A 576,716-nucleotide genomic window follows, 5' to 3' on the forward strand; every position below is an offset into this window, starting at 1 on the left:
AGGTTGGAGGAGAATGGCCAGACTGGCTCAAGTTGACAGGAAGGCAACGGTAACTCAAATAACCAGACGTTACAACAGTGGTGTGTGGAAGAGGATGCAGGCATTGAAGTGGGCGGGCTATAGCACCAGAAGACCACAAACATACACTCAGTGGCCACTTTATTAGATACAGGAAGTACATAATGAAGTGGCCACTGAGTGTAAGGATAGATATTAAAGGCACATAATTTCTGTGGTAATTGAGTGAATTGATTGAATTGCTCTACCAGGAGCTGGAGTAGACTCAATAAGCTGAATGGCATCCTTGGGTACCATAACAGTTCAATGATATAATAATAATTCATTCTGCATGATGACATAGCATGGAAGGTCTGTCTTGTAGAGAGAAAATTGTGACTTTTTGAACCAAATTAATTATTATTGTGCTGCAAAGTTTTCTCCAATTTCACATAATGTTAAAGACTGTCATAATTCACTCATCTTGAAGAAGAATGACCTGAAATGGAATGGCTAAGAGGAGGAAAAGAATGCATTAAACTGGTGCTTTGTGTTCAGTGATGCTCCACTTGCTTTGTTCATATCTGCTGCTGCCACAAACCTGCTGGGCAGGACTGACACTGTGTGCTGCCCTCTGCATCTGTATATGTTCCAAAAGGACAGCTCTGAGCAGCTGTAAGCCCTGCAGCTTCACAACGTTTCCCCACTGGACAGAGAACTGGGTCACTTGACGGCTTTTCACAGTAGCTTCCAGGCTCACATTTCTTACATGCAGCCTGCCCGCGCCTGTTGGCATAGTATCCAAGAGAACATGGGATGGGCTCAATCATTGCTTGATAGGGACATTGGTGACCTGTATGGAGGGTAGAGGCAACAAAGAGAAATAAAATGCATTGTACAGAGCAGTTTTTTTTTACTGAAATCAAGCCAAACATTTCTTTCTAATTTAAGCTAACATACATTTGTAAGACTTGAGTTCAGAAACCATGTATTCAAAACACAGGTTTCAAAACAATAGGAAAAACACAGAAATTAAAAAGAGCTATGAGTTTCGCAGGACCAATGGCTGTCAAAATGAATCAAGCAAGATATGGATTCATGCCAAGTACTGAACACATTCCTCACGATGATGTCAAGGACTCAGATATTTAATAACATGGACCTTCATGTTTTTGAAGGTACTGTGAATGTAAATAGATTTTGCAGGGCTCAGTTTAACTTAGATTTCAGCTTGAAAGCTGGCAGTCATGAATAGAACATTGCATATAGCAAATTCAAAAACCAAAGCACTGGACTAAATACAAAAGCTCGTTTTCATTGTTTATTTTGTTTACAGAATTTGAATGCATATCGAACCTGATTCGCAGTTTGTTTTTCTGAGAACACCTTAATAGTAACATGTAACAGTAACCTTCAGTACCAGGGCTGTAGCAAGGAGCAAGTCTCAAAGCCATCTCAAAAATAAATTGGGATGGCAATAAATGTGGGACTCTTCAAAGACTGTAATGAAAGTTCAGCAGGGTGGCATAGTAGCAAGGGGCATAGTTGTTAGCACTATGCATTTACAGTGCCAGCGATCACCAATCATGCAGCTGTTCATGCAGCTGTCTGTAAGGAGTTTATCCGCTCTCCCTGTGACCGCATGGGCTTCCTCTGGGTTCTTTGGTTACCTGCCACATTCCAAAGACGTATAGTTAGGGTTAGCAAGTTGTGAGCACGTTATGTTGGCGCCAGAGGCATGGTGACACTTGAGGGCTGTCTCTAGCATAACCAATGCTGATTTGATTTGACTTGACACATTTTGCAATTTGTTTCAATGTTTCAATGTCATCATCATTGTGCGCTGTGTCGTATGACGTAGGCGATCATGGTCTCATGACCATGATTGTTCTCAGCAAATTTTCTATCGAAGTGGCTTGTCTTTGCCTTTTTCTGGGCATAGTCTTAACAAGATGGGTGAGTCCGGCCATTATCAATACTCTTCAGAGTTTGTCTGCCTGGCATCAGTGGTCGCATGACCAGGACTTAGGACTTGTGATATGCACCAGCTGCTCATATGACCATCCACCACCTGCTCCCATGGCTTCATGTGGCCCTGATTGAGGGGCTAAGCTAGATTTCCCAAGGACGAGGAAATCTGCAGATGCTGGAATTTCAAGCAGCACACATAAAAATTGCTGGTGATCGCAGCAGGCCAGGCAGCATCTATAGGAAGAGGTACAGTCGACGTTTTGGGGTGAGACCCTTCGTCAGGACTAACTGAAAGAAGAGATAGTAAGAAATTTGAAAGTGGGAGGGGGAGGGGGAGATCAGAAATGATAGAAGACAGGAAGGGGAGGGACGGAGCTAAGAGCTGGAAAGTTGTTTGGCAAAACCTTTCCCAAGGGTTGCCTGCAGGTTAGCGAAGGGAAGGACCACCTTACACCTCCTTTGGTAGAGATGAATCTCGTCCTGCCAAATGCTTCAATGTACATGTGACAAATAAAGCTAATATTTAATCCTTAACGAAAGAGCAAGACTCTTAACATTTTGGGAAATCTTCTCAAGAGAGTGGAATAATAATAGACTCTAAAATGTTGATGATATACATTAGTTAAAATGTTTGCACAATTCTTAGGTTTAGCAGGTAAAAAAATTGTTCTCTATTTCAATCAACCCTCAAAGTGAGGTGTCTGTTAAACTCTCCTAAGAAGTTCTGAAATGGTTAGCCTCATTGTTGAGTCAATCTAGACTCACATATAAGGATTGGCCGCACAGTAATACCCTGACACAGCTGGAGGTGGAATCGTTGGGAGAGGGAAGCAGAAAATCATCTGGGGAGGGAAGCAGGAACATAAAGGAGTCCTGAGCAACACTCACAACACGCTGGAGGAACTCAGCAGGTCGGGCAGCATCCGTGGAAACAATCGGTCAACGTTTCGGGCCGGAACCCTTCGTCAGGACTGAAGAGGGAAGGGGCGGAGGTCCTATAAAGAAGGTGGGGGAGGGTGGGAAGGAGAAGGCTGGTACCCTCCCACCATCCCCCACCTTCTTTATAGGGCCTCCGCCCCTTCCCTCTTCAGTCCTGACGGAGGGTTCCGGCCGGAAACGTTGACCGATCGTTTCCACGGATGCTGCCCGACCTGCTGAGTTCCTCCAGCGTGTTGTGAGTGTTGCTTTGACCCCAGCATCTGCTGAGTATTTTGTGTAAAGGAGTCCTGAAGAGTGCAAGCTAGTCAGAACTCCTCTTGATGTCCAGGACAAGAGAGCACGACTTCAGGATTGAAGGACGTCCATTTAGAACAGAGATGCGGAGAAATTACTTTAGTCAGAGGGTGGTAAATCTGTGGAAATTGTCGCCACAAGCGGCTGTGGGGGCCAAGTCATTGGGTGTATTTAAGGCAGAGGTAGATAGTTTCTTGATTAGCCGGGGCATCAAAGGATATGGGGAGAAGGCAGGGGGTCTGGGGATGACTGAAAGAATTGGATCAGCCCGTGATTGAATGGCAGAGCAGACTCGATGGGCCAAATGGCCTACTTCTGCTCCTATGCCTTATAGTCTTATGGTCTACCAAGTCAACAAATGGCTGTCTGCTTTCCTATGCAGGAACTTCCAGTGGGCAGTTAAAGAGTATTATTTATTAGAGTATTATTAATCTACAAGCAGAGTTAACTGTGGTGGCAATGGAGTTTTATTATTATATAAGAGTTTTATGTGGAGGCAAGGGCCTTCACAAGTGAGCTAGCAGATTGAACAGTGGATCAGTGAACTGGTAATGCAGACAAAGAGCTAAAAACCTATTTGATTTTGATTATGACGCAGTACTTGTTTCCAAACCAGTGCATTTCCCTTCACCTCCAAATCTATCACTGTGATGAGTAGAAGTTGAATCTGTGGATCAGAAAAACGCGTGAAGAATGTATGGAAGGACAATAACTGAATAAAGACATGAAGCAAAAGTTTCTAATGAAAAAAAATTTGGTGAGGAGGAATGTTCTGGAAGTGGCGACACACTTTTCACTTTAAATGATTTTCAGTAGGCACTGGACCCTGTACACAAGGTCCTCTGGGGAAATGTGACACTTATTGCGATGGACAGAATGCATACTGTATGAAGTGATCTGAAATAAATGATGAAGAAGAGCATATTAGAGCAGGATTTGAGTTTATCAAAGGCAGGTAATCAACCTAGGGGGCTTTGCGAACTTCTGAGTAGAGAGAAGAACTGTAGGGTATTTTCTCTCTGGTTCTATAAAGATGCTATGATAACATTGGTTGACCTTACAGGCAAATGCTCTACTCTGCAGCAGAGCCCTCACTGTGCCCATTTGGTTTCACAGTTGGCCATCATATCATCTTGCCACTGGCTCCACTGTGCTTCATAGCCAATTGATCACAAACTAATTATCCTATAAATTAATTGTTGCAATTAAAATTTCAGAGAAAATACAAATGAATGACCTTCAGAGACAAAGGTTTAGAAATTATTATTAATTAATTATTAGTTTCTACATTACAGAAATGATCCTCCACTTGGCTGTATTGGATACCCAAGAGAGATGTGTTCTAGGATTTCAGGCTTGTATGCTTTCCCTTTTCTCATGCTAGTCTATTGTTAAAGTGAATGAGCTGCATTTTTCAGTGTCATTGATGCTGATGGGAAGTCAATGATGGTCAAGATCTGTTTACATGCCCAAAATAGCAAGAAATGGGGATATACAAATAGTCTGGGAAAGAGAGCTGCTACCAGCCCACAGACAGTAATTTCCCTGAACTTCACTACAAAGGGAAGGGGTTTTTTCTTGCAATGAATTTAGGGCTGCCAACACATGCTTCCTGTTCCATCCTCTGTTGCAGCCTTGTCTCACACCTCCACATCCTTACATATAATGAATAAAAGCATTTAAAGAAAATGAAAAGAAAGATATTTTTATACATGTCACCTTGCTCCTGGATTTATTTCTGTATTGCCGGGGACCTGTATCAATAATTCTTATGGATGTCTGCCAACATGAGAGGGTTGGTAACTCTGGGTGTCCAGATTGTAGCTTTGAAGGCTAGATGCAGGAAGATTGTTCCCGATGTTGGGGAAGTCCAGAACGAGGGGTCATAGTTTGAGGATAGAGGGGAAGCCTTTTAGGACCGAGATTAGGAAAAACTTCTTCACACAGAGAGTGGTGAATCTGTGGAATTCTCTGCCACAGGAAACAGTTGAGGCCAGTTCATTGGCTATATTTAAGAGGGAGTTAGATATGGCCCTTGTGGCTACGGGGGTCAGGGGGTATGGAGGGAAGGCTGGGGCGGTGTTCTGAGTTGGATGATCAGCCATGATCATAATAAATGGCGGTGCAGGCTCGAAGGGCCGAATGGCCTACTCCTGCACCTATTTTCTATGTTTCTATGTTTCTATGATACTGTCTCAAAACCATGGAAAATGATTTTTTTTTTGGGGGGGGTGCAAGATGTATATTTGGAACATAATCACAAAAGTAAATTGAACTGTAGCAGATTAAGAAGGCAGCTAACCTCCATCATCTCAAGGACAATTAAGGATGGGCAATAAATGCTGGTGGTTACCAGTGGCACTCAGGTCCAGAGTCACTACCTGTCAGGGTCATTTAGTAACTTTACAGGAGGCTAAGAATCCCTTGTTTTCCTCACCACTGTAAGTGATCTTCAATTCTCAAATGACGGTGACTACACATATTCTCCTACCTCTTGGACAATCTTCACAGCTGATGCTTCCATTCAGAGCAAACTTGCCAAGCCCACAGGGCTTTGGTTGCTGAAGACGATTACAGCTGAAGCCACCAGGACAGGCTGGACAGCTGGTCATGCCAGCCTCACTGTAGTAACCTGGCTCACATTCAATAGCTTCAGTGGGTGAACAGAATGAGCCAGCAAGACATTTGATGCAGTTGGAAGCACTTGACTTGTCATTGTAGAAACCTTGAGGCAAAACATTATGATCAGACATTTTTTCATAGAATAAAACAAGAACAGTGGGCAAAATAAAACAAATCTCAATAGATTGTCAACACACCTGGAGCACAAGGTAAACAGCCAGTTCCTCCTTTCACACTGTATGTTCCAGGAGGGCAGGGAACTGCTGTTGAAGGGTTGGTACAATCGCTTCCAGCAGGGCATGGTATACAATGTGTCCCCCCTGGCTCTGGCTGATAGGAGCCCGCAGAACACAAAATTGGTGAAATTAATCCTGGCACTGGGCAGAGAAAACCTGAAACAAATAACAATGTATTGAAAGAACTATGCCAGTAATGGTCATGTTGCTTTTATGTCCTAAGCATGGAACTGAACTCCAATACAGCTTGCAATTTGGCTAAAATGAGACTCATTGCTTTTAAAGCCTTAATTTCCATGTTCAAATACCTCAAAATTCAGTCTTTACAGCCACCTACAGAGACATGGGTGTCCTACAATATCTTCACCCCACCACTGAAAGCCAAGACTTCACTGCCTTGTACTTGAGCTGCATTATTTTCTCCTTAAATCTTTCTGCCTCTCCTTTCCTTCAAACCTTTCTTCTTAGGTCATACCTTTGGCTTCTGAATTGCTGCCCGTTATTTTCCTAATTATGCAGTTATGAAGCATTTTAAGCACCACACAGTCAGCACCCAGGGTTAGGATTGGACCCAGGTCACTCGAGCTACGCAGCAGCAGCAGCACTACCCTTTACGCTACTATACCACCAATTTGATATCATGACCATTCCCTCCATTTTCCACTGGGAGGGGAGTTACTTGGAGTGCGTACTTACTGAGGTGACCATTGGATGCAATTTACCTATGTCCCGTTACACTGCTGGCATTTAGGGCAGCAATGAAGGTCCTCCATCTCTGGTGATGTTCATCATGTCAGTAGCTTCCTCTCTGTCTTCACTACTGTCAGTCACGCAAGTCCCAAAATGAAACTCAGGAATACTGTTACACTCAGATGTAGAAGGGTTCTTCATTGCTACTTCTGTAACAATTTTGTTTTACCAGTCGGGGTTGTTAGCCCTGAGCTGAACTCCTGAACTTGGAGGATCTGTGGACCACTCTTAGTCTGGCCTCTACCCTTTGACCTATTTGGCATGGGTGACCCTACCAAGAGCCAAAGCATAAAGCCCTGACTCCAGCCAACATCACTCTCCAGATCGTTGAGGCACACAAGCCTCCAAACCACGACAACATTGTGATCCACTTGGAGGAATGGATGTAGCTGCTAATTGGTTTATTATCGTCATGAGTACCAAGGTACAGTTTGCATGCATGCAGCAGATTGTTCCATACACGTATATCAAGGTAGTACATAAGAAAATATGAAACAGAATGTAGAATAAAGTATTAGAGATAGTGCAGTGGAGATAGACAAATTAAAATGCAAGGGTTATGATGAAGTACACTGAGAGATTAAGAGTTCATCTTTATCAAATAAATGCTCCATTCGAGAATCTTATATCAGCAGGACAGAAGTTGTCATTGAGCATGGAAAAAGGTAGAAAGATAAAAAAAATCAACAAACATTTGAAAGAGTGCTGGAATGACTTGGGTGAAGAGCTGTCAGTGTTCTCTAATAGTAGCTTCACCTAAGCAGCACCTTGTAGACCATGAAGGAGTGTCTACCTTACCTGTGGGGCATGGGTAGCACTTTAAATGACTTTCCCTGGAGAAATACCCAGTCTGACAGTCCACACAACTGCTGTGGTCAGAATTAGGTTCCAATCCTGGAGGACATTTCTGCAAAATATTAATTCAAACTGTGAATACTGCAAAGAATTTGCAAGGTTAAAATTCAAATGGAATTTCTGGTGTAACATTATCATTTCCAGGTGAACTCCCCTTTCTCCTCAGGACAAGCATCTGTTCCTCATGGCACCTACACTGCTATTATTAGAATAAAACAAACCATGCAATGCAAAAAGCTATTTAAAATTGCATTTGTTACTGTAGACTTTTCTCTTTGATAGCTGTTTAGTCTTTTATGTCACATCACTTTCAATGTTTTGTGTCACGTTCCTATATTTCAGGAAGTAACAGCCCAATGAACCCAGAACTCACAATGTCGATTCACAAATGTTAAGTGACAAAGTAGGTTCCAGGCTGCCTTGGCAGCTGATAACCCTCAGGGGATGCTTACTGATGTAGAATTGGAAATCCATCATTCTGAAGAACAGGGCACTGCTCTTCATTGCCAGTTAACGGCCTCGATAGCAATGAACTAGAAGAAACTTGACGAAACTTCCTTCCCCGAGCACAACAGTATCAAGTAGCTAATGACATTAGTATTTTATGCCAGTATTATGGAAGTAAAAGTGTTTTTTTTGTAATAGATTTTAAAATATAGTCATAGTCATAGTCATACTTTATTGTTCCCATGGGGAAATTGGTTTTCGTCACAGTTGCACCATAAATAATAAATAGTATAAAACTATAAATAATTAAATAGTAATATGTAAATTATGCCAGGAAATAAGTCCAGGACCAGCCCATTGGCTCAGGGTGTCTGCCCCTCCAAGGGAGGAGTTGTAAAGTTTGATGGCCACAGGCAGGAATGACTTCCTATGACGTTCTGTGCTGCATCTCGGAGGAATGAGTCTCTGGCTGAATGTACTCCTGTGCCCACCCAGTACATTATGTAGTGGATGGGAGACATTGACCAAGATGGCATGCAACTTGGACAGCATCCTCTTTTCAGACACCACCATGAGAGAGTCCAGTTCCATCCCCACAACATCACTGGCCTTACGGATGAGATTGTTGATTCTGTTGGTGTCTGCTACCCTCAGCCTGCTGCCCCAGCACACAACAGCAAACATGATAGCACTGGCCACCACAGACTCGTAGAACATCTTCAGCATCGTCCAGCAGATGTTAAAGGACCTCAGTCTCCTCAGGAAGTAGAGACGGCTCTGACCCTCCGTTATTTATTTCTTAGAAACAAGAAATAAAAAATTCTGGAAGCAATAGTAGTGATCAAAAGCACACTTTGTGGTTCAAGTATCAAATTCTGATAGGACATAAATTACCAACCTGTGGGAAGTTCCCATGTGGGCAGATATACCCCTCCATGCAAGGAAGACAGCTGAGAACTCCTTCTGGAGGCCAGCTCCCAGGACCACAAGCAATGAGAGTTTCTTCCTTTGGATCACAAGAGGATCCTGCTGGACATGGCCCGCAGGCAACACTTGAGGCTGCACTGATGTAGCCATCTGGACAAGCCTAGGAAATGGAAAGCTCAGAGAATACATGTTACACTCCTATATACTCAGCCCCAAATATCAAAGGCAGACTCCTGTTGGAAGTGGACAGCTGTTTGGCATTTCACAACTGTTTGCACAAGCTCTTTTCACAATCGTCTTGCTGTAGTACAAAGACGTGAATTTTAAACATGAATGGGTTACATTAAATAGAAATGCTCAGTTATTTTGTGTGAATGTGAAGTGATGAGGGAATCACAAGTGCATTGGTAAATCCAGTTTGCAATCTTGCTGCAGGATTTCTATCCGAAATATCAACAGTTCCTCCCCCGCCCCCCAACACAACTGCTACTCAACCCCTTGAGTTCATCAAGCAGATTATTTGTTGCTCCAAATTCCAGCATCTTCAGACTCCCGTGTCAATTTCAAGTTCCTGGGTATTAATATTTCTGAGGACCTAACCTGGTCCCAGCATATCAGTGCAGCTATAAGGAAGGCAAGACAGCGGCATATTTCATTAGGAGTTTGAGGAGATTTGGAATGTCACCAAAAATACTCAAAAATTTCTACAGGTGTACCATAGAGAGCATTCTGACTGTCTGCATTACTGTCTGGTATGGGGAGGGCTACTGCACAGGATCGAAGAAAGGTGCAGAGAGTTGTAAAATTAGTCAGCTCCATCATAGGTAATAGCTCCGTAGTATCCAAGACATTTTCAAGGAGTGGTGCCTCAGAAAGGCTGCATCCATTACTAAGGACCCCCATCATCCAGGACATGGCCTTTTCTCACTGTTACCATCAGGAAGGACGTACAGAAGCCTGAAGGCACACACTCAGCAACTCAGGAACCAGGAACAGCTTCTTCCCCTCTGCCATCCATCTGGGTAGCCTCCAACCTGATGGCATGAACATCGATTTCTCAAACTTCCGGTAATGGCCCCCCCCCCCCCCTTCACCATTACCCATCCCCTTTTCCCTCTTTCACCTTATCTCCTTGCCTGCCCATCGCCTCCCTCTGGTGCACCTCCCCCGGTTTTCTTTCTTCCATGGCCTTCTGTCTCTTTCACCATTTAACTTCCCAGCTCTTTACTTCATCCCTCCCCCTCCAGGTTTCACCTGTCACCTGGTGCTTCTCTCTCCCCTCCCCCAACCTCGCAAATTGACTCCTCAGCTTTTTTTCTCCAGTCCTGCCTAAGGGTCTCGGCCCGAAACGTCGACAGTGCTTTTTTCCATAGATGCCGCCTAGCCTGTTGAGTTCCTCCAGCATTCTGTGTATGTTGCTCGGATTTCCAGCATCTGCAGACTTTCTCTTGTTTGTACATACATATATACAGTATAATTACTATAATTCATTTTTTCTTATATTATAGTGCACTGCATTGTACTGCTGCTGCAAAGTTAACAAATTTCACGACATACGCTGGTAATACTAAACCAGATTCTGATTCTAATTCCTGTTTTCTATTGTTTGCTTTAGATATGTAAAGAAGATTTTGACCAGGCAGGTCAGAAGTGTGCGCTAATCCAATTATCTCCATATTAGAATAATGCTATTGTAAGGAGGTGAGGAGAACAGATGGATCAAGGCAGGGTCAAATAACAGAGAGTCATAGATCAAATTGGATGATTTGTTTTGAGTGTAGTGGCTCTTCATTGTTCTGGTGTGATCAGGACATTCATTTGTATTCTTGCTTCAATGGTCATGTTGAGAGTTGACTTTTTAATATGTCAACACTAATAAATCTTTCATTTGAAGTTCTTTTGAAGAAGATCACTGAATGGGGATAATGATTATAGAATCTCCACATTTTCAAATGCCAATGCGCAACTTCAATTTGCATAACTTGTTCAATCCTACTTTTAAAAAATGCACACACACACACACGGGCATCAAAAGAAAGTTTTACTTTTAATTGATAAGATCAATAATAGATAATGAGCTTCTTTTATAAATTATATTCTTTGTGTATTTTAAGACTGCGAGTAGCATTTTGTGCAATGCCATTATCCAATGTTCATTTTAGCTATTAATAATTTAAAAATCTTTATCAAGAAAGACAGAATGAATATGCTGAAATGTTTTGCAGAAAATTAATCACATCATTAGCTCTGTGGTCAATTGACAGAAATTCTTACCTTACAGTCTGTAATATCATTTTTCCCAGGAAAATAATTGGCAGTGCCAGGGTGACATGGCCTAGGACTTGACACTCCCCCTGGGCAGCTAACATGGAAAAGAAAAGTCATTAAAGTGCTCATTTTAAAAGAGATATCAAAGGAGTAATTGATGGTGTGGAATCTGAACAGTTACATTAGAAAAACAGAAGGACAGGTTAAAACAAAAGGCAGTCTTGATTTCGTCTCGATGTACCAGGTCAGACCATGTGATCATGCGAATAATCAAATCCCATGTGTTAAGACACACATGTACATTCCACAGGCTGACAGTCAAACTGGTTGCCTTCTCTGTGATCTTTAATCTTTCATGTGACCTATGCTGTTTAACCCCCGTGGAATACTCACAAAGTATTTTCTCTGAGCTAATTAGTTCAGTGGATGCTTCACTGTATGAATTAACCACCAGCAGAGGAAAGCTGATCACTGCTCCAATGGGTGTTTATAATTACGTTTATGTGGCAGCAAGAAAATATTAAAAATCAACTTCATTAAAACAAATGGACGTTCCAGCCTTCTCATTGGCTGTAATGAACTCATTCATTTACATTTAATACCTTGTTGTTTCATGTACCCAGTCCCAGTGGACATAGAACCAATCATGTTTACACCACAATCAGTTATTCCCTACTGCAGATTTTAGCAATATAAATATTCTCCCATGGATTATTATTCTGAAGAACAAAGCCTGAGAGGATTGTTCATTTTGTTCCTTAATTTTCTAGTTTAAACTCAATACACCGAACCTTAGAGAAACGCGAAAATCTCTGGAAACACGAACATCCAGCAGATAAAACTCAGTTCAGTGCCAGGGATGGAACTTGCCTTCTCTGTATTTGAATGAAAAGCATTTACAGTATTTTAAACTGCTTTGTGTTCATTCATTAATTGTAAATCTGCTCCTTGTGTGCTATCTCATTCACTTGAACTATCGATCCTCAAATTGATGAATTTCTGCACCTTATAACAACTTGAAATCAAAATTATAAAGATTTCATAGGCTTTTCCTGAAAATCCCAAGACTTACTTCTTCCTCTGTTTACATTTCATATAGTCAAACAAACCATGAGGATACTTGGCAGTATCACGTGTTGCTAAAATTCTGCTTTAAAGGATTTACTCTTGAATGTAGGCAATGGTGAAAAATGCTGAGAATTAACAACATGGTTTGAATGTTAAACCTCTTGAAGAATCCAAGCAGGAAGCTTTAATACTATATTAAAATGTAACAACAAAATTGCCCAAATTTTGGTGTTCCTTTGCACATTTTGAATACTTGGCCCATATATGGCTCAGATCACCTGTAATAATATTGACAATAATAGTTCAGTGCAAACTACTCATTCCAGGTTTATTTCTGTCATCCTTGGAGCTGCTCACTTAACAGCCTGCAGATCAGCTTTGTGCGGTTTGTGGTATTTTCTCTTCTGCTTCCATGGATAATGATTCTTTCATGATATTAGCTGATGGACATAGAATCCAGAGTAGGCCAGCATTCAGAATCTCTTTTCACCAGTTTGACCTGTCCCTTAAGTATCAAGTCTACTTAATAGCCCAGTGGAAGTGAGAATAATGAGAAGTATTTCAGTATGAAATGTCTTTCACTTAAAGTATTATTTTATTAGCTTTAAAATATCATCACTGTATGTTTTGTTTTGTGTTTCTCTTATCAATCTTCTCTCTTTGCTCAATGTTCCCAGGAATAATCTGTAACCAAACACACCCACACAATAAGAAAGAGAAATGAGAACAATGGATTGGTTTTGTTGTTGAAATGATGAGATGACAACACTTTATCCCTGGAGCACACAACATTGATTCAGTGTTTCATTAGCACATGGCTCTGTATTTAAACTGAACAGTGAGACTGAATACTCACATCACACAATGGCATGTATTTTAATGCTAATACTAAACCTGAGCAGAAAATGAACCCTGCATCTTTCAGTCATGGGCACAGGTATCACAAGATCAACTATTCATTCTAGGCCTCTCATGAATTTCTTCTGCATTGAATTTAGTAGAAATTCAGGTCAGGAAATGAAGGCATGTGCATCAAAGATTCACAAGGATGTTGTCAGAACTGAAGGATGTGAGTTAAGAGAGGAGAGAATGGATAGGCTGTGATCATTTTCCCTGAAACAAAGGAGGCTGAGGAGTGACTTTATAGAGGATAATAAAATCACGAGAGGCATAGAGAAGGTGAATGGTCACAGCTTTTTTTCGAGATTAGGGGAGTCTAAAGATAGAGGGAATAGTTTTAAGGTGCAAAGCGAAAGTTTTAAAGGGGACCTGAGAGGCAAATTTTTCACCTGGGGTGGTGTTTATATTGAAAAATCTGGCAGATAAAGTGGTAGGAGTGGGTGCAATTACAATGTTTAAAAGATATTTGGACAGGTTCATAGATAGGAAAAGTTCAGATAGTTATGGGCAGACTGCATAAAAATGTGTCTAGCTCAGAAAGGCACCTTGATTTGGCATGGATGTGAGGCTAAAGAGCCTCTCTGTGCTGTATAATTCTATGATTTTATAACTCCATGATCAGTGCATATTAACAAAGCATACATGATATGTTGGATTACTCACGAGAAACCAGCTGGGCATTCAATACAGTTGCCGAGTGTGTAATAGTGTCCTTTTGCACATTTGATTACGGAATCTTCATCACACTTCATGTTGCAATCATTAGCAACAGAAACATCTGCTAAGAATCCTGTGCAGAATAAATCACAGATTAATACTGGGAAGATCTCCATTCCCAGAGTAAAGTAGTAATATTTGACGTGCAAGAGGCCAAGCCGTCCTCAAGCATGGTCCGTCATTCATTTGTGTTTTATAGTATTACAAAGTCTTAGTGCCTCAGATACCACTGATTGTGACTTATCCATTCCAAACAGTCCACCTTTCTTCACCATGGTAACATCTATTCTCCACCTTTCTTCCTTATGATCATATCTAACTTTCTCTTGAAAACATCAGTTCCATTCACAGCAACTCTTTATTGTTCACGTTTCACATTATAACTACTCAAAATGCTTGAAACACCCAGCAGGTCAGGCAGCATATGTGAAAGGAGAAACATTTAAGTTCTGAGATTCTTCATTGAAATTTACTCTGTTTCTCTTTCTCTTCTCTCCCTCTACTATTTGAGAGGGAGAAGGGAAGACCGGAAGTGTCAGTATTGCAGTTGAACAAAGGGAACTATGGAGCAATGAGGGAGAAGCTGGCCAAAGTTGACTGGAAAGATAGCCTAGCAGGGATGACAGTGGAACAACAATGGCAGGTATTTCTGGGAATAATACAGAAGGTGCAGGATCAGTTCATTCCAAAGAGGAAGAAAGGTTCTAAGGGGAGTAAGGGGCAACCGTGGATGACAAGGGAAGTCGAGGACAGTATAAAAATAAAAGAGAGGAAGTATAACATAGCAAGGATGAGTGGGAAGCCAGAGGATTGGGAGACTTTTAAGGAGCAACAGAAGATAACTAAAAAGGCAATACAGGGGGAAAAGATGAGGTACAAAGGTAAGCTAGCCAAGAATATAAAAGAGGATAGTAAAAGCTTCTTTAGGTATGTGAAGAGGAAAAAATTAGTTAAGACCAAAGTTGGGCCCTTGAAGACAGAAACGGGTGAAATTATTATTGGGAACAAGGAAATGGCAGACGAGTTGAACAGGTACATTGGATCTGTCTTCATTAGGGAAAACACAAACAATCTCCCAGATGTAATAGTGGCCAGAGGACCTAGGGTAACAGAGGAACTGAAGGAAATTCGCATTGGGCAGAAAATGGTGTTGGGTAAACTGATGGGACTGAAGGGTGATAAATCCCCAGGGCCTGATGGTCTGCATCCCAGGGTTCTTAAGGAGGTGGCTCAAGAAATCGTGGATGCATTGGTAATCATTTTCCAATGTTCTATAGATTCAGGATCAGTTCCTGTGGATTGGAGGGTAGCTAATGTAATCTCACTTTTTAAGAAAGGAGGGAGAGAGAAAACAGGCAACTATAGACAAGTTTTCCCCATCAGTGGTGGGGAAAATGCTGGAATCAATTATAAAAGATGAAATAGCGGCATATTTGGATAGCAGTAGCAGGATGGGTTTGAGTCAGCATGGATTTACGAAGGGGAAATCATGCTTGACTAATCTTCTGGAAGTTTTTGAGAATGTAACTATGAAAGTGGACATGGGAAAGCCAGTGGATGTAGTGTACCTGGACTTTCAGAAAGCCTTTGATAAGGTCCCACATAGGGGGTTAGTGGGCAAAATTAGAGCAAATGGTATTGGGGGTAGGGTACTGACATGGATAGAAAATTGGTTGGCAGACAGGAAGCAAAGAGTAGGGATTAACGGGTCCTTTTCAGAATGGCAGGCAGTGACTAGTGGGGTACCGCAAGGCTTGGTGCTGGGACCGCAGCTATTTACAATATACATTAATGATTTAGATGAAGGGATTAAAAGTAACATTAGCAAATTTACAGATGACACAAAGCTGGGTGGCAGTGTGAAATGTGAGGAGGATGTTATGAGAATACAGGGTGACTTGGACAGGCTGGGTGAGTGGGCAGATGTAGTTTAATGTGGATAAATGTGAGGTTATCCACTTTGATGGCAAGAACAGGAAGGCAGATTACTATCTGAATGGTGTCAAGTTAGGAAAAGGGGAAGTACAACGAGATCTAGGTGTCCTTGTTCATCAGTCACTGAAAGTAAGCATGCAGGTACAGCAGGCAGTGAAGAAAGCTAATGGCATGTTGGCCTTCATAACAAGGGGAGTTGAGTATAGGAGCAAAGAGGTCCTTCTGCAGTTGTACGGGGCCCTGGTGAGACCACACCTGGAGTATTGTGTACAGTTTTGGTCTCCAAATTTGAGGAAGGACATTCTAGCTATTGAGGGAGTACAGCATAGGTTCATGAGGTTTAATTCCCGGGATGGTGGGACTGTCATATGTTGAAAGATTGGAGCGACTGGGGTTGTATACACTGGAATTTAGAAGGATGAGAGGGGATCTGATTGAAATATATAAGATTATTAAGGGATTGGACATGCTAGAGGCAGGAAATGTGTTCCCGATGTTGGGGGAGTCCAGAACCAGAGGCCACAGTTTAAGAATAAGGGGTAGACCATTTAGAACGGAGTTGAGGAAAAACTTTTTCACACAGAAGGTTGTGGTTCTGTGGAATGCTCTGCCTCAGAAGGCAGTGGAGGCCAATTCTCTGGATTCTTTCAAGAAAGAGTTAGATAGAGCTCTTAAAGATAGCAGAGTCAAGGGATATGGGGAGAAGGCAGGAAAAGAGTACTGATTGTGGATGATCAGCCATGATCACAGTGAATGGCGGTGCTGGCTCGAAGGGCTGAATGGCCTACTCGTGCACTTATTGTCTATTGTCTGTTGTCTATTGACAGTTGTTGCTTGACCTGTTGAGATTTTCATGCATTTCCAGTTCTAATAATGTTCTACCTTCAAAGATCTGTTCATGTTTCACCAAAGATGCAAAAGGAATCAACCACCAGGTGACAGACACAATGTCCATCGAACTGGGGCAAAATACTGAGGTCAGGGACTTCAGAGGAGGAGGTGCTTGCTACCTTGAGGCAAAATAGGTGGATAAATGTCCTGAGCCTGACGAGATGTCCCTTGGACCTTCTGGGAGGCTAGTGCAGAAACTATAGGGGACCTGGCTGAAATATTTAAAAAATTCTTCGGCATGGGTGAGTTGCTGGAGGACTGGAGGATAGCAAATGTCCCGTTGTTCAAGAAATGCTTTAAGAATAAGCCAGGAAATTACAGGCTGGTGACTGACACTAGCCATGGGTAAATTTTAAGAAGGTATTCCAAGGGACAGGATATATAATTATTCGGATAGACAGGACCCAATTAGGGATAGGCAACATGTCTTTGTGTGTGGTAGGTCATGTCTAACAAATCTTATAGAATTTTTTGAGGAGGTTCTGAGGAAGGTTGATGAAGAAAAAGATGTTTTCTGCATGGAGTTTAACAAGCCTTTAACAAAGTCCCACATAGGAGCTGGTCCAGAAAGTTAAGTCCCTTGGCATTCAGAATGAAGTAGTCAACTGGAATTAGCATTGGCTTAATAGTAGTAGTAGATGGTTGTTTCTCTGACTGGAGGCTTGTGACTAGTGGTATTCCATAGTGATCAGTGTTGGATCCATCGTTGTTTTTGATCTACATTAAAGATTTTTACGATAATGTGGTAAACTGGATCAGAAGACTGGGGACATAGTGAACAGTTAACAAGGGTATCAAAGTTTGCAGCATGACCTGGGCCAGCTGGGAAAATGGGCTGATAAATGGCAGATGGAATTTAATACAGACACGTGAGGATTTGTACTTTCGGAGGACAAACCACAGGAGGACTTGCACAACGATTGATAGAACACGGAGGTGTGCGGTGAAATAAAGGGATCTGAGACTACAGGTTCATAATTCCTTAAAATTGGTGTCACAGGAAGATAGGGTTGTAAAAAGAACTTCTAGCATATTTGCCTTCAGAAATCAATGTAATGGTTACAGGAATTGGAATGTTATGTTGAAGTCATATAAGACATTGGTGATGCTGAATTTTGAATATTGTATGCAATTCTGGTCACCTACCTGCAGAAAAGATATCAATAAGCATGAAAGAGTGCAGAGAGATTTTATAAGGATGTTGCCAGGAGTTGAGTATCTGAGTTATAGTGAAAGGTCGAATAGGTTAGGACTTTATTTCCTGGAGTGTAGGAGAATAAGGGGAGATTTTATAGAGCTGGACAAAATTATGAGGGATATAGATAGAGTAAGTACAAACAGGCTTTTTCCCCTGAGATTGGATGAGACTAGAACTGGTGATCACAGGTTTTGAGTGAAAGATGAAACATTTCAGGGGAACCTAAGGGGGACCTTCTTCACTCAGGGTGGTGCAAGTGTGGAACAAGGTGCCAGTGGAAGTGATGAATTTGGGTTCAATTGCAACTTAAGAGAAGTTTGGTTAGGTACATAGATGACAGGGGTATGGTCCTAGTATGAGCAGAAAAACAGGTCAGCATGGACTAGATGGGCCAAAGGTCCTGCTTGTGTGCTCTAGTACCATATGACTAAGAACTTTATCACCCAGAGGATAGTTAAAACCTAGAATGCACTGCATGAGAGGGTGGTGAAGGCAAGTGCTCTGGTAATATTTATGAAGAGGTACTTAGATGAGATTTTGAAATGCTGTACCATAGAAGGCTATGACAAAGAGCAGGATAGAATAGATTTAGTAGAGACACAGTGGGCCGAAGGGCCCCTTTCTGTGCTATTTGGCTTTATGGCTTCATGATTCTAGGCAGGTAAAATGAAAGAAAGATGCAATAATAATTTTGACATAGATTTGAGAATTGCCATAATTATTCACATTGACTTAGCAGGTGAATTGATTTAAACCAGCAAACGCCAAAGAAAGAACTTCAAAGCACTAAAACATGACAAAAAATGATCTAAAATAATAATATTCTGTATTGTACTTACCAGAAATGAACAAAATATAAATACTTGCTGAGGCAAACATATTTCGATCAAAACTATGGAAGGTTCTGTCATATATAAATTATCACCATGCTGATGCCATTTCACATCTTGATCAATAGAACTGGTAAGGGCATAATGAATGTGTGTTGATTCCTCAAAGAGCCCACAGCTTTCAGCATGTTATATGAGCCCAATGTGTAACAAATACTGAAAGACATCAGACGTGTGTAATTGACACTTTGCTGTTTCTGAAAACCTGAAAGAGAAAGGCTTTCAAATGCACCAGATAAATCCACAGAATACGACAGTCTCTATTGCGTAGATGAAAATAAACAACAATCAGTAAATCAGTAAGGTTGGCAATAATTCAGCGTTAGGACAGAACTCTAATGATAATCAGGATGTAAATTAGACCTCTGAAGAAGAAATATGGAAGGTGCAGAATACAGCAGCCGGAAAATAGTTTTATTTAGTTAGACCTAGACAGTAGCAATTTGAAAGTACTGCCTACATTGCAATCCATGCACATGTCAAATAAGCTGACCTTAAATATTAAAATTCCAGGCTAGTATTAACCTTGCTAACATTATTATATATAGTTTCTATAATAACTATTGCTAACATGTAAGCTGTAAGCTAGTTAAGACCTTTGAGCCACATTTTAACCCATAGGCATTTAAATGATAATGAACATAATTATGATCAGAAGCATTAATCAGAATATATTTTCTCACATACAATTTAATAATGGAAATGTGTTATCTGCAGAAAAGAAAACAGATCTTCAGATTAAAGTTAAATTCTCAACAGGCTTGCAGCTTTGTTTGTGAATAGGTCTAGTGGACAGACAAGGGGTGCTCCTTAAGACAAGATAAATGACAGAATTCTCAGCTCAGGGATAAATGGGACTGCTGAATGGAAACAGACTATTGCATTACAGAACCATTGTGCATTAGGACCACTCTAGCATGGCTAATTGAAAGAGGCACGTCCTTCACTGAGGTAAATATATTGTGTACAATACATCTAGTGTACTTTCAGAATTATCCAATATACCCTTTGTCATGTTTCAAGAGACTTGGACTACACTGATAAATTCCTGCTTCTTGTGTATCTGTTGTCTCCTTGAAATTCCCTCCTACATTTGCTTTTCAAGGCAAGCCAGACTCTTCAAGCAGAACAAAGTTTGGAATATTACATTAAAATATTCTACCTTGTTTTTACAATTCGTTTGAGACTTATCTTTACCAGCATTTTCAGACTATCTGTAGGCATCTTATTTAGAAATATGTTTGACTTCACTTTAGGAAAAATGATCTCAACAAGCTCTCAATCAAGGCAAACTAATGTCTGAGCTTTGTCTCATTTCCTTGGGGAATGAAGCTTTTACCTCTGTTCCACAGAGCGATTTGAATGTTTATTGTGTGACTCAAAGGTATCATGTTAGTACCATGGGGCCCCACATCAAATTATTGAGATCACTTCCCTCTGTTGTAGGAAAGAATAGTGAGGATTAATAACTATTAAATAGTGAGGCGGATTGTGCTAATGTGGAAACTGGGAACTGCAGACAAAGCCTAGAAGTGGAGACATGGAATGCAGTAGTGACAGCACCCACATTTCAGGAACTTCTCTAATTATGTTATTGCGTGCCCCCAGTGGTATAGTAGAAAATTGGATTTACTGTCAGACCTATGGATAACCATTTTATTCTATTATCAAGACCTAGCCAGTTATTTAATTAACTTTTTTCTGGAACCACCATTCTGTTATCAAAATTTAGTTTTACTGGTAATCGTGTCAACTGAGAATGTAAAAGCTGTACCAAGATCATGCTTGGGTAGATCAGCTTTGACTGGTCTCCTGGCGCGCACCAGCTTCTTTTTAATAAATCACCCACTATTTCGAACACTAACTCCATGTGGCCTTTCAGTTTGCTCTTACACCCCTATGGATATTATTATACAAATACAAATACAATCTCATTCGGCCAGATCTAGAATATCCAGATATAGGCACTTTGTCAAAGGTTGTCCTGTTGCTGGCTTCTTGTTCAAAACACTCACTGTCATTTTTCAACTATCCCTTGAAGTTTGAGATGAATACAAAAATGCCTGTGACATTTTACAAGCACATCTCCTCTTCTGAACCCTTCAATACCACTTAAGCAGACACAACGAATTTTGCTGTTACGCGCACCGGATTTTATTTATAGAACTAGTGGATAGCAAGTGATGAAATGTTGCCAAGCTCAAATTGATGAGCAAAGCTCATAATATTAATGTTATTTTCAGCACTTAAGAAAGCAAGCTAGTTGAACTCTCCATGAACAAAGGTACTCCAGGCAGGATTCTTTCCAAGAACTTCTCCTGAACATTAACAATTGAAATTTGTCAACAATCCTCTCTTTTCAATCCATTCAATTGATGACCACTTCTGTGGCTATTGTGTTATAAAGGAAAATGAATCAATTAGCCTCCATAATCATCAGCAGGGCATTCTAGATCTGACAAAGACATCACGTCATTTTGAACATCCATTGGCATTCAATTGCTTTACAAGAAACATTTATGTCACTTGATAGGCTTGTTGCATGATTGCATTCATTCCAATGGACAGCCACACATTATCCATACATATTATAAAGTGGATTTTGATTAATATGGGAGATTTGTGGTGCACTTGTGTTTTACACATCTGTGGAATAGTTTTCCACATTTGTACTTCAGACTACATTGGCAGTTTGAGATTAATTTGCATATGATGCTCATCCAAATTAAAATGAATAGCTACCATAATTTGCTTATGTCCAATAGAAAATCAAAGGCAAACACCACTAATTTCAGCATGAGCATTTCAGATAAGCAGAGGCTACTCCACTGTGCAAACAATATGCTTTGAAGCTTCAAAGAAAACTCCCCTGCTACCCTAACATGATTCTTCCTTTTCCAACTTCCATTACAGCCAGAAACTGCTAAGCGAACTGGAAAGTGTAGATTTCCCTAGAGCTTGATCTGCATTAATAATCACTGATTGAAAGGAGGAGAAGAGAAGTAAGTTTACAGAAGTTAGTCTTCCACTTCTGAGCCACATCACTCCCTCTCACTTTAGTTAAGAGCTTGCCATGAGTAAGTAACACAACAAGACACATGACAAGCCTAACATGCCTCTGTATCATCCATCCAAATGTAAATCTTTATACGGATAAAAGATCTATGAAGATTTTGTCAGGGTTAGTGGGCCTGAGTTATAGGGAGATGTTGGCCAGACTAGGACTTTACACCATTGAACATCGGAAATTGAAAGGCGACCTCATAGAAGGGACAGGGCAGGGGAGACAAAAACTTGGGGGCATAGATTTAATGTGAGAGGGGAAAGATATATATGAGACTTGAGGGGTAACAGTTTCATGCAGAGGATGGTAAATATGTGGAATGAGCTGCTAGAAAAAGTGGTTGAGTCAGATAAGATAGTATAAATTTAAAAATCACTTGGATAGATACATTGAGAGGTGGGGATATGGGCCAAACGCAGGAAATTGGGACGAGTTGAGTGGGCCCCGTGGGCTTATTAGCATCCTTGCTGTGTTGTTCCATGACTCTGTGACTCTATTTTGCATCATGAATCCTTTATAGTTGGTGATGCAAAGCTACACACAGCAGCAGTGTCTAATGGCAAACGACTATCATCTGGTCACTGACCTCAGTCATCACCTGCTGAACCTAACCTGCTCGTTTGTCAGATGCCCCTCTTCACCTTATGAAATGGGCAGAGAAACCAGCACTATAGAGTCGTGGAGAACATCCACTCATGATGCAGGCTAGATGGTAGTACAAACTGTGGATATGTTCCCTAAACGAATTTACTGACTGAGAATGGAAGTTGCACATTGGCAGCAAAGATGACTCAGAATCATAGAGAATTTACAACATATTTGTGCCAGTCAATAAAAGAGCCAAATCGCACCTTCCTACTCCAGGCCATGTTTGCACTTTTATTGTGCTAGCTGGAGTTATGGAGGGCCCTGGAGAGTGTTGTAGAACTGTGAGAAATACAAGTACATAATTCCCTGAAAGTGGAGACAGAAGTAAGTAGGATAGTAATGAATGTGTTTGGCTTGCTTGCTTTCATCAGTCAGGAAACTGGATACAGGAGATAGGAGCATCATGTTACAACTGTACAAGTTGTTTGTGAGACCATATTTGGATATTGTGTGTAGTTTTGATAGGAACGATGTTATTAAGATAGAAAATGTGTAGGCAAGATTCATGGGGTGTTAATGGGACTAGACGGTTTGTGTTATAAGGAGAGGTTGGATAGGCTGAGACTTTTCCCCCGGAGAATATGAGGAAGTGGTATATAAAACCAGGAGGGGCCTAGATAAGGTTAATACTCACAAACAAGAGAAAATCTGCAGATGCTCGAAACCCAAGCAACACACACAAAGTGCTGGAGGAACTTGGAGGAAGTGTAATGAAGGCCAGGCAACGTCTATGGAAAAGAGACAGTTGACGTTTCAGGCTGAGACCCTTCATTAGGACTGGAGAACAAAAGAAGAGGAGTCAGAGTGAGAAGGTGGAGGGGAGCGGAGGGAGAAACACAACTGTCTTTTTCCCACGGCGGGGGGCATTGCTTTAAGGTGAGAGGGTGAAAACTTAAAAGGGACAAGGGGGTGGTGGGTTTACCAGAGATGATGGTAGGGAAAAGTACTCATAAAACATTTAAAAGATATTTGGATAAGTATATGGATAGGAGGAGTTTAGACAGGTATACAACAAATGTAGGCAAATGGGACTAGCTCTGGTTGACAGCTTGGTCTGCCTGGACAAGTTGGGCCAAAAGGCCGGTTTCCCTGCTGTGTAAGACTCTGAATTTATGACTTATTAAGGCAACTTAGACTGAAATAGATTTTTTTTCAGTAGATATCCAGGCCCACTGGCAACACTGGTGAAACCTTCAATATTTACAAATCTAGTTCAGGCCATGATGCAAAATTTTTCTTTAACGAAGTGCAGAACATGCTAAACATGATCCATTCAAATTTTCATAAATCACTGGAGGCTGTCACCTGAAGACAATGCTTCAACTTAGTCTCAAATTCTCTGCTTACCCAAATCAGAGGCAATGTTGCAGGAAATGCTTCCCCTGACCCCACACCATTGGCCTCTATTCACTGTGCCTGCTGTGCACTCAAGGACCACCCAAACTCAAGGAGCCACCTTTGGAGTTCAGCCAGTGTCGACGTCAATTCGGATGATGAACCAGTTTGCCTCGTCTATTCACTCATCTCAGGCTTGTGAGTGTGGTTATATCCCAGTTTGAGTGTGTCCTATTTTCGAGGCTATTAATTACTTTTAAAAATAGTTACAGAAGTGCAAGATTGAGTGTAAAAGGCATTCAAGGCCAGGAATGTCTACATCTCCAAAAAATTCACAATTCAAAGACATAACTGCTAATTTCAATTAAATAATCCCAAACTGTCTTTAATTAAAATATAAAATATTTATTACATGAATGCAACAAGAATAATAAATCTCAAAATTCACTGTTAAGCCAAGTAACCTAATTAGGATGCAATCAACCATTTTAAACTAATATTTATGATACCTAGCCTAGAGTAAATCTCGGTAAATTCATTAGATTTTTAACCGTGAATGCGGGCAAGTATAAAATCAACCTTAAGTAATCAAACACCAACTGCTAATGCACTATGTATGACTTTCAATGATGTCACAGTTTAACTACGGGACTGTGAAAATCCAGTTAAATTTTAATGGAAAAACAATTCTCCAAAAAACATGAGTTAAATAACTGAAAATACACATGATGGGTATTTGAAACTGAATCTAACTTAATCTGTAGGTAACTTCAGGACAGCAACTCAGTCATGAAGAGCAGATTTGCTCATTCATTGTCCGTGGTCCTGGTGCATTCTATTCTGAGCCCAATTATGGAAAGTGGATCCCTGGTAATTAGAGAGAGAAAAAAATAAGGAATGTGCTCAAACCCTCCCTGAAATAAAGCAGCTTCCCTAATAATTCCTGGTCCATGACTACTCAAAGTGGAGCATGCGCATTCAGGATAGCATTGGGAACTTGAGTCCATTCATCAGGAGCACAGAGCAGCCTAGCATCACCTAACACATACCCAAACCACCTGGTCCGACAGGCATCACCTGTACCATTTGTGGAAGAGTCTGTGGTCCTCATACTGACCTCATCAGTTACTTTGAAATTACTGAACTAGTGCAAAAGTAAGTCATCCTTGATACTGAATAACTGCCTACAAATCTATAGTGACATATACCTTGTCTCTCCACACATGTTGCTTGCTTTTTCCGGTACAAATAGCATATTTCGGAAATATTTGTGGGGATGAGTTGCTGATGGTTAGGCCTTGAAATTCTACATTTGTCTTCCTTTCAGAATCAGTGAGAACAAGTGCAACTTGTAGAGGAAAACTCTCAGTCATGACAATCTCTTTGGAAGTTCCCCCACTTACAACTGGAAACCTGCAGAAGGATCACAGAGCTCTGGAAGCTTGATATCTTAGAGCTGTTTCCATTAAGCTCTGTGATATAAACAATAGAAAGGTCAATTTGTGATTCTTTCAGGACGTATTTAGATGAGTTGACATGCAACAGAAATATGCGTCTCTTTAATTTGATTTATTAGTTTTTTTATTAATTAGTGGAATGAGCACATTGCACAGATGAATGTGTAATTCATCCATAATTGCCAGGTGAACAATTAAGAGTTAAGAGGAACTGCATTAGTTGGTCTACGTACCAAATATCCCACATGAGTGAGTGATGACAGAACTCCCTGAGCGATGCTAAAAAAAAGATGTACTTTTTCGGTAAGTTTCTTGGCAAGAGTTTTATTCCAGATTTATTTACTGTTTTATTATTTCTTTGCTGCTGCATGGTGGGATTTGAACGTGTATCTCTGAATCAATAGGCTTATGGACAAGAGGTCAGTTGCTTAATTATCATGTTACTGTTATCACACAATTAACAGCATCGCAGTAAAAAATTGCAAGTGCATTTCAAATGAAAAAGATATTTTGCTTATTTTCACCAATGAATTGTTAAAAAAAACAGCAATGTACTTCTTTGAAATTGATTCATCTCTTGTGAAAGAAAAGTACGTAATATAATGGAGCAGAGTTCTCTAATATTTCTGAGTGCAGAGATGGTCCAGCTAACACCGGTAAGTGCCTGGAGGATTCTGTCCTAATCTTTAAAAGCTGGCTTTCAGTTATCGAAAGCGAAACAATGCAGTCAGTATTCTGACAGTTAGTGCTAGTAAGTCAATCGTACTGATGTAAAGACAAACTTCTCATGTTGTAATGATAGTGTGACTACTTCTGAATGGAAACATTTTACCCCACCTATCTATGCCCCTCCTGCACAAATGCTTGAGGAACTCAAAGATTCTGCAATTATCAGCGTGAAAAGTCTCACAGTGAAAGGGACCTTGTTGGGAACCTTATTATACAAAGAAAAGACTGGAATTTAACTGGAACTTAATGATTTTTTGTGACTTTTATCAGAATTGAAGTACAAAAATAAAGGAGAAAATAACTTTCTTACACATTAAAAGCAGTTTTGTTACAGTAAGAGAATTATTTTGAAAAAGGGCATTAAAGAGCCGGGAGACTTCTAATGATTGAGTTGCTGTTTCTAATTAATACATATCATTCATTTATAATCGGATAGAGAAAACAGAAACAGCTCATGAGAGATTAAAATCAAGCTCCTGGAGCCAATCAAAAAGCAAACATCAGAGTCGTTAAAAATAAAAAGACAGTACTGTGCCCAGAGCACCTAGAAGAGAAAATCTACCATATGAAAAAATATAAGTGATCTAATATAAACTCTATGTGATTCTCTTCCATTTGTAACTTCTCCAAAGAGGAAGAATCAGAATCAGGTTTATCATATCAGCATGTGTCGTTAAATTTGTTAACTTAGCAGCAGCAGTTCAATGCAATACATAATATAGAAGAAGAAAAAGAATAAAAGTAATAAAAAATAAAAACATAAATAAGTAAATCAATTACAGTATGCGTATAATGAACAGGTTAAAACCGTGCAAAAACAGAAATAATATATATTTAAAAAGTGAGGTAGTGTTCATGGGATCAATGTCCATTTAGGAATCAGATGGCAGAGGGGAAGAAGCTGTTCCTGAATTGCTGCGTGTGTGTCTTCAGGCTTCTGTACCTCCTACCTGATGGTAACAGTGAGAAAAGAGCAAGCCCTGGGTGCTGGAGGTCTTTAATAATGGACACTACCTTTCTGAGACACCGCTCCCTGAAGATGTCCTGGGTACTTTGTAGGCTAGTACCAATGATGGAGCTGACTAAATTTACAACCCTCTGCAGCTTCTTTTGGTCCTGTGCAGTAGCCCCTCCCGTACCAGACAGTGATGCAGCCTGTCAGAATGCTCTGCACGGTACATCTATAGAAGTTTTTGAGTGTTTTTGTTGACATATCAAATCTCTTAAAACTCCTAATGAAGCATAGCTGCTGTCTTGCCTTCTTTGTAGCTGCATCCATATGTTAGGACCAGGTTAGGCCCTCAGAGATCTTGACACCTAGGAACTTGAAACTGTTCACTCTCTCCACTTCTGATCCCTCTATGAGGATTGGTATGTGTTCCATTGTCTTACTCTTCCTGAAGTCCGCAATCAGTTCTTTCATCTTGCTGATGTTGAATGGAAGGTTGTTGCTGCAACATTACTCCACTAGTTAGTATATTTTGCCCTCTGTACGCCCTCTCTTCTCCATCTGATATTCTACCAACAATGGTTGTATCATCAGCAAATTTATAGATGGTATTTGAGCTATGCCTAGCCACACAGTCATATGCATACAGAGAGTAGAGCAGTGGGCTAAGCACATACCCCTGAGGTGTGCCAGTGTTGATCGTCAGTAGGGAGGAGATATTATCACCATTCCACACAGATTGTGGTCTTTCGATTAGGAAGTTGAGGATCCAATTGCAGAGGGAGGTATACATGCCCAGGTTCTGTACCTTCTCAATCAGGATTGTGAGAATGATAGTGTTAAATGCTGAGCTATAGTCGATGAACAGCCTCCTGACATAGCTGTTTGTGTTGTCCAGGAGGTCTAAAGCCATGAGAAGAGCTAATTTATAGATGGTATTTGAACTATGACACAGTCAGGGGTATAGAGAGAGTAGAGCAGTGGGCTAAGCACACACCCCTGAGGTGCGCCAGTGATGATCGTCAGTGAGGATCGTAGCAGCCTATGTCTGTAGCAATATCTGGATGACATCTCTGCTTGAGCTCAAAAGTAACAGGTTAGGGGATAACAGCCATAGTCAGTGAGCATAAAAGTATAAGGCATATTAGCTATTAATGTAAACAAGAATCAGACTTCAAACTATTTTCTAATGTAACCCACAAGCAACAATTGGCTTTGAAGTTACAAGGACAGCGCTCTCTAAGAAGAGACAGCAAACTACTCGTTAGAAAGAAGCTGGTACATCAGTGCTCTTTCTCCAAACTCCCTTCCTCTACCTTTCCATTTCTTAAATTCTTTAAAACACATTCTCAGACCCATCTTTTCAATTATGTAAACACGAGGAATTCTGCAGATGCTAGAAATTCAAGCAACACACATCAAAGTTGCTGGTGAATGCAGCAGGCCAGGCAGCATCTCTAGGAAGAGGTGCAGTCGACGTTTCAGGCCGAGACCCTTCGTCAGTCCTGACGAAGGGTCTCGGCCTGAAACGTCGACTGTACCTCTTCCTAGAGATGCTGCCTGACCTGCTGCGTTCACCAGCAACTTAAATATAGCTGCTCCTCATTTAACGAAGGACAATTTTGATGGCATTATTTCTGGTTTATCTGCCACTCTTGTGCCTCTTGTTGTCATTCTGGAGACGTGCAGTCCTTTCATCCCCCGTCTCTTCATCTCTTCTACTGTTTGTTGTTTGTCTCTGATCCTGGAGACGTGCATGCCTCCCCTCCTCTGTCTCTTCCTCTCTGATCTTTTTTTGTCCTGACTCTTTGATCTTGGAGCCGTGCGGCCCTGGCCTCATCCAATTCTTGTTCTCGCCCTCTCCTTGCCGCTTCCCGACGACGTTTAGTGTCGTCTCTTGACCATAATGTCCCTCTTCCCTTTCCACGCAGCATAATTAGGCTGATCATTTTTTTTTACCCTAATGCTGGATAGAAGGTACGAAACAGTAACACCAAAGGATGCTGATTATTCTTGATGATGTGGTTGGCGCTCTCCTAAATGGATGTGATATAGTCACCACTGTCCTTTGACTGCAGCAAAGGGTTTTATGGGTGTCTCGGAGTACGTCATTACAATAAGATTTAATTATCTCTTATTGATGGGTGGCAATTAGATCTGTCCCAATCCTGCACATGCTGATGGTGATTAGCAGAATGTGACCCCTCAAGATAGAGCTGCCCTGCCCTTTTACTCCAGTAGGTGCTGCTGCTGAGGCTGGCCGTGCGCATGCGTCGGGCTGTCGCGTCCCGACTTCCATGATGGGCAATCGGGTCTTGGGTGAATGCTAGCCTGTTGATTTTTGTCGAATGAGCAATTTAATACGAATTATTAACCCTGAGCTTTGCCTGCATTCTGTAAGTTAGCGCATCTTAATTCGATTTAGCCTAAAAAGGTGCCGCTGTAATGCACCGTTTGCGCTAACTGGAGGTCACAAACAGACAGACAGAGCATGAGAGTTTTAGTAGTATATGAGACAATGGGGTGACCTGTTGGGGTACCCTTTGAGAGGAGGGTAGTGCAGTCTGATGTGACCAGAATGAACATTAAATTTTCCTGAATGCTATTGGTATCGCTTTGCTTTGGAAACTGAAGTAGAAAACCTCAGTTTATTAAAGAGGAATGACGCGTAGCAAAGCAAATATAGCTGTTCCTCATTTCATGAAGGACCCTTTTGATGGCACCATTTCTGGTTTATCTGCCACCTTTGTTGCTCTCGTTGTCATTCTGGAGATGTGCAGCCCTTTCATACCCCGTCTCTTCTTCTCTTCTGCTGTTTGTTGTTTGTCTCTGATCCTGGAGACCTGCATGCCTTTCCTCCTCCGTCTGTTTTCTCCCATTTTTTTTTTGTCCTGACTCTTTGATCTTGGAGTCGTGTGGCCCTGGCCTCATCCGATTCTTGTCCTCTCTCTCTCCTTGCCACTTCCTGACGATGTTTGGCATTACCTCTTGACCAAAATGTTCCCCTTCCCTCTCCACGCAGCATAATTAGGCTGACAATTTTTTTTTACCCTAATGCTGGATAGAAGATACAAAACAGTAACACCAAAGGATGCTGATTATTGTTGATGATGTGGTTGACGCTCTCCTAAATGGACGTGATATAGTCACCGCTGTCCTTTGACTGCAGCAAAGGGTTTTATGGGTGTCTCGAAGTATGTCATTACAGTAAGATTTAATTATCTCTTATTGACGGGTGGCAATTAGATCTGTCCCAATCCTGCACATGCTGATGGTGAGTAGCAGAATGTGACCCCTCCAAATAGAGCTGTCCTGCCTTTTTGCTCTGGTTGGTGTCGCTGCTGAGGCTGGCCGTGCACAGGCTGTCGCGTCCCGATTTCCATGATGGCGGATCGGCTCTCGGGTTAAAAGGGAGCCTGTTGATTTTTGCGAATGAGCAATTTTATACGAATATATAACCCTGAACTTTGCCTGCATTTTGTAAATTAGCGCATTTTAATTCGATGTAGCCAAAAAAAGTGCTGCTAAAATGCACCGTTTGCGCTAATTGGAGGTCACAAACAGACAAACAGACAGACAGAGCATGAGAGTTTTAGTAGTATATACATGTCAAACTTCCATCCTGAGCTTTTGTCAGATTATGCTTCCATAAACTAGCAGGGTAAGTTCCCCTGACAATAGTATTGAGAAGCAAGCTGTGTGGTGTGGGTGGAGGGCAGGATGTTGACGGAGAAAGGTTCAGGCAGAAAAGGTAGCATGTGGTTGAATGGGCTATGAACTTCACCATGGGATATGAAGTTAAGTGCAGAGTAATGTGAAGTGATGTCTGGTCAGAAGAATTAGGAGTGTCCATATAAAATAAAGAAACTGTTCTAAAAGGGTAAAGGAGAAGAATGGCCCGGAAGTATTGCTATGTTTTGCTACTCTAGAAACTAATCAAAAGAAAAACACAGGAGCCCGGAATAAATTGTGTGCTTATTTTTTTTTAGGGAAGTGCTCACATATGCTTAATTTTTCCAATGTCATCTTTGAACACTGCTGTGGCATCATCCACTACCTTTCTTAATTGGCTTTCAGCTGACTCTATTGCAGGGGGTGTTGTGTAACCCTTAGGTTTGCCCGCTCGCGTTCATTTACTGCAGGGGTCCCCAACCTATTTTGCACCGCGGACCGGTTTAATATTGACAATATCCTTGCAGACCGGCTGACCGGGGGGGGGGGGGGGGTGGTTGGTGTTCAAGTAGGGTTAAACTCACCTCAGCATGTCTTTTACAGTTAGGGTTGCCTTCTCACTCCCAAATAAGGGACAAAAGCAGCAGTCAAATCCCTGGACACTTTACCCCAGGAAAAACTACCATGACCATGAAGCCTTGCGCGGGCACCTGTGTGTGCATGTGAAGTGCGCATGCGTGTACGTGCCGATTTTTCCCCACAAATCGGTTTTGCCTTCATCTTCCCGACTATACTCTACATACATTATTTCTACTTTTTATAGGCTGTGTATTTATCATATCATTCCTGCTTTTACTATATGTTAGTGTTATTTATTTTCGGTTTTATGTGTTATTCAGTATGATTTGTTAGGTTACGTTTTGGGTCTGTGAACGGTGAAAAATTTTTCCCATATAAATTAGTGGTAATTGCTTCTTCATTTTACGCCATTTCAGAATGAAAGGTTTCGTAGGAACGCTCCACCTTAGCGGGGGAAGTACGGGACAAGGGCGGTCTCATATGGAACAAACCAATTTTGCCCAATATACGGGATGTCCCGGCAAATACGGGATAGTTGGCAACCCAATGTTCAAGTTCAACAGTGCGTGACAGGGAATGAGGAAAGGTGCAGCTGAATCATATCGTTTCCTCACGGTCTGGTAGCACATGCTCTGCGGCCCGGTACCGGTCCGCGGCCCGGTGGTTGGGGACCGCTGGTTTAGTGGAACCAGATTTTGGCCCCACCAAACCGGATATTCACATTTGTGTGAATGCTGTGTAATGTACCCCAATTACAAACCCGCAACGCAAAATATCAGACAGTACACCATATGCAATTAAATGATAGACTTTATGAATATTAATCTGAATATAGGGTTAGTATGAAAATAAACAAAACAAAAAAAGGGCCCAATTTAATGTCACAGTTTCAGTTGGAGCTCACTCAGCAGGCATTCCTCCACCATCGATCTCCACCGAAGTCGCCAACCCTCAGACCCTCAGATCCCAGTATACGCCGTCTGGTGGTCTACCAGCTCTCTCCACATGTGTCCTTCCTCTTCCTCTCTCCTCGACGGAAACCCCGCAAAAACCCTGGCTCCCAGACACACAAGATAGAATAACATTTCTCCCATTAGTTAGCCACTGAATTCCAAAGTCCTGTTATCTCTGTTCATAACCCAAACATTTCTGCTACAAAGAAACCATTACCATTAACATAACAGAGAAGCCATTATATTAGTTAACATTACAGAGAAGCCATTACAGTTGCATGTGAATGGTGGATGGATGTCTAATGAAGCTGCAGTTGTCTTAGTCAATCATGGCCCCACAATGCTGGCCCTCCTGTTTTTACGAAAAACAAGACCCATGTGGCTTGTTGCTTGTTTTATTTCACTGTTACAAATGTCATTCCCACAGGAGTTATTTTTTCTCCAGTATAAGTTTTTAATTGGATAGCTGTAGGTTTCAGATTAATTTCTTTGAAATAATGTTTATGGAATGACTGAAACAGCTAAGCCAGTGAGTTAATTTGCTGATCATCTCTGGTGTAAGCCAAATTGCTTGTCTCTTGTTAGTTTTTGCATTTTAAATCTTAAGGGCTACTCAGTCCAATGTCCCTTTCATCATTATCAGACCTTTCACCAACAGCATGCAGATCAGTGCTCTTTTTGAAACTACAACTTGACTTTTTATCTTTTTCTCTTCCCTGTGCAGTCCATTTATTTTTCTCTGCATGGAATGCTCTTTGTATGTGTCCTACTTTGTAGCATTTTATGCAAGTTTTGCCTTTAAACCTGCATTAGTCTGGTGTATGTGAGCCCTGCCACAATAGTAACACAATTTGTTCATCCAGGCAGATTTCTGTTTAGATATTACAATTTTGTTCATGCTCACTTTCATTACTGACTACAACTCAATTGCATTTCTGCCTGCTGTTTCCATTGATACAGCAATTTCAACTGCTCTTTTAAATGCGAGTCCTGTTTCAGTTAGGAGCAATTTTTGAATGCTTTCTGGTAAGAGTCTACAAACTAAATAATTTCTCATTGCATCATTAAGCCCATCACTGAACTGGCAATGCTCAAACAATTTCTTCAATTCAGCCATGTAAGCAGAAATGGACTACCCTTCCTTTTGATTCTCTTTATGAAACATAAAGTGTTCGGCAATCACGAATGGTTTCAATTCAAAATGTTCCTGCGTTATGTTCATGATATCAATAAAGTTCATTTTGATTGGTTTGGTTAGAGCAGTCAAACTTCTTAGCAAACTGTATGCTTTTCCACCTATTACACTCAGTAAAACTGGCACTTGATTTTCATTGGCTATTTCATTTACTTCAAAATACTGCATAATTCATTCAGTATACATCATCCAGTTATCTGCTGTGCAGTCAAATATGTCCATCTTTCCAATATGACCAGCTTTTTCTGCTTCCTTCTTTAAAATTCACTATTATTATCACCTGGTACTGACTGTTCCATCCATTTTCTGCTTTAAAAAAATTGAATATTTTTCTCCCTTTGAGAAGAAAAAAAACATGCTGCACTTCAACTGGTAGGTAATCGTCTTGGGTTCATTTTAAAACTTCCTTGACACGACAGTTATGTTTTGTAACTCCAGAAACTAATTGGAAGGAAAACACGGGGAGCCTGGAATAACTCGTGTACCTAGTTTTACTTTTGGGAAGTACTCAACTATGACCTGGTGTCATAATAACATATGTCATTCACGTACTTTCACATATAACCGATAGTGAAGTATAAAACAAACAAAAAATGCTTAATCAAGTGCTGAATGAATACACCGCAGTTGTCACAAAAACAGTCATAGACGAGTATGCCCCAGAAAGTCATTCTGAGTATTCCCCAGTGTGAAGTCCTGGATGAACCATGAGATCCACAGTTTGCTGAGGGACAGCAGTGATATTCAAGTTTCGCGACCAAGTATAATACAAGAGGTTCAGGTACAACCTCCAGAAAGCCAACTGAAGTACAAAGTGTCAATTCCAGATCAAGCTTGAATCAGTGAAGGATGTTCAGCAGCCATGGCAGGGCTTGAATGCTATCACCTCTTATAAAGTGAAACCAAGTGGCATAGGTAACAACAGGGCTTCACTCTCAGATGAGCTCAATGCCCCTTGTGCTCGTTTCGACCACCAAACCATGGAGGCGCCTTCTTGAACTCCCCCAGCGCAAAATGACCCTGTGATTCCAGTGTCTGAGGCTGACATGAGAGCATCCTTCAGGAGCAGGAAACCCACAGAAAGTATCAAGCCCAGACAGGATATCTGGCCAAGTACTAAAGACCTGTGCTGATTAACTGGCTGGAGTGTTCACCAATATCTTTAATCTCTTGCTTCGGCAGTTTGAGCTACCCAGCTGATTCAAATGGGCTTCAATTATACCGGTGTCTAAGACAAACGTGATAACCTACCTCAATGACTATCATTCAGAAGCACGTACATCCACAGTGATGAGGTGCTTTGGGAGGTTGGTGATGAGACGTATCAACTCCTGCTTGAGAAGCAAATTGGATTCACTCCATTTTGCCTACTGGAGCAACAGGTCCACAGCAGATGTCATTTCATTGGCTCGTCACTCAATCCTGGAGCATCTGGACAGCAAAGATGCATAAATCACAATGCTCTTTATTGACTACAGGTCAGCATTCAATGCCATCATTCTCTCAAAACTAATCAATAAACCAAGATCTAGAACTCAAGGCCTCCTTGTGCAACTGGATCCTTGATTTCCTCACTTGCAGACACCAGTCAGTTCGGATTGGGAACAACATTTCTTCCACAATCTCCATCAGCACAGGTGCACTGCAAGTCTGTGTGCTTTGCCTTCTGCTCTACTCATTTTACACTTATAACTGTGAGGCTAAGCACAGTTCCAATGCCATATTCAAGTTTGCTGATGACACCACTGCCGTCGTCCAAATCAAAGGTGGTGATGAATCAGCATATAGGATGAAGGTTGAAAATCTGGCTGAGTGGTGCCACAACAACAACCTCTCACTCAATGTCAGCCCAGTCCACCATGGGTAAAGCCCTCCCCACCACTGAGCACATCTACGTGGAGCATTGTCGCAAGAGAGCACCATCCATCATCAGGAACGTGCACAGGCACACCATCCAGGCCATGCTCCATTCTCACCGCCACCATCAACAGCCCCAGGACCCACACCACCAGGTTCAGGAACAGTTATTACCCCTCAACCACCAGGCTCTTGAACCAGAGAGGATAACTTCACTCACTCCAGCACTTAACTGTTCTCACAACCTATTGACTCACTTTCAAGGACTCTTCATCTCATGTCCTCAATATCTATTGATTACTTATTTATTATTATGACTATTACTTATTTTTTCTTTTTGTATTTGCACAGCTTGTTGTCTTTTGCACATTGGTTGTTTGTCTATCCAGCTGAGAACAGGCTTTCACTGATTTTGTTGTGTTTCTTGTGGTTACTGCGAATACCTGCAAGAAATGAATCTCAGGGTTGTATATGGTGAAATATATGTACTTTGATAATAAATTTACTTTGAACTTGAACTTTGAATTTTCAGAAAGTAGTTAATAAGGCATCTGCAGTTCAGGGGGCTATCAGTCGAGAGATGGAGTAGAAAAACAAGAAGTTTATTCTGTACCTTTATAAAACATTCTTCTGGCCTCAACTATAACATTGTGTTCAATTCTGGGTCCAGGAAAGATTGATGAGAGTGGCTGCTGGGATGAGAGACTATAATTATGATAGATTAGAGAGGCTTGAATAATTTTATTTGGAGAGGAAAGAGCTGACAGGAGAATTGATGGAAGTATATAAAATGATCAGGAGCATGGTTGGAGCAGTAAGTGGGAGGATGTTCCTCTTGATGGAGAGGACTAAAACCTGAGGTCATGGATATAAAATAAAGAGGAAGAGAGCTGAAGCTGACATGAGAAAAAGCTTATGCAGTATGTGATTGAAATCTGGAATTCATTGCAGCGGTGATGAATGCTGGTTCTATAGGTCCTTAGGATCATTACAACATAGAAATGGGCCTCTCCTGCCCATTGATCTCACTAATCCTGCACTAACCTCACTATTTTCTCTCCACATTCCAGTCAATCCACCCCACCCTCTGATTCTACCACTCACCAATTCACTAGCGCAATATTGAGTGGTCAATTAACTGACCGACCCACACAACCTTTGGAATGTGGGAGGCAACCTGACCACCTGGAGGAAACCCACGGTCACAGGGAAAATGTGTCAACTTCACACAGTCATACCAGAAATCAAGATTAAACTTGGGTTGCTGAAGCAGTGAATCAGCAGCTCAAATGTTGAGTCATACGGCACATACTTACTCCATTGTGGCCTGCTTTGCTGCCGCTGCTACAGTGCGATTGAGAATCTCCAGGGGGGAAGGCCCCAAATCCTCAGCTTTGCCTATTGCCTGTTGCCGGGGCCGGGGTCGAAGCGCTCGGCAGAGATGGTGCTCAGTGCTCGGTGTCGGAGGCTCGAAGTTTTCGGACGGACTCAAAAGTCGGCTGTGGTTGGGTGCTTCCAGGGTGCTGCATTGGCAAGTTTGCGGCGCTTGGAGGTTCATGGCAGGGAGAGTTTCTCCCTTCTACTGTCTGTGTGAGGTGTTGGGACTTTTGAGAGACTTTGAGACTTTTTTTTACCATGCCCATGGTCTGTTCTCTATCAAATTACAGTATTGCTTTGCACTGTTGTAACTATATGTTATAATTATGTGGTTTTTGTCAGTTTTTCAGTCTTGATTTGTCTTGTGTTTCTGTGATATCATTCTGGAGGAACATTGTATCTTTTCTTAATGCATGCATTGCTAAATGACAATAAAAGAGGACTGCGTGTCCTCATAATCTAATCTAATCTAATCAAGGGGAATTGGACAGATATTGTATATTCGGGATTAAAATTTACAAAAAAAGGTGGGTGGAACCAGAGAGTTGCTCTGGTAGAGAGCTAGTGCAGGCACAATGGGCTGAATGGCTTCCGTCTGAGCTATCGCCATTCCACGCTTCTATGAACTACCAAGATTCTAAATATGAACCCAGCAGGCTTCTATGATATGTGATAGAAATTATCCACAGAACATTGAGCAGATTTGTTTTTGGATGTAATAATCAAAGAGTGGCTGTAGGTGTTTAAGAAAATGTATAATTAATTTTATTTGTAAAGTGCAAAAGCTCTTCTCGTTAAAAAAAAAAGGGCCACAATGCCAGAAGAAATCAGAGTAAATTTTAAATTAAAAGAAAGAAAATGAAGCAAGAAAAAAACATTGTTGGACTTGGGAGAGATAAAACAATAACAAACAATGACCAATAAACAGTAGGAGCGATGAAGAAAAAGTATTAGTTTGTTAATAATAACAAAGCCAACTTAGAAATATGTTACAATTATCTCAGGGAAAGAGTTATTAAGAGCAATGTATAATTCGTAAAAAACTGAAAAGCAGTGATTTTGTAAATAAATTAAGAAATCACAGATGTGTCAAATGATTATTTTGCATACTTAAAAACTGATATGAGGATAACAAGCATCCTAGGAAAACCAATATTGAATAAGTAGCAGGGTACGCTAAAATTAATGAGAGCAAAATAACATCAACTAGAAAATAATGGAAAGAGTGACAAGTCCACATGACCAGAAGATTATATTATGCAAGTTTCATCAAAACTAGTTGAGCATATTGCAAATGCCTGAGATGCAATCTGCTGAAGTTCTCTTAATTCACAGATCATACTTTAAGATTGGAAAATTACTTTTCATATCGCTAATTTAAAGTAAAAGTGACTTGAATATGAGGTGATTTGAATACTGAGTTAGCCAAACATCTGTTACTGGAGTCTAAATTTCAGGATGGAATGTGTGAATATCTTGAAAATGTTCAATTGAACAGACAAAACTGTATGCTTTACAAATAGATACATGTTTTGAGAAGGTGATTACGGTAGCAGTCATGGTAATGTCTACAAATATTACTTGCATGGGCTTCCAGGAGTTGTGCAATAATGTTCGCTCTGAGCAGAAGTTGAAGCTCATGGAATTGAAGATAAACTGGTTGATTGACTATGCATCAAAAAGTAAATAAATATAACGCCAGGTAAACTAAAAAATTGGCAAGATGTGACTACTGTATCCTTTTGGGAGATATGTAGTGCTCTATATCATACAATGTATTTGAGAAAGGATCTAGTGTTTTCCAGTCGTATATGACAAATAAACTCTTCTCGGGTTTCCAGCTGGGTACAGGTATCGATTATAACTGAAGATGGCAGAGTTTGTCATCAAAATATCGGTTAAAATTGATTCCTGTACCCGGCTGGAAGCCCAAGAAGAGTTTATTCGTTTGTTAATGTGTTTGTTAATAAAAATCAAAAGAACATCAGACATTGGAATCCTGAAAAAAGAAAACAGAATTTGCTGAAAAACCGTAGCAGGTCATTTAAAAAAGAATATTTTAGTTAGAGATACAGCACGGTAACAAGCCCTTTGTCCCAGCAAACCCAGTAACTAATTTACCTAATATCCTGAACTCAGACATCCCACCCTGCAAAAACTTATTTCAGGGAGGTAGCACTGTCAATTTGCGGGAGACTCCCGGAACTTCTGGGAGAGGTGGGATGTCTGCAATAGAGTAGCTCCTTAGCAGCTAGCCAGCTAGTTTAAATAACGTTAGCTATGCTAATGAACGAATGACACCTGTTAAACTCACCTCAACATGTCTTTTACAGTCTTAACCCACCATGGGCAGTAGAAAAGTCACTGTTGCAAACAGTGCAGCAAGCAACACTGTCATTATTTTTGACCCCTATTAGGCAGGAGTACACTTTATTGTAGACTGGTGTGATATACGTTTTATATTTTCTTTTTTTGGAACACTCTCCCATGGCGCTCTCTCTCTCTCTCTCTCGCTCTCTCGCAATCTCTCTCGCTCTCAAAAAATTGATTTCTGAGATATTGTATATAATTTGCGGGCATCAGGGAGCCACTATCAATATGCGGGAGACTCCTGGAACTTCCAGGAGAGGTGGGATGTCTGTGAACTTCTTTGGAATGTGGGAAGAAATCGGAGCACTCGGAGAAACCCATGCGGTCACAGGGAAGATGTACAAACAGGTATTTGTCTGAAAGGGTTAGTTGTTGCAGCTTAATGGGAATTATTCAGGAAAATGGGACTTAACCTATGATTTAAAATTGGAACAGGAAACAAATGTGGTATGCAAATCACAAACAGGAGAAAATCTGCAGATGCTGGAAATCGAAACAACACACACAAAATGCTGGAGGAACTCAGCAGGCCAGGTAGCATCTATGGAAAAAAAGTACAGTCAATGTTTCGGGCCAAGACCCTTTGGCAGGACAAATGCAATATGACTGGGGTGCATTCTGGGATCTTTACTGAGGATTGAAATGTATAATATAATAAGGGCTGGATAGAGGAGTGCACATTTCTTAAAAGACACATTTGAAACTTTAAGGCAGGAACACAACAGATGAATATAATGTATGTGGAATTTACCAGATGGACAACCAGATATGAATCAGTGGGGACACTGTTTGTAGGATGAAATAATCTGAATTTAGGGAACTAACACTAGAACCTTTGTGTCTCAAAATTATGCATGTAACAACGGGCTTTCCAGTAAATGCCTGCAAATTAGGCTTATCCAAATATGGACAAGTGCCCATTAGCTGAGTTGTCCCTCATTAACACTGTATCAAAGTAATCATACAGGTATTGTATTTTGATTCTCTGTGACAGTCTCTTCAGATTTTTCTTGCAATTGCTAAAATTGATAGTATTGGTATTAAATAAAGATGCATTAGGCTACAACCATAATGTGATTTCATCCACAGCAGATTTCACAAGAAAATAATTCAGAGATTACATTCCAAAAGGAGAAAATAAAGATGGCCTACCATGAGTCTCCAAACCTTGCATCAGACAAAGACATAATTGTTACTGAAGCAATAATTAGTCAAACTACTCATTTTCTCTTTGATCTGAATATGGAAGTGACATAGTAGTATCCCAAAAGTAAATATTACTGTTGGAATAAATGTGCAATCAGATGTATCAACAACGTTAGGCATGTTCTATGTACAGGCACAACTGGTGCACTTGATAAACAAAGGGAATTCCAACACAAAAACAGGTGAGAGGTGTACTGCTGCTGTTGTGATTACAAACTATTGTGCATTGCAAATAATCCCACCTCTAAGGAGGACCATTTTGCAGTATTGTTAATGTTTTCTATACAATATCTTATAAAAAGAACAACTGGTTGGTGGACTATGCATGGACTTAATCTTTTATAATGCTATTACTCCCTTGTTTTTCTGAAAATGTTAAAGGCAGTTGTTCGCGAAACATTTTTATTTGAACCTTGCATCTGTGCCAGACTGAAAATATGGCACAGTCACACATCATTCACAGTAAGATTTGGAAACTTGCAATAAGGTGTTTGTGTTTCCATGTCGTTAATACTAGCCTGATGTTAAATCAGGTAACTTTTATAATATAAAGATCAAAGTATAAACATTTGATTGATTAATGAATATTTTTTCATGTGAAAATCATGCATAATAGTGACTTAATAATTTTCTATGTTTCTATGTTTAACCTGGGGCAGATCATTCACATGTTCATTTTTGAGTTAAAAAAAAGTTGCCCCTTGATTTGGTAGGGTAGGTATTTTATCCGTTGCTTACATGGGAATATAACTTAACAATTCTTCTGCTGTAGAACTCCTTTGAGTAAAACACCAGTGGGGTAGGTACGCTAAAAGGAGAGTCCTTTGTTCTGACAGACTACTGCTCACATGGTGGGGACAAAATTCATTCTATCATGCACATTGTTGTGTGGCACCTGACAGGCAACAATCATTGAATGTACAGCGACTTTATCAGCATCATACACAATGCCAAGGCAAGTTTGTCACATAAATTTTGTGTTGGAGAATTGATAGCACATATCAATTCCAAGACCTTTACTTCATGGCAATAACCACAATATGCAACACCACACAATGTCTACTCCCTGAGCCTTTCAAGTACAGTATATCCAAGATGATTGCCTCAAACTGCTATTTAATTCTGAATGACAATCAATGAAATGTTTACTGAAAATTTCTGCATTAATACAAAGTGATTGGTGTTGGCATTAGCACCATGCATTTTGTAATTATCTACCAACATATGGAGGCCTCAAGGACTGGTTAACATGAAACAACATGGAGGTTTATTAAACATGATCTCACTCTTTTGGGCTGAGTGAAAGACAGCAGGAGTGACAAAGCCGAAATAAAGAGCAGGATGAGGATATGTTTTAGAATATTCTGTGCATTATCTATCCAGTAATAAATGAATTCACACCGTGACTTGTCCAACTAATAGACATGGTGTGACTCTTCCACTTTGTGTGGGGCTATATGCTAATTTACAGAAATCAAAGTTGATGGTGTGCAGCAGGCCTGAGTTTATATCTCTAATCGTGGTTGACACAGAGCTTGTAGGAATGGTGGAAGTGTTAAATTACCTTGGCATAGCTGTCACCATGAAGAACAGAATGTACACAGGAAACCTGAGAAGGGCTGACAGAGCCGCAAAATCTTTATTGAACCATTTGGAACAAAGTATCTTGGAGAAAGCCAAGCGACAGCTTTATAATGATATGGTGATAGTATGTCTACGATATGGCTGAAGACAAGCTTGGGTGATTTTTGAAGGGATTATGGCACCACAAAGGCATTTGTCACTTATAATTCTTCTAATCTTCCTGTGAATGATGTGTGACTGTGCCATATTTTCAGTCTGGCGCAGATGCGAGGTTCCACTGCAGCTTGTGAGGCTAAAAGAGAAGACAATTTGTAAACAAGTCTTGCTTCCAAATGTGCTGGCTTCAGTTTCCCCTGCGTAAATCTGTCTGATGCATTCCAGCAGATGGACACAAAGCTCACAATTGAAATCCGTAATAACATGCAAAGCAACTCCACAATTGCTAAACATTACATCGAAAATAGCAGTATAATAACAGCCCATCTTTCAACTTCCTACTGGTTAAGAAAGGCTCATCATTCTCTCAGCACTTCTTAATCTGTGGAGCTAGTCAAGCAAATAAAACATGCAAAACACTTACAATATTGGAAATTTGGAACAAAAATAGAAAATGTTGGAAGTACTTAGCAGGTTGAGCTACATCTGTGGAGGGAAGAATTGAGTTAATATTCCATCAGAAAGCATGTATTTGAATATAAATTCTGAAGTTTTGTTGTTGCCACGGTATCAAATTGCAGATATTGATTATCTCTACATCACTATGTGAGCATTCCTGATTAAAGGTGCCACCACTGTTTCTGTCAAAGAAGTGAAGAAAGAACATCATGGACATGTTTCTCTCTCCTAGTCCTGATCACCTCATTTTCACCATGGATGTACAGTCCCTATGCATTTATATCCCTTGTCTAAAAAGCCTTAAAGCTCTCTACTTCTTTCTTGACAACAGACTCGACCAGTTTCCCTCCACCTGGTCAAACTGGTCCTCACCCTTAATAATTTTTCTTTTGGCTCCTCCCCACTTTCTGTGAACTCACGATGACGCCATGAACATCTGCATGGGTTGCAGCTCTACCTGCCTTTCCACTGCTGTGTGGAACAGTCCATGTTCCAAGCCTTTCCTGGTAACGTTCTGCAACTCTTTCTGTGCTACATTGATGATCGCATTGGTACTGTTTCATGCATCCATGCTGAACTCATCAATTTCATGAACCCTAACCTTAAATTTACTTAGTCCAATTCTGACACCTCTCTCGCCTTTCTTGATCTGTCTCCATCTCTGGAAGCAAAATGTCTACTGATATCTTTTATAAACCCATCAATTCCCACAACTGTCTTGGGAGGGAACATCCCCGCTATCTTGACTATATCTTTTCCCATCCTATCTCCTGTAGAAATACCTCTCCTCATCTTGTCTCCTGTAAAGATGTCCTCCTTCAAAGAACAGCGTTTCCCTTCCTCCACCATTGATACTGCCCTCACCCGCATCTACATTTCCCAGACATTGGCGCTCACCCAATCTTCCCACTGCCTTAACAGGGATAGTGTTCCTCTTGTCTTCTCCTACCACCCCATGAGCCTCCACATCCAACACCTCATTCTCCACAACCATCGCCATTTTCAATGGGATCCTGACACCAAAAACATCTTTACCTCACCCACCCCCACTCTCCACTTTCCACAGCGATTGCTCCCTCCGTAATTTACTTGTCTATTCATCTCTCCCCACTAATCTCCCCCGGCGCTTAACTCTGCAAGTGGCAGAAGTGCTATACCTGCCCATTTACCTCCTCCCTCACCTCCAAATAATAATCCTTCCATGTGAGGCAATACTTCACCTGCATATCTGTTGGGGTCATCTACCGTATCCGTTCCTCCTGATGTGAACTGTTCCTACATTGGTGAGACCCGACTGGGGGACTGCTTTGTCGAGCACCTCCACTCCAACTGCCAAAAGTGGAACTTCCTGGTGGCCAACCATTTTAATTCCTATTACCATTCCTGTTTCAACATGTCGGTCCCTGGCTTCCCCTTCTGCCATAATAAGGCCGCTCATGGGTTGGAGGAGCAATGCCTCATATTCCATCTAGGTAGCCTCCAACTTTCAGTAATTTTTCCCCCTCCCACTTCCCTCTTCTTCTATTCCCCACTCTGGCCTCTTACCTCTTCTCCACGCCTCCCCGGTGGCCCTCCTCCTTCCCTTTCTCCCATGGTTCACTCTCCTCTCCTATCAGATTCCTTCATCTCCAGCCCTTTGTTTTTTCCTACCTATCACCTTCCAGCTTCTTACCTCAACTCACTTGGCTTCACCTAGCTTGAACTCATTCCCCTCCCCCACTTTCTTATTCTGGCATCTTCCCCGTTCCTTTCCAGTCCCGATGAAGGGTCTTGGCTCAAAATGTCAACTATTTATTCCTCTCCATAGATGCTGCCTGATCTGCTGAGTACATTCAGCATTTTGTGTGTGTTGCTCATATTTTCTTCAGGCCAGTTAATTCCTTCCAGAATTCACACCTAAAAGATCCTTAAGAAAAATATTCCAAACATCTATTAAGGAATAAAATTCACTTCAGGTCTAATTTAATTTGTCCTCCAAACAAGCACAAGATTATGACCCTGGCACCCCAGGACTCACATACCAACAAACTCCATCAGTCAGGAGTCGTAGTGTTGGGCTTACACATGTTTCATACTATACATCCACATCCTAAAGTTAGCTGTTCTACTGTGACAATAATAACCTTCAGATAAATTGCAGAGCTGACAAGCAAGAGGAACAAGCACAGGTCCAAGTCATAGCTTTGTAGATGGCAGGTGAGGATCTTGGCATCTCCCCAGTAATTGCAGAAGTCAATTACAAGGCAACAGTTAGCAGAGGGGCTGAAACACTGGCACACGACAACATCTTCATTTTCCCTTTTCAGATTCAATTTGCTCCATATCAACTCTTGGGATGCAGTTGCCAAGAACACCAGGGCTTCTCCGATACAAGATGCTTTTTGGAATGCCAGCAGACCATCGCTCTTACTACAGCAGCAGGTATTTCATGCAGCTACTGAAATCGTGTGGGTGGGTTGCACAGAAGCCTTGTGATCCAGATGATCATCAGGTGTTCCTTGCTGCCCACTTGCTTTAGGTTGCTGATGATGGTCAAACATTGGTGGCATAGCGGACTACCAGAGAATGAAGACTTCTTATCTACTGTCAGAGCATATTGCCCATGGCTGCACAACAGCCTGACATTGAAGTGATGGAGGTCTTTAGTTGTGATGTAGCTCCTAATTATCCTGTGATTTTTCAAAGCAGTCAGTAACACCCTACAGCAAGGTAATTTCTCCCACAGCACATGCTCACTTTGTCTGTCACCTTTTGTCAAAGGAGAATGAGATGAAATGTAGATGCTGGAAATTCAGAGAAACACGTACAAAATGGTTCAAATGGTTCCCTTTAAATATATCACAGAATGTATACAGTATACACCCTGAAATTTTTACTTTTTACAGACATCCACAAAGACAGAAAACCCCAAAGAATGAACAACAGTAAATGTTAGGACCCCAAAGCCCCATCTTTCCTCCCCATGCACAAGCAGCAGCAAAGCATCAACCTCCCCCCTTCACTCATTCAACGGAAAGCATAAGCGACCACCACCCTCCAAGCAATAGCAAAGCCCCCAAAGAGAGACCATGATCTGCAGTACAACCAAAACTATTGTTCACCTGTCAGTTCGACATGCCAGAGGCTCTCCCTGACTAACAACGGACAGAGAGATGTGACCCATTTCACCACAAAAAGGGAGACTAACAAACAGTTGCTGTTACAGTGTTACAATCTGCTGCATCGCTTTTTATTCTGAGATGCTCTGACTCAAGAATTGGCAGCCAACTCTCCCCACTGTTGAGAGGGAGTGATCACCTCGAGTACAGACACCTCCGTCAGCTGCATCTGCTGCCGTGAAATTCCAATGTTCCTTCTCCCAGGACGCCTCAGTCAGTAACACCAGCATGGAATCGGTCATCCACAGGGCTGCATCTTGGAGGTATGCATTCTTCCAGGCCGTTTCTGGTTATGTCGTAAAATGGATGATCGGTGAGCTCCGAGAGTAGGAACTCATCCGCTGTGAAAAATCACGCTTTGATTGTAGCTGCAAATCACGGACTTCGACAGAATCCCAGCCACCTGGAAAAGGAAAAAAAGAGATTAAAAAGAGGAATTTAAGCTGTTTCCACAGAAGAGCTCAAAGAAGCAGCCATTTGGCACCATCTTAAGTCCTCACTGGAGGAATTCAGCACATCAGGCAGCATCTATGGAAAGGAATAAATAGCTGATGTTTCGGGCTGAGACACTGCATCAGGATTAGAAAGAATAGGGAAAGAAGCTAGAATAAGAAGCTGGCGGGGGCAGTGGATGGAAGGAGTAGAAGCTTGTAGGTGATAGGTGAAGCCAATGGGTGAGGATGAAGTGAAACGCTGGGAAGTGATAGATGGAAAAGGTGAAGAGCTGAAGAAGAAGGATTCTGATAGGAGAGGAGCGGACCATGGGAGAAAGCATAGGAGGAGGGACACCAGGGGGAGGTGATTGGCAGGGAAGGAGAAGAGAAGAGGTAAGAGAGTAGCCAGTCTGGAGAATGGAAGGAGAGTGAAGGGGGAGGAGGAAAATTACTGGAAGTTAGAGCAATCAAGGTTTATGTCATTAGGCAGAAGAAGAAGGAATTTGAAATGCAGCCAGTTTTTACACAAAGAGCATCAATGGTTTCTGCTGTAGTAAATGGTAACACAAATTAATCAAATAACTTTGGCTCTGGACTGTAAAAAATTTTATAAATATTTCACAAAATGGTTACATTGTCACTGTGATCCTTGCACTGTTCTGATTGGAGCTGTAGCAGGTCCGAGATAGCGAAGGTCCCTAATGATGGATGCTGCCTTCTAGAAGCAGCACCTTTTAAAGATTTCCTTAGTGGTCGGGAGACATGCTCGTGATGGTGCTTGCTGAGTCTACAACTTCCTGCAGCCTCTTTCGACCCTGTCCTTTTGGCACCTGCATACCAGAAGGTGATGCTCTTCATGGTAATCTATAGAAATTTGCTAGAGTCTTTGATGACATACTAAATCTTGTCAAAGTCCTAATGAAGTATAGTGGCTGGCGTGTCTTTGTTGTGATTGCATTAATTTGTTGGGCCCAGAATAGATTGTCTGAGATGCTGATGCCCAGAAAATTGAAGCTGATCACCCTTTTGACTGCTGACCCCTCAATGAGGGTTGGCATGTGTTCTCCGACTTCTCTTTCCTGAAGTCAGCAGGAAGTGCAGTACCAATGTTCTGCATTTCACAGATCATGGATTTGCAGTTCACAACCAGAACTTGAAACGTCTCTTAAAATGGCACCAAGGAATTCCAACATATTATAGAGTCAGATGGACCCTTAACACACATTTTGTACCCCTCAGGCTTAACAACTCTGAAAAAGCTCTACACTAATATTAAGTTTGTGCTCTGATGCATCCTATGAACAATGAGAGAGACTCTCCTGAAGGATATGTTTCTACTATAATGCTCTTTAATTTAGAGGTATTCTTATTGGTATCAAGCATCCTTTTTCTATGTATCATCCTAGATTTCTTGATGTGTTTTCGGGGAATGAATGAATGCAAATGTATTACATTGTAAAGATAAACATATTTTAAGTGTGCATAGTTCTCACTGTCTTACACTGACAACCCATTTTATTTTATGATGGTACAGTATATTTTTGCTAAAAGCAAATATAAATTTTGAAGTCCTGTGATGAATATATATAAACAGATATTAATGACAACTTAATGGTTGGTTGAAGATAATATGATTTTTAATTCATTCAGTATCAGTCGCCGGAAGATTACTTGCAATCACTTTGTGATCCTGCTCACTATCACTATATTATGTCTTCAGGAAAGCTACCTGTCAATCAGAGAGTTTTTTATTGTACCCTGTGAAAAACATAGGCAAACCTGGGTAATATTTCAAAGGAATTACAACAGCTATATGTTTCCATTGCGGAATGTATGCAATCAGTTGTTTTTTTCACTCGTTGCTATATTGTCAAAATTCTGAAACTGAAAGCCAGTTGCTGCCAATTTAATGATACAGCAGCCAGTTATCTGCTGAAAGATGTCAAAATGAGTTTCTGATTATCGGTATCATTTTGTGATGTGCAACCTAAGTGCCACGCTGCATTCATTTGGAGACCAAATTGAAATGTTGTCACTTACGTTTCATTTGTAGCTCCCCCAACAAGTCACATTGCAATGTGTTGTTGCGGGATTGTTTTCCTTACAGGGAGTTTTAATTTTCCAGTCTAGTGAAATCAATTCTAAAAAGTAATAGAAAACTCAGACCAAGACTGTGGTTTAGTTGTAAAGCAAGTTATATTTGATTGTACTGCTTTTTGTTATCTAATTTTGACTATATTTGTGTCATAAGGCGGTGGCTGGGAACAGACCCAAGTGCAAGACACAGACACTGAAGTACCAGGGACAGGACTAGGATACAGGGTGAGGGCAAGGAAATGGACACAAAAACCGGGAACCCGGAACAGGACTGGACAAGAGAGCTAGGAGCCCGGGCTTGGACTCTGAGCCAGAGACTGGACAAGAGAGCTAGAAGCCCGTGCTTGGACTCCGAGCCAGAGACTGGACAAGGACCCAGTACCTGGGTCTTGCCTCTGGTTCGGACCCCAGAGCTAGGCAAGGATGAGGCTTGGCAGGAGGCTGGAGGCTGGAGACTTGAGGCGAGGCTTGGCAGGAGGCAGGAGGCTGGATTCTTCAGGCTTGAGGCTAGAGGCTAGAAACCTGGCTTGGCAGGAGGCAGGAGGCTGGAGTCTTCAGGCTTGAGGCTAGAGGCTAGAGAATTTGAGGCGAGGCTTGGCGGAAGGATGGAGGCTGGAGACGAGGCAAGGCTTGGCAGGAGGATGGAGGCTGGAGTCTTCAGGCTTGAGGCTAGGCAGGAGGCTGGAGTCTTCAGGCTTGAAGCTAGGCAGGAGGCTGGAGTCTTCAGGTTTGAAGCTAGGCAGGAGGCTGGAGTCTTCAGGCTTGAGGCTAGGCAGGCTCCTCCTGGGCAGGGCGCGGTTCACCTGGGCAGGGCGCGGTACTCCTGGGCAGGGCACGGATCGCCGCCCGACGGAGGCATGGGACAGGAAGGGACAGAACCAACCACAGGTAACGGCAAGGCGGCCTGGCTTACCCGACGGAGGCAAGGGACAAGAAGGGAGCTAGGTACAGGGTGGCTCCAGGACAAGACTGCAGGCAAGACGAGGCGAGAGTTACCAGCAAGACAAGGCAAGGCTTCAGGTAATGCAAGACGAGATGAGAACTTCAGATGAGGCGGGAGTTACCGGCAAGACAAGGCAAGGCTTCAGGCAATGCAAGGCAAGATGAGAACTTCAGATGAGGCGGGAGTTACCGGCAAGACAAGGCAAGGCTTCAGGCAATGCAAGGCAAGATGAGAACTTCAGGCGAGGCGAGAGTTATTGGCAAGACAAGGCAGGGCTTCAGGCCAGGAAACAGAAGGCAGGGGAAGGGATACAAGGAGTAAGGACAAGAACAATCCAGCAGCCGCGTCCTGGTCTCTGAAGGTATTTATGCAGCCTGCCCCAACAAGCATCAGCTGCCTCAAATTAGAACTCAACAAGAACAGAAACAGGGTAGACAGGAAAACCTGGAGCGAGGGTCGATGGACCGGACCGTGAACTGGAATACGGACTTCACGGACTGGACTATGACAATCTGGGATTGCAATAATCTGTAATGTCCTTAGATTAATGGTGATTTATACATTTCAACAAGCTTTGCAACTGTACGACCATGTTTGAGTGAAAAAAGAAGATAAACAGGAAGATAATATTTCATAAAAAAATTCCCAGAGTGCAAAAGTATTTGAAAACTGAAGAAATCAACCATAAGACATGCACTTATACAACCTACATCCAGGGCCCATCTAAGAAAGGAATTTATAATCCTCTGAGTTTAAGAAATTGGTCTGGGCTTATATTCGATTGGGTTTCAAGCTTCACACTACCCACATATGTATGTTGGCTGCAAGAGTATGACAATTGGTCCAAATCTTCCATTAGAATAGTTCTAGTAGACAGTGATGCCATTCACGGCCTGAAAAACATCTTGTTAATTGTGTGAAATGCTGTCTTGGGAACCAGCAAAGTTAATAAAGGAATTGTAATATCAGAGCGCTCTTGTTCTTTCTAGGGGACAAAATAAAGCATGTAAAAACCTTTGGCTTGCTTCTTTGGTAGAAATCTCATCAAACTTTAAGGAGTTTCCTTGCTTAAAACCGAAAGAGAAGACACACAAGGCAAAAGTTTGATTGATAGATCTTTAGATCTTCAGATCTTCTTGTTCAATGATCCTTTGAGATGGAGGATGACTTACTTTCATTCCGGTTTTGTAAGTTCTGATATGTCTGGTGAGACCAATGGCTGAACAGTAGATTTCTTCACTAGTGAGGTAGGTGATACTTGGAGAAGCAGTTAGATGGGTGGTTTGTGAGGACCTTTCCATCATCTTTACAAGAACTTTGGGTGCTCTTAGTGCCTGGTTTTGATATTTTAAGTAAATCCCAATAGATCCTTCTTCACCTTGAGTTGTACTGCGTCAGTGATTCTCAGAAGTTACTGCAATTCTCTGAGAAGGCAATGATGGATAGCGCTGAGAAATGGCGACTCTTTGCATGCAGCTCCAAAAGGACTCATCAAATATTCCCATTTACAACTAGTACAGCTGAAATTCATAGCCACAGCCGTAGGTACTTCAGTAAGCAACATTGTTTTAAGACTTTTATAAATTCTATCAATCTCAAAATTGATGGACCTTGGATGGAGACTCAGGTTATGTAGATCCCCTTTAAGATAAAGGAAATGAGGAAATCTTGCTGGTTGTCAAGTACAATTGAAACACAGAGTTCTTAGACCTCCATTCCTTACTATTCTGCTGCCAAATGTACACTCTCTGGATAATAAAACTGAAGACCTCAGACCAGGATTACAGTATCAGAAAGACATCAAGAACTGCTGTGTACTTTGCTTCATGGAAACGTGGCTATCCCCCAGCATTTCCCCCAAAGCCTTCACCATCCACCATAAATACAGGAAAGTAGGGTCTTTTAGAAGTACAGGAGGCAGAGTATGCTTCATGATTGGATAACTGTGGTAGCGTAATGGTTAGTACGATGCAATTACAGCTTGGGCATTAGAATTCAGATTGTAACTCTAGCATCCTCAAATTAGTATGTTCTTTCTCGTGTGCTTGTGGGTTTCCTCCACATGAGAACTATAGTTTTTTGTTAGTTTTTAGATTGTAAGTTAAAAGGCTACTTGGTCTGCAGTCACTCTCGTCATTATCAGATCTTTCAGTATACACATTAGTGTTCTTTTTGAAACTGCAACTTCACTTTTAATCTTTTTCTCTTCCCTATGCCATCCATTTATTTTTGTCTGCCTGACGTGTGTTGTACTTAGTTGCATTTTCAGCAAGTTTCACCTTTAAACCTGCATTGGTCTGGTGTATGTGAGCCTCTGGCACAACAATAACACAATTTGTTTGGCCAGGCAGCTTTCTGTTTAGATGTTGCAATTTTGTTCACACTAAATTTCATTCTTTCTCCAACTCAATTGCGTCTCTGTCTGCTATTTCCATTGATATAGTGATTTCAACTGCTCTTTTAAGTGTATGTTGTGCTGCATTTTTGTAAGATTCCACTAACTAGGTGATCTCTCAGTGCATAAATAAGTCTATTACTGAACTGACAATGGTCAGACAATCTCTTCAATTCAGACACATACGCTGAAACGGACTCCCCTTCCTTTGATTCCGCTTATGAAACCTTAAAGCATTCTGCAATCACAATGGTTTTGCTTCTAAATGTTCTTGCATTACTTTCACAATATCAGCAAAGCTCATTTTGTCTGGTTTGGTTGGAGCAGTCAAACTTCTAAGGAATCTGTATACCTTTAAATCCAATGCGTTCAGCAAAATTAGCCTTTGCTTCTCATTGGCTATTTCATTTGCTTCAAAATACTGCTCAGTTTGTTCTACTCGACCATCTTTCTCTCCCCCTTCCAAAGAAAAAAACATGCTGCCCTTTTTTTTCACTTGAGCATCTTGCTACACTTTAACAGGTGGATGCTTATTCAAACAATATATTTACAACTATTAAATACACTACACTGTCTGGTTTGGAGCAGTCACTGCACAGGATCAAAAAGAGCTGCAGAAAGTTACAAATTCAGCCAGCTCCATCATTGAAGATATCTTCAAAAGGTAATACTTGAAAAGGCCGCATCCATCATTAAGGACCTCAGTCACCCAGGCCATGCCCTCTTCGTATTACTAATATCAAGGAAGGAGTACAGGAGCCGGAAGACACTCAACATTTCAGGAACAGTTTCTTCTCCACCATCAAATTTCTGAATGAACAATGACCCCATGTACCCTACTTCACTATTCTTTTTCTATTTTGCACAACTTATTTAATTTAATTATATATATTCCCTTGCCATTCCCAACATCCTTTGCTGCTGCCAGATTTACGAACTTGCTCCATTAGGTGCTATTGGTATGTGTGCCTACAACTTTTCCTATTGTAATGTATAGCTTTTATTGTTATGTATTGCAGTGTACTGCTGCCAAAAAATAACAAACTTCACGACATATGCCGATGATATTAAACCTGATTCGAATTCTGAATTTGATTCGGATAAAAGGAGTCTTGATTTTTTTTAAAACCATCAACCTGGCCACGCCATTCTATGACACAGTGACTCCAATATGGGAATGATTTGCAGAGAACTGGGCATAACTAGGGCTCTAATATTTTGGTCTTGGAGAGGACACTGACATTGGTTTGTCGTTGAATTCGTTGGATTTTATGGAATCTTTTTTTTGTCGGTGTCTTGAGATTAAGAGAATCAGGGATCTGAACTTAATGCAGCAAAATGATACTGATTTAAAAATTCCACCATGACTTAATTGAATGGAGGAACATGCAGAAGGGGACAAACAACCTACTCTTCCAACAATTTCTTATGTTCTTATACACAATGTTTCTGTTGCATGGGGTTTTCAAAGAAAGGTGAAAATCTGTGTAAGTTATGCCGATATTAACCAAGTACAACACCCTGCAATCAAATCCATCCCAACAAGCAAATAAACTGTTATGTTAAATTCAATCAAGTAATTGACCTAAAATTGTGATCCTACTTTTATTCAAATGTCTTTGCTTGAGAACTAAGGCAGTTCATGCATGTGCCTGTTGTGTGTTTTCGCAGCAATGCATGTTAATTAGACTTGTTTCAAGCCTGTGGTTGTGCTGATGATTATGGATATACAGTTGTGAAATTGTCATTATCTATGAGCAGTTTGCATGCAAATTCAAACACTAATGACAGCATATATTAATTGAGGCAGAAGGTAGTCATTTATTCCTGTCTCCTGATTGTCCATTTACAACAGACATGGTCAGTAATGGTACAATTAGCCATGGTAGCCTTTAATTGCAGCGTAGCCTTATCATTTAGAATGTTAAACATAGTTTAATTACAAGAACAAATCTGAAACAGAATTGACTTTTGACACTTGCAGCTAACAAGTGGCAAAATAAAACCTGGTTCAGTGTTGTGACAAATGTGAGGAAAATGAAACAGAAGAGGAGAAAACCATACAACTCCTCAAGGCTGTTCCATCACTCTGTAGGAATGTGGTAGATCTTCTTGTCGAAGCATATATCTCATTCCTGATTCACAAATCCATTTGATTCCTTAGGATGCCAAAGAATCAGTCAAACTTGGTCCTGACTCTTATTAGTGACTGAGCATTCTCATCTCTCTGGAGTAGATAAATCCAAGGAATGACAACGTTTTGAGTGGAAGTATCTCTTCTCATCTTGGTACAAAATGACTATCTCCTTATCTAGAGACAATGCCCTTCATGTTGCTTAATGTGATTGGATGAAGCAATGTGAAGCAGCATTATCATCATTCCCAGTAGTGATTCAGGCTATTTGTTATAAGACAATCACAAACAAAAAATTGAGATATGAGCATTGATGACTTAAAGAGTGTAGGTAAATTTATTATTAAAGTATGTATACCATATACAACTTTGAGATTCATTTTCTTGCAGGGAACCACTGGGAAATAAAGAAATACAATAGAACCCATGAGAAAACACACACAACAAAGACTGACAAGAATCTAATGTGCTAAAGAGGTCAAATTGAGCAAATAATAATAAAAAATAAACAAATCACATGGAGAATGTGAGTTACAGAGACCTTGAAAGTGATTCCATGGTCTATGGAGTCAGTTCAGAGCTGAAGTGAGTGCAGCCATCCACGCTGGTCTAGGAGCCCCATGGTTGTAGGGCACCAACTGTTCTTGACCTGGTGGCATCAGCACCCAAACCTCCTGCGCCTCCCACCCAATGGTAGTAGTGAGAAGATGGGGAGATGGTTCGGACACACGCAGATGGGACTAACTCAGGTGGCGGATTGTGGCTGGCACAGAGAAGTGGGGCTGAACACTGCTTTCCGCTCGTGGGCCTTGACATTTTAATCTGGCTTGACATTTTAATTGGCACCCTCTCTTCCAGCAATAGCCATACCTGCATCCCTGAGAGTCAAGTTTACTGAGTCCTTCAGGGGATTGTAAAGTCGCTGGTTCATTTAGACGGTTCAGATGTGTGTTTCTTAAAGGGAAATTACAGGCTGCAGATTGCAGTGAATATAGCTCAGAGGAAATATATCTGGTAGTTTTGTGAGCTGCCCACAAACCATCACTATATATCTCCAGCGACATCTTGTTGTGAGAGTTGGAACAGGTAAGTATCCAATCATAAAAAACCACTCCATTAACACATAGTTGGAAAATTATGAATGCTAATTAGCAAAGAAGAGACATGTAACCAAGGATTTGTTGAAAAGTTAAACTACATCTAAAAATGGAGAAAACACATGAAGAAAGTTTAATATAATGTTATTAAGAACACAAAGACTGAATAATAAATCTGATTTTAAAACCAATAAACTGTGACAAACAAGACAATTGGAAATCTTAAATAATTGGATTGTTAAGCATATAACACAATTATACTTAATTATCTGATGTAATGTTTGATTTTTTAAAGAACATTTGTACAAAAGAGTATGTACAACTTTTTAAAACTTATTTGTAACGAATGCAGAACCTTTGCCTTAAGCCTCCTAGAGTAAACAGCAAATTAAATAACTAACAGTCTGGTTTTCATTCCCTAGCCAACCTAGTTTAAACCCTCCCCAACAGCTCTGACAAATATGCCCACAAGGTCATTAGATTCCTTGAATTCGGGCTGTAACCCATCGTTTTTGTGCAGGTCATAACTTCCCCAGAAGAGATTCCAATTATCCGCATTTTTGAAACCTTGTCTCATGCACCAATTCCTCAACTGTGCATTCATCTGCCAAATCATTCTATTCTTACCTCACTGGTGCCTGGCATCAACAGTAATCAGACATTACTACCCTGAAGTCCTGCTTTTCAGCTTTCTCCCTAGCTCTCTGTATTCACTCTTCAGGACTTCATTCTTTTTCCTAGCCATGTCGTTGGTATCAATATTTACCACAAATTATGGCTGCTCCCTTCCCCCTTAAAAATGCGGTGGACATGATCTGAGATGTTCACCTGGGAGGTAACATTCCATCCAAGTGAATGTTACATTGGCATACATTGAATGTCTTGTCTGTTCCCTTAACTATTGAATTCTTCACTGCCACATGCTCTTTTTTTCACAGTACAGTCCTAAAAAAGGGAAATTGTAAAGCATGAAAAACTAAAAATTCAAAACCTGAAATGTCAGCACTTCAAAAGTATTCATCCCTCTTTGCTCAGTATTTAGTTGAACCAACTCTTGAAGCTATTACAGCCAGTAGTCTTTTTGGATAATTCTCTATTAACTTTGCACAATGTGATGGAGCTGTCATGGTCCTGATCACTAATTCCCTATCTTTCTCCTAATTTCCTTTGATTGTGCCACGGTTCGGACCGTTAATTTCCCATTTGCTTCTAATTCTCTTTGATGACGCCACACCTGGTTTCCATCAAGACCTGCAGCGTAAGAACCCTGGCGTTACAACTACTAGTCGCCAGATCGTTGGTTTTGCCTGTGTGGTGATTAACGTTTCCTGGCCGCTTAGGACTGTGTGCCCTAAGCTTTGCTCCAGTTTCAAGGTTTACCTATGAAGCTCCGTCTCTCTGTGTTAAGGCTCCATATCAAGATCCCTCCTGTTTGCTGTTCAACGCTCATGTCCACGTAAGCATCCTAACTCAATCTCCGTGCCTGTGTCCTGCACTTGGGTTTGCTTCATTCGCTCATGGCAAGATTTGGCCATTCCTCCTTTCAAAATTGCTCAAGCTGTGCCAGGATAGTTGGGGATTGCAGGTGGACAGCAATCTTGAAGTCTTGCGAGAGATGTTCAATTGGGTTAAGGTCAGGATTCTGACTGGGTTACTCAAACACATCAATTTTCTTCATTTGAAGCCACTCCATGGTTGCTCTGGCAGTGCGTTTTCACTTGTTGTCTTGTTAAAAGATGAATTTTCTCCTCGGAATTATCTCGCAGAGGCTAGCAGGTTTTTATTCAGAATGTCTTATTTTTAGCAGCAGTCATCTTCTCATCAATCCTGACCAGGTTTCCAGTCCATCCTGCTGAAAAGCATTCTCATAGCATGATTCTACCTCCACTATACTTTACAGTAGGGAAGGTGTTACCTGGCTGATGTGCAGTATTAGATTTACACCCTACGTACCGCTTAGTGTTGAGGCCAAAAAGTTCCACTTTTGTCTCATCTGATCACCATACCTTATTCCACATCTTTGCAGCATCTTCTAAGTAACACCTTGCAAAGTCTTTATGGCCAAGGGTATGCCTTTTTTAGCCAGGGATTCTTCTTGCCACTTTTTCATAAATACCCTTTTCATGCAAGGCCTCAGAGAGGAGCCATGAACTTCATCTCCAGTTGCAGCCACTGAGAGCGACTGTTGGCATCACAGTAGCCTCTCTTACAGTCAGAATCAGAATCAGGTTTATTATCACTGGCATGTGTCATGAAATTTGTTAACTTATTGCAGCAGTTCAATGCAACACATAATATAGAAGAAAGAGAAAAAAATAACAAATACATAGGTAAATCAATTACAGTATATGTATATTGAATAGATTAAAAATTGTGCAAAAACAGAAATAATATACTGTATATTAAAAAAGTGAAGTAGTGTTCAAGGGTTCAATGTCTAATTAGGAATCGGATGGCAGAGGGGAAGAAGCTGTTCCTGAGTCGCTGAGTGTGTGCTTTCAGGCTTCTGTACCTCCTACCTGATGGTAACAGTGAGAAAAGAGCATGACCTGGGTGCTGGGGGCCCTTAATAATGGACACTGCCTTTCTGAGACACTGCTCCCTGAAGATGTCCTGGGTACTTCGTAGGCTATAGTACCCAAGATGGAGCCGACTAAATTTACAACCCTCTGCAGCTCCTTTCCATCCTGTGCAGTAGCACCCCATACCAGAGAGTGATACAGCTTTTCAGAATGCTCTCCACGGTACATCTATAGAAGTTTTTGAGTGTTTTTGTTGACAAACCAAATCTCTTCAAACTCTTAATGAAGTACAGTCATTGTCCTGCCTTCCTTATAACTGCATCAATATGTTGGGACCAGGTTAGGTCCTCAGAGATCTTGACACTCAGGAATTTGAAACTGTTCACTCTCTCCACTTCTGATCCCTCTATGAAGATTGATATGTGTTTCTTCATCTTACCTTTCCTGAAATCCACAATCAGCTCTTTCGTCTTACTGACATTGAGTGCCAGGTTGTTGCTGCAGCACCACTCCACTAGTTGGCATATCTCACTCCTGTACACCCTCTTGTCACCACCTGAGATTCTACCAACAATGGTTGTAACATCAGCAAATTTATAGATGGTATTTAAGCTATGCCTAGCCACACAATCATGGGTATAGAGACAGTAGAGCAGTGGGCTAAGCACACACCCCTGAGGTGCACCAGTGTTGATCGTCAGTGAGGAGGAGATGTTATCACCAAGCTCCGCAGATTGTGGTCTTCCGGTTAGGAAGTGGAGGATCCAATTGCAGAGGGAGGTACAGAGGCCCAGGTTCTGTAATTTCTCAATCAGGATTGTGGGAATGATGGTGTTAAGTGCTGAGCTATAGTCGATGAACAGCATCTTGAGACAGGTGTTTGTGTTGTCCAGGTGGTCTAAAGCCGTGTGGAGAGCTATTGAGATTGTGTCTGCCATTGACCTATTGTGGCGATAGGCAAATTGCAATGGGTCCAAGTCCTTGCTGAGGCAGGAGTTCAGTCTAGTCATGACCAACCTCTCAAAGCATTTCATCACTGTCAATGTGAGTGCTACCGGGCGATAGTCATTAAGGCAGCTCACATTATTCTTCTTGGGCACTGGTATAATTGTTGCCTTTTTAAGGCAAGTGGGAACTTCTGCCTGTAGCAGTGACAGGTTGAAAATGTCCTTGAATACTCCCGCCAGTTGGTTGGCACAGGTTTTCAGAGCCTTACCAGGTACTCCATCGGGACCTTCCGCCTTGCGAGGGTTCACCCTTTTTAAAGACGGTCTAACATCGGCCTTTGAGACAGAGATCACAGGGTCATCAGGTGCAGCAGGGATCTTCACAGCTGTAGTTGTATTCTCCCTTTCAAAGCGGGCATAGAAGGCGTTGAGTTCATCTGGTAGTGAAGCATCACTGCCATTCATACTGTTGGGTTTTGCTTTGTAGGAAGTAATGTCTTACAAACCCTGCCAGAGTTGTCGTGCATCTGATGTCACCTCCAACCTTGTTTGAAATTGTCTCTTCGCCCTTGAAATAGCCAACTGCAAATCATACCTGGTTTTCTGGTACAGGCCTGGGTCGCCATTCTTAATTGCCACAGATCTAACCTTCAGCAGATGATGTACCTCCTGGTTCATCCACGGCTTTTGGTTTGGGAATGTACAGTAAGTCTTTGTAGGCACATGCTCAACCATACAGGTTTTAATGAAGCTGGTAACAACTGCAGCATACATACTCATCCAGATTCGAAGATGAATCCCTGAATCCAGTCCACCAATTCAAAGCAGTCCTATAAGCGCTCCTGTGCTTCCCTTGTCCATACCTTCTTGGTCTTCACTGCTGGTGCTGCAGTCTTCAGTCTCTGCCTATACTCAAGGAGTAGAAGTACAGCTAGGTGGTCAGACTTCCCGAAGTGAGGGTGTGGAATAACATGGTAGGCATTCTTGATGGTGGTGTAACAATGGTCCAGTGTGTTGTTTCCTCTAGTATTGCAAGTGATCTGTTAATGGTAATTGCTTAGTGATTATTTCAGTCTGGCCTGTTTAAAATCCTCCAAAATAATGGTGAGGGCATTAGGGTGCGCTGTTTCGTGCATGTTGATGCCACTGCTCAGATCATCTAGTTCTACTCTTCACCGGTGACTAAGTTTAGAGGGACAGCCTGACCTAGGCAGTATGGCTGTGGTTTAATATGTTTTCCACTATCTTGCAGTGGACTGCACTGAGCTCCGAGGTAAGTTCAGTGCTTTTGAGATGGTCTTATTTCCTTCCTCAGATTAGTATATCTCTATTATAATTTCCCTGACTTGCCTCGAATGCTCTTTTGTCTTCATTTTGGTTTGAATTGTTGAAAATGTACCATACTGTTGGACCTCACAGAGAGAGGGGTTATTTACAGTATTCTTATGAATTTATTGAAAGCAGGTGATCCTCTAATTTTCTATGTCAATAAAATGAGTGAGTTTTTCAGCCTCACAATTTTGGTTTTTAAGTTTTTGTAAGTTGTTGACAGGTTTTGGAATTTTTCTTTTGATTTGACATGATGCACAATGTTTTGTAGATTAGCTCAAAAAATCCTACCCCAATATATTTTAAATTTAGAAAATGAGACAGTAAAATGTGAAAATAGTTGTGTGGGCTGAATACTTTTGCAAGGCACTGTATAAAGAGAGTTGGGCTAATATTGGTTAGAGAACATTTCACAAAATATAATTTGTAATAACAGAATTTGTTGAAAGTTATAACATTGAAAACAAATTTGATGAGAAAAACCTGAAATTGCAGAACTCTTATGAAAATTTCTTATCTCATCTCCAGAGGAACTAATTCCCAGGACATCTTGTTATTTTATCTGTCAAACCATTTTAATATTTCACTTTTGAAATTACCCATTATATCACCACAGTTGGACTCTTAAGTCAGGATAGGTGGGTTATGATATGTGTAAAACAAGGGTGACTATATTTATACATATAGCCATATTACTTAAATCATTGTTATATACTACAAAATTGCAGTGAAGTGAGTCAAAGGCAAACTATTTTATTTTGAACAAAAGAATACTTCGCTTGTGCTGCTGCATAATCCAAAAAATAAATATACAAATTATTTTCTGTAAGAAACTGAGTTGATATGATACTCATTTTAGTGAGAAAATATGCTTAAATTTTAAATGTCACAATTAACATGAACATGGATACATTTTTAGTATTATTATTGTCTTGAGCTGGCATCATTGTAAAGCACAGAACACTTCACCTCAATCTAAGCCTCCAATTGCAACAGTCTAAACTTTCTGTGTGATATATCTTCTGGCAGCTGTGAGATTACCTACCAATGTTCTTTCCTTCCCTGATAACTCATTTAGCTAAAATGCATTTTCTGCTAGACTAAGTTTATGTGGATGTGATTCGTAAAAATGTAGGGAATGGTTAAGGCATTATAAGACAATTTAAACATCACAAATGTCATCCACAAAGAGGGCCATTGGGAGAAATAGGGGAATCTACTGGACTCATTCTGCTAAAAAAAATCTATTCATGGGAAATATAGGTGAGAACAAGTTTGTTCCAAGAAATATGGACAATTGGGAAAGTCAATTTCAACTTCCTTTTAACTTCCCTTTGACACTTTCTACCTGTTAGGTCTAGGATGTACAAAGTTCAAAGTAAATTTTTCAACAAAATACATATATGTCACCATATGCAATCCTGAGATTAATTTTCTTGTGGGCATTCATAGCAAATATAAAGAAACATAATAGAATCAATGAAAGACTGCAGCCAACAGGATGGACAAACAACCAATGTTCAAAAGACACAAACAATGCAAACTTAGAAGAAAAAAAGTAATATTATTAATAATAATAAAAATCAATAAATACCGAGAAGATGAGATAAAGAGTCCTTGAAAATAAGTCCATAGGCCATGGGAACAGTTCATTGATGGGCCAAGTGAAGTTAGGTGAAGTTATCCCCTCTGGTTCAAGAGCCTGATGGTTGAGGGTTAATAACTATTCCTGAACCTGGTGGTGTCGGTCCTTGAGTCTCCTCAACCTCCTTCCTGATGGTAGCAGTGAGAAGAAAGCATGGCCTGAGTGGTGGGGGTCCCTGATGATGGATGCTACTTTTCTGCAACAGCACTCTGCATAGATGTGCTCAATGGTGGGGTGGGCTTTACTCATGATGGACTGGGCCGCATCCACTATTTTTTTAGGCTTTTCTGTTCAAGGGCATTGGTGTTTCCATACCAGGTTATGATGCAACCACTCAGTATACTCCACACCACACATATATGGAAGCTTGTCAAAGTTTCAGATGACATGCTGAATCTTCACAAACTTCTAAGAAAGTAAAGGCACTGCCGTGCTTTCTTTGTAATGGCACTTAAGAGCGGGACTCAGGACACCTCCAATCCCCTGATGAGGACCGGCTCCTGAATCTCTGGTTTCCTCCTCCTGAAATCAATGGCCTTGCTGAAATTGTGTGAAAGCTTGTTGTTGTGGCACCACTCAGCCAGATTTACAATCTCCCTCCTACATGCTGATTCGTCACCTTCTTTTATTCAGCCTACGATAGTGGTGTCATCAGCAAACTTAAATATGGCATTGGAGGTATGCTTAGCCTTACAGTCATAAGTATAAAGTGAGTAGAGCATGGGGCTAAGCACACAGCCTTGTGGTGCGCTTGTACTCATGAGGATTGTGAAGGAGATGTTGTCTAACCGAATTGACTTGGATCTGCAAGTGAGGAAGTTGAGGATTCAGTTGCTCAAGGAGATATTGAGGCCTAGGGATGATATTGTTGAATACCAAGCTGTAGTCGATGAAGAACTTCTTCACTGTCCAGATGTTCCAGGGTTGAGTGAAGAGCCAGTGAAATGGCATCTGCTATTGACCTATTGTGCTGGTAGGCAAATTGGGGTAGATCCAACACCTCTCAGGCAGGAGTTAAATTGTTTCATCACCAAAATCTCAAAACACTTCATCGCAGTGGCTGTACCATAAATGTTACTGGACGATAGTCATTGAGGCAGGTCATCACATCATTCATAGGCATCAATAGAATTGAAGCCTGCTTAAAGCAAGTGGATACCGCAGACTGCCAAAGCAAGAGGTCAAAGATATCGGTGAGCACTCCAGCCAGCTTATCAGCATAGGTCTCCAGTACTCGGCCAGGTACCCTGTTTGGGCTGGATGCTTTCCATGGGTTCACCCTCCTGAAGTGTTTTTGAATTAAGCATAAAATAGCAATGGTTATTTCATTCTTACAGGGAAAATGAGCCTGGATAAAGAAATTGCCTTTTCACTGGTAAGGCGAAACTTAACTTTATTTCCCAGTAAAAAGTACTTATCAAGCTGATGCAGTGCTTAATTTTTCTAAACGTGGAAGCACAAAAACAAGAATCTTCAGCCTTTTGGTATAACTTGCAATCTATTGGAATAAATCATCCATGGAAGAAAATAAACTAGCAAGTCAATCACATCAACGCATCTGTGCTACCTAAAGAAAAACAAAAATTGATGAAATGCTTTGGGCAGAAAAGCACAACCAAAGATTAAAAAGCCTTGACTTGCAAATGGTGGCTTGTGATGAGATCGTCAAACACTATATAGAAAGGAGCAGTGCTATAAATATCAACTTACACAATTGTTTCCTGATGTATTATGCCTAAAAAGCAGTATAATATGATAAATGAAAATTGGTGACAGTAAGCAAGATTAGAATATAGAACATAGAACAGACCTTTGGCCCACAGTTTTGTGCCAACCTTTTAACCTACTCTGAGATCAATCTAACCCTTCCCTCCCACATAGTCCTCCATTTTTTGATCATCTATGTGCCTATTTAAGAGTCTCTTAATATTCCTAACCTATCTCCAACCACCACCCCTACAGCGTATTTCACACCCCCAACACTCTGTGTTTTAAAAAAACTTGTCTCTGACATTCCCCACCCCCCCACACACATTCCTCCAATCTCTGTAAAATTATGCCTCTTTATATTAGCCATTTCCACCCTAGGAAAAAGTCTCTGGTTGTCCACTCGATCCATGTCTTTTGTACACCTATCAATTCCATTCTCTTCACCTCATACTACATTCTACCACTCACCCATACATTAAGGTCAATTTACAGTGGTGAATTAACCTACCAACCAACACCCAAAGGAAACATATAGTTACAGGGAGAATGTGAACACTCCATACAGACAACACCCAAGGTATTAGCCTCTACCCCCGCCCCTGACAGCACATTCTATGCACTTACTACTTACTCTCTATGTACAAAACCTATCTCTGACATCTTCCCTATACTTTCCTCCAATCATCTTAAAAGTATGTCCTCTGGTATTAGCCATTGTCACCCTGAGAAAAAGTCACTGGCTGTCCACTCTGTCTATACCTTTTATCATTTTATACACCACTATCATTTTATCATTTTATATACCAATTTGGTCTGTCTCCTAAAACCCTCACTAATTTTTATAGATGCACCATAGAAAGCATTCTTCTAGGGTGCATCACAACCTGGTATGGAAGTTGTCCTGCCCAAGACCGGAAGAAGCTGCAGAAGATCGTGAACATGGCACAGCACATCACACAAACCAATCTTCCGTCCTTGGACTCACTTTACACCGCACGCTGTCGGAGCAGTGCTGCCAGAATAATCAAGGACACGACCCACCCAGCCAACACACTTTTCCTCCCTCTTCCCTCCAGGAGAAGGCTCAGGAGCTTGAAGACTCGTACGGCCAGATTTGGGAACAGCTTCTTTCCAACTGTGATAAGACTGCTGAACGGATCCTGACCTGGATCTGGGCCGTACCCTCCAAATATCCGGACCTGCATCATGGCTTTTTTGTACTACCTTACTTTCTATTTTTCTAATTTTCTAATTTTTCTATTTATGATTTATAATTTAAATTTTTAATATTTACTATTGATTTGTAATCCAGGGAGCGGGAAGCGCAGAATCAAATATTGCTATGATGACTGTACGTTCTAGTATCAATTATTTGGTGATAATAAAGTATAAAGTATAAAGTATCAAGTTGCCTCTCATCCTCCTTCAGTCCCAAGGGAAAAGCCCTAGCTCGCTCAGCCTTTCTTGATAAGACATGCTCTCTATTGAAGTATGGGAATTGATGTAGGTTTTGAAGAATTGAGATGACTTGGTTAGGAAAGGTCCAGGGACAGGATTCTGGATTGTGCAGTGGAATTATCTGCAAGTTCCTGCAACAGATAGTAGAGAAATTAAATGGAAAGATAAATAGATAGACAGATAGATAGATACTTTATTGATCCCAAAGGAAATTACAATGTCACAGTACCATAACAACTGGACAGATATAAATATTAGAAGAGAATGAAAAAGAACAAAAAAAAGTTACCGTAAGCAGTCTAACAGGAGGAAGTCACCACTTCCTCAGCTATAGATTGACTTATTATGGAGCCTAATAGTTGAGGGTAAGAATGACCTCATATAGCACTCTTTGGAACAGTGCAGTTGTCTTAGTCTATTACTAAAGTGCCTCTCTGTTCAGCCAAGCTGGCATGCAGAGGGTGAGAAAATTGACCAGAATTGCCAGGATTTTCTGTAGGGTCCTTTGTTCTACCACAGCCTCCAGTGTGTCCAGTTTGACTCCCATAACAGAGCCAGCCTTTCTAATCAGTTTATTGAGCCTGTTGGCATTACCCATGTTGATGCCTTTGTCCCAGCACTCCACTGCATAGAAGATTGTTCTGGCAACAACAGACTGGTAGAACATGTGAAGGAGAGGCCTGCATACTCCAAAGGACCTCCGTCTCCTCAGGAAGTACAGGCAACTTTGGCCCTTCTTGTACACATCTTCCGTGTTGGTGCTCCACTCAAGTCTGTCATCTAGGTGCACCCCCAGGTACCTGTAGGTCCTCACCAGATCCATGTCTACACCATCAATAGTAACAGGGAGCAGTGCAGGCTTAGTCTTTTTAAAATCCATCACGATCTCCTCTGTGTTACTGATGTTGAGCTGCTGATGATTCAGCTTGCACTATTTGACAAAGTCCTCCACCAGGGCCCTGTATTCATTCTCCTCTCCTCCCTTTATATATCCAACTATTGCTGAGACATCAGAGAATTTCTGCAGATGACGTAACTGCAGAAGGGCGGTGATAGTGATGACCCACTGGAAGCCAGAGGCAGAAAAGTGGAAGACTCCATCAGAATTAGAGAGCTAAATAAGAAAACACACAAAAAAAAGAGATAGTAGCTCCTTCATGGATTTGTGCAGGCAGTAAAATTCCAGTGAAATAGCGAGCAGCAGAGCAGGAAGAGGAATGGTTTCTGTGAGTAGTTTCTATCCCAGTGATGAGCAGCTCCAATTTCACACTGAATGTGATAACATATTAATGTTGTGGTAGTCTTCATTCAATCTCAGGTTGGAAAAGATAGCGTTGTATTATCTCTTTAACGGAAAGGAAGACATCAATGGCGCATGTTGCTGTAGATCTATTTTCGTATTATTGAGCCTGTCACGGTGTGCTCTCGCTGGACTGGACCCAAGTGCATGGGAACGGCAGGCTCCCTCTGACACAGCAGCTGCTGGCGCCACCTCAACCCAGGTGCGGTGGAAAGTGGCCTCAGTCACGGGAAGCAGTGACAACAATTCGAGTCCTGGAGTGGAGGGCAGTAGATTACCCACGAAGAGATGGAAACAAAAGGTTAAACATCGGAATACCACCATAGCCTCAGAGGAATGACTGAGCGACACCACGAGGCAAATCATTTCCTCCAACACAATGACTCCACGAAGGCACTAAATGAGAGTCCACTTTGAATAATCAGAGAATGTGGGAAACATGTGCCAGGTACTAACTTGACAAGATTAAACTGAAAGCACTATGGCTTAACAGTTCTAGTTAAGATAACTGTTAGTAAATACAGGTGCTCAAGAAACATAGAAGAGCAATGCTCTACAGCAAGCTGCAGAGGCCCAGAGGGCTCATGACAGAACCAATCACTCAAATAAAGCTGAGTTGTAGTTTCATCTTCGCCACCTGAGAGGCCACCTGGAAAGTTCATTGCACAACCTTTATAGATCTGAACAAATTTTCATTCATTGAAATCAATGGGTCGACATTCAGGTATTTGTCACTCTCCAAAGAGAAAGCAATAAATCCCCAGCATTGGATTAAAACCCCTTATTTGATTCAACATTGATTAACTCACTAGTTGAGGCCTTTCGTTGGCTGGGGTCAAACATGGATACTGTGTCCCAGCTGTGTATGTGATACATAAGCCAGTAAGCAAACCAAGGCAGTACGATATGGAGAGCAAGCTGTTGCCTATGTAGCAGGTTCCCCTCTCCAAGCAGTTGATGAATCCAAAGGAACGGTAGAGACTGATACAGTTTGGCACCAGCGACATCGCAGGAATAGACAGTCAGCGTTGAATTCAACGTAGAAGTGCTGAGGGACTCCAGCTCTGGAGTTTTCTACGAGGTTTACTCTTGAGGTCTTCCCGTTGAGTGGGTATAGCTGCAAGGTAGAGAAGGTTTGAGTTCGGAGTTTTCCTTCTCCTAGATGCTAATGATGGCTGATGAGACCCATCTGCCTGAAGAGTCTGGTTTTAAGGTGCTAGTAACCTGCCTTTGCCCCATCTTCCATCAGTAGAAATGGTTCCACCAGGCTTAATAGCCAACCGTGAAGGCCAGAAGCTGAACTTGTTTGTCAGAGGCTATTTCAGATGCACATCATTGGGAGCATTTAATAGATAGTGAGAGCTTATATCCACTACCTCCCCAGCAATGTCAACCTTAAGCAACCACCCACTAGTTACACATCACTTAAGGTGGATGAAATATCACCCATGAATAATGAGACATATCAAATAAAGCAGGAACTTCACATGCACGGTGAAAGCTTAGAAAAATGTAGTTGTAACTGTAAGGTGAGAAACTTCAAGAGTGAAAAACTTGGTGAGAAAGAGAATATTCTTCCCAAAGGGCAGAACGTCTAGGAAAGGTCATGCCTGCATAGAAGTTATACTCACTTGATGGGTTTATTTGCCATCTTTTCTTGAATGAGCTATTCAACTCTGAATAAAATAAATACTATAGAGACCACGTGCCTTTTATTTGCTATTTTCAGTTATAATATGGTTGGTGGTAACAGTCTATTCATGTTTAAGGATTCCCACATCAACTTACAGATCTGAATAATGTGTGCAATCACTCCTCCTTTGATAAGAAGTGAACTCAGTGTCTTCACGTTCTATGAACTGTGCCAAACAATAGCTTAATATCATAATTGCTCATATTCACTTTTAGAAATCTGGAGTGGTCTTAAAATGTGTATGAGAAGAATAATTTCTGGCAATTATACTTTTGTAATGTGCACCAAGCAAAGAAGGGAAAAGCTAAATTCTGAAACTAATGCTTGCCAAAGCTTTAAAATATTTCAATATAACACTTAAGAGCTAAGGGTGTATGAAATAATGGCTGCCTCTCATCAGAAGTTAAACAAGAAATTCCTTTGTGGTTTCTCATTGTGTTTGCTTTCCTTATTTATTCTAAGTTATTATTTTAATGCCACTAAGTTATTACTTTAATGCACCTGGCCAAGTGCTTAAGCCATTGACTAGCTACCTGAAGGTCGTGAGTTCGAGCCCCAGCCAAGGGAACGTGTTGTGTCCTTGAGCAAGGCACTTAATCACACATTGTTTTGCGACGACACTGGTGCCAAGCTGTATGGTTCCTAATGCCCGTCCCTTGGACTACATTGGTGTCGCAGAGAGGGGAGACTTGCAGCATGGGCAACTGCTGGTCTTCCATACAACCTTGCCCAGGCCTGCGCCCTGGAGAGTGAAGACTTTCCAGGCGCAGATCCATGGTCTCGCAAGACTAATGGGTGCCCTTTAAAAAATTTTAATGCCACATTCTATCTTTTGTGATATTGCAGTGAACTTCTGCTTCTCCTACCACTCATCCTAACTTTTTAAGACACAGTAAGTCTCCATTCCATGTTCACTTGGCTTCCGTCACTTCTCCACTCTTTTAAAGGGAAGGACAGTTTTTGTTCTGTTGTCCTAACAGGTTTAAACTCAATGGAGATTAACATTGCTGACTCTGTATGTGGAAGAGATGTGCCTCTGCTTTCAACCAGGGTAGTTAAAAATTTTTCAACAAAAAATATTTTTTTGGTGCTATTTATCTTGCACCAAAAGAACACAGGACTAGAAAAGGCTTTTCAGCCCTTGAGCCCTCTAGCTTATTGTAGCATTCAACCTGAACACAGCTCTGTGCATTTAGGCCACATTCTTCGATACTCTTTGCTACTGGAATCTTTTCAGCATTAGACTTAAAACTTAGTCGGGAAAGTTGACGAATTTGATAGTGCTAATGAGGACTGGGAATTGTATATTGAGAGGGTTGAACTAGATTGTAATGCTAACGATGTGGACAAGGTAAAGAAAGTCTTCACCCTTCTTAGCTTAATGGCTGCTAGAACGTACAGTCTCTTATGCAATTTAGTAACTCCTAAAAAGTTTGGATGAACTGGTCACCCATTATAAGACCATAATACATAGGTTCAGAATTAGGCCATTCCAACATTATATTTCATTTGCCACTTTCTTGCTCATCTCCTAATCTGTCTAAGTCCTTCAGCAGCCTACCTGTTTCCTCAACACTACCTGCCCCTCCACTAATCTTCGTATCATCTGCAAACTTGGCAAGAAAGCCATTCCATCATCTAACTCATTGATATACAGCATAAAAAGAAGCAGTCCTAACACTGACCCCTGCAGAACATCACTAGTCGCTGGCAACCAACCAGACAAGGATCTTTTTATTTCTACTCATTGCCTCCCACCAATCAGCCAATGTTCTAACCATGCCAGTAACCTTCCTGTAATACCATGGGCTCTTAACTCAGTAAGTAGCCTTATGTGTGGCACCTTGTTAAAGACCTTCTGAAAATCCAAATACACAACATCCACTGCATCCCCTTTATCTATCCTACTTGTAGTCTTCTCAAATAATTCCAACCAGTTCGTCAGGCAAGATTTTCCCTTAAGGAAACCATACTGACTTTGCCCTATCTTGTCCTGTGTCACCAAGTACTCCATCACCTCATCCTTAACAATTGACTCCAACATCTTCCCAACCACTGAGGTCAGGCTAACTGGTCTATAATTTCCTCTCTGCTGCTTTCTTCATCTCTTAAAGAGTGGAGTGACATTTGCAATTTTCCAGTCCTCTCGCACCATGCCAGAGTTAAATGATTTTTGAAAGATCATTACTCATGCCTCTACAATTTCTACCACTACCTCTTTCAGAACCCTAGGGTGCAGTTCATTTTGTCCGGGTGACTTATGCATCCTTAGGTCTTTCAGATTTTTGAGCACCTTCTCACTCACTGCACTCACTTCTCTTCCATCACACCCTTCAACATCTGGCACACTGTGAGTGTCTTCCACAGTGAAGGCTGATGCAAAATACTCATTTAGTTCATCTGCCATCTCTTTGTCCCCTGTTATTATTTCTCTGGCCTCGTTTTCTTGCGGTCCTATATCAACTCTCATCTCACTTTCCTTTTTTACATACTTGGAAAAGCTTTTATTATCCACTTTGATATTGTTTGCTAGGTTGCTTTCATATTTCATCTTTTCCCTTCTAATGATTTTTTTAGTTGCTCTCTGTAGGTTTTTTATAAACTTCCCAATCCTCTGTCTTCCCATTAATTTTTGCTTTGTGTATGCCCTCTCTTTTGCTTTCACATTAGCTTTGACTTCCCTTGTCAGCCACGGTTGTACTATTTTTCCATTTGACTATTGTCTTTTGAATAAATCTATCCTGCATCTTCCTCATTTTTCCCAGAAACTCACACCATTGCTGCTCTGCTGTCATCCCTGCCAGCATCTCTTTCCAATTTGCTTTGACCAACTCCTCTCTCATACCACTGTAATCTCCTGTACTTCACTGAAATACTGCTACATTAGATTTTACTCTCTCCCTATCAAATTTCAAGTTGAACTCAATCATATTGTGATCACTGCCTCCTAATGGTTCATTTACCTTAAGCTCCCTAATCACCTCTGGTTCATTACATAACTCCTAGGGTATTGCTGATCACCTAGTAGGCTCAAGGACAAACTGCTGTAAAAAGCATTCCTAAGAGTCCACTCTTATGACATAGATTTCAAGGGTACCAAACAACACAACAATCCTGTTGGCTTGTCACATTTTCCACTGTTGACAACTGAAGAAGAAAAGTCTTCATTCTGTGACCCAGCAGAGGTGTTACACTCAGCATTAGTGGACCAGCTGACAGTAACACATTCTGAAATACAAAGGGAAACAAGGAATGACCTGACATTGTCAAAAGTCTATGACATCACCATGCAAGGATGGCCAGCTCATGGCAATCCTGTGTTTCCAGAGTTCGCAGTGAGACAAGACCACTTGTTGGTATGTCAGTGAACCCTGATGAGTGGATCTCGTGTTGTGGCTCCCTCTAAACTGCACACCAGAGTGTTAGAAATTCTGCATGAAGGACAACTGGGGGCAGTCAAGATGAAGAGTCTCACCTGGAGTTATGAGTGGTGGTCAGGAATAGATAGACAGATTGAAGACTTGACCAAAAGCTGTTTGAGATGCAACAAAATTCAAAATGCACCCCCACAAGCACTGTTACACCCATAGGAGTGGCCATCGTAACCATGGCAAAGAGTACACATTGATTTTGCTGGGCCATTCATGGACTGCATATTTCTGATTGCTGTGGATGCTCATTTGAAGTGGCTGGAAGTCATATCAATGCGGTCAACCACATTAGAAAAGATTGTTTCTGCTCTGGGGGCTATCTTCTCCAGAAATGGCTTACCTGAACAAATTGTGAATGACAACATACCACAATACATGTCAGAAGAGTTCAGACTGTACCTGAAGAAAATTGACATCAGACATTTCAAGTCAGCTCCTCACCACTCAGCAACGAATGGGTTAGCTGAAAGGTTTATCCAAACCTTCAAGTCCATTAAAGCAATGGACGAGGAGGACATTTCTCTTCAGCACAAGGTGGACAACTTTCTTTTTGTGTATTGGAACTTTGTTCATGTGATGATAAATCGAACATCTGCAATGCTGTTCATGAGCAGGAATCTGAGATCTCGTATAGACCTCCTGAAACCAGATCTACGGGGAGGGGGAGTGCAGAATAAACAGTTCAGCCAGTTGCCAAGTGAAGCAGCAAGGAGCTTCGAGGTTGGACAGGAAGTCCTTGCGGATGTTGGAGATCAGATATGGAGATGTCATGTGCACCAGATACTGGTTGCTCAGCCAAAGAACACATCTGAGTCAACTGCATCCAACAAGATGGACACATTACAGTCACAGGACTTACCTCTTGGTGATGATCATGTCACTGACACCTACAACAGAGAAAGTTGTCTTTGAAAAGACACTGGCCAAACCTCATGCCACTTAATAGGTCTAAAGGCACTATCCTAAAATAAACAGAGTGCCTCCCAAAAGACTGAATCTTTAGAATTGTGAAGTTAGTTATGGACTGCTGTTGTGAAAGCATGTTTATTTAAATATGGTCTGTTAAAAGGGAAATTGTGGGCACGTGGCCAAGTGTTTAAGGCATTGGACTAGCAACCTGAAGGTCGTGAGTTCAAACTCCAGTCGAGGGAACGTGTTATGTCCTTGAGCAAAGCACTTAATCACACATTGCTCTGCAACAACACTGGTGCCAAGCTGTATGGTTCCTAATGCCCTTCCCTTGGACAACATTGGTGTCATGGAGAGGGGAGACTTGCAGCATGGGCAACTGCTGGTCTTCCATCCGAACTTGCCCAGGCCTGCGTCCTGGAGAGTGAAGACTTTCCAGGTGCAGATCCATGGTCTTGCAAGACTAACGGATGCCTTTATTTTTTTTAAAGGGGAAATTGAATGTTTGTTATATTAATCTAAAGAGGGAAGAAGTGTAATGTATGGATCTATATCTTTTAGTGCAATGACTCTCCTTAGCACTAATTGACTGATAACTTATGCATGTGCATTAATTTGTTGCTTTCTCTGCAAAGTGAATATACATGTTCTCCGAGTGCATGCCTTTATTTATTTGAGATGTAGTTGTACAGACATAACAGTGGCAATCTTCCCTTTTGAACCAATATAGAGTGTGTACTGAAGTTATTCTCACAGTGCTGTTAGGTGGGATGTTCCAGGATATTTTGCCAGTGATAATGTTGGAAAAGTGATATGCAAGACAGGTTAGAGTGTGACTCAGAGTGAACTGGAAGATTCCCATGCATCTGTTGCTTTTGGTCTTCAGGGTGGTAGAAGTTACAGGAGCTGCCAATGAAGCTCTGGTATGTTGCTGTATTGTATTCAGGTTTGCTCATTGTTTGCCCCCAGTCAATATTGTCGCAGTTGTTGAAAGCCCAAGGCATTGCAGCAGTAGTTCCTCAGGATCAGACTTAATTGCTTTTAGTTATTTCAGCAAACACTTTCACTCTACTATAAATTCAGAAGCAAAGACCAGTTCCCTGATGATCTTATTCAGTTACATTGGCCAATGACCAGATAATAAAATATTCCACCATGAAAGTAGCAAACCTCAGACGACATTCAGACTTGGGCAGATATGAAACCTATTTAAACAGCAACTCAGTACCAGACAGTGATCATCTTCAACCAGAAATTCTGAACAACTAGTTTTGAATTTCAATGGAGCCATCATCATCATATCTTCACCATCAATAACCAGCAAGTTATCATTGACCAAAAATGTACCTAGACCAGTCACTTCAACATCATTGTCATTTGATCAGAATATGGATACTCTGTAGTGAATGCCTGAATTCCTGACTTTCAAAACCTTGGTTTACCCCAAAAGGCCAAAGACATATGTATTAAGGAATAGTCTCACCTACATACAATAAGGAGGGATGGCACAAAGGAGGGCAAAATGGTCTAATTGACGGGCAAAATATGTGCCACATTATGCACCCATCTCTTTTGCAATCAGTGTGCCATAGCTTCCAGGGTTGCTTAGTGTCACACTCAATCAAATGTTGCTTAGATGTCATGGGGAATGACTCCTACCTCCCCTCTGAAGCTCAGCTCCTGTGATACTATTGGGGCTAAGATCTGGAGAATGTAGAATCTAAAACTAGCATCATTGAGCGGGATTATTAGTGACTAGGAGCCAGTTGATAGTACAGTGGATGACCTCTTCCATTATGTTACTGAGGACTGAGTGTAGGCGGATAGAATGCTAATTTGATACATTGAATTTATCTTCCATTTTACTTTCAGAGCACAATTGGTCAATTTTCCATATGTCTAGGCGGATACCAGTATTTTAGTTAGATTGAAATCGTTTGGCTGGGGTGACAGTTATTTCAGGTCCAAAGCCTGTGCTGGATCCATTGTTTTCAGCTGTTTCTTGGTGTCATGGAGGTGTGAATCAAATTGAGCTTTCAGGAGTATGTTGAAATAGTTTATACATCTGACGATACCATAGATGGCTATGAATAGTTTTTGCCCTGGCCTTTGTGATCACTGGTGGGGCGGGGGTTCCCAATGACATTATTCATCAAACTCTCATTTCCTATCTATTACGTTATTGTTCAACATCAGTCCTTAGTGATGGCAACACTGCAGAGTTCAAGCATTGGTTGGATTGATTATTCCCTCAGATTGGTTTGCTCACCAGTCTGGCCTTGACAGGTATAGCACAGGAATAAATTAATGAAGTCATTTTCAAACCTCTTTGAGTCGTTAAATAATATTTTTCCAATGATTTCCCCTGGTTTCAAACTTGATGATTGCCAGTTGTGTTCCTGAGGCTGTTGGAACCCTGATAAGAGAAAAAGACAAAGACTGATGGAAGATTTGTGCCTCTTTCGAGCTCCTTATAGACCACACCGGAACCAGGTGAGCCTCCTGTCATGCCTGTCAATTTTTGGCAGTGACTATCTCCTGCTATCGAACTCCCAAAGGGATCACCCCCACTCTCTGGTAATCACTGACTCTCCATCATGACGATTGACTCACTGTTGATCACTGACAACTGTGATCAATAAAAAACCTCAATCAAAGTCAGCTCTGTCACCCCACCCCCATAATCAATGACATTCCTCCCCTTCACCAATCAATTTCCCAGCAATTCCTGACCTCAACCCGACCTGCACTTCCCTAATCACATCTTGTGTACTCACTCCCATACTCCACCTATCTCTCTCTCTGTTTAGGACCCTGTCCCTGAAAGACCCACCCTGACTTTTCATGGCTCTGCATGTTCCCCTGTTTCTCTCTGACCATGCTGCAGTCCTCCAATCCCTACCAGTCCACCACAAACTGCAATCTAGGCAACGCCGAAAGCTCCCTCTCTGAGCCTGCAACATTAACCACCATGGTGTCAATCAATTCAGCTTCCAGGTAGGAGGACTCGCTAATAAATGGCTGGGCATGCATGCATGCTAAAATCCTAGGTGTCCAAGCAGACATATCATTCCAAATGTAAGTACATCAAGGTGGTACAAAAGTGATAATAGATTGCAGAATACAGAGAAAGTGCTGCAGATATGAGGGACAAATTTTCAACATCTACAATACTTACTATGTCATAGAACTTCAGAGTCCAGAAACAGATCATTCTTGTCCAAAGGAATGTGCTCACAGTTATACACACTCCAGCCTGATTCCTAAATGTTTCATATAATTTGTTCAACATTAAAGCATGGGCTTTGATCATTAAATAATGAATCTTCCTATCCCTCCCATTCAATTCCTGTTTTAATGTGGTTAACAACTTAATCTATTTTGATTAAAATAACAAATGCAGAAATTTAAGGTTGCCATTCCTCTAACAGTCACATCGCCTCAGTTATTAAGAACTTTATGTTTTGTATCACATAATGTGACTGTGATAATCGGATCTGTGTACAGTAATATTGCTATGCTGTGAAGTCAAAACTGTGGATATCTGTGAGATTTGCTGGAGATTTTGCAGTAAAGCATTGGAAATAATTGTTCTTCAATTGTACTTTCAGTGGATGTTGCTAGGCAACATTTCTCTGTTGAGTTGCTTGGGAAACAAGTGGATAAAAGCTAAACAGCGTGTTTGTCAGGCCTATAATTTGACTACTGCACAACACAGACTGGGGATTGCTGAGCAAATGCACAACAGTGAAATAAAGGAAGAATCAAATTTCCTCTATCATACTTCTGCATATTATCGTTTCCTGCAGGTTAAATTGCAATTCAAATATTCTTTTTTATTATTGTTATTTATTGTTACATCTGTACATTGCATACAATAACATGTTCAACGGCATTCATGAATGATGATGTATTGATGTTTTGTATCTATCTAAGCAATTTTGTGATATAAAATGTAGGATTAAAATAAAATTGTCCCATATGATGTTCTATATTAATCCCATTTTCATGAAATATGAAACCTTTTTGATCTATAATGCTATAAGATATTGCAAAATTATGCCATAAACTTGGTCTACATATACAAACAGCTTGAGCATTATATAGGATGCAACTTTAGATGCAGCAATGAATATTGAACCCTGCTACTAATCAGATGAGGTCGCTGTGATGCAGAAAACATGTATGAACATTTGGTCCTTCAAGGAAACAAAGCAATTTTTGCAACTGTACCATGCAGCCAACAGTCATTACTTCTAATATTCATAAACTATAGATGAGTTCAGAGAGATGCTGAACACCTTCACAATCTGTGACTTGCTACTCATTCACGCGCTAATTGCCTGAAGTCCCAGTGTATCAAGCTGCCTTATTTTATTTTGAAATGTAATGTTAATTCACTGCATTGGAAGGTTGGGGATTGACAGTAGAATGCTTGTTCAGAAAAACCTTTATCTGAATCATGTACAGTATATGTCTTTTATGTGGAAACAAAAAAACATCATGAACCCTCAAACCTGTTGAATGATTCATTATGTCATGGCTGAGCTCCTGCATCAAATTCCATTTCCTGCGTATCATATCTCTTGAAGTGTATGCAAACCTATTAATATGTTCCATGACTGAGCATCTACAGCTCTGGTACTTATAAAATATCACAACCCTTTTAGTAAAGAAATTTCTCCTCATTTCAATTTGAATGGAACAACCACTTTCCTCCCAGCCTGAATCACCAGACTGAGGAAACAATCTCTGAGACTCCATCTTGTCAATCTCTCCAAACATTTTTGGCATGTCAGTGTGGTTGCCCTTCATACTTCTTTTCAATATTTTTATTAGTTTCTACCTAAAAGAATACAGAGTACAAGAAAGTGCATATAAAAGGTCAAAAAAAGATTTTAAAAAACTACCAATTACATTATATCTATTCATAATAACAATCTCATTACCCTATATTCATGTAAATTAGTCAATAGTTATATTGAAATATACTAATTTATTACAAAAAACGAGTCTAACCTCTACCAAGACTGAAGCTGTTTATTAAGGAGAAAAAAGGTAAAATACTTTCTCATATAATAAAAAATTAATAATAGCCAACATCTGAATTTAAACAACAAATTGAGGGTTTTGAAAGTTTTGAAAATAATTCAGAAAGGGTCCCCACAAAGTTTGAAAGTTTTGACGAGATTCAGATATTGAACAATGAATCTTCTCTAAATCTAAGCACGACATAATGTCGCATAGCCATTGAGCATGAGTAGGAGAAGAAACATCTTTCCATCTAAACAAAGGTGCCCTCCTAGCTATAAGAGAGCTAAAGGCCAAAACATGTAAATCAGATGTCTTCAGCCTGATATCTTGTCCTGCAACAATACCAAGTAGGGCCATCAGAGGATTAGGCTTAAAATTGACTTTGAAAAGTAAAGAAAAAGTTCGAAAAACTTCCTTCCAATATTTTTCAAGACATGGACAAGTCCAAAACTTATGAATTAATGAAGCTTCTCCATTATTACATCTGTCACAGTAGGGAGATATATCCGAATAAAAACAAGATAGCTTATCCTTAGTCATATGGACTCTATGTACCACCTTAAATTGTACAAGGGAATGGAGAGCACATAGCGATGAAGTATTAACCAGTTTAAAAATTTCATTCCAAGTTTCCTCAGATATTGATGTCTGTAAATCTTGTTTCTAGAGATTCTTAATTTTGTCTAAAGGAACATTCCTCGTCTCCAATAACATACCATAAAATTTAGCTATTGAACCATTATAAAAAGGTAACAAATTAAAAATTACGTCTAGTAAGTTCTTATCTGAGCTTATTGGAAATGTGCATAATTGAGATCTTAGAAAGTCTCTGATTTGTAGATATCTAAAAAAGTGAGTTTTGGGTAAGCTATTCTATTCTATTAAAATAAATATCCTACCTAAATTTATATTTCTTTTTCAGGCTTTACCTGTTTTAATTCCTAAATCCTTTTTTGACTCTCCTGAATCTATTTTATTCTCCTATATATGGAAAAATAAATGTCCTCGTTTAAATAAAGTTCATCTTCAAAAACCTCAAACGTCTGGAGGTTTAGCCTTCCCTAATTTTAGGTTTAAATACTAGGCAGTTAATATACAATATCTTACGTTTTGGCTATATTATATTAATCGTGTAGACTGTCTGGTATGGGTTTCTTTAGAAGCTAACTCTGTTAATAAATTTTCTATTATTTCTCTTCTTGGGTCCTCACTTCCTTTATTTGTAAGTAAACTAACTGATAATTTAATGGTTAAACATACTCTGAGGATCTCGATACAATTTAGAATACAGTTTGGTTTATTGAGATTTTCACTTTCTAGTCCCATTTATTCTAACTTTTTTTTAAACCCTCCATGACTGATTTAGTTTTTAAAGAATGGGACAGGTTGGGTATTAAATGTTTTTGGGATCTGTTTGTTGGAGAAAATCATTTCTCATTTGAGCAACTGCCCTTCATACTTCAAACTCAAGGGGAAGTGGATCAATTCTGCCTCTCCTGTTCTGCTACCAGTGGAATGAGAAGCTGTTTTCTGATGAAGCATCTTAGATTTCCAAATTAATGACAATTCACTCAGTGTGTAGCTGAACGGTTTCCTGGGTATCACTATACAAAACAAAGTAAGGTGGGAAGAAATCAAGGAGCATAGTAGATGTGATCAACTGAATGTATGGATAGATTTTATTTACTAAAATTATTTCTGAAAAAAGAATCAATGACCAAGAGCAGAGACCAACTGACCGTAGAGGATCATATCAATATTCTAACTATAAAGAAAATAAAGTCAGTAAACTTGATGAAAAGGTATTGAAATTAAAGCACAAGTATTAACAAATTACATTGGAGATATTGAGAAACCATGAGCAAGTATTTGATTTCTCTAGATCTGGGACTCCTAACCTGGGGTCCATGGACCTCTTGCTTATTGGCATTGGTCCATGTCATAAAAGAGGTTGGGAACCCCTGCTCTAGTTCTAGACCTTTCCTTAAAAAAATGTTTTATGGAACAGACCTAGAACACAGCTTACCCTCTAAGCTGTGATGATACCTTTTGGCAATCATGAGAGCTATACAGTATTCAGTATTTCCTTGCTAAAACCTAAATGGTATGTTTTCTTTGGTGTCTGTCTGGCAGTCTGAACATCCATCCAAGTTTAATATAAACCTGAAAAAACTTTTTCTTCAATATTTGTTTCTATTCAAGGATATAGAATTCAGCACCAAGTAAAATATCAGAGTGACAAAACACCAACCATTGAAAATTTACTGCAGAGTTTAGGTTTCACGCAGTATTGAGAAGTTCATATCAAAGGCCATTGACCTAAAACATTGACCGTCTTATTGTCTCTATAGATGCCATGTGACCTCTTGTGTATTGCCAACACTTGTTAATTTTTATTAGTGCTAAGAGGTTATTGATTTCTGACGGATTCAGCTATCTCGGTATTCAGATAGATAATCCTCCACAACTTCCGCCACCTTCAACAGGACCCCACCACTAAGCACATCTTTCCCTCTCCACCCCTCTCCACTTTCCGCAGTGATTGGTCCCTCCGCGACTCCCTGGTCCACACGTCCATCCCAACGGATCTCCCACCTGGCACTTATCCCTGTAAGCGCAAGTGCTACACCTGTCCCTACACGTCCTCTCTTGCCACCATTCAGGGCCCCAAACAGTCCTTCCAAGTGAGGCAACACTTCACTTGTGAGTCTGTTGGGGTCATCTATTGCATCCGGTGCTCCCGGTGCGACCTCCTCTACGTCGGTGAAACCCGACACAGATTGGGGGACCGCTTCGTCGAGCACCTCCGCTCCGTCCGCCACAACAGACAGGATCTCCCAGTTGCCACCCACTTCAACTCTGCTTCACATTCCCATTTGAATATGTCCATACATGGCCTCCTCTGCTGCCACGATGAGGCTAAGCTCAGGTTGGAGGAGCAACACCTCATATACCGTCTAGATAGTCTCCAGCCCCTAGGTATGAACATTGAATTCTCCAACTTCCGGTAATTCCCTCCCCCTCCCTTCCCCTATCCCAGTTTCACTCTGCCCCCTCCCCCAGCTGCCTATCACCTCCTTCATGGTTCCGCCTCCTTCTACTACCCATTGTGTTTTCCCCTATTCCTCCTTCACCTTTCCTGCCTATCCCCTCCCTGCTTCCCCTCCCCCACCCCTTTATCTTTCCTCTTACTGGCTTTTCACCTGGAACCTACTAGTCTTCTCCTTCCCGCCCTCCCACCACCTTCTTTATAGGGCCTCTGCCCCTTCCCCCTACAGTCCTGACGAAGGGTTCCGGCCCGAAACGTTGACTGATCGTTTCCACGGATGCTGCCCGACCTGCTGAGTTCCTCCAGCGTGTTGTGAGTGTTGCTCTAGGCCTGGAGATTCTCGTCATATTACTCTGTTCCTCTCCAGCTATCTCTCTATAGTTAAGAATTTGCATAAAATGTAATTCTTCAACCGTGACTTTCATTTATTACTCCTAATATCTCTTATTTTCGTCTCAATGTCAATTTTTAATATTACACTAGTGGGGTATTTTCACATGCTGGGAAGACTGCATAAGTGCCAGTGTTATTGTAAATTCCTCTTTCATTCAAATACTTTACCTCATGATCAGAAAGTATAATAGAAACAACCACTGACTATAAACACGTGCTTGCCTTCCATCTGTTTTGCTACTATAGAGCCCCTGTCTGTTATTGATATCACAAAAAATAAATGACACTTGGAATCACCAGGACAGAGGCCACTGTCGATTTGAATGGAAGCTGAGCCAAGTTCATACTGCCTACAGGCAGTTAACATAACTGACTTTCAAAACTAACCATAGCACATATACAAACCCAAGAAAAAATACTGCTAGAGGAGAATTCTTGCTCCTTGTTATGCATATGTAGATAGATCTACAGTATACTGTATTTCTTTAATATTGGGACAGACAGTACATATCACATAACCATCAGGTATTCTGGGTACTTGACTAGTGGTCGAGGGAACATACAGTACGGTGCAAAAGTCTTAGACACATATATAGAACTAGGATGCCTTAGACTTTTGCACAGTACTGTGTTTGTCAACGTGGAGCAGAGAGCGAGTTTGTAAATCTGGTGGGAGCAAAGGATGTTGGGAATGGTGAGGGTGGGGAGTATATCAGGAGGGACGTGGGATAGGTGGCAGAGAAGCAGTGCCAGGGGTGGGAGTGGTTCGGGTGCAAACACACACAACCCTGAGACAACAAACAAGGTCATTTGATTCTTAACGATTGGTTTATTGATCATTACATAATGCCTCTCTAGTGCTTCCTGCTCTCTCCCCTCTCCATTCCCCTTTTCCCTATCAGAATTCTCCTCTCCCTCCTCTCAGTCCACAATAGAGACCCATATGAGAACCAGGTTTATCATCACTCACATAAGCTATGAATTTTTTTTTGAGGCAGCAGTACAGTCCGATACATAAGATTACTGCAGTGCTGTGCAAAAGCCTTAGGCACCCTAGCTACATATGTACCTAAGACTTTTGCACAGTACCGTATATACATATGCAACAAAAATTTTACTTCCAGCACCATCACAGACACATAGCCTTCATATAAGCATCGTTCACAAGAAAAAAATAAACATAAATTATACATAAGTTTTACAGGAAAGAACAGTCTGTTGTAGTGCAAAATGATAAAGTGGTCCTAGTGTTGCTAAACTGTAGTGATTCAGCATTTGTTGGTTGGCTTGAAAAATGAATGGTTGAAAGAAAATAGCTATACTTGAACCTGGTGTTGTGGAACTTCAGGCTCCTGTAACTCCTGCACTATGGTAGCTGTGGAAAGATGGCATAGCCAGAAGAGTTGTGAAATGTACTAACTATACAGTATATTCATTGATAGGAAGCAGATGAGATATGAATGAACCAGACTTCACTGCAGTAACACATTTGGAAATTAAGGAACCTGGCTTTACCTGAAAATGGAGAAATCAAGAGAGAGCTCAAGAGTAGTGTAAAGACATGAGAACTTCTACCTGTTCACGAACCACACCAAACACTGTCATGGTCACGTCCAATGCATCAAAATAATGTAGAACACAATGAATTTCCATTCTTATGGAGATACTCCTATCCAATCTCCTCAAAGTACATTTGTATTGAGATTGAAGAAAAGCTTCTTGCATCTATTGCCCTGTTCTCTGAGTGGCTCCTTATCCTCAACAACCCAAGTGCTTAAATTGCAGCTCAGTGATAAGCACATTTCAAAATCTATAATAAAAAGGATAGCAATTCAAAATTAATCCAAAGTGTAAAAGATTAGATCTATAGGTATGAATGAAAGGCAGTACTTGAATTAAAAGGATCAAATGAATGTAAATGTTTAAAGGAACCTGCCTGAACAGTTTGTAGCCAAACATGGAGGCCTGACATAAGGGCCAAATCATGAAATGCCTCTGTATTTTGGTGGTTTGGAAAGTTTTGCTCAATGTGTCTGCTCAATTTTCTTCCAACTTATTAATATATGAACAACGAAGAGCTCAGGACCAATCACTGCTTCACATCACTCGTTACTGGCCTGCAATTTGCTAAGTAATCCTCTACTACCATCCTCTTCCTCCAACCACCAAGCCAACTTGGTAGTTATTTGCTATCTCACCCTGGCTCACATGTAGTTTAATCTCCTGGGCCAACCTACAGTGTGGAACCTTGTCAAAGGCCTTATCAACGTCCATGTACACAATCATATTGCACTCATCCAATGTCTCATTCATACAGATTTTATACTTTCTGTTTTTGTTTTGCTTAGGATTCTGTAGAATATAGTGAAGAATCTTCAGTTTAATTGGTTGAAGAGTGCCAATGTGTATCAGAGTTATTATGCTGAAATAAACCTTACATTTGATAATATCTCAAATCTAAAGTCAATAAAACCTTGAGGGCAGCTGTCAAATAAATGCTCTTTTTTCCTTCACTACAAAATGTGAACCATTATTCATTTAGAGAACAAATCATGCATCATAAATCCATTCCCAAGAAAATGGATTGGAAATCTTCCAACTGGTAGCATACACTTAAAGAATTGTGTGCAGCAATTATGAAGGATAGCACATTTTACTCCTGGTATCTACCTGCATCCTGTGAGTAATGAATTTCAAAGCTGCCACTTGTAGATCTCGATCTAGGTCCTCAGTTAGCATTTTCCATCATTTCTTCAATGAATTGCGAAATGGATCTTGGAAGGGAATGAGCAAAAGCTGGAATTCCTGGCTGCTTGTTGGAAATGCCCATCCTTCTAGGTAGACCAGTAACAGAAGCAATGATGCCAAATACAAAGCAACAGAGAATTTAGTGAAAATGAATGCAAGATACAATTGATTGGAAAATCTGACCAATTTGGCAGTTTTGTAGGTCATTAAATGATTGTATTACCACTAGAGGGTACAATTGCACAGCAACATCACTCATTGATTATCTCTGATTCGTAATATACTGCATGTGACAAAATTCATTTGTAAAATTAATATGTAAACAAAAGGTTTTGAATCTAATATTTTTCACCATCTCTCAGCTGCATGACCCAGTTATTATTGTGACAGTAGTGCTCCTAAATAATACATTATTCTTAAGGCATAAAGAATTCTTGCAGTGATTCTTAAAATACTTCATGAGAAGGATACAATTGTCTGACAGCCTGATAGAACATAAATCATTCATGTCCTTGTAACTCTGTCAGAGGACTATACTGTTCTTTCCTTTCCTACTCATTTTTCCCAGAGGTAGTTAGCTTGCATGGCAGTATAGTTCTATGCATCTCAAGTGTCCATAGCTCTTTGCCCAGGAGACTAATTTACTTGTGAGTGCTTATAGTCTATTTTATTGTGGGGAGTCACAAGGCTGCGGCTCACAGAAGTATTCACACATGGAGACAGCTGATGAAGAATGTTAGATAATTATAACATGAAAAACAAAGTCTTGACTAATCTTTCATTTCCTTGGAGGTTTCCAAATTAATTATGATGTCATATCCCAGCTGATAATATGCAGCACTAATGCTGTGAGGACTTGCTACTTCAAGCAACCACATGATTAATACATGAATTACAAGGAGAAATTGACCACTTGGTCCCTCAAGCTGCTTTGATATTCAATAAAATCATGGATGATTCAATTGTAATTTTGTATTCTCGCTCACCCCTGGCAACCCTTCAGACACTTCCCCCATTCCCCAACCCTTGCTTATCAAAGAGCCATTATTTAAAAAAAACTCTGCTTCAACCATCCTTTGAGGCAGACCATTCCAAAGTCTCTCATCCCTTTGCCAACAGTAAAATTGCCCAATTTCTCCAAAGTGGGAATACATGGAAAGTCTGGGAAGTACTGTGGGAGAGTAATACTGGCTGATTGAACTAATTTCTCAATTCCCCAAATGCACAGTGGACCCTTCAAGAATATAAACCGTATCCCTTTGCGGTCCAGGGAATTCTTTACTTTTTTGGCAAATGAGCCATAAACTAAGAATAATTTAAATATACTCAAAACATTAAGAGTACAAAAATATATATTATCATTTATAATTCACTTATTACGTCTGGCTCAGTTGCAACTATCTGCACAGAATTGGAAGGGTCTGGGAATGAAAATTTAAAAATACAGCAGACACTGGAACACTTAAACACAAACAGAAAATGGTGGAAACACTCGACATGTCAGGCAGTGTCTGTGGAAGGAGAAATGGGGTTAAGGTCTCATATTGAAGAACCTTTGTCAGAACTATGATCATATTTTGAGCAACACTCCCTTAGACATTGTGACAGGGATTACCATTTACCTTTTGTGTATATTTCCTGCTTTTTACCTCTTTAGTTGTTTGATAACTACTCTGCTGTGTTTTGATTAAAATTTCATGTAACATTGCGAATTTATGTTATTGAAGGAAAGAGATGAATTATGAAAGTCTTGAAACGCTGAGCTTCCTGAACAGAAAATGAATCCTTTAGATAGCTCATGACTCAAGTGTGCAGACAGAAGATTCTATGAAGGGCAGCAGTACTCAGGAGGATTATTTCATATTGCCAAGTACTAGTGTTTCATTGAGGAAGCTTGCCGCACATATAGGGTGGAAGCTTAATTTCTTAAAATCAAATTTGAACAAGCTTTTTATATTGAAAAGAGAGTGAGAGTTTTGTAACCAATTCCTGAGAGTAAGGACATTTACTTTCTTTGCAATTACATTTAATTTCAAATGGCACACAAGAATGATAGCAACTACTTGTCACCACTAGCCTCATATATTTTCCTGAAGAGTTTCCTGGGATGTCAATGTTGAGACCAGTCTGTATATTGTGTATTAGGTCGTAAGTACCCAACCTTCATTAAGCACTGGATTGAATTTATAATGACTGAATTCTTGGACAGGATTGAACATTTTGTTTGAATGCCTTGTAGTTTGTTCGCATTTTTGTTTTCAAATTTCTGTGTTCTCACACAACCGGCAATATTCTTCAATCTTGATGTCAGTGGTCCAAATTATAAGCATAATTGAACTAGTAACTGGGGACGAAAGGGAAGGCAGATTACCTGCTTGGCTCTCTTTCTCTCATGCTAAAGGACACAATATTTTATAATCATTGAATACCTGTTCATTAATCTGGCATGAGACATTTTTCTTCCCTTATGACTTAATTCTGTATTAAGTATTCATTTCACATTGACGGCAGCCGGCTGAAATCCTGACATCTGGTGCCCGTATTGAGAATCAGAATCAGGCTTAATATCACCGGCAGATGTTGTGAAATTTGTTGTTTTGTGACAGTGGTCCGCTGCAGTATGTAATAAAACTATAAACTACAAGAAGTATATATAATAAATGAATAAATAAGTGGTGCAAGAAGAGAGAGGAAAATACTGAGGTTCATTGTCCATTCAGAAATCTGATGGTGGAGGGGAAGAAGCTGTTCCCGTTTGCACATTCTCTCTGTGATTCTGTGGGTTTACCCTGGTGCTCCATTTAATTCTACATCCTAAGGCGCAGTGCTTGGTTGGTTGGTTAGCTTACATAAATTACTTTGAGTGTTAAATGGTGGGGGGAGAATTGCTAGGGGTGTTAAACGAGTTTATGAGAGAAACAATTACAGGGAAATATGTGGGGGAATGGGGCCAATCTGTGTGCAAACATAAATCCAGTGAGCCAAATGATCTCTTTCCCTGCATTAATGAAACATGAGATTATGAGATTAAGTATTCATGAGTTCGATTTTACAAGTAACCACACCCTGTGTAGGTGAACCTAAATAGGCAAGACTGCCAAATTGAGTTTAATGGCATTCTCAAGGGAAGTTTGCATTTGTGACTTTCCAGCAAGGTCAGTGGGTTACAGTCAAAACTGGGGGCCCTGCCTTTTCTCCCCTCTCTTTAAAATTATTGATACATTAAAATGTAATCCAACTAATTTACCACAGAGCAGATTTGAATTTCACAGACACACTCTTGTAATGCACTGGTCACTTTTCATCTTTTATTGCTGCTGTTTCACTTATTTATACGACTGCTTGTTTTATTATAAAAAAAATTCTGGGAGGGAGGAGAAGATGGCGGCGCGACGCAGCGCGTGCGGCCATTCCAAATGAATATCGATATGTGTAACTAGGGGTGCCGTGCATCAATCCGGATTTGATGGGGACAGCCGTGAAAGTGCAGAGGAACATCTGGAATAACTTCTGAAATGCCTGCTTCGCTGCCGTTGCTACTGTGGGATCGAGAATCTCCGGAGACATAGGCCCTAAATCCTCGGCTTTGCATATCACCTGTTGCCGGGGCCGGGGTTGAAACGCTCGGCAGAGATGGTGCTCGGTGCATCGGTGTTGGGAAGTGGTTGGAGACTCGGAGTTTTTCGGATGGACTCGGAGTCGGATTGTGGTCGGATGCTTCCAGGATGCTGCATCGGCAAGTTGGCGGCGCTGGGGGTTCACCGTCTGCGTGAGATGATGGGACTTTTGAGAGACTCTGTGACTTTACCATGCCCATGGTCTGTTCTTATCAAATTATGGTATTGCTTTGCACTGTTGTAACTATATGTTATAATTATGTGGTTTTTGTTAGCTTTTAAGTCAGTTTGTCATGTGTTTTTTGTGATATCATTCGGGAAAAACATTTTTATCATTTCTTAATGCATGCATTACTAAATGACAATAAAAGGGGACTGCGTGTCCTCATAATCATAAAGTGTCGGGTGCATTATACTGTCTTACATAAACGCCCACCTCAGAGTTTATGTCAACCTGTCAATCTACAAGCCATGGCACTGAAGGACCTGTGATAATATTATCTTGTGACTGTATGTACTGGATTGTAACTATATGTGCTGTATACTCAGTGGCCACTGAGAGCATGTTCATGATCTTCTGTTGCTGTAACACATCCACTTCAAAGTTCAATGTGTCATACGTTCAGAGATGCTCTTCCACACTATTGAAACGTATGGTTATTTAAGCTACTGTCACCTTCCTGTCAGCTTGAACCATTCTTGCCATTCTCCTCTGAGCTCTCTCATTAACAAGGTGTTCTCGCCCACAGAACTGATTTTCACTTGTTTCTTGCACCATTCTCCGTAAACTCTAGAGATTGCTGTGCGTGAAACTCCCAGGAGATCGGCAGTCTGTGAGATACTCAAACCACCCCATCTGGCACCAACTATCATTCCATGGTCAAAGTCATTTAGATCATATTTCTTCCCCACTCTGATGTTTGGTCTGAACAATAACTGAACTTCTTGACCCTGTCTGCATGTTTTTATGCATTGAGCTGCTGCCACATGATTGGCTGATTAGATATTTGGATTAGCGAGCAGTTGTACAGATGTACCTAATAAAGTGGTCACTAAGCTTTGCACCTTAGTCCTAGAAGAATAATGTTCTGTTTAGCTGTATATATGTGTTTGGTGGAATTACAATTAACCTTGACCTTGAACTTGAACTTCATTTAATGGTACATCAGTTTTACCTGTTGTGACTGTTAATACTGAGAAATTTTTCACATTGCATTTACTTCATTATAAACAATGACATTCATTGATTAACTTAGAATGTCTCTCAGTTACACATTGTGTTGTGTGTCACCCTTGCCTTAGTGGTGAGACACTTGGCTATGGGTTATGGATTCCATTTTATTTAGATGCCACAGTTTAATACTTGGAATCTGGGCTAGCACCTCTGAATGGTTCTTCATCACACCTGGTACTTTTTGAGTGAGATACCAAAACATTTTCCCTCTAAAGAGACTTTGAAGTTCCTAAATTATCACTGGAAAAAGGAGCAGGGACATTTTCCCAGTGTAAGGTTAATGTTTGCCCTTTATCCAATGCACAGACCAGATGATTTGTTTGCTGCTTTCAGCTGGCGATTGTCCCGTATGAATTGGCTATCGGATTACTTTATTAAGGCAGTGAGTACTTTTCAAGAGTAGTTTGAAAGTGGAGTGGACAAAAATAAATTGGTGTTTTTCAGAAATCTGGGTTGGGGGAAAGTAAATACGTATTAGTTGTTTTTGAGAAAATCTATAAATGTTGAATGAAATTCACATACAAACTCTTTGAAATGCTGCTGGAACTTATGCAACTCACATGTGCCAGCTTTGCTCTTTACAGGAACTTGCTGTAAGCACATTCCTCACTTCACAGCACTCATTGCATTTCAAAAGTATTTTATCAGCTGTAAACTGCTTTGAGGCATCCTGGACTTGTGGAAGGAACCATATAATTTACAAACTTATTTCTTTTGCTCTGTATGTGATGTGTAATGTAATCCATATTTATATCCATTGAATTATTTAGTTGAGCATAAAACATGTTACAGAATGGGCAGTACTGAACTAATTGATATTATTTGGATAACAATAGTGATATCTATGCACATTCAATATGAATAACAGCATGGTTATGATGGATCCGTCCACACTAAATTACAAAACAGCATGCAATATTCCAACTTGAACCACCTATAAATATTACAGCAGATGGTTGGTGATACCAATTTGAATTGAAGGCAATGGCCGATGAGATTGTGTGCCTGAAAGATGTTGTAAGATAACCTTTTCAATCCAGTTTTACCTTTGATGTATAATAACAGGAATGCTGCTGGACTGAGTTATATCCTTCAAACAACTGATGGATAAAGAGGTTGACTTGAAAGAATAAAACATCTCTGTTGTAGCCAGTGGAGAATTCACATTGTAGTGAACCTTTCATTTTAATGACGATTTGGGCCATTCTTTTCAAAGTTCAAAGTTCAAAGTGCATTTATTGTCAAAGTATGTATGCTATAGACAACATTGAGATTTTATTATTTATTCTAAACTCATTCTATATTTATATATACACTCAGTGGTCACTTTACCTTCTCAGCTAATAATGTGGCCACTGAGCATATGTTTGAGGTCTTCCGCTGCTGTAGCCCATCCACTTCAAGATTCAATGTGTTGTGTGTTCAGAGATGCTCTTCTGCACACCACTGTTGGAACGCATGGTTACTTGTGTTACTGTCACCTTCCTGTCAGCTTGAACCAGTCTGGCCGTTCTCCTCTGGCCTCTTTCATTAACAAGGTATTCTTGCCCACAGAACTGCTGCACACTGGATGTTTTATGTTTTTTGCACCATTCTCTATAAATTCTAGAGCAGTGTTTCCCAACCTTTTTTTTTAGCTCAACACCTGCCTAAAGCACTTTCATACTTGCCAACGCCCCTCTTAGGCACAATATACATTATGGTGCCCCATAGTGTAAAAACATGTCTACCATATGCTAACATGTGAAAAATGAATTTGCTTTAAATTTATATTTGTCTTTAAACCTAGTTTACATAGTACCTATGCACCGTACAGCAGCTTTGATATTGAAGTGATCCTTGAGCTTGATGGTTTTTAGCAAGAGTTGAAATATCTGGTTCAAGTTGTGACAGCAAAAGCCTTAAGTCCCCCTGTGTAACAGTGGTTTCTGTTTTTTTGTGAGTACGTGATTCACAGCACTGAAATCTCTTTCAACAAGGTAGGAGGATAGAAATTCAATGAAGAGCGGTTTGGCTCTTCTCCAAAGTCAAGGAAACTTCGTATGACAGTGTAGCCACATACCACAAAAGTCAACATTTTTGAACAGCATTTTGCTTCCTCATTATTCTGAATTTTGATAATTTCTTCTTGCAAACTCTCTTCCTGTTCTTCCACCTTGCAAAGAAATGGGTTGGTTACCCAGTCCAGAATTTCAAGATTGTTCAAATCCTTGAATGTATTCTGAAAATCCTTCTTCAGTGATTTGCAAGTGTAAGCAGCACTTGCAAATCACCATCTGTGAAAGAGAGTGCCATACTTTCCATGCAGGGAAACTGTGAGAACATTCTTCTCCAAATGTTTTGTTTATATGTTTCCAATTTTCTGATAAAAGTGGACACTGCACTTTTTGCCTGGATTAAATTGAAATTCTCATCCTGTGGTTTTATATTTAGAGTGTTCATTTTGTCATATAGATTGGTTAGGTACGCCACATCTCCAAGTAGAAGTTCAATTTTGTTTCCCAATCTCTTGTCGACTTAAAGCAAAAGTTCAACTACAGTGTCAAAAAGATCAAAGAAACATTTTAAGCAGCAGCCTTTTGACAGCCAACGCACTTCCATGTGTAGAAGCAAGTGTTCAAACTCTTCATTGTTATCTTCTCATAACTGGCGAAATATTCTGATATTTAATGGATGAGCTTTAAATTTGCTGCTAGCAGATATTAAAGCGTCATGCTTGAAAAAAGTCGCTGGCTGAGGTTTTTGGCTGTGAGATGTTGACGATGAATTATGCAATGGATTGCAAACAGACTGGGAATTTCTTTTTTTATAAATACCACTAAACCAGCATGGTGACCTGTCATATATGGTGGTCCATCTGTTGCACAAGAAATCATGTTCCTAATCGGAATACTTTTATCCTCAATATACATTTTGAGCTCGTCGTAGATTAATTCTCCATTGATATTTGTTTTTTACCTTTTTACAAAAGAGAATCTCCTCAAAAACTTTTCCATCTTTGATAAACCATACGTATGCCACTAGCAATGCCTCATTGTCTTGCACAGTTGACTCATTTAATTGTATCTCAAATTCTGTTTTTTGTAGCTCTGTGCATAGTTGTTATTCAACGTCTTCACTCATTTTGTCAATACGATGAGCTACAGTTATTACTCAGAGGAATTGATTTAAAATACTGGTATCCAGTTTGAGAACAGTGGTGAGCACTTCTGATACAGAAGGAATTATTAATCGTTCACCAATTGTATGAGATTTTCCACACTTTGCTATCATTTTGGAAATGTTATAAGAAGCATTGAGACCACTATCAAGGACATTTTTAGCTTTCCTTGCAAATGAATCGAGTGTGCAACACTTTTCAAATGCTCCTTTCATCTTCTGAAACTGAATAATACCATAGGCAGCCTTTTCAGGGTATCCTTTACAGAAGCGTTCCTGCAATCTTGATGGTTTCATGGCTCCATTAGGCAGTACAGTATTACAAATAGGACACACGGGGCTTCAATGATCTGATGGGAACGGAATAAAACCATTCTCCAGGTATATAACATAGTATTGATGTAATTTCTGTAGCTTCTGTTTCTTAGAATGTTAATGACGGCAGCAAGTTAACAGGGTCAGTCAGGTCTCGTGCCTCAAGTAAGGGTGCTGCTTACCGCCCTCCCCCCCCCCCCAGAAGAATCTTGAAAGCCTCCACGATGACCTTTATTTCCCCTAACATCCCCTTAGGACATGTGACCACCCCCACTGCGAATCACTGCTCTGGAGACTTGTGCATGAAAATCCCAGGAGCTCAGCAGTTTCTGAGATACTCAAACCATCCCCTCTGGCACCAACAATCATTCCATGGTCAAAGTTATTTAGATCACATTTCTTTCCCATTTTGATGTTTGGTCTAAGCAACAACTCTTGACAATGTCTGCATGTTTTTTTATGCACTGAGTTGCTGCTACATGTTTAGTTGATGTGAAATTTACATGAATGAGCAAGTTTATAGGTGTACCTAATAAAGTGGCCAATGATTGTATATAAAAGTAGATATTATTGATTAGATTGTAACTTTATTTCTATAATTATAAATAAAATTCACAGGGATGGTGATAGCTACTTTTATTACCTATCCACTTTTCAGAATATTATTTAGCTGCAATATCATGCCCAGAACCTATTGAGGATGAATTAATTGGTAAATAAAATTAGAGCCTTCTAAATACAAAGTGATTTCCAATATTTGGAGGTGTGAAGTGTAGCAATGGGTGTGCAAAACTTTGGTTACCTGGAAAAAAATAGAAATAGCTAATATCCTGTGAGAAATGGCATGAACATTCTAATCACTTCCTCTGTTTCTAGGAGCGTCATATCTGGCAAGTCTGTTGAACGCTTTCCTTAATGAGTGGCCTCATGTATATGAGGTGGCTGTCAACCTGAACCATGCACCTGTCTGATCAATCTAATATGCAGTCAAAATCAATAGTTCAAAGAAGCAATTATTTCTAGCATTAGCAGTTTATTCCATAAAGGATTGTTGGCAAATGCAATTTTTGATAAATACAATTTTTGTAAGCTGCATTCACCTCTCAATCTACATATTCAAGAGGCAAAGTCCCAAAAAGGCAACTTTCACCACTAAGGACCTATCCAGGACATATCCCCTTCTTGTTACAACCATCGGGGTGGAGGGACAGGACCCACTTTCAATGTTTCAGAAGCAGCTTCTTCCCCTCCACCATCAGATTTCTGAATGGTCCATGAATCCATGAACACTACCTCAATATTCTATTTTTTTGTATTATTTATTTGTAATTTAATTTTATGCTTTTGCACTCTACTGCTGCTGCAACACAATACACATCATTTAGTTTCACATCATTTAGAAGGTGCCTTTTAAAGTCAGTGATAATAAATCTCACACTGATGCTGGCTTGTTTTGCATGTCCTACATTTTATCAGGAGTATACAAGAGGAAAAAACAACTATTAAAAAAATTGAAATGGCACAACAGGTAAGTTTTAGCCACTTGCCTATTTATTCTGAGGTAACAGCAGTGAGGCCTCAAACCATCTAGAAAACAAACCTTTTCCTGTAGCAATGACATAGTGTACAGCATATTTACTGTAGGACATTGAAATCTCTCAGAATCCAAGAACAAACTAGAATCTGTCCAGTTTGCCTCACACATACTGTCAGTCGTGCTTATGTCCATTAAACTATATTAATATCAAATCTAACAGAATTTTTCATTGTGAATTACTTTTCCAATGTTGTGCAACAGATACTTGTGAATAAAAGAGAAATAAAACAAGCAGGCACAGCAAAAATATTTTTAAGAAAGTGTTGCAATGATGCTGGGCTTTTAGGAGACCATATTCTGTGCAATTTCTCTTGAGTACCTAAGAAAGGATTTCCTTCAAGACTTCCCTTGGAATCCTTCTAGAGCAGGTTCACTGGATGTTATGAGGGAATATACGAGAGAACGAGGAGACAATAGACAGGAGCTACAGGGAAGTAGTTACCCCTAGATTGCAAGACACTGGATGACACTCTGGAGAAGGAAGGGGAATGCATAGCCAGTACAGAGTACACCTGTGGCCATTCCCCTCAATAATAAGTATACAACTTTAGATACTATTGAGAGGGTTAACTTACTCGTGGGTGGGGGGGAGGTGGGTGGGAAGCACCGTGACCGGGTCTCTGGCACTGAGTCTGGTGCTGTGGCACAGAAGAGCAGAGAGGTGAAGAGGACTGCTGTGTTGATAGGAGATTCCATAGTCAGAGGAGCAGAGACAAGGTTCTGTGGGCATGATGGAGACACCTCGATAGCTGTTGCCTCCCTGGTACCAGGATCAGGGATGCCTCAGATCAGGTTCATGACATTCTCTGGGGTGAGGGTAAGCAGCCAGAAGTCATGATACATATGACATAGGTCTTGAAGAGAAATATTAGGGAGCTAGGTAGAAAGCTGAAATATCCAGGGTAGTAATCTCTGGATTACTGCCTGTGCCATATGCCAGTGAGGGTAAGAATAGGATGATTTAGCAGGTGAATACATGGTTGAGGAACTGGTGCAGGGGGCAGGCATTTAGATTTATGGATCATTGAGGGGAATTATGGATCATTTATGGATCTTCAGGGGAAGGTATGTACAAAAGGGATGGGTTACACCTGAACCCGAGGGGGTCCAATATTCATGCAGGTAGGTTGGCTAGAGTTGTTTGTGAGGGTTTAAACTAATTTGGCAGAGGATGGGAACTGGAGTGATAGTGCTGAGGATGAGGTAGTTGGTTTACAACCAGAGGCAGTGTGTAGTGAGACTCCTAGCAAGGAGAAGCTGACGGCAGGGCAAAATTGCAGTCAACACTCTGAAATTTGAGAAGAAGAGGCGAAAGTTAGACATATCAGTATTACAGTGGAGTAAATGGAATTAGAGAAGCATGAGAGAGGAGAAGGCCAGAATTGATTGGAAAAGAACACTGGCAGGGATGACAGCAGAATTTCTGGAAGCAATGCAAAAGGCACAGGATAAATACAACCCAAAGAGGAAGAAGTATTCTAAAGTCAAGATGACACAACTTGTGGCTAACAACAGAAGTCAAAGCCAACATAAAAGCCAAAGAGAGGGCATATAATAGACCCAAAATTTGTGGGTAGTTATAGGAGTGGGAAGCTTTTAAAAACCAACAGAAGGCAACTAAAAAAGTCCACTCTGCCCTCAAATTTACCTGGTCCATTTGTCCCTCCCCACTGATCTCCCTCCTTGTAAGCAGAACAAGTGTTACACCTGCCACTACACCTCCTCCCTTACTTTCACTCAGGGCCCCAAACAGTCCTTCCACGTGAAGTGACACTTCACCGGTTAGTCTGTTGGGGTCACCTACTGTACCCAGTATTCCCGGTGTGGCCTCCTGTATATCAGTGAGACCTGACGTAGATTGGGAGACTGCTTCGCTGAGCACCTATGCTCCAACCATCAGAAAAATCAGGATCCCCCAGTGGCCACCCATTTTAATTCTACTTCCCATTCCCATTCCAACATGCCAGTCCATGGCCTCCTCTACTGTCGCGATGAGGCCACACTCAAGTTAGAGGAGCAGCACCTTATATCCCATCTGGGTAGCTTCCAATCTGATTGCATGATCACTGATTTCTTGAACTTCTGGTTATGCCCCCTCTTCTTTACCATTCCCCATTCCCCATTCCCAATTCCCGTTTCCCTCTCTCACCTTATCTCCTTACCTGCCCATCACCTCCCTCTGGTGCTCCTCCCCCTTTTCTTTCTTCTATAGTCTCCTGTCCTCTCCTATCAGATTCTCCCTTCTTCAGCCCTTTATCACTTTCACCAATCAACTTCTCAGCTCTTTACCCCTCCCCTTCCCAATTTCACCTATCACCTCCTATCTTGTATTTGTTCCTCCCCTTCACCTTCTTACTCTGACTTCTCATCTTTTTTCTCCAGTCCTGCACTGAGTTGGGGGTGATGTATTAGAATGGACGTAGGATTGGTTAACTAATAGAAAGCAGAGAGTTGAGATACATGGGTGTTACTCTGCTTGGCAATCAGTGGTGAATGGTGTGCCACAGGGATCAGTGCTGGGCCCGCAATTGTTCATGATACACTTTAACGATCTGGAAGAGGGGCCGAGTGTGGTGTGTCTAAGTTTGCTGATGATACTAAATTGAGCAGAAAATCAAATTGTGCAGAAGATATGGAGAGTCTGCAAAGAGATATGGATAAGTTAAGTGAGTGGGCAAGGGTCTGGCAGATGGAATACAATATTGGTAAATGCGAGGTCATCCACTTTGGAAGGAAAAATAGAAGAGATTATTATTTAAATAGTAAAAGATTGCAGCATGCTGCTGTGCAGAGGGACTTGGGGGTGCTTGTGTATGAATCGCAGAGGGTTGGTTTACAGGTACAGCAGGCTATCAAGAAGGCAAATGGAATGTTGGCCTTCATTGTTAGAGGGATTGAATTTAATAGCAGGGAGGTTACATTGCAACTGTACAGGGTACTGGTGAGGCCGCACCTGGAGTACTGCCTGGAGTTCTTGTCTCCTTACTTGAGGAAGGATATACTGGCTTTGGAGGCGGTGCAGAGGAGGTTCATCAAGTTGATTCCAGCGATGAGGGGGTTAGACTATGAGGAGAGATTGAGTCACCTGAGACTGTACTTGTTGGAATTCAGAAAAATTAGAAGAGATCTTATAGAAACATATAAAATTATAAAAGGGATAGGTAAGATAGAGGCAGGAAAATTGTTTCCACTGATAGGTGAGAATAGAACTAGGGGACATAGCCTCAAGATTCAGAGGAGTAGATTTAGGACGGAGATGAGGAGGAACTACTTTTCCCAGAGGGTGGTGAACCTGTGGAATTCCCAGCCTAATGAAGCAGTGGAGGCTACCTCAGTGAATATACTTAAGACAAGGTTGGATAGATTTTTGCATAGTAGGGGAGGTAAGTCCATGGCCAGATCAGCCATGATCTTATCGATTGGTGGAGCAGGCTCGACAGGCCAGATGGCCTACTCTTGCTCCTAATTCCTATATTCTTATGATGAAAGGTCTCGGCCTGAAACGTCGACGTTTACTCTTTTCCATAGATGCTGCCTGGCCTGCTGAGTTGCTTCAGCATTTTGAATGTGTTGCATGGATTTTCAGCATCTGCAGATTTACCCTTGTTTAAAAAAAAGTCATTGAGAAGATAAAGGTGGAATATGAAAGTAAGCTAGCCAATAATATTAAGGAGAATACCAGAAGTTTTTTCAGATGCATAAAGTGTAAAAGAGAGGTGAGAGTGGATATCTGACCACTGGGGAACAATGCAAGAGAGGTAGTAATGGGAGACAAGATAACGGCAGACGAACTGAATAAGTGTTTTGCATCATTTTTCACTGTGGAAGACACTAGCAATATGGTGGAATTCCAGGTGTCAGGGGTCATGAAGTGTGTGAAGTTACTATTACTAGGGAGAAGGTTCTTGGGAAAAGGAGAGGTCTGAAGGTGGATGTCACCTGGACCAGATGGTATACACCCCACAGTTCTGAAAGAGGTGGCTGAACGGATCATGGAGACATTAGTAATGAACTTTCAAGAATCAATTGATTTTGGACTGGTTCCGGAAGACTGGAAAATTGTAATTGTCACTTCACTCTTCAAGAACAGAGAGACAGAGGAAAGGAAATTATCACCTGGTTAGTCCGGCTTCAGTGGTTGGGAAGATATTGGAGTCAATTGTTAAGCATGTGGTTTTGGGGCACATGATCGAATAGGCCATAGTCAGCACTATTCCTCAAAGGAAAATCTTGCCTGACAAACTGTTGGAATTCTTTGAAGAAATAACAAACAGCATAGACAAAGGAAAATTGATTAACATTGTGTACTTGAAAATTCAGAAGGCCTTTGACAAAGAGCACTCATGAGGCTGCTTAACAAGCTACGAGCCCCTGTTATTACAGGAAAGTCTCTAGCATGGATAAAGCAATGGCTGATTGGCAGGAGGCAAAGAGTGGGAATAAAGGCATCCTTTTCTGACCGGCTGCCAGTGACTAGTGGTGATCCATAGGGGTCTGTGTTGAGACAGATTCTTTTTATGTTACATGTTAATGACTTTTATGAGGGAATTGTTGGCTTTGTTTCTGAGAAAGAATGTGCTGAAACTGGACAGGGTTCAAAGGAGGTTCACAAAAATGATTCCAGGATTGAATGGCTTGTCATATGAAGAGTGTTCAATGGATCTGGCCCTGTATTCACTAGAATTCAGAAGAATGAGGGGTGACCTCATTGAAACCTATCGAATGGTGAAAGGCCTTGAAAGAGAGGATGTTTCTTATGGTGAGAGAGTCAAAGACTAGAGGACACATCCTCCTTTTAGAATGGAGATGAGGAGGAATTTCTTTAGCCAGAGGGTGGTGAATCTGTGGAATTATTTGCCACAGACAGCTGTGGAGTCCAAGTCTTTATGTAGTTCTAAGGCAAAGGTCGATAGATTCTTGATTGGTCAGGACATGAAGGGATACGGGGAGAAGGCAGAGGGTTGAGGCTGAGAGAAAAATTGGATCAGCCATAATGAAATGGAAGAGAGACTCTGGGCCAGATGACCTAATTCTGCTCCTATATCTATGGTCTTATGCTCTTATGAGAAGAGGGCATGTCTTGTGTGGTGAGGATACTTAATGATAGATGCTGCATTCTGGAGGAAACACTTTTTGAAGATGTCATGGCTGGTGGGGAGGGATGTGTCCGTGCTGGAGCTAGCTGAGTTTACAACTCTCTGAAGCCTCTTTCAATCCTATGCATTGGAGCCTCCGTACCAGACGGTGACACAACCAGTCAGAATGCTCGCAGTGGTACATCCGGAGAAATATGCTCGAGGCTTTGATAAAGTACCAAATCTCCTCAAAGTCCTAATGAAGTCTAGCCACTAGTGTGCCTTCTCCATGCTTGTTTTGATGCGTTGGGCTTAAGATACATCCTCTGAGACATTGATGCCCAGGGACTTGAAGGTGCTCACCCTTTCCACTGCTGATCCCTCGCTGAGGACTGGAGTATGTTCTTCTGATTTCCCCTTCCTGAATCCACAATCAATCCTTTGGTCTTACTGACACTGAGTACAAAGTTGTTGCTGCAACATCACTGATCTAGCCAATCTCTCTCTCTCTCTTTCCTGTAAGACCATAAGATATAGGAACAGCATTGAACCATTTGGCCTATTCAGACTGCTTTTCCACTCTCCTGCCTTCTCCCTGTAACCTTTAACCTCTTTACCAATCAAGAACATATCTGTCTCTGCCGTAAATACACTCAATGACTTGGCTTCAACAGTCCTAAGTGGCAACGAATTCCACACATTCATCACCCTCTGGCTGAAGAAATTCCTACTCAACTCAGTTTTAAAGGGGTGTCTCTTCATTCTGAGGCTGTGCTGTCAGATTCTAGACTCTCCTACTAATGGAAATGTCTGTTCCACGTCCGCTCTATCCGGGCCTTTCAGTATCTGGTAGGTTTCAATTATATTCTCCATTTCCCTTCTGAACTCCATTAAGTAGAGGCTGAGGGACATCTAAAGCTCTTCATTCTTCGTTTCATTGAAGGATGGAGCAGGTTCAAATCTCTGATTGTCCTACTCCTGATATTATTTCTTATGTTTTTATGTTCATAAACTGATTTTGGATAAGCTTAACAATAATAAGTGGTGTTATAGTACATCAACAACAATTTATTCTGGTAACTGGAGATGACCTTAGACCCTTCTCTCTGCTTGCAGCTAGATAACAAAGTTAGAGTCAGTGAAGAAATATAATTTATCACAACAGCACAGGCTGTGACTTTGTTATTTCCCCTGTGAAGCATTTGAAAACAGCATGTTTAATATATTTTATTTTTGGCAATGTACTATTTGCTAATTTATAGGATATTGCACTTAAAACAAATGGCTTGAGAACAATTTATCCTGACATGGCCATCTTGGGATTGATTCAAAGCAGTGAACAGCTGAATTCATGGTAACAGCAATTTGAGCTGAGGGCAAGTTAGCTGTCAGAGGATTTGACTCAGTCGTCATGCTACAAGACTGCATCTTTAACCTCTTCCAATGGATGTTTGTCAGCCCACAGCAATTGTGCACACTTGCTGTTAGAGAGACAAGACAGGGTTAGATTTAAGGTAATTAAAACCCTTTCGTTTAGTGACTCAAACTGAATCAGTGAAATGATAGGGCGTATAGTGACTCACAAAGCATTTTGGAAGAAATAGGCTTAATAATAAAAAAATGTTATACGAGGAATTCTAAATAGCAACACCATTCCACCCCCCGCATGCTGGGCGTTAAAATCGTTGATCAGGCTGGTAGGAATCAGAGAATTTTGGACACAGTGCAGTAGAATTATCCAACAGCATAAGATAATTTTTAAACAACAGCAAATAGACTTATAATTTACAGTAGCACAGGCTGAAGTCTGTTATAACCAATATACAGTAATATTGCACCAGACAAATGAAGATTATTGTGGGTTTAATTCTTTTCTGTATAGGTTTTACTGATCTAATCTAAAATAGGCTTCACATACAACATTAATATACTGTATGCCATCACTTTTGCTGAAAATTAAGCGTGAACCAATGTTCACTGGGGTCATATATTACATTGATGTGTCTTAATTCCAAATATTAAGCTGATATTAAATAAAACATGGAACATAGAAGAGTACAGCACAAGAACAGGTTATTCGGCCTACAATGTTGTGCTGACCAGCTAAAGAGCAAGTCAAAACCGCAAAGACTAATTCCTCCTACCTACTCTATGCCCATATCCCCCCATCTTCCTTACATTCATGTGCCTATTCATGTGTCTCTTAAAAGCCTCTATTTTACTTGCCTCTACGACAATACCAGGCAGCACATTCCAGGCATCCATGACTGTTTGAGTAAAAAACATACCCCTCATATCCCCTTGAACCTACCCCCTCTCAGCTTCAGTGCATGACCTCTGGTATTAGATATTTAAATCCTGGGAAACAGATACTCCCGTCTACTCTCTCCGTGCCTCTCATAATCTTATAAACCTCTATCAGATCTCTCCTCAGCCTCTGATGCGCCAATGAAAACAGCCCAAGTTTGTCCAGCCTCTCATGATAGCACATGCTCTCTAAACCAGGCAGCATCCTGGTGAACCTCTTCTGCACCCTCTCCAAAGCCTCAACATCCTTCCTGTAGTGGGACAGACCAGAACTGTGCAATACTCTAGATGTTGCCTAACCAGATTTTTATAAAGTTTCAACATAACCTCTTGACTTTTGAACTCAATGACTTGACTAATAAAAGCAAGTCCATAAGCCTTCTAACCACCTTATTGACCTGGGTGGCCACTTTCAGGGAGCTATGAACTTGGATCCCAACATCTCTCTGCGAAGCAACACTGTTAAGGATCCTGCCCTTAACAGTATGCTGCCTCCTTGCATTTACCCTGCCAAGGTGCAAAGCCTCACATTTACCTGGGTTAAATTCCATCTGCCATTTCTCTGCCCATTTCTGCAACTGATCTATATCACGTTGTATTCTTTGCCTGTCTTCTACACTATCTGCAACTCCACCAGTCTTGGCATCATCCGTAGATTTACTAGTCCACTCATCTACATTTTCATCTAGGTCATTTATATGCATCACAAACAGCAAAGGTCCCAACACAGATCCCTGAAGAAAACCACTGTTGTTTAGGACTTTCACACGTTAAATGTATCAGCTTTGTCTAAGTTTAGCCCTTTGAGAAAACCGCTAAGGGATCAGACTTTAGACATTAAACCATCTCTAATACTTTAGCAAAGAAGTGATTCAAGGGGACATCAACAGTGCTCTTCAGTAGTGATTACTCACTGGTAATTTGTCCTCCATTACTCAGTGGGCTCTACCAGGTCACCTGATGGCTCTCTGCAGCCTTTATAAAAACGTGGACCAAAGTGCCAAATTCCCAGAGGACTGATGAGAGGCATCGCTTGTGGCTGGAATTAACTGGCACAAAGGAAAATAGATAGGGATTTCAGTCTCATGTCATTGTTGTTGGATTTCCCTAGTGCAATGTCCTTGATCCAACAATGTTCAGTTCCACTTGCAGCCCCTTGGATAACATCTCAGCAAAGAATATTACTACAGTAAAATTTATGTTACTTAATTGATAACTATTAATCATTGGAGAGTCCAATTTCCTCCTCTTTGTATTACTATTATCAAATTGCCTGCCATGACCATCTTACTAGAAACTATACCGCACACAAAAGAGTTGCGGCTATGAGATCAGATCAAAGGCTCCCTAGTCTGTGGTCAATGGTTAACATTTTGATTTCCCAAAATCTTACCACCACCTACAGGTCCTAGGATAGAAACATGAAGTTTGCACTTACCTAGATGGATGCAGCATTGAAAATATCCAAGGAGCTTGACACCATCTATGGAAAAGCCACCTCCTTAATTATCACGCAATACACCACTGAAGACTTCATTTCCTTGCTTCACTTAGGCAGCAGAGGCATGCTATTGATAAAATGCACTTCATAATGTACTGAGCCTTCAACTAGGATCTCTGCATTCCAACTTGGATACAGATCAATGTTCCATTATTTCCTCTAGCTATAATTGAGGACTCCCTATCAAACAGTAAAGCAGAAGTACATTATCCATTTAGTCTATTCATGGCCATCTGGGGATAAATAAGTGGTGGGCTTGGACTGAATTAAAAAAACAACCATTTTCCTTGTTCTGCAATGTTATATATGTTATTTAATAGTATAGAAATACTATAGAATGAAGTAAAAACCTTGAAGTAAAATGTTAGGATCACAAGGCTTTCATTTTGTGAGCAGTATTTTGCTAACCTTGTTGTTTTGTCATTGTACCTTCAACACCACTACGGCTCTAACAGCAATAACAAGGATAGACACCAGGCTTTTCTAACCTCTTCTTCCTTCAAAGTTCAATATAAATTTATTATCAAAATACATGTACGTATGATACCATATACTACCTTGAGATTCATTTTCTTGCAGGCATTCACAATGAAGAGGAAAAAAGAACTGCAATAGAATGTCACAAGGATCGTGATTTCTCATTTTCAGCAACCCACACTGTGGCAATTTTTTAAATACTCGGCAATCCATTCTACTGCTAGCTTCCTAAAGCAATAGTAATGGTCTGTCACTTGATTCTCTACTGCACAATTCCTTACGGGGAGACAATTTTTCTATATTCTTAACTGAAAGCACTTTTGTTACATCAGAATCCAAGCATAGTTTTCAAATGGCATGAGAATGCAGTGCAATATACTTCCAACAGTGATTAATTGAAACTAAATTGTGTTTGGTTCAAGCTTTACTTTCGCACTTATTTTACTTCCGAGTTTATGAAGTAATGCTGGAAGATGTTCACAGTTGATAACATCTTTGAAAACTACTGTTCTCAGAATATTAATTGTACATGAAATTTTTCACTTAGATCTTAAATTCCCTGTTATATAAACATGTCCTAATCAAAATAAGTAATAATTTTGGTAAGTTCTTTTTTAATAAGATATGGACATCACTGGCACAATTTTAATTTAGTACATAAACCTAACTGTTCTTGAACCGTAAAAGATCTTAAATGTCAACCACACTGGTGGATCAAGAGTGACATAGGCCAGATTGAATAAGGAGATTACACTCCTTTATTTGGTTTGCCTGTTCACCTGGTCGTTAATGCAAATATCTAATCAGTCAATCATGCGACAGCAACTCAATGCATAACAGCATGCAGAAGTGATCAAGAGGTTCAGTTGTTGTTCAGACCAAACACCAGAATGGCAAAGAAATGTGATCTAAGTGACTTTGACCATTGGTGCCAGATGGAGTGATTTGAGTATGCAAGAAACTGCTGATCTCCTGGGATTTTTACGCACAGCAGTCTCTAGAATTTACAGAGAATGGTGCGAGAAACAACAAACATCTGGCGAGTGCCAGTTCTGTGGGAAAAATGCCTCATTAATGAGAGAGGTCAGTGGAGAATAGCCAGAGTGGTCAAGCTGACAGGAAGGTGACAGTAATTCAAATAACCACATGTTACAACAGTGATGTGCAGAAGAGCATCTCTGGACACATCAACTGTTGAAGTGGATGGGCTACAGCAGCAGAAGACCATGAACATAAACTCAGTGACCACTTTATTAGGTCCAGAAGTTACCTTATAAAGTGACCACTGAGTGCACTTATACTAAAAACTATTAGTGAACCAGATGTATTTTTATTGCAAGTCATTAGTTTAATATTAACCATTTCTCCAGACTTATTAAATTATCAAAAATTAATTTCTTCTGAAGTATTGTTGAAACTTACATCCACTTATTTAGTTTAGTTATCAATGGATTAATTCATTAACTTAACTGTCCTCTTCAACAACAACTTGTTTCTTATTTGCCTGGTGATTTAGCATCAACAACCCAGGTCGGATATCTCGGAAAAAATTGGCTTCTCCATGTAGTTACACAGTTTGTTGTAACTACATACTTCCTATATTAGAATCACAGAGTCACAGAGAAATGCAGTACAGATACTACCTTTTGGCACATCCAGCCCATGCCAACCATGGTGCCTACCCAGCCAGTCTCAATTTCCTGCTTTCAGCCCAAGTCCCTCTAAGTCTTGCCCCTCCATGTACCTATCCATGTGCATTAACCTGCCTTAACCACTTCCTCTGGCAGCTCTATCATATACTCACCAGCTACTATCTGAAATGTTACCCCTCAGGTTTCTTTTAAATCATTCCCTTCTACCCCTAAATCCATGCTCCCTAGTTTTGGAATCTCCCCTACTCTGGGGAAAAGATGGTTACTATCCACCTTATCTATGTATCTCATAATATTAAACATTTCCATAAGAATCCCAATTATTCTCCAATGTTCCAAGGAATAAAAACCTAGTCTGGCCAATCTCACACTGTAAGACAGGAAATCATAGGCCAGTGGTTGGCAAAGGTTTTAAGGTACTTATAGGCACACAATAAAACAGGCCGAAGTCAGCATGGTTTCCTTCAGGGGAAGTCTTGTCTGACAAACCTGTTGGAATCCTTTGAGGAAATAACAACAGGATAGACAAAGGAGAGTCAGTGGATGTTGTTTACTTAGATTTTCTGAAGGTCTTTGTCTAGGTGGCACACATGAAGCTGCTAAACAAGAGAAGAGCCTATGGTATTCCAGGAAGGATACCAGCATGGATAGAAGATTTTCTGACTGGCAGAAAGCAAAGAGTGGGAATAAAGGGGGCATTTCCAGTGGCGTTCTGCAGGTGTTGTGTTGGAACTGCTTCTTTTCAATTTACATGTCAATGATCTGGATGACAGAATTGATGGCTTTATGGCCAAGATTGTGGATGATACAAAGATAGGTGGAGGAAACAGAAAGTCTGCAGAAGGACTTGGATGGATTAAGAGAATAAGCAAAAAGTGGCAGAAAGAATATAGTGTAGGGAAGTGTATGACCACACACTGTAGAAGGAATAAAGGCATAGACGACTTTCTAAATGTAGAGCAAATTCAGAAATCAGAGGTGCAAAGGGACTTGAAAGTTCTAGTGCAGGATTCTCTAAAGGTTAAGTTGCAGGTTGAGTTGGTAGTCGGGAAGGCAAATGCAATGCTATCATTCATTTCAAGAGGACAAGAGTATAAAAAAAAGGATATAATGCTAAGACAGTATAAGGCTTTTGTGAGACAACATCTGGAATATTATGAACAGTTTTGGGCCCCTTTTCAGCTGGCATTGCAGAAAGTCCAGGAGTTTATGAGAATGATCTAGGGAATGAAAGTGTTAATGCATTTAATGACTCTGGTCCTGTACTCACTGGAGTGCAGAAGATTGATGGGCAATCTCATTGAAACCTACCAAATAATTTGAAATGTCCATATAGAATGGATGCGGAGAGGGTGTTTCAAATAGTTAGAGGGTCTAGGACCAGAGGTCACAGTCTCAGGATAGAAGGACATCCCTTTAGAACAAAGGTGAGGCAGAATTTCTTTAGCCAGAGGGTGGTGAATCTGTAGAGTTCATTACCACAGGTGGCTGTGGAAGTCAAGTCATTGGGTATAGTTTATATTTAAAGCAGAGTTTCATTGGTTCTTGATTGGTAAGGGTGTCAAAAGTTATGAAAAGAAGGCAAGATAATGCATTGGAGAGGAAAAATGAAACAGCCAAGATCAAATAGCAGAGTAGCCTTGATAGGTTGAATGGCTTAGTTCTGCTCCTATGTCTTATTGTATCATAAATCTCTTCAACATTTTCTTTAGTTTAATCATGTCTTTCCTGTTAAAAGGTGACCAAAACTGTTCATAGTACTCCAAGTCTGTCCTTACCAGCGACTTATACAACTGCAACATAACGTCTCAACTCCTATACTCAGTGCCATAACTGATGAAGGCCAGTGTGCCAAATGCCTTTTTCACCACCCTGTCTACCTACCTTTCAATGAACTCTGTACTTATAGCTTTAGGTTCCTCCATTCCATTACACTCCCTACTGCCCTACCATTCATGGGTGGTTTGACTTTCCAAAGTGCATCACCTCTTTGCAAAATGTCAGCAATCCAAAACTATTTGATTGGCTGTAATGTGCTTTGGGATGTCCACTAGTAGATGCAAGAGTGATATAAAATGTAAGACGTTTTCTCTTCTTCCTCCCATCACTAAGAGGCTAGTAGAGCTCCAACAATCCAGCCACTGTGCACTCTTTGGAGAGCTAATCACTGAATGTGACAGCCATAGCTTTAATATTATACACTGTATTTTCTGAATCTCTGGTCAGATTATATAATAAGTATTTCCAGGAAAATTTGGACTAACTAGGACTTGAAATGCTATCCATACTATCCAAAACAGTGCACACCAATTTCAGCCAAAAGTGTTTTGCCATTTTGTGTCTTCTGCATTCCATATACTTTAACCCACTTTTTCCAGCAAGTAAAACACTATTGTAAATTTATGCCAAACATTCTAACCATTAGAGAGCAAGTAAGAGATTTCTCAAGTCATGGGCATTTTCTCAACAAAGTTTTAGATAATTTTTCATGGAAGCTGGCTAGAAGAACTCTTAATCTTGTACACCTGAAATTGTTCACTTGATGGTATACATGAGACCCTCTAAAGTGTTCCCCTCTTACTGAAAGAACATGTGTAGCTGCACTGAGTGGGGCAAGTGTAAATACCACCTCATGTTAGGAATCCAGGGGATCATCTTTTACCAGGTGTCTGTGCATACTTCCAGCTTCTGTTGCTTGACATTTCAGGACATGCAATTGATCCAAAAAAAAACTACCCACTTTCTTCTCCAGTGATAATTAAAGTGCAGCCATGACAATATTCGCAAATAGCTGGAGTATATTTTTAGATATTGTTAAAGATGATTGACATTGTTGAACATTATGGAGCAAGCAGGTAATCATTTCCTTGTTCTCATATACCTAGGTGACATCAGCATATGTGTTTGGATTCTCATCAAAGCAGTTTTTTCGGTTCTTTGACTTTCCCAGAATTTAAATTTATTCAAGCATAACCTAACCCAAGGAAGTCGTTCAACTAATAAAAGAAACATGTACCAAGTTTAAAAAAAATCATTTACAGTTATTAGAAGAATGCACTTCACAGACAAATTATTTTTTTCCATGTGGTATAAAGAAGTGAAAGAGTTTGTCTGCCTGCACATTCATTAAGGGAAAGAATTGAAAAGGGGCCTCTATTAATTATATCAGAACACAGCAGCATGACACTATCATTACTGTCAAACTTTGCATGCTTTTTCTTTAGTAATACTCAGCATTGAATACTTTTCTAAACACTGTATCTATTTGGACAGCTGTTGCTGTAGATAGGGTTATGGTCAGTAATAAAAAAAATCAACAGATCTTTCTGATTCAGTTGCCTTCCTTCCTTTAATACTTCTAAGCATTTATTCTGCTGTTTATCCTCAAACTCTTGATCTCTTCTTATATCCTATATCTACAGGCGGGATTTAGAATTAACAGCACTTTTGTGCAAAACCTGAACAAAGCACTCTCATATCGCTTTAAACACCTGACTATTCAGCAAATTAATTTAACCAATATGAACAATTGTTGTTTCCCTCCTGGTGACAAGTTTCAATCTGATGTGAAAAACAAGTTTGCACAGTTCCAATATTAATTTCCTTTCCTGACATCTGGTAGGTTCATAGGTAGGTAGGGAAGCTGAAGTGGTAGTTTCAAAGCTATTAATCAATTCAGCTCAGTTCCTGGTCTTTGTGAGAAATAATCTGAAAGATTGTGAAGAAAATCCACAAGACCTAAGAAATCTCCATTTTGTTTTTTGGTGCTTTGACTGTAACATTCTGGGCATAATACTACTCTTTAGATTCACCTAAATCATTGGATGGAACTCTGTGAAACAGCAAAGGTCTGAGTGTACCAGATTGATGGCATAGTACATTTGCAACTTTATGTCATGCATGGAGACCAGATATGAGTGAGTTCTCCAGCCACCAAGAGTCAAGATTCAATTTTATTTGCCATGTATACATTGAAATACACAGTGAAATGCGTCATTTGCATTAACAACCAACACACCTGATAGTGTTCTTGGGCAGCCCGCACGTTTTGCCACATACTCTGCTGCCAAGATAGCATGCCCCAGAACAAGTCCTCAAGTACAGGAGGAGATCTCTGAATGTTGTTATAAGAAGATGAGAAGATGAGATGCAGTGATAACAGGAATTAAGATGTAGCCATAGTGTTTCCCTCCACTGAGCCAATGCACCTTCCAGTTACGTGTAGTTTTCTGAATGAGAGAGGGAAGTATAGTAGTGAATGAAGCATAACTTTCCTGGCTGATGTGGCTGTCATGGTTGAGTTATTGATAACATGTACAAATGGTGAGGTAGTGGGGGGCATATGAATGTCATGGGTGAGCCCTGCTTGACAGAGTTTGTTATGATGATGTTTCTGGGTGTTGTGCAGGAGCTGAAATGGAAGGTGGGATTGCAATAAAATACATCCACCTTGACTACTTGCATAAGGTCCTTGAACCTCTTTCAGCACTACATCCAGGCTCTCGGGGCTTGAACCCTGGCCAAGACTTACCCCATTAATGCCTGCCTCCCCTTTGGAGAGTTTGGCTGGATAGTTTCCTGGATTCCTACAATCATCTATTTTCCTCTCAACTTTCCGCACCCCCTGCACAGCAGTGGAAAACTACATGACATCTGTTGTCCTGATGAAGGGTCTCGGCCTGAAACGTCGACTGTACCTCTTCCTAGAGATGCTGCCTGGCCTGCTGCGTTCACCAGCAACTTTGGTGTGTGTTGCTTGAATTTCCAGCATCTGCAGAATTCCTGTTGTTGGCATCTGTTGTGTAGTATTGGCTCTCTCAATTCATTCTCATGTAGAACACCTGCCAGCATCTGTTGTGCCCATAAGTCACTTCCCTTTAAGAAATGCAGACTGGCTAGAAACTGGGTCCCACTGCTAAGATGATAATCCAAAGAAACTTTGCCAAATGCAGGTAATGTGTAAGTGAGTAGGCAGCATGAAGTTGTTTGTCCTTATACACTGGAAGCAAAAGAGACCTCCACCTCTGCACCCATTTTCAGGGACAATTTAATTTCCTTCCCCATTAGATTAAGTATAACTATATTCATTTTGTGACAATGTCTTTTAAAACACGGGATTGATAAACTCCTACATTTTCAATTATATATTCATTTAGTTCATGGCAAGACACTGGTATTTTCAATCATAGTATCGCAACAGCACAGAAACTTTACAACAAAGCAAAAATTAGTCGGAAGATAGGGAATTGGGAAGTTTTTTAAAAACCTACGGAGAGCAACTAGCAAATCATTAGAAGGGAGGAAATGAAATATGAAAGCAAGCTAGCAAATAATATCAAAGTGGATAGCAAAAGTTTTTTCAAGTATGTTAAAAATAAAAGAGAAATGAGAATGGATATAGGACCGCTAGAAAATGAGTCAGGAGAAATAATAATTGGGGACAAGGAGATGGCTGATGAACTAAATGAGTATTTTGTGTTAGTCTTCACTGTGGATGACACTAGCAGTATGCCTGATGATGTAGTGTGTGAAGGAAGAGAAGTAGGTTCAGTTACTGTTACAAGTTAGAAGGTGCTTAAAAGGTTAAAAGACCTAAAGTACATAAGTCACTCAGACCAGATGAACTGCACCCTAGGGTTCTGAAAGAGGTAGAATTAGATATTATGGTAGCAATAGAAATGATCTTTCAAAAATCATTGGACTCTGGCATGGTGCCAGAGGACTGGAAAATTGCAAACGTTACTCCACTCTTTAAGAAAAGCGGAAGGCAGCAGAAAGGAAATTATAGACCAGTTAGCCTGACCTCAGTGGTTGGGAAGATGTCAGAGTCAATTGTTAACGATGAGGTGATGAAGTATTTGGTGACACAGGACAAGATAATACAAAGTCAGCATGGTTTCCTTTAGGGAAAATCCTGCCTGATGAACCTGTTGGAATTCTTTGAAGGGATTACAAGTAGGATAGATAAAGGGGATGTAGTGGATGTTGTATATTTGGACTTTCAGAAGGCCTTTAACAAGGTGCCACACATGAGGCTGCTTACCAAGTTAAGAGCCCATGATATTACTGGAAAGTTACTAACATGGTTAGAGCTTTGGCTGATTGGTAGGAGGTAGCAAGTGGGAATAAAAGGATCCTTTTCTGGTTGGCTACCAGTGACTAGTGGTATTCCACAGGGGTCCGTGTTGGAACCGCTTCTTCTTATGCTGTATATGAATGATTTAGATGATGGAGTAGATGGCTTTATTGCCAAATGGAGAATCCAATTGCACAAGGAAATATTGAGGGCAAGGTCTAGGAACTTAATGATTAGTTTTGAGGGGATGATGGTATTGAATTCTGAGCTGTAGTCAATGAAGGGCATGCAGATGTATGCACCTTTGCTGTCCAGATGTTTCAGGGTTGAGTGAAGAGCCAGTGAGATGACATCTGCCGTGGACCTGTTGGTTTAGTCGGCAATTTGGATGGGTTCTCAGGCAGGAATTGATATGTTTCATCACCAACCTCTTAAAACACTTCATCACAGTGGATGCAAGTGCTACTGGACAACAGTCATTGAGGTAGGTCACCACATTCTTCTTGGGCTCTGGTATAATTGAAACATAGAAACATAGAAAACCTACAGCGCAATACAGGCCCTTTGGCCCACAAAGCTGTGTTGAATATGTATTTACCTTAGAAATTACCTAGGGTTACCCATAGCCCTCTATTTTTCTGAGTTCCATGTACTTGTCCAGGAGTCTCTTAAAAGACCCTATCATATCCACCTCCACCACCATCGCTGGCAGCCCATTCCACGCACTCACCACTCTCTGCGTTAAAAAAAAAATTACCCCTGACATCTCCTCTGTTCCTACTTCCAAGACTGCTTGAAGCAGGTGAATACCTCAGTGTACCAATACGAGAGGTTAAAGATCTCAGTGAACACTCCAGCCAGTTGATCAGGATAGGGCTTTAGTACTTGGCCAGGTACTCCATCTGGGTGGGATGCTTTTTGTCAACTTACCCTCCTAAAGGCAGTTAGTGTGTTAGCCTCAGAAACTGAAATCATAGGATCATCAGAGGCTGTGGGAGTTTGTGATGGTTCCTCCATATTTTGATGGTCAAAGCAAGCATAGAGAGCATTGAGCTCATTTGGAAATGAAGCCCTGCTGTTAGCTATGTTGCTGGATTTAAAAGATGTCACAGTATTCAAGCCCTGCAACAACTGTTGAGAATCCTTTGTTCATTCGGCTTTAATCTGGAATTGCCACTTCACCCGTGAGATGGCTTTCTGGGGATTGTACCTGGACCTCTTGTAAATTTCTTGGTCACCAGACTTGAATGCCTCTGATCTGGCCCTCAGCAGATTGTGGATCTCATGGTTCATTCAGGGCTTCTGGTTGGGGAAAACTCTGATTCCAAAATCTTTAAAATATAGTACCATGGAAACCTAATGCCCTTCCACCAAAGGTACCCACGGCCCCAGACTGAATCAATTATTACAGAAAATTTCCATTAATGATGCCAGGGAGTCAGTCAAAACTGAAAAAAAATCTTTTCCAGGTTAAGTGCATCAACAAGTTAATATTTAGAATTATCTAATTTATGAAGTATTTGAAAACTGGTAAATTTTTCTGTGCAAGAAGAAAAAATATACTTGAATCACTCAGTACATGTGAAAGGAGAATCGGGGTTAACTTTTCCCCAAATTTCATCAGAATTGTTTCTGCTAATATTTTTCAGTTAGTTAAAAATATTTCTTGATCATTAAGAATGATAGCCTGGTGTGGTTTTATTAACATGGCTGAAAATGTATTCATCACTAAAAATAGATTTTTAATTTGTCCATACATTAAAAATGTTTATATTTCCATGATGAACACATTTTCAGGTATGCTACAATAAACATGCATGCTTTTCAGTGTTAAATACAATAAAGAATATTTTAACACAAGGGAAATATTCTCAATTTCCTTTCTAAGACACGGTCTGATTGGACAATTTAACATTGTGATTATAAAAATAAGCCTGAGCAGAAATTTGAAACACCAATTTGATCTGAATTCCAAAGCAATTTTAATACAATTTGCCCAATCTTACTGTGTTGCAAATTAACAAATTGCAACAAAATTTATAAATATGGATTGGATGATATGGAAATAAATATAAAATGTAAATTCTAAACATATGAGAATGGAAAAAATGAATGAAAAAAATCAACAACAATCAAGAAACTCATAGAGTCATAGAAGAGTACAGCACAGAAGCAAACCCTTCAGCCCATCTAGTCTGTGCTGAAACTGCCTGGCCACATCAACCTGAACCCGGACCACACCACTCCATACCTCTCCCATCCATCTATCCAAACTTCTCTTAAATGTTTAAATTGAGCTTGCATGCACCACTTGCATTGGCAGCTTGTTCCACACTCTCACCACCCCTCTGAGCGGAGAAGGTCTCCTCATGTTCCCCTTAAACTTATCACCTTTCACCCTTAACCCATGACCCCTAGTTGTATTCCCACCCAACCTCAGTAGAAAAAGCCTGCTTGCATTCTTGTTTGCTTCCTTGGCTCTGTTAAGGATACCCAGATCATCATGTCCAATATCTAAGATCTATGTGAATAACACTGCAAATTTTGTTATGATCTGAAAAATAAAACATTTTCTGACATAGTAATCCAAGTAAATTGCAGAATAATTAAACCTAAGTAGCATTACTGTAGGCAGACTGTACTCCTTTCATATAGAAATTGTACAGATTTATTTATAAATGAACAATTATTGATATATACACAGAAATGTGGACTCAGAATAAATAATAAGCTGCTCTGCAACCCCACAACCGTTGGCAATGAGTCAAATTTGATCTCTTCCATTGCCCTTTCTCTGCATTAATTTGGATTAGGAAACTGACAGAGCCTTTTTCAATCACAGCAGAACTTGTTAAGAGTATTAATCAGTGGAAAGGTCAACAGCAACATATTGAGTACAATATATTGATCCTGTGGGTCAATAAAGTTCACTGTAAGCTTAGTCGGGATGTCTTCTTGCTTTGTATATGGACTGCATAAAATGACCAGATGCTAACGGACAGCATGGTCCTGAGCTTTGTTAACATGAAAGGATAAATTAAACTTAAACGTCAGTTTCTACTAAATTGACAAATCTACCAGTCAATATTAACAAGTTCAGTAAACAGCTGAAGGAAATACATAATGTACACTATTTTGTTGTTATTCATATATAATACATTTTTTAGTAAAAATGCATAATTTCTGGTGATATAGAGTGCAAAAACTTGTAAAATAATTAAAATATTATTCAGAAATTATGCATCACAGATTATGGAGCAGATATTGAATAACTCATTAAAATATGCACCGAAGTTGCATTGCATTGTGGACTTGTTGTAGTTTTTCCTTGGGGCTTTGCTGTTGCATAACCATGCCTACTCTTCATGCATGGACACCTCTTACAAATGGCCAGTCATAATCTTTTCATCACTGCCTCTCAGACGTGTTCTGCATCTATTGAAACTGACCAGCACCTAATTGGTGTCCTGAATATGTCTCCTAAAGTGTGCACCGACTGCAGCCATGGCTGATATTCACTGTCAGGCTCAGGGAGTACTGACAACGTAGCTTAGATCTGGGGATTCCTTCTCACTGAGGCTAGATATGGTGATGCGGGTATCTTGTATGGAATGAAAAAAGCTAACAAAGGTCAAAAATGGGGCACGAATAGGAGGAGGAGAGATCAATGTTCTCAGTGACACCTTCAGAACCAGATTCCCAGCACCAAGCACAGTTTATGTGTAGTCACGCTCAATAAAAGTACCATGAAATCCCATCTGCCACTAACAGGACTTAAGAAAAAACTCTAGCATGAGCACATATGTCTCACAGCTGCCACATACTGCACATTATTGATCACATAATACACATAGGCTCTTCAACACATTCACTTGATGCTTTTTTCTCCCTTGTGTAGGAGGAAATGGCATGCAGGCTGTTTGGGTGGAGGTCTTATGACATGCACAAGCTGTGCTGTCCAGCAGATCGAGTTCTAGTGGTCATCAGTGCAGCTTGTACAGAGACAGTGAGCCACAGAGATATGGAGATCATGGCTGATGTTACTGTGATCCATAGTAATTCCATTTCAACTTCACCCCTCAGTCTCTTCAGCCCTATAGTTGTGTCTGCCCCTCTCCTCAGCATTATCACACCTCAGCCCTTTTCATATTTTGGAGAATCAAAGAATACTTACTGTCTCTCTGGCTCTGGTCACATTGTCCTTACAGCACGACCAGTAACCCAGAATGTAACCAGAAGCACAGTTCTTTGTCAGCTAATATCTACCTATCCATTTTCATATCATAGCTTCCACTCCCCACCCTTTTCTGCTTTCTGTATTGTCCATTCCTTCTGTGAGTCCTTGGTTTGCATTCCTGGCCACACACCTCTCTGTGAACCCTGACACTTTCCCTGCAACACTCGTCCTCATGCCTCCTCCTTCGCCACCATCCGTGATCCTTACAGAGCCTTCCAGATGAGGCAAAGGTTCACCTGAACCTCCTCCAACCTTGCCTGCAGCATTTGGTGTGCATGATAAGGCTTGCTCTACATTGTTGAGACCAGGTGTAGACTAGGTGACCATTTTGTGGAACACCTGCACTCTGTCTACAATAGGCACAACTAGCAGAGCCACTGCCTCAAGGTGCCAGCCCTTGGCTGTTGCCTCTGTGGATTTTGAACATCCTCCCTTTGATTGTGTGTGTTTCCTCCAGATGTTCAACTTTCCTCCAATATTCCAAAAGCCTGTAGATTAGTAGGTTAATTGGCTTAACTATCTTATAAGACTGTCAACTGTCTTATTTGGCAGGTGAATGTAAAATCTGTGGTAAGGTTTTAAGAAATTGTGAGAAAAATAGAAATGTTGGGTTAGTGTGAATGGGTGTTTGATGGTTGGTGTGCATTTGGTTTCTGAATTATACCTATCTATGGCTCTCTGTCTCAGAAACTGTTGGACTGCTGGGGACTGGTCTCCTGGCCAGAGTCCTTTCCTTTATCCTCCTACAATCTTATGTACAAGGGAGGTCTTGCCCTTGAACTCTCCTCGTTTGTCCTGCATCTAATTCAGGACCAACTAAAGTTTCAAAGAAAAATTCTCACAGCTGTCCTGAGGCCCTGCAGCTCCTCACATCCCTGTGGCTGCTCTGACTGACTCCCAAGAAAAGTAATTTAACCCTTTCAATAGTGCAGGTGCATGACACCCGACATGCTTATTGTACCACATGACTCATTCTCGGGGGAATCACTTACGGTTTGCACAAGCATTTAAGACTCCTTTGTAAACCCCGCTTGCTTCACATGTGTATGTGATAGGTTTACACATCCGTGCGATTGAAAATTGTACAGAATGTTCCTTCAGTACCATTTGCCTATAGCAACTAGTTTTAAATTCAATTTCACAATTCAGCACAGTAGCACATTTGGTATGCAATTAGATTTTTTTGTTCATTTTAAACTACAATAAAAAATGTCTGGTTACAACTTTAAAATAATCAGTCATGAAGTTCTATATTTACGGTATATTGAAATCACTTGAATATTGTTCTTGCATTAACTATACCACAAGAAGCACTCAAATGGATTAATCTCCTATAATTCACCACTTGCCATTTATTATCCCATCTACAATCAATGCTTTTCATGTAATGCAAGACTGCAAAATATTCTTCAGAGATAAATGCACTAAGAAAGTATAATAAGGCAATTGTGAACTCTTCACAAGAAAAGAAAATGAATCAAAGATTCACTTTATCTTTGATTTAACAATCTGGGAATTACTTTAAAATATGAAATGTGTGATCAATTAAAATAATTACAGATAATTTTTATCTTTTCCCCAGTCCGATATGGATCCAGGCAAGTGTTAATGTAGAACCAAGAAAATGCACAACAGCTTTACTTGTATTTACCAAGCTGGTCATTAATAGAGAATTATGTTAAATTAAACAATAATTTATTCCCAATGCAACATTCTATTATCTCTCTATTAAGGCATTTTCAGATTGCGATGACTCTAATATTGTTACAGTAGTACCAGACAAATTGACATGAGGGATCATAGGTAATTATACCAGCCTAATTACTTATATACTTTAAGATCAGGAGGCTTTATTAGTAGAAATGGGATTGGATAAACTGTACTATGAGTAATTAAAGCATTGGATTTCACTTCTTACTGCCATACCACAAAGACACAATAGATGAAACAAAGACCCAGGATGCAAGCAATATCTATAATAAGTGATCAATTAGCTGTGCCATATCAAGAAGAAATTATTTTTTGTATTCTGGATGAATGAAAAATATTTAAGAAACATCCATCTAAGCATAATCCTATTAATATTTACATTTTTTTCAGCTAAAACTCAAAATTGAAGATTTGCTTCCAGTCTATTTCAATGGGTTCTGACATCACTAATAACCAGCAGACTCTGCCATAGATGGAGAGCAGTTGCTTGATGAGACAAGTAGAAGGGAATTTTGAGAGACTACTGCTGTCAAATAGAAAATTATTTAAATCAAGAAAGTTTAGGATTTACCTCTTTATTCAATATCTTTGCAGATAAGCTAAAAAAAAAGACATGTCACACTTTGCCAGCAAAAGTATTCAGTCACAAAGGCACAGCTTATCAGCTGCAAGGGGACCTCTACATTCTTGTTGGACTGGCTCACAGTCAGCTTGAAGAAGATCTAATCAGCTTTTTTTGTTGCAAAGAACTTGGTCATCTTATCAGTGGATCTGCAGGACTGCCACCAAAATGCCACTCCTTTCTCTCCTCATGAGAAATGAACAGCACTTTTTCTGAGAGGGTGGAGGAGCAACATCTCATATTCCATCTGGGTAGCCTCCAACCTGATGCCATGAACATCTCTAAACTCCAGTAATTTTCCCCCACCCTCCTACCACTCCCAGCATCTTGCAGCAACTGCTGCTCTGACAACTTCTGCTACTAATGCTTCCACTCTCGTGCACAGACCAGCGCTGACTCCCACGGCAGTACAGGAACCGAGTATTCCACCACAAGGCAGATATTCTGGTGATCCTAATGATTGCAGGAATTTTATTACCCAATGCGAGCTGACATTCCAAGCCCAGCCTGGTTGTTTTGGTGACGATGCGCAAAAACTGGCGTACATGGTCAATCTTCTTGACGGACATCCACTCAGCCTGTTTAACGCTTTACGGGAGCAAGGATACCCCACAGCCCAGTTCTGACATTTCGTGGCAGGGTTAAGGAAGGATTTTCGTCTTCCAGTACGGAGTCAGGAGGCTGCCCACAGACTCTTGGACCTGCGCCAAGGCAGAGGTACGGTGAGAGCCTATGCAGTTAAATTCCGTACCCTTGCAGTAGAGACGGGCTGCAATGAGAGATCTCTCATCACTGCCTTCCAGCGTGGACTGAACACGGCACGAGATCACTGTCCGGGATGTGCAGGATAGTCTGGATGACCTGATTAATCTGGCTATTCAAGTTGACGACCGGGTAACTGAGTGGTGCAGGGAAAGAATGTTTCTTTCCTCGCCCTCTCCCCCTCCCTCACCACCCAGCACCCAGCCCACGGAGGAGCCTATGCAAGTGGGGCACATGCGCCTATCTCAGGAGGAACGAGAGTGGTGCCGGAGAACAGGTTCCTGCCTCTGCTGTGGTGATCCAGGACACTTCCGAGCAGCATGTTCCAAGCGTCCAGTAAAAGAGAATACCCGTCAGCAGGGAGGGGAATCCTGATGGGTCGGTTCTCTCTTCAGTCAGCTTCCCCTGACTCTGTAATGTTCACAACTTCCTTGTCACGGAGGTCTCAGACCTATGAGGCTGTCTACAAGAAGGGTCAGAGCCGTCTCTATGTCCTGAGGAGACTGAGGTCCTTTAACATCTGCCGGACAATGCTGAGGATGGTCTACAAGTCTGTGGTGGCCAGTGTTATCATGTTTGCTGTTGTGTGCTGGGGCAGCAGGCTGAGGGTAGCAGACACCAACAGAATCAACAAACTCATTCGTAAGGCCAGTGATGTTGTGGGGATGGAACTGGACTCTCTCATGGTGGTGTCTGAAAAGAGGATGCTGTCTAAGTTGTATGCCATCTTGGACAATATCTCCCACCCACTACATAATGTACTGGGTGGGCATAGGAGTACATTCATCCAGAGACTCATTCCACCGAGATGCAACACAGAGCGTCATAGGAAGTCATTCCTGCCTGTGGCCATCAAACTTTACAACTCCTCCCTTGGAGGGTCAGACATCCTGAGCCAATAGGCTGGTCCTGGACTTATTTCATAATTTACTGGCATAATTTACATAGTACTATTTAACTATTTATGGTTTTATTACTATTTATTATTTATGGTGCAACTGTAATGAAAACCAATTTCCCCCGGGATCAATAAAGTATGACTATGACTATGGCTATGACTATGAACTTAAGGCGTTTATCGACTCTGGTGCAGCCGGGAATCTCATGGACATCTCTCTTGCTCAAAGGTGGGGTGTTCTGACTCAGGAATTAAAAGAAAAGGTCAATGTCAAGGCGTTGGATGGTCAACCTCTGGAAACCCACCAGATCTGCCTTTCCACCCAGCCCCTCCAACTGGTGCTCGAAGGCAACCATCATGAGGAAATATCTTTCTATCTGGTTAATTCACCTGAGCTGCTACTACTTGACCCTACTTGGTCTCCCCTAGTTATCCCGACATAACCCACGGATCGATTGGTTTCTGAAGGTACTCCAAGAGTGGAGACCGGCATGCCTGTTTACCTGTCTGGGTCCAGCTCAAGCTCCATTCCATGAATCCCCTCCTGTGTCAGCTCAGGATGTGGACCTGTCTGGGATTCCGGCTGAATATGCAGATCTCCTTGAGGTTTTCAGTAAAAGAAAGGCCACCACCCTGCCCCCACACCGGCCATACGACTGTGCCATTGACTTCCTACCTGGCACTAGTCCTCCCCGGGGCCGGCTCTTTTCACTCTCTCATCCTGAAACGGCGGCCATGGAGTAATACATCAAGGAGGCATTAAGCATGGAGTTTACCCGTCCGTCAACCTCGCCGGCAGGAGCGGGCTTCTTTATTGTGAGCAAGAAAGATGGCAAGTTCTTTCCCTGTATCAATTATTGGCCCCTGAACAACATCACTGTGAAGAACCACTACCCTCTTCCCTTCCTGGCGTCTGCGTTTGAACATCTCCAGGGAGCAACCATATTTTCCAAAATTGATCTGCGCAAAGCCTATGATCTGATTTGCATAAGAGAAGGGGATGAGTGGAAAATGGCTTTCAACACCTCTAACGGCCACTATGAATACCGGGTGATGCCTTTTGGTCTGGAAAACACCCCCACTGTATTCCAGGCCTTGGTTAATGATGTGCTCAGGGACACGTTGAACCAGTTTGTGTTTTGTATTTAGATGCGCCTAGAGAGGGGGGCCCTGTCATAACCACGAATTCGGCAGCGCAGTAGATACGGCAATTGCGCTCGTGAATATGCACTTGTCAGCTAATTATTATTTAATTGTGATAGTACTTAACTCCATACTTGTCATTGTAGTGCCTGTCAAGACTTGGACAGAGCACAGCAATGCTTCGCTGCCTGCTTGCATTCGGCCTTGCCTGAGAAATTGGACTATTGAGTCAACTGACTCTGAAGGCGAGCAGTATTCGTTTAATATTTAGATGTTCTTTTCAGCTGCAGTGTAGGCTTCATTTTCCATTTGAGAGTTTTAGTTAATGGCCCTGTTTGGCCTGGCGTTTATTGTTTTATTTTCACCCTTTAACACTGTTCACATTAAAGTTTGTGAACTATCAACTCGCTTCAGTGTCTCTCATTCTGTACTTGGGCCATATCCGAATCAGGTGACAATAAGGTATTGCTCCTCCACCCTGAGGGTGGCCTTATTGTGGCACAAGGGGAGGGCATGGACCGACATGTTGGAACGTGAATGGGAATTAAAATGTTTGGCCACTAGGAGTTTCTGCTTTTGGCGGCTGGAGCGGAGGTGCTCAACAAAGTTGTTCCCCATTTTACTATGCCTCTCACCAAGATAGAGGAGGCTGCATCAGGAACACTCGACACAACAGATGACCCCAGCAGATCTGCAGGTGAAGTGTTGCCTCATCTGGAAGGACTGTTTGGGGCCCTGAATGGAGGTGAGGGAGGAAGTGAATGGGCAGGTGTAGCATTTTGGCTGCTTGTAGGGATAAATGCTGTGAGGGAGATCAGTGAGGAGGGATGAATGGACAAGGGAATCAAAGAGGGAGCAATATCTGCAGAAAGCAGGGAGAGGGGGGCAGGTAAAGATATGTTTAGTGGTAGGATCCCTTTAGAGATGGCGGAAATTGCAGAGAATGGTTTGTTGGATGTGGAGGCTCATGGGTGTAAGGTAAGGACAAGAGGAACTTTATCACTGTTAAGGCAGCGGGAAGATATCCTGGATAGGAAAGTCGCATCCTGGAAACAGGTGTGGTGGAGACAAAGGAACTGAGAAAAGGGAATAACATTTTTACGGGAGACATAGTGGGAAAAGTCTTCACTATACCTCGGTACATGATATAATAATAATGAACCAATTTACACTTGTGGTCCACAGATTTAGAGTGTTGGGTTTTCAAAAGTAAGTCCAATAAGCTGCCAATGTTGTTCCAGTGATTTGTACTGGCTTGTCATCACATTAATGAGTCCTTCTGCTGAAAACAGATTAGTTTCAAGAGTGCCGAAAGGCATTATTACATGGATAACTCCTGCCATCAGTGGCATACCACAATATAATTCAAGTAACCTACAGATTACAGCTCACAGCCTAGAAATTCTCTGAGGTATCAAGAAAAATGGTTGGGAGGAGTTTGGGCTATTTTGCATTGACCTGTAGGGACCAGGGGAATACTGAGAGATTACCATCTTACCTTTAATCATGTCAGCAAACACATTTTAATATTTTAGAAATCTATTCAAGCACTATAGTTTCCCCTTTTCAGATTTTTCCAGTTGTAATAAAAGAGAAAACTGATTTGAGAAACATTTAAATTAAAATGATTTATGTCTTTTATCAAGACCTTCATAGAAGCAGATCTATGAAATGAATAACTTTGAAATATCCTCAGTTTCAGCAGGCTGGTCACATTTTTAATAAAGTCAGTTTAATTTCACGTTAAATGTCTGAGACTTTTGACAACATCACAGAAAGGAATCTAGCAAATACTGATCACCCTCTCCTAAGAGGTCCTTTATCTTTTTATATCCTTTCACAGAATAATAAGAGAAAAAATTTGATTTAAAGAAGGGATTAATGGAAAAACTTGCATTCAAATACTTTAGCAATGTCTATGAATTTATTTTACATACCTCAAAAATGCAGGACTCCATATATCATCTACTAATATAGTCATATTCTTTTTGATACTGAGAAACCTTTTGAGCATTGAGAGATTAGCGTAGCTGGTAGCTGCTTCAAGTTACTGGGTATCAAGATCTCCGAAGGTCTGCCTTGGGCCCAACATATAGATGCAATCATGAAAAAGGCATGGTAGCGGTGTTCTTCATTAGGAGTTTGAGAAGAGTTGGTATGTCACTAAAGACTTGCAAATTTCTACAGATGCACCATGGAGAGCATTCTGACTGATTGCATCACCACTTGGTATGGAGGCCCCAATTCACAGGATTGAAAAAAGCTGCAGAGGGTTTTCGACTTAGACAACTCCATGATGGGCAGAAGCCTCCTCACTACCAAGGACATCTTCAAAAGGCAGTGCCTCAAGAAAGTAGCATCCATCATAAAGAACCTGCACATTACATGCCCTCTTCTCATTATTACCATCAGGGAGGAGGTAGAACAGCCTGAAGACACACACTCAGCGTTTTTGGAACAACTTCTTTCTCTTTGTCATCAGATTTCTGAATGATCCATGAACCCATGAACATTACCTCCCTACACCATTTATTTACGTATTTATTTCTGTTGTAACTTACTGCACTTTGTTATGCCTTGCGATGTACTGCAAATGCAAAAACAACAATTTTCACAGCATCCGGCTAGTCAGTAATAATAAACTTGACTCTGACCTATTGAGTATGATAATAATATACAGGTGTTCCCCGCTTTTCGAACGTTCGCTTACGAAACCTCACTGTTACGAAAGACCTACATTAGTATCCTGTTTTCGCTTTCAGAAGGTGTTTTCACTGTTACGAAAAAAAATCAGCGCGCGATAAAAGGCAGAGCGCGCACCAAGCCGCCACTCTCCCCTGGATACGGAACTGCAATCTTGCCAGCATTGCTTTAACACGAGCCTGTGAGCAATCGTTTGCAAGGTGAGTTCTATGGTGTCGGAAAAGCCTGAAAGAGCTCGTAAGGCTGTTACACTTAGCGTAAAACTAGACATAATTAAGCGTTTTGATCATGGTGAACGAAGTAAGGACACTGTGAGTTTGGCTTGTGGAAGCTGACGAAGATGATGTTGAAGAGGTTTTGGCATCCCATGACCAAGAACTGACAGATGAAGAGCTGATGCAATTGGAAGAATAAAGGATAACAATCGAAACCGAATGAGTAATGATAAAGTACGAATTTAATTTTGAAAGGGTACATCGGTTTAGGGGATATTTGCAGGATGATTTGAGTCCTTACAAAGAACTGTGTGATAGAAAAATGCGCGAGGCTCAGCAGTCAAGCAAACCTTCCACATCAGCCACAGCAGACAACAAACCTCGACCTTCGACATTGAGGCGGGCAGAGATAGAAGAAGATGACCTACCTGCTCTAATGGAAACAGATGACGAGATGACATCCCAGTGTCCCACCACCCCAACCCCCAGGCCACGGACAGATACCCATTCGCGGAGAATGCAACGGTAGCCCGGAGGCACACAGCACGTCTTTAAGAAAAAATCCGAAATAAACGTGCTAATTAATTAAGTGTCACCTGACACGTAATTGTCGGCCCAGATTAGAGGCGATGCAATCGGCAATCGGCACTGATCTGGGCCGACAATTACGTGCCGGGCAGCACCTAATTAATTAGCACGTTTATTTCGGCTTTTTTCTTAAAGATGTGCTGTGTACCTCCCAGCTACCGGTGGACTCCTGCGTGCTTCGCGGCAATGTATCGGTCGGCGGCCCGGAGGGTGGAGGCCACTGTACCACCCAGCCTGAGATGACTCAGCCTAACACACCATCATCAGTGTGCTCGGTGTCTTCCCAATTCCGGTAAGTGATACTACACTGTACATACATTATTTCTACTTTATATCGGCTGTGTATTTTTATGTGTTATTTGGTGTGATTTGGCAGCTTCATAGCTTAAAGGTTACTGGAGAGAGTGTTTTTGCCGACGGCGCTTACGTGAGATTTTCTGCCGACGGCGCTTACGTGAGATTTTCGCTATGGAGAACAGTGCAGTAATGATTGTGGAAAAGTATTTCTACTTTATATAGGCTGTGTGTTTATCATATCATTCCTGCTTTTACTATGTTACTGTTATTTTAGGTTTTATGTGTTATTTGGCATGATTTGGTAGGTTATTTTTGGGTCTGCGAACGCTCACAAATTTTCCCATATAAATAAATGGTAATTGCTCCTTCGCTTTATGACATTTCGGCTTATGGACCGTTTCATAGGAACGCTCTATCTTCGGATGGTGGGGGAAACCTGTATATAAAATATTGCAACTCAGGTTGCAGAAGTGCTAGATGTTTGCTAAAATAACTACCATAAGAAACATATATATTCAAACCTGCTTGTTAAGCAGCCTCATGTGTGGCACCCTGTCAGAGGCCTTCTGAAAATCCAAGATACATCTGACTTTTGTTTCTCCTCAGATTTCAGGGCTAATTCGATTATATTATGATCACTTTCCCATCAGGGTTCTTTTACCTTAAACTCTCTCATCAATTCTAGTTTATTGCACAACGCCCAATCCAGAATGGCTGACCCCCTAGTGGGCTCAGCCACGAGCCAGCTCTAAAAAGCCATCTCGTAGGTATTCTAGAAATTCCCCCTCCTGTAATCCAGTACCAACCTGATTTTCTCAATCTACCTGCATATTGAAGTCCCCCATGACTATTATAACATTGCCCTTTTGGCATGCATTTTATATCTCCTGTTGTAATTTGTAGGCCACATCCTTACTACTGTTTGGGGGTCTGTATACAACTCCCATCAGGGTCTTCTTACCCTTGCAGTTTCTTAGCTTGATCCACAATGATTCAACACCTTCCAATCCTATGTCACTTCTTTCTAAGGATTTGATTTCATTTTTACCAACAGATCAACACCGCCTCCTCTGCCTTCCTGGATGTCCTTTCGATACAAGGTGTATCCTTGGACATTAAGCTCCCAGCTATAATATTTCAGGCATGATTCTGTGATGCCTCCAACATAATACCTGCCAATCTGCAAATGTCCTGCAAGTTCATCTACTTTATCCTGTGTACTGTGCACATTCAGATACAACACCTTCAGTCCTGTATTCACTCTTTTTGATTTTGTTGCACCATGCTCAACCTTTTGATTCCTAACTTTGTCTGAGGTCTTACCAACATCTGCCTCCACAGCCTCTCCACTAACTGTTGTGGCACTCTAATTCCCAACCCCCTGTAACTCTAGAATGCTGCAAGTATGATAATTAATAATGGTTACTAAGCTTCCCCTGGAATCATCTGTGCTGTTTGATTCAATACTCATAGTGGAACTGAGTTCTATATCCCTTAACCAAAAAGGATTCTCCTTGCTTCCAACTACAATCTTAACTTACATTACAACCTTAGGATTTTGTAACATGAAACTATAAACATAGGAGCAGAATTAGACAATGAAGCCGATTGAGTCTGCTCCACTATTTAATTATGGCTGATTTATTTTCCTTCTCAACCTCATTCTCCTACCTTCTCACAGATGTAGTGATATTGGAAGTCTCCCTGCCCTCCCACACCCTGCAAGAGGAGCATTGCCTTATCCTGCCTGACATCTCTACCTAGTAGAGCAGATATAAAGAAGAGAAGGAAAAAACTTGAGCTTTTCTTTACTTCCTTTGAGTGAAACCCCTCGTCGCTGAAGCCTTGAAGGGCAAAAGCCTTAAGATTACCACTGTGACTATGCCCACTCAGACAACGGCCACTGTATGACGGTTGCTGCACTTGCCCCTGCCTTTCTTTAATTTTCTCTTACTAATTAATCCCAAATGCTAATTGCTGCTGGTCAAATCTCTATTACGCTGCTGTGAACCACTCCTGCCTTTTATCCTCGGGTGGTGGACCTGAGTGAAGTCTCCTCTTCTCCAAACTTCTGCTGTCTGGATTGACCGCTGGTCGAAGTCATTGTAAGTTTAGCTTACAATGACTTATTTGTTAGATTAATAGTCTAACTGGCCACCTTGTGAACTCTTCTTCTACCTAGCTATATGTGATAGAAGGGTTTCGATGAGTTGTCAGACCAAAGAGTATAACGCTTTTGCCTGAGACCATCACATTAAACGTCAACTCCAGAATCAAGAGCAGGAATACCAGCCTCCTCTTACTGGGATTGTCACAAAGAGGGTTCACATCACATAGCTTTCAACTCAGAAATAGAATTGCCATCATGGAACTAAAGGTATCTTTGAACACAGCAGCCACAAGTTTTCACAGTGTGTGCCATCAGCAAACAGGGCACAGACTGTGCCAAATTAGGGTTCAAGTGTCATTTCAATTTGGACCAATTTAAGTCACCAAATTTAACATCCATCTTTCATCAGTGCAACTGAGTGACAATTCAGAAAATTAAACACTTATCAGAACATTAGAACATTTAATAACATTTAAAAATTCTTCAATATGTTTAAGAGGAGTAAATGGTTGTAACATAATTAACTGTTGAAAAAGGTTTAATTATAAAAAGTATGCATTTTTAATCACTGTCTCATTCAACATGTATGAGTAGTTCTGTTTTAAATAACAGAAATTATAAACTTACATCTTGCTGTAATTTGCCTACAATATCTCCTTGTGTCCTCCATTTCTTGACCTAACTCCTGCTCTCTCAGTCCTTTCCCACTGAGATACTCAGTTTTCTTTTTTTTAAATCCTTATCAGCCAATACTGCCAACAATTTGTTCTCAACTGGTTCTAATTGTCTAATAGGTCTGCCTCATGCACCCTCTCCTCAACAAAACAACTCACACAAACTTGAAATATTGGGAAAATGGAAATTAAGGCAAGAAATTAATAGTTGTTGATATTTTGGTTAACCCATTACACCCCATAGCAAGGAGAGTTATTCCACATTATTATTGCTGTTCCCAGCACTGCTGGTAATTCTTTGACTATTCAGTTAATCCCTATTACCTTTTGTCTGACTATGCATCTTCTGTTTTGTGTCCTCCTATCCACCCCACTCCCTTGATCCCTGCATATGTACTGTACTTGTTTATTTTTAACTCCATCTTTAGCAATGTTTAGTCAAGTATCATCAACCTGAAGTGTCAACTGTTCCTCTCTTTACAGATGTCAACTGACCAGTTTAGTCCTTCTTGAATTTTATGTTCGTATTTCAGGTGGAACATAGAGCAGTACAGCACAGGGACAGGGTCTTTGGTACACAATGTTGTGCTGAAGCAATTAAATTAGTAATCAAGTGTCCAACTAAACGAACCTGTTCTCAAATTTCAAAATTGAAAGTTCAAAGTAAAATTTATTATCAGAGTACAGACATGTCACCACATACAACCCTGAGATTCTTTTACTGCGGGCATGTTTGAACTTTGAAAAAAGATTGCAGCGATAGTAATTCAAAGGGAGTATATTTAAGAGGAAAGCAGGTACAATTTTCTGCAGCCCACACATAGTCACCCATGTATGCCTGTGCCATCTTGTACCCAATGTGCCCAATGTATCTTCTGCCTACAAAATGCCCATATCCTTCCACTTTTCACACGTTCATGTGCCTATCATAGTGGTTTGCACAGCGCTTTAGTGTACCAGCAAACTGGGTTTAACACCATATGCTGTCCGTAAGGATTTTGTACGTTCTCCAGGTGTCTGCGTGGGTTTCCTCTGGATGCTCTGGTTACCTCCCACAGTCCAAAGACGTATCAGTTGGTTGGTTAATTGGTCATTGTAAGTTGTCCCGTGATAAGGCTAGGGTTTAATCAGGGGTTGCTGGGCGGTGTATCTCGAAGAGATGGAAGGACCTATCTCAATAAATGAAATAAATAAATTTCTTCAAACTCCCTAATGTATCTGCCTCTACCGCCACCTGAGGCAGGACATTGCAGAAACCTTCCACTCTCTGTGTAAAAATTTCCCCTTGCATCTCCTTTGAACATACCCACTCTCACCTTAAATGCATGCCCTCTGGTATTAGAAAGTTCAACCTTGGAAAAAAGATAGTGTCTGTCTACTCTATCTCTGCCTCTCATAAACCTCTTTCAGATCTCTCCTCAGCCTCCACCACTCCAGAAAAAACAACCCAAGTTTGTCCAACCTCTCATAATAGCACTTGCCCTCTAATCCAGGCAGCATCCTGATAAACATCTTCTGCACCCTCTCCAAAGCCTCAACGTTCTTCCTATAATGGGGCAACCAGAACGGTATAGATGTGGCCTAACTAGAGTTTTATAAAGTTCAACATAACTTCCTGAATTTTAAATAGCCTAATTCTGCTCCTATATCTTATGGTCTTACATACATCTCAAACAGCAGAGGTCCCAGGACAGATCCTTGTGGAACACCATGAATCACAGACCTCCCACTAGAATAAGTCCCTTTGTCTTCTATGGGCAAGCCATTTCTGAATTAAACAGCCAATTCACCATGGATCCTATGCATCTTAATCTTCTAGATGAGCCTCCCATGAGGGACCTTGTCAGTTGCCTTACTAAAATCCATCTAGACAACGTCTACACCTCTACCTTCATCAATCACCCTTGTCACCTCAACAGAAAACCTAACTGAAGTTAGTAAGATATGCTTTTTGCTCTGCATAAAGCCATGCTTGCTCTCCCTAGTTAGACCATGGATTTCCAAATGCTCATAAATCCTATCCTTGAGAATTCTCTCCAGTACCTTCCCTACATCTGATGTGAGATTCACCAGTCAATAGTTTCCAGGATTACCCCTGGTTCCTTTCTAGAATAATGGAACATCAACTGCTCATAGTCCTCTGGGACCTTGCCTGTGTCTGGAAAGGACACTAGGATATTGGATATGGCCCCGCGATCTCATCTCTTGTCTCTCTCAATAATCTGTAGTGTATCTCATCAGACCTTGAGGACTTATCCACCTTAATGCTCCTTAAGAGATCTAACAGTACCTCATCCCTTACCTCAAAATGCCCTTGCATATTAATACACTCAGCACTGATCTCCCTTTCCTCCACGTTCTTCTCCTTGGTAAATACTGATGTGAAGTACTCATTAAGGACGTCACCCCTATTCTTAGCATCCTTTATCCGTGAGTAGTCCTATCCTCTCCCGAGTTATCTGGTTGCTCTTGATGTATATATAGAATACCCTGGGATTCGATAAAAGATTTATTGAAGCTACAGCTATAATGGGCACCAGCTATAGCGAGACGATATCGGCAGAATCCAAAATCTCTACCATATAGCTTGGAATTAGTTCTGTTAAATCATACCAAGGGATTTGGTCAGGTTCTTTTTCTTGTGTAAATATTGTGAGTCGACTTTTTGTGGATGAGATGCTATTTCATCCAATGAACCAAGAAACAAGATGGCAAGCTACCAAAGATCAAAGAACCAATGCGGGAACGAAATGTTTCAAACATAGAGGATTTAGTATGGCTGGATGTATAAGTTTATTTCTCATCTGAAGGATCTGAATTTGATTTTCTGGAAGAACTGATTATTTTTTCAAAGACTTTGATAAATTACTGAATGAGGTTTACTTTGCTTAACTGTTGTGGTGTTGGAGAATTGTTGTGAAAGGAGTTAAATTCAACACCAAAATATATATATTTATTTTTTTAAACTGAGATGAACCATAATACTTAAAAATCGGAATTTAATTAGCTTCCTAACTAGGGATAAATAAAAAGGCAAATGTTAGGCTGTAAACCTTAAAATAGGGAATAACACTAGATCTAATTAGTTAGAGAAATTAGAGAAATAAAGGTTATTCTAATGAATATCATTGATTCTAACTAAAAAGGAATTTGGTTTTCGTTTGATATCTGGGATTTGCAACCTAAAAAGAATGCTGGGATTTTGAATTGTTCTTATTCATGTAAATATTTTGTACATGTTCCTATTTTTATAAACAAAACTTGCCTCCAGAAATGTGTGTTAGAATTCTATTCACAGCCTCCTTCCGATACCGAGAGCTTCTGATAGCTCACTGGCACCTAGTGTGATATTATGTAATTTGATTTTCTGTTAAAGAGTGTGGCGACCAGTCACACAAGATAAGACAAGCGCTACATAGGTGTTACATAAAGCTATTGGTCATCCTGCAGGTGATCTGAGAAAACTGTTTTTAGTGAAAATAGATTTCTTAATGAATTCTAATTCTGCCCATCAAGATGCCTTTGATATACAGTGTGATATACTTTCCTCACTAAATACATTCTGATCTGATTATTAATAGTAAATAATTACTTGAGATTTTATGTCAGATTTTTACCATCTCTAGTATTTTGATTTTGGGCAAAATTATGCATGTTGTTTCAATGTGGACTGATATTGATCAATGGAATCACTTGAACCATGATTAATAATTTCAGGTTTGCCCACTCATGCTTTCAGCTGAGTGAGATGTCTTGCTTCAGTGGTGCTGATGTAGAGAAAACCAACGATGGGAACAAAGGCTTTGTTTCTTAAATAATGTGGAAGTTTTTAGTGTCAGAGTAAAGAAACTTGTTTTGATTCCAAGGAGAAATCAATGAAGCCTGCCAACCTTCAAATTGCTGTAAATTGGAATTGTTAACAATGAATGGCTGAATTCACTGAGTTCAGCCTCACTGATCAATGATGCCATTTAGTTTTTACGTGCATTGCGCACAAATGTGCAGAACAGCTGGAGGTGCTAAAAGACGTTTACTTTAAACAGAAAGCAAATATTTCTCCTTGAAACAAATTATGCTGGATTTCAACTGTTTTGGATTCAGAACAATAAAAAGAAAAAAGTCTTCTTAATGAACTTACATCTCCTTCATGCTATTATCCTGCATCCAAAGAAATAATTTATTTTTTACCTTTTGTTGAAGGAATAGAACTACCGGAATAATTCTAATGTCTGAGAAATAATACTCCATTTGGTCGAGTACTTCTCATTACTGAAACTGGAAATAGAGGAAATTAGATCCTAAAATGGAGTCCTAGGAATTATTGTTGAATGCAGACAAGGAGTAAATGACATTTAGGGAAAAAGATGATAATGGAATATTAAAATAGATATCTGTAGATATGAATAGCATGGAAATCTCCAAAGAGGATAAAGTAGTGACACTTCAGGTATAATCTTCAGATCAACAGTTAACATTTGAAGTGCATGCCCCTGAAAATATAATACCCAATTTTACTTCTTGCACACACCATCATGGTCTTTGGGGGCTTGCTGTTGCTTACATCGTGGCAGGTGGGGGAGGGTGCTGATGCTTTTTGTGGAACAAGTCGGGGGAGAGGTCTGGTGAAGGGTTGATGCTTTGCTGCTGCTTGTGTTTGGGAGGGGAGAAGGGGCTTTGGGTTCTAACATTTTTGCTGTCTTTCATTCTTTGGGGTTCTTTATTTTCCCTTTCTGTTTCGTAGATGTCTATGAAGAATAAAGATTTTGCATTGTATGCTGTGTACATTCTCTGACATTAAATTGAACCATTGAACAAGATCTGTACTTCTTCCATTTTCTGTTGTCCATTTCAGATTTCCACCTATATCTGAGTTATCTCTAATAGAAAGAACAGGTAGGGCCAGGTTAGGACCTCAGCAGGAATGATGGGCTAAAGTGCATATAGTTTTAGAAAGGAGCATAATGGGTAAGGCAGTTGGCTTAGAGCCTGAATTAGTACATGGAATTGTGATGTTGCAATCACTGTAGAATCCTGGTTGAAAGAAGAGGAGAACCAGCTCAGTGTTATATGAGACAAGTGTTTCAGATGTGATAAAGAAGGTTGTAAAAGAGGAGACATTCTATTCAGGAGAACTGCACTTAGAGAGGACATCTTGGAGGGCTCATCCAATTAGGCCATATGGGTAGACGTCAGGAATCAGTAAAGTGCACTGTCTGTTCTGAAGTAATACTATATACAACAGCCAACCTGAGATAGGGGGACAGATTATGGAGAGATGTTAAAACAACAGGGTTGTTGTAGTAGACAATATTAACTTCCCTAAACTTCTTCACTGCCAGGGGATTAGATGGGGCAATTTGTTAAATGCATTCAAGAGAATTTCTTGGAACAATATATGAATAGTCTATCTAGGGATCAGGCCATATTAGACCCTATAGTGGGAAAAGAACATGACTCCACTTGGCTTTGGATCATCTGGACAATAGCAATACCTACATCAGGCTGCTGTTTATTGATTACATCTCAGTGTTCAACACCATCATACCCTGAATACTAAAAAAACAAGCTCCAAAACCTGGGCCTCTGTACCTCCCTTTGCAACTAGATCCTTGACATCCTCGCCAGGAGACCACATTCAGTGCGGATCAGAAATAACATCACCTCACTGACAATCAACATTGGCGCGTCTCAAGGATGTGTGCTTAGCCCACTGCTCTATTCTCTGTACATCCACGACTAGGCACAGCTCAAAAGGCATCTATTAATTTCCCGATGACACAACTATTGGCAGAATTTCAGATGGAGACAGGGCGATGAATAGGAGTGAGATAGATCAGCTGATTGCAAGGAGTCATAACAACAACCTTGCATTCAACATCAGTAAGAGCAAAGAATTGTTGTGGACTTCAGGAAGGGGAAATCGAGGGAAGACACACCAGTCCTCATCGAGGGATCAGCAGCGGAAAGGGGGTGCTGTTTCAAGTTCCTGGGTCCCAACATATCGATGGAATTCCGAAGAAGGCACAGAAGTGGCTATATTTCATCAGGACTTTGAGGAGACTTAGAATGACACCAAAGACTCTCACAAATTTCTACAGATGTACCATGGAGAGCATTCTTTCAGGCTGCATCACCACCTGGTATGGAGAGGCCACTGCACGGGTTTGGAAACAGCTGCAGAAAGTTGTGAACTCAGCCAGCTCCATCAAGGGCAGTAGCCTCCCCAGCATCGAGGACACCTTCAAAAGGTGATGCCTCAAAAAGACAGCACCCATCATTACGGACCCCCATCACCCAGGACATGCCCTCTTCTCATTGCTACCATCAAAGAAGAGGTACAGGAGCCTGAAGACAAACACTCAATGTTTTAGGAACAACTTCTTCGCCACACCATCAGATTTCTGAATGGACAATGAACTCATGTACACTATCTTAATATACATTATTGTTACTCTCTTTTTCACTACTTACTTAATTTATTTTAATATATATTTCTTCTTGTAATTTATAGTTTTAAAAATTATTATCTATTGCAATTTGTTGTTTTACTGCAGCAAAACAACAAATTTCACAGCATACTATACGCTAGTGATATTAAACCCGATTCTTCTACTGACCAGGAGATTGAAGTTTCAGTGGATGAGTTGTGGGAACAGTGATTATAATTCCATAAGTTTTAAGACAGTTATGGATAAAGTAGAGACTGGTCGTTAGGTGAAAGTGGAAAATTGGGGGAAGGTTAGTCAAGAACTGGATGGATTAAAGGTAAAGGTGGCAAGATTTTGGATGACAAGACATATTGTAAGTTTACCCAAAAAGATAAAGGAGGCGTTTGCAAGGCTTAGGAATTGAAATTGGACAAGGCCGTTGAAGAAGATAAAGGAAGCAGTAAAGAACTTAAATCATGAATTAGGAGAGCAAAAGAGGCCATTATTTTTGGCAAGCCGAATTCTATTTATTTATTTAGAGATGCAGCATGGTAACAGGCCCTTCTGGCCCAAAATGTCCGTGCCACCCAATTACATTCATGTGAACAACTAACCTACTATCCCAAACATATTTGGAATGTGGGAGGAAACTCACATATTCACAGGGAGAATGTAAAACTCCTAACAGACAGTGATAGAATTGAACTCAGATAGATGGCACTGTATTAGTGTTACACTAACTACTATGTTACCGTGCTACCCTAAGGAGAATCCCAACATGTTTTATGCGTATATTAGAAGCAAGAGGATAGCTATGGAAAGGGTAGGTCCACTCAAGGACAAAGAAGTAAATCTATGAAGAGAGCCGAAGGAAGTAAGTGAGGTTGTTAATGAGTACATTACATTGGTATTTACCAGGAGGACATGGTTGAAAATAAGAAGGGGGGGGGGAGGTATGTTAATATTCTATGGTTTGATGATATTAAGAAGGAGGTGGTGTTGATGTTTTGAAAAATATAGAGATGGATAGATCAGGCCCAAAGACCTGATGGAATCTATCCCAGGATACTAAGGGAATCATGGGAGGAGATTGCTAGAACCTTACAGAGATATCTTATCCTCTTTAACTACAAGCTATGTTGCAGAAGAATGGAGAATAGCCAATGTTGCTCCTTTGTTTAAGAAGAATAACAGGAATAGTTCAGAAAATTATAGGCCAGTGAGCCCTACATCAATGGAAGGATATTATTGGAGAAATTCTTAGGGATGGGATTTACTTGTGTTTGATAAATCATGGACTTATTATGAATAGTTAGCATGGCTTTATGCAGGGCAGGTCCTGTCTCACAAATTTGATTGAGATTTTTGAGAACCATTGAAGATGATTGACGAGGGTAGGTTAGTAGGGTTGTCAATATGGACTTTATAAAGCACTTGATAAAGTTGCTCATGGTTGGCTTGGCTGGAAGATTAAGTCACATAGAACACACAGTGAGTGGGTTACAAAATTGGCTTGGTCACAGAAGACAGAAGGTAATGGAGGGGTATTTTGTGATTGGAGATTTTGCAAGGATCAGTGGTGGGACCTCTGCTGTTTGTTATGTAAGAATTGGATGTGTAACACCCTGGTTAAGATTTTTACTGCTATGCTGCAGGAATTTCATTTTAGCAGTTCTGTAAGAGCAGTCTGTTCTGTGTTCAGCTTGTTTAGGTTTGAACTGAAATAAGAGGCATGTTGTTCAACTTAGGAATGTGGTGTCAGCCAATCAGGATGGTAAAATTGGTAAAAGTTTCTAGAGAATATTAGGTGAAGAAGTCTTGGTTGGCGGGAGCTAGGAGAAGATAGAAGGGAAGAGGGGTGAGGATGCCGTCTCTATTGCACAAGGTGCTTTGTGCAGATGAATGGCTTTGAGGAGGAAGGACCAATACTTCCATGGGAGAGCCCATTTGTTCAAGATGGATTTTGAGTGATCTTCACAAGGTGGTGTGTGCTTTCACGCAGACTGAGGGTCCAGTGCGCGAGTTACAGATAAATTCAAAATTTGAGCTCCACCATAAACATGTGACTGTTTAAGTATAACAGGCCCTTTTTTGTTTTTTTTTCCTTTCTTTCTTTTAATAACTGTTTGCTTAAGTTAACATTCTTAAGCATACTTCTGATTAATTGTATGCAGTGTACGATCTGATATTTCTTGCTGACTGGTGACTTCCGAGCCAGTAAATCACACAGCATTCATACAAACTGGGGTTTGGATGGGCGAGACATCCCAATCTCATGGATTTGGTGGGACCAAAGTTATATGCACCCTAGACGTACAAAGCTTGAGAAATGTGGGTTTCTCGCTGCAGAATCCAGTGACTGTTAGCGAGGGACTAACAATCCGCATTTCCAGAGATACCGTGTAAAAGGGGGTTTCATTGTGGGGGCTTGTCTGGGATTGAATTTGTCGAACGCTGTGTGATTGCCCTAATAATTGATTAAGTCAGTTTGTGTTTAAGCCTGTGTTAGACTATTGTCCAGGAAAGTGATTAAGATACGTGATTATGGATGCTGCAGGGATTAAGCGTTGGTGCAGTTCAAAGAGGTATAGTCAATAAACCCATAATAGAATGATAACCATAATAGAATCAATTGAAGGCCCCACCAACTTGGGTGTTCAACCAGTGTGCAAAAGACAACAGATTGTGCAAATACAATAAGAAATAAATAATAATAATAAATAAATAAACAATAAATATCAAAAACATGAGATGAAGAGTCCTTGAAAGTGAGTCCAAAGGTTGTGGGAACATTTCAATGATGGGGCACACAAAGTTGAGTATAGTTATCACCTTTAGTTTAAGAGCCTGATAGTTGAGGAGTAATAACTGTTCCTGAAGCTGGTGGTGTGAGTCCTGAGGTTCCTGTACTTTCTTTCCGATACCAGCAGAGAGAAGAGAGCAGGACCTGACTGGTTAGGGTCCTTGATGATGGATACTGTTTTCCTATGGCAACACATCATGTAGATGTGCTCATGGTGTGGAGGGCTTTACCCGTGATGGACTGGGCCGTATCCACTACTTTTTGTAGGATTTTCCATTCAAGGCCATTGGTGTTTCCATACCAAGCTGTGATGCAGCCACTCAATATACTGTTCAATACACATCTATAGAAGTTTTTCAAAGTTTTAGATGCCATGCCAGATCTTCTCAAACTCCTAAAGAGATAACGGCATCGCCCTGCTTTCTTTGTAATTACCTTTCCGTGCTGGGTCCAGGACAGGTCCTCCGAAATGATAACACTGAGGAGTTTAAGGTTGCTGACCCTCTCCACCCCTGATCCTCCGATGAGGACTGGTTCATGGACCTCTGGTTCTCTCTTCCTGAAGTCAATAATCAACTTCTTGATCTTGCTGTCGCTGAGTAAGAGGTTGTTGTTGTAGCACCGCTCAGCCAGATTTTCGACCTCCCTCCTATCAGTTGATTTGTCACCACCTTTGATTCGGCCTATGATAGCGGTGTTGTCAGCAAACTTTGTTAATAATTTTATTTTGAACTTTGAAAAGAAATAGATAGGGTAGATAGTGAGAGAGACAGTTTAAAGGAAATATGTGGGATATCTCTTTTACACAAAGAGAGAGAAAGTTAGCTGCCTGGAGCACACTGCCAGGAAAGGTGGTCAAAGCCAATATGGTAACAGGATTTAAAAAGTGTTTCAGTAGACACAGAAACAAGTAGGAAATAAATGGATATGGACCATATGGATATATAGATCAAAATTGGATTTATTATCGTTAATTTATATGCCATGAAATTCATTTTGTGAGAGTAGAACAGTGCAAGACATAAAGTAACTGTAAGTTACAAAAAGAAGTTAAGAACACAAAAGATGAATAACGAAGTAGTGTTCATGAAGCATTCAAAAATCTGATGGCGGTAAGGAAGGTGCTATTGCTCAATCACTGAGTGTGATTCTTCAAGCTCCAAACCTTCCTCGCCGATGGTGGTGACAAGAAGGGGGTATATCCAAGACGGTGAATCAGTTCACACATAATGGATACCCATGGGCTACTGTAGCTTACCTGATTGTGTTGGAGAGGAAATATTTAACATTTTTCTTGAATATTTGCCACAAATTCTGTGCAAAAGTTTTTTAAAGTCTCCTTAAATAACACTTCCTTTCAAGGAGAGGGGGAGTGGTGCATTCAGTATTGATACAGTGATCTTCTCTTTCCTTTTGTTTATTCATTATTACTGACTCAAATGAATGCAGTTGTTAATTAATCACACCAATTTTTTTGTTCTGAAGAAGAGTTTTTCCAGCAATAAATAATAATAATAATAATAATGTTCTATGCTATTCCATTTTGAGGTGATTAATGCAGATGATTATTCCTTATGTTGTTTTATGGATTCTTAATAAAATGACACTCACTGTACTTGCTGGAGTTTAGAAGAAACTCATTGAAACCTACCAAATACTGAAAGGCTCAGATGGAGTGGATATGGGGAAAATGTTTCCTATAGTGGGTGAGTCTGAAAGCAGAGGGCACAGCCTCAGAATAGAAGGGCGTCCCTTTAGTACAGAGATGAGGAGGAATTTCTTTAGCCAGGGGGTACCAAATCTGTTTAATCCATTGCCACGGAGGCTAGGTCATTGGGTATATTTAAAACAGAAGTTGATAGGTTCTTGATTAGTAGGGGTGTCAAAGATTATGGGGAAAAGGCAGGAGAATGAAGTCGAAAGGGATAATAAAGCAGCTATGATGGAATGGTGGAGCAGACTCGATTAGCCAAATGCCCTAATTCTGCTCTTATAGACATATTTGTTCTGACATCTTGAAATGTTCACTGTACGCCAATTCTTACTTACTTACTTACTGCCTGTTACGCTGCTGGCATATGGGGCAGCGATGAAGGTCCTCCATCTCTGGCAGTGTTCAGGGCTTCCCTCATCGTGTCAGTAGCTTCCTCTCAGTTTCCACTCCTGTCAGTCATGCAAATCCTGGGTGGAGACTCAGGGATACCATCGCACTCAGATGCAGGAGGGTTCTTCGTTACTGTTTTCATAACAATTTTGTTTTACCAGTCAGGGTTGGTAGCCCTGAACTGAACCCCTGAACTTGGAGGACCAGTGGACCAATCTCCGTCTGGCCTCTACCCCTTGACCTGTTTGGCATGGGTGACCCTACCAACACAAAGCATAAAGACCTGACTCCAGCCATGTTGCATAAATAAGATTTGGGAAAAGGCAATATGGGAAAATCTCTAATAAAATCAATAGGAGTATCTGAGCAGTTAATTAATCAATGAGATCTTGCTTCAGAATGAAAAAAAATGTGCCTGATAGATGATAACATGGATGACCTCTTTAAATCATTCATCACAGTGTAAGTAAGAAAGTGAACACTCTTATCGCTGACTTCATGTACAGATAACCCCAGTGATACTGCTGTTCAAGTTATGGAAACCTGCGTCTGAAGAATGAACAAATTGCTACCCACAAATCTGAGACACAGAATAAAATAAGCATTCATGGAATTCATAGGGCGAAAAAAGTATTAGGTCCATCTAATTAGATCCATATTTATATCCATAAGTATTAGATCCATATTTTTTATTCCATCTTGTGTTTTTTGATATATGCACTTTTGATGCGGCTTTGCATTACAGGAAATCACAATATGGCCCATTTTCCAGGATTGCAACCGCTCTTCCCTACCCACAATGTGGAGCGTGCTTGGAATTTGTTACTTTAAGCATTGTACAAATCCGAGAAAAAATAAAGCATTCATTGCGGAATGTTTTTTCAAATTGTTTTATTTACTGTACCATATCAGGATCATTACAAAGACTGAAACATTTCATGTTCAAACTAACAATACTTTTATTCCCTAGAACATAGTAGTGTTTATAGTTCATATGAATAAAAATATAAAAATGACTGTTTTGCTCAGTATCCAATTTCAACAAATCAGTCTTTCCATTTTGTATCAAAGCTGACCGTCTCTGCTGAAAGACCATCAACCTATAATATTAACTCAGTTTTATTCCCTCTATAGATGCTACCTGACATGCTGAATATTTACCTTTTCTCTTTCTGTTTTAGAATCGGTAGTACTTTTTGGTTTTCTATTCTCCTCTTGTTGTCTTCATACATGTCAATATTCTCAGCACCTCTCATTGTTTTTGTAAGTCCCTCATGGGCAAAGTTAGAAGATGGACAGACTCAGATCTGTTATACTCATCTGTATTCACTATTGCTATCTTACATTTCAAGGTTTCTTGCTATTAACTTCAGGCTTTTGATCCTTTGAATTGTCTCTGATAATAAATTCATTTCTTTCCAAAATATGACTTTAAATTATAAACTATTGTCCAGTATAGCAATGAATCTTTCCTCATTTATTATTGCATTCCGCAGTCATTGTTTCAGTAATCTCTCTATGAGATGTCTTCCACTTGACTGTTTCACAACACACTTTCTATTGACTTGTCCGTACATCGGCAGAAGAATATTTAGGAACATCTACAACTGACTGAAAAGGAAGAAAAAAGTATTTGTGACTTTAGATAGTGTTTTTCAAAGTGTCAGGATGTCACAAAGTACTGAATTATCCAACTAATAACTTCAGCTATAATATAGGAAAATTGAATAAATCCAGCAATTTCACACTAATTTCAGACTCATTTTGTTAATTTTTTAAAATCAGAAATGTGCTGAATGGTGATGTAAGCAGACCTACACTGTCCACGTGGATTTTTCTAGGTAATTTATTAAATAGTTTTTGCCAAATTATTGGGAAAAGCTCCTTTGACTTCAGACCAAATAATGATAAAGAATGCTATTTTGCTCATTGTGTCCACACCCGTTCCTATTCTCTCTCTTTTCCCTATTTCATTCTGAAACACATGGAGATCAATTCTCTTTTTTTTCCTTTAACCCAAAGAATAAGAGTTGCAGTAGCTAGTTAACCTTCATCTTTGGAATATGACAAGAACCGGAGAACCTGAACGAAATCCATGCAGTCATGGGGAGAATGTGCAAACTTTGCACAGGGACTACATGAGGTCAGCGATAACAATAGCAGTTCCATCATTTCCAGTCACTGAACTCTTCTGACCAGAAGTGAATTCCACCAACTCTTCGCCCGGCGAACAATGTTGTTTTTCTACCAGACTCCAGATCCAAGCATATGTGCACTCTATGCGTTTCTGAGCTATTGGTTCATTCAGAATATTGCGACATAATAAGAACAAATGGGAAGGGAAAATCTAACCTGGTGTATTACCCAAAAGATGATGAAAATACCTATTCCACACTTTAAGAAATGAAAGTATTGATTTCTTCAAAGCTTCTGTTCAATTTATCCACATCATCGCTTTCCCCTTAAGTTCATCCATCAAGAAATACATGAATTCCTGTACCATTTTGCAATCATTATCTTACAGGTTTATTTACAGGTTTCAACTGCATTGAATTAGAATACAATATATAACAGCTATTTTTTTAAATTCAGTAGTTCATTGAAAATAAGCACTGTCACTTGCTGCCAAGATAGAACTTGCCATTCTCCATAAGAGAGTAAAAATGCTCACTGACAATTAGAGCTACTGTGATTCATTTAGATACAAACTATTTCACACTAAAATCAGGTAAAAGGGGGAACTCCCTTCACTCATTTCTCTCTGAAAGAATACAATATTGAAACTGCTTTGAATCAAGGCCATGCAACATGAATGTGTTATCTGGTCAGAGTAAGACTATTGAGTATGATCACATAATTTTGTGGGTGTACGTGCAGTATCAGAGCACCAGGGGGATACAAATAAAGAATGCAGTGAAGAAAGTGGAATCTCTAATTGAAACAGCTTTAAAATAAACTGAAAATTACACCGCAGTATTCTATTAGTTATTTGAGGGGAGGGGGCAGCTAGATAGCATAAGCTGTTTGCTCTTGAGATGAAATAATGCTGACTAAAGCATTTTTTCCTTTTACTCTTGCACTTAAAATGAGTCTTTGCCATGTTTATGGATTAATTTGAAAGTGAAAAGGTGACTCATTACAAGGGCAAGCCGAACATTTAGTTTAGGTAGACTTGTTCAGCACAGATTGGCAACAACATCTCCTCCACAATCTCCATCAGCACAGGTGCACCACAAGGCTGTGTGCTCAGCCCCCTACTCTACCTGCTTATACCTATGATTGTGTGGCTATGTACATCTCCAATGGCGTATTAAAGTTTGCTGATGACATCACTTTTGGCTCAATCAAAAGTGCTGACGAATCAGCAAATAAGAGGGGAAAATGAAAATTTGGTTGAATGGTGGCACAACAGCCACATTTCACAAGAATGTCAGCAAGACCAAGGAGCTGACTATCGACTACAGGAAGAAGTTGAAGGTCCATGAGCCAGTCCTCATTCAGGGAATGGAGGTGGCGAGGGTCCAACTCTAAATTTTCTGGTGTCATCATATCATAGGATCTGACCTGGGGCCAGCACGTATGTGCCATCACTAAGAAGGAGCAATAGTGCCTCTACTTTCTTAGAAATCGCGTAGATTCAGCATGACACCTAAAATTTTGACATATTTCAATAGAACTACAGTGGAGAGTATCCTAACTGGTTGCATCACTCATTGGTACAGAAAAATTAATGCCCAGGAATGGAAAAGTCGACAAAAAGTGGTGGATACGGTCCAGGCAAATTCCTCCCCACCACTGAGCACATCTACATGGAAGCACCGTCCATCATCAAGGACCCCCGCTATCCAGGCCATGCTCTCTTCTCACTACCACCACTGGGTATGGTTCAGGAGGTTTAGGTCCCACATCACCACGTTCACGAACAGTTATTACCCTACAACCATCAGGCTTCTGGACCGGCATGGATAACTTCACATACCTCAACTCTGAACTGATTCACAACTTCCAAGGACTCTACAACTCATGTTCTTCTCCACATTGGTTGTCAGTTAGTTTTCCTTTATGTACAGCTTCTCATAAATGCTGTTGTACTTCTTACTTTCCTGTAAATGTCTGCAAGGAAATGAATTCCAAGATAGCATAAAGGCAGCACGGTAGCGTAGTGGTTAGCGCAATGACTTACAGTGCCAGCTGTCCGGGTTCAATTCCTGCCACTGCCCGTAAGGAGTTTGCTCATTCTCTCTGTGACCACATACGTTTTCTCCAGGGACACTGGTTTCCTCTCACATTCCAAAGACATGTCAGTTGGTAGGTTAATTCGTCATTGTAAGCTGCCCCGTGATCAGACCAAGGCTAAATCAGGTTTGCTGGGTGGTGTGGCTCGAAGGGCCGAAGTACCTGGTCCACACTGTATCTCAATAAGTCAATAAGTATATGGTGACATATACTCAGTGGCCACTTTATTAGGTACAGGAAGTACCCAATATACCCAATAAAGTGATCACTGTGTGTATATGTACTCTGATAATAAATTTACTTTGCCTTTGACAGTTCAAACCAGTGATTGTGTGTCTATTTTTGCTCATATCAGCTCTAAGTTTAAGTATTTTTTAAGGTAAACACATTTGCTGACTCAGACTCAGATCCATTTATTTATCACCCATCTGCACACAAAGACATTTCGGCAATTCACAGTGGCCAATTGACCTATCAACCCATTGCCTTTGGGACGTAGGAGGAAACTGGAGCTCACTGATAAAACCCATGCGGCCACAGGGAGAACGTACAAACTCCAGACAGGCTGTACTGGAGGTTGAGATCAAATCTGTGTCCACTGGACCTGTGAGGGGACACTCTGCTCGCTGCACCACTTTGTCACTCTCAAATGTGACCCCAATTATTTCTTCCAAATAAAAGGTGCAGCAATGAGAAAACATGCAAGTTCAGATTCTGCTGGACACTTTGAGATGTACGGAACCATTTGTTTTCAATCCCTTCCCTACTTGTCTTTCGCATGCTTTGATCATTGCATCTGACCCAGAGATGAGTGAACCCCATGACTGAGCTATGGTGGGAATTTGGATCTCCCATAGACCCACAGGTACTATACCATATCTCTGAGCTGTAGCAATAGGTGCCATGGCTTTGGTCAGTGTCCTGGATAAATGGGCTGGAACAATGGCATATTGCTCTGTTAACTCGTTCTGTAATGAAGTAATTGTCTTATAAACTCAGATCAGCTCTAAGTTTAACAATCTTTCTGGTTTACTAATGCAAATTCAGGTTCATGTATTTATGTCCTGTTCATCAAAACATGAGCGAAATGTGTTGTTTGTGTTAACAATCATTGCAGCTTAAGGCCGTGCTGGGGTCCGCCCACAAATGTCACCACACATTCCACCGCTAACATAGCATGCCCACCATGTTCTCAGAAAACACTAGCAAAAACAAAAAACAGCAGAACAAGAGCGACAATAAAGTGGCCACTGAGTGTATGTTCGTCGTCTGCAGCTGTAGCCCAAACTGTAGTTCAATGCGTTGTGTGTTCAGAGATGCTCTTCTGCACACCACTGTTGTAATGCATGGTTATTTGAGTTACTGTCAACTAACTCAATCTGATCTTTTTCCCCAGGAGCGTTCTGGTTAGTGTAGCATGTGCCTATCAAGCAGGTCTGCATTGTATTGGAACGATTTGAGCTTCTTAATTGTCGTTGGAACTGCACTCAACCGTGCAAGTTTAAAACCTAACCTGTCATTTGGAAGATGGAAAGGCTTTGAGACTTTCTGAATTCTGCTAATTCTCCTGAATAACAACAATAGTTCAGTGTTTCTTTCGGCTCTCCTTCTCCTTCCCTTTCTTCCATGGTCCACTGTCCTCTCCTATTAGATTCTTCCTTCAGCCTTTTAACTCTTCTATCTATTCCTTCCCAGCTTCTCACCTCATCACCCCCACCCACCTTACCCTTCACCTGGTTTTACCTTTCACCTGCCAGCTTGTACTCCTTCCCAACCCCAACATTATTATTCTGTCTTATGCCCCCTTCCTTTCCAGTCTTGATAAAGGGTCTTGGCCTGAAAAGTCGACTGTTTGTTTCCCTCCATAGATGCTGCCTGACCTGTTGAGTTCCTCCAGCATTCTGTGTGTATTGCTCACTATTTCTTTTGTTCCCTTGGTTTTGTCCCCACAGATTACAAAGTTTCTCTTCAATTCTGCAGATTGCTCCTACCACTGCCTTTTCCCATAGGACTGGTTATCCATTCTCCAGGGTTTCATGATCCATATGAATACCGTTTAAAATGCTCATCCAACAATACTGAAGATCTCCTGGCAGTCTGCCCGATCTTTCTCTTGTGCAGTTGTTTTTGCCTCTTTTCATGCATGCTAGAGCCGAGCTTCCTGAGATGGAGTCTCATACAGACTTTCTACCTCTCAACAAGTGCCCTGCTACACCAAGGAAAATGAGATAACTCTGATTTTATATAAATATGAAGGTGATAAAACACATTGGTGTAATTTTCCTTTGCATGTTTAGTGCAACCATTAACTAATTATGGAGGAATTAGTGTCTTTATTAGTGTAACCAAGAATGAAATCTGTTATGCAAGCATGGAGCAAATTTCAAGGCTAATGTAATAGGTAGTTGAGTTTGCAAGTGTTAAGGAATACAGTGTGCAGGTGTAATTGAGTGACTAAATGAACCACTCACTACCAGAAGCATGGCTGATTGTATTCATTCTTTTTAGAACATAATTGATGCAGATATACATCACCTTTGCAAAAATTCTGAAGTTAAACTGTACTTTGATGTGTGCTTACCCATATGATAAACATGGTAACAAAACTAGTAAGCACCTTCAATGAGTAATGAAGCCAAAAATGTGGGAACATTTCCACCTCAAATAGTCTTTTTACATTCACTGGGGGCAGTTAAGGTGTCAATTTGATTCTTCATCCGGGAGACTACTCTTTGCCCAAGAAATAATCCAACATGGGAAAATCTAGCTACGTATTTCCCCAAATATTCAATGGCATGACTGTTTTTGAATCATCTATCATCAACAAGATATTTAATTAGATCAATTGTGTTGATAAATAATGTGGTTACAAGAGCAGGTCAAAGGCTAAGCATCCCCCTGAGAATGAGTAACCTTGTATATTGAGGTGATAAAGAACAAATCGTGTGTATGATGTAATAAACTAAACTTACCTGACTGAGTGTGGCTCAAATGTAAACTCAAAATTTAATGTTGGTCAGGGCAATTCACCCTACTTGGCTGATATCCTAGCAACTACCTGAATATATCATCTATACGTTGTGTCTACATTGTATACCAACCCAAAGGTGCACAGCAATAACTTTCCAATTACTTCAAAGCCCCTGGTCTACCAACAAGTGTAGTAGGCACTATGGGAATGAATATTGTTGCCACCACATTCCCTTCCAAGCCCTACCTTGATTTGGAAATCTTATTTTATCCTTTGTCTCCATTGGTCAAAATCCTCGAATGACGCTGTAACAGGACTGTGGGAGTATCATCATATGTTTCTTCTTCTTCAGGAAGGCCGTCCAACACTGCCAACTCAAGGACAATTAGAAATGGGAAATGAATGCTGGCTTTGCCATTTACATCAATTATCCGTGAATAATTCTATGTAAAAGAATGTTAAATCAAATTATTGACATGACAGGAGGAAAGAAGAACATGGTGGATTAAAGAGCAGTACCAACTAATGAAGTTACATGCATTTAAGTACATAAGCATTCCAGTATGTACTCTGCCTAGTTTTACAAATTTTCCCAAGAAGCAAAAACTCCCCACTGAGTGCTTTGATTATCAAGATTAAATCACCGTTTCAATCAATCTGTCCCATCAATCACTTCACAGCTGGAGTTTCCATTAAAATTACTTGAGCTATCTCTAGGAGGTTTATTAATCTTTAATTAAAATAAGCACTCTTTCTTGGTATACAATTGTTCATGAGATCGGTTCCCAAATTTGGTAATGCCTGCAGTTATTGGGTAGCTCAAAGAAAATGCTTTATCTAATGAATTTAGCTGAATTTTTTCTCCATTTAAAAGTCATAATAATCAACACTTAGATCTCAGAGATTGCAATTTACTCTGCAAGGAATCGTAGATTATTGTTTTACCATCAGAGTGACACAGTGACTCCTTAGATCATGCTTCTTTGACCGATCTTTTAGTTCAATGTATCTGCCTTAGAGTTAAAGTTTGCATATGTTAACTCTCTAATGATTCATTGGGATGTTTTGTATTAACAGTGCTATATAAATGCAAGCTGTTATTCAATATTTAAAAAGAAATCACTTCTGACAAACATCAAGTTGGTAAATTTCGGCATGTCCAAGCAATTAGCCTATACACAACACAAATCTCATGCTCATGAAAGCCTGAGCTGTGTTTTGTTTGAATCCATTTCTGCATTGATGCAATCAGAAAGGAAGTGCCCACCATCTTGATTTTCTTAGAAGTTTAAGGAGGTTCAGCATGTCATTGAAAACTCTAACAGACTTCTAAAGATATACTGTTGAAAGTACCCTGAAGAGTTACGTCATTGTCTATATAATGTATGGATCTATTTCTTTTAGAGCAATGACACCCCCCCACTTAGCACTATGTATTGATCTGACGTCCAAGCATGTACTGTTAGCTATGCATGAGTGTATCTCTCTCTCTTTCTGATATGTAGCTGTGCACAGACACAACAGATTGGTGATGAGTATGAATCTGAATGTCAGAAAATATCACAACAGTTATGGGATGAAACAGGAAAAGTTAAACAGCACAAGAAGGCCATCACAGACGCTAACAAAGGCGTGAGTACAGCGCATAGTAATAGTGAAAGATGCGCTGAATTTAAAGTCAAAATAACGTGGTGATGGCTTCATTCAGGAAAGTTGATGAATTTGACAGTGCTAATGAAATCATAAATCAAAAAGGTTGAACTGTATTGTTATGCGAACAACGTGGAGGAACAAAAGAAAGCCCCCATGCTTCTTAGCTTAATGGGTTCAAGAACGTACGGTCTCTACTACAACTTAGTAACCCCTGCAAAGCCAGCAAGCAAGATGTTTGACGAAATTGTTACAATTTTATAAAATCACTTGAGCCCTAAACTGCTGGGAATAGCTGAAAGGTTTAGATTTTACAGAAGGAACCAGACAAAAGATGAAAGCAGTTCTGAATATATTGCAGGACTGCACAAACTTTCCCAGTACTGTGACTTTAGAGATGGACTTTGTGATGCATTAAGGGACAGGCTTGTACGTGGCATGCATAGTCAAAGCACTCAAATGAAGCTACTGGTAGAAAGAGACCTAACCTTAGAACTGGCATTAACCATTACAATATTGTTAGAGACTGCAGCAAAGGATGCAGCAGAACTACAGAAAAGGAGATTAGAATGCGAAATGCACAAAATGTTCCTGAATGGTGCAAGAAGTCAAAAATGTCATTGATGTGGTAAATCCTGCCATGATGCAAATGACTGTCGGTTCAAAGAAAAAGTTTGCAGTAAGTATTACAGACCAGGTCATGTAGAGAGAGTGTGCAAGGCAGACAAAAAGCGTAACCAAAGAGAAAAACCACACAGAGTGAACAGTTCCACACACAAAACTAAGCAAATGCATGAAGTGACTGAATGTGAAACAGACAACATTGAGTCTGATAAAGGTGGACTGTCATGTCTAGAACTGCATAGTATAACTGAAGCAGATCGCAGTGTAATCTGGATCACAATAGATGTTGTCTGGTGTAAAACTGGAAATGGAGCTGGACGCAGCGGCAGCTTTGTCCATAATTCTAGAGACTGACTACCACGGACTGTTTTCTAAGATACCATTAGTGGTGCTAAAGACCTACACAGGCAAAACAGTGTCCCCCAAAGGCAAACTGAAAGTGAAGGTGACGTATTGAGGCCAAACACAGCAGTTAGAGCTCTATGTATTGAAAAGTGAAGCACTTTTTGGATATGAGTGTCTGAGAAAAACCCAACCAGATTGGCACTCAATCAAAGCTCTCAGTGTGGCATTAACAGGCAATGGCAGCTCAAATAGTAGCACTAACCAGCGGCTCTCACAGCTGCTTAATGCTAATCAGAAGGTGTTTGAGAATGGAATAGATATACAGATTGAAAATTTAGCCAAAAGCTGTTCGAGGTGCCAAAAAGTGCACAACGCACCCCAACAGGTACCGTTACAACCGTGGGAGTGGTCGTTGTCACCGTGGCAAAGAGTACACATTGACTTTGCCGGGCCATTCATGGACTCCATGTTCCTGATTGCTGTGGATGCTCATTCGAAGTGGCCACTGGTTATACTAATGAAGTCGACCACCTCAGCAAGGGCTGTCTCCTCTCTGAGGACTATCTTCGCCAGAAACGGCTGACCAGAACAAATTGTGAGTGGCAACAGACAACAATATACATGAGAAGAATTCCAACTGTTCGTGAAGGAAATTGGCATCAGACATTTCAAGTCAACTCCTCAAGACCCAGCAACAAATGGGTTAGCTGAAAGGTTTATCCAAACCTTCAAGAAGTCCATTAAAGCAATGGACGAGGAAACATTTCTCTTCAGCACAAGGTGGACAACTTCCTTTTTGTGTATCGGAATGATGACAAATCAAACACCTACAATGTTGTTCGTGAGCAGGAATCTGAGATCTCGTATAGACCTCCTGAAACCAGACCTCCAGGGGGAAGTACAGAATAAACAGTTCAGCCAGTTGCCAAGTGAAGTAGCAAGGAGCTTTGAGATTGGACAGGTTGTCCTTGCACATGATTACCAAGAAGACAAGTGGACACCCAGTAGGATTGCTCCGAAGAACACACCTGAGTTGACTGCATCCAACAAGACGGACACATTACAGCCACCGGACTTACCTCTCAGTGATGATGTCACTTACAGCAACGTGACACCAGAAACCGAGAATGTTGTCTCGGACAAGACCCCTGCCGAACCCGATGCCACTCCACAAGTCCTGAGGCGCTATCCTGAAAGAAACAAAGTGCTACCCAAAAGTCTGAACCTTTAGAACTGTGAAGTTAGTTATGGACTGTTATTGAGAAAGTATGTTTATTTGGAATATGCCTTTATGAAAGGGAAATTAGATGTTCTGTACATATACAGTTTTATGTTGCATTAATCTAAAGGGGGAGGAAGTTTAATGTATGGATCTATTTCTTTTAGAGCAGTGACCCCCGCCCCCCACCAGCACTACATATTTATCTGCTGTCTGCACATGCACTGTTGTCTATGCATGTGCATTGTTCTTGTTCTCTCTCTCTCTCTCTCTCTCTCTCTCTCTCGCTGCAATGTGAATACACTGGTTAAAGCCATCTTCCATTTGTGTGCTTTTATTTAATTGACATGTAGTTGTGCACAGACACAAGAGCCTGGTGTACCAACTCAAATGCGTGGGAATGAAAGAAGCTTTAGAGAATAGTGGACACAGCCCAGTACATCACAGGCACATCTCTCACTGTCTCAAGAAGAAAATATCTATCATCAAAGGTCCCACCTTCCAGGCCATGCCAACTTTTCCCGGGTGCCATCAGCCAGGAGTTCCAGAATCCTGAAGTCCCACACCACCAGGATCAAGAACAGCTACTTCCTTTCAACCACTTGGTTCTTGAACCAACTGGCAAAACCCTAATCAGTACCTCAGTATAGCAACAAAGAACATTTTTGACCACTTTACACTACAATGGAATTTTTTTATTCTGATTGTGTTTTTGTTGTATGTATAACTTTTGTTATAATTCATGATTAATTTATATTTTTTCTTATTGAATGTTGTGCCTCAAATGCTCTCTGTGATGGTGCTGCAACGTTTATTGCATACACGCGATTGTGTATGTAACAAACTCAATTTTGACTTTGTAATACATTCACCAGAAAGGAGAATCAGTTTAATTGTTTACAATGTTTAATAACCATGAAGGTGAATTATAAGGCGATTACTTCATTACAGAATGAGCTAACAGAGCAATATGCCATTGTTCCAGCCCATTTATCCAGGACACTGACCAAAACCATGGCACCTATTGCTACAGCTCAGAGATATGGTATAGTACCTGTGGGTCTATGGGAGATCCAAATTCCCACCATGGCTCAGTCATGGGGTTCACTCATCTCTGGGTCAGATGCAATGATCAAAGCATGCGAAAGACAAGTAGGGAAGGGATTGAAAACAAATGGTTCCGTACATCTCAAAGTGTCCAGCAGAATCTGAACTTGCATGTTTTCTCATTGCTGCACCTTTTATTTGGAAGAAATAATTGGGGTCACATTTGAGAGTGACAAAGTGGTGCAGCGAGCAGAGTGTCCCCTCACAGGTCCAGTGGACAGAGATTTGATCTCAACCTCCAGTACAGCCTGTCTGGAGTTTGTACGTTCTCCCTGTGGCCGCATGGGTTTTATCAGTGAGCTCCAGTTTCCTCCTACGTCCCAAAGGCAATGGGTTGATAGGTCAATTGGCCACTGTGAATTGCCGAAATGTCTTTGTGTGCAGATGGGTGATAAATAAATGGATCTGAGTCTGAGTCAGCAAATGTGTTTACCTTAAAAAATACTTAAACTTAGAGCAAAAATAGACACACAATCATTGGCTTGAACTGTCAAAGTCAAAGTAAATTTATTATCAGAGTACATATACACACAGCGATCACTTTATTGGGTATATTGGGTACTTCCTGTACCTAATAAAGTGGCCACTAGTGTATATTCGTGGTCTTCTGCTGCTGTAGCCCATCCACTTCAAGGTTCAACATGTTGTGCATTTAGAGATGCTCTTCTGCACAGCACTGTTGTAACCATGGTTATTTGAGTTTCTGTCACCTTCCTGTCAGCTTGAACCAAAATAACATGAGTTGTAGAGTCCTTGAAAGTGAGTTTTTAAGTTGTGGAATCAGTTCAGAGTTGAGGTGAGTGAAGTTATCTATGCTGGTTCAGAAACCTGATGGTTGTAGTGTAATAACTGTCCTGAACCTGGTGGTATGGGACCTAAGGCCTCTGTACCTCCAACCTAGTGGTAGCTGTGAGAAGGATGACAGGGGTGCTTGATGATGGATGCTGCTTTCTTGTAGATGTGCCCAACGGTGGGGAGGGCTTTGCCTGTGATGGACTGGACTGTATCCACTTTTGCATTCCTGGGACTGAATTTTTCCACACCAGCATGTGATACAACCATTTAGGATACTCTCTCTACTGTGCATCTATAAAAGCTTGTCAAAATTTTAGGTGACATACCAAATCTACGCAAACTTTTCAATAAATAGAGGCACTGTTGTGCCTTTGTGGTAATGGTACATACAGTACGTGCTGGTCCCAGGTCAGATACCATAATGCCAAGGAATTTAAATTTTGCGACCCATAACCTGGCTATTGGAAATAGGTGACAATGACTTTTAACTTGTTATTATACAGTACGTCATTTTGCTTTTTGCACCATTCTCTGTAATCTTTAGGGACTGTTGCGCAGTTCCACAACAGGAGATCATCAGTTTCTGAGATACACAAACAACCCTGTCTGGCACCAACCATCATTCCATGGTCAAAACCACTTAGATCACAGTTAGTCATAGTCATAGTCATACTTTATTGATCCCGGGTTTCTTCCCCATTCTAATGTTTGGTCTGAACAGCAACTGAGCTTTTTGACCAAGTCTGCATGCTTTTATGCATTGAGTTACAACAACCTGATTGGCTGATTAGATACTTGCATTAGTGAGCAGTTGTACGGATGTACCTAATTAAGTAGCCACTGATTGTATATTACCATATAAAACCTTGGGATTAATTTTCTGTTAACTTCTTTATTTTCCCATAAATGCTTGCAAGAAAATGAATGTAGTTGAGATTCATTATGGTAACATACTGAATTTGTACTCTGTTAATAACTTTATTTTGAGCTTTGATTCTTACATACCATGTGATGTGGACTTGTGAATCTGCCTGAATTGTGACTCTGCAGACGTTGACATTATGGAACTGCATCTCTCAAAGCTGTTGAAGCTCTATCTAGTGGTAGCAGTAAATACTTACAGAAGTGCCAATGCTTCCATCTTGGAGGTATTCATGTAACAGATGGTGGATTGTTTATTGTTTATTGAGATACAGCACGGAGTACACCCTACCGGTCCTTCACTGCATGATCACGCCTCTGGTTGCCAATCATGATGGTTGCATTACCTTAGGGGTAACAAGCTTTGTTGTGTAAGAACAATATGTATCCAAGCAACTGGATGAGGGGTGTATCTCATTACATTAGTGGTAAGACTTTCAGAACTTTGTCAGTTATCTTGTGGGTTACATAGATTACGGCCATGTGTGACAGATGCAATATATTTAAGAGCAAGATGAAAAGATCAAACAAGATCAATGAATCAAATGCCACTATAAGCTAATATACATCTATTATCTTCTGCTTTCATTCTCATATTTGTCAAACACAGGCACATGTCCAGAATCATAATTCTGCTTTGCCAAGTTAATATAGCCAGTACCATTAAAGTCCCATTTCAACTTGGCAGTGGTATTTACTGGATGGCAGATTTACCAGGAAGGGGAAGATTTTCTATTGCTTGCTGCTGAACTTAATTGCGAAAGTAATTAGAATAAAACATGGTGGAACAAAACTGAGGAGGCACGTGAGGGCAAAATTACAGCTTGTAAATGAAGCCAGAATTATGAAATCATGCATGGTGAGTAACACAATGCCAATGGGCTGTTTTAATGTTCTGTCTGCAATCCACTCCATTTTCATCTGGCCTTCTGTTTGTTTCATTCAGCAACCAATATAATTTATTTATTTAGTCATCAGTTATTCATGTATATTATTTAGTCCAGAGATTCCTGTGAGCCCAGCCCTCTATGCCCTGTCCCATTTATTAATTATTGAGAAATCCTGTCCACCCAATTTATTCAACTCTTATATTGTCTTACCTTACTTTCTAAATTGCCCTTTCATTTTACTGTTATATTTATTGGATTGCAGTTTACCATTTAATTTAATTACGTTTTTCTAAAACTTGTGTACTTTCAGTTGTCAATTGCCTATCAACTAAAGTCAGTATCTAATGATTTTGGCTCTGATCTTACCCAACTTCATCAAGGCAGTTAAACATAAACAGTGAATACTGGAAAAGCTCAGTCAGTCTGGCAAAAGCATTGACTGTTCATATTTTCAGCATTCTCATGTTCCTTAGTGTACTCTAATTGCAGTTTTGTTCCACTCCTGTATGCCCATCCTTCCCATTTTTCTGATCTTCTTCCTTGTTTTTATTTCCTAAATCATTTCACTTTGTGTTCCTTTCATTACATATTGGGTCCTCTCCTCCTTCCCTTTCTGTAACGGTCCACTCTCCTCTTCTATCAGACTCCTTCCTCTCCAGCCCTTGACTTTTCCCACCCACCTGACCTCAACTATCACCTTCTAGCTAGTCCTCCCTCCCCTCCCCCCACCTTTTTGTTCCAGCATCTTCCCCCTTCCTTTTCAGTCCTGAAGAAAGGTCTCGGCCTGAAACATTGACTATCCATTTCCATAGATGTTGCCTGACCTGCTGGGTTCCTGCAGCATTCTGTGTGTGTTGCTCTGGATTTCCAGCATCTGCAGACCTTTTTGTGTTTATGATTTATTTGTGCCCACAACAACCATTTGGTTTTGATTTATTCCAGCTCTCACTATACTCCATCAAATTGTGCCTTTTCCTCTCTAGTACTCTAAAACCACCCACACCAATTGCATTCTTGCACAACACCATGTTGCCCCAACTCCTGATTACCCTTTACCCTGTTCTCCATTAACCTATTTACAATGCACATTTCACTCTATTCTTTCATTATTCTTTACTCCCTTAATTGCTTACAGTCTCTCCACCTCAGTTATGTGTCTCCAAATCCCAAACACCTTCATCTTCCAACTAGGGTATGTTTTGTTCTATTGTCTAATCACCCTTAACTCCTCCATCTCCTAGCATAGTTTCACATCAGTTCCCAACTCTCAAACCTATTATTCAGGCATAATGTGGCATTCTGAACATCAGACCCCCAGGTCAAGTCAGACTCCATTTCTTCACTCACCTCCGAAGCAGTGAGCCAAGTTGCAAACAATCAAAGTGTTGTTCTACATGTCCTCTGTCATGGTGTTCCCATAAAAGTTGCCACAGATAGCCATTTCCAGCATGCTTAACTGAAATGTTTTTCTTTCATATTAATATTTACTATTTTTAGTCATATTGTCCACTTCTAATTGCCCAATTCTTGTACTGTGAAGTACTTCAGGCAGATTTTCCTAGCTTTAACAAACACCAGGTAAAGTTGACAGGGAACTATACAATTAGCTCAGTGTGGGGGTCTGACCTGCTGCTTGAGATTTGAATTAATTATTTGTTCTGTGTGAGATAAATATTAATTAACTGAGTTTGTATCATCTGCTGCCTCAGTAGTTTTCCTTAACAGTATACAATGGTATGAAATGTTGATGCATAGTTTAATTACACCCCAATGTGGAAGTAAATAATTGATTCATTGAAGTCATGAGACCCAGAGGTCAAGCATTAAAAATTATCCAATTATATAGAATATTCTTGTCTTAATGGAAAGAAATTTCTCCAAAGAGAAGTCAAAGGGCACCCTCTTATATTAAGGAATCAGAGTCAATGAGAAAGAATAAACCTATCGAATACTGAAAGGCCTGGACAGTGTGGATATGGCAAGAATGTTTTCAATAGTGGGAGAGACCAAGACAAGAGGGTACAGCCTCAGAATATAGGGGCATCACTTTAGAATAGATGAGGAGGAATTTATTTAGCCACAGGATGGTGATTTGTGGAATTCACTGACACAGATGGCTATGAAGGCCAAGTCATTGGGTATCTTTAAAGCAGAAGTTGATAGGTTCTTGATTAGTAAAGATGTCAAATGTTACGGGGAGAAGGAAGGAGAAAGGGGTTGAGAGGAATAATAAACTAGCCATGATCGAATGGCAGAGCTAACTCAATAGACTGAATGACCTTGTGCTCCTCCTGTCTTATGATTTTTTAACAAGCCCTATTACATTGCTACCAAACAACATAAATTACTTCTTTTGTTAGAAAACCCTAAGTCAGTCCCACCACCCTGAAAATTTCAGCTCTATAGGATAGAAACTCTGTGCCCCATCCCAACATGAACAACAATAACAAAATCCATTTATGTAGTATCTTGGCTTCTCACAGAGGTATCAGGAGAAAACCAAACAAAAAAACCCAAAGAAACAAGGTAGGGTGACATAATGTTTAGTCAAACAGAAACACTGAGGCTACGTCCACACCAGACCGGATAAATCCATAACCGAAGCTTTTTCACTGCATTTTGACCCTTCATCCACACTGAAGTGGTATTTTCCTGCCCCAAAAACAGAGCTTTTCTAAAACGCTCTCGAGAGTGTGTAAATCTGAAAATGACGGTTGGGTGGTGTAGTGTGTACGGGGTAACCGGAGCTTTTTAAAAACGCTGTCATGACGGGCCGGAACAGATGGTGGCGGCAGCGCGTCATTTCATTGTTCTCTTGAACGCAGCCTCCAACACCACAACACGGCATCAGGTGTGTGTTGTTTACTTTATTGTCTACATTAATAGCTGCTTTTTTCCAGTGGAGGTTTTCTTTGTATTTCTCGAAGACATTGTTGAAAACTTTCTTTTGCTGTTGTTGTAGGTACTCTAGTTTTTGACCAATAGCAATTGCACAACGCCGCCGCGGAAAAAGAAATAGTATACCATTTCCTCTTCGCTTATTTTCTGTAGATGTATCCTACGTATGCCCAGTAGGAGGAAATTCGCCCACGTACCCGTTTTAATGTGGACGAAGATATTTTCAAAAACGCCTGGTGTGGACTCCTATGGTTTTTACGCGAAACCGGCGTTTTCAAAATTATCCGGTCTAGTGTGGACGTAGCCTGAGTACTAATTAGCAGTTTATGTAATCATGAATAGAGCTAACGGGCAAAGAAGGCTTACTGTCAGGATTGAATCCACATAACAGAGATCAGTAAGGACAGTCAGGAGAGCATTGATGTTAGACAAATCAGGGAGTTTTAAAGGCAAGAAGGAGAAGGTTGGTAATGTGGTGGAGATAAGACCATAGATATAGGAGAAAAATTAGGCCATTGGTCCATTGAGTCTGCTCTGCTATTTCATCGTGGCTGATCCATTTTCCCTCTAAGCCCCAATCTCCTGCCTTCTCCCCATATCCCTTCATGCCTTGACTAATCAAGTATCTGTCAAACCTCTGCCTTAAATATACCCAATGACTTGGCCTCAATAGCCACCTGTGGCAACAAATTCCACAGATTCATCACCCTCTGGCTAAAGCAATTTCTCCTCATCTCCATTCTAAGAGTTCTGAAAGAAGGAATTAGGATGCTAAAAAAATAAAGAGACATCTACTTGTGGGTTGACTAAGAGGCTAAGGTTGCGAGTTCTAGTGTACTGGTTTTTATTCCTTTAAGCAAAGGGAATGAGAAGAAATGGAGCTAGGAAGAGAACAAGGCTCATTTAGGCTGCAACTCACAACTAAAATATTAATATCAGCTTCAATGATGTATTAAGATTATACATTGTACAGTCAGTTGTTAAAAATCGCTCTCTTTCTCCCGTAACCCCATCTCTCCTTCCTCCCCTTCTCTATCTCTCTTTCTTCTTCTTTCTCTCTCTCTCTCACTCCCTACTTTTTCCCATGCCTCTCCCTCATTACCCACACCCCTCCTCATAAAGTAATCCCTTGAGATTGAGCATGATTTTTGTGATTTTGGTCTGAAGAAATGACTACATGTTTGAGGATGCTGAAAAATGTTGAAGGTTGAGAGTATGGTTGCAGATCAGAGTTACATCCTTTACATTGTGCTCAGCAGTCTCCCAGTGAGTCCAAGTGAACTCTTTGGGAGAGTAGATGAAGAGAGACGTGAGGAAGGGAATTGATTAGTAAGGAGTTTGAGTAGGAGATATTTTTTCATGAACAATGAGGTGAGGAAGGGTTGTGGACAGGATCAGTGGTGAGAAGGAAACTGAAGAGCATTAAAGCAGGGGAATGGGATTGGATTTTGTTTTTCCTAATCTAGCCAGCACTTCATCTCAGCCCCATACGTAATCATGATTGATTTTCAGTGTCATGACATTTTGTGGTGTTAGTATTGTGATGTTATGCTATGCGCACTGTTCTGTATTATCTATACAAGTGTGTTTTCCCTCTTTAAGGATCCTGTGTGTACTTCTGAGCACGACCAGTGTCTCAGGTGTAGTGACTTGGCAAAGCAGCCACTCTTTACATTGTGCTCAGCAGTGAGGCAGTGTAATAAAGGGCTAAAAAAAATCAAAGTTCACCAAGTACCTCAACTCTACCCAAATGCCATTAAAACACAACCATTGTTCAGCCATATTCAAAATTACTTCCTAACATGAGTGATAATCTAGATGGTGCCCATTACACTATCCCACTTTACTTTCCTCACAAGAGACAAGTCACCATTTTTATCTTGCCTTCCATTCTTTGTGAAAACTGGACTCAACCTGAAAAGAGACGAAAAAACATAACACCGCAGTAAAGAAAAGCATAACAATAAGTAAGGCCATTGAAATGGAAAAATCTATTTGTTTGAAACTGACAAACATGAGTAAAAGCGCCAGAACATAATAAAATGAAAATATAATTGGATTTATTTCATAATTACTGGTTGTAACAATGATAGTTTTATGTTACATGGCATAACAACTGTTACAAAATAGCAAATTCTCTGACTCTCAATGATCTATGTCACGTTAGACAAAAATAATTTCCTGGACACCTGATTTTTAACCTCTGTGTATGCCCAATTCATTCCTCGTTTTAATTCTAATGCTAATTTTACATGACAGGTTTTTGAGGGACTGACTGAAATAGATGACAATTCACTGCTTTACATTTTATCAGAACTGCTGCAGTAGTCATTACAAAATGCAATTTGAAACTGGCTTCATATATCAATGATTCCCTGCTTTCAGGTTTACTTCACTGATCTCTGTACAAAAGGAAATATTGTTTTGAACCTAAGTATTTCAGGATAAAAACGACCAATTTTCTAAAATTACTTTATTCCAAATATATTCACTGTTTGAATTAAATGTTTTTTCATCATATAAGTGAAAGTGATGGGATAAGGTGAACGGTTTACTCAAATGTACGGCTCAAATACTATGGCTGTTTACTTCAAACAGACTCGAATAAATGCATAAATCAGTAAAGGGTCAGTAAAATTAATCATAGAAACTAGAGGAGATATGGGGTTGAAAATTGCCTTCCTGAGTCTGAAAAATCCTATTGTTAACAGAACCTGTTACTGTGCTGTATCTCGAAATATGTAAAAATAAAATAATAATTTCCTTTGCTCAAGCATATCAGTGAACCAAATATGCCTTTAGGAAATCTGATGATTTCATGTTACGAACTTGTCTAAATTTATTCAACAATTTGAATTTAAATTTTGCAGCTGCTTTGGCAGTAAGCATAGAGGGTAGTTGATTTTCATTGAAGGTGGGATTCCAGAATAGATAATTATTAAATACTCAGAATTCCATTTTTTGTGTTGGCAAAAACACCTTTCTATTTTTAAGACTTCTCAAGTGAATACAGCTATTATTTTTCTCTTAGCCAATATCAGTGTAAATTCAAAGCATAATAAGGTATTTTTGTGTATTTGGAGGGTTCAGAAGAGCTGTAGAGGTAATTAACGGATTGTGGTTCAGCCTCTGAAAAGCTGCTGATTATTAAGATTACAGACGTTTTCTTACAGTGCGATGCACAATTACAAACAGCCAGTTGTTTCCCAAGGATGTAAATGTGAAATACCCCATGATTATTGACTGACGACCAGCTACCTAACCCAAGAAGAACTTCAAAATGGAAACTGAATGAGCTAAAGATGATACCGCCGATGATTGTATGTGTCCCAGCAAAACAAATTCAACACATTCCAATTCAAAATGTTTCAGAGCTGTATGTGGATTTGAAAAAAATAATAATGCATTTGCTGTTGCATAAGAGAAAGATGAGCATCAAGTTATTCGGGAAGGAAAGAATACTAGAATAAAAATGTAAGTCATCAGAAGAAATACTAAATTTAATATTGTAGCAAAAATCACTCATATTGGAAAGCACATTGAGATATTTATGAAAGTATTACTATAAATATATGTATATTCACACACAGAAACTTTCCATAAACATTATCAAATGTATTTTTCTGACTTATTTCTTAACAGAAATTAGTAGTTGCTATTAAAAATGATTTCCCAACATTTAAATTCGATATGGTGAACAAATTCACAGTTATCACAGTTATCCAAATTGCCAGTTGTGTTTGATCACTGGTTATCAATTAGGTCTTCTGACTAGAGGGACAGTAATTTGTATCTTTTTTATGCTGACGTTGATCTAACCATCACTTGCTACAATGGACTGAATGCACCTCAACTGTAGGAAGCAGAGTCAAGGAGATCCCTGGTCACCACTGCTGCTGAATGACTCCTGACTGAATATTGGGCAAGGACAGATTCATTACCATTTGGATGCCTGCAAACATTTACCAAATAGATTCATGTATAGAGAATTATGGATAAAACAATACCACCTGTGGTGGTCTCACTAATATTTCATTTCTGTTTTATCTTCCTTTTTTACTACTTTGATGTATTATGTATAGAATGATCTGTCCATTTTGATGGCATGCCAACAAAAGCTGTTCACTGTATCTCGGTACATGTAAGAATGATAAACCAAATCCCCAATTATTTGTTTTCTTAATATTAGCCTAAATTTAATTCATCTTATAACCATATAACAATTACAGCATGGAAACAGGCCATCTTGGCCCTTCTAGTCCATGCCGAACTCTTACTCTCACCTAGTCTCACCCACCTGCACTCGGTCCATGACCCTCCATTCCTTTCCTGTCCATATATCTATCCAATTTAACTTTAAACAACAACATCAAACCTGCCTCAACCATTTCTGCTGGAAGTTCGTTCCACACAGCTACCACTCTCTGAGTAAAGAAGTTCCCCCTCATGTTACCCCTAAACTTTTGCCCTTTAACTCTCATCTTGGCTTGGTATCTTATATAACTATGTGCTGTCCTTCATGAAGTGGAAGGTATACTTTATTCTCCTATTTAATTAAGTACAGTGAACATAGACACAATTTCCAAAGTCCTTGGGCTTGTTCTGATAAGGCAACACAACTTCTGTCCTCATATAACATCTCTAGTAGAAGAAAAATATCACTTAGTTTTACTTATCTTATGAATATCAACACATACAGTGAAATACACCATTTGTGTCAACAACCAATACAGTTATTATGCTATGGATTTATTGAGTATGCCCGCAAGGGAATGAATCTCAGGGTTGTATATGGTGATATATATGTACATTGATAATAAATTTACTTTGAACTTTGCATATGAGGAAAAAAAGCAATATTTCACCTTCTCTGTCCTATTATTCTGTGATAACCACTTTTATGTAATCAGATCTACATAACTTATTTGCTACTCGCAAATATTATCAGCATTTATCATTTGTCCGCCTAGTGATTAAATAGCTCTTTTTTTCTTTCTCAGCATTGTTGTATTGTTTCTGTTTCCTTGTTTTTTTCCCCATTTGATTATCTTACTAAATGTGTCACACAAAACCTTCTGCAATACCTCCAACTGCAACAAAATTTGTTCCCTAATTACACAGAAGTAGTGAAGTAGATGGGTGGGATAGCAAATCGAGACCAAATGGACCTAATAAGACTTTGTCTTCACATAAAAAAGTGAGATACTATTCAGTAGCAGTAAGAAGGTAGACATTTAAGGCAATTTTTCTCCATCAACATTGCCTTGGGAAATCTATTAGACATAAATAATTTACAACATCTTCCACGGTTTGGAAATTTTTTCTCAGCTGTTGCTATGGTTAATGTGACAGTAGCATTGGGGAGAAAATATTGCTTCCATTTTACGGTTTAATCTGATTTTACGAATGCTAAAACAGACAAAGCTACATTCTATACATGTATAGCTGACTGTGATTTTGCAGACCTCAATGACCATCTCTGACTGGAAACTCAGATGAACAAGTCACATAAGTATAATGGCTCTAAATGCAGGACACATGTTGGTTGTCCTGTGGTTAATAGCTTACCTTACTGTACCCAAACCCTTTCCATCATCTACACAAAATACACTTAGAAAGCTTGACACTCTCCAGGACCAAGGTGTGTTTGAATGACACTTCATCTATCATTGAAAAAGGATTTTGTGCTTTCCTGGCGTATGTGACAAATGAACTCTTCTTAGGGTTCCAGCCGGGTACAGGTATCAATTTTAACTGATATTTCGATAACAAACTCTGCCATCTTCATCAGGGATGATGCCTGGGCACATTTAGTCCGGTGGTATTTGTACCCCCATCATCGGTCCCTCCTGACTAGCCAATCAAGAGGGATGGACAACAGGGGTATAAAGACCACCAAGCTAGATATGCCCAGGCATCATCCCTGCTGAAGGTGGCAGAGTTTGTCATCAAAATGTCAGTTAAAGTTGATACTTGTAGCTGACTGTAAGTCCAAGAAGACTTTATTCATCTTATACATTAATTCAATGTCCACAAATAGAAGGCTAGTATTTATTGCTCTTCTCAGTTTATGCTTGAGGAGATGCCAGTGAGCCATCTTTTTAAACCCCTGTAGTTCTTCTGATGAAAGTGCTCCCTTAGGCAGCACAACGGCACAGCTGCCTCTCAGCTCCAGTGATCCAGGTTCGATCCTGACCTTCGGTGTTGCCAATGAGTTGTCCCTGACTCAGTGGGAGTTCCCCATGGCTGCTCCTCTTCCATCCCATATCCTAATAACGTACAAGTTAATAGGTTGATTGGCCACTGTAAATTACCTCTGGTTTGTATGTGAGTGATATAATCTGGGGTGATGGTGATGTGCTGCGATGAATAGGGGATGTATAAGTGTGTGTTTGATGACTGGTATTGTTTTGGTCAACCGAAGGGGCTGTTTCCAAGCTGTATGTATTTGACCGCAGTGCTGTTGGTTTGGTGAGATGAAGGAATGGCAATATATTTCAAAGTCAGGATGTTGTATAATTTGGAGGAGATGATGGTGTTCCCAATGCTTGTTGTGGCTTTGAAAGGTGCAGTCAGAATAGGCAGATAAGTAGATGCACTGCATTTTGTTGGCAACACCCAGTGCAGAGTTGATGCATCTGCAGCGGAGGGAATGACTGGAGTGAGCAAAATAATCAGGTGGAATGATCCAGGCACGTGGAGAGTTTTGCATTACACTCCTAACCTGAGCAGTGTAAATGATGTGAAGACATAAAGCCTCATGCAGAAGGTCACTGGTTGCAAACCCTGACTGCTCTTGTAGCATTAATCCAATTCAGTTGGTGGAGACTCCTCGGGATATTGATGGTGAGTGACTTGATGACGTTAATGCCATTGAATGGCAAAAGTAGGTAGTTAGACTCTCTCTTGTCAGAGATTGTGTGACATTTCTGTGGCTTGAATTTTACTTGGCACTTACTAACTTCCTGAGGATTGTGCTGGAGACAATGTTCATATGGGCACCATAACCTGGCTATTGGGAACAGGTGACAATGTCTTTTTAGCTTGTTAGTATGCACCATTCTCTGTAAACTCTAGAGACTGTTGTGCATGAAACTCCAAGCAGATCAGCAGTTTCTGAGATACTCAAATCACCCTGTCTGGTACCAACAATTATTCCACAGTCAAAGTCTCTTAGATCACATTTCTTCCCCATTCTGATATTTGGTCTGAACAACAATTGAACCTCTTGACCATGTCTGCATGTTTTTATGCATTGATGATTGGCTACCATGTGATTGGCTGATTAGGTATTTGCATCATTAACAAGCAGGTATACAAGTGTACCTAATAAAGTGGCCACTGAATGTATATCCCTGAGTGTTATGTGTATGTTTCTGCTTATATCTGCACTTTTGCATCTTTTAATGGGTCCTACAGTCTCCATTAATCACCATATAATAATCAGCTAATGTGCATTGGTTCTGGGGCTATATCAAATAACCTTGGAAATGTTTCTATGCTGATGTTGTTTCCCGCAGAAAATTCCACCAGATGGACAGAATTATCACCAACTGTTCTCAATTCTCACCGCTGCATATGTCTCAGCCAGATTATTTGTAGCTTTCTATCTGAGTATGCAAAAGATAAGTATTCAAAATAGTGCAGGAAATGTTTGAAAGGTGAATGTTTTCTTAAAGATATGTCATTTTATCACTGTTGCAGAGTATCACTTTGTGGGTTGTGTTTAAGGAGTGAAATTAGTGTGGAACTCATTGTTGAACACCATTAGACTCCCCTACACTGAGAGTTTTGAAGGCTGTCATTTGTGACTGAGATAGATTGATCATGGTGTCAACAAAGGTTATGAAAGTAAGCAAGAAAGTGGAGTTTGAGTTCTGAACTATCCAAGTTTGTGATTGATGCAGTTGGTTCCTATCCCTGTTCTTTACATTTTTATTCCATTAAATGCAATTGTATTTAATATGAAAACAATGCTGTAAATTCAAAATAATTTTGATTATAGGAAATTTAACCTAAATTGCACAATATGTCTTTATTGATAATTGTTTAATTTTTGCAAGAGTTGCGACCTTTCAGTTTGAATATCAGTCACATATATATGAATTTGGGGCAGTTAAAACATACAATTTGAGCACAAAACAGAGCCAACCTTATCCCATAGGCTAGCCCAAGGGAATTACAGTAAATAAGTTCGGTTTTATTGATAGAAGTACTGCAACGGCTGAAGTGATTTATGTAACTGATGTCAGTTCTGTTTCATAAGCATCAATTCTCTACATTTTGGGATCATCAGCATCTTTAATTGCAGAAGTTGATAACTGTCTTTTGCTGTGTTTCTTGCTTATTTTGTTCTAACCATGGAAGTCATTATGTTTTGTATTGTCAGGAAAAGCAAAAATAAAGGGAGTCGCAATGAAGCATCAGCGAGTTCCAAGCGTCTAGGATTAGATTAGATTAGATTAGGAGGACATGCAGTCCTCTTTTATTGTCATTTAGTAATGCATGCATTAAGAAATGATACAATGTTTTTCCAGAATGATATCACAGAAACACATGACAAACCAAGACTGAAAAAAACTGACAAAAACCACATAATTATAACATATAGTTACAACAGTGCAAAGCAATACCGTAATTTGATAAGAACAGATCATGGGCACGGTAGAAGTCTCAAAGTCTCTCGAAAGTCCCATCATCTCACGCAGACGGTGAACCTCCAGCGCCGCAAACTTGCCGATGCAGCATCCTGGAAGCATCCGACCACAGTCCGACTCCGAGTCCATCCGAAAACTTCGGGCCTCTGACCAGCTCTCCGACACCGACCACCATCTCTGCCGAGCGCTTCGACCCCGGCCCCGGCAACAGGCAATAGGCAAAGCCGAGGACTTGGGGCCTTCCCCTCTGGAGATTCTTGATCACACAGTAGCAGCGGCAGTGAAGCAGGCATTTCAGAAGTTTCTCCAGATGTTCCTCTGTGCTTCTTCACATTTGTCTCTATCAAATCAGAATTGTGCACAGCATCCTACTTCACAGATACGATATCATTCGGAACGGCCGCATGCGCTGCGTCGCGCCGCCATCTTCTCCTCCCTCCTCCTAGGATGTTAAAATTGGCATAACCAGGAAACAGTGAACATGAACTGGTAGAGAAGCTCAGAGAAAGGGGCAGGAATTGGAACACAAATAGCAAACCTGTTATTTAGAACAGAAAATACTGGAAAAAATAAAATAAAACAAGGAAAGAGCAACAGATAATGTTAAGGTTAAAGAATGGTCAATGTGCCCATAGTTTGGCTAAGTGGCTTGTTTCCACCATACATGACTCAATGGCTCTATGTTAGCTGTTTCTCTTTCAACTGATACTGCCTGATGAGTTTTCCAACATTTTATGTTTTTATTTCTGATTAGCCCATAAGATATAGGAGCAGAATTAGGCCATTCAGCAGATCAAGCCTACTCTGCCATTCAATCATGGCTAATATTTTTAAAATCACATTCTCCCACCTTTGCCTATCTCCCCCTCCCCCTATCAAATCTCTTATTAGCTCTTCCTTCAGTTAGCCCTGACGAAGGGTCTCGGCCCGAAACGTCGACTGTACCTCTTCCTAGAGATGCTGCCTGGCCTGCTGCGTTCACCAGCAACTTTGATGTGTGTTGCTTGAATTTCCAGCATCTGCAGAATTCCTCGTGTTTATGTTTCTCCCACTTTTTCCCTGCAACCCTTAATTTCCTTACCAGTCAAGAACCTATCAATCTTTGCCTTCGATACATCTAATGATTTAGTTTCCACATCTCTCTGTGGCAAAGAATGTCATACCCTCTGGCTGAAGAAATAGCTCCAATCTCAGTTTTAAAGGGACATCCTTTTATTCTGCGGCTGTGCCCTCAGATCCTAGACTCCTCTGCTAATTGAAACATCCTGTCTATGTTCATTCCATATAGGCCTTTCAGTATCTGGTAGGTTTCAATGAAATCCCCTTTCATCCTTCTGAAGTCCATTGAGTACAGGCCTAGACACTACAAATGCTTGACATATATTAAGGTTTTCAGTTCTGCGATCATTCATGTGAACTTCATCTGGGCCCTCTCAAGTTTAAGCTCATAATTCCTTAGATTTGGGACCCAAAATTGCTCACAGCATTTTGAATACAGTCAGATCAATGGCTTATAATGCTTCAACAGTACATCCTTGTCTTCATGTTCTAGGTCTCTTGAAATGAATGCTAACATTGCACTTACATTACCAAGAATTTAGTGTTTTATTTGGATTTCCACAGCAGAGCAGTTAATTGCAATCAGTGGAAGAGTAGAGTGATGGACTTCGTTTTGTCTAATTCTTACCGCTTTAAAAAAATCTTATATTGTGTGGAATAATTTGGCAAATTCAAAGTCTAATCCACTATCAGGGTTTTATCCTCCAGTTAAGATAGGAGGAGGATAGTGTGACCCTAAAAACTCAGATATTTTGAGCGGAAAGCTGTAAATTCAAATTTATTTTTCCTCTTTTCATTACATTTATGAACATTTCACCATGAGAGTCAACACCGTGTAGAATATTGGAGCATCTACAACTTGTGTCATATTGGGAGCAGGTAGAAGTGTTGGACAAACACTACTTGAGGAAAATATTATCTTTTGCTAACACAGTGGTGCTGAACAGGGGAGAGGATACCCACAGGTTCCATAATCTTCACACGCCAGCACAGGAGTGTCAATGGAACTAGGTTTATGGAGGCAGCCTGCCCTGCATTGTTTTTCAGAACAAAACTCATTCTTCTGTTCTTTCTTCTCTGTTTGGCACTGGTGACAGGAATAATTTCCTCCTCCTTGTTCCATTTTCTTTGCCATGGGTGAGGTAAGGGGGAGAATGGAAGATGCATCTCACTGCATTGTGAAGAAACTGCAGGGACAAACAGTGGCCAGGAGAACACAACAGGAGCAGGAATAAACTACATGACCTTTCAAGTCTGCCCTGCCATTCAATAAGATGCTGGTTTATACAGGCCTCAAATCATCTTCTGTGCTAAATCACCATCACCTTGAATTCCCTGGCCTTTCAAATTGGCCTGATTAGCATCTGCATCTAATGACTGAATAAACAATGGCATTTGACAAGGAATTACATTACTGTAGACAATCTAACCCCTGCTGAGTTCTACACACATCTGTAAACAGTTGACATTTTTGGGCTGATGAAGGATCTCTGCCCGAAACATCGACTGTTTACTCTTTTCCATAGATGCTGCCTAGCCTGCTGCGTTCCTCCAGCATTTTGTGTGTTGCTCGGATTTCCAGAATCTGCAGATTTTCTCTTGTTTGTGATAGTACAGAGATCAAATCACACATTTTATAAATCAATAACAGAACAATGACCAAGAGTGATCTTGTGCTTGAGGAATTCAGCAATCTGCATACCTTCAAGAACTTACATTGTTGTGATTTGGATGTCCTTTTGGAATTCTTGCCTGAATACCTGACTATAGTTTATAAATTTTATGGGAGAGACCAGAGGGAAAGTATTTCCAGCCACTGTCATTACAACTGGAAAAAGGTTAGCTACAAAATCTGGGGGCAAGATATATTGCCAAGCATCATCACCCGAGAATCAAAGCTTTCTTGCACACACTCTGAAGATAAATGCAATTATATTGATCTAGACTCATGTCTGTGATGAGAGAAAGGAAAGAATGTAAAGTAATGAAAGTCCACTTCACTAGTTTATTGGAGAGACAGACAAAATGGGAGCTGTATGGCTTCAGTTGTAGTGAGGACTGTTGCAGATGTCCAGGAGAGGAGATGCTGGAGGTGGTGTGGTGTCTATGCTGGATTGAGGGCTGCCTCCTCCCATCGGTGCTGCACTACAGAGTTTGCTCGATGGAAGACAGGCCGGATTGTGTGCGTATGTCTGCAGACAACTTAGGGCTTGTTGTTGCTGACAACACTCATGCACCATCAATTTACAGGACACTTCACTTAGGAACTTGGACCTTTTTTTTTAGTTTGACTGTATGTTTACTGTTGCCTTATATGTGCTATATGTACCTTGTGCTGTGAATGACTGTTGGTACTATGTTTTACCTTGGCCCCAGAAGAACACTGATTCGTTTGGCAATATTCATGGGTATTTATGTATAGTTAGATGATAATTAAACTTGAACTTGTGGTATCCAGTGACAGTAATGTCATCAATCAAGTTGGATGGCCAATTCGTTAGAAGAATTGTCACACAACAGTTGAGGATATAAAAACATAAGTTTTACTTTTTTTATATTTGGGACATATGCATAGAATCTTTTAATCACTGAAAATCACCATAGTAAAAAGAAACTACTTTATTTTTTGGTGAACGCAGCAGGCCAGGCAGCATCTCTAGGAAGAGATACAGTCGACGTTTCAGGCCGAGACCCTTCGTCAGGACTAACTGAAGGAAGAGTTAGTACAAATCTCTTACTAACTCTTCCTACAGTTAGTCCTGACGAAGGGTCTCGGCCTGAAACGTGAACTGTACCTCTTCCTAGAGATGCTGCCTGGCCTGCTGCGTTCACCAGCAACTTTGATGTGTGTTGTTTGAATTTCCAGCATCTGCAGAATTTCTGTTGTTTACTTTATTTTTTATTATTTTTATCATAGAAAAACAGATCTAATTGTTTTTTTTCCCCCGACAAGCAGAGAGGCTGTTTAGCAACATTTATGTCTCAATTAAATCACTAAAAGCTTAATTGCACAAGACACAGCTTGATGGCCAGTCAAGATTTGATGGACTGAAGAGTGTGATTCTGTTCTCCTTTGTTCTATAGTATTTTGAATGAATTTTATGGACTGAATGGTGAATATTAAGTTGAAAAAGCCAAAAGCTACAGGTGCTGGAAATTTAAAATAAGAAAAGATTCTGGCAATTCTCACCAGGCAGAAAGCTGTGGTACATAAAGCACAAAACACAGATATTGTTTCATATCTATAACTTTACACGAGGATTGAATTAGACAGCTAACATTCTCTCAGATTCTCTATATTGTATATAAAATCTATGTCCTCTTAAAATTTCTACACCAGTAAAGGGGATTTAATTCAAATTGTCACATGTAATCAATTATTACATGTCTTTTACACTCCCTGGTCTTTACAAATGCTGAATATTTCTATTCTTATTAATGTAACTTAGAGGTATAACCACTTACAGAAGTTTGATTTTTTTTAATCCATATTTTTGAAGACAAAAATTAAAAATAACTATTTATTTTACATTATTCTGTAGTTCACAGCTTTCTACTTGAAATGAAAACTAACTGCTATGAAAATAGATGGATTGACGACCTACAGACAACCTTACCTAACTAGGTTCTTCCAGCATTTTCCATTTTGATTTGTGATTTCCAGTTTCTGCAGTTTTTTTTATTATCATTAACCTCACAGATGGATGATCTCCTCTCAGCCTGCTGTCAATGAGATTTCACCGTCACTCCCTCCCCTTCTCCCTGCCCAATGACAATTATAACACGGTGATAGGTCTCACACAATATGTTCACTTCTGCATATGTCTGCCACATAAACAGGGATCTAGAATAAGGTTGAAGGTATCCCACTATTCACAGTTGTTTTAAAAAGTCTGAGCACAGTTGCCGATCTTCCCAGGACTGAAATGTGCATTGTGTCACTGAACTTGGGTTGATTGACATTTTGTGGCCACATCATTACTCCAGCATTTCATATATGCCCTTGAATTTACATATACAACAATGTGAGTACCAATTCCCTATGTCAAAAGAGATGTAATCAATAGCCAAATGGTAAGCTGTGAGGCTGGGTCTATAGCTCCATAATACCAAAAATGTTGCACTAATTAAACTAAAAGTATTAATTTGGAACCTACAGCAGACACGGATTTGAACCACTCGCAGGAATGTCTCAAGTCATCTTAGAGACAGAAGATCTCATTCTGTCTTTTCTGACTTTCTCTTCTGATTGAGAGCAAGGGATAACTATGAGCCAAAGTGCTACATTGTTGGACTGACTAGAGGGAAGTCAGCATGACTTTGTGCAGTGGAAATGCTGTCCCACAAAAATGACAGATTTTTGAGGTAACCAAGAAAATTAATGAAGCCAGGTCGGTCGATGTAGTATATGAGAACCTTAAAATGGCTTTTGACAAGATCCCACATGGTAGGCTCATGCAGAAAGTTAAAGTGTGTTGGCAAACTGGATCCAAAATTGGCCTGATGATAGGAGGCAGAGGGTCATGGTGCAGGGCTGTTTTTTTTCCTCTGACTGGAAGTCAGTAACCAGTGGCCTAAAACACAAATCATCGCTGGGAACTGTATTGTTTTATGACTTGGATGAGAATGAAGGCAAACCAATTAATAATCTGATGACGACTCAAACTGATGAAGTAGAAGCTAGGGAGGAAAGTTATCTAAGGATACAGCAGCACATAGATCAGCTGGAAGGTTGAGAGGAGAGAGGAGAGGGGATAGGTGGAATTTAATGCAGACATGTGTGAAGTAATGTAGCTAGGGACATCAAATATTGGCAGGTCATATATAATAAATGGCATTGATGTACCAAGCAAACTTGGCAACATAGGTGGATAGTATGGTGAGAAAGGCTTTTGGTAAGGTTGCTTTCATAAGCTGAGGTATTGAGTATAAGAATAGGGGCATCATGTTTTGGCTGTATTGGGTAGATTGTATGGTTCTGGCCACCACATTGTGGGAAGAATGTGGCCAGAAAGAGTGCAGAACAGATTTACCAGTATGTTAACTGGAATGGAGGCTTTATGTTAAGAGGAGATTGGATAGGTTAGATTTAATCTGACTAAAGGATCGGAGGCTGAGGGGTAACTTATAGAGTGGGAGGTAACTTATGGGTAACCATAAACAGGGACATTATGGAATATCGGGAAGGTAGTCAGATTCCTTTTCCAAGGGCTAGGGAGTCTAAAAGTAGGAGACATAGGTTTAAAGTAACACAACAAATTTAAGGGAGATCAAAGGGGCAAGATTTTCACAGAGTCTGGTAGTTACATTGGAATTGGCTGCCAGCAAAGGTAGCAGAAGCAGATAAAATTAAATGTTTAAAAGCTATTTGGATAGGTAAGGCCTAATGCAGGCAAATGCATCATGGTCAGCATGGATGAGCTGCGATGAATGACTCTATGAATCAATGAGAATTGAGGAATTAGCTCTTCATGTCTGCTATACAGTGCCTAATAATCACTCCAACCAGCTGAGGTCTTCACCGACTTGTTTGAATTTTCACTAGCTTTAGTTCTATTTATTGAATAAATCATCGAGAACACATCTTTCTTTTGCAAAGGTTTAAAATCCAACAATAAGTTGTGAACAATATGAATGTACACTATATTCAAAATAATATTTAGTCTTGATAGCATTGAAAAAATCTAGGGAAACTATCAGTAGATTATCAGTGCAAATCTTATTATTATGGAAACTGTGGAGTCAGATGTCTCTTATTTGAATTGTCAAATGAATAATAATATTATAAAAACCAGAATAAATCCACATTTGCTTCCTAGTTTTTAATCTGCTAAAATCATTGGTGTCATAATACATAAAATATAATCCTTATTATTTATGGATTAAAAGAAAGAAAAAATGGTTTCACATTGCTTGATCATTCAAGGTTTGGAGATGTGCATTCCTTCTGACACCAGGATTCAAGTAAATTGTGATTATCCCCATCATTTACTACAGACACACACACACACACACACACACACACACACACACACACACACACACACACACTCTCGATTGAATAGCTGCTGATAGTAAGCATTTAAATATTGATGTTGAACAAAGTGCAGAAGGAACTCTGGAATCTATTTCCATTCTGTCAGGAGAAAACCTGAAAGTGGGTGATATTTACTACTCCCCAACCAAGACCTGTTTTTGGTTTCTCTCATGTAACTATAGATGAAAATGCTTTGCTGGTTTAATAAAAGAAAAACAAAATCAAGAGAAAATGTGTTGTCTTCACCTGGTTTTAGATCAAATATTTTAATTTCATGTCTTACTCATGTTCTGCAATCTGATGGGAAAATCGAATATTGAAGACAATGGGAAGATCGTGTGTGTGTGTGTGTGTGTGTGTGTGTCTCTGCTTGTGATTTGAGAGTAACCATTGCAGCTTTGATAGAAATTGTCTTAGTCTGCTGTCTTCTTTACTGGATTGCGTATTCTTGCCGGGCATGCAAGCTTGCAAATCTTGAAGTTATTAAGACACCACACAAAGGGGTGGTGGGTTCCAAGTGGGGATACTTAAACATGTTCAGTAAAATTAAACGTATCAATTAAACTTTTTGACAGTCATCAAATCAAATAGCACTTACAAAGGTGAACACTGAAGATTAATTCTGCTGTAAGTCAACACCAAAATGCACAAAATAGACAATCTGCAGGCAGCACCATAAACTGATCAATGCAATTACTGGGTATTTCTATGTCAGTAAAACAAATTTGTGAAATTCTGAAACAATGCATGGCACAAAACTTTACAGGGAATTGACATTTTCCCTTATTATCCGTTTCCCTCTTTTATTAATAGTATTCAAATAAATAAATAACTTTACTAGCAATTCATATAAATACCACTTAAATCTTGCTATTCTCTTTCAGCCATCTGGTTACTTCTTAGTAACTAATACAAACATACAGCAATTTTGATAAATATTTCAAGAGAGAAGACAATTAACTATTAAAATTAGGGTTACACTGGGGGGGGGGGGCAGTGAATAAATTCCTGGAGTAGTAATCAAAGTAAGGTAAAGGCATCCGTTAGTCTTGCGGGACCATGGATCTGTGCCTGGAAGGTCTTCACTCTCCAGGGCACAGGCCTGGGCAAGATTGTATGGAAGACCAGCAGTTGCCCATGCTGCAAGTCTCCCCTCTCCACGACACTGATGTTGTCCAAGGGAAGGGCATTAGGACCCATACAGCTTGGCACCAGTGTCATCGCAGAGCAATGTGTGATAAAGTGCCTTGCTCAAGTTCACAACACGTTCCCTCGGCTGGGGCTCGAACTCACGACTTTCAGGTCGCTAGTCCAATGCCTTAACTAGTTGGCCATGTAATCAGTCCCTGAGTAGTAATCAATCCCTGAGTTAAACTCCCACCATAGCAGTTGTGGAATTTGATAATCTGGAATATTTGGTTAAAGTGAGTTGTAATGTTGACCACCGAAGCTTCTGGATTGTCATTAGAAACCCATATGATTCATTAATGTAGTTTACAGTGGAGGAAACTTACTACTCTTACCAGCCCTGTTCTATATGTGACTCTAGGCATATCGATATGCTTGAATCTTATATGAGCTGGCAAACTTCTCAGCTCAAGGTCAATTAGGTCTGAAAAATAAACACTGACCTTGCCAGTGACGCCAAGATCCTGAAATATAAATTAAAAAAAAATTTTTGCTACCAAAAACCCTTTCCAAATATAGTGTATTATTCAAAGTGTTTGAAAACAGATTAGCCATGAGAAATATTACCGTAATTGATTCTTGAAACAATCAATTTTGACATTGCAATTCAATCTCCAGAAAATGATCATGATTAAAAATAGGTTTCACTGCTCATTGGAGTATTTCAATCATCATTTATGTTTTATATTTTCTAAAAAAGAGATAAATTGTTGATAAAAGAAATGTATGTTCCTGTAATAGAATGGCTGAAGATAACTGTGAATGGTCCTGTAGCTGGCTAGCCAACAATGTGCAGTTAATTGAAATGTCCTGATTGTTTTCAATAAGACTCATATTTTATTAGCCCTGTTATACAAAAGCAATTTCCATTTTATTTTGCTGTTTATCACATTAAATAAAGTTAGATACTAAACCACCATGGTGATTCATAAAGTACATGCCACTATCTCACATGCTTCTACAGCAGTCATCCTGACTCAAGAGAAGAGGTCCAGAGCGAAGAAAATTAGTTTCTCATAATGCCTTTGTTTGGCAGAATTCTATCACAGAGTTCAGCTAAGTGTTTACAAACACACAACTCCAACCTCGATAAATGGGTTCTCTTTCTTAACCAGCTTCCTACTAAAAGGAAGCTAAGTTTTAAATATCCCTTTCACATTCACAGTGACCTCAAAAGAAAATAAGTACTCTAAACGTGTGTATGCTTTTATGTATGGAAGTGTTGATGAAACATGATTGCTTTGAAATATGGTTGAAAATGTCAAATTACATGCATAAAAACAATTTTAATGAGTTCAAAAACGCAAACACGAGGAAATCTGATGAGTTCATTGTTTTTGCGTCAAATATAATGAAAAGGCTGCTATTCTTAACACAAACAGCACCCACAGTTCCTTAGAATTTCAAGCTATTTGTCACTTGGCTCAAAGATTTTCAGATTACCACCCGAAGACTTGAATAATTTTCTGGGAATGAGCCTGAATGTTATATCAAATTAATTTCCCAGTAACTATATTATGTTGAGATGGCAGAATTTCCTCCAGAAAACACACATAATTGACAAATACCCGTGCAGCAACATAGTGCATCATTCTTCTGGAAAAAAAAAGTAATATTAGGAAAGAACAATCCGCAGCAGAACATGGCGAGTTATCTGCTCATTAGATTGCTAAGAACATTTCACTGGCATCAGAACACACAAAAGCCTTTTTATGAACTATACAGCAAAGGCTCTGGAGTAATCGTATCAGAACAATGGAAATGATTCTGATAATCTCTGACCAATATGCAATTGTTACTGATTTAACTTGTCTCCAAAAGTAGCATACTTGTAGCTGTATGAGTGAAAGAGAAATGTGCCCAAGAAATTATTTTTTTTCTGGTTTTAATGCTAACAGCTAAAAGAATCCAGAAACAAACAAAGGGCAGACTCTCATAGGAGCAATGGAGTTCCAGTGTGCTGTATTTGCTCTCCACAATGTACCCTCCTCTACATTGGAGATATCAGCTGCCGATCAGGTGACATCTTTATGGAGCATCTGTGTTTAGTCCATAGTGCTAACCTCCAACTTCCTGTTACCTGCACTCTACTTCCTTATCCCATTTCCACTGACCAATCTGTCCATGACCTGAACTGTTGTACTGTACATATAAGATGAACACACCTCATCTTCCATCTGGCATATTGCAGTCTTCTGGATTTCATATTAAATTCTACAATTCCAGGTAACTTGCTTTCTCTTTCGGTAGCAGAATGGATAAGGTTATCCATCAGTGACGTTGCCTCAGTTTTTCTTTCAGTATTATTACTGCCAGGTACTGCCCTCATTTCATGGTTTTTATGAGCATATTATCCCTCTCTAATTTCCTAGATGACCTCTTTTTTTTTTTTAAAACCGTGCCCATGGTCTGTTCTTCTATCAAGTTACGGTATTGCTTGCACTGTTGTAACTATATGTTATAATTATGTGGTTTCTGTCAGTTTTTCAGTCTTGGTCTGTCTTGTGTTTCTGTGATATCACACTGGAGGAACATGGTATCATTTCTTAATGCATGCATTACTAAATGACAATTAAAGTGGACTGCATGTCCTCATAATCATATTTACAATTTCTCCACAAAGCAACCCTAGCCTCAACTTATCAGAGATGTTTTCTTTCTTCTATTCATCAACCACACTCCCACACTCTCTGATGAAGGGGCCTCAAAATGAAACATTAATTCTGTTTCTCTTTCCACATACACTGCCTCATTTGCTGAGTATTTCTAGCATTTTTAACTTTATAATCAGTTTTGAATTCCATCTCCCTTGTAATGGCAAAACCAAAACAAATACCGCTGTCTGCGATCCCATGGATTTGTTATACCTGCATGTTGTGCCCCCAGCACCAATGATTTCTCCAAAAGTCGAATCCTTTATTCGATCCTTTATTAGCAATTAGCAAATATACAATCTTGAACTGATGGAAATTAAGTGTACCCAAGTGTAAACTACCAACAAAAAATATGACATCTGCTGGTCCCAAGTTACAAACTGCCATTAAGCAAGCAAGATGCAACTTATTCCCCTCGCTTTAACACACACCCCCTCATGTGACTAGCTACTATAATAAACATAATAAATACACAAGTAGAGAACGGATACATGGCTCCTCCATCCCTCCCAGAGAGAGAGAGAGCTGTGCTAAGTTAATTAGCATTATAGATAACAAATTGACATCAGGACAATACAGAGCTCTTGCCATTTGACCTTCATGAAAGTGAAGTTATAAATACTTCAGGAGAGGACCCACTCAGGGCAAACAAGCTGAGGCTGAACACAGACAGCAAGTGGACACAAGGAAGGGTCAACCCGACCAGTTTATCTGCAGCAATAAACTTATGGTAATTATATCAGTACGGGCTAGCACTGGTAGGAAAGACAACCACACGGTCCTTGTGGAGATGCTGAAAATACTTTCCATCATATTGAGCAGTGCTAAATAGCATAATGCAGATCGGACAGCTCAAATTTGGGCAATCAGTGGGCATGTCAACTATCAGCATCTGGTAAAATGAACACCAAACTTTTTAACCACAGTGTCCCCATATCCCATTATTTTTAAGCCATTGGAAGGATGCTGGTTTAATGAGAAGTGCAAACAAGTATACTACAGAGAAGATTAGCCCGCCATCAGCAAATCAGATCAAAACTCCAGTCTTGCTGTATCCTTGAACAAAGAAATGACTAGCCAGAGGAGGCACCAAGAACACCTCCACCATTATCAGTACAGAGGCAATGCATGGAAGCAAAAGGTGAAGTATTGCATAAGCATTTGCAACAATATTAACTCAGAATTGCACAGTAGCTGGTCCAAGTTAGCTTCCTACTGAGATGCCAACATCGCAGATGGCAGACAGCAGCAAATTCAATTCACTGCAAAAAAAAAAGTTGAGAGTATAGGATATTTAAAATCTACAACCTAGACATTATCCTGGTTGTAGTGCTGAAAGCTACACCTGAAGAAGCCGAGTCTGTGACCAATTTGCTTGAATAATTTGTAAAACTGTGTTTTTCAGGATGAATAAAATCCAGCTAATTATTGCCCAGTTACACACATAAAAGTTGCTGGTGAACGCTGAGACCCTCCGAAACATCGACCGTACCCCATCCTAGAGATGTTGCCTGGTCTGCTGCGTTCACCAGCAACTGTTACGTGTGTTGCTTGAAATTCCAGCATCTGCAGAAATCCTCGTGTATTGCCCAGTTAGCCTGCTGTATTCTTAGCTATGGATGTTTGCACCTCTTAAGAAAATGAATCAATCCATACCTTCATGCAGCATGTCCTAGACAATTTTCATGCATTAGCTGATAAAACACAGGACATTTGCACCACAAAGGTACCAAGTTCTGTTCATTTCCAACAAATCCAACACCATTGCTGAGTTCCCCCCATAAATATCCTAGGGAACTATTAAATAGAAACTCAGTAGATCAGCCACATACTTACTACTGCTGCTGCAAGAGCACATCAGGTATATCCTGCTGTGGATTACTTACCCAAAGTTTGTCCACCATCTACAAGAATCATGGCAGATGCTTGATGGAATATTCTCTACTCATCTAAATGAGTTCAGCTGCAACAGCACTCAAGACATTTGACAAAGCAGCTTTCCTGGTGGATATTCCACCCACCACCTTCATTTCCTACCCCAACAGATCATGACTGCAGTACATATCACTACAAAATGTTTTGCAGTTACTCACCCAGGCTATTTGACAGCTCCTCCAAAATCTACAAGTTTTACCACCATGAAGAATTAGCCTGGTTGGTACATATGGACATCACTACCTATATGTTCACCTCCAAATTGCACACCATCCTGACTTGGAAATACATTGTTACTCCTTCATGCTTGCTGAGTCTAAATCCTGGACCTCCTGACAGCACTATGGGGTCATTTTCACTCGAAGAATTGCAGCAGTTCAAGAAGGCAGGCAATCTCACCTTCTGAAGAGAAATTAGTAATGGATAACAAATGCTGGTTTTATGAGCAATGCTTAACCCCTTGACTTCTATTATTAGATGTCTCTCACCTCCCTCCCAATGATGGGGGAACTATATGTTGTGGTATATTTCCCCATCTAATCTACCATTGGTAGTATCAGCAGCTACCTGCAATTAATATCAGGATATGGTAAAGCAAATAAATAAAGAGCAAACAGCTGATAGTAATCAGAGATGAACTACTTCATAATGAGGGAATTCTCTCAATTGGCCGATAGAACATTTCTAGTATCTTGAGCACCACATTAGGTTACATTATTACCCAGGGATACTCAAGCTTTTCTGATTATTTCAACCTATCAAAGTTGTATATGATTGATAACTCTAAACTGCACTTACTTCAAGATTGCATAGGCTTCCTCATATGCAATGCCCTGAACTAATCACAGGAATGCAACAGGTGGCCAATACTTGTTTAGCTGCTTAGCACAAGAAATCAAGATGGATTTCTCCCCAATTATCCTTTATCCAGGGAGCAGCATTTCAATTTTTCCATATCTCATGCTTTCATATTTTCTTGTCAAATAGGAAGAGACCATTCAACCCATCAAGTCTATGCCACCACTTAAAATGATCTCATCGATCACATTCCAGGAATCAATTACCTCACGCTCGTTCATTGTTTCTCCTACCACCAACCTATACTGGACGTAATTTAGAGGAGGTAGTTAACCAAACAACAAGCACCTCTTGGGGATGTGGAAGGAAACTGGAGCACCCAGGGGAGGGTGAACATGCAAACTCTGCACAAACTGCACTGAAGGTCATAATTACACTGGGGTCATTAGAACTATGAGTCTGCTTCACAAATGTTAACACCATTGTAGCACTTTAAATCAATAGCAAAACTTTAGTTCTATCTGGATTGCTTTCTCTCAGGTTCTTTATGATAATTTCATTATGACAGATCCAACTTAAAAATCTGTTCTCTTTCCCTGTAACTGGATAATTATGACATAATTAAGGAATACAATTTAAAAATCCAATGAAAAATTAAATTACCATTTTAGGCTTGAATTGTTAAGAAATAATTATTTTCCTTCTATTGTGACAGTTTTGGGAAATGTTAACTATTTTGTTGAAAGAAACTCATTAATCCACTTCTGCCTTTGAGACCTGCTAATCATTAGACCAAAAAATGTGACGTTTCATTAGCTGCATTTTATTTCTTCAATAACCTTGGAACAGAAACTGAAAATATTTAAGTGCCCATCTTTCACAGTCATCTGCATCTGTTGTTTATATTTTGTCTGTTTACAACACAGTTCAAATACCCTGCAGTACATTGAATATTTCACAAATTCTCAGAGTGAGATAAAATGAGTCGGAATCTGTGCTTTAATTAGCAAACACAGCAGTACACTCCAGTAAGATTTTGTAAATGAAGTAAATTATAAACAGTAGAGGAAGTTTGATAAAGAATAACCCAATGAATTATTCTGAGCCACTGAGTTACCCAGAGTTATCTGTTAGCCACCTTATCTTGCACTTTCTTGGTGCATGGTATGAATCCAAAACCATATATTTTCCAGGCAGACAGATGATGAAAATTGAAGAGCAAACCAAGGTGAGTTTGATCAAAGGAAAATGATCCCCAATAAACAAGGTTTGAGTCAATCTCATCTCTTCCTACCTGTGCAAGATAACCAAGCATCTCACCAGAAGATAGAGTGGGACGGCGTGCCACACATGCAAAAAGGTTGAAAGTTTAAAAGCCTTTTACTGTAATACAGTAATATAGTAAGATATATAGATTTAGAAAACAACTCTGCAGAAGTGGAAGTGATATTTCAGAATTTTCTTATTGTATATTGTATCAGGGGATCTCATTTCACAAAAAAGACACCATTTAGCCCATCATTTCTATGTCATTTATTTGAAAATGGCATCCAGTAAAATATTTCACCCCTGTTGTATTCAACCAAAGATCTATCTTTGAGTTCATGTTGAAGTAATAATTCACAATGCCATTTTTTGAAAAGATTAAAGGAAATTTCAACCATTGCTGATCGCGGGTCCACAAAGGAGTATTTGATTCAAAGTTTATTTCAAGTATTAAAGAAAGAAGAAAACTAATAATAAATCTCATTGTTCATGAAGATAAAATATTTGACCAGATATATTTGTTGGAATCCAAATCTGCTGGTTAATTCACTTTATTCTCACTACAACATATTTTCCTAATGATTTTTCATATTGTTTACCGGCCATTCTAGAGATTTTCAATGGGATTTAGTTGCTGTATACAGATAATTTTAACAAACAACATGTTAATGTGTGTTTAATTCATTAATCTGAGTAAATGGAAGTGTAACCCTTAGGTTTGGCCGGTGGCGTTAGTCTAGGGAAGACAGTCTCTGGCCCCACCAAACGTGTGAAATCTGAGGTGGAAAACCTCTTGTGTGTGTGGATGCTGGGTGTTCCCCGTCACAACTCAGCACCACGAAATAACAAACAGTACACCATATGCAATTAAACGATTTAGCTTTATCATTCTTAATTTGACTATAGGGTTAGTAAAGAAAACAAAAAGGGCCCATTTTAATGAAACAGTCTAGCATCTATGTTGGAGCTCACGGTTTCCCGTCCGCTAGTCCTCCATTGATTTTCTCCCTGGGCGGCACTGACTCCCAGCCCCATTCCACGTCCACTCAGTCCTGCAGTCTAAGACGTTTCCATTCTGGCATCTTCTCTTTCTATCTTCTGCCGAATGAAAGACCATGAATCCCTCGTTCTCGGGCACACAAGAAAGAAAAACCACTCCCCTCATTGGACGTTACACATTCCAAAGCCCCCGTTATCTCTAGTCATAACCCAAACACTACTGCTACAGAACAACCATTACATTAGCGGTGAAACCTTTCCCACGGCGTTACAGAAGCTTCTAGCATGTTTACTGAAATCAACAATACATATACAAATTGGAATTAGTAAAAACACATTGTGAACCTATCAAGTTGGAAGGAAGTAATGCATAAATCTTATTGAATAAACTGTCAGTGACTTTTTTTTTGTACCTGTGCTTTCTCTACTTCAGGACATCAAGAAAAGAAGTCACTGAGCCCTAAGAATATAAGAGGAACAGGAAAAGGCCATTTACCTTGTTTGGACCTGGGATGTTCCTAGAGTCATGGTGTCATGTAGCACAGAAACAGTTGCTTCAGCAATGCTGTATCTATCCCCATTGCCTTCATTGTATTCATTGTACTCAGTTGTTTCATGATATGTAGAATGAATTGAGGTGGCCGGAGTTGGGCTTCTCTGAGCGTGGGATTCCCAGGAGGAAGCAGGATTAACCATTTATTTGACAATTCTGGCTGAACAATGATGCAGGTGTGTTTAGTCTTTTTTTAGGAATGACATGCTGGGCTTCATCACAAATCAGGCTGGAGAAGTTCTTGGAGCTCCTCCTCCTGGTAGCTACTTTAATTAATTGACTTTTCCATAAATGATAAAGAACAGGATATTCTGCATTCAATTTCTTCAGAGGTTGAGTGAAGGTCAAAGATTCTGACATCCATAAGCATATTCTTCATTAGATAGCCAGGGAATGCCTGACTTAAGCAGGGAGGAGCATACCTGACTTATTATGCCACAAAGGATGCTATTGAGCTCATCAAGCCCATGCTAGTCCAAGCAACTCCAAAATCCTATTCCCTCTCTGCTTATTTCCCCATAGTTCAGCCAAGTTTTATTGTCCTTTGTAGAGCCAAAAATTCCCCTTTGATTCCATTGCTAATTTTAGACAGTAGAATTAAGCAAGGCTTTGGGCCAACTCCTGACTGATCCAGGGTTCAGATCTAAGGACTCAATTTGGCTGGGAATGCTTTTGTTCACTTCAATTGTTTGCACGATTTGTGTTGGTTTTCTCCTTTCTCTTGCGCCTCGGGTGTTCGTCTTTTGATTTTATTTTTTCTTTAATTGACTTCTTTTGGGTTTCTTGTGTTGTGGCTACCTGTAAGCAAATTAATTTCAAGGTTCTATAATTTATACATTCTTTGATAATAAATGTACTTTGAATCTTTGAAATTTATTGCTAAAGCTTAAGTTTAAAGTAGAAGAACTCATGTAGATTGGTAAAATGTCCTGAATTAATGTTATAAAATAGACTTGTAATGAATGGACAGTTCATTATCACTCAGTGAATTAATTGAAGTTAGAAATGCATTGGACCAAAATCACGACAACAAATAATTACATAAGGTCAAAGATCAAAACAAATGCAAAATGGGCACTGGCTATAAAAATAGTGTATACAGTGAATTAGTATCTTTCAATATCAACCTTAGACATTAAATGTATTTGTATTTATTGGACAAGATAATTGTGAAACAGAGTAAATTAATTCATATTAACACAATATAATTTCAAACAATGAATGCTTAATTTCCTCTGGTAATTCTTATCCACAATCTTTCCCTCTGTCACGTCATAGGAAAGGTTGCACTGCTAATGTAGTGGTTTCTCTGTAGCAGCAGTGTTTGGATAACTGGAGATAACAGGGACTTTGGAATATGTGGCGTCCAATGAGAGGAGTGTTTTTTTTTCTTGTGTGCTCAAGAGCAAGGTATTTGCGGGCTCTTGTTTGGCGGAAGGTGAAGAGAGAAGATACCAGAATGGAGCGGTCGTAGACTGCAGTACTGAGTAGACATGGAATGGAGTCGGGAGTCGATGATGCCCAGGGGAAATCGATGGAGAACAAATGATGGACAGGAAAGTCGTGAGCTCCAATGTGTGCATCAGACTGTTTCATTAAAATGGGCCGTATTCTTTTTGTTTTCTTTACTAACTCTCTCATCAAATTAAGAATTATAAAGCTAAATCGTTTAATTGCATATGGTGTACTGTTTGTTATTTGATTTGCAACTGGGAAAACATCAAGTAACATCCACACAAACGAGATTTCACAAGTTTGGTGGGCCGGAGAGTGTCTTCCCTTAGACTAATGCCGCCGGCCGAACCCGAGGGTCACACCTCTGTTCGGAAATGTTTCCCTAATTAACAGGTATCGCGAAAGGTGATATGTTTGTGGACTTAATGAAACTGGTGGATTGCTGATCTTAAAAATATATTGTTTTGTTATGATGAATCTGTTTTCAAATCCTTATTTCATTACCTATTTGCTTTGGACATGGATAGTATATGATGGTGGTGAAAGGAAGATTGAAACAGAGGTCTTTCATGTAGGCTCTTAAAGTTGGCCCACATCAGTGAAGTGTATTTTGAAATGTCACTCCATATGTTTGAGAGGACCTCTATATTTTCAGTATGCTTTATAGTTTATAGGGAAGAAATTGAGGATCAATTTCCTTCATAACTATTGCATCTTGGACTCTCTAGTAAGACCAGTCTTTTAGCAACCTCCACATGAGCAGCACACACAAAATGCTGCAGGGACTCAGGAAGTCAGGCAGCATCTATAGAGGAGAATAAGCAGTTGATGATTTGGGCCAAGACCTTCATCACAACTGGAAAGGAAGTGGGAAGAAGGCAAAATAAGAAGGTGGTGGAGGAGAGTACAAGCTGGCAATAGATAGATAAGTCCATTCTGCTTGGATAGCCAACACCTCATATTCTATCTGGGTAGCCTCCAACTGATGGCATGGACATCAATATCTCTAACTTCTGGTTATTACTCCCTCGTTGTCCCTTCTCTTTTTCTCATTCCCCATGCTGGTTACCCTCTCACCCCTTCTCTTCCCCGCACCCGCCTATCACACCCCTCTGGTTCCTGTCTCCTTACCTTTCTTACGTGGTCCACTGTCCTGTCCTATTAGATTCTATCTTCTTTTCTGTGGTGGGTGGGTAAAGCCCTCCCCACCATTAAGCACATCTACACGGAGTGCTGTGGCAGAAAAGTAGCATCCATTATGAAGAACCCCTCCCTACCCCACCCAGGCCGTGCTCTCTTCTTGCTGCTGCCGTCAGGAAGAAGGCACAAGAGCCTTAGAACCCACATCACCAGGTTCAGGGACTGTCATTACCCCTCCACCATCAGGTTCTTGAACCAGAAGGGATAATTTCACTCAACTTCACTCGCTCTATCACTGAACTGTTCCCACAACCTATGGGCTCACTTTCAAGGACTATTCATCTCATGTTCTTGATATTTATTGCTTACTTATTATTGTTATTTTTTTCTTTCTTTTTCTACTTGCACAGTTTGTTGTCTTTTGCACACTTCTTCTGCTGGGTGCAATCTTTCATTGATTCTATTGTGCTTCTTGTATTTACTGTGAATGCATACAAGAAAATGAATCTCAGGGGTGTATATGGTGACATAGATGTACTTTGATAGTAAATTTACTTTGAACTTTGGACTTACCTCTTCCACGTATCCCCTCCCAGCTCTTTTCTTCATTCCCTCTCCCCTACTAACCCACCCTCCCTTGTCAGCTGGTCTAGGCCCAAAATGTTGACTGTTTATTCTCTCCATAGGTTCTACTTGACCGGTTGAATTCTTCCAGCAACTTGTGTGTATTACAAATTTAATCCCATGAATCTGTTCAATCCACTTAGATCAAGACAAATCTTTGCCTTGACGTCATCTATCCCCTTTAGTGCCATAACCATTATTGTCCATGCCTTACAAAAATATCATCCCCTGCTTTGAAAATTTCCAGTGGTCTTAATATTAGCAGTATTTTGTGACAGCTCTCCACTATCACTGTGAGATGAAATATTTTCTTGCATTAGCACCAAATATTTTTACACTATTATGTCCTAATATGACGATGCCCTATTGTTTCCAAGTTTCCCAAAATATCAAAGTCCCTACTACTCACAATTACAAATCTTTACATCATTTTGATCCTTCAGTCAGATCTCCTTTAATCTTCTACGTTCAAGGGAATGAAAGTTTTGGCTTTGAAATCTGTTGTCACATTTCAACCCTTTATCACTCCCAGTATTATTCAAGAGAAATAAAAAAAAGAGAGCATGTTCAAAATAGTCAGCAGAACAGGCATCATCTATGGGAGAACTTGATTATTATTTGTTTTTATAGGCATCCGTTAGTCTCGTGAGACCACGGATTTGTGCCTTGGAAGGTTTCCAGGGCCCAGGCCTGGGCAAGGTTGTATGGAAGACTGGCAGTTGTCCAAGCTGCAAGTCTCCCCTCTCCACGACACCGATGTTGTTCAAGGGAAGGGCACTAGGGCCGATACAGCTTGGCACCGGTGTCGTCGCAGAGCAATGTGTGGTTAAGTCCTTGCTCAAGGACACAACGCGCTGCCTCAGCTGTAGCTCGAACTAGCAACCTTCAGATCATTAGGCCGATGCCTTAACCACTTGGCCACGTGCCAACACACTATTATTTGTTTATTATTTCAGTTTTCTGCCATCTGAAGCTTTTTTATTATTTTACTTGAGTAAATCCCTGTTGTGCCCTTCCCAAGATCAATTATTTCTCCTGGCTTCTGGTGCCTAGAACTGAACATCATATATAAGTTAGGGCCTTGCCAGAGCATTGCACGTAGTTAGACATAATTTCTTGTTCTTGGTACTCGGACGTAAAGCCAGCATTGGAGATCATGTTAAGTTGTGATCAATAGAGGACAGTGTTAGAAAAGCCATGGTCCTGATGATTCATCTTTCATTCTCCATGCTTTGAATCATTTTCATTTGGAGTAATTTCTATTTCCTTCTTAGATGATAATCCCTAATTTTGGAAAGACAATACAACAATTGCACTGGGAGGTTTGTTGGCTGGGTAATAAAGGAATTAAATTAACCACTTTAATTTTCAAAATTACTGAAGTTACTGGGGGTGTTGTAGATAGTGTGGAGGGCTGTCAGAGGTTATAGCAAAACTGGGCTGAGAGGTGACAGATGGAGTTCAACCCAGGTAAGTGTGAAGTGGTTCATTTTGGTAGGTCAAATATGATGGCAGAATACAGTATTAATGGTAAGACTCTTGGCAGTGTGGAGGATCATAGGGATCTTGGGGTCTGAGCCCAGAGGTAATGTTGCAGCTATATAGGACCCTAGTCAGACCCCACTTGGAGTAGTGTGCTCAGTTCTGGTCGCCTCACTGCAGGAAGGATGCGGAAACCATAGAAAAGGTGCAGAGGAGACTTACAAGGATGTTGCCTGGATTGGGGAGCATGCCTTATGAGAATAGATTGAGTGAATTCAGCCTTTTCTCCTTGGAGCGACGGAGGATGAGAGGTGACCTGATAGGGGTGTATAAGATGATGAGAGGCATTGATCAAGTGGATAGTCAGAGGCTTTTTCCCAGGGCTGAAATGGCTAGCACGAGAGGGCACAGTTTTAAGGTACTTGGAAGTAGGTACAGAGGAGCTGTCAGGGGCAAGTTTTTTATGCAGAGAGTGGTGAGTGCGTGGAATGGGCTGCCGGCGATGGTGGTGGAGGCGGATACGATAGGGTCTTTTAAGACTCCCGGATAGGTACATGGAGCTTAGAAATAGAGAGGGCTATGGATAACCCTACGTAATTTCTACATTAAGGACATTTCGGCACAGCTTTGTGGGCCGAAGGGCCTGTATTGTGCTGTAGGTTTTCTATGTTTCTATGATTTGTTTAAGGGTATCACTCACTGACTCTATTCAGCTCTCAACATAAGAAGGAGAAGCATGAATCGCTTGTAGCCCCTCTTGTGCATTCAACATTCAATAAAGTCTATCGATCTCAGCTATGATTAGTCTCATTAACTGGGTGTCTGCCCTCAGAGTTGGAGAAATCAATGGAATCAGATGTGTGGAGGTGAATACAACTTTCAATTTCTCTAGTATTGAGCACTGCCAACTAAAGTTGAATTTCTCCCTCAAATTTCCATTTATGAACAAACCTTGAACATTGGTTGCAGAATTATTCAATCAATTTTACTATATTGGCTGGATTCCTGACTTATGTACACACTAAGGATTAATTCTATGAATTTATTCTTTAAGCTAGCAAAGCTCAGTGCTTGAAATTTTTTTAAGTGTGTGGCTGATATGTTGGGAAATCACGCTCCAATTCCGAACTTACATTCCCAGCAGAAAGACCTTTTGCTAGATCAACAGATCGGAAAGTAGTTCCACAGACCTCACAAATTTAGGAGTTTGTGACAAGTCTAGGAATCTGATAAATTTCTCAAAAGGTAATGAACTTCACTGCAGGAGCCTGATTTCTAGAAACATTGGTGGCTAAACTCGATTGATGGCTGCTTTGAATTGGTGGACTGGACTGTATTCAGGGATTCATCTTCAAATCTGGATGAGTATGCCGCTGTTGTTGCCAACTTTATTAAAACCTGTGTGGATGAATGATGCCTACGAAAACTTGCTGTACATTCCCAAACAAAAAGCTGTGGATGAACCTGGAGGTACAATGTCTGCTGAGGGCTAGATCTGTGGCATTCAGGTCTGGTGAACCAGGTCTGTACTAGAAAACCAGGTATGACTTGCGGAGGGCTATGTCAAGGGCGACAAGTCAACTTCGCACGAGGGTGGAGGCGATATCAGATGCACGGCAACTCTGGCAGGGTTTGCAAGACATTACTTCCCACAATGCAAAACCCAATAGCATGAATGGCAGTGATGGTTCACTGCGAGATGAACTCAACGCCTTCTATGCCCACTTTGAAAGGAAGAATACAACTACAGCTGTCAAGATCCCTGCTGCACCTGATGACCCTGTGATCTCTGTCTCAGAAGCCAATGTTAGACTGTCTTTAAAGGGAGTGAACCCTCGCAAGGTGGCAGGTCCCAATGGAGAGCAGGCTCTGAAAACTTGTGTGAAACAACTGGCGGGAGTATTCAAGGACATTTTCAACCTCTCACTGCTATGATCGGAAGTTCCCAGCTGCTTCAAAAAGGCAACAGTTTATATTAGTGCCTAAGAATAATGTGAGCTGCCTTAATGACTATTGCCCAGTAGCACTCATGTCTACAGTGATGAAATGCTTTGAGCGGTGGATCATGACTACACTGAACTACCTTCTGCCTCAGCAAGGACCTGGATGCACTGCAATTTGCCTATCGCCACAATAGGTCAACGGCAGATGCAATCTCAATGGTTCTTCAAATGGCCTTAGGTCACCTGGACAATACAAATACCTATGTCAGAATGCTGTTTGTTGACTATAGCTCAGCATTTAACACCATCGTTCCCACAATCCTGATTGATAAATTACAGAACCTGGGCCTCTGTATCTCCCTCTGCAATTGGATCTTCTGCTTCCTAAACGGAAGACCACAATCTGTGTGGATTGGTGATAATATCTTCTGCTCGCTGACGATCAACACTGGCACACCTCAGGGGTGTGCGCTTAGCCCACTGCTCTACTCTCTCTATACCCATGTCTGTGCAGCTAGGCATAGCTCAAATACCATCTGTAAATTTGCTGACAATACAACCAGTGTTGGTAGAATCTCAGATGGAGATGAGAGGGCGTACAGGAGCAAGATATACCAGCTAGATGAGTGGTGTCGCAGCAACAACCTTGCGCTCAATGTCAGAAAGATGAAAGAACTGATTGTAGAATTTAGGAAGGGCAAGAAGAGGGAGCACACACCAGTCCTCTTCGAGGAGAGACTAAGCGGTTTCAAGTTCCTGGGTGTCAACATCTCTGAGGATCTAACCTGATCCCAACATATCAATGCAGCTATAAAGAAGCCAAAACAGCAGCTATATTTCCTTAGGAGTTTGAAGAGATTTGGTTTGTCAACTAAAACACTTGAAAACCTCCTAAGATGTACTGTGGAGAGCATTCTGACTGGCTGCATCACTGTCTGGTACCGCGGGGTGGGTGGGGGGCAGGTGGCTACTGCACAGGACCGAAAGAAGCTACAGAAACTTGTAAAGTTAGTTAGCACCATCTTGGGTACTGGTCTCTGTAGTATCCAGGACATCTTCAAGGAGCGGTGCCTCAGAAAGGTGACGTCCTTAATTAAGGACCCCCATCACCCAGAGTATGCCCTATTCTCATTGTTACCATCAGGTAGGAGGTACAGAAGCCTGAAGGCACACACTCAGTGATTCAAGAATAGTTTCTTCCCCTCTGTCATATGATTCCTAAATTGAACCTGTGAAAACTACCTCACTTTTTAAAATATATATAATTTTTGTTTTTGCACTATTTTTAATCTGTTCAACGTACATAGATATACTTACTATAATTGATTTACCTATTTTTTCTTTCTATATTTCATTGAGTTAAGTTAATAAATTTCAGGACACATGCCGATGATTATAAACCTGATTCTGATTCTAAAAGGGCACATTGAGAGTTTTTCTGTACTTAACCATGGTTAAGTCAAAAATAAATGTAAACTTTTGGGGGGCTTTGCTGTTGCTTACGTGGTGGGTGGTGGGAATGCTGATGCTTTCTGCTAGAATAAGTAGGGGGAGGGTTGATGCTGCTTGCTGCTGCTTGTGTGGGGAAGGAGGCGGGGAGCTTTGGGTTCTTACGTCTTTTTTCTGTCATTCATTCTTTGGGGTTTTGCTTTTGTTTCAAGGACGTCTGCAGAGACTAAGAATTTCAGGTTGCACATTGTATACGTTCTCTGATATAAAATGGAACTACTGAACAAACAAAAGCACGCATTTCTGCAGCACTTTTCACAATTTCTAAGTGCCACCAAATACGACAAAGCCAATAAACCATTAATGTAGTCACAGCTGTAATGTGGGAAATTCAGCTGTCAGTTTCCACATAGCAAACTCCCAACAACAGCAGTGTGAAAATAACCCAATAATCTGTAATTTTACTCTTGCTTGCTGTGTAATAAACAGTGGCTAATATATTAAAGTTAACTCCATCTTCTTCTTTAAAATAGTATCATAGGATATTTTAACCTGTGAGTGCAGTTAAATCTTTGATTTTAAGTTGTACTTGAGCAGCATCATCCCTGATAATGTACAACCCTCTCAGCATTGGTTCTTGTAGGGAATGAGACAGGAATCCAGAGTATTAGTGAGAGAGTGTGGAAGTGTTATGCTCTGAGCATTAAGAACACAGCTAAAAAATCTCCAGGCATGTCGGGTTCTGAGCAACATACTTGTGATACTTTTATTTCAACTGATGAACCAGAGCAAGACACTGGGATAATTTTTGTAAGGTTATCTTCCCATTGCAACTTAGCTGATCCACAAATTCAAAAGTGTCAGCAAAGGAAATAGATACTCCAGAAATCATGTGGGAAGGTCATATTTGTAAACTGCACCACATTCCCATGGTTCTTCTTTTTCCTAAGGCATCCTGGAATTGATTTGCATAATCCTCCCTGGGAATTCTTCACCTTCACTGCCCAGATAATAAAATGAGGAGCAGATCGACTCCTATTATAGAATCCAATTGATTTTTATTTCTGTTGATTTCAGCAAAGATTAAAGTTAACCTTGAAATACCGTATATATTGCAGCATCAGACAAGCAGCACAGAGAAAAGTCATGAGTTGCACACCACATAGTGACTGCAGCCAGAGTTCTGGATCATTAATCCAGAGACATGAGTTTGAATCCCATCATGGCAGCTGGGAATTTAAATTCAAGTAATTAAATAAATCTGAAATTTAAATAAAATGTGAGTCTTATTTACAGGAGCCATGAAACTGCCAAATTGTTGTAAAAATCCATCTGGTTCACTAATGTCCTTCAGAGAAGGAAATCTGCTATCATTATCCTAGGGGACACCACAATGGCAGAACTGATAGAGCTGCTGCCTCACACCTCCAGCAACACAGGCTCAATTCTGACCTCTAATGCCCTCTGTGTGGAGTTTGCATTTTCTCCCTGTGATGGTATAGGTCCTCCCACATCCTAAAGAAGTGCAGTTTGGTTGAGTAAGTGGTCACTGCAAATAGCTCTTCATGTGTAGATGAGTGGTAGAATTTGGGAGTAATTGGTGGGAATCTGGTTGTCATTGACTCAGTGGGCCATATTGACCTTCTTCAATGTCAATATGAATTCAGAAATGTATGGTCACCCCATCTTATGCACCTCCTGATCCACCAATGTGTTGGTTTTTAACTGTTCTTCAGTTCAGCAAAGTTAGGAGCAGACAATGAATAAGGTCACATAAATACAAATAAAAATACAAGCCATAATGGTTCTGTGAAGAATCTATCTGGTTCCTGCTACAGTATACCTGGATATCACCACTGCAGTCAGTCAGGCATCAATAACTTTCTATTTATGGAGAATCAGGTACACTTTCCTGCTGGATTTTTGGTGAATAATTATTACACAAATTCACTGATTTGTATAGTTTTATGTACACAACTGGTATTGTCAAATTTACAAATTTGTCATAAATTTCCCTGACATTGTGTACTCTGATTCAATTATATGAGGTGGCAACAGAGTAGAGATGCAAAGTTAAGAAATTCACATCATTAACTAATTTTAACATAACATTGCAGTTAGGATTCTCAGTAAAGAATTACATTTATGAATTGAAGAAGCTGCTAACAACAGATTTACTTTTTAGTTACATCCAATTTGCTGATAATATGAAGTCATCGAGTCATACAGGATGGAAATAGACTATTCAGCCTCCATGTTCACACCCACCAGATCTGATCCTCCCCCTACTTGGCCCAGAACTTTCTATGAACATAGAACATTGAATAGTACAGCACAGTACAGGCATTATGATCCACAATGGTCTGCCAACATTTTCACCTACTCTAAGATCAGTCTCACACTTCCTTCCCACAAAACCCTCCATTTTTTTTCTATCATCCATGTGCCTATCTAAAAGTCTCTTAAATGCCCCTTAACTATATTATCTACTTGTGCTGCCAACTTCAAGGATATTTGAACTTCCTCAATTCTTCTAAGGAGTTTATGTATATGTTCTAGCCTCATTAGTACTCCCTAAATGCATTAGAACAAATGGCAGCAAATTAATGACTGTAGGCGGACACAATTGGTGGCTTTTACTGCCTTGCCCAGGTGCAAGTGCCTGAGCAATGCTCACCCATCTGGGTGCAGTGTGACGACAGTCAGGCATTAACTTAAGACTGCAGAACAGCTGGACGTTGAGCTCCTCATTAGCTTTGGTTTCGAGCAGTGAAGTGTGATAATTCAGAGTCAATCTTGGCCTCTGGTGCTGTCTGTAGATTCTGTGCATTTTCTCTGTGACTGCATGTCATCACAAAGCCATGTAGGGTTGGTGGATTAATTGGCCTCCGCATATTGCCCCTAATATGTAGGTGAGTGGCAGAATCTGGGGGTCTTGTTCAGGATATGGGGGGAATAAACTGTGGGATTAATGTAGGAAAACTATAAATGGGTGGTAAAGACTTGGCACAGACTTGGTGGGCTGAAGGACCTGTTTCTATGCCATGGCTCTCTGAGACTCTCACTACAGGAAAAATTAACATTCATTGTCTGGAAAGTAATATTCTACTCACATCTATGCTGTACACCATGGGTGTCTTAAGAATTACAGAGAAACTTACGGCTCTCCTTTCAAAGTTCAAAGTAAGCTTATGATCAAAGTGCATATATGTTACCATATGCTACCTTGAGATTTAATTTCTTTCAGGCACTTACTGGGAAAAAAAGAAATACAATAGAAATTTACAAAAAAACCCTACATAACCAATGTCCAAAAGAAGGCAAACTGTTTAAATATAAATAATAATGAGAACATGAGTTGTAAAAAGTCCTTGAAATTTAGTTCAAGCAACACACATAAAAGTTGCTGGTGAATGCAGCAGGCCAGGCAGCATCTCTAGGAAGAGGTACAGTCGACGTTTCAGGCCGAGACCCTTCATCAGGACTAACTGAAGGAAGAGCTAGTAAGAGATTTGAAAGTGGGAGTGGGAGGGGGAGATCCAAAATGATAGGCGAAGACAGGAGGGGGAGGGATGGAGCCAAGAGCTGGACGGTTGATTGGCAAAAGGATACGAGAGGATCATGGGACAGGAGGCCCAGGGAGAAAGAAAAGGGGGAGGGGGGGAAAACTAGAGGATGGGCAAAGGAGTATAGTGAGAGGGACAGAGGGAGAAAAAGGAGAGAGAGAGAGAGAGAGAGAGAGAGAGAGAGAGAAAGAAAAAATAATAAATAAATAAATAACAGATGGGGTACGAAGAGGAGTTGGGGCATTAAAGGAAGCTGGAGAAGTCAATGTTCATGCATCAGGTTGGAGGCTACCCAGATGGAATATAAGGTGTTGTTCCTCCAACCTGAGTGTGGCTTCATCTTTACAGTAGAGGAGGCCGTGGATAGACATGTCAGAATGGGAATGGGATGTGGAATTAAAATGTGTGGCCACTCCACTGGGAGGTCCTGCTTTCTCTGGCGGACAGAGCGTAAGCGTTCAGTGGAACAGTCTCCCAGTCTGTGTCGGGTCTCGCCAATATATAGAAGGCAGGATCTCCCAGTGGCCACACATTTTAATTCCACGTCCCATTCCCACTCAGAGAATGTTGATTGGACAGCAAAGTGGATTTAAGGCATGCTATTTTCTGTGAATTTACTCAATAGTAGAGCAGGTATGACCTACTCCTGCCTCCAGTTATTACGTTCCTAAATGCAGGTTTCTCTCACATTCTTCTCACTAAAGTTACAAGAATTGTTTCCTGAGTAATTTTGGGCAGATATAGCCTCCTGCTTCCTTCTTCTTCTTGCAGTTTAGGTTTCTTTTCATGTACTTTGCGTCACAAAAGAAATAATATTAAAGAATATGTTTAACAGTAACAGGCTAGTTTCAGTCAGAAAACATCCTTCAGTATCTATCAGAACTGTCCTTGCAGAGTTTTGCAAATTGAAACAACTCTAGACGATAGCAAATACATATAGATTCATAGCAACAGCCAATAGAATACGAACAATGACTGATTCCTTCTTAGTATTCCCTTATAAGGAATCAATGGAAGAATCTTCTTCACTGAACAATGTATTGTTAAAAGAGGACATTAGCTGGAGAGCTAAACTAATTGGCAGCCCTGGTATCAAATATGCATTGTATGCCGACTGACAGTGGTTAATACTTAGTGGATACTTACTCTGCATTCTGCATTCTCAAATCTGGTGTGTCTTGACCCACAAGTATGTGCACAGATTACAAATGCTCTTTTGGAAGTTTAAATGCCAAAAACAAAACTATTACAATTCTGAATTTCACTGTCCTTGAGTTCAGATATCAATGAGTTACTTATATTTAGGATTATGTTCATTCTGCTGGTGGGCCAGTGCGAAGCTCTCTTAATTCTTCTGTCTTAAAACAATGTTCAAAGAGTACTTATGTTTACCATGAAGCAATTCTTGCTTCCCTTTTCAGGGACCTGGAATATCTGAATGAGTAGGGAATACTGCAGCTGGACATAATAAGATATTTAAATTAGTAACTGCAAACCAGGTCAAACAGGTCACCCTTTTCTTGGTCTGCCATGTTAAGATTTGAAATGAGCAGTTCCAATTTAGCTCTCTGCTGTTTTGCACTTTTTCATCCCATAAGGGCCAAGCCTATCATTTTGAAAGCAAAAATTCTCTCCTAAATGTCAAAATTATCTGATAGAAAATTATAAATGCTGCTGAATTGCAAATTTCTTATCATACTTTATTTGGATGATAATGAATTTGAGATATGCTTAAATTGATAAGGATATGCTCTTGATGAAGTGTCAGAAGGATGCAGATTTGTTGTAAGTTTTCTAAATCAATTGACATAGTAACAGGGTTTCAGCATTGGCTACCTCTCTTTAAATAGATCCAGTGAACTAGTGTCTTTCTAGGCATTTCTCAGAAGCTTATCATATTCCATTTGGTATTTGAATACCTTCAGCATTAACATCTTTATAATCTCTAATCATTGCCCCTAACCAGAAGTTCTTCAGCTATTTTAAATTGAAATAATTAATACAATCATAACTGATTTTGATGAGAGTCTCTTCTTCATCAAGTATTCTTTAAAGATTGTTTTAAATTCCTGTTAGAGGCTTGACCTTCCTATATCTGCTGCTCATCATAAAATCATTGAAATTCATTGCAAAGCTATTCAGTGCATAATATGCTCAAAGAACTAACCAGCCATCATCCAAGGACATTTTAATGTCAGTGAAGTCCTGGGAGGGCAAAGGTATTCTCCTCAACTCCCCTATACCAATCCCTTAAATTGATGACTCTACTTACAGGTCACTTGACAAGGGAATTGAGTTCTTTTTCTCCATTATTTCTAATCTCCCCTCATAATTTAGACTTCCCTCTGTCCCCACTGCTTCCAAGAAAGTCCCTTCCAAGCCAATTCTTCCTCGTAATTGAAATTCCTGAACCCTGGCAATGCTTTTACAAATCTCCTCTGTAACTTTCATTGTTGGAGTTAGTTCCTTCCTGAGATGTGATGGCCAGAACTAGATGTGTACTCCAACCTGTTCATTATGCACTTTTGTACAACTTAAATTCATTGCCTGTATTTTCAGAACATTTTAAAAGCTAGGATATATCCTGCTCTGTGATAAAAATACAGTACCTTGCAAAAGTCTGAGGCACACATATGTACAGCTGGGGTGCCAAAGACTTTTGCACAGAACTGTATGTGTCAACGTGGAGCGCAAAGTGAAATATAATTTATACACTCAGTTATACACATAATCTGTTAAATTGTATAGTATACACATCCGTTAGTCTCATGTGACCATGGATTTGCACCTTGGAAGGTTTCCAGGGCACAGGCCTGGGCAAGGTTGTGTGGAAGACCAGCAGTTGCCCAAGCTACAAGTCTCCCCTCTCCACGCCACCGATGTCATCCAAGGGAAGGGCATTAGGACCCATACAGCTTGGCACCGGTGTCGTTGCAGAGCAATATATGGTTAAGTGCCTTGCTCAAGGACACACACGCTGCCTCAGCCAAAGCTCGATCTAGCGACCTTCAAATCACTAGACGAACGCCTTAACCACTTGGCCACATGCCAACACACAAGTTAAATTACAGGCACGTGTAATAACCAACAGTTAAAATAACCTTAGGGATTAAGTGGCTGGTATAGATATTCCTGCTCCTTTTGTTGTGAATGTTATTTTAATACCCTAATTATATTCCTGTTATGAATCCAATATTTCCTTCTTAACATGAAGCCAACTGAAGTGCATCATTCAGTGACATTTTCTGACATCTGAAAGCCCATCTGCTTTTAGTGCTCAGTTTATTTCACTTGAGGTCCAGGAAAGGCAAAATGATTTACTTTTTATCTCTGGGACACAGAGCATAAGCAATAAAACTTTACATCACCTGCCTTTCCAACTTCTCTGATGATTGTGCTTCTTTGTCTCTCTTGCTCTGCCCATCATTTACCTTTGATTGACTCTTATTTGCCCACTTCCTTTATGATCTGTTGTCCTCTTACTTACAGTTATCCTGTTGACCCAGACTTTCCCTTACCACTCTCCTATTCAAAAGTAACTCTGTTAGTTTTAAGTCTGTTGCAAGATTTTTTTTTGTTCTCTTTAGCACAATTTGCCCATGTCATCTTTTTTCACTCTTTGCCCAGGTTTCCAGAGTTTCTTGATTTAGTGTAATTGTTTAACCTGATGTGAAACTATCTCTTACCACATCTATTGATCATAGTTGTTTAACTGCACTGAGCCTTTTTCATTATAGAGGGATGTAACATTTTTGGGTTGAGCAAATGGATCCTTGAACTCTCCCATCTATTTTACTGTTGGTTTATTGATGAACATTTTAGCTGAATGTTCTTTGGTTAATTAATTTCCTTTCCTATGAAATTTCCCATGGATAAATATAAAAACTTAGATTAAAATCTACTATTAAATTTCATTATGTTCTTGCCATTAATGTGATCTGAGGGGCAACTTATTCATGCAGAGGATGGAACAAGCTGTCAAAGGCAGGTACAATATTTAAAAGACATTTGAATAGCTATTTGAAGTTGAGAAGGATATTGACCAAACATGGGCAACTGGGACGAATTTAATATTAGTCAGCATGGATGAGTTGGGATGAAGGGCCAGTTTCTGTGTTTTATGATTCTATGATTTTTGAATGCAAAGATTTTCATTATTCATCAGATTTTCACTAACTTTGGCTTGTGACTCACAATCTATAGGGTCTGATCCCTTGTACGATCTAAAATACATTGGGTCAGATTGTTCATTGCATTCATCCTGATACTTCGTATGTATGGAAGTCAGTCAGTTAACAATGAAAATGTACAACATTATTGGTGAGGAAATGTTGGGGCATTGCAAACAGGCTAAATAAGTGGGCAACCATTATCCAATCATGTCTTAGGACCATCGATGAACACTAATGAATTTGAACTCGGACAAGTCTGTTAGAATATTGAACACCATTTGAATTTGTATAGAAATAAAAGTAAAGAGAGGAAAAGAAACAATATATTCACAGAGAGTGAAAAAGCAAAGAGATAGGAAGCACTAAGAAAACCTTATGATTCTTTAAGATTTCTTGCGGAACTGAATTATGGCAGAGAAATTTGGGAATGTAAAAGCTTATATGTTATTAAAAGAATACATAGACAAGAATAGGCAATTCCTCCCTGCGTATTGCATGACATTTCTTCAAGTGTTCTGTCTTCTCTCGTATGTGTTGGTGCAGGAGTGGACTAGATCAGCTGGTTGAGTGGTTTCACAGCAACAACCTTGCCTTCACTGTCAATAAGACAATAAGAATTGATTGTGGACTTCAGGAAGGTAAGTCGAGGGAAAACACATCAGTCCTCTTCAAGTGATCAGCAGTGGAAAGGGTGCGCAGTTTCAAGTTCTAGGTGTCAGCATCTTTGAAGATCTGTCCTGGGTCCAACATATTGATGTAATTACAAAGGAGGCACAACAGCGGCTATATTTCATTAAGAGTTTGAGCAATCTTGGTATGTCACCAAAAACTCACACAAATTTCTGGGGAGTATTCTGACTGGATCCATCACCATCTAACATGCAGGGGCGACTGCGCAGGATCAGAAAAGGCTGCAGAAAGTTGCAAACTCTGCAAGCTCCATCACAGGCACCACCCTCCCCAGCATCAAGGACATCTTCAAAAAGGCAGCATCCATCATTAAGGACCCCCATCACACAGAATGTGCCCTCTTCTCAGTGTTACCATGAAGGAGGAGGTACAAGAACCTGAAGACACACACTCAATGTTTTCGGAACAGCTTTCTCCCCTCCGCCATCAGATTTCTGAATGAATACTGAACCAATAAAGATACCTCACTCTATTTTTTGCTCTTTTTTGCAACTACTTATTTTATTTAATTTTATATATAAATGTTTATATAAATATTTACATTTATTATTGTAACTTATAGAGTTTTTATTATGTATTGCACTGTACTGCTGTCACAAAACAACAAATTTCACAATATATAGTATGCTAGTGATATTAAACCTGATTCTGATTCTGACTCCCACAGGCATGTAGATCCTTAGATTCTGGCAGTCTGCATGAGCGACCAAGAAAAGAATACTGTAGTGAAAGACAAGCAACGATATCCAGGAAACTAATGGATACTTCGTTTTACTTTTATTTGTTTTTTGACGAATTTTATGAAGTTACACATTTATTCCTTTTATTCTTGGTTTTACCTACATCGTAGGTACTTATGCCTTATCTGAATGGTTAACCTCTCAATGGGATCCTGTTGTTTTGTAGCTTCTAATAAACAGAGCAACTAAGATGGTAACATCATGATTTTTTTTGTTTTAACTGCACAAGTTAAATTTCCAATTTATCCTATAATGGTGCTGATAAACTTTGTACTATTTTCACTCTAAAGTTCAAACCACTGTTTTGTGCAGTTGGCCTGAATGCACTTAGGTATTCATTAGTTATATTATTACCAATTTATTGAAATTATTTTCTGCAGAAAGATGGTTTGCAACTGCATTAAAATGATAGATAGGAAACATAGACTTAGATGAGCAATTTGTATGTGATGGCCCACTTGCTTATGCAGCAGTCAAGTTGAATGATGTTAGCCACGTGTCTTCAGTGCAGGGAATTCATCTTGTGACGGTTTTACAACTTATTGCTGCAAAGTTGCTGGAGTTAAGTGGTCAAAAGTATTATCGCTATGCCTTTTTCTTCTTAGATTATCTTTTTGCAGGCTTTTGACTTTAGTATGCAGAGTGTACCCACACTATTATCATCATGACCTTATATATTTTAAATGGTGGCTTGAGAGATTTTGTAGGGTTAGTGTCCCTTGCTTCATATTTTTCTCAGTTCACACAGAATGGGAATTGAGGGAACCCAGTGAAGAAAAAGTGTTAGCTACTTTTTTGTAATGTTTACAATTTATTCTATATGAATGTTCTTAGAATTCCTGTGCTTTTCAAATGTCTTGTGCTGTTTCCTTTTGCTAAAGATGGGTGGAAGGCTTTTTCATGAACTCATCAATCTAATGTTTGCTTTAAATACCTGAATGTTAAGGCTGATGGTGCAGAACATGAGATAAAAAACATACTACTCAGTATTTACAGACTTTATACCATTGAAACAGACTCAGGTCTCTGGTCCTCAAGCTGGTGGTCACAAAATTTACTTTATTTATTTATTGAGATCTAGTGCCAAAAGGGCCCTTCCGGCCCTTCGAGCCGTGCCATCTAGCAACCCTAGCCTAATCACGGGACAATTTTTCATGACTGACTAACCTACCAACCGGTACGTCTTTGGACTGTGGCAGGAAACTGGGGCACCTGGAGGAAACCCACTCAGTTCAGGGAGAACGTACAAACTCCTGACAGACAGCAGTGGGAATCGAACCCAGGTCACTGGTACTGTAAAGCATTGTGCTAATCGCTACTCTACCAAATTCAGGCAAAGGTAATGAAGCTGTCAGTAATCTGCAAGGTTTCTGTAACCCACAACTAGGGGAGAAATGTTGTTTCCTGCCCAAGTATTACCTGATGAAGGTGTTCATCAGCATTGTCATTATTAATTGTCATATATTCTGCTGTTAAAACCATTACATAAGACCATAAGACAAAGGAGCAGAAGCTGGCCATTCAGCCCATCGAGTCTGCTCCACCATTTTATCATGAGCTGATCCATTCTCCCATTTAGTTCCACTCCCCCACCTTCTTACCATAAACTTTGATGCCCTGGCTACTCAGATACCTATCAATCTCTGCCTTAAATACACCCAATGATTTGGCCTCCACTGCTGCCCGTGGCAACAAATTCCATAGATTCACCACCCTCTGGCTAAAAAAATTTCTTCGCATCTCTGTTCTGAATGGGCGCCCTTCAATCCTTAAGTCATGCCCTCTCATACTAGACTCCCCCGTCATGGGAAACAACTTTGCCACATCCACTCTGTCCATGCCTTTCAACATTCGAAATGTTTCTATGAGGTCTCCCCTCATTCTTCTAAACTCCAAGGAATACAGTCTAAGAGCGGAAAAACGTTCCTCATATGTTAACCCTCTCATTCCCAGAATCATTCTAGTGAATCTTCTCTGTACCCTCTCCAACGTCAGAACATCCTTTCTTAAATAAGGAGACCAAAACTGCCCACAGTACTCCAAGTGAGGTCTCACCAGCACCTTATAGAGCCTCAACATCACAACCCTGCTCCTATACTCTATTCCTCTAGAAATGAATGCCAACATTGCATTCGCCTTCGTCACTACTGACTCAACCTGGAGGTTAACTTTAAGGGTATCCTGTACAAGGACTCCCAAGTCCCGATGCATCTCAAAACTTTGAATTCTTTCCCCATTTAAATAATAGTCTGCCCATTTATTTTTTCTGCCAAAGTGCATAACCATACACTTTCCAACATTGTACTTCATTTGCCACTTCTCTGCCCATTCTTCCAATCTATCCAAGTCTCTCTGCAGACTCTCCGTTTCCTCAGCACTACCGGCCCCTCCCCCTATCTTCGTATCATCAGCAAACTTAGCCACAAAGCCATCTATTCCATAATCCAAATCGTTGATGTACGATGTAAAAAGAAGCGGCCCCAACACTGATCTCTGTGGAACACCACTGGTAACCAGCAGCCAATCAGAATAGGATCCCTTTATTCCCACTCTCTGTTTCCTGCCAATCAGCCAACGCTCTATCCACATATGTAACTTTCCCATAATTCCATGGGTTCTTATCTTGTAAAGTAGCCTCATGTGTGGCACCTTGTCAAAGGCCTTCTGAAAATCCAAATATACAACATCCACTGCATCTCCCTTGTCTAGCCTACTAGTAATTTCCTCAAAAAATTGTAATAGGTTTGTCAGGCAGGATTTTCCTTTAAGGAATCCATGCTGAGTTCTGCCTATCTTGTCATATGCCTCCAGGTACTCGGTAACCTCATCCTTGACAATCGACTCCAGCAACTTCCCAACCACCGATGTCAAGCTAACAGGTCTATAATTTCCTTTTTGCTTCCTTGCCCCCTTCTTAAATAGCAGAGTGACATTTGCAATCTTTCAGTCTACCGGAACCATGCCAGAATCTATCGACTTTTGAAAGATTATTGCTAATGCCTCCGCAATCTCCACGACTACTTCCTTCAGAACACGAGGGTTCATTCCATCTGGTCCAGGAGATTTATCTACCTTTAGACTATTCAGCTTCCTGAGTACTTTCTCTGTCGTAATTGTGACTGCACACACTTCTCTTCCCTGCCACCCTTGAGTGTCCGGTATACTGCTGATGTCTTCCTCAGTGAAGACTGATGCAAAATATTCGTTCAGTTCCTCCGCCATCTCCTTATCTCCGATTGCAATTTCTCCAGCATCATTTTCTATCGGTCCTATATCTACTCTCACCTGTCTTTTATTCTTTATATACTTGAAAAAGCTTTTAGTATCCTCTTTGATATTATTTGCTAGCTTCCTTTCATAGTTAATCTTTTCCCTCTTATTGACCTTCTTAGTTTCCTTTTGCAAGCTTTTAAAAACTTCTCAATCCTCTGTCTTCCCACTAATTTTTGCTTCCTTGTATGCCCTCTCCTTTGCTTTAGCTTTGGCTTTGACTTCTCTTGTCAGCCACGGTTGCACCCTTTGCCCATTCAAAAATTTCTTCTTTTTTGGAATATACCTGTCTTGCACCTTCCTCACTTCTCGCATAAACTCCAGCCACTGCTGCTCTGCCATCCTTCCTGCTAGTGTCCCTTTCCAGTCAGCTTTGGCCAGTTCCTCTCTCATGCCACTATAATTTCCTTTACTCCACTGAAATACCGACACATCCGATTTCGGCTTCTCTTTTTCTAATTTCACAGTGAACTCAATCATGTTATGATCACTGCCTCCTAAGGGTTCCTTCACCTCAATCTCTCTAATCACCTCCGGTTCATTACACAATACCCAATCCAGTACAGCCGATCCCCTAGTGGGCTCAACAACAAGCTGTTCTAAAAAGCCATCTCGCAGGCATTCTACAAATTCTCTCTCTTGAGATCCAGTGCCGACCTGATTTTTCCAATCCACTCGCATGTTAAAATCACCCACAATTATCATAACAATGCCCTTCTGACAAGCCTTTTCTGTTTCCTGTTGTAATTTGTAGTCCACATCCCTGCAGCTGTTTGGAGGCCTATAAATAACTGCCATCAGGGTCCTTTTACCCCTGCTATTTCTTAGCTCAACCCATAAAGATTCTGCACCTTCCGATCCTATGTCACCTCTTTCTAATGATTTAATATCATTTCTTACCAATAAAACCACGCCACCCCCTCTGCCTACCTTCCTATCCTTCCAATACACCGTGTATCCTTGGACGTTCAGCTCCCAGAGACATGCATCCTTTAGCCACATCTCAGTGATGGCCACAATATCATACCTGCCAATCTGCAGCTGTACGACAAGATCATCCACCTTATTCCTTATGCTGTGTGCATTTAAGTATAACACCTTAAGGCCAGTATTTGGTACTTTTTCCTTTGATTTCACTGCAACTTTATTGCACTGCAACTCATCACAATGGCTACAAATTCGCCCCATCACCTGCCTGTCTTTCCTGACATCTTTACTGCTTGCTATCTTAGATTTATTTCTGTTTTCCCCTTCCTCTGCTCTATTTTTGTGGTTCCCATCCCCCTGCCAAATTAGTTTAAACCCTCCCTAACAGCTCTATTAAACCTTCCCACCAGGATATTGGTCCCCTTCGGGTTCAGGTGTCACCTGTCCATTTTGAACAGGTCATACTTCCCCCAGAAGAGATCCCAATGATCCAAGAATCTCAAGCCCTGCCCCCTGCACCAGTCTCTCAGCCACGCATTCATTTACCTGATCCTACTATTCTTGCCCTCGCTAGCACATGGCACAGGTAGCAACCCCGAGATTACTACCCTGGAGGTCCTGCTTCTCAACTTCCTTCCTAACTCCCAGAAATCTCTCTTCAGGACCTCCTCCCTTCTCCTATCTATGTCACTGGTACCAACATGTACCAGGACTCATATTGATGTTTTCACCAAAGTTCAAGTTCAAAGTTCAAAATACAAGTGAGGTCAATGACAACCACAGCACAACCAATCCAAAATTTATCAAGTTGTCAAAAAACACTATGAATACAATGACATGATGTATGAAGAGCTCAGGAAATGTTAATGCAACAAGGTTTACAACATTGCATGTTATTGCTAATTGTATGTTTATCTACAAAATAAAAAATAATAAAAAATTGTGTGAATAAAAATTAAGGTTCTTAGGTTATCTGAGATCTTGGTGAGGTTTGCAGTCGATATCTTGACAGGTAAGATATTGTGAAGAGCTTGGCATGATAAAACCAGCCAGCAAACATGATATGCTTGCTTAGTCACCTGCTGCCAGGTCTCTTCAATTGTGTTGTCTTCTGTTGCTGGCTCCACAGGTGGAGGATTCTGAATGTGCTTAAAGCCACCTATCATGCAGGGTTGTGCATGAGTACTCAAAAGGATAATAAAAAGCTGTAGAGAAAAATAAATAAATACATGAGTTGAAAATGAAGCTGAATGCAAATTAATATCATTTCTACATATTTATGTGGAAATTTTAAACAGATTTGCCTTCCATCTCATCAGTATTGGTTGCCTCTATTTTGACCATTTGAGCATTGATTCAATGTACTTCCGTAAGCATTTGACCTTTACGTTTAACGCAGTAAATAGTTTCGGGCCTGTTATTGTCCATTGGCTTTTGGATGTTTAATTATTAAACTCAGCTGAGAGATTAACCAGAGAAAGCAGCAGCAGCAGCAGAAGTGACTGAGCTGCAGGTTTTCTCTGGCAGAGATTTGATAGCAGAAGGATAAACTATATGGCATCAGGACCTAGAAGCACAAAACATCTGTTGCCTCCAGAAATGTAGGCACAAAATTACCCAGAGAATGTTTTCTGACAAATTTTGAATCATTCTGTTTAATTTTTGCATTATGAATAGTTTATTTGCATCTATTTACATCTTACAAACTACCAATAAACACAGATTGAAGTTGTTGGTGTGCTCGAACCATGTAAAAAATATGGGACAAATTGAAATTATGTTGGTTGATTCTAAATGTCAAAATGTGGAACTAAATGTCAGGGTTGGCTTTTCTCCATTACATTGCATTCCTCTCAAGTAAGGTGGGAAATTAGGGGGGAGGTGTTGAAGAACATACAGTATTACTTCGGATATTTTTGTTCTATTAATTTTTTGTATTTGAAGTGAGAGATGATGTTAAGAGGAGTGCATAAGTGTGAATAGTTAGAAATACTACAGTAATGGTGGGATGACAATATCTGTCCAGTTACCTCATGGTGCTCATACCGTTACCATAACTGTAATAGTGACCTATTAAAATAATTATATTGCTATAAAGCCTGAAGTAACATGTTAAGAGATAAGGCAAATGACACTGCTTTTTCTTTGCATTTTATCTACTTTCATTTATTCCTGATGAAGGGTCCCAAAGGGCCTTGGCCCTAAACATCAGCTGTCCATTTCCCTCCAAATATGCTGCCTGACCTGCTGAGATCCCCCAGCATTTGTGCTTTGCTCCAAATTCCAGCATCTATTGATTCTGTTATGTATATTTTTTTCTCTTTCTGTTTGCCTGCCTGGTCCTGCAACAGATCAAGTATTCTGCAATTTATTTTGAGAACAATCATATATACCTCAGTGCATGAGACAATAATGAACCAATTTACCAATGTGTTTGTGCTTTGGGAGGGAAAAGGGCAGAGGGCAGCAGGAAGTCAGGACATCGATTTAAAAACACAAAAACTGCCATTAATATAGAATCTTTTTACAGAGCAAAGGTGACCCACTGTCCAACAAGACACAAATGGGTCTTCTATCGTATCTCACAAGACCAGAAAATTATAAAGGCAAAAAGAGAAGTTTCGAGAGTGAATTCCAACTTTGCATGTGGGAGAGTGTCACTCTCTAGGATTCTGGGGGATTTCTTGTACTTTAAACTGACAAACAGCTTTATTAAATTAGACAACTGGGAATAAAAGAACATGTATCCTTTTGTGTGTGCCTGTATCTAGATATCAAACTTGTTCTAATGCATTCATCACTATAACTACATTAAGAAATGCATAGAGAGTGGTTGGGCAAATACATAAACACTTATAAAGGGGTACAGACTCAATATTACAACCTTTTTTATTTTATCTGGTAAGTCAGATATGGAATCATAGTTTAATGTCTCAAACAAAAATCTGTACCCTTTGACAATGCATTATTCTTTCAACTTGGAACTGGAGTGGCAGTCAAGATCTTATGAGGTTGACTTTCCTTCTCATTCAGAGGTAACACAGCGATCGATCTTGGTCTTGAGTTGCTGAAATGATTGCAAGACATCAATACGTCCTGCCATTAACCATTATTGGAAGACTGGACATTAGTAGAATTTCTCTTGTGGGTGCAATTGGCCAAGATATTGTAGGATTGAGCCACCAAATTTGGAGATTTGCAGAGAGAACAGAGGCAAGAGACAGAAAAAGAAATGGAGTCAAACAATAGAGAAAGAGGTGGAAGATTTGGCATTAGATGTATCAATTTAAAGTGAGAACAGAAGCACTATGTTTGGTGATTTGGATTGCACTGCCTGGAGGAATAAGAAAGATATTCAACAGTAACATTCAAAGGAAGTTTAATGGTCATATAAATATGTCTAAATATTTTTAAAGACATTGTGGGGAAAGAACGGGGAACAGGAGGAAATAGGATTTACTAAACAGCTCTACTGAAGAATATCACATAATATATTTCAAACAGAAAGTTTAACTGAAACTTATCACACTTTTCTGAGTGAGAATGAGGAATAATCTGATATTTAAAGTAATATACCATTTATTTGAATTGGAGAAAAATATTGAGGGCCTCCACTGGTCAGGGTCGACCATGGCTGTTGCGTCCCAGCTGTCTACATAATATGCAAGTCAGGGCAGTTTCCTATGTAGCAGCCCCCACTCTCCACACAGCTGATGAATTCAAAGGAACAACACAGTCCAATACAGAGAGAAAATTACCTGATCAATAAAATCTTTATTTAGTCAAGTTATTACATTCTATTTGAGTTTTCTTAGTGGAATATGACTTGTATGCATTTGCAAGAAAAGGAATTAATTCTTTCAGTTCTATGTCAGTATTCAGTAATCCATAGTGTCCTACCTGGTTACATTCAATTCATGGGCAAGAGTATGAGTAATGGCTTTGACGTTGTAAGTCTGAAGTGAATAAATGAGCTCATTTTCACAGCACTTGCAGATTTTTGTGTGTTGTTTCAAATGGCAATTTACAGTAATGAGGCAACTGAAACAGTCTTTCTCTGGTAGAACTGGCACACATGTAAACATGTAAAGCAATAACATTGCATTTGAGACACAGGTATTAATTTGTCTCCATCTTGATACATGTACGTCATCAGTTCAGTACATAAAAACCGTGCTTCTAAATTTCAAATCAACGTTGCTGGTGAATGCAGCAGGTCAGGCAGCATCTCTAGGAAGAGGTACAGTCGACGTTTCAGGCCGAGACCCTTCGTCAATGTCACATCTTATGTAAAAAAGTAAAATAAATAGAAAGCTGGAAGTAAACTGGAAAGAAGATAAATCCAGCAGAAGAAAAGATCAGAAGTGTTCCAATGTTTCCAATAATAATTAAACTTTGAAGTGAAAGGTTACATATTTGTAGAAATTAGTGTTAGTTTTCAGTGCCAGAGAGATTGTTAGGCAAGGATAAAGATGTTAGGCCATCATAAATCCACAAAATTTTAATGAACAAGCTCTAACATTCAAAGTGTGTTTTGATGGCATGGAGTAATGTACTGGAACTTTACATCCTTCATGTATTTGTCATTGAATGTCTCACAAGGTACTGAGAAGATGGCATTAATTGAAGATCTGTTGCAGGCTTATGGAGTAGTAGGGGGAATCTATACCACTTCAGTTTCTATGTTTAGCCATACATGGAAGACAGATATTGCAGCAAAACTGGTGTAATCAATAATAGTGATGCTGACAGCTTCATCATTATTCTCACTGCAAAATATGGGTCATTAAGTTTTATATTTTGCACTTTCCTGCAAATTCTGACATGTTTAATTATGGTTAAATATTTATGTCACTCAGGCAAATGTATCAATTGTGCCATTTAGGACATAGACAATTAATCAGGGGAAGCTCCATAGATAAGACATTACAATACGGTAAATATAAAGTTGAAAGTTAGAATTATGTCATGAGGAATGTAATTAAAAATATGATTATACAGCTTATACTTTATTTGAATGTGACCTCATATTTACAATGAAATTCCCCTTAGAAGTTTCATTGCATTGTGTGGTAGCAGTGATATATTGCTAGTTTGCTGTGTGTAGTGTGATTCATGCTGTGAGAGCATTCAGTTGTGATGCTGGAGTAGTAGAAACACTGACATTTATAGAACTAATTTTAAAGTTTGCTTATTGCTCTATCCTCTCTGGTCCACATTTCAGATGGAATATAGAAGAAATCTGTCCTATTTTATCTGGGAATTGGAGATTGTGTAAGAATTGCTCTTTTTATATCTTGTCCTTGTTTCTCTGTTGAAGAAGGTGTCAGTTTGTTTTTATGTATGGCCCCTAGTGACCTAAGTTAAGGTTGGAGTAGATTCTCTGAAGAAAGAACAATGAGTTATTTTCTGTCATATTCGGGAAGAAGTGACCATCCTTGTGCAAAATGGCTTGTTATTTTTGAGATTAATATGATCAAATTGCAACAAAAACTGAGTTATTAGCACCCATGGAGGGTATAGAAAGATGCTTTGCAATCTTTAAAGCAGATGAAAAAAATCTGGTAATTCATAATGGCTGAATTATTGGGTACACCTTGCATAAACACATTTTCATGGTCCGACATGTGAGATTGATCTGAAAGGTTACAGTACCAAGGAATTGAGGGCAAGTTGCCAAATTCAATCCAAAATTGGTTTGGTAATAGAAGGCAGAGCATTTTAGTGGAGGGATGATTTTATGATTTATAAGCCCATAACCAATCTGCACAATAGAGATTAGTCCTGAGATCCTTGCTGTTTGCTGTATGTATTAATTGTTTCAACATGGATGTAAAGGGTTTGATTAGTAAGTTCACAGATGACACGAAAATTGATGCTGTTGATGGGTTACAGGATGATATTGATATGTTAGTAAGATGGGCAAAGCAAAAGCAGATGGAATTTAATTCTGTTAAGTGTACTGTGAATTTTTGGAGGATTATTGAGGCTAAGGTATATCATGAATGGTAGTGTCCTAGGCTGTATTGAGGAGCAGGGGGACCTTAGTATACAAATCCAGATTCCTGAAGGTGCCATTACAAGTTTGTGAAGAAGGCTTAAGGGATACTTGGGTTCATTGCTCAGGGCATAGAATATATGAGCATGAAAATTATGATACAAGAATATAAGATAATGAGTAAGCTCACATCTGGAGTACAAAATGCAATTTTGATTGCTGTACTACAGGAAAAACGTGACTGCACTGGAGAGGGCCCAGAGAAGATTTACCAGGATTTTGAATGAGATGAGGCATTTCAGTTATGAGGAGGGACTGGAGTTGTTTACCTTAGTGAACAGGAGGCTAAGTGTGCATGTGAACCTAACTGAGGTGTATAATATTTGAAGGTCATAGATAAGGTAGATGGTGTGAATTTTTTCCCCATTGTGTATATGTATGTATGGATGGCTGGTTCTTCACTTACAAAGATCAGGGGGGAAGACTCCATCGCTATAGGAGTTTTCTTCCCGCCTGCGCTGCGTAGGTTCATAGTGATGATTGGTCCGCGTGGACTGATTCCACTCTTTAGGCCGAGCTGCGATGACGGCGGCAACCACAAGGCTGTAGTTTGAGTACTGGAGTTTTCCATCTCCTAGACAGACTGCCTGGCAAGGCTAACGAGTCCCCTCTACCCGGGTTTGGAATCGGAGTTGTCCTTCTCCTAGGCAGGCTACCAACCAAGGCTGATGAGTCCAGCCTGCCCGCCCAGTTATACTGCTGTAGGAGTGTCTAAAACCAGAAGGAATAGGCTTAATTCTAAAGGTTAGAAAGTAATAGAGGATCTGAGGGTGATTAGAATCTGGAATGTACCGCTGAGGAGTGACACATACAGCAGTAAGGAATCTGTATGAGAACTTTGAATTCCCTTGGAATAAGAGGTTATGGGGCAGGTGTTGGAAAATGTTGTGAGTCTAGATTCGTTCTTGGTGGTCGCTTGGGCGTGATGGGCCTAAGGCCTTATTTCTGTGCTGTATGATTCTGACTCTAATACAAATATACACACTTGCAAAGTTAGTTTTATCATTTATTAGCAGAATTAGATGCTACTTTAAGATTCAAACATTAACTTGAATGAACAGGATTCATTCCACTTGAGTAGCAAAAGCTCATCAACAGAAGTTTAATGGACTCTTTTAAATTATGGAGCATTTCAAATGAATGAAATTCTCTGATTGTAAGCTTTAGTGAGTAATCAAAATGGCTAATGAAAGATTACAAATATTAAGAGATTCCATTGATCATTATTAAGTACACAGTGACAAATACTAAGGCAAGAATAGATGAGCATTTTGAACATGGGAGAGGATCTGGGACATTCAGTTCCTCCAACCCATTCCAAAAATCATGTGGATGATGACTGATATGCGCACGACCCCCAGCCTCTCGAACACCTCTTTGACATTCTTCCCCCTCTACCTCTCATGCATCTCCTTGGTTTGGAATAAAGCAGCATAGAAGAGGACACATGACAATAGGAAGATTCTTGACAGATACCACTGTCTCCTGGTTTGAAGGATGCAAGCTCCTCTGATTACAGAAAAACAAACCACATCTCGAGCAGAAGCAACATTAATGTACTTGGCAAAATTTATGAACAATATTTCATCGTGATTGCTTCGTCCCTTTCGAATTGATCTACTACAATGCTTTGCTGTATCACTGTGAAAATATCTTGGCTGCAGGTTATATTTACAACCATCCACTGTGGAGGTTCTTTAGGAGATGAGGAAATGGCTACTGTTACCCATTCCCAGGAGATCAGGACGAGTATGAGGAGATAAAGTGGCAGGAGGGCAAGGTGGAGGGAAGTGAGAAAGAGGGTGATGATGATCATCAATGTATTTGACATCCCACAACATCACCTAAGAGACAGACACTAAAAAAGAAAAGAAAAATCAGTCAGAAGTAAATGAGTCATAGGGAGATGTGCCAGGGTGTTGCAACTGCAGTCTGGCACCTGGTTGAGGGAATATCACCAGAGACTGGTCTGGGCATTTGTAGTCCCGGACTCAGGTGAGGGCTATCATTGGCTCATGCAGATACAGAGCACAGAGGGCTTGCCTTACTCAATGCAAGAGATTGTATGATGCTCTTACTGCAAGTTGTATGGACGAGAACACCATGACCTCCTTTGGAGGTAATGTACACTTCTCTCCAGGGGCTTGGCACCAGCTGCACTGTCACTCCTGGTTCAGCTGATATCTTCCATAGAGGCACATGTGGGAAGTCATACATGCAGTCCCATCCGATCCAGCTTGAAGCCTGGACTCCGTCACAGGGGAGCTGCTTGAAGCTGTAAAGGAATTGTGATATATCACTTGGAGGCAGCCTCATGTCCTCATCAAGTAGAGAGAAGTCATTCAAGAAGGCTGGGTAATATGCTGTTTCATGTGAGGAGCCAGCTGCTAAAACCATGTAGTTTGCTGTCCTACATAAAAAAAGGTAACGACACATGAGAAGATTGTGCCTGTCAAAGAGGGAGCACAAGCACCTCTTCATTGTGACCAGGCTGAATGGAGAACTAAGCCAGAGCAGAAAAATGAAGAGGGAATGACCATAAACCTATTAATGATCGGGTGTTCAGTGATGGCCCAAGTGCTGAGGGAGAGACACAGCAGCAGGATGAACAGTTCACTGAATTTTAATAAGAGCTGTACAGAGCCAAAGGAAAATAATAAACTCTAGGCCAAAAGGGTCGCTAACAAAAAAACTCTCAAACTAAAATCCAGCGCTGTCACCACAGTTCTGAACCCATAGCAAAATACTAAATAAATTACCGCTCCTTTGCAACATCAACCTAAATTGTAAATCTTCTTTTTCTGCAACGTGGACTAAGATAATCACAGAGCGTTGCTGTCGCTATGCTTCCTTCAACTTGATGAAACGGAACTAAAAGGAATGGAGTTAAATACAACCACAAATAAATCCTAATAGGCTGGAATGTGCATTTTCACGAACGAGATTGCTGACCCCCATTCAGCTGCTCATCTGTGAGGGTGCCAAGACACCACAGCAGTGTCCGTGGTTGTGACAATTAAACTGGGTTTGGGAGCATGCCATTGGACTGTTGTCTACTCAGTCCCCTGAGGAATCACCTGGTATACAGGTTAGTAAGAATGATGTTCTCTTCCCTAACCTCCCAGGTAGTGTGGGTGCTCTTACCTGACTATTTTTCAGTTGTTTCTCTCTGAACCAAAATCAGTGCTGCTTCATTGTGTGCCTTGAACTGCTCAAATGGAGAATTGGCTTACAATTGATCTCTGTTGGAATCCCATGAAGGATTTCTTATTGGTGTGGATTTCATTAGCTTGAAATGTTAATCCCTCAATGCTTAAACCATACCAGTGGTATACCAACCCGTTTAATATGTTGTTTTGGGCATTACTCTGTTGTGCAATGGCTGTACAGCTCACTAACTGCCATGTGTCATGATGTGCGCTGCCAATGTTGGAGCCCAAGTGCGGAGGAGAGACAGAGTCCCATGTAGATACAGCAACCAAAGTTTATTCATAAGAATTCCAATGGAACATCAGTGGCTTGGCCGAGCGACACCATGAGATATAACATCCTCCAAACTAGGACCCCACAATTAGCGCTGATTGGACATCAGTTTAAATAATACAAGTAACACAGAATTCCTGAGTCTCTCAAAGAAACTTAACAAATTTAAACAGAAAGCACAAGGAGACTGCATTACAAAGAGTGAGTTGCTCGTGAAAAACACAAGGAACTCTAAACGATTAATGACTCCCGTTAAACAATTAACCAATTCAACTGTTCTAAAAACCTCAGAGCCCAACCCTCTCTGGCTTCCCGTACAGACCCAAAGTGCTCATTACAGGTGCATGGACATAATGACTTTTTTGGAACAAGGGAAAAAACTTCAGCCAGGATTTTCAGGCCAAAGACTGAGAGCCAGTAAGGAAAGAGGCACTAAGGTTTTGCTAGGGAATAGGAGCTGAACAGAGGAGGAATGGCAGTTTGGGAAGAACAGGTCCTCTGCCCTTGAACTGAAGATGAGGAAATCTGGACCATTAAGTGTTGGGTTTTGAAATATTTTAAGGTGGAGATTCACAGAATGATTGTTAATTTACACACTTTCTGATCGGATCAAAATCAATTTATGATTGCCTTTCTTGCCATCCTTGCAGAGTATTGACCATATGGGTGATTATATAAACAAATCCATTTACAAGCTCTGCATTTTCTATAGAGAATCTGGTCCCAATAGTTCTTGAAGTTGTAGAGCATAGAGCCCACATGTCCACATCAACATGGTTCTGATGAGCTGAAGACATTTTCTAGATGTTGAAAAATGGTAACCATTAAACAAAGGCCTGAAGGTAGGGATATCAGTAGGGTAATATTTAGTTACTTCTGTGTAATGTAATCAAGCCAAGTACTGAAATGAAACCAGAAAAAAGCATGTTCATAATATCAGTGCAAGATATCACGATATATTTGTGATAATAACTTCAGAAAGGAGAAGTAGGGCAAACATACACCAGTCTACATGTGGAATTGTCGGTGGAGACAATGAGTCAGAGTCTAGGAAGGAGGCAGAGAGTTTGGTGTCATGACAACTGCCTTTCCCTCAAAGTCAACAAGACAAAAGAGCAAGTCATTGATTTCAGAAAGGCAGGTGGTGCACATACTTCTGTCTACATGAATGGTGTTGATGTTTAGAGGCTGAGAGCTTCAAGTTCCTCGGTGTGAACATCACCAATAGCCTGTCCTGGCCTAATTACATTGATGTTATGGACAAGAAAGCTCAACAAAACCTCTACATCCTCAAGGGCCTAAAGAAATTTTGTATGTCCCAGTTGACGCTTACCAATTTTTATCAAAGCATCTGTCTGGATGCATAACAACTTGGTACAGCAATTGCTCTTTACATGACCACAAGAGAAAGCAAAGTTGTGGACACAGCTTGGCACATCATAGGAACCAGTCTCCCCTCAATGGACTCTGTCTATATGCCTCAGTAAAACAACCAACATAATCAACGACCCCACCCACTCCAGACATTCTTTCTTCTCCCCTCTCCCATTAGGCAGAAGATACAAAATCCTGAAAGCATGTGACACCAGTCTGAAAGACAGCTTCTATCCCACTGTTATCAGACTCTTGAATGGACTTCTTCCACAATAAAATGGACTCTTGTCCTCACTATCTATCTCATTATGATCATGCACTCCATCCTTTACCTGCACAGCACTTTTTCAGTAGCTTTTACACCTCATTCTGCATATTCTAGTTCAATGCACTGTATAATTATTTGACCTGTACAAGCAGGATGCAAGACAAGCTTTTCACTGTAACTTGTATATGTGACAATCATAAACCAATACCTATGCCAAAACAGCACAATCCTAATCACTACAGTTTAGCCACACTATGAGCACTTTGATCACTTTGTGCTAAAATGGAGGGTTTTTTCTAATTGGGTTTTCTTGCAAAACTGTTACGCTCAGTGGCCACTTTATTAGGTACCTCCTGCACCTAATGTAATAGCTACTGAGTATATGTTTGCGACTTTTTCCTGGTGTAGCCCATCCACTTCAAGGTTTGATGTATTGTACATTGAGAAATGCTCATCTGCACATCACTGTTGTAAAGTGTGATTGAGTTACTGTTGCCTTTCTGTTATCTTGAACCTGTCTGGCCATTCTCCTCTGACCTCTATCATTAAGAAGGTATTTTCACCCACAGAACTGCCACTCACTTGATGTTTATTGTTTTTTTGCACCATTCTCTGTAAACTCTAGAGATTGTTGTGCATTAAAATCCCAGATCACTGGTTTCTGAGATACTCAAACCACCCTGTTGGCATCAACAAAAATTCCACTGTCAAAGTTGTTTAGATCACATTTCTTCCCCATTCTGATATTGGGTCTGAATGCCAACTGAACCTCTTGGCCATGTCCGTCTGCTTTTGTTCATTGAGTTGCTGCCACGCGACTGGCAGATGAAATAATTGCATTAATAAGCAGGTGTACAGGTGGACCTAATAAAATGGCCACTGAGTGTAGGTTATGTTTTTATTGTGAGGGCTGCTTATGATGCTATGTGTCTTTGGTGCTGCTATAAGTTTTTCCACTGCATTTGTGCACGCATGTACTTGTGACAAAGACAATGAACTTCACTTTGACTTTGACCTTGAATGCATGAGATTCAGCATTACAATCAAAATCCTAAATGATTTTAAAAATGATGTTCCACTCTAAATTTACAAACTTTTTATTTCAGCCATGGAATTCGAGAGAATTAGTGAGTGACATCCGAATGGATGGATATTAAAGATCAGGAATCAGGAGTGATGCAAATTTAAACCAATCTGGGTTGGGTAACTGGAAGCACTGAGCTCCTGCAAGAAGGGAAATCCAGGAGCTGGCAAGAAATCTTTCAGAAAGAAACATGTAGGCCTGGCAAGTTGCTAGCTAGGAAGAAATTAGATGAAAACTGCCATTAATTTGAGCAGAAAAATACACGACTCCTTGCAGATTCCACCTGATCAATCAGATTACTAAAATGAGAGGTACATGACATTGTAGGACTGCAAATGACCCATCAAATCTCAATGGAAGTGCATTCACCACTTGAAAAAAAAACTAAATATGAAAACACAATAGCCAAGTCCAAAAGATAGATTTTTTTCCCAAATTTACAGCAAATTTATGTATATCTTTTTCAAATCAATAAAAGGTAATAAGATTGCCTTTGCCAGCATAAACAATTCAGTAACGGAACATATGTATTTAAATTACAATTCCATGCTGGAAATGTAATTTGTGATATGGAATAGAACATTGAAAAAGTTACACATTATAGGAGGATTATTATGATTATATAGCATTACAGGTATTATGATTCATTTATTCAAATGTATATGAATGTTTAAAAAATCATCCTTTACTCATGCTCTGAAAAGCTGAATGATTCCACTCAAGCCTTCAGTGAATAAAAAAATCAAATTCCAAATATGAAATTGCCCGTGAGGAAAAACTAGCACCTTAGCAATATCAAAATGTCATTAATACTTTTTACATGATTTAGCTCCATTGATATTGCTTTATAATTGTATATTTGAACAACTTGATGTATAATCCCAAACTATGAATGCCATCCTAAAATAAGGCATCAGTCCATGAACATAATCTGAGAAATTATGTATTACAGAACAAATAAGCATAACTAGTATCAGCTTTGAATCTGTTGATGCCCTTTTGCCTGTGAGTAATAAATTCATTGTTTCTGGCTCTATTCTCAAGATATGGGCATTTAATTCAGGCAGAAACTGTATTGCACTTTTCAAGGTGTCTTCTATAGATGTTAAACCCTTGTGTCTGTATGTGTATATGTATGCGTGTATTATATGCGTGTGTGTGTGTGTATATATATATGTATTTTGCACTGTATATGAGTGTGTATTTTATATACTATATAACTTTATGAGTGTTTGTGTATAGATAAACATTATATATCTATGTACAAAAGGCAGTAACATTTGAAGAACAACAAGAAAGTTCTGGTGATCTGTCCAATTCATAGCTTTCAATAACACTGCTCGTTGACTGCTTGTGACATTCAATGTATCAAGTGCTTAATTAACATCTGCCTTTGGTGGTATGTAAACTGTGGTCATGATCACGATGGAGAACTTTCTCAGTAACTTGAATGGTTGACACTTAATCATTGGATTTCAGTCTCTCCTCTTGTCCTTTTCTTTTCTCTCCACCTTTACCTTCCCCCTTTGTCCTTATATTTGCTCACAAACCATGAATATTGATGTTTTATGATGAAAGGTCATCAAACTAGAATTGATGCTTGGCCCCATTAACATCTACAGATCCAAATTTCCAAAGTTGCATTATATCACACAGCTACTACTGTGCATCTTAGTTCAAGTGGATAAGAACAATATTTCTGCTCACTATCCTACAAGCTTTTGCTCATGGGAAATAAGTTGTACTTCTATCACTTCATCACAAGAAAGAGAGCAGTTGTTATGAAGGTGTTCCCCACCATCAGGTTTAATGCTCCCATTATGGGGACATCTTTCCCTTCTATCAATAGTATCTACAGGAGGCGCTAACTTAACAAGTCAACATCCATCAATGACCCCTATCATCCGGGACACTCCATTTCCTCACTGCTATCAGTGGGCAAGAAGTGCAGAAGTCTGAAGTTCCAAACTAACAGGTTTAAGAATAATTACACAATTACTTCCCTTCACCCGTTCTGTTCTTAAACCAATCCTAAACACTGTAGTTGAGCAACAATGATCATTTTGATCACTTCGCACAAAATGGACTTTTTTGTTCTAAATACATCTTTCTTATGAAAATTCTGTATAAATGATATCTAATTTACTATTTTTTGTGAAATTTACTTATCTAGTGCTATGTGCCTTTGATGCTGCTGCAAATTAGGTTTTCATTCCACTTGAGCATATAACAATAAGCTTGACTTTAGTCTTATTTTGTGCTAAAATGATAAATCCTGCAGTCACTTTGGTGTCAAACCAACTATCTGACATAAGCAATTTAAGAAGGGACAACATTTCATTTTCTTTCCTATCGCAATGTATTTTTTTCAATTTTCAAAAACTTTCAAAGAGCTCTTTCATATTGCTGCATGCAGTGGGTCAACAGTACCTGTCAATATGATTATACCTCAAGTGTCCAGTTTATGCAGTTCAAGCTCTCTCAAGACAGTGATATTCATACTGCAATATTTGAATTACAGGTGCCTCTTTAATATGAAGTTTGTGTTTCTACAGGGCCTCTAATTTCTGTATTATAATATGAAGTGTTCATACAAATACTAATACCAGTGTAACAGATTTCCCACTTGTGGTAAACCATGTATATATGTTGTGACTGGGTTAACTGTCTGGACACGCCCCTCTGCTGACTGCCCCTGTGGCTCCTCCCACAGAGTCCTGTATAAAGGTGATTTCGCCTTGCCCCTCCCCTTCAGTCCGCGGGGCAGACACTCACCATGGAGGTCGTATTTTACTGCGAAAAAAACCTTTCAGTATTTTACCCAACTTCAGTCTTTTGGAGTTATTGAAGGCGCTTCACCACTATACACAGCTAACATCAGGACTCTAGTTAAAAACTAGTTAGAAATCTGTGAAGAATCAAATTCATTCCTCTTGCTTTATTAGCTCTCCCTTCTGCAAAAAGAAGTAAACCTCAAAAAAAAAGAAAGGTACAAATACAAAACCTTGAAGAGAGGTAGGAATCCTGGACTTACTTCATAATTTACATATTACTATTTAACTATTTATGGTTCTATTACTATTTATTATTTATGGTGCAACTGTAACAAAAACCAATTTCCCCCGGGATCAATAAAGTATGACTATGACTATGAATATGATTTCCCTTTGTGCCAGACAGTAAGGATAAATGCACATGTTAATATGTGACAATTTCATTGCCAATTCAAAAGATTAAAGGCAGCAGGCAAAATCAATTTATTCTTCATTGCACAGAGTATCTTTGAAATGCTGTCTCAAGCATAGAACCCAACTTCACGAAGCTTGTGTTGCAGAGGGAAGAGCCATCCATCAAACTAACAACCAAGTAATTAAATTCATGCAATAAATATCTTAAGTTTACTTTTTATTGTAATGAAAATTTATTTGGTGGAACTTTATTTAGACAGAGGGTATGGCATCACCTATAGTTACTGTGATGTTTTGTAACCCCAAAACATAAAATTAGTTGAAAGGAAAACAAAGGAGTCCAAAATGTGAGTCTAACTTTGTTTTCATTTTAAGCAAAGTACACATATATTACATGGTAGCATCATGATGTATGTAATGCACTTAGTTTTACATATAACCTGTAATGAATTATTTAAACGAACAAGAATGCTCAATCCAACAATATATTAACAACATTACTCAAATACGATTGAAATATTAAATATACAACATTCCTCCATGCTTAGCTATAAGCTCCAACTCAATACAGAATACATCTCAGCTTGTATACACAGTATACTATATAATGCAACCACTATACAGGCATCTACAGCATAGTAAATTTTAAACTGTCCCATTCAGGTCTAAAGACTTAATTGCTGTGGAGATTTCTTACTTTTGTGGGGTAATATCTTTCCTGACAAGGGAGGTCACTCTGCTTGTCAGATGAGAATTGTGGCTGCGAAAACGATCTCAGGTTCTGGCGTCTCCACCGTGGTGGTTGTAGGAGTTGACTCTGAGACTGCAAGAAGTGATTCTGACAGCTCTAGGTATCTTTCTTCTACATTTCTCGACTTTTCTCTCTGGATCTACTTTGATACTGCTTCCCTCCCAGTCCCGGCTTCTTTCTCTCTCCCTCTTTATCCTACTCCTCTCCCTTTTCTTCTTTCTAGGATATACAGCTTGATCTTAGGGACGTGCATTTAGTTCACTGGAGTATTCTCTTATTAATCTTTCTATTGCTCCCTTTATAATCAGAGCTCACCTTTTCGTCTCCTCATCCACAACAGTTCTTATTGACCAGGATGGAGGAGTTCAGTGAATCCTCTGTTTTCGTATCTTGATAGACTTCTTTCTTTTTGGCCTTCCATTCATCCAGCTGGGCATCTTTTGCTGGGTAGTCTTTGCATTACTTTTACAAGCAGCTTTCTGTCTTCCACTTGAAGTTCATGCAATAACCTTAATGCACACAGAGTAGGTTTTGGTTCTTTATACTTACAAAAGTCAAATACTTGCAACTCTTTGGACTCTCTTCCAGCGTAAAACCGTGCGACATTTTTCAAGTAACTACCTGAAGCTTTCTTACATATGTTACCTACAAAAACTGTTGCAGTCGGACCACTGCTTTTGTCACTTTCACGATTCCTCTGAGCAGCATGGTCCTTCCTTGGCCCAATATGCTTTCCAACCAGAGGCACAGAGGTTGGCACCAACACCTGATGTCCTTTGTTCGGCAGTGGTTCATGGTATTCAGCATGGAGGCAGTTGTGGCATCAGCCAGTATCTTTCTTAATTCACTTTCTGTTGACTCTTTTTCAGGGGATGTGACATGCAAACGGTGGATGGATCGTCAATCAAGTTCTAGTTGTCTCAGCCACTCACGCTTGCACATTGCTGGCCCTCACGTTCTCACCACATACAAGCCCAATGTGGCTTGTTGGTACTTCACTGTTATGAAAGTCATTCCCACAAGAGTTTTTTTTTTCTCCAGTATAAGCTCTTAGTTGGATATCTGCAGGCTTCAGTTTAGTAACATTGAAATGCTGTTTTGTGGAATGACGGAAACATCTGTGTTAGTGTCCAATTCCATTTTAATTAATTTACTACTCACTTCTGGCATAAGCGATATTGCTTGTCTATTGTTAATTTTCACAATGTAAATCTCAAGGCTATACAGTCCTGGGTCACTCTCATCATTGTCAGATTTTTCATCAACATCATGCAGATTAGTGCTCTTTTTGAAAATGCAACTTGACTTTTAGCTTTATTTCTTTCCTGTGCAGTCCATTATTTTTTTATCTGCCTGACATGTTTTTATGTCCTACTTTGTATTTATATGTGTCCTACTTTGTTGCACTTTTGGAAAGTTTTGCCTTTAAATTTGCATTGGTCTGGTGTTTTTGAGCCCCTGCCACAAACGGTAACAAAATTTGTTTGGCCAGGCAGGCCTCCATCTAGATGCTGTAATTTTGTTCACGTTCACTTTCACTCCTGACTGCAACTCAATTGTGTCTCTGTCTGCTGTTTCCATTGATACAGCTATTTCAACTGCTCTTTTAAATGTGACTTGTGCTTCAATTAGGAGCTGTTTTTGTATGCTTTCTTGTAAGATGCCATAGACCATTATTAAGCCCATTACTGAACTGTGAAACTCAGAGAATCTTTTCAATTCATCCACGTAAGCTGAAATGAACTCCTCTTCCTTCTTGTGAAACATAACATTTTCTGCAATCACCATTGGCTTTGGTTCTGAGTGTTCCTGCCTTACTTTCACGAAGACAGCCAAGCTCATTTTCTAGTTTTCATCAAACTTTGCACTAAACTGTATGCCTTTAAATCAAATGCACACAACAAAATTGGTTCTTGTTTCTCATTGGCTATTCCACTTGCTTTAAAATACTGCTTAATCCACCCAGTATTTAAAATCCAGTTAGCTGTGTGTAATCAAATACATCAATCTCTCCAATGTAGCCAGCTGTTTCTGCTCTTTTTTTTATGATTACTATCACGTGGTACTCACTGTTTATTAACCTGTGAATACTTCCGTCTTCTGCCTTTTTTAACTTGATTGCTTCTTTATCCCCCTTCCAAAGACATGTGCTTTGCTGCTTTTTTAAAAACTCACCTGTTTCTCTTTGCATTTTTTTAAAACTCGAATATCTTGCTGCACTTCAACTTGTAGGCAGTCACCTTGGGTTCATTTTAAAAATACCTCATTACCACTGCAATGTTTTGCAACTCCAAAACATAAAATTAATTTAAAGGAAAACACAGGTGTCCGAAATACTTTGTGTTTACTTTTAGCAAGATGTGCACGTATCACGTAGTAGCATCATGATGTATGCAATACACTTATTAGATTAGATTCAACTTTATTGTCATTGTGCCGAGTACAGATACAAAGCCAAGGAAATGCATTTAGCATCTGACCAGAAATGCAAAGAATAGTGTTATTTACAAAATAACTGCAAATAAAAAGTAAGTGCTGCAGCACACAAAAAAGTTTTTGGACGACTCAGAGTCGGACTGTGGTAGGGTATGGCAGGGAGAGTTTTCTTCCTTCTCCCGTCTGCGTGAGATGTGGGACTTTTGAGAGACTTTGAACTTCTTTTACCGTGCCCGTGGCCTGTTCTTCATCAAGTTATGGTATCATTTGCACTGTTGTAACTATATGTTATAATTATGTGGTTTTTGTCTGTTTTTCAGTCTTGGTTTGTCCTGTATTCCTGATATCACACCGGAGGAATATTGTATCATTTCTTAATGCATGCATTACTAAATGACAATAAAAGAGGACTGCGTGTCCTCATAATCTAATCTAATCTAATATAAAAGTACTGAGACAGTACAATATGGATGCAATACTGCTTAGCGCTGTGATGTGAGGTTCAGCAGTGTCACAGCCTCAGGGAAGAAGCTCTTCCTGTGCCTGCTGGTGCGGGAGCGGAGGCTCCTGTAGCGCCTACCGGACGGGGGGAGAGTAAAAAGTCCATGGTTAGGGTGAGATGCATCCTTGATAATACTTTTTGCTCTGCCCAGGCAGCGTTTATGGTAGATGTTCTCAATGGTGGGCAATTGGGTGCTGATAATCCGCTGGGTAGTTTTCACCACACGCTGGAGTGCTTTGCGGTCTGATACAGGACAATTGCCATACCACACTGAGATGCAGTTGGTGAGTATGCTCTCAATGGTACAGCAGTAAAAGTCCATCAGTATCCTGGGACAGAGGTGAGCTTTCTTCATGCTCCGCAGGAATTAAAGGCACTATTGCGCCTTTTTGACCAGGATGAAGGAGTTCAGGGACCAGGTGAGATCCTCGGAAATGTGGACACCAAGGAATTTGAAGCTTGATACACGCTCCACTACAGCTCTGTTGATGTAGATGGGGACGTGAGTGTGGCTCCTAGCATGCCTGAAGTCCACAATGATCTTCTTGGTCTTCTGGGTGTTAAGGTCCAGGTTGTTGCCGGCACACCACGCGGCCAGGTGCTGGACCTCGTCCCAGTAGGCTGTCTCGTCATTCCCTCTGATCAGGCCAACGACCGTGGTGTCATCTGTGAACTTGATTATGGAGTTAGAACCATGTACAGGAATGCAGTCATAGGTGAAAAGGGAGTACAGAAGAGGGCTCAGCACACAGCCTTGAGGCACGCCGGTGTTCAGGGTGAGAGTGGAGAGTGGTTATTTTTACATATAACCCATAATGAATTATTTAAATGAACAAGAATGCTTAATCCAACAATATATTTACAATATCACTTAAATACTACTGAAATATTAAACTGTTATGTTCAGTATGATTGTCTATGCATTTGCTGGGATGGTGTACAAAATATACAGTGGTTGTACAGTCGGCCCTCCTTATCTGCGGGTTCTGCATACGCGGATTCATCCAACCGCGGATCGGGAAAACCTGGAAGTGCTCTCTCCAGCACTCGTCGTTTGAGCATTTTTTCTTGTCATTATTCCCTAAACAATACAGTATAACAACTATTTACATAGTATTACATTCTATTACATATTATAAGTAATCTAGAGATGATTTAAAGTATACGGAAGGATGTGCGTAGGTTATATGCAAATACTACGCCATTTTATATAATGGACTTGAGCATCCACGTTTTCTGGTATCCGCGGGGGGTCCCGGAGCCAATCCCCTGCGGATAAGGAGGGCCGACTGTATAGCTCTTTTGGTTAAGTATGATTGGGAATGTGGCCCCAGAGTCACCACTGCCCAAAGCTGTGATTATAAATACAAGCAAGCTTATGTCATGACTCGGTGTGTTTTATCTCCATACATTGATGGTCAGTATTTTATATTTCAGTGATTATTGGTCAGTACTTCGTCACTTAGAATATTATTGCCCAATACCTCACAGCTGAATATGTTGCAGCTGAGTTATTATCACTCAGTACACCACTGCTAAGTATAACATAGCTAGTACTTCATCATTTAGTTTACTGTAGCACTGTATATTGTTGTCCATTTAGTCATCGCTCAATACATCAGTCAGTGATAGAAGTCTGGGCCAATAACTCGAGTGAATACCTCAGTCAAGCACCTAGTTGTGTAATCAAGTGTTTAAGAAAAGTATTATAGACAACTGGTTGAGTAGTACAGAGAAAATGGATCACTTCTCTAATGACCTGTGTCAGTAATCTGGAGACATGAATTTGAAAAGCAGATATGGATTGTAATTGAGAAGCCTGGATCATTGATGGCAGTGTCTCAAGACAGTGATCTGAAGATGTGGACCTGAGAGACAGGAGGTTCGTTCAGTAATCTTGAGAGCTGGATTAATAACATATAGCTATATTCATATCCCAGAATATCTAAATAAGTGGTGATCTGGTTTAATAATAGGGGTATGGGTCAGTAATGTGGAAGTGGACACCAGAGACCTTGTCGCGTGACATCAAAGCCTGGCTCCCTAATCTCAAGATTTAGATGAATAAACTTGAAACCATGATCAGTAACATAGAGATTAGTACCTAGGAGGCTGGATCTTAAAAGAGGAGACCTGGGTCGATAGTCTAATGACTTGGTACCCAGATAAGAAAGGCTGGGTCAGTGATCTGCGGGTGTGCTTCTGTAAACTGGAAACTTGGATCAGTTATTGAGAGATCTGGAGCAGGGATCTAGAATCATACACACAATGCCTAGAATCTGAAAGTACAGAAGAGTAATAGAATTTATCTGAAGGTGTGGATATATAAACCAGGTACCTGGATCAGCAATATAACTATTGTTACAGTGTGGGCATTTGTAAAACAGTGACATGGGCAATAATCTACAGGCATGGACTAGTGATAAAGTTGTTGGCCTGTATTTTGGAGATGTTAGTCAAAACTAGTTCAGTTGCAATTTTCTCTCGCCAAGAAATTTTCAGCTAATGAAGTAATTCTGAAGAAATATTGTATTTTTAAGATACGAAACAGGCATCACAGCAAGGTCTCACAAGAAGTAATCACTGGAGGTAGAGGAGTAGCTATGGGATTTCTTTGAGTCAGTGGACTGGGCCATGTTCAATGATTCATCAGAGGATCTGAATAAAAATGCCACAGATGTCAAAGACTTTATAAAGACACTTGTGGATATGCGTGTCATTACAAAGTCATTTAGAGTCTTCTCCAACCAGAAGCCCCTATGAACTAAGAGATACACAATCTGCTGAGGGCTAGAATGGTGGTGTTCAGCACTAGCAACCAATGAAAGTACAAGAGGTCCCATTATGACCTTTGAAAAGTCATCTCATGTAAAAGGGCAATTCCGGACCAAAACTGATTTCACAGAATGACGCTCAATAGCTATGGCAGGGCTTGAATGTGGTCACCTCCTATGAATTAAGGCAAAGTGACATACATGACACTATCATCCCCTCAGAACTAATCAATAAGCTCCAAAACCTAGGCCTCAGTACCTCCTTATGCAACTGAATCCTCAATTTCCTTACTTGCAAATTCCAATCAGTTCCGATTGGCAACAATATCTCCTCCACAATCACCATCAGCACAGGAGCACCACAAGGCTGTGTGCTGAGCCCCCTGCTCGACTCACTCTATACTTACGGCTTTGAGGCTAAACACAGCTCCAACGCCATCTTCATGTTTGCTGATGACACCGCTGTTGCTGGCCGAATCAAAGGTGGTGACAAAGGAGAATGAAAATATCGAGTGACTGGTGTCACAACAATAACTTCTCACTCAATGTCAGCAAAACTAAAGAGCTGAATATTGACTACAGGAGGAAAGAACAAGGGTCCATTAGGCAGTTGTCATCCGGGGATCCGTGGTGGGGAGGGTTCTGCAACCTATAAATCCACTTTCAAGGACTCTACAACTGATGTTCTCAATTTTATTTATTTATTTGTACAGTTTGTCTTCTTTTGCAAATCGGTTATTTGGCCGTCTTTGTGTGTAGTTTTTCATTGATTTCATTGTATTTCTTTCCATCTATTATGAATGCCCACAAGAAAATGAATCTAAGGGTAGTATGTGGTGACATGTATGTACGTTGATAATAAATTTAGTTTGAACTTTGAACTATAAGCAATTGGAAGGCAGTTCATTGCCTGAGGGCAATTTTCTTCTTAATCGAGACTTATGACTTCTGCTGATGTTGAACAATGAGAATGCATTTTCTCCTGTATAATAGTGCACTTTTCTGATCAGTCCCATGAATTTATATTGCAAGTCTTGACCTTGCAAGCTCCTCCATCAAAGTTGGAAGCATCCTTGTATAAAAAGGCTAAATAACGTGAATTACAGTATCTTCCATTTTGTATACGTCCTGCCTTTATGACACAGTACTAACATTTTGCAAGAGCGAAAATTGACACTGAGTGACATGATGTACTAAATGTCAAAAGATTGATGAAAGATGGGGTTTGAGGAAGAAAGGTGGTGAAAATAGTAGACCTGAGCAGAAGCTCCAGAGTCTAGTGCCTAGCAGTCAAAAGACTGTGACTCCCAACCTGGAGGGGAAAGGCCAGATTGAACATGGCTTAAAAGATCAAGATACACTGAGACAGGCAATGACTAAGTTATCCCAGTCAATATAAAGCCATTTACCGGGGATGGGAAACTGCCTTCCTTTGCATTTATATTTTGAAAAATCTTTGGTTAGAATACACAGTGGTAAACATACATCATTTGTTCTATCAGACCTCTGTTGTAGTCTTTGATGCTCTTAGCTGATGTGTTTTAATGTGATCGCATTTACAAGACTCCCTGTGGAGCCCTGAATACATCTGTTTTTTGTGGACGGAGCATGCTACAATGATGTACAACAAGGGGAATTCCAGCCCTTGCTTCTGTTCACAAGGTACTAAGGATTTGATTTATTGAAGAGGCACATGCATTAGATTCTAGATCATATGGCATGCACTATATTGGGGTGATTGAAAAATTAGAGAATAAACAACTCAGAAGGTGAAAAAAATCTAAAATAGAGAAATATATCAAAGTACAAAGTTCAAAATACAGTTATGATCAAAGTATGTTTACATTGAGATTCATCTCCTTATAGGCAGCCACGAAACAAAAAAACCCAAAAGAACCCATATAAAAAAAGAAAACTATCAAACACACAATGTGCAGGGAGAAAAAACAAAACAAATCGTGTAAAGAATAAAATTAATCGAATAGTGCCTTGAACCTGCCTTACCTCTGCACATCCACTCTGCCTTCACTCACCTGTCCATTGTTTGCGATGATCGTCTATCATAAATTTTTACAATAGAACTGTTAATAATGAAGTATTTAGTTGTATTCTTTGTTTTGTTTGATGCCAGTAATTAGTCGCTGGGCTTCACCGGTGCCATCTTAAACTGTGAACAATGCAGAAAAGTAATATTTATTATAGAATAGTAGGGGTTACTGCTTTTCCTTGTATTGCAAATTTCATTCTGTCATTAAAACATTTAAGATCCTAATTCCATATGTTTTAACTCTTACCACTTGCTGGTTTTACTCTCTTCATTTCTGTCATTTCTCCTTTCTAGGATTGTTTTCCTTAACTGGGAATTCACTCTTGTGTCTTGTGCAGATGACAATTTTTTTTTGAGGTGGCTAAGAAATGCTTCTAGTATTTCACCTTCAGTTTTTACGTTCTTTGGCAGGAGGGAGAATTAGGCCATGAGAGCTCACATGGAAAAGGTGTTATTTAGATGTGCTGACGAGGGATCTCAGCCCGAAACGTCGACTGTACCTCTTCCTAGAGATGCTGCCTGGCCTGCTGCATTCACCAGCAACTTTTATGTGTGTTGCTTGAAATTCCAGCGTCTGCAGATTTCCTCGTGTTTGTGTTATTTAGAACTCCATTTTACAGATTTAATACAAAGGAACTTTGTCATGAACATTGATTTTCAAGGCATGCTTAACGTGGCCATGCCAAGATTATTAAAATATATTTTCTCATCTACTACAAGGTTGAGAATTACACAAGCCACAATTAAAAATTAAAAAAAAAGTTGCAGATGCCGGAAATCCTGAAGAAAAAACAAAACACTGGAAAACTCAGTAAGAGGAGCAGTAACTGTAGAAAGAGAAACAGAGTTAACATCTGAAGTGGAAGACCCTTTATTATAACTGTGGAAGAGAACAGCAAGGTGGTTGTTAACAATGTGAATGGTGGGGCAAATTGGAATTGTATTATGCTTCTTTCTCTGTGTTATGAGTTGCTGCTGAACATGCCCATCAGAACAGGCTGTTCTAATGGAGAGACATTTTGGGTTTGGATAACTGTATCTGATTTCACTGCAGTTTAATTATTCAGTCAATGAATTGTGTTGCATATTTGGTTATCAATATTTTCCATTCACGGCAATAAACATCTCTATTAACATTCTATCACTGTACTCCATTTTCTGCAACAGCATTCTCTATCACCTAAACAGACTGATTTTCAATCAACCCTACCTGGCATTTCACTGATCTGGTTCTCTAACAACAGATGTCTTCTCTGCCAACAGGCTTTCCTCCACAGCATCCTGAACATTAATTGCCATTAGCTCAACCTGCACAACTTTGTCACTGAACTTCTCTCTCACTATCACACTCACAGCATCTGTCTAATAACATCACTGCATACATTTATCAAACTTGCCGGAAGGTATGCAAGGTGTGTTTGAATTATTTTTAAATGAATTCTTAGATAATATAGATAGAACATTATTATTGTAATTAAGTTCTGCTTCTTCCAAATGTTAATTGGGTAATATTAATAATAAAAACAATTTCACACATTATTTTAACCAACATTTTGTTTTTGCAGTTTAGAGTGAGGAATACAGCATGCAGATTTTATCATTTCCCATCTAAATGTATTGTTTAGATATGATGGAAAATAAATCACACTTCTATGCATTCAAAGATCACCTTACACAGTGCGCTGCTCTGTAATAGATTTCAGTTTGAACTTTGAACTTTAAACTCTTTATTACTGCATTTTATAAAGCACATAGATACATACTGATGTGGTAAACTGACAAAACAGACACGTTTTCATAAATTGAGTGTATTTTTCCTGATGCTGAAATGATTTGTTTTCCCTTCCATTATTATTTGATGTTGGAAAAACAAATCATGGCAAAGAGGAGAAGTAATTTGAATTTGAATGTTGAAGTACTTTGTTTGATTCACTTTGTATTGTGAGCTCTCTTTTACATATCAAAGCCAGAGTCGAGATTGTTATATGACAGGGAGCAAATGTCACAGTTCAACACTTTACTTAAAAATTTCTGTTAGATTCTACAAAAAGCTGGAATGGAGGGAGGTGAAAATAAATTTGCACAAGTTCCCACAAATCCTGGGAGTGAAAGAAAAAAATAATTCTGGGTCATTCAGCAAAGGCACTGCAGCCATTCAAGATGACAGTTCAGCGTCAGCTTCTACAGGCAGTTGGGGATGGGTAATTAATGTATTCCTTGCCATTAGTGTCTGTATCCTGAAAAATGTATGTGAAGGAGAAGACCATGAAATGTTTTAGATATCATATTAATGAAGTCATGGACACATGTGAGATGAATGACCACTAGAACTGCGCAAAGCTGTTTATTTTCTTGGAGCACTGTTCTCCAGCTAGACCTCTTTTAAACATAACAAAACATACCTTCACCAGTAATGAGAACCTCCCAGATGCATCAATGCTGCAGCTCTACAAGTGTTTGGTGTCCGCCAGTGTTGATTCAGTCACAGAGCTGTTTGGAGGGATGGACGCGGGAGGGATGAAGACAGTTTTTTATTATTGATTACAATGGTTTTTCATTGCAAGTAATGTGTGCAGTAACAGCTATTCCTACAACAATATAGTTTGAAATGAATGATGATCTGAGGCTATGCATATTAAGATGAGCTGTTGGGAGAGGAAGGATGGCGGTCAAGAGAATATCACAAGGATAAGGGAAGAGCTATTTTAGTAAGGGGGCAGTCAGACATATTTGGACTTCACTGCTGTTTCCTTCTGTCACCTGCTGCAACGAGCACTGTTCTTCAATGCATTATCAGTAGTTACCGTGGTGAATGGGGCAATGAAATGGAACTGAAGTCATTAGCAATGTCCTGCAATTTACCAGTCACTGTTACTTAAGCGAGTTTGCCAAACCTCTTAACTCTAAGTTAATGGCCTTTCATATACAGAGCAGTTTTGCATTGTTTGTACTTGATGATACATCACCCAAGACACTCACAAATTTCTACACATGTACTGTGGGTAGCATTCTGACTACCTGCACCACCATCTGGTGTGGGGGAGCCACTGCACAGGATCGAAATAAGCTGCAGAGAGTTGGGCACTACCCTCCAGGACATCTTCAAGGAGCGATGCCTCAAAAAGGCGGCATCCATCTTCTGATGCAGGTGTATATGGACTATGTTGACATTTCTCATTTGACATTCCACTGGCAACATAGTCTTTCCTTAGGAAAAAAAAAGTGGGGAAAGATTAGTGCTACTTGTCACATGTACATCGAAACATAGAGTGAAATATGTCATTTTGCATCAATGACCAACACAATGTAAGGGTTGTTCTGGGTGTAGACCACAAGCGTTCACATGCTTCTGGTGCAACGTAGCACACTCTTAACTTACTAACCCTAATGAACCCTAACTAACCCTGGAGGTGGAGGAGATGGCGGCGTGACGCTGCACACGCGGCCTCTCCGGTGATGATATCTATTATCTGTCAAGTAGGATGCCGTGCACAATTCTAATTTGATGGAGGCAGACGTGAGAAGCACGGAGGAACATCTGGTGAAACTTCTGAAATGCCTGTTTCTCTGCCGTCGCTACTGTGTGATCCGAAATCTCCGGAGGGGAAGGCCCCGAATCCTCGGCTTTGCTTGTTGCTCGGTGGCCGGGGTGGGGTTGAAGCGCTCGGCAGAGATGGTGCTCGGTGCTCGGTGTCGGAGGGCTGGTCAGAGGCTTGAAGTTTTTGGACGGACTCAGAGTCGGACTGTGGTTGGGTGCTTCCAGGATGCTGCATCAGCAAGTTTGCAGCGCTGGTAGCTCATGGCAGGGAGAGTTTCTCCCTTCTACCATCTACATGAGATGTTGGGGCTAACGGGACTTTGAGCCTTTTTTTTACCATGCCCATGGTCTGCTCTTATCAAATTACGGTATTGCTTTGCACTGTTGTAACTATATGTTATAATTATGTGGTTTTTGTCAGTTTTAGTCTTGGTCTGCCTTGTGTTTCTGTGATATCATACTGGAGGAATATTGTATCATTTTTTAATGCATGCCTTTCTAAATGACAATAAACGAGGACTGAGCGTCCTCATAATCTAATCTAATTGTATGTCTTTGGACTGTGGGAGGAAACCTGAGCCCCTAGATCAAGCCCACGCATTCATGGTGAGAACGTACAGACTCCTTACATTAGTGTGTTGCTGGCATGTAAGCGTAGGCCCCCTTCCCTCCACTGTTTTTAGACTGGCTATCTCCCCTCTATCTTACAGACCAGGTGAAGAATCTCAACCCAGAACGCAGTCATTTCCCTCCATAGATGCTGTCAGACCCACTGAGTTCCTCCAGTTTTTTGGGTGTTGCTGCAGGTTCCAGCATCAGCAGTCTCTTGTGCCTCGGATTTCCACTGTAGTCGGCCCTGTTAGAGACGTTGGTTCTCACTGCCCAACCTATGTGTAACAAACAGACAGTGTAATTTTTTTTTTCTCCCTGTCCTTATTGTAAGCTACTTCTCCCTGTTGACTTCCACCAAATATGAAAATGGAAGCAAGGAAATCCAATAGTCAGTAAAGAACTTGATGCAGTGACTGAGGAAGGTCTGAGACCCAAAATTTACACATGTTATTCTTCCTCCGCAGTTTGTGTGTGTGTGTGTGTGTGTGTGTGTGTGTGTGTGTGTGTGTGTGTGTGTGTGTGTGCTCCTGAGTTGGTGACTGCAATTGATAAAGATATTTCATTTTGCTTTCAAGTTGCTCCTTTGTTGCCTGGCCAGATTCCAATTCTTCAATATCTCATATCAAAGAGGCACACAGGTAGGGAGTGGTGGAAGAGATAAAGTAAAAATGCTTAAGTACTCCTTTTGCAACAAATAAATCAGAAGGGGGAATAAAATGAGGAGGAAGTGAGATGTGATCGGGAACGGTGATGGTTTAATTTATGGACAGAAGCAGTCTTAGAGACTTCCCATCGATGGCTAGGGCTTGCATATCTGGAGGGTTTGGGACATGCAGGTGTCATTATTTCTTATTACTTAGCTGTTACTACACCTGGCTCTTTGCACAGGTATATCAGTGCCGTGCAATCCATTTGGTTGATGTTCCAAAGCTCTCAGTGCATGCTGTGCTGACTGTATGAGGAAATGGGTGAGCTTATGATGTTTAGTCAGAGTCTTGGCTGGTGGAAATGGCTGGCAGGTGAACGATATGGATAAGAACTAACCAGAGCTAGAGGTCCAGGTTCTGAAGTCATAAACCTTCACATGCCAATGCATCAAGTTCTTCATTGAGTATTGGATCTCCTTGCTTCCACTTTCATATTTGGTGGACCTCCCCCTTTGTGTAGGATATCACTCCCCTTTTCCACCATCAAAGCCCAATCTTCCACTATCGAAGCCCACGAATCTACGACTCTATCTGCCTACCTTGGAACTTGCATTCTCCCTGATGTGTCATCAGAATATTGTGGAAAAGCTTTGGCTGTGAAATGTCTACCAGCAATCTCATTAGCTCCCTCACACCATTCTGTTTAAGAGGGCAGACTAGCTTTAAAAAATACATGATTGATTTGTTTTCATGTCAGCCACTCATAACATCACTCATGTAATGAATAGGATCTTGCCAAGGCATTGTTAGGTATCCCTGAAATAACTTGGGTAGGACAGCAACACCAGACTGGGAAGCCTACAAGTTAAAAAAAAATATTAGATCTAAATCCTATAGCTGTTCTTGGCCCTCATTACAACATATACCTTCATGTTCTCCCAAGTGTTCAGGTGTCATTCTACACAGCTCTTCCCCTGAGATCTATGTCCTCAAACTCTAGTTCCTTCCAGCTTTGTCAGTCATAAAGCAACTTCCAGATGGTAGTGCAGCAGTTAGTGTAATGCTTTACAGTACCAGTGATCAGCGATTGAGTTCAATTCCCTCTGTTATCTGTAAGGATTACAGTATGTTCGCTCAGTGACCATGTGGGTTTCCTCCAAGTGTTCTGGTTACCTCTCACAATCCAAAGACATATGGGTAAGGGTGAGTGAGACGTGGACAGACTATGTTGGCGCCGAAAGCATGGCAACACTTGCGGGCTGCCCCCAGCACATCCTCAGGCCGTGGGTGCAAAGGATGCATTTCACTGTATGTTTCAATGTACATGCGGCAAGTAAAACTAATCTTATAAACTGACCCTTCCTGTTCTGCACCTACTCAATCACAACAACCTCCTAACTCCAATCCTGATTCCAAACTCACGACGACATTCCAGTGCCTCCTCTAAATCAGTTAGACATTTGAGGACAAAGGGGGAATGGAACTATAGGATTGCTTTACCAGAGCTGACATGTACACAATAGGCCAAATTGCAGATTTTTCTGCCATGAGAATCTGATGTTTTAATCAATTGTTGCAGCACACACTAATGGAGAGACAAGATTTTCAAGGTAATGATGCCTAAACAGCATTTCTGTACATATTTCTGGCTAATTCAAAATACAGCATGGCTGAAACTGAAAATCTTACAGTCTTTGTCAAAGTTGTATCAGTAAGCAAGGTGTTTAGAGGATTACCATAAGTCTCTATTCTTAACCCTCATTGTTTTACTTGGATGCAAGCTTTTATACCATCCTGTTGCAAATTGTGCAAAACACCACTGCACTTTACATATTCCTGATTATCCAAAGTCAATGTATTTGGTAATTGCATGATAAAGGGCAATCATGTCATGATTACAAAGAGAAAGTATAGAACTTAAGAAATGCATCAGATGATTTTCAGCTAATGTAAAAAACATTAGCTAGATTTAAAGTAAAATAAGAATATGTTAACAAGATTCATGACACTTGTGAAATTGGCTACAGTGAAATCTCATTTATCATGGAAACCAGTCTACAGTAGTTCATTTAAAAGAAAACCTAATGGAATTGCAGTTTCTATAGTTATTGAACTTGTGGTCCATTTCTCATGAGTCTGCAGTTTGCTAAGTAATTAGTTTAGTTCCAGCAATCAGGGTCTTTATGTATGAACTTTATGGAAACTCAACAATCTATCTGTACATGCTGCAGACCAGAAATATAATTCTAGGGCAACAATTTGTAATTCTGTTGGGACTTCTGTTCCACTTATTTCATTGGGTCTGTCCCATTTCCTCAGCCATTCTAAATATGACTTACTTAAAAAAAATGAGCTTGCACATGTTTAGATGCTCAATAAAAACACTGCACTATATAAATCGAACAAATTGCAGCTAGTAAGTAAAGAGTGAAGTGCATCAAAGAAAGCAAAACTACAAATTAATTCAAATCAGGTTGTTATTGGTAGTGATTAATTTCTATACAGTTTGATCATTTTTTAAAATATTTTAATTCAGTTCAGTTAGCAGAATCATCTGACACACTGGGCAAAATTGATTTCTGGTTAATCCCACTGCCCAGATTGTGGCCCATCCTGTTCTGGTTGTTGCTCTGTGAAGCTGAGTATTTTTAAATTTGAGGGTTTCTACTCAGTAAACAAGTACTTACAAGCCCTGCAAATTCTCAACTACTTTTTAATCCTATTAGTTTGCCTAAATCAACACTGATACCAACTAGCCTAACCACTTACTATCCAAATACTGATGTGTACTCCAAGTCTGCGAAGATTTCGAAGTGTATCATCCAATATCATGCATCCTCACAACCATCTAGCTGGCACCAAGCTGGTGTGAAATGTTTCCTGCAAAAAACATCTCACCGCTCTCTGGTTTAAAAAAAATCATTCACTGTTTCATTTGACAGTAAATATAATCATGATGGTTATCCTTATTATGAGCGAAGTTTAAAGAATCAAGTTGCGACACTGCATGCCAGCAAAATATTTTCGTGTGCCTTCTCAAGCACATGTGCTCTAGGTTTGCCATCTTTGGAATAACTCCATAGGTTCATAGCGTATTTTAACACCTTCAAAGCAATTGTATGATTTTTGTCCTATCAAAATCACCTGGTGTGTAAAATATTAATTTTCACATAGTGCTGTGGAATTGAACCCAAGTACTGACATTGCCATTTTGAATGGTGTCCGTAATGAGGTTCTAGAGCAATGAGGACTGTTACGGTATACACTCGACTGTGCCAGCCCCTGGGGCTTAGATGCTCTGATTCTTCGAGTATGGATAGATGACGCATTCCCTTTATAGATTCTGGCCAGCTTCACTAATTGGCGACCGTATTTTTGTGCTAAGATTTTACATATTTAAAGAGCACCTGAACTCAGGATTGGTGCTAAAGCCTGGTTTATACTTTTGTGTCAACACGTCGCCACAAACCCTACGCAAAGCTGACATGGAACCCTACGCGAGAGCTTGCGTTGCTGCGACGTGCACCTCTCCCAAAATGTAACCGCACGTTGCGGCAACGCAGAACACAACAACTGTGATTGGTCCGCATGGTAGCATCGCATGCCATCTTACAACGCAATAGCTTCCCATTGGGTGACTGAGGGGCAGGGAAGGAACTCTAGCTGCAATGCTTTCCATAAAGCTTTACAGACCTCCGAAATTATGGAGGAAACATTTCGCACGAAAAAAGACGCTTGCGTCTTGTTTACCCCGAGACTACCATGACCACGCTTGCGCGGGCAGGCGAGTGCGCATGCGTGATGTGCGCGAATTGCCGAGCGATGCAGACACGCCAACGCACAAGTATAAATGCTCACAACGGCGTAGGCCACTTGCGTAGGTTACGGCGTCTAGTTAACGCAGAAGTATAAACCAGGCTTTAGTCATCAGCTCAACCTTGGTTCGGTCTTCAGCTGCACTTCGGATTTGTGTCTCATTTCGATTCTCATCTAAACTCATCAGGTTCTCATCTAGCACCTAGTCAAGAACCCTGGCCTTGCCTCAGTCCCAAAATTGTGTTTCTATTCTTGTCTTGGATATTCCAGCACTTGAGTCCTTACCATCCTTGCCTAGGACTCTCGTCACAGTATGATTGAGCCAACATGGACCCAGCGGGGTATTGGAGTCATAGCAAGAGGATCTCAGGACTGGGTCATGAGATACACGATATACAGGTCACCATGTGTGAACTGTCACTAGGAGAAAGCCAGAATCGCTCGAGTGAGGCTGTCGGTTGCACTTCAGAATCAGTCCATCTTCTGACCCCGGAGAGGTTTGACGGTGACCCAGGTTCTTGCCGCGGCTCCTCACACAGTGCTCATCAGTTTTTTAACTCCAGCTATCCTGGTTTCCTATAGAGCGTGGAAAGATGCTTCTCCTGACTGGGAGAGCTCTGGGCTGGACCACCATGCATTGCGAGCGAAGGCTGGAGATTTGCTCTGATTCGGAAGAATTCAAGTTGCTAGGACCCGTTGGATGAAGACTTGGACTCTGATTTGGTCAAGTCTTTGCAGTTAGAGAAGGACTCTGATTTGGATTCTGTTTCGACAAAGAACTCTAGTGAACCTATAGAGGAGATTCTGAGATCTGTCGAATTGCCCTGGCACTAATACAGGATTACTGTTAACATCAACCTGAGGAGCCAAGGCCGTCAGGAGTTGGCCATAGAGGAGGGGTTGCTGTTTTGGTAACCACCAGCGCCAGCCTCCAGGGTTTAGACGCTACAGTTCTCTAGAGTATGGATAGCTGGTGCAGTCCCTTTAAAGATTCTGGCTCCCTCCGCTAATTGGCCGTCCTGTTTTGGTGCCAAGACTTGGATATTTGAACTCAGATGTGGGGCTCAATCGTCAAGTCAACTTTCATTCCGTTTATACTTTTATACCTTTTATACTTTATACTTTATTGTTGCCAAACAATTGGTACTAGAACGTACAATCATCACAGCGATATTTGATTCTGCGCTTCACACTTCCTGGATTACAAATATTAAATCTTAAAATATTAAAAATAGTTAAAATTAGTAAATATTAAAAATTTAAATTATAAGTCATAAGTAGAAAATAGAAAAATGGAAAGTAAGGTAGTGCAAAAACACCGAAAGGCGGGTCCGGATATTTGGAGGGTACAGCCCAGATCTGGGTCAGGATCCGTTCAGCAGTCTTATCACATTTGGAAAGAAGCTGTACCCAAATTTGGCCGTACGAGTCTTCAAGCTCCTGAACCTTCTCCTGGAAGGAAGAGGGATGAAAAGTGTGTTGGCTGGGTGGGTCGTGTCCTTGATTATCCTGGCAGCACTGCTCCGACAGCGTGCGGTGTAAAGTGAGTCCAAGGACGGAAGATTGGTTTGTGTGATGTGCTGCGCCGTGTTCACGATCTTCTGCAGCTTCTTTCGGTCTTGGACAGGACAACCTCCATGCCAGGTTGTGATGCACCCTAGAAGAATGCTTTCTACGGTGCATCTATAAAAATTAGTGAGGGTTTTAGGGGACAGGCCAAATTTCTTTAGTTTTCTCAGGAAGTAAAGGCGCTGGTGGGCCTTCTTGACAGTGGACTCTGCTTGGTTGGATCAAGTCAGGTCATTTGTGATATTGACCCCGAGGAACTTAAAGCTTCTCGTTTGCAATTGCATTTAGGATTTCTGACTCATTTGGATTCTCGTCTAGTCTTGTCTGGTTCTCATCTAGCAAGTAGTCAAGAACCCTGTTCTCGACTCCATCTTGTAATCGTGTCTCTATTCTAGTCTTGGATACTCCAGCACATTTGGTTTTTACCATCGTCGGCTAGGCCTCTTGTCACAAGAACACAGGGTAATTTACACATTTTCAAACATCTGTTAACATTTTAACTGTTAGCTTTATCAACAAACCACTGCACTCGGAGAGAGATGATAATAAATGTAACGCTACCAGACAGCCTTCACTTCAGATATCATCAAAGATTTCGGCCAAGTTCATCTTATCCTCAGTGAAGTCTAACCATCACACTGATCTATTTGCTCTTTCAGCACTGTTTTTATTTTAAGAAGTCATTTCGGGTCATTGATTTGTTTTAACCTGACAATTTTATGTTACTTGCTGAAAGGTAGCCAGTTGCCTAATAATTTACGATATCATTTTCAAGCCATTACCTTCTTTCTGATGTTGGTGCTGATGTAAGAAAGCATCTTGATGAATGGCCAAATGGACTGTCGAGAATAACTTGCTGTGGGAGAGCAGCTGTTGCTGTTGTATGGTCTCTGACAGCATCACATTTGGGATGTGGCTAGGCTATTTATTTTTTGATCTTAACTGATTGTACAGCAGTTATTTATGTCAATTAAAGTGGAAAAGAAAACATATTGGGCAGAGGCACTTTTGAATATCTATTGTCAGCTTTTATTTGGATATCTTATAGAACATAGAACATAGAATAGTACAGCACATTACAGGCCCTTCAGCCCACAATGTTGTGCTGACCCTCAAACCCTGGCTCCCATATAACACCCCACCTTAAATTCCTCCATATACCTGTTTAGTAGTCTCTTAAACTTCACTAGTGTATCTGCCTCCACCACTGACTCAGGCAGTGCATTCCACGCACCAACCACTCTCTGAGTAAAAAACCTTCCTCTAATATCCCCCTTGAAATTCCCACCCCTTACCTTAAAGCCATGTCCTCTTGTATTAAGCAGTGGTGCCCTGGGGAAGAGGCGCTAGCTATCCACTCTATCTATACCTCTTAAAATCTTGTATACCTCTATCATGTCTCCTCTCATCCTCCTTCTCTCCAAAGAGTAAAGCCCTAGCTCCCTTAATCTCTGATCATAATCCATACTCTCTAAACCAGGCAGCATCCTGGTAAATCTTCTCTGTACCCTTTCCAATGCTTCCACATCCTCCCTATAGTGAGGCGACCAGAACAGTACTCCAATTGTGGCCTAACCAGAGTTTTATAGAGCTGCATCATTACCTCATGACTCTTAAACTCTATCCCTCGACTTATGAAAGCTAACACCCCATAAGCTTTCTTAACTACCCTATCCACCTGTGAGGCAACTTTCATGGATCTATGGACATGTACCCCCAGATCCCTCTGCTCCTCCACGCTACCAAGTATCCTGCCATTTACTTTATACTCTGCCTTGGAGTTTGTCCTTCTAAAGTGTACCACCTCACACTTCTCTGGGTTGAACTCCATCTGCCACTTCTCAGCCCACTTCTGCATCCTATCAATGTCTCTCTGCAATCTTCGACAATTCTCTACACTATATCCAACACCATCAACCTTTGTGTTGTCTGCAAACTTGCCAACCCACCCTTCTACCCCCACATCCAGGTCGTTAATAAAAATCACGAAAAGTAGAGGTCCCAGAACCGATTCTTGTGGAACACCACTAGTCACAATCTTCCAATCTGAATGTACTCCCTCCACCACGACCCTTTACCTTCTGCAGGCAAGCCAATTCTGAATCCACCTGGCCAAACTTCCCTGGATCCCATGCCTTCTGACTTTTTGAATAAGCCTACCGTGTGGAACCTTGTCAAATGCCTTACTAAAATCCATATAGATCACATCCGCTGCACTACCCTCATCTATATGCCTGGTCACCCCCTCAAAGAACTCTATCAGGCTTGTTAGACACGATCTGCCCTTCACAAAGCCATGCTGACTGTCACTGATCAGACCATGATTCTCTAAATGACCAAAGATCCTATCTCTAAGAATCTTTTCCAACAGCTTTCCCACCACAGACGTAAGGCTCACTGGTCTATAATTACCTAGACTATCCCTATTACCTTGACTTACTAACCATTAGTAAGTCAATCTTGACTTATTAATAGTGTCAAATTAATGACAGCTTTGTTGGAATTGTTAGGGAAACACTCCGGTTCCGTTGGCTGCGTAAGTCTAGGGAATTACAATCTCCAGCCCCACGAAATGTGGGAGATAGAAGTGTGAACCCCCCAAATCCCCATTTGTGTGGATGCTGCATGATTTGTTACCTTTTTACAAATAAGTACCATGAAACAACAGACAGTACACTGCATACAATTAAAAGATTTAGCTTTGGAATTCTTAATTTGACTAAAGGGTTAGTAAAGAAAAAGCAGAGAAAGTGAAGGGCCCATTTTAATGAAACTGTCTAATGTGCACAATTTGGAGCTCACGGTTTCCCCTTCGCCAATCCTCCTTCGATCTCCCCGGGCTTCATCAAATCATGGCCCCGCTCCGGAACAATCCTATGACCTCTTCTCTCCAGAGTCTTCTCTCTTCTTCCCCAACCTTAGTGTCCATCACCAGAGAAACCTCTCCTAAATCTGGCCATCCTAATTGGATGGGATACAATTCTCCTCTCTCTTATCTTCAACAGTAACCCAAACAAGCAGCATATACAGAACAGAAAAGCATACCAGAGAAAAAAAATATGAACCATGTGAACCAGGGCATTACATTAGTTTTAAGTTTCAACAACTGGTTATTGAGAGCTCGGTGCATAGAGTATGTTGACCTGATTTTTGGTGGAAATTGCTTCTTCTTGTGCAGTCCCATAGGATTGAAGATGACTCATTTCCATCCCATTTCATGACATAATACTAAGAGCCCATCAAGTCTGCTCTGCCATTCAATCATGGCTGATTTTGTTTTCAACCCCGCTCTCCTGCTTTCTCCCCATAAACATTAACCATCTTACCAGACAAAGTTCTATCAATTTCTGCCTTAAGTACACACAATGATGTGGCCTCCACAGGTCCCTGTGAAAATGAGTTCCACAAATCCACAACATTTGAATTTTTTCAGCCAAAATTCTTCCTCTTCTCAGTTTTAAAGGAATGTCCCTTTATTCTGACACTACATCATTGGATTCTAGACTCCCCTTCTAATGGAAACATCTGATCTGAAATGACTGATGGGGCCAATGTGGGAGCAGAGGAATCTTCCACAGATGGAGCAGGTGTGTCTGATGGAGAGGGTGGGTTAGTTTCCAGATGGTATATTCCTTCTATTGTTAATGCAGGGCAACTGTGTGCTCTAAATGCACAGAGATAAAGATCTCAATACCATCTCAAATGCATCTTTTCAAGCTGGAGTGATCATGGGCCAGAGATGTTCAGGGTGCATACAACTTTTGCACAGTACTGTAGTTGTACTGTGATGAATTTCAGGGTGAATTTGATCATATTTTGATCATTTTCCCCGAAGGGTTCTTTTACCTTAAAGCTCTCTAATCAATTCCAGTTCATTGCAAAACACTCAATCCAGAATAGTTTATCCCCTCCTGGGCTCAACCACAAGCTGCTCTAAAAAGCCATCTTGTAGGCACTCTAGAAATTCCCCCTCCAGCACCAACCTGACTTTCCCAATCTACCTCCATATTGAAATCCCCCATGACAATTGTAACATTCCTTTGGCATGCATTTTCTATCTTCTGTTGTAATTTGTAGGCCATGTCCTTACTACTGTTTGGGGGTCTATATATAATTCCCATCAGGGTCTTTTTACCTTTGCAGTTCCTTAGCTCTATCTACAATAATTCAGCAGTTACTGACTCTATGTCACCGCTTTCTAATGATTTGATTTCAATTTTTACCAATTTTTCCCTCGGCTTCCTGCCTGTCCTTTTGATACAATGTGTATCCTTGTACATTAAACTCCAAGCTATAATCTTATTTCAGCAATGATTCAGTGATGCCTACATCATACAGTACATGCCAATCTATAGCTGTGCTACAAGTTCATCGACTTTATTCCATATACTGTGCACATTCAAATATAAATCCTTCAGAGCTGTTTTCACCCTTTTTGATTTTGTCCACCTTTGACATTACAACTCATCTTGTTAACTGCAATTTTTGCCCTATCATCAGTCTTTCCTTGCTAGGAGTCTCACCACACATTGCCGCTGTTTGTAAACAAACTACCTCATCATTAGCATTATCTCTCTGGTTCCCATCCCCATGCTAAATTAACTTAAATCCACTCAAACAACTCTCGCCAACCTGCCTGCACAGATATTGGATCCCCTCAGATTCAGGTGTAACCCATCCCTTTTGTTATAGGTCATACCTTCCCCAGAAGAGATCTCAATGAAGATGGCTGGAGTTTATGCAAGAAGTGAGGAAGGTGCAAGACAGATATATTCCAAAAAAGAAGAAATTTTCGAATGGAAAAAGGATGCAACTGTGGCTGACAAGAGAAGTCAAAGCCAGAGTTAAAGCAAAGGACAGGGCATACAAGGAAGCAAAAATTAGTGGGAAGACAGAGGATTGGGAAATTTTTTAAAGCTTACAAAAGGAAACTAAAAAGGTCATTAAGAGGGAAAAGATGAACTATGAAAGGAAGCTAGCAAATAATATCAAAGAGGATACTAAAAGCTTTTTCAAGTATATAAAGAGTAAAAGACAGGTGAGAGTAGATATAGGACCGATAGAAAATGATGCTGGAGAAATTGTAATGGGAGATAAGGATATGGCAGAGGAACTGAATGAGTATTTTGCATCAGTCTTCACTGAGGAAGACATCAGCAGTATACCAGACACTCAAGGGTGGCAGGGAAGAGAAGTGTGTGCAGTCACAATTACGACAGAGAAAGTACTCAGGAAGCTGAATAGTCTAAGAGTAGATAAATCTCCTGGACCAGATGGAATGCACCCTCGTGTTCTGAAGGAAGTAGCTGTGGAGATTGTGGAGGCATTAGCAATGATCTTTCAAAAGTCGATGGATTCTGGCATGGTTCCGGAGGACTGGAAGATTGCAAATGTCACTCTGCTATTTAAGAAGGGGGCAAGGAAGCAAAAAAGAAACTATAGACCTGTTAGCTTGACATCGGTGGTTGGGAAGTTGTCGGAGTTGATTGTCAAGGATGAGATTACGGAGTACCTGGAGGCATATGACAAGATAGGCAGAACTCAGCATGGTTTCCTTAAAGGAATGTCCTGCTAGACAAATCTATTGCAATTTTTTGAGGAAATTACAAATAGGCTAGACAAGGGAGATGCAGTGGACGTTGTATACTTGGATTTTCAGAAGGCCTTTGACAAGGTGCCACACATAAGGCTGCTTAACAAGATAAGAGCCCATGGAGTTACGGGAAAGTTACATACGTGGATAGAGCATTGGCTGATTGGCAGGAGACAGAGAGTGGGAATAAAGGGATCCTATTCTGGTTGGCTTCTGGTTACCAGTGGTGTTCCACAGGGGTCCGTGTTGGGGCCACTTCTTTTTACATTGTACATCAACGATTTGGATTATGGAATAGATGGCTTTGTGGCTAAGCTTGCTGATGATACAAAGATAGGTGGAGGGGCCGGTAGTGCTGAGGAAACAGAGTTTGCAGAGAGACTTGGATAGATTGGGAGAATGGGCAAAGAAGTGGCAAATGAAATACAATGTTGGAAAGTGTGTGGTTATGCACTTTGGCAGAAGAAATAAGCGGTCAGACTATTTTTCAAATGGAGAGAAAATTCAAAGTTCTGAGATGCAATGGGACTTGGGAATCCTCGTGCAGGATACCCTTAAGGTTAACCTCCAGGTTGAGTCGGTGGTGAAGAAGGTGAATGCAATGTTGGCGTTCATTTCTAGAGGAATAGAGTATAGGAGCAGGGATGTAATGTTGAGGCTCTATAAGGCACTGGTAAGACCTCACTTGGAGTACTGTGGGCAGCTTTGGGCTCCTTATTTAAGAAAGGATGTGCTGATGTTGGAGAGCGTTCGGAGAAGATTCACTAGAAAGATTCCAGGAATGAGGGTTAACATATGAGGAACGTTTGTCCGCTCTGGACTGCATTCCTTGGAGTTTAGAAGAATGAGGGGGGGGACCTCATAGAAACATTTCAAATGTTGAAAGGAACAGACACAGTGGATGTGGCAAAATTGTTTCCCATGGTGGGGGGGTCTAGTATGAGAGGGCATGACTTAAGTATTGAAGGGCGCCCATTCAGAACAGAAATGGGAAGAAGTTTTTTTAGTCAGAGGGTGGTGAATCTATGGAATTTCTTGGCATGGGCAGTAGTGGAGGCCAAGTCACTGGGTGTATTTAAGGCAGAGATTGATAGGTATCTGAGTAGCCAGGGCATCAAAGGTTATGGTGAGAAGGCGGGAGAGTGGGACTAAATGGGAGAATGGATCAGCTCATGATAAAATAGCGGAGCAGACTCGATGGGCCGAATGGCCGACTTCTGCTCCTTTGTCTTAAGGTCTTGTAAATCTGAACCTTTGCCCCCTGCACCAGTTCCTCAGCCATGCATTCACCTGCCAAATCATCCTATTCTTACCATCACTGCCACGTGACAGAGGCAGTAATCCAGAGATTACTGCCCTGGAGGTCCTGCTTTTCATCTTTCTACCTAGCTCCCTAAAATCTCTCTTCAGGACCTCCTCACCTTATCTACCTATATCATTGGTGCCAATATGTACCAAGACATCTGGCTGCTCACCCTCACCCTTGAGAATGCAGTGGACCTGATCCGAGACAGCCCTGACACCAGGAGGGCAACGTACCATCTGGGTGTCTCTATCACGCCCACAGAATCTCATCTCTGTTCCTTTGACCATGGAATTTCCTATTAACACTGCAGTCCTCTTCACTCCTCTGTTCTTCTGAGCCACAGCACCAGACTCAGTACCAGATGCTGAGGCTGGGTATATGTGCAAAAGACTTTTGCACAGTACTGTATTTATCTTGGGAGTCTGGTGCTGGTCAATGCGAATGCCACATCCTGTCTAACAGAGTCAACTGTGTATAAAAGGGCCCTCTGAAGGTGAGATGGCCTTCGAGAGGACTCAGCTAGGTAGATTACCATTTTAGTCATGTTCCTCTTTCATTCAACTTGTTTACTGTGAATTAATTTAAAATGTATTTTTCTCTTGTCAACATTTTCACAGCATGATTATGTGCACCCATGTCTTCTCAAGCACACAATGTGCAGCAGCTGAACTCAGGAAATAGGAAGTGTTCTAAAAAGGAAGCAGGAGGTGTCAATACCGCTGTCACGATGAATCTGTTAATCAAAGGGTCCTTGCTGTCAAATTTCAGCAGGTGGCTTTTCTTCAACCATCATACGCACAACTTTTCTTATGGCTGGTGTTTATGCACAGCACGCCACTGTACCTTCCAAAATATCAAACATGGAAACTGCTTCCACTTTCTCAGCATGTCATAGCAAACATAAATTACCTTTTCCTATTGGAAGGGAAATGGATCAACATCTGAAATATTTTGCTTCACCTGAATAACTCAATTGAATAAGAAGAATTATCCAACCAAGTCTGCCTGCGAATAAAGAACACAGCTGTTTAATAACAGGTTCTCTGAACATTGCTCTAATTAACTCCTGTCTCCAACAGTGTTGGAGCAAACACCTGTTTTTTACAGAATAGAGCTTTAACCCTTCAGCACAATAATTTACTGGAAATAAACTTATAGAGGGCTTGTGCAGTTAGATAGTTCTAATGCATCGCTCCTGCTTTGTTTATATCAGTTACAGGCTACACTATAATCTAGTGCTTTAGAAACCTGGTTATTTTGCCCACACTGGCAAATTACAATCACTTACATCACATTGTATTTTTTTCACTCTTGTTTCCTGTAAAGTAATTAGAAACACCAAAGCAGTTACTGAATGATCACACAAGCTCTGTCACATCAAGAGCATCACACCTACTTTATAATGTGAACTGTTATGCAGACAAAATAACACAAAGACCACACTACTCAATGCATTATGCCATATGTTATACGCACATAGTACCACAAAGAGCAATATACCCGGTTTATTGGGGACAGATAGATCAAGATCTTCCTGATCTTTGCCTTCCTATATTTTTCTGACAGCTGCATTATCTACAGCAGGCAGCTAAACATGAGAAAGATGCCAAGTCCAAAAGCAATCTTCTATTCCAAGCTCTGCTATGAGAAGACATTAGCAAGTAGATAACAGAAACCATTTGAGGATGGGACTGAGAACCTAAAATCCATGCACTGAGAGTACACATAGGCCTGGCATAAAGAGACACACTAATTTGCAATCTATCCACCTTTCTACCCTGCCAAACACCTGCTGGCTGCCTGTGGAAGTGGAAGTGGATGCACAATAGCCTCCATTCACCACCTCACTATCCACAAAACTGGAATGGAAGCAAGACACCCTAAATCCCAAGGGATGACCTTGGGAAAATTATTCAATTTAGTTGTGCGTTAAAAGACATTACATCTGTCAACCATCCTTGCTGAGATTCAAGATGACATTCTTAGCCAATATGTATCAAGTCTAATAGAAGTGAGGACAATTGCAGATCGAGTTAAAAGGAATAAAACTGGGCAGGAGGAAGGACCGTACTTGTGAAAGCATTTTTGTTTTGTAGGTATGATGCGAATTACGGTCTCAAGATAAGGCGCCAGGCAGTCAGGACAAATGAGGAGAAATTACTTAACCCTGAGTACAATGAATCTCTGGAATTGTCTATCATAGAGGGCTCTGGAAGCCCAGTTGCTGAGTGTACTCAAGACAGAGACTTCAATGTTAAGGACATTACAGGAAATAGGGGGCTGGTACGACAAAATGGTGCTGAGGTAAAAGACTAACTACAATGTTATTGAATGATGGAGGAAGCATGAGGGACCAAATAGCTGACTCCTTACTTTGCTGATTGCATTCTTATTTTCTTATAGGTGCTCCCCAGGATTCTATTCCTGTGAAATGTCCATAACCCGGACAGTTCATAAGCAGGAAATGTGACAATGAACTGAGTTGCCACCTGGAAGATGCCTGCAGCCCTGCAGCAGCGGGCTGGTCCGTCCTGCTGGTTTCCCAAATGTTTGTTTGTATGAAAGTGTTCTGCATAAGTCAGGCATTTGTTACCTGGACAGCACCTGTAATAGCTTTCCTCAGTTTCTTTTTACCTACAAGCTATTATTTCTTAAAAGATAGCTTGCAACAGAGTCTTTTTAGGAATCTTTTTTTTAAGAATGCAACCTCGGGAATGTGATATACAGCATATCACCATCCCAGCCATGCTGTTTTCTCTCAGTTACCATCAGGTAAGAAGTACAAAGGCCAGAAATTCCAAAAAACCAGCTTCAAGAACAGCTACTTCTCTTCAATCATTTGCTTCTTGAAACCTAATCACCACCTCGATATAGCGACACTACGACCACCTTTCACCACAAAAGTCTTTTTTTTTGTTCAGACTGTGTTATTTCTTGTAAGTTTGTGCATTATGTATAACTTATGTTTTTGTTGTGAATATTGTGTATCTGATGCCATATGCCCATGAATCTGCAGCAAGTAAAGTTTCTCATTACACTTGTGCGCCCTGTACATGTACTTGTGTATATGGCAATAAACCTAATTTCAATTTTGAAGAACATAATTTTAATTTGTTGACTGAAATAAAATGATTCAGATCTACACTATGCTCATTTGATGCCTCTGTACATCTTTTCAATGATTAGACACCACATGCAGAACAGGAAACCCTTGAACTTGATTTTATTGTGCAGCAAGTGAACGAGCCACGTCAAACTAACAGTCGGAGTACCTTATCTAAATTTAGTACCATTAACTTGAAAAATCCAGTAAGGTTACAGAAAACATTATGGTGCAGTTGATTTCAAAGCCACTCAAGCAATAGTCTCACTGTTATAAACTCTAAGTATGGCAAAGCCATGAAATTTTGAAGTTTAATGATGATTAAAGTTGGATACAGAATATGAGTTTTGTTCTAGTTTTATTTTGAAATACAAATTCACTGGCTATGAGAGCTGATGAAAACGCCTATGATCTGCACTGTCATTTTTGATAACATTTTCCTCATCCAAACAGTTATTGGAATTTGTAAAATTTTCACTTGATAAGTGCCATGAAATGCTTTATTAAATCAAGCCTAAAGTTGCAGGCTGTCACTCTTCATTAAGCACTGACTAACTGAGGAGTTGAACTATGGATGCTGATATGAGTTCAGGTGATGTTAAAGAAACTTTGAAATTAGATTCTGTCCTCAAAATCCTTGGCGCCTCACATTATTTCAGACCACACAAAAAGAATTTTACTTTTCTTCTTACATTGAGTAAATTCTTCTGCCAAATGTAATTATGGGTCTCACTGCAGACTATTGTAAAATATGTCATGTGAACAAAAGCAGAACTACAATTCACGATTAATTCCTGTAATGTGGTCATTCGAAACTTAGTTGCAGCAGATGATTCAGCTCAAATATATTACACTTAATTTGCATTAAAGTCTTAGCTTCTTAAGTATTTTTCTTTAGAATGAAAATGTTATTGTCCACCTGCAATCCAATTCAAGTGGCTATGAGGAAAGCTCAATTCACAGCACATCAGCTCCTCAATGTATTGTGGTAGTTGTCCATTGTACCTGACAATGACTGAAATCTGTACAGGAGAGATTTCAAAAAGGAAAAACCATCACACTGGGGCAGTTCCACTCACTCAACCTCAGAAGTCCGGGTCCAGTGGTATGAGTAGTCATCGCAAACGAGGATCTTCCTTGGTTGCAGTGGATAACCATGACGTCTTCTGTGCCTTGTCATGTCCTTTGCTCTCCACAAAGAATTGCAGAGCCACCTTCCTGGCTTTTGGATCACTCTACTGATCTTATCTACTCAGTCTGCTGGAGCCAACTTCACATGCTAGGACAGCAATGTCCCTATCCCACCGGGGTATGACGCCCGCCAGCTACCCTCTCCTGGTTTAGCCCGTCTGTTGAAGCGGTGTACCGGGGTGTGGCTGCTGTCGCGTGCATACAGCTACTTGGAACCATGGGTTAGAGTTGAGTACCCGGTGGGGCCCAAAGGTGAATGAGCTGCCCTGGAGTGGACACAACAAGCCCCTTCACCAGGGGCACTACTTCTCCATGGACACCCCATACACTCCCAATGTATTGTATTGTACTTATTTGATAAGCAACATGAGTGAACATTGAGCACCTATCACTTGCAGATTCCACCCATGTGCAGTGTGTCTGCCTGTTTATGCATGGACCCTGTTCAGAAGTGCGACGGGTTGTGGGCATGTCGTACAGCAAGCCTGACCTTCGGTTACTTTGGATCCATTTGATACAGGTCTACCACGCAGGCAACTTGCACTCCACATTATAATGTTCATGACCTGGAATATGCAGACCTTCATGGAGAGTCCAACAGGTCTGACAATTGCTCTCTTATTGTTGCTTTGGAACTTGGATGTTTTGATATCGACATTGTTGCCTTGAGAAGATAGGCAGGAAATGGCAAGTTCAACAAACAAAGCAGTGAGCTTGTAGCAAGAGAGCTATGGTTTGTGGCTGAACCCAAGTGCACAGTAAGGGTCTAGAATTAACTCACACTCAAAATAAGCAATCCATCACAAACAATAAATATAACTCCTACGATTGAGCACTGAGTGCTCAGTATGAGTATATACTTTTCATGAAGAAATGTGGCAGGCAATAATTGGCAATCTGAGTCTTAAAGGGACAGTGGCAGCTAACCATACTCCGGGTAATTAGAGCACCAAAACTTGGATTCCTGTTCTTCAGTTGAGACCGTGACAGAGCTGGTGTGTGACAAGTGAATGACTCAAGGCTCTCTGACACACTAACATGGAACCAATCATCAGCACTGCATGACCTGGATTGACCCAGGAGGACTTCTAATCTGACCATGGAAAAAAATCGGCTTTATGGCTGACCATCTTACCATGCAGAGTTTCTAAAGTATGAAAGTTACATTTGTTATTGTTATGGCTTTCGGAGGGTGGGGTGAGGTGAATCTATAATTGAAGGTGATACTCCATTACTGTTACATATGTTTCCATCAGACAGTTAATTTTGGATAGAATCAGAAGATAATGCTCAGAGAGAGTCAAGCAAAGGATGGTGATGGTGAGATTAAGTGAAGGTCAGTTAAGACCTGTTACTGCTGGCTGGTGCTTACACCTGTCCAGTTTTGTTCCATTCATGGTACCAGAGGGATCTTCCTCAGAAGATAGCACAAATTCCTTTTGTGGACATGGACACGTTGATGTCCCTCTGGTACATTATGCAGAATACCGCAGATGTCCATAATTCAGGCTCATCCCTGTAAGTTGTATTGCAAAATAATCTACTGTATGATTTGTTGTGGCATTAGAAACATTGCTTGAATATTCCAATGGTCTAATTATTGTAGCTGTAGTAGTTAGTCCCTTAGCTCAGGTCAGATTTGAAAATAGCTGGCATTTTGCAGATCTCAGATTAGGTCTGAAAATTCATTTAAAAAATATTCTTGTTCTTAAAGCAATTAGCCTTTGACTAATCGAACGGGATCAACAAATGAGGAGGTGGTAAACCTCCTGTCAGCTATGAGAATATGACACTCTTGTTCGGCAGACTGAGCAATATGCAATACTAAATGGGTGAAAATGACATCAGTGAGACCAAGTGTACATTGGGTACTCACTTTGCCAAACACCCACAATCTGTTTGTAGTAGACACCCTGAATTCCAGGTTGCATGTCATTTCAGCCCCTTTTCTGTTATGTTTTGTAATTCCAAAATATAAAAACTAATTAAAAGCAAAAGATGGGAGCCCAAAAGAATGGGTCTTAGATTTGTTTTTATTTTAAGTGAGGCACACATGTATGAAGTGACAGTGTATGACATATGTCATTTACGTACCTTTACATGTAACCCGCATTGCATTACATAAACAACTAATAATGCTTAATCAAACAATATAGTTATACTATATTGAAATATTAAATACACACATTCCTCCCTGCTTAGCTATAAACTCCAGCTCAATATAGAATGCATCTCAACTTATATACAATCATATATATGTATAGTATGTACAGTATACTATATAATACAAGGACTATATAGACATCCACAGCACAGTAAATTTTAAATTGTCCCATTCAGGCCTAAAGATTTAATTGCTGTGGAGGATTTCTTTCTCTTGTGGGATAATATTTCCTGAGAAGGGTGGGGCGTCACTTTGCTTGGCATTAGAGACTTGTGGCCATGAAACAGGCTCTGGGGCCTCCTCCATGGAGGTTGTAGCAGTTGTCTCTGGGACTGCAGGAAGTGGTTCTGACATCTCCGGACACCTTTCTTCTGGGCATGTTGGCATCACGACCAGTGCATGTGAAACTTCACTGGACAATGTGGATCATAATGTGTGAGTAGAGTGTCTGATGTCAGCATTTCCTTTACCTTTTAGAAAGCCACCTCGCACTGCTTTGTCCATTGCCATTTCTTCCCAATCTGTAGTAATGAGTTCAAGGGGTGGAACACAGTGGCCAGGTTTGACAGAAAACTGTTATAGTAATTGGCAAATCTTAAAAAGGATCACAACAATGACATGTCCTTTGGCCTTGGGCCATCCACCACTGCATGAATGTTCTCAGCACAAGTCTATAAATCATGTGTGCCAATGGTGTGACCACAGTAAGTGATGTTTGGTTTAACAAATTCACACTTGTTACTTCATGCTCTGAGCTCATAACATTCTAAACTGTCTTGTGATTTTGGAGATGTTCCTTGTCATTCCTTACTGGTAATGATGACATTTTCCAGGTACCCTGCGTGCCTAGACAGCCTTGTATTTTCTGCCAGATTGCAGGTGGAGATACTACTCCAAAGATAAGCCTATTATAGCGATAAATTCCTTTGTGAGTGTTTGTGGTAAGAAAAACTTTGGACTCTTCTTCCGACAACTTTGCTGAAGTGTTTTCCACCAGAAAGCTTTGCAAAGATATCCTTCATCCTGGGCAGAGGGTATTGATCTACTTTCAGTACTGGATTGATGCTGAACTTAAAATCACCACAGATCCTGACAGTCCCTTTCTTCTTTGCCACTGGGACCACTGGCATTGCCAATGGGATCCACTCAACCTTGGAAAGAATTCCTTCAGCCTCCATGCGATCTACCTCACTGGCTACTTTATCATAGATGATATAAGGAACTGGACGGGCTTTGTAAGATTTGGGGTGGCACTTTTATTTAATATTATTTTATTTCAAAGGTTCAAAGGCACAATTTAATGTCAGAGAAATGTATACAATATACTGTACATCTTGAAATGCTTTTTCTTCGCAAACATCCACGAAAACAGAGGAGTGCCCCAAGAATGAATGACAGTTAAATGCTAGAACTCCAAAATCCCCCCCAGCTCCCCTCCCCCCTCCCACGTGTCAGCGGCAGTGAGCAACAATCCCCCCCTCCCCCACCGGCAAAAATAAAGCGCACCGGCTACCAGCACGCAAGCATGAGCAAAGCAATAGCAAAGACACAGAGTTGCAGATACCCCAAGGACTACATTCTTCACCTGATAATTCGACATGCTGCAGGCTCTCTCTCTCCTAATAAGGGAGAAAGAGGTGACTCCATTTTCCAACGAGCAGGGAGACATAACAAACAACTCACTGGTTTACGATGTTAAAAGTCTGTTACATAGCTTTTTTTTGAGCTGTGTGCCTGAAGGTTGCAAGGATCCCGGGTCCCCAGGCACACAGCAGATGTTCCGACTCCCCCAACGACACACGGGTCTCCTGTGGCGACACCGACTCTTGATCCGCCCGTCACCAGTTCCTCGAGGTCCCAGGCTTCTGAATCTGTGCCGAAATCTTAGGCCAAGCCTTTAGCATGCCGAATAGCGGCCGATTGTGGAACCCCGAGAGCAGGTCCCATTTCTGCAAAGGACCGTAGTCAACGTGTAACTCCAGGTCAGGGTCTTCAAAAGAACCCTGAAGGGGAAAAATAGAGGTATTAAAGACGGAAATAGAACTGTTTTCTAAGATGTAAGCAAAGGAGTTGCAGTTGGGCACCGTAACTACTTAGCTCTACCTCCTCATATATATTTTTGATATATTTGAGTTTTCTAATGTCATCCTTGAACACTACTGTGGTATCATCTGGTACTCTTCTTAATTTGCTTTCAAGGAATGTGGAATGCAAATAGTAGATGGATCTCCAATCAGGTTGTAGTTGTCTCAGCCAATCACACCTCAAAATGCTGGTCCTCCTGTTTTTACCACATTCAAGCCCAATGTGATTTTCTGGTTGTTGTATTTCACTGTTACAAATGTCATTCCCACAGGAGTTAGCTTTTCTGTAATATAGGTTCATAGTTGAATATCTGCAGACTTCAGTTCAGTATCTTTGAAATGCTGTTCCTACTCATTTTGTGGAATGACTGAAACAGCCGAGCCAGCGTCCAATTCTATTTAAATTAATTTGCTGTTCACTTCTAGTGTAAGTCATATTGTTTGTCTGTTAGTTTTTGCTTTCTAAATCTGAAGGCTACCCAGTCTTGTGTTATACTCATCATAATCAGAGTTTTCATCAACAGCATGTAGACTAGTGCTCCTTTTGAAACTGCTGCTTAACTATTTACCTTTTTTCTTCTCTTTGCAGCCCATTTATTTTTGTTTGCCTGATATCCTCTTTGTATGTGTTGTATTTTCTTGCATTTTCTGCAAGTTTCAGTTTTAAACCTGCATTGGTCTGATGTATGTGAACCCCTGCCACAACAAGAACACAATTTATTCAGTCAGGCAGGAGTTTGTTTAAATGTTGCTATTCTGTTCATACTCACTTTCATTCTTGACTCCAACTCAGTTGTGTCTCTGTCTGCTGTTTCCATTAATACTGTGATTTCAACTGTTCCTTTAAATGTATGTTGTGCTGCATTTTTGTAAGATTCCATGAACTAAATGATCTCTCAGTGCATAAATAAGCCTATTAGCAAACTGACAATGGTCAGACAATCTCTTCAATTCAGACACATACTCTGAAATGGACTCCCCTTCCTTTTGATTCCACTTATGAAATCACAAAGCATTCTGCAATCAACAATGGTTTCAATTCTAAATGTTCCTGCATTGCTTTCACAATATTAGCAAAGCTCATTTCAGCTTGTTTGGTTGGAGCAGTTATACTTCTAAGAAAACTGTATGCCTTTAGATCCAATGTGCTCAGCAAAATTAGCACTTGCTTCTCATTGGCTATTTCATTTGCTTCAAAATACCACTCAGTTTGCTCAGTATACATGAGCTAGTTATCCATTGTGCAATGGAACATGTGTATCTCTCTGATGTAGCCAGCCATTTCTTCTTTTTTTAATTTATGATTGTTGTCACCTGGTACGCACTGTTAATGAGCCCATGAATTCTTCCATTTTCTACCTTTTATTTTAAACTCCATCGTTTTTCCTTTTGTGAAGAAAATGTGCTGCTCCAAAAGAAAAAAAAAACATGTTGTGCTTTTTTTTAACTTGACCATTTCTCACTGTGCATTTTTTTAAACTCAAACTTCTCGCTGCACTTCAACAGGTAGTTAGTCATCTTGGGTCTGATTAAAACTTACTCATCCCCACTGTTGTGTTTTGTAACTCTAAAACTTAAAAACTATTAAAAGCCAAAGACAGAAGCCCAAGAGAATGGGTCTTAGTTTCATTTTTACTTTGAGCGAGGCATACACGTATGGCATTTACATACTTTTACATATAACCTGCAATGCATTTTGTAGATAACAAATAACGCTTAATCAAACAATCTGTTTACAATATTGCTCAAATATTGCTGAAATATTAAATACACAACACTTTCCTACTCCCATAATGAACTGTCTCTTATTGGCCTTCTCCACTACCAGGGTGAGGACAACCACAACCAGGATGAAGAGAACAGTACTTTGTATTCCACCTGCGTAGCCTACAACCCACCTGTATGAACATTTAATTTTCCAGTTTCATGTAACCTATACCTGTCAAAAGCCCTGCAGGCCTGTACCCCTGTATATGTTAATTGTTGTCTTACCTACAGTCATTAAGCCCTTGTGCTTTCTATTTAGTTTTGTGAAGTTTATTTGACTGGCATGGGTTTTCAGCGTACTATGATTATTTAAAGTGAACTGCCAATTGTTGCTGATTGTGGGGCCCTTATGTTTCAAGAGCGATTCGTCTCATTGTGTCGCTCGGTTCAGCCACTGATGTTCTATTGAAATAAACTCTTTTTTTCTGTCTCTACATGGGAGTCTGTCACTTCTCTACACCTGACTTCCCGTTGTTTGTCAGCATACACTGTGATAGCTTGACCCCATGCCATAAGTGGACATAGCGGAAGTTCAACAGTGGGTTGGACCTCAGTCAACTGGAGGCAAGTGTGCTTTCTATTCTCAGGGCTTGTCCTGAGACTATGTTCTGAGTTTCCCAAGGCTACCTGCCAAGTTTCTCAAATCCGGTTTCCAAGCTTCTTTAGTCTACGTTCAAGGTCGTCAAGGTTTCCTGGGGTCTCCCATGGCCATTCCAGGTTTCTGAGGATTATTCCATGTTCCTGAGTTTGCTTCTATGTTCCTGAGTTAAATGCAAAGTTCCAGAGTTCTATGCAATGCTTCTAAGTTTGCCTGTCCTGTCTCAAGAGCATCAGGTCTTTCTCAAGTTTATTAGCCCTGTGTGTCCGACAGAGTGATCAGCAGCACTGGGGCTCCACAGGGGTCTGTCTTGTCTCCCTTTCTCTTCATCATTTACACCTCAGACTTCAACTACTGCACAGAGTCTTGTCATCTTCAGAAGTTTTCTGATGACTCTGCCATAGTTGGATGCATCAGCAAGGGAGATGAGGCTGAGTACAGGGCTACGGTAGGAAACTTTGTCACATGGTGTGAGCAGAATTATCTGCAGCTTAATGTGGAAAAGACTAAGGAGCTGGTGGTAGACCTGAGGAGAGCTAAGGTACCGGTGACCCCTGTTTCCATCCAGGGGGTCAGTGTGGACATGGTGGAGGCTTACAAACACCTGGGGATATGAATTGACAATAAACTGGACTGGTCAAAGAACACTGAGGCTGTCTACAAGAAGGGTCAGAGCTGTCTCTATTTCCTGAGGAGACTGAGGTCCTTTAACATCTGTCAGACGATGCTGAGGATGTTCTACGAGTCTGTGGTGGCCAGTGTGATCATGTTTGCTGTTGTGTGCTGGGGCAGCAGGCTGAATGTAGCAGACACCAACGGAATCAACAAACTCATTCGTAAGGCCAGTGATGTTGTGGAGATGGAACTGGACTCTCTGACGGTGGTGTCTGAAAAGAGGATGCTGTCCATGTTGCATGCCATCTTGGACAATGTCTCCCATCCACTACATAATGTACTGGGTGGGCACAGGAGTACATTCAGCCAGAGACTCATTCCACCGAGATGCAACACAGAGCGTCATAGGAAGTCATTCCTGCCTGTGGCCATCAAACTTTACAACTCCTCCCTTGGAGGGTCAGACACCATGAGCCAGTAGGCTGGTCCTGGACTTATTTCCTGGCATAATTTACATATTACTATTTAACTATTTATGGTTTTATTACTATTTAATTATTTATGGTGCAACTGTAACGAAAACCAATTTCCTCCGGGATCAATAAAGTATGACTATGACTATCTAGAGAGCGTCAGATCTGTCTTGACTCTATCAGCCATGTCTCAAGTTCCCCAGGGCTCCCAGTGCTGTCAGATGCCTGCCTTAGGAAGGGAAGTACTGTCATGACCCCTGCAGGCCTGTCTAGAGTCACTAAGCCCTTGTGCTTTCTTCTTAATCTTGTTTATTTTGACTGGCATGGGTTTTCCACATTCTGTGATTATTTAAAGTGGACTGCCAATTAGCACTGATCGTAGAGTCGTGTTTTGAGAATGATTTGTCTTGTGGTGTTGCTTGTTTGAGCCTCCAATGCTCTGCTGGAATTCCTATGAATAAAGTCTTGTTTTTGTTTAGACAGAGGAGTCCGTCGTTCCTCCACACCTGAGTTCAGTCAGTTGTCAGTGCACACTATAACAGTACCCCTGTGTTCCTCTCTCAGTCCTTCTGATTCATAATTCTGATTCTTTCCAGCAACCCCTCCCCCAGTCCTCTTGTTGCCAAGCTTTTTTCTCCTCCACCTGGTTCCACCTGGTGCATCACTTGCTGACCCTTGTCTTATAACTTCCCATCAACTCTTCATGTAAACCGTCTCCCTTCAACTCTCTCAGTTCTGATGCAGCATCTCAGCCTGTATCAACCATTCTCGACAGATGCTGCCTAACCTACTGGGTTCCTCCAGCAGTTTTTTTTTGAATGAAAACACTAACTCTCCTTCTCTCTCCATAGAAAGAGGATGCTGTCTAAGTTGGTCAATGTCTCCCATCCACTACATAATGTACTGGGTGGGCACAGGAGTACATTCAGCCAGAGACTCATTCCACCGAGATGCAACATAGAGCGTCATAGGAAGTCATTCCTGCCTGTGGCCATCAAACTTTACAACTCCTCCCTTGGAGGGTCAGACACCCTGAGCCAATGGGCTGATCCTGGACTTATTTCCTGGCATAATTTACATAATACTATTTAATTATTTATGGTTTATTACTATTTAATTATTTATGGTGCAACTGTAATGAAAACCAATTTCCCCCGGGATCAATGAAGTATGACTACGACTATGACTATAGATGCTGTTGACCTTCTGAAAATTTCCAGCGGTTTATGCTTAAAACTGATAATGCATATTATTTTTAGGGAGGGAAGAAACAATTTGCATTTTGCTATGTGCTGATGTCAGATTGATTGGTAAAAAATATATTAAATGCCTCTTTACATTAATGTTTCATCTGGGAAGTCCAAGTTCAGGAGGCAATAATGCCCCATCATTCGCTGTCACAAACAACAGGAATTCTGCAGATGCTGGAAATTCAAGCAACACACATCAAAGTTGCTGGTGAACGCAGCAGGCCAGGCAGCATCTCTAGGAAGAGGTGCAGTCGACGTTTCAGGCCGAGACCCTTCGTCAGGACTAACTGAAGGAAGAGTTAGTAAGAGATTTGAAAGTGGGAGGGGGAGGGGGAGATCCAAAATGATAGGAGAAGACAGGAGGGGGAGGGATGGAGCCAAGAGCTGGACAGGTGATTGGCAAAGGGGATATGAGAGGATCGACGGAGGCACGTTCCAAGAAAGGATATATGGCTGTGATAGCGAGTCTGAGTCAAAGTGTGGTCGTAAAGTTGAAGAGCCGAAGAAATTACAGATGGGGAGCAGTGAGAGATGGTTTCACTGAACTCCCGTCGAAGAGAGGATCTAAACTTCTTCGGTGTAGGCATCACCGGAAGAGGCTTCGCAGTAGTGAATTTTAAAACGCAAACACGAGGAATTCTGCAGATGCTGGAAATTCAAGCAACACACATCAAAGTTGCTGGTGAATGCAGCAGGCCATTTCTTCCATCTAGATTACAATGTGACACTTGTGTACAGACACTTTTGTAAGTGGGTTAAATAGGCACTACTAATGCATCCAAACAGCTATAGTTCTGAAACATTTGACTTGCATCTGAACCTGTCCAAATACTGGTGGCATAGCCCCCAAGGTCATCAGCATCATGACCACTGAGTCTGTTATCAGGACTTGAAATTAAAACTAATTTTGTTTTTAGCTAGCAATATCTACTAGATATCGGCACATCTGGCAGCATGATGAATAAGGTGCCTTTGTTATCAACTTTTTCCACTGAACATCCATCATTGAAAATACACAACACTGTCTAAATGCTAATCTTCTCTGCTCATGCACAACCCAGATGTTCAACTCGCTGGATGGCTTAGCAGGTCTGTTTGTTTGCTTTAATGATTAACTAATCACTAAAATATATAGACACAAAAATAATATACACACAAATGAGTATTAACATTACATGATTTACAAATGATGTTGTCCTTGGAATGAAGATGCCAGTGAAGGGCACTTTATGAGTTTTATTATTTCCCCAGAGATAAGTATTTTTGCTTCGAAGCACTTAACCAGATCAGCTATCTTCAAATATTGTAACAATATCAAAACACCAGCTCGTACAGTTTATTTCTTATCCATCATCTGCTCTGAGGAACAATGACAATAATTTTCTCCTTTTTTTAATTTGAAAATTAGGGAGAGTCTGTTGACTGTCCCTAATTTTCATCCACACTGAGGCTGTTTCAGAAAGCTGTTACCTGTCAGAGGTTAGTCTTGCCTTTATGTAAGGCTGGATTGAATAAAGAAGGCAATTTTCCTCCATAGACTTTCCCTTGATCTACTATGGATTTTTTTTGTTCTGATCTTTTATTTTGCCCAGTCATTTTTTCTCTTTATTGTCTTACATAATTTCTGTATAACTAATGTTTTGTGTGTTCTCTGAACTTACATGCCTGCGATGCTGCTGAAAGCAAGCTTTTCATTGTATCTGTACCTCACTGTACTAGTTTACGTGACAATAAACTCCACTTGAATTGATAAAGGACAAACGTGCTCTAGACAAGATTTCAATGAAAGCCTATATTTCATCATTATGGTCTCTTTATTTGTAGATTAATTTAATTACCTTATACATGAGCTGTCATTCTGGTGTTTAAAGTTGTAAGTCTGAGATGGTGAGTCTTGAATATTGTTCAATTGCAACCAATATTCTGCCATTTTTTTTACAATAGGATACAATGTAGATTTTGTCTAGTATTGAATGGATGGTGGGGAATTGGCAACCATGTATTTAACTACCCTCCTTTCCATTGAGATGAGCAGCGGGAAGAACAAAGACAAGTTGCTGATTCAACCCTACCCATTGCACAAATTCAAACTCTACCTGGATAGAAACTATATCTAAATAGGGAAACACACCTTCTTTTGTGTGCACTAAACATGTGATGTGAAGATGTTAGAATTTGGCTAAATGAACAAATTCTACTACAATGCACATTTACCGCAAATAACAAGACCGTTTTCAACACATTTTATTATTCCATTCGTTGTGTTTCTTCTGTTTGGATTCAGTCATTTAAAGATGGAAATTTTGGTTTATGCCTTCTGATAAGACTTGGAAGATTGTTTCATTCTATTCATGACATAATTTCCATGAATTTCCCTTCAAATGTTATGAAGAGAGCCTCATATCATGGTCTAACGATCTAAAGAATTGAATTACTGTAGCTTCCTTTAGAAATTCTGAAATTAATTTTCAAAGCATTATCATCATAAACCTGCATTTTACAATGGACTAATCAGCATGCACACTGCTCTCAAATGGACTGAAACTAATTCTCAGAATTTAAATTCAAGCTGCAGTTGATTATAGTAGGAGGGAGTTTCTGTGCTCTGATATCAAAAAGGCAGATGTTAACCCTCAGGAAGAAACTGCTTTTCATTCCAACCAGCTGCACAGTCAGTTCATTCAGAATGAAGCTTCCTGTATTCCCCCGACTGTAAGTCACCCTTCTGCAGTAGGGTTGAGGCCTGAAGCCTATCTCTATTATTCATTTTCACTGCAAATTTAATCCCTAATGGGCATTTGTATCCTATAGTGATCAAGCACTATGCATAAAATGTACACGGAATAACCATCACTGCAGCTTGGTGTGATACCCTCTTTTCATTGTTACTGTCAGGATGGAGGTACAGAAGCCCGAAGGCGCACACTCAGTGATTCAGGAACAGCTTCTTCCTCTCTGCCATCCGATTCCTAAATGGATATTGACCCCATGGACACTACCTCACTTTTTAATTATTTCTGTTTTTGCACTATTTTAATTTAACGATTTAATATACCAATACTGTATGGTAATTTATTTATTTATTTATCTATTTATATTATCATGTATTGCAATGTACTACTGCTGCTAATTTACCAAATGTCATGGCATACATCGGTGATATTAAACCTAATTTGGATTCTGATTACTCAGGGGCCTTTGATGTTTAATGTTCATCAATATATTATACCCTGAATGGCCTGATCTGGAAAACAGCTTTTATTCGAAGACATTATAAACCAAGGGACGATCTTACATTGTGGCCACAAAATTTAAGTCAACAATAGGCATACATTAGAGCATTTTTTTCACATTCTGTACTGAAGTAAGTGGGGTTCTTCATCACCAAGATGAATTTTTGGGAATTTATCATTTGTTTTAGAACCAGGTCAACAAGACACTTGCCCAAGAAGACCTGATCTCTAATGACCAGCCAGGTTCAGTTAGATACAATGTTTCCTATGAAAGGTATAACCTCATTTTTTGAGCAGAATTAGATGGTAAGGATGGCTTTACATTGTGAGTGAATGCACTACCTCAGAAACAAGAGCTATTAGATTCCTCAAGCACCTCAGGAGGTGCTACACATTATACATTTTATTGACTGTGAAAATCTTGGTTGAAAGTTAGGTCCTAGTTAGTGAGTAGAACCTTAGCCATACTTTCTTGTCAGAAGCAAGATGGGTAGCCACTGAGCAATGACTGACAACTTCTTCCAGTCATAAAATCCATGAGGATATCTGTGACCCCCAAATTAAGTATATTGATCATTCTCTGCTATAATATTCCCCTTGTGGTGAACGTAATAACAATACAAAAATAGCGGGAATAGCAAACTAGCTCATTATATCTGCTTTGCCACAGAATGAGTTGCAGCTGGTTTGCATCACAGATCAGGTGTTGCATGCATGACTCTGACTTGCTCGATCCAGTGCCGTGTCACTTAGTGCTGAAGTGAAAATGTCAAAAAGCTTTGCACTGATAACATTGGAGAAGAGAGCCAATTGTTGTGGCAGTTTTGATTTAAAATCAGATCCTTTATTTTCCTGTACCACTGACATTACCTACAGGTGTTTCTACCACATAATGCCTGAGGCATAGATTTGACATCTACCATATTTAAGGTAAATAGTATGCTATGGTTATCTAACATCAACTAATAATATATTTATTTTTAGTTGTAGTTTCTTAATGTATACATTGTCAAAACTAATGCTTAATATGCATTTCAAGGTTCTGCACAACAAGAAAGGGATCAATTTAGTGACCACAAGAAGTTTGCAATTCTGACATGTTGCAGCTTAATTAAATATATTGATTGCCCTTAATTTTTGTCATTTATTTATTTTGCCTCAATAATCTTCCTCCATTTTCAGTTTTTTTTTGGGTTGATCAGTCACATAGCATAGGGGAGAAATCCTTTCAAATGGCAAGTTAAATTATTGGACTGTTGCTTAGCACTCCTGTCCTTCTGCTAAATGTCATTTGAGGGAGCAGTAGGGTTCAATAATGTGATACCAACATAATCCTCCTTGATGTATTCATGGAGTCATTGTCAAACAGAAAATGATGTTAATCCAGGTGAAGACACAACCATTAATGCTGGAAGAATTGAAACAGCGAATGGCCAAGAGGTCAAAAATTGAGAAGAGTAAATATCTCAGAAAACTATAGGATGGGGTGAAATTATAGAAATTGGGAGGGACGACGATGCAAGGGTTGAAAAGAAGGATTTTAATGAAGAACTACTGTACTTTCTGTGATTTGTCTCTTTTCAATCCTACACTCTTAAGCCAACAAAAGTGGTCAAGCCTTCACACATTTCAGCCCAACTTTCTGGAATCTCTTCTTTCCTCAACCATTTTTGCTGAAAATCTTTGGCTTGACATTTGTTTCTCTCTGTGTAATCCTTTGATGTATGGTTGTAACCACTGGCACCATAGTTATCGAAAGGAGTAAGCAGTTGATGTTTTGGGCGAAGAACATTCCTGTTGACTGTTTATTCCTTTCTATAGATGCGACCTGACCCTTCGAGTTCCTCCTGCATTTTGTTTGTGTCACTTGGATTTCCAGCATCTGCAGAGTATCTTGTGTTTGCGACACAATAGTTTGTGGGTACAGTCAGTTTCTGTAGATTTTAGTAAATGTTTTTCAAATATAATTACCATTGAAATTACCATCTGCCAGAAGTTGAAGTTCAAAATAAATTAATTTCATTTTTTTTACTTTGGAAATGTAAGAATTTTGTGAAACCTAGTTAAAAACAATTTGAATAAATAATGTGCAAAAACCAACCAATGATACACTTTGTGAAAGTCTTTGGTTTTGTTGATACAACACTTTGTCTAGACAATGTCAAAGTTTGATGTTATATTAGAAAATATATAAGGAAGAATGGAGTTTTCAATGGAATTCACAATGGAATTCAAAGAACAGCTGCATGTACACAACTACGATGTAAAAGCCTTAGCTGAATGATCGTCCAAGGCTAAATTATTATTTTTTGTTGCCAGTCAATGAAGAGCCAACAAATGGGAATAATTTAGAGAGATGATATTCATGGTCATTGATTAATTTCACTCTCTGCAGACTGGAATAGAGCAAGTATTGATGTATGGGGGACTTTAGATAAGAATTGCTCTTTTCTTCAGCTGAAATATGGTACAGCTGAAACTTGATCAGTCAATGCATACAGTTAAACAAAATACTGTTGCACATACTGTAAGCGCAGTGTAGTTGAGGATGCATTACTAACTTTTTCTTTGGTCCTTCAGATTTTAGTCATTGTATTTGTGTTTGACTCTTGTTCTTGGCCTTGAATCGGTTGAGGTTGAAAAACCTGCTGTCCATCTATACACGATTGGGATTCCCTGTAGCAGGTCTTGGCCAATGAGGTGAAGGATGGCAGCAATAAAGATGATGAATAGGGAGGATATAGACCTGTTTGACTCCTGTTTTGACAGTGAAGGATTCTGATTCAGTGCCTCTATTGCTGAGCAGTGTAGCTGACATGCCATCATGCAGTACCCTTGGCATTCATAAGTACTTGTCAGAACAGCCATGTCTTGATAGTATACGCCACAGAGTTTGGCAGTCGACTGTATCAAATGCCTTTGTCAATTCTATGAAAGCCAAGTACAAGGGGTGCATTTGTTCATGGCGTATTTCCTGTAACTGGCACGCTGTGAAGTTCATTTCTGCGGTACCTCTGGATGGGCAGAAAACACTCTGTGTTTTAGGGAGCACTTCTTCAGATGGCAGAAGGAGTCAGTTGACAAGGATACATGCAGGCACTTTGCCTGTTGTTGACAGGAGGAAGATGCTTCCGTATTTGCCATCTTGAATATGATCACTATTAGAGCATCTCGGAGCTCTGTGCGTAGTAGTTCCTTTCCTCAGGTCTTCAAGAGCAAGGTATGTGTGTGGTGCAGGAGTGCTGGTCCCCTTCACTGCTCCATGGGATCTCTGCTGGGATCCTGTCACGACTAGTGGCTTTGTTGCACTTTGGGCTCATGATGACATCATGGACCTCTTTCATTCTGGGAGGTTCCCCATGTCTTCTCTCATAGGTCTCTGGAGGATTTAGTTATACCTGTTATTTCAGCAGTGATGTTGTGGTTAAGAAGTTCTTGAAAGTGCTCTCTCCATTGATGGTTGATATCCTTCCAATCCTTTACCAACCAGCTGGGCCTCTACAGCCACCCGAGGACCTACCAGCAGACAACCCCTTAGGAGAACATCTTACTTGACTTGAGTGATTGCGAGAAGACGAAGCTGATTATACAGATTTGCTGAGCACATTGCTGCCTCACCCATACTACTAGACATTACCTATACACTATATCCTCAGAGAAAAATTGCACATTTGCTGAGAAATTGGATTGCATCTTTCTTTTACGTAGTAGTATTATCCCTGTTTCCCCTCAATTTATAGATTCTCTGCACATTATTGCATTCCTGTTTGTGAGATTTCTTGCCAAATTTACTGTTGTGTTTCCTTCATTATAGGCATGATTACGTCGCAACCAACACACACAAAATTTGCCTCCATCATCAAAAACAAGGCCCTCTTCTTGCTCCTACCATCAGGTAGGAGATACTGAAGCCACACCAGGTTCAGGAACAGTTATTACTGTGCAACCATCAGTCTCCGGAACCAGCTACACTAAACTGATTCCACAACCTATAGACACACTCTTAAGGACTTTACAAATCATGTCATCTGTATAATTTTTCAGTTTGTTTTCTTTTGCACATTGGTTGTTTGTCATTCTCTGTCAGTTTATGTATACTTAATAACATAAGGTATATATGGTGACATATACATACTTTGATAATAAATTTACTTTGAACTTTGAACTTTGAAATTCTTGTGAAAGTCGCTTTTGCTTGTCACTCCTCTGTCTTTGAGATCTGCAGTTACTCAATTACTGACCCAGCTAAGTCAATTGGACTGACTACTCTGCTTGCCAATAAACACTTATTTCTTTATCTCCTCTTTGGCACATCGCATGCAAATAACAGTTGCTGTCTTGAGTGAGAGCTCCTGAATATGAATAGGCACGTTTTTTTATATATATAAGTGAAAGCTTGTGAAACTCATTAATCACGACTGTCAGTCGGTTTTGTCAGAAAGCATTATGGAAAGATAAGGTAGTGTTTAATTAGCGAGCCCTTGATGAGAATTGTGGCTTTTTCATTAACATTATGGTATTGGCTTGCAAGGAACTGTGGCTTAGTTTGGTTTGACAGGCATTGTAAATTAGGGTCATGTTAATTCCATCATTAAGTAAAGGCTTTGCTGCAGTCTAATAGAAGTTAATGAATAGCTTAATTTTTGGGGGAAAGCAAATTATTCTAAATAGGTGTTGGATTAATTTCATTAATTAATTATGTTTATTGTCATAGCCATACCATTGTCATAGTCATGGCCAAATGCCATGAAAGTTAGCTTTTGCAGCAGCAGCACTGTACATTATAAACATGAATATTTGTTAATACAGAATTAAATTAACATAAATTACATGTAACTTACATACATGACAAAATATAATAAAATAAACAACAAAATTATTGCAAGTAGATATCCATTTAGCATTGTTCTCCCAAAGATGAACTGCTGATAAAAACAGAAAATGCTGGAAACAATCAGTAGCCCACATCCATGAAAGAGAAACAAAGCTAAGTTTTCAGGTCTGAGATTCTTTGAGTCCAAGGATATTTTTATTGCAAAAAAAAGTTTTATGAGGTTAGAAACTCTTATAAAATTGAGATCTAGCAGGATATAGACACAAGTGAGAATCAAGTAAGATTTTAAAGAGGTGCCTGATCTACTAACCCCATTCTGAGTCCCTTTTATAATCAATTTCATAGGCCTTTCCTTGGTAGTTCCCTGGAACTTTTCTCACTTTTCCTTCTGCAATAAAATATTTTGCTTGCAGTGTAAAATTTAAAAATAAAAGAAAGTTATGGTAAAACATCTCCATTCCCATATCTCTTCAATATATTTCAATCATCTGGCAAAGTGTAATTAATACTATTCCCCCTCCCCAATTATTTTGCATTATAGACTTAGTACATTTATAAGAAACATTGCAAGAATTCATGCATGAAGCCTCGTGAGGGCTGTGGGTATGTTAGCGTTGGCTAGAGACACCCGCAATTCCGTACTCAGTGCTCACCTCTGTGCTGGGAATTGAAGTTGGAGCCACACTCTTATATGCATGGGTAAACTATAATTTTCAAAAATCATGTGTTTGGCAGTTGTTAAAGTTAACAGCTGTTTTCAGATTTCTTGTAATCTAATAGCTATTTCTTCGCAAACAAGAGGAATTCTGCAGATGCTGGAAATCCAAGCAACACACATCAAAGTTGCTGGTGAACGCAGCAGGCCAGGCAGCATCTCTAGGAAGAGGTACAGTCGACGTTTCAGGTCGAGACCCTTCGTCAGGACTGACGTTTCAGGCCGAGACCCTTCGTCAGGACCTTCATGAAGGGTCTCGGCCTGAAACGTCGACTGTACCTCTTCTTAGAGATGCTGCCTGGCCTGCTGCGTTCACCAGCAACTTTGATGTGTGTAGCTATTTCTTCATTAGTTATTAGTTATCTCATTATCTCATGTTCTCATTATTTATTGCTATTTATTTCTATTTGCCTTTGCACAGCTTGTTGTCTTCTGCACTCTAGTTGATCTTTCATTGATTGTTATAGCTACTATCCTATAGATTTGCTGAGTATGCCCGCAGGAAACGGAATCTCAAGGTTGTATATGGTGACGTATATGTACTTCAATAATAAATTTATCTTGATTTACTTTGAACTTTGATCCTTGATTGTTCAGTACTTGGAAAGTCTGTATTAATAATTTAGTCACAGCTAGGCTCGCTCACTTTTGAGTCAGAAAATTATGGGATTGAACATCATATCAAGAATTTGAAGTTCTGGCCTGGCACTGAGAGCATTGTTGGAGATGCCAAACTTCAAAGAACATGTTTAAAATAAAATATCAACTCATTGTTAAGAAAATATGAATATTTAAATGAATTAGTGCTGTATCATAACCATCTTTCATTATTTAACTTGAAGCAGAAAAAACAGATTTATTGATCTTTCATGGAATCACGGTGCTCTTCCATTGAGGCTGCCATGTTCACCAAAGTGATGCTCTTTATACCTTATTACATACTAGGCTCAACACAATGCATGTATAAGCATTATTCCAGGCAACCTTTACTTTACAGGAAGATTCTGTTTCCAGAAATCAGTCTGTAATTTTGATTTTCCATAATGCAAAATCTTACATTGTGTTTTTTTTTCACAGATTCCATGAGAACATATTTTATTCTAAATCTAAAATTGTTGGGTAATGATTTGTGAATTACATCTTGAAAATGATCTATTTTCAAGATAACTACAGAGGAAGATAGGTCTGGTCCTTGGACTGAGGTTCTAAATTGGAGGAAGGCTAATTCTGATGGCATCAGAAAAATCTGGCAGGTGATGTTGGTGTAGGTTGTTTTTTGGCAAAGGGATGTTCGGTAAGCAGGAGGCCTTCAAAAGTGAAATAGTGAGTGTACGGAGTTTTCATGTTCCTGTTAGAATAAAAGTCAAGGCCAACTGGATTTTGAGGGATATTGAAGCCCTAATTAAGAAGAAGGAGGTGGTGCATAGCAAGAATAGGCAGCAAGGAACAAATGAGGTACTCGAGGAGTATAAGAAATACAAGAGACTGCTTAAGAGGGAAATCAGGAAGGTTAAAAGAGGAAATGAGGTTGCTCTAGCAGATACAGTGAAGGAGAATGCCAGTGGCTTCTACAGATATATTAAGAACAAAAGGTTAGCAAGAGACAAAATTGGTCTATTTGAAGATCGGTGTGGTCATCTAGTCATGGAGCCAAAAGAGACAGAGGAGATCCGAAATGGATTTATTTGTATCTGTATTTACTCGGGGGATAGACAGAAAAGTTGATGAGGGAAACTTAGTGGACATTGTCTACATGGACATTAGCAAGGATGTTGACAAAGTCCTGCATAGGAGGCTGGTCAAGAAGGTTCAGTCGCTGAGCATTCAAGACGAGGTAGTAAATTGGACTAGACATTGGGGTCATGGGAGAAGCCAGAGAGCAGCTGTAGATGGTTGCCTCTCTGACTGGAGGCCTATGGCTAATGGTGTGCCGCAGGGATCTATGCTGGGTCCATTGTTGTTTGTCATCTATATCAATGACCTGAATGACAATGTGGTTAACTGGATCAGCATATTTGTGGATGACTCCAAGATTGGGGGTGTAGTGGACAGCGAGGAAGACTATCAGAGCTTGCAGTGGGATCTGAACCAGCTGGAAAAATGGGCTGAAAAATGGCAGATGCAATTTAATGCACACAAGTGTCAGGTGTTGCACTTTGGTAGGACAAACCAGGGTAGATCTTACATGGTGAATGGAAGGGTACTGAGGAGTCTGGTAGACAGAGGAATCTGGGAATATAGACCCACAACTAGTCAAAAGGCATTACAGGTTGATTGGGTCATAAAGAGAGCTTTTGGCACATCATTTTTCATAAATCAGAGTATTAAGTACAGGAGTTGGAATGTTATGTTAAAGTTGTATAAGGCATTGGTGAAGCCTAATTTGGAGTATCATGTGCAGTTTTGGTTCCTACTTACAGGAAAGATATAAATTAAGTTGAAAGAGCACAAGTAAAATTTACAAGGGCTTTGCTGGGCCCTGAGGACCTGATTAAAAGGGAAATTTTGAGTAGCTTAGGACTTCATTCCCTGGGGCGTATGAAAATGTGGGGAGATTTGATAATGGTATACAACTTTATGAGAGGTATAGATCGGGTAAATGCAAACAGGTTTTTTCCACTGAGGCTGGGTGAGATGAGAACCAGAGGTTATGTGTTAAGGGTGAAAGGTGAGATATTTAAGGGGAACATTAGGGGGACTGCTTCACTAGGACAGTAGTGCGAGTGTGGACCAAGCTGCCAGTGGAAGTGGTGGGTGGGGGTTCGAAAGCAACATTTAAGAGAAGTTTGCATAAGTGCAGGGATGAGAAGGGTATGGTGGGAGTGCATGATTATTGTCCAAGTGCGGGTCGATGGGACAAGGCAGAATAACAGTTCGGCGTGGACACCAATGGGCTGAAGGGCTTGTTTCTGTGCTGTAGTTCTCTATGACTCGGGCAAATTTCAGTTACCAAAATGGCTGTAATGCAGGAGTCATCTTCATTTTGTGGTGTAATTATTTCATGGTTTAATCCATTCTTGGGCTAGCTATCACAACATCACAATATTGCGTGCAATGGTGAAATATAATGAACTGTCAATTTTTATTATCAAATTTAGTGATAACATTCCTGTGAAACATATTGAGAATTTTTACTATGTTAAAGATGATCAATTAAATAATCTGAACAGATTCACTTCGATGCAATTGTTCTGTCTTGGTCGCGTCAGTGAAGTATTCCGAAGGCAATGTCCTTCCACTTAAAACATAATTTAGTTATCAGTTAGTAATCTGAGCTAAAGATACACATGGGAGAATTAGATGGTTTCATATACATCATTGTAACAACATATGACAGAAATAACTAAAGATTAATAGAAAAACAGGAGTAGTTGATGCTATTGTCCCTAAAGTGAAAATTGTTCCCAATGTAGTTCTGATCTACAGATCCAAATTCCTTTGGTTGAAAATGATGCTCTGATTTTTTTTTTAGCTATTACATATTGAGCCAGATCATGCTTGATCGAAGTCCCTGCTTTCACCTTGGCTCTGAGCACTCACTTTCCTCCCATTGTGGCATCCATGGAGTGACTGGAGAACTGGAGGCCTCTCTCTTCCAGCAGGTAGCAAAGGCCAACCAGGCCTCACGTGATGGAACCAATGGCTCTGCCACCAGCACAACACTGTTGGCCTTTAACAGTTTAAAATATCTCTGCCATTCAAATTATTTTAAAAAGCAAGTTGAAGTACATAAAAGGAATAAAATTGTGCAAAATCAAAAATAAAATATTAAAATGTGGGGGAAGGGAAGAGGTACAAACTGAAAGGTGATCGGTGAAATCAGGTGAAGGTAGGTGAAGGTAGGTGGATGGGGAAGGGGGAGATGAAGTGAGAAGCTGGGAGGTGATAGGTGGAAGAGGTAAAGGGCTGAAGAAATCCGAAAGGAGATCAGTGGACCACAAAAGAAAGGGGCTCATTATGAAGTCCAGTAAACGAGGCTTTCACTTTCTCCAAGCTAGGTTGCTATAAAGCCTGGAGACAAACGTGAAGAGCATCCAGCTCTCCATCTTAGTGTGTTCTGCGACTCTGAGCTTAGCAGACGAGTGGGAGGTCAGATGTGCTAGTGACAGATCTCCAGTATTATCTTTGCTTGTGCACACTGTTCCTGAGAAGGTGTGTTGAACATCAGGTGGTAGATAGGCAATTATTCATCTTGGAAGTGCCAGTGACAATGAATCACGGTACATAGCTGTTTAAAGTGCAAACCACAGCCTCTCACAGAATAGGATGTCACAGCAAAACATGTTCAGAATCAAAATTAGGTATGTTATCACTGTCTTATATGATGTGAAATTTGTTGTAGTGTGGCAGCAGTGCAGTGCAAAAACTAAATTACTTTAAATTACAGAATAAATAGTTCAAAAGAGAAAGGAATGATGAGATAGCGTTCACAAGTTCATGGATCACTCAATGGGGAAGAGGAGGCTATTCCTGTATCATTGAGTGTGTGTCTTCAGGCTCCTGTACCTCCTCCTGGTGGTGGTAATGGGAAGAGGGCATGCAGAGGAGGACAATGGGCCACATGGCCGAATTCTGCTCCTATGTTTTACGTCCTGGATGGTGAGAGTCCTTAATGATGGATAACACCTTCTTGAGGCACTGCTTCTTGAAATTAACCTCAATGGTGTGGAGTGTTGTGCTCATGAGGGAACTGACTGAGTCTATAACCATCTGTAGCCTCTTGTCATTCTGTTTATTGGAGCCTCTATATCAGGCTGTAATGCCTGATTGCCAGAATGCTCTCCTCTGTACATTTATAGAAATTTTAAAGAGTTTTTGTTGACATACCAAACCTCCTCACACTCTTCAGTAAAGCTGATGGGTGTGCCTTCTTCATGATTGTATCAATAAGTTTAGCCCAGGACAGATCCTTAGAGATGTTGACAGCCAGGAGCTTAAAGCTGCTCACCCTTTCCAACACTAATACCTTGATGAGGATTGGTGTGAGTTCTTTCAACTTCCCCATCCTAAAGTCCACAATCATTTCCTTGGTCTTGCTGATGTTGAGCACGAGGCTTTTGTTGCAACACCACTCAACCAACCAATCTATCTCATTTCTGTACTGAGATTTTACCAACAACTGTGGGGCCATCTGCAAATTTATAAATGGTGTTTGAGCTGTACCTAGCCACACAGTCGTGAGTGTAGGGAGAATAGCGCAGTGATCTAAGCACTCATTCTTGAGGAGTGTCTGTGCCGACTGTCAGCGAGGGGATGTTATCACTAATTCATATTGACTGTGTCTCCTGATGAGGAAGTTGAAGATCTAGTTGCAGAGGAAGGTACAGAAGCCCAAGTTTAGAAGCTTGGTGATTAATACTATAGGGATGATGGTAATGAACAACAATCTGTAATTGAGAAACAGTAGCCTGATGTATGCTTTTCTAGGTGCTCTAAAGCAGTGTGGAGAGCCAGTGAGATTGCAGCTACTGTTGACATGTTGTGGCAGTACATGAATTGCAGCAGGTTCAAATCCTTAATCAGATGGGGCCAAGTTCAAAGTATTTCAATACAGTAGATGTGAGTGCTACAGGTCGATACAGGTTTCCCCTGCCATCTGAAGGTAGAGCATTCCTATGAAATGGTTCGTAAAGCAAAGAAGCAATTACCATTTATTTATATGGGAAAATGTTGTGAGCATTCGCAGACCCAAAAATAACCTACCAAATCATGCCAAATAACACATAAAACCTAAAATAACAGTAACATATAGTAAAAGCAGGAATGGTATGATAAATACACAGCCTATATAAAGTAGAAATATTTTTCCACGATCATTGCCGGCACTGTTCCCCAAAGTGAAAATCTAACGCAAGCGCTCTCGGCAGAAAATCTCACGCAAGCGCTGTTGGCAAAAACACTCTCTCCAGTAACCTTTAAGCTATGAAGCTGCCAAATCATACCAAATAACACGTAAAAATACACAGCCAATATAAAGTAGAAATAATGTATGTACAGTGTAGTATCACTTACCGGAATTGGGACAGTTGGTGTGTTAGGCTGAGTTGTTGGAGTTTGGCTGGTGCAGTGGCCCCCACCCTCCAGGCTGCCGACTGATACTGATCCGCGAAGCGTGTAGGAGTCCAGCGGTAGCCAGGAGGCACACAGCACATCTTTAAGAAAAAAGCCAAAATAAACATGCTAATTAATTAGGTGCCGCCTGGCACGTAATTGTCGGCCCAGATCAGTGCTGATTGCCGATTGCATCGCCTCTGATCTGGGCCGACAATTACGTGTTGGGCGACACCTAATTAATTAGCATGTTTATTTTGGCTTTTTCCTTAAAAATGTGCTGTGTGCCTCCCAGCTACTGCTGTATTCTCCGCGAATTGGTATCTGTCCGCGGCCTGGGTGTTGGGGTGGTGGGACACTGGGGTGTCGTCTGTTTCCATTGGAGCAGGCAGCTCATCTTCTCCTATGACTGCCCACCTCGATGTCGAAGGTCGAGGTTCGTCGTCTGCTGTGGCTGATGTGGAAGGCTTGCTTGACTGCTGAGCCTCGCGCATTTTTCTATCATACAGTTCTTTGTAAGCACTCAAACCATCCTACAAATATCCCCTAAGCCAACGTACCCTTTCAAAATTAAAGTCATACTTTATCATTACAGTGAAAATCTCATGCAGTTGCTTCACGTTCAGTTCGCTATTGCATTCGGTTTCGATTGTTATCCTTTCCTCTTCCAGATGCGTCAGCTCTTCATCTATCAGATCTTGGTCATGGAATGCCAAAACCTCTTCAACATCATCTTCGTCAGCTTCCACAAGCCAAACTCACATTGTTGTTACTTCATTCACCACGATCGAAACGCTTAATTAAGTCTAATTTTACGCTAAGTGTAACACCCTTATGAGCTCTTTTAGGCTTTTCCAATATCTGAGAACTCATCTTGCTAACGGCTGCTCACAGGCACGTGTTTAAGCAATGCCGGCTAGAATGCAGTTCCGAATCCGGGGGAGAGCGGCTGCTCGGGGCACGCGCTGCCTTTTATTGCGTGCTGATTTTTTTCGCACGCTGATTTTTTCGTAACAGTGAAAACTCCTTCTGAAAGAGAAAACAGGGAACTAATGTAGGTCTTTCATAACAGTGAGGTTTCATAAAGCGAACGTTCAAAAAGCGGGGGACACCTGTATTCATTGAGACAATCAACCCTTCCTTTCTAAGGCATTGGTATGATTACTGCCCTTTTGAAGCAGCTGAGAACCACAGACCACAGCAATGAGAGGTTGAGGATATCCTTGAACACTCCAGCCAGTTGGTCAGCACAGATTTTTAGTACCCAGCCTGGTACACCGTGAGGATTGTCACCTTGAAGGATCATCAGATGCTGTTGGGATTTGCATAGGTATAGTGTTATTCTCCCTATTAAAGTATGCGTAAATGGCACAGAGCTCATCAGAGAGTGAAGCATCATTGCCATTTATGTTGTTAGGTTTCACCTTATAACAAGTAATCGACTGCAAACCATGCAACAACTGTTAGGCATCTTTTTGTGTCTTTCATTTCAGATGCAATTGCCTTTCACTCTCACGATGGTCTTCCATGGATCATACCTGGACTTCTTGTAGGATCTGGATTGTCGAACTTGAATGCCACAGTTCTAGCCTTCACCGGGTTGTGAATCTCCTAGTTTAAGCAGAGCTTCTTGTCTTGGGAAATCTTGGCATGTTCTCGAAGGCACACACTCAGCTATGCAGGTCTTGAGGAAGTCGATGACAGCCATGGCATATTCATTCAGATCTGAAGATGATTTCTGCTAGAGTAGTGAATTCTTAACTCATTTATTTCAATTAGGTACAACTCATGGTTAAGGAAGAATTTTAGACAATTGCAATGTCTGTCAGTGCACTAAAGTGCAATTTCGTAGACCCTATTTTTATCTTAATCCAATTCCTACCGAGCAGCTCTCATTTGTCATCCCACCATTACAAGCCTTCCTTTCCATTACAAGAAAAAAACTGAAACCACTCTTAAATATATTCATGCTGTAACTTCATATAATTCAAAAGTTCATGGTAGCATTTTATTAGATTAAAATCAACAATATCTTAGAGTTACTCCAAATGTTTTGGAGAAAATAGAGACATTTATTATAACACACATTTGGACACAATTCTAAGGTTTCTGGGGCTAAGATTAAGCAAATATTTTGGTTATTCCTCCCATATTTGTCATAAGTATAATATTTGGCCAGATAGCTCTGGACCTATCCACTGCCCTTGACTCCCTCCTTCTGTTCGCCACTACTCCTGTTTTTCTAGTTACAGAATTCCAAATCTCTGGTCTTGGCATGAGACAGGCATCCAGTAAACCAGAGCAAGTAACTTAGAGTGAAGAATGAGTAAGACCGCTCACACCTGAAGCTCTGCCCTCTTGACACCTGATAGTTCGTCAGCTGTCAATGCATTTATACTTCTTTTCTGACTATACCCTGAGGCATGTAAAAATAATGAAAAATAAATTGAACAAATAAAAAGAATGACAAATAACTGATTTAAAAACCTTGCGATAGTTTAAATTAACACAAGGTACCTTTTTCGCTAAATAGTTAATGAACGCTTCATATGAATGGGGCTGCTGTCCCATCACCAGTCCTCCCTGGCATAGACCTGTGAGCTTCCTGTGAAGAACATCCTTTCTTTTTTTCAGTGTGACACTGCTCCATCTCTGACATTTATGTTGAGACCAGCAATAAAAAGGACACCCAGGTGCATCAACATCTGAACATCATGACATTTTAGGCCAAGATGTCCTGAGATGCAAACAACTGACAGCTGGATGATCCCTTTAGAACTAAAGGCTCTGTCTTTGTGATTAGTTTTACGAGTTAGTTTAGCAAACAAAAAAGAATTCTAATATGTTTATTAGACTGATCTGTTTACATCATGGGCTCAGGTCATCGAAAACATTGTTGTTTCCCAGATAAGTAAATATCTTTTCCAGTTGAATAAGCAGATGAAAGCACTTGTTCCCTTTACATTTTAAATTACATGTCAACCTGTTACTAATGATGTATGTTGCTAATACATAATGGTACCACATTACAACAAACAATTAGTCATTATCATCACCATTATCATTATTTCTCAACATAATAGTACAGGGAGTTCATTAAACCTAGGACAACATTTGTGTCTTTGCTGAATGTTTGACATATCAAGTGATTGCTCATGTATTTAAGTAGGGACTATCTGTAAAGTAAAGGAACTTTAAATGAGTTACAAATCTAATTAAATAATTGGACCATAATCTGTTTTATGGGATAAGTATCAACCTGCTGTTATGGTATATCCAGATAAAAGGAATGTCAGGAATACAGATTAATTGTATAGGCCCAAATATACTGTATGTTAGTCCTTGAATGTCATTGTTATTTTGAATTACATAAAACACAAATAGCTTACTAACTTCATTAATCTAATATGTTAGAGGGTATGGGACAGTTCCAATTCATTTCAGTCTTAATCAAAATTCATGAGTACTCTGGTGGTCCAGATTTCAGCTGAATGCAATACTCATACAAAACAATTTGCATGTTTGACCCTCAAAGCTATACTGTACCTCCCCGTGAAAGTTAAGTTTGATTAATTGTTAATCAGTAGGTGGCAAGATGATGGAAGAGGAGGAGGTGTAAATAGATGATCTTAGATTAAATTCCAATGGTTAGAAAAAAATGGATTAGTTGTGGCTTGTACAACAGATGCAAGTTAACAGAGAGAATAAGAGAAGTAATAAGTCAGTAGGACTAACCAATGGGGATTTTAACCCATTCCACCTTGCTGAAGCCAAGTGAGGAATTAAAATTGAGCAAATGTCTTTTTTTTATTCCTTTTCTACCCTTGTGCAATTTTAAGGCAACCATACCTTTGACTTTCCAAAGGCAGCCAAGCGGTCCATGATGCAAAATAGTGTCCAGAGATGCAATTAGAACCTGTTGAGACTTTCAGGGGTAAAAGGAAGTTCAACCTATTACTCTGCCCACTAGGTTACACGCGTAACCCACTAGTCTGTGGGATTTATAATGTCTCAGGGGCTTCAGGCATGTAGGACAGCGACATCAGCAATTATCTGAAGTATCATGATGTGGCTTAAACATTTCACAGAATGATCCTTTTGGCGATTGTCTTTCAATAAACAATGAAAGCCTGATGGATTTAAAAGAAAACAATAAAACAAATACTCAACTGATTAGACAGCATCTATGGAAAAAGAGAATTAACATTTCAAGGTAGTATGTTTAATTACAATTGGCTTTTAAATGCTTTGCTGAGTGGTGTAAGGCGATGGGAGGGGAGGAAGTGGAACCACACTGGAGCCTAGAATGGACAGGAGGAACCGAAGTTGATAATTACAGATGACAGTGACCCTGTTCACCAAAGCCCATAGACAGGGTCCACAGGCCTTTCAAGAAGTTTGTTGTTTTAGCCTGTGGTCTCCTGGCTGGAGAACTGCGACCAAAAGTGGAATCATGTATGCTGGTGGGTGTAAATGTGACAAAAGTCCTGAATTTATCGGCCTTATGACTACTGTTGGATGCTACTGGAAACATTTCATGTACCTTTGAATACACTAACAAGTGCTACAGTATTTTTGATCAAGGAGATATTGTTTGTCATTAGTGGTACAAGCTAAAACGTGAGAAGCTGATAAACAATAGCTTCCCCTGGGCACAGGGCATTGTTAACTCTTAATGAATAGATCATGTGCCTGAGGGTCACCAATAAACTTTATTAACCATAATAAACTTCACTCTATTGATGTCAAGTTGTGAATGATAATACGGAATAGTATCCTGTAGGTTTTGTGCCAAGTTCTCATTACTATATACATTATGAGTAAATATTTTTTTCAAATGTAAATATTTCTCAACATTTCCCTTCCATAATTGTTGACAGGTCACTTTGCTGCGTCTGCTTCATCCATTAAGCCTTTGCTCCCACCCTATCACATGCAGAGGGACAATAGGGTTCTGTTTGTCCTTATCTTCTACCGATCAGCATCCACATTCATATTTTTTGCCACCTTCAACATGATGTTACATCTTCCTTTCTGCCATTGTAATGTTATTTTTAAAGGAGCTAATCTCTCCCTAACTCAGTGATTTACTCTTCTATCTGCACTCCCTTTCTCAAGTCACCTTCCAATGAAACCACTGGGTCCTCTTACTTACTTCCAATAATCCAGGGACACCATGTTACAGCTGTACAAGACATTGGACAGACTACGCTTAGACTGTTGTGTTTAGTTCTGGTCATTGCACTGGAAAGAATGGAGAGAAAAGTCTCAAGGATATTGAAACTGGAGGGCGTGAGTTGTAAGAATGGATTAGATAGTCTGGGGTGTTTTTTCCCCTGAGTGTACTTTATGAAGATATATAAAATCATGAGTGTCATAGATAAATTGTATGGTCATAGTCCTTTCCCAGGGTGGAGAGCTCTGAACTAAAGGCCATTCATTATAGATGAAAGGGTGAAAATTTAAAGGGGACCTAAAGAGAAAGTTTTTCACACAAAGATCAACCAGAGTGCAGAAGACAACAAACTGTGCAAAAGCAAATATAAATAAATGGCAATAAATAATGAGAACGTGGGATAATGAGATAAAGAGTCCCCTTGAAGTGAGATTTTTGGTTGTGGGTAGCATCTCCATGAAGGAGTAATGGGTGTAATTATCCTCTTTTATTCAAGAGCTTGATGGTTGGGGGTAGTAATTGTTCTTGAACCTGGTGGTCTGAGTTCTAAGGCTGTTGTTCCTTCTACCTGATTGCAGCAGTGAGAAAAGAACATGGCCTAGGTGGTGGGGATCTCTGATGATGGATGCTATTTTCCTATGATAGTGTTTCATGTCGATGTGCTCAATGATTGGGAGGGATTTACCCATGATGTACTAGGTCGAACCTACTACCTTTTGAGGATTTTTTGTTCAACGGCATTGGTGTTTTCCTACCAGGCCTTGATGCAGTCAATACACTCTCCACTACACATCTATAGAAGCTTGTCAAGGTTTTAGATGTCACGCAGAACCTCTGCAGACTCGAAAAGAAGTAGAGGCACTACAGTGCTTTCATCGCAATTGCACTTACATGCTGGGTCCAGGACATGTCCTCTGAACTAGTAATACCCAAGAATTTAAAGTTGCTAACCCTCTGCACCTCTGTTACTCCGATGAGGACTGGATCATGGACCTCTCCTGAGGACTATAATCAGTTCCTTGGTCTTGCTAACATTGAGTGAGAGGTTGTTGCTATGACACCACTCAGCCAAATTTTCAATTAAAAGTTGCTTACACTCACAGTAATGCAGTGAGTGGTATTCAAAAATGGTAATTTAATGTTAGCTTCTGCCAAAATACACACAAGAAATGCTAAAATTTTCTTCTGCTCAGTTAATTGTGAATTTTATAGATCATACTATAAAATGCTCCCTTTGGTTCATCAGCCTAATTCGATTTGAACATGTGAGCATTCAGCACCTGGTTTCATTTTGCAGATGAGTATAATAGATGTTTACAGTTGTCATGATATGAATTGCACCAAGAAGAAGATCCTCCAAGTTTGCCACTAATCATCATTGTTATGGTTGTCATGGCAATAGAAGAAAGCCCTTAACTCTGAGTGGAGTCATCGGGACGCAGTCATGATGCCGTTTTTTTTAGCAGGCTTTCTTGTTTTTACGAGGCCAGGTTGCTAGCCTGACACTCAACCCAGCATGGATTGAAAGCGTGCAAGGGAGCTGGCTGGACTCAAACTCGGGAGCTTTCGCTCCAAAGTCCGGCGCTGATGTCACTATGCCGCCAACCGGCTGTCATGGCAATACTTGCATTATTTGCTGGCCCCATCTTTAAAAAAAAGTTGAATATATTTAAGATATGTAAAACTGTTCCAAGAGCTTATAACATTCAGATTCAAACTAATTTTATTTTCTGTAGTGATTTTTGATGTTAAATTTGTTGCTCAGAATTGAAAATGCCACTTCTATTTCCTTAAGAGTTTGTGAAGATTCGGCATGACTTCCAATACTTTGAGAAACATCTATAGATATGTGGAGGAGAGTATATTAACTGGTTGCATCACAGCCTGGTATGGAAAATCCTACAAAAAGTGTGGATACGTCCCAGTCCATCATGGGTAAAGCCTTCCTCACCATTGAACACACCTACACAGAGCACTGTCACAGGAAAGCAGTATACATCATTAGGGACCCCCACCACCCAGGACGTACTCACTCACATTACCAGGACCAGGAACAGTTAATACCCTTCAACCATCAGGCTTTTGAATCAGAATCAGGTTCATTATCACCGGCATGTGACGTGAAATTTGTTAACTTAGCAGCAGCAGTTCAATGCAATACATAATCTAGCAGAGAGAGAAAAATATAATAAATAAAATAAAACATAATAATAAATAAATAAACAAGTAAATCAGTTACTTATATTGAATAGATTAAAAAACATGCAAAAACAGAAACACTATATATTAAAAACAAAGTGAGGTAGTGTACAAGGGTTCAATGTCCATTTAGGAATCAGATGGCAGAGGGGAAGAAGCTGTTCCTGAATCACTGAGTGTGTGCCTTCAGGCTTCTGTACCTTCTACCTGATGATAACAGTGAGTCTGGATAACTTCATTCAACTATACTTGCCCGATCTTTGAACAGTTCCTACAACTTAAGGACTCACTTTCAAGAACTCTTCATCTCATGTTCTTGATATTTATTTCTTATTTATTATTATTTCACCTTTGTATTTGCACAGTTTGTTATCTTTTGCACTTCGGCTGTTTGTCCACCTAGTTGGGTACGGTCATTCCTTGGTTCGATTATGGTTCTTGGATTTACTGAATATGCCCATAAAAAATAAATCTCAGTGTTGAATATGGTGACAAATATGTACATTGATTATAAATTTACTTTGAACTTTGAACTTTGTAGTACAAAGCGTTGGCTTATGGATCAGAAAAGGTGTCATCATTTGACTTCTTGTTAATCTGTAATGTAAAATAAGAGTTATAAAAAGGATATATTGAGTTTTTTCTCTTTTGGACATGCTGAAAATGCAAGGGCTATTAGAAATTGTATTTGTCTTCTTCAGTAATTTGCTAAACTAGAAATATCATCAAACAAAGTTTGATACAGGACCAGATAGGGACATCATAGAGAAGGTGGATACATTTAGAGCAAAAGGAAGAAAAGATATGGAAAGTTAGACAACCCAAAGACTTGCCCTTCAAAAGAGGAAGGGTGATTCTCAAGTTTAGATGTAGAGGAGCACAGATTACTCAGAGATCTATATGGCTGGAAAATGCAATAGCAAAAGACACCAGGGAGGGCATAAAGGATTTCAGGACAGGAATGATAATTTTAAAATTGAGCTTTTGGTTTATTGGAGCCCAATGAGTGTCAGTGAGTACAGACAAAGTGGGTGACAAGGACTGCTTGTACATTAAGATTTTGTCAGGCAGAGTTTAGGATATTCTCAGTCACAGATGATAGAACAGAAAGGACAGCTCAGGTTGTGTTGCACTAGTAAATTGGACGGTTAGCAAAAGCACTAATGAGGCCCTTACCGCCAGATTGGCTGAGGTAAAATCATCACCTTAATATTGCCTAGTTTCACCCTTGTTTGAGCCAAGCAAGCTAAAACCCTCATTATTTTGAGGATTAAACACAAGAGATTCTGCAAATTCTGGAAATCCAGAGCAAAACACACACACACACACACACACACACACACACACATACACACACACACACACACACACACACACACACACACACACACACACACACACACATACACACACACAATGTTGAAAGAACTCAGCAAACCGGGCAGTATCTATGGAGAGGAATAAAACGGTCGATATTTTGGGCTAAGACCCTTCATCAGGATGGACAATGGAATCATGAGATGGGCGGAGAGGGTGAAGATGGAGACAGCTACTGAAGGGTTTAACTGGGAATACGAAGGCTGGAATCTGATAAGTAAGGAAAGTGATAATGTTTAGGGAATCATATATGCAAGGAGATATGAAGAGGAGACAGTGACATCTGAAAAGTATGATCTGTTGAAGTGGAAATAAAAGTCATCAAGGGTGAGAGAGGAGAGCAGAATAAAATGATTGTAGCAGAAAATGAGGACTTAAAATGGGAGACAAGGGTGATGGATCAGGATGTGATAAACGAAACAGGAAGAAGTGTCAGGGGAGTAAGGGACACAATGAGATGTGACTGGTGGGTGAGCTATAACCGTCACTGTGATGGTTGTGGATAAGGACAAGTTGGGAAAAGTTTCAGTGAGCAAGTTTAACTTATGGGAAAGTGGCAGAGGACTGCTGACATCTGATCGACTGAGAGATTCCATGATCAACTCTGAGAGGGGCAGATTGGTTGAACAAGGATCTGACAAAATAAGACCCAGAAAAACAGAATGAAGGAAATACTTTTCTGATCAAGTTCCCAAACTATTGCGCTGGGAATTGAATCAACTGCCTCCATCAAACTCCATTCCCCTCTATTCCCCTTCCTTCAGCACTTCTTCATGAAGGAAACACCTGTCCTTCACTCCCACCATCCAGGGACCAGACACTCCTCCCAGATAAAGCGGTGAATAACTTATACTCATTTAATATTGTACATAGTGATCTCTTTTAATTTTTTTAACCATTATCAGGGTCTCAGCATCAGCATTTGTTGCCCATCCCTAAGTACCCTGGAGAATGTGGTGTTGAACTTAACCAAACCACTGCTGTCTTTCTGGTGAAGGTTCTCCCACTGTTCTATTGGAAGGGAGCTCCAGTGTTTAGAACAAAAGATGATGAACGGTATCATGGCCTTTAAGCCAGGCTGCCTTGAGGAAGGGCGTGAAATGCATCAAGCCCCTGAATGAGCAAATCAGTTCACAGCAGTGAGTTCAGCAGCAGGGAAGGAGGTCCAATCTTCTGGCTTCTGGGCTAAAGCTTGCCTCAGGCTTCTGTATTTGATCATGTGTGCATGAGGAGCCTGAGACAAGGTGAGGCATTGGCAGAAGTTGGCACACAGCTCTGGGCGACACTGCTCACTACAGCTTGACTTGATCTGGCCCATAGAATTATTCAATTTTTTTATGACAGTAAACTTGAAGTATATCAGTACTGAAACTCATTAAATTTCTTCCTGTACAGTCTTGAGTTCATACCATGCAAATAATTAGTGCATTAGAATTTTATCAAAACTGGAAATATTAAATAATATTCATTATTTGCAGAGCTGCTGTGCAATTATATTCTCTGACACTTTCAAATTAAGCATATTTTATGCAGAAGCCTATATTTCATATTTAGTTTCCTTAATCAAACTCTTTGCCAGAGGCATTATCATAATCCAAATAACTTGAAACACATAGTGATTTAAAATATAATAGGTAGCCTGATGAAATAAATTGATTTATGGTATTTATAGCTAACCTTTCCAGATCTTGGCTGAAGAAATGAGTGTTGCACTTTGTAGAGATCTAGCACTTCTCTTCTGGGATTTGGGAGTCTGTAAGTGAAAATTTGATATAATTTATTGAGTAAATTATTTCTTTTTCTATTAAATTCAATTTCCAGGTTGCTGGGTAATTAGGAAAGGCCAGATACACAATTTATAAGAAATACAAGCCCATGCATTAAAGTTTCAACTTAAGCAAAAAATAAAAACTTTAGGTGCTGGAATTCTGACATGAAAACAGAAAATGCAGAAAAGGCTCAGCATCTGTGGAGAGAAGATGAGGTTGAAGACCTTCGGCAGAGTTTTATTCTTGGCTTCTATAACATTTATCAATTATGACTGCTCTTGCAGATCTGCTAACTATGCTCAATACATTCCATGTTTCTGGTCTATTTACAGTTATCAACAGTGCCAGACCTTGCTAAACTTTGAAAATAATAATGCAGGACATCTTCAAGGAGAGGTGCCTTAAAAAAGTGGCGCCCATCATTAAGGATTCCCATCACCCAAGTCGTGCCTTGTTCTCATTGATACCATCAGGAAGGAGGTACAGGAGCCTGAAGGCACACACTCACCAATTCTGGAAAAGCTTCTTTCCCTCTACCATCCAATTTCTAAATGGACATTGAACCCATGAACACTACCTTACTACTTTATTTATTTCTAATTTAGCACCACTTATTTAATATAATTATTCAAAGTATTTATACTTACTGTAATTCACAGTTTTTTTCTATGATTATGTATTGTATTGTACTGATGCTGCAATGACAACAAATTTCACAACATTTGCTGGAGATATTAAACCTGATTCCGATTCATGTAAATATTACAAAAGTTCAATGACCCAGGGAGGTTATTTCAAGAGCTGCAGTACTTGTATTGATGGCAGGAAGGTTGAACAGCAATCACAGAATAAACTTCAATCCGTATTGCAGATTAAACATTGCAAAACATGTTGAGATCTCACCACAGTAGCCTTGTGAGACAAAGTATAAATGGTCTAGAAATAAAACCACGTATGATAATAAATCACAATAGTCTTTGAAACTTCCTGGCAGCTTAATGAATGGTGTGCTTTGGTGTGCAGGACACCTCTTCATGAAGGACACTGAGCCTGCAGCAGTGATGTCAGTCTGGACTAATTTTTGTCATTAGTACTGCAGGACCAGAGTGCAAATTTAAGTGTAGAAGGCAGTGACCAGGAAAGACATCTTCTGTGGTTGCAAGGACTCCTTAAACTGATAGGACTTTACTTGTGCTGTGCTGGGGAGATTGCAACAGAATCTAGCAATGAACTCAGCCCTGATGAGGAGGGGGATAATATCACTTAATACTTTGCAGTTGAGGCCTATTCTTTTCCAGTGGTAGGAGGTGGTAGAGAGAAATGTTGCCTGCATCAGTGCCAAGTGCGCAGCACAATGGTGCGTATGCCAGTGCCACTGTCTCAGACTCCAGACACCCAGGTTCAATCCTGACCACCGGTGGAGTCTGCAGATTTTCTCTGTGACCACAATTTTCCCACCAAGTTCAGTATCAGAATCTTATTTATTTTGACTGACATTATTGTTGTTTCTTTCGGCACCTCACGGTGCATCGAGCAGCAACCTTGCCGTTTCTTTAGCAACTTTTGTCTGTTTTTTTATGAGGCCGAGTTGCTAGCTCGATGCTCAACCCGGCACGGATGGAAAGCATGTAAGGAGCCAGCCATACTTGAATCCGGGACCACTTCCCTTGGAGTCCAGTGCGGATGACACTACACCACTGGCTGGCTAATGCCATCAGCGTATGTCGTGAAATTTGTGGACTTTGCTGCAGCAATACATAATAATAGAGAAAAAATGTGAATGACAGCAAGTGTGTGTATATATATATAAAATAGTTGAATTAAATACGTAGTGCAAAAATTGAAATAAAAAAGTAGTGAGGTAGGTTCATTGTTCATTCAGAAAACAGGTGGCCAAGAATAAGAAGCTATTCCTGAATTATTGAGTGTGTGCCTTCACACATCTGTACCTCCTTCCTGATGGTAGAATTGAGAACAAGGCATGACTTGGGTGATGGGGCTCCTTAATGATGAATGCTGCCTTTTTGAGGCAATGCTCTTTGAAGATGTCCTGGATACTATGGAGGCTAGTGCCCGTGATGCAGCTGACTAAGTATACAACTCTCTGCAGCTTCGTTTGATCCTGAGCAGTGGCCCCCTCCCCCCCCCCATACCAGACGGTGATCTCCCATGTTCTCCCATATTCCAAAGGCATGGAAATTGTTAGGTTAATTGGCTGCTGTAGATGACCTCTTGGTGTTGGATTAATAGCAAAAGGAGTCAAAGGTGAGTTGTTTGGTGTGTGCAAAAGAGACTAAGTTGCAGAGTTTACAGGGAGGCAGGGGTTGGGTCAAATGTCATGGCTCTCTCAGAGCCAGCATGGAGTCAATAGATTGAGTGATCTCCTCCTCTGGTTACCATTCTGATCTTCACACCAATCACCAACGTCATCTCTGCCATTGTAATGTTTAATCCAGTTTCTGAAATGCAGGAAGCCTGTTCCCATGTCCATCCTTGCATCAAGGTCACCAAAGCTAGCCCTTCACTCATCGGTAATTTAAGAGCCTCAATGTCAATGCTTTCAGCCATGGCCGGACATTATGAGTAACGTGTACCACATGCACCACTCTTGAAATTGCACAGGTTCAATATGTGCACTTGCATTTTAATTATCTGTGGATCCCTATGTATTGTGTGCTGTGACAAAAGACCAAATTATCAGAAGATTGATGCCGATGAGAGAGATAAGAGAGACAGTGAGGAAACATTCAGAAATGTTAATGAGAGACGAGAGAGATTAACGAAAAGAGACACAGTTCCGAGTATCGTCAGACCGGTTGCTTTGAACCTGAACTGTTTGAAGTTTGATGGACAGGCGATACTCCAGCAGGGGGATAAAAGGAACAGGTTCGCTGAGGCAAGAGACACACCACGACACCACGAGATAACGAGACCCTGGAAGTGCAGTGTGCCCCCCCCCCCCCCCACAAGTTGGTGGGAGTTTTGGAGGTCTGGTTGCGGGACCGACCATAGACGCACAGGGTGAAAAGGTACAATCGGCGGGAACCTGGTGTGCGTGTGTGCCCCCTTGCCTGGGTGCCGGGTTCACTGCGGAAGAACGGTCGTATCCGGAACGGAGGGGTCACAGTCGGTGACCTCGGAAGACAATAAAGGGTTCGCCCGAAAGCTAACTGCGACGAACATCAAGGTCTGCTGAATCTGATTTGCATATCTTTTCTTTCTCTCTCTCTCTCTCAAACGGCACAACAGCGATTACTGCGAACTGAACTCAGCTGAACTGAACTCTGCGTCACTTGAGACTGATCATTTTACCCCTAGACTGCGATAGAGCTTGGTTGATCCTATTATCCTAATTCTGTGTACATGTGTCTTTTATCATTGCTAACCTGTTGCATTTATATCCTTACTATTAGAGTACTGTTTTACTTATTTTCTTTAATAAAAACATTCTTAGTTCCAGTAATCCAGACTCCAACTAAGTGGTCCATTTCTGCTGGTTTGGCAACCCTGTTAGGGGGCACGTAACAGTGCCTACAAATGCTATTTTACTCCTCCAACCACATAACCACGTTCTAAGAAGGTCAAATATCTAGTGTCCAATTCAGCTGTCCAAAAGTTTATGGGAGAGCTTTTAAGGTGCAAGACCTCGAAAATGTGGATCATTTTGCATACCTTGGGAGACTGGTGAAGACAACGGTAGTGGCAAAATCCAGTGGCAGCACCAGTGCCTTTGGCCAACCGATAATAACAATGGTCAAACCTGGCATTTGGCTCGTGGTCTAATAAACAATGGCTATGTCTTTAGAGACATGGAGAATTTACACTAGGCACTTGAGGAACTGGAAAAATAAGCTCCAGATACTTCTTTTTTGCCCACTCCACCACTGGACTTGCTACTGAGTCTCAGTAACAATACAGTGACCACTGTAGAGGGACTGATCATTTCATACAGCTTCTATGCCTCAACTTTGTTTCAGAGAGGGCTACCACATGAAAGGTGATCTCCTTCACAATGGAGAAAGAAAGTACTTATTTTAATGGCTTTCATTATTTCCTTATATTTGAATGTGCTTTTAATTTTGTAACAGTTTTCATTTAATGTTGTTTAAATCAATTTATTTATTTTAACATCTCTGACCATCAAGGATATTTAACGGCTGCTAAAATACCTTTGATAATTATAATCTGCATGCTGTCAAAAAATGCTGGTGCATTTCAGGAGAAAGTGCTGAGTATACAATGTCTTCAGTCTGTTCACAATGGCTCTTCATGGAGTGAGTTAATTCTTCAGTCCTCAGCATCTTAAAAAGTGTGGACTACTAGGGGCAGATGATATGGGTTTTGTCCACTGCCATTTTGGAATTTGCAGTTGAAATTGACGTTACTTCACCATCTGCAACTTTTAGTACTGCAGGCCTGTTTCTCAATGATTCAGAAGCAGTACCCAGAGGCAGATTTTCTCTCTCAGAGTTCACAAGCTGCTCTATTTCCATTAATTTGTGCTTTCAGAGTTAAGTGACCCAAAGGTTTACTGTTATTTGTTAATCGGATTAACACAGCACTACACTGCTTTAATCATCCCAGAGTATCAGATTAAACTCAAGATATATGATGCAGCATAAGTTCACAATCAAATAGAAAAAATAAACCATAAGTAAAACACTCAAATAACCATGTTTAAATCTGAATACATTTAATAAAATCCAGATGGTCAGTGGGTCTGCATTTTATTAAATTTCAAGATATTTCCCTTCACCTCCTCCTCTTCAGAACCTCAGGGGAGAAGGTGACTTGTTTTTCCTTCAGTTCTATGGCTTCTAAGGTGGCTGTAAAGTCCCATATGGGACCCACAGATTCTGTAACAAGTGGATGAACCTAATTGGATGGTTGGGTGGGTAGGCTGTGCTGTGATGTACTGCTACCTCTCTTCATAATTAACTTCACATGTTCCTGCTGCCGTGAATCAAAGCACACACTGACTTCTTGAATACTCCCCCTTCACATTAAGCAGTGACAAATTTTTAGCATACCTTTGCCTTTCATAAGAAATGAACCTCAAAAAAAACTGCAGACGCTGGAAATTTGAGATAAAAAGAGGAAGGAAAAAATTATGGAAAAACACAAGTGAGTCAGGCAGTATCAGTGGAAATAAAAACAATCAGGGCATTTCAGCCCTTTATTACAACTGGTATGGTGGTGGTAGAGGCAGAAACATTAGAGACTTTTAAGAATCAGAATCAGAATCAGGTTTAATATCACGTGCAAATTAACTTAGCGGGAGCAGTACAATGCAATACATGATAATATAGAAAAAAATAAATAAGTAAATCAATTACAATAAGTATATATATGCATAATAAATAGCTAAATTAAAAATAGTGCAAAAGTAGAAATAATGAAAGTGAGGTAGTGTTCATGGGTTCAACGTCCATTTAGGAATTGGATGACAGATGGGAAGAAGCCTTCAGGCTTCTGTACCTCCTTCCTGACAGTAGCAATGAGAAGAGAGCATGTCCTGGGTGATGGGGGTCCTTAATAACAGACGTTGCCTTTCTGAGGCACCGCTCTTTGAAGATGTCTTGGATACTACAAAGACGAGTACCTTAGATGGGGTTGACTAATTTTACAGCTTTCTGTAGCTTCTTTTGGTCCTATACAGTAGGCTCCACCCCCCAATACCAGACAGTGATACGGCATGTCAATGTACTCTCCACAGTATATCTGTAGAAGTTTTCAAGTGTTTTAGGTAACAAACTTAATCTCCTCAAACTCCTAATGAAATATAGTCATTCATTATAGCTGCATCGATATGTTGGGACCAGGTTAGATCCTCAGAGATTTTGACACCCAGGAACTTGAAATTGCTCACTTTCTCCACTTCTGATCCCTCAATGAGGCTTGGTATGTGTTCCTTCATCTTACCCTTCCTGAAGTCCACAATCTGCTCTTTTGTCTTACTGATGTTGACTGCAAGGTTGTTGCTATGGTCCCACTCAACTAGCTGGTATACCTCACTCCTGTACACCCTCTCGTCACCACCTGAGATTCTACCAACAATGATTGTATCATCAGCAAATTTATAGATGGTATTTGAGTTATGTATAGCCACACAGAGATGTTTAGATAGGCACATCAAATGTGAGGAAAATGGAAAGATATGAACATTGTGTAGACAGAAGAGATTAATTTAGTTGGCTATTTGATTACTAATTTAATTGGTTCGGCACTGAAAGATCTGTTCTTGTGCTGTACTGTTCTACGTTCTATGTACTCAACCACTTGCTTGAATCTGTAGAGAAAGAAGTCCGTCAATAACACAATAAGATGTAGGAGCAGCGTTGGACTATTTGACCCATTGAGTCTTCTCCACCATTCAATTTAAATTGATTTATTTGTTTAGTCAGAGATTATTACGCAGCACTGAGAAAGAGAAAGTAAGTTATTCCAAGTAGTAGAAGATGGGAAGGGCAGTGTCCGGAACAAAGGGAATGCCAATGACAGTATGAATAGATGGACAGTTCCTTTGTCTGTGTAATTTGTTACTAATGTGGTAAAGTCTAGGTGATGTGATATAAACTAGCACACTGGGACATCCTGAGCAGGCTAGGACATATGAATGGGCCAGCACAACTGGCCAGTCCAGATACAAACAGAAAGAAGCAGCCAATGATCTAAAGTTGGGAGGATTGGATTCTTCAACCTAAAACATTGACTGGCTTCTCTTTCCACAGATGACTGGCTGAGTTCTGTTTTTGTTTCAGATTCCAGTATCTGCAGTTCAATTTGTTTTACATTATTGAGGTATTATGCTGGTACTCAGTGTTTCCCTTCGGAATTATCAGCAATCAGTAAACATGATTCATCTCACTGCTAATTAGTGTGCAAATTTGTAGGGCAACATTTTGGTAAAGTCTATCAGTATGAATACTGTGAAATGACTCACTGCTTCCTTCTCCAGAGCAATTAGTGATCGTTGGCAAGGTTGCCCACATTGCATTAATGAATAAGCAGAACTAAACAGGCAAGTTTCTTGATGGTCTTTCCATTCATTTGTTTCAGTTTCCTTGGAAGTGGTTAAGATTGCAGTTGAAAGCCTGCATGCACATGCACTACTGGGACCTATAGATACTCAAAATAAAAATGAGATGTGCTTGGGAAACTATTTCCTGAATTGATCAGTAACTTGGACTAGTAACTTAAGAATGTAAGTCATGTGCCTTTAACAGTTGGGACAGGGTGCCCAGCTTTGACACACTCAATGTTAATCTTTACTGTCGAAAGCAATATTTTACTAAATTCCTTCAATCATCCGCAAAATTCTGATAAAGGAATCTAAATCATTGTTTGAATTACCATCTCCATCATAAATCACAAGGGACACATATGGTGTGGCACAATTTCACTTCTGTGCAATAAGTTTTCATATGATTAACTTCCAAGCTCATTAATTCACCAACTATGTAGAACTCTTTCTTGATGTTTCACTGGTATTGAAGAAAATAAATACAGGTGCACATTCCTTTATCTGAAATTCTGAAATCCCCAAAACTCTGAAAACCGAAGTTTTTTTTCACCAACAGCTGATGTCACTCAGGTGTGACGTGGCAGCACTAGCAGAGGCCGCCAGACGTCAGTTGTGGCTCAGCACTCATACTGGTTACACGTGCATTTGCTGTTCGCTGATATTTTGTGTTCAACTGTTTAATTTCACTGTGAAAATGTCAAAAAGAGCTGCAGGTACCCCTATGCATAACAATGAGAAAAAGAGAAGGAATCTTCTCTATCAATAACGCAGAAAGTGGAGCTATTGCAGAAGCTTGATCGTGGTGTGTCTGTGCGGCGTCTTACTGAAGAAAATAGTGTCAGAACTACCACTGTATATGATTTAAATAAACAGAAAGACAAGTTACTGAAGTTTTATAGTGACAGTGACGTTCTACATTTATTCCAATAAGTCATTTACCATGTGTTTGGTTTGGTTCGCTTGAAGCTGCATGTTTTTATGTTTTATTGAATGTTTTTGTTGGAAATAAAATTTTTTCTTGTCATTATTCCCTAAACAATACAGTATAACAATTACTTACATAGCATTTACATTGTATTAGGTATTATAAGTAATCTAGAGATGATTTAAAGTATACGGGAGGATGTGCGTAGGTTTGGTGCACCACCAGGTCCTAAAGTCCACCGCACTGAGCCAGGTTAAATAAGGGACTTGAGCATACGTGTTTTTTGGTATCGTGGCGGTGGGGGGGGGGGGGGGTCTGAAATCCGAAAAATTCTGAATTCCGAAATGCAACTGGCCCCAAGGATTTCGGATAAGAGATTGTGGACCTGTATTTGCAATTTTTGCAAATAGTAACAAAATCTAGTTCCAGTGAGATCAAGGATATTAAAAAGAAACAGTTAAGAAAGTTTGCTGAATAATTGTGCAATGTATGTAAACACAGTTACTCTCAGAGAGCTGATAAGTATGAATAAAATCATCAGAAAAGCATCATTTGAGGACTGTGTGCAAACTGATGATTGTGCAGAAAAATAATTCATCATAAGCTCCAAATTTCAACATTAAACAATTTATTTCACATCCATAATGTCCTCAACATTTTTATTTTGTATTACAAGTTATTTTTCATAAAGGTCATTTGCAGGAATGCTTAATGTTAGCACTAAATTCTTGTGAATGAACACAAGAGGATCATTTACATTTCCTCACTTCATATCACTTACCATAAGTGCCAACCATTTGACTGGATGGAATCAGCATTAAGTCAGTCCATCAAAAGTTCAAATTCTATCAGCATGTGTTAAACAGAAAAATGCAATTGAGACGAGATATGAAACTAGCAAAATCAATCACATAGCAAAACAGTAACAGCTCACCATTTGGTATTGACCAACCTGATAGATCCTAATTCTACATCAATTTATATGTCCCTCAACTTGCTCTAATATCATTATATTTATGTTTGTGTATTTTGTTGTGTAAGTTATAATTTATGTTAAGTTTATGCAATTCATATTGTAATGTACTGTGCTGCTGCTCCTAAAAGTTAATTTTAATGCCATTTATGCCTTGGCTTTGTTGCAGTTTGCAGACAATATGAAGATAGGTGGAGGGGCAGGTGGTTTTGAGGAAATAGGTAGGCTACAGAAGGACTTAGACAGATTAGGAGAATGGACAAAGAAGTGGCAGATGGAATACAGTGTTGGGAATTGTATGGTCATGCACTTTGGTAGAAGAATTTAAAGGGTTAACTATTTTCTAAATGGAGAGAAAATACAAAAAAAAACTGAGGCGCAATTGGACTTGGGAGTCCTCATGCAGGGTTCCCTTAAGGTTAATTTGCAGGTTGAGTGGCGAGGAAGGCAAATGCAATGTTAGCATTCATCTCAAGAGGACCAGAATATAAAAGCAAGGATCTAATGTTGAGACTTTTTCAAGCACTGCTGAGGCCTCACTTGGAGTATTTCAAGCAGTTTCAGGCCCTTATCTTAGAAAGGATGTGCTGAAACTGGAGAGGATTCAAAGGAGATTCATAAAAAATGATACCAGGATTAAACAGCTTGTCATATAAAGAGAGTTTGATGGCTCTGGGCCTGTATTCACTGGAATTCAGAAGAATAAGGGGAGACCTAATTGAAGCCTATCGAATGGTGAAAGGCCTTGATAGAGTGGATGTGCAGAGGATGTTTCCTATCGTGGGAGAGTCTAAGACCAGATGACGCAGCCTCAACATAGAAGAGTATCCTTTTAGAACAGAGATAAGGAGGAATTTCTTTAGCCAGAGAGTGGTGAATCTGTGGAAGTTGTGGAGGCTAAGTCATTTTGTATATTTAAGGCAGAGGTTGATAGATTTTTGATTGGTCAGGGCACGAAAGGATATGGAGGGAAGGCAGGAGATTGGGGTGACAGGAAAAACGGATCAGCCATGATGAAATGGCGGAGCAGACTCAATGGACTAAGTGGCCTAATTCTGCTTCTATGTCTTGTGGTCTTACGGTATACATGTTCATGAAATAAAATTGAACATGAACTTGAATGTACAGATTTATAATGCAATTAATGATATAAATGTGGAACTGCAGGATAACAGGGTGCTAGAGGTGGGAACTTGTGTGCATCGCCTCTCACAATTCTCTGAAGAAGCTGGAAAGAAGTTGAAGTATATGGTAACATACAAACACAGACATTCAGTGAACCATTAAAGAAAGACTTTTCTTTCAAACATTTCCCACATTCTGAGGCTGAAATAATTTCTTCTGTCCATGCAAAGTTTTTCCTGCTATCCTACTTGTTCTGCCTCCCTCCCAAAGCCATACATGGTCCCGTGAGAAGTAAAAGCAAATAGAATTTCTGAGGGTTGAGGTGATAGAAAAAAAATCTCTCTAACCCCTTTAGGTAATCCAAAGCAGTCCAGGACATTACATTAACTTTACCTTCCAGATATTGGGTTTCCTGTTCCTGTGACAAATTGCCTATGTTTTTTGTCTCATCAAATCTTTTCCATTTTGGTTTCTTGGTAAGTTCTGTTATTTAATAAATGAATAAATACTCTGGTTAGAAGAACATTGAAGTTTGACATGGACATGTAACTGTGGCTTTGAATGATTAATTGCTCTGTCTTGAAGCACAAACCTATTTGGAGGGTAATTGCAGAAGAAAGCACAGGAAAACACCCATTTTCACTAGATTCTGAATATTGGAAGAATTATGTAAACAAATCACATTTAAACAAGCATTTTTGTAGTGTAAATATGACTGTGTTAGTGAAATGTTTGCACTTTTACAAAATGCTATGGAAATTTGTTCAGTATCTTTGTCACAGCTTTTTAAACAAATAATAGATCTATCATTAGTTTGAGGTATTGCACGTTGGAAGGACAAACCAACGTAGAACATACAGGGTTAATGGTAAGGCACTGAGGAGTGCAGTGGAACAGAGGGATCTGGGAATACAGATACAAAATTCCCTAAAAGTGTCGTCACAGGTAGATAGGGTCGTAAAGAGAGCTTTTGGTACATTGGCCTTTATTAATCGAAGTATTGAGTATAAGAGCTGGAATGTTATGATGAGGTTGTATAAGGCATTGGTGAGGCCGAATCTGGAGTATTGTGTTCAGTTTTGGTCACCAAATTACAGGAAGGATATAAATAAGGTTGAAAGAGTGCAGAGAAGGTTTACAAGGATGTTGCCAGGACTTGAGAAACTCAGTTACAGAGAAAGGTTGAATAGGTTAGGACTTTATTCCCTGGAGCGTAGAGGAATGAGGGGAGATTTGATAGAGGTATATAAAATTATGATGGGTATAGATAGAATGAATGCAAGCAGGCTTTTTCCACTGAGGCAAGGGGAGAAAAAAACCAGAGGACATGGGTTAAGGGTGAGGGGGGAAAAGTTTAAAGGGAACATTAGGCGGGGCTTCTTCACACAGAGAGTGGTGGGAGTATGGAATGAGCTGCCAGACGAGGTGGTAAATGCAGGTTCTTTTTTAACATTTAAGAATAAATTGGACAGATGCATGGATGGGAGGTGTATGGAGGGATATGGTCTGTGTGCAGGTCAGTGGGACTAGGCAGAAAATGGTTCGGCACAGCCAAGAAGGGCCAAAGGGCCTGTTTCTGTGCTGTAGTTTCTATGGTTCTATGGTTCTATGGTTCTAGTTTTGTAGTATCATTGTTAATCATAATCAGTTGACTGCAATTGTGTCTCTGGGATTTGGAAATGTGTTACATCTGATCCCAAAGGACATTTTTGATACATGACATCATCCCGTGTCAGTTGCATTGCAAAAGAAGTAGTGCTTATGAAAATAAAAACATCTTTGATAAATCCTTCTGTGTGTCACACTATTACATAGATCATAAATTGATCAAAATGTGATTTGAGTTTTATCTGCATTTCATCCTATAGTTTGCCACTCAGTAATTAGAAGTATCTTGAGAGCTCAAGTAAACCTGATGGTCTTAGTAATTTTTAGGTGTTAATTTAAGATTTGGAAGTATTGAACTGGTTGGATTGCTTTCTGTTTGCAAGGCTGAGTTAAAACATTTATGCCTGAATGATAACAAAATGTGAGAAGTAAAACTATACAAGCAGGTACACAAGAGGAATTCTGCAGATGCTGGAAATTCAAGCAACACACATCAAAGTTGCTGGTGAACGCAGCAGGCCAGGCAGCATCTCTAGGAAGAGGTACAGTCGACGTTTCAGGCCGAGACCCTCGACGGGTCTCGGCCTGAAACGTCGACTATACCTCTTCCTAGATATGCCGCCTAGCCTGCTGCGTTCACCAGCAACTTAGATGTGTGTTGCTCCAAGCAGGTACGCTCTATTTTTACTTGTCGCACTTACACAGTTTTAGCAAGTGGCTTTATAAAGAAAGTTGAGAAAACAAACATTAAACTTCTTGGAATATTCTTTGGTTAATATTAACACTTTGACAAACTAAATGCTTTATTTGAGACTAATTGAACAGCTTTTTGAACACTGAATTGAACACCAAGGATTGTCACTAGGGATGTGAATTTTTGATTGCTGCAGATAATCTTCACACACCGTATCACAAAAAGAAAAGGGATCTCTTAGATTATCATGCAATGACCTACAGTCAGTGTTATTTATTGATTTTCTTAGAAAGTCAATTGCATTTTTAAAACAACTATTGCAAATAGTTTTTTAAATTACTGTAGATTGAGAAACATACTTTCTCCTGCTGTTGGTTTCATAATTTGAAGATATTTTGAGTTTTGAGTAACTGGTTCATATAACCAATAGGCAGCTCTAAAACAAAAATAAACCATGGCCAAGCAATGAAATTTTGCACACATTTCTGCATTCATCTTATTTTATGCTGCATTTTCGTACTCTTGATGTTTCTTTATTCCATAAAACTATGTCAACAGTTGCCTAACATACAAAATTCAACTGCAGTGAAGTATTCAAACCCACTGATCCGAAAAACAAATTGTATCTGCTTGCAAAACAATACATTTTCACTAATGATGTTTTCCTTGAATTTTTGCTCTTTAAAGGACAAATACTCAAATTGCAGTCAGTGTTCATAGTAAAGTATATGATCCTCAATGACATCAAATGCAATTTTATGCATGCCTGAAATTCTTAGAGGTCACATTTCTTAGAGGTCTCAGCTTCTTAATCTAGGGATCATTTCAATCTAGTATTACCAATCTCTGCCATTTCACACAGGTTGGATAATGATACTGCTATTCTGTGAAGACCACGACTGTGATTCTTTTTCCACAACTTTCATAAACAGTATTGTGTGACCCACATTGCTTTTAAAACATGAAAAGAACTGTTATGTTTTGTAACTCCAAAATATAACAACTAGAGAGGAAGGAAAACAAGAGAGCTGGGAATGTGAATCTAACTTATTTTTTTACTTTAAAGGAGGTATGCACGTATCATGTGGCGGCATGATGATGTATGTCATTTACGTACTCTTACGGATAACCCACAATGTATTACGTAAACAACAAAGAGTGCTTAATCAAACAATATATTTACAATATTATTCAAATATTACTGAAATATTAAATACACATCAGGAACAGTGTGGAATAATTTTTTGACAGGTAATTACTGGACTTCAAAAATTGAGCTTTGTCATCTTCAGGTAATTGTGGTATTTAGTTAAATAGCAAAAAACCTTAAAATTACAGTATTTCTTATAGTTATTATTGTTATAGTTACATCCTTTACTGCCCCAAGAAAGCAATATTTCTCATCAAAGATCATCAACATCTGGGTCTTACCACCGTGTCACAACTATCATCAGGTGGGAGATACAAAAGTGTGAAGTCTCACACCACCAAGTTCAAGAACAGCTACCTGCCTTCACCCATTTGGTTCTGAACCAACCTGCACACACCAAGTCACCACCCCAGTATAGTAACACTTTCCACTACAAAGGACCTGATTATGTTCTACCTTGTAAGAAATTGTGTACAATTTATGTTTCTCTTGTGAGTGCTGATTATCACTTGCAGCGGCTTCACAGGCATATAGTAGGTTTTTCATTGCACCTGTGCATGTAGGTATTTGTCCTTATGACTTTGACTTTGAAAGCTTTAGTAGCTGCATGATATATATTTTTTCTTTGATGCTCATATTTTGCATGTGACAGGCTACAAATAATGATTTCTACTAGAACCACACAAAATCCAAAAATTTCACCCCAGTTTGGGGAAGAAGAATTTTCCTTAAATTCAGAGCCAGAATTCCTGCAAATTGCAAAAGCCAGCAATGCAGCAAAGTATCCCTGCCCACTCTCTGTTTCTGTCTTTCTTTCTTTATTAATCCTTTTATTGATTTTAAAAAAAACATAGATACAATCAAATACAATCAAGAGGAGGATTAGTTCAAATATATATATCGGTAATCGAGATTAAAATAGACGCTGTCAAAATCATAGATATTGTTAAACTAGTATAAAATATATGATAAAAAAAAGAAAATAACAATTCTCCTCTTACCAGTTAAAAGGAGAAAGGAAAAAAAATGGGTTTTAAGTAGAGAGAAAAAAACCCCACTACACTATATATATATAAAAAACAGAACAAACAAAACAAAAAAAGGGACTGGGCAGTCCATTTTGAGGATGCAACCAAAAAAAGAGAAGAGAAAGACTTTCTGATCAAATCTAAAACCTCAAAAAAACTTGAAAGGGTAATAAAACAAATTAAATGAAAGTATTGGATAAAAGGTCACCATATTTGTTCAAATTTAAAGGATGTATCAAATGTCCGACTTCTTATTTTCTCTAAACTTAAACAGGACATGATGGAAGAGAGCCAATAAAAGACTGTAGGTGGATTAGAATCCTTCCAATAAAATGGCTCTCTTAAAGAAATGACAATGAAGTCTTCTCTCCACAAGAACTGTTGAGTATTTAATATTTCAGTAATATTGTAAATATATTATTTAATTAAGCATTCTTTGTTGCTTACATAATTCATTACGGGTTATGTATATGAAATATGTAAATAACATACTTTATTACATCATCACATTCATATGTGAGCGCCTCACTAAATGAAACGTACATCAGTTATCCCTGACTCCCATGTTTTTCTTTTGATTAATTTCAAGAGTTACAAATCATAATCTTGGTGACGAGTAAGTTTTAAAATTAATCCGCGATGACTACCTACCTGCTAATGTGCAGCAAGTTTTTTTTGTCGTTAGGGAAGAAAGAGGTTCCAGTTCAAAAAAAAGGTAAGATACAGATGGAATTCATAGGTTCATAAACAGTGAGTACTGGGTGATAATAATAATCAATAAGAAAGTAAGTAGAAATGACTGGCTACGTCAGAAAGATAGACATGTTTGATTGCACAACAGATAACTGGATCATGAATACTGAACACATTAAGTTTTATCATCACTCAAATATGTCATGAAACTTGTTTTTTTTGTGGCAGCAATAAAGTGCAAAACATACAATTACTTCGGTACTGTACAAAGGTCTTAGGCACCCTAGCTATATATCAGTGCCTAAGACTCTTGCACAGTACTGTATGTAGCAGCTTTTAATCTATCAAATGCTTCACAGGTGCATTTTCAAACAAAGACATACTATGCCACATAGAGAGACATTAGGGAAGCTGGGTAAAAATCCTAGAAAGAGAGGGGGAGTTCTGTGGAGTATTTTAAAGGAGAAGTAGACATTAATGTTTATGGAAACTCAGGTTCTTCCTAGCTGACAATGTGGCTATCTGTGGTGAAGAATTGCTGGAACCACAGGACTGCAAAGAGCCAGAGGCCTGGAGCAGAGTCCTCAGGCAGAAATAAAAACTGCCTGAACTGCTGAGCGTTTTCAGAACTTTTTGTTTTTATTTCAGATTTTCATCCCTTACGGCTTTTTGGATTTTTATTTCCATAAGCATTCCAGGTGAGATCCAGGCAAAGGTTAATTTGAAGACTGGTTAATAGAGTTTGTGTTGTATTTGAAAAATTAAGATTTCTCCGCTATGTCTACAAGGCTAACTGAAAGCAGCACTTCTTTCTGGTCTGTGAGGTGACACTGTTTTTGTGTGTGCCTGTGATCCATTGCTACCTAAGACAATTTTTGCTTGGTTCTATCATCCACTATATAAAAGACACACACTTATCCATTCAGGAAGCAGTGGCCAGCATAAAATTGCACAATAGATTGAATATGAACTACAAAGTTTATAAACCTGAATAAAAATAATCTGGTTTTGTATTTGTTTTCAGATTCCATAGTGTTGTTGAAAAGTAATGAGCAACGAGTTTTATGCTAGCACCAATGATTTAGCATTGCAGCAGTGATATCAAGAGTTATTCTGTTCCTTAAAGGCAATTCATGATAAAAAAAAAGATGTTAAATAAATCAAAGAGAAAAATTACAAAGAAATCACCTTTGAAATTATTGGTGAAACTCAGCAGGTTACACAGCATCTGCAGAAGGAGAAACAGAGTTAGAATTTCAGTCTGAAGCTCCTTTATCCTGATCTGTTGAGTACTTCCAGCATGTTATGTTGGATTTCCAAGAACTGCAGTGAAAATGCTGTAAGTACTTTTACACAAGGCTAGTTTGTGCTCGATCGTCAATACAAGAGTTTCTGCAGATGCCGGAAATCTTGACCAATATGCACTGAAATACTGGAGGGACTCAGCAAGTAAGGAGAGTCTTGACGCCAAACATCGACAGTTAACTACCCCTCATAGATGCTGCCTGACTTGTTGAGTTCCTCTGGCATCTCGTGAGGATTATGCTCAATCTAGCCTGCTGTCAAAGCTCACAGCCACATCCCTCACACTCATGTTCTTCCCTTTGCCTCATGTACTCTTGCTTCTTTCCCTGGTGCTACAAACATTCAGCAAGTTGGAGTGGCATCTAGGACTCAAGTGGTAAATCCTATGCACACCTGAAGGTTCCTCAAAATTCTTGGTTTTCAAGTGTCTCTGATAAACAGTTCTAAGTGATATAAATATTTGAGAAAAATTCAATAAAAAGTTGATGATTAATTTATTAATGCAAAGAACTATCAACACTAGAAATGAATTAGAAGTGAGCAGAAAGTAAAGAAAATTAAACAAGAATGTTGGGCAGTATACCTGGGCAAATCCATGCTGTTTTTCAATTGTGACATTGAATTCACATACTGTATAAGCAGAAAGATGGCAATTTTATAGACTCAATGCTGCACTGAAAGGTCAGTTTAGCTGTGCCCAGAAGGGCCCAGAATATGACTTTGAATATAAAGCCTTCTTTTCTAATTTTTCAGCTTTATCTCTGTAGCCTTTTACAGCCATTCAACTTTTGCAAACTCTGCAAATCTCTAATTCCAGCCTATTGCATATACCTGATTTTCTATCCCACTCAAATGATAGCTGTTCCTTCAGCTGCCTTGATCCTAAATTGAGGAATTCTCCCTTTAATTCCAAATTGACCTGCAAGGACCCTTGGATTGGCCCACTGAAAAAAAAACAACTTGTTGTGTTGAGTTGTTCTTTGATCTTGGCAATCCATTTGCAAATATTTCATCACCATACAAGAAGACATCATCAGTGTGCTGTTCACTTGTGGTATGTCCTCCGAATGCTTGGCCTTCATATACTTACCAATTAGTTGATTGGTTGTCATTATGGAAACTGTCATTATTGTGACAGAGGGAGGGGTCTTGTCACTGATTGGTTGCGTGGTGAACACTATGCGTTGTCTAGAATTTTGCCCCTCTTGGTCTTCATGGGTGAAGACTAGGGAGAGTTGGACTTGCTGCTGAGCAGCCAGTTGGTGTTTGTGGGTGTTTGTGGATCCTTTTGGAGAGTTTTCTCCCAGTTTGTCCGAGGTTATGTTTGCTGCAGTCCCCACATTGGATTTTGTAGAGCACTTTGGTCTTGTCTCATAGGTTGCTTTGTTCTTTAGGTTGAGAATACTTTCCCCAATGTTGCTGCTGGTTTACGCACAACTGAAGTTCTATGTTCTTGGAGCAGCCAGGCTGTCATTTCTGAGATATTTTGAATGTATAGAAGGACATCTCATTTTGGTTGCTTCTTGGTTGGTGTGTTTTCGACCTTGTAGGCACCTTTGTATGAAGTTACGTTGGTTTCCATTTCATGTGAATACTTTGAAGAAATGTTTCTCCTCTTTATCGTTTAGCTCTGCTATGCTGCAGTGTGCCTCTGCTCTTTGGGAGAAAGTTTGGATGCAGCTCTTCTTGTGTGCATTTGGATGGTTACTGTAAAAGTTTAGCATCTGATCTGTTTATGTTCCCTTATGTTAAGTGGATGTTTCTAAAGTGCTGTCTGATAGAGCACACAAGAAAATTGCTGAAAACGCACAGAGTTCACCACACAACCAATCAGTGATGAGACCCCTCCCAACGTCACAATTGAATGTCTGCAATGATGACCAATCAACCGATTGATAAGGGCACACCACAAGTGAACAGCGCACTGATGATGTCTCCTCGCATGGCGACGAAACGCTTGCAAATGCATTGCTAAGATTGAACCAGAGCTACACATTCTCTGAGTTATTTCTGAAAGAAAACCATCCAGATTTAACAGTGAAAGTATTTTAGCTCATCATTTACTGTAGAATGGGCTCTCTTCTGTGATCTTCCACCATTCTGAGGAAGTTGAAGCATTGCGTATGGAGCTAGATTTGGATATATAATGGAGGAACTGGCTGGGTACAATGGATAGTAACGATTAGTTAACAAAGACATCTATCAGGTGGAAGCCTCTCAAAGAGTTCTTTAATGTCCATTTAATCCTGACTGATTGTAGACTTCAGAAAGCGTCAGACAACGGAACGCATACCAGTCCTTATAGAGGGATCAGAACTGGATGTCAATAACTCTGAGGATCTATCTGGACCCAACATAGTAACACAGCTACAAAGGAGGCACAGCAACAGTTATATTTCATTAAGAGTTTGAGGAGATTTGGTATGTCACCAAAAGCACTCACAAATTTCACAGATGTACCGTGGAGAGCATTCTAACTGGCTGCATCACCATCTGGTATGGTGGGGGGCGGGAGTGGGGGCTACGGTACAGGATCGAAGTAAGCTGCAAAGAGCTGTAAACTTAGTCATCTCCATCACGGGCACCAGCCTCCGTAGTATCCAGGACATCTTCAAGGAGCAATGCCTCAAAAAGGTGGCATCCATCATTAAGGACCCTCATCACCCAGGATATGACCTTGTCTCATTGTTACTGTCGGGAAGAAGGTATAGAAGCCTGAAGGCACACACTCAATGATTCAGAAACAGCTTCTTCCCCTCTGCCATCCGGTTTCTGAATGGACGCTGAATCCATGAACACTACCTCAATACTATTTTTTTGCACTACTTATTTAAAGTCAACAAATTTCATGACATATGCCGGTGATATTAAACCGAATTCTGATTCTGATGCTGACTTTAGTTTGCTCAGTCAACTTTATCCACAGGCTGCATACTCACAGTAGAATTTTGCATGGGATCCCAACTGTAAGTAATGCTTCATTCTTTTCACCCAGTCCAACAGAGTTTTGAAACTATTGCTTCTTGGTGGAATTGAATCAACTGCATCATGACACAACTAAAGACAAATCAAAGCCAAGTTCCAATAAGAAAAATTATAAAAATTGATGAACTAAGCTTAAACTTACCTCATACGATTAATTCTTGGGGTGGAGGGTTTGAGAAAAACTTAAGTAATCTAGCTCTACTAGAGGAATGAGACGTGATCCCATTGAATTATACAAAACTCTGACAGTTTGACAGGATACATGCACAGATGATGTTTCCTCTGGTTAATGTATTTAAATTTGTGGATCTCAGTCATTCTGGACTGAGATATTAAGACAGTTCTTTTCCTGAATTGTGGTGAATCTTTGAAATTCTCTACCTGAGGAGGTTGTGGAGGCTCAGTTCAGTTGTAGAGTCTTTTTTTCAAAAATGAGGTTGAAAATTATTCGAAAGTTAAGGAATCAATGAATATAAATTGAGTTCAGGAAAGTGTGGCTGAGGTGAATGATCTAAGCAATGAATGGCATTGCAGGTGTGACAGGTTAAATGATCTACTCCTGCTTCTTGTTCTCATGTTCTTGGAGTGATAGATTCATGAAGGGCCAGAGAGATACATCACAACAGGCCCTTCAGCCTACTGAGTCTACACAGTTCATTGATCACAGTTACATTAATGTTACATTGATTCTACTTTATTCTCCGCACATTTTTCTTGATGCTTTCCAGATTCCTCCTCTCACCTACACAATAGGAGCGATTTAGAGTGGCCAAGTTAATCTACTGATCTGCGCATCTTTGGGCGGTGTGAGGAAACTGGTGCCCCTGGAGAGAACGAAGTTGGCTGCAGGAAGAACATGTTCAACTCCACTCAAATAGTACCAGAGGTCAGGACTAAACCAGGTCTGTGTTAATTCATTTGCTTTCTAAAATATCAAAACTGTCAAATCTTGTGTCATTATGCAAGTGCAAAGTGAACATTTTGTTTCCTTTTCCAAAGCGTAATGGCTGTGTAAATGAACTTTGTCCTTCATTTCTTCCTGCAAGAATTTCTTTCTCTATCTGATTTTCTCTCACTTTCCAAAGACATACCAGTTAGTAGGTTAATCGGTCATTGTGATTAGGCAAGGGTTAAATAGGTGGGTTGCTAGGCAGTGTGGCTCGTTGGGCCGGAAGGGCCTGTTCCACACTATATCTCAAAGTAAGTAAATATATATAAAAATAAAAGATGATTACCAAAACAGTACATGCCTTCAGGATTTTTTTTTAGAATTCACTTTATGCGCCACGTGGCTCTCCTAGTATTCTGAGAATTGGATGGACTTACATCATAGACTCATACAACATGGAAAAGGGAAATCCATGCGGACTATTAAGTTCATATCCACAATCATTGTGTTCCAGTGGGCTCTGAGTCTCAAACTTGTGGCTCCCATTTTCAATAGTTACTTATATTAGTGTACTTATTAGTTACTCTTGGAGGAGGATGAGAGGTAACTTGATCAAAGCATAGAAGATTATGACAGGCATAATTAGAGTGGAGAGCTAGTGCTTTTTTGCTCCAGGTGGCAAAGGCTGGTACCAGAGGACAACAGCTTAAGGCAAATGGAGGAAAATTCAGCTGAGATGTCAGTGGTAGGTTTTTTACACAGAGAGAGTGGTAGGTGGCTGGAACGCATTGCCAAGATGGTGGTAGAGGCTGATACAGTAGGAATATTTAAGAGACTCTTAGGCACATGGATGTAGGAAAAACAGAGAATTATTTGCAGTGTAGGGTTATATTCATTGTGCAGTAGATTTATACAGGTTAGTACAACACTGTGGGCAGAAGGGCCTGTGGTGTGTGTACTGTTTCATGTGTAACGTCCAGTTATATTGGCTCGTGTATGTCTAGGGGAAATCCAGCCCAGCACCCGCCTCAACACTCCCCACAGGGTTGGTTGCCGCCCGAATCAATCACAAACATCAATCATCAGCCAGCACACCCAGTATATTTTAACAAATACACTTTATAGATATTACTAATTCTATGACATTAATATACATTCGATACAGAGAGGAAAGTAATGAAAAAAAAGGCGCCAACACTTATCAAAGTCCAAGTTCTTTGCGCGCTACGTTGGAGCTCAATTCGACTTCAGACGACCACTCGAATTCCGTCGACTCACGGCTCGGGACCACCCTGAGTGATCGACCGGAGCCTCTCCACACGTCCGCGGTCTTCCTCGTCTCTCCTCCGACTCCCCGCCAAAACTCAGTCCACAGTCATATCATACAGCATGGTATCCGAAAACAAAACGATACATAACCACCCATTGGCTAATAGAACCCTGTTATCTCATTTTAAAGTAAAACAAACTGTTAGCGCAAACTCTCTTCAGCGTTAAAGCACAACAAAACCGCATTCCCCAGATTAACATAACAAAGTCGCCATTTTAAATGTAACAAAAGAAAGACCCTGTACACTCTCCCCCCACCACAAAAAGTCATGCCCTCATGACGTTAACAGAGTTCACCAGTGCTCCTTGTAAAACACAAAACCCAACCCAGGTGCATAAAGCAGTGACATAACTTTGCAGGGCAGTAGAGATCACACCCTGCTCTCCCGGCGCTATATAAGTGAGTCTTTCTGGGAGATGCCTACTCCTCTGAGGCCTCTGTACTTCCTCTGCTGACTCTCCCTGTTCAGACACCCCAGTTGACCCCTCGAGCCTATCTGTCGGACCTTCCCCTTCACCGGGATCCCTCTGCCCCTGTGAGCCCTCTGGCTCGGGTTCTGCCTCCTCCCTCTCCTCCTCCAAGCCCGGCTGTAATACAGGCAGCTCTGCAACACCCTCCCTCAGTTCCCCTGACTCAGTGATGGAAGGGCCAAGAGTCTCTTCTCCCGGCACCGGGGAATCAGCGAACGGAAGCAGGTACCACACGTCCGACTCATCATCTTCCGATGACGTATCCCTTCTCGAGGTGGGGACTGGCCCCGTTTTCTTCACAGCGGGCTCTTCCCGCACCCCGCGCCCTCGCAGAGTCCTCGTAATAGGAGTAAACTCCCATTCGGGCTCTGGGTCCATCTTCACCTCTCGACCCAGAGGCAACAGGTGGTTCTGATGGAGTACCTTGACAGGCCCCTGCCCGCCCTCAGGTCTCACCCGGTAAACCGGGAGATTCGGCATCTGACTCTCCACCACATAGTGGGTGGCTGCCCAACGGTCCGCCAACTTGTGCTTACCCTGTAGTCCTAAATTCCGGATAAAGACTCGGTCTCCCGGCAATAGCTGGACGAACTTTACCTTCTGATCATACCTCCTAATATTCCGCTGGTTCTGCTTGGTGGCTGCCACCTCAGCCAACTTGTACGCCCTTTTCAACCCTCTCCTCATATCGGACACGTACTTCAGACACGGCTTCGAAGGTATTTCCCCCGCTTCAGTCCCAAAACACAGATCAATGGGCAACCTCGCTTCCCGTCCGAACATCAGATAGTAGGGCGAGTACCCCGTAGCATCATTGCGAGTACAATTGTAACAATGAACCAAATGGGCAATGCGCCGACTCCACTTACTCTTCTGTCCAATCTCCAAGGTGCCGAGCATGTCCAGCAGGGTCCGGTTAAACCTCTCGGGTTGAGGATCACCCTGCGGGTGATAGGGGGTGGTTCTGGACTTTTCAACACCAAGCATATCCAGCAATTCATGGATAAGCCTGCTCTCGAAGTCCCGTCCCTGATCACTGTGGATCTGCCGGGGAAGGCCATAATGAACAAAGTACTTCTCCCATAACACCTTCGCCATTGTAGTCGCTTTCTGGTCCTTAGTAGGAAAAGCCTGCGCATATCTAGTGTAGTAATCCGTGAGGACCAAGACACTCACGGTATTGCTGGTGTCTGGCTCAATAGACAGGAAGTCCATACACACTAGGTCCATGGGTCCCGCACTCTGCAAGTGGGATAACGGAGCCGCCTGCGCAGGCAAGGTCTTCCTCCTGACGCAACGGCTACAGGTCTTACAGTATTCTTCCACCTCCCCCCTCATCCGAGGCCAGTAAAACCGGTCCTTGACTAATCCATAGGTCTTCTCTACCCCTAAGTGCCCGGAATCATCATGTAGAGCCTGGAGCACAGCCTTCCGATACTTCTCAGGTATGACCAGCTGCCAGCGCCGGGGGTGGTCCGGAGGCGACGTGACTTGGTACAGGACGTGGTTCTTCAGCTTCAACCGGGGCCACTCCTTCAGTAGTAGGGGAATGGAGGCATGTTTCGCCTTCTCCACCTGCCTAATATCACCCTGGCTAACCGTGTACCAGATAGTGCCAATGCTCGGGTCATCACGCTGAGTCGCCTCTACTTCCTGGGGACTCAACTCCGGCAGCTGCCTGTTCCTCAGAGCAGTCACATTACAGTAAACAGTGGGCAGCGCGTCACCGTCAGCCCCCAGTTGATCTACTGCCCGATCCGTTCCCATCTGTGCTCCTACTTCCCCGTCGCTCCCAACTTGACACATGGCCTTTACTCCCTGGGCGGGGACACCCTTCCACTCCTCGGCCATGCTGGACTCGTCGTGTGCCTGACGAGACAGGGCACCTGCATCGATGTTCCGACTCCTCGGACGGTACTTCAGGCTGAACTCATAGGCAGACAAGGCTGCTAACCACCGGTGCCCAGTAGCGTCCAGCTTCGCCGAGGTCAGGATATAAGTGAGGGGGTTGTTATCAGTTCTCACTTCAAACTGGGCCCTGTATAGGTAGTCACTCAACTTGTCTACCACCGCCCATTTCAATGCCAAGAACTCCAGCTTGTGAGTGGGATAGTTTCTCTCAGATGGCGACAAGCTCTGACTGACAAACGCCACTGGCCTCAATCCGTTTCCCTGTTCCTGGTACAGAACAGCCCCCAGACCGTCGTGACTGGCATCAGTGTGTAGAACATACGGCTTCCGGGGATCAGCAAAAGCCAACACTGGGGCCTGTGTCAGCGCCCTTTTTAGAGATTGGAACGCCTCCTCACATTGAGCATCCCACCTCACTCCAAAAGGCTCCCCCGGGTTCAAGTATCCTCCTACCTCCGACCCTCGGTCTCCCTTCTTCCTCCTCCCCACAGGTGGATAGCCACACAGCAGCTGGTTCAATGGGTGACTCATTTTCGCATATCCCTTCACGAATCGCCGGTAATATCCGCAAAACCCCAAAAACGAGCGTAAGGCGCTCACCTTCTGAGGTCTCGGCCAGGTGGTGACTGCGGCTATCTTACCCGGATCGATGGCCACTCCATTTTGCAAGATTATGTGCCCAACATAACTGACTGACGTCTTGCAGAACTGACATTTATCCAGGGAAAGTTTTAATCCTTCCACCTTCAGCAGCCACTCCTCATGTTCCTCCAACGTAGATCCAAACACTATCAGGTCGTCCAGGTACACCAATACCTCCAGCAGGTTCATGACCCCCACTGTCCACTCCATGAGCTGCTGGAAGGTGGCTGGGGCCCCCGAGATACCTTGGGGCATTCGTTCGAACTGGAAAAACCCCAGGGGGCAGATAAAGGCTGTCTTCTCCTTATCAGTCCCGCTCATCGGAATCTGGTAATACCCACTCCGCAAATCCAATACACTGAACCACTGTGCACCACTCAGACAGGCCCATGCATCTTCCACCCTCGGGACCGTATATTGGTCGGGAACAGTGCGGCGGTTCAGGGTCCTGTAGTCCACGCACATGCCTACCTTCCCATTTTTCTTCCTTGCCACCACTATGGGGGACGCATATGGGCTTCGGGACTCCGCAATAATCCCTGAGTCTTTCAACTGCTGCAAGTGCTGCCGCACATCTTCCACCTCTGCTGGGGCCAACCGCCGCGACCTCTCCCTAAACGGGGTGTCATTTGTTACCCGAATGGTGTGCCGAGTGCTCTTGGAAAACCCTACATCAAACTCGCCCTGAGAAAAGACATCCCCTAATTTCAGCATCTTCTCCACCAGCCTGCTCTTATACTCCGGCGGTACAGGGGAGTTTTCAAAATTAAAGGCCTCCTCGGTCAGCCGCCCCCCGTTTCCCAATAGTTTCCCTCCAGTGGGCTTCACGGGGGGCGCTGGACATCACTGTCACCTGGAACAAGTGCGCGAGGGGCATCCCGCGCTTAAAGGTGATCTCCCTCTCCGTTATGTTCCTTACCATCACCCCCATCCGCCGTGCCTGTACAGCTGAGGGCCTCTGCAATTCAGGTCTCACTAGCGCTCCAGCCAGGAACCGGGACTCCCTTTCCAGGTCGTCGGGGGCGTCTACTAGCAGGGCCTCGCCCGGCGGTAATCCGGGGAATCTGGGGGTCCCCATCACTAATGCCGCCTCCCCTGGCTGTATCACCTTAGGCCTCGCCTGAGTGCACCACACCGTCCCTCGTTTGCACTCAGGATCCAGCCCCTGGGGGTCACCCACTCCTTTGTCCACCACTCGGAACACGGGGTGTACCGAGAGGGTCTCCAAAAAGTTCTCCCCCCCCTTCTTCTTACAGGCTCCCAAGAGCCGTCGCACCAGAGGGGAGTTAGTCCCCACCAACAGGGCAGCACCACCAGTCTCCACCGGGTCCGGACAAACCAACACCAGCGTCTCAAAGGCTTCCGATACTCCCACATCGCCCTCCGAAAATTCCAATCTCACTGACAAGTATCCATCGTACGGGTAATCACCATCACTTATGCCCCAAATCTCCAATGCGTTAAACGGAGTTACCGGCAAATGCTTCAGATATTTGTTGTAGAACGACCGGCACAGTAAGGTAACCTGCGACCCGGTGTCAAGGATGGCTTTCACAAAGATTCCCTCTATCCGTAGGGACACGCTGGAACGGGGTAACACCAGTCCATCAGGAATTTGGGCTTGTTCTTTCTGGGGTTCCATAGCGGTTTTCTGGGAACGTGTTCTTCCCGAGACTCCAGTCCGTTCCCTCACTGAGCCTCTCCTAATTTTCCCGACACCTTTCCCTTCTTAGTGGCCCGGGGGCCCTCCCCCCTCGGCGCATCTCGTCTCTCACAATCCTTCCGCAAGTGGCCAGCTTCCCCACAGCGGTAGCACGCCCCTGGCCACTCACATTCCCGGCGGAAATGCCCCTCTCTCCCACAGTTATAGCACCCACTACTTGCCGCCTCTCTCCTCCCGATACGGCCCCCCGGAAACCCCTTAGATTTCTCTGATCTCACCCTGACTATCACCTCCTGAACCGCTGAAGACCGTCCCTGAGGGTCCGAGCCCCCTGGTCGGCCCAAAGCACACTCCTCGGCCCGTACCTCTCGGATCAGCTGTCCGAATGATGGAGGGGGGCTCTGCTTAAATGACTGTCGTACACTCCAAGCCGCTCTGTCATCCTCCTGGGAACCGTTACATATCTGGCTCATCCTTAACTCCACCACTTCGTCCTCCTTCACTATACCTCGTCGCAGCAACCCCGTAAGCTTTCCTTCCATTCTGAAAGCATAGTCTGAGAGCTTTTCCCCTCTTCTCTGCCCGATCCGTTGAAACTCCGCTAAGTGCCGCCAGGGATCCCCTGACAGTCCAAACACTTCCTCCAAAGCGTCCAAACACTCCGATAGGGAAGCCAAGGGGCGTGCCGCTGTCAGATCGCGGACCACCCGGGCCGCCCCGCCCCTTAAGCTTTCCACCAATCGCTGTCTCTTTTCCTCATCTGAAACTGGCCACACCTCTAACAATTGGGATGTATCTTCAACCCAGGTATCATAGTCATCCTCCCCTTCCGGGGTGGGCTTGGCTCCCGAGAAAATTCTCAGCTTCGGGCAGTGCCCCTCAACCCTTCTCGCCAGGGAGGTAATGGCAGCCGTTAACTCGGCAGTCTCATCAAGCCCATGGGGGCGAGGCCTGGCCAAACCTTCCCACTCCACACCTCTACCTCTTGCTACGGGCACCCGGCCGGGGGCCTCATCTAGCTCCTCCTCCTCCGGCACCTCCTCACTTGCGTCCTCGGGGAGAGTGTGGAGACCCCACGGCCCCGCCTCCCCCTGGACATGGACTGTCGCTGGTAATTCTAAAGTCATGACGTCGGCACTCGCCCGCACCAACATCCAGCTAGCCTCCAGTTCTTTCCCACCCCTTCTAGCTACAAGTTCTACCTGCCCGATACGTTTAATCAAACTCAACCCTCACACCAGTACCTCTGCCGAAATGCGATAATCGATCCCGCTTACCACACACGCATGATTCACCGGTACCTCCTCCATTTCACATCAATTTACAATCTTATCTCGCTCCATCTTCACACCACTTACCGCAACAACAAGTACAACTTTCCCGAAAAATCCAAATCCAAGACGGTAGCCCCCACTTGTAACGTTCCGTTATACTGGCTCATGTATGTCTAGGGGAAATCCAGCCCAGCACCCGCCTCAACACTCCCCACAGGGTCGGTTGCCGCCCGAATCAATCACAAACATCAATCATCAGCCAGCACACCCAGAAAATTTTAACAAATACACTTTATAGATATTACTAATTCTATGACATTAATATACATTCGATACAGAGAGGAAAGTAATGAAAAAAAAGGCGCCAACACTTATCAAAGTCCAAGTTCTTTGCGCGCTACGTTGGAGCTCAATTCGACTTCAGACGACCACTCGAATTCCGTCGACTCACGGCTCGGGACCACCCTGAGTGATCGACCGGAGCCTCTCCACACGTCCGCGGTCTTCCTCGTCTCTCCTCCGACTCCCCGCCAAAACTCAGTCCACAGTCATATCATACAGCATGGTATCCAAAAACAAAACGATACATAACCACCCATTGGCTAATAGAACCCTGTTATCTCATTTTAAAGTAAAACAAACTGTTAGCGCAAACTCTCTTCAGCGTTAAAGCACAACAAAGCCGCATTCCCCAGATTAACATAACAAAGTCGCCATTTTAAATGTAACAAAAGAAAGACCCCATACACATGTTCTGTGTTATCAAAGTTTAATGTAATTCTTGTTGAATACCTTTTTGTGCAATTGAGTATTGTAGTCTGCTTGACAAATTACCAAAAGCCTTCCTCAGCACCTTCTGAGAACTAAAGTGTCTTGAGTATGGAAGCTTCTGTATGTTTTATTTTTGTTTTCTGCATTTTTTGGGGATTTATTTTAATGTTTTGAAAGCAAGCACGTGACTTTTAGTAAATACCGTTTAGAATTTATTTTCATAATGGTAACAATTCTTGCTTTTGCAGATCACCATATATCAACAAGCATATATATAGTCTTCATCTTTTTGAAGTGTAAATTGCATTTTTTAAACGATGATAAACTAGAGAGTCTGGAGCAGTGAGAGAGGTACACAAATCATTGAAAGCTAGCTTTCAGGCACATAGAAAATTAAAAAGGTTCATGATCTTTATCTCAAAGGTGTTGGACTTCCAGAAGGGGATGAATTGATTGTTCAATTACATTACAGTGCTGATGCAAGGGTTTAGTTATAGGCTAGTAATCTGGAGAATTTGACTTTTATTTCTGTGATTCAAGTTTAAATCCCATTATGGCAGTTCTGGAATTTAATTGAGTTATTAATCTGAAATTTAATTAAAAGTAAACTGGCCATTTGTAAAGACAACAAAAAAAGCTACTAGATTGTTGTACAAAAATCATCTGGTTTACTCATGTCCTTTATAGTAGGTAAGTTATCCCTCCTTCCTCAAATCTATAACCCACCAATCTGGTTGTCATTCAGCTCAAGAACAATTAGGACTTGGGCATGTTGGCATTGTCAGTGATGCATTGATCAAAAAGTTGAGCAATCTGTTACCTCATCAATGACATCAATCCTATGAATAAATTTTTAAAAATTATTTTGATGTTTGGTGAGATCCCAGCAAAAGTACTGTGTTCAGTTTTTGGCCTTGGAGACTCCACTGAACCATATGGGAGGTATGTTGGGAAAATCAGGTTGGTGCTGGATCCCAAGAGAGGGAATATTTAGAACAGCGATCCCCAACCACCGGGTCACGGTCCGGTACCGGGCCTCAAAGCATATGCTACCGGGCCGCGAGGAAACGATATGAGTCAGCTACACCTTTCCTCATTCCCTGTCACGCCCTCTGTTGAACTTGAACATTGGGTTGCCAACTGTCCTGTATTTGCCGGGAAATCCCGTATATTGGAGTAAATTGGTTTGTCCCGTATTTCCCCCGCTAAGGTAGAGCGTTCCTATGAAACCTTTCGTGCCGAAATGGCGTAAAGTGAAGAAGCAACTACCATTAATTTATATGGGAAAAATTTTTGAGTGTTCTCAGACCGAAAAAATAATCCAACAAATCATACCAAATAACACATAAAACCCAAAATAAGTAACACTAACATATAGTAAAAGCAGGAATGGTATGATAAATACACAGCCTATATAAAGTAGAAATTATGTATGTACAGTATAGTCGGGAAGATGAAGGCAAAATCGATTTGTGGGGGGAAAAATCGGCACGTATGCGCATGCGCACACAGGTGCCCACGCAATGCTTCCTGGTCATGGTAGTCTTTCCTGGAGTAAAGTGTTTCGGGATTTGACTGCTACTTTTGTCCCTTATTTGGGAGTGAGCAAGTTGGCAACCCTAACTGTAAAAGACATGTTGAGGTGAGTTTAACCATACTTGAACACCCCCTCCCCCCAGGTTGACTGGTCCGCAAGAATATTGTCAATATTAAACCGGTCTGCTGTGTAAAAAAGGTTGGGGACCCCGATGTAGAACACTTAAAGGATGGCTTTTCGAGCAGCTTGTGGTCGAGCCCACTAGGGGAATGGCAGTTCTAGATTGGATGTTATGTAACAAACCAGATTTGATCAGGGAATCTAGATAAAGGAACCCTTAGGAGGCAGTGATCATAATATGATAGAATTCACCCTGCTGTTTGAGAGGTAGAAGCTAAAATTAGATGTATCAGTATTACTGTGGAGTAAAGGGAATTACAGAGGCGTGAGAGAGGAGCTGGTCAAAGACTGGAAGGGGGCACTAGCAGGGATGACAGCAGAAGAGCAATGGTTGGAGTTTCTGGGGGAATTTGAAAGGCACAGGATAGATACATCCCAAAGATAAAGGAGTATTCGAAAGGGAGATTGAGGCAACTGTGACTGACAAGGGAAGAAATTAAAAGAAAAAAATTAAAAGAAGGAGCATATAATATAGCAAAAATTAGTGGGAAGTTAGAGGATTGGGAAGCTTTATAAAAATCAACCGAAGGCAACCAAAAAAAGCAATAAGGAAAGGTAATATGAACTATGAAGGTAAGCTAGCTAATAATATAAAAGAGGATACCAAAAGTTTATTTTTCAGATATAGAGTATAAAGAGTAAAAGAGAGGCAAGAGTGGACATTGGACCGCTGGAAAATGATACTGGAAAGGTAGTAATAGGAAAACAAAGAAATGTCAGATCAAGTTAATAAATATTCTGTGTCAGCCTTCACTTTGGAAGACACCAGCAGAATGCCAGAAATTTGAGTGTGTCAGAGGGCAAAAGTGAGTGCAGTTGCCATTACTAGGAAGAAGGTGCTTGGGAAACTGAAAGTTCTAAAGGTAGATAAGTCACCTGGACCAGGTGGTTCTGAAAGGGGTAGCTGAAGAGATTGTGGAGGCATTAGTAGTGATCTCTTAAGAATCACTGGGTTCTGGAATGGTTCCAGAGGACTGGAAAATCGCAAGTATCATTTTATAGTAAAGTTAGGATTAGTGCGGAGGGAGTGGAGAGCAGAGTGTTCGGAAGGAGTGAGGTTGGAATGGGAACAAGGTGAAGTGAAGTTGAGATGGCTGATGTCCCGTCGGCAGTTAGCAATAAAGAGATCCAAAGCGGGGTGTCCATGAAGAGGAGGAGGGTTGAAGACGGGAGAAGGGGTCATCGGTGGGGGTGGGAGAGTCCTTGCTGAAGAAGTAGGCTCCTTACCATAAAACCTGCTGATAAGGGGGTGCTGTTGTAGTCTGGCGTACTGACCTCTACCTTGCCGAGGCACAGCGACAACTCGCGGATACCTCCTCTTATTTACCCGTCGGTCATGACCCCACTAAGGAGCACCAGGCCATTGTGTCCCACACCATCACCAACTTTATCAGCTCAGGCGATCTCCCATCCACTGCTACCAACCTTATAGTTCCCACACCCCGCACTTCCCGTTTCTACCTCCTACCCAAGATCCACAAACCTGCCTGTCCAGGTAGACCCATTGTCTCAGCTTGCTCCTGCCCCACCAAACTTGTTTCTGCATACCTTGACACTGTTTTATCCCACCTTGTTCAATCCCTTCCTACCTATGTTCATGACACTTCTCACGCTCTGAATTTTTTCAATGATTTTAAGTTCCCCTGCCCCCACCGCTTTATTTTCACCATGAATGTCCAGTCCCTATATACTTCCATCCTCCACCAGGAAGGTCTCAAAGCTTTCCGCTTCTTTTTGGATTCCAAACCTAACCAGTTCCCTTCTACCACCACTCTGCTCCGTCTAGCGGAATTAGTCCTTACTCTTAATAATTTCTCCTTTGGCTCCTCCCACTTCCTCCAAACTGAAGGTGTAGCTATGGGCACCCGTATGGGTCCCAGCTATGCCTATCTTTTTGTTGGCTTTGTGGAACAATCTATGTTCCAAACCTATACTGGTATCTGTCCCCCACTTTTCCTTCACTACATTGACGACTGCATTGGCGCTGCTTCCTGCACGCATGCTGAGCTCGTTGACTTCATTAACTTTGCCTCCAACTTTCACCCTGCCCTCAAGTTTACTGGGTCCATTTCCGACGCCCTCGTCCCCTTTCTTGATCTTTCTGTCTCTGTCTCCGAAGACAACTTATCTACTGATATCTACTATAAGCCTACTGACTCTCACAGCTACTTGGACTATTCCTCTTCTCACCCTATCTCTTGCAAAAATGCCATCCCCTTCTCGCAATTCCTCCGTCTCCGCCGCATCTGCTCTCAGGATAAGGCTTTTCATTCCAGGATGAAGGAAATGTCCTCCTTCTTTAAAGAAAGGGGCTTCCCTTCCTCCACCATCAACTCTGCTCTCAAACGCATCTCTCTCATTTCACGCACATCTGCTCTCACCCCATCCTCCCGCCACCCCACTAGGAATAGGGTTCCCCTTGTCCTCACCTACCACCCCACCAGCCTCAAGGCCCAACATATTATTCTCCTTAACTTCCGCCACCTTCAACGGGATCCCACCACTAAGCACAGCTTTCCCTCTCCGCCCCCCGCTTTCCACAGGGATTGCTCCCTACGCGACTCCCTTGTCCATTCGTCGCCCCCATTCCTTCCCACCGATCTCCCTCTCAGCACTTATCCTTGTAAGGGGAACAAGTGCTACACATGTCCTTACACTTCCTCCCTCACCACCATTCAGGGCCCCAGACAGTCCTTCCAGGTGAGGCGACACTTCACCTGTGAGTTGGCTGGGGTGATATACTGCGTCCGGTGCTCCTGATGCGGCCTTCTATATATTGGCGAGACCTAACACAGGCTGGGAGACCGTTTCGCTAAACACCTACGCTCTGTCCGCCAGGGAAAGCAGGATCTCCCAGTGGCCACACATTTTAATTCCACTTCCCATTCTGACATGTCTATCCATGGCCTCCTCTACTGTCAAGATGAAGCCACACTCAGGTTGGAGGAACAACACCTTATATTCTGTCTGGGTAGCCTCCAACCTGATGGCATGAACATTGACTTCTCTAACTTCCGCTAATGCCCCACCTCCCCCTCGTACCCCATCCATTATTTATTAATTTATATATATATTGTTTTTCTCCCTCTGTCCCTCTCACTATACTCCTTGCCCATCCTCTGGGTCCCCCCCGCCCCTGTCTTTCTCCCTGGGCCTCCTGTCCCATGATCCTCTCGTATCCCCTTTTGCCAATCAACTTTCCAGCTCTTGGCTCCATCCCTCCCCCTCCTGTCTTCTCCTATCATTTTGGATCTCCCCCTCCCCCTCCCACTTTCAAATCTCTTACTAGCTCTTCTTTCAGTTAGTCCTGACGAAGGGTCTCGGCCCGAAACGTTGACTGTACCTCTTCCTAGAGATGCTGCCTGGCCTGCTGTGATCACCAGCAACTTTGATGTGTGTTGCTTGAAATTCCAGCATCTGCAGTTTTCCTCGTGTTTGCGGTAAAATGCTTGGGCTTTATAAGGCATTGGTCAGACCACTCTTGGAGTATTATGAGCAGATTTTGGTTCCTTATCTAAGAAAAGTTGTGCTAGCATTGGAGAAGGTCCAGAGGAGGTCTGGGAATGACAGGGCTAATATATGAGGAGTGTTCAAATATTGAAAGGCCTAGGTTGAGTGGATGTAGAGAGAATATTTCCTATAGTTGGGGGGTCTAGAACTAGAGGGCACTGCCTTAGAATAGAGGGATGCCCCTTTAGAACAGAGGTGAGAAGGAATTTCTTTAGCCAGAGTTCAAAGTTTGAAGTACATTTATTACCGAAGTATGTATACTATATACAACCTTGAGATTCGTCTTCTTACAGGCAGCCACAAGAACAAAGAAGCCCAATGGAGCCCATTTTAAAAAAATGATCATGAAATACCCAATCTGCGGAAAAAAGAACAAATCGTGCAAACAATAAAAAGTAAACAAGTAACACTCAGAGCTAAAGTTCATGAACGTGAGTCCACAGGCACGAAGCCAGTTCATCACTGCAGCGAGTCTAGAAGCCCATTATTTGCAGGCTACAGCCTCACTATTATCATCAGGCAGGAGATACAGAAGCCTTAGGTCCCGCACTACCAGATTCAGGAACAGATATTACCCTTCAACCATCAAACTCCTGAACCAGTGTGGATAAATACATTCACCACTACTCTGAACTAATTCTACAACCCCTATCGACTCATTTTCAAGGACTCTTTGCAACTGATGTTCTCAGTCAGGAGAAAATCTGCAAATACTGGAAGTCCAAAGCAACACACACAAAATGCTGGAGGAATTCAGCAGGTCAGGCAGCATCTATGGAAAAGAGTAAACTGGTAATGTTTCAGGCCAAGACTCCTCATCAGGACAGGAAAGGAAGGGGAGAAATCGGAATAAGAAGTTCATATTCTCAGTATGATTTTTATTTACACAGTTTGCTTTCTTTTGCACATTGATTGTTTGTCAGTCTTTGTTTATGTATAATTTTTCATAAATTCTATTGAATTTCTTTCTCCCTGTAAACACCTGCATGGTAATGAATCTCATGGTGATATATATGTACTTTAATAATAAATTTACTTTGAACTTTCAGTGCATACTCATAAGAATGATATTGAGCCTTTGGGGGGTATTAAATATTTGATACCTTTTTAGAGGAAAAGTTTTCCAATCCAGAAGCAATGTAGAGAATCCACACTCTCTGGAGATGGAGGTAAATACATCCATTTTTGGTTGAGAAAAGAAAACTGCACCCAAAACATTGAATAAGGTAGTCTCATCAAAGGCCTATACAATAGCAAGATTTCATTGATCTTGTAATGCAGGCCAATATACATACCTTTTGCCTTCCTAATTATTTGCTAAAATTGCAAGTCTTAATGCTGAAACTGGAAAAATCAGCACATCAAGACCCTTCTATGCACAGCATTTGCTAATTTCTCACTATTTAATATTTCCACACTACTGTCATCTTTTTCCTCACTTGCTTAGCATGTCTGTAAGTGTTTAAGGTCCTGTACCTTTTTGTTTTCTCTTTTCTTTTTGTATTTGCATAGCTTTTTTTCACAGATTGGTTGCTGTCTGTCTTGTTGGGTGCAGTATTTCATTGATTCTACTGTTTATTGTACTTATTGTGATTGCCCACAAGAAAACGCATCTCCGGGTTGTACATGGTGACATATGTAATGACGTGGTGGCAGTATGGTAGCGCAGTGGTTAACACAACACTTTACAGTACAGGGGACCTGGGTTCAATTCCAGCTGCTGCCTGTAAGGAGCTTGAATGTTTTCCTTGAGACCGTGTGAGCGCCCTCCAGGTGCTCCAATTTCCTCTCAGAGTTCAAAGACGAACTGGTTGGTAGGTTAATTGGTCATTGTAAATTATCCCATGATTGTCCTGTGATTGCTGGATGGCGCGGCTTGAGGGTCTGGAAGGGCCTACTTTACACTGTATCTCAATAAATAAAAAAAATTAAAAATATATGTCCTTCCATAATAAATTTATTTTGAATTTTGAACTTATTATATAGAAGGGTATCCAGGGATCTTGAATCAAAACCGATGGAGTTGGCTGAAGAGGATAACTGTCCTACTTGATTTCCTATTCCAATTCCTAAATTTCTGGCATATAAAAAAGTGAAAATTACATGGTGGACTTTGTGGAGCTTAACCTGTTCTGCTGAAGCAGTTATTTTGAACCTTGATTGTTTTTCAAGAGAATTTGTAACTCTGAGCACTTCTACATACAGTTATGTAGACAAATTATTGAGTTCCCACAGAATATTCATGAAGGTACATTGCTTATACATTATTGACCAATATTCAGATTGATTGTGCTTAATTGATTATAGTTATTTTCTCAATAGACACTGAATGAAATATACTCAATTTTCAATACCTTTCGCTTTTTGAATTTAGAAAGCAGTTTCAATACTTAATATTTTCTTCCATTATTGCACAGGTTTTTGATTTGTATTCTTTAAATATCTCACTATGAAGACAATTAGACAGTTCATGACATATCTCTGTGAGATTCTCATCCCTTCTGCTGAGTATATCATTAGCTTTCATTTACTGATATGCATACTGTTAAGGGTTATAATCAAGTTTGGATTTCTTTCCATTTTGCAATTAACCAGGGAAAATGATCACAGGAATTTAAATTAAGGGTGAGTCAGCAACCTGTTCTCCCAGTGGGGAGCTTGAGTCTCCAGGGTCATTGATCAAAGAGTTGAAATTTCATGCCATGTTAAGCTAAACAGGTCTAAATCAGTGGTCGTGCAGCACACAAACCTCCTCTGAACCTTCTTGAGTAAAGACCACATAATAAGCAGAAACATGGTAACATATCATAAACAGATTGTGGGTGTTCAGTGAGGTATTTTGGTGTTTGTGTCCCGGCTTGGTTTAAACTTTAACAGTTTGTGATTGGAGGCAGGAAAAGCAACCAGTCAGCAAGTTTGTAACTGGACTCCACTGAGGCCTGTGTTAATTATTGTCATGATTGTAGCTTTCCCAGCCCCTGTGTTGAAGAAGATTGATTATCTGAGTTAGCAACTGCTTTAAAGAAAGAAGGAGCTTGCATTGATAAATGCCTGGAAATTCAATTACATCACATTTTTGCTTTTCAGCATTATGCAAGTGCAAATTGAATTTCTTCTTCCTTTTTCCGTGTGAAATGCAATAATGAATATTTCTGGGTCATTTTACATTGCTCTTAAAATTCAGATAGGCTGTGTCTGCCAGGAGTCATGCTATTATCAAAACGATGGTGCATGGGGAGGTGTCATTTCATGCAGGGAACAGGGGAACATGGGCTATACTTTCACAGTACTGCACAGTATTGGCTGCTCCCATATAGATCTTTCCATGCATTGGATGGCATGCTTACTAAAATCCGCATAGTAGCAATCTCCATTTCTACCAGCACCCAGTCTATGTCCAGTCCACTGATCTGCTACACCCTGTGACATTACAACCTGTGATGGTATTGGGTTCTAAGTTCTAAACTGAAATGAAGGCCTTAAGCCCTATCCAATACAAGTAGCCACGAGTACCCTCACCAATCTTCAAAGCCTAGTTCACTTCCTTGTTTATCCTCCACATTGAGTTTAGCTGCCAATGCCCACTATTTGAGCGGAGGGTCCCCTCTCCCTACCAAGGAGAAAATATTTCCAGCTAACAAAGTAGTTTAAGCACAATTCATTTATTTTCAGTGATACACGTTTAAATCCAAACAGCGTTCTTAAAACACATTTGAAACTCACAGAGTATTCTTATCTTGTAAACGACCTCCAAATTACAAATCATTTCTCAATCACATGGAATTTCCAAAACATAGGTACAATTCCTATAAACTGAAATTATAAACCCTTCAGCTATGGACAAACCAGTCGTTTGTCACAGAAATCACAAGCAGAGGGATGGATTTTAGTTCATCCTGTGTTTCTGTCATTCTTTTTGATGTTCCTGGACCATTCCTAAAAAGCCTGCACTGCTCTCTAAATGCATGCCACTTGGGTAACTTTACACACATGGGATTTTTTTTAGAATCAGAATCAGAATCAGGTTTATTTTCACCGCCATGTGTTGTGAGATTTGTTAACTTAGCAGCAGCAGTTCAATGCAATACATAATATAGAAGAAGAAAATGATAATAATAATAATAAATAAAATAAGTAAATCAATCACAGTACACGTATATTGAATAGATTAAAAATCATGCAAAAAACAAATAACATATATTAAAAAAGTGAGGTAGTGTTCATGGGTTCAATGTCCATTTAGGAATCGGATGGCGGAGGGGAAGAAGCTGTTCCTGAATTGCTGAGTGTGTGCCTTTAGGCTTCTGTACCTTCTTCCTGATGGTAACAGTGAGAAAAGGCCATGTCCTGGGTGCTGGAGGTCATTAATAATGGATGTAGCCTTTCTGAGACACAGATTCCTGAAGATGTCCTGGGTACTTTGTAGGCTAGTACTCAAGATGGAGTCAACTAAATTTACAACCCTCTGCAGCTTCTTTCGGTCCTGTGCAGTAGCCCCCCACCCCCCATACCAGAAAGTGATGCCGTCTGTCAGATTGTTGTCCATGGTAAATCTATAGAAGTTTTTGAGTGTATTTGTTGAATACCTAATCTCTTCAAGCTCCTAATGAAGTATAGTCACTATTTTGCCTTCTTTATAACTGCATCTATATGTTGGGACCAGGTTAGGTTCTCAGAATTTTTGACACTGAGGAAGTCCACAATCAGCTCTTCCACTAGTTGGCATATCTCACTCTTGTACGCCCTCTCGTCTCCATCTGAAATTCTACCAACAATGGTTGTATCATCAGCAAATTTATAGATGGTATTTGAGCTATGCCTAGCCACACAGTCATGGGTATAGAGAGAGTAGAGTGGAGGGCTAAGCACACACCCCTGAGGCACACCAGCGCTCATCGACAGCATACCTTTTAACACAAGTGGTCTAAAAGCTTCTGGAGGGAGAGGTCCCAGATACCCACACTTACTGCTGTGAAGCTGACTCTTTGAGCAACAAATATTCCAATTTATTGATACATCAACTATTGATGTGCTGAGTGATTGTCTCCATTTGGTCTGCAAGCTTCCTTTAACTGAACAACTTAGCCAGCTTGAGTCCTGACGAAGGGTCTTGGCCTGAAACGTCGACTGTACCTCTTCCTAGAGATGCTGCCTGGCCTGCTGTGTTCACCAGCAACTTTGACATGTGTAGCCAGCTTGTCTGGTTTGAAACAAGCCAAATAAATTACCCATTGTCTTACACTGCAACTCTTCAGAAATCAGTCTAGGAGCTGTGAACCAACATCCAGCATTCCATAGACCATAAAGCCATAAGATAGAGGAGGGGAATTGGGTCATTTGGCCCATCGAGTCTGCTCCATCATTTCAACATCGCTGATCCAATATTCCTCTCAATCTCCTGCCTTCTCCCTTCATGCCCTGACCAATCAAGAATCTATCAACCTCTGTCTTAAATATACAAATAGACTTGGCCTCTACAACTGCTTGTGGCAAAGAATTCCACAGATTCACTACTCTCTGGTTAAAGAAATTCCTCCTTATCTTCATTCTAAAAGGAGACCCCTCTATTCTGAGGCTGTGTCCTCTGGTCTTACACTTTCCCACCATAGGAAACATCCTCTCCCCATCCACTCTATTAAGGCCTTTCACTATTCGATAGATTTAAATAAGCTCACCCTTCATTCTTCTGAATTCCAGTGAATACAGGCCCAGAGCTATCAGCCACTCTTCATATGACAAGGCATTCAATCCTGGAATCGTTTTCCTGAACCTCTTTTGAACCATCTCCAGTTTCAGCACATACTTTCTAAGATATGGGGCCCAAAACTGCTCACAAAACTCCAAGTGAGGCCTCACCAGTGCTTTATAAAATCTCAGATTACATCCTTGCTTTTATATTTTAGCCCTCTTGAATGCTAACATTGCACTTACCTTCCTCACCACAGACTCAGCCTGTAAGTTAACCTTTAGGGAATCCTGCACAAGGACTCCCAAGTCCCTTTGCACCTCTTTTTTTTTGTATAGTCAAGCCTTTCAATTCTTCTGCCAAAGTGCATGACCATACACTTCCCGACACTATTCCATCTGTCATTTCTTTGCCCATTCTGCTAATCAGTGGAAAAGCCTTCTTGCATTTACCCTATCTATGCCCCTCATAATGCTGTACACCTCTATCAAATCTCCTCTCAATCTTTTATATTCTAAAGAATATATTCCTAACCTATTCAATCTTTTCTTATAACTTTGGTCCTCTAGATCCGACCACACCCTTGTAAATGTTCTTTGCACTTTTTCAAACTTATTGACATCTTTCCTGTAGGTAGGTGATCAAAACTGCTCACAATACTCTAAATTCGGCCTCACCGTCTTATACAACTTCAACATAACATCCCATCTCCTGTATTCAATACATTGATTGATAAAGGCTAATGTGCCAAAAGCTTTCTTTACCACCCTATCTACCTGTGACATCACTGTCAACAAATTATGTACTGTATTGCCAGATTGCTTTGTTTTACCACACTCCTCAGTGACCTACCATTCATTGTGTAAGACCTACCCTGGTTGGTACTACCGAAGTGCAAAACCTTGCACTTGTCTGCATTAAATTCCATCTGCCATTTTCCAGGCCATTTTTCTAACTGATGCAGAAAGCCATGATAGCCTTCCTCGCTAATCCACAACATTCCCAATCTTGGTGGCATCCGCAAATTTGCTGATTCAATTAACCATATTAACATCCAGATCATTGATATTAGACAACAAGCTACAAAAGCTCTGTGGTACATCACCAGTCACAGGCCTCCAGTCAGAGAGACAACCATCTACTACCACTCTCCGGCTTCTCCCAAAAAGCCAATACCTAATCCGGTTTACTACCTAATCCTGAATGCCAAATGACTGAGCCTTCTTGACGAGTCTCCCATGTGGGACCTTGTCAAATGCCTTACTAAAGTCCATGTAGGCAACATCCAATGTCTTGTCTTCATCCATTTTCCTGGTAACTTCCATGAAAGACTCTATAAATTTGGTTAGACATGACCTAGCACGCACAAAGCCACACTGACTATCCTTAATCAGTCCATGTCTATCCAAATACTTATATATTCAGTCCCTTAGAATATCTTCCAATAACTTTCCCACTACTGATGTCAGACTCTCCACCCTATAATTTCCTGGGTTATGTTTAGAGCCTCTCTTAAACAGCAGAGCAACTTTGACAATCCTCCAATCCTCCAGTATCTCTCCTGTTGCTAAGGATAAGGATAAAAATTTTCTAACCTAGTTGAGTCAAGGTCGCCTCTTTTAGAACAGTAGTGGTTGTAATCAAAACAATCTGATTTCCCTATTGATGGGAATGAAGTAGGTGCCCATTTTGTCCCACACTGATGTGTATCACTGTGGATTCATGGAGCTCAGCCCCAAGAAGATGAATTTTTTTACATAACCTGATATTTGAGCTTTATTAGTCCTTTAATAGGTTGTTAGAAGTTGAGCACAATACTAAAATAAAATGAGTTGGTAGGCTGGAGAATTACAATTTTCAACTAGCTTTTCCAGCCAATTGTGTTTTATTCCTTCTGGGCTATAGAGGTACATTTTGAAGAGCGAATGGAACAGTTGTAGAAATAAACCAGCATTAATTAAATGGATAAGTCAAATTCCTCGGAATTGATACTGTATTTGTTATCTTCTCAATGCTGGATTTTGAATCCATTGTTTATTATGTATATTATTTATCCTCCTTAAATCCTCTATTTTAACTTATTAAAAACGTTGGCATGTGGTTGCCTTTATAATCAGCCTTCCTTATTCTATGCAATTGGAGTTCAGTATATAGAGCTTTGAAATAATAAAATAGGATGTGGTTCAAGTGAAAGAAAGATTAAAGATTTAAAAGGAAAAAATGAACTTCGGAAAAGGTAAAGTATGAGATAATAATCAGAATGGAGCAAGATGGAACAGAGAGTTTGACAGTAATAGCGAATTAGTGAATGGTAAAATCATAATTTTGTGTGTAAAACGCAAGAACTTGTGAGAAAATATACAAAGTAATGGTACAAAAACAAGTAGGTTAGTTGTCTTATTGGTAATTACAAAGAAAGGGTTGCAAGGTTATAAATTCAATCCTTTTTTACTTTAGGGTAGTGGTCGCCAACCCGTCGATCGCAATCGACTGGTCAATCTTTGAGACTTTCCCAGTAGATCCCGAAAAAAATTGAAAATAAATACACAAATACTGTTGTAATGTGAGCATTATAAAAATAAGTAATACTAATTAGGATAATGGTAATGTAGCAATACTTTCGCTACTGAAAGCTGTTTGTAAAGAGCGATTGTTTCCGGGTTGCGGGGTTTTAGTTCCGTTCTTTCTGCCCAGTGCGCATGTGTGTAGTTCCCCCGCCATGCACCACGTTTTCAGCGTGGCTTGTGCTGCATCAAAGTGACCAATCAGATTAGACAAGAGTACAGACTGTCGCAAACATCAATGTATGGCAGTGGTCCCCAACCTCCTGGCCGCGGACTGATACGTTGCCGCGAAGCATGCAGCGGTGCAGCGGTAGCTGGAATGCACCCAGCACATCTTTAAGAAAAAAGCGGAAATAAACAAGCTAATTAATTAGGTTGTTTATTTCGGGTTTTCTCTTAAAGATATGCTGGGTGCGTTCTGACTACCACTGCATTCCTCGCGGATTGGTATCAGTCCGCAGCCCGGAGTTTGGGTACCACTGATATACGGCACTCGCTTGTGATATCCTGATAGCATGGCGGAGGCTCCACGAAAGAAAGTGAAAACGTACAAATTCCGTCCAGAATTGGAAGAGGAATTTCTATTTAGCTTGGTGAAAGACAAGTGTGTATGTACGTTGTGCCACCAAGCACAAGCACTGACTAAAAGGGGGAATCTAGAGTGGCACCGCAACACCAACCACCAGGAATTTAAAGACACCTACCCTCCAAAGTGTGCAATTCATGCCAGGAAAATTGAGGAGCTGAAATCGGGGTTGAAGGCCCAGCAATCGTTTTTCACAAAACATGCTGCTCAAAATAAGGCTGCTATTGAAGCATCATTTCGTGTAAGTCACCTATTGGCTAAACACAAGTAGCCTTTTACAGATGGCGATTTAGAACCATAGAACCATAGAACATTACAGCATATTTGGCCCTTCTTGGCTGTGCTGAACCATTTTTCTGTCTAGTCCCACTGACCTGCACCTGGACCATATCCCTCCATACACAACATGCACCTGTCCAAGTTTTTCTTAAATGTTAAAAGTGAGCCCACACTTACACTTCATCTGGCAGCTCATTCCACCCTCCCACCACTGTCTGTGTGAAGAAGCCCCCCCAATGTTCACTTTAAACTTTTCCCCCTTCACCCTTAACCCATGTCCTCTGTTTTTTTTTTCTCCCCTAGCCTCAGTGGAAAAAGCCTGCTTGCATTCACTCTATCTATACCCATCATAATTTTATATACCTCTATCAAATTTCCCCTTATTCTTCTACGCTCCAGGGAATAAAGTCCTAACCTATTCAACCTTTCTCTGTACCTCAGTTTCTCAAGTCCCGGCAACATCCTTGTAAACCTTCTCTGCACTCTTTCAACCTTATTAATATCCTTCCTGTGATTTGGTGACCAAAACTGTACACAATACTCCAAATTCGGCCTCACTAATACCTTACACAACCTCACCATAACATTCCAACTCTGATACTCAATACTTTGATTTTAAAGGCCAATGTACCAAAAGCTTTCTTTACAACCCCATCTACCTGTGATACCACTTTTTATCTTGAATTTTCTCTACCACCCAAAACTTCTTCTCTATACTCAAGCATTCTGAAACTATATATCTGTTGGTCTTTGATCTCAGAAACATTATCGGTGTTGATAGACCAGGACACCACTCTCCATTTCTTTTAATTTCTAGAAACTTGTCTCCAAAACAATCCAGAGGCCATAAGCAATTACTGCATTTTCTGAACTGAAGGCAAACTTTGTAAACTACATCCCAGTCCAACTGGATTTCCAAACACTTCTTTATCCCCATTGTTAAAGTCAGTGTTGCTTGGTATCAATTTTTAATAACCTCTGATTTGCCAAAGAAAATCACAATAAAATTGAATTCAGGCCCTTCAGCATGTGTCACAATACAAGGAAGCAATGGCCATTACCACAGAGACTGCTTTTAATGACTTTAAAAACAAAAACGACATCACAACCGCAAAACATAATATACTGCTTGGCCCTGCAACAGTGACAAGGAGGGTAGAGTCACTGTCAGAGGACGTGGATCGACAAGTGTTAAAGGACTTGTCACTCTTGTGAATATTTTTCACTACAGTTCGATGAATCCTTGGATGTAATGCAAACAGCTCAGCTTGTTGTATTTGTCAGAATGGCCTTCCAGGATTCTACAACAAAGGAGGACTTCCTCACTCTTTTGCAATTAAAGGAGAGAACGAGAGGTGAGGATATTTACAATGAGTTTAAAAAATATGTCCATGAAAATGACATTCCCAATCATAAACTGGTGGCAATTACTACTGATGGGGCCCCAGCAATGCGTGGTGTGCGCGTTGGTTTTAAAGCATTAAGAGTCAGTGCCTACTTCGGGTCAACTTATCTATATGAAATTGCATTTTCACAGATGAAAATTATTAAATCTAAGTACAGGAGCTGTCTTACTGACAGACACCTCACAGACTGTCTCAGATTGGCTGTCTGTAGTTATGAGCCAAATTTCAGGGAACTAGCAGAAAGTATTCAGCCCCAGTCATCACACTGAGTGCAACAGTCAATTTTTATTCATTTATTTTTCATGTTGAAATAAAATTAAATAATGAAACTTAGAATTAAAGGTGTGAAGTATTGTAATATTCTTAAAGAAAGACAGCTATGGCCTGTTTGATATGCTAGTTACTTTGTTTTCTTGTTTGAATTAATTTGAAAGTTTGACAAAAGTATTTTGTGTAATTCAAATACAATTAGCCCAAATAAAAGGCCTCAAATTGGAAGTACAATCTGAGCTGTTTTTTCTCTAAACAATTTAGTAGGTAGATCTTGCCTTTCACTAAGGTCGAGGTAGGGGATCTTGGGCTTAAAAAGGTTAGTGACCACTACTCTAGGGTATATGACATTTAGGAAGAGCAGAAAAACTAGGAGTATAGTGGTGTAGCAATGTGTTGATGAAAGAAAATGATGCAAAGCCAAAGTGAGGAATGATCTCGACCCAGGAAAACAGGGTATCCTGTTAATTATCTACTCAGAAAAATGTTGACACTTAGGATACAATAAGTATATTATCAATAACTGTAAAGATAAGAAAATGATATGGGACAGAAATATTAATTACTTACTGTTGTAACACACACAGAATGCGAGAGGAACTCAGCAGGTCTAGCAGCATCTATGAAGAGCAATAAGGAGTTGACATTTTTATGCAGAGACCCTTCATCAGGATGCTAAACAGAAGTAACACACCTGGAGAAAGAAGTACCAGATAAGTTACAAAGGCGTCTGACAAAATAACATAATAATTATGGGACCACTTTATATTCATACAGACTCAGGTCAATTGTCAATTGTCAATAATAATTTGAAGAACAAGCTCATATAATGGATTTAGAGTGGTTTGCATGAACAATGTCTTGGAACTAAGAAATGACTCAAACATTGACAAAGTCAGAAAAAAGGTAATGAAATTAGTATGAAATGTGCAAACAATTGCAAGAACATTTACAATCATGTGAAAAGCTTAAAAAATAGACACAATGACAAGAGAGATTATAATGGAGAGAAGAAGGACTGGCTCAACCAATATCTGCTGTTGCCAAAATGCTGGAAGCTGTCATTAGAGACATAATAAAGTTGTAATGCGATTAGACAGATTTAAAATGATTTCATATATTTGAGAAATCTAATAGAGTTTTTTGAGGATATAATAGCAGCTAATCTCAATTTATGTTAATGACAGTGGAAACTTGGTAACATACCAAGTTTGCTGATGGTAGGAAGGTGGGTAGGAAAGTGAGCAGTGAGAAGGATACAGGATCTTAAACACTTACAGACATGCTAAACAAGTGAGGGAAAAGATGTGAGACAGTAATGTGAGATATCAGAAAATGCTGTGCATAGAAGGATCTTGATGTGTTGGCTTTTCCAGCTTCAGCATTGAAACTTGCATTTTTAGCAAATAATTAGGAAGGCAAAGGTATGTATATTGACCTTCACTACAAGATTAATGAAATCTTGCTGTTGTATAGGCCTTCGGTGAGACCACCTCACTTAACGTTTTGGGTGCACTTTTCTTCTCTCAGCTAAAAATGGATATATTTACCTTCATGTCCATGGAGTGTGGATTCACTAAATTCTTTCTGGAATGGAAGACTTTTCCGATGAAAAGGTATTAAATACTTTATTTCTCTCTGTATGGCAAGCCCCTAACTGGTTAACACTCACAGGAGTCAGGAAGATTCAGGTGTGGTCTCATTGATCGAAATAAGATTCTGTCAGGATATAGGATGTGCTTTTTTGGATGGAGAATCTTATGCGAAGAGATAGTCTCGCATCCTACAGCAATTCTTTTCCCATATGTGCAATTCCCGATCAGAATATGTGGTTTATAATGAGTCATACATTAAGGTTTTTTTTTCAGTGCCACTTTCAGGTCTGCAAAATGGTTATCCTCCATTTTGGCAACCCTCTCTGACCTGGAAATTCTTCATGCATTGTTGTTTTGCCATGATGTGGTATATGAATTGACTTAGAATAAGATGTTGACAATTTAGAATAAAGACCAGGAGAAATGTCTTTATGAAGTGGCTAATAAGATACGGGAAGTTGATGCCTCAGAACCCAGTGAATGGCCAGTCATACACATTCAAGCACATTCAATACATCTTTGAACCCAGATAATCAGAAAATATCAGAATCAGATGGGAAAGTAGACCAGCCACAGGGCTATTGAATGGTAGGGCAGGTTCAAGGATCATCTGCTCTTGTTTGTATTTCTTGTACTTACCACAGTACATGTGAGTTAAACAATGTGATGAATTGTTAAATTAAATTATACTTACGGCGCATCACCAGACAGATTATGTTGGGCACCATAAGAAAATAACCTTGTGTTCAATGTCTAAATAAATATAACATAATCACAAGAGCATTAAGTGATCCTAATGCAAGGTGATTGATAGTTGGAGTGGTGGAGAGACACTGGCATGGTGGTGGCAGAAGGAACATGCCATCCTGTGCAAAGGGCACAGTGGAATCATTGATGTCATGCATTGCAGTTTTGATGAAGAATATACAGTTAAGTAATTCATTGATACCTCATTCAATTTTGAAGTTCTAATTAGCTGGCTAAGCCTCCAACATAATGCAAGGAAGATCACACTATTATACAGTTGCAAGAAAAAGTTTGTGAAATCTTTGCAATTACCTCATTTTCTGCATTAATTACTCATAAAATGTGGTCTGATCTTCATCTAAGTCACAACGGTAGACAGACACAATCTGCTAGATCTAATAACACACAAACTATTGTACTTTTTCTCAATCACAGTCTCGGTTCAAAAAAGTATGTGAACCTCTGGGATATTGCCTTCAGGTGTTCCAATCAATGAGTTACGATTGGAGGTGTGGGTTGCAGAGGTGCCCTGCTCTGCCCTTTAAAAAAGACACACAAAATCAGTTTACTGACAGAGCCTGCACTTCTTAAGAAAGATCTCAAGGACCGTGCCTTGATCAAAACAACTTTCAGAGGGCCTTAGAAGAAGAATTATTGAGGTGCATGAAGCTGGAAAAGGATTTCTGAAGACCTGAGTGTTCATCAGTCCGCAGTAAGAGAAATTGTCTCCAAATGGAGGATATTTGGTACTGTTGCTACTCTCGCTAGGAGTGGGGGTCTGCTATTGCACCAATAGCACAACGTGCAATGCTGAAGGAGGTGAAAAAGAACCCAAAGATAACAGCAGAGGTCCTTCAGAAATCTTTAGAAGTTACTAAAGTCTCTGTTCATGTGTCCACTATTAGAAAAACACAGAACAAGAATGGTGTTCGTGGAAGGACACCATGCAGGAAACCACTGCTCTTCAGAAAAACATTGCTGCACATTTCAAGTTTGCAAAGATCATATGGATGTTCCACAATGCTCAGGGACAATATTCTGTGGACAAATGAAACAAAAGATGAACTATCTGGCAGAAATACACACTGCTGTGTTTGGAGGGAAAAGGGCACTGCACACCAACACCAAAACCTCATCCCAACTGTGAAGCATGATGGAAGGAACATCATGGTTTGGGGCTGCTTTGCTGTCTCAGGGCCTGGACAGGTTGCAATCATTGAGGGAGCAATGAATTCAAAGATATTTTACAGGAGAATGTCAGGGTAGCGGTCTGTCTACCTGAAGCTTAATAGAAGTTGGATGATGCAATAAGACAATGATCTGAAACACAAGAGTAAATCAACAATAGAATGGTTTAGAAAGAAGAAAATTTGTGTTTTGAAATGGTCAAGTCAGAGTCTAGATCTTAATCCAATTGAGATGCTGTGGCATGACCTGAAGAGGGCTGTTCATGCAAGGTATCCCAGAAATATTGATGAACTGAAACAGTTTTGTATGGACGAATGGTCTAAAATTCCTCCAAGCGGACGTGCAGGAAATGTTTGGTTGAAGTTACTGCTGGTCGCGGGGGTGGTGGGGGGGGGAGGTCACGTCAATTACTGAAAGCAAAGGCTTACATACTTTTTCCAACAAATACATGTAATATTGAAATATTTTTCTCAATAGATAAATGAACAAGTATCATGTTTGTGTTATTAATTTAATTGTGTTCTCATTATCTATTTTTAGGAAATATGTGAAGGTCTGATCACATTTTAGTTCACTTGCTTGCATCATACACAGGGGTGCTCTCTTCAGTTACTGATGAGGTAACTGTAGCCTTTGGCCAGAGGCAGATGTCATCAGGTGGTGCCCAACCTTCACAGAGTGTTTTGACCCTTAACCACTACACTCTCGAGTTGGGAGGTCAGCAGTGGTGGCCAAGTAACTGCCCACCTACTACTGACTTCCAGCTCAACTCCTCTCGCCTGCTCCATATCCAGCAAAAGGCTCTTTCTGCTTCCTTCCCCATCCAGTGAGCTGCTTGGTTCTTGCTCTTTTCATCAAGGCCCAGCGTAGACAGCAACCTCCATGCTGACCTTGCCAGGAACCCCTGAAAGCCGATCTCCACGGGGAATAGCCACACCTGCTATCTTTTGTCCCTGCGCTCCTGGGCTAATACTGGTACATCAGGGTCTTCCTTTCATGAGCCTCCACACATCCTTCGTCCCATGGACTGTGAGTTCCACCAGGATGATTTTCTTGACTTCAGTGGACCATGGTATGATGTCCGGTTGAAGTGTGGTTTGCACCAGCTTCGGGAACCACTGCTTCCTCCCCACATCGACCCTCATCTCCCATGATAAGGCAGTTTGCAGAAGATTGGATTTAGCTTTCTTTGATATGACTGGCATGGCCCTCTCCTTGATGAAAGTGACTTCCCTGTTTGCCTCTCTGCCAGCTGGTCTCTTTTTACACGTCTCCTGGTCCAGTGTGTCAGCTAGGGGCAGCAGGGCCTTGTTGTGATGCCACCTATACTGTCCTTGTGTTAAAGCTGTTTTGCATCCTGACAGTATGTGTGCCAGTGAACTCCGCTGACCACAAGATTGCAGTTAGGGTCCTCTCTCAGCCCCCCATGTATGCAGCTGTGAGGGAGAGTCTCATACATGGACCACAGGAGGAAAGAAATGTGGAAGGGCTCCAGTCTCCATAGCTCTGCCCAGGTGATCTTGCACTTGTGAAGATCCCATTTTGTCTAGGTACCCTGTGACACCCCCCTCCCCAACTCCACTGCCTTTGATACCCGCCTTTCATCCTCGCAGTTCCTTACCTCTGCCTGGACCATGTCACACCTATGCCTTGCACTTGCACTCCCCATCGTTGGAAGTGTGCAGAGCCAAGGCCTTGCCATCCCAGGCATGGGTTGCCAATGATATCTCTCAGTTGCAGGAAGCTCACTGCCTGGACTATGGCCGAGTTGGTGGCCCACTTCCAGTCCGATCTTGTTGTGTTTATTAGCTTGGTCACCGGAGCCCCGCAGTGTTAACACAACTCTACACTTTGCCACCTTGAACTCCTCCACTACTGATGACAATGGGAGCTATAACTGGCCTGATCTTTTGTAGAGCCCCACTGAAGAAAAACATGGTGGGGGGGTGGAATTCCCCAGCCATCTCCACAGGTGCTTATTTATGCAGAAATAGAGAAAATTCTAAAGGGTTTACAACTTTCTAGCACCCACTGTAGGTAATTGATACAGGCGTTAAGAAATTTTCATATGCCACGCCATGGCTGAATCAGGTGTTGGATCGCTTGCATGCTTTATCAAGGAGTCTAAAGGGTCAGTCAGTTCGGATTGCCAAAAGCATTTCCTCCACAATGTCCATCAGCACAGGAGCATTGGAGGGATGTATATTTAGCCCCCTGCTCTACTCGCTTTACACCAATGACTGTGTGGTCAAGTACAGCTCCAACACCATTTACAAGTTTGCTGATGACAACATTGTTGTGGGCTGTATCAAAGGGGGTGATGAATCAGCATACAGGAGGGAGATTGAAAACTTGGCTGAGTGGTGTAATGACAACAATCTCTCACTCAATGTCAATAAGACCATGGAACTGATTGTCGACTTCAGGAGAGGGAAACCAGAGGTAATGAACCAATAATCATCGGAGGCTCAGAAGTGGAGAGGGGCAGTAACTTAAAATTCTATCTCACAGGACCTGTCCTGGATGCATCATATAAATATAATTGCAAATAAAGTACTGGAGTGATCCTATCTAACAGAGAGATGGGTGCTTTAGGAAGCCTATCATCCTAACTCATGATCAATAACGCCCTGAGAATGCTGCTTGCTTCTTCAAAGCTTGATGCATCACCATGGGATCAAATTCCGTTCAACTCAGATATTCTTCTCTCTCTGGATGGAATTTAAAACCCCAAGCAGAATGGAGCGCAGTAGAGGGAGGGACTAAAGTTCTACACCAGTGTGCTCTTACTACAAAATTATACGCGGTAGTGGTAACCCACCAAATGATGTTGAATTAACTTCTGGAATGATGGGACATGTGGTTATAGATTTCCAAATAAAAGGGGTAGTGTTTTTGGTCATTCTATAAGTACAGCGATTCAATTATTACAAGGTTTGGAGTATGTAGAAGAGGGTGCCCGTAGCCAGGTACAGAAGTTAGATGAGCAGATGGGAAGTGGGGGATCCCGAATGTCTCATAAAGAAGCATTTTTAGTGTTGCTCAAAGCTGGGGTCCTGGAGGAGCAGATAAAAGAAGTTTCCACCTCCACCCTCTGTGCAATGTGGAGGGAATACTGCCGGGGAAGCAAGAAGAGGAGGCTGTTAAGAGGGAGGGGTCATTCTTCAAGCCCTCTCCCGATAAGGGCTTGGGTTGTCCTCCGCCAGACTCCTTGCATTCCATTCAGGATTCTGTTCAAAGGGCCATGGCTAACCTTCGGCAGCAGTGGGAATTAGGGGTTGATTCCCACTGAATCGACCCTTCCTGTTTTGGGGAGGGGGGTGACTATTGCATTTACAGTACTGGGTATTGTACTCTTGTGCTTTATATGTAGTTTAGTAGGAAGTTCACAAATCATACGAGTCTGAAGGTCAGATCATCATGGTTTACAACCTTCTCGGGGTTGAGTGTCCTGTGGGGGGGGGGTGTAAGCTCCATTCATTGTAGGTTGGTATTTCTTTTGTATTCTGGATAATGGACTACCTGACTGGAAGACCACAGTTTGTGTGCCTTCAGAGCTGTGTGTCAGACATGGCTATAAGCAGCACTGGGGCCCCACAGGGGACTGTATTAGCTCCCTTCCTGTTTACCCTGTATACCTTGGACTTTAGCTACAACACTGAGTCATGTCATCTGCAGAAGTTCTCTGATGACTCAGCAATAGTTGGGTGTGTAAAGGGAGAATGGGAGGATGAATACAGGGCCCTGGTGGAGGACTTTGTCAAATGGTGCAAGCTGAATCATCTGCAGCTCAACATCAGTACGACAAAGGAAATGGTGGTGGATTTCTCTCTGTTACTATTGATGATGAGGACGTCGATGTGATGAGGACTTACAAGTACCTGCGGGTGCACCCGGATAACAAACTTGAGTGGAGCACCAACACAGGCTGTGGACAAGAAGGGCCGGAGTCACCTCTACTTCCTGAGGAGACAGAAGTCCTTTGGAGTATGCAGATCTCTCCTTCATATGTTAACCCATCTGTTGTCACCAGTGCAATCTTCTATGTGGTGGTATGCTGGGGCAATGACATCTACACGGGTGATGCCAGCAGGCTCACTAAACTGATTAGAAAGGCTAGCTCTGTTATAGAAATCACATTGGAGGCTGTGGTAGAACAAAGAACCCTCTGGAAAATCCTGGAAATTCTGGACAATGTTGCTCACCCTCTGCATGCCACCTTGGATGAACAGAAGAGCAGTTTTAGTAATAGACCAGACTAAGACAACTGTGCTGCTCCAAAGAGTGCTATATGAGGTAATTCTTACCCTTGGCCATTAGGCTCTATAGTGAGTCAACCTATAGTTGGGGAAGTGATGACTCCCTCCTGTTAGACTGTTATTATACTCCATTTACCAGAGCTCTGTTTTGGCTCTGTTTGGCTCTGTTTCATTTTTAAGGTAACTTATTTTTTATTTTTTCTTACTTCTCTTATTTATATTCTAATATTTGTACATCTGTGTAGCTGTAATGCTACTGTGACACAGTAATTTTATTTAGAATCAATAAAGCACCTATCTATCTATCTTACTCTGCTTGTCGAAAGCTGCTTCCATCGTAAATGGTTAGTTTAGAAACCACAGCTGCTCTTCCCATTGGTTGGCTGCCTAGTGTCCAGTTTCAAATATTCTGGGTATAAAGACTAGCATATGTGGAAGATCTCTCTCTTCTCTTTTGTCTCTGGGGCTCACGGCACAGAACCCTTTGGAAGGTATGCTTCACGCGCACTTTTAACTAAGTAACTGCTTATTGAATATCCAGCTTTGTAGTTTGTGTAACTTGGAGGAGCATGAGTATTTGGTTGAATTTTTACTGTTTGTAAATATTCATAGTCAGTGTTTTCTGTCTCAGTCACCAAACCTGCGAACCCAATTCAATGTTAAAGCAGGACATCTCCGAACAGACATAAGTTACAAGTACTGACCTCAAAACAGTGAAATAATTACATTTCTATTTCTACTGACCTATACATTATCTTTTGGCCTATGTTTCCATTCAAGACCTGGTCACTCCTCTTTTCTACTAGCCTGAGCACTGAAACTCCATTATAGAAACATAGAAAACCTACAGCACAATACAGGCCCTTTGGCCCACAAAGTTGTGCTGAACATGTTGGTTCAAGAGGAATGATAAATCATACTCCAAATGGAATATTTTTATTCATTCCGTTTGGAAGATGCAGATGGGCCATTTCTGAACACATGTTCGCTTGGACATGCTTCCACAATGTGAACCTTTGCAATACCAGAGGAAACAACACACTGGACCATTGCTACACTACCATCAAGAATGCCTACTGTGCTATTCCATGCCCTCACTTCAGGAAGTCTGATCACCAGGCTGTACTTCCACTCCCTGAGTATAGGCAGAGACTGAAGATTGCAGCACCAGTCGTGAAGACCAAGAAGGTATGGACAAGGGAAGCACAGGAGCGCTTATAGGACTGCTTTGAATCGGTGGACTGGACTGTATTCAGGGATTCATCTTTGAACCAGGATGAGTATGCTGCAGTCGTTACCTACTTTATTAAAATCTGTGTGGATGAGTGTGTGCCTACAAAGGCTTATGGTACATTCCTAAACCAAAAGTTGTGGATGATCCAGGAGGTACGTTATCTTTTGAAGGCTAGATCAGTGGCATTCAAGTCTGGTGATCCAGGCCTGTACCAGAAAACCAGGTATGTTCTGCAGAGGGCTATCTCAAGGGCGAAGAGACAATTTCAAACAAGGTTGGAGGTGACATCAGATGTACGACAACTCTGGCAGGGTCTGCAAGACATGACTTCCTACAAAGCGAAACCCAACAGCATGAATGGCAGCGATGCTTCACTACCAGATGAACTCAACGCCTTCTATGCACACTTTGAAAGGAAGAATACAACTACAGCTGTGAAGATCCCTGTTGCACCTGATGACCCTCTGATCTCTGTCTCAAAGGCTGATGTTAGGCTGTCTTTAAAGAGGGTGAACCCCCGCAAGGCCGAAGGTCCCGATGGACTACCTGGTAAGGCTCTGAGGACCTGTGCCAACCTACTAGTGAGAGTATTCAGGGACAATTTCAACCTCTCACTGCTATGGGCGGAATTTCCCACTTGCTTCAAAAAGGCAACAATTATATCAGTGCCAAAGAAGAATAACATGATCTGCCTTAATGACTATTGCCTAGTAGCAGCCACATCGACAGTGATGAAATACTTTGACTAGACTGGACACCTGCCTCAGCAAGGACCTGGACACATTTCCTTTTGCCTTTCGTCACAATAGGTCAATGGTAGTCACAATCTCAATGGCTCTCCACGCGGCTTTAGACCACCTGGAAAACATAAACACCTATGTCAGAATGCTGTTCATTGACTATAGCTCAGCATTTAATACCATCATTCCCACAATCCTGATTGAGAAGTTGCAGAATCTGGGCCTCTCTACCTCCCTCTGCAATTGGATTCTCGACTCCCTAACTGGAAGACCACAATCTGTGTGGATTGGTGATAGCATTTCTTCCTCACTGACGATCAACACTGGTGCACCTCAGGGGTGTGTGCTTAGCCCACTGCTCTACTCTCTGTATACCCATGACTGTGTGGCTAGGCATAGATCAAATACCATCTGTAAATTTGCTGACGATACAACCATTGTTGGTAGAATCTCAGGTGGTGACAAGAGGGTGTACAGGAGTGAGATATACCAACTAGCGAAGTGGTGTCGCAGCAACAACTTGGCACTCAACGTCAGTAAGACGAAAGAGCTGATTGTGGACTTCTGGAAGGGTAAGACAAAGGAACACATACCAATTCTCATAGAGGGATCAGAAGTGGAGAGAGTGAGCAGTTTCAAGTTCCTTGGTGTCCAGATCTCTGAGGATCTAACCTGGTCCCAACATATTGATGTAGTCATAAAGAAGGCAAGACAGTGGCTATACTTTATTAGGAGTTTGAAGAGATTTGGCATGTCAACAAATACACTCAAAAACTTCTATAGATGTACCGTGGAGAGCATTCTGATAGGCTGCATCATTGTCTGGTATGGCGGGGGGTGGTGGCTACTGCACAGGACCGAAAGAAGCTGCAGAGGGTTGTAAGTCTAGTCAGCTCCATCTTGGGTACTAGCCTACAAAGTACCCAGGACATCTCAAAGAGTGGTGTCTCAGAAAGGCAGCGTCCATCATTAAGGACCTCCAGCACCCAGGACATGCCCTTTTCTCATTGTTACCATCAGGTAGGAGGTACAGAAGCCTGAAGACACACACTCAGTGATTCAGGAATAGCTTCTTCCCCTATGTATCCAATTCCTAAATGGGCATTGAACCCTTGGACACTACCTCACTTTTTTTAATATATAGTATTTCTGTTTTTTGCACGATTTTTAATCTATTCAATATACGCATACTGTATAAAGTATACTGAATAAGATTCACTTATTTATTGTTATTAATATTTTATTTTTTTCTTCTATATTATGTCTTGCATTGAACTGCTGCCACTGTTAACAAATTTCACGTCACATGCCGGTGTTAATAAACCTGATTCTGATTCTTTCACTAGACCTCTACTTATGGACATGTGGAGGGAACAACTGGTTCTTGAAATAACTACCGTGTGTACCTTCTACATACATATGTGTAGTTCAGAGATAACCTTATAATAGGATTCACTGAGAACTTCAGAATATGAGAAAGAGTTATGATTAGTTTTATTTGTCGCATGTACATCAAAACATTAAAACATACAGTTAAATGCCGTTGTTTGCGCCAAAACAGTCCGAGGACGTATTGGGGGCAACCTGCAGGTGTCACAATCCTTCTGGTGCCAACGTTACATTGGCATAACTCACCAACCCTCTCTCATGTGCCTTTGAAGTATGGGAGGAAACTGGAACCCCTAAAGGAAACACACAGGAAGAATGTACAAACTTCATACAGAAGTAGTGAGAGTTGATCCCCGATTTTCCAACTGTTGACACTGTAAAGCATTATGCTAACTTCTATGCTACTGTGCTGTTTTTAGCTGGAGCAGTTGACACGCGGAAACTGAACTGCTTTCGGACTCAGGCTGAACTACAGAGTACGGGGAGGAGATCTGGCCTCTGCACACGTAGCACGCAGGTGCGCTGGTGCGTGGACACACTCTGGTGCTCGTGAACCAGATCCCCAGCTATGGGTAAGTAACTCCACTGCCTTGTGGGCAGCCTCAGGAGAGACTAAGGCTACAGGAGTAAACCCAGACAGCAAATCCGGAGTGGAGCCCCTAAGGCGGCTGGACGTCATTGAACAGCCTTTCGGCAGCACTTGCAGCCAAGTGGGTGTCAAACGTACTGCTTCATAAGCTTTCCTTTGGATTACACTGGAGAAGACGAGAGGGGGATCTTGATGACTGGGCATCTCAGGATCTCCATACCTTCAGAGTTGTGATGATGATCATCATCACCCATTGTTCTTCGAGACAGATGGATGCCATCCAAGTTGACAACCGACAGTGGAACCTTGGGAATTTGAAATAATGTCCATAATATTAGTATTCTCAAAATGACACAGAAGGTTGTGGCAGCAGTGTATTATGTAACTCTATTTACCACTGTTACTTTTAAATAAGGTACTTTATTTGCATTCTGTCATTCTTTCTGTGATAAGATTATTTCTGAACTGCATATATGTATGTAGAAGTTACACAATATAGTTATTTATTAAACCAGATGCTCTGACAACATGTCCATAAGCACAGCTCTAGTGAAAAGTTCACATGGTGAAAGTGTGTCCAAGCAAATGTGTGTTCTGAACAGGCAATCATGGCCACTTCAGAACACACTTCAAAAGGGAAGAGAAGCTCTGTGAAATCACTTGATGATGACCATTTCACCAAATCCAGCTCACTACCATTTTTAGTAGATCTACTGTGGTAAATGTGTCTTCTTGATGTATGCGGTTTCCATTTTGATAATCATCTATGGGTTTGCTATATGGCATGTATCCTAGGATCTGTTCACTGTCCGGGTAGGTGGAACTTTTCCTTTATTTCCAGTGGGCCAGTAGTGGGTGACTGAAATCCAATAGATGAGTTTATTTTCATGCAGTCTGATCAAGTGAAAGTGCACAGATTTTGCCAGTTGTCCACTCTCCTTTCTCTACTCTTCTCAATTCTATTTTTCCAGAAGCTTCTCCCATTTTAACTCAAGTGACAGAAGTAATGTGCCATTCACCATTCGACCTGTTCCCCAGTGAGCAGGTACTGCATATGCTGGAGTTGCTGGTTTCTGACAGTTCTTTTCTCCTTCCTGTTCTTATGTTTACATTGCTCTGCAATTATTTATTTCCTTTTTGATATACAGTGCAGTGTAGGCCCTTCAGGCCCTTTGAGCCATGTTGCCCAGCAACCCCTGACAACCCCCGATTAATCCTCACCTAGTCACGGGATAATTTACAATGACCAATTAACCTACTAACTGGTACGTATTTGGAGTGTGGGAGGGAACTGAAGCACCCAGAGAAAACCCTCGCATTCCACAGGGAGAACATACAGACTCCTTACAGAGGATGCCAGGATTGAACTCCAAACTCTGATGTCCCAAGCTGTAATAGTGTCGCACGAACCACTCAGCCACCACGCCTACAAATGTAATGTAGTCAGTAAAGTACTATTCAGAGAGAGTAATTATTCAGAATGACAGTAGAGAATGATCTTCGAGCTTTTTTAATGAGACTTCAACTTTCATTTGGTAAAGGTGCTATGCCAATTAACTCCAGTTAACTCTCTCCACCTCAGCTATGGTTGATAGTTCTTAATCTATTTAATAGCTATACTAACCTCTTCAAGGAATCTCCTCAGAGAGAAATGTTCATCCTTACATAATGATGGGCACAAAGTTATGAGTAAAATATTTTAAGCATAATCTATCTTAAAAAATTAAAATCTTGGTCAGTAATGCTAAATGGACAGAATCCTTTTGGGCACTAGTGATATGTTCCAGGATATTCAATCATAGAAACCAAAGGGAATCATGGGTAGCCCACTTGACTCCACCCATTTACTGCTGCTGCACAGGTCAAAGTTCTACCCTATGCATTTTAATATATTGTGATCCACATGCAATTAAAAAAGTGGAACATCTCCTTCTTTTACTAATCTGCAATGTGATCATGCTGCCAGTGGTATGATCTAAATGAAATCAAAAATCATTTAAGTCAGTTAAATGTATTGGAATAAGTAGACTGTAACTTACGAATTCAGAATCGTTACTAAATAATAGTTGTATAAGACATTGTTGAGGCCTAATCTGGAGTATTGTTTGCAGTTCTGGCCACCTATCTACAGGAAAGATGTGAATAAGAGTGAAGGAATACAGAGAAAATTTATAAGGACGTCGCTGGGACTGGAGGTCCTGAGTTATATGGAAAGATTGAATAGGTTAGGACTTTATTCCTTGGAGCATGGAAGATTGAGAAGAGATTTGATAAGGGTATACACAATTATAAGGGGTATAAATAGGATAAATGCAAGTAGGCTTTTTCCACTGAGGTTGGGTGAGGCAAAAACTAGAGGTCATGGGTTAAGGGTGAAATGTGAAAAGTTTAAGGGGAACATGAGGGGAAACTTCTTCACTCAGAGGATCATGAGAATATGGAATGAACTACCAGCACAAGTGCTGCAAGTGAGCTCAATTTCAATGTTTAAGGGAAGTTTGGATAGGTACATGGATGGTGGAGTTATGGAGGGCTATGGTCCTGGTGAAGGTCAATGGGAGTAGGCAGGTTAAATGGTTTATCATGAACTAGGTGGGCCGAGGGGCTTGTTTCTGTGGTGTATTTTCTACGACTCTAATATGTTGTACATACATTTTAATGGCCTCCAGTTCTCTTTCGATTTGAAGGCTCTTCTTAAAGATTACATCATTGATGAAGTTTTAGTTCATCTAAAGTCTTTTTATGTCCTTCTGTCTAAAATTTTGCTTGATAATGCTCCTGTGAAATGTATTAGGATACTTCGCCCTATAAAAATATCACTGTACTAAATCCCTCTTATGTTAATGGAAATAATGTGTTTTTCATTAGCCACTGTTGAATGGTAGAAACATTGCCATTTCATCAAAAAGAAATGCTAACACTGAGTTTTCCATGATAATTTTGCTTTTGCTTCTTAGCTTGCCATTGGACATTTTAGAGCCATAGATTTCCAGACTTGAGATTTCTTACATAACAAGGATGCCATTCATGATCTCATTGTCTGATGTCACTCATAATCTAGAAAGTCCATGGGTGATTGGTCCCAGCAAGAGTGATGTGATCAAGCTGGCAACAAGCCCGGAAAGTAAAAACCACCAAGGAACTTAAAGATTTTTCAAAAAATTATATAAAACGATTGAATAGATACTTGAATAGGAAAGAGTTGAAATACAGAAAACAATCCAAAAATGAGCTTAGTATTTAAAAATAAATGTAATTTTGAATAAGTATTTTCAAGGAATGATGATCCAGATTTATAAATTTAGCAGTTTTTCAGAGCCAGCAAAATGTGCTCAGTAATTATGGCTTAGTACACCATTTAAAACTCAATTGCACCTAACTCAATAAAATCTATTATTATTTGCAATCGCTTTTTACAGTGGGTTTAATCTGTAGAAAGTTAGTTCTCATCAATTCATTGATTTTATGTTGATTGCCTCCATGAACACTTTGATAACTCATGTTGGCAATTCAACATTTTCTTGATGGCATTTTCTGGATCACTGAATTTATTTGTGCTCTTTTATTTACTACAGGATTTACTGTCACATTTTCTCCCTTACAGTGATGAACATTAAAAGCCTAAACATTATCATCAACATTAACTTTGGTCAACAAAATACCATGGTATCTATACCATAATCAGCTCTTTGATTTTAATTAGTGTGGATTGAAAAGGATAACAACTGAAATAATGATACTGGCAGGATTCTTGGAAGTGTGGAGGAGCAGAGGGGAATTGAGGACACATGTCCACAGATCCCTGAAAGTTGCTCAGAGAGTGGTTGGTGCGTGGAATGCACTGCCTGAGTCAGTGGTGAAGGCAAATACACTAGTGAAGTTTAAGAGACTACTGGACAGGTATATGGAGGAATCTAAGGTGGGGGCTTATATGGGAGGCAGGGTTTAAGGGTTGGCACAACATTGTGGGCCAAAGGGCCTGTACTGTGCTGTACCGTTCTATGTTCTATGCTAAAATTTAATCATCTCTTTGACTCTACTGTGAATTGTAAAAGGGGCAGCTAAATAACAGATGAATTTATATTTTCTTCACCTCAGTTTTATCTTTATTCAAAGCACCATCTTCAGTCAGATGGCAAAGCCTCAATGTCTCTGAGCTTGCTAGCTTCCCATGAAAGGAATATCTTCCTGATATTCCTGCCCTCGAGAAGTCTACAAGTCATGTAGCCTGGATGACGAAGTGAGATCAGAGAACATACGTATTTATTTTAGTGATTTTTAGTTTTATCCTAGATTTTTGAATGATGTTTGATTTTGTATTAATGGTTACTGCAGAATGAGCAAACTGTAAACTAAGAGACATCTTCAACCATAATTCCTGAGCACATTCACTGTCCCTGAAAAATGCTAAATTTATAGGTATGGATCAACATTCTTGAAAATAATTATTCAAAAGTACATTAGTTTTAAAATGATGAATTTAGTTCAGTAAACAGTCCTAATTCCTTTTTAGGTCTCTGGATTAAAAGATAGCGTAGAACAATATGATTTAACAATTCATTGTGATTGGCACCTTTAGAAAGTATGTCTACAAAAATATATGAACGGTTATTAAAAGAGGTCTGATTGCAGATTTACAGACTTAAAGAAAATTCACAAACAAAATTAACCTTGCAGGCAATTAGAAACTGTTCATGAATATCATCATGGCTTTCAATGATATCCATAAGATTTTTGGATTTCACCAGGGATTGCTTTTAGAAGCCTGGTAAAAAATGAAAGCTTTGCACAAAACTGATGCGTCCCCAGGCATACTCCACAGCTACCATGGTTTCAATAATTTTGAGTTACCTTTAAAAAACAGTTAATTATTTCAGAGAAAAATATTGTTAGTTTGTTCAAGATTTGTGTAAAGAAAGAAATCCTGAAAGAATTGTTTCTGGGCTCCCAATTTTCAAGTGTGAGATCTCAACCAGCCAATTATTGTATTATTGACCCACACACATGTAGGTGAATGTAATCCAATTGTTCTGTTAACTGAAATATTCTACAACCTAATATAAACACAACAGATTCTGCAAGTGTTGGAAATTCAGTGTAACATATACAAGATGAGCCCAGACAAAGGGTTAGCCTGAAATGTTGACTGTTTTTTCCCTTCCATAGATGCTGTCCGATCTGCTGACTTCCTCCAGCATTTTGTGTGTGGTACAAACTAATATAATCTGTCACTGTCAAATAAAATCTATTTGCACATTACAAAACGGGGATCCGTTTACTGGATCAAAACTAGAGCTGAAAGTGATGAGTTATGAACATAGGTTCACTAGCAATGGAACTGAAGTTGAGATGGTTGAGATGAATTAAGGACTAGATACCAAAGAGGGTTTAGTTCCCATGAAAGAGTCTAATAGAAGGAAGACTTTAATATTGGAACAAAGCTATTGCTAACATGCATGATATTAGAAAGCACTTCCTTACAGATAGAAATCTGGATTGTCTCTCCATACAACCCTTGAGGATGGGTCAATATTAAATTTTAAAATTAAATTGGTTAGATTTTAGTTAGCTAGCCGTATTAAGGGCTACAGAATGAAGGTAAATTATTAGCCATGAACCAAATACATTGTAGAACAAGTTGGACATGCTAAGCGACCTGCTCTTCTTATATTCCAAATAATTCATCAGCCAGCTACCTTACATGGTAGAGTTTTTAGAATACATAAATTCTAATCAAAGAACTACAGAGTTACTCCTGGACATGTGTGAACTGCAGTGATAGCCATAATGAACAATAAAAAACCTCTATTATTGTAATGGTTCCCAGAACTAACAGGGGGAAAAAACATGTTTTGGAATCTCCAGTTCGCAATCATATATCATCTGCATCTAAGAGGAAGTGTTTAGTTCTTGTACTCAGCTGACACTGAGGATCAATTTTAGTAATGGGATTACAGCTATACCTCTTTCAACCAATTGAAAAGTGGGTTTTAAATGTGGCAGTGATGCAAGTAGTCCATTACAGTAAAGTCTCTGGTAATAGATTTGATTCTATTAGGGCTTTGAAAGATGTTCCTAAAATTGTGGTAATTTATATTCTGGCTCTTTAACACCATAAACTATGCCTATGTGTTATTGAATTCTGTGTAGATTTGTTTATGCTTGGTATGCACTGGGTTGAGGAAACCTAGCTTTTTTTTTTACTTTGGGGGAATAAATTCTGTCAGTGCCTAAATGAGTTTGCAGTGCTGCTGAATGAAGGTTGACAGCTAAAGCGAGCACTCCCTCTTCACCTTTTACATGATTGACATTGGCACACAAATGGTAATTGCGAGTGAAAAAAATAATCTGCGCCTCGAGTGTAGCTTTTAACTGGCTTTAGGGGAAAAAAAATGAAAGCCATATTGGAACGAAACATACAGAATATTAACTTGATGTCTGTGGCTGATGGAATGGTGTACTCTTGTAAAATTTAGCATTTAAAATATGATAGAAGAAAAATCAATCAAATGAATTTCTGTCATTAGTTTAAAGCAGTATGACACATTATCTCCATTAATTTTATATAGAGCATGATGAGATAGAGCCCAAGTAACATGGGGTTATTTTTATCAGATTAAATGTATGTATAATTCTCACTAGAAATGTTACAGGTCTGCTTTGTCAGACATTAAAAATAATGTCGTGTGCCTCCATTTATGAAGGCTGGCTGCACCAGCAATTGCTGTTATGGGAAGTGCCAAAATAATTGGTGGAGACTTCACTCCCAAAATGCCCATCCAAACTCTCTTTCCACCTGTGCTAATTGAGAACTAAAATTCACATTTTGCATATGTAACCAGGTGACCGTTGAATACTGTTTTTTTAAGTGTTGAAGCCCTGGTAATGCTGAAATAGCTGCTGGTGATTTAGGAGAGAACAGTGACATCATTATGCACGTGCGGTGTAGAAAGAAGCGTTACAATGTTCTAGAAGGAACATCGAATGTTAGTCATATGGTGAGGAAAGTTGAATAATATTTGATAATATCCATGTAAATTCATTTATTCTTGTTTGTAAATCTAGAATATCGATAATTTGACATGTTTTAACATGTGGATGCTTTAGATTTTCATGAGTAAGGTATCGGCACTGGATAGCATGGTTGTGCAACGTTCCTTATCAGCCTAGTAGGTTAGCCTTTCTAGTAATTCAACTACAAGGCAATATATTATAAAAGTTTATTTTTCTCTTACTTTATTGTTTCATGACTGAATGTGAATGTAACAAAGCAATGTGGATGTGTTAATCTCTGTACACGTAGTGTGAGTGAGGAGAACTCGTTTCAGGGTCTAGCTTATATGTGTTTGGAAGTAAACACGTGTGTGCCAAAGTGAGTACACCTCTTAGCTAAGATGAGATGTACTTATTCACATTTTTGATGTTGTGTATCAGGTCCAGGGTTGGTGGGATTCTAATGTTGTTAGCATTGTTTTTTTTAGAATTGCTACTACTGTAATGGTTTTGTATAATTTGTTTTTTAATTTATTTTAATATCGCATACATAAGAAGGGTGTGAACCGAAATTAAGCTGAGCTTGTAACAGCAGCAACTGTGTTTTTTAAAAATTTCATTTGTTGTTTTTATTTTGATACCGTCTTTCTGCATTAAAACATCTAAGTTGGAGTTAAAGACCCCAAAAAAAGTATTTGTTTTCCTGCGTGTGTATTTTTCCCCAGGCTACAAAACATATGTCCATGATTCATCTTAGCTGAAACTGATACATTGCAAAGAGATAACCAGAAGCTTTTCATTCTTGATACTGACTGATAAGATGATTATACGCTCAGTGGCTACATTATTAGGTACCTCCTGTATCTAATAAAGTGGTCATTGAGTGTATGTTTGTGGTCTTCTGCTGCTGCAGCCCATCCACTTCAAGGTTTGACATGATATGCATTCAGAGATGCTGTTCTGCACATCACTGTTGTAACACATGATTACTTAAGTTAGTCGTCTTCCTGTCAGCTTGAACCAGTCTGGCCATTCTTCTCTGACTTCTCTCATTAACAAGGCATTTTCACCCACAGAACTGCTGCTCACTGGATGTAGTTGTTTTTTTTTTTTGTTTTTCGCACCATTCTCTGTAAACTCTAGAGAGTCTAGTGAGTGAAAATCCCAGGAGGTCAGCAGATTCTGAGATACGCAAACCACCCCATCTGGCGCCAACAATCAAAGCTACTTAGATCACATATTCCCCACCATTTTGATGTTTGATCTGAACAACAACCGAACCTCTTGACCATGCCTGTATGCTTTTATGTATTGGTTGCTGTCACGTGATTGGCTGATTAGATATTTGTATTAATGAGCAGGTGTACATTAATAAAGTGTCCACTGAGTGTATATATATCAAAAAAACTGCAGACATTGGAAATCTGAAGTGAAAAAAAGAAAGTGCTGGGAATACTCAGCTGGTCAGGCAGCATCTGTGGAAAATGAAGCAGAATAAATATTTCAAGTCAGAGACCCATCAGCCAGAATTTGGACATATAAGAAAAGATGGTTTAAATTGCTAAAAAGCTGGCATTGAAACGGATATGCAGAATCTGTAATAAAACAAGGCCACATTAATCTGAATTGTCTTTTATAGATCTGCTAGTCTCAACTTGTTGGTGCCATCATGATTCTAAATGTTAAGGTCCTACATGCCAGGCTTACCTTTCCCAAGTAAATAATGGAAGGTGAATAGAACTAGAGCAAATCCTTCATGATATAGCTGAAAAATATTTATCCAGCCATTTGCAAGCTAAGCAATGCCCTGGAATTCCAGCTGTCAAAAATTTGGAATATTTCCTTATAGAGTGATTTAAAACCTATGAACTATATCCAAATAGTTAATAGTTAAAACATTAAAATTAATAATACAAAATAAATCACCTAATCTTCCTCAGAGCCATCTCTATCCAATGAAATATATGGATATTTATATATCAATGTCAGGTCTGATTATAGCCTAGGTTCAGTGGCTAATTTCCTCATTATGACTTGTTGGGGAATTGTTACAAGTTTGTTGGGCACGTGGCCAAGTGGTTAAGGCATTCATCTAGTGACTTGAATGTCGCTAGTTCGAGCCTCAGCTGTGGCAGCGTGTTTGTGTCCTTGAGCAAGGCACTTAATCACACATTGCTCTAGTGTCTGTGCGAGGAGTGGCGCCCCACACAGACTTCCAATCTGCGCCTTGTAAGGCATGAAAATGCCCGACGCAGGCCTGCCATGGTCTGAGTTGGCATTCCCTCCGTCCTACAAGTTTGTACTCTGCAAATGGACTTCACATTCAATGCAACACCAGAGTGTAGTTTAGAATACCCGCCTAAGAAGTTCAGAATGCCCATAACCTCAGAATCTGCTTGCTTACTCCTGCTCTGTTGTTCATCTGGTGTTTCCTTTTCACATTGACTATATTTGAAGGTAAAAGCACAGGTAATGTAGGTGAAAGGTCCACTGCTTCTACAACGCTAAGCACTATATCTGGTTTCAGGATGACAGCTATGCTATCTCAAGAAAAACACGTTTCAAAAGGCTATCACATGACTCCCATTCATACAAAACGTATGCATGGAATAGTAACGGTCCTACTACAATAGCAGAAGACAGTGTTCACTGTAACTTATTTTTGTCTTTACCATTTCAGATCTGTTTTCATTTTTATTCATTTTCTTCCTGTTTCAGTCTTGGACCAAGAAATAGAGACAATTACTCCCAGGTCTGTATTGATTACTTGATCAGTCAAGGGAGTACATTTGATAACTAGATAGAGTAAGAAGATTTGTATTAATATGGAATTCCCTGTACTTTGAAAGAGTGTACTTTACAGCCAATAAGATTCTTAATAATCTATGAAGACAAAAATGAGAAAATCATGTCATTGTGAATTATTAGTGGAAAAATTTAACTGACACTCCCCCTTCTAGTATTTTAGAGGAGTGATGAGTTATTCCACCTTGCCTTTGATAGACAGAGATACAAAAGATTTTAAATGCTGGGATCTGGAGCATAAAACACATTGCTAGAGAAACTTAGCAGGTCAGGCAATGTCTGTAGAAAAGGGAAAGTTGACATTTTGGGTTGAGACCTTGCAGAAGGAGTGAGAGGGTAAGGGTGGGTGGTGAGGTAGGAGCTGACAAGCAATAGGCAGATCCAAGTGAGGAGGAACTGATGAGCAGATGGAGCCAGCTGGGGGAGAGAGGAGCTGAGATAGTGACAGAGTCTGGGAGGTGGTAGTGAAGATGACAAAGGTTTGCATATTATAGAATCTGTTAAAAAAGAAAGGTGGTGAGTAGAAAGAGATAGGGGAGGGATTCTGGACAAAAGGGGCAAAGGGGATGTGATAGACAAATGAGTGATTGGAGTATGTGAGTGATAGGCAGACTATCTTTGGAAGGTTAAAGAAACTGGGAAGCCGAGGGCTGGGGCAGGGTTTTTTGGAAAGTGTGGGATTTATGAAAGGATCTGGGTGGATCAGGGGGGGAGAGAAAGGGACAGGGGGATTGAAAATGACTTGAAGCTGGAGAATTCTATATTCATGCTGTTGAGTTGTACACTATTCAGGTAGAGTGTGAGGTGTTTTTCCTCTAGTTTGTGTCTGGCCTCACCCCAGTAGTGGATGAGGCCAAGGGCAGACAGGGCAGGTAGGTTGGTGTAGGAGTGAGGATGGGACTTTAAATGGCTTGAATTGGGAGTCTCAGATGGACATTGTGTGAGAAAGGAAGGTGTCCTTATAATAGTTCAGGTGCAAGGTAGGTGGGGAATGGAGGTGTCCAGGGACTGAATGCCCATGGTGAAGATTAAGCGGTGGGGGCCAGGAATAGTGGATAGTGTATGTGGCATCCCGGATATAGACGAGAAGGGACCAGACAAGTGGGACAAGACGAGTCCAGGTATGAGGAGAGAAGTTCAGTGGTCAAGGGCAGGCAGAAACAATAGGCCTACTAGTGCAGTTGTGTAGGGGTAGGGGTGGGTCTTAAGGACTCCTCATGAAAGTAGTAGGCATGGAGGAGGAGATGACAGAAGAAAAATACCTCTCAACATTGTGCGGGCTCAGAATTCATTCAGGTGTGGGTACAGGGTAAAAAGGTGAGGATACAGGGTACAAAGGTGAGGGTTCTTCTGAGGACAGACTGCATTGGAGTGGGAGGCATGGGGAAATGGCAAATATCACTGGTTGGAGGTGTGGCCAGGCTTAGGGTTAGAAGAGGATAGTGGGAGAAAGTGCTCCAGGGAAGGCAATATGCTGGGGAAAGAGGCTCAAAGGAAAGCAGGAAGGGAGAAGATGGAAATGGCTTGAGGACGGTGTTGGGGCTGGTGGTTGAATATGAAATCAGGGGGAGGTGTGGGTGTACGGTGGGACTGATGGCAGGGGTAGAGTGGAGAGGACTCGTGAAATATTAGAGACCAGGAGGTGGATGAGGGTTGAGGGGGGATTCCATCATCTGTAGCCCTTTGTCACCTTCACTTCAACCCCCCCCCCCACCCCCAGTCTCTGTCACTATCTGTACCCTTTCCTCTCCCCACCTGGATCCATCTGTCCATCAATCCGACTCAACAGCTCCACCTATCCCTCACCAGCTACTACCTCCTTCTCCTCCTCATCTCTGCCAACAGATTATCCTCCTCCCCCCTCCCCCACCACCACCAAACCACCCCTACCCCAACTTCAAATTCAAGTCATGGACACATATAGGGTATAAATGCCAGGAAAATTAACCTTTTGCTGCAGCTGTGCAATACGTTACAGCCACAATGAACATGAATGACATATATTCCAATGCTAATGCAGAGTCTGGATCCCAAATATCAACAAAACTCTGCCTCCACAGTTGCTGCCTAACCTGCTGGGTTCATCCAGCAGTTTGTTTTATGCTTTTGATGTATTTCAGATCTACTCCAGAACAGGAATATGTAACCTGTATTGACATTTCTAAATTTACCTATTTACCAACAATAACAGATTAAGTGATCATTTAGTTGGTCGCTCATGATTCCCAGGGACAAAAGTATTTTGGAAAGACGTCTGTTGAAGGTTAGTGAGAGTTCTCATTAATTCTGAAGGCATGTATCGATGGCCCTTGAGGGCCTAATAAGGTAAGACACACATTGGAAGATTTAAAACCATTTGACTTCTTCATTACATGACATGCCTTTTTTCCTTTGGATGACCTTCCTAATCTGAAACAAACTAATTAAGAACAGAATTGGTAGATTACATTGCTATTGAGAATTGAGCCAATAGTCACACCAGTGTAACGTGAGCAAAATAGCTTCATGCTCTGATATTATTGTCAATTGTTTAATTGCTATCCCATGTCACTTTGACCTATTTTAAATTTGCTTATTTATGAAAAATGTGATTGTCAAACAAATTGCAGGCTTGACTACTAAGTTCAACACCTTAACAGTTCCATTGCTGGGTGAGAGTGCAGGTATGTAATGGCCTCACTATGGATCTGAGCTCAGCTTTTTACTTATCTACTGCCTGTTATGCCACTGATGTTTAGGGCAACAATGAAAGTCCTCCATCTCTGGTGGTGTTCAGAACTTTCTTCTTCATGTCAGTAGCTTCCATTCAGTTTTTACTCCTGTCAGTCATGCAAGTCCTGGATGGAGACTCAGGAAAACTGTCGCTCTCAGATGTAGAAGGATTCTTCATTGCTGTTTCCATAACAATTTTGTTTGACCAGTCAGAATTGTTACCTCTGAGCTGAACCCCTGAACCTGGAGGACTGGTGGACCACTTTTAGTCTGGCCTCTACACTTTGGCACGGGTAACCCTACCAAGAGCCAAAGCAAAAAGCCCTGACTCCAGCCACCATAACCCTCTGCCTCACTGAGGCACAAAAGCCTCCAAACCCAACGATAAGGTTGTGGCCCTCTTAGAAGGAAGTTCTGCCTCTCTTTGGGTATACTCTGTCCCCAACTTTCTTAATTGAATTCACAGTCAAATACAACATATTGGGAGCTATCTGAACATCACATATAATGAAAGCTTTTCAGTGGGATTTGCTCTGCCTGCATGTGTAGAGTGTTTTTCTTGAAGCAGATAAACAGTGATCGATAATTTCTGATCCAAATCATCATTGGAAGCTTTAAAGCATCACATTCCCTTAATACAGAAGAGTATCTGCAGCAATGGAGGCAATGAGAAGTATACTTTTCATTTCTAAGGTACAGAAAGTATTCAGGAAAAATCTAATTTTACCTTTATGAATTTCTGATCTAATATTTACACGTTAGAGTCTCCAAAAATGGTTTCATTTTGCATAGGTACATTTCCAAATGTTCACTGGACTGATGATAAGTAAAATAACCCAGATCATGTAGAATAATACATGAATTTGCATCTCATCTTGTTGATTAGAATGTTTCACCGTGCTTCACTTTCTGATTTACTTTCAGGCACAGAGGCTTATTTATGGTAAAATGCAAATCCAACTTCTCAGAGAACAACCCGAAATGAGTGAGTAGTTATTCTGTTCCTTCTGGCTGCTTTGACTGGGAGTAAAATATTAGGAAATGAATTTTGATGTGGATCTGCACCGGAGTAGATGTTGGTTAGAGGAATAAGGATGTACCTAACAAAAAATGAATTTAAAGAGGATAATTATAGAATCATAGAAATTTGTGTCTGAGATGGAGACCAGTCTGTGTCTATGCCAGCTAATAAAGAACGACTTTGCCTTTTATTACATTGCAACTTTTGATTCATTAACATGAAGGTAACACATTTCAAGTTATCATCTAGTTCATTCCAGGTATTGACAGAACAGACTGAGATCACAGATACGTGAACTATCAAAAATAATAATCTGGATTAATAATGTCCTTTAAAATAAAAATAAGCATATTAAGATTCATTTCAAAATAATTGTAAAACAGAGGATGTATTACAAACCTGAGTGAATTATGGTACTGAGCATCATTCCAAACTTTGCTTATAAAATGCACTGAAGAAGACATATAAAAATTTACTAAAACGAGACCAGAACTGAAATGTAATTTAGATAAAGCAATGCTAAGCACCTGCAGCAGTGGCAGAACATATAACCTTTGATTGAGAAGTTAACCTGAGGACTGACAAGATTGGAGCCACTTTGTCCATATAAGAAGTTTAAGAGGGAGTGTGATTTGATAAATAGCATTATGATTCTGAAAAGTTTTGATGGAGCAGACTTTATGATTATGCCTCCCCTTTGGTATCCAGAAGGTAGGATGATCACTAGTAAATTCATTAAAGATAATCAATATAAACTTTGCTCAAAATCGGATTAAAATGTTGAATACCATTTCAAAAAAGTATACTTCATACATTTGAGAAGAAGTGAGCTAGGGTTGGATGAAGAGGGGAGCAGAGATGTCATTGGGCTGACGAACCTGTTTGTATTTTGTGTATTCTGTGAAATCCTCTTTAGTATTGGTGAGACCATATGAAATGCTTTTAATTGTGTTACAGACTTTTCAATTTCTAACCCAACCTCTAGCATGGCCAAGTGAATCCTCAGATTAATTTCTCATCAAAAAGGTATCAAATCTGACAACGAGGGAGTCCCTTAGATTTGCATGCTACCAGGTTGTGTGATGAATCCAGCTACTGTATATTATTAATTGATGATGTATTCTATACCACTTACTGACAGACATAAGAACAAAACAGCAGTAAGGATAAGGGTAAAATATATTTGACATAGCAACTATCCATGCCAATAAATAATTGACTTCTGCAGCATTTTTGGACAGAGAGAATATTTACTCTTTAACATAAATTATGATCTGCATTTGTACTCTTCATGTAAATTATAGGTAAGTATTGTGGTCAGCTTAGATTTTTGGCATGCTAATATTTGACACAATTGACAAAAAAATAAATACAGGAATTGCTGCTCTGAGTTAAGAAACCTGCAGGACTCACACTTGGATGTCCAATCTTTCATTCCTCAGGGGTTCTCTTATCTTAAAAATATCAACATTTCTCAAACATAGTAGACTTTATAGAGTATTTGTATTATAATTTCCAGTATTTTTCAGTTTTTTCCTAACTTCACATAGAAACAGAAATTGATCAGAGACTAAATAAATAGAAATAGTCAGCGTTCCCATTTTTTCCTTTCCTCGAGCACAGTCACAACTTCAAGATTTCAAAGTAAATTTATTATCAGAGAACGTATATGCCATCACATACTACCCTGAGATTCTTTTTCTTGCAGTCATTCACAGCAGAATAAGGAAAATGAATCTTAGTGTAGTATATGTAGTTTGATAATAAACTTACTATGAACTTTGAAGTTGTGACTCTGTGCTTCAGCAAAGGAATAAAAAGGAAACACTAACTATTCTCTGATCAAGAATATTCTGTTTCTATGTGAAATTAGAACTTGCCACTCTGATCCCTCAGGTACACTATCTCCCAGCTCAACTTTATAAAGCACATGTCATGATCCCTTCTGGCAATCCCCCACTTTGCCATTTGCCTCAAGATTTGGGCCTCGATCACCTCATTTAGATTCCAATCATTCCCAAGTACCACTAACTATACGCATCTGCTTCCCATCAAACGGCAGGATAAAAACCCTGAGACCACAGCAAGAAGCCACCAGTTCGTTGGTTGACTCTTGTGAGAGTAAACTTTGTTTCCTATTCCTGAGAACTGTTAGTTCTAAGCTTTGCATCGTCTCCTGGATATTGGCTCCCTGTTCGCGGAGGTGTTACGCCTAACAGCTCTGCCTTAGCATCTGTGTCCTGCACTTGGGTTCGTCCCCAGCCACGTCCTTGCAACAGCACAATCCTTCTAAATATTTCTACGATATATCTGGGGTGCAAATATAGAGTAAAACTCTGATAATCCGCTGATTGATTATGACATCTGATTGATTAATTGAATGTGGACTTCAGGAAGGGGAAATCATGAACATTCACCAGTTCTCGTTGAGGAATTGGTGGTGGAAAGGGTTAGCAGCTTTAAGTTCCTTGGTATCAGTATCTGAGAGGATGTGGCCTGGGCCGAACACATTGCAGTCATGAAGAAGGCACATCAGCAGCTCATGAAAATTTTGAAGAGATGACAGTGGTTATAAATCTGATACTGATTCTTCTGAAATTCTAATTGCTTAGCATCTGGCTTATGGGAAGCTACTTCCCACGTTTCCTTTCACATACCCAGGTCCTTGTTCCCACTTCCCCTTTCACCAACTGGAGCCATGGTTCCTGTGTATCTATAGGATTGGTTCCCATGTATTCATATTGCATGTTGGGCCCCAGTTCCCTTTAAGCAACAGTGCTGTGGTTCCTGCATTTTCATTATCCAATTGGGACCACAGTTTCTATGCTCCCTTTGAAGACCAGAACCCTGGTTCTCACACTCTAACACCTTGCGACCCAAACTTACGCTGGAATTTCTGATCCTCCATTTAAATTAATTGAGACTCAATTCCCATGCTCTCTTTAATCTTACCAGGTTCACTGGAAATGTTGTTATATATTACTGTAGAACATCCTTTGAAACATTGAATTAAAAATATGTTGAAGCATTAATAGGAATAATATCCAACAGTCTGGAAAATCCACTAGTCCACTACTATTAAAGTAATTTTCTTCATGTGTTCCCTCTTGTAGGGGAACTTATTCAATATTTCTGGTTGCAAAATTGCTTTGGTTTTCCTGAGACTTGAGTTTGAACGTAAAGTATAAAGGCAAAAATCTAATACATTGAGCTTTCTTTCTCATAAATATTGGATTGTTTCCTTACTTTCCACAGTGAAAATAAATCATGCTTTGAGAAATACCCTTCACTTATCCTATATAAGCACAGCTGAAACTTCATCACTGCCAAGGATCCGGAATCAAGCTTCACAATCAGACATCCATAATAAGATGGCTTAATGCAATAGATTTGGGCAAGAACTTTTTTAGTGTTCATCCCTAACATTCACAATGTTAACCATGTTTTCATGAGAAGCATTCTAAGGGAAAATATGGTGATTGTGTTCTGATTGAATTCATGATTCCCATATCATTTTAATTCAGTAGCATGTTCTTAATTAAAAATGAGGCGCACAGAGAAGAAACCTATTGCATACTGATCCAGAGTATTTTTAAAGTAAACGATCTGTTATTTGCATGTTGTTCACATACAGCATAAGCAAGTACTTCTGACAAGGAAGTCATAGTAACTCAATATCAAGGGCATACTGTAGGCCAGCTAGCCCATTAATTTCTGCAGATACTGCAGCAATTTAACTGATTTGATTAATGTATTATTTAACTTTTGCTAACAATACCATGGTCTTAATCAATTTTAACTTGAAATGACTTCAGTGCAATTATTAGATAACGTTTACATTAACTTCACAAAGCTAAAGAGAGTATTAGCTCTTCTCTGTAAATGGATGGAGATTTGAGCTACATTAACTCAGCGTGTAGCAGAACCACCACACCATCTAGATGCCAGCTAAATCTCATTGGTTAAACTATCTGACCCATTACAGGTTAGTAGGCATGCGAGAATACAGATGCTGGAACCTGAAACAAAAACCAAACTGCTGAAGCAACTTGCTGGATCAGGCAGCATCTGTGGAGGCAAAGGAATATTTGATATTTCAGGTTTGCTATTATCAGTTTGCTATTAACTATTTGTAGGTTTGGATTATAGAATGGATTATTACACCCTAACTATGCCAAATACAATATTGGATAGAAATTTAGTACAATGGTACCCAGAAAAGATGAAAATAGATACCCTTTCTTCAAGTTGTCCATCTTGGTCCTTGGGCTAGGTTGGTGTCAAACATTCACTAGTTAAATTTAAAGCAGAAAATGCTGGAAACACTCAGAAGTTCAGGGAGCATCTGTGGAGTGAAAATCAGCCCTAAGATGGGTCCTTGAGCAGAAACATTAACTCTGTTTTTACTTGAACCCAAGTTCTCTGCATCAATACAGCATAAACGGTTGCATTTTATTTTGGGTTTATTTCAGGTTCCTAGCATCTGCTGCATCGTACCGTTGAATCCAAACCTCTCTGGTTAACAAGCAGAAAGATGTGTGTGAAATCTGTGTATCTAATAGTTGAGATTGTGTTGTCCTGTTGAGAATTCTGCTTTGCCCCTAGAAAATAATTTCTTGCTTTTTCCTATAAAACTGTTAGCCAAATCTAGCCAACCACCTTTGTGTAACAAAACAAAAATACAAAAGGAATGGACTGAACACTATAATGGTCACTGTTCTGCAACTACATAGCACTTATTTCCTGTTTCTATTTTATTTCAGTGGTACAAACTGATATTTTGTCTTGAAGCCACTGCTATGGCAATCATAAACTGTTGGCCTGTAAAGGACTATTATAACCCCAGAACCCATTAGGTGAGTGATTCTACAGTGCAAGTGAGGAGTGGAGAGATTGCTAGTGAGGTTCACTGAGCAAGGCTTGGAGGAGTAAAAGGCAATTGAAACACAAGTGTCTTGGTCAGATTTTTAAGTTTAAACTGCTAAAATGAATAAATCCCTGAGGCTTCAGGACTTTATTACAAACTGACACAAAAACATAATTGAAGCCTAGTGCTTGAAGGATCAGTGTTATTAATTTCTTTGCCAAATGGAATTCATTTCAAGTATGGATGGTAATTTTGAGTAGGCCAGTTTTTTAATCCCTTTGCTAATAATGTTATATGCCAGCGTACTCTGTATGAACTTGCTATGTTGCTCAAGCATCAAATGGTCTTTTGTCTCCCGTCATAGTGCATTTTCTACTTCGTGAAAACATCAGCAATAAGGCTTCCAAGAAGCTGGAACAGGCAATAAATTCACGAGGTTTGAGAAATGCTCAAGTTTGGATTCCCAGCAAAATATAATATGAAACAGTCAGAAAGGAGAACTGATGAATCTTTTGAGTATTCATTTGATCAGTAACAGAGCATCACTTGGCAAGTAGATGTGGGGATCAAAACATCTGATTAAGTTGTGTCTGATTGCAATGAAAGCAATAGAGTAGCTTTGTGTAGTCCATTCATTGGGGGACAGCACAATAGCATAGCAGTTACCGTAACACCAACACAGCGCCAGCAATCTCCAGTTGGGGTTCAATTCCTGCTGCTGGTCTTAAGGAGTTTGTACATTCTCCCAGTGACTGTGTGGATTTTCTCCGAGTGCTCCGGTTTCCTCCCACATTCCAAAGATGTACGGTTAGGGTTAGTGAGTTGTGGGAAAGCAATGCTGGCACCAGAAGTGGGCTGCCCAGTGCAGTTCTCGCTGATTTGATCTGAGGCAAATGAAGGATTTGACTGTATGTTTCGCTATTTCGATGTGCATGTGACAAATAAGACTAATCTTTAAAATCTCCTTACAATCTTTACAAACTCACTACATTTTAACAATTATGGCATTCAGCCAATGTTCCAAAATATCTCAAAAATGTAGAGCACCAAATAAAACTAAATTCCATCTTCTCAGGTTGAGGTTCTCCTCCTCAAAGATTAGGACTACTTGCTTCTACTTGAGTTCTGAGGATTTATGTTGCAATAATCCTCCAGTAAATGTACAGATTCAGCCTCAGGTGGAGCAGATGGAGCTACATGGGACAAACTGATGACTTTCTTTGTTTTGATGTGCACTCCTTCGGAACTTGTCCTTGGCTTTCAAAGAAACAAAGCACTCAGTGCTTTTCTGCCTGCTTCTCCACCGGTTGGATCACCGTGTATCCATGAGGGAAAGGGCATGACAAGTTGCTGTTTCTTCTCTCAGCTACTGGCAGTGGAGTTCACAGCTTAGCACGGATATCGCAGGAAGTGGGACAGATGGCCTTTGATAAAGAGAGCAGAGTCAATGCTAGGATCTCAAGGCAAATGAAGCCTGAAAAAGAATTAATTTACCTCACATGAGTGGTCATGTTCAGCAGATATTTCTGAAAATCCCATTTGCCACTGACCACAATGCTGATCTCAGTCGCTGCTAAATTCACCACACTTCCATCACTTGCTTTCAACAATTGTTTCACACTCACACCAGACTGCTTATGCTACGGTTCATGCTCAAGCACAGAGAACTGCAGCATACAGATCTCACGGCTTGAGGGTATTGCTAACTAATCAATTGCGACAGCCATATCACCCTAGCAGATTAATCAAGTCGTTCTTGTAACGGTGCCCTGCAACTTGCCCAGGGCAGTATCTGAAGCCTAAACATCTTCAGCAGCTTCATTAAAGAGTTTCTCTCCATTACGAAGTGAGAAGTGGGGATGGTTTTACTAATCATTGCTCGAAGTTACAAGTCTTATCAGTGTTTAAACACCAATAACCTGATCAATGAAGCTCATTTCAGATTTAGCCATAACCATACATATTTAAACTTCCTTACTCCTCAGTCCAAATATTGACCAAGGGACCAAATGGTGAGGAGAGTAGACTGTCCTTGATGTCAAGGCAGCAATTGATTGACTTCTGGTAAAATTGAAGCCAATGGGGAAAAGCTTCGATGATTAGAGTCCTACCTTCTCAAAGGAAGACAGTTCTGATAGGAGCCAATCACCACAACCCAGGACGTCACCACATGCTGTATCTGAACCCTTGTTCTCCCCTGAAGTGGTGTGAAGAGTAGTTTCATGACATGAGTTGAGGAGCTGAATGCACATTCTAAGTAGCCTCTTATCCTTACTTTGGCCCTGCCATTCTGGTACAATTCCATTCATATGAACGTGTTTGCTGTCCTTCAATAAAATGGTGACTGAAAGTATTATGTAATTGTGCAGGTAGAAGAGATTTAATTTAATTTAACATCATGTCACAGTCGGCTGTGGAGGCCAAGTCATTGGATATATTTAAAGTGGATGTTGATAGGTTCTTGAAGGTTACTAAATCAGTTCTTGAGGGATATTAAATCAGGCATGATGGAGTAGCAGAGCAGACTTGATAGGCTGAATGGAATAATTCAGCTACTACGTATTATGTTCAGCACAAACATTATGGGCCGAAGAGCCTTGTTGTACTGTATGATTATATATTATATATTCTATGTTCTAGATGCAACAATCCATTTATTTTGATTAATTGCCAGCGAACACAAAAGTGAATGATCACTTCTTTAATCTCCCAGTTGATATAATTTATTGATAAAAGTAAAGACTCAGTGCAATCAGCCTAAAAAAATAAGTAGACGTAGAAAAAAAATTTGTTACTAATTTTTAATTAACCTACATAGATTTAAATGTGATTTTAGGTGATTTATTCTATTTCTGATCTTACAATATTTCTTTGGAAGTTTGGTTGATTGCTAAGCCTTGCATATGTTTTGGATCCAATCGAGAAATCATTGTGCAGTTGAAGGTGTTGTCTCCTCAGTGTGCAGTTGAAGGTGTTGTCTCCTCAGAATGTTGGCTTATATGCTCCTCCGGGGTCCGAGTGGATATTGGTTAGATGTCGTGATCTGGTTGGCTGGTTCAAAACACTGTGAACAGATTAGCAGTAGAAGATTCTGATTGGCTAGCTTTGAGGGAGGTCCATTGGAAGTGTTTTCTACACTGTCCCAATCCTGAGATTACTGGCAATTTGTTAATTGTTGACATCGTTGTTTCTCTTTGCCCTGTAAGGGTTCATATATCAGATCTATGTTGATGTGTTTGTTGATGGATCCTTCTGTAGAGAACCACATTTCGAGAAATTCTCAGTCTTTTCTTGTTATTGCTTGAGTCAAGGCTCCGGCTGCCGTCCAGTTGAAATGGTGTCCTTCTTCATCTTCATTAGCGGATACTAGTGGGAGTGGGTTGTGCCTTCTGTTTGCTAGCTGATGCTCATGTAGCCTGGGCGATAGTTTTCTTCCTGTTTGACCAACTTAGTACTTGTTGTAGTCACTGCACTGGATTTTGCACATAGCGTGTGTTCTTTCAGTCACATTTTGTTGCACTTTGAGTTTTGATAGGTTCCTCCTCAAAGTTGCAGTCAGTTTGTGAGCATCTGTGATGTTGTGTTGCTGAAGCAGCCTTGTTGTTACTTCTGAGACATTCTTTATGTATGGCAATACAATTTGTTCACTCGTCATTCGTGTAGTTTGTCTATTCGGATGAAGCTTCTTGGATATATTCTGGTGAAAAGTCTTGAAGAGGCACTTTACTTCTTCCAGTTTTGTGTCCGTAGTGTTGCAATGGGACTCAATCCTCTTGAATAAGGTCTTCATGCAGCATTGTTTACCAATATTCTGCAATTACAATGTTTCTATTTATGATTTTTAATTATTACTTTTTAAAATGTTCTCGCATTGCTTCTAAACATCCCTGATCATGAGAGACAATGAAGGACAGTGGAGAAGACCTTTGATGGGATAAGCAGTCAGATGGCCATCAGTGTGGTCACCACCTCAGGACCTGCCAGCCACAATCCACTTGTTACTTGAAGACCATTTGGCCTCATGGAATAGCTGCAAGGATGCTAAGGGTCATGAGGTGGCCAACACAAGGCTAGAGTCCAGAAAAGCACAATCTCATTTACGGTATTACTAAGTGCCTTTGCTACCAATGTCCCAAAGGGTCACCAGTGAACAGAAAATCGTCTAAACCTGTTGCATAAATACTGTGTGCACACATAAGTAACTTACTCTTGACCTCCCCAAAGCTTTCCTACCATCAGCAAGGCACAAATCAGAAACACGATGGATTATCCTGCACTTGCTTGGATGAGTGTGGCTCCAACGACACTTAAGAATCTCAATGGCATTGCGTACAAAGCTGTCAGCTTGCCTGGCGCTCCATCCACGACACTGAACAGTTATTCCTTCCTTTCCTGATGCACCATGGCTATTGTCTTCCATCATCTAAATGCACTGCCTTTTCTCCCTTGGCTAAACTGACATTTCTCAAACCCCTGATATCTACCAGTCAAAAGGATAATGCAGCAGGCAATGGGATACCACCACTGTTACTCCGAGTTGTACGGCATCTGGACAGGAATCTATTGCCTTTCCTTCATAAGGAACGTAAGAAATAGGGGCAGGAGTAGGCCATCTGGCCTGTTGGGCCTGCTCTGCCATTCAATAAGATCATGGCTGATCTGGCCATGGACTCATCTCCACCTACCTGCCTTTTCCCTATAACCCTTAATTCCTCTACAATGCAAAAATCTAACCAACCTTGTCTTACATATATTCACTGAGGTAGCCTCCACTGCTTCATTGGGCAGAGAATTCCACAGATCCACTACTCTCTGTGAAAAACAGTTTCTCCTCATCTCTGTCCTAAATCTACTCCCCCAAATCTTGAGGCTATGTCCCTTAGTTCTAGTCTCACCTACCAGTGGAAACAACTTTCCTGCCTCTATCTTACCTATCCCTTTCATAATTTGATATGTTTCTATAAGATCTCCTCTCATTCTTTTGAATTCCAGCGAGTACAGTCCCAGGCGACTCAGTCTCTTCTCATAGTCTAACCCCCTCATCTCTGGAGTCAACCTGGTGAACCTCCTCTGCACTGTCTCCAAAGCCAGTATATCCTTCCTCAAATAAGGAGACCAGAACTGCATGCAGTGCTCCAGGTGCGGCCTCACCAGTACCCTGTACAGTTGCAGCATAACCCCCTGCTTTAAATTCAATTCCTCTAGCAATGAGGGTCAACGTTCCATTTGCCTTCTTGATAGCCTGCTGCACCTGCAAACCAACCCTCTGCGATTCATGCACAAGCACTCTCTAGTCCTCCTCCACAGCAGCATGCTGCAAGCTTTTTACCATTTAAATAATAATCTGATCTTCTATTTTTCCTTCTAAATTGGATGATCTTGCACTTACCAACATTGCATTCCATCTGCCAGACCCTTGCCCACTCATTTAACCTATCTATATCTCTCTGCAGACTCTCTGTATCTTCCGCACAATTTGCCTTTCCACTCCATTTAGTATCATCAGCAAACTTAGATACATTACACTCAGTCCCCTCTTCCAGAACGTTAATGTATATTGTGAATAGTTGCGCGCCCAGCACCGGCCCCTGCGGCACACCATTCACCACTGATTGCCAAGCAGAGCAACACCCATGTATCCCAACTCTCTGCTTTCTATTAGTTAACCAATCCTACGTCCATGCTAATACATCACCCCTAACTCTATGCATCCTTATCTCATGGATAAGTCTTTTATGCAGCAATTTATCGAACACCTTCTGGAAATCCAAGTGAATGATCCCTTTTGCCAATCACCTGTCCAGCTCTTGGCTCCATCCCTCCCGCTCCTGTCTTCTCCTATCATTTTGGATCTCCCCCTCTCCCTCCTACTTTCAAATCTCTTACTATCTCTTCTTTCAGTTAGTCCTGACGAAGGGTCTCGGCCCAAAACGTCGACTGTACCTCTTCCTAGAGATGCTGCCTGGCCTGCTGCGTTAACCAGTAATTTTTATGTGCGTTGCTTGAATAATGTTCGTCTGTTCCCCTCTATCCACTGCACTCATTATATCCTCAAAGAACTCCAGTAAGTTTCCTTCATTATTCACAGCTCCATACCTCGGAATTCTATAAGGGATCAGTAAAGGGGTTTGTTATCACACAGAGAGTAAGAGTTGCATTACACCTGTAAAATGCTATTCCTTTTTCTCGGTTCCTTTGTCTCCACCACATCTGTTCAAGGATGAGGCTTTCCTTTCCAGGACATCAGAAATGTCCTCCTTCTTTAAAGAACATAATTTCCTTTCCTTCACCGGCATCTTGTCCATTTCCCGAACGTCCGCGCTCATCCCATCTTCCCGTCGCTTTAACAGTGATACATTTCCTTTTGTCTCATCTACCATCGCATGAGCCTTCGCATCCAGCACATTATTCTCAGCAACATCTGCCATCTGCAATGGGATCCTTCCACCAAACATATCTTTACCTTTCCCCCTACCCCTACGCTTTCCAGAGGGTTTGCTTCCTCCATGATTCCCTCGTCAATTCTTTCCTCCCCAAATACTCCTCCAAGTGACAGAAATGCTACACCTACCCATTCATCTCCTCCCTCACCTCAATTCAGAACCCCAAACTGTCTTGCCAGGTGAGGTGACACTTCACCTGTGAACCTGTTAGGGTTGTCTATTGTATCCGGTGCTCCCGATAAGGCCTCCTCTACATTGGGTGAGACCTAACGTAATTTGGAGGACTGCTTTGTCAAGCATCTTAACTCCATCCCCCAAAAGCGGAACTTTCTGGTGGCCAACCATTTTAATTCCTATCCTCATTCCCATTCTGACAAGTCAGTCTGTGGTCTCCTCTTTTGGCATGATGAAGCCACTTAGGGTGGAGGAGCAACACCTCATATTCCATCTTGGTAGCCTCCAATCTGATGACATGACCATAGATTTCTCCTTCTGGTAATTTCCCTCCCCCTTTCCTTTGCTTCTACTCCCTACTTTGGCTTCTTACCTGTTCTTCTCACCTGCCTATCACCTCCCTTTGGTGCCCCTCCTTCTTTCTTTTCTCCCATGTTCCACTCTCCTCTGCTATCAGGTTCCTTTTTCTCAAGCCTTTGCTTCATCTATCACCTCGTAGCTAGCTAGTCCTCCTTCCTCTCCCCCCCAACCATTTTATTCTGGCACCTTCCCACTTCCTTCCCAGACTTGAAGAAGGGCCTCGGCCCAAAGTATCAGCTGTTTATTCATTTCCATAGATACTGCCTGACCTGCTGAGTTACTCCAGCATTGCTATATGTGTTGCTTTGGATTTTCAGTATCTGCAGTATCTCTTGTGTTTTTGCATTATATGGTATGTTTCATGCAACTTTAAAAGTGCTTTAAGTAAATGAATTTTTACTTAAGTAAATGAAGGTTTTTGGCATTTAGGCATCATTGTAGTGTCAGCTTACTTGTGGACACCAAACACCAGCGTCCTGATAATAACCAGATTATCACAGTAAGATCGGGATGAGCAAATTGGAAGTTTCCTTCATAGGCTGATTGCCCTCCTGAGTCTTTACTTTTAAGAATGAGGGAAATCAACTGGGGGGGGGGGTGCGGTATAGACAGGGTAAATGCAAGCAGGCATTTTCCACTGAGGATAGGTGGGACTACAACCAGAGATCATGGATTAAGGGTGAAAGGTGAAAAGTTGAAGGCGGACATGAGGGGAAACTTCTTCACTCAGAAGGTCATGAGAATATGGAAAGGGCTGCCAGTCCAAGTGATGCATGCAAGCTCAATTTCAATGTTTAAGCAAAGTTTGGATGGGTATGTGGTTGGTAGGGGTATGGAGGGGGGCTATAGTCCTAGTACAAGTTGTTGGGAGTAGGAGGTTTAAATGATTTTGGCATGGACCAGATGGGCCGAAGGGCCTGTTTCAGTGCCTTACTTTTCTACAACTATAACTCTGACTCTACAGGAGGTTTAAGAGGTGTTCTCACACTTCTCCTCAGGAGTGGTTTGATAATTAGTCGATGAAAGGAATAGTTACATCTGCTATTCTGCTGGAAGTTCTCAAGCTGAAAGCTTTTGCTAACCCTAGCTAGGATAGAGCTGGAAAAACACATGCTTTATTCATTGACAAACATACTAGAAAGCATACATTTTTCAGACCTTGCTTGATTTTACCAATTAATAATGTATTTAATATCAACACCCTTTTCTGTGGCTGGTTGGCAGCTTCAGGAAGGATTTGTAAAATTTAAATTATCTGGCGACAGAAGTCCTTCTAATATGATTAAGTGCCAGTAGTAAATTGTGTGTTCTTTTGCCAAGTAGAATTTAGCCTGGATGATTGGCAGGTTTGACCTTCAGTCATGCATTTTCAGTCCCAAACCTCTTGGTTTTAGAGGCCCATACACATGCATCTGTTATTGTTTGATTAATTATACATGGAGGAAGGCAACAATAGTAATTTGTGATGAAGCAAAGGTTAAACTCTGCATCAAACTCATCAAGTGTTCTGTGCAACAGCAGAAAGTGGTTTCATTTCCTAAACCAAGCTTTTTATGAATCAGTATTAACACACACTCCCAGTATACAGGTACTTCCATCAGCATTCAGAAACAGTGCTTAAATTTCAAAGGACAGTAAATTGGCATTTAAACTTCTTTGCGGTGTGGAATTAGTTGAACTTATCATGAAGGACACTCTTAGACACTAATGGCATGAAACATACATCTTTCTTGCTCCTGGGAAAAAAACGTGATTGTCCTTTTCTATTTTACTGAAGAGTCAAGACAACACGGTATTGTTGTACTGACTGTAGCTATTGTAGAAACAGCTCTGAAGTTATGCTCTGATTATTGTGTGATGACAGCAAGTTAGAGAAGCAGAACAAAAAATGCAAGTGGCTTTTTTTTGGCTGTGCTTCAGTAGATAGAGATGTCTTTCAGATGAAGTGTTACAGAGTAGGTAGGTACACTTCTACTTACTATGTCCCGTCTAAGTCACAGGCATCAGGACCTCCTGTAACTAATGAAGTGGCCACTGTGTGTATGTTTGCGGTCTTCTGCAGCTGTAGCCCATCCACTTCAAGGTTCAACGTGCTGTGTGTTCAGAGGTGCTCTTCTACACACCACTGTAGTAACTCATAAACACAAGAAAGGTGGAAATCCAAAGCAACACACACAAAATGCTGGAGGAACTCAACATGTCAGACAACATCTAAGGAAATGAATAAATAGTTGAGATTTCGAGCTGGAACCTTTGTTCAGGACTGAGAAGGTAGGGGGAAGATGCCAGAATAAAAAGGTGGGAGTGGTAGGAGAAGGAGGCTAGCTGGAAGGTGATAGGTGAAGGCAGGTGGGTGGGAAAGGTCAAGGGCTGGAGAAGAAGGAATCTGATAGAAGAGGAGAATTGATCATAGGAGAAAAGGAAGAGAGAGGGGACCCGGAGGAAATTATAGGCAGGTGAGAAGAGGTAAAAATTAGAGGGGGAACAAAGGAAGAGATGGAGGGGGGGAAATTTGCTTACTGGAAGGAGAAATTGATGTTCATACCATCAGGTTGGAAGCTACCCGGATGGAATAAAAGGTGTTGGTCCTCCATCCTGATCTTGGTGCAAGAGGAGGCCATGGACTGACACATCAGAATGGGAATAGGAAATAAAATGTTTGGCCACCAGGAAGTCCAGCTCATGGTGGATGGTGCGAAGATGCTCAATGAAGCGGTCACCCAATTTACAACAGGTCTCACCAATGTAGACCACATGAGATCTGTAGTAACGCATGGTCATTTTGAATTACTGTCACCTTCCTGTCAGTTTGAAACAGTCTGGCCATTTCCTGTGATCTCTCTCATTAACAAGGCATTTTTCTCCACAGAACTGCCACCCACTGGATGTTTATTTTTTGTTTTTCACACCGTTCTCTATAAAATATAGAAACTGTTGTGCTTGACAATCCTAAGAGATCAGCAGTTTCTGGGATACTCAAACCACCCCGTCTGGCACCAGCAATCCTTCCATGATTAACCAGGAAGTGGAAGACAGTGCATGGATAATTCATAAAAACAGCAATATTCAAATAGTGCTATACTTATGAATGAATTAGGCAAAAGAATCATGTTGTATATCTGACACTGCACTATGGCAATGAATGCAGATGGGAACCAAAAATTTGGAAAGGAAATGGCAAAAACTGTAAGATAGGATTTAATGTAGGGAAGTGTGACTCTAAGAAAGGTAGATCAGTGTATCTTCAAAATGTTGAGAAAGCTAGGAGGAGTGATAGTAATAAGCTGGGATAATAAACATCAAGACATTTCCCTGAGTTACTTTTAATCAATTGGAATTTATCTCAAACTTCCACTGGTCTTCATATCAGTCCTTATTTTAAGTTTAAATATTCCTCTTTTTTTTGTGTGCCATACTCTGCCAGAGCTTCTGCGACCACTTTTTCAAGTGGTTGTCTTGGAGGAAAGATTCTACGAGTGGTCCCCCCCCGTCCTTCTCACAGCGCAGTTTTTTTTTACGAGGCCGAGTTGCGAGCTCGACACTCAGCCCGGCACGGATGGAAAGCGTGCCCGGGAGCACTGGGTTCGAACTCAGGAACCTTCACTCCAGAGTCCGGCGCTGATGTCACTGTGCCACCAGCCGGACTAAATATTCCTCTACCAGTGTTATAATATAATTGTATATTTATAGTAGAAAGTCTATTATTTAAATCCATGCATGATAAAATCAATGGTCCTAAAACAATTCTTTTGAAGACATTGTCTTCAGTCCTAGATCTGTTTTTGACCCAGAGAACAGGCTAATTTAACTTATCTTCCTCCTGCAATGATTTCAAAAGGTTTGACTACCTTTTGAAACCTCTGCTTAATGGACATATTAAGATATTTAAATAACCATTTATTGGTTGCTGTGATTTCTTAGCAGTCTTACTTTGTTTCAATATTTATTGATTGTCATGTGTTTCACTGGACAAATCATGCTTTCAGAATGATGTTGCTTTTATAAAAAATGAGCAGTCTGAATTGCTCTCCCAGCATTAGCAATGCATTTAAATAGGAGATCTGCTGCTCATTTGGAGCTGGCAAATAAACAGCACAATCCATAAATTGAACAATGTCATCCAGCTCTGAGATGCTGTATTTTCAAATCAATTCTGGTTTGCATCAGAAATCGATTTAAAAACTCATGCATTCATGACCTGCTAACATGAGTACAGAGAACAGCTAGAGAAAATTCAGGCATGATTTCACACAATTGTCTTTAAAGAAAGTGACTAGCAGGTGGACAGAGGAAAAGAATCAAGCATGTTCTCAAAGATTCCTTGAAAAATGCAACAGCCCTACGCTATTCTCACCGTACAAAATGGAGAACAAGAACCTGAGGAGGGATTTTGAGCCTCAAGGCCATGCTTTGGAAGCACAAAGAGGGTTTGTGTAAGGGATAGAAGTAGTGCACCATCTCTCAAAAATTACCCAAATGCCTACTCTGTTGGGCAGCTTATCCTGCCTATCTATGGAAGAGTCTATAGTTCCCACAGCAGCTTCATCAACCATATCAAAACCTACAAAACCAGAGCATGATTAATCTATCCCTGTTTCTGGGGAACTGCTCAGGATAAAGACTAAAACATGATCTTTTTGTGTAGATGTTTGATCACCAGTCAATTATAAATCAGATATGGTTCACCAGTTTTTTTGTTATCCATCAACACCTACACTATCTATGGGGAATTTTCACTGGTAGCTGTCGAATTGGAAAGACTGGGGACTGGCCTTATTGAGGCGACGGAGCCCAAACCCATGGGTGAGGAACAACCCGAGGGTTGAATAATTTAAGCGCCGAACCAGATTGAAATGGCTGGGGTGTCAGGGTCAGAGGAGGGAGAATGGGCCAGTTTGGCTTGCTGCTCCACAGGATTTGTTCAACCTTATGCCGGACCTAGGCCTCTGAATCAGCTATAGTGATGCCTGGTGCTGTGAATGCTGTTTGCTTGCTTTATTGTTTGCATTATTTGTTTTTTTTTCACTCTGACAGACTTCCTTTGTACTTAATAGGTTCTTTGCTTTGTGGCTGCCTGTAAGGAAACAAATCTCAAGGTTATATAAAGTATACATGCTTTGATAATAAATGTTCTTTGAACTTTGAACTTTGCTGTCAGTCAAACATCCAGAGTTCACAGTGCTCCAGATGGGCAAGTCATTGGGTACTTCATTACCTTATCAAATTAAAGTACTGGTCATGAGAAGTACAGATCCTGATCCAGGAAACTAAAATCTTGACATGTTTGTTGTGGGTAAAAGAATCAAAACAAAAGTGGGTAGGAAAATTGGAGATACAGTACCATAGTAATTTTATGTATTGCTGCCACATAAAAAAATTGATTCTGGTGTGGGTCTCTCTTGTGGACTGAGAGTGGGAAGGGAACTGGGAGAGGACAATCCTGGTTGTGAAAAGGGGATGGGAGAGGATATTCATGGCTGGGAAAAGGGGAAGGGAGAGGGGAGGGAGCAGATCAATAAGCCAATTGTTTGGAATCACATGACCTTTCCTGGTGTCTCAGGGCTGGGTGTGTCTGCACCCACAATGCCCCGGCAATCCTTCTTTGCCACCTCTTCCACACTCGCCCCCACTGTCCCACTCCACCCTCATCATTCCCAGCATCCTTTGCTCCCGCCAGATTTACAAACTCGCTCTCTGCTCCACATTGTCAAATACAGTACTGTATCTTAGGCTCCCTGATGATATATATGCCTCAGATTTTTGCTCAGTACTGTAAAAGAAAAAGAGTTTAAAATATTGTGTTTAAAATCTCCAAAGATACTTGGGATTTGAACAGTTAGACCATATGTTTATGAAAGTTAATTTTCAGATTTTGTTTTGTTGCAGTTAGCTGAAATTTACCATATCTTTAACAGGGTACTTGCAGCCTTTCTGATGTGATTGGTTCCTGTCTGTGAGGAATTCACAGTGATTTCAAACATTGAATAATGTGTTCCTAAGCGAGATACCATGCTTCTCAGTTTCTGATGGAGAAGAACATCTCAGGCGCAATCTTCCAGACCACTGCATTTCACTGATTAAGTCTCAAAACAGCAAATGTGACTACTCTCCACTGCCATACTGTTTTAGCAGCAGAATTAAGCTTGCAATTTAAATAGTGGCCTCATTTTCCTGCAATAAGCAGGAATTTTGTACTTTAATTGTGCTAGAAATAGGAACAGATGATTCAAAAAAGAAATAAGAATAATATGGCTTTGTTTGCATTTTCACTTGTGATGGATGATTTGCCTTGTGCAGCTGGATCCTTGACTTCCTGTCAGATCACCGCCAGGTGGTAAGAGTGGGCTCCCTCACCTCTGCCCCTCTAACCCTCAACACAGGTGCCACTAAGGGCTGTGTCCTAAGACCCCTCCTTTACTCTCTGCATGCCCACGACTGTGTTGCCACCCACAGCTCCAATTTGCTGACTTCACTACACTGATTGGCCTAATCTCAAATAATAACAAGGCAGCCGACAGGGAAGAAGTCATCACCCTGACACAGTGGTGTCAAGAAAACAATCTCTCCCTCAATGTTGCAAAAACAAAGGAGATGGTTGTGGACTACAGGAGGAATGGAGAAAGGCCAACCCCTTTTGACATCAATGGATCTGGGGTTGAGAGGGTGAACAGCTTTATGTTCCTTGGCATAAACATCACCGAGGACCTCACGTGGTTTGTACATACTAGCTGTGTGATGAAAAAGGCACAACAGCACCTCTTTCACCTCAGACAGTGGAGGAAGTTTGGTATGGGCCCCCAAATCCTAAGGACTTTCTACAGGGGCACAATTGAGAGCATCCTGACTGGCTGCATCACTGCCTGGTATGGGAACTGTACCTCCCTCAATCACAGGACTCTGCAGAGAGTGGTACGGACAGCCCAGCGCATCTGTAGATGTGAACTTCCCACTATTCGCAACACTTACAGAGACAGGTGTGTAAAAAGGGCCCGAAGGATCATTGGGGACCCGAGTCACCCCAACCACAAACTGTTCCAGCTGCTACCATCTGGGAAACGGTACTGCAGCATAAAAGCCAGGACCAACAGTCTCCGGGGCAGCTTCTTCCACCAGGCAATCAGACTGATTAATTCACGCTGATACAATTGTATTTCAATGTTATATTGTCTGTCCTGTTGTACATACTAGTTATAATAAATTACTATAAATTGCCCATTGCACATTTAGATGGAGACGTAACGTAAAGATTTTTACTCCATATGTATGTGAAGGATGTAAGAAATAAAGTCAATTCGAATTCAAATTTTGATTTACTTTTCTCCTAGTGGAGACTGATAAGGTACGGTATGTCCAGATGATTCTGTTTTACCTTCTATTAAATGAAGCATGTCTGTTTATACTTGGTAATACAATGAAAGATTTATGGACCCAAAAAATTGTTTTTCAATATAAAAACTAATGGTACACTTCACATAGTCTGGACTAATGGTCTTCACTCCAGGCGTGATTAAGCTAAGTTTATCCTTTTCTAAGGTGCCACTGGAGACTGGCATATGGCAACCCAGCAAAACATACAGAAAATTGCTTTCAGCCAATGAGTGATGAATATACAAACCACAGAAGTTTAGTCATTGCCACCATCTCGTTGTGTGCAGGAGTAATTATGTTTTTGCTAACTGTATTGTGTGAAATTGCCAAGTATTAATTGATTGTATAGATCTGTTACAATGCTGTTGATCTGTTCTATAGCCCGCATCTACTAAAACATCCTACATGCTGTAAAATAAATCCTTCAATGTAATGTACCAGCAACATTTGACACAATTTGAGTTAAACAGAATATATTACTGTCACTAACAACATTTTTTTGCATCAAGTTACAATCCTGATTTGTACTGCAATGCTATAAAACATTTTTCTTTCTGTCTCCTTTATAATACATCCTTTGGGACAAACTGAAAGTTCTAAAGGTAATATTTCAAAGAAGAGGGTGAGAGATACCTTTGATATCCTGGAGAGCGATATTTGATCCTCAGCCACTAAAATAGCTTCTCTGCACATTTTATTGATGCTGTTTATGGGAGATGTTTTGTTCATATTTGGCTGCCACATTCCCAGTATTACAACCAGTGCTCTATTTGAGGTCATACTCTTTGGATTATCCCAATCTCACAAAAGGTGCAAAATAAATGCAAGTATATCTTTTTTCTCTTACAAATGATAGCAAAGTTAACACACAGTAGTCATCTTCCTCTATCACTGTCTCAATGTCTCAGAATACCGTGAATATATTTAAATGTGGAACAGAATTGCAAAGATTGGTAAACACAATAATAGATCATAAATTAAATAGAGGTTAGACTTCTGTGTAAATTCTAAAGATTAAAGGTGTGATAATATTATGCATGTATGAAACCATGTATCTATATTACATTACAAATGGGAACTTGTGCTTAGAAATATTTTCAAGGCTGGAGGAAACTCATGGGGTTTGGTTCAAACTCATGAAGTTCTTTGAGTTAACCTTGAATGTGCTCCATGCCATCAATTATTCTCTATGAGGCACATCAGGAGGTTCAGAAACAAGCATAAATCACAAGAGGAAAACTGAAATAAACCTATTAACACTTGCTGAACCCCTCCTACTACCTCTGCCTCAGGATACCACAATGCGCCACTTTATGCATTTTCATTGGTATGAAAATAATAGTTTTTGTTTTAAAGTCTTGTGTGTAAAACATCTTTGTGACCACCCAGTGAATTATGAAGACTAGCTCTATCAATATGCTTTGCTTTGATTTTTGTCCTTTGATTTGCTAGTTGTCTTCTGTCTTTGTCTGCTGAGCATTGTGAGCATGCGATATTGGCTCTGAAATGTGTGGCCACAATTGCAGCCTGCCCCCAATCACGTCTTTAGGTTGCGTTGGCTGTTAACACAAATGACACATTTCACTGTATTTTTTGATGTATAGGTGATAAATGAACCTGAATCTGAATGTGTGATCCCTTGTAAATATCATTAAAAGATTACAGAAAAAGAAAAAGGTGTCAAAAATTACAAAACCATTTAAATTATTTAAAGAGTGGAAAAATTGTAGTTTGTAGCTATAGTATATCATTGTAAGACAATTATTAATTGGACAAAAAATGTACCATGCAAGCATTGGTTACAATTATTTAGAGCTGGATAGCAGTATTTAATCTTTGCCTCTATACCTTGCGGAATGGTTCACCAGTTATATTAATGTAGCAAATGTATCTGAACTGTACCAGAAAACTAGCTCATTGGCGGGGGGTGAGGGTGGTGAGAAGAAAACATGAAGCCAAATATCACAATCTGGAGTAAGAACTATCTGGTCAGCTGTGTTGAGCAGTTCTTGGACACCACGATGGCCAGCATCAATTGTTTTGCACGGAAAAGAGGACATTGATGAGATGCCCTGCACCCTGCTTTGCACTAGCCTTGAGAGATTTTGAAAGAATCTTGTGTGAGTGATTTAGAACCAGCTCAGTTATTGAAACTGCCTTTCTGTTGACATAAAATGTGAATCTGCAAACTGGATTTGAACTTGTGTTAACATGGATTAAAATAAGTGCTCTCAAGGTCCTGTTATACTCCCTGTATGTTAATAAGGCATACAAATCTTCAGTGGAAGCCTCTGTATAAATTGAAAGAGAGTTCACATTCCTTCATCAGAAACTGAGAAAGGGAGAAACAGATACGGGTGAATTAATGTGAAATAATCATTTCATTCTGTTAGAGGAATTCCCTTTGTTGTATCCATTTTCTTCCCCCATCTTGTCTGCCCCCTAAACTAATTGGCTTCTCCTTTACTTGGTTCTGGTGAAGGATTCCAGACTCTTTCCATGGATGCTGCTTGACCTGCTGAGATATTCCAGTTCTAAAGGGTCATCCTTGTATTCTGAGGCTGTGCCCTTCGGTCTGATACTCCCGCACTACAGGAAATATCCTCTACACGTCCACTCTATCTAGGCTGAGGCAGTTACTCTAACAAACCAATGTTGCTGCTGGTGACCTAGCATGGGTTGTTATCTTTGCATCACATGCCTTCCGATCAATCCAAAAATGATGTTCCAAAAAGTCAAAGAAATGTAATTGATCCTTTATTAGCAACTAGCAAATCAAGCGATGCAATGAAGCATAATTAAGTGAAATTAAGTTGTCAACAAAAGATATGACACTGGCAGTCCCCAGAACTAAACTAAATTGCACATAACAAAACACAAATATGTATTTTATTCCTTTCACTTTTTATCACACCCCCACCACGTGACTAGTTATGATAATAAGCATAATGAACGTGCAACACAAATACAATGCAGGTGGAAAACAGATGCATGGCTTCTACACTGGCCTTTCAATATTTGGTATGTTTCAATGAAACACCACTCCCACCCCGTTCTTCTAAACTCCAGCGAGTTTAGAACGAACTTCACAACATACTGTATACCAGTGATATTAAACCTGATTCTGACTATGATCCTGAGTACAGCAAATGCTCCTCATACATTAACCCTTTCATTCCTGGGATCATTCTTGTGATCCTCCTCTGGGACCTCTCTCAGATTGTGATGATATACAGTGGCTTGAAAAATGATTCAGCCGCCAACTCTTTGTTCACGTAAATGAGCATTACAACGAGGGAGTTTGATCAATTTAACTGAGAAATTTTATTTGTGAATCTTTTGTTCTTTTTTTCCACAGTAGAGCCCCAAAACAGGGAAAATTGTAAAGCATGATAAACTAAAAATTTGAAAACTGAAATGTTAGCAGTTCAAAAGTATTCATACCCTTTGCTCAGTACCTAGTTGAATCACCTCTCGCAGTTATTACAGCCAGTAGTCATTCCAGGTAAGTCTCTGTTAGATTTGCACAACATGATGGAGCAAGATCTTCCAATTCCTCCTTACAAAATTGCTCAAGCTGTGCCAGGTTAGTTGGGAAACGGTGGTGGTCAGCAATCCTGTGGTCTTGCCTGAGATGTTCAATTGGGTTAAGGTCAGGACTCTGACTGGTTATTCGAGGACATCAATTTTCTTCATTTGAAGCCACTCCATGGTTGCTCTGGCAATGCACTTTGGGCGGTTCTCCTACTGAAAGATATAATTCTTCCCCATTTCAAGCTTTCGAGCAGGTTTTTATCCAGGATCCCTCTGTATTTAGCAGCATTCATCTTCCCATCAATCCTGACTAGATTTGCACTCCCTGAAGGTGAAAAGCATCTCCATGATGCTACCTCTACCATACTTTACAGTAGGAATGGTATTACCTGGCTGATGTGCAGTATTAGATTTACACCTTACGTACTGCTTAGCGTTGAGGCCAAAAAGTTCCACTTTAGTCTCATCTAATCACCACACCTTATTCTACATCTTTACAGCATCTTTTAAGTGATGTTTTTTGAAGTCTTTATGGAAAAGAGTATGTTTTTCTTTAGTCAGAGGTTCTTCCTTGTATTTCTTCCATAAACACCCTATTTGTGCAAGGACTTAGAGATTGTGGAGCCATGAACTTCATCTCCAGTTGCAGCCACTGACTTCTACAGGTTACTCAGAATGACTGTTGGTGTCACTATAGCCTCTCTTACAAGTGCCATTCTTCTCCATTGATTAAGTTTAGAGGAGCAGCCTGACCTAGGTAGTGTGGCTGTGGTTTAATATATTTCCCACTTTTTAAAAAAAAAAATGGGCTCCACTGAGCTCCAAGGTATGTTCAGTGCATTTGAGATGGGCTTGTACCCTTCCCCAGATTGGTGCTTCTCTATTATCATTTCCCTGACTTAAATGCTCTTTTATCTTCATTTTGGTTTGGTCGGTTGAAAATCTACCATACTGTTGGACTTCACAGAGAATGGTGTTTTTGATTATTTCAAATTCATTGAAAACAGGTGATCCTCCAATTTTCTACATCAACAAATTGGGTGAGTTGGGAAGGTAAAACTGTATATTGCACCTACGGAAAGTTAGTGTTGTAATTACAAAGGACATGAATACTTTTTCAAACTCACGATTTTGGTTTCTCATCTTTAGTAAATTGTTGACAGGCTTTGGAACTTTTCATTTGATTTGACATGATACACAATGATTTGTAGATTAGTTCAAAAGTCCTACTTCAATATATTTCAAATTTAGAAAATCAGAAAGTAAAATGTGAAGATAGTTATGCGGTTGAATACATTTTCAAGGCACTGTAGAGCTGCATTTCTTAAAGGAAAGTAAGCTCCCTGCCAGGCATAAGGTGTGGGGACTGTGAAAGTCACCACAACCCAAAATAACTTGCCTGTTCTGCCTCTAGATTCTTCACAGGACTCCTATGCTCACCGGGGCTGACAACTGTAATGATTTCCTTGCAGTGAGAGTGGCCTGAATGAGCAGACAGTCACATTCACTTCTGTGATAGACTGTTGCAAACCATGTGATGCACAGAAACCAATATGTATCTAAAGTGCAGGGAACCTTCATCCATCTATGAGCAATTGGGATCCAATCACAAAAGGAAATTCATGCAGGTTTGTGCCAAATTCACTGACAGCGTTAAGTTATTAATGAAGTAAAAGGGATTCTAGGATTCATAAATAGGTGCATAAAAATACAAAAGCGGCAAAGTTATCTCTGAAACATACGACTGATTGGACCACAAATGAAGTATGGCATTCAATTCTAGTCATGTCATTTTAGGATGTAAAGGAAGTTCCTGGAGAGGGAGTGTAAAACAATTAATTCATAAATGAGGGACGAGATATTTTCAGCTTTGAGACTGTTTAGGAAAACTGTTTATGACTGTTTAGGATTGTTTCTGACTGTTGAGAGAAGATGTGAGTGACAGAGGTGGACAGCATTGTGATGGATCCTAAGGTAAGCAAAAGGAAGCTGTTCCCATTATCTGATGATCCAATTATTGGGTCGGTGTTGGGGGCAAAAGGTACAAGGACGATTTAGAAAGAAAATCTTTATCCAAAAGCTAGTTGTTTCTAGAAACCATTGCCTCTACGGACAGTGGAAACATAATGAAATTAGATTTTCAAAAGGCAATTAGGGAGATCTTAACAAAATTCATTTGGAGGACTATGAAGAAAGAGCACCAGTATGAGCAAGATACGAGCAACACACACAAAATGCTGGAAGAACTCAGCAGGCCAGGCAGCAGCTAGGAAAATAGTACAGTCGAAATTTCGGGCTGAAATCCTTTGGCAGGATGATGGGAACCCACATTGACTTGACAGGTTGAATAATCTGTGGTACAACAGGCTTCTGAATGAGTGAATACTGTTTCAAAATGGTTTTATGAAGCTTGCATTATTGAGCAGAAGCTTACAAGCATGTATTATCTAAATGGTGACTATTAGCACAAGTCTCAAGTGCAAACGGATCTTGCTTCCCTAATGCATGTTTCACAATGGCCAGTGTGCACATGGTGTGAGTCAATAGGACAACTAACAGAATGCTATTGTTTATTGCCAAGAAAATTGAATGCAAAAATAAAGAGTTATATAGAACATGGGTGAGATCACATCTGGAATTCTGTCTACCTATTGATTTCCGTATTTAAGGAAGGATGTTAATGCTTTGCAATCAGTTTGTACCAGGCATACTTGGAAAAGGTGTCTTGTTTCATAGGGATGGGAGGCAAAAGAAAGTGATTCACTGAATAGTGGGATCTTAGAGAGATTTTTGAAGATAGAAATAGAAGCTGCGAGATTTAAGGACAGCATTCTAAATAGCAGGTCAAATACTGAGAGGAAGGGTAAGGGTAGAGACATTGAGGCTGAAGCTGGGGGAACAAAATAGTGTAATAGGAGGCATTGTAGAAAAAGGGAGAAGGTAAAAATGGAAGGAATTGGAATAAGAATATCAAGCCAAGTCAAGTCAAGTTTTTTGTTATTTAACTGTGTAAATGTATACTGTCAAACGAGACAACACTTCTCCAGACCAGGGTGTAAAGCACAGTAGTACACATAACATGCAAATAACACAAAATAGCTTAGGAAAATAAGGATAAAATCAACGGATGAATTACTCATAAATAAATAAAGTGAATAAATTAAATATTGTAGGGCACAGTACAAATTATCTGATGACACTTTGAATGCATTGCAGCAGGGAGTTCAGAAGCCTAATAGACTGAGCTGTTTCCCATCCTGACTGTTCTTGTCTTTATGCATTGGAGTCTCCTGCCTGATGGTAGAAAGTCAAAGAGGATGCTGGATTATTGGGTGGGATCTTTGATAATACTAAAGGCCCTGGGTTTGCAGCGTTCCTGATAAACGTCCCTGATGTATGGTGGTGAGGCATGTGTGATCCTCTCAGTTGTCCTCACACTCCTTTGTAGGGACTTCCGGTCCAATGCTCGGCTGCTTGTTTTTATATGAACATAAGAAATAGAAGCAGGAGCATGCCATTCAGTCCCTTGTATTTATACTACTATTCATAAGATCATGGCTGATCTCTATCTTAGATAGGCTAGGCTTGTTTCCAATGGAATTTAGAAGGGTGGTGAGGGTGAAAATGATTGAATGTGTAACTTCCGAAGGAGCCTTGACAGAGTGAATGTGGAGAGATGTGTTGACTTGGAGAGAATGTTTCCTTTTGTATTACCCATTTAAGACAGAGATGTTTTATTCTTGCTTCTAATTTTCAAGTAATTTGAACAAAAGCCAACAAACTTTAATGCTATGATTTAGATGCCTGTAAAGCCCTAGGGGGTTCTCTTCAGAATATGACAGCCAGAGTCTCTGGAATAGTAGTACTTAAGCAAATTGTCACAGATGCTGGAAATGCTGGCAAATGTCAGAGAGCATTACTATGCTTAAGAGGCATTTAGACAGATACTTAAATAGGCAAGGCACAGAAGGAGCTATCGTCCTAATGTGGGCAAATGGGATTAGTGTAGCTGGCATGGTTGTGATGTGCTGAACGACCTGTTTCTGTGGAGGGAAGAAAATTGACATGGCAGATCAATGATCAGAACAGGGAAACGTTAGACATAAGTAAGTGTTAAGATGCAGTGGAAGAGCAAAAGAGAGGAGATGCTCAGCGATGGAAAACAGGAGTGTTTGAGATGTTCAGTGAAGTGCATAAAGGACTTCCTCACTTATCTTCAGGGCTTTCCAGGCATGAGGTTCTTGAAAGCTTGTTGGCTTTCATTCAAATCGTTTACAAATTAAAAGGAGGAGGAAGAAGAAGAGGGAAAATGGGCATACACTTCCAGACTAAGCATAAAACAAGAAATTACATCCTTTGTTGCACTCCTAATATCAGGGTCACTGCACCACCCCCCTATTCCTTTGCACTAAACAGTCCCATAATTACTCACTCATCGCTTGTTAATCCACCTAGTAAGGCACATGGTTCAATGAACAGGCATAATTAAGTAGGTGAAGCATGAGTTGATAATCAAAGGCCAGTAATGAGCAAGATGTGGAACTGATGTTTATCACTCAACTTTATATGGTGTTATTAAAAAAAGAACAGTGGATTTTACCAAGTGCCATATGCACCTCATTTGCTTCCTACTGATAATATGATATTTTCATGAGAATTTAGCAAAGATCAGTGACTGAATATTAAGTCTTATTAAGGTGACTGTAATGATTTTGAGCCATGACTAAATAATGTTCCTTGCATGAATTTTCAAGGTTCTTTACAAATATACCGGTTGTCTGGAATAATTGCATCAGGAGTATCAAAGTTCAAAATTTAAAGTAAATTTATTATTAAATACACATATATCACCATATACAACACAGAGATTCATTTTCTTACAGGTGTACTCAGTAGATCTATAGAATAGTAACTATAAAAGGATCAATGAAAGATCAACCAGAGTGCAGAGTTCTTAAAGTGAGATCATTGGTTGTTGGAACATCTCAATGGATGGGCAAATGAATGTAGTTATCTCCTTTTGTTCAAGAGCCTGATAGTTGAGGGTTAGCAACTGTCCTTGAATCTGTTGGTACAAGTCCTGATGCTCTTGTACCTTCTACCTGATGGCAGCAGCGAGACAAGAACATTGCCTGGGTGGTGGGGATCTCTGATGATGAATGCTGCTTTCCTACGATGGCATTTCACGTAGATGTGCTCAGTGGTTTGGAGGACTTTACCCATGACGTACAAGGTCAAATCCACTATCTTTTGTAGGATTTACCATTCAAAGGCGTTGGTGTTTCCATACCAGACTGTGATGCAGCCAGTCAATACAACCTCCACTACATGTCTATAGACGTTTGTCAAAGTTTTAGGTGTCATGCCAAATCTCCTCAGACCCCGAAGGAGATAGAGGTGCTACAGTGCTTTCTTGACGATGAAAGGTTCAGTTTATTATATGACTTAGCAAGGATTATAATCTGTAGTCTTTGAATCTTGGGGGTCTCATGGACCCCACTGATCACCTTTGCAGAAGCACACAATCATGTGGAACTAGAATGAGAAAGCAGAGGGTGTGAAGTGGGAGAATCTTGAAGGGAGATATCACTTTCAAGACTGGTTTACATATTATCTCTGCTCTCTACTAGCTGGTTAATAGCAGTGAAATATTGTAAAGCCAAAGATAAAGAAGTGTCAATGTGAACAAAGTAGCATCAAGGGATACAGGATGCCATGAGTGATTGATGAGGTAAACACTGAGAGTCAGTCCCTGACTCCTAGTTGTCTCAATTCTGTGCAACAAATCCCGTAACAATAACATTTGACTCTCAGCTGTTGTAAAAAGTGTGCCTGTTTCAATACTGCCTCAATATGTTTCTAGCTTCCTAATGATCATCTGGCATCTTCCTTCTCAAACAAGCATCCATCCAGAATTAAGGTGGTCGGTGCTCTCACTCACTACACTTGTGTCTCCCACTGGGATCTGCTTGAATTGTCCAGTCCAATGTGAAAATTCACTGTCTTCGAGTATCAGAAACATCTGCATTTGCTACGGGCAAGTAACAGTTCACCGTCAGGAGTAGTAGTCACCAACGACTACAGATGTAATAAAGGAATCCGTTAGTCTTGCGAGACCATGGAGCTGCACCTGGAAAGTCTTCACTCTCCAGGGCTCAGGCCTGGGTAAGGTTGTATGGAAGACCAGCAGTTGCCCATGCTGCAAGTCTCCCCTCTCCACGACACCAATGTTGTCCAAGGGAAGAGCATTAGGACCCATACAGCTTGGCACCAGTGTCGTTGCAGAGCACTGTGTGATTGAGTGCCTTGCTCAAGGACATAACACGTTGCCTCGGCTGGGGCTCGAACTCACAACCTTCAGGTCGCTAGCCCAATGCCTTAACCACTTGGCCACGTGCCCACATGACTACAGATGTACAGTGGAGAGTATGCTGAGTGGTTGCATCACCACATGGAATGGAGACTCTAAAGAGGATGCAGAGGGATTCAGACTCAGCCAGCCCCATCAGAATCACAAGCCTCACCACCACCAAGGACATCTGCAAAAGGCAGTGCTACCAGAATGTGGTATCCGTCATAAAGGGCAACAGGATCTTGAAGCTTAAGGCCCAATTTATACTTCTGCATCAAATGTACGCCGTAGCCTAACATGCACCTCTCCCAAAATGTAACTACACGTCGCGGCGATGCAGACCACAACAACTGTGATTGGTCCGCTTGGTAGCATCGCATTTCCGGTTGCTGCTTCTTCTCCGCCGTTTCAGAATTGAGAGAGAAGAAACTCTGGTTCAACATTTATTAGCTCCAACTCCAACATGATGCGCTCAATTTCAATCACCGTTGTTTGAAGTACAGGAAGAAACTCAACACAGTGGCATAGAAACCCCACCGCCAACTAGCGTTTTGGCCATGAATTGCACAGCGACGTACACACACCAACGCACAAGTATAAATGCTCACAACGGCGTAGGCCACTTGTGTAGGCTACGGTGTAAGCTATGGCGTAGCCCATACGCACAAGTATAAATCAGCCTTAAGTTCAATGCTTATAGACAGCTTCCTGTCCTCCACTATCAGAATTTTGAGCACTCTGTGAACTCACTATTCCCCTTTTGCACTGATTATTTACTGTAACTTAGAGTGATCTTTATGTTTTGCACTGTACCACTTCCACAAAAGAACAAATTGCATGACATATGTCAGTGATAATAGACCTGACTCATATTCTGATTTCTAAATGCATGAAAAGACTGGAGATGAAAAGGGATGTAATTTAGTTGTGGTAATGCCACAATGACATCACTAGACTAACTCTTCTCATTGTACATACCCATTATGATATGGCAATTTAGTGAGGCATGAAGTCTTTTTTCCACTTCCATAGCGGAGGGGAGATTAACTTGCAATAGAATCATTGTGTAGATTCACTCTACTGATCAAGGAGTAGTACAAGATGTTGGTAATGCTGCACTTGGAATATTGTGCTCAGTTTTGGTCACCTTGCTGTAGGAACAGTGCAGAGGAGATTTATGAGGTTGTGCCCAAGTCACATGGGAGTGATTTATAGAGAGGAGCTGAGTAGGGACTTTTTTTATTGGAACGTAGGTCAATGAGGAGTGATGTTTTACAGGTGTATAAAATCACAAGAGGCACTAATAGGGTGCATAGGCACAGTCTTATTCCCAGGGTTGGCGAAAGAAGAACTAGAGGGCATAGGTTTAAGGTGAGAGGGGGAGGTATATTAGAAACTGAGGGGCAATATTTTTCACCTAGAGAGCAGTCAGTATAAGGAATCAGCTATCAAAGAAAATGTTTGAGGTGGGTACATTAACAACATTAAAAAGATACTTGGACAGATAAATGGATAGGAAAACACTCAAGGAATATACACCAAATATGAGGAAATGGAACTAGCTCACTGGGAATCTTGGTTGTCGTGGACCAGGTGAGCTGAAGGAACTGTCTCAGTGCTACATGGCTCTATGACTCTATGGGTTCCCACCACAGGAACTTAGAAGATGAGTATCTACCTCAACGGGACATGTAACTTTCTGAGAAGGATCAACAGGGTGGATGTCGAGTATCTGTTTCCTGATTCCAGTGCTATTGAATGAGTCAGAGTCAGAAGAGGCATGCAAGCAATAGGGCTCACATCAGCAGGCAAAACATCACCAAATACAGAGCAATATATAAGGAATAAATGGGACCTCGCAAGGCATCTACACCCTACACTTGCTACCCCTTACTTTGGTTCCTTACCACTTAGGATCACATTTCCTCACATTGACTGATAATGGGAGAGTAACGCCTCTTCCTCTCTTTTCCTTACACACATGTCTTACCAGTAATAAACCTTTTCTACATTCATTGACAAACAGTCTGTAAACCCCTTCCTCAATCTCTCAGACAGAATCTCCTCTCCCCCCTCCCCTATGGCCTATTTATGTGCTAAGTGTAAACAAGTTAGACTGGCTTTGGCACGTAGTGACACCAGTATGTGGATGTTTGTGATGTTAGTTCCATATGCAGGATGTGACAAAGTTGTCTTTTCAGTAAAGATGAAGCATTTGAGACAACATACCTACACCCAGAATATCTAGGCCAGAGATCTTTTTCCAAGATTCTTTAGACTCTTGTCTGTTCTTAGAATTTGAATTTATATTAATTGCACATGAAATAATAAATAATTAATTAATTACTAATGAAACATCATCATTTAGAAGAAGAAAGAAGAGAGAAAACAGTGAATTATAAACTAGATAGCCTCCTGCTAGAGAGCATTTATTCCAGTCCTCTTATCAAAAAACTAGCAAAACCAGATATAAATTTAGTTCTTGTTTAAGTAGCATATGATGACATTCTTTGCTCCTGAGTTTTACCCTAACAGAGCAATTCATGTCCTTACATATGATCGAACCTGGCACAGCCTAACTTGGAAGGAACAGAGGTGACAATTGAAACAAAAGGCAATGATTCAAGATGAAAAGGAAGCAATTTAAACTAAGTGGCAGAGCTAGAATCACCAGATGAGTCAGCAAGTACCAGACTTAGCAATGGAACCTCAGTGAGAAGGTGTCAGTCTGTACTCCAAAAAGATATTTAACTTGGATTGGAATAATGTCAGAACTGTTCAAGTAGATCAAGTGAATGCAACAAAGGAATACTAGTAGAAACCAAAGTAATGTACAAAGCTGAATTTATTCCTGACATCAATACAGAGTCAATTACTGTTCAGGAGACAGTGAATAACAGTGAAGCAACTCAAGAGTTTGCAAGTTCCCCAGTATCAGGAACAAGAACAACGTCACAAACAAGAAAATAGTTGAGAAGGTCAATTGACTCAGGAAGCTAATCAGCAACCGGTATTTGTAATGATGGTGCATGGCCATGAAAACTGTTTATGCACTTCCTCAGGGGGAAAAGAACTGTGGATTAAAACCCATCAAAACTCCTTATGCACTTCTTAAGAAGGAAAAGCACTGTGGAATATTTCTGATTGATATGTAAATAGATCATGCAGTCAGAGGATGTAGTCGAGTATACATGAGTATATGATGTAAACATCCTTGTTTGAAGCTGCCCTGTTACTCAAGCTCAGGCTACGGGGCTGAATGGTCTGTTGGAGAGGCCTTCCTTTCTGGTGGGCACTGGTGGGCACTGGTGGGCACTGGTAGAACAAACTCTGAATTGCCATGGTCTGCAAATATCTCCTGATTGTCAGCATCTTTATTGCCCCCCTGTGTGCAGTGTGAGTTCAGATATTTTCCACAAAGATGCCAAGTTCAGAGAATGTTATTATCAGAGTCTTATTATTGCTAGTTCATGGAGTATATAAGACAGGTGAGAAGAAACAGCTACACCCAGAAGGTAGTGAATCTTTGGACTTGTCTACCCAGGAAGATGTGGAGGCTGTTATTGAATATGTTTAACAGAGAGATTGATTGATTTTTGGATATCAAGAGCATCAGGACATGTAGATTAGTGTGGGACAGTGGAACTATTAGTTCTCCACAATCTTATTGAGTAGTATGCTAAGTGCCCTATCCTAATTGGTCTTATCTTCTTATACCTTGCACTGTACCTCAGCCACAAAACAACAAATTTCATGATATATGTCAGTGATAATAAAATGATTCTGATTTAGTTGCTTCTGAAATTCAATCATACATAATTTAAAAAGAAGACTATATTTTCAGGAAATTTTAGGATCTTGTGTAAATATCCCACCTAGTTACTGAAATTACATTCTCAACAACTGGTAGGATCAGTAATTGCCTATCAATCTGGAGAGAACCGGAAGTGTAAACTCTAATACTTTTTTTTGGCTTTCATTTTGCTTGTGAATTTGACCTTGGCCATCTATCAATTGATCGGGTTGACTGTAAGCCTCATGGCTGATACAAATCAGCATGACTTGCTAATGGAGAGAGCTGTTTATCATGAAGAGATTGATTGTGCATGGAGAATGGTGCTGCAAATAGTAGATGCAGTACGCCCAGATGATATGAATGTAGATTGACATTTTAAACAGCAATCACAAAGGGAAAGCCATATTGAATTGACAACATTTGGGGCAAATGACACTCTCTGTGCGTTATTGTAATGTTTGAATCTATCACTGTGTGACAGGGAACAATGATTTCAAGCTCACTGGGAGAGGCTACACACCATGAAATAGAAACATTATTTTAGGTAACAAGCATTTCTACAATTATGAGAATGTCTCTCAGTAGCTTATTCTAATGTCGTCTACTGGTGGACAATAGGAGAATGCTGCCTGTTCTTAGAAAAGCCTCTTACAATAATGACAAATATGTTGCATATGTATAGAGGTCTAAATGTTGTCTGGAAACCATTTAACTTAAAGTATCAGGAGCATCTATGGTCAATTAGATGAACTCTAACATTATGGAGACACAAGTGACTGAAGATATTGGAATCTTAAACAATAAACAAACAACGGTCCTGATGCAAGATTTCAACCTTCTGACAGACCATTATCTCCCAATTTCTGTCCATTGGGGCTGCATGCTCCTGAAATGTGTTAGACAGCTCTGACCACATTAGGATGAAAAAGACGTATGGGGCCCCAGGATACCTGGCATCAGGTATGAGAGTCAACTTTGACTAGAACTTTTATTAGGTTGGATGGTCTTGTGATTCATGAAAAAAACTGCTCTTTATGTTGAAATGTTTTAGTGTAGAACTTTCCAGAACACCTTTAACTATCTGAAAGTAGGTCCTAGAATGGATGCTAATCCTTACTAAAAGCTTATTGTTTGTGTAATACAATACTTTCCTAAATCTGAATCACTAGCTATTTTCAAGTCCCTTAGGGAGAAATGTTGAGGTGCATTGAATGTTAGGAATGCAGTTTGTGAAGATCTGAACTTAGGAGATGGCAGCAATGACAGCAAATAGAAGTTATGTGAGATGCTGAGAGAAGAGTTGGCCCCAGTGTTTGAATGCAAGAACTACATACATAAAAATAGAAAACATTAGAAACACTCAGCAGGTCAGGTAGTACCTGTGCAAAGAGAAATGAAAATGATATTTTAGGTGAGTGACCTTTCATCAGAACTGGGAAAGAGTGAAAACAAGTTAATTTTTAGTTGTCGAGAGGGGAGAAGAAGGATGTATAAAACATTAAAAGAAAATTTCTGATTTGCTGAGAACAGGGTTGCCATTGTGTCAATATGTGGTTGAACCCATCTGGATGATAGGTTAATGAGAACTGTTAATGAGAACTGTAATGATAGCTTAATGAGACAGAGAATGCAAATGAAGGAATATGTAAAAATCATTAATTGTACAGATGTAAAGAAACTTAGAAGGTCAGGCCAGGTTAGTGGAGAAAGTATAAGTCATTCACCTATCCTGATTGAATATTTCTTCCATCTCTTTTTTTGTAGCTTTTATACGCTGCTTACTTTTACATGATGTACTATGTTCAATACATGATATAAAAGTTGAATGTGATACACAGAATTTCTTACCTGCAATAGATCAAAAGATTTATTTCCACAATGTAATTCAAGTGGCATTTTATCTCCTGCTATGGAGTGATTGTTCAAGAGTAGCCTCATTGTTTGTACTTTCTGGACAGGATCTATGAGCAATTCACTTAAACCTCTCCAAAACAAAAAGGATGATTTAATGACTGAAGTAACGAAAGCTGGAAGACTTTTTTTTACTATTCATAAGTAATCTATAGTACTTATCTGCTATAATTGAACACATACAGTATCTAGTTTGATAATTAACTGGCTTGACGAGAAGCATTAAGTGGAAGTTAGAGTTTCTATGAACAGCTTATAAGAATATCAACTTGCAAACCTCAGTAATGGGACTAGTCTGATCTTAAGTTATGAGGTCAAACTTAAGGGTGGCATGCACAGCAATTCAAAAATAATTCAGTATTAGACTCTTCCGCTAATAAAAAAAGTTGAATGTGATACACAATGTGTGCTGATTAGCATTTGGAGAAGGTGTTAGTTTGGTGTTGGAAGAAGTAACAATTTTGTATAGATCACACTAGTTTGGTGTTGGAGGAAGCACATGTTTTGTACGGGTACCTCGCTGGTTTGACATTGAAGACTGCACGATCAGGGAATGTTGCTTGTGATAATAGAAACAATAAGAAATATACAGTATAACTTGACTTCCTCTTTGACATTATAACTGCATATTTTTCCATAGATTATTGCAGGTATGTGTCCTTTGTTACCATTGTTGGAGTTTATTGTGTTTGAATGAATACTTCCTGTTACACCACTGGAGTTTAGGGCAGCAATGAAGGTTCTCCGTCTCTGGTGGTATTCAGGGCTTCTTCCTTCCTCATGTCAGTAGCCTCCTCTTGGCTTTCTCTACTGTCAGTCATGCAAGTCTCAGGTGGAGACTCAGAAATACCATCACACTCAGATGTAGAAGGATTCTTCATTGCTATTTCCATAACAGCTTTGTTTGACCAGTCAGGGTTGTTAACCCTGAGCTGAACCCCTGATCCTGGAGGCTGGTGTACTACTCTTAGTCTGTCCTCTACCCTCTGGCCTGCATACGGTCCTGACTCCAGCCAACATAGCTCTCTGGGTCATTGAGGCATGCAAGCCTCCAAACCCTATGACAAGGTTGTGGGCCTCTTGGAGGTGTTTTTGAATACTGTCCTCAAATCAAAATATCTTCGGTGAATTCCAGTGAATTATTTTGGATATATGGTTAATGGCTTCCAGATTTAATCTGATGTCTCCAGAGATTAAGAAAACAGTAACTAGGAAACTGCACCAGGAAACCTCATTCAAAGAGAGTAGGATTCAAAAAACAAACAATTTTCTCTGATATTTATGAAAATATAGTTGCTAGGATTAAGGCTTTTAGTTTTGATATAGTGAGATACATGGAGCAGGGAGTCATTTGTTGGAGTTTTTGATAAATTCCATCCAGAGATTGTTAGTGAACATTGGCTTGGTTTATATTCTGTGGGAGTAATAAAAATGGAAGTCAAACAGTCTCGAAGTTTTATTAACAATTTGGAATCCTCACAATAATCTTATCTTAATACAGAACACTATGCTATTGGGCGTACATCGCTTGGTGATTGGTGAGAAAAGCTTTCAACATTGGCAAAATCATTTGAATGTATCTCAAATGCTGCCTCTATCTGTTGATGAATATGTAAAAGATAAGCTGTGCCGAATGATAAACCAAGGAAAAATTTATGACCTGAATATTAAGAATACACATTTTGTAATGTTATTTTTAAGAAATCTAATGATTATGTATTTCCTGTTTATTATAGGCATTTGATTAGTAAATTAGAATGACACCACCTGAATTAAATCTGCTTGACTTCATGTTATGGAATGACTGCATGCAGAAGGTATTGTAACATAGTTGGGAATTTTTCATGAGTTAATCTAGGGCACCTGTTAGCTAATAGCTTGTAGCCTGTTGGGATGACCTGATGTTACAGTAAGAGCACTGAGTGACTTGGTGCTGGGCCATCTTCAACAGAATGCTCTCAGTTTGGATTAGAATCAGAATCAGGGTCTGGTTTAATCATCACTGTCTTGCACAACATGACACTTATTTTGTGGCAATAGTATAGTGCAACGAATTAAACTTACTTTAAATTACAACACAAATAAATACACAGTGCAATAAAAAAGGAATAACAAGATGGTACTCATGGACTGTTCAGAAATCTGTTGCTAAGTGGAAGAAGCTGTTCTTGAATTGCTTAATGTGGATCTACAGGCTCCTGTACCTCCTCTCTGATGGCTGTAACAAGAAGAGGGCGTGTCCTGGATGGTGGTGGTCCTTGATGGATGTTGCCTTCTTGAGGCATTGCTCTTGATGGTGGGGAGGGTTGTGCTCATAATGGAAGCTGCTCCCCATTCCACTGCTGACCCCTTGATGAGAGCTGGTGTGTGTTCTCCTGATTTCCCCTTCCTAAAGTCCACAATCTTTTCCTTCATTTTGCTGAGTGTTGAGTGCTAGGTTGTTGTTGCATCACCCCTCAACCAGCCAATCTATCTCACTCCTGTATGTCTCCTTATTACCGTGTGAGATTTTTAAAATCAAAAACAGTGGTGTTATCTGCAAATTGAGAAATGTATAATTCCTAAACAGCATCAAGTAATTCTGGATTTCCAAGCCAGCATTAGGTGAGTTGCAACCAACATTGAGTTTGGTCACAACTTTCTTCAGGGCGACATTGAGGTGGATGTCATCTGTAACTGGGAGAAAACTGACTGGGTAAATCATGGCTTTGGAGTGCAGTCCCAACCTGAATACTATTGGCATTCGGACATTCTGAGTGAGGAGGGTGTACTTGTTGCCATTTGGCACATGTTATCTAGGATGCTGGGTGCTGCAGAGGAAAGGCCCATGCAGTGGACCTTAGACACAAGGCTACCACGTATTATATCCCACCAAACATTGACTCCCTCACCTTCTCCACCATCACTTTCTTATGTGTACAACACATATGTAATTTTGATCTTTTATTGTTAAAATTCAGAAACTATATTGATTTGCAACAATTTTGCTTGGAATTCTGTCCTTTTAGTTTTACTGGTTTATGTGCTCAGTTCTGGTCGCCTCACTACAGGAAGGATGTGGAAGTCATAGAAAGGGTGCAGAGGAGATTTACAAGGATGTTGCCTGGATTAGGGAGCATGCCTTATGAGAATAGGCTGAGTGAAATTGGTCTTTTCTCCTTGGAGTGACGGAGGATGAGAGGTGACCTGATAGAGGTGTACAAGATGATGAGAGGCATTGATCGTGTGGTTAGTCAGAGGCTTTTTCCCAGGGCTGAAACGGTTGCCACAAGAGGATACAGGTTTAAGGTGCTGGGGAGCAGGTACAGAGGAGGTGTCAGGGGTAAGTTTTTTTACTCAGAGAGTGGTAAGTATGTGGATGGGCTGCCGGCAACAGTGGTGGAGGCAGATACGATAGGGTCTTTTAAGACACTTTTGGATAGGTACATGGAGCTTAGTAAAATAGAGGGCTATGGGGAAGTCTAGTAATTTCTAAGGTAGGGACATGTTCGGCACAGCTTTGTGGACCGAAGGGCCTGTATTGTGCTGTAGGGTTTCTATGTTTCTATGTTTTCTATGTATAAGCATTTAATTCATTAGATAAGTCATCGGGTACCACTTGTATTACATATAAGGGAAATATCACCCAGGTTCCACTCTTTATCTCATATCTACCATATTCCATTTTGCTGGTCAGGTCAGGGCCTTGCCTCGCTACTGGTACCACGTAGCCCAGTACTACTTGTCTCGGGTCGGGTTGTCGGCGACTCGACCGGCACACCCCCTGGTGCACTTCGGTTAACCAGGGAGGAGGGTGTGTCGGCACCCAGCAGGACTGAAAACAAAACCTGTCAAAGGGCGGATGAACTCTTTGTAAATCAACGGCCACCTCCTGTCTGTGTGAAGAGTGGCGCGCCACACAGTCTTTCGTTTTGTGCCTTGTAAGGCATTATGATGACAGGCAACCCAACAAACCCTGTACTTCCAGAGCCGGGAGTGCTCAGGAACTCTGCAGAATGTCCAGACCCCGGCAAAGGCAGACAATATGAAGATGCAACCTCAAACCCCACGGGGAGGGTTAAGTCCGACAAGGGGGCTGAGCGAACTGCGCCTCGTTTGCGCTGTAAGGTAAAAATGATCATCTCAACCTTCAACGCAAACACCATCCGCCTCTTGTCTCGATGCACAGAGTTGGCATCACAGGCAAGCAGCTACGAGATCTCCATCCTGGGGATCCAAGAACACTGTCATGTACACCCTGGCAAAGAGATAAGGTTCACAGAGGTAGAGGGGATGCACCTCATCACCTCATCCGCATGGAGAGAGCTGACGACGTTGTCAGCACAAGGTGGAGTAGGGCTGATGGTGAACCGCAAGGCGAAAGAGGCACTGAGGGGCGTAGTCTCAGTCAGTGACAGAAACCTAACTGCGGAATTCGACGGAAACCCGGCGACCTCTGTCATCATCTGTTACCCCCCTGCACAACTGCAACGAGGAGAAGGAGGTGGAGGCTTCTACAGTAAACTTCACAAAGCTGTCACTTCAATACCGGCACATAACTTCCTGGCTCATGCCCAGATCGGACTGGAAGGTGTTCCCTACTCATACCAAGACTTTACCAACAGAAATGGACAGTATCCAGTTGATTTCATCCAGGAACACAGTCTCATTGCTGCCAACACACAATTCAAGAAGCAAGCTGGTAAACTGTGGACATACGAAAATAGAGCCTCCATCTCCAGGAAACAGCTTGACTACACCCTCGTAAGGACAAAATAGCGTAATTGTGTGGTCAACACAGAAGCCTACAGCACCTTCAACCCGGTCAGTTCTGACGACAGAGCAGTGTCAATGCAAGTGAGACTGAGCCTGCGGCAACCCAAAGCCACAGGTCCCAAGGAGAAGATAGACTGGAAGGCATTCTCCTCACAACCAGTTCTTCAAGCCCAATACACAGTGGAGGTGAGAAATCGCTTTGGCCCACTGGAAAGGGGGAAGGAAGAGACTGCCACCGACCGCTATCAATGGCTCATAGACACACACCCAGATGCAACAAAAAGTTTGCCTACTGTGCAGCTAATCAAGAAGAGCCAGATTTCGAAACATCCTGATGTCGTCTCAGCAAGAAGCATGGTCAATGCTTGTCATGCCGAACTTAGAAGGAGTGAAACAGAAGAGCTAAGAGACAAGTTCAAGCCAGCAAAGAAAAATCTCTTTGCCACCTACGACCGACTGAAGGAAGAGGAACTAGCTGAGAGGATTAGAGAGGTAGAGGCTGCTAATGAAAGCATGCAGCATGGAGAAGCATGGTGCTTAGTCAACGAGATCAGCAGATGGAAGAAGTCCCCATCGGGTCAAATAAGTGGTAAAACAGCAGAGGACCATGTCCAGACATGGTTTACCCACTTTAAGAACCTGCTGGGAAGACCTCCAACGATCACAGAAGAAGAAGAAGACATACCCACAATACCAACACAAGTCAACATCGATGATGGCCCATTCACCATTGAGGAACTGAAGAATGCCAAATATGCACTCAAACAGGGCAGGAGCGCTGGACCAGATGGGATACCACCAGATGTCCTGAAGAACTGCGACCTGCGACCTGGACGACATCTTGCTGGACAAATGTAATACGGCACTGATGAAAGGCAACAAACCAGAACAGTGGTCACTCTCAAACATTATCCCAGTCCCCAAGTCTGGATCCCTCACAAAGACAGATAACTACCGCGGTATCAGCTTGACCTGCATCTTAGCAAAGTTATACAATCGGATGATCTTGAACTGGATTCGCACCGCCATTGACCCCAAGCTAAAATTCAATCAGAATGGTTTTTGGCAGAAGTGCACAACAGTAATGCAAATACTTGCTCTCCGTAGAATCATTGAGGAAGTCAAGAAGAACAACCTACCAGTCGTGCTTACTTACATCGATTTTCGCAAAGCCTTTGACTCCATTCATCGAGGTAAAATGCTGAAGATCCTGAAAGCTTACGGAGTGCCAGACTATCTACTGAGAGCAATAGAGTCCAGCTATACCAAGGCCATGGCGAAAGTTGTGTCACCAGATGGAGAAACAGCAGTGTTCGAGCTCCTAGCTGGTGTGCTGCAAGGAGACGCTCTGGCACCCTACATCTTTATAATCGTCCTTGATTATGCTCTGCGTCAAGCTACCAAAGATCATGACAAGCTTGGTTTTACCATAAAACCAGGACGAACCAAAAGGGTCAGACCAGTTACGCTCACAGATCTTGATTTTGCAGATGACATAGTCCTGCTCTCTGACTAGATGGAAGAAGCACAGTAACTACTGACAAAAGTGGAAATTGAGTGCAATAAAGTTGGACTTCACCTAAACGCTAAAAAGACAGAGTGCCTGGCGTTTAACTGCAATGAAGGTACTCTCAAAACCGTAAAGAATGATACCATTAAGAAAGTCTTTGACTACAAATACCTCGGGTCAAGAATGATGAATTCAAAGAAGGACATAAAGATACGGAAGGCGCTGGCGTGGAGGGCTATGAACGACATGAAGGAAATCTGGAAGTCGAACCTGACCAGAGGGCTTAAAAAGAGGATCTTTGTAGCAGTCATAGAGTCCATTCTCATGTATGGATGCAAGGTGTGGACACTCACCAAAGCTATGTGAAAGTCTCTAGATGGTTGCTTACACGAATGCTCTGGATGGCTCTTGACATGAGTTGGCAACAGCACATGACGAACGTTGAGCTCTATGATGACCTACCGATGCTCACCACTAAAATCGAGGTGAGTAGACTGCAACTAGCGGGGCACTAAAAACCACCCCGAACTACCGGCTAGCCTAGTCTTCATATGGGAGCCCAAGCACGGGAGGATGAACCCTGGGCACCCTCCCAAGACTATGGTCAACACGCTCCTAGAAGACAGCGGCGCAGCTAATGTAGATGAACTGAACATACTGATGAGGGAGAGGGAGAAGTGGAGAGTCCGTCATTGTGCCCAACGTCGGCCCCCTAGGCCTGAGTCAATGTAGTAGTAGTAGTAGTATTTTGACATAGAAGGCCATTCAGGCCCATCAAGTTCATGTACTCACAGAATAATTTCATCCCCCACTAATTTTCTCTACAACACATGCAAAATGTTGGAGAAACTCAGTAAGTGTGGCAGCATCAATGAAGAGGAATAAACAGTATACGTTTCAGGATGAAATCCTGAAACGCTCCAAACATCGACCGTTTATACCCCTTCATAGATGCTGCCTGACTTACTGAGTTCCTCCAGAATTTAATGTGTTTTGCTCAAGATTTCCAGCATCTGCAGAATCTTTTGTGTTTATAATTTTGCCTGCAACATACCTATCAGTTTCTCCCAGAACCGACCAATTAATTGCAAACTCGTAATAATTTACTAGTAGCCAATTGAGCTTCCAATTCTGCTTGCCTTTGGGATGTGGTCAAACTGGAGTACCCGTTGGTAATCCATACATTTGGGGGAGAACGTGCAAGCTTCACCGAGACAGCACCAGAGGTCAAGAATGAACTTGGGCCACAACAATTGTGAGGCTGCAGCTCTACTACCTGCACCACTCTGCCACCAGTGAATCCATTTGGAAAAATAATTACTTTTGTGTACTTCACTGCACATGGGCTGATCTAAGATCTTCTGTGATGCCCTATACAGCTCTTTGGCACTCATAATTTGCTGTCTTGTTGAAGAAGACCATCAGATGAGGTACTGTAACATGAAAAGATCCATTAAATGGTGTCACAGTTCAAGTCAGTCCTTTTTGGAGAGAAGAGTAAATTGAATGAAAATGGAAGTATGCAGGCCTGTCAATTGCTGGTTGCAAAAATCTACTGTGTGGCACTGACAACTCACTTCTAGGCAGCTACCATGGCAACTGTATCCCAGAGGCCTATGAATACATTACTTCCTCCTGTAGTTCAGAGAAGCATTAATTCTCTGTGGTATGTTGGTTACCTGAAAATAAAATCCAAACATGAAACCAAACAGCACTTTTTCAGAAATAAATATAATGGAAATTTTTTTAAAAATCATGAATGTTCTAAAATATCAGCCACTTTAGCAAAAAAAATTGGTGATTTTGAACAGTAAAGAATAACACACCCAAGTTAAAGAAAATGATTAATTACACCATAAATTAACTTATTGGAAAAGTGAGTGAATTGCCTTGAAATGCAATCACCGAGCAAACGACGTATTGGAATTGCTATTGACAAGGAACTGGAGCCAGAATGGAGATCACAACTGAGATTTGTGCACACCTTAAAAACATAATTGCAGCTTCCAGTCATTGCCAATCAAGCTGTGCTAACTTATTTTCTGAGGGTATAATTTGGCAGTTGCTGAACTTAAATGATGCTGATTGAAGTCCGATCCATGAACTGCCCATTGTCACCAAATACACTCAATTATTTTTCACATGTCCAGAAGCACTGTGTTCTTTCTTCAGAAAAGTGGCACTTAAAGAGTGAACAAGGCTTTCATTAAATAACTTCTTCAAAAGATGGTGCTTGTGACAAAGTGGCATTCTTATACTTCCACAAAAGAAAGAGGAAATGAGCAACCTGAAAGATTATTTTTAAGCAAGACAAATTAATTGTTTTAGTCACCACACTCTTATCTGAAGAAGTCATTTTGGCATTTCTGGAATATCTTTAAAATGGGAGATATAAATTGGCATGTGCATGCCCATACCTCAGATAAAAACTGAGCTCGAATTTGCGCTGCATTTGTCCAATAACATAAATTTCAGGGCTCACTTTTGTTCACTGTACAAGAGCATGCTTAATAATGAACTAAATCTTATTACTGTGGAGTGTAGCAGGCATTAGGCTATATTGCCCAGTATTCTTTGTGGATGCTGGCTACCACTGCATTTATGTTTTTTTAATTTTCCCGTGGGCTAGACACAAGGGAAAGGAGGATAAATTTGCTGACTGCCCCTCATACTCTTCTTCCACCAGTGCACTAGGCTGAATAAATAGCAAAAAAGGACTGCAGACAATGAACATCTAAAAACAGACAATGTTGCAAATAGCCATCAGACCAGATCCAGATGGCTTCTTTTTCCTTTTATGGGGAAAGAAACAAAGCTGATGTTTCAAACCAATGACTGAAGGCAGATGAATAATCATTTTTATATATATATAGATAGATTAATTCTCACACCTCTTTGCTTGGACTGCAAATATGGGTATAATTTCCTTACCCTGGCCGCAAGATGAATCTTCCTGTGCACACCAGCCTGTCACATAAGAGTGACTGCCTGTAAAATGGTTATTGATCTGAACTGAGCTCTCTTCACTGGTGCTACACACTCAAAATGCTACATGAACTCAACAAGTCAGGCAGCATCTATGGAGGGAAATATACAGCCAATGTTTCGGACAAAATCCTATTATGGGTGACTTTCTCAGGATTTCCAGCATCTGCAAAATCCCTTGTGTTTCTGACTCATTCATGCTGCCTGACTTGTTGAGTATCCTGAGCATTATTTTGTTTTTTTTAAATCTTATAAAGTAATTGATTTGTTAAAGAGTATTCTAGGTCTCTGCAAGCAACATAGCAAGAACGCGAGTTAGTTCATTCCATTGCTGTCCTGTGTTTCTTTCGAGGTGTTTAGGTTAGGAACATGTGCTTTTTGAACTACCAGCAATTTAAATTTTTGGGTGTCAAGTTTTGTGCTTTCACAGACTCATGTTTGACATGTGGACTTTTCAATGACTCATTGCTACATCTTATGGATATCAGTGTTAATATTGGATGAAGACACAAGCAACTGCAGTTGCTGGAGTCCTGAGCAAAACAAAAATGCTTCTGGAGGAACCCAGTGGGTCAGGCAGCATCTGTAAAGTGAAATAGGCAGGCAATGTTTTGAGTCAAGACCCTTCATCTGGACTGACTGAAAGGCGTTGATCTGAAATATTGATTGTTCACTTCCCTCTGTAGATGTTGCCTGACCCACTGAGTTTCTCTAGCTGCCTGTTTTATGATATTAAGTGAAATTTGCTAGCTCATCACTATTAAATATGAAGCAATTTCATTTAGAAGATTGTGAAGAGCTTGTGTTTTGATAGCGAGCCCTCTAAATTATTGTTTCCTGGTTTTGGTAAGCCATATGAATATAACAATTATAATCATTTTGGTGTATTGCGAGGACATCACAGTGAGAGAAAACATCAGAAAGGAGAACATATGCATTCCTTGGGGCACTGCCAGGTCTTGCAGAATTATTATGTAAGTGTTATAAGCAGCTAGAATAGGAAAATAATGGCATGGTTTGGCTAAGTCCAAAATAATACTGTGTCAAAGTGAATCAAAAGCACAGTTCTGAAATAGAGTTTTCCGGTCTCATTATCTTAAAAATCTGACAGCTTTATGCTGGAAGCAAAGAAAGCTGGAGGTAAAACGGATATCAGAATCTAGGTCAGAATCCAGACTCAGTATAAGCAATAGAAGTGGAGACAGGGAAGAAACTTTAAACTGGTATTTGAAGGAATGTCATTGCAAGAAATAGACCTGACAAAGGAAGGTTCACGAGATACCAATGAGGTATGCGATCAGTTAGTGCAATGCAAAATGAATCTGAAAAAGCTTGACTGAAAATTAAAGCAAATGTGTTGATTCTGCAGGTAGACAGGTTAAATTGTAAGGCATTGCTTTTTCTCATGCACTGCCTACCTATTAATATATCTTCTTGTGCGTAGTGCAGATTGCAGGGCGGCATCTGCAGAAAGATGTAGCATTACAAAACATGTTTCTGGTATTAAAAAAACATTAGCAGTTCTCTGCTCGTACACTACCTATACAGCAATAGGTTCAAGGCTCACTAATAGAACATAAGAAGTGGCAGCAGGAGAAAGCCATTTGGCCTTTTAATCATCATTGGCAATTCAGATCAATGCAGTAAAATACTTTGCTCCTAATTTTTAAAGGATCAAGAGCGAAATAGAAATTCCACTTCTGTTGATTTAATTTTATTGTTCACTTTTTAGTTTAGCTTTCACAATAATGCACTTTTCTGAGGTATGGTAAGGTAGGTAATTGTTTATTTCTGAGTGTGCTTTTAATTCATTCGCAGGACGTAGACAACGCTGGCAACATTAGGAGTTATTCTCCATCTTTTATTACCCTTGAAATGAAGAACCACTTAAAAAGTCAATCATACCAGTAAGTCTGGAGTCACATAAAGGTCAGGTATGATGGTGGACTTCATTCCTACATGGGGATTAGCTGTTAATGTCTTAAAGCAACAATTCAGTAGTTTAACGGTGGCCATTACGGAAACTAAATTTAACACGTGATTCATTTTGTTTACTTTCACCATTCAGCTGCTGGAGAGAGACTCAAACTCTTGTTATTGGGTTGAATACTAACTCAATAACTTAACCACTACATTGTCATATCCCACAGAAGGTAATCTATCACAAGCCAATGGAAACTGTTTTTTTTTTTGCTAACTGAGAAAAGGCCTAAGCTTAACTAATTGTGCAGCTGCTGCAGGAGGTAAATCCTTAGTAATTTAAATATAGTACCAGTTCAGAGGGTGAGTAGCTGACATAGGCGATAATGACATCATGCAGATCTAATGATTGGTAATTTGCTTATGCTGAAATGAGCCCAAGGATCACTTTTCTAAACAAAATAAACTCCATTATCCCCAGAATACTAATCAATAACCTTCAAAACCTGGGCCTCTGTACCTCCCTCTGCAACTGGAGACCACAGTCTGTGTGGATCGTAAATAAAATCTCCTCCTTGCTGATAATCAACACAGGTACACCTCCAGGATGCATACTTAGCCAACTGCTCTACTCTCTCTACACTGTATCTAAGCACAGCTCAAACACCATCTATACATTTGCCAAAAACACACAAATATTGCTGGCAAAATCTCAGATGATGACAAGAAAACAAACTGGAGAGAGATAGATCAACTGTTTGAGTGGTGTCACAACAATAGCCTTGCACACAACATTAGTAAGACCAAGGGACTGGTTGTGGACCTCAGGAAGGGGAAATCGGGAGAACATACAGCAGTTCTCATCAAGGGGTCGGCAGAGGAAAGGGTGAGCTACTTAAGTTCTTGTGTGTCAACACCTCTAAAGATCCATCCTGGGCCCAACATATTGATGCAGTTATCAAGAAGGCACACCAACAGCTATATTTCATTATGAGTTTGAGAAGACTTGTTATGTCACCAAAGAGTCAAGCATATTTCTAAGATGTATCGTGCAGAGCATTCTGGCTGGTTGCATCACTCTCTGGTATGAAGGTGCCAGTGCACAGGATCAGAAAAAGCTGCAAAAGGTTGTAAATTCATTTAGCTCCATCATGGCAACCAGCCCCCACCCCCACATCAACGAGGACATCTTCAAAAGATGGTGGCACCAATCATGAACGTCCGTCACCATCCAGGACATGTCCCCTTCTTAAATCTACCATCAGGGAGGAGGTACTGGAGCCTAAAGATGCACAGTCAACTTCTTAGGAAGAGCTCTTCCCCTCTGCCATCAGCTTTCCAAATAGGCAAATAAACCTCACTGTTGTGATCCCTTTATGCACTGCTTTTATATTTTTATTGTAATTTATAGTAAATTTTATGTAGTGCACTGTACTGCTGGTGTAAAACAACAGATTTCATGACAGATGACTGATAATAAAATTGATTCTTTCTTTTTCAATATTTTTATTGATTTCTTACGTAATATATATAATATATATTGATTATAATATATTGAAATCACAAATATAGTGTCATTACCTCATATCCATATACATTAAGTTTAAACACAATATTGAAAAGAGATAATTTTATTATACAAAAAAATCTAAACCCACTACCAGAAAAAAAACAGCTGTTTGGTTAAAAAAAAAAGAAAATGAAAAAATCCTTATCATATAATAAAACATATTGTTAGCCAACATCTGTACTTAATAGAAAATCAAAAATTTTGAAAATAATTCAAAAAAGGTCCCAACAATGTTAAAAAATCTTGTCTAGGTTCAGAAATTGAACAGTGAATCTTCTCTAAATTTAAGCAAGACATAACATCATGTAACCAATGAGTACGAGTAGGCAGAGTGACATCCTTCCACTTAAGCAACAATGCCCTCCTGGCTATAAGAGAAACAAAGGCCAAAATATGCCCATCATGTGACTCCAAAATAATATCATTTCCTCCAACAATACCAAATAAGGCGGTCAAGGGATTAGGTTTAAAATTTACTTTAAAAAGCACCGAAAAAGTTTGGAATACTTCCTTCCAATATTTTTCAAGACTCCGACAAGTCCAACACATATGAATTAGTGAAGCTTCTCCATTGTTACATCTATCACAATAGGGAGATATATCCGAATAAAAACGAGAGAGCTTATCTTTAGTCATGTGGGCCCTATGGAACCACTTTAAATTGTAGAAGGGAATGACAGGCTCATAACGATGAGGTATTAACCAATTTAAAAATTTCATTCCAAATAAAATTGATTCTGATTTTAGAAGCAGGATTAAGCCACTTGGCCCTTCAAATCTATTCTACCATTCATCAAGGTCACGGCTGATGTTTTATGACAATTCAGTCCTGTACTGGAGCATCAGCTTGAATACTTTTGCTGAATCTCTGGAGTACAACCACACTGCCATCTAACCAGAGTTCTACTCACTAAGCTGTGACTAATATACAAGAAGTGTGACAAATTGAGCAAGATGACAGTAATTAGTAGTAATCAGAAAATCTACCAGGCCATATTGAGTTGGAAGCAATACATACCATCCAGTCTCTCTCCACAGCTTCTGCACAGCTCATCCTCACACTAGTCATTGTTGGCTCAGCTGCTGCAGTTGTCCTCTATGCTGGAGCAGTCTACAGTCACGGACTAGGCTGAAGGCAAATGAAGTGTGATTGCCTTTTGACAGCTTATGCCATCAGGAGGCTGTTTCACTGCTTTCACATATCTCTTGTGGTCAAAAACATTTAGAGCCAGCTGAAAAATATTTTATGTAATTAAGTAAAACACTTTCATGTAAATGTTCATACGACAAGTAACGTAGAAGAGCAAACTATGTATCTTGACATAAAATGACAAAAGAAAATAAGAGTAGATCACCTGGCCCCTCAAACCTTGCCGTTCAAAATGATCATGGCTGATCTACCCCTGGTCTCAACTTCTCCTCTATGCCAGATTTCCATAGCTCTTAATCCTCCAATCTTTCAGAACATTTCCTACCTCCACTTGAAATAATTCTAATGATCTAACCTCCACAACTTTCTGGGGACAGAATTCCAGAAGTTCAAAGCCTCGTATTCTCTTACCTCTGAGCAGAATCTTCTATATTCCTCAGTTTATGATTATGAAGACACATAGTCCTCATTTATTGTCATTTAGTAATGCATGCATTAAGAAATGATACATTATTTCCTCCGGCGTGATATCACAAAACACAGGACCAACCAAGGCTGAAAAAACTGACAAAATCACATAATAACATATAGTTACAAACAGTGTAACAATACCATAACTTGATGAAGAAGTCCGTGAGCACAGTAAAGTTCAAAGTTTCTCAAATGTCCCACATCTCACACAGACGGGAGAAGGAAGAAAGACTCTCCCTGCCATGCAGACCACAATCCGACCCTGAGTCATCCGAAAACTTCGAGCTCTGATCAGCTCACCAACACCGAGTACTGAGCGCCATCTCTGTCCGAACAATTCGACCTCCTTCTCGGTCGCCAAAAGCAGGCAAGGCCGGGGATTTTGAGGCATACCCCCCGAAAGATTCCGAACCACACAGTAACGACAGCAGCGAACGGGCGTTTCAGAAATTTCTCCAGATGTTCCTCTGTGCTTTCACGTCCATTCTCCATCAAATCAGAATTGTCCACGGCCCCTATTTAACAGATACCATATCATTTTTCACCGGAGAGCTGCGCGCACGCAGGCACGTTGCCATCTTCTCCTCCCGTCAACTTCTTGACCCTTGTTCAAGTCTTTGCTGCTACTGAAAATTCTTGACATCTACATCTACTGTTAGGATCTTATATTTTTTATTAAAATCAGCCAACATTTTTATAAACTCCAAAGAATACAGACACAACTTGTTCCTGAGATGAGAGGATTGAGTGTCTGGTGAATCTCTTTTGGGCTGCTTCTAAATCCACTATATGTTTTCTTGGGTCATGGGATTAAAGTTGTGTGCAATATTCCAGACGTGTCCTCCTCAACACCCTATTGAATCATAACTAAATTTCCCTATTTCTAAATCCTAACCCCTTTGCATTGCTATTTGCCTTCCTGCTTACTCGCCTCATTTAGAACATAGAAAAATACAACACAGGACAGGCCATTTGGTCCATAATGTCTGCACTGTATTTGAAGCTGAAATAAGCTACATTTCTTTGGTCTGTAGATAATCCACATCCCTCCATTCACCACATATTAATGCGTCTATCCAACAGTCTATTAATTACCACCATTGTATCTCCTTTCCTGCTTACTTTTGTAATTCATGCACAGGAGGATCTAGATCTGTCCATACTTCAGTCATTTGTAATCTCTTTCCATTGAGACAATAATTCAAAGATTAAAACTACATTAATTATCAAAGAATGTATAAATTATACCACCTTGAGATTTGCTTGCTCACCGGTAGCCACAAAGCAAGAAACCCAAAAGAACCCAATTAAAATAAAAAAAAGAATGAAATTAAAAATGAAAGGCCAACACCCAATACACAAGAGAAAAAAAAAACACAAATCTTACAAACAATTGAAGCGAACAACAACAATCTGAACCAAAAATTGAGTCCTCAGATCTGAAACCAGGAGAAGTTCAGAGTGGGCCCAAAGCCTTGCTTATCAGTTTATCATACTAGTGGGTATGGAGCACAGTAGCCGGGGTAGACTTCATAGCCTCAGTGCCATAAAGAGAGAGGAGTGACCATCACAGAGAATGAGTGAAGTTGGCTCTCACCCCAGATCTGGACACCCTGTCTTTTCACCTACCTGGGCCTTTTGCCTAATCTCCTTTTACACACTTCCACATTAAACTCCAATTGCCAAGTTTACACCCACTCACTTAATCTACCTTTTTATCTGTCTGTGCCTATATTGCATTGCATTCACAACACCTGCACCACAACTTGACCTTCCACACTTTTAATAAAGCAATAGCTGTTGTAGATTGCAGGGTAAGATCTACTTGGTCCCCTAGTTTAGTAAATTTCTGTATTCTCTGTACCCAGTGATACAATGAAGCAGTGGTGGAGCAAGAGGTTAAAAGTGCCTGCATCTGATTTGTTAAGTGGAGAGAAGCCATTGCCAGGTAGGGAAACAGCAACTAATTTGAACTCAACAAATTCCCACAAACAGTAACAAGTTAAATGTCTCTCTCTCACCTGTATGTGCAATCTCAGTTTGACGTCACATTGTAACAGACTAACGACTGTATATCTGGACTTCAAAAAGCTAGGATGGCATTGAACGATCTGTATTTTAATGAAAACTGCATACAGTAAGATTTCCGTTGTATGACAGATTGAAGATGATTGTAAAATTCCACCGTCAATTAAATTGAACGATTACATTCGGAGATTGAGGACTTCATCGAGATATGAGATTGAATTAATGTACATAAAACAAAGCACACAATTATCCTCCACTTACTGAACTTTCCTTGCTTTTATTGGGAGACATTGCTGTAGCTCCTTTTGAAAGGTTTGTTTCATACACACTTTAAAAGTTTTCCAAATAAGTTGACTTTGTTGTACTATTAGCTACAGATAAACACCCCATCCAATCTTCAGCAATGTTGTCAATGGAGACTGCTAAAAGAATGTATTGTTGTATTGATGAAGCTCCTCATTAACAGACAGTTCAAGGACCAGGAACTCACCTTTAGAAATGTTGCTATTTAAAGGGGATGTGAGGAGAATCTCCCGTGGAGATTAAGTCATGATTTAACATTCACTGACTGTAGGAGCAGTAGACAGAGAAAGACAAAGAATCAGCCAGGGATTTTGAAAAGGAATTGTTTAGGCACTTGAGGGGAAATAATATGCAAAATCATAGGGAATGGGATTGATAGGATTGATCTGATGTAGACTCAACTGGTAAAATGGTCTTCTTCTGTATTGTAATCCTTCTAATATTCTACCAGGGCCGGGCGTAAGCATTGAGTGGCATTAAAACTGTCTAGCCAACGTGAATCTGTGATACTATTTGGCCATACCAAGGTATGCTCCCGGAAATTCATTAAGATACATATACTATCACAATACTGTCTCGTAGAAGATATTCCATTGTGAAAGTCACCTTGGTTGGAATATTCTCATGTTAATTTTGAATGAAAAGTAAAAGCTGTCTGCAGTGGTTCTCCATTGCAAAGTTTAGTTTCATCACTAAACATTGCATCACAGCATAAATAAAGTGTCTCCAACTGTTAACTTTTTAAAAAAATAACCACTGTTATTTAAGTAAATCTGAAAACTTTAAATATTTATCAGAGACATTTAAAAATAATTTCAAGGACTTTAATGGCAACAAGATCTCAATGGTTGAGAGGACATACGGTACAAAAGGCCTCACATCTGAGGTAATTTAATTATTTATTTAGAGATACAGCATAGAACAGGCCCTTCTGGTCCAACGAGCTCCTCTGCTCAGCAATCTGCCAATTTAACCATAGCCTAATTACAGGACAATTTACAATGATCAATTAACCTACTAACCACTCCATCTTTGGTTTTGTTATCAACTGCAACCTGTTCCATTTTCTGGTACAGCTGATTCAGCCAGTCCTCATTCAGCACAACAAGGTGTAAATATTAAGTACAGCCACGGAGATCGTCGGGTGCTGGTGGAAGGGTAGAGGGAGCAGCTGGTGGGGCGAATGGAGCACAATTTTACCAATGTTTCATGCTGATAGAAAGGTCAATAACTCAATACTGCATTCTCCTTACCACAGTTTCTGTGCAGCCTGATGAAAATTTCAGCTTTTTCCCCTTTTAATTTTGAAGTTCCACCATCCACAACTTCTTCCACTTATAAAAGTAATTCAAACCCTAAACTGCAAAATTTTCAATAATATGATGGATAATACAGATTGTGGAACTCCTGACAATGAATACATGAACTTAAGTGTCTTGAAAGTGGACACATTGGTTTTAATTAGTTTCACAACATCCATGAGATTAGGGGACTTAATTCTCAAAATATTGGATTGGGATAATGTTAGAGAAAAGGAAAACACAAGAAAAGTTGCTTTTTAAACGTGTTTTGAAGAACCTCCTGGATCTATAAATTCTGAACCCAATAGAAGTTTCTTGTATTGGGGAATGAGGTAGGCCAAGTGGATGACTGTCAGTGGTAGACGTCTTGGGTAAAAGAGACAATCTTGTTTGCTGCTTGCAATTCCACCTTTTTTTGTCATCTACAAACTTACTGATCATACCCACTTCATTCTCATCATACTGTGGTTCTTCGTAGCCCAGAACCTGACCTAATGCCCCAAGAATCTGAAGCCCTCACCTAGGCTGCCTTTCACCTCGAGATCTGACCAGGGGAATTCAATAACCACGCGTACCGTTACGTCTGGATTACTCCCTTGCTCCTGCACCCTCTTTTGGATGACCTTTATTCTGGTACCATTTAGGACACATGATGGTTACAGAAATACCTGGCAGCCCTCCAATTACAGAACTTATTCTGCCGAATTCCTCTTCTTTGCTGTTTCCTCCACTGCTGTCCTTCATGGTCTACTATCATATTCATCTTTCCCAGCAGCTTCCAGTAAGATGTATCAGTATGAGTGAGCAAGCACACACAAATACAAAGCAAGTATGAGAAAGAGTGGCCATCAGGCTTGTCAAGCCTGTACAATAGTCAATATAATCATGGTTGCTGGCTTAACTCCTGTTCTGTGCCCTTTCTCTGTCCTCCTCGTTTCCTCAGTCCATTGTCCAACTCCACCTTAAATACTTACAATCCAGTTTTAATCACCTTTTGGAGGCAGAGAATTCCAATGTTTCACCACCTCCGTGAGAAGGAATTTCAATGAATCTCAGTTTTAAATGACTTGGCCATATCTTGTCTTTATGTTCTCTAGTTATGTCCCATTAGTGCAAATTACAGATCATCTACTCTGTCAAGCTTCCACAGGATTTTATACATTTGAATAAGGTTGTCTCTCATTCTTTTAAACTCAGAGGAATACAGACCCAAAGGCTTGTTGCTGTGGTCCCTCAGAGACTTGCTGCTCCTTCCCAGTTTTCATGGTGGCCATTCATTTACTATCTTGATTTTTCTCAGGCTTGGGTGAGAGGATGGCTACTTCCTGGAAATTTTGGTCCACAGATGTGCTTTTTGCCATCCTAATATTCCACAGTGACTGTGGTCCTCTATGAGCTCATTAACTCTGAGCTTAACCTTAAGACATTGAGAAGAGTCTCTACAGGTGACTTCTTGCATACATAAAGAGTCTTGGATTTTTCACGTGGGTAGAAATTGCAAATTATGGGTCTCGGAAGCTTATGATTGATTGAAAAAAATCTCCACTTTTTTTTTAAGAATGAAGCTTCTGTCTTGTTTAAGCTATTTATTTTGATTAATTCCTAATCTCAGCTCACAGACCTAGCTATCTCTACCTCCTCCTTGATCCATTTCTGGTTTTATTAAGTACCAGAAGAGAACCACATTCCTCTCTGTATCAAATTCCCTTATTTTCCAAATTCCATGTTTAGTATTGCCAAAACAGTAAATTGTGAAACTGGATTCTGCAACCTGCTCCAGTTTCTGTTGTCTCTTTTAGTTTGTTTTACATGAGAAAAAAAATCATTTTTATTTCTCCAATTTTTTTTAATCTCTCCTTTGTTCTTTTAAAGTTTTAGATCATTTGTGTGCCCAACTGTTTAATATGAAAAGAATTGTATTTTCTACATCGTTGATCTATTATCATTAAATCAGTGAATACTGAGTTATACAGTGGCTTCAGGCACATTGTGGTTGGTTTTTTTCTCCTGTCCTGATGATCCATGAACAAAAATGCTTTTAACACCCTTGCTGTTTAAAAAAATTGAATCGTTTTGTTTCACTCAAATTGCCCACTTTCACAGTAGGATATCTAAGCTGTTCCAATTGCAGCCAGACATATAATGGAATTGATTGTAAATGCTTAGAATTTTGAATTTGGCTTCTTTTCCTAACAAGGTCAGATCTTTCCAGATTTCTACTGCTGCTGCAATTTGTTCGCCAGAATATTGAAAATCTATTCCATTTAATCTGTTTGATTTTCACACACTTCAGCCTTCAAGGAGCTTATTTATTTATGCAATCATATGGCTTACTGCAAGAACACCATATTCTGTTATATTCAAATCAGATTCTGTTCATTATTGTATATGTATATTCAAGAGTCAATGCTTTCAAAAGCATGTGATCACACAGTCTGACACACTTTGCTATTTTAATGGAGGTGTTAGTCCTTGTATCATATTTTCATGTACTCAATGCATCCGGACCAGCCAGCAACATACTTTAGAAGTTTAGCGAACAGCCAATTGACATGCAGACTATGCTACAAACAGAAATGGGGCACATGACATGATGATGCTGGTTCTTTAATTGTTAATGATCTCAGGAGAAACTTCCTTGTTCTTAATTGTGCTACAAAATGGGAATCTTTCTGTCTAATCTGAGATAGCAGATGTAGCTTTCGTTAGTAAGGTCTCATCCATAGTGGATGGCACCTCTAACAATGCAATTCTTCCCTCTGGCCAGATTATGCATTTCTTAAAACCTGAGGTAATATTGTGTCCACTTTATCAAGCCATTGCTTAAGGCAAAGCATTACTATTGCTTTTAAAATAGAACATATAACAGTACAGTACACTACTGGTCCTTTGGCTGACGATGTTTTGCTGACCTTTTAATCCACTACAAGATTAATCTAACACTTCTCTCCCACATAGCCCTCCATTTTTGATTCATCCAAGTGCCTGTCTCATGTCACTTATGTATCTGGCTTTACCATTGCACCTGGCACCTGGCAACACTTACCTGTGTAGAAAAAAACAGCTACCACTGACAAGCCCTGTACTTTCCTCCAATAACCTCAAAATTATACCTTCTCATATTAGCCATTGCCACTCTGGAGAAAAAAGTCATTGTCCGTCCACTCTATCTATGCCTCTTATCATCTTATATACCTCCATCAAGTCACCTATCATCCTCCTGTGCTCCAAAGATAAAAGTCATAACTCATTCAACTTTTCTTCATAAAGACATGCTCTCTAATCCAGGTAATCCTGGTAAATCTCCTCTGCATCCTCCCTGAAGCTTCCACATGCTTCCTATAATGAGGCAATCAGAACGGAACACAATACTCCAAGTGTGGTCTAACCAGTTGTAAAGTCACAACATTACTTCATGGCTCTTGAACTCAATCCCTCGACTAATGAAGACCAAAACACCATGCACCCTCTTAACAACCCTATCAACTTTTGTGGCAACTTTAAGGGACTTATGGACGAGGACCCCAAGATCCCTTTGTTCCTCCATACTGCTAGGAATCTTGACATGAACCCTGTATTCTGCCTCAGGTTCAACCGTCAGATGCGTATCACTTCACACTTTCCCAGATTAAACTCTATCTGCTACTTCTCAGCCCAGCTCTGCATCCTGTTAATATCTCATTGTAATTTACGACAGCCTTCTACACTATCCACAGCACCACCAACGTTTGTGTCATCTGCAGACTTACTAACTCACCTTTTCACTTTCTTATCTCAGTCATTTATATAACTCACAAAGAACAGAAGTCCCAGAACAGATCTGTGTAGAACACCACTGGTCACAAACCTCCAGGCAGAATTCACTCCATCTATTTCCTGCTCTACCTTCTGTGGGCAAACCAATTCTGAATCCACGTAGCGAAGTTTCCCTGGATCTCATGCCTCCTGACTTTCAGAATGACAAATGGAGAACCTTATCAAATGCCTTCCTAAAATCTACATACATCACATCCACTACTCTACCTTCATCAATTTGTTTTGTCACTTCCCTGAGGAATTTAATCAGGCTCATGTGGCATCACTTGCCCCTCACAAATCCATGCTGACTATACCAAATCAGATGATGCTTTTCCAAAAGCTCATAAATCCTGTTTCTAAGAATCCTCTCCAATATCTTTTCCACCACTTATGTAAGACTCTCTGGTCTATAATTTCCAGGATTATCCCTCAGAGTCAGAATCAGAATCAGAATCCAGTTTATTATCACCAGCATGTGTCATGAAATTGTTAACTTTGCAGCAGCAGTTCAATGCAATACATAATATAGAAGAAAAAATATGATAATAATAAATAATAGTTTAAAAATAGATTAAAAATTGTGCAAAAAAACAGAAATAATATATATTAAAAAAGTGAGGTAGTGTTCATGAGTTCAATGTCCATTTAGGAATTGGATGGCAGAGGGGAAGAAGCTGTTCCTGAATCGCTGACTGTGTGCCTTCAGGCTTCTGTACCTCCTACCTGATGGTAACAGTGAGAAAAGGGCATGCCCTGGGTGCTGGAGGTCCTTAATAATGGACACTGCCTTTCTGAGACACCGCCCCTTGAAGATGTCCTGGGTACTTTGTAGGCTAGTACCCAAGATGGAGCCAACTAAATTCACAACCCTCTGCAGCTTTTTTTGGTCCTGTGCAGTAGCACCCCCGCATACCAGACAGTGATGCAGTCTGTCAGAATGCTCTCCATGGTACATCTATAGAAGTTTTTGAGTGTATTTGTTGACATACCAAATCTCTTCAAACTACTAATGAAGATTAGTCGCTGTCTTGCCTTCTTTACAACTACATCGATATGTTGAGACCAGGTTATGTCCTCAGATATCTTGACACCCAAGAACTTGTAACTGCTCACTCTCTCCACTTCTGATCCCTCTATGAGGATTGATATGTGTTCCTTCGTCTTACCCTTCCTGGAGTCCACAATCAGCTCTTTCGTCTTACTCACTTTGAGTGCCAAGTTGTTGCTGCGACACAACTCCACTAGATCGCATATCTTGCTCCTGTACCCCCTCACGTCACCATCTGAGATTCTACCGACGATGGTTGTATCGTCAGCAAATTTATGGATGGCATTTGAGCTATGCCTAACTACACAGTCATGGGTACAGTCCCTATTACCTTTCTTGAACAAAGGAATAACATTTGCCATCATCTAATCTTCTGGTGTTAGTCCTGTAGCCAATGAAGAGGCAAAGACCATTAGCAAAGTGGCAGCAATCTCTTTCCTTGCTTCTGGTAGAAACCTATGGTACATCCTGTCTTAAGATTATCTATCTTAATGTTTTCAAAAGTTCCAGCACATCCTTTTTCTTAACACTAACATGCTCCAGCAAATTAGTCTGTTCTACACTGGCTTCACATTTGTTAAGGTCTCTTTCACTGGCTTATACCAAAGCCAAGTAATCATTAAGTCCTTCCCTACTTCATTCAACTTCAGGCACATGCTTCCTCTTTTATCCCTCCATCAGTTGTACCCTAACTCCTGTTCTTGGTGTACAGGCACAATGCCTGGGGTTTCCTTAAATCCTTATTGCCAAGTCTTTCTCATGTGCCATTTTAACTTCCCTAAGTCCCTTCTTAAATTTCGTCCTGGTTATAATTCTCAAGAGTCCTGCCTGGATCTTGATTCCTAAACATTAAGTATACTTCTTTCTTCGTCTTGATAAGATGTACCACTTCTCTTGTTAACCATAGTTCCTTCACCCTACAATCCTTTCCTTGCCACAATGGGACAAACCTTTCCAGAACCCCATGCATATGTTCCCCAAACAACTTCCAGATCTCCATTGTACATTTCTCTGAATACATCTGTTCCCTACTTATGCTTGCAAGCTCTTGCCTAAGTGCATCATAATTTGTCTTCCCCCAGTTAAATACTCTACCATACCATCTGCTGATATCCCTGCATAACATTATACTTAGGATAAAAAACTGTTGAAAATTTTAGAGCACAGTTAATATATTGTGTTAAATTGCACATGAATCATATTGACATGAATGATCAGCAATAACTGATGACATCTGATGTAACCTTAAAGGAGGAGTACTTACATCTTAATAGTAAATTCAGAGAACCCATTGTTTGCAAAAGTGATCTGCAATTAAAGTGTTGTGACAGTGACTAAACCACTGAAAACAGAAGCGAGTGAATATAAAAGGTCTTTATTCCCAGCAGGCATTCTTTTGGAGATGCTCTCAGTAGAATCTCTCAAACTCAAACAATATTGAGTTTTTACACTCCTAAGAACAAAGGTAACAAGGAAGTGATTCAATCCATTTTCAATAGCTGCAATGACATTGTTTACTTCACTATTTTGAGTCTAACAAGTGTTTCCATTGAATTGCTTCTTACAAGGAAGTACTCCATCATTGACAAGGCAACTCTGAATGTTTGCTGGGACACAAATAATTCACATGACCATTCTAAGACAGAAATCCCAGATACCCAAAATTAGTGCAGTGAGGGATGACTCTCTGAGGACAGAATTATTCCAATTATTGATAGAGAGAGCAAATATGTCTATGAACATACAGTATTTGTTGCGTTGTGACAAAATCTGGTCTGGGAACTTCTCTGATATCTATCACAATGATGCAGAACAAATTAGGTGAAGGTGCCTGAAGCCTGGCTTGATGTTGGCTAATTAATGTTGTATTGGATTTGGTTAATGCATATTGGAACATCTCATGGTCATGCCAATTTATAAGTCGTTTTTCTTGAGTGGCCTCCTGCAGTGAGCCAGTAGTCTGTATGGCTTATTTACAAAGCTGTTCTTTTCATAACTGATTAGTTCATAGCTTACATTGGATCATGCTTTTCTGAAGACTTCTTGATTTTTTATTAATGCCTTCTATCCATATAGTCCTGAAGGATGTCCAACCTCCAGCGATCGCTAACAAAATCCTTTTTGTGAATCTTTTAAAAGAAACTCTGCCAGAGTTTAGTGACAGTATGTTCTGTTAAAGATGAAAATAACTTTGGCAATATCAGGGTAATTTAGCTGACAAAGGTTATTGCATGTTTGGTCAGGTAAAAAAGGGAAACTATGGGACAATGACAAGCTGGCAAGTCCTTTGAATAAAAAGGGTGTAAGCAAATTCTCAAGAAAGAAGTTAGGAGAGCGAATGGAGGCCATGAAATATCTTTGACAGATAAGATTAAAGAGAATCCTAGGTCATTCTGTTAATATATTAGAAGCAAGAGTGCAGCTAAGGAAGGTGATAATCTCTATGGAGCAATGGGACATTAGTGATACCTTAAATAGTACATAGAACATAAAGCAATTCAGCACAGAAACTGGCCCTCTGGTCTATGATGTCGAGGCCGAGTTTGATGCCAAATTAAACTAACCCCTTCTGCACCAAAGGAGAAGATGGCTGAAGCCTTTGTGGAGATTTTGCAACTTTGTTAGCCTCAGGTTGAATTACCAGAAGGCTGGAGGACAGTTAATTTAATTCCTTTATTTAGGAAGGGCAGCAGAGATAAGCCAGACTACTAGCTTACATCAGAGGTAGGGAAATTATTGGAGAAAATCCTAAGGGATAGGAGTTATGCGTATTTGGAAAGGTGGGGGCTGATATTGGATATTGAGGATAGCTTCCCTATTTCACTTACCTGATTGAGGTTTTTGTGAAGCTAACAGAGGAGATTTGATATTGTCTATGTGAACTTTAGTACGGCACTTGGCAAGGCCATGCATGACAGGCTGGTTCAGAAGGGTAAGGCACATAGGATTCAAAGTGAGTTGGTTACTTGGATCCAGAACTGGCTTGATGATAGGAGGCAGAGGCAGTTGTGAAAGGATGTTTTCTGATTTGAAACATGTGACTAAAGATGTACTGCAGAGAAATCATCCCACATGGAAACTGCTCTGAACAAGACCACAAGAAATTGAGTTGTGCACAAAGCCCAGTTTATCATGTAAACCAACCTTCTCTGTGTTGTCTGTGTCTGCACTTCCCAGTGTCTCAGAAAGGCAGCCAGCATAATCAAAAACATCTTCCACCTGGTCATTCTCTCTTTTCCCCTCTTCCATTAGACAGAAGATGAAAATCTTGAAAACCTATCCCACCAAACTCAAGAACAGCTTCTGTCCCACTGTTATAAGACTCTTGAATGGATCTCTTGTATGATGAAGATGAACTCTGACCTCACCATCTTCTTTGTCATGGCTCTTGCACCTTATTTGTCCAGCCGAACTATACATTTTCTGTAACTGTCAAAGTATATTCTGCGTTCTGTTTTTATCTTTTTCTTTTGCATTATATTAATATACAAATATTTGGGATTATCTATTTAGATGGCATGCAAAACAAGCTTCTCACTTTATGCAACACACATCAAAGTTGCTGGTGAACGCAACAGGCCAGGCAGCATCTCTAGGAAGAGGTACAGTCGACGTTTCAGGCCGAGACTCTAGAGATGCTAGATGCTAGACCCTAGATGCATTCCTAGAGATGCTGCCTGGCCTGCTGCGTTCACCAGCAACTTTGATGTGTGTTGCTTGAATTTTCAGCATCTGCAGAATTCCTGTTGTTTGCTTCTCACTTTATCTTGGTGCATGTGACAATAGTAGGCCAATGCCCAATGCCCAACTACCTTTGTTGCATATTAATGACTTGAATGTGAGTGACACAAAAATTGGTGGCGTTGTGAGTGGAGAGCAAGGACAATTGATGAGGATACTGCAAGATATATTTCAGATGGAACATTGGGCATTGAACATTGTGAAATAGAATTTAATCCAGACAAATATGAGGTAGTGTATTTTGGGAAGTTAAATAAGTATACAGTAAATTGTAGGGCACCATTGAATGTTGATTGGACCCAGGGGTCAAAGTCCACCGTTCACTGAAAGTGGCAACACTGGTCAATAATATGGTGAAGAATGCATAGGACATGCTTGCCTTCATAGTTTGGAGCACAAAATAGAAGAGTAGGGACATTATATTACAACTTCACGAATCACTGACTAGATCACACTTCGAGTATGGTGTGCAGTTGTGATTACCATATAGAGAAAGGATGTGACTGCAAGAAGAGGGTGCAGAGTAGATTCACTAAGATATTGTTTGGTTTGGAGGCTTTAGCTAAGGAGAGAGACTGGATAGGCTGAATTAGTTCTGCTTGGGATGAATATATACGAGGGGTGATTGATAAGTTCATGGCCTAAGGTAGAAGGTAATGAGTTATTAATCTCAAAGAGGCTAGGCGAGAGGAGGTTAGTTCACAACAGGGGGATGGGAACCAGTGCAGAGAGATAGAGAGGTGTAAAGTGAGGGTAGAAGCAAAAAGTACTAAGGAGAAGAGTAAAAGTGGCAGGCCGACAAATCCAGGGCAAGCATTAAAAAGGGCCACTTTTCAACATAATTGTATAAGGGCTACGAGAGTTGTAAAAGAGCGCCTGAAGGCTTTGTGTATCAACGCAAGGAGCATTCGTAATAAGGTGGATGAATTGAAAGTGCAGATTGTTATTAATGATTATGATATAGTTGGGATCACAGAGACATGGCTCCAGGGTGACCAAGATGGGAGCTCAACGTTCAGGGATATTCAATATTCAGGAGGGATAGACATGAAAGAAAAGGAGGTGGGGTGGCGTTGCTGATTAAAGCTGAGATTAATGCAATAGAAAGGAAGGACATAAGCTGGGAAGATGTGGAATTGATATGGGTAGAGCTGCATAACACTAAGGGGCAGAAAACGCTGGTGGGAGTTGTGTACAGGCCACCTAACAGTAGTAGTGAGGTCGGAAATGGTATTAAACAGGAAATTAGAAATGTGTGCAATAAAGGAACAGCAGTTATAATGGGTGACTTCAATCTACATGTAGATTGGGTGAACCAAATTGGTAAAGGTGCTGAGGAAGAGGATTTCTTGGAATGTATGCGGGATGGTTTTTTGAACCAACATGTCGAGGAACCAACTAGAGAGCAGGCTATTCTAGACTGGGTTTTGAGCAATGAGGAAGGGTTAATTAGCAATCTTGTCGTGAGAGGCCCCTTGGGTAAGAGTGACCATAATATAGTGGAATTCTTCATTAAGATGGAGAGTGACATAGTTAATTCAGAAACAAAGATTCTGAACTTAAAGAGGGGTAACTTTGAAGGTATGAGTCGTGAATTAGCTAAGATAGACTGGCAAATGACACTTAAAGGATTGACGGTGGATATGCAATGGCAAGCATTTAAAGATTGCATGGATGAACTACAACAATTGTTCATCCCAGTTTGGCAAAAGAATAAATCAAGGAAGGTAGTGCACCCGTGGCTGACAAGAGAAATTAGGGATAGTATCAATTCCAAAGAAGAAGCATACAAATTAGCCAGAAAAAGTGGCTCACCTGAGGACTGGGAGAAATTCAGAGTTCAGCAGAGGAGGACAAAGAGCTTAATTAGGAAGGGGAAAAAAGATTATGAGAGAAAACTGGCAGGGAACATAAAAACTGACTGTAAAAGCTTTTATAGATATGTAAAAAGGAAAAGACTGGTAAAGACAAATGTAGGTCCCCTACAGACAGAAACAGGTGAATTGATTATGCGGAGCAAGGACATGGCAGACCAATTGAATGATTACTTTGGTTCTGTCTTCACTAAGGAGGACATAAATAATCTTCCAGAAATAGTAGAGGACAGAGGGTCCAGTGAGATGGAGGAACTGAGCGAAATACATGTTAGTAGGGAAGTGGTGTTAGGTAAATTGAAGGGATTAAAGGCAGATAAATCCCCAGGGCCAGATGGTCTGCATCCCAGAGTGCTTAAGGAAGTAGCCCGAGAAATAGTGGATGCATTAGTGATAATTTTTCAAAACTCGTTAGATTCTGGACTAGTTCCTGAGGATTGGAGGGTGGCTAATGTAACCCCACTTTTTAAAAAAGGAGGGAGAGAGAAACCGGGGAATTATAGACCGGTTAGCCTAACGTCGGTGGTGGGGAAACTGCTGGAGTCAGTTATCAAAGATGTGATAACAGCACATTTGGAAAGCGGTGAAATCATCGGACAAAGTCAGCATGGATTTGTGAAAGGAAAATCATGTCTGACGAATCTCATAGAATTTTTTGAGGATGTAACTAGTAGAGTGGATAGGGGAGAACCAGTGGATGTGGTATATTTGGATTTTCAAAAGGCTCTTGACAAGGTCCCACACAGGAGATTAGTGTGCAAACTTAAAGCACACGGTATTGGGGGTAAGGTATTGATGTGGATAGAGAATTGGTTAACAGACAGGAAGCAAAGAGTGGGAATAAACGGGACCTTTTCAGAATGGCAGGCAGTGACTAGTGGGGTACCGCAAGGCTCAGTGCTGGGACGTCACTTGTTTACAATATATATTAATGACTTGGATGAGGGAATTAAATGCAGCATCTCCAAGTTTGCGGATGTCACGAAGCTGGGCAGCAGAGTTAGCTGTGAGGAGGATGTTAAGAGGATGCAGGGTGACTTGGATAGGTTGGGTGAGTGGGCAAATTCATGGCAGATGCAATTTAATGTGGATAAATGTGAAGTTATCCACTTTGGTGGCAAAAATAGGAAAACAGATTATTATCTGAATGGTGGCCGATTAGGAAAAGGGGAGGTGCAACGAGACCTGGGTGTCATTATACACCAGTCATTGAAAGTGGGCATGCAGGTACAGCAGGCGGTGAAAGAGGCGAATGGTATGCTGGCATTTATAGCGAGAGGATTCGAGTACAGGAGCAGGGAGGTACTACTGCAGTTGTACAAGGCCTTGGTGAGACCACACCTGGAGTATTGTGTGCAGTTTTGGTCCCCTAATCTGAGGAAAGACATCCTTGCCATAGAGGGAGTACAAAGAAGATTCACCAGATTGATTCCTGGGATGGCAGGACTTTCATATGAAGAAAGACTGGATGAACTGGGCTTGTACTCATTGGAATTTAGAAGATTGAAGGGGGATCTGATTGAAACGTATAAAATCCTAAAGGGATTGGACAGGCTAGATGCAGGAAGATTGTTCCCGATGTTGGGGAAGTCCAGAACGAGGGGTCATAGTTCGAGGATAAGGTGGAAGCCTTTTAGGACTGAGATTAGGAGAAACTTCTTCACACAGAGAGTGGTGAATCTGTGGAATTCTCTGCCACGGGAAACAGTTGAGGCCAGTTCATTGGCTATATTTAAGCGGGTGTTAGATATGGCCCTTGTGGCTACGGGGATCAGGGGGTATGGAGGGAAGGCTGGTGCAGGGTTCTGAGTTGGATGATCAGCCATGATCATAATAAATGGCGGTGCAGGCTTGAAGGGCCGAATGGCCTACTCCTGCACCTATTTTCTATGTTTCTATGTTTCTGCATAATCACTCAAAGCGTTGAACTGCGTGTGCATGTAACGAGAGCTGTGTAACTCATCTCCTTCTACCTTAGGCCACAAACTTATCAATCAACCCTGCTGTGGACACTTTCTGGCGGTCCAAGATCCGTATGCTCCAAGACTACTGGACTAAGTGTGTAAATGTAGGAGGGGACTATGTTGAAAAATAAATGTGTTAGGCTTTCTAAAATTGACTCCTTCTACCTTAGGCCACGAACTTATCAATCACCCTCGTAAGAAAAAGGATAGAAATGTATAGGATTATGAGAGACACAATTAGGGTAGATAGTCAAAATCTTGTTTGTATGTTTGGGATATGAAAAAATAAGCAAGCTTAGGTTTAAGGTAAGAAGAAGGAAATTTAAAGGAGATCTGAGTTTTTTTTGTGAAGCTTTAGGAATTTTTAGCAATTCACTGCCAGAAGAGGTCGTTAAATCAGATACAATTGCTGAGGCACACTTAAACAGGCAGGGCATAAAAGCATATGGTCTTAATGCAGGAATTGTGTTGATAGGCAAAAAGATTGCCATACATATGGTATGCTGAAGGGGCTGTTTCTGTTTTGTTTGACTCCTGACTCCATGACCCTAATGAGACGATAAACCAGCCATGCTCAAATGGGAAGCTGAAGTCTACTATAATTGATGGTCCTCTGATATTCTGATCTTCTTCCTCACCTGGTAATTACGGGAAGTGTAAGAAGAATGCAGAGCAGCAAAATAAACTGGCTGTCTGAGGCCTGAGTAAATACTATACATCCATAATCAGTCACATTGAAGGACTGAAATTATTAATTCATGGATTAAAATGCAAGCATAAACTAAAATGGGTGAATTCAATGTCAAATCATACACAGACAGAAAAAATAGAACATAATAAAGATCAGTGTAAGCGAGAGCTCTGATGTCTTGATATCCTTCAGAAGTGTGGTGTCCAAAGCTGCAGAATCATCAAAACATTGGAAAAGCATTCTCGTGACTCAACTGAAACAATGTTATGCGCAGTTTCTTTTCCTATTAAGCAGACTCATACTGCTGGATTACCATGGATAAACTGTTACCCATTGGCCTTCTTCCTGATTTGTTTTATTTAACAAATACCTTGGCATAATATAGATATCCCCAGAGGTACCCAAAACATGTAAATATTTCTACAGTTGTGTGCGTTAACATTAGGAAGGAGTCCAATCAGATAAACATTGGGATGATGTTTCCATTAGTGGAAGAATCCAAGATGCACAGCCATAAGCATAAGATTATCCCCGATATGAAATTTAGGAAATGTTTCAGAGAGAAGTGGAACTATTTCTATCTGGAATAATTGAGATGAACAAAATAGATATATCTAAGTTGAAACTCAATACAAATGTAAAGGAGAAAGGTTAGACTTACAGGCGGGGATAAAGTAAGATGGGAGAAGACCCTAAGGCAAAAACATTTGCTGGGTCAATTTCCTATTTTCTCAGAATAAATTCTTTGTAAAAAAAAATCTGGCCTGCACAGAATCATTCACCAACTAATCACCTGGTCAACAGTGAATTTTGTATCATGTGTAAGGCTGTATCGGATCAAGTTTAAAAACAAAATCATAGGGAAGAGCTCTATTCACAACCAGGATGCAAACACATAATCATTAATGATAATATACTGTAATTGATGCTAAGTCATTGCATGAATTTTTCTGTGAACTGATACATTTTACAGTATTTCTTTAATCACATGTTCACCAATGCTCAGAAAGGTTTAACCAGTAAGGTGGATGATTTGAGTGGACATTTTGAAGGATCAGTTAGAAGGGGGTCATAGTAGGGGATCAGTTAGAAAGAAGACAGCAGGTGAAATAGTGGTGTGCAGCAAAGAGCAGAAAATATCTGACTGAAGTATAGGTGAAAGGATCTAATCTCTAAGACAGGTCTATTGTATATCAAAGTTGGAATCCTTGCTATACAGGAGTTCTCAATGCACAACACCAGTGCGGGACAATACAAATGCCCATTATTATGGAGAACATTGAAGAACTACAACTAGTCCTGGAGGGAGCAACTGGTCAAGACCTCTAAAATATTTCTCACCTCAATGTACAGCATGAAACCATTGCATCTGGGTCACCTCCATCTTTAGCAGGATGTTGTTAATACCAAGAGAATCACAGACAAAAGTTGGGAAGAGTGGTAGACCATAAGATTGTGCTTAAGCACTATCATCTATTCATCTCTCCACCCTGCTTCGTTTCTGTTGACACTACGTTGCTGCATCAATCTTGAAAACATGAATTAATCACCATTGTCAATGGGTTTTGGAAGAATAAGTTCCAGATTTCCACTTTTTGTCATGGGAACGCAGTGTCATAGTGTTATACAGTATGGAAAAAGACCCCTCAGACTACCATGTCTACACTGACCACTGAGTACCTTAACTTGAAACCAACACCAATCCCATTTTGTTCTCCCAAATGTCAGTCAACTGTCCCCTGATTCTACCACTCACCTATGCACTAAAGCCAATTTATAGAGGCCAACCTGTCATTCTGATGGAACATGGAGAACATGCAGTCTCCACACAGCACTGGAGGTCAGGAATGAACCTAGGTAATTGGAGTTCAGCATAACACTCTTTTTACAAAAAAAAAATCTTATAATGCAGTCAAACAGCCTATCTCTCATTTTGTTTTATTGAATTATAATCATTTACAGTGTAATTAACTCCATTATAAGTTACGTCAAATTATATCACAAGGAAATCCCCCCACTCGTAATGTTCATCAAACTAATATTACAATGCAGTATGTGTCTAAATTTGAAGCCAGACAGTGCACAGACCAGCTTGAGTGAAAGAAATGAAGCTGCACTGAATATTCAGAGAAAATCTGAATGGGTTCATTTCACAAAAGAAGCAGGAGCAAAAGCAAAATTGTCCACAAGGTTCGATTAAATGTAAAAAAAAAATGTCTTTTTCTTCACAGATTCAGTAGTAATGATACATAGCAGAGTATAGTGGTTGAATTTGTAGGCTCCAGTAAAGCTCTGAAGGCTTTGTTCCTTGCTGGTTTTACTTCTGAATCCTGGAGGTCACTCGGGGAACCCTAAGGCACCCTTTCCTTGTCATTAAATTAAGATCTCTAATATCTTAAGTAGTGAGACCCATTTAATTCAAAGCATTATATTACAAAGCAAATTTAATTCTCTCACTGTGCTTCACAATGAAATATATTGCTCCTATGGCCATGCTGGGAGAGAGAGAGGGAGAGGGGATGGCAGAGGGAAAGGGGGAGCGATCGAGAGAGAAAAACAATGAACTGATGCAATGAATTGATCTGTATACGTAGATGGTATGCAAGACAAGTTTTTGACTCTACCTCAATGCATGTGACAATAATAATCAGAATCAAAATCAGGTTTATTGTCACTGACATTAGGCATCAATCATACCAGTGCCTGAGAAGAGTGGCACTTTAAGAGGTTGCTCGTGGTTAGAATTAACTCTTGCCTGAGCAAGGACATGGTCCTGCTGCAATTTGCCTACCACCACAACAGGTCTCATGATCACATAAAACTATCCAAATTATTTTCCATTTTTTCATTATTTTATAAAATCCATGCGGATTTGGTAAAAACAAAAATGAGTAGATTCTGGAAATCTGAAATAAAAACCACAAAAATACTAGAAATTGTTTGCAGCTCTAGCAGTAACTGTGGGGGAAACAGCTGAAAGTTACTGACATGTCATTAGATCTCTGTCACTTTTTCCCTAGGAGCTACTTGATCTGTCGGGTATTTCCATAATTCTGTCTTTATTTGTGTTGCCCATAAAATAGAAGGTTTAAAACTTTAAAATCCTATTATTCACGCTGTTCCTCACAATGAGATCGGGCATCATAACAGGTTTGTAAATTAGGAAAAAACTGAGCCGAAACAAAGTAGAAAGGAACGATATGGAGCTGTGCTGAATGTTCCTGACTGACCTCTCCAGGAGTGATGAGTGATGTTACATTGTAATTGGAATATAGACAATGGCAGAGTGACTGGTGGTAGGCAATAAACTTTGGACAATGGAAGATTTGCCTCAAGATTGGTTGCAAAGGTGGTTTTATAATTTGGCAGAGAGCCATGTTGATTAATTCGAACAGTTTAGTAGGCACAGCTAATATCTGTCACGTGGAATAGCTGGTCTTTGATTAAAAAGATCAAGGCATCAAGGCCGAGAGTAAAGGAGGAACTGGTATTCAGCTCACAAATCAGCGAGATTCACTCACCTTCGCATTGAACTGACTCTGCAGCTGTGGCCTGCAACCATTGGCACTCATCTCAGTGTTAAACTGGCTCCTTGTCTGTGACCTGCAGCCATCGGGCTCCTGGACCAGCTTCACTCTCCTCAGCACTAAACTGGCTCCGAGGCTGTAGTCTCACTTTTGGGGACTCTGCAGTCAATGTTCTGTCTTGTTTACTTTTTATTGTGTGCACAATTTGTTCTTTTTTCACACATTGGGAATTTGACAGTCTTTATAGTATGTTTTTGAAATGGGTTCTATTGTCTTTCTTTGTTTTGTGGCTGCCTGTAAGAAGACAAATCTCAGGGTTGTATATAGTATACATACTTCGATAACAAATGTACTTTGAACTCTGTGTCACAAAGACATTTACCAGGTATTGACCACACGGAGTCAGGAGTCTGAAGCCTGGCCATTGTGCTTATTGAGATCACTTAAGATCAGCAGTATGTTCTAAAAAAGACCTTTTGGATGTCACCTTTATCTGAAAAGTTTAGATTTCATGTGGCTGGAAGATAGGCTGTTGTGTTACTTGAATGCTGGTCTATCGTAAATTCTGACCTTGTATCTCTAATTGTATGGATTTATTATAGATTTGCTGCTAAGCACTAAGTAAATAATAGCTATTTTCCTCTCTGCCACACCTGAAACACAAAATATGCTTACAATATTACAGTATTTGAATGAAGAAATATATACTTAAATTGCTGACATAATATTTTAGTTTTCAATATTGTTACATTCTATTCCAAATTCTACATCCCAGCATGGCCTCTAGGGTGGTTGGATTAAGGAAGGTTATTAAACCATGATCAAGTAGATAAACAGAAAATATTCCCTCCAGTGTGGTTGTTAAAGAGCCTACTTTAAAGAGGAAAGCTGAAACATTTTGGACTGATGCCTGATGATAGACCAATTGGAAAATATCAAAGCTGCGATTGATGGGTTGTCCATAAAAAGACATGGAATCAAAATGAATGATTGGAGAGGATCATTGATGATGAATCTAATTGGATGAACAAGTTCAAAGACCTATGCTAAACATGGGAATGATGGTAAGAGCAATCTAAAATATTATGCAGAAGCTCAATTGCGGAAAATTTACTTGCTTGATGAGAAAGTACCAGAATTGTTATATTGATTAAGTGGTATGTTATGTATGCCTCAGAAGCATGTTCAAAATGGAATGACTGTCAAAATCTCCACCAGGTATCTCCAATCAGGTTGGTGTTCATAGAAGCAACTATTTATTCAGGTTTCCAACCCATAAAGTATCCCTTCCTTCTAATCATGCTTAATTGTCATCAGCAAGTGCCTGAACAAAGATTATTGAATCCATGACTGCTCCATCATCTTCAGGTAAAGCATCATTCCTTTAAATGTTTGCCTCTTGGACAAGCAAAGTTTGGAGTGTTGTCTTTCTTGACGGGGCTGCTTCAGATTAGATGTTAGAAGTGCATGAAAGGTTCCAGCCTCAAGACATTTTCTCCAGGAAGATTATGTCAATTTATTCATATGATTACCTGAGCAATCTATCACTTGTGGCCCATCGGTGTTGCAGAGTTGATTCATCCAATCATCTATCACTCAGTAATTGATTCTTATCAATGACATAGAAAAATAGAATAATCTTGCAGAGAAATAATGGTGTTACGTACCCCGTAACTGGGTTGCCATACCAGCAGAAATGGGTCACTCAGTTGGAGTATGGATTACAAGAACTAAGAAAGTTTTATTAAAGAAACAAGCAACACAGTACTCTACTCAAAAGGATAATAAATGCAACAGTTCAGCAATGATAAACATACATGTACACAGAATTAAGATAACAGGATCAATCAAGCTCTATCGTTGTCTAGGGGTAAATGACCAGTTTCAAAGTGATGCAAAGTTCAGTTCAATTTAGTTCAGTTCAGTTCGCAGTAATCGCTGCCGTGGCGATGGACAGTTGGGGGAAGGAGAGAGAGAGCAAAACGAATGAATTTTCAAAACGGCTTCCACACAGACCTTCGCAGTCAGCTTTCAGGCAAGTCCTTCGTGATGGCATCTGAGGTCACCGACCGTGACCCCTCCGTTTCCAGATACGATCGTTTCTCTGCGGTGAACCCAGCACCCAGGCAAGGGTGGACACACACCAGGTTCCCACCGACCGTGCCTTTCCACTCTGTGCGTCTATGGCCCGGTACTTCCCACCGACTTGTGAGAGACGCACTGCTTCCAGGGTCTTGTTACCTCGGGTGTCGTGTGTGTCCTGCCTTAGCGAACCTGTCCCTTTTTATCCCCCTGCTGGGGTATCGCCTGTCCATCACTTCAAACAGTTCAGGTTTCAAAGGGGGAGCCGCTCTTGACAGCTCTCCTTCCTTCATTAACATCTCCATTGTTTTCCTTATCTCTCTCTCTCCTGAAGACAGGTGGCAGACCAACTGCTGATTCCAGTGGTGCCAGCACAGGACAGCTACATCGTAATCTATGTGTATTCTTGTCACAATGGAAAGAACTTAAGTTCCAACAAAGTAAAGGAAGGGTTAAAATCCACTACATTAAATAATTCCACAGTTATTACATTTATTACCCTTTTTAGAGTAGTTATTACCCTTCAACCATCAGGTTCCTATACCATCGTGGATAACTTCATTCACCAACATTGAATTGATTCTGCAACCTATGGAACACACACAAAATGCTGGAGGAACTCAACAGGCCAGGCAGCATCTATATAAAAGAGAGTAGTTGACGTTTCAGGCCGAGACCCTTCATCAGAGATAGAGTAAAAAAGACGAGGTCAGAATAAGGAGGTGGGAGGAGGGGAGGAAGAAATACAAGGTAGTAGGTGATAGGTAAAACCAGAGGGGGTTGTGAAGTAAAGAGCTGGGAAGTCGATAGGTGAAAGAGATAAAGGGATGAAGAAGGGGGAATCTGATGGGAGAGGGCAGAAGACCATGGAAGAAAGGGAAGGGGGAGGAGAACCAGAGGGAGGTGATGAGTTGACAAAGAGATAAGGTTAGAGAGGGAAATGGAAATGGGGAATGGTAAAGGGGGGCAGCATTACTGGAAGTTTGAGAAATCGATGTTCATGCCATCAGATTGGAGGCTACCCAGACAAAATATAAGATGTTGTTCCTCCTACTCGAGTGTGGCCTCAGCGCAGCAGTAGAGAAGGCCATGACATGTTGGAATGGGAATGGGAAGTGGAATTAAAATGGGTGTCCTCCTTCTTCCAAGAAAGGGGCTTTGATTGCTCCACCATCTATGCTGCTTTCAACTGCATTGCTTCCATTTTGCACACATCTGTCCTCACCCCATCCTCCAGGGATATGGTTCCTCTTGTCCTCACCTACCACCCCACCAGTCTCTGCATCTAGCTCATAATTCTCCATAACTTCTACCGTGTCCAACAGGATCCCACCACCAAGTACACCTTTCCCTCCGCCCCCACTTTCTGCTTTCTGTAGGGATCACTCCCTACGCGACTCCCTTGTCCATTCATTCCTCCCCACTGATCTTCCTTCTGGCATTTATCCTTGCAAGCGGAACAAGTGCTACACCTGCCCTTACACCTATTCCCTCATTACCATTCAGGGCCCCAAATAGTCCTTCCAGGTGAGGCGACACTTCACCTGTGAACCTGCTGGGGTCATCTGCTGTATCTGGTGCACCCAGTGTGGCCTCCTGTATATCGGTTAGACCTGATTGTAGATTGGGAGACTGCTTCACCGAGTACCTATGCTCCATTCATCAGAAAAATCAGGATCCCCCAGTGGCCACCCAATTTAATTCCACTTCCCGTTCTTATTCCGACACGTCAGTCCATGGCCTCCTCTACTGCTGCGATCAGGATGGAGAAGCAACACCTTATATTCTGTCTGGGTAGCTTCCAACCTGATGGCATGAACATCGATATCTTGAAATTCTGGTAATGCCCTCCCCCTCACCATTCCCCATTCCCATTTCCCTCTCTCACCTTATCTCCTTACCTGCCCATCACCTCTCTCTGGTGCTCCTCCCCCTTTTCTTTCTTCCACTGTCTTTTCCTATCAGATTCCCCCTTCTCCAGCCCTTTATCTCTTTCACCAATCAACTTCCCAGCTCTTTATCTCACCTCTCCCCCCTTCCTGGTTTTACCTATCACCTACTACCTTGTATTTCTTCATCCCCTCTTCCCACTTTCTTACTCTGATTTCTCACCTTTTCTCTCCAGTCCCGAAGAAGGGTCTTGGCTCAAAACGTCAACTGTCTCTTTTCCATAGAAGCTGCCTGGCCTGCTGAGTTCCTCCAGCATTTTGCGTGTGTTGCCCGGTTTTCCAGCATCTGCAGATCTTCTCTTGTTTGTGATTGATTGGACCATACCCTATGGACTCACTTTCAAGGACCCTGCAACCCATGTTCTCAGTATTATTTATCTACATGTTTATTATTTTTATTTGTACTTACACATTTTGTCTTCTTTTGCACATGGTTGTTTGCCAGTCTTTGTGTGTAATTTTTCACTGATTCTATTGTATTTCTTTGTTCTACTGTAAATGCCTTCAAGAATATGAAATGTAGAATTGTACATGGTGACATATATGTACTTTAATAATAAAGTTACTTTGAACTTTGAACGGTTAGAATTAAAATAAGAGACAGGTTTCTGTTTAATTTTGGGATGGTTCTTGTTCAAGTTGTAACAACAGTAAATGTTTTCACCCACAGTTGATGCTTGAGCCATTGAGTTCCTCCAGCAGTTTGTGTCTTGCTCCAGATACCAGTATCTGCAGTCTTTTGTGTCTGTATTAAACAAAGGAATTGGATTCCATTAAAACTGGCTTCAAGACATTGCATAGAGCCATAATTGTCACCACAAACAATTACTCTCTAAAGTCTAGATCTATTTAATGGATTTCTTTGTGTTGTATACCTGAATAGAGAGTGAATTACTTCAGCTTGAAGCCTTTTCATTTTTGTCACTTCCTTCTTTTCTCCCTTATAAAACTGAAAAACAATCTCTTGCCAATCTCACTTTTAGGATGAATGGCTCATATTTTGTATTATGGAGGGAAAATGACTGACTTAAGGGATCAGTCTGCATAGAATCAGGAAAAGGAATAAATGCACAGAATATTTACTATCCTGGAAAGCAGTGCATTGTGATCCTGAAGCTTTATATCTCCTATAGCCATGGAATGTATCGAATCCAAATTGTTAGCTACCAGCATGAAGAAGAATTTATTTATGAGGGAACAGATCAATGCAGAGTTCATGACTGTTACTCAGACTCACGGCTCCACTCCCATGAACCTCTGGATGGCTTTATAGTGACAGCAATAACCAGACTGAATGTCAGAGAATAGGTTTCATCTAAGAAAAAAAGAACAGGCCCCAGTTCAGCCTCAGGGACTCCAGACTGCACTGGAGCCTGTTTCACATTCAGTTTGATAAGAGCGGATCAGACCTGCAACTTCTCCAAACACATGCTGCCCATGCCTTGATAAATGTACCAAAAATGAATCTATCAAGAACAAATGTTAAGATTTCAATTGACCCAGATTTCTATTGTCTTTTGGGAGACAGGATTTCATACTTCCACCTATTTTTGCTTTAAAAGGAAGACTTCCTGACCTTATGTTAAGCCAAACAGTTACTTTAAGATGAATGAATGTACCCAGTTGCTCTTGAATACCACAACTCTGAAAACTTTATTTCTCACCAATTTTGATCATATTAAACACCTTGAATAAATTGTCCTGCATCTTCCAAACTGAAATGAATATAAGCCACATTAACACAACATGTCCTTGGAATTGAACCCCATCATTCAGTCAACACTGGTTCCAGCCATTCCGAAACAAACTCTTTGTTCCTGGAGTGCGGTGTCCTCAACTAAACAGTAAAAATACTCTGAATAACTGTAGGGTAATTTCCTTCTCTCCTTTAAATTCCAAAGTTCAAAGTAAATTTATTATCAAAGTGCATACATGTTACCATATACAATCCTGAGATTCGTTTTCTTGCAGACATACACAGTAAATCGGAGAAACACAATAGTATCAATGAAAGACCACACCTAACAGGGCAGACAAACAACCAATGCACAAAAGACAACAAAATATGCAAATACAAAAGAAAACAAAAAGCAATAAGTAATGAGAACATGAGATGAATATTCCTTGAAAGTGATTCCATAGTTTGTTGGAACAGTTCAGTGATGGGACAAGTGAAGATGTCCCCTTTGGTTCAAGGTGAGAGGGTAATAACTGTTCCTGAACCTGGTGGTGTGAGTCTTGAGGCTTCTGTACCTCTTTCGTTATAGCAGAAGTGAGAAGAGAACATGGCCTGGGTGATAGGGGTCCTTGATGATGGATGCTGCTTTTCTGCAACAGTGCTCCATGTAGATGTGCTCAATGGTAGGGAGGCTTTATCAGTGATGGACTGGGCTGTATCCACTACTTTTTGTAGGATTTTCAAAGGCATTAGTGTTTCCATATCAGGCCATGATGTGACCAGTCAATACACACTCCACCACACATCTATAGAAGTTGGTCAAAGTTTTAGATATCATGCCGAATCTTTGGAAACTTCTAAGGAAGTAGATATGCTGCTATGCTTTCTTCATTATTGCACTTATATGTTGGGCCCAGGAGAGATCCTCTGAAATGATAATTCCGAGATAACATCAACTCTTTTGAGATAAAGAATACACACTCTTCTCTCTATACATTCTCTCTTTTCCATTCCCCCTCCCCCCTCAACTCCATTGGGCAGAAGATACAAAAGCACATACCACTAGGCTCAAGTACAGCTTTTATTCCACTGTTATAACACTATTGAATGTTCTTCAGGTACAATAAGATGAACTTATGATCTGACAATCTACTGTGCCTCATTATGGCCTTGCACCCTATTGTCTATGCCCATTGCACTTTCTCTGTTTCTGTAACACTTTATTCTGCATTCTGTTATTGTTTTCCTTTATACCATCTCAATGAAATGAAATGATCTGGAACAATAAAAAACTGATTTACCAATTTAATTTAATAATATTTAGTTAGGTTTGTGACTGATTTTGTACTCATACGTTGGTTGTTAATAATTCATCTGTACGGCACATAACACTCTTTGATTTTCAATCAATGTTATAAATAATTCTTCCTTATTTTTCTCTCTCTAATCGCTGTACTTTGTTGAAATTAACTTCCCATTGTTTCATCCGATCATTCTGGAGGTCTTGTTGTAAACTTTTACTCACATTCCATATATTCTTTCAGATGAGCTGAGACACCAATTGGGATCCCTGGAAATATATTTGCTAAATATTGCCTCTCAGAATTTTCCCTTATTCATGACCTCCCAGCCAATTAAAAGCTTAAGTGAGATAATTGGCTTCAGTACAACTTGTTCTCATTTTAATGTTTTATTTCATTTTATTTCTTTCTGAAAGTTCAGGAGATCACTTTTCCAGAATGTAATAAGATTTAATAAATCAGTTAATAGGCCCATATTTCCTTTGCAAATTCACCCTGATGCTCACAGATCAGTTCATGTCTGCTCATGTGCTCACTCACTCTGTCCCTGATTGATTCCAGTGGTTTGCTCACAAGCGGTATTAAACTGCTGTAGTTGCTTGGTTTTTACTCCCACGGTTCTTGAAACATTGAGCAACATTTGCAATTTTCCAGTTCATGGGCAAAATTGATGAATCTGAAGAGCTGTAGAAAGTGATGCTTGATGTGTTGCAATGGGAAGTGTGACTCAGATTCTGGAAATGCATCTGTCCTTTCATTCTATCTCTTTGCATGCTGTTGATCAAGGGGCTATAGAGAGGGAACATTTTAAACCAAACCCTACCACTGAAAAAGAATTATGTCCAAGGCAAAGTCATGGGGTAGAGGTTGAAATGATGGCCTGCACTGTAGGATCCTAAAGAAAGTGGCTGTAGAGATAGTAGGTAGCAGTAGAGAGAACCTAACAAAATTCCCTAGATTTTGGAGTGATCCTGGAGGATTAGAAAACTGGGAGGCAAAGAAGAAAATGATAGGCCATTTTAGATGAACAGCTTTGACTGGGAAATGTTTGTTTTCATTATTTAGGAGTTAAAAGAAAAATCATAAAACAATCAATCAAAGCTGGTTGGTGGTGTAGTGGCATTCACACTGGACTTCGAGGCGAGTGGTCCCGGGTTCAAATCTGACCGGATCCGTGCACGTTTTCCACCTGTGATGTGTTGAGCATTCAAGCTAGCAACTTGGTTTCATAAAAAAAACAGATAAATGCTAAAGAAACGGCAGCATTACCACCTCAAGCACCACGAGCCGCAGAGAGGAACAACAACAATAGTCAAGCAAATGTAACATGGTTTAACAGAAGGGAAATAGTGCTTGATGAAATTACTAGTGTTCTTTGAGGATGCAACAGACAGGTTGGAAGCAGCAGTTGTGAAGTATTTGGAGCTCCAGATAGGTTACTGCGTACGTTAAGAGCACACGGGGTTAGGGATAACATGTTTGCATTGACAGGGGAGCAACTGACTGTAAGAAAATAGTGAGTCAAGATAAATGGGTCATTTTTGGGTTGACAATGAGTAATACATGAGATGGGATAGGGATTTACTCTTGGCCACAGATATGTTTGCACCATCAGCTAGACTTGCTGAATATATTAAAGCAAATAGCAAGATCTGAAAAGGATACAGGGAAGCACACAGATGAATATGAAGATAGATTAACTAAGTGAGTAAGGAGTTGAGTGGTGGAATACAATGTGGGTAAGTGTAACATTATTTATTTTGGAAGGAAGAATGAAAAGGCAGATTATTAGTTAAGTGGAAAGAGACTACATACTGTTATCATGCAAGTAATCAGGAAGCCCATTTTTGCAAGGGTTATGGATATATAAGTTGGCAAGTTTTGATGGAACTTTACATGACACTAGTGAAACAGAATCTGTAGCACTATATAATGTTTTGTTCTCCTTATTTAATCAAATATATGCTTTTATTTTGATATGACAATGTCCAGCAAGAGTAAATTCTATCAGCCCCTTGACAATCAATGGCATTACCATTATGTATATCAACCCTTATGTTAAATATTCTGGGGATTACTGGAATATGAACTGGAAGAGCCATACAGACAATGTAGAGAGATATAGAGCTGGATATTCCAGTTGGAATGCACTCATGGTGGAGACTGACAAATATTTAAACTACAAGAGAGTCGGGGGTGTAGGGAGAGAGAGGGAAAGTGATATTGAACCCTGAATTAGGTCAATCATGAGATTATTCAATGGTAGAGAAAGCTTCTAGGGACTAAGTGGTCCACTTCTGATCTTGTTTCTTATATGCTAAAGTTATAGTTTTAGGTTCTGGTTTTTCTTGTTTCTCTGCAGTGAAAAATTATACAAAATATTTCATTAAGGAGCCTGCTCCTTCCTTACACCCCAGCATGTTCAATGGTTCAAAGGTTTAATTTAATATCAGACAATGTATACAGTATACAACCTGAAATTCTTACTCTTCACAGACATCCTTGAAACAGAAGAAAAACTCCAAAGAAAGAATGACAGAAAAAAAAACGTAAAAAACCCAAAGCCCCCTGCCCCCTCCCACACACAAGGAGCAGCAAACAACATCAACCCTCCCCCCACTTATTCTAGCTTTAGCATCAGCATTCCCGCCACCCACCACGCAAGCAACAGCAAAGCCCCCCCAAGAAGAGACCATGGTCTACAGTACATTAAAAACTAACTGTTCATCCCAACAATTTGACCTCCCTCAGGCATGTATCCTTTAATGAGCTCATGTTTCCAAATGTTGTTGTTTAACTTATGCTTTTCTAAAATAAATCAGATAGTGACCTATCTGAACTACGAGATATTAGAGGTTAATAAAACAGTACTTAACAGTTTATACTCAAAATTCTCACAGATCTTTTGGTTCCTGCTTAAATAAAGAGCCTTCATTTGTAATGGTTGGGCATGCAGGAAAGAGAATGCCTTGATATGATTGTGAAGGAGGAGAAAATGAACTCCTTAGAGAGAAGAGAGAATCATTATCTGCAAACTGAAAAAGCTTTGATGCAATGGGCCCTGGACAATCCACCTTTAATCATTTTGTTGGAAGATAATGCAGGAGTTGAATCCCTCTGGGTAGCTGCCACAAAGGAGTGTTAAAGCAGGATTGATGTCATGGCAAACATCTTACAGAGTTCTCCCCAGTGACTGAAATAATGGTGAAGTGAAGCTTCATTGCACTTCATGTAATGGTTTTTGAACGTTGAATTCCTGTGTTCTAATTCTCATTTTGTGAAAAATCGGAAATGATAATGAGCTGCCAGAATGAGATAAGGTACGCAAAAGGGAGATAAAATTACTGAAATTTGCTGACATAGAATTTAAACAAATAATCACTGTTGTAACCTGTTCCTCAAAAACTGTATGGAATTGTTCAAGAGACAAAAAAAAACTAATATTTTAATATTTTGTTTCCCGCAAATCTTTTGCTCATTCATTTATTTATTTTCTCTTCCTGCTATTTCTATTGATTTCTCTCCAATCATCTCGTGGTCACCTTATTTTAATTTTCCCTCTCATCCTCTTTTTTTTTAATTCAGATTTGGTACCACACGAGTCTTTTAATAAACTCCTTCCCTCCTCCTGCCACTGTGCTTTGACTGCTGTTCCTCATGTGGGCTATAATTGGCTATATCCCTAAAACACTTACAGGAAGCAAGCACCAGTTCCTCACCTCAAATGCATTTCCATATTCACTAGGTTCCTGTTCCACATGATGCATCCTTCTTGCATTCTATGCACTGCAGGTGAGGTCAAGCGGATAAACAAAACATTATAAATGTTTAAAAGACACATTTTTCTTGTGCAGTTAACTCACAGCAATGAACTAGGAAAAGATTACCACTATGGTATTGAAATTGTTATTCATTCATAGACTAATATTGCATTACAGATTCCATCACAATTCACTGTGTGCTAGTAAGTTATGAATACAAATACTCCCTGGCATATGAACGCCCACACTTACGAATGGCTGAAATCATGTATAATGTATTTCTTTATGCTTCAGCCATTTGTAAGTGCAGGTGTTTGCATTGAAGTAGCAAACACAGAATTAAACTTGTGAACAAGCAGACACCAGGTTAAATCTCTCAACTAAACAGCTTTTGGCACTAAAAATGGGTCAATGGTCCTGCACACTGAGAGCAGATCAATGATTACTGATGGTCAGATAGACTTGTATTCCCTGGGGTGTAAAGGGTGACAGTGATCCCAGCTATCAAGGGCACATCAGAGACTCCAGGCATAAAAGATAGTAGCAAAACTAATCCAAAATCAAAACAATTGCCACTTGCCTGTGACTGTATGGACTGCTATACTTGCGTGACACGGACACAGCTCCAGTGTCCTGCGAAAGTCGAACCCTTTAGTTGATCCTTTATTAGCAATTAGCAAATATACAATTAAGCATTATTGAGCGTTATCTCAGAGGTCGGCAAAAGATATGACCTCCGCCAGTCCCAAGCTACAAACTGCCACGAAATAAGCAAGAATTCGCAACTTATTCCCTTCGCATTTACCACGCCAGCCCCCTCATCTAATAAACATAGTAAATGCCCAGCACAGAATACAAGGCAGATAGAGAACAGATACATGGCTCCTACAGATAGCACTGAGGGGTATGGTCAGTAACCTCGGGCACAGAGGAAGGATCATAGACTTCAGCGACTATCATTAATATTATGTTCTAACTTGGGAAAAACTAACATATAGTACAAATAAGTTTCAGGAATGGCACTATCTTAAAATCAGTGTGTTTCTAATAGAAAAATATTGTTTTCTTTTAAGATCAGATGTTCATAATTAGGACTCTGTACTCAATTATTCTTTGCACAATAAACAACCATGTTTCTTCTTTTGGCAATATAAGCGATCTCTTAAGGTTTGAAACATATGTTAAAAGCTTATAATGCTGAAAATATGTGCTTGAATGATGCATTAGTCAATTCAAATACTTCAATCATTCATTCAGCACTGCTTTCCAGGTGATTATCAAAGTTATTCAGCCCACCTCACTCAATTTTCACCCTTAGATCATTTTAATTCTTTCTTAAATATAGATGAGGATATTAAAGTAATATATTTTAAATGCTCATACAATGATAATACTATTCCTAGCCAGAACAGATTTAATAGGATGATTCTCTTGTCAATCAAGACTGGTGACCACACTGCTGTAAGTGGCAAAGATTGATTTCATGCGCATAATTCATAGGCTACATATAGTGACAATGCTATTTCCAGCCAGACTGGAAATGATTGGGTAATTCGATGTGCCAGTGACAGATGTGATCTATTTGAGAAATTACCCAAGGGTAAGCAAGTCTAATGTAATTTTAATCTGTGACAAAAGTGGCACTTTTGGAAATGAGAAACTGTGGTATATGATGTTAACTTCCCTCCTGTGATTTCTTTGCAGTTTAAAGTTTTGAGAGTTGTCTGTGCTAAAATAGCGTTCAATTACTTTATTTATAAGTAGAAAACTTTGACAAGTTTTCACATTAGAAGTGCAGCATTACAGAAAACCAAGTATCAGCCACAGTGTGGATAAAGTAATCATGCATCACTGAGGATACAACTATTTCTTAGATCTTCACTAATCCTAGAGTGAACTCACCATGCCCTAAGATAATGAACCTAGCTGGAAATTCTTCAGACCATCACTGTTGTCAATAGCGTTTTGTATGTGGATTTTTGTTTAATTAGGATCCAAAAAGGCACAATATAAATTTTCATACCTGCAATTGTTGGCAAGCTTAAGAGAATGTGGTAAATTATTATAAGGTCAGTCCTATAGAAGCGATGAGGTTTCAGAAGGAAAGAATGCTGATTGTGGGGTAAGTATTGTCTTTCACACAATGGAGTTGTGTCTTTATTCAAATAAGACAGATATATAAGGGATAGAAAATATGCTAGAGTTCTATAAACTCTGCTTATCCTGCATCTGGTCTATGGTTGAAGACATTGCACTTCTGGGGGGGATATACTGACCTTGTGAACATGCCAATTCAACAGAATGACAACAGGACTGAAGTCATGAAAACTGGAAATAGATTGTTCTGGTTGCCTTCCTTTCAGTTTGACCTCTCACTTTGCCCTCTTGACTGACATTTATTCTCTCATTGTTTGACCAGCTCACAGAAACTGCACCATATTGCTACTATGTGCCCACTAACACTTGCTGCTGATTCCCGCACTGAGACCCAGTGCTTTTCTTTATTCCCCACAACAGAGCCTATGAAATCAAACAAGCTGAGTGATTGGTTAAACCACAACCTCTATTTAAACTCCACGTCTTCCTCTCTAAGGACTGCCTCATTCCAGCTCCAGAGCTGTCACTATCTCTGCCACACCCTCAGTATGGCTGAGATATTTATCCACATTTCTTCATCTTTGATTTCTCTGTTCTTTTCATTGCTGGGATCCCGAACATTCTTCAGCTGTTAACCCAAATACCACAATCTGGTTCCTATCCTAAAAAAGTAATGTTCCCCTTATCTGTTTCTTCCTTACTTGCACCCAATATGAAAATTGCAAATATCAAAATTATATATTCATGGCCTTTCTCCTACATAACAGTGCAAGCTTTTACAGTTCCTGTACCTGCATGTCTTTTGGTGTTCACAGCACTCTCTTCTCTTCATTCTACTGCAGATTCTTTAATCAGTGCAATCCCACACTCTTAAAGCCTCCCAGCTATGATATCTCTCTCCCCTTTAAAACCCTCCACAAAATGTTTAAATAATTGTTCCAGTCATCACCTCCTTCTACTTTCTTCTACTTTCAGCTTCGGGGATGTTGCCACTTTAGTTGTGCTTTTACACCATACCAAAGACAAATACTGTGTGTGTGTGTGTGTGTGTGTGTGTGTGTGTGTGTGTGTTGGGGGGGGGGGGTCGTGATTTTACTGCAGCAAAAAACCACTGTAGCATGGTCAATCACATTTTCAGTTATTGCCTTTTCAGGTCAATAACATTTTTGTGATTATGTACACTATAGAAAATAAGTAGTTATCTGTTTCCATGGCAATGCTTCAGAATGCAGTCAAGTCTAATCTGCTTGCCTCATAAATCATGCATGATAGAGCCATTGTTTCTATTCAGACATTCTAAATTGAACTGATATTGCGCGTGAAGAAAAGGCAATATCTGTGGTTAGTTTACGTTGTAATACAGGCTGCTGTCTGATGTTCAGAAAGCACCAGATTCTGAGCTTGCACATAATCATTATCTTTAAATGACCTTGGGCATAAGGGTAAGTCCCTGAGCAAATGTACAGCACCACGAATCTGTGTAGGTATAAGGAAATTAACGTCCCTCCAACAAACATAGCATCAGTGCGAATTGCTTTCTTCATGGTAGACCTTGTATATAATTAACAACTATAAGTAAAAATTCAAGATTCAAGTTTACTTATCACATGTACAGCAAAACATACAGTGAAATGCATTGTTTTCATTAACAACCACCATACCCAAGTGTGTGCTGGGGGAAGCCCACAAGAGTCACCACAAATTGCTGCACAAAAATTACATGCCCACAAATGCTTGGCAGAGCAACAGAGAACACAGCAAAACAACAGCAGCAAAACAAGCCTCATTCTTCCTGACCAACCATGCCCATGCACAGTCCTCTAACCCAAGGTCTTCTTCGGCCTCCAGCCTCCAGCGGAATGGGGCTCGCAGCCATTGGCCTTTGACCTTCCCAACCAACTTGCAGAGTTTTGCAGACTCAGGAGTCCGGCCAAAGGAGCTGGACTTCCAGAGTTCCAATTTGATAATGTTTGATGTTAATGGAACATAGAACAGTACAGCACAATACAGGCTCTTCAGCCCACAATGTTGTGCCAACCCATTAACCTACTCTAAGATCAATTTAAGCCTTCCCTCCCACATAGCCCTCCATTTTTCTATCATCCAAGTGTCTATATAAGAGTATCTTAAATGCCCCTAATGTATCTGCCTCTACCACTACCTCTGGCTGGGGATTCCACACACCTACATCTAGACCAGTCTTGGCAGCTTTCCTCTTCTAAAGAAAAGGAATGAATCAGACAGGAGTTACAACAATTAGTGGCTCAACAGTCACCATCCCCTAAGTTGAGCTGGATGGGCGGAAGGCCGGGGCGGAGAGTGAGACTTGTGTTGGTATACCCTTATCCTAAGACATACAATAAAGCATTATGATACTGCCTGTAGTTGCACAGCAGATTTGAAGTGTCTCCTACACGATGTCTTAACAAATTTATTACCTTTTTTTTGGATTTTGGCAATTGTTTTAAATAGTTCAATGCCTTTTCATTAAAACAATATTTTGCAGAACCTAGCATACAAGGGATATCAGTAAGCATGATAGCAATGACTGAGGTCAGCAACAGTGCACAGAGATGGCAGATGTTAACTTGTGGACTGTTGCTTTCATATTGCAGCTCAACTTGAGCCAATACATTTCATCAACCCTTTTCCATAAAGGGATTGGATAACTCTGTTGACATAGACTAAACAGAACCATTAATTTTCTTATTGTCCAGTAGATTAGGCACAGCTAGAAGTCATTACTTCGGTAATGCAAACAGGAGAGACTGAATACATTCAACTGAAAAATTCATCAAAAAGTTGCTAAAATAAGAAAAACTTTATGGTGCTATTGACAGAATAGGAAACCAGCTGGACTTCATTAGTCCTTTAAGGTGTGTTGAGTAAAACATAGTGGTTAGGGAATCCTTCCAATAGCTCTGAGTTAAAAAAAATACTTTGCTCATAAAGCAGTGACTTTGTCCTGCTTACTGAATGGTAAGCTGGTGTATTATTTTTGTACATTTTCACGAGTTCTCCTGAAGGATGAGATTTTCTCTTGGATGTTTAAATTTGCCAGACAAACTAATTTGGTTGATTTATATCAATGTTATTCAGTCTGAGTTATTGAAGATTGGAGAAGTACATGTTCAGTATTCCAACATCAAGCTGTATAAAACCCCTGATCGCACTATCCTTTAGTAAGATATTAAGTAGTAAAAGGAGCCCATCCTTATTTTCAAAGGAGTCCTTTCACGGTGACAGGGCACCAATAATGTTATTTGTATCTCCCATCATTGTTAGTCTGACTGCCACTATCTAGTTGAATTGCTTTCATGAGTTCGAAACAGAGTCTTTCAAAGCAATTATTTCTAGCAGGTTTATTGACAGTAGGAAATAGAGTTATTGAAGTCCAAACAGACTTGAAGTGAAAATTTGCAACTTATTGACTTTTTTGCCAGTCATATCATTTAATTTCTAGTTTGCAGTGGCACAGAGATGCCAACTGTTCAGAGTAACTTAAATGATAAAAGCTGAAAAGGGTTTTTATTAAGTTTGCAAACTTTATTTCCATTTTATTGTTTTATATGTCATAGTTTTATAATCACCACAACACAGAAACAAGCTCTTTGGCCCATCTAGTCTGTGATGACCTGTTTTTTTGCTCAGTCCCAGTGACTCACACCTAGACCATAGCCCTCCATACCCCTCGGCATCAATGTACAGTACGTATCCAAACTTCTCTTAAATGTTACAACTCAACCTACGTCTACCACTTGCTTTTGCAACTTGTACCTCACTCTCACCACCCTCTGAGTGATGAAGCTCCCCTCCCCACCAGATTCCCCTGAAATATTTCACCTTTCACCTCTAACCTATGACATTTAAGAACATAAGAAATAGGAGCAGGGGTAGGCTATCTGGCCCGTCGAGCCTGCTGATCTGGCTATGGACTTATCTCCACCTACCTGCCTTTTCCCCATAACCCTTAATTCCCCTCCTATTTAGTTCTAGTCTCACACAAAATGTTAGACTGTGTAAGTATGGATTTGCTCTAACTGGGGACTATTGTATTTCAACATACATATATTCAAATAAAGCACAACTACAATTCAATATTTATGGAGGTTGAGGATAAATCTACACATAGATAATTTAACATTTTGTCAACCCAAATGAAAATCTTATTGAACTGGGCTTTGCAAATTAGTTTCTTGACATTAACTAGTGCCATATAAAAAAAGGAAAAACTTACCCATTTCACATGATGACAGCGTCTGTATTTTAGAATGTACCATCTTATTTCTTGGACACTATATAATTTTGACTGAAATAATATATCACGATGCTGTTTTCAGTTCTGCCATTAATAAGACTTACTGTAGTGTAAATAATGAAACTAAATCTTGCCACTGCATTTCCCTTCATTATCCCCTCAGTTGTAGATCTTGCCTTATCTTCAATACTTACTAGGATTGATGGATAGATTCAGTATAAAAATTCCAGCTAATAAGCTCCTCGTCATTTTTTATTTTGCAGGTTCTAGGTATAAATTTAAATTTATGTTTATAGTTTGACACATTGTAAGCTTTGAAACTTCAAAGTTTATAAGCTCCAGGAAAGATTTTGACAAGATCAGAGCTTTAAGAATCAGTCTCACAACATTGTTTGCAAATTCACCCTAGCTGGGAGATGGTAGGAGTGATGACTTTAGCCTTTAATCTGGCCTGGTCACGGTAGTATAATTTTTATGCACATGTTACTGATGAGGCAAGTGTTTATTTTATATCTTCCAGTTTTTCTCCTCAGTAGAGTACAGTTTTAGAGTAAATCACACTGGTAGATCTGAAGTCCCATTGAGACCAGACTGGGTAAAACAGAATTCCTTCCCACAGGAACAATATTGAACCAGATTTTTTTCTTTACACCTGATGGTTCCATTGTCACTATTAAATATATAAGCAATTTCCCAAATTTATTTAATTATTTGAATTGAAATCCCCTAGTACTTTGTCTCTTTCAATAATCCAGACTTCAAAGCAGTCCAGTAGCCTAACTTCTGTGCTGCCATATCTGATTGACCACAGCTACCAACCTATAATGTGGTGTCCTGGTACTGCATGAAACAGTCAGAGCCAAACAAACAGACCTAAATCACAACTTATTAAAATGAAGCAACTAAAATGAGACTGAGTTGGAAGTGGAATAAAATTCAAATCTAATGAGTTTACTAGAAGTATCATGAATTTCTGAATAAAAAAAGTCATAGTAAGAACAACTTGATTAGAAGAAATGCTAAAAAAAAAACCCTGTAAGACATTCTTAACAATAGCTGTATTAACCTCCATTCATTCATTGAACAAAATGGTGTCACTCTGTGAATGTGAGTCCTATTGGTTTGGGATCTCCCAGTGACAGTTGAAAATGGAATACCACAAATGATGTTCTGTATGGCCTGACACAGTCTGAATTGGTCTACCAGTTTCATTTTCAAATTCTTCCTTGGCTGGGCTGCACTCTGGGAAGACAATGTCACTGCAGTTTTCACTCCTGTTTAATCCCATTGGCTTCACCTCTCACAACTTTTGGAAATAAGCATTTCACAAACCCTCTCATCCTATAGTAAGCGAGATAGATAGAGAGAAAGAAAGACAGAAATGGATTTTTTTGAATTTAAGACCTCCCAACTACAAGGCAGGTGGCCTGACAGTCAGCAATGTTCCACTGGGACAGGGACTACGGTGGAGATGGTCAATTACCAGAAATCATGCCCCACTGGGCTGTTGGTAGATTGGCAAAATGTATGCAGGGTTCAGCCTGAAGCATAGAGATAGAGAAAGTGGGAATGACAAAATGAGTCCGCTGTTACTTCATTCACCCAAATGCATATAAAGATATTTCCGCACAGAATAAGAAATGAGGAGCTTTTTTTTTATTTACTGAAATTCTGCTGACAGGAATTAGCATAGCCAAAAGCTCTGTTTGGTACATTTTAGGTGTTGTAAATAGTTGATGGAGACAACATTAGATCCCACAGATTGTGGGGGCAAGGGGTTGGAATGGGTTGGGCGGGTGGTTAGTTTGTGAGGGAGTGCATTCCTTTCTCTGCTTACACAGGCTTCTGTGTGTTCCCTGTGCACAGAAATGCCTTCTGACAATGGTGATCAGAGCAGAGTGGTTGGCTTAGAAGACTGGTGTCGGGCATGCTCAATGTAGCCAGGTGAGTGCAACTTGGATCTCAGTATTTGGGATGTTGGCCTGGGAGAGGACACTAACACTGGTCTGCTTATCCTTCCAGTCAACATGAAGAATTTGTTTGGAGACAGCAAAGGCATTATCTTTCCAGTGCCTTCTGTAGATAGCCCAGGTCTCGGGAGTAGCAGGGATCACCACTTCTATTCGTGTTTTGAGATCCTACTCTTCAAATTAATTTCTCTCAGTGAACCAAAGACTGTGCTGGTGCATTAAAGGTGGTGGTGAATTTCATTATTGATGTCTGCCTTTGCTGAGAGGTGGCTCCTGGGATATGGGAAGTAGTTCACATTTGCCATGAACCTGTATTGTTGAAGATCTGTGTAGCAAAGTATGAGTAGGTTGATAAATGTTTAGTCCAACCTAAGATGGATCACCTTATGTGCTTCAGAAAATGGGTCAATGATCTCTTTATCTCGCCCTCTAAGCGTGTATAATCTTCACAGTGCAGTTTAACCACTGAAGTCTGTGTGATTTTAGACGTAGGCTCTGCGGGTTGAAAAAATTCCCGAATTCATTTACCGGCCCATTACCAGTCAAGAAGAGTTGGAAGTATGGGGGGGGGGGGGGGCAGTCGGGGGAGCACCTAATTTACATGCCTGCTAGCTCTAGAGAAGGAACTAGAGTGTGTAGGCTGGATGAGGTGTAGGAGAAGAGGGGGACTGGCAGAGTAGACACATAGAAACATAGAAACCCTACAGCACAATACAGGCCCTTCAGCCCACGATGCTGTGCCGAACATGTACTTACTTTAGAAATTAACTAGGGTTACCCATAGCCCTCTATTTTTCTAAGCTCCATTTACCTATCTAGGAGACTCTTAAAAGAGCCTATTGTATCCACATCCACCACCGTCACTGGCAGCCCATTCCACGCACTCACCACTCTCTGCGTAAAAACTTACCCCTGACATCTCCTCTGTACCTACTTCCAAGCACTTTAAAACTGTGCCCTATGATGGATGCGAGTGTTTCTTGGAAACTACAAGAAAGAGTCCATGTTATCAATAAGTAACTTCACAACAAGTATTCACGTGCAGTGCTTTGGTCTTTCTGCTGCCATCAGCTGTCAGCGTTTAAACAGCAGTCCAAGTCCAGATTCCAGATGGTGCGCCACAGTAGCATAGCAGTCAGTGTGACACTATTAGCACTTGGATCAGTGGAGTTCCGAGTTCAATTCTGACGTTATTTGTTAAGAGCAACACAGACAGAATGCTGGAAGAACTCAGCAGGCCAGGCAGCATCTATGGAAAAAAGCACAGCTAATGTTTCAATCCGAAACCCTTCGGCAGGACTGGAGAAAAAAAGCTGAGGAGTAGATTTGAAAGGTGGGGGAAGGGGAGAGAGAAACACCAGACGACAGGTGAAACTTGGAGGGGGAGGGATGAAGCAAAGAGCTGGGAAATTCATTGGTGAAAGAGACAGAAGGCCATGGTAGAAAGAAGAAAGGTGGGGGAGGAGTACCAGAGGGAGGCGATGGGTGGGCAAGGAGATAACATGAGAGAGAGAAAACAGGAGATGGGAACTGGTGAAGGGGGGGAGGCATTACTGGATGCTTGAGAAATCGCTGTTCATGCCATCAGGTTGGAGGCTACCCAAATGGAATATAAGGTGTTGTTCCTTCAACCTGAGTTTGGCCTTATCCCGACAGTGGAGGAGGCCATGGATGGACATATCGGAATGGGAATGGGAAGTGGAATTAAAATGAGTGGCCACTGGGAGATCCTGCTTGTTCCTGCCGAAGGATTTTGGTCCGAAACATCAACTGTGCTTTTTTCCATAGATGCTGCCTGGCCTGCTGAGCTCTTCCAGCATTTTTGTGTGTTGCTCGGATTTCCAGCGTCTGTAGATTTTCTCTTGTTTGTCATTTGTTAAGAGTTTGTATGTCCTTCCCGTGAATGCATGGGTTTCCTCTGGGCGCTCCGGTTTCCTCTTGCAGTCCAATAATGTACTGGTTAGTAAATTAACTGGTCATTGTAAATTGTCCCGTGATTAGGCTAGAGTTAAATCAATGAGTTGCTGGCAGTGTGGCTCGAAGGGTCAGAAGCACTTATTCCACGGTGTATCTCTAAATGATATAAATTTTAAAAAATCAACCAAATAATTGTAGGTTCAATGGGAAGAACAACCAACCAGGTGCACCTTGTTTTAAGCAACACACATCAAAGTTGCTGGTGAACTCAGCAGGCCAGGCAGCATCTCTAGGAAGAGGTACAGTCGACGTTTCAGGCCGAGACCCTTCGTCAGGACTAACTGAAGGAAGAGTTAGTAAGAGATTTGAAAGTGGGAGGGGGAGGGGGAGATCCAAAATGATAGGAGAAGACAGGAGGGGGAGGGATGGAGCCAAGAGCTGGACAGTTGATTGGCAAAAGGGATATGAGAGGATCATGGGACAGGAGGCCCAAGGAGAAAGGCAGGGGGTGGGGGGAACCAGAGGATGGGCAAGGGGTATAGTCAGAGGGACACAGGGAGAAAAAGGAGAGTGAGAGAAAGAATGTGTGTATATAAATAAATAACGGATGGGTACCCCATCCGTTCCCCACCTCCCCCTAGTACCCCATCTGTTATTTATATTTATACATACATTCTTTCTCTCACTCTCCTTTTTCTCCCTCTGTCCCTCTGACTATACCCCTTGTCCATCCTCTGTTTCCCCCCCCACCCCCGTCTTTCTCCCCGGATCTCCTGTCCCATGATCCTCTCATATCCCCTTTGTCAATCACCTGTCCAGCTCTTGGCTCCATCCCTCCCCCTCCTGTCTTCTCCTATCATTTTGGATCTCCCCCTCCCCCTCCCACTTTCAAATCTCTTACTAACTCTTCCTTCAGTTAGCCCTGATGAAGGGACTCGGCCTGAAACGTCGACTGAAACTCTTCCAATAGATGCTGCCTGGCCTGCTGCGTTTACTAGCAACTTTGATGTGTGTTGCTTGAATTTCCAGCATCTGCAGAATTCCTGTTGTTGTGCCTTGTTTTAACTCAATTTTAATTCATGTATATTTTACCATTAATATCCAATGCTGTTTAATCTTGTGAGCGTGTTAACAAAACGCAATGCTAATACATGCACTGATGACCCCGCAAAGTGTATATATTAGGTTCAAGAAAAATAACATCACAACATAATTTTCCTTTTGATAAAACATAAGTGTGATAATTGGAGTTAGAATGGTGAATTGGGTTCGCTTTCAGGAGCTGGGTCAGAAAACATTATCAGGCAAATTGAATGGAAAACTCTTCTTTTTGATTGCTTTGTAAGAATCTTGAGTGTAATTAGTTTTGATGCACTCAATGCAGTTCCCATTGGGTCCATGTCCGCAGCATTAATTGAACAATCCAGTCTGTGAGAACCACAAAAGGAATTCTGTAACGGGTTCCTGAAAATATTATGTACTTGAAAGTGAAGGATGCTTTTCACTGGTTGAGGTGAAGGTATATTGGGAAAAATCATCAATTTAGTATGAATGCAGTGCAAATTATTTTGCATTATCGTGCATTCTGTTTCCTTGTTCATAGCTTGCATTAAGCACATTTTTTTCTGCCCAGCTAATCCCCAGGACCATATTTGAATTAAGATTTTTTTTATTATAGAATTATAGAACCATAAGTCTTAGCAGCCATGGTAGCAAAGTGACGTTGAAAGTCATCTTGAAGAGACCGAAACCACCGGCAGAAGAAACAATCACGGAAGAGCAGGCTGGATCCAGGAGTGGAAGAGGTACAACAGAGCAGATACTCAACCTCCGAGTACTGCGTGAGAAATACAATCAAAATCAACAGGACATCTTCCACGTGTTCACGGACTTCAAGAAGGCATTCGATAGGGTGTGGCATGATGCACTCTGGGCCTCAATGAGCACGTGGGCCAGAGGCTGACCCAAACCATCAAGCAGATCTACACCAAAGCTAACAGTGTGGTACTTGTTCAAGGCACAGTTAGAGAGTCCTTGCACACATCAGTTGGACTCCGACGAGGCTGCTTCTTTTCAGCCACACTGTTCAGCATTTTCCTGGAGCAGGCAATGGCAGATACCCTGCAAGACCATATCGGCGCAGTCAGCAGCAGAGGACAGATCATAATCAATCTCAGGTTCACTGATTACATTAATGGGCTGGCAGGAAGTGAGGATGAATTGGCCTGCCTTGTGAACCATCTGGACAATACATCTACCAGATATGACATGAAGATTAGCACAGAGAAAACTAAACCGATGAGCCAATCACAATCAGTGGACAAGAACTAGAAACTGTCAAACAGTTCAAGTATCTTGGCACCATCGCCAACCAAAAAGGATGAAAGCCTGAAGTCCTTACAAGGACAGCCCAAACAACAGCAACACAGGCTAAACTAAAACCCATCTGGAGAGACAATAACACCGCTCTCAGATCCAAGTTGAAACTCCTGCATGCACTGCTCTCCACCTTCTTGTATGCATGTGAATCATGGACTTTGACAGCAGAACTGCAAAAGAAGATCCAGGCAGTAGAAATGAGATGCTTCAGAAGGCTTCTCAGCATCTCCTATACAGACCATGTCTCAAACAACGAAGTACAAAGAACCATCACCCAGCACATGAGACACCATGAAGATCTACTCTCCACAGTAAAGAAGAGGAAACTGAGATGGTATGGCCACATAACAAGATCAGGTGGACTCTTAAAGACAATTCTTCAGGGAATGGTGCAGGGGAAAAGAAAAAGAGACGGACAGAGGAAGAAATGGACAGACAACATTGCAGAGTGGACTGGAGAGAGCTTTTCCACAACACAGGCACTCACCCACAACCATGAGAGATGGAGGCAACTGGTGCAGTGCTCATCTGTACAGCACCCTTATGACACTGGCGGGTTACGGCATCCATAATCGTAACTATAACTAGACATCACATAGTGACGGCAGCGACAATGTGAGCGATGAATGGAGCTTGTTATATAACATAATTGGCTTTCACCTTGGGGGTCTGTCACCTTTTGGGTATGGGCTTTGAAAATATTTGCAGTTGGCCCAATGCATACCTTTGTTCAGGTGGGGGGAAAGACAAAGATTCCTTGGGCACGTTTCATTTTATTTAGTCCTGCACTCATCAACATGAACCATAGATGAACATCTCTGTCAAACAAATTTGATATCCTCTGGATTAGGTACTAAATATTAGTAATAGAGACTACTCTGCATGCTGTGGAGATTGTGCTGATCTGAGGATTATAAAATAATTCCTGAAGTAAAGCAAGTTTGCTTTCTGCTCCAGTATATATTCCTGATATAGTTCCTTAAATTCTTTATGGAGGAGTTGTCAATTGTACTTGTAGAAATGAAATCATTAGCCAGTGTTTCAATCATGAATGCCGGTAGACATTAAAAATCCTATGAGATCAGAATTTACTTACATACTGTAAAAGAGCATTTAAACTTTAGATAGCCTGGATATTTGAAAAAAAGTATTGTTTTTTTGAACTCCAAGATTTATGCACTCTCATGTTCTGCTGTAAATATTTAGATTTTCCTTCTTCTTGCATTGTCCTTTCCAATATTTTGGAAGTGCTAGTGACTTTTAAATGCAGATGCTTTGTTAATTATTTAAGTTCCAGTCCTATAAAGACTTTAGTTAATCCAACTCTTTGATTAATTTCAATTTGGGTCAAAGATGATTAGTGTACTTGTTATCAAAGATGAAATGAATCAGTCTCTGGCAAAAAGGCCTTTATATGGTTTGAGAGTGCACTTGGAAAACTTCCACGTTCCCTGATTCAATGAAAAATGGACTGGTTTTGGAAAATACTTGACAAAGCTTTGATTCCTAGGGTGGTAGGTTTATCTGGAGAATACACGACTAATTTCTGTTGAGTTGAGAAGAATGAGAAGAGATCTCATTGACAAGGACTTGACAAGGTAAATGCAGGGATGAAGATCCCATAGCTGGGTATAGAGAAACAATCCCTACACTCTCAAATATAAAGGGGCAGACCTTCAGGTCAGGGAGAAGAATTTTTTTCTTCATCCAGAGGATAGTGAACCTTAGGAATTCTCTGAGAGGTTCAGTCACTGAGCATGCTCAGAACAGATATTACGGGAACCATGAGCTATGGGTTCAATGTAGGAACATGGCACTGAGCTGAACAATCAGTCATAGGATTATTGAATGCTCAAGCCACAAAAATGTCAATTCATACTTCTGTTTCTTGTGTTCTAAATGGAAACAAATTTATAAGCTTTAAAGCTTGTGCTTCCATTTTGAGAAAGCCAGCATTAATCGTAAGCCATCTTACACTATGAGATATTTTTGTCAATCTGTGAACATATGGCTTTCTTTCTGTGACAATACACAAAAGATCTGAAGGAACTCAATGGGGCAGGCTACATCTATCGAAGGAAATAGACAGTCAATGTTTTGGGTCAAGACCCTCAATCAGGATTGGAAATAAAGAGGGGAGACAGCCAGTATAAAATGGTGAAGGGAAAGGGTGGAGCAAGGGTTGGCAGATGATAGGTGGATCTAGGTAAGAGTTTGATAGGCAGATGAAGGAGCAGGAGAGTGGGAATGATGGAAGAAGCTAGCAGCTAATAGGCGGAAGTGATAAAAAGCTGAAGAAGATGGAATCTGATATGACAGGAGAGTGGATCCTGGATTAAAGGGAGGGAGCTGGGGATGGGAAATTGTGTGGAGAATGTGTGGGCGATGAGCAACTGGAGAGGGGAGGGGAGGGGAGGGGAAAGAGATAGAATAATGTAGGGCAGGAGGATCGTGGGAAAAAGGGAGGTGAGGAACGGAGGTATGTGGCTACCAGAAGTTGGATGCCTATGTGCTCTTGTCTCCTCCTATATGAGAAGGCCAGTGAGTTGTGAATTGATTCTGGTGTGTAAGTGAATGATGGAAATTGGAGACTGATCACAATGTGTAGAGGAAAAACATATCTAAGTGTAGGATAAGTGCAAATGGTGTTTTATGCTTGACATGGAGTCAATATTCTAAAGTCTGTTCTGTGCTGTATCACTTTATTACTCCAAATATTCTACTTAACTAATGTAACAATTAGCAATATAAAAGGTTGAGAAAGTTCAGCTACTTTTTGTAAGACTGATTCCTTGTGAAAAAAATGTAATGTCAACTTCATTGGAAAACTAAGTAAAATCCAAAGACATAGAAATCTGATCAGGTGACTCAAAGATTCTGTGCACAATGTGACAGGATTTACTTAGAAAGCTGATTGGTACTTTGTGCTCAAATAGCAGACGTCTCCATCTTCCATCAGCTCCTTTGTTCATGTGTGCTGAGAGCACTGGCACAGTGAAGGGGTATACAATGCACGTTTGGCATTACTATGTTGGATTCCACCATTGAAACAAAGTCTGTAATGATGTAAACTGAAACCAATGACAGTTCAGCACATTCTTGATGTTAAAATGCTTGACCCAACCAGAATTATTGTCATTATTATTGTTTCATTAACATAAAATGAACATTAGTAAGCCCCCCTCTGCTACACTCTCAACTCCACCCCCTGACAATCTCACCTACCCCTGAGCCCTTTTACTCGTCCCAGCTCCATCAATTCTATTACCCTCCTTCCTGCAGATCTTCCTCACCCATTGGAAACACAAGAAACTGCAGATGTCAAATTATTTCATTTTTATTTTCATTCAGAGCTACTGCAAGGAATAGGCCCTTCCGGCCCTTCAAGCTGCACCTCCAGCAACCCCAGATTTAATCCTAACCTAATCACGGGACAATTTACAATGACCAATTAATCTACCAGCCGGTACATCTTTAGACTGTGAGAGGAAAATGGAGCATCCAGAGGAAACCTACGCATTCCACAGCGGGAACTAATGCTGTGGTCTGCAACTGACAGGCTCCAGAATTAGCTGCAGTGATGACTGGCTTCGTGGTTGTGGGCTCACTTTCGTGAACTTCAGTTCAAAATGTTATTTACTTCCTTTTATTGTTTACATGATTTTTTCATCTGCACATTGGGTGTTTGGGTCTTCTTTTTTAATGGGTAATATAGGGTTTCTTTATTTTGTGGCTTCCTGTAAGTAGATGAATCTCAAGGTTGTATATAGTATACATACTTTGATAATAAGTGTACTTAGAACTTTGAACTTTGAAACTCTACAACTTCCTGACCTTCTCCAAAATGTCAGCAATTTCTTTCCTCGTGCAGATGCTGCTCATCCTACTGAACTCTTTCAGCAAATTGCCTGTTGCTTCTTCACCCATTACCTACAGCGACCTGTCCAATCAAATCTGCACCCAAAGCACATATGCTTTGACTGCACCACCCCATTATGGAGTTGGATCACAGAGCCGTGTCTTCAAATGTGTTTGTGTGCTTGAAATTTATTCTCCAGTGCACGAAAAGATAGGCTTTTCATGTGACAGAATCTTGCAACCTGAGAACTGTGCACAAGCTGGTGGGGTCTCCTCCTATCACCTCACCCTTTGATGCTTCAACTTCCATACCTGATTTACTTAAAGTCAGCAACACTAGAATTTTCTGGTAAGATGGTAGCACCTTTGCTTGTAGCAGCCTCTCTGGGTTCAACAAATGGTGCAAATGTTTGTCTTAAGCATTTTTCTTGTGAATGCAAGACCCTGTTAGTCATTGGTAATACAAAATACTGCAGGTCGGGTTCATTGGTTTATTGGAAAGACCGATGGTGGGGGAGCTGCATGGCCTTGGTTGTTGCACGAACCAGGCTGTTATGCCATGGTGTTGCCTGTTTCAGCCACCCAGGGGAGGAAGCTGTAGGAAAGAACAGAGGTGCAGAGGGATTGCTGGAATCCATGCTGGGTTTTGATGTCTGTCCCCTGCAGACCAGTTCTCCTGTCAGTGCTGTTCTCCAGTGTTTGCTCCCTGGATGACAAGCTCGATTGCCTTCGTTTGCAGCTGTAGGAGATGAAAAATTGCTGCATGCTTGTTATTGCAGAAACGTGGCTCCAGGACAGCATTCCATGCACCATCAATCTTCAGCACATGCTACTTAGGACTTGTGCTAATAATATTTTGTGACTGTATGTGCTGGATCGTAACTATACAGTATGTGCTATGTGTGATCGTATGTACTGCGTTTTGCACTTTGACCCCAGAGAAACACTGTTTCATCTTGCCTGAACAGTTGAATGACAAAATTGAACTTGAAGTTGTCTGATAATGAAATAAAGGAAGGCCATGACCATGAAGATTGATAACCAAAGGACAAATATCAAGTATATCATAAAAAATATCTTGAAAATATTCAGTGGACAGCATTGGGTGGAGATGAAAACAAAGCAAGAAATGAGAAGTTTCTGTCAGCAAAACTGAAGTCGTTGTGGCTATCCCTCGAGGTCGAGGATGATGGTCTTCATTCTGTTGATCTACTTATGGGCTCTCAAGTGGCTTATGAGTCCAATCTTGGCTTTGAAAGTTCTTCCGCATTCAGGACAGGTAGTTCCAGATGGCAGATCGGGCTTTGGTTGTTGCTGCCTCTCTTTCCATTTTCTTCTCTTCTAATTCTGCACATCCGTTGGCTTTGAAAGTTGCTGTTCTTTCTCAGATGATGGCTTGCCAGAGTTTCCTGTCCTTGGCATTGGTTTCCCAACTGTTGATGTCGATGTTACATTTCTTCCTGGAAAACATGGGCCACTTTCCTTATCTTGGAAGTCACCTGTCCTCCAATGTCGACCTTAATGACGAGATCCAACATCGTCTTAAATGCGCTGGAACAGCTTTTGGACGTCTCCGAACAAGAATCTTTCATGATCGTGACATCTAAACAGACATCAAAATGTTAGTGTACAAAGCAGTGGTGATCCCAATGCTCCCGTATGCATCAGAAACCTGGACAACATACCGACAACATCTGAAGGCACTTGAAAAGTTCCATCAACGCCGTCTTTGAAACATCTTAAATATCAGCTGGGAAGATAGAAGAACCAACGTCAGTGTGCTAAATGAAGCAAAAACAACAAGCATTGAAGCCTACGTCATCAAGAACCAACTAAGATGGAGCAGTCATGTTGTTCGGATGAAAGACGAACGTCTGCCGAAACAAATCTACTACTCCCAGGTTAAAGAAGGCAAACGTAAAAAAGGCGGACAACAGAAGAGATTCAAAGACGTCTTAAAAGCCAACATGAAGAAATGTAACATCGACATAACTGAAGTGCACAGCTGTGAAGAATATTGAAAAGAGATTGATCAGGAACTTTTAAACATACATGGAATAATTCCAACAGAATAAAATGCAAAACTGTAGGAATGTGGGGACTGGAATGAATTGGATATGACCTTCATTGAGTCAATAGTGACATATTGGGTCAAATGCCCTCTTTTTCTGCTAAGATGTTAACGGCTATTATATATGTCAAACATATTGGGAAGATATATCAATCTGTCTGAGCAGCAAGTTCAGCTCAGTAGCACCGCAAACTGTTTTCTTCCTCTGAGAGAAGATTATAAAGGAACTCAGTGGAAGTTCTATGTAGGGGATTAGATGCTTTATTTTTCAGACAGTCTTGATCTGAAGCAACCTGAAATCAAGAGTAGCAAAGCAGGCTGCAGATTTAAACTCTACTTACTGTGCCCTGACAATTTACCTCAGCATTTATTTCAGAAGAGACCATTTTTATGTTTTCTTAGACTGGTAACCTCCATTAGTGACCTTTCTAATTAAGTGACAATTAATGCTACTTCTGCCCTCAGGGTCCATAATAGCTGCACACCAGACTGTAATTGCTCTCAAACCTCTCCAGTGGAAATAATTTCCAGTCTTTTATTTAGTTGTTCTTAGCTGATTTGAAAACAAGGTCAAGTGGAAAAGTAACAGGTCTCTAATCCACTTTCATCATTCATTTCCCTCATGCTGGATGGTAAATGGTGGTCGTGTGCAAGGCTTATATTTCTCAGTGCATGTCTTTGGCAAAGAGGGGAGAGCACCTTGTGAAATCACTCCTACCAATTTTTTCCCTCTATGTCCTGGGATTGAACATTGTACTTTTTCATGTAACTTAACTTATCAACTCACTGGATAAATGCACTAAGCCACTAGGGGAGCAGGTTGCCTGCATTCCCCACAAACAATTTTCACCTCTCCTCTACTGGATGCACTAAAGGTTTTGGATTTCATTATAATGGACCCAAGCACCCACTGGAATTAGCGGTATTTATTTCAGCCATTAGTTATATACAGTATTTAATCAAATGTTTCCTACTGGTCCAAAGGTGACCTCACCCAGTACCTTGGGATAGTTCTTACTGTCTGGATCAGATACTTGTCAGAACTTCATCATGAACTCAATATTGTTTTATCATTTTTAGCACATTCATGAATAACGACTAAAATAAATAGTGTCATGGCAACAATAGGGCTGTTCAAACAACTTAGTGAAAAAACAACACAGAACAAATGAAGAGTATATGAAAGATCACTTTAATAAGACCATGAACATTTGAAGAGAGATTATTCTTAACCCTGTTTTATGTACACTGCTCTCGTTATTGGCTATGCAAACAGTTCTCAATATTCTTGGATCACATGGGGAGTTTTAATCAGCATCTTCAGCATTTTAATGATGCCTAGTATTGCAAAAGGTGTAGATCATTGACAACGCTGTTAAGAATTTCACATTGCTGCATAACTTTGATTTAAAGTACAATCTGTCTTGAAAGTACAACTGCAAAATATTGTTCCTCTAATTAATGGGACAATGGTAGTTACTTCTGGGTAAAAAAAACAGAAACATAAAATTCTGGACATACTCAGCATTTCAGGTGACACCTTTGGAGGGAGAAACAGAGTTAATGTTTCAGGTTTTCAACAGAATCTGACCCCAACCATTAAGAGTTTATCTCTCCACAGCTTCCACTTGAACCTGTTAAGTATTTCCATAATTTTTTGTTAGTACAGTTGGTTTCTGTATTCATTTTAGTCTGCATTTGTAGGAGAAGTTCTGGCAGATGCTGAAAGATTTCTTGCCATCCTGGCTTCCATGCAAACTAATTGGAAGCATTAAGAACATGAACACTAGGAGCAGCAAAACGCCTCTGGGCCTTTGAACCTGCTCCGCCATTCAATAATACAATGTCGGGATTACCAGAGAATCTCCATTTACAGGGAAAATGAACAGAGACTTCAAAGAGGAGGATAAAGACATTTAAAAGACATTTAGATAGGTAGATAGAAAGAAGAAATGGACCAATCATTGGCATACAGGACTAGTGCAGGTGGACACATTGGTCGGCATAGGTGAGTTGGCCAAGCAGCTCGTTTAAATTCTGTGACTCTGTGACTTCATGATGAGCTGCTGGGAGGGGACGGAAGAGGAAAGCGGTAAGGATGGGAGAAGGAAGCCATATCTTCACCACTAAACCACAATGAGTATGAAATGACTCAGCTTCAGTATAGACATCATCACCGAACTCTGTGATCTATCTCATTACCACCTTTGAGCAGGGAATGGATTACCACTGTTGGTGAGGGAGGCCAGTGAAGCTTTCCATTTAGACTATAATTCGTGTAGGAGGCTGAACGTGACCCGGCAGAGATATACAACTTTATGAGAGACATAGATAGAGTAGAAAGGACTTTTTTTTTACATGGTGGGGGTATCCAAAGCAAGGGGACATAGGTTGAAGCTGAGATGGTCGGAGGGGGTTTAAAAGGAATCTGAGGGGCATATTTTACACACAGGGGATGGTGGGTACATTGAGCAAGTTGCTAGGCACATGGATGGGAAAGATTTCGAAGAAATAGGCCGAATGCCAGCAAATGGAATTAGCATAAAGAAGCATTTGATTGACATGGGATGAAGAGCCTGTTTCTGTGATATTTAATTTTATGAATCCATGAATAAGCTTTATAACTCCATAACTCAATTACTTTCTAATTATAGTACGATGTACTTACTCATCCTCAAATCTTCTTGCAATAGAAGCTGTTTGCCTTCATAATAGCTCGCAGTACATTCAGGTTGATTGATTTATGTACGAAGATTTTCTGTTTCTTACCATTCAGAAGCGTGGAATGTTTACAGCACAGGAGGAACCCATTTGATCCATTGTCTCCATGTTGGCTTTCTTTCAAAGTAACCCACTAGTTTTGATACAAAAACAGAATTCTGCATCTGGTTTCTTCTTCCACAAGTGCTGCTTGCCTGACTGAGATCTTTCAGCATTTCTGATTTTGTTTCAAATTCCAGCACCTTCAGTTTTATTTGTTTTCCTTCACTCATAAATTATAGATATAAAATTGGCTTAAGAGCAGAAAGCAGACAACAGTATCATATCTACTAATGGATCCCACCATCAAACACAACTTTCCCTCCCCCCCCCCCACTTTCTGCTTTCCGCAGGGATCTCTCCCTACGCGACTCCCTTGTCCATTCGTCCCTCCCCACTGATCTTCCTCCTGGCACTTATCCTTGCAAATAGAACGAGTGCTACACCTCCTCCCTCACTACAATTCAGGGCCAAAACAGTCCACTTGGGTAACCTGATGGCATGAACTTCGATTTCTCAAACTTCCAGTAATACCTCCAACCCACCCCTTCACCATTTCCCATCCCCTTGTCCCTCTCCCATGTTATCTCCTTGCCCGCCCATCACCTGCCTCTGGTACTCCTAACCCCCTCTCCTTTCTTCTTTCTTCCACGGCCTTCTGTCTCTTTCACCAGTCAACTTCCCAGCTCTTTGCTTCGCACCTCCCCCTCCAAGTTTCACCAATCACCTGGTGTTTCTCTCTCCCATCCCCCCACCTTTCAACCCTACTCCTCGGCTTTTCTCCTCCAGTCCTGCCAAAGGGTTTCGGCCCGAAATGTCGACTGTACTCTTTTCCATAGGTGCAGCCTGGCCTGCTGAGTTCCTCCAGCATTTTGTGTGTGTTGCTTCGATTTCCAGCATCTGCAGATTCTCTCTTGTTTGTGGACAGTAGCAAATGATTGCTTTCAGACAGAAGACGAGTAGTTAATAGTATCCCTCAGGGTCCATGTTGAAATTACTTCTGTAATGCAATGATGCCTCAGTTTTGCTTAACACCTTTTGGAAGTGGCTTTTTCAAATTTCCAGCATCTTCTGTATTCAACCTTCGTTCCTGATTATGAAGCACTGCCACATCCATCATCAAAGATCCCACTATCCAGGCTACGCCCATTCCTCATTTCTCCCATTGAACAGGAGATACAGAAGCCTAGGGTGTCACACCACCATGTTCAGCTATTACCCTACAATCTTCAGGCTCCTGAACTGGAACGGATGACTTCATTCACCACTATGAACTGATTTTATGACTTACAGACTACTTTACAACTCATGTACTTTGAAACATTGAACCTTTGAACATTTGTACTCTGGATGAGATTTTAGGAGGCTCTTAGCTATGGTGGCACTGCCATTCCCTATATTTTTCACACCGTGATCTCCATGAAGTCCATATTAAAGAGGATAACAAAAGTTTCTTCAGATGCATAAATTGTTAAAGAGAGGCAAGAGTGGATATTGGACCACTGAAAAATTATGCTGGAGAAGAAGTAATGGGGCCAAGGAAATGGTGGACGAACTGAATAAGTACTTTGCATCAGTCTTCACAGTGGAAGACACCAGCAGTAGGGTGGAAGTTCCAGGTGTAAGGGGTCAGGAAGTGTGTGAAGTTACCATTACTAGGGAGAAGGTTCTTGGGAAACTGAAAGGTCTGAAGTTAGATAAGTCACCTGGACCAGATTGTGTACACCCCAGAGTTCTGAAAGAGGTGACTGAAGAGATCATGGAGGCATTAGTAATGATCTTTCAAGAATCATTAAATTCTGAAATGGTTCCGGAAGACTGGAAAATAACAAACGTCACTCCACTCTTCAAGTAGTGATAGAGGCAGAAGAAATTATAGGCCAGTTAGTCTGACCTCAGTGGTTGGGAAGATGTTGGAGTCAATTATTAAGGATGTGGTTTCAGGGTACTTGGAGGCACATGATGAAATAGGCAATAGTCAGCATTGCTTCCTCAAGGGAAAATTTTGCCTGACAAATCTGTTGGAATTCTTTGAAGAAATAACAAGCAGGATAGACAGAGGAAACTTAGTTGTTGTGTATTTGGAATTTCAGAAGGCCTGTGACACACATGAGGCTGCTAAACAAGCTATGAGTCAATGATATTATAGGAAAGATTCTAGTGTGGATAAAGCAGTGGCTGATTGGCCAGAGGCAAAGAATGGAAATAAATGGAGCCTTTTCTGACTGGCTGCCGGTGACTAGCGGTGTTCCACAGTATTCTGTGTTGGAACTGATTCTTTTTTATGTTATATGTCAATGATTTGGATGATGGAATTGAAGGCTTTGTTGCAAAGTTTGCAGACGATATAAAGATAGGTGGAGGGGCAGGTAGTTTTGAGGAAGTAGAGAGGCTACAGAAGGACATAGACAGAGTATGGGCAAAGACGTGGCAGATGAAATATAGTGTCTGGAAGTGTATGATCATGCACTTTGGTAGAAAAGGTTTCTAAGTGGAAAGAAAATACAAAAACCTGAGGCACAAAGGGACTTGAGAGTCCTTGTGCAGGATTCCATAATCCATTTGCAGGTTGAGTCCGTGGTGAGGAAGGAAAATGCGATGTCAGCATTCATTTCAAGAGGACTAGAATATAAAAGCAAGGATGTAATGCTGAGACTTTATAAAGCACTGGTGAGGCCTCAGTTAGAGTACTGTGCACAGTTTTGGGCCCTTCTCATAGAAAGGATGTTCTGAAACTGGAGACGGTTTAAAGGAGATTCACAAAAATGATTCCAGGATTAAACAGCTTGTCATATGAAGAGTACTTGATGGCTTTGGGCCTGTATTCACTGCAATTCAGAAGAATGAGGGGTGACATAATTGAAACCTATCGAATAGTGAAAGGCCGAGATAGATGTTTCCTCTGGTGGAAGTGTCTAAAACCAGAAATCACAGCCTCGAAATAAAGGGACATCCTTTAAAACAGAGATGAGGAGGAATTTCTTTAGCCAGAGAGTGGTGGATCTGTGGAATTTGTTGCCACAGGCAGCTGCAGGGGCCAAGTCTTCATTTAAGGGAAAGGTTGATAGATTCTTGATTGGTCATAGAAACATAGAAACTTAGAAAATAGGTGCAGGAATAGGCCGTTCGGCCCTTTGAGCCTGCACCACCATTCAGTACGATCATGGCTGATCATCCAACTCAGAAACCTGTACCTGCCTTCCCTCCATACCCCCTGATCCCTTTAGTCACAAGGGCCATATCCAACTCACCCTTAAATATAACTAATGAATTGGCCTCAACTGTTTCCTGTGGCAGAGAATTCCACAGATTCACCACTCTCTGTGTGTGTGAAGAAGTTTTTCCTCGTCTCGGTCCTAAAAGGCTTCCCCTTTATCCTCAAACTGTGACCCCTTGTTCTGGACTTCCCCAACATCGGGAACAATCTTCCTGCATCTAGCTTGTCCAATCCCTTTAGAATTTTATACGTTTCAGTAAGATCCCCCCTCAATCTTCTAAATTCCAGCGAGTACAAGCCCAGTCGATCCAGTCTTTCATCATATGAAAGTCCTGCCATCCCAGGAATCAATCTGGTGAACCTTCTTTGTACTCCCTCTATGGCAAGAGTGTCTTTCCTCAGATTAGGGGACCAAAACTGCACACAATACTCCAGGTGTGGTCTCACCAAGGCCTTGTACAACTGCAGTAGTAGCTCCCTGTTCCTGTACTGGAATCCTCTTGCTATGAATGCCAGTATACCATTTGCCTTTTTCACCGCCTGCTGTACCTGCATGCCCACTTTCAATGACTGGTGTACAATGACACCCAGGTCTCGTTGCACATCCCCTTTTCCTAATCGGCCAACATTCAGATAATAATCTGTTTTCCTGTTCTTGCCACCAAAGTGGATAACCTCACATTTATCCACATTAAATTGCATCTGCCATGAATTTGCCCACTCACCTAACCTATCCAAGTCACCCTGCATCCTCTTAGCATCCTCCTCACAGCTAACACTGCCGCCCAGCTTCCTGTCATCTGCAAATTTGGAGATGCTGCATTTAATTCCCTCGTCTAAGTCATTAATATATATTGTAAACAACTGGGGTCCCAGCACTGAGCCTTGCGGTACCCCAATAGTTAATGCCTGCCATTCTGAAAAGGTCCCGTTTATTCCCACTCTTTGCTTCCTGTCTGCCAACCAATTCTCTATCCATATCAATACCATACCCCCAATACTGTGTGCTTTAAGTTTGCACACTAATCTCCTGTGTGGGACCTTGTCAAAAGCCTTCTGAAAATCCAAATATACCACATCCACTGGTTCTCCCCTATCCACTCTACTAGTTACATCCTCAAAAAATTCTATGAGATTCATCAGACATGATTTTCCTTTCACAAATCCATGCTGACTTTGTCCGATCATTTCACCGCTTTCCAAATATGCTGTTATCACATCTTTGATAACTGACTCTAGCATTTTCCCCACCACCGATGTCAGGCTTACCGGTCAATAATTCCCCAGTTTCTCTCTCCCTCCTTTTTTAAAAAGTGGGGTTACATTAGCCACCCTCCAATCCTCAGGTACTAATCCAGAATCTAAAGAGTTTTGAAAAATTATCACTAATGCATCCACTATTTCTTGGGCTACTTCCTTAAGCACTCTGGGATGCAGACCATATGGCCCTGGGGATTTATCTGCCTTTAATCCCTTCAATTTACCTAACACCACTTCCCTACTAACATGTATTTCCCTCAGTTCCTCCATCTCACTAGACCCTCAGGCCCCTACTATTTCCGGAAGATTATTTATGTCCTCCTTAGTGAAGGCAGAACCAAAGTAGTTATTCAATTGGTCTGCCATGTCCTTGTTCCCCATGATCAATTCATCTGTTTCTGACTGTAAGGGATCTACATTTGTCTTAACCAATCTTTTTCTTTTCATATATCTATAAAAGCTTTTACAGTCAGTTTTTATGTTCCCTGCCAGCTTTTTGTCATAATCTTTTTTCCCTTTCCTAATTAAGCCCTTTGTCCTCCTCTGCTGAACTCTGAATTTCTCCCAGTCCTCAGGTGTGCCGCTTTTTCTGGCTAATTTGTATGTTTCTTCTTTGGAATTGATACTATCCCTAATTTCCCTCATCAGCCACGAGTGCACTACCTTCCCTGGTTTATTCTTTTGCCAAACTGGGATGAACAATTGTTGTAGTTCATCCATGTGATCTTTAAATGCTTGCCATTGCATATCCACCGTCAACCCTTTAAGTGTCATTTGCCAGTCTAGCTTAGCTAATTCACGTCTCATACCTTCAAAGTTACCCTTCTTTAAGTTCAGAACCTTTGTTTCTGAATTAACTATGTCACTCTCCATCTTAGTGAAGAATTCCACCATACTATGGTCACCCTTACCCAAGGGGCCTCTCACGACAAGATTGCTAATTAACCCTTCCTCATTGTTCAATACCCAGTCTAGGATGGCCTGCTCTCTAGTTGGTTCCCCGACATGTTGGTTCAGAAAACCATCCCGCAAACATTCCAAGAAATCCTCTTCCTCAGCACCCTTATCAATTTGGTTCACCCAATCTATATGTAGATTGAAATCACCCATTATAATTGCTGTTCCTTTATTGCACGCATTCCTAATTTCCTGTTTAATGCCATCCCCAACTTCACTACTACTGTTAGGTGGCCTGTACACAACTCCCACCAGTGTTTTCTGCCCCTTAGTGTTATGCAGCTCTACCCATATCGATTCCACATCCTCCCGGCTAATGTCCTTCTTTTCTATTGCATTAATCTCCTCTCTAACCAGCAATACCACCCCACCTCCTTTTCTTTCATGTCTATCCCTCCTGAATATTGAATATCCCTGAATGTTGAGCTCCCATCCTTGGTCACCCTGGAGCCATGTCTCTGTGATCCCAACTATATCATATTCATTAATAACTATCTGCACATTCAATTCATCCACCTTGTTACGAATGCTCCTCGCATTGACACACAAAGCCTTCAGGCTTGCTTTTACAACACTCTTAGCCCTTATACAATTATGTTGAAAAGTGGCCCTTTTTGATTTTTGCCCTGGATTTGCTGGCCTGCCACTTTTACTTTTCACCTTACTACTTTTTGCTTCGACCCTAATTTTACACCCCTCTGTCTCTCTGCACTTGTTCCCATCCCCCTGCCACATTAGTTTAAATCCTCCTGAACAACAGTAGCAAACGGTCCCCCTAGGACATTGGTTCCAGTCCAGCCCAGGTGCAGACCGTCCTGTTTCTACCGGTCCCACCTCCTCCAGAACTGGTTCCAATGCCCCAGAAATTTGAATCCCTCCCCCTTGCACCATTTTTCAAGCCACGTGTTCATCTGAAATATCCTCCTATTTCTACTCTGACTAGCACGTGGCACTGGTAGTAATCCAGAGATTATTACCTTTGTGGTCCTACTTTTTAGTTTATCTCCTAACTCCCTAAATTCACCTTGTAGGATCTCATCCCGTTTTTTACCTATATCGTTGGTACCTATGTGCACCATGACCACTGGCTGTTCACCCTCCCACTCCAGAATGTCCTGCAGCCGCTCAGAGACATCCTTCACCCTTGCACCAGGGAGGCAACATACCCTCCTGGAGTCTTGTTTGCGGCCACAGAAACGCCTATCTATTCCCCTTACAATCGAATCCCCTATCACTAAAGCTCTCCCACTCCTTTCCCTTCCCTCCTCTGCCACAGAGCCAACCATGGTGCCATGAACTCAGCTGCTGCTGCCTTCCCCTGATGAGACATCTCCCCCAGCAGTATATCTGTTTAGGAGGGAGATGACCTCAGGGGACTCCTGCGCTACCTGCCTACTGCTACACTGTTTAGTAGGGCAGGAAGGGATATGGGAGGAAGGCAGGAGGTTGGGGCTGAGAGGAAAATTGGATCGGCCATGATGAAATGGCGGAGCAGACCTGATGGGCTAATGACCATGTTCTGCTCCTATACCTTATCGTCTTATGGTCTTATGGAAGTGCACCCCAATAATGGCTCACAATATCTCCTCCACAGGGATTAGGGTAGCCAAACCCATTCAACCCTTACTAGTGAGTTGCTGCTGTGCATAGTCAGTACATTGCCTTGTACAAGGGATGGTGAGGTGTTTCAGTGCATGTAATATGATTATTAGGTATGAATACTGACTAATAGAAATTATTGGCAGGTGAGAGTTGGGTCTCAACGCAATGAATATTGTTTCAGGCAAGGATGTAGTGAGAATTGAAAGTACTTTGCTGACTTTGATTATTGTCGAGCTTTTTGTGATGCGGCATGCAAATCTTTCATTTTGACCCCTTGTATTGAACTTTGAGATTATCAGCTCCCAATGGCATTTGAGCATCTGTTGGAAAGGTCTTCTATTCCCCTGCGGACACAGATCACCTCTCCTACTGCCTATTTCCCCTAACAGAGCCAAGTGGAACAGCCAAAACTTATAAAATGTGCAAAGTCCCATGTATGCGCTTGTGTTCTGAGTTTCCCAGGCCAGCCGCAGCTGTTGAACACCTGCCAGATCCTGCTCCACCAGCCACGCACATGTCACATCACACATACAGGCAGACTGCTGGAGGAGCTCAGCCGATCAGGCAGCATATATGGAGAGGAATAAACGGTTGGCATTGCTGGATTTCCAGCATCTACAGATACTTTTGTGTTTATGTAGAGATACAGTTTTGCTCTACACAGTGCATCTTAGCTTCATTCGTGCAAGGGACTTGCAGCATCATCTCCCTGCTGATGAATTGAGAGAGTGGACAGTGCCTGCCGGATACAGTAAATATTTTTAATGAATACACAGCTCCAAATTTGTATACTGCCTGTATTCTACTGGATTGGCATGAATTAATTATTCATTATAATTCTCTTTCTGGTTTCATGAATTATCATCTATAAATGCCATCGAAGATCATGCTAGATTTAGTCATATTCTGTTAGTGTAGAATTCCTCATTTTGCACATCAGCTCATCATGAAACAAACATATTCAGTCATTCCTTATGCCAGCAGGTTTTGGAGATAACCATTAATGTGTTGCATCTAAATGCCTCTTTTGGCACACTGTGATTATCTTAGATCTTCTAACTACACTTGGTGAGCTGCAAACATGTTGCAGTGATGCAACTGGGTTTCCATTATGTAATGTACAACATTAAAAGGAAATTTTTTGAATACTGTTTTTCAGATGTTATTTGCGAATTTGCTGGCTTGATAAACCATTGAAACATCTGTTTCAGTATAAAGGAACATTTCAACTTATATTAATCTGTACACTTAGATGAAAGACTGCATGACTTTCCTTACACTGCAGCAGGAACTGGAGAGCATGAATTAGACACTTTATATTCTTTTTTAATTAGAAGTAAATAACACATTTTGCGATATCATCAGATGCGAATGAGAAGTAATGCAATTATTAATATAGGAACCTCTCAGTCATATGATAGCCCAGGCATGCTGAATCATATTCATTTTAAAATATATTCAGGGCATTAGCTTGCCACCAACAGGCAGGGACCTGGCTGTATCTTATTATTTTGTTACAAGTATCATAATCTGTAAATACTGCATTGAAATTATACTTAAAGGAGAAGAAATGTGTGGAGGGGACATTTTATTTTAAAGACTTCTCAAGTATGTGCAGGCATGTTATATAAGATTTGCTCCTGATATCTTATTCATAATTCTGTTGTGTTATCCCTATCAAGTTGCAATTTTCATGACACCACTAGGTGATTGGTGGAACCTAGGAGGGATATATTTTTCTGCTGTGTTCCTTCTGGCTTTTGTCTTTAAATTCATTATTTTTTTAATGAAATCATGCATGTATTTTTAATTCTAGAGTGTCAACCTTAATTTAATGCTGGTTTCTCCATTGAATCTAAGTGATGCCTGCCTCTTCAAGTTTTATCTCAATGAGAAACAATGTTCTATTAGTTAATATATTGAATTTTTTAATGCTTAGTGTCATTTGTAATGTGTACTGATTTCATGAAAACTCAACACAGGCTGCAACTTTCTCCCCTGAAGGAGCTAGTTTGAGACTGACTAATTCTTAAATAACAAAAGAATTGTACAGACAAAGAATTCTAGTTTGGGAATTATAAAATATTCAAAGATTGAAAATACCTGGATTGCAAATACCATTTTAACTGAGCTGTTAAAAGCAAGCTTCTGGGGGAACCAACCCTCCTCAGATGGATCCACCTGCTATTATTGCCAGGTCCTACCTCTACCTTCCCATTACCTCTTTATACTGTCTTTCCCATCTCAGTCCTGGTGCAGGGTCTCAACCCGAAACATTGGTAGTTCCTTTTCCTCCATGGATGCTGCCTTACTCATTAAGTTCCTCCAGTTGTTTGTTTTTCCCTCCAGAATGCAGTATCTGTAGCTTCTTGTGTCACCATTTAACTGTGATGGTTCTAACATAACTGAAGTAAGTTTTAATTGTTTCCAGTTCAAAAAGTTCAAAGTAAAATTTATTATCAGAGTACATACATGTCGCCAAATACAACTCTGAGATTCTTTTTCTTCAGGCATACTTAGCAAATCTATAGAACAGTAACAGTAAAGAGGATGTGTAAACTGTTAACATCAGGAACTGTAAACTGTAGGCAAACTGTGCAAATGCAGATAACAGAAAAATAGCAATAAATAACGAGCATGAAATAACAAGATAAATGAGTCCTTAAATGTGTGCAGTTATCCCCTTTTTTTCAAGGGCTTGAGGGGTAGTAATTGTTTTTGAACCTGGTGGCATGAGTCCTGAGGCACTTGTATCTTCAACTTGATAGCAGCAGCAAGAAAAGAGCATGGTATAGGTGATGGATGGTGGGTGCTGCTTTTCTACAGCAACGTTTCATGTAGATATGCTCTTTTGTCTTTTGATATACATTAACTAATCAAAATATATACTCTAATACATTAGATACAGTATCACATTGGAATGGTATCCATTTTAGTGGGAATTTTGAATTCATGTGCATTCATAATTTAAATATTTTTCAGCTTGGAATATTTGGTCTAGAGGTGATCTTCTCTATGTTATAATGTACAGTGCCTATAAAAAGTATTCACCCACCTTGGAAGATTTCATGTTTTATTGTTTTACAGCATTGAATCACAGTGGATTTAATTTGGCTTTTTTTGACACTGATCAACAGAAAAAGACTTTCATGTCAAAGTGAAAACAGATCTCTACAAAGTGATCTAAATTAATTACAAATATAAAAACAAAATAATTTATTGCCTAAGTATTCACCTCCCTTTAAAATGACACACCAAATTATCACTGGTGTAGCCAATTGGTTTTAGAAGTCACATAATTAGTTTAAATGGTGATCTGTTTTTGGAGACCTGTGCGCAGTCATGGTGTTTCAATTAATACAGGTGCACATTCCTTTATCTGAAATTCTGAAATCCAAAAATCTCCGAAAACCGAAGTTTTTTTTCGCCAACAGCTGGCGTCACTCAGGTGTGACGTGGCAGCACTAGCAGAGGCCGCCAGACGTCAGTTGTGGCTCAGCACTCATACTGGTTACACGTGCATTTGCTGTTCGCTGATATTTTGTGTTCACTGTTGACTTTGCGTTTAATTTCACTGTGAAAATGTCAAAAAGAGCTGCAGATACCCCTATGGGTAACAATGAGAAAAAGAGAAGGAAGCATCTATCATTATCAATAATGCAGAAAGTGGAATTATTGCAGAAGCTTGATTGTGGTGTGTCTGTGTGGCGTCTTACTGGAGAAAATAGTGCCAGAACTACCACTGTATATGATTTAAATAAACAGAAAGACAGGTTACTGAAGTTTTATAGTGACAGTGACGTTCTACATTTATTCCAATAAGTCATTTACCATGTGTTTGATTCGGTTTGTTTGAAGCTGCATAGTTTTATGTTTTATTGAATGTTTTTGTTGGAAATAAAGTTTTTTCTTGTCATTATTCCCTAAACAATACAGTATAACATACGGGAGGATTGCGTAGGTTTGGTGCGCCGCCGGATTCTAAAGTTCACTGCACTGAGCCAGGTTAAGTAAGGGACTTAAGCATACGTGTTTTTTGGTATTGAGGGGGGGCGGGTATGAAATCCAAAAAATTCTGAATTCCGAAATGCAACTGGCCCCAAGGATTTCGGATAAGGGATTGTGGACCTGTAGTAGTAAAAAAGCACCTGTATCTGGAAGGTCCAACTGTTGGTGAGTGAGTATCCTGGCAAAAACTACACCATGAAGACAAAAGAACACTCCAAGCAACTCCACAAAAAGATTATTGAAAAGCACGAGTCAGGAGACGGATACAAGAAAATTTTCAAGTCAGTGAATATCCCTTGGAGTACAGTTAAGTCAATTATCAAAAAACGTAAAAAATATGGTACAGCTGTGAATCTGCCTGGAGCAGGCCGACCTCAAAAACTGAGTGACCGTGCAAGAAGGGGAATAGTGAGGGAGGCCACCAAGAGACTTATGACAACTCTGGAGGAGTTACAAGCTTCAGTGGCTGAGATGGGAGAGACTGCGCACACAACAACTGTTGCCCGGTGCTTCACCAGTCACAGCTTTATGGGAGGGTGACAAACAGAAAGCCACTGTTGAAAAAATTCTCACATGAAATCTCGGCTAGTGTTTGCCAGAAGGCATATGGGAGATTCCGAAGTCAGTTGTAAGAAGGTTCTATGGTCTGATGAAACCAAAATTGAGCTTTTGGGCTATTAGACTAAATGCTGTGTTTGCCGTGGTATAAGCCAAACGCCGCACATCATCAAAAACACACCATCCCTACCGTGAAGCATGGTGGTGGCTGCATCATGCTTTGGGGATGCTTCACTGCAGCAGGTCCTGGGAGGGTTGAAAAGGTAGAGGGTAAAATGAATGCATCAAAATACAGGGAAATCCTGGAGGAAAACCTGATACAGTCTGCAAGAGAACTGCAACTTGGGAGAAGATTTGTTTTTCAGCAAGACAATGACTCCAAGCATAAAGCCAAAGCTACACAGGAATGGCTTAAAAACAACAAAGTTAATGTCCTGGAGTGGTCATGACTAGACCGAACTCCTGCCTCAGCAAGGACCTGGACCCATTGCAATTTGCCTATTGCCACAATAGGTCAACAGCAGACACAATCTCAATGGCTCTCCACATGGCTTTAGACCACCTGGACAACACAAGCACCTACGTCAAGATGCTGTTCATCGACTATAGCTCAGCACTTAACACCATCATTCCCACAATCCTAATTGAGAAGTTGCAGAACCTGGGCCTCTGTACCTTCCTTTGCAAATGGATCCTCGACTTCCTAACTGGAAGACCACAGTCTGTGCAGATTGGTGATAATATCCCCTCCTTGCTGACGATCATCACTGGCGCACCTCAGGGGTGCGCGCTTAGCCCACTGCTCTACTCTCTCTATACCCATGACTGTGTGGCTAGGCATAGCTCAAACACCATCTACAAATTTGCTGATGATACAACCATTGTTGGTAGATTCTCAGGTGGTGACGAAAGGACAACTAGTGGAGTGGTGCCACAACAACAACCTGGCACTCAACATCAGTAAGATGAAAGAGCTGATTGTGGACTTCAGGAAGGGTAAGATGAAGGAGCACATACCAATCCTCATAGAGCGATCAGAAGTGGAGAGAGTGAGCAGTTTCAAGCTCCTGGATGTCAAGATCTCTGAGAATCTAACCTGGCTCCAGCATATCGATGTATTTATAAAGAAGACAAGACAGCGGCTATACTTCATGAGGAGTTTGAAGAGATTTAGCGTGCCAGTACTACTGATGTACCGTGGAAGCATTCTGACAGGCTGCATCACCGTCTGGTATGGTGGGGCTACTGCACAGGACCGAAAGGTGCTGCAGAGGGTTGTAAATCTAGTCAGCTCCATCTTGGGCACTAGCCTACAAAGAACCCAGGACATCTTCAGGGTGCGTTGTCTCAGAAATGCAGCGTCCATTATTAAGGACCTCCAGCACCCAGGACCTGCCCTTTTCTCACTGTTACCATCAGGTAGGAGGTACAGAAGCCTGAAGGCACACACTCAGCGATTCAGGAACAGCTTCTTCCCCTCTGCCATCCGATTCCTAAATGGACATTGAACCCTTGGATACTACCTCACTTTTCTTTAATATATAATTTTCCTGTTTTTTGCACATTTTAAAATCTATTCAATATACATAATTGATTTACTTATTTACTTATTATTACTATTTTTATTTTATTCATTTTTTTCTCTTCTATATTATGTATTGCATTGAACTGCTGCTGCTAAGTTTAACAAATTTCACGTCACATGCCAATGATAATAAACCTGATTCTGATTCTTAGTGGCCAAGTCAGCATCTAGACCTCAATCCAATTGAGAATTTGCGGCTGGTTTTTGAAAAGGGCTCTTCACTCACAGTTCCCATGTAATCTGACAGTGCTTGTGCAGTTTTGTAAAGAAGAATGGGGGAAAATTGCAATGTTCAGATGTGCAAAGCTGATAGAGACCTATCCACACAGACTCAGGGCTGTAATTGCTGCCAAAGGTGCAGCGACTACATACTGACATGAAGAGGGTGAATACTTATCCAATCAATTATTTTGTGTTTTATATTTGCAATTAATTTAGATTAGATCATTTTGTAGAGATCTGTTTTCCCTTTGACACTAAAGAGACTTTTTCTGTTGATCAGTGTCAAAAAAAGCCTAATTAAATCCACTGCGATTCAATGTTGTAAAACAGTAAAACATGAAAATTTCCTGGGGGTAGGGGTTGGAGTGAATACTTTTTATAGGCACTGTATTGTATATTAAAGAGCTTTACCTGTGGGATACCAGTCATAACTTGCATACTCCTTCATAGAGATAAATGTTTAAATTGAGGGATTTTGAATAGAAATAGAACCCCCTCGTGTGAAAAAGTACTTAGTTAACAATACTCCAATGTAATCTGCTGGCAATCTAGAGAGTAGCATGAAGTATCTTTCAACCCTGAGATTGTTGTCATAATGTACATTAGATTAAAAAAAAGCATAAATGATGGAATACAGAGATCCTAATGTACTTTATATCTGCACTGAAGCGTATTTGAATGTGCTGCAGTATCTAATGATGGATTCAGTCCTTTCTCTGTGCAATCACCACACATCTTGGTGTCCACAGTTCATTTTTTGTTATATATAAGTTAGTGTTCAAGGTGCTTGCTGAGGTATCATAAAATTTTTGCTCATGGAGATAACTACAATAAAGCATCAAACTCATTGATAAGTAGAAGTGTTGCTCTTCTTAAATATTCCAAGGCTACTGATTTACAGTGCATAGCACTATTAAGTGTAATACTAAATGGGGCCATGTCTAAAGTAGGAATTAACTAGCGCACTGTCAGAGTTTTCACTTGGATGCCTAGCGGACACAATATTATGTAATTGCACGTGCAACTTTACTCAGCTGCTTCCAGAGATGTTGCAGACATTATAATTTCTCCTGCTTGCACACTTTTGGCTGCATTTGCAGGGTGTTAACTCTATTGAATAGGAAAGCTTTGATCAGTTGCTGCAAGACATTGGTTTTCTGCACCTATGCCAGATGAAAAACATTGGCTAACATGAGAATCAAGCCTGCAAAATTAAAATGAATTTCAAAATTGATGATGTCCATCCTGGCACAAGAGTGAGACGATGGCAAGAGGAAAATAGAGAGATTAGCAATATTTTGGCTGTTTCATACTGTAAACTAGAGCTGAGGAGAAGTTTCAGCTTCTTTTTCTTTTGCTTCTCTTTCCAGTTGCTGCAATGATTGGTAAGACAGTCATCTCCGCTCTATCGTCAGCAGCACAGTTTTATTATTTCTAGTGTTTTATTTTTGAGCTGCTAAAGCTGCAGATATGCTGACAGCAAAATAACTGGTAATAGGTGTATATATGAATTGAAGTAAGTCAGCAAAGTGACTGGCAGCTGGCCAGAGCTCTGCTACTGAATAATTTATTAAAGAGCTCTTTATGAGCCACTGCTGATGGATCTTCCTTTGTTAGACCAATCTCATCATTTTTTTTCAGGCAGATGTACTACACTAAAGCAGATCACTAAGGAAAACTTGGCATATTCAAATATGCCTTCCTCTGTTGTACACCCAAACCCACATTTCACTTTCTATTTGAATCAATCAACCTTTATCCTTGATTTTGCAGGAAGACAGGAAGCATCCTTTGAGAAAGAAACAATATCTTAGGATGGGTGATCATTAGTGAACTTGTGATCAAATGATGTCAATACGTTACCAGAACACATGGTATTAATAAATCCTGCGCTCCTGCTGTTGTGTTTCTTTAGCAGACTCAGATTAGTATCTCCTCAATGTTTCAGAGAGTACTTGCTATATCGGAAACATGTGACTAATGGTGAGAAAGAAGTGTGTATTAAGAAAACATTTAAAAGCTTATATGAAAGTGTCACCTTCTCAGGGAGAGTTCGGGATGGACAATATATTTCAGCCTTGGCAGCAAGGCACACAATATGTGAATGAACAATATTATCTCGGCTATGCCTTAACATGTTACACTTGTAGTCAACCAGTTTGAGTGATGGTGACTGTACTTCATAGACAGCAGACAATGTATTTTATATCTGGTAAAATGAAACAAACATGTAATACAAGAAAGATAGGTAGAATAGGCTCTCTAATATCCACTGAAGAGGCAGACATGATGTCTATTTAATCTAATAATCTTTGACAACGTATCATACCTCAATATGCAAAAACATAACTTCTTGTGCTCAATCTTAGAGCAAGGTTATGTGCAAAGCTGATGCAGGATAAAATATTATTTGGCAATAAAGTTGCTGAATTATATATTTTTACCAAAATAAGATTTATTTTTTTGCAATTTGATTTTCTACCCTGGTAAATTATATACCGATTCTGCTCCAGGTTTTGCCTGTATTGCTCCTCATGGTAGAGAGGCCCTTTCAGTTTTTGTGTACCCAGAAAATTGACCTGAGTGGTTTCATTTCTTACCTATATACTGTTGCATTCAAAGACTCCCTCCTTCCTTCGTATAACATTGTTTGGATGAAAATAATAAAAGAAGAATACTGCTAATGCTGGAAATCTAAAAAGATAATGCTGGAAGCACTCAGCAGGTCCACAGAAAGGGAAAAAACACAATCAGAAATGGGAAAGAGAAAATGCATGTTGGTTTTAAGTTCCAGAGAAAATTGGAGTGGGATGGATAGGACAAGGGAAATATCTGTGATATGGCAAGACCAGGGATACAGTAGGGATAGGTTAGAGTCATTGAGAGGTACAACATGAAAACAGGCCCTTTGACCCACTGAGTCCACAATGGTCATCAATCATTCATTTACATGAATCCTATATTGATCTCATTAATTATTTTCTCCACTAGACAAAAAGTGTAAGCTCTTCACACACCGCAACCAAGGTCAGGATTTCTTCTGGGTCTCCCTACCACTGTGAGGCAATAGTTCCTCTACCTATGCCACTGTGCTGCTCATAAAGACTTTATCCAATTGATGACTCAATGGACTTGTGGATGGAGGGAGGGGGAGAGGGAAGAAGTGGGAGAGGGAGGGAGGGGGAGAGGGGGAGACGGAGAGAGCAAGAGAGGGACAAAAGTTGAGCTAATATCACTGATGAATGAATCACAACTAAAATGGACATTTTCTTACAGAGGCATAGAAAGCAAAACAGATGAATACTCTTGGTCTCCTCCTCTGTCTCATCAATATGCTGCCACTTTGTGGAATTATTCAATATGTGCAAGTTGAACTTTGCAAAATCTTAAGTTAGCCCTTGATTGTTGCTGCGCGGTTAAAGTAGCTGTCTGACATCCATTCTTGGGTTAATCATATTTCATTTAAATATTGGGAAAATGAAATGGTATTCTTAGGACTTTGCACAGAACCAGCAAATTTCCATCATTCCATCTCCTCCCCAGACGGGTGTAACCAGACTTGTTATAACCACAATATCTCACTTGGCTTTCTTTGTATTTCCAAGGTTATCTCCTCTGTCACAAAGATTGTCCATATTGTTCTGCATTTAATATTTCAGTAATATTTGAAAGATATTGTAAATATATTGTTTAATTAAATATTTGTTGTTGTTTACATAATGAATTATAGATTATCTGTAAAAGTAGTGAAAGGCATACATCATTACACCATCACATCATAGGAGCGCCTCACTAAAGTAAAAACAAATCGTACACATTCTCCCGACTCGCATGCTCTTCTTTCAAATAGTTTTATGTTTTGGAGTTACAAAACATAACACATATCACCTGTCAATATACTCTAGAAATTCTCACCCATGTGCCTGTTATCCAGTAGAAAGCCCAAGAAAAATTCCCAAAGCCTTTTTTATTTGTAAATTTAGTTCTCAGTGTGGGTCTGCAACTTAAAGTGTTTGGAGTGGTTCAGTAAGTTGGAGGGTTGAAGGGATAGATGGTTAACTCATTGACTAATGAGAGGGTGGTCACCACAGGAGTCATAGAAATGCTGGAATACATGTGTGAAAGAAATGGAGGGAATAGGATTTAGGATGTGTGACACTGGGATTGATTTATCAAAGTGACAGAATTTTGGGCTGGGGAGAGGAGGTTCCTTGCATATGGAAAAAAATGGGAAGAATGAATAGATGGGATAAAATTAAAGCCTGCATGATGCTAATTAAGAGAAGTCTGGAATCATAGCAAAAGATATGATACGGGCAGGGATTATATGTTCTTCAAAGTAAATTTTCCAATTAATTAAAACAGAAGGAAAGTAGTTTAATTGAGCATTATTTCCAGTTTCTGGGGTAAGATTAGGGGCCTGCAGCTTTAGAAGGACAAGTTAATGGCATGGAGTTGGGGAAGGACATGGTAACTGCATGGGAGTTGGTGAGATGAAGCAAGAAAGGAATGCTGGGAATGACAAAAGGCAGCAAGAGAAAGCAAAGTGGCAAAAGCGAAAAGAAGCACCCTGAAGGATCAGAAACGTCAGCAGAATGGTGCAAAAGATATAGACATTTTGTGTGGGACCTGGATGTTTTAATTAGCACAATTCAATCATCAGATGGTTTTCAAAATACAGGCTTTTCCATTTCAGAAAGGAAATTATATAGTCAATATGTAATATTGAAGAAAAAAAGCATCATTTTAATCCTTTAGCAATGTAATCTTTTTATGAAAAGGAGTCATATTCATAATCATTGCCCAGGATAGGGGTCAGCAGCTACTTTATATCACTGTAAATTTAGAGAAGGCAGTCCCATGGACCCTTTTTACTGTGTATAGAGGATGGTTGTAATAAATAAATACACAATGCACCCACTTGTATCAATTATATCATGTTGTAAACTTAATTCTTAAGTTAATTGTTCAACAGAATTTAAGGAGCTTATAACAATCATTTCTACCATAGTGTTCCTCTTCAACCTATTTTAAATTTAAGGGAAATAACTTGTCATTTATTCTGTTCATTTTGGCTGTGAGCGAAGTTTGAAAGCTAGAAGCCACCTGACCTTTCAGTCTGGCACCTTTAGATGCAGCTTAGCAGCAGATGGAATTATATGTACGGGAGTGTGGTGTATAAGCTGCCAGAGATGTGAGACAAGGACACTGCCCAGCTATTCAAGCAGAAATGCAGGGCTCAGGTGGTGAACAGATCCTTATCAGGTGGGTTTCCATATCAACTGGCTGCAGTTCCTGGCCGACTGGAGGGTGCTGACCTAGTTTTTGAATTATGTTTGACTATTGATAGACGTGACATTATATATCAGCTCTAAAATGGCTATGCAGGCATTTCATGCTGAGTCACTTAATTCTCATGATGACAGTGGAGTATTTGAATACATCTTTCATTTCTAAAAGTTTTATTGATCTCTATTAATGCTATTCTTGCCCTTTTCCCAGTTGTGTGGTGACACTTGCAGACTGCCCCCAGCACAAGCTTGTGTGTGTTGGCTGTTAACACAAACAACATATTTCACTGTATGTTTTGACGTACACATGATAAATAAATCTGAATCTGAGTCTGATTCTTTCATTTTTCCCATTTAGTTAGGGCTTTGTTTCATTATGGATAAGAAACAAATCGTTTTCACAGTAGGATGTCAGGAGCAGCATTGTATTAATAATGACATTGCTATAATATAGGAAATTAAATAATCAATTTAAGGACAGCTTGCTCACATAACTAGCAAAGTAATAGCCGGGATCAGTTTTATTGATGTGACTATGAGGTATAAAATGTTGGCCAACACACACGGGGCAATTGCTCTGCTTGGCACTGACACGGTGCTGTGGGATCATTTATGTATGAAAGAGAAGACAGGCCCTTATCTCTTCCAAAAAACAGCACACCTGATGGCAGCATGCCCCCTCAGAATTATGCTGGTAAATTAGCATAGATTTTTATTCATGAATATGCAAATCAATTATTGACCATTTCTAATTGCCCTGAGAACCGTTATCTTGAAATGTTGCAGTCTTTCGGGAGAAATTGCTCCCATGGTGTTGTTGCGGGGGGAGTTCCAATACCTAGACTCACTGGTGATGAAGGACCAGTGATATATTTCCAAGTCAGGATGGTGAGAGATTTGCAGAGGATACTGGAGTTTTGGAGATATTCCCATGCACCCCTTGTTACTGTCCTTCTGGGGTGCAGAGGTCATGAAACCGGGAAGTACTGTTGGAGTCAGCTGGGTGAAGAAGTGCAGTAACGATGGTGCACAATGACGTCACTGTGTGGTGTTTTAGAAAGACCAAACATTTTGAGTGGTGGATAGGATACTAATAAAGAGGACAGCTTTGTCATGGATGGTATTAAACTTATATGTTGTTAGAGCTGCAAACATCCGGGGACAGGGAAGGTATTCCATTATACTGACACTGTCCTTCCTGTTAAATAGAAGGGCCTTGAGGTGTCTGGAGGTGAGTCATTCACCACAGCAAACCCAGCCTCTGATTGCTCTTGTAGCCATAATATTTATGTGACTTGGCTATGACTTAATGATGGCTCCCAGGGTCTGATGATACAGTATGCTAAGGGTAGGTGCTGGGTTCTCCCTTGGTGGAGATGGCCATTGCTTGGCATTCCTGTGGCACAGAAGCACCTCGCATTTATCATTCCATGCCTGAATGTTGTCTACATCTTACTGCATGTAGGCATTAGCTGCTTTATTTACTGTATTGAGGAACAATTTGTGCTCAAGATGGTTGAATGTATAACTTTCTGATGTGGACACACAAGTGTCACCAAATGAAATACAGCTGATGCTGATGTTTTGGTGCGCATTGTCTTATGAGAAAATTCAACACTATCTTCATCCTGATGCATAAATACCCACCTGGTGTATCTTGCTCCTGTTATGTCCCTCTGATGTGTTGACAGATTCATTGGTTAAAACACACCAGGGCTAATCCCAATTCCTTTCAGTTATTGAAGCAAGCGGCAGGTACACATTGGTATCACAATAGGCTAATTTTCATAAAGTTGCGTGGTGAATGCTTTTCTCTGACTGCTATTCTCTCTTCAACATGTGAAACAGCTTCATTAGTTTCTGTAGTTTAATTGCTGCCACTTTATTGAGAAGTGGATGCATCTGATCAATCATTAAAAACACTTGGCACAAGCCAGTGATTTAAGGCAAAAGGTTTAATTGGACCATAAGACCATAAAACATAGGAGCAGAATTAGGCTCTTTGGCCTGTTGAGTCTGCTCCACCATTCAAACATGGCTGATCCTTTTTACCCCTCCTCAGCCCTACTCCCCGGCCTTCTCTCCGTAACCTTTGATATCGTGTCCAATCAAGAACCTATCAGGCTCTGCCTTAAATACAACCAATGACCTGGCCACCACAGTTGCCTGTGGTAATAAATTCCACAAATTCACCACCCTTTGGCTAAAGAAGTTCTTCTGCATCTGTTTTAAATAGACGCCCCTCTATCCTGAGGCTGTGCCCTCTTGTCCTAGATTCCTCCACTGTGGAAAACATCCTTTCCACATCCAGTCTGGCCAGACCTTTCTACATTTGAAAGGTTTCAATGAAATCTCCCCCTCATCTTTCTAAATTCCCGTGAGTACAGACCCAGAGCTATCAAATGTTCCTCGTATGATAACCGTTTCATTCCGGAATCATCCTTGTGAACCTACTCTGGACCCTCTCCAATGCCAGCACATATTTTCTAAGTTGAGGGGCCCAGAACTGTTCACAGTAAGGTGAGGCCTCATCAGTGTCTTATAAAGCCTCAGCATCACATCCCTGCTCATCCATTCTAGACCTCTTGAAATGAATGCTAACATTCCATTTACCTTTCTCACCACCGACTTTACCTGCAAGTTAATTGTTAGGGTGTTCTGCACAAGGACCCAAGTCCCTTTGCATCTCAGATTTTTGGATTTTCTCCCCATTTAGGAAATAGTCTGCATAGTTATTTATATTACCAAAGTTCATGACCATGCATTTTCCAACATGATTTTTCATTTGCCACTCACTTGCCCATTCTCCTAAACTGTCTAAGCCCTTCTGCAAGTATTGTGACATTGAAAGGTTGTACGTCCAGGGCAGCAGAGAATAAAGCCCCTTATTCAAAGTTCAAAGTACATTATTATCAAAGTATGTATACATTATACAACCTTGAGATTCGTTTCCTTCCAGGCAGCCACAAAACAAAGAAACCCAAAAGAACCCATAAAAATGGAGACTGTCAAACATACAGTATGCAAAGAGAGAGAAAAAATAAATTGAGCAAGCAATAAAAGTAAGCAAATAGTATTTGGAACAAAAGTGAAAGCCCAGGGCAGCCGGAAAAGGCCACCGCCACAGCCTCAGTCTCAGTTCAGTGCAGGGCCGAGTAAACATCACGGGGGATCGAGCAGAACCGGCCTGACCTTTGCTGCTTGTCCTCACACCCTGCCTTTTCAATCCACCTGGCCCGGCATTTATATCGTCCAAACATCGAGCTGTTCCTCACAGAAGAACGTGTGCCCTGTTGCATCAAAATGCTCTAGGTCCGGATCCCTCTACTACATTTTGGCCCATATCTGGCCTTTCCTATTCAGCCTGGTGCATAGATTGATCAAACTTCACTCATGGTTTAGGTGGGCAGGGCTTGAATCTGCCTCTCCTCTGCTTTGACTTTGCTCTGCTCTACTCGCTCCGACTTTGCCTCGAACATGCTTCGACTTCGCATCGACTTCACATCACCTCTCCATTTTTTGTGGTGATCATTTACCAAAAATCTTACAAGAAACAGTGTTATTAATGAACTATTTAGTTGTATTCTTTGTTTTCTGCCTGTAAGTAGTCACTGGGCTTCACCAACAAAAAGGTTTAAGATGGTGCTGGTATATTTCAAGTGCATTTGAATGGTATGTTGGACGTTGATCTCTCCCAGTCAACTGTCAATTTACAGCCAGTTAAGATAGAAGGAAACAAACAAGAGAAAATCTGCAAATGCTGGAAATCAAGGTAATGCCCACAAAATGTGTAGGACTGATGAAGGGTCTCGGCCTGAAACAGCGACTGTATACTCTTTTCCATAGATGCTGCCTGTCCTGCTGAGTTCCTCCAGCACTTTGCATGTATTAATATAAAAGGAATCAGAGGCACTCTGCACTGTTTTTTAAACCACATTGCAAAGTGAGCATATGTGTTTCAAAAATCAATTTATTGTTCGAAGATTAGAGCTTTTGTCACTTTTAGCATTCTAAAAGAAGCAGTAAAGCACAAAATCATTTTAAATATGCTGAAACAAAATGCTGCAGTTGCTTGAAGCCTGAAATAAAAATCATGTTGTTGTCAGGTTGAAATAATGAAGATGCTACATGGGGTAAGTAGGTATCACTTCTGCTATCTGCTTAACACCTCACTATTAATGCTGAAGATACTCCCTGTGCCACTCTAAAGTAAGTACATGGCCTCGGAACTGAATGGCAACTGGCAATGCTGTGCCTATTCAAATCTGATTTCAATATAAGGCACAATTCATCAGAACTACCCTGATACATCTGAACCTATGCACACACTGTTTCTTGGAGAAGTATACCTTTCACTGCATATGTGATTTCAAGGCGGAAGGCTGTTGAGTCGACAATCCAGCTGCACCTCTCTTTCACTTATTCCTCACCAAATCTGGTCTGTCATCCCAGTACATACCAAAGGAGCTTACCAGTCCTGTATTTGCAGTCTTTTAGATTGCACTATGAACTGAGCCTCTGCCTCCTCTCTCAAAAGTTTTCATGATACAATTGTGAAGTGATCCCAATTGACTGGCTAATATTTATCCAAGCAGCATCTGTAGGAAGAGGTGCAGTCGAGGTTTCAGGCCGAGACCTTTCGTCAGGACTAACTGAAGGAAGAGTGAGTAAGGGATTTGAAAGTTGGAGGGGGAGGGGGAGATCCAAAATGATAGGAGAAGACAGGAGGGGGAGGGATAGAGCCAAGAGCTGGACAGGTGATAGGCAAAAGGGATATGAGAGGATCATGGGACAGGAGGTCCGGGAAGAAAGACAAGGAGGGCCGGACCCAGAGGATGGGCAAGAGGTATATTCAGAGGGACAGAGGGAGAAAAAGGAAAGTGAGAGAAAGAATGTGTGCATAAAAATGAGTAACAGATGGGGTACAAGGGGGAGGTGGGGCCTTAGCGGAAGTTAGAGAAGTCGATGTTCATGCCATCAGGTTGGAGGCTACCCAGACGGAATATAAGGTGTTGTTCCTCCAACCTGAGTGTGGCTTCATCTTTACAGTAGAGGAGGCCGTGGATAGACATGTCAGAATGGGAATGGGATGTGGAATTAAAATGTGTGGCCACTGGGAGATCCTGCTTTCTCTGGCGGACAGAGCGTAGATGTTCAGCAAAGCGGTCTCCCAGTCTGCGTCGGGTCTCGCCAATATATAAAAGGCCATATCGGGAGCACCGGACGCAGTATATCACCCCAGTCGACTCACAGGTGAAGTGTTGCCTCACCTGGAAGGACTGTTTGGGGCCCTGAATGGTGGTAAGGGAGGAAGTGTAAGGGCATGTGTAGCACTTGTTCCGCTTACACGGATAAGTGCCGGGAGGGATACTGCGTCCGGTGCTCCCGATGTGGCCTTTTATATATTGGCGAGACCCGATGCAGACTGGGAGACCGCTTTGCTGTGTCATTGCCTCTGTCATTCCAACATGTTAATAGAGAGTAGCCTGTTTTGAAATTGACAATGAAAAAGGCATAAGGCAGCCATGTGACCATTCTGGTTATCAATTACTCCACTCCAAAGCAGCACAAGATAATTGAGGCATTTTAAAAGTATTTTTTGTGAATGGATTGTGATCCAAATAAAATTAATAGGGGCTGCAAAGTTCTCCAGTGAACAGTAACTTAAAGTGCCATGTTCAATACTAATTATGGTGTGGTCTTTTCTTTAGAATTTAATCCATACTAGCCAGTCTCCTGGGGCTCTGCACATAGAGCACTGAGACCAAGACCTAGTGTTTCATTTTGGATGCAGTCAGGAAATTATCCTGGTTATCTTGGTTTCTGATTTGAAACAAGGTCATCACAACTGGACAGTATCATTTTCTTTCTATTTTGTTGAAAAAAAATCATGATGTTCTTGATCGGAAACTTTGTAACTGTACTGGTAGAGAGGAATTGGCTGCAGCTAAAAAAGTAAACAGGCTATAAGCTCTTTAGGAAGTGTGTTCACAAGTTGTAACAGTACTGCATGGGAACCAGAAACACAAGAGATTCTGCAGATGTCAGAGTTCTTGTGCAACACACACAAAATGCTGGAGAAACTTTGCAAGACTGTCCTGATGAAGGGTCTCAGTCCAAAACGTCTACTGTTCATTCCCATCCATAGCTGCTGCCTGACCTGCTGAGTTGCTCCAGCATTTTTTAAGAGTTGCCTGGGAATCAGGTTCTCCCACATATAATATCAAACTGCTTCTTGGCCATTCCCTTCATGATTTTATATCAAAGTAGCAGGGTGGGGAAGGACGTAGTGAGTGGCAGAGGAAGACTGCTGGGTGTGTGAGTGGGGAATAGGTGGGTCAGGAGGGCTGGGAGAAGGCTGGCAGGATGGTGATGAGATATGCAAAGGGGATGATCAGGGTGTAAAGTTGTTAGAGGGACTGGTTTAGATGATGGATAAATGATTGAATGAATGAATGAATGAAATTTATTTCGGTCAGTTCAAACATTCATTCATTCATTCACTTATTCATTCATTCATTCATAAATGATTGGAGAGAACTAAGGAGATGTTAAGGAAGCCTGAAGAGAAGTTTAGGAAAGAGGACTTAAAAATGAATATAAAATAAATCTGCTTGATGTAAGGTCAACATATTCTTGGGGATTTTTCATTGTTACCCTCCACCAATTAGTGAATGCAGAAGCAAACCATTAGGGATCTGCAGAAGGACATGGTAATAGTGTAATACAACACAGGAACAGTTTATTTAGCCCAATCTGACCAAGGTGTTTACCTGGGTTGCTCCATTTGCACGTATCTTGTCCATATCCCTCTAAATTGTTCCTATCCATGAACCTGTCCAAATGTCTTTTTAATCATTGTAATTGCACCCACCTCTCCCATTTCCTCCGGCAGTCCACTCCAAATACTCACGATCCTCTGAGTGAAAAACTTGTCCTTCAGGTCTATGCCCTTTAGTTTAGATTTCCCAACCCTGGGAAAAAAGACTGTGACTATCCACTTTATAGTCCACATAGTTTTATAAACCTCTATAAGTTCACCCCTTGGCCTTCTTCATTCCATGGAAAATAGTCCCAGCCCATCCAGTCTCTCTTCATAAATCAAGTTCTCTAATCCCAGCAACAGCCTTATGAATCCTTTCTGCATCCTCCCTGTAGTGTGGCAACCAGAACTGCACAGAATGTTTCTGGTGTGGTCTCATAAACATTCTGTACAGCTGTAACATGATGCCCAATATGACGCCTTTAACAGTTACAACCTGAAGTTGAAAATCATATCACTTGTCAATTGTGTATACACTACATTCATGTGGTTACACTCAGTGACATTACTGTTCCTGGCCAGCAACCTACACATGAATGGTCTTCAGGAACACAGAGCCCTGCACTGAATTTCCAGAGATGCATATTATACATGCACCATTATGAGATTTTGATAAAATTCCATTGCCTTGTTTCATATTCCTGTACCCATTACATTTTTAAAGGTTTCTTTTCATATTATGTTGATTAATGTGACTTTCATTACATGGTAGAGCTTGAGCCCCGTACAACAAAATTAGATAGAGAACTAGAGTGTAGGCTGATCATAGCAACTAAGGATGCAAAAGTGCCTGATAGACTTTCTAATATTTCAATTAAGCTCTTTAAATTTGTTTTAGAATTCAGAATTAATGTGATCCATTTTCATAATAGTAATCATTCTGGCATTCTTTTCTCATTGATTGTTTGAAAAGTGAAAGATTGGGACTGCGATAGTTTAAGACCATACTATTGTACTGAGATTAATATATGGGTTACTCTACAAACGTATAACTTATGATCATAAATAGGTCACTGTCCCTCAAAATCTGCTCTTTCATTCATAAGATCATAGCAAATCTGATTGTAACCTCCATTCTGCATTCCCGTCTACCTGTGTTAACTTTTCACCCCCTGCTGATCAATAATCTATCTACTTCTGTTTAAAGATATTTAAAGACTCTGTTTCCATTGCCCTTTGATGAAGAGAATTCTAAAGACTCAAGTTTCTGAGATAAAATATAATCACCATAACTGTCTTAAATCAATAAGCATTTACTTTAAGGTAGGTTGCCTCATTCTCTACTCTCCTACAAGAGGAAATACCTTCTCTACATGCATCCTGTTAAGAACACATTAGATATGTTTGAATCATGTTGCTTCTCACTCTTCTAAATTTTATAAGATCAGGAGCTTGCCCAGCCTTTCCTCACAAAACTAACTCTCCCATTTCCCCATTCCAGATAAACCTAGATCTCTTCTGAACTCTCTACCACAGATTAGCACAGATTATCCTTGGAGGAAGAATTCAGGTAACAAGGCCAGAGAAGTGCTACAGTATAGGGACTCAAGTGACCCGAAGGTGGCCAGAGCAGGGATCCAAGTAAGTACTGGCAGGAAGTGGAGGGCAGAGGAAGCTGTTCAGGAGGCAGAGGCGAGGCTGCGTCACAGGAGGCTGGTGGGAGTGGTCACACAAGGCCGAGCTGGGCTAGGATCTTTTCCAACTCCCCAGATGGACACCAGAGGGAAGGAAAGGCATCGTCTAGTTCAGGAGGAGGTGAGAGCAGTAGCGGAGGAGATGAGAGCCTGCGAGGCGGTGGGAATGAAGCAGCAGGGAGCTTGGACAAGATGGGAGAATGCGGTTGAGAGGAAAGTGACCTGGGCTGATCTTTGGAAAGCCAAACCACACCACATCCAATTTCTCATCCAGGCAGTGTACGTTGTGCTTCCAAGCCCATCAAACCTGCACACATGGGGCAAGGCAGAGTCATCTGCATGCCCACTGTGCTCCAAGCGAGGAACCCTGGAGCACATCCTCAGCGGCTGCGCAAGGGCACTTGGTGAGGCAGGTGGAGGCATGATCAGGTCCTGAAGACCATCGCTGAAACTGTCAGCTCAGGAGTTGAGTGGGCGAAGCGGTCCTGACCCTCCAAGCAGACCATTGCCTTTGTCAGAGCTGGGGAACAGCCAGTATCCACCAAAAGAACACCTGCAGGCATTCTGACCTCTGTAAGGGACTGGCAGCTGTTGGTGGACCTCGAAGGGCAGCTGAAGTTCCCCAACCATATCGCAGCCACCACCCTGCGACCAGACATTGTCCTAGTGTCTGAGTCTACTAAGCAAGTGGTGCTGCTGGAGCTGACAGTCCCATGGGAAGATAGCTTGGAGGAGGCCTTTGAAAGGAAGCTCTCCAAGTACGCAGGACTGGTTAGCAACCGTCAGCAGGCTGGATGGAGAGCGAGCTGTCTCCCAGTGGAGGTTGGTTGTAGGGGATTCGTAGCCCGTACCTTAGTTAGAGCCTTCAGCAATTTGGACATCGAGGGAGAGAGGAAGAGGAGAGCCATCCGCAGTACCACCAATGCGGCAGAGAGGGCCTCAAGATGGCTGTGGCTCAGAGGAGGGGAGCCATGGAGTCTTAAGTAGCTAGTCACCTGGACACAAGCTGGGGTCTGATCAGCCCTGGCTGGGTCACCTGGAGGAGGTTGTATGATGTTGAAAGACCCGGAACACCAGATGATTCCAGAAACATCACTGAAGATGTGTCCAGAGGCATCAGTAGATGTAAGTACACAGCACCTTTCCTTAGATATGAACACTGATACTGCGGACAATACTGCTATTTGTCACCAAAGCTTTATGTCACTGAAGAATAATCTCCCTATTTTTGTATTCACTTCCCTATGCAATAAACACTATTATTTTGTTAGCTTTCCTAAATACTTACTGTACCTGCATGGCAGGGTGGAGCTACGCCTCTAACAAGTCAAGTCAAGTCAAGTCAAATTTATTTATAAAGCAAATTTAAAAACAACCCGTGTTGACCAAAGTGCTGTACAATCCATAGCTAAAATCACAAATATAAGAAACACAGATATAAACAACAAGGCACACAGTTTATAGGCACAAAATAAACAACACATGAGCTGAAGCACAAGCCAAAAAATCAGCCACATCAGGAAGATTCAAACGCTCGTGAATAAAGGTAAGTTTTGAGCCTGGACTTAAAAGAGTCAATGGAGGGGGCAGATCTGATAGGGAGGGGAATGCTGTTCCACACTCTAGGGTCTACCACAGCAAAGGCGCAATCACCCCTGAACTTAAATTTAGATCGCGGGACAGCCAGGAGCCCCAAGTCAGCTGACCTGAGGGACCTGGAAGTAGAATAAAGGGTCAGAAGGTCTGTGATATAAGGGGGGGGCCAACCCATTTAGGGCTTTAAAAACAAACAGGAGGGCCTTAAGATCAATTCTAAACTGTACTGGTAACGAGTGGAGAGAGGCCAGGGTAGAAGTAATATGGTCCCTCTACCGGGCACCTGTCAGGAGCCTGGCTGCGGCATTCTGGACCAGTTGCAGGTGGGACAGGGATGACTGGCTAATCCCAGTATACAGGGAGTTGGAGTAGTCCAAGCGGGAGGATATAAGGGTGTGGATGACTTTCTCGAGATTTTTGAAAGAGAGAAACGACTTGATTTTAGCAATAGTACAAAGCTGGAAAAAACTGGCTTTTACTACTGTATTAACTTGGTTGTCAAACTTAAAGGCAGAATCAAATATCACACCAAGGTTTTTGACATGGGGTTTGACAAGGGTGGACGGGTTACCAAGACGGTTGGTAATCACTTTGATGGAGTCAGGGGGACCAAATTGGACAACTTCAGACTTGTCGTCATTCAGCTGGAGGAGGTTTTGTGCCATCCAACACTTTATGTCCTCAAGGCAGTTCATGAGGTTGACTAGATTTGACTGGTCGTTTGGTTTCAAGGGGAGATAAAGCTGTGTGTCGTCAGCATAATAATGGAAGGAAATGTCGCGTTTTTGAATGATTTGGTTGAGGGGAAGCATGTATACAGAGAAAAGAATGGGACCTAGGATGGAACCTTGTAGGACCCTGCAGGGGAAACTAGCTGGAGAAGAGGAAAATTTGCCTATGTTGACGGTGAAGCTTCTATTTTTGATGTAGGATGTGAACCAGTTCAAGGCAGTGCCATCAACACCAACCTCGTACTGGAAATGGTCTATTAAAGTGGCGTGATCCACGGTATCGTACGCTGCGCTGAGGTCAAGAAGAATTAGGATGGCAGAGTCACCTGAGTCGGAGGAGAGGAGGAGATCATTGTACACTTTCAGCAGGGCAGACTCTGTGCTATGATATGGCTTAAAACCTGACTGAAATCTTTCCAAGATGTTGTTTTGGTGTAAGTAAGGCAGCAATTGACTGAGAATAACCTTTTTGAGAACCTTTGACAGGAATGGAAGTTTAGAAATAGCTCTGTAGTTATTAGGTAAGGTAGGGTCTAAGTTGGGTTTTTCAGGAGGGGCTGGACCATGGCGCGCTTGAAGCAGGTTGGAACAGTACCAGTGGCCAGGGAGCTGCTGATAACAGAGAGGATGCTGGGACTGGCTACGTCAATGACATCCTTCAGGAGGGCAGAGAGGACAATGTCATGGGGTCAGGTTGCAGGTTTCATGGTGGAAACAATCTTTGTAAGGGAGAGTAGCGTGATGGGTTGGAAACAGTCCAGTTTAGATGAACAGACCAGTGAGACAGTTAGAGCATGGGTGGGGGGGGGGGAGAGTGTTCATTCTAATGTCTTCAACTTTGCTAATGAAGAATTTTTAATATTCTTCGCACTTAGCAGGGGACACATCCAAACTAATACTGGGGGCGGGACAAATGACAGAATTTATGGTACTGAATAAGACCTTGGGATTATGAGAGTTGTTAGAAATTAGATCAGAAAAGTATTTTGCTCTCGCATCCTTAACTACATCCTGATATTTGTGAAGATTGTATCCCAAAATTTCAAAGGAAATTTGAAGCTTATCACAATTCCATTTTTGTTCGGATATTCTGCACTTCCTTCTCAGGGCTCTGGTGGTGTCATTAAGCCAAGGCAGACCTTTAGGCTTAGGCTTTTTGAATTTAGGGGCAGCAACAGTATTCAGAATAAAAGAGCAGGTGGTGTTAAATAAGGAAGTAAGTTCCTCAGTGCTGAGATGGGGAGGAGAAGCCTCAATCGTGCAGGTATTAGGAGAAGCTATGAGAGCCTCAGAGAACTTATTGGCAGTCAAAGAGTTAATGTAACGAGATCAACGTACAGGAAGATGAAATTTAGTGGGGGAAAAAGGCAAAGAAGCATCAAACATAACAACACTATGATCCGACAGACACGCATCAATTATTTCCACATTGCAGATCGGAAAACCAGATGGTAAGACCAGGTCAAGTGTATGGCCTAGCATGTGACTGGGTCCGGTGATAAGCAAAGCAAGATTAAAAGACTCAAGCAGATGCATAAAGTCACTTACGAGAGGCTTAGCAGGACAGCAAACATGAATATTAAAGTCACCAAGAATCAGAACTCGATCAAAGTTGGGCATAGTATTTGAGAGGAAGTCCGCAAATTGAGTAATAAAATCTTTATGTATTTTTGATGGACGATACACAAGAGCAATTAAGAGGGGATTGACCAGGCCCACAAGGAGATGTAAGGCTCCATTAGCCTGCATGTCACCCTTGGGCAAGGTGCAGCACCTGTTTCGCCCCCGGATCAGGGTCACTTGAAACCATGGGAACAGGTGGTGGATGGTCGTATGAGCAACTGGTGCATAACACAAGTCCTGATTATACAACCACTGAAGCCAGGCAGACAATCTCTGAAGATTATTGATAATGGCTGGGCTCGCTCATCTTGTAAATACACTGCCCTGAAGAAGGCAATGCAAACCATTTCCGTAGACCATGGTCACCATGACACATAATGATGTCATGGTGCCTTTTGTGAACTATGACAACCAGATCACCCTGCATCTCAGAGCTCTGCAGTATTTCACCATTTAGATAATGTGCTCCTTTAGGCAATTTCATACATTCCCATATTGTACTCTACTTGCCAGATCTTTGCCTACTCACTTAACCTTTTCATATGCATATCACCATGCCTGGATTTAATGCTATTAGGGTAATGAACAATGAACACCTACCTGTAATTACTGCTCTAGTGAGTTATCAGGCTTCTGCTGATCAAATTAGTCCTGCTGGTAAACTTAGCTCTTCATTGGATCTTCGCATTTAATTTGGCAGGAAATGACCTACCCGGACTTCCATAATGAGTCCGACTTTATTCCTGCTGTCTGTTGTGGAAAAATGAAACAAAGCCACAGAGAGCTAGAGAGTCTGAGACAGAGGCTTTTAGTTGGGGGTTATAACAGAGGGCACTTACTGGCATTTTATGTCCTGATTTACCTAGCCAGGGTAAATTAGAACATAAAATGCCAGTAAGTGCCCTCTGTTATTTTTTCAAATTGTTTGCATTATGGAAGTTCAGGTGGGTTATTTCCTGCAAAGCTGTTGAAATAACACAATTAAATGTGTAGCCCCAATGAAGAGCTATATTTACCACAGCATAGAGACAACTCACAAGGAAAATAACTGTATGACCAGCGATAATGACATCCTGCAGAAATTTTGAAAAAATAATCTGTGGGAGACTGCATTAATTATTTTAACTTCGCTGACCCATACTGGCATTACTGGAAAGCTAGTGATAGGATATGCTGGCTGATACAAGAGCCAGGAGTTTACTTTAGAATATTGAAAGCTCAAAGCCACAGTGAATTTATTTTCCTTGTGCATTGTCTCTGTACTGTAGAGGCAGGAAAGAATCCTTTGCATTGGCTAGATTGGATAAGGATAGCAAATTTCCTTCCCTGAATACATTAGTGAACCAAAATATGAAGTCTAAAGGAAAAGATAAATAAAGGTAGAGAGAGCCAATACAAATTGGTTGTGTTAGGGAAGGAATGCACGGAGAATGGTAATTAATATTGGAAAATTAAATTTTCCTACCATTGGTTTGAAAGCTACCCAAGAGAAATAGTGTTGTTTTAATTTGTGTTTGGCTTCACCATGGCAATGGAGAAGATCAAGAATAGACAGGTCAGTGTACGGATAGGAAGGGAAGTCGAACTGAAATATAACTGGAAGTCATGATGGCAACAGTGGGCAGAGCACAGGTGCCCTGCAAAACAGTTGCCTACTATATACTTAGTCTCACTGATGTGGATAAGGTGACATCATGCCCACTGAATGTAATAGGCCAAGTTGGAGGAAGAAGAGCTCTACATACTGTCCTTACACATCTGGAGAAGAAGGATGCTTATGTGAGAATGCTGTTCTTGGATTACAGTTCAGCATTCAACACTATAGTCTCATCCAGGCTCGACAAGACTGTGGCCTTGACCCTGCCTTGTGTAACTGGATGCTGGACTTCTTGTCAGATCACCTGCAGGGGCTCCCTCACTTCCACCCCTCTGACTCTCAATACAGGTGCCCCTCAGGGCTGTGTGCTAAGTCCCCTCCTTTACTCCCTGTATACCCATGACTGTGTTGCCACCCACAGCTCTAATCTGCTAATTAAATTTGCCAATGACACTATATTGATTGGCCTAATCTCAAACAACAACGAGGTGGCCTACAGGGAAGAAGTCATCTCTCTGACACAGTGGTGTCAAGAAAATAACCTCTCCCTCAATGTTGCAAAAACAAGGGAGCTGGTTGTGGACTACAGGAGGAATGGAGATGGGCTAACCCCTATTGACATCAATGTATCTGGGGTTGAGAGGGTGAACAGATTTATGTTCCTTGGCATCCACATCACTGAGGACCTCAAGTGGTCTGTACACACCAGCTGTGTGGTGAAAAAGGCACAACAGCGCCTCTTTCACCTCAGACAGTTGAGGAAGTTTGGTATGAGTCTCCAACTCCTAAGGACTTTCTACAGGGGCACAATTGAGAGCATCCTGACTGGCTGCATCAATGCCTGGAATGGGAACTGTACTTCCCTCAATCACAAGACGCCACAGAGTGGTACGGACAGCCCAGCACATCTGTAGTTGTGAACTTCCCATGATTCAGGACATTTACAAGGACAGGTGTATAAAAAGGGCCCGTAGGATCATTGGGGACCCGAGTCACCCCAACCACCATCTATTCCAGCTGTTACCATCCGGGAAACGGTATTGCAGCATAAAAGCCAGGACCAACAGGCCCCAGGACAGCTTCTTCCACAGGCCATCAGACTGATTAATTCACACTGATTTGAGTGTATTTCTATATTACATTGTCTGTTTTATTTATTATAAATTATTATAAATTACTATGATTGCACATTGTACATTTAGACAGAGATGTAACATAAAGATTTTTACTCCTCATGTATGTGAAGGATGTAAGAAATAGTAAATTCAATTCAATGTGCACATGTATCTCTGCCCCACCAGGATAGTGGTGCAGGAGGAGAGGTAGGTATAGGAAAAAGTGTTGCACCCTTATGGTTGCAGGGGATAGTGTCAAGGGTAGTGTTGGTGGAAAGGCATGAGCAGACCAGGGAGACATGGAGAGAGTGGTTCCTGCTGAAAGCTGAAAAAGAAGCAGAGATGAAGATATGGCTAGTGATGGAATCCCATTGTAGCTGATGGAATTGATAAAGGATAATCTGCTGGATGTGGAGCTGGTGAGGTGAAAGGTGAGGACCAGGGAAACTTTACCTCTGTTCTGGATGGAGAGGAGTGTGAGAGCAGATGTGCAGGAAACTGAGGAAATGTATGTGATGGTTCTATAAACTATAGCAAAGGGGAAACCATATCTTCTGAGCAATTGAGACAAGTCAGGCATCCTAGAGAGGAAAGCCTTATTCTGATAACAGATGCAGCGGAGGCAGACAGACCGAGAGAAAGGGATGACTTCCTGACAGGAGGTAAGGAGGGAGGATGTGTAGTCAAGGTAGAGGTGGGAGTCAGTCGGATAAGATTAGATATTGATAGACAGTTTATTGATTAATACTTTTATCTGATTAGTATGAGGTTTGTATGTTAAGACAGCAATTCAAATTGTTTAACACTATTATGAAATAATTTATGTTCTTTTTATGTGCATATATAATAAATATATTAACATAGTTGGAGTAGCCAGATAAAGCTTTCCTGAAGACAACTTCAGTTTAACCTTCAGATTTTCATGGAAAAATATCAATGCAGAAAGAAAAAAAAATGAATAAGGAAACTGAAAAATGCCAGTACTCCTTTTAATTAGAAAAAGAAAATGGGCCTTTAGGCAACGTGAACCATCATCTGTAGCAGCATCTCAAAAATGTTACCTGTTTACCATGTGCAGATATAATTGGATCTTTGCTGGTTTTACTGGTTATTGGGAATTGGTTGATTCAGAATAAGAATCAGAATCAGGATCAGGTTTTATTGCATTAACATACATATGTAGTAAAATTTATTGTAACACAAAGTGCATGGTTTTCCAGGTGTCAGTTATTCAAGCCTCAACTGATCAATTAAAATCTTCACAGAGTTAAAGTCAAAGTTGAGTTTATATGCATAAGTACATGTATGCAAAGGCACATAGCATCAAAGACACAAATGCAAAATTGTACAAGGGACAAAATTAGAAAAAAAAACAAAACAATGTTCATTATAATGCAAAGTAGTGTGATTATCCTGAGATAGCAATTAGGGTGGTGCAGGTTAAACCCAACCTGGTTTTTGAAGCCATCCAGGAATGGCCTCTGCCTATATTGATCATCTCCTTTATTTTGACAACTCCCAGGATCTTTGCATTCATCAAATACTGCCTTCTTAGGCACACCCGTATTTTGTCACACCATCATCAGTCTCTGTCTTCAGCTGCCTAGACACTAGGTTCTGCAGTACTCTTCGTCATTGGCTTTCTTTTCCTCCTTTAAGTACAAGGAACGAGATAACAACCTCCAAGAGGACCACAACCTTGACGTAAGGTTTGGAGGCTTGCATGCCTCAATGACCTGGAGAGCTATGTTGGCTAGAGTCAGGGCCATATGCTATGACTCTTGTTAGGGTCACCCATGTCAAATAGGTCAAAAAGGTAGAGTCCAGACTAAGAGTGGTCCACTGGAACTCCAGGTTCTGGGGTTCAGCTCAGGGCTAACAACCCTGACTGGTCAAAAGAAAATTGTTACAGAAACAGCAATGAAGAATCCTTTCATACCTACGTGCGAAGGTATGGACAGAGATGGAAGACCTTCACTGCTGCCCTAAATGACAGTGGCATAATGGCCAGTAAATAAGTAAGAACACGTTAGCATGGAGACCATGGAATGATGGCCTTTACTACAAGGACAAATGCAGTTTTTATGCAAATTTAGAGGGTGTTATTGAGACCATGTTTGGACTATTGCTAATGTTTTGCTCTCCATAATGAAAGGAAGAATGTGCTTTAACTGGTGACAATGCAGACAAGTTTCATTATGTTGATTCTTGGAATGAAACTGTGATTGTACTTCGAAAAGTTGAACAAATTGGTCCTACCGTAATAGATAATTAAAAAAAAGAGATTATCTTATTGAAACAACCAATTCTGAATGGGATTGACAGGGTTGTTGCTGACAACATATTTTCTCTCTTGTTGCTGTTTAGAACTGGAAGACAGTTTTAGAAAAAGAGATCATCCATTTCAGATAGAAATGAGAAGGTATTTCTACCCCAACCAGCTATGGAAAACATGATTGAATTATACAAGGCAGCAAATAACAGGAAAACAAAGGAATGAATTAGATATTAAGAGAGATTTATAATATATGTGAAGGCCAAAACTGGATCAGTCATAATCTTTTTAGTTTTTTTAAATTTATTGAGAGACAGCACTTCTGTCCCTTCGAGCTGAGCCGCCCAGCAATCCCGAAACTCAATTCTAGCCTAATCACGGGACAATGTACAGTGACCAATTAATCTACCAACTGCTAGGCCTTTGAACTGTGGAAGCACACTGGAGCACCCAGCAGAAACCCATGCAGTCATGCAGAGAATGTACTTCTGCAGGCAGTGGCAGGAATTGACCCTGGTTCACTGGTACTGTAAAGCATTGTGCTACCACCTCACAACTGAAGGGTAGTGTGTGGGCTGGACATGAGTCCAGCTACTTTGTTTCTTGTGTCCTAAAGTGAAAACCTACTCTTCAAATCAAAATCTTTGTTCATACTTGAATGTAGTTCAGTATCAAATTTTGTTTAGTAATATGTCAGTGAAACATTCTGGGACATATTGCTAAATGAATATTATATATATGCAGGTTGATCTTGTAAAATGAACAATTTAAAACGTAAAAGCAAAAATCGAAAGTATGTATGTTTGTCATATACAAACTTGTTCCACTTACAGTATAGCAGCTGTGAGAAACTGCCATTAACATCTTTTATAATTTCAACAATTACTAAGTCAACTACTCCAAAAATAAATAGGGGACCTAATGCAGGATGTCCTAGGTATGAACTCCATTGCAATAATTCAATACAAGCTGGGAAATTCTGCTTACTTTTATTGTGATAAAACTTCTGACTGGGAGATCAGCAACATTTAACTTAAGTATTTAATGAACTTAATTCTCACTGGAGCCAGTAGTATTCAGTCATGCAGAAGAATGGTGATGAGGGATAGAACATTGAGACATAAATTGTCTCAATATTCTATTCCTCATCACCACTGAGGGACAGAGCTTTGGCTAGGATGGAGATGGGTAATCAAAAACGTACTTCTGGGAAAAGTAATTGCCATTAAAAGAGCACAAGAAAATGAAGAGTTGGTACTGAGGGTTGATGCCAGGATCTTTTCTTTAAAATTGTAGTTTTTCCAGCAAAAACATTGTCATTATTCACTCCACCCTCACTCCAGGAATGTGTCTTTTTCTAACACTTTATTGACGAGTGATGTTTTTGTAAGCATACATCTTGTTTTTTTTTCTCTGCCAAGGCGATACAGCAGTGAATCTTTTAATTTCAGAATTATTTGAACCTTTTAGTTTCAGAATTATTCCCACACTATGCACCTCACTAGCAGAAGAAAATAATGTAGGTAGAATCTAGGCACTAAAAGTCATGCAGAGAGTATGTAATTCAAGGGAGTATAAAGAAAAAGCAGATATAAATTGGAAATGGTACCTGAACCATGAGGAGGAACAATGCGCACTGTGGAAGAAATGCAGCTAAAGGTGACTTTAATGAGGTATTCAAATCATTACAGGAGTATGCAAAGTGGATCACCGGCTGAAATCACCACAATATATTTGGTGAGGATTTATATTGAGAGTGGGAAAGGTGAATGGATATATATGTTCCAAATAGGTATGTTCAAGTTATATCCTTTTAATTCTGAAGGTGAGAAACATAGAGCAGTCTCCCAAAACTACCTTTGATTCTGCTCTAAGTGAGTGCATACCTGCTACCTGCATTATTTTATGCTTTTCAATCCAATATCTTTTAAAGCAGAACTTTCTTCTGAGAGAAAAAAAACTAGACAAAGAAAAAAATAGAAATTTTCTACATCAGGGGTTCCCAACCTTTTTTATGCCATGGACCCTGACCTTTAACTGAGGGGTCTGGGAACCCCCAATCAAAATTGATATTTGAGAACAACTTTATATTTGAAGTGAAAAGTTATCAAAAGATATTATACGAGTAAGGCCAGTGAATTTGGTAGCTGGGAGTGTTCTTATTCATGTCTTTTCTATACTTCTAACGTATTTAGTATCTGTGAGATAGGTAGTTTATTACTTTTTTCAGCCTATATATTATGGGTAACTGTGTGTTCCAAAAGATCTGTTTAAAAGTATTAAGAAGTAAGGATTTCCTAACATTGACTGCAGCTATTTTCCCTGGTATCACATCCCCCATAAGACAGTGTGGGTAGTTTGCTGAAAAATCTGGTGATTTGAAGTTGGTTATTGAATGCATATGAATATTTTAGGGCTGCACAGTCACTCAGCAAGTAGAGCTGTTGCACCATAGCCCAAGTGACCTCAGTTCAATCCTCCAGTGCTCGCTGCTTGGAGTTTCCCTGTGACTGTATGGGTTTCTTCCTGCGTGCTCCCGTTTCCTCCCAATAGTCAACACTGTGCTGCTTGGCTACTGTCATTTGCTAATAGTGTTGAAATGAGTGGTCCGGACTGGTGGAGTTGATGGGAATGAGGGGGGAAATAAAACAAGTCAGGCTAGGATGAACATTCATAACAGGATGGTTGAAGACTAGCATGGATTTGGTGAGCAGAAGGGCCTGTTACTGTGCTGTATTGCTCTATGTCTCTATGACTCATAATGATGAGAGGAGATAGATGGAATGGTCTTTACCCATCCAATATCTATGCTGCATGGAACTGTATGTTATACGTCGTAAACAATAAATAAATCAGAAATGGTTCCTATAATTCAGGCATTGTCACTGTTAACAAAATCATAGCCTAAACCAGAAAAAAATGGTAAATCTGTCACTTGGCATTTACACCCTCTTCTCAAATGGGCCTTAATTACACATGTTTGGCATTTACAAAGAGATGTAATGTTGTTAGCAACCTAGCCACCTCTAATTATTGATAATTATTGGTTTACTATTTAGTTATATAATTTGCAAAATTAAATTGGATCTTAAAATGTGAATCAGCAGAGATAAAATCAACGTGCATTTTCCAGCCAAAAAAAAAGCAGCCTGTGTGATATAAAAAAGCAACAAAATAAATGAGGGAGTCAGCAATCAGAGAAGCTTCAAATTTAGAAATAAGATATGTAGGTAAATACCCAGATCTCATCACCATCTCAGGATTATCTTATCATGCTTTGTTCATAATCTGAGGTTGTGCTATTAACAGAGACAATTGTAGATTTCCCTTCACTCTACAGCAAACAGTAATACAAACCAGGTTCTTGGCATTGGGAAATTGGCCAAAGATCTGTAGTTATATGTGTTCCACTTTCCTGTAGACATTTCCCTTGGCCACAAAAACATGGGAGGGGCCTACAAACAAGCCAGTAATTAGATGATAGCGATATGCTCTCCATTGTCCATCCTCTATCACAGCTTCACTTGCTAGTAACACCCTAAGATCTGTGGATACCTCAGACTACCAGCTGCCAAGATGAAAGCTGGAAATAATTTAAAGAAAATTGAAAATTAATAGCTTTTTTCCCCATCTTTTTTCAACTAGCATTCTTTTTCCCCTGAGAGACCAGCATTCCCAGTCCCATCAGCTTTTAGAAGGTACTAATGAGATTCACATTGGGAATCTCCCTTCAGATGAGCATGAGAAAATAGGAGCAGGTATAAGCCAATAGATTTCTCAAGCCTGCCCTGCCAATCAATATGATCCTGGCTGATCTACACTGGCCTCAACTCCCTTTTTGTGTCAGTTCCCCATAATAATTCCGTGATCTTGCAAATATTTATATCTCGCCGCCTTACAGAGATTCATCACAACTCAATGAGGGAAGAAATTTATATGCAACTCAGTTCTAAGTAACTAGTGTTTATTTGGAACTACATCCCCTTATGCAAAACTCTTGCTTACTTACTTACTTCCTGCCAGTTATGCCTGCTAGTGGTTAGGGCAACAATGAAGGTCCTCTATCTCTGACTGTCCTTGACCATCTTCTCTGCACACAGATGTAAAAGGATTCTTCATTGCTGTTTCCATAACGGTTTTGTTTGACCAGTTGGAGTTGGTAGCCCTGAGCTGATTCCACAAACCTGGTGGATCCATGGACCATTCTTAGTCTGGCCTCTATCCTTTGATTTGTTTGGCCTGGGTGACCCTACCAAGGACCAAAGCATATGGCCCTGACTCCAGCCAGCGTAGCTCTCCAGGTCATTGAGGCACGCAAGCCTCCAAACGACAACAAGGTTGTGGCCCTTTTAGAGGCAAAACTCTTACACTAGTGAAAAAAATCTTAAATTCTCCCCTATCAATCCCACTTTATGATTGAATAATGCCACCCTCATTGTTTAAATGTCTAAGAATACAAACCCAAGCTGCCTAGGCTCTCTTGATGGGATAGCCCTTCTGTCTCAGGAATTTTCATGGCAAATCTTCTTTAGATAACCTTCAAACCCACAATATCCATTTTTAAGCAGTAGTGCCAAAACTATGTGTCGTGTTCCAGGTGTGGACTCACCAACCCATTGTAAAACTATAACAGTACCTCCTCATTCTTAAACACAACCTCTCTGCAATAAAGGCCAACGTGTTGTTTGCTTTTTAAGTACCTGCCTGCTAAAACTTGTGGTGTATGCATTAGAACACCTGGGCCCTCTTGAACTTGTCTTTCCAGTTAGATAATAAAGTATTTTTGATTATTATTAATCTTGGAACATCTGGACAGCAAAGATGCATACATCAGGATGCTCTTTATTGATTACAGCTCAGCATTTGACACCATCATCCTCTCAAAACTAACCAGCAAACTCCAAGATCTGGGCCTCAATGCCCCCCTTATGCAATTGGTTTCTGGATTTCCTCACTTGTAGACCGCAGTCAGTTCAGATTGACCAAAACATTTCCTCCACAATCTCCATCAGCACAGGAGCACCAGAGGGGTGTGTACTTAGCCCCCTGCTCTACTCGCTTTACACCAATGACTGTGTGACTAAGTACAGCTTCAACAACATATACAAGTTTGCTGATGACACCATTGTTGTGGGCTGTATCAAAGGGGGTGATGAATCAGCATACAGGAGGGAGATTGAAAATTTGACTGAGTGGTGTAATGACAACAACCTCTCACTCAATGTCAATAAGACCAAGGAACTGATTGTAGATTTCAGGAGTGGGAAACCCAAGGTTCATGAGCCAGTAATCATCAGAGGATCAGAGGTGGAGTGGGTCAGTAACTTTAGTCCTAAGTGTCACTATCTCAGAGAATCTGTCTTGGACCCATCATATAAATATAATTACAAAGAAAGCACAACATCACCTCTACTTCCTCAGGAGTCTGCAGAGATTCAGCATGTCATCAAAAACATTGGCAAACTTCCATCGGTGTGTGATGGAAAGTGTGATAACTGGCTGCATTACGGACTGGTATGGGAATACTAATGCCTTTGGGTGGAAGGTCCTGCAAAGGGTAGTGGATTCGGCCCAGTACATCATGATAAAACCCTCCCAACAATTAAGCACATCTACATGAACCATTGCCGAGAAAAGCAGCATCCATCATCAAACATCCCCCGCCATCCTGGCCGTGCTCTTTTCCTGCTGCTGCCATCAGGTAGAAGGTACAAGTGCCTTAGGACTCACACCATCAGGAACAGTTCCTACCCTCAACCATCTTGAACAAAATGGTATAACTACATGCATTTAAGGACTCTGTATCTTGTTACTTCATACTCATTATTTATTGTTATTTATTTATTATCTGCATCTGCACAGTTTGTTTACAATTTACAGATCCTGTTTACAGTTACTGTTCTATAGATTTGCTAAGTATGTCTGCAGAAAAAGAATCTCAGGCTTGTAGGTGGTGACTTGCATGTACTCTGATAATAAATTTTACTTTGAACTTTGATTACTCCTGCAACAGTGCATGACCTCACACTTCCCCGCAATAAACTCCACTTGTCAGGAATTTGCTTAATAACTCTACCTATATCCCGTTGTAAGCTCGCAACGTCCACATCACAACGTGCACTTGCGCCTTTTTCTTGCTTGAGGGAGAGGAAATGGAACAATGGCATGTTGATGAAGGTGTATTAACCAGGGACACTGGCTGTGAGCCTCAGAAAGGCAACAACAGTTTTACCTTCAGGAGGCTCATAGCCAATCTTGATGATGGTTACGAGCCATCCTGATCATTAACTCATCATCAAGATGGCGCAATCATCTTGATGACCATTTGCTTTCTGAGAAATTAGTTATTGTGATGGCACATTGGAACAGCCCATAACTATCACGTGCATCCTCTGTCAGTCACTACAGCTGTAACTTCCTGGTCACCTCACTGTAGGAAGTTCTGATCACCTCACTATAGGAAGGATGTGGAAGCATTGGAAAGGGTACAGAGGAGATTTACCAGGATGCTGCCTGGTTTAGAAAGTATGAATTATGATCAGAGATTAAGGGAGCTAGGGTTTTACTCTTTGGAGAGAAGGAGGATGAGAGGAGACATGATAGAGGTGTACAAGATAATAAGAGGAATAGATAGAGTGGGTAGCCAGCACCTCTTCCCCAGGGCACCACTGCTCAATACAAGAGGACATGGCTTTAAGGTGAGGGATGGGAAGTTCAAGGGGGATATTAGAGGAAGGTTTTTTACTCAGAGAGTGGTTGGTGCGTGGAATGCACTGCCTGAGTCAGTGGTGGAGGCAGATACACTAGTGAAGTTTAAGAGACTACTAGACAGGTATATGGAGGAATCTAAGGTGGGGGCTTATATGGGAGGCAGGGTTTGAGGGTCGGCACAACATTGTGGGCCGAAGGGCCTGTACTGTGCTGTACTATTCTATGTTCTATCATTCTGAGCTACTGCAATTAAAACTAAACAAAAAGCTGAACCACAGCATTCTATGAAAATTATCTCAATCTTGCTTTGGAATTGCCAGTTTCCAGATGGGCAACAGGCATAACAGATCATGCAATGTTGTGGAAGGACAAGATTCCCCAAAGCCTGATGTAGGGACTTGTCTCTAAACATTGACTATATATTCCCCTCTATAGATGTTGCCTGATCTGCTGAGTTCCTCCAGCATCTTGCATGTAGCTCTGGATTTCCAGCATCTGCAGAACCTCTTGTGTTTATGATTCCACTTAAATCATCTGAAATGTCAATCAAAACTTCTAATAAATAAGCACTTAGTAGGGTAACCAGACAATCACATACTGAAAATTCATTTTAAGAACTTTGTGAGCTGGGCATGCTGTAGGTTTCTTGGACTTCTATATAAAAAAATTGATACAACAGTATTTTTATGTTACATTTGCAGTTCTTGAGTTGACTGACAAGAAGACTCACAACATAAGAGTGGGAATTTCTTCATGGCTACCCTTTTCTGCCAGCCCACTGCTAACAGGAATCACTAATATCACTTGTCTATTAAGAAATCTGAACCTTGTAGCTTGTAGCAAAGCTGAGGTAATAACTGCAATTTAACTCAAAACCATTTTCAGGCCAGGTCTTTGTGAGACCTGGGCAGAATGCCGAGGAATAAACAGTTTACCAAAATAACTCTCATCATGGAAGGTTTGATTATAGCATCACTAAAGGTTCCAAACAAATACTAAGCTACCCAACTTGTATCTCAACAGCAGGTAGTGGCCTCTTCTACTTCATTCCCCTCACTGGCCAAGTATGACTTGTACTTGCAGCCAAACTGCAATATATTCTCATCTGCAACAATATCTTTCTTAAATTCCTGTACATTTGTAGCTTATCACTTACTCTCTAATGGTCCATTATGGATGTTCCACCACTGGTAATTTTGAGGGAAGACTGAACAATACTGTTTGATCTGGAACGTAGGCTGTGCTGAATTCTTTTGGAGCTTATATTGCTTCTTAGCTTGTTTCCTGATCGGTATTGAAAAACTCCATCTATTGTGGAAGCACCGCAGAATTAATTTTGGACCAGATGAAAGATCTTGACCAAATATCCAGTGTCCATTTCTCTCCACAAATGCTCCCTGTTCCCCTGATAGCTTGCACTTTGTTCTGCTTAAGGTGTGTTGGTTAATTGGTGAAGGCATCAGGGATATTCCAAGTTTCAGAATGAAGCCTGGTACTCATTTCATTTCTGAGAGACAGTAGATTGGGCTGCAAATTAACAAATCACCTGTTAAATAACATGCTCACACTATGTTAAAGCATCAGCTTGGACTGATGTGCCTCAATTTCAGGAGTGGGACTTGAAGCTCAGAGACCTTGGCCTTCATCCTGCCTCGTGTAACTGGATACTGGACATCCTGCCAGATCGCTGGCAGGTGGAAAGGGTGGGTTCCCTCACCTCTACGCCTCTGACCCTCAACACAGGTGCCCCTCAGGGCTGTGTACGAAGCCCACTCCTTTACTCCCTGTATACCCATGACTATGTTGCCACCCACAGCTCCAATCTGCTAATTAAATTTGCTGATGACACTATACTGAATGGCCGAATCTCAAATAATAATGAGGTAACCTGCAGAGAAGAGGTCATCACCCTGACACAGTTGTGTCAAGAAAACTGTAATGTATTGTGTTAGTATTCATAGCGTCAGAGTGCGTATGACACCAGGACGTGGAGAAGTAAAAATGGAAGTCTGGTGAGTAAACGTGGTTGTTCAATCTACAGCGGTGTCCGAGTCACATCAATGTTACATGGTGTCAGAAGAAAACGCAAAAAAAGGAAGAGAAGACACGTAAAAGAGGTCACAGTTACAGCCACCGTCAGGTTTAAGCCTACAAGGTAATCTTGCTGAGAACTGGAAAATATGGATGCAGAAGTTTGAGCTGTTTTGCACCGCTAATGGCGTAGCTGAAAAGACGGAGAAAGTGCAATGTGCTACATTTCTGCATGTGGCGGGAGAAGAGGCAATAAAGGTTTGCAACATGTTTGTCTTCCAAGATGATCAGCAAGATAAAATTGAAGTGTTGAAAAAGTTTCAAGATTACCGCGAACCGAGAAAAAATCTACCGTACATCCGACACAAGTTTTTCACGAGTGCTCAAGGACCAATAGAGACCATAGACGCCTATGTAACAGATTTGAAGACCAAGGCAAAAAACTGTGAGTTCGGACAACTGCATGACTCTTTAATACGTGACAGGATTGTTTGCGGCATACGGGATGATCAAGTGAGAGGCAGGCTATTGAGAGAGGCGGATCTTACATTAGAAAAGGCGTATGATGTTTGCCGTGCCAGCGAGATCACGTCAAGTCAGGTTAAAGTGCACAATGAAGAGATTGAAGTGCACAAAATAAAAACTGTGAAAACTGACAAGGGTAGGACAAAGTCAGCTCCACAGGATGATCAAAAGGAAGTTAACTGCAACAGATGTGGTTATAAACATGGATACAGAAAATGTCCAGCCTTTGGTCAGACATGAAAGTTATGCCAGAAAAGAAATCACTTTGCAAAGATGTGCAGATCGAAGGAGCACGCAAGGAAAATGCATGCCGTGGAACAGAGTGAGGGCAACAGTGACATGTTCACTGGCACAGTTGAAGTGGAACGGGGGTATGCATCAAGAATATTGACAATGCAGAGATGGAGGATGAAGATGATTGGACTCAAGATCTGATAATAAACAGAAGGAATGTGACATTTAAGCTTGACACTGGGGCAAAGTGCAATATAATGTCGGCAGAAACATTCAACTCACTGGACATCAGAGGAAGACTGGAAAAATCCACCTGCAAGCTTGTTGCATATTTTGACCACAAGACGGCGCCACTGAGCAAAAAAGCACTCGCCTGTGTGTACAAAGGTCAACAATACAAGATTAAGTTTGAAATAGTATAGCAACACGTTCCAGCAATACTGGGCAAAGCAACGTGAACAAAGCTAGGCCTGGTGAAGTGAATCTATGGTGTTGAAAAAGAAAATGACTTTCTCAAAGACTTTGATGACTTGTTTTCTGGATTAGGATGTTAACCAGGGAAACACCATATCCAGATTGATCTGACTATTGCACCAGTCGTGCATGCCCCGAGAAAGATTCCAGTAGCTCTCAGGGATCGAGCAGTGGAGGAGCTGCACAGAATGGAACAGATGAGAGTCATAACAAGACAAATAGAACCGACCGACTGGGTGAATAGTATGGTGACAGTGGTCACAGAAAAAAAGACGAGGATTTGCATGGATCCACAAGCTCTCAACCAGGCCATCAAAAGAGAGCACTATCCACGGCTCACAGTTGACGAGGTTGTCTCCCGCATGCCTAATGCAAAATACTTTTCAGTATTAGACACAAATCAAGGCTTCTGGCAGATCAAGCTGGATGAAGAAAGTTCCAAATTATGCACTTTCAACACGCCCGTAGGGAGATATCCTTTCCTGCGTCTACCCTTTGGGATTTCTTCTGCATCAGAGGTAGTCCAGAGATCCGTGGCACAAATAATTGAAGGCCTGGACGGGTTGTCAACGTCACTGACGATTTGCTGATATGGGGTGACACAATTGAGGAACATGATCAGAGACTGAGGAAGCTCCTGGAGAGAGCACGTGAGTACAACCTAAAACTGAACAAAAGTAAGTGTAAGATCAGAACCACAGAGATCAAATACATAGGTCATGTACTCAGCACTGATGGGCTAAAACCAGATGATGAAAAGGTCAGAGCTGTGGTACAGCTACCACTACCAGGAAGACCATGGGAGAAGATTGGCACAGATTTCTTTCACTACAATGGTGCAGCATATCTGCTTTGTGTGGACTACTATTCAAAATATCCGGAGATCACCAAGTTAAGTGACACGTCCAGTCGAGGTGTCATTACCGCAATGAAGTCGACATTCGCAAGACATGGTATTCCAGATATTGTCGTTAGTGACAATGGTCCACAATATGCCAGTGGTGAGTTCAGAGGGTTCTCGGAAAGCTGGGAATTTCAACATGTTACTTCCAGTCCAGGGCACGCTCAGTCTAATGGACAAGCAGAGCGAACTGTACAAACTGTCAAGAACATGCTCAAGAAGGCACAAAGCAGCAACGGTGACCCTTACATTGCTCTGCTTGAATATTGTAACATACCGATTGAGGGTGTGGGGTTCTCTCCTGCGCAGCTGTTGATGGGACGTCATCTGAGGTCCAAACTGCCAACATCCACAACTCTACTGACTCCTGAAAGTAATGCTCAAATACAGGACAAGCAAAAGTACAAGCAAAATAAAGCAAAAGAGCTACTATGACAGACATACACGACAGTTGCCAGATCTGCAAACAGGTGAAAATGTCAGAATACAGAGAGGAGACACTTGGCAACCAGCTATGGTTGTGAACAGACATCAGCAACCAAGATCCTTCATAGTTCGCACGCCGGATGGAAGAGTCTACAGGAGGAACAGGAAGCATCTGCTGAAGACAGGCGAGAGGGAGTTTCCACGTACAGATGCACAGGACATTTCCACATATACAGATATGGAAACAAACGACACCAAGAGTGATGCAGACCACAGAGACACAGAGGTCACTCGAGAGACTGACATTGATGAAGGACAAGCACAGTCACAGTTGTATCACACACGGTCTAGGAGACAAGTCAAACTTCCAGCTAGATACAGAGACTAGACATACATACAGTCTCACACAGTTTGAGGCAAAGTCACACATGTCATAAGTTCCAAGGTGTGAAATAAAAGGTTTATTAGTCTATGTTAGTAAAAGAAAATACTCTGCTGTTAGTATCGTAAGAGACAGTGCAGAACACAGTACAAGAAGGTAAGATTTTTTTGGTTTATGTCATGGTTGTTGCACTGTAAGTAGGGCATACCTAGAGGCATTGTTTTGGTAATTCACAGTGTTGTAAAAAGAAAAAAAAATCTTGAGAAGGGGGAGGTAATATATTGTGTGAATATTCGTAGCCTCAGAGTGCATATGACTTCAGGACGTGGAGAAGTAAAAATGGAAGTCTGGTGAATAAAAGTGGTTGTTCAATCTACAGCGGTGTCTGAGTCACATCAATATTACAAAAACAACCTCTCCCTCAGCGTCGTAAAATAAAGGAGCTGTTTGTGGACTACAGGAGGAATGGAGACAGGCTAACCCCTATTGACATCAATAGGTCTGAGGTTGAGAAGGTGAACAGCTTTAAGTTCCTCGGCATAAACATCACCGAGGATCTCACGTGGTCTGTACATACTGGCTGTGTGATGAAAAATGCAGAACAGCGCCTCTTTCACCTCAGATGGTTGAAAAAATTTGGTATGGGCCTCCAAATCCTAAGAACTTTTTACAGGTGCACAATTGAGAGCATCCTGACTGGTATGGAATCTGTACTTCCCTCAATCACAGGACTCTGCAGAGGGTGGTGCGGACAGCCCAGTGCATCTGTGGGTGTGAACTTCCCACTATTTAGGACATTTATAAAGACAGGAGTGTAAAAAGGACCTGAAGGATCATTGGGGACCCGAGTCACCCCACCCACAAACTGTTCCAGCTGGTACCATTTGGGAAACGGTACCACAGCATAAAAGCCAGGACCAACAGGCTCCGGGACAGCTTCTTCCACCAGGCCATCAGACTGCTTAATTCATGCTGATGCAACTGTATTGCTATGTTATATTGACTATCCTGTTGTACATAATATTTATTATAAATTACTATAAATTGCACATTGCACATTTAGACAGAGACATAACTTAAACATTTTTACTCCTCATATATATGAAAGATGTAATTAATAAAGTCAATTCAATTCAATTCAACTCTTGTACTTTTGATGCAGAAGTATGTGTTCCTCACTAAACTGGAATTGACTATTTAAGCATTGTGATGTGAGATTAGCCTGAATAAAGCCATGGGAGTTGACTTCCAGACACATAGAACCCAAGGTTGATACCAGCTGCTAATAAATTTAGTTGTTCACTCCAAAGTCTAGATCAATGATCACATCGATAAATGTGAAACGTTTCTATTCAAATAACCATAAGTGATTATAAGATAATGATGGTATTTCAAACAGCAGATTGTGCTTCAGTCCTGAAAACATATTTTATTTCTTTTTGGGGGGATTAGTAACATCAGCATTCATTGCTCTTGAGAATGTGGTGTTGAATTACTTTTGTGAACCAGTGTAGTCCTTCTAATGATTATCTGTTCAGATTTCTGGTAGATAGGGAATCCTATGATTTAAACCCAATGTTCACGTTAAAGGAATAGTGATATACTTCCAAGTCAGGGTAATGTGTCGCTTAGAGGTAGATTTTGCAAGTTTGGAGACCCTGTAGGCAACTGTGGTGCATGCGACAGCCACTATACACTATCAACAGAGGAAATACATTTCAAAGGTGAAGCTTTACTTATTCAGCAAGTGGCAACGATCCTATCACTCTTCTAAGTCGTGGCTTGCAATTGATGGACATGATCTGATGTGTCGGGAAGTAAGTCACTTGCCGCCAATTACCATGCCTTAGACTTGGCCCTTTTGAGCATCTGGTCAGTGGTAAGCCCCAGAATATTGTGGGTGGATTTAACTATGGTAACTTCATTGAATGTAATGGGTCAATGGTTAGACGCCTTCTTGTTGGAGATGCTTTCGCAATACAGTTATTACTTTCACACTCATCAGCCCATGACTGACTGTTGTCCAGGTCTTGATGTGTGCAGGCTCGGGCTGCTTCATTTATTGAGCTGCAGATGGAATTTAAAATGATCAGCGAACATCCACTCTCCCGACCCTATGAGGTAAGACGTCGTCGTCATTATGGCTATCCCTCGAGGTCGAGGATGATGGTCTTCATTCTGAAGAAGTGGCCCACAGAGTAAAGACGCCTGTGCGTGTATTTGTTTAATGTGTACTTGACGTTGCACTCCAAGAAGCACATGATACTTCACAAATCAACCAACTGATTCCAATGGCATGGAAACCACAACGATTGGAGCTGATGGATTTGTTGCAGCCTTCATCTGCCTTCACAGCCGTTGAGTTTGAAGTAACTTCGTCCGCCTGTTCCATCGTTGAGGTCTTGGTTGGATTGTTCTTTGTCAGGGGCCTCACCCTCGACCTTACCGCCATGGGTGACCCTACCAGGAGCATAGCTCCAGAAGGCATTTCTCTCGGGATCACAGGACCACACAAGCCTCTCCACCACGACAAGGTGACTATCCATGGAGAAGATGAGGTAAGAAGGTAATTGATGAAGCAGCTAAAGATGGCAGACCCTTTCAGACTTCCATGAGGAACTCCTGCAAAGATCTCCTCAGGTTGTAATGCTTCATCATTGTAGCACAATGATCTTCCTTTGTGCAAGGTATCACTCATAGAAATGAAGTGTTTCTTACCTTGATGCCCACTGATGTCATTTTTACCTGGACTTCTTAATGAGATATTTGGTCAAATGATTTGTTGACGTTAAGTTCAGTAACCCTCACCCCTTCTCTGGAATTCAACGTTGATCTATGTTTGGATCGAATCTGCTGGTCATGAGAGACAATTTGGCTCTGTCTGTTGCATGCTGTTTCCACTGTTTAGCTGTCGTCTAGAACCACGCTGAAGCTTCACCAAGGTGGCATCTCATTTTTAGCTCTGCCTGGTTTTGCTCTTGGCATGCACCTCAGTTCCACTTTTGATCCCCTAGTTTGAGTGTTAATGGTTGAGTGAGGGATGTGCCAGTCGATGATGTTACAGACTGAGATAGCGTCCATTTCAACGAGATCTGATGGTTTGCAGTGCCTCAAGGATGCCCAGTTTTAAGGAGCCACATCTATTCTGAATTTATCCCGTCTAACACAACAAACGGGAGAAATTGCTCATGCCACACAACTTAACTGATGGTATCCCTGGTATAAAGACTTGGTGAATATTAATCTTGTTTACAAGTTGATCTATTTTTTTAATGTTGATTTAACAGATTGAGCTTTGTTATTCACCTAAGTACATACAACAGAGTGAAAGAAATAGGGAATAAGGTAGAGAGATAAAAATAATTTAAATTCAATGAAAGCAAAACAGCTGGAAACAGTAATTCAGTTTCTCTTTTCACCAACACTGCTTGAACTTCTTGGCGTTAGCAGAATCAACGATTTTCATTTCCCCTTTCCAGCATCTGTAGTTTCTTTTTAATTTCTAATTAATTTCAAACACTATCTTTTGCAGCATCAAACGTCTGGATGTGCTATACAGCCACAAAATATTTTGTTAAAATGTGATCACTGTTTTACAGTAAGAAATGTGTTGGACAATTAGCAAGTATGTAATGTTCATTGTGGATTAAATGTTGGCCAAAACATTGTGGAAATCTTCTCTGCTCTTCAAAGCAGAAAAATAATAAAAAAGACTCTTAGTAAGAAAATGGCTTTACAAATTGTAGATGTAGAAATGTAGTTATAAACCAGCTACAATTGCCAAAAATTATTTACATGGAATATATTTTCTGAAATTTATTTGTCGGAGTTTTCTTTTCTTCATGCTTTCAGGAAGTATAGTTTCAGTAAAGAACAAAGTTTGTAAATTACAGTAACTTTTTTTTTAAATTAAAGGTGCACTGAGCTAATAACCTGTAACATCATGTAGCAGTTGCTGTGTGTTGATGTAATTGAATCAAACACTGGCAGAATAGGAAATATGCTACTCTTGACCAACTATCTCAGGGGAAGCAAAACAAAATGCATTTTCCTTCAACAGTATGTGGATTGTAAACTAGCTGTCATGAATTTATGCAATGAAATAAGGATGTGACCATGTTAAAGTGAATATAATCTAGATATTTAAGGAATAGATAGATTCCTTTCAAGAGCGAGGAAACATTTGGTTGGCAAAAAAAAGAAGGAAAACCTTATCTATAACAGTGCCATTGCAATTGGCATGTGGCAAAGAATTACATAATGTGACAAATCCTTCCAGAAGAAATAACATAGCTACAAGCTGCTTCAATGGTTCAAAATTCAAAGATTCAAAGTACATTTATTTTTAAAGTATGTATGCAGTATACAACTCTGAGGTTCAAGTGTAGAGGATCAGAGGGATGTTGGGGTCCAGGTCCATAGGACACTCAAGGCTGCTACGCAGGTTGACTCTGTGGTTAAGAAGGAATATAGTGCATTGGCCTTCATCAATCGTGGGATTGAGTTTAGGAGCTGATGTTGCAGCTATATAGGACCCTGGTCAGACCCCACTTGGAGTATTGTGCTCAGTTCTGGTCGCCTCACTACAGGAAGGATGTGGAAACCATAGAAAGGGTGCAGAGGAGATTTACAAGGATGTTGCCTGGATTGGGAAGCATGCCTTATGAGAATAGGTTGAGTGAACTCAGCCTTTTTTTCCTTGGAGCGACGGAGGATGAGAGGTGACCTGATACAGGTGTATAAGATGATGACAGGCATTGATCGTGTGACTAGTCAGAGGCTTTTTCCCAGGGCTGAATCAGCTAGCACGAGAGGGCACAGTTTTAAGGTGCCTGGAAGTAGGTTTAGAGGAGATATCAGGGGTAAGTTTTTTACGCAGAGAGTGGTGAGTGCGTGGAATGGGCTGCCGGTGACGGTGGTGGATAGGGTCTTTTAAGAGACTCCTGGACAGGTATATGGAGCTCAGAAAAATAGAGGGCTATGGGTAACCCTAGGTAATTTCTAAAGTAAGGACATTTCGGCACAGCTTTGTGGGCCGAAGAGCCTGTATTGTGCTGTAGGTTTTCTATGTTTCCATGTTTCATCTTCCCACAGACAGCCATGAAATAAAGAAAACTATGGAACCTGTTCAAAGAAAAACACTAAACTACACCTCTCGGGCAAAAAAATCAAATCATGCAAATGGCAAAAACAAAACAAGCAAAAACACAGAACACAAAACAGCAACCCTCGAAGTCATCAAAAGAGCCCAGACATATTCAGCTCAGGTCAGTTCAGTTCAATCCAGCGGTGTTGTTCATTATCTGCAGGCCGCCCCGATCAAAATGGCCCAATATAGCAACAAAAAAAGGAGCAACCAGAAACACGTCACAATGTGAATCACAGAGTCCAATCCATAAACCAAGTCGATGAAATCTTGTCCAAGACCCAGGACTCCAACACCATCCTCTGACATTATCGAGGAAGAAAGAGAGACCATTTGAACACAGGGACCTTTCACCAGGATCTTGATGAATATTGCATACTTTTTGTATAAATTCAAGTTCAAGGTTCAAAGTACATTTTGCTATCGGAGGTCTGTAAACTGTATACAACCTTGAGATTCGTCTTCTTGCAGGCAGCCACAAAACACGGAAGCACAATAGAACTCATTAAAAAACCCACACAACAAAGACTGTCCAACACCCAGTGTGTGAACAAAGAACAAATCATGCACACAGTAAAAATGTAAACAAAGAACATTAACTGCAAAGTCTTCGAAAAGTGAGTCCTCAGCTATTGAGTCAGTTCAGTGCTGAAACGAGTAAAGGCTGATTTATACTTCTACGTCAAATAGACACTGTAACCTACGCGCGTTGTGAGCATTTATACTTGTGCGTTGGTGTGTCTGCGTCGCTCTGCAATTCAGGCACGTCGCGCATGCGCACACACCTGCCTGTGCAAGGCTTCATGGTCATGGTAGTCTTTCTCGGGGTAAACAAGTTTAAAGCGAGCGTCTTTTTTTGTAAATGCGAAATGTCTCCTCCATAATTTCGGAGGTCTGTAAAGCTTTATGGAAAGCATTGCAGCCAGAGTTCCTTCCCTGCCCTTCAGTCGGCCAATGGGAAGCTATTGCAGCGTAGGAGAAAATGCAATACTACCAATCGGACCAATCGCAGTTGTTGCAGTCTGCGTTGCCGCGACGTGTAGTTACATTTTGGGAGGGGTGCGTGTCTGGCTATGGCGTAGGGATCTGCGTAGGGTTCGCAGCTATGCCGTACCTACAGCGTCGATAAATCAACCTTAAACCTTGTGGGGTAGTGAACTGAACGCCGGTTCGTCCTTCGCCCTCAGCCTTAATGCCTTGATTAAATCACGCAAATATTTAAAAAAAAGTAAACAAAAACACATGGAACATGAACTGCAGAGTCCCTGAAAGTGAGTCCATAGATGCGGAGCCCAATGAACGCTGAGGGAAGTGACGCCCATCCAGAAGACCGATGGCTTCAGGGCAGCAATTGCTCCCAAATCAGTCATAAATTCACTGTCACGTCAAAATACTTATCATTTAATAATCTCTAATTACAAACTATAATTCAAAACTGGGAAGGTTAACCTGACAATGGTTAAAATCTGCACGGTCCATAAATAATCCAAAAGATCTGAATTTGAAAATTCATATTTGCTTTGCTGCAATTGGTCCACAAATGTGCGTTGAAATATCACTTCACACGCAGCCCACTCCTGTCATTCAAGGGATGTTACAAGAATACAAGTCGTACAATACAACGCAAATCTTTGTGCACAGTCTTTCAACATAAAAGTAAGCTGTCATTCACAATAGATTAAACAAAAGTCTTAGCACAGTAAACAAGCTAAGGCTTGTTCCATGAATACCTTAAGTTGCACCACTTGTTGTATAATTTTACTAGAGCAAAATGATAAGATGACACAGACAGCCAATATCCTTGGAAAGATTTTGAGCAAGATGATGCTCATCCCAATCCATACTTTGTTTCTTCCCCACTGTTGTTCCAATGACCTGTGGATCCATTTGAGCTGGAGATTTTGACACCACAGCCAAAGTGCAATTAGCCTCAGATGGCATAGTGGCTCAAATCCTGGATCTGCCCTGGTAGCTACTTAAAGCTTATGTTCCTAAATATTTTTGATAGTTAGACATATATAATGATGGCCTCCATCATTAAGGATCCCCACCACCCAGGACATGCCCTTTTCTCACTGTTACCATCAGGAAGGAGGTACAGAAGCCTGAAGGCACACACTCAGTGATTCAGGAACCATCTGACCTCTGAATGGATATTGAACCCATGACCACTACCTTACTACTTTTTTATTTTCATTATTTAGCACTATATATTTTAACTTAATTGGTTAGCAGACATATATATACATAATGTAACTCAGTTTTCTGTTTTCTCTATATTTATTCATCATGCATTTCATTGTACTGCTGCTGTAAAGTTAACAAATTTCACGACATATGCCGGTGATATAAAATCTGACTCTGATTTTAAAACAGGTTGAAGTACTGTACCTTCAAATAATTAAGAAAATGTAAACATTTGAAACATTGCAAACACATTTAGCTCCATATAATCTCATATGCATATTCATGGTCACATTTTCAGTCTATGTTGCCTGTTAATTTCTGTGAACTCAACCACAGATAAGAAAGTGTCTGAGCCTTTCTCAGAGTACATCAACTACCCTCTTTGAACTCTTCTCCCTTCTGTTTGTGCTCTGGTTATACAACTCTCCAGCTCACTTTCCAATTCAAACTTCAAGCTCAGTCAGAGCACCATAGAGTAATACAGCAATAGAAACAGGCCTTCGGCCCACCAAATCTGCACTGACCATTTCACTAATTGTATAACAATTTTACATACTTTTCAATCTTATCAACTCCCCCAAGATTCTACCACTCACCTACATGTGAGGGGTAATTCACAGTGACAACCCCCACAACTAACCAATGCCATTTATTACTGAATGAATACATCTTTTCTTTACTTGATACGTCCCTGACTTTTGTAAAAGCTTCTCTTTGTTCTTTCTTACACTATCATATTTTGGATTCTCTGAAATAAAATAGCTTTTGTGAATTTATTCTTCTCAAGTTTTATCATTTTAAGGTTGTCATTTAATTTGTCCTCAGCCTTAGAATCGCAGTTCAATGCAACCTGTTTGAATTATTTAACTATTTTACATGCTGCCCCCACCACCCCGCTCCGTATTGTTCTGACAGGATTATCCTCCATCTCTTTATCAATGCGTATATCTTTCCTGAGCATGGTACCTTGAACAGACTATAATCAATACTTCATTTTGACTGATATTTCTGTCGTTCTTTTCAAATGTACTTCTTTGCCAATACTTATTCTTGTTTGATTGTGCTACTGTGAAGTACGTTATATCACTTCTGTCCATTAGATTCTCAAGATAAATGTAAACTGTTGCCGGGCACATTTCTCTTTCCTAGATACACATGCCCAGCTGTTGGACTGATTCTTTGAAGCTTCTAAATTCAAACCTCTGAATGTAATTTTTGATTGCACTATCCTTGGCTGAGATGTTTGGGCTTTGTGAACGTATTTTCAAGCTTGATTTTTCTTTGTGCTGTTCTGTCAGACACAATACAGTATTCAGTGAGCTTTGTATTTTTAAAATTTTATTTTCAATAATATTCATTTTTGCTTGATATGCCAAATACAGTAAACCACAAAGAAATGTAAGTATTGCAAGATTTTGAAATGCAAAATCTCATCAAAAATAGAACATTGATTTTGCTGAGTACCTACAAAGCAAAATTTAAAGTTATGAAATAATTATTTTAATTGCTTGTGAAAATTAGAAATTTCTTCCTTTAAATTCAACTAAAAAAGAAAGCCTAAATTGTGAGGTGCAATTTTAACCTAATTGAAAGAAATTTTCTGTGATAAAATAATGTGATGTGTGACGTGAAGATCTTGTTGGAAATGCTTAATGAAAGCAACATGAAAATTGTTCTATGTGGAGTTAGTAAGGAATGTTTGTCAGGACAGTGGCTTCGCGATGGGCTTTACCTGACCATACGTTTGAGATAATTTTCCACTATCAAGAGTTAATGAAGCAGCATTTAGCTGGAACAATCAGGTGATAAAAATTTAACAACTTTATATACAATTGGAGATTCAAATCAATGTGCTACAGATCTGCATTAAATAAATCCAAAGGAATCAGAGAGCTTCAAATACATTTTCAAGAATATACAACACAGCAGTGACTTTTTTCAGCTCACATGTATTCCACATGAGCTTTCCCACTCCACTCTGTCTGATTCTTCTGACTTAAATTCCTTTCTTCCTGAAGACCTTATCTAGCTTTTCTGCCAATGCATGAATGCTGAAATTATCAACCATTCCATGATGCGTTAAGTTTCTCTGTATTGCATAGACTCACACAGAGAAGCTGGTCTTTGGCCTTTAAGCTCCTTTCAGGCATCCTTCTGTTTCTACCTGCAAAGGTCCTCAGAAATAGAAGCAATTGACCCCTCAAGCCTGCTCGGCCATCCAATATGATCATGTCCTCCCAGACTTGGCTGCAGCTCTACTTTCTGCTTTCTTACATTGTCCCTTAACTCTTTATTTTAAGTATCTGTCAGCCTTTGCCTGGAATAAATTTAATGATGCTGCCTCCACAGCTCTCTGCGGTAAAGAGCTTTTCAGATACTTAGCCCTCTGCGAGAAGAAAGTACTCATCTATGAGTGCATATTCTGAAACTTTGTCTCCTATTTCCAGATCTCCCACTAAATGACATGTACATTAGTATCTTCTCTGTCAATCTCCATCAAGATGTTATGTTTCAAGAAAATCAACTCTCATTTCACTGAGCACAGGCCCAACCTGCTTAACTTTTCTTCATAAATTATCTTATTTATCCCTGGAATCAGCCAAGCAAACCTTCTCTTCATTGACTCCAATGTAACCACATCCATCCTTAACTATAGACACCAAACTCCAACTATTACCCAGTAGAGCTGCATCAAAACTCTATATCCCTTGCATCCATTAGCCTTCTCCATTACATGCTGTACCATAATGCTTATGCTTCAAGTACTTACTTATTTATTTAGAAATACAGCATGGAACAGGTATTTCTGGCCCAACAAGCCACGCCACCCAGCAACCCACCTGCTTAACACTAGCCTAATCACAGGACAATTTACAATGACCAATTAATCTACTAACTGGTATGTCTTTGGATTGTGGGAGGAAATCATAACACCCAGAGGAAACCTACGCGGTTCATGTGGAGAATGTACAAACCCCTTACAGGTAGCGCCGTAATTGAACTACTTGGAATGCCATATTACTTTTTACCATCTCTCCCTACTTAAATAGTGACTTGTCTTATCGATCTTTCCTAAAGAGTGGATAAGCTCACACTTTCCCACATTCTAGTCATTTGTCAGCCTTTGAGCCATGCAATTAACCTATCTACAGTACATTCCTTTGCGGGACCTTTGTGTCCTCCTCATAATGAAATAACTGTTCTGCTTGAAAATATGAACGATATATGTGAGAACACTAGGGAATTAGCCCTGTCCACCATCGAAGTGAGAGAGGATAACACCATCCCACCATATTCATAGCCTTCGGTTTCACACACGAAAGTGACCAACTTTCACTCTCCCTGTCTATTTCGGCAGATCTTATCTGGTTTAGAGGAAGCAGGCTGAATCATTGAAATAACATGGACTCATTCCAATCCATGATGCTAACATGGCATGATTTCATTTGAACAGCGTGCTATATGGTCTAACCTAATACTGATAACATGCTGACAGGAGTTATTGATGCCAGCATTTGTTCCTGGCAACAGGCTCAGAGCCGTAGGTCCCAAAGCAAGAGGCTTGTTTTTTATTATGATCACTGTCCTGAAGATAACACCATACACTGTCAGCATGGCTTTGTTTTAATGTTTTCTGGAACTTCCTCAAGTTATATGAATTCCATCTATGTTCCCAAAGGCAGTGCATTGGAAACATTTCCTTTTGCATCAGGAATGACTGCATTTTTAAACATTTGGTTCAGGAGAGAACAGTTTGAGGATCATGGAAGTCAGCTGAGATTGCACAAGAAAACAGGTATTGGAACTGTGATGCAGGTTAACCGGCACCAGTCCAATTGCATGCAGAGTACACAACCTTTGTGACGTGATCGCCTTAACAGGATTTCAACATGCAGCCAGCAATAGCTGCTATTACCTACCTTGGTATAAAATTATGGGTTCCAACAACATGCAGTCATAGAGACATACAGCAAGGAAACAGACCCTTCAGCCCAACTGCTCCATGCCAACCAAGACTCCCATCTAAGCTTGTCCCACTCGCCCACGTTTGGACTATGTCTCTTTAAACCTTTCCTATTCATGTACCTGTCCAAGTGTCTTCTAGATGCTGTTAATATACTTGCCTCAGCTATTTTCTCTTGCATCTCATTTCATATACAGACTATCCTCTGGGTAAAAAAAAAAAAAAATCACCCTCTGGTTCCAATTACATATTTCCCCTCTCACCTTTAACCTGTGCCCTCTAGTTCTTCAGTCCCCAGCCGTGGGAAACAGACTGTACATTCACCCTGTTTGTGCTCCCTGTGACTTTATATAGCTCTATAATCTCACCCCTCATTCTCCTGTGCTTCAATAAATACATTTCCAGTCTATTCAATCTTTGTCCATAACCCAGTCCCTTGAGTCCTGGCAACATCCTCGTAAACCTACTCTGCACTCTTTTCAGTTTAATGGCGTCTTTCCTATGACAGTGTAACCAAAACTTGAACACAATGTTCCAAATGCAGCCTCAGCAATGTCTTGCAATACTACATGCCAATTTCTATACTAAATGCCCTGACTGATAAATGGCAGAGTGTCAAAAGCACTTTTACCATCCTGTGTACTTGTGATGCCACTTTCAAGGAACCATATATTTGTAGTCCTGGGTCTGTTTTCTACAGCACATTTGAGGGGTTAGTTCAAGATGATTAAAGGCAACCTGCACCTCTTAAAGCGCTTGTAGCTATGATAACAGGTGGAAGGCATCTTAAAGGTGTTATGTCTTGCTGGAAGGTGTAACTACACACTGGCAACAAAGCAGGCAGGTTTTCTAAAGCTTTGGAGGTTTCTGGGAGGAGCAGCAGAACTCTACACACAGGGGTTCATGTGTACTGCAACACAACAGTGAGAAGGGTTAGTAACTGAGGCGGATGTGAGGAATCACAATGCAAGGACTTGGAAGCAGTGCCTGATGAATTTAATGATATCACTTGCTTTACCTAGGTCAGAAGGATATTGTCACATCCCATCTCCTGCCAACTTTGGCACTCAGTTCACCCACAGCCCACAGTAATATCTAGTATCCTGGACTCTGGTGTCCATTCTCATGCCCAATCATGCAATTGCCACCACCACAGGCCTTGCATCACACCTCTCAGACAGAGCACACTACCAGCTATCTGTCCAAGAGAGGCACAATATCTATTCCCTTTGTTAAACATTCACTGGGGGAAAAAAATCATTTCATTTTCAGGGCAAAATAACATGAGCATCAGCAGAAATAGAACAGTGGGACAACAAATGCAGATATATTATCTCCCCCACAAATCCCTGTTTCCCTGAGAACACTGACTAACTAGTCACCATCAAGTTACAAAGACAATTAGCACTGACAGATTAACCTAATCCTTCCTGCCACATCCCTTTTACACAACATCCCATAATCCCTCTGCATGTACAAATGCAGATTTTGTCAGCAAGGTGATTTTACTTGCCCTCACCCCCACCCCCACCCCCACCCGCTTCAAAAGCCTCCCTCTTCTTTGATGACCAAGGCCTCCCTTTAGTAGAGTGTGAAGGAGTTGGCTGCCTTCCCTTCAGTGTGAAATTCACTGATGACTTTATGTTGTTTGAAGGTCAGATCAGTGGTGAGTTATTGGGCACAAGTTGTTCATACTCAAGTGATAGGAAGAAGCCATGTCAGATGCATCCTCTCTGGATGAAAATATTGCATAGGAATCCATTGCAAGCAGAACAGTTTCATGCAAGCCTGCAGCGGCAAGGTGATGGGAATTCAATGTGATGCAGATTTGTGTTGGGGTATAAAATTAGTTTGCTGGTGAGATCTAATATATCTGAAAGCAGGCCAGCAGCATAGTCATAGAGCTTTGGAGTTGACAGCACAGCGACAAGCCTTTTGGCCCACTGGCTCTATGCTGACCATCATGTCAATCTAAACTAATCTCACTTACCTGCATTAATCCAATTTCCTTTCTTATTCAACTACTTGTCCAAGTATTCTTTAATATCGTCACTATTCTTGTCTCCACAACCTCCTCTGGCAGGCCTTCCAGATACCAACTACACCTTATCTCTCAGATTACATAGAAACATAGAAACATAGAAAATAGGTGCAGGAGTACTCCCCAGCCTTCCCCCCATACCCCCTGATCCCCATAGCCACAAGGGCCATATCTAACTCCCTCTTAAATATAGCCAATGTACTGGCCTCAATTGCTTCCTGTGGCAGAGAATTCCACAGATTCACCACTCTCTGTGTGAAGAAGTTTTTCCTAATCTCGGTCCTAAAAGGATTCCCCTTTATCCTCAAACTGTGACCCCTTGTTCTGGACTTCCCCAACATCGGGAACAATCTTCCTGCATCTAGCCTATCCAATCCCTTTAGGATTTTATACGTTTCAATCAGATCCCCCCTCAATCTTCTAAATTCCAACGAGTACAAGCCCAGTTCATCCAGTCTTTCTTCATATGAAAGTCCTGCCATCCCAGGAATCAATCTGGTGAATCTTCTTTGTACTCCCTCTATGGCAAGGATGTCTTTCCTCAGATTAGGGGACCAAAACTGCACACAATACTCCAGGTGTGGTCTCGCCAAGGCCTTGTACAACTGCAGTAGTAGCTCCCTGTTCCTGTACTGGAATCCTCTTGCTATGAATGCCAGTATACCATTTGCCTTTTTCACCGCCTGCTGTACCTGCATGCCCACTTTCAATGACTGGTGTATAATGACACCCAGGTCTCATTGCACCTCCCCTTTTCCTAATCAGCCACCATTCAGATAATAATCTGTTTTCCTATTTTTGCCACCAAAGTGGATAACTTCACATTTATCCACATTAAATTGCATCTGCCATGAATTTGCCCACTCACCCAACCTATCCAAGTCACTCTGCATCCTCTTAGCATCCTCCTCACAGCTAACACTGCCACCCAGCTTCGTGTCATCCGCAAACTTGGAGATGCTGCATTTAATTCCCTCATCCAAGTCATTAATATATATTGTAAACAACTGGGGTCCCAGCACTGAGCCTTGCGGTACCTTTAAACTTCCTCCTTCTCACCTTAAATATATGTCTTCTAGTTCTAGACAGCCCAAGTATAGGAAATAAACCCTGGCTGTAAACCTTGTCTATGTCTCTATCATGTAACCTCTCAGCCTTCCATGCTCCAGTTAAATAGACACATCCTATCCAATTTCTCATTATAACTCAAGCCCACCATTCAGGCAAAATCCATGTGATTTTTTTTTCCACACCATCTCCAGCTAAATCACATCTTCACTGTATTGTAGTGATCATGCTGTAGCTACACACAACATCTTAACCAACATCTTGTACAGCTGTAACATGGTGTAATGAGCTCCTCAGGCCTGTGCAGGGAGCCAGAGAACATTGGGCTCTGAGGGTTTTAGAGCACGTGAATTGGTTAATTGTTGTTTAACGAGAGTCATTAATCATTTAGAGATCCTTGTGCTTTTCTCAAGCTAGTTGTTCTTTGTAATGTGGTCTCCCGGTGCTTTCTGTTCAAACTTGTGAAGTTTATTTTGATAGGCTCGTAGATTTCGTGTTACTTGTATTACTTAAACAGATGCCCAATTAATGCCAATCGTGGGGTCCTAGTTGAGAATGTTATGTCTTATGACGTTGCTCGGCTGAACCATTGATATTTTGATGGAATTCTTACGAATAAACTTTGGTCCCTGTCTCTACATTGGAGTCTATCTTTCCTCTGCACTTGGGTTCCGACATTGCCAGTGCACATTGTGACACATGGAGTCCCAACTCTTGTTGCCATATGCATGCCATATCACTTCTTCACCACCTTTCCATTATATACGTACTTGTATTCTTGGGTTTCGCTTTGACAACACTGCCTTGTTTCCTGCCATTCATTGTGTATGCCCTGCCCTGCTTTAACTTAATAAAAGTTGTTACACTTGCTTGAGTTAAATTCTTTCTGCTATTCCTTTGTCCACTTTTCTAGTTGATCAATATCCTGTTGTAATCTTATGTAAACCTTCCTCACTGTCCAAGTTTGGTGTCATCAGAAATCAGAAATCTTACTAATCATGTGACCTACATTCTCATCCAGATTATTAATATTATAGACATATCATTTGTCACAGGCCTCCAATCTGAACAAAAAAAAAACAACCCTCCACTACAACGCACTGCCTTCTCGTAACAAACCGATTTTGTATCCATTTGGCCAGGTCACCCTAGATCCTATGTGTTCTAACCTTCCGAGGATTAGTCTATCATGTGGGACTTTGTCAAAAACCTTGCTAAAGTACAGATAGACAATGTTTATCATCCTGCCCTCATCAATACTCTTGATCACCTCTTCAAAAATGTTATTCAGATTAGTAATGCATGACTTTCCATTTATAAAACCATGCTGGTTATCCTGAATCAGTCCTTGCCTTTTTAATTGCAAATACATTCTCTCCCTCTCAGAATCCTTTCTAATAACTTTTCCATCACTGATGTAAGGCTTGTTAGCCTCTAGCTCCCTGGTTTATCTTATATGCCCTTCTTAAATAAAGACACAATATTAGCTATAGCTGTTCTGTTATTTTATTTTACTCTGCTCAAATTGATGCTGAGATGATCAACGTCAGATGGGTCCCTGACCAAAGCCAACATTCCAACTATGTTCATACAGTCAACCATGGCGACAAGAATATACATCAACAAATCACTTCTTAACCTATGACAATTCCTGCAAAGATTAAACACCTCTACTTTGCAACCACGTTTTCAAATCAACCAGCACAAATATGCGGTAAGAGATATTCCTTTTAAGTATCTTCATTGTGACGACCTTCCTGTTGCTAAATACTGGGTTGAGTTAATCGCATGACACTGGCAGAATTGTTGGGGTTTATTTCTGTGTCATGACGTGTCTCCTGTATGAATCCTTGGAATGTAATGCCATCATAGGGCTATGGTCCATTTGTCTCAGACATGATGTCACAAATGTAGAATCTGATAAAGTAAACCATTCAGTCAACGCTTGAAAAGTTTGAAGGGCACCTCTCGAAATATGCCCTTATGTGATTTGATTTTGTTTTGCTGCCTGTTCTTCAGAAATAAGCAAAGTAATCCCACAGAAATGTCTTTATTTATTAAGAGTGATCATAGTCCAGATCCTCAAACATTTGTACTATTTGCACTGCATCCTCTGTTACATACAAATGGGGTTTGTTACCTTCATTGACAATATTTATTAACGTAGTTATTACCAGAAGGAGGTGTAAATAACCAAATGGTAATATGCAGCATTCGCTATGCATGAATTTCAGTGAGAATGGAATCATTCTATTAACATTTGGGAGATTTATATTCCCTGTCTTTTAAAGGTGCTGGAAGTGAGAGTTCAGTAATTATTTGAATGATTTTTAGCAAACCTATTTCTTCACTGCGTGCATTTTATTTAATAGGCATTTGAAATTAGTTTCAGAAATGGAACAGTGCCTGACCAACACTTTATCTTAACTCCTGCTTCAACGTAATAGTTTCTTCAACTACATCTCTTTCTAATCTTTCACATGCGATGATAAAATTGAAGCCATTAATGCTGCTTGCTGCTGCTGATTCTTTTGCCATGAAAAGCAAACAGGGTAGAAATTTGCTTGCTAGTATCAAACATCAGAAGGGAGATTATGACAGGCAACTGATAGAACAGCACTTATTTAATGCAGGCAGTCAACTAAACATTTGTTTCCCCTCATCTCGTCAAATTTTCTGTGTCACCAAATGACCACTTATGACTCAATACCAGAAGTGAGGCAAGAATTCATGTTCTCCCAAATTATACTCAAATCCTAAGAATTTATCAGTGAGTCCAGAGATTGAGGCCTAGATTTCAGGATCCTCATTCATCACCATTGGTGAGTCCTGGTGTCAATACTGAAGATCAAAGCCCAAAGGTCAATCAGAAATCCAGAGGTCAAGGCCCTATGGCAGGAATCCTGAGTCTGCGAATCTCCACCACTCCACTGGGGAAGTCGAAGGCCTGTGGGTCCAAGTCCACTTGAGGCTGAAGGCCAAAGGCAGTGTTTCCTGGGGTTGAAGGACTGGATGTGCGTGGATGAGTGGGAGGAAGGTAGGAAAGGGGCTCAAAGCAACACTCACAACACGCTGTAGGAACTCAGCAGGTCAGGCAGCATCTATGGAAAAGATCGGTCGACGTTTCGGGCCGGAACCCTTTGTCAGGACTGTAGAGGGAGGAGGCAGGGGCCCTATAAAGAAGGTGGGGGGAGGGTGGGAAGGAGAAGGCTGGTAGGTTCCAGGTGAAAAACCAGTAAGGGGAAAGATAAAGGGGTGGGGGAGGGGAAGCAGGGAGGGGATAGGCAGGAAAGGTGAAGAAAGAATAGAGGAAAACACAATGGGTAGTAGGAGGAGGCGGAACCATGAGGGAGGTGATAGGCAGCTGGGGGAGGGGGCAGAGTGACATAAGGATAGGGGAAGGGAGGGGGAGGGAATTACCAGAAGTTGGAGAATTCTATGTTCATACCAAGGGGCTGGAGACTATCTAGATGGTATATGAGGTGTTGCTCCTCCAACCTGAGTTTAACCTCATCATGGCAGTAGAGGAGGCCATGTATGGACATATCTGAATGGGAGTGGGAAGCAGAGTTGAAGTGAGTGGCTACTGGGAGATCCTGTCTGTTTTGGCGGACGGAGCGGAGGTGCTCGACGAAGCGGTCCCCCAATCTGTGTCGGGTTTCACCGATGTAGAGAAGGCCGCACAGGGTGCACCAGATGCAATAGGAAAGGGGCTCGTCTTGCTGTTGTTTTGTTGCTTGTTGTGTTCTGTGTTGCTCTGCCAAGCATTGTGGACATGCTATGTTGGCGCTGGAATTTGTGTTGACACTCGTGGGTTTCACCCAGTACATCCTTAGGTGGGTTAGTGTTAACACAAACAACACATTTCACTGCATGCTTTGATGTCCATGTGATAAATAAATGAATCTGAATTTGAATTTGAATCTGAGAAGTTGGAGTTGGAGTTTTGAAAGGTGAATTCCAATTGCCATTCAGACCAAGTGGGAACGGAACTGGTCATTTCTGCAAAAGAGCAGACCGTGAATTGGATTGTTGGTTTATAATGTGACTGATTTTCTTTTGCATTGACCTTGACACTGATTTGTTATGAATCTCTTTTCTATGCTGTAGCAAAACTTAATTTCACTTAGTATATTTGACTCCTTCCTCCAAATATATTATTGCAAAGCCCTTCAGTAAAACTAATACCAGCTATACCTAAATCAATCCACAACTCCATCATTTTCTCCTTTAATATTTTCTTTAAAGCCTGTCTCTTTGATCAAATTACTCATTCCCTCACCTCCTTCTTTCATGCTGCTATTTAATTGCATTCTTGAGAGACTTCTTTCTGTGATAAATTAAAAATAAGCTGTTCTATTTTAATCATTATTGCCTCAAAATGCAAACAAGTAGTTTAGTCCTCTGCCTTCATTATTTATTAATTTTCTATATCATGAGTAGAAACTGATCTAAAGGCAAACTATCATATGCATTATAATTATTTTAGGATAGAATTTTGGCTCTGGATATGTTGCAAAGCTGGTAAAACAGAAATGGTCTGCTGTTTCACTAAGAGCCAAATTCTTTTTCAGTGGATTTAAGTATAAGGCACAAGGTGTAACATATGGCCTATCTAGTGCTGCCAATTGCATGTAGTTGCCAAAGGAAGCTGTGAAGTGAACATTTACAATCAAACCTTTAATAGCCAACCTGTAAGAAATGCCGGCTAGAGACAAGGGACACAGAGGCTGATGTGACTGACAAATGATGGCTCTTCATTGTCAGACTGTTGGGGTCTATCTCAATAAATGTAAGCAAACTCGGGAAACTGGCTCCCTCTCAATCCGATTCATTTCTCAGCTACACCATAGGTGCAATTTTTCAGTGGCCAGTTGCCCTACCAACCTGCACATACTTAGGATGGGGAAGGAAACTAGAGCACCTGGAAGAAGTCAGGAAAACACACACCAGTGCTCATTGAGGGGATCAGAGGTGGAAAGGGTGAGCAGCTTCAAGTCCCTGGGCTTCAACATCTCAGAGGACCTATCCTGGGCCACCACATTGATGCAGTCAAGAAGGTAAGCCAGCAACTATTCTTTATTCAGAGTTTGAGGAGATTGTGTATGTCACTAAAGACTCTAGTTGACATGAGCCCTACAGATTGCTGTAGAGCTTTGAGCTTCCGGCATTTTTGAGCACCTGTATTTGCTAATCAGCATCTTAACTAAAGTTGATAGCCCTTGTGGTTTTGGTTTTAATCTTGTCAAGTTAATTGAGACTGGCATGTGTTTCCTTCTGTCTATGATTATTTAAAGAGGACTCTCAGTCAGTGGTGTGGGTGGATTGGTGTGTCATATTAAAGAGAGTAAATACTTTTTTTTTTTGAGTTGATGATTGCTGACTTACTAGAGTGAGAGTGGGAGCTGAGAACTGCTGGTGAGAAAAGAGCATGGAGGCCACAACTGCTGAATTGATAAAGAAAGTATCCTGCAGGATGAACTGATGGTTGATGGATAGTGGAAGTGAATTAGAGATGGAGATTGGTGGGAAAAAGGAATGCAGTGGAAAGAGTAGGAAAAGAAAAACAGCTATGAGATGTCAAACTCTGAGGAGTCAGGGAACAAACAAAATAGGATAGCAAAACAATGGAAAGAAGATGAGATTAAAGCAATTATAAAACTGAGTGAAGATGGAATGTCTTTTGGTGAATGGAACCTGATTCATTTGATGAAGATAATCAACAAACTTATAGGTGAAGTCAAAAGAGCAAAGATTTTATGAAATGGATTTGTGATTTGTCAGGATAGTGCTCAGCAAGTCAAAGTGATAAGATTAAATAAAATAGATGGCAAAAAAGTACAATGCTCAATACCCATCAATAGAAAGTGGACTAGAGGGGTTATTTTGGGATACCAACAAAAGTTACTATGGATGAGATTAAACAGAACATAAAAGGAGCAAAAATTATTGAGGCCAAATGTTTGAAAGTTACAAGAAATGGGAAAAAGTGTGATAGTTTATTGGTTATGATTAACTTTGATGAAGAGAGCTAGGCTGAAATGCTGCAATTGTGGTGAGGAACACAGTACAGCTTGTCAAGGGTGCATTAATAACAAGAAAGAAGCTGAGATACAATATGTAAAAGTAACTCAAGGGACCAGTTATGCAGAGGCAGTGAGAGCATTTGCTGAAAAGGAGAAGGTCAAAAAGTTCTATTTTAACTTCATCAGTCCACAGGACTTGTTTCCAAAATGGATCAGGCTTGTTTAGATGTTCCTTTGAAATTTTTGAATAGAACTTTTTGGCCACAATGAGCAAAGGTATGTTTGGAGAAAAAAGGGTGCAGAATTTCATGAAAAGAACCCCTCTCCAACTGTTAAGCATGGGGGTGGATCAATTATGCTTTGGGCTTGTGTTGTAGCCAGTGGCACGGGGAACATTTTCTGGTAGAGGGAAGAATGAATTCAATTAAATACCAGCAAATTCTGGAAGCAAACATCACACCATCTATAAAAAAAAAAAGTCAAAGATGAAAAGAGGATGGCTTCTACAACAGGATAATGAACCTAAACACACCTCAAAATCCACAGTGGACTACCTCAGGAGCTGCAAGCTGAAGGTTTTGTCATGGCCCTCACAGTCCCCTGACCTAAACATCATTGAGAATCTGTGGATAGACATCAAAAGAGCAGTGCTTGCAAGACGGCCCAAGAATCTCACAGAACTAAAAGCCTTTTGCAAGGAAGAATGGGTGAAAATCCCCCAAACAAGAATTGAAAGACTTTAAAAATCCTAGGTTAGGTAAAAGATATTTACAGAAATCCAAGAAGGAGGGGGGACTTGCCCTCCCAAATTTTAGATTCTATTATTGGGCAATTAATATTCGATATTTAAAATTTTGGCTACAAGATTTGGACGCATCTTTAAACCCTCATTGGGTAAATCTTGAATCTAATTCATTACAAGGGTTTTCCTTGGGTTCGGTTTTAGGAACTTTACTTCCTTTTACTACTTTTAAATCATATAAACAAATGAATAACCCAATAGTTAAACATACTTTACGTATATGGTTTCAATTCCGAAGATTTTTTGGGTTTAATCAATTCATTCTAGCAAGTCCCATTATATCAAATTTTCTTTTTCAACCTTCCATGATGGATCAAGCTTACTTTGATTGGAAAACCAAAGGTATAATATCTTTTCGCGATTTATTCTTGGATAACTGTTTTATGTCTTTTGATCAACTCTCTAATAAATATAACTTACCCAGATCTCACTTTTTTAGATATTTACAGATTACTTTTTAATTACTGTCTCTCCTAATTTTCCACACCCATATCCAATGGACACTTTGGAAAAAATCTTAGACTTAAATCTTTCTCAGAAAGGTGTAATAGCAATTGTATATAATATAATTATGAATTTATGTCCTGATGCCTCTAATAAAATTAAAGCTGACTGGGAAAGAGAACTTGAGATTAATATACCGACTGAAAAATGGGAAAAAATTCTTCAGTTGGTGAATTCATCCTCTGTATGTGCTAAGCATAGGTTGATACAGTTTAAAGTAGTTCACAGGGCTCATATGTCCAAAGATAAACTATCTCGTTATTACTCTTATATTAATCCAATATGTGACAGATGCCAGTCTGAGATTGCTTCTCTAACTCACATGTTTTGGTCATGTCCCTTGTTGGAGAAATATTGGAAAGATATTTTTGATATTATTTCAACGGTCCTAAATATAGACTTACAACTTCATCCAATTACTGCTATCTTTGGACTACCAATGATAGACTCAAATAATTTAACCTCTTCATCATGAAGGATGATTGCATTTCTTACTTTAATAGCTAGAAGGTCCATTTTGTTGAATTGGAAAGAGACCAACCCTCCTACAGTATTTCATTGGTTTTCACAAACTATGGTGTGTCTGAATCTGGAGAAAATTAGAAGTGCAGTCTATGACCCTTCTATTAAGTTTGAAAAAATTTGGAGGCCATTTATTCAGCATTTTCATTTGATGTAATTTGATCATTTTCAAACTTGTTTTATTTCTCTGTACTGTTGTTGGAGGGGAATGGAATCGTCGACGCTGAGGTTTTCTTCTTTTCCATTTTTAAGTTGTTAGTTTTGCCCAAGTCTTTTAGTTTAGTTTAGTTGTTTTTTTTTTCTTTTGGGATGGGTTTTTTTTTTCTCTTTTTCTTTCTTTTTCCTTTTTTTTTGCTTTATATTATCCGTGATCAGTTCTACATGTATGGGAGTTTTGGTAATTTCCACTATTTGGTTTTGCAATTACTCTTTTTTTAAATGTAACAATACATCTCATATTATCTGTATTATTGCTATGTTTTGTTTCTATATTTTGAAATTAATAAAAAGATTGAAAAGAAAGAATTGAAAGACTCTTGGCTGACTACCAAAAGTGTTTACAAGCTGTCATACTTCCCAAAGGGGGTGTTACTAAGTACTGACCATGCAGGGTGCCCAAACTTTTGCTTCGGGCCCTTTTCCTTTTTTGTTATTTTGAAACTGTAAAAGATGGAAATAAAAAAAGTTTTCTTGCTTAAAATATTAAAGAAATGTGTCCTCTTTAACCTTATGCCTTTTGGAAATCAGTTCATCTTTTACTTGCTTAGCTATTCACAGTAACAGAAATTTTGACTGGGGTGCCCAAACCTTTTGCATGCCACTGTATGTGTGTGTGTGTATGTGTATATATATATATATATATATATAAAACAATGGAATGCAAGGAGTATTATCGCAAATGGTCAAAAATTTACGAAATATGTATCAAAGCTTAAGGGAAAACCTCAGATTTTATGTATACAAGAAACATGGTTGAAAACCAGGGTAAATGTGAAGAACTCCATCAACAAATAGAAGTACTCAATAAGAACAACTGTGAGTTGGAAAGAGATTGGACAAGACAGTACTGCATTTAAAGGAGACGGTTTCTGAAAAAGATACTTGTTGTCAAAAATTCAGTGACATGGAAAAAAGATTTTAAAAAATGGAGGAACTTATTCCAAAGTTACAAAAGGAAAAAGGAATTTGTTGCAAAGTGAATTATCTACATTCAGATTACAAAATGAAAACATGGAAACAAATGAGGAAGAACTTCAAGATCTCAGTAAACAACTATGGGCTTTGATTCAAGAAAAGGAAAACTTGGAAATAGCAGATAGACTTGGAAAACAGCGATTTTTAAATGTTAAGCATGCGATAATTAATATTCTCAAACAAGAAGCTTTTAGTTTTACAAATGATTCAGATGAAATTAGTGTAATTGAGGCAATGCAATTACTTGGAAACCACGTGACAACATTTGGGAAGAAAAACCATCTGCGGCATTGCTATTTAATGAGCACATACAGTATTTGCAAGCGGAATTATAATTAATTATACATCCTGCGGAGGGCGGTAATATGTCTAGATGCGTCTAAACTGCTGGAAGAAGAAGAAATGCCATGGTGGGTGTCACTATCACTTTGTGGTGTTGTTCAGTTGCTACGCTGAGGCTCTGATTCTGATGTTCAACCTCTTGTTTCCATCTTCCTCCGGGGATCCTGCTGTTCCTCTGCAGCGGGGTCCAGTCCTTCATGGGTGCACCCTGACAGAGTGACCCCACTAACATGGACCCAGCAGTGGTTCTGAGCTCCTCCAGTCTATATTCAGACTTTTTCCTGAAGTTCTCTGGGTCAACAGGGTTTGTTAAGTCTCTTGTGTTATGCTTTGTTTTCCTGAGTTATATGTTATGTTTCTGAGTCAAATGCAATCTTTCTGAGTTATGGGCTGTGTTTCCAAGTTATATGCTATGTTTCTGATTCAAATGCAATGCTTCCAAGTTAATTGTAGCCAGCATACATTTCCTCAGTCTATGATTATTTAAAGAGGACTCTCAGTCAGTGTGTGTGTGTGTGTGTGTGTGTGTGTGTGTATGTATATGGGTGGGGGTGGTTCCTTCACTTCCTGGGGATCCTGCTGTTCCTCCACACCTGGGTCTAGTCCTTTCAGTGCATCATGATGCAAGTAAATTTCTACAAATGTAGAGAGCGTTCTTACTGGTTGCATCACCACCTGGCTTGGATTGAAAGGGTTGCAGACTCAGCCACGTCCATTATGGGCATAAGCCTCCCCACCATCAAGGAGATCTCCAAAAAGTGGTGGTTCCAGAAGGTGGCATCTATTATTAAGTATCCTCACCATCCAGGGCATGCCTTCTTTTCATTACTACCATCAAGAAAGAGGTACAAATGCTTAAAAATTTATATTAAGAAAGACTTTTTGCCTTCTGTTATCAGATTTCTGAAGAATCCATGAAAGTGACTTAACAATTCCCCTTTTGTACTATTTATTCCTTCATTCATCTGTCTATCTATTGTACCTTATAGTAATTCCAATTCTGAAGCCCATGTGGTAACATGGAGAACATTCAAACTCTGCACAAACAGCATCCAAGACGCGATTGAACCTGGGTCTCTGGCACTGTGAGGTAGTGGCTCTACTGGCTGTACTCTCAACAGTACTCCTCTGCTCTAAAGTATGGGCATTATAAAGAACAGGATGTGCAGTAAGTACTCAGCAGGCTGTTTGAAACTCTAGTTTTAGATTACATTTCTACTTTAATTACTTTTTTCTTAACCATAATCTAAACTTCAGCATGAGGTGCCAAGTGTTAAGTGAACTTCATCTTAATTAGACAAAAGTTGTGAGGTGAATTCACTGGGGCAGAGACAAACATTGCAGTGGACTTCAGGAGCTGAGGGAGATCCAGCTTGAGCAGTTGCAGAAGAGGAGGGATGAAAGGTACTCTATTCCTGTACAGAGGGAAGGAGTCCCCTTCTGCTGCAGCCTCTGTTTCTAGTTCTAGTCTCATTTCACTCAGTCTAAGTGGGAGCTCCTCATAAAATGTAAATGACCACTGACTTCCATTTCTTTGGGTGACATTCTCAAAGTAACTGTTCACTCACTGAATCCAATTGTCTTGAGTTGAGCGGCTGGATAGACTTCATGTCTATGCCTTTGGCTTTATGCTGGCAGTGAGGACAATTGAATTGAGTTGCTGGCCAATACCGAAATAATGATTATATTTAAGTACAGATGAGTGTTGTGTATTTTTTTATTTTGTTCAATGTTTTTTCTATAACACATATTTTGAAAATTATTTTTATCTTAAATAATATTTTATTTATATCTTTTAACGGTTTTTACGTTTCAACATGGTGAACAGCCTGATAATTTCTGATTAAATGTTGTTTGTGTGATGAAATTTTGATAAACTATCTTAGCAGAGAGCCTCCACAACTCCAGCACTGTACATGAAATATGAGAAAACACTATTTCACGTCTACATCAGCGCAATGTTGACTCACATGAGTTACTGCTGGAAGTCACCTTAAAGGAAGCACAGTTCCTCAAGAAATGCATGTGGTTATTTGAAATGGCAAAAAACCCTTAGCAATAATCTAGGTGGTTGTCCTGATTGCAGGCTTCACTTTGGTAACACAATTTTGCCTTTGCATCTGGGCTTACACTCTCAAGAGGACCGCTGGCGCTTCAAAACCAATTGCTGCAGGCAGGTAGGGCTCATCAGCCTTGGCCGGCAGCCCACCTAGGAGAAGGAGAACTCTGAATTTAAACCTCTACTGCCTTGAGGCCATAGCCACCCACGGGAAAGGCTTCAGGAGTAAACCTAAGGCAGTTGTTTACAACTTCACTCTGGTAACCTCTGCGACGACACTGGTGTCAAGCAGCCTTGGCACTTGCCCTTCCCATGGACTATATCAGCAACGTGGAGAGGGGGTACCGGCTGCATAGGCAACAGCCGGTTGTTCAAGTTTTCCCAACCAGTCTTGCGCCCTGGAGAATCCACCAGAGGGGCAAACTCATGATCCTCTGGGATCGACAGCTGCCTACTACTACAACACTCTAAATCAGTCCAAATTCCCATATGTGTTTTCACATTCTGATCATACCTTTCATAGAGACATAGAAAACTTACAGCACAATACAGGCCATTCAGCCCACAATGCTGTGCCGAACATGTACTTACTTCAGAAATTACCGAAGGTTACCCATAACCCTTTATCTTTCTAAGTTCCATGTACCTATCCAAGAGTCTCTTAAAAGACCCTTTTGTATCTGCCTCTACCACCATTGCCGGCAGCCCATTCCACACACTCACTACTCTCTGCGTTTTTTTCCTCTGTACCTACTTCCAAGTACCTTAAAACTGTGCCCTCTCGTGTTAGCCATTTCAGCCCTGGGAAAAAGCCTCTGACTATCCACACGACCAATGGCCACGTGCTTACTTTAACATTGTCTTTTTGTTCCTGGGTGCAGCTATCTTAAGCTCTTTGGAAGATGCTTGATGTCAAATTATCTGTTTTATCTCCCTACCCATCCATTAATGGTGGGAACATGGATTACCGGTGAATGAAAATACCATTGCGTTTCTCAGGCACTTCTGCGAACTATTTTGGAAAAGTGGCTATGATTTTGCTACACTGAAATAGAATTCAATCCCCTTTTTGTTGGTAACAGTGGCATGAATGCGGGCGAGGACTTGGGTTTACCATATATGAGCAGCAAGTGAAAAGAAAATCCTCAACACTGAAACCAAGTGAGTTTAAGATTCCCTCCACCCTTGAACAGATAAAGAACACATTGGGACAGAATTTTCAGTCAGAAACTACTTGTTATGCTTGCATTTTCCTCAGAGTTTGTATCCCACACATACAGCTATATCAACATGTGGGCCTAGAGCAAAGAGATAGAGTAATCAAGTAATACAGCACAGATACAGGCCCTTCAGCCCAACTAGTCCATGCTGATCACAGTGCCCATCCAGCTAGTCTCAATTTCCTGTGTTTGGCCCTTATATCTCACCCCATCATGTACCCATACAGTTAATTCTTCAATGATACTTATATCATTAAATGATTCTATGTGATCAGAATACGTTGAAATTTATTCAGATTTGGGATAAATTTCTCAAATACTTAGATGCCACAGACTTCAAAAGAAACTCAGATTAGGTATCACATTAAGATGAATGTGTAAGGCAAAATCTTGTCCCATTTGTTACGGTTGATCACATAGACCTCGTTAGTTGCTCTTCTAGTAAAAGCAGAAGTTCTGGAGAGAATCTGACATAAGAACATAAGAAATAGGAGTAGGAGTAGGCCATCTGGCCCGTTGAACCTGCCCCACCATTTAATAAGATCATGGCTGATCTGGCCATGGACTCATCTTTATCTATCTGCCTTTTTCCCATTATCCTTAATTCCCCTTCTAAGCAAAAATCTATCCAACCTCGTCTTAAATATATCTACTAGCCTCCACTGCTTCATTGGACAGAGAATTCCACAGATTCACCACCCTCTGGGAAAAACAATTCTTCCTCAGCTCCATCCTAAACCTACTCCCCTGAATCCTGAGGCTACAGCCCCTAGTTCTAGTCTCACCTACCAGTGGAAACAACCTTCCTGCCTCTATCTTATCTATCTAAAGCTTGAGTGAACAGGGAAAACACCTGTATATCTCAACCAATCAACACAGAGATCTTTCCCAAGACATTCAACTACTGAATGAAAAACAGAAAATTAAGCATTTTGCAAGTCGGGCAGCATCTGTAGAAAGTGGAACAGATAAAATTTCATGGTAATCTTTGGAAACGTTAACTTTGTTCCTCTCTCCACTGTTGCTGCCAGACCTGCTGTGTGTTTCCAGCAATTTTTTGTTTTGTCCAAATTTCAGCATCTTTAGTTTGTATTTATTGTTCATGCAAATATAGCTTTTTCCACAGTTGCTGTCTGACCTATTGAATGTTTCCAGCATTTTCTGCTTTTATACTACTTCTCCCATGTTATATCTCTATTAGTGGGAAGTGTAAATTCCAGAATTGAGATTTATAGAATATTAATATTATATCCCATTCCAACATGGAAATATGCAAAGGAGGTCTGAATCACTATAGACATATTCTGGTAAAGAAGAATCACATCACATAGAAGGTCGCACCAGTGAACAACGCGACAAAAGATGATGCCTCTCAGACAATTCACAAAACTATTTTTACATCTTTTACTTCTTTTAAATATGATTCTGCTACTATTGGAACCTGTGATTTACATGTTGATGGTGCGTTTTTGGGCCGATTATATGTTTTCTCCGAGAGCGTTTGGTGAGGTTTCGAGTAGAGTGTGCAGCCTGCAGGCCAAAAAGCCCATGATTGACTTCATTTCTTGCTGATCTTACCGATTAAAACATGGAGGAAGATTGAAATCAATGAGGATGAGAGCAGAAAGCAGGTGGGTTTTCAGCGCTGCCTGCCTGCACTTGACTGGTCTCTTTCTCCCTCTCGCTAGTTGCTACTGGAGGAAGGTGCCTTTGTTTGACTAGTCTCTCTCTCCCCCTCACTCGCTGCTGTCAGAGGAAGGTACTGGAGTCTTGGGTCCTGGGCCTTGGGCAAGGTTTAATTGACACGATTTGTGGATTGGACTCTATAGTTCATGTTATGACGTGTTTCTGGTTTCAGATTACTGATTTTCCATTGCTGTTTTGTGCATTTTGATTGGGGCAGATTGGCTCTGCGGCCTGCAGTTAATTAACGATGCAGAGCCAAACTGAACTGAACTGAACTAAAACTGAACGTTCGTAGACTGTTTCATGATTTTGAGGCTTGATGTTTTATATTCTGTGTTTTTTGCTTGTCTTTTTGCCGTTTGCCGTTGGGTGTTTGATGTTTTCTTTGAACAGGTTCCATGGTGTTTCTTTGTTTCGTGGCTGTCTGTGAAAAGACGAATCTCAGGGTTGTACAGTGTATACATATTTTGTTAATAAAAGTACTTTGAATATTTAAATCTTTGAATCTTTAAAAAAACATGCAATTTTTATTATGATTCAAATTGCATCTCCCTGTGCCCAAACTGAGAGGTGAAACTGAAGCATCTATCACATGAATGTTACCACCATTCACTATTGAGATAGCACCAGGAGATTATATGCTATAACAGCATCTCACCAATACTGAGTCTCCTGGTGAGATGCTATTACAGTAGAAACAGCTGACGTAGCAACTTCCTGATGGCCCCAATTGGGTGGGGTCAATAGAGGTTACTGTTCAATTTACGCTTTAGAAATAGTGGAGGCTGCTATTCTATTTGCGATGGCTCATAATGGCAACATCCATCATTAAGGACCCCCATCACCCAGGACATGCCCTCTTCTCATTGCTACCATCAGGGAGGAGGTACAGAAGCCTGAAGTCACACACTCAGTGTTTTAGGAACAGCTTCTTCCCCTCCATCAGATTTCTGAATGGACAATGAACACATCCATGAACTCTACCTCACTATTTTTGAATGCTTTTTGCACTACTTATTTAATTTAGTTTCATATACATTTCTTACTTTAATTTATAGATTGTTTTTATGTATTGCTGCCACAAAACAACAAATTTCATGACATATGGCAATGATATTAAACCTGCTTCTGAATCTATTCTCTCAGCTATTTTTCCTGCCAAATTTTAAAAGGATATGGATTGCTCATTCTATGCATAATTAAAATATTGCTCTTTGCACCCGTTACCTGAAGGCAGTCAATAAGATTGGCTGATTGGCAGGAAACAGAGAGTGGGAATAAAGGGATCCCATTCTGGTTGGCTGCCGGTTACCAGTGGTGTTCCATAGGGGTCCGTGTTGGGGCCGCTTCTTTTTACTTTGTACATCAATGATTTGGATTATGGAATAGATGGCTTTGTGGCTAAATTTGCTGGTGATACAAAGATAGGTGGAGGGGCCGGTAGTGCTGAGGAAACAGAGTCTGCAGAGAGACTTGGATAGATTGGGAGAATGGGCAAAGAAGTGGCAAATGAAATACAATGTTGGAAAGTGTATGGTTATGCACTTTAGTAGAAGAAATAAATGGGCAGACTGTTATTTAAATGAGGAGAGAATTCAAGGTTCTTTGATGCAATGGGACTTGGGAGTCCTCGTGCAGGATACCTTTAAGGTTAACCTCCAGGCTGAGTCGGTAGTGAAGAAGGCGAATGCAATGTTGGCATTCATTTCTAGAGGAATAGAGTATAGGAGCAGGGATATGATGTTGAGGCTCTATAAGGCACTGGAGAGACCTCACTTGGAGTACTGTGGGCAGTTTTGGTCTCCTTATTTAAGAAAGGATGTTCTGTCATTGGAGAGGGTTCAGAGAAGGTTCACTAGAATGATTCCCGGAATGAGAGAGTTAACATATGAGGAACATTTGACTGCTCTTGGACTGTACTCCTTGGAGTTTAAATGAGAGGGGACCTCATAGAAACATTTCGAATGTTGAAAGGCATGGACAGAGTGGATGTGGCAAAGTTGTTTCCCATGATGGGGGAGTCTAGTACGAGAGGGCATGACTTAAGGATTGAAGGGAACCCACTTAGAACAGAGATGCGAAGAAATTTTTTCAGCCAGAGGGTGGTGAATCTGTGGAATTTGTTGCCATGGGCAGCAGTGGAGGCCAAGTCATTGGGTGTATTTAAGGCAGAGATTGATAGGTATCTGAGTAGCCAGGGCATCAAAGGTTATGGTGAGAAGGCGGGGGAGTGGGACTAAATGGGAGAATGATCAGCTCATGATAGAATGGCGGAGCAGACTCGATGGGCTGAATGGCCAACTTCTGCTCCTCTGTCTTATGGTCTAAGATTTAAGCATTTGACCAGGTGGGCATCCATTATCAGAAGATTCTCTCAGCAGGAAAATAAGTCTGTTGAGCTTGGTTGCAGCTTCACTTTATTTTCATGAAGTGTAAATAGTTAATGAAGCATCCTCTGCTGTGCACAGATGCAAGTGCCTATAAAGCTTCTTTTTCTGTTGATCAGTGTCAAAAAAAGCTAAATTAAATATACTGTGATTCATTGTTGTAAAACAATAAAACATGAAAACTTCTTGGGGGGAGGTTACTTCTTTTTTAAGGACACTGTATGTGCATTTAAATTGCAGAAATAAACATTGAAGGAAGGTGTTATATGAACCCACTTCATTGGTTACAAAAAGTACTGAACTAAAATAGATTTCTAAGTAATTGTTTTATTGACATTACAACATAATAGTTTCAGGTACTGCTTACAACTTTTTCTTCGTTCATGAGAAAGGATGATCAATGTTGCCTTTCACTGACATCTTCGTTGAACTTCAACTTCCACCTCCTGGGAATCATTTTTAAATTGTTTATTTATTCCTTTCCCTCTTCTGGTCAAGCAGGTTGCCAATTATTTTGGCTTCTATCTTTTACTCACCATTTGAAATGTTGATAATCTTCTCCTCTCATTAAATTGTCCTTCAAGTTACAGCAAAGTTTGAGTATAGCTCTGATCTGGTAACTTATTAAGACTCAGAAATAGGATCAGATATTCCTATCATTTGTGAAGCTCCAACACCCATCCCTAAGCTAAGAGAATGCTTCCCACAAAGCTTTGCTCAATGACATCATTTCCCCTTTCTTGAAGTGATGGAACAAAACTGTCACTTAGAAGGAGCTTTGACATCCAGAAACAGCCAAACACTTTGAAGAATTCCACGGACAACTGAATAGTAATTAAAATACACTATAATCATGTAAATATTTTGCAAAAAGTGAAATGATTTTTATGCACAACTGATTCAGACAGAAGCTGTAACACAATCAATAAACCTGTTAAAAAGTATTTTTCAAGTACAATTTGTAGTTGTATTTATTAATATATTATTAATTTGCATCTTTCTAAACTATATGCCTTCATTTCGCAGTTGTAAAGTGTGATATAGGTCTATAACTGGTGATATCCTTCCAAGGGACTCAATTTCACAAAGAGAAATTACAGAAGCAAAAACTATATTATTTTATTTTTCTATTAAACTTTTAAAAATGGTGATCATATTCAGATGGAGCTGGCTGAATCAACTGTACAAGGTTAAAGTAGTAGTTGTTATTTAAAAACAATCAATAATTTAAAAAAAATCACCCTCAGTCAATAGCATTAAGCACTAAAAGTCAGCAGATTGTACAATGTTTTCAAAAAGGAACAAGTTTCAGTGGCAGAGCACGAAGTGTGCCCCAACTAGGTAAAACATTTAGTACCAGCAGCAAAGTACTATGAAATAATTCTCTGAGGGAAGGACAATTTATAATGTAAAATATGATCTTTTCTAGGCTGGAGAGGTCATTCAGCAGATACACAATTGACTCTAGGTAATTGAAGTTGATACAACAAACAATCTGGAGGAAAGAAATTGACAAGATTTTGGGTCGAAACCCCACATCAGCACAGATTATTCAGCAGAGTTTATCTCATTGCATACAGACCGCACCTCATGTTTTTGTTCCTGTTCTTCTGTTGAATCCTCTTCCTCAGCTTTGCACTGTTCATTCAGTCAGCTGCATCTGAATATTCCTTCCTTTTTATTAATTAAATATGTAATCAAATAAAATAGTTTTTCTCAGTGAATTGACTGTTTCTCTTTCTTATTCTTTTGAAAATGACTCTTTACCATGAATTGGAGTCCTCCGGCAGTTTGTGACTATTTATAGACCTGAATCATGCTTTACTCTCTCCACAACTGCTAAATGAAGTCATATGGTTTTAGAAATATCTTCAACTTGCACTTGGAAAAGCCATTAGATCATTCCTTGTGAATAGACTACCACAATTTTAAGTTACAATATTTAGATCTATAACAGTTTTCAAAACATAGAGCAATCACAATCTGTTCATCATCTTAGACACCGCATGACTTCATAAGGCAACATACACATATACTTTCTTTACAGAAACACCTTCCACAGAAATTGTGTGACATGGGAAAGCTGTACTGGTAGAATAACAAATAGATTATCTAGTCATTATCGCTTTGCTTTTTGTGGAAGCTTGCTGTGTCCAAATTGGTTACTGCAGTTCCTGCATTGGTGCGATGAGAATACTTGAAAACAAATAATTCATTGGCTGTCGAGTGCTTCCCAATATTTTATTCTGAGCTGGAGTTGACTGTCAGACAAAGGGCTCAAACAGTGTTGAGAAAAAAACTATATGTGATAATCTTGTTATATAAAACCAATGGACTAGATAAAACCATCCTTGGTATTTCCACAAATAACATACTGTGGAAAAATATTAGGCACATGTATACAGCTAGGGTGCCTAAAATCTTTGCATAGTACTGCATTTGTCAATCTGGAATGAAGACTGAGTTTGTAAATCGGGCAGGAGCAAAAGATGTTGGGAATGAGGAGGGTGGAGTGCCATAGGAGGGGTGTGGGACAGGTGGCAGAGAATGAGTGCCAGGGGTAGTGGGTGACAAGTGTGCAGACACAGACATCAGGCAAAGTAATTTGATTCCAAACAATTGGTTTCTTGAACATTATAGAATGTCTCTCTGGTGCTTCCTGCTCTGTTCCCTCTCTCTTCCCCTTTTCCCAACCATGATTCCCCTCTCCCTGCCCCCCTTCCCACTCTCAGTCCACAATAAAGACCTATATCAGAGTCAGGTTTATCATCACTCACATATGTCATGAAATTTGTTTTTTTGTGACAGCAGTACAGTGCAATACATGCAATTAATACAGTAGTGCTGTGCAAAAGCCTTAGGTACCCTAGCTATATATATGTGACAAAGACTTTTGCACAGTACTGTACATCTCCAAATTATATTTCAACTGGAACCAATATGTGGCTCATGCACAGTACAGGTTCTAACCATTTACACTTTAAAACTACGGGGCCTACAATTATATTGTTAGTTTTGCAACTACCTCCAGCAAAATCTTTAATTGTCTATGCCTTACTTAATATGACAGGAAGGAGGTGACTTTGCCCATTGGGTCCATTCTGTTTGTCCATCTACAGTCGCATGAAAATTGGTCCCAGAACACTTATGTGGCACCTGAAGGGGCCTGTGGCTTGGATTTTCAATAGGTAGCCAATTGTGCTTCAGGGAAGAAATGGGCATGTTTAAAAAGTGTCCAAGCGGAGTAAAACATGCTGGATCACAACACATTGGAGGCAATAAATGTCATATTTTGTAAGTAGAGAAAATTCCTTCTAATTGGAAAACAAAATCTAGACTGTCTCCCCACTCTCCTTCATAGGCAGAAGGTTGATAACTATCCTTATTTCTGTTTGTATGTTTAAAGCACATTGAGTGGTTCAGTTGGTAGTATCCTCACTTCTGAATCAATTCTATGTAGAGCAGATGGGAAGTCCTGGAGTTGTCTCTTACACTGACCTTCTAAATTAGATTGAACTACTCTGGGTTGGTAATATTAATCATGGTTCATAGAGAAGCACAACCCAGAGTTCTTTTAAGTTCATTAAAACTAAGCAAATGTCATAAGTGCAATGATATAGTACAAGCACAATAAATAAAGAGACACAATTAGTTATTTGGAACAATCATATGATGTTAATAACTATTTCACAATCCTAATTTGTCTTTACCTTACATAGCTTTAACCCTTGAATGTAAATTCTTATATAAATCTTGTTTGCACATATATACGCTTCATTTCAGTTTAGTTCTGAACACACCTCAATCCAGTGATTACATGGACCTTGCTTCCTTGAGCATAGCTGAATACCATTGTCCACAGTTCTTTTGCAGTTGGCCTTTTAACTTTATAACTAACTTTATCTTTAACCTTAGATGAACTTGAAGATAACCCAGCCCAGTAATCACTCAGAGAAATGTCCCTCAGGTGAATGATTCCTGCAGCAATCAAAAAGTTGTTAAAGTTATCCCATGATAATTTGATTAAGGCAACCTGCTCTTTGATTGTACAATAGAACATACAAAGCTTTAGCACAGTACTTTGGCCCACGATGTTGTGCTGAGCCTCTACGTATTCTAAAATTATTCTAACCTATCCCTCCCACAGCTCTCCATTTTTCTATACATAGAACTATATTAACTATATATAGAATTAAGATCATTTGATGGGAAACTGTCTCAGATTAGCATTTGTAAAAACTGATGAATTGTTTTATCTAATGACAATTCAGTTGTTTGGCACTTTCTAAGGCAATTGTGGACAAATAATTCACTTGTGGCATTTAAACAGCCAAGGCATGGGAGTAGCTGGACAAAAAAGTTAGCATGAGCACAGTGGGCCGAAGGGCCTGTTTCTGTGCAGAACGTGCTTCACCAGCAGCATCTTTGTTACCTTGCTTCCTTGCAGATTTGAGCCCTGGTAACCTCCCACCACAGAATGGAGCTTCTAGTTCAGGAACACGGTACTAAGAATGCAAATGACATGATCTGCCCAATGTACTGTACCTGACTGAGGGTAACCAAGCTTCATTATTAGGGTTATTAGCAAGACACAGATAATAGTTCACTTATCCTTCCAGTTAATTTGGAGGATCTTTCAGAGACAGCATCAGTTGTCTCTTTGCAGTGCGTTGAGATGTCTGCAATTATAGTCCATTTAGGAGGACAGGGATGATTGTTGCTTGGTAGACTACGAGTTCCTGCTAGGCCTGAGGCCTTGATAACTCCAAAAACACAGGCAAAGAGCAGTCACCATCTTGTTCCTTATTTGATCCAAGTTTGTGCTGATGCATTGACAACAGCAATGAATTTCATCATCGATATCTATCTTTGCCAAGAGATGCCTCCTGAGATGTGGAAATATCTCCATGTTATTCAGAATCTCGTTATGAACCTTTATTGTGAACCTTAAGGAGGGGAGGAGAAGATGGCGGCGCGATGCAGCACACACTGCCACTCCGAAATGATATCGTATTTGTTAAGTAGAGGTCGTGCACAATCCTGATTTGATGGAGACAGCCATGAGAAGCACGGAGGAGACTAGTGTTGAAATTGTGGGGGCCCTGGCAGAAATATTTAAAATGTCGCTGTCTACGGGTGAAGTGCCGGAGGATTGGAGAGTGGCTCATGTTGTTCCGTTGTTTAAAAAAGGATCGAAAAGTAATCCGGGAAATTATAGGCCGGTGAGTTTAACGTCAGTAGTAGGTAAGTTATTGGAGGGAGTACTAAGAGACAGAATCTACAAGCATTTGGATAGACAGGGGCTTATTAGGGAGAGTCAACATGGCTTTGTGCGTGGTAGGTCATGTTTGACCAATCTGTTGGAGTTTTTCGAGGAAGTTACCAGGAAAGTAGATGAAGGGAAGGCAGTGGATATTGTCTACATGGACTTCAGTAAGGCCTTTGACAAGGTCCCGCATGGGAGGTTAGTTAGGAAAATTCAGTCGCTAGGTATACATGGAGAGGTGGTAAATTGGATTAGACATTGGCTCAATGGAAGAAGCCAGAGAGTGGTGGTAGAGAATTGCTTCTCTGAGTGGAGGCCTGTGACTAGTGGTGTGCCACAGGGATCAGTGCTGGGTCCATTGTTATTTGTCATCTATATCAATGATCTGGATGATAATGTGGTAAATTGGATCAGCAAGTTTGCTGATGATACAAAGATTGGAGGTGTAGCAGACAGTGAGGAAGGTTTTCAGAGCCTGCAGAGGGACTTGGACCATCTGAAAAAATGGGCTGAAAAATGGCAGATGGAGTTTAATACTGACAAGTGTGAGGTATTGCACGTTGGAAGGACAAACCAACGTAGAACATACAAGGTTAATGGTAAGGCACTGAGGAGTGCAGTGGAACAGAGGGATCTGGGAATACAGATACAAAATTCCCTAAAAGTGTCGTCACAGGTAAATAGGGTCGTAAAGAGAGCTTTTGGTACATTGGCCTTTATTAATCGAAGTATTGAGTATAAGAGCTGGAATGTTATGATGAGGTTTTATAAGGCATTGGTGAGGCCGAATCTGGAGTATTGTGTTCAGTTTTGGTCACCAAATTACAGGAAGGATATAAATAAGGTTGAAAGAGTGCAGAGAAGGTTTACAAGGATGTTGCCGGGACTTGAGAAACTCAGTAACAGAGAAAGGTTGAATAGGTTAGGACTTTATTCCCTGGAGCGTAGAAGAATGAGGGGAGATTTGATAGAGGTATATAAAATTATGATGGGTATAGATAGAGTGAATGCAAGCAGGCTTTTTCCACTGAGGCAAGGGGAGAAAAAAACCAGAGGACATGGGTTAAGGGTGAGGGGAGAAAAGTTTAAAGGGAACATTAGGGGGGGGCTTCTTCACACAGAGAGTGGTGGGAGTATGGAATGAGCTGCCAGACGAGGTGGTAAATGTGGGTTCTTTTTTAACATTTAAGAATAAATTGGACAGATACATGGATGGGAGGTGTATGGAGGTATATGGTCTGTGTGCAGGTCAGTGGGACTAGGCAGAAAATGGTTCGGCACAGCCAAGAAGGGCCAAAAGGCCTGTTTCTGTGCTGTAGTTTCTATGGTTCTATGGTTCTATGGAACATCCGGAGAAACTTCTGAAATGCCCGCTTCGATGCCGCTGCTACTGTGCGATGGAGAATCTCCAGAGGGGAAGGCTCCAAGTCCTCAGCTTTGCCTATTGCCGGGGCCAGGGTCGAAGCGCTCGGCAGAGATGGTGCTCGGTGCTCAGTGTCGGAAGGCTGGTCGGAGGCTCGAAGTTTTCGGATGGACTCAAGAATCGGCTGTGGTCGGGTGCTTCCAGGATGCTGCATCGGCAAGCTTGTGGCGCTGGAAGCTCATGGCAGGAAGAGAGTTTCTCTTCCTTCTACCATCTGCGTGAGATGATGGGACTTTCGAGAGACTTTGAGACTTTTTTTTACCATGCCCATGGTCTGTTCCTTATCAAATTATGGCATTGCTTTGCACTGTTGTAACAATATGTTATAATTATGTGGTTTTTGTCAGTTTTTTTAGTCTTGGTTTGTCTTGTGTTTCTGTGATATCATACTGGAGAAACATGGTATCATTTCTTAATGCATGCATTACTAAATGACAATAAACGAGGACTGTGTTTCCTCATAATCTAATCTAATCTATTGTTGCAGGGGATGCAATATTCTACACCTTTACTGTGGTGTAGCATGAGAAGACCTTGTCTTTCCAGACGTTGCATGCAACGTCCATCCTTTCCTGGGTTTTGCTGAATGAATTGATGATATCCTGGAGTTTGGTCTCTGAGTGTACAAAATGCATACAGAAGCTCCATTACTGAGACACGGGCAACCTTGGTTGAAGAGTGCAGAAGCTGTTGGGTGAAGAATTTCTAATAGCTTTGACGACTGATTCCTATAGAGTCTTTGTGGGAGACGGTGTGAAGGATTGAGAAAAGTTTTGACACTGGTGTTCTCTGAGATTACAGACGCTTTGTTAAACATCATGGAGCAAATGTTAAGATGGAGGCCAAATGCTGTGGGCAACCTGATTTGAGGAGGATGTTTCAAATTCTCTCCTTATTGAAAGAGTCAAAGGCAATAGAGAGGATGAAGAAGGCCAAATACAGTGGCTACTCTTTGCCTGTTTTTTTTTGTAGTTATCAAATGGTGTAGATTTCCAAGATATTATGGAATCTACGATGCGATTGTATCATCTGTGAGATCCTCTGCAGTATCTTCCTCTTTCTAGATAAGATGGCGGATTTGTGATTGAAGGCTTTCACTGCCAGATTTTAAGATCTTAGTGGGAATATTGTTTACTCCAGGGTTTAGTTAGTTTTGATTTGAGATGTGGCCTTCTTAATTTCTTGATGGTCATGTGTGGTAGCAAGGCTGGCCTGATTTGAGTTAGTGTATGTGGCCTCATGTCAAGGACAGGGTCACAGCTGACGATATTAAAATGTTCCTTCTAATGGTGTCTCAGCTTCTCTGTCCACTGTTAGTTCACCTCCACGCTTGGCTCTCAGAGGGTGAGGTTTTGAGTATTTAACAGTGCTGAAGGATACTCACATTTGGATGAGTTGTTAAACTATTTGGGTGAGGCGAGACGAGGCAGAGTTGAGGCAGTAGGGACTGTGCCCAAGAGTGAGGAACAAGCCAATTTTTGACCAGTTTAAGCACCGGGCCAGATTGGAAAGATTGGGCATGGGCCAATCTAAGCAGCGAGGCTCAAGCCCAACAGCGGATTGAAGCAGCAGTATCTGGGTCCAAGAGTGAGGAATGAGCCGAAGTTTGGCTAAATTAAGTTCTGGACCAGATTGAAAAGGTTGAGGTGCCTAGGCTGGAGGCAAGGGATGGGCCGGTAATCAGCTCGCTGCTTGGTGAGATTTACTTGCCTCTGTGCTGAACTGAGGCTGTGGACTGCAACTAATGGACTCCTGGATCGGATATGACTGGCTTTGTGGCTGTCAACTCACTTTTGCGAACTTTAGTTCTGAATGTTATTTGCTTACTTTTTATTGTTTGCACGATTCGTTCTTTTCTTTTTGCCCATTGGGTGTTTGACGGTCTTCTTTTTAAATAGGGTCTACTGGGTTTCCCTGTTTTGTGGCTGCCTGTAAGGAGACGAATCTCAAGATTGCATATGTATAGTATAGAGTACATATTTTGATAATAAATGTACTTTGAACTTTGGCCATTAGTACTCAGTTGTTTGAAGATGCCTGTTGGGTGCAAATGTGCTGCCACATTTCCTATATTACAAATGTGAGTGCACATCGAAAAAAATGATATCAATGGCTGTAAAGTCCTTTAGGATGTCATGCAAACTATTCTATGAATGCAAATTTTGAAGTTTGTCTGGTGTAAGTCCATCAATGCACATGCAATATTCTTGATTTATATATGACACATATATTATTTTCATGAATGAATGTTACATTTTCTAGGCGGTGGGAGATGTGATTGCATTTGAAATAGTGCAAGGCTTTATAGTCTCTGGGATGGCTCTGAAGAGATAAAGATGGTAATGAAACATAGCAAATGGGGTCTGTGTTACATACATTACCAATTCATAGTTTATTTTGAGGCAGGATTAAATAATGAACATAAATTTCATTTGTAAGTGGTGAAGTAGACAACAGAAAATAGCATAATATAACAGCACGAAACATCAGTACTCACCACCTAGTGTTTGCTGATGTTTGTCATTATGTTATCACTAAGATCAAAAAAATATAATTCTTACAAGAACAAAAGCTCAACATAAAATATAGGAAAACACAATCCCTTATCTGCCATTTTAATGGATCAAAATCTGTTAACATTGAAAAAACAACACCAGGCCAAATCAAGCTGATAGCAGACGGCCACAGGGAATTGCATGGCACAGAACCGCAAGAAGCTACAGAAAGTTGTAAAATTAGTCAACTCCATCTTGGGTACTAGCCTCCATAGTATCCAAGACGTCTTCAAGGAGCGGTGCCTCAGAAAGGCGACGTCCATGATTAAGGACCCCCATCACCCAGGACATGCCTTCTTCTCATTCTTACTGTCAGGAAGGGGGCACGGAAATCTGAAGACACACACTCAGTGAATCAGTGTGTGTGTGTGTGTGTGTACTTACTGTAATTTATTTATTTAATTAGTTTTCTGTTTATATTATCAGGTATTGCGTTGAACTGCTGCTGCTAAGTTAACAAATGTCACAACACATGCCAGTGATAATAAACCTGATTTGGATTCTGATCATTGTACATAGTCATACATAGTCATAGTCATACTTTATTGATCCCGAAGGAAAGTGGTTTTTGTTACAGTTGCACCATAAATAATAAATAATAATAAAACCATAAATAGTTAAATAGTAATATGTAAATTATGGCAGTAAATTATGAAATAAGTCCAGGACCAGCCTATCGGCACAGGGTGTCTAACCCTCCAAGGGAGGAGTTGTAAAGTTTGATGGCCACAGGCAGGAATGACTTCCTATGACGCTCTGTGCTGCATCTCGGAGGAATGAGTCTCTGGCTGAATGTACTCCTGTGCCCACCCAGTACATTATGTAGTGGATGGGAGATATTGTCCAAGATGGCATGCAACTTGGACAGCATCCTCTTTTCAGACACCACTGTGAGAGAGTCCAGTTCCATCCCCACAACATCACTGGCCTTATGAATGAGTTTGTTGATTCTGTTGGTGTCTGTCACCCTCAGCCTGCTGCCCCAGCACACAACAGCAAACATGATAGCACTGGCCACCACAGACTCGTAGAACATCCTCAGCGTCGTCCGGCAGATGTTAAAGGACCTCAGTCTCCTCAGGAAATAGAGACGGCTCTGACGACTCTGTATATCATAGCGATATACAGCTTATACCAGACTTCTGAGCCCACACTGAAGTCGTGTGCAGACAAAGAAACTCAAGGCATGCTGCACGTCAGATGCTGGCCCATACGACTATTCACTCTGCTGCAGAATGGCCTTTGTCAAAACACTGAGCACTGTCTTGCAGGAGAAAGGGTCCAAATACACATCCCATGCATTTGAATGGAGTCATAATCCTGTGGAGGAAGGTAACCACTTCACTCAAGATATAAACACAACAGATTCTGCAGATAGGTAGATAGATACCTTATTGATCCCAAAGGAAATTACAGTGTCACAGAAGCATTACAACTGCACAGAAGTACAAATATTTGAAGAGAAGTAAGAAAGAATGAAAAAATAATTTACCTCAACCTATGTAACGGGGGGGGGGGGGGTCATCACTTCCCTGGCTTGACTCATTATAGAGCCTAATGGCTGAGGGTAAGAGTGACCTCATATAGTGCTTTTTGGAGCAGCACAGTTGTCTTAGTCTATTACTAAAAGTGCTCCTCTGTTCAGCTCTCTTCAAGGTGGCATGAAGAGGATGAGAAACATTATCCAGGATTGCCAGGATTTTCCGTAGGGTCCTTTGTTCTACCACAGCCTCCAGTAACTCCAGTTTGACTCCTATAACAGAGCCAACCTTTCTAATCAGTTTATTGAGCCTGTTGGCATCACCCATGTTGATGCCATTGCCCCAGCACACCACTGCATAGAAGATTGTACTGGTGACAACAGACTGGTGGAATATGTGAAGGAGAGGCCTGCAGACTCCAAAGGACCTCCGTCTCCTCAGGAAGTAGAGATGACTCTGGCGCTTCTTGCACACAACCTCTGTGTTGGTGCTCCACTTAAACTTGTCATCCAGGTGCACCCCCAGGTACTTGTAGGTCCTCATCACATCCACATTTTCAGCATCAATATCAATAGGGAGCAGTGTAGGCTTAGTCTTCCTAAAGTCCATCACCATCTCCTTTGTCTGGACGCTTTCAAGAAAGAGTTAGATAGAGCTCTTAAAGATAGTGGAGTTAAGGGATATGGGGAGAAGGCAGGAACGGGGTACTGATTGTGGATGATCAGCCATGATCACAGTGAATGACGGTGCTGACTCAAAGGGCCGAATGGCCTACTCCTGCACCTATTGTCTATTGTCTATTGTCTTGCTGATTCAGCTTGCACCATCTGACAAAGTCCTCCACCAGGGCCCTGGATTCATCCTCCTGTCCTCCTTTTATACACCCAACTATTGCTGAGTCAAAGAATTCCTGCAGATGTTACGACTCAGGAGTAAAGAGTGGACGACAGGAGAAAGGGAAGAAGGAGAGGCATCAGGGAGAGGTGATAGGCAGCTGAGGAGAAGAGGTAAGAGGCCAGAGTGGGGAATAGAAAAAGAGGGAAGGTGGAGGGAGGGAAATTACTGAAAGGAGAATTCTGTTCATGCCATCAGGGTGGAGACTACCTCGACGGATCATGGGGTTTTGCTACTCCACCCTGAGCGTGGCCTCATCGTGGCAGAAGTGAAGACTATGGACTGACATGAACGGAAAGGGAATGGGAATTAACAGGAATTAAAATGGTTGGCCACTGGGAAATTTCACTTTTGGTGGATGGAGCGGAGGTGTTCGACGCGTTATGGCGCTCATCTTATATTGTATTAGTATTTTTGATAAGTAGTTTTCACTAGTTAGTACATTTTTTAGTTGACTTTTAGGTTAAACAACCTATCTATGGGTGTTTCCATCATTTTCTGTTTTACTTTCAAAATTCAAATCTCTGCAGGTTGTTATGTTTACCAGCACACTGTAAAAGAGCATCAGAAGTGGGGTTCAGGTTCAACTTACTGAGATATATGGTCCTCGCTGAGCCCGTTCTGCCACATGGGGGATTCTGTGAAGTGTGGGGTCATCAACTTGCCTGGTCTTTTACATCCCGAGAAAGTGATTATGTGTGGGTCAGAGTTGTGAGTGACGAATGACTCATGTGCATGACCATCACCTTTCTGGCTATTGCCTGTGATTCACGTACACAAACAAGTTGCTAAACGGAATCGTAATAAACTAAAACAAATTCAAATAGGTGAACCCTCGTTAAGTGATTGTTCCAGTTTTGATGAAATAATGATGAGCTAACTTGAAGACGTTAAAGATGTTTGAGCACTATTGATTTTGCATTAGGAAGCTGATCTGGTCAGTGATCTGTAAATCAAAGTTAATGAAATGTACTGTAACCAATGGCGGGGTGAATATTTTATCTATTACTCTTCCTTTCTTTACATTTAGTCATAATAATTTGGAAGCATTTGCTGATCTACTTTCTTCCAGGAAGCTTTTCTGGGATGATGAACAAATTTTAAGGTCACTGACTCTGTACCAATGATTAGTTTTTACTCAAGTATTCCTCTTTTTGTTGAGGAAACTGTTCTACAAATCTCTTTTATCATTGTAAGGTTCAGGTTATTTTATCTTATTCTGTTTAGCGTGTGTACGAAGGCTGTAAAATTGTGGTGGTCCTAGTGATAATTCATGAATTGATCCGTTTTTAGTTTACGTGGTTTTGATTAGTCCAACAGATGTTCAATACTTAGGAAAAGTGCTAGACTTTTAAATACAGAGCTAAGCTAACATTACAAATTCAAACCCATTAGTTGTAGGGAGCTCTTCAAAAGATGCACGAATCTAATATTATGAACTTAGATGTATGATCTGGTCATCAGCATCACTATTGTTTTTTTGGAAATGTCTGCTGAACACTTGCTCTGTATACTTTTAAAACAATTCATTTCAAACCAAATGTGCATGGTACTTGGAGTATTATATAGAGTCTTAGAACACTATGGCACAGAAACAGGTTCTGTGGCCCATCTAGTCTGGGCCGAAACATTAATCTGCCTCGTCCCATTTACCTGCTCCTGGACCACAGCCCTCCATACCCCTTCCATCCATGTACCTTTCCAAATTTATGTTTAACATTGAAATCCTGCATCCACCACTTGCACTGGCAGCTCATCCCACACTCTCACCACCTTCTGAGTAAAGAGGTTCCCCCTCATGTTCCCTTAAACATTTCATCTTTCATCCGTAAACCACGACCTCCAGTTCCAGTCTCATCCAACCTCAGTGGAGAAAGCCTGCTTGTATTCACCCAAGGGTTTCAACCCAAAACGTCGATTGTCCTTTTTCTCCATAGATACTGCCTGGCCTGCTGAGTTCCTCCAGCATTTTGTGTGTGTTGCTTGGATTACCAGCATCAGCAGATTTTCTCTTGATTGTGATTACATTTACCTAATCTATACCACTCATAATTTTGTATACTTCTATCAAATCTTACCTCAATCTTCTATTTTCCTGGGAATAAAGTCCTAACTAATTCAACCTTTCACAATCATTCAGATCCTCAAGTCCCGGCAACATCCTTGTAAAAATTTTTGCTGCACTCTTTCAGTCTTAGTTACATCTTCCCTGAGGGTGGTTGACAAACAGGACACAATACTCCAAATATGGCCTCACCAACGTCTTATACGACTTCAACATAACATCCCATCTGTTGTACTCAATACATTGATTTATGAAGGCCAATGTGCCAAAAGCATTCTTTACAACCCAATCTACCACTTTCAATGAATTATAGATCTGTAATCCCAGATCCGTTTGTTTTACCACACTTCTCAGTGTACTACTGCTCACTGTGTAAGACCTACCCTGGTTGGTCCTGCCAAAGTGCAACACCTCACACTTGTCTGTATTATATCCCATCTGCCATTTTTCAGCCCATTTCAACAGTTAGTCCAGATCCTGCTCTAAGATTTGATAGTCTTCTCCACTGTCCACTACACCCCCTATCTTGGTGTCATCCGCAAACTTGCTGATCCAGTTCACCGCATTATCATTCAGATCATTGATATAGATGACAAACAAAAATGGACCCAGCACTTATCCGTACAACACTCCAATAGTCACATGCTTCCTGTTAGAGAGGCAACCATATAACCATAACCAATAACAATTACAGCACGAAAACAGGCCATCTTGGCCCTTCTAGTCCGTGCCGAACTCTTACTCTCACCTAGTCCCACCGACTTGCACTCAGCCCATAACCCTCCATTCCTTTCCTGTCCATATAGCTATCCAATTTAACTTTAAACGACAACATCAAACCTGCCTCAACCACTTCTGCTGGAAGCTCGTTCCACACAGCTACCACTTTCTGAGTAAAGAAGTTCCCCCTCATGTTACCCCTAAACTTTTGCCCTTTAACTCTCAACTCATGTCCTCTTGTTTGAATCTCCTCTACTCTCAATGGAAAAAGCCTACCACATCAACTCTATCTATCCCCCTCATAATTTTAAATATCTCTGTCAAGTCACCCCTCAACCTTTTATGCTCCAAAGCATAAAGACCCAACTTGTTTAACCTTTCCCTGTAACTTAGGAGATGAAACCCAGGTAACATTCTAGTAAATCTTCTCTGTACTCTCTCAATTTTGTTGACATCTTTCCTATATTTCGGTGACCAGAACTGTACACAATACTCCAAATTTGGCCTCGCCAATGCCTTGTACAATTTCAGCATTACATCCCAACTCCTATACTCAATGCTCTGATTCATAAAGGCCTGCATACCAAAAGCTTTCTTCACCACCCTATGCACATGAGATTCCACCACCATCTACAAACACTCTCTGGCTTCTTCCGCGAAGCCAATGTCTAATCTAATTCTCTACCTCATCTTGAATGCCAATCTACTGAACCTTCTTGACCAACCTCCCATGTGAGACCTTGTCAAAGGACTTGCTAAGCTCATGAAGACAACATCCACTGCCTTGACTTCATCAACTTTCCTGGCAACTTTCTCAAAAAAACTTCTAAAAGTTTGGTTAGATATGACCTACCATGTACAAAGCCATGCTGACTATCCCTAATTGGTCCCTGTCTATCTAAATATTAAGATATCCGGTCCCTTAGAATACCTTCCACTAATTTTCACACTACTGATTTCAGCCTCAATGGCTTATAATTTCCTGTCTCATTCTTAAAGCCTTTCTTAAACAACAGAACACATTAGGTATCCCCCAATCCTCCGACACCTCACCTGTGGCTAAGAATGTTTTAAATATCTCTGCTTGAGCCGTTGCGGTTTCTGCACTAGCCTCTCACAGGGCCTGACAGAACATATTGTCAAGCCCTGGGAATTTATCTGCCCCAATTTGCCTCCAGACTGCAAGCACCTCCTCCTCTGTAATCTGTATGGGGTCCATGACCATACTGCTGCATTGTCTCACATCTCTAGGCTCTGTGTCCATCTCCCGAATAAATACAGATGCAAAACTCCATTTAAGATCTGTCCCATCTCTTTCAGCTCCATGCATGGATTACTACTCTGATCTTGAAGAGGACCAATTTTGTCCCTTGCTATCCTTTTGCTCTTAATATATCTGTAGAAGCCATTAAGATTCTTCTTCCTCTTGTCTGCTAGAGCAACCTCATGCCTTCTTTTAGCTCTCCTGATTTCCTCCTTAAGTGTTCTCTTGCAATTATTATGCTCCTAAAGTAACTAATTTGTGCCTGCCTACCCATACCTGCTATGCATCTCCTTCTTTTTCTTAACCAGGGCTTCAATATCTCTCAAAAATCAAGGGTCCTTAAACCTGTTATCCTTGCCTTTTATTCTGACAAGAACATACAAGCTTTGTACTCTCAAAATTTCATTTTTGAAGGCTTCCCAATTATCAAGTATACCCTTGCCAGAAAACAACCTGTTGCAATCCACACTTGCCAGATCCATTCTGATCAGAATCAGAATTAGGTTTAATATAACAAACATATGTCATCTGGTTTGTTGCCTTCGTGGCAGCAGTACAACACAATATACAATAATAGAAAAAGAACTGTGAATTACAGTAAGTATAAATATATATTTATAGTTAAATTAAATAAGTAATGCAAAACTATAAATAAAAAGTAGTGAGGTAGTGTTCATGGGTTCAATGTCCATTCAGCCATCAAAATTGGCCTTTCTCCAATTTAAAAACTCAACCTGAAGACCAGACCTATCCTTTTCCATAATTACCTTGAAACTAATGGCTTTATGATTGTTAGACACAAAGTGTTCCCCTACAGAAACTTGTGTCATCTGCCCCATCTCATTCCCCAACAGGAGATCTAGTATCACACTCTCTCTAGCTGGGACTTCTATGTACTGATTAAGGAAACTTTCCTGAACACATTTGACAAACTCTTTCGCATCCAGTCCTTTTACAGTATGGGAGTCCCAGGCAAATTGGGGCAAGTTATAATCACCTACTGTCACAAACTTATGTGGTACAATATGCACTCAACTGTGCTAACGTCCAGGGTTTAGACGCTCCAACTCTCCAGAATATGGATAGCTAGCACAGCCCCTTTAAAGGCTCAGGCCCACCCTGATAATTAGGCACCAGGATTTTAATATTTAAAGAACATATGAACTGAGGTTCGGTGCTCAATTGTCAGCTTTACTTTGGATTCTCATCTTGTCTCAATTCTAGTCTTGGATGCTCCAGCACTTGGGTCCTAACCACCCTTGCCTCGGTCTCTTGTCACAGTACGATTGAGCTTAACACGGACCCAGTGGAGTATTGGAGCCTCTTGTCAGCTGTGGGCAGCCACAGAGAGAAAATTTCAAGGCAGAGCCTTGAGATGGACAACCTCTAGGTCACCATGTACCAACTGTCATTAGGAGGGAGCCAGGATCGCTCGGGTGAGGCTGTCGGTCACTCTGCAGAGTCAGCGCATTTTCTGAACCTGGAGAGATTCAGTGGTGACCTGGATTCTTGCCTTGGGAGAGCCGGTAGAGGACTTAGAGGCTCTGACTGATCTGTCCATTCACCTCGATAATTGCCTGGGACTACCTCAGGAGGTTGAAGAGGGCTAGCCCAAGCCCGGCCTCGATGCATCACGGTTCCGCTTCCTGACCTCGGACAATGACGAGGCCGTCTCCTGCACTAGATCCTATCGAGCCAATGCAAATTGGCTGAACAAGACTCTCAGCCGATGAGAGGTCCTGGCTTTGGATTCGGTGTTGCTGCTATTATTACGGGATAACAGGTCATCTATGGGCCAAATGTCTGATGCTGCAGCCATTGGGAAAACTGCTAAGACCGTCCAGTGTCAAGAGGACTGTGATGGTATCAGCCATTACACCCGGCCCTACTGATTCTAGTGTCACTAATTTTGCTAAGGCCATCCAGTGTCAGGAGGACTGTGAAGGAATCAGCCATTACTCTCAACCCTATGGATTCTAGGCAGAGATCTTCTGGGGAAAGAACTGGTAAGAGGTGAATGCCTTTGTGAACTTTAGGGCGGCTGGTAATTTCCTGGACTTGAGAACAGCCCATTGGCTCAATGTCCCTCTGCAGGAGTTGAGCCAGCCCATGCTCACAACTGCCCGAGACGGCCATCCTCTTGGGTCTGAACAGATCCTGCAGCAGGCATTGGTCTTGCGAATGAGGATAGGGGATCAAGTGAAAAGCATTTGTTTCTATATCATCGATTCTCCTCACATACCCCTGATCCTCAGGCATCCTTGGCTGTCCAAACATAACCCTTCCGTTAATTAGAAGGAAGAGAGAATCTTTGCATGGTCAAGTTGTTGCAAGAGGAAAGGTTTTTGTTTTGATGTTCTGACCCCCAGGCTCACCCGAGGCAGGCTTTTGCTCGGGGTAACCTGGAGCCATTGAGAAACCCAGTCCTGCCTTCAAGGCAGACAAGACATCTCCAGTCAACAGGACCGTGCGAGTACCAACCCTGTCGAGTCGAGGGTGCACTGGAATTGGAGAGTGAGGATCTCTAGTTCAGGAGAAACACAAGAGGTCCACCAAGGAGGAGCTCAAGCAGTTTGGAGTTCTAGCAGCCAAGCCTAAGGGAATCAGTCACCAGATCCCATTTAAGGGAAAGGCTTCAAAACATAGACCCTTTGAGCCTAGTTTCAGGAGCACAAAGACCATTTGTAGTGCCTTGTTGCCATCGTCTGAGGATACGGTTGAGGATTTGGACTCTATTTCAACAAAAGGCTCTAGTGAACCTATGGAGGAGACTCTGAGGTCTGCAGAATCACTCCTGCTACCTAAGGAGCCTCAGGAGTCATCCTTGGATTGTGGTTCAGGGATTGTTGCAACACCCAAGCCCGTTGAAATCCCTTCTGTCTACAAGGATTTAGAAGAGGTCTCCAGCAAGGGAAAGGTCTCGACTCTTCCACTGCACCGGCCCTACAACTACGCTCTAGATCTACTACCTGGTACTTGTCCTCTAAAGGTTCGATTATACACATTCTCAGGCCGGGAGAGAAGCTCTATGGAGGAGTACATCAAGGAGTTCTTGCCATAGGATTCATTTGGTCCTCCACCTCACCAGCTGGCGCTGGCTGCTTCTTCGTACATAAGAAGGACGGAAGCCCGTGGCCATGCACTGACTATAAAGGGCTGAATCACAAAACAGCCAAGAATTGTTACCTTCTTCCACTCATGAACACTGCCTTCGAGATTCTCCAAGGGGCAAGAGTATTCTCAAAGCTAGATTTGCGGAGTGCGTACACTCTGGCCTGCAGAAGGGAGAGTGACGAGTGGTAGACTGCATTCAACACACGACAGGGCACTATGAGTACCTGGTCATGCCCTTTGGCCTTGTGAATGCGCCAGCAGTTATCCAGATCTTTATAAATAACGTGCTCTGAAATGCTCTCCATAAGTACCCCTTTGTCTAGTTGTATGACATCCTTATTTTCTCGAAGTCCATGGAGAGCATGTCGCTCACATTAGAGGTTCTAGATCATGGACTTTATGTCAAGCTGGAGAAATCCAAATTTCACGCAAGCACTATTTCATTTTTGGGTTTTATCATCTCTCATGGCAGTCTCAAGGTTGATCCTACTAAGACAAAGGCAGTCAGAGGTTGGCCACAATCACCCAATATGAAACAAGTCCAACGATTCCTGGGATATGACATTTTTACAGAAAGTTCACCAGGATCTTCAGTTTAGCGGTGGCTCTGCTGATAGCACTAACTAAGATATCCATGGGCTCCTTTGTTTGAACTACTGAAGTGGAGGCTGCTTTTGCAAAACTCAAACAGTGATTCATAACAGCTCCCATTTTGGTCCCGCTTAACCCGGACCTTCCTTCCATCATGGAGGTGGACGCCATGGATGTTGGAGTGGGTGCAGGTTTGTTTCAACAGACACCTTCGGACAATAAATTGCACCCATGTTCATTCTTCTTTAGGTGGCTATCTCCTGCAGAGCTGAACTATGACAAAGGAAATAGAGAGCTGCTCGTGGTCAAGTTGGATTTGGAGGAACGGCGTCACTGACTTGAGGGGGCCAAGAACCCTTTTATTGCATGGACAGACCACAAGAACCTGGCCTATATTCAGGAGATCAAAAGACTGAATTCCAGGCAAGCCAGTTGGTCTCCTTTCTTTAACCAGTTCAATTTTGTTCTGACCTATCGACCAGGATTAAAGAATAAAAAACTGGATGCCTTGTCTCGCCAGTTTGGCGAACCCGAAAGAGATGAGCAGCCAACCACCATTGGCGTTGATAGCGCCAATTCATCGGGGAGTTGACACACTTTCTGGCAAGGCCCAGGCGCAAGGCGAGATTCCTATGAACGGTCCCAAGCTCCAAGTTCTGTCAGGTCTGAGGTATTTCAATGGGGACACACATCTAGAATGACCGCTTACCCAGGGGTTGCCAGATTCTCGAGTTCATTAAGAGGAGATACTCATGACCTGGAATGGCAAAAGAGGTCTGATAGTATATGCAGACATGCAAGGTGTGCGCCTGGAGCAAAGCCCCCAATCAATCTCAAGGGCTCCTTCTCCCTCTCCCTGTTCCAGACAGGGCAATGGGCACACATCTTCATGGACTTTGTCGTTGGTCTTCCAAGGGGAAGACTGTCATATGGTAATTTTAGATCGACTTTCAAAATCCTGCAAACTCATTGCATTGGACAAACTACCGTCAGCGGCGGATATGACTCAGAGATCTGAGATTGTTCTGCATCAAGTCTTCAGGATCCATGGATTTCCGGTGGACATTGTGTCAGATAGGGGTCCACAATTCGTGTCACATTTTTGGAGGGTGTATTGTATGCTGGTCAGCGCTACAGCAAATCTTTCCTCTGTGTTTTACCTGTAGTCCATCAGATTGTGGGTCCACAATTCATGTTATATTTTTCGAGGGCGTTTTGTACGCTGGCCGGGGCTACAGCGAGTCTTTCCTCTGTGATTCACCTGTAGTCCAACAGCCAGACGGAGCGGGTTAACCAGGATATGGAATGAAACATGAGATATCTGACCTTAAAATAAACAGACGAGTGGTGCAACCATTTGATGAGGGCAGAGGCTGCCCACAACACTTTGCAGCATTCTGTGAACGGGATGTCCCAGTTCGAATGCTATTTAGGGTATTCTCTGCCATTCTTCCCTCAGCAGGAGCCTGGGGTATTACACTACGCACCTGACTGCACCACCTATAACTCTCCAGAATTTGGATTGCTGGTGCAGCCCCCTTAAAGACACAGTCCCACCCCACTAATTGGTGGCTATGTTTTGGTGCCAGTATTTTAATATATAAAGAGTGCCTGAAATGAGGTTCAGTGCTCAGTCATCAGCCCTTCTTTGGATTCTTGTCTTGCATCTAGTTTAGAACACTGCTCTCATCTTAGTCTTGTATCGTGTCTCAATTCTAGTCTCCAATACTCCAGCACTTGGGTCCTAACCATCCCCACCTAGGTCTCTGGTCACATATGTTTCTTGTAACAGTCTGCAATCTCTCTGCAAGTTTATTCCTCTAAATCCTGCAGACTGTTGGGTGGTCTATATTACTCAGTTCTACCCATAGAGCCTTACTAGACAAGCTCTCCAGTATGTCTTGACAGTGCACTGCTGTGACATTTTCACTGACTGGTAATGGCACCCCTCCCACTTTCAGGTCTAATACAACGGAACCCCGGAACATCTCACTAATGGCTACAAGGTCATAATTCTTCGTGTTGATCCATGCCCTAAGCACACCCATCTTTCCTACAATAGTCCTTGCATTGAAATACATGTAGCTCAGAACATTACTCCCACCATGCTCGACATTTCCATTGCTGACATTGTACGTAGGCTTAACAACAACTTTCTCCACAATGACTCTACTATCTGTTCTGGTACTCTGGTTCTCTCTCTGCAACTCTAATTTAAACCATGCCCCCCCATCACACCCTTCCCCCTGTGCAAACTTAGCAAACCTTCCCACTAAGATATTAGTCCCTCTCCAGTTCAGGTGCAAACCATCCCTTCAGTACAGGACCCACTTCCCTGGAAGAGAACCCAATGATCCAAAAATCTAAAGCCATTCCACCTGCACCATCTCCTTAGCAATGTGCTAAACTGTAAGATCTTCGTACCTCTGACCTCCCTAGCATGTGACATGGGTAGCAATTCTGAGATCACAACCCTGGAGGTCCTTCCTTTAACTTAGCACCTAACTCCCTGAACTCATTTTGCAGGACCTCATTACTCTTCCTACCCATGTCATGGTACTGATGTGGACCATGACCTCTGGCTGCTCTCTCTCCCACTTAAGAATGCTGTGGATGTGAATTGAGCTGTACCTGACCCTGGAACCTGGGTGGAAACAAACCATCCGGGAATCTCATTCTTGTCCACAGAACCTCCTTTCTGTTCCCCTAACCAACAAATCCCCTATCACTACAACTCACCTCATCTCCTCACTTCCCTTCTGAGACACAGAGACAGACTCAGTGCCAGAGACCTGACCGCTGTGACTTTTCTCTGCTAGGAGGTCATTACCCCCAACAGAATATAAAAATGACTTGCCCTCATTATACTATTGCAGGGTTGGGAGATGGGGTACTTTAATTGTACATCTGTTTATAATATTTTGTTAAAAATTACAGTACATATGGTCTACCAGCCAGCAGTGATTCCTGTCATCCTATATGCTTGACACTTCCATTTCCTATACAGGGGACACAGAAAAGCATTGAAAGGATATTATCATTGCTGAATCCATTAAATCCTCCAAATTTACTGGAAGGATAAGCAGACCACTTGCAGTGCCCTCTTCCAGGCCAATATCCTGAGCATTGCAGCCCTTGTAACACCTTGTCGGCCATGTTTAGCAGCCCTTATCATTTCCAAGGCAGATGCTCTGTTCTGAGCAACACACAAAGTCCCAGAGGTACTCAGCAAGTCAGGTCACAACTGTAATGTATGGATCTATTTCTTTTAGAACAATGAACCTCCCCCCCCCCACCCCTTCACACTACATGTTGACCTGTTGTCTATGCATGCACATTCTTGCTGCAATGTGAATACACCAGTTAAAGCCACCTCCTGTGTGTGTGCTTTTATTTCATTGACGTGTAATTGTGCACAAACACAACAGTAACCTTTGTAGGTTGCTCCAGATTTCCAACATTGGTAGTGTCTTAGGTCTCTCTTCTGAGCTCTGTCGTGAAAAGAGATAAGCAAGTAGACTTTGGGGGAAAAAAATCAGGGATGTATTCAAAACCTCCTTGAAGAAATGCAACATTTGCACTGAATCTTGGGAACCTCTGGTCCAAGACCAGCACTGTGGAGAAGGATCATTGGGTGTGGTACTAAGAGCTTCAAGGCCACACCTCTGGAGAACACAGAAAACCTACCTAACTAGCTGGCAGAGTGGACCACTACACAACTATGCACCCATCTGCTCAAATAGCTATCACCTGTCCCACTTCTGGATGCTGTTTATTGACTACAGCTCAGCGTTTAACACAATCATTCCTACAGTTCTGATCAAAAAACCTAGAACCTGGGTCTCTGTACCTCCCTCTGCAACTGGATGCATGACTTCCTAACCGGAAGACCACAATCTGTGAGGATGCATAGACAACAGATCAACATACACCAGTTCTCATAGAGGGATCAGAAGTGGAGAGAGTGAGCAATTTCAAGTTCCTGGGGTGTCAATATCTCTGAGCATCTATCCTGGACCCAATATATTGATGCAGTTACAAAGAAGGCATGACAGCAGTAAGATTTCATTAAGAGTTTGAGGAGATTCGGCATGTCATCAAAAAACACTTGCAAATTTCTACCGATGCACTGTGGAGAGCATTCTAACTGGCTGCATCCCCAGCTGGTATGACGGAGCTACTGCACAGGATTGAAATAAGCTGCAGAGAGTTGTAAACTTAGCCAGCTCCATCGTGGGCACTAGCTTCCATAGTATCCAGGAAATTTTCAAGGAGGGATGCCTTAAAAAGGCGGCGTCCATTATTAAGGACCCCCATCACCCAGATCATACCTTGTTCTCACTGCTACCATCAGGAAGGAGGTACAGGAGCCTGAAGGCACACACTCAATGATTCAGGAACAGCTTCTTCCCTGCTGCCATCCAATTTCTGAATGGACATAGAACCCATGAACACTATCCCACTACTTTTTTAATTTCTTATTTTGCACTACTCATTTAATTTAACTATTATGTATATATAAAAATATAAAATATATAGTTTTAGAAGAATGAAGATCTGATCACATTTTAGGTCGTATTTATGCAGAAGTAGAAAAATTTCTGCAGGGCTTACGAGCTTTCTAACACCACTGTAACTTCCATAACAGAACATTCGGGATGAATGCAGAGTTTGCACTGCACTTTAATGGGCTTTGTGAAAAGTTCATCACATAGATTCTGTGTTTTTAGTGTAAATCTACTGGTGGCATGGAGTGTGGCTTCATCAAAGTGGTAATCAAATATCGTGGATTAAAATGAATGAGATATAAATGTGCTGGAGATCCAATTCTTCTTTAGCCACTGGTGTAAGATGTAAAAAAATTGTGACATCTTCTCATTGTTCTAATATATGGTTTAATTGAAATCAATAAACTCAAGGTTCTTAATAACTCAATGCACTCATCTACAAAAATCCATTCAGCATTTGTGTTTTCTTCTGATTTTCAAGAACCTGTCTCAAGTTTGAAATTGTACCACCTTTATGATGCCCAGAATTTTCCTGAGTGAGGGATAGGGAGACGATGAAGGGAGCAGGTCTGACAACTTCTTTTTCCTCCCTTCTTCCAGGAATGCTCTGTGTGTGGTACTGAAGGGAGCTGTGCAGACTGAATTCAGAAGACCTCTGAAGCTTCTCGATTTAATTCCTGCTTTTAATGACAGCCGTTCCCTCAGTCTATCTTTTCCAATCATTTCTTAATTAAATAATCAGTACTCACAATTCACATGAGAAATTTTGAAAAGATCAAGAAGTATGCAGAACCAGAGCCTAAGGAGATTAAAGATGACCATGAATATTTTTGATCTGCTTAAATTATAACACTTTACGCTCAGCGCTAGACCTTTAAGAGCACTAATGAGTGATACATTTTTGGGGGAAAAATGAAGAGAGACAATATAAGCTAATTGATATAATTTTAAAGAAGACACAAGAGACTGAAAATTATAGAATACAGAGCAAGAAACAAACTGCTGGAGCAACTCAATGGGTTGAGCAGCTTCTGTGCGGGAGAAAGTTTTGGGTTGAAATCCAGCATCAGTCTTGCTGAGTTCCTCCAGCAGTTAGTTTTTTGATATAATTTTATATGTGCTCTGAAAATATGGAGACCTAAGCTTTCAGAGAGCAGATCTTTGCAGGTAGCAGGATAAATTGAAAGTATTTTTCAAAGAAATGTCAGTGATTATGAACATTAAAAATAAGAACTCATGGAGTATATTTGTTAATCAGCGATTAAACATCGGGAATGGATTTTGCCAGTGCTTTAAAATACTTGTACAATTCAAGAGGAAAGCTAGTAAAATGTTGCTTGGAATGAGGAATTCTAGTAATGCAGAGAAACTAGAGAAGAATACAAGAAACACTTAGAGTATTATGCTAAATTAGGAAGGGCATCAATAGCATAGATGGAGACACCAGTTTCTATAAGAAGAAACCTCAATCACATATTATCAGAGGTGCCAGAGGCATCACAAGGAGAATCTTTTCTGCAACAGGTTGTAATGATCTGGAATCCACTGCCTAAGATACAGAAGAATTCGATTTAATATCAGCTTCTAAAGTGAAGCCAGATAGATATTTGAACAACATAAAAAAGATAACTGTTTGAAGAAGCTGCTCACTTTCTCAAGGAGATAGCACAAACCACCTTCTGTTTTTAAATTTTGTAAAACTTTCATGGATTAGTAGAAGGTCAATAACCGGAATTTAAATGGAAACTTGGAGGATGAACGTGAAAGAGGGCTGTACTGAGGGAAGGGAATATTTCTCTTTCATTCCAAAGAATAAGGATAAACATAAAGACACCATTTCAGATAAAATATAACAAGTCTCGGGTATGCCAATCTGCTAATGCTTGGGTAGTAACAAATGGAAAAATGGATCAATTATGCTGCAAAATTAATCATATGAACACAGGTAGACTTTAGCAGCTAAGCATTATTATAAAGACACAAAATGCTTTAGGCTTTACATCACTGGAGCTACTACAAGGTCGAACAGTACATTTTCAAACAGTAATAGATATTTAATTAGATTCCAAACAACAGAAATATTTGACATCATATTTGTTCACCTGTTATCCATCTTTAAACATTTGACAAGAAGATAATTGATACATTCCTTTGTAGGTAGATATATCAACTGTCGGACCTGCAACCATTAACAACAAAGTACACATTCTCACAAAATAAAAGAGAACTGACAGGAAAGAAATTATTTGGTCCTTTGCTGACCTAACAGTCAACTAATTGTCTTTGTATCCCAACTCAATGCATGTTGTATTCAATTGCAAAATTGCTGCTTCAATCATTAACATGTAGTAAATGCAACTTTCAGAAATTTACATCAGAACCATAAATATAATTTCTCTGTTGTTGACATTAGAGGTCAGCTGAGAAAAGTTGTTTCAATGAGATTTTCATGAAATAACTAAATGTTTGAAGTATTTCTTATTAGTATTTGTAAACTGCATTTTCTCAGAATGCAAATAGAAAAAAGACAGACAATGACTACACTTAAGAAGTCCCTTTAGAGCAACAATCCCTTGCTCTGATTCTGAGGTAGCCTATGGGGAACCTGCAGACGTTGCCATTTAATATTTTGTTGGGGTCCTGTGTGCTCCTGAAGAATGGTCTCGAGCCATCCTAAATTCTCCTTCTCTATCTTGAAGCCAGGAGGTTCCCATGAGTTGTTGGGGATACTACAAGCTTTTTTTCAGAATGCTTTGAGAGTATCCTTGAACATTTTGTTCTGTGCACTGGAAATTTCTTGTGATGTACAGTAGCTTAGAATAGAGTTTTTGTTTGAGGAGAATAGTATCACATTTGCAGACAATGCCACCTACCGAATTAAGATAACTGAGTCTAATTAGGATCTCAGCACTGTGGATATTGGTCTGGATTTTGTTTGCTTATCCTTCTAGAGGATTTTATGGAGATGGCAGTATGCACAGAAAAGGTGGGAACATGGATCACAGCTTTGTGCCAGGTTTGAGGTTCTGATCTTCAAATAATATTTTCCACAATAAACTAAAGCTGTGCTTGGGATATTGAATGTAGTGGTGAATTTCATTATTGGAGAATTGACCCCCAAGATATGGGAAATAGTTCATGTTTTCCAGGGCCTTATAGTGGGCTTTTATTGTTGGAAGGAAGTGTTGGCCCAAAATGTTTGTTTTACTGTAAGGCTTATTCTCTCCTGTATTTCCATGAATGAGTTGATGAAAACTGGAGCTCAATATGTGTCATCAACATACCGCAGCTGGATGGCTGAACGTAGAAGAGTGCAGCACAGAACATGCCCTTCAGCCCACCATGTTGCGACGACCCTTTAACCTACTCCAAGATCAAACTAACCATTCCCTTACACATAGCCCTTCATTTTTTTTCTTTCTGAAGCTGGGGTGACTGGGAATGGAGGTATCATAATGTAACTATTTTACCACTTCTACTCTGAATTAGCTTGTTGGAAGTAAGGTGCAGCACTATAGCAAGGAACACGAAAAAAATTGTTCGGGCAATGAGACAGCTGTTCTTGAGACTGGTCTGTTTTTGATCAATTGGTGAAATAATGGATTTTATACCAAGATATAGCAGTCATAAGAAGCTAATGAATTTCTGTGGACCACCAAATTTTGGAAGGAGACTCCATAGTCTCTAAGGATTGAGTCAAATGCTTTTATAAGGTCAAAGTATGCAAGAATAGTGTCTGTGTTGCTCCCTGTATTCCTCGGACTTGATGTGCAATGAAGATCATGCCCATTGATCCGGATAAATTTTGTAGAGATTTGACAGTGGCTTTTCAGTCACTGAGAGGAAGTAGCTGAGAAGAATGAGAAGAAGACAGGTGGCAAGGAGACTTCTCTGTAGTTACCACAAATGGATTACATTTATGGACAGGATTCCTGCCCTTTCTCCTCTCAAAAAACAGGGAGATAAAGCTGTGAACTAGCTCTCCATTATATTTTAGATTACCATTTTCCACTGAAAGAACTTCAAACAGCCTTTTTGTCTTCTCTCCCCAGTTCTGAAGAAGAATCTTGAGCCTGGAACTTTGATGCTGTTACTATTTCTATGGATGCTGCTTGACCTGCTGAATGTTTCCAGGATATTCTGTTTTTATTTTTAATTACCTCAAACAGATCATTTCTCAGATTTCTCAGGTTAAAGTATCAAAGAATAAAAGAGTTAACTTTACGGTATATATATTGCTTACTTATGGGATGTGGACATCACTGACAAAATAGTTTTCATCTGCCCTAATCGCATTGGAATGATTAGCTTGATGGGCCATTTCTAAACTTAGTTTAACATTAACCACGTTGTTGTATATTTACAATAAAATAACCCAATAAAGATGATAATTTTGACAACAATCCAGCTTTCTGCTAGATTCAGTATTTAATTTTTGTGGAATTTGATCATGTAAATTGTTAGGCTAGGTTCAGTTACAATGATTATGCGAGCACGCCCTACATTTTGGTGAGTCTTTTGATTCTTCGCGTCTTGGATTTGTTCATCAAAGCTGAGAGATTGAGAAGGTAATTGACAGACAAGGGCAAACATGCACATTTAGAGGTGTCTGAGATGCTGTTGAGGTTTGAAACAACAACATTTCCATCTTAGTGATAATTTAAAAAGATTGTGGCTAATAGTGACAGCAAAGTATTCTGATGGGTGTTTTAGTCAGTTAATGTATAATACCATTTATGATATTCTCAGTTGACACCTGCCAAGCTATTACCCGGCTATTCATGTTCTTTTGTAGACTTGTCTCGGTGCTGAGCGCTGCTTTCTCTTGTGTATTCTTATGGTTCTGTTTATCTGACAATTTTCAGCATGGTGTCTAGTGTTGTATTATCTTGGTGAATTTTATTTAGGATAATTTGTTGATATAAAACATACATTTTCTGAGAGGCTGTTTTGGGTGTTATTCCTAGCTCGAAGGACCACAAAGCACAAGATGGTGTTATATTTGCAAAATTCTCCATTCAACCTGAAGATCTAGAATGTTTAACTTTATCTGTACCAAACTCTCTATCTATTTCTCAGGATCCACAATTCCTTCAAAATATTGATTTTGCATTGGGTATCCATGTTTGCAAAATTTACTTTAATAAGGTAAAAACTAGGATGGAGTATATGGAACTGAATTTTGTAAGCAGCATAGGTAGCATATATCAATGTCCCCAGTGCCATGAGGCATCCAACTGAGTGAATATCGCTTTCTAATTTTTTTAATTGTCCAACATATTCTACCTAATTTTTAAATACAGAGAAAGAACAGAAATGATGGATTACCACTTCATTGCAGAGTGAATGTGTATTAAGTTGCCTTTTATGTTTCACTACTCTTTTAAGCTATTTTACACAAAACAGAGATGACAACCAAGGGCATCTCGTGAGCCCCCTTGTGCTAATTATATTAAATTTGTTGTATGTTTGTGGTTTACCCTCATCTGGTCTAATCTATCCCCATTTAGCTTGTATGCCTTCCCCTTCCCCTCCACCTTCTTATTCTGGCTTCATTTCCTTTCCTTTCCCATCCTGATGAAGGGTCTCAGCCCAAAACATCAACTGTTTATTCCTCTCCATAGATGCTGCCTGACCTGCTGGGTTCCTCCAGCATTTTGTGTGTTGCCCTGGATTGCTAGCATCTGCAGAATCTCTAGTGTTTATGCTTGTGGTCCGTACTAATTTTCCAACAACTTATGAAAATAATTGTTTTCATTTACTACATCTCCATGTATGCCAATATTTCCATTTAGTTCTCAGCTCTTCCTATCCTTGACATTGCACTATTGGTTGGGTCTCAAGATCTTGGAAAGGAAGCAGATTTGAATGACACAAGACTTGGAGAAGTCATGAGTGTTTCCCAAAAGGATTGGAAGAACCATCAGGACTTAGCAAAAGCCTGGCATAGGACTGAAATTTAAATCATCAGGTGCCTCAAACAGATGATAGCATACCTACTACCTATTTTACACCCTTCTATTGAAAAGGGGAATATTGGCCAGACTCAACTGATTTGTCATTTTCATTTTTATGGCATGAGTAAAACTATATCCCTGTTGCGAATGAGAACTTCTCCATTTGCATCCCTTGGTTAAATATTTTTAGAGCAAATATTGCCATAGACATTTTTGAGATGTTAATTTCCATAAATATTTTTAAAAAGAGAGATACATGTGAGCAAAGTTTTTAATTAGTGATTGTTATTGCTGATATTCCTGTGATTCCAGTATGGAATGTTCCAGTTCTATTTCTTCTCTTCCTGTAGTCCTTTCTGCTCATTGTTTTCATTGTTATGTCAACCTCTGCTTCCAAGTTTACCATCAACTCTCTCCAAATCAAAAACATTGTTATCTCCAGGATCCAAATAATACTCTCAATGAAAGTCTGAATATTAATTAGGCAAAGCACACTGGTTTTAGTGCATTAATTCTTGTGCCTTTGATGTACAAAGTTGCTCACTGTCATTGAACTATAGGAAGAATCAATCACCAGGCCTGGTAAGGTCTACAAAGATGAACACGAGTGACACCAGGGATGAATTATGCGGAGAGACTAGAAAAGATGGGGCCGCTTTCCTAAGAGCAAAGAAGGTTAGCAGAAAATCTTACACAGCTTTTTCAAAATCTGGAGAAAAAGTTGGTAACTGGAAGTCACAGATTTAAGATAATTATAAAATAAGCAACTATACTGTATGTCTATTTTCTTGAAAACCCCTTAAACCCAGTGATTGGGACCAAGATTCTCATCATCTGCCCTAATGCTTTGTCTTCGTGCCAATCATTTTGCATTGAAATTCCTGCAAAGCACCTACTGGTAGTGCAACTACAGTTATAAAAATCTTGCTGTTATTCCATCAAAAATACTTTTTTGTTTTAAAAAAATCATCTTCGATAAGCAGCACATACCACAACACAAGCAAAGCAAGTTACTGATTTCTTCAAAGTCATAAACACTTCAGTACCAAAACATTGGTTTTGCTGTAAAACATATTCCTTGAGAATTTGGTATTATATCAGCTCATTTGAAAACACTTTATACAGATGGCACCAGTGAACCACAGCGACGTTTTGCAGGCTACATACGATACCTCTAAATCTACCTCTTTTGAAGCCCTGCCAGGACAGGGCTACCAAGTAGGTATGGCACTTTTAAGTGGATGAAAGTTCATTGCCATGGCTGGAAGTGAGGCAGTATGGTGGGATTCCGAGCCAGGCTGAAGCCGCATTCCCCACACAGGGCACCCACACGGCATACCAGCAGACTCAATCTCGGACAAAGCCCCCACAATGTAGCCCCCCCACCCCGGCCACCCTCAGGGTCGCTGGGCTCGCTGTCGTCTAGGCAAACAGACCTCGGCCCCGCCAAACTGGGTAATAGTTTGTGTGGATGCTGTGTGATGTAACCCACCCCGCCCAAATAACAGACAATACACCAGATGCAATTAAATGATTTACAGTTTATAGATATTACTGGAACTATATAATTAAAAGAGAATAAAATATAAAAGGAAAATAAAAGGCGCCACACTTATCAAAGTTCAATCTCTTCGTGCACAAAACTGTTGGAGCTCAAGGACCTTCTTCTTCACCCTGCGACCCCTCGGACCACCTCGACCGGCCGCCTGGGACCAACAACGGTGGTCGACCAGACGCTCCACACGAGTCCGTCTCCGTCTCCTCTCCGAACGTCCCGCTCGGGGTCCGACCCCGTTAGCAGACTCACAGCACCTGGTCCATCCTCTGTCTCACTCTCCCGCCTTCTGCCCCAAAACCCCGCGCATACAGTATCTTCAAATACACCAAAACCATAACAACTATCCCAATTGGTTAATAGCATTCTCTTATCACCCTCTAAAGTAAAAACAAACTGCTAGCGCAAACTTTTTCAGTATTTAACACAACAAAGCCGCAATCCCCAGATTAATATAACAAAGACGCCATTTTAATTAGCCTCCGCAGTAACATAAAAGTCGAAACCCCCTTACACTCAAAGGGATGAGGCTCCCCCTCTACCCAGTAGACACACGAGATCAAAATTAAGGACCTGAGGGCAAGATTGCTGTATTAGAGGGAAATGAGCAGTTGTTGTGTTCTATGTCTGAGTGAGACACAGCTTTCTCCCAGCGCACTAGATACAGAGGTCAGACCAGAAGGTTTCTCAGTTTACAGAATGGATTGAACTGTTGATTCAAAAAAGGCAAAAGGTGAAGGTGTGTTTCATGATTAACTCTCTGTGGTGCTCCGATGTGGAGGTTTTCTCAAACTCGAGTTCCCCCAACCTGGAACGCTTAACAGTCAAATGTCATCTGTTCTATTTATCTAGGGAGTCTTCCTCCATAAACCTGGCCACAATTACATACCACCAGCTGCCGAATATAATCAAGCACTTGAGATACTGCATGATGCTGTCTCTGAAGGAGAAACAGTCCACCCCAACTCATTTCAAATCATAGTTGGGGGCTTCACCCAGACTTGTTTGAAGAAAACCCTGCCCAATTACTATCAGCTGAGGGCCAGATCAGAGGCATTCAAGTCTGGTGACCAAGAAAGTTACATGAAATCAATGTATAATCTCTGGAAAAGTATCTCATGGGCAAAACTTGAATCAGTGAAGGATGATTGATAGTTGTGGCAGGGCTTGAGTACTATCACCTTTTATAAAGTTAAATCAAGCGACAAAGGAGACAGTAGCGGTTCGCTTCCAGATGAGCTCAATGCCTTCTATGCTCACTTTGACCATCAAAACATGGAGGAACCATCACAAACTCCCACAGCTCTCAATGAAGCTGTGATTTCACACTTTGAGGCCAACGTGCAAGCAGCTTTCAGGAGGATTAACCCATGAAAAGCATCTGACCCAGATGGGGTACCTGACTAAGTACTAAAACCCTGTGCTGATCAACTGGCTGGAGTGTTCTCTGAGATCTTTAACCTCTCACTTCCGCTGTCTGAGGTACCCACCTGCTTCAAGTAAGCTTCAATTATACCAGTGCTTAAGAAGAATGTGGTAACCTGCCTCAATGACTATCATCCAGCAGTATTTACATCCACCGTGATGAAGTGTTTTGAGAGGCTGGTGATGAAACATACCAAGTCTTGCCTGAGAAGTGACTTGTATCCACTCTAGTTTGCCTACAAATGCAACAGGTCCACAGCAGAAGCCACCTCACTGGCTCTTCACTTAACCCTAGAACATCTGGACAGCAAAGATGCCCACATAAGGATGCACTTTATTGACTACAGCTCAACATTCAATACCATCATCCCATCAAAACTAATCAATAAGCTTCAAGACCTTGGCCTCAATACCTCCTTATGCAATTGGATTCTCAATTTCCTCTTGTGATGGGGTCCTGAATTACCCCTATGAACTGTGCTCGATTACCCCGATGGACTGTGCTTTTGAAAAGAGAGAGAGAGAGAGGTATTTACCACCAATATCTTGTTTTGAAAAGAGAGAGGGAAAGAAAGAAAAAGAGAAAGAAAGAGAGAGAGAGGGACAATCGAGGTTATGATTTTCCGGCAGCATGTTTATACTTCTCAAGGACATTTGCCTACTTGTACATTTCTTGCACAGAGAAGGGAAGGAGGAGTTATTTGAATGACAGTTGGTACCCAGTACGGTGAGATAAATAGGAGGTCAGATGATATAGACCTCAGACACATGTTTTGGACACTGAATGAGCTTTGCTGTGCCCGCAGAAAGAGTGGGTTTTTGGAGGATTAATCAGGCCGATCGATCAGTCGCTCTTGCAGTGAGAAAAGGGGTTGACTGGTGGGGAGTTGTCCATATGTCCACTCTTGCCTGGGTTGATAGCTCCACCACAGAAAACCAGTCCCCTTTGTTGAAGTCACAGTCAGTGACTTTTAAATGATTTTGGACAACAACGAGAAGATCGACGGGGTCATCTCAACTGAAGACTCAAATCTCTCCCTCTCTCTCTCTCCATCACGACTCAACTCAATACCACGAACTGAAATGAACTTTACTCATCATCGTAAGACTGTATCTTTTTAACCCTAGGCTTGAAGAAGCTTGGTTTTTCATATATATTTCCACACTTTCTGATATACTTACTTATGTATAATCATTGCTAACCTGTTTGATTTATCTACATTTATATCACTGTATTGCGTAGTTACTAATAAATATTATTAGTTAATAGCAATACTGGACTCCAAAGTGTTTTCCATCTCTGCTGGTTCTTTATTCCCGGGACGGGGTACATGACACTCTCTTGCAGACCCCAGTCATTTTGAATTGCAACAACATCTCCTTCAGGATTTCCAGCAGGACTAGTGCACCACAAGGATGTATGTTTTCAACATAATTGTATAAGGGCTAAGAGTGTTGTAAAAGCAAGTCTGAAGGCTTTGTGTGTCAATGCAAGGAGCATTCGTAACAAGGTGGATGAATTAAAAGTGCAGATTTTTATTAATGAATATGATATAGTTGGGATCACAGAGACATGGCTCCAGGGTGACCAAGGATGGGAGCTCAACATTCAGGGATATTCAATATTCAGGAGGGATAGGCATGAAAGAAAAGGAGGTGAGGTAGCATTGCTGGTTAGAGAGGAGATTAACTCAATAGAAAGGAAGGACATTAGCTGGGAGGATGTGGAATCGATATGGGTAGAGCTGCATAACACTAAGGGGCAGAAAACGCCAATGGGAGTTGTGTACAGGCCACCTAACAGTAGTAGTGAGGCGGGGATGGCATTAAACAGGAAATTAGAAATGCGTGCAATAAAGGAACAGCAGTTATAATGGATGACTTCAATCTACATATAGATTGGGTGAACCAAATTGGTAAGAGTGCTGAGGAAGAGGATTTCTTGGAATGTATGCGGGATAGTTTTCTGAACCAACATGTCGAGGAACCAACTAGAGAGTAGGCCATTCTAGACTGGGTATTGAGCAATGAGGAAGGGTTACTTAGCAACACACATCAAAGTTGCTGGTGTACGCAGCAGGCCAGGCAGCATCTCTAGGAAGAGGTACAGTCGACGTTTCAGGCTGAGACCCGAACCTTGTTTATTTTGGCTTTTTTTCAAGGGTCTCGGCCTGAAACGTCGACTGTACCTCTTCCTAGAGATGCTGCCTGGCCTGCTGCGTTCACCAGCAACTTTGATGTGTGTTGCTTGAATTTCCAGCATCTGCAGAATTCCTGTTGTTTCGGGCTAGTTAGCAACCTTGTTGTGCGAGGCCCCTTGGGTAAGAGTGACCATAATATAGTGAAATTCTTCATTAAGATGGAGAGTGACATAATTAATTCAGTAACAAAGGTTCTGAACTTAAAGAAGGGTAACTTTGAAGGTATGAGACATGAATTAGCTAAGATAGACTGGCAAATGGTACTTAGAGGGTTGACAGTGGATATGCAATGGCGAGCATTTAAAGATCGCATGGATGAACCACAACAATTGTTCATCCCAGTTTGGCAAAAGAATAAACCAGGGAAGGTAGTGCACCCGTGGCTGACAAGGGAAATTAGGGATGGTATCAATTCCAAGGAAGAAACATACAAATTAGCCAGAAAAAGCGGCACACCTGAGGACTGGGAGAAATTCAGAGTTCAGCAGAGGAGGACAAAGGGCTTAATTAGGAAGGGGAAAAAAGATTATGAGAGAAAACTGGCAGGGAACATAAAAACTGACTGTAAAAGCTTTTATTGATATGTGAAAAGAAGAAGATTGGTTAAGACAAATGTAGATCCCTTACAGTCAGAAACAGGTGAATTGATCATGGGGAGCAAGGACATGGCAGACCAATTGAATAACTACTTTGGTTCTGTCTTCACTAAGGAGGACATAAATAATCTTCTGGAAATAGTAGGGGACCGAGGGTCTAGTGAGAAGGAGGAACTGAGGGAAATACATGTTAGTAGGGAAGTAGTGTTAGGTAAATTTAAGGGATTAAAGGCAGATAAATCCCCAGGGCCAGATGGTCTGCATCCCAGAGTGCTTAAGGAAGTAGCCCAAGAAGTAGTGGATGCATTAGTGACAATTTATCAAAACTCTTTAGATTCTGGATTAGTTCCTGAGGATTGGAGGGTGGCTAATGTAACCCCACTTTTTAAAAAAGGAGGGAGAGAGAAACCAGGGAATTATGGATTGGTAAGCCTGACATTGGTGGTGGGGAAAATGCTGGATCCCAGCACTGAGCCTTGCAGTACCCCACTAGTCACTGTGTTTATAAACAAGCTAATTAATTAGGTGCCACCCGGCACGACCTAATTAATTAGCTTGTTTATTTCGGCTTTTTTCTTAAAGATGTGCTAGGTGCGTCCCAGCTACCGCTGCACCCCTGCATTCTTCACGGATCGGTATTGGTCCACGGCCCAGAGGTTGGGGACCACTGCACCACCCCAACCTCCGATGACTCATCCTATCACACCATCATCAGTGTGCTCGGCGCTGTCTTCCCAATTCCAGTAAGTGATACTACACTGTACATACATTATTTCTACTTTATATAGGTTTTGTATTTATCATATCATTCCTACTTTTACTATATGTTACTGTTATTTTAGGTTTTATGTGTTATTTGGTATGATTTGGTAGGTTATTTTTGGGTCTGCGAACGCTCACAAATTTTTCCTATATAAATAAATGGTAATTGCTTCTTCACTTTATGACATTCCAGCTTACGGACCGTTTCATAGGAACGCTCTACCTTCGGTGGCAGGGAAAACCTGTACTTGTTGTTGAGTCTCCAGTGAAGTACTGAAGATGCACAGCAGTGATGGTGGAACTGAATATTAAGTAAGATGTTAAATGTCTGCTCCCTGAAGAAAATCTAACAAATCCTATGACAGTAGTTTCTACAAGCTCATGTGAATTACTCCAGTATTTATTCCTCCTGCAATAAAAGGGACATTGGACGTTTTAAAATTCTGGTTTCTGGAAATTTGCTGTGTATATTTTCTGTCATGTTTCCAACATGAAAACAGTGATAAACTTCAGAAGTACTCTGAATTACTTTATGGATTTCTCTCTCTCTGGCTATCCATTCCATAGGATGATGATGGTTCCTTTCAGTCAGTTTGTGGGGTTTGAGGATACCCCACTCCTCAGAAAGGAACAGCGTGTGCATGAATGGATTTTAGGTGAGTAGGGGGCTGCACAGGTCCAGACCCACCCTCTCGACATCCCCTCCCGGATCCAGCGGGATGGTGGGGTCCAAGACGGCTGGGGGAAGTTCTGTTGCAGTGAATGACCAGATCAAGCTTCGATGCAAGGGATGCCCTTTCCGCGCTTCACGGCACGTGTTTGCTAGAGGGCCGTTGACCCTATGAGAGGGTTCATCCGCCCTTTGACAGGTCTTGTTTTTCATCCTGCAGGGTGTCTAGCCACCCTCCTCACCAGGCAAGCCTGGTGGGGGAGCCGGTTTCGTCGCCGACCACCCGACTATGCGATAAGTAGCACTGGGTTACATGGTACCAGTAGCACTCAGACGAGTGACCTGACAAGGATATTGAATTACTTTATTGCATTATGAATATGAATGACTTAATAAATACAGGACTTTACTTAAGAATATCTATCTGGTGCAGTTTGATTGCCTCAGCTGAAAATAGTTGAGAATCACACAAAAAGTACATTTAACTATTGATCTGTAATCCTTGAGTAACCTAATTCAAAAAAATCTGAAATGACATTGTAAAGCTATAAAGTGCCATTTGCTAATTGCATTGGGACACTACATTTATTTACTTAATTAAAAATATATACAGTTGGCCCTCCGTATCCGTAGGTTCCACATCCGCAGATCCAACCAACCGGATCGGGAAAACCTGGAAGTTCTCTCTCCAGCACTTGTTGTTTGAGCATGTACAGACTTTTTTCTTGTCATTATTCCCTAAACAAAACAGTATAACAACTATTTACATAGCAGTTACATTGTATTAGGTATTATGTAATCTAAAGATGATTTAAAGTATATGGGAGGATGTGCGTAGGTTATATGCAAATACTATGCCATTTTATATACAGGACTTGAGCATCCGCAGAACTTGGTATCCGCAGGGGGTCCTGGAACCAGACCCCTACGGATACGGAGGGCCGACTGTATATATTCCAAAGCTTTTACTCACCATTGGTGCCCTTGTGCCTGAATGAACAGACATAACTCTAAAAGCTTCTTGAAGGCCTTGAACTGAATGTAATTAGCAGAAACTCATCATAACGATTAATATGATCTGGGGATGTGGCCAGTAAAGGAGGCAGGGCCAACTCTAATTCCATGTTTTTTTTTAACTTTGTGCAAAAGATTATAGAATTTTGATTGGCAATGAATATTGCATTTAAATTTGGCAATTTTTATGCTGGTTCTGTTGAATTGAAGTGAATTGCATTGGAGGATCTTGCGCAAAACCCACAGCTGGAATATTATGCTGCGTTATGAATGGTGTGTGTTTTATGGATTGTGAAGGGAATTTTCAAAGTAACTCTGAAATCTCTGAAGTAAAAATACCACCAGATTTTATCATGGAAATCTACTTATCATTTTACACATTTTTTACACTGAAAGTTGTGATGGCTGGTTTTGTTTGGCAAGTGTACTAAGTGATATGGAAAGAACACTGGATAAGTGGAATTAAATTGTCAGAGACATAATCTACAAAGAAACATATGCCAGGGGAAATCAGCTGATCTTGCTCTGTGGATAACCTCCCAAAGAAAAGAGGCTTTTTGTTAACTTTTATTTAACTAGAATTTTGTTCCCAGAAAGGAAATTGCATCTAATTTGTTCAACACTCTTTGAAATACCCTGGGTCAGTGACACAGAATAAGGTACGCTGATGATTATAGCACTGAGCTATAGATGAAGATGCTCTAATAGTGCTTCGCTGTGATAAATGGAAAAAGCTAAATAGTGCCTTAGGGCAAGGCAATGCATGGTTTGAAAATAAAATTCAGTCCTTAGTGTGCTGCTATAAACAAGCTGACTGAACTCAAACAGGAATCCAGGGAATTAATACCTAAAGACCCTTGATTGAAGTTTGCTTCAAAAATGCACTTTGATCTTTAGCTGTGTAAAGCAATGACATTTTGTGGTAGAGAGATGGTTTAAATTGCAAGCAGAAGTGAATTACAGTGAATGAAAAAAAGTTTGCTCAGCTTTAAAGGCACTCCTTTGCCATGTTTTCTCTTGTGTATTCTTTATCGATTTTTCTTGTGTGGGCTAGAAACTTGAGCCTATGAAAAAAATGAGTGACCATGGAATAATTTAGGCTGGAGCAACAAACAACCTGCTGGAGGACCTCCGTCAGTCAAGAAGCATCCATAGGAAGAAAGGAGTTGTTGACTGTATCCGGTTTGAGAGTGGAGAGTGCAGATTCTTCCTGGAACTTCCTGAATCAGAAGTAAGTTTGAAGAAAGTATTCACATGCTGTCGATGTTTACTGCCCTTTGCTGTAATTTGCTGTGAGTCAGGTACCGGGCCAAACTATTTTCATGATAAAATCTTCAAGCTCCCCAGGGATCATTATTTTAAGACAATTATCTCTGTTGAAAATGTTTGGTCTGCTGCCCAGAGGGCTGAGTTGGTGGCCAGTTAAATAGGCAGCCAGCCAGTTTCCAGTCAGAATATTGATCATTGCCTGTTGTGATAGTTTAGTCTGAAATCTGAGCACAAAGCAATTCAATTACTTTTTCTATGTCTGCATCATTTTATATTACCTTTCACACTCTGTCCTTTGCAGGTTATTTATTTTATAATATTTTTCCAGGTTCTTTTTCTTGTACTGATTCTTCATGTTCTACCCTGTTCAACTACTTCTGAAGTGTTTTCATCTTTCTCTTCATTGTTGTGATGAATGGGTAGAAATAATATGTTACGATATGTGTTTGAGAGTGAGAGTTTGAGTATGTGTGTGTGTTTGTTATGACTCTCTGTCTCTGGGCATCTCTCTCTCTCTGTATGTACAGTATGTGCGTGTATCTACATCTGTCTGGGTCAGATTTTCAGTCACATCAGAGAATTCCTCCTTTCCTATATGTCATGGATGTATATTTAAATGAAAAGATTCAAGATTCAAGATTGTTTAATGTCATTTCCAGTACACAAGTGCAAAAGAGAACAAAATAATTATTACTCCAGATCCAATGCCGCACAAAATAAAACACAATAGGATAAAGAACACAATAATGAAAAAACATCATAAATATAAATGCATAAGATAGCTTCTATAAATTGATTGTATGTCCATAAAGTGACACTTGATACGGGAATATCTGTGCATGGGGTGACTCTGACAGGAAATGATAAAGTAGTGGTGGCTTGGGGTGTGGAGGGATGGGTTAGTGGATGAAGGTGTTGATCAGCCTTACTGTTTGGGGACAGTAACTATTTTTCAGTCTGCTGGGCCTGGTGTGGATGCTATGTAACCTTCTTCCTGATGGAGTGGGACAAATAGTCCATGAGCAGGGTGGTTGGAATCCTTCATGACGTTACTGGCTCTTTTCTGGCAACTTTCTGTATACATGTCCTTGATGGTGGGTAGGCTGGTGCCAGCGATACATTGGGCAGTTTTGACTCCCTGTTGTGGAGCCATCCTGACTGCCGCAAGTGCAGCTTCCGTACCATGCAGTGATGCAGCTTGTTAGGATGCTCTCTACTGCGTATCCATAGAATAACATGAGAATAAATGTACATAGTCCTAGTCTCTTCAGCCTCCTAAGAAAGAAGAGGCATTGGTGAGCTTTCCTAACTGTGTAGGATGTATTCTAGGACTATGAGAAGTTGTGTGGGATGTGCATTCCTAGGAATTTGAAAATGCCTGCAGTTTCCACTGCTGTACCACTGGTGTCAAGGGGGGGGGGGGGGGTGAGAGTGGAATGAATTCTCCTGAAACTGATGACCATCTCTTTTGTCCTGTTGACATTGAGGCTGAGATTACTTGTGACTTGTGATGTCCCCCCCGCACCTTCAGTGAGGCTTAAACCTGGTCTTTTACAGAATGCAACATTCTCTGCTTTTATTATCCAGACAGCTGTCAGAAAAAAATCTGTAAAGCAGAGAAAGAGGCTCTATTGGCTGTGTATGGGGCTTCGTGAATTTACTTGCTCATTCACACAACTTCCATTCTTATGTAGTCATTAATAATAGAGTCATAGCACAGTAAAAGGACCTTTGGCCCATCATATCAATGTTGATCATTGTACTTATCCACACTGATTCATTTTACCATCTCTACTACTGAAGTGTGATCTGTGGTAACAAAGTAAGGTTAAATCCTCAGGACTGCTGAATTTCATCATCTCCAAATTGACTTGCTCCATTCCAGCTAACACTTATGAGTTGGGGAAGGAATCATTAATCTTGAATAAAATGTTAAGTGAAATAGATTTTATTTAATCATAATAGTTTAAATTATTTTCTACTTCATTAAACTGGCTTTCAAATCCCTAGTTTTTCCAAATGGCAGAAGAAGGAATTTGACATGCTTGCCTTCCTACGTGGAATAGAGAGGCGCTATGTTGCGTCTTTACAAACCACTGGCTAAACTGTACTTGGTGCATTGTGTGCAGTTCTAGTTCCCACATTCTAGAAACGTATGTATGTGCTAGAGAGAGCATGCAGGAAATTGTGCAGGATGTTGTCTGACTTGCAGGACTTTGTTTATGAGGTGAGAACGGATAGAGTGGGGTTATTTTCCATGGATTAACGAAGTACCCGACTATAGTTCACTAATTTGCCAACCACTAAATGAATCTCCAAGTAAACTTATGTAGAATTGTTTAAGAAAATAAGTGTTTGATATAGTTCAAAGGAATCAAGGTTTCAATTAGCTTGTTAATATAAACATCCCTTCAGAGCGCTATATTTTCTATTTTGCCTAATGCATTCAGATTTACCGAGGCTGAGTGGTTCCTTTGAGGTGCTCTTACAGGTTTAGAAAAGGACACAAAGTGCTGGTCTGATAGGTTTTTAATCAGTAGAACTGTCAGTATTTCTTGACCTTTCCTTCGGTTTTATTAAGCCCATTAATTACACGAAGCACATCAATGCCATCTTTTAAAATATGGACAGGTTGCCTCATGTAGGTCATGTTTCAGATCTAAACTATGATTGCAACATTGTGGCTGGTACTATTCGTGTATTAATGTCAAATAAGGCACATCGCCCGTGCTATGTAACAAATGGTGCTTAACAGTTGAATAGAAAGTTGCAGGGCAGTTCTCAGTGCATGTCAGTTCTCAGAGCATACTGAATGGCAGCAGTGCTTAGTGATATCTGAAAACTGAAGAAAAAATATCCATTTAATAAAATACCACTTCAAGATAGAAAATGGAAAGATTGCAGTACACAATGAATTGAAATACTCAAAATTCATAGAGCACCAACCTCAAGTGGATGATGACAACTTCACAGAATAAAAGCAAGCTAGTTGGAGTACAAATTTTTGAAAGAGTTTGGAACAGAATGCTCTGAAAAAATAAGGAAGATTGTGCACAAAACAAAATGAAAGAAAATAAATTGAACAGTAATGTCTGACCCCTATTCCCATTATAAGTCCTCCTGTGTTCCATGCCACAGGACTAGTATGACCATCTTTATTCTGTCCAGCAATACCTAAGCAAGAAGTAAATGTACTACACCTCTGAACCAGATGACATTCCCTTAAGAACACGACACAACTCAATGATCACATTGCAAAGGTGGCAAAGAAAATCTACAATCAGTTTAATGTGAATCAGGGTAAATTATCAATTTCAATTCTTTAAGCAATAAAGTGTGACGCAGACAAAATGAAAGAGCTTCATTACTTAACGATGACCTCCATTGGTCGGGGTCAAATATGGATGTTGTGTCTGGGCTATCTATGTTGTTAGCGTAGTGCTCTCAGTTGATGCACAAGGCAGTACAATATGGAGAGAAAGCTGTTGCCCACGCAACAGGCTCCCCTTTCCCATGCAACTAATGAATCCAAGGGAACAGCAGAGACTGATGTAGTTTGGCACCAACAACATCACAGGAGTTGCCAGTCAGCATTGAACTCAATGTAGGACTGTCTTAGGGACTCCAGCTCTGGATTTTTCCTCAGGGTCTCCTTCCAACGTCTTCCACATGAATAGGTATAGCCACAAGTCAGCAGAGGTTTGAGGTCAAAGTTTAGCTTCTCTTAAATAAATTACTAAATATGTGTGCAATTACACCAGATCAATCGGAAATCGCCGATCTCAAATCAGAAACTATGACAGAGATCTTGCTTAAGTGATTTAGTTGTAAAGGGTTTAATGATACATTGTTTTCAAAATGTTTAATGATATTGGGTAGTGACAATGCTGATGAGACATTGGGAACAGAAGATGTCTTAACGTCCTTGAGGTGAACAATCCAAATATCTTAAAGCGATCTTATTTTAGCTAATTTTATTTTTCAGCATGTACCTACATTACTAATAAGTGATTTCATAAACATTTAAAAATTGTAACTTTAAACATGGAATTGAATGTAATTGCTGTTAACAATCTTATGGCATTATTAAGTTTGCAAAGGTTGATAAGAGTAGTTTGTTTGCAGGCAAAAGGACTTCCATCAAGAGGGTATCCTTTAAAAGTGAGAGAGTGGGAACCGAATGCCTTACATGCTCCTGTCAAGAGCAAAGCTGGTAGAAGTAGGGACCATGAAGAGAAATACTAAGGCCCTGGGCTGGTGAAAGATAGAGAAATGGGTCAGGTGCAGTCAGCTGGGATCAAGTGTATCTTGGAGGAGTACAGGGAATGCAGGAGTGTACTGAAGAAGGAAATCAGGAGGCCAAAATGGGAAAGGGGCAGCTTTGGCAGCGAAGAGTAATTCAATTCATTTCAAGTTTTATTGTCATTCAGCCATACATGAATACTTATGAATACAGCCCCAAGTTCAAAGTTCAAAGTAAAAAATGAGACAGTGTTACTTCTTAGGTCATGGTGCAAAACAGAGTACCAATAGTCACACACAGCACAAAGCACACGCAAATGGTATCATAAAATGAAAAAAAGTCCCAAAACTTGCACCATCAATACACAGTCGACCACAATAGAGCCTGTCTATTGGTGGCCAGCACCGACTCCAACCTGGACACCATGCCACATTGCCCCCAGTAGAGGGCACCGGCCCTGATGCTCCTCCCAACCTCATCACCCCCGTGGCACTGCAGCTTGAAGCCCAGTCCTCATATATACAAGCACACATAGAATATTAGTAAAATACACCAACCCAAAATATATATGTATACAGCCCAAATCAATTTTATATTAAATCTAAAAGAGTGGAGAGAGCATTGGGCTTCTCAAAGACCAAAGTGGACATTTTCTTGTGGAGCTGGAGGAGATGGATGATGTCCTTAATGAATATTTCTCCTCTGTTTTTATTGTGGAGAAACACATAAAGACTTTGCAACTAGAGAAGTTAATGGTGATGTCTTTGGGATAGCCTTAAAATACATCTTCATATGTCATAGAATTTATGAAGTTAGACAAATCTCCAGGTCCTGATTAATGTGGGAGGCTAGAGGGAAACTACAGGAGCTCTAGCTGAATTATATGCATCATTGTTAGCCATGGGTGATGTGCCAGAAGTCCAGACATATCGAATAGTCTTCCATTATTTAAGGAGTACTTCAAAGATAAACCAATAAGTCTAACATTTGTAGAATGTAAGTTACTGGAGAAGATTATAAGGGATAAAAGACATATGTGCCTGGAAAGACAAGGTTGATTAAAGGTAGTCAGCACAGTTTTGTGTATGGGAGATCACATCTTATGAACTTGATTTAGTTTTTTGATGAAGTGACTAAGAAGGTCTATGAGGGCAGCATGGTAGAAGTGGTCTGTATAGATTTCTGTAATGCCTTCATTAAGATGCCACATAGTAGGCTGCTTTAAAAGGTTTAAAAGATTAAAGATTAAAGGCATCCGTTACTCTTGCGAGACCATGGATCTGCGCCTGGAAAGTCTTCACTCTCCAGGGCGCAAGCCTGGGCAAGGTTGTATGGAAGACCGGCAGTTGCCCATGCTGCAAGTCTCCCCTCTCCACGACACTGATGTTGTCCAAGGGAAGGGCATTAGGACCCATACAGCTTGGCACCAGTGCCGTCGCAGAGCAATGTGTGATTAAGTGCCTTGCTCAAGGACACAACATGTTCCCTCGGCTGGGGCTCGAACTCACGACCTTCAGATCGCTAGTCAAATGCCTTAACCACTTGGCCACGTGCCCACACTTTAAAAAGTTAGATCATATGGAATTCAGGAACAACTGGCTAATTGGATGATGATAGAGTGTTGTTTCTTGGACTGGAGGCCCATGACTAGTGAAGTTCCTCAGCAGTCACTGTTGCACCCATTGTTGTTCTTTATCTGTCTGTATTAACAATTTGTATAATAATGTTCAAGGCATGGTTAGTACATTTAGTAAGTGGTATAATGGACAGTGAAGAAGATAATCAAAAATTACAGGAGCATCTTGATCTGTTGAG

Source organism: Mobula birostris, chromosome 20 (genome assembly GCF_030028105.1).
Source record: "Mobula birostris isolate sMobBir1 chromosome 20, sMobBir1.hap1, whole genome shotgun sequence".
Classification (NCBI taxonomy): domain Eukaryota; kingdom Metazoa; phylum Chordata; class Chondrichthyes; order Myliobatiformes; family Myliobatidae; genus Mobula; species Mobula birostris.